Source organism: Falco biarmicus, chromosome 13 (genome assembly GCF_023638135.1).
Source record: "Falco biarmicus isolate bFalBia1 chromosome 13, bFalBia1.pri, whole genome shotgun sequence".
In the NCBI taxonomy this organism is placed as follows: domain Eukaryota; kingdom Metazoa; phylum Chordata; class Aves; order Falconiformes; family Falconidae; genus Falco; species Falco biarmicus.
The window spans coordinates 24,578,831-25,059,657 of NC_079300.1; the positions used below are offsets into that span (position 1 = coordinate 24,578,831).

General features: G+C 45.6%; 10 protein-coding genes and 3 long non-coding RNA genes across 29 annotated transcripts; 8 read left to right on the forward strand and 5 right to left on the reverse strand.

Moving 5' to 3' along the window:
* Nucleotides 1-2,148: 2,148 nt before the first annotated feature.
* GPC1 (glypican 1) lies at nt 2,149-224,433 on the forward strand. Of its 2 annotated transcripts, none has more exons than XM_056358663.1 (9): nt 2,149-2,253; nt 118,633-118,791; nt 193,684-194,075; nt 209,665-209,830; nt 214,325-214,455; nt 217,409-217,528; nt 218,295-218,428; nt 219,606-219,781; nt 220,110-224,433. In XM_056358663.1, the coding sequence occupies exons 2-9, from the start codon at nt 118,683-118,685 to the stop codon at nt 220,325-220,327; spliced, it is 1,446 nt and encodes a 481-aa protein (XP_056214638.1). In that variant the 5' UTR covers nt 2,149-2,253; nt 118,633-118,682; the 3' UTR covers nt 220,328-224,433. The 2 variants fall into 2 exon arrangements, with proteins under 2 accessions (XP_056214638.1, XP_056214637.1); XM_056358662.1 differs by lacking the exon at nt 2,149-2,253 and adding an exon at nt 12,790-13,469.
* Nucleotides 224,434-226,449: 2,016 nt separating this feature from the next.
* Nucleotides 226,450-232,778, forward strand: DUSP28 (dual specificity phosphatase 28). The gene is made up of 5 exons (XM_056358664.1): nt 226,450-227,849; nt 227,950-228,103; nt 228,207-228,730; nt 229,185-231,685; nt 232,604-232,778. The coding sequence occupies exons 4-5, from the start codon at nt 231,338-231,340 to the stop codon at nt 232,736-232,738; spliced, it is 483 nt and encodes a 160-aa protein (XP_056214639.1). The 5' UTR covers nt 226,450-227,849; nt 227,950-228,103; nt 228,207-228,730; nt 229,185-231,337; the 3' UTR covers nt 232,739-232,778.
* A 1,579-nt stretch (nt 232,779-234,357) lies between these two features.
* Nucleotides 234,358-249,552, reverse strand: LOC130158163 (claudin-15-like). Of its 2 annotated transcripts, XM_056358671.1 has the most exons (6): nt 249,447-249,552; nt 248,746-249,021; nt 239,909-240,073; nt 239,677-239,758; nt 236,291-236,401; nt 234,358-234,907 (listed from the first exon to the last, which is right to left on the reverse strand). In XM_056358671.1, the coding sequence occupies exons 2-6, from the start codon at nt 248,963-248,965 to the stop codon at nt 234,808-234,810; spliced, it is 678 nt and encodes a 225-aa protein (XP_056214646.1). In that variant the 5' UTR covers nt 248,966-249,021; nt 249,447-249,552; the 3' UTR covers nt 234,358-234,807. The 2 variants fall into 2 exon arrangements, with proteins under 2 accessions (XP_056214646.1, XP_056214647.1); XM_056358672.1 differs by lacking the exons at nt 248,746-249,021; nt 249,447-249,552 and adding an exon at nt 244,231-244,514.
* Nucleotides 249,553-252,856: 3,304 nt separating this feature from the next.
* PARL (presenilin associated rhomboid like) lies at nt 252,857-266,462 on the forward strand. Of its 3 annotated transcripts, none has more exons than XM_056358667.1 (10): nt 252,857-252,876; nt 253,682-253,877; nt 254,030-254,170; nt 256,714-256,762; nt 258,723-258,818; nt 260,236-260,385; nt 260,853-260,923; nt 262,254-262,355; nt 264,217-264,314; nt 266,133-266,462. In XM_056358667.1, the coding sequence occupies exons 2-10, from the start codon at nt 253,686-253,688 to the stop codon at nt 266,248-266,250; spliced, it is 1,017 nt and encodes a 338-aa protein (XP_056214642.1). In that variant the 5' UTR covers nt 252,857-252,876; nt 253,682-253,685; the 3' UTR covers nt 266,251-266,462. The 3 variants fall into 3 exon arrangements, with proteins under 3 accessions (XP_056214642.1, XP_056214640.1, XP_056214641.1); XM_056358665.1 differs by lacking the exon at nt 252,857-252,876 and adding an exon at nt 253,396-253,546 and having other exon boundaries at nt 253,679-253,877; XM_056358666.1 differs by lacking the exon at nt 252,857-252,876 and adding an exon at nt 253,449-253,546.
* A 4,914-nt stretch (nt 266,463-271,376) lies between these two features.
* MAP6D1 (MAP6 domain containing 1) lies at nt 271,377-287,555 on the forward strand. Of its 2 annotated transcripts, none has more exons than XM_056358670.1 (3): nt 271,377-271,993; nt 282,747-282,864; nt 285,452-287,555. In XM_056358670.1, exons 1-3 carry the CDS (start codon nt 271,494-271,496, stop codon nt 285,476-285,478), a joined length of 645 nt encoding a protein of 214 aa, XP_056214645.1. In that variant the 5' UTR covers nt 271,377-271,493; the 3' UTR covers nt 285,479-287,555. The 2 variants fall into 2 exon arrangements, with proteins under 2 accessions (XP_056214645.1, XP_056214644.1); XM_056358669.1 differs by having other exon boundaries at nt 271,380-271,993; nt 285,401-287,555.
* A 2,809-nt stretch (nt 287,556-290,364) lies between these two features.
* YEATS2 (YEATS domain containing 2) lies at nt 290,365-340,375 on the reverse strand. Of its 8 annotated transcripts, none has more exons than XM_056358656.1 (31): nt 340,233-340,375; nt 339,547-339,664; nt 336,376-336,473; nt 336,176-336,268; nt 332,845-333,087; nt 330,624-330,739; nt 329,349-329,510; nt 327,547-327,658; nt 326,008-326,052; nt 324,679-324,865; nt 322,765-323,004; nt 320,675-320,833; nt 318,141-318,244; nt 315,432-315,539; nt 314,190-314,363; nt 312,696-312,954; nt 311,754-311,915; nt 310,082-310,194; nt 308,864-309,019; nt 307,591-307,764; nt 306,510-306,708; nt 303,777-303,908; nt 303,431-303,529; nt 302,305-302,416; nt 300,986-301,059; nt 299,820-299,899; nt 298,651-298,852; nt 297,047-297,273; nt 295,810-295,884; nt 294,313-294,386; nt 290,365-293,483 (listed from the first exon to the last, which is right to left on the reverse strand). In XM_056358656.1, the coding sequence occupies exons 2-31, from the start codon at nt 339,644-339,646 to the stop codon at nt 293,375-293,377; spliced, it is 4,188 nt and encodes a 1,395-aa protein (XP_056214631.1). In that variant the 5' UTR covers nt 339,647-339,664; nt 340,233-340,375; the 3' UTR covers nt 290,365-293,374. The 8 variants fall into 8 exon arrangements, 6 of the variants coding, with proteins under 6 accessions (XP_056214631.1, XP_056214632.1, XP_056214630.1 ...); XM_056358657.1 differs by lacking the exon at nt 340,233-340,375 and adding an exon at nt 339,792-340,155; XM_056358655.1 differs by lacking the exon at nt 340,233-340,375 and having other exon boundaries at nt 290,365-292,292; nt 293,346-293,483.
* A 210-nt stretch (nt 340,376-340,585) lies between these two features.
* Nucleotides 340,586-342,641, forward strand: LOC130158022 (uncharacterized). The gene is made up of 3 exons (XR_008825134.1): nt 340,586-340,979; nt 341,215-341,322; nt 342,269-342,641. It is a non-coding gene; the product is annotated as an uncharacterized LOC130158022 (long non-coding RNA).
* Nucleotides 342,642-342,787: 146 nt separating this feature from the next.
* KLHL24 (kelch like family member 24) lies at nt 342,788-372,798 on the reverse strand. Of its 4 annotated transcripts, none has more exons than XM_056358278.1 (8): nt 365,589-365,753; nt 363,384-363,509; nt 358,885-359,872; nt 353,769-353,953; nt 352,430-352,548; nt 351,173-351,361; nt 350,571-350,759; nt 342,788-349,363 (listed from the first exon to the last, which is right to left on the reverse strand). In XM_056358278.1, the coding sequence occupies exons 3-8, from the start codon at nt 359,802-359,804 to the stop codon at nt 349,163-349,165; spliced, it is 1,803 nt and encodes a 600-aa protein (XP_056214253.1). In that variant the 5' UTR covers nt 359,805-359,872; nt 363,384-363,509; nt 365,589-365,753; the 3' UTR covers nt 342,788-349,162. The 4 variants fall into 4 exon arrangements, with proteins under 4 accessions (XP_056214253.1, XP_056214254.1, XP_056214256.1 ...); XM_056358279.1 differs by lacking the exon at nt 365,589-365,753 and adding an exon at nt 363,628-364,326; XM_056358281.1 differs by lacking the exons at nt 363,384-363,509; nt 365,589-365,753 and adding an exon at nt 372,678-372,798.
* LOC130158023 (uncharacterized) lies at nt 371,784-372,561 on the forward strand. The gene is made up of 2 exons (XR_008825135.1): nt 371,784-372,226; nt 372,456-372,561. It is a non-coding gene; the product is annotated as an uncharacterized LOC130158023 (long non-coding RNA).
* Nucleotides 372,799-382,224: 9,426 nt separating the features above from the next.
* Nucleotides 382,225-404,410, forward strand: KLHL6 (kelch like family member 6). 2 transcript variants are annotated; one of them, XM_056358481.1, is made up of 8 exons: nt 382,278-382,426; nt 382,506-382,581; nt 387,712-387,877; nt 393,576-394,025; nt 396,415-396,652; nt 399,967-400,169; nt 401,141-401,354; nt 403,462-404,410. In XM_056358481.1, the coding sequence occupies exons 3-8, from the start codon at nt 387,716-387,718 to the stop codon at nt 403,761-403,763; spliced, it is 1,569 nt and encodes a 522-aa protein (XP_056214456.1). In that variant the 5' UTR covers nt 382,278-382,426; nt 382,506-382,581; nt 387,712-387,715; the 3' UTR covers nt 403,764-404,410. The 2 variants fall into 2 exon arrangements, with proteins under 2 accessions (XP_056214455.1, XP_056214456.1); XM_056358480.1 differs by having other exon boundaries at nt 382,225-382,581.
* Nucleotides 404,411-404,553: 143 nt separating this feature from the next.
* On the reverse strand, nt 404,554-413,021 carry GPR148 (G protein-coupled receptor 148). Its single transcript, XM_056358482.1, has one exon. It carries the CDS (start codon nt 411,584-411,586, stop codon nt 410,528-410,530), a length of 1,059 nt encoding a protein of 352 aa, XP_056214457.1. The 5' UTR covers nt 411,587-413,021; the 3' UTR covers nt 404,554-410,527.
* Nucleotides 413,022-433,737: 20,716 nt separating this feature from the next.
* Nucleotides 433,738-475,608, forward strand: AMER3 (APC membrane recruitment protein 3). The gene is made up of 3 exons (XM_056359028.1): nt 433,738-433,843; nt 440,887-443,947; nt 471,744-475,608. The coding sequence occupies exon 2, from the start codon at nt 440,908-440,910 to the stop codon at nt 443,941-443,943; it is 3,036 nt and encodes a 1,011-aa protein (XP_056215003.1). The 5' UTR covers nt 433,738-433,843; nt 440,887-440,907; the 3' UTR covers nt 443,944-443,947; nt 471,744-475,608.
* Nucleotides 468,566-476,123, reverse strand: LOC130158352 (uncharacterized). Its single transcript, XR_008825256.1, has 2 exons — nt 476,032-476,123; nt 468,566-470,759 (listed from the first exon to the last, which is right to left on the reverse strand). It is a non-coding gene; the product is annotated as an uncharacterized LOC130158352 (long non-coding RNA).
* Between the last annotated feature and the right edge of the window lie 4,704 nt (nt 476,124-480,827).

Sequence of the window (480,827 nt, forward strand, 5' to 3'; positions counted from 1 at the left end):
GCGCTGAGCACCTCTCTGTCTTGCTGAGTTCAGCTGGCGTTGACAGCTCCAGATACCTTGCAAGAGTAAGCACTTGACATACAAGGCAAGTGAGACAATCAGCATTTTATGCATGTCAGGATGTGATCATGCTTGTTTTAATTCCCTCTCCAATAAGCTTTCTTGCAGAAAAACAGCTCTTGCACTTTAAATAAAGTCCATGCCTTCAACCAAAAGGCAGCAAGTGTAATTACAGACTGTTTATGAGCAGGCTTTTGCATGAGAGAGTTATCTTTTGCTTTAGCTGTGTTTGTAGCCTATTAAATTTTAGATGACTCAAATAAGATTTTCTTTCTTGTTCCAGTAAAAATGTGCACCATCATTTTCATGCAGGTAATTGCATTATCTAAAAATATGGGTTCTTCACACGCTTTAGAACAGAGATGCTCTCTTAAATGCCAGGTTAGCGTCACAGTATGTATGTGTGCATGCCTGCATTTACATACGCGTGTACATATAACAGAATTTCTATGATAGTGGACCACGCTGACCACAGGTTGAGCATTACGGTGTTTTGGAAAGCATGCCCCACCACAATGAAGGAGAATGGGTGTTGCAGTTAGTCTGTTAGTGGGTCTTCTGCATGTTACCTGCTGATGAAACATGAATGATGCGTTATTGATAGAGGGCAAAAGGGATGACTGTCTGAAGTGAAAATGTGAGGATACATAACTATTTTACCCCAACTCACATAATCTGACCCTAAGACAAGAGAGTTGTGTTGGACCACACGGAAGCATTAGGCTGACATCCTCCACGTCATTTCTTTCCGTGGCACTAACAGTGTTAGCAATAGACCCCTGTGATCAGTGAAAAATGTATTGAGTTTAATTCTCCTTGGCACCGGAGAATCATTTGTATTGCCCCACCATGGCAAGTCTGTGCTAGCAGCCCTGGCTATGAGTAGAGAGCATTTTATTATTTATCATCTTTAAGTGTGTTCTTCTCTAGAGAAGTGCTGCTTTTAATGATAGATTTTTGGTGATGTGAATGTAAGATACATCACAGTTTCTGGTATCTTTTTAATTTTATGGATGGCACAGCTTAAAACCAGGAACATCAAATAAAATAACTACTGCTGAGAGTGAATAAAAGTTGGCAGGTATGGCAGTTTAAAATAGCCCTATTTTCACCCTAAATATAGCCTGGTTTAATTGAAATCTAGTGGTAGCTATGAGACAGCTGCTATATCAAAGACCAGTGACAGCCTGCTGAGGTTAAAAGAATACAGGCTGCCTGTGTCTCTGCTGAGATAAAGTGGCATCACAGAGAGCAGAGCAGCAGATAGACTGATGAAAAGTTAAGTTTTTAAAACACTGATTTGTAAAGCTTTTATGCAGTTTTCTTTATAGTTTGTTTGTCTCTGTGCTCCTAATAAAATAGGTTTCTGCCTGAAACCAGAAGCATGATGCAGATCTTCAGTTGCTGTTAACTGCTTTAGCTCAGCGGGAAAGGAAGCCACAGATGCAGATACAGTCAGTCTGTCAGGTGTCCCCACTGAAATTCTGCCAGTGTAGGAACAATAGTGATAGAATTTCCATTTTTTCTATGACAGAGTTTCTTACAAATGGGTGTTTTAGCTCCATGAGGTCAGTTTAAAACCACCACATGGTTTAGGGGACAACCCTCAGTACGTTAAAGCACAATCCAATTCTTGCATATGCTAAACTAAGTGATCTAACATAGTGATTTCGTTAGTACTCTGCTCTAACAGGACCACATACAGAAAGACCAGAGATTTAATTCTAGGAAGGAGTTGTCTCCATTGTCACAGGTAAAAAGTGGACATTTCTCATCAACCTGCTGCTTTCAATATCCTCTAATTAACAAGCATGGCTTTTAATTTCCATGCTTTCTGGTTATTATTATTTTTTCAGCCTTATATAGTCTAAACCCCAAACTCTCAGAGTTATCCTCACTGGTAGCTACTGTCATTCTTTTTACTTTCTGGTTCTTAATTAATATTTGCTGTGTTCTTACTAAGGTAAGTCTGTGCTTTCTCATTATATGAAATTAAAAGTAGATGAGCTTAGTTCCCAACTAAGAAAAGCTTTAGAAAGACACAGGGTACCTTCATATCTGGATTTATTTTCTTTTGATTTTGGTTCTCAGGAGGGCCCTTATGACCTTCTATAAACCCTATCAATCAAATTAATTGATGTATCATTGAGTCAGTGCTACGGCTACAAGCGGTCCTCCATGGCAAGTTCTGAGGTGAGTTCCTGACTTTCTTGATTATTGCACACAAACAAAACCTCTTTGTAGCTGTGGGTCACTGCTGAGTGAATACAGAATAAGGCAAGTGAAAGCTCATCCACCGCAGGTTTTGTGATTGCTCTTAAGAAGATGTGAGTTCAGTTCCTTTTCTGATCCACACACTCCCTGACCTGGCAGGATCAGGAGGAGCATTAGAAAGGCAAAGCAATCTGCCTAAACAGGAGAAAGAGCATCCTAATAGCAGCTCCTTAGCCGAGCAAAGAACAAAACCAGTAGGCAGGGAAAGCAGGGAGATTCATGAAGTGTGGGAGAAGAGAAAGATAACATACAGTGTGACTGGAGGGTTTGCACCCATGTGCTAAGGGGTACCGTTGTGATGGATGAATCAAGTGGTGTTGTGACCTTCCTTGGGTATCTGTAACTAGTGTTCTTTGCCGGCATCACTATATGTGTGTCATACAAACAAACATCAGTTTGGGAAGAGGAACCACACCAAAGGCATTAAGATACCTCAGAATTTTTTTTATATCCATTACGGCCCCAAATGTAATCCTAACTATATAGATGTACTTCACTCCTCCGGACTGCCAAGAAAGCTGAGACCACCCAGTCATTCACAGGAGGCTCCTTGCACACTGCAGGACAGGGCAGAGAGGTAGGAGTTAGTCCTCAGCATCACCACCCGAGGCGTGCATGCTCCCTGGAGCTAAGCTGCTTGATCCTGGGAAACCAAGGTGCTGCTGCTGAGGCACCTCAGTGCACAAAGAAGCCTCACTGGGAGTCACCTGAGTTCTTAATGCTGTTGTTGATGTCACTGTAACTTACAACGGTTGCAGATAACCATATTAGTAAATTGAGACTCTGTAAAGTGTACGTGAGAACGGGTCAGACCAAAGGGCTATCTCTGACAATGGCCACTAGTGTGTTTATAAGGAAGAACTTATAGCAGTGCTTCCACACTGAGCTTCCAGCAGTCTGTGCCTCAGGATCTCTCCAGCCTAGAGTGATATCTGTGCTTAATCACTATGTAAAATTCCCACTGATGTTAAGGGGAGTTTGTCTGAGAAAAGAGATTCCAGCCATCCCTACTAAGCTAAGAAAGATAATTTTGCAGTTTTTCTTTGCATTTGGCTATCTCCAATTTTGCTTTTCATATACAAAAGCAACAGTTAAAAGGGTGACATCAAAACATCCAAATCCATATGAACAGAATGCTTAATCAAAACCCATAAATGGAGAAAAAGGGGACTTTCTCTTGTGGGCTGCGCTGCATCTCTTGAAGAGTACATTTATTATGCTACTTTTTAAAGGGAAGGATTTTCAGCTCCTTCTCAATAGATAGTTTTAAACAGTTCATTTCACAAAACATTAGGAAGGAAAGATTTGGGGAAAATTGTATTTCTCTGCCTTGAAATTGAGTTATGGGCAGCGTGTTTGCCAGCTCATTTTTCTTGTTTGTGTGAAACAGACATTTGTGAGTTGTGGAAAATGAGCAATGGGAGGAGGGAGGAAATTGTCTAAGCCTACATAAGAAGGTTAGATAGTGTACTGCTATAATTTATAAGGATTTACAGACACTGCTGTGCTTTGATACTCAAGGAGGCCACTGTGGGCTGACCGCACAGTGCTTTCACCTTGTGACCTATCAAGCCAATGGCAGCCATAGATGGGTCAACTTTCGTCTGCCTTGAGGACATGGGAGCGACAGCAGCTGTTAGGTGAACTACTCTAAATTCTGATACTAGCTTTTGTAAATGAACTGGAGCTATCAGGCTGATGGCAGTAACAGAGATGTTAGTGACACAGACTTGCTAATGGAGGACTGAGGGGCTCACTGCAGGGTCATTCCCTGCAGGGTCATTCCCTGCAGGGTCATCAGCACATGCATTTACAGTAGCGGAGGCCATAGGAGTGAAAGTGGAGATCTTTTAGAATTATTTTCATGATGAGTGCTGCATGGACTGCAATGGTTCGGGGTTAATATTTTTTGCCAAATTCTTCATGATAGTAACTAACTAAATTAACTCTGAAATGGGGGGGGGGGGGGGGGGGGACGACGGACACGGGACGGGACATTGTGAGAAGCAGATGCCAAAAATGCCCTGAACTGTATTCTGACTTTTAAAGAAATGAATTACAGCATCCTGCCTGGGAAAACAGTGAGTACTTAGGGCTGTGAACTGGGTTTGCAGCAATGTGGTGCTTAGCTGCCTACCAGGGTTAACCTGCAACAGGATTCACAGTGGAAGGGAGGTTACAATTTTTTACAGGCAAGTACTGCATTAGCTTCTTAATTGAGGGGATTGTGTCTCTGTATGTTGAGACAGCCTCCTGTTTCCACCAAGATGGAGTTAGGAAGGACAGGCAGTCAGAGATTGCAAATAGCACTTTGGATCAGTCTTCTAAGCAGAGAACTCGATGGATATACTGGTATCCAGTACAAGTCCTCACTCGGTTAATCAAATGCTTGCAGTTTCTAGTAGTGGTTTTGGGTACGTCCCAAAAGTAAATTCTTCTCACTGGTCAGTAAGCTTTACAGGTGCCTCATACTTGGTTACCTTAGAGTTTATAAACCTTGTTAACGTTACAAAACCAAGAGCCAATAAAGCAGAGAAATGAAGTATTTTATTATGAAAATTTGGGAGCACAGCAAGGCTAAAGTACAGTGCTTCATTGGAGGAGCTAGTCTTTATTTTCTTAAATTTTGAAGACATGAGCTATGAAAGAATAATTTCTTCTCTTATCAATTGCATGTTCCATTAGGAAGCCACTTTGTCTTTTTCAGATTGAGCAGCTACAGTTATGAACGCACTCCATGTCTAATTGCCTTGGTTTAATAACAAACTCTCATACTAACGATATATGGTTTATATATATTACATCAACAAATAATATTTGTTAGCTGCTGCTGCACTGGAGGGAAGAGGGAACACATTAGGGCCTCTTGTGTTTTTGCAAATCCATTTCTAAATACAACATTAATGTTTTCAGGTTCCTTTATAAAGGAAAGGATGCTCTGTTTCATTTGGAATCTGAAAGATAGTCTCCATCTGACTGTAATTGGTTTTATATGCACCTAATAGTGGGAAGAAACTGATAGAATCTTCTTTAGAGACGAAAAAAAAAAAAAAGAATACGTCTTGGGTTAGCAGTCATTTAAAGGAATCAGAGCCAGAAAACCTGGCCCTGATTTTCGTCTCAAACCTGAATCTGTGTTAAAATCTGTTGAGGGTGCAAACATCATTCTAGAGAACACAATGGAAGTAAATTCATTACATTGAAGTAAATGTGTTATATTGTAAGCGTGAGCACCCCGCCTTAGCTCTGACAGGGAAAAATCAGGAGACTGGGAGAAGGAAAAGAACAGTGTGGATAGAGCAGAACGCAACAGCCACAAATAATCCAATATTTCATAATTTAATTTCACACTCACTAGACTGCAGAGGCATTGCAGACGGTGGGGAGAAAAATCTAAGAAGGGTGTTGGCTTGACAATGGTAACATCAGAGCTTAAAGAGGTCTGGCAGCTTTCCGAAAGTAAATGTGTGTCCTTCCTTCTCCCTCTCTTTCCCTACTCAATATAGATTAAAGTGACCTCTGGAGATAAACTACTGAACCCCCCCAAGTAGTTCTGCAGTGTAGTTTTTATTTGTACAGTATGTGAAAGAAGAGCTCAGATTAAATTCCTGGCCTTTCAGAAAAGTTTGTCTGTTCCTTAAAAAAAGAAATAAAAAGAAAAAAGGCTATTTTATTTTAAAGCCGGAGACTCTTTCATGGTCCCATGATCTCATGAGTTCTTTGGCTGGCCTGTGACCTTTCAACCTTGCACTACATGTTTCTTTTCTAAATTAGCCCGTGTTGAGACATCAATGGAGGAATATCAATGTTATTATAAAAGGCATCATTCTCTCCCAAAAATGTCAGTGTGAGTGAGTCATTGGACCTAACTGCTTAGCTTTTGTAAGGCAGGGAGAAAGATTTGAAAGTGTGAGCCAGGGTCCCCCAGTCCCCCAACTTCTATTTAAAATGCTTTAAAAAGCAATGTCCCTGGCATCTGCTACAATAGAGGCAAAGGAACTAAGCTTTGCTCCTTTAGCCACAGACGAAATGTCCTGCCTAAGGCAAAATTATGTATGTGCTGTAAAAATACATAGCTATTACAAACAATTTATTTTCAAGGTGATGCTCAAAAGTAGCCCTGTAAAAACAAATCAGCCATCAAAGAGAAAACCTTTTATAGAAGAACTAAGTGTCCCGGTGAGTTCTATCATTTCTAATACCCAGTGTCTCTGCATCTCCTGGTATTCATGCTCTCTGGATTCTAGCAGGTTGAGGAAATAAAATCAGATTAAGAGCTCTATTTTTAATCTTAAGAAGATGGGTTTGCATTGTCTGGCATCTTGAAGAATCCAGCACTGGATGTTTATGTGGTCCTGACCAAAGAAACAGTACCCAGAGAGACAGTAACATTACACAACAACGTTGGATTATAAAGATGCTTAATCCTCAGCCTGGAAAAACTGTTGTACCTTCACTGGCATCACACTATCTTCTGAGGACTTGGTCTCTGAGCACCTTTAAACTTATGTAGCCATAGCGGATTCATACACTGGCTTTGTGTTGCAAAATCCATACATCTTAAAATGAAAAACATGCTGGCCCAAATCCATTCCATCTGTAACTCTACTCATGTGTCCAGTTATATCAGAAGTGAAGCTGGCACACATCAAAAAATGTGTGTCACCTAGTAATTATCTTACTAACAATGCAGAGAAAAAAGCATGGGAAGGATGCATTTCCAAGCTCAAAGTCAGGTTTTCTCCCCCAAGTGTGAAAGGCTGCTGAGCATTTGCTGTTAGCCATCCTGCCAGCTACCTGGTGTTTCCACCTGCTTTACCTGCACCTCTGGCTGTTACCTGCACTGCACACTCAGCACTGCCTATTTTCTTTGGTCAGACAAAGTCTGGAGTGTGGGAGCCTCTGCTCACAACTGAAGGTATTCAGTGTTTTTCAGTACAGTGTTGTCAGTGTTTCCTCACAGCCAGTTTCTTTAGAAAAGCAGGTTCCACTGTACCTGACTGGATATGAGGGAAAAAACACACACTTGAGCAGAACGCAAGATAATTGTATTAATTCATCTAAGTGCTTTAGCCTGTAGTGTTTAATGTAGCAACATCTGAGGATGAAGTGTCAGCTGAGAAGTTCCATTAGTGTTGCCAGATGCCTGCATTGCAACTTCACACATTTCTTTTTCCATGGCTGTAACTTTTTTTCTCGCAGAAGCGCAGGATGTCTGTCCCACTTCCATGTGCCTTGGACCAATGGTCAGGGATGCGCTGCTGAGCTAGCACTCACCCAGACGCAGTGTGGGTCCCATGGGCATTCTTAAGCCAATGCCCAGAGACTGATCAGACAGTGAGAACAAGGGGAGATTTTTATTTGAAAAATCCCTTTCAAAAATGGTCAACTTCTGAATATAACCTCTTGAATGATAGGAGGAAGGTGTTCGATTGCAACTTCTGCAGGAAGTGGGAGAAATCTACATATCACTGCAGTGGCATGCTGAAACGACACATCTCTAACCTCATATTTTTGGGGCCAATTTTGAGCCATTTCGTACTATCGAGCTAAGCTCTGCTTATCAAACATAAAACAGATTCAGTGCCACGTCCATATTCTTTGTTCGTTGTTGCATATGTTTTGGCGGAGCTGGGAGTGGGAAAAGCTTTACTGAACGTCGTGTCCAGAAAGGATGAAATGTACTTCCTGGGGCAGACCCAATTAGCAGCAGTTTCTCTAATGAGTTTATGGCATTTATTTATTTTTTTGGCCTTTAAGACTTCTTTCTACTGGGAAATCTCTGACTCATATATAATACAAGTACAGTCCTGCAGGGTGGAGTCATTTGTAAGAGGTCATTAAAGCAATACCTTCCTTTAAGTCGCTGCTGTAAAATTGGGTTGTTCAATTTGAACCATAGCACAGAGTGGCAATTACCCGCATTAGCCAGATTCTCTCTCTGAAATTATTTAGCTGTTCAGAACCTCCCTCTGCAGAGTACTAGCCACACGGGGGAATTAAGCATTGCATGAAAAGGGAATTGGTCTCTTCCACCGAAGGGTCGAACAGCAGGTTGGCCGAGCCTCGGCATATGCTGCTGCGCTTGTCCTCGGTGCAGACCCCCTTCCTCTATTCCTCAGCAGCCAGAATTGAGATCATCCTTGGCCTGGGTCTGGAATCTGGCTCCCTGAAGTCCTGGGAAGGATCCCCACCTCTGTACATCTATCAAACAATATTCTTGATTAATTAATCTGAACACACAAATCCTAACAAGCCTTATCATCTCTGTGTGGCAAATGGCTTCTTACGAAGTCAGTTGAGATCAGGCTGGATTAATCAGTCATTCAAAGGGGCTGATCTGATATTTTTGGTGACCGAAACAACCACACATGCGCTTCCTGCGCAGGTCAGAAAAGCTTCACAGGGAAATGTGCAGAGGGCAGGAGGAGGTGCTGGATTTCTAATGAAGGAAGATCCAGTGAAGAAGTAAGCAGCTATAGATAGCAAGGTGTAATCTAGTAAATCCTCTGAATAACTTAATTAGATTTGACTCAGCAAAACACATGTCCAGCTTCTGCTGAACACCGGCCAATGTTGAGGGGGCAGGGAACAGGGGGGCAGCTTTCATGAATCCTGTAGGAGACAGATATAGCAGAGATTAAAAGAAAGAGGCGGAAAAGGTACTGAGATACTCCTACTTTGATGAAAATTTGTAATCTGAAGGTGCCAGAATTTCTAATGTTTCCGCAGAATCAAAAGTAGTGTAGAACTGGCTGAGGGAAAGGTGCTGAGGGTTTCATGACGTGACTTTGGTGAGAGGGAGGAAGCTGTAGCCCACTTATGCTTTGCCTCTCTCCTTTCCCTCCCCACTCCCCATTCTGTGTGAGCTCTGTACTGGACGCATAGTGAAAAAGGTAGAAACGCCACTGAATTCACGTGGGAATGCTCTATTCTTTTACGCAGCTTCAAAGATACAATGCAATTTGATAAGGTTATCTTGGTTTTCTCCTGTTCTGGTTTTGCTGTCAGACTCCAGGTGGCTGTAACTCAGCATAGGTCCATTTTGGAAACAGCTGGAGGACTGGTGGGTGTAATTGCATTGCTGCCTGTGCAATTCTTGATTTGCATCCATATGAAACAGAGAGGCATGTCCACTGCATTGCAAAACTTGTGGACAGTGCTAGAGAAACAAGACAACCCTGTGAAAGTTGAGGCTGTACAAAGCCTCTGTTCACTTTTTTTTTTTTAAAGGGTAGCCTTCCCCACTTGTGCCAGATGATTTGGCTCTTCTTCATCATTATTGCTTCTTCATAATGCTTGGATCAGCTTTTCAGTGGGCAGCACTTTTTGTTGGGACTGTCAAGAGGTGATCTCCACAGCAGGATGGATTTTCTGTCTTCCTCTGACTATCCTGCTGGCTAGCTGTGTGCTTTTCTCCTCCTCTGCATTTTGTCTACTCATCTTTGTGTTTTACTGTGCTTTTTCTTATCTTCCCCAGTTCTAGCTCTTTCTGCCCGTCATTGGACAATCTGTTGTTCACTTTTTGCCAAGCTCCATTCTTTATAACTGAGAATGTTCAGAATGTGTGGATCTGGTCCTCAGATACACACAGAAGACATCAAATTTATAATGGAAGCCAAAAATACATTTTCACCATGACACTTTGAAGATGTTTATTTCAATTTGCTTAAAACGTACCTAGCTCAAATCCTGTGTCTGCATACAAATTTAACAGCAAAACAAATAGACGCGCCTCATAATTTAAGATCTGTTTGCTCAGGGTTGGATCCTGTCTAGACTTGCAGATAGCTTCTTTGTTGAAGAGCTTATATCAGTTCAGGGTTATTTTTATTTTGTCTACTTATAAGCTTCTCATTATGATAGTATGCGAGCACCTCACAGACAGGTGTTCAGCTAAGAAGCGCTCTTATCCCTATTTAGGAGGTAAGTGATGATGGTCACCTAATCACAGAGGTTTGGGGCAATGTGATCTGTGCTGGCAGTTGGTAGCCCAGTATTTCACCATGGGAATAGCAGAGCGCATGTGAATAAGCAGAGTGTGTGCTGCGGTCTCTCAGGATTTTATCAGGAATGATATGATTTTAGTCCCTGCCATGGGCACTATTATCACTCAGCTTGGGGAAGTGAGACGTGTGTAAAGAAGGGAAATACTTCGGTCTGTGAAACGATCTCTAGCTCGGGGGATGGTCCCAAGGCCAGATCCCTAGGGTTTCAGTCCCAGTTCTTCCCCTGTCAGCAGTTAGCATTTCAGTGCACTTCAGCAGCTGTATGACTGCGGAAGGCTTCCCGCTGCAGCCGTAGCTCACAGAGAGCTTTCCCAAGGGTGCTTCAGGCAGAGCTGGAAGCAAGCCCTCGATATACAACGGCGGTGAGTAGCCGACGCCAGGCTTTGAGAAGGAAAAGAGAAAATTAGGTACTACTCTGGTCCCCTGTGTCACCTCGAGTCATTCTCTAGCGGCCAGACCAGATAAGAGGTTTATGACTCTGCCTTCCTTCTCAACCAAGCACTTTGTCTCTTTGGAGTTTGCATTCCTGGAGTTCATTCCCCTTGACAGACCCGAGTGAGAGCATTGTTAACTGCATGTCTGTATTTGATTTTCCCTCTGATTTTCCAAGAGGGGGAACCAAGATCCTGGTGTTCCTGTAGTGCTGGCAAGTAGCTGTATGGATTCCTCTGGTGCTTGATTTCTGCTGTCATGGCAGTTGGATTAATTAGATGAGATCCCTCACATAGGTCTCTGAATGATGTGTTCAAAGCCTGGGGTGGGGAAAGGGTTATGGCTATAAAATTAGAATAAATACCCAGAAGTAAGAGCTGAAATAACCTTGTGCCACATAACGTACTTGGTAACCTGCTATGCGTGCGGTACTCTTGCATTTACAAAAGAGATCCCATTTAAAAACAGGATAGGTCAGACTTTACATTATCCATGGCAGATCTTTTCCCCATGTTATTTCCAGGAACAAGACCCATTTCCATGCTCCAGAAAACCCACAAAGCAAGTGTCCCCCAAGTTGCTGGGACTCTGTAAGCCTTTGGTTTCTAAACTGTGCATCTCTGAGAGACGCAGCAAAACACCAGAAAGCATAATGTCATCTGTAGAAGAATTAAGATTTGGGTGTATGGGGTGTATCCGACTCATAGTTTTTAACTTTCGGTGGTAATGATGTGTCACCTTAGTCATGATTTTCATTACAAAACTCTCCCTGTCTTCGCAGTTAGATCCCCTTAATCTGCTTTTTTCTATCTCGTAGATGAATTTAATTAGGAAGATTTGATAGGAAATCGCTAGGTGATTTCATAGGAAAGCAACAACTTGTCTCTTCCCTACTGCCATCCTTCCCCTCCCTGGGGCCCTTTGCCATCACTTACTTCTCCCTTACTCATTCCTCGGGAGAACAAGCAGTTCTGAAGCAACAAGGTGAACGACCCAACTTTCCCACATATTTTTGCATGTCTGAGCGACTGGTCCAAAATGTACAATCTCTAATAAATTTTGCTGGTGGGTTTTTTTGGTTTTGTTTTGGGGGTTTTTTTGTTTTGTTTTTTTTTGGGCGGAGGGCATGGTGGTCTTTCTGTGTGGGATTGCTGATGCCTAGTAAGGTGTAAGCTCCCAGGAATGCTTCAGCTGAGGCAAGGGTACATGCCCTCTACTTTTCCTGCAGAAAACAGCTGCTCTCAGAAGATGCAGAGGACCTTTGGGTCCCCTCCCTGCTGTGGAAAGTGCTGTAGGCACCGGCCAAAGCCTACGACCTCATCTGGGGGGAGACCCCGGGGCATCACCTGGAGACACGGGTGATGACAGGTGCCTGCGTTCTGTGGGAAGCAGTTTGGGACGTGGCTGGCAGAGCTGCAGGGGCACCAGCTGCAGGAGCTGGCAGGCTGCTGGAGGAACTAAACTCCAAAGCTGGGGCTCCGTAGCTGAAGGTCGCCTCTTTCCACAGCTGCGCTTAAAGCGGGGCGCTCTCCCTGCTCTCGGCTGGGACGATGCTACTCACCGCTCTGCCGACGTGCTGTGTAAGGGCTTCCAAGGGGTCGTTATCCACCAAACCTGGGGACACTCGGGGTCTTCAGGCTACGCACCGGGCGGGCGGGGGGGGGCTGTACAGCGCCCGTTTGCGCTACCTCCCTGCCTGAGGCCGGCGCGCAGCCCCCCGGTGCCCGAGGCTGCCCGCGCCCCAGGGCTGGCTCTGAGCCCGCCGGGGCAGGGGCTGCCGCCGCGGCCGAGACCCCCCGCCGCTCGCCCAGCCGGAGGCCGGCTCTGCCCCGCGGCGCCGGGGCCGGGGCCGGGCCGGGCGGTGCGCAGAGCCCGCGGCGGGGGCGCGGGGCGGGGGGCGGGGCCGGGCCCGGGGCGGGGGGCTGCGCCCTGCGCGGGATTGGCGCGGGGCGGCGTGATGCCACGTCCGGCGGGGGAAGCCCGGCCTCGCTCGGAGCCTCCCCCGCCGCCCGGCTCGGCGCGCAGGTGGAGCGGTGCCGGCGAGCGGACCGACACGCCGAGCCCAGCCCAGCCCCGCCGAGCCCGGCCCCGGGAGCAGCCCCGCCGCCCGCCCCGCGCCCCGCCCCGCTCCGCCCGGCCCGGCCCGGCGGCGCCGCAGCCGGCAGCATCGCGGCGGGACTGCCCGGGGATGCAGCCGCGCTAAGAACAAAAGCCCTCTGCGCGGTCACGCTCCGGGGCGTGAAGGCGGCCCGACCCGGCCAAACTTGGATCGCTGCCCCCCCCCGCCCGCCGCTCCTCCGCGGCCGTGCCCAGGATCGAACTCCCCGGCGCCTTCCCCGCACGCCGCGGGCAGCGGCAGCGCCTGCGACCCGGGGCTCCCCCCGCCCGCCGTCCCGCCGCGGCTGCCCGGGGAGGGGGGGCCGCGCCCCGGAGCCCCGCCGCCCGGCTCCGCGCCGCCCGGGGCCCCCGGCCGCCTGCCCGCCGCGGGACCTTGGCTTTGCCCTTCGCACGGCAGGTGGCGGGGCCAGCGGAGAAGGATGCGTTTCTTCCCGTGGGGATTTTGGCTGCTGTGTGTCGCCTCCGCCCCGGCTCGCGGTGACAGCGGCAGCAAGGCGAGGAGCTGCGCCGAGGTCCGGCAGCTGTATGGGGCCAAGGGCTTCAGCCTCAGCGGCGTGCCCCAGGCCGAGATCTCCGGTGAGTCCCGCGGAGCGGCAGGGGGGGTTCCCCGGGCACGGCGCGGGGTGCGGGGGGCCGCGCTCGCCACCCGCCGCTGGAGTTTGTCCCGGGTCCTGGGCGGCGAGAAGTTGGACCCGGGAGATTTTCCCGGGGGTCGGGCACCCCTCCTTTCCCCGGTGCGGCACCCCCTCCCCGTGCAGCACCCCCTTTTCCCATGCAGCACCCCGTGCAGCCGCTGCCCGCGCTGGGCAGGGTCTCTCCAGCGGCGGGGGGCGGGGGGGGGCGATGCGACCGAAGCTGCTGGGTGGGGGTTATCGCGCCGAGTGTTCGGGGGTGGTTTTCTTCTTTTTTTCATTGTCTCGTTTCTTCTGTTGGGAGGACCGTTGAAATGGGCTCAGGGTTTTGGTTCAGGAATCAGGGTAATCAGACTGGAATGGGCTTTGGCGTTGGAGCTGGAAAATGTCACAGGGTTAGGAGAGAGAAGAATTGATTTCTTTTAATCTTCTTTTGGATGGGAAACGAACCTATAAATGGCGTTTGTCACTTGTTAAAAATGAAACGGGAGTAAACCGACCCTGTGTCAAGCGTGCAAAGCACAGAGGAAAGCTGGACAACCTACATCAGAGTGTCCCCTGCCTTCCCTCGGGCTTTGGCGAGCCTTGGTTGCTTTCCTCCTCTTGGCAGAAAACCACTGAAATACCAAAGAATATTCAAGGTCTGGTTTATGTGGGGTTGTTTGGTTGGGTTTTTTTTCTTTTTTTTTCTTTTTTTTTTTCTTTTTTTTTTTCCTGAAAGCATGGGGGAAATATGCTGAGGTATTGTTGTTGGGTCGGGTTTTTTTTTCTTCATTCGCTTCTAAGTTTTGATACACCGACTTGTGACCCATATCCGAGGGCTTTCTCCTTACTTGTGGGAGCTTCCTCCTTCAGACAAAGCATAAAACATGCAGGCGTACGTGCCAAAGCCAACCTACAGGGACATCCCAGTAAAATTGCAGTTTGTAGTTCACATCTAAGCTACAGAATGCCTTATGTTGAATATTTCATTGTGTAGTTTTCCAGGGAAACCAATTCATTATCTGACCCATGAATGGAAAAGGCTGAACCGTACACATGTCTCATAAATGTGAACAAATTAATACTTTCTTTGTCAAGTTGCAACCAAGAGTAAATTTCCAAAATAAAATGAGCAGTCCTTGAAGTTAAACAGTGGGGAATTTCAAAATCATTTGAACGTCACTATTAATAGAATAGTAGTTCTGTTGAACAAGAAAGTGGCTTTTTATACATTTGCATCTAATTACTACAAATGTGGATACGTTAGCAGTCATGTTTCAAGTGGAAAGTTCTTGGAAGACTACGTGTTTACAAATACTCGTGGAGATGGCTGCAGCATCGTATGCGCAGATAGTACTACAGGGGCAGTCATTCAGATTCGCATCAGCCATGGTTACAAGCATTGCGTATTGCAGGTTAGCGGCAACTAAAGCACCTTGTACTTACAAGTGGCTGAGGTTCGAAAAGTGACAGAGGACACACAGATTTCTAGGAGCCAGGAGTTCTGTTTCCTACTGCTTGTTGCTACTTGCGTGTATGCTGGCAGTCTTAAGCAACAGTAGGTAAAATTATAGTATCAAGCTGGGCATCTCTGTTACTGTAAACAGAGAAAGTCTGTGGATAAATGCTACGAAAACTTGAGGAATACCACGTGGAAAGTAATATGAAGAAGTGCTTGGGGTTAGAAGGCTCCACACATAAACCTGCTGCTGATATTATTAGCCCAGTACTTAGAAGAGTTAACGGACTTAATGATTTTCATTGGTAATTATGATGTGTACCTTCTGACTGATACACACTCAGGAACGTGCTTTTCTGTTGCCGTAGTACTTACCCAGTACAGTTAAAACACTGATGTACGTTAACGCTGACCTCAGAAATGTTCCTTATAGTGTTGTGTATCGAATATGCTTTTTAGCAGTCGTGCAGGTTAGTGCAGAAGTTGGTGCTGGGTTTGTTTTCTACAAAGAGAAGAGTCTTGAGACGCTCCTGCAGTATCCCCACATGTGGTAAATACAGGATCGTGCAGTTTGTAATTCCACATTTTTTCAAAATAAATCATGGCTTAAGGCTGGTTTCAGCAGCATTAGATTCAGCTTGCTGACCGTGGGGGTTGTAATCTGTGTGGAGCCTTGTCAGGTTACACCTGACTGACACCTCTAAGTGCATACACATCGACGTATCACAACTTTTGGCCAAGTTAAGAAATGCTGATGAAGGCGGTTCAGTGGTGGCTCCGGTTGGACCTGTGCTGAGGTTTCCTCATGGTGGCCTGTTCCATGTTGTCAGAGAGGTTCAAGAGCTACCTCAGGAACCATGGTTTTGTCTTATTTCTGAGCCCTCTGGAGGCAAAGGCCCTTCGCTTTGTCCCTCTCCAGGCGGGTCTTGCTGTTCCTTCTCTTTCCATTGCTTGCCTGAAGCAAAGGGGCAGCCTAATTTCATAGCCCCACAGCCTTGCCCCCGCAGTGGTGCTGCCATGCTACGCTGACCTTGCTCCTGTCTGCTATGAACTGGCTCCAGGTGCTACTTGGTGTGTGTTGCCTTCACACCAGCCTGGCACCGGGAGCCAAACCACACGCTGCTTGCACCCCCAGAACCTGACTTCAAAAGGAGTTCAGTAAGCTCCCATGATGCAGGCTGTGACTCAGGCTGAGATGGCTGTGTTTATATTGGTTTTAGAACACTTACTGCACGCTTTCCACCTTCTAATCTCTATTCTTTGTTATGATTTAAGAGGATTATGAGTAATGTGAAGTCTCCACAGCTCACCAGAAGGTAGTCCCTGCTTATGACTTGTACGGATCAGTTAAAGAAGCAGTCACACAGTTATTAGCTGGCTAATAGATAAGCATCTGATTCAGGCTTAGACTCCTGGCTTACCAGATTTCTCATGAACCACCTAGACAGGGTTTCCTGGTTTTTTGCTAATGTTGTACAATGCCTTTAACATGTCTAAGCACTTTAAATGTGTCGGGTGCTGTTATTAAGTGTGTTTAGGGAATACACAAGGTGTTATATCTCACTACTTTGAAGTCAATGGCAAAACTCCCAAACATGAAAGAAGCGTCTGCCCGTATTAGTAATCTTGACAGACAGACGTACACCCAGAGTCTCAAAGACCTGCCTGGAAGAAAGCTGCTAATGCTGGGGGAAACGCTCCTTACCCCTTGGGTTTATGAAAGTTATGACACTTGCTTCCATAAGACATACTAACCGGAGCAAAGTTTTCCTGTGTGTTGGACAGTGTTCCCACTCACTGGCTGGATGACCCGTACCCCCCTTCTGAGATTGCTACAAAACACAAGAAAACATTTGAAAGCTTCTAGTTCTTCTGTTTGCTCTCGAGTCATCTGGAGGTGGCAAGCCTCAGTTCCAGCTTTCTCAACGTTCTTGCTACCCGGCAGCATCTCCCTGTTGCAGGTCCCCTACCCTGGTGACGGAGGGAGAGAGGTGCGCTGCCCTAGGTGTACCTCCTAGTGCTGTCCTCAGGGCTGCTCTTGGGCTCACAGCATGGTTTGTGACTGAAGAGAGCGAGCCGATGGCAGAAAATTCTGTGCTTCGGGGAGGACACCCGGCTCTCTGTGCTGACAGTGAAGTGGTTTAAGGTTCCTGATGCTGGCTGGGTGACTGCTCCCCAGTGTCTCAAGCACAGGGAGTTCTCTCAAGTACTGGAGAAGACTTGAGAGATGTGATTTGACATGGATGTGCTTGGCCCTTGCTCACTGTTTGGGCTAGGCTTTTGCTTTGGTTTGTTTATTCCTGCAATTAATCCTTCCTAGACTTGGCTCGCTGCTAGGTTAGCTTGTTGACACGGGTGATGGGTGTAACACAGCGAAAGAGTGTGCAGAAAAAAAAGCCATCTGGACCTTGCCAGGCCATATTGCTGCCCATCCCGTCACATATCTCACATGAATGCTTCCCTCGTTCCTTAGCTGAAAGGGCTTAGGATAATTTTTTAAATCTTTTGGTCCTTATAGGCTGTAATGAAAACATTGTCAAGTGCGTGTGTTGGCTAATGCTTCTCCAAACAGCTTTACTTAGAGAACAAGTCCAGGCACAGAATGGGACTTGACGAGGCTCTCCAAGTCTGAAGAGGGTAATGAAACCCAGTATTGGAGGGCATTTTATGTTCTAGCAGTTGCAGCACAAAAGGCGTAAATGCAAAGATGGGCAAACTTGCATCTGTGGTCTGAAAACTGAAATCTGGGGCTCCTCCGCTCCTAGGGGAAGTTCTTTACTTCTTAATTGAAAGGGGACACTCTGTTGTTGCTCCAGCGCTTTTTGAGGTTGTTGTTATATTTGGGTTGTAGTTAGTTACTCAAGGCAGACAGGATTTCTCAAGGTTAGTTGCTATACGGTGAACTCGCAAATGCAATATCAACCCATTTACGCTAATGAATTTGTTAGGGGCGAATCGGAATGGCCTTTGTAGCCTGCTTGGTTTAGAGTGCCGTTTCTAATGAGGCAAAACACAAGGAATTGTGCCTTTTCTCCCATCTGGTAAGCGTATTGCTGCGAGCGTTAGAGGAGGTTGCGCATCCCCATTTCTGTTTAACTTAAAATATACATAGGCATGTACATATTTTACGCTCTGCGATTGTTTTGTTAATTCGTGACTGCAGCATGTGTGCCTACAGAACAATTAGGAAAATTCGATTTATGGAGAAAAGTAGGCCCCCTCTAGCGGCTGGTAAGGCGCCGGAGCCCGAGCCCTGGCAGCCCCGGTGCTTACCTAAGGCACCTCTGAAATCTGCCAGGCTTTATGCTCTTGATATTCTTCGGTGTTTTGTGGTGTTGACGTTATTTTTAAGAGAATCTGCCTTTCTGTCACTGTGATATGGATGACTAAGCTCTCACCACATAATTATCCTTATCAGCTGTGTCTGACAAAACTATTTCAACAGCTTCTTTTGTTGGTGAAGCAAAAGGCTGATATTTTCTTTTTAAAAAAAAAAGAAAAAAATTTGCATGCCTCTATAACTGAAGACGCCCACCACCTCTGCCCCTGTGTGAACCTGCAGAGCTCACCTCATCTCTTGCCCTGTAAGTGCCCTGCTTTGTTTAAGAACACGTGTCAATCTCTGTACACGCTGGATGAGTTTGATAGGAGATGTGTGGCTTTTGGCAGGGACTGTGAAACAGTTGGTTTAATGTTCTAGTGCTTTCCGTACAATCATCTCAGACTGAGGGGACCAGATAGTTATATTCCTCTGGGTAATTTCAATAATTATGTATGCTTTGACTTAACCAAAGGCGAGGAGGGAGCTGCTACCTTGATAATCAGAAATGTGTATTTAGAGCCAGAGGTTTTATTTTCTTCGCGGGTCACAACAGTGATAACTGAAAACAGAGGCCACGGAGCACCTGCCCAGCAGCAGCAGCTGAGCGCAGGCTCCGCACCCTCCCCACCGCTGCTCAGGGACGAGGGAGGGGGGTTAAGTATCATCTATTTTTATTGCAGCATCGAATTGCATTAGGCACAGTATGGAAAGTGAAGGCAGGATAAAAGGATGGCCCCAGCCTCAGAGCTGTTGGTCTGGGCAATAATCCCGACCCTGCTGCGTGCTGTGGTCTCGGCACTGTGTGCCTGGGGCCGGCGCTGTGCGTTTGGTCTCCTGGCAGCAGCCGGGGGGGTCCTATCACTTGTCTTGCGGGATTGTGGAAGCAGGGGAGGTGGGAGGGTGATTGGCAGGTGTCACTGGCATAGGGAGAACTTTCGTACCTGCTTTCAGCGTTCAGCTGGAAATACTGGCTGGGAATTACAGGGGGAAAACCAGGGAAATAGACATCCCGAGTCTGTGGGAATCTGCAGGCTTCCTTGGAGGGAAACGTTTCATTTCTGTTTGCTGCCCAGGCCTCTACTGAATGTGATATATTTCTATATGTTGGGTTCCTTTCTTTGTCCTGTGAGGTGCTTTTGTGTACATGTGTCGGGCAGATAGCGACCCGGAAGGGGGTGGCATCAAGGCAGCGTGCTGCTCCAGTGTACAGTTAGCCCCGCCAGCTCTGCCTCATTTTGTAACAGGGCATACGTTCCCTTCAAATGCGATTCCTTGTTTTCCTGCAAGCAGGGCATCTGCAGGCAGCTTCTAAGGTGGTACATGCACGTGTTGCTCCTGCGCGGAGCAGCAGTACAAAAGTGCCTGCAGAGAGTAGTTTTCCGGGAAGCATCCTGCCCTGCCATGGCAGGGTGCAGCCGGCTCCCGGCGCTCAGTGCTGCGACACAGCAGGGCTTGGCTCCAGCATTCCGTGCTGCAGAAAAACCTCTGTTTTTTCCTGTGGAAGGGCATTTCCTTAGTCGAGTGTTACCTCTGAAAGGAGGTGGACGTGCTGTTTGTGGTTGCGCAACAGTGAAGCTGGGGAGGGCACTTGACGCTGACTTTCATCTGCCCCGCTTGAACTTTCTGTATAGGTCAAGTCTCTCTGAAAATCCTAAGCAAGCCCCTCCTTGTTCCCGCCTGTGTAGGTTAGGTCAGGGTTGGGCCATCTCTCTCGGGGCTCCTTCAGATGCTCAGAAGGATGAAGAGGTTTAGTGGGCACCCTGGTGGGGCAGGCAGGCCAGCTGCTTGGGTGGTGGCCTTGAGCAAGCCCATCCAGAGTCTCTTCATCTTAAAATATGCCTGGAAAAAGTCATGTTCTTGCCTTCCTGACTATGGAACGAGGATTAAGAGAGTCTTCCTGACAGCTGTGAGGATAACTCTGCCCCATCGTGATGGGGAGGGACCTAGGGAAGGGTCTTGCAGGAACCCTGGTAGCCATTCCTTGAAGATTATTCCATCATGTTTTGTAGTTTGTTTGTACTAAGTTGCTGTAGCTGCCATTGCTTTAGGACATTTCCCCTCGAAGTTACAAAAAATAAAATTCAAAACTCTACGAAAGCAGAAAATTTCCTTTTTCCCCCCGCCTCTTACCCGAGAAGGACAGACCGCCCTCTGCTCTGAAGTCCGTATACCCTGACGCTTTGTTGCTCAGAATATGTTTTATCCGTGACAGGTGAAACCTGTCTTTAAGTAACATCTGATTCCCAGGGAATCGGGTTACCTCCGTTGCCAGATTGTTCTGCAAAAAATAATGAAGCTTTAGACTGTAGACACTTAAAATGCGTGTCTATACGTGACAGAGCTGTGAGCTGGGTCAGTCACTTCTGCAGTAATGTGTTCCTGTTTTACTTGGAATTCTTCAGATTGGAAAACTTCTTTATTTCCTCTTTCTTACAGGTTGAATAAGCAGCGTGTGCTGTGACAGTTACAACGCGCTTGCTCTGAGTTTCAGAAAAATACATTAATCACAATTATGTTGACTGTACAGAGATTATAAAACTAATTTAATTTTTGGTGCCTTTTCATATACAGTGCAGCGTGAATCAAAAGTACAGAATTATCCAGCTGTTATAAACTCCTATGCTAGCAACACAAGTAAAACAATTTTTTAAATTGCCATGCATTCTTCTGAAGTATTGAAAAAAAGAAAACAACAACAGAAAAGTTTTACTGTGGTCTCAGGGAGCAACACGATAGTACTTATGCAGACAGTCAATCTTATATATGACTAAAATGCAAATACTGTATGACAAATAGTTTGGGCTTGCAAAAAATTGGTATTTTATAGGACTGTAAAACTATACTGTGTAATTTAGTTGAAGTGTTTCCACTAGTTTTATCCAAGTCTCTTGCCTTGTAGCTGGAGCAGACAGGCACATTTCTAAAATATTAATATTTTAGAAATTCTTCTAGTTGTATTTTTATTTACGATGAAAATCTACAATAAAATCACTGTCAGAAATTAATATTAATTTTACGTTTGTAAAAATGTAGATGAAAGGAGGCTACTTCAGTCTCCACTGCTCACCGTTCACGCTGTTGCAGTAAAGTTTGCAGTGCTTTGGTTGTATAACTGATCCTGAGGCAATGGCCAAGCACAGTGTAAAGTGAACTTTGTATGAGTGGCAAAGCAGGAGGCTTCTGTATTAGCATCTATTATCGGTTCCTGCCATCTCCCCAGATAAGCTGGAGGGTGGAAGCTGGGTGCTGTAATTACCATGTGGGTCTCGCAGGAGGGAGGTCTGTTCCCAGTCCCCATATGGATGCAGATTTTCACCATGAAGGTGGAAAAGCCACCTTGCTTTGCTTTTTTTTTCAGCAGTTTCCTCTACCATAAACACTAAATTGGAATGAGCGAGCTTGAGTAACTCGTGGGAAGTTTGATTTATAAAACTCTAGCCCCTAGATGTACGAGTGCCTTAAAAGAGCAGTGGTCGTCTCCCCTGATGCAGTTGCTTGCTCCGCACAGCTGCATGAGTTTAAAACAGTTGTATAACCAGTTTAGATTTTAGAAACATGTGTTTGGCTTTGTGACAGAACACCAAACAAGCCCTGGAAAAAAAAAAAAAAAAAAAAAAAAGCCCAGTCTCATTGCCCTTTCATTTGTGGGAGGTCTCATAGAGGCTTCCATGTTGAGGGAGGAGGAGGCTGGTATTTTTATTAAGAGAGGCTCTCTAAGTCCAAACCGTAGCTAGAGACTCATCTGCTGTGAATTTGAGGAAGGGCTGCACAATAGTGGGAACCCGTGGGTAGAAGTGCCATCAGCTCAGCCGCAGGCTCCACGGGGCCTGTGCCCCATCCTGTTGGATCGTGGTAGGATGCAGCAGCATCCCGACTACTTGTGCTTTGGGGGCTGGTGTTGGGGGGTGGGGTGGGGGTGGGTACTGGGAAGTGCCCCGGGAGGTCAGAGAAGTGTTCCAGTTTGCCTTTTGCCTTTCTATCTGCCACAAGCGTGTTCTCTAAATGCATTTGAGCCCAGAGAAGCCAGAAGTGGTATGATGTTCCATAAACAGATGGATGAATCTCTGTAACGTGTCAGGTAGTGCAGTCCCTGTGCAGAGTGAAAGAGTGGGGAAACCCCCTTGTTCCTCGGTGCTGTCCTTGGGGCAGGGAGCAGATACCATGTTGTGTCTTCCCAGGTGAGATTGCACAGTTGTCCTCTTCCTAGGCTTTACGTTAAGTTGATTTAGAACAGCGTCTGTCGGACTTACGCTGTCTTGGGAAGTAGTATTTGATTTTATTTGGTCAGTTAATAGTAAGCAATAACTTGATTCTCTCTGCTACACGTTGACATTAGGGGCAGAAAAAGTTCAGATGTGGAAAATGTAGCTTAAATTATTCTGTATGCTAGAGTTTATATGGGGTGAAAATATGTGATGCTGCTTATTAGACAGATTAATGCAAGATGGTCAAAATGATGTTGAACGTAGAGGGCTGGAATTAGGTGTGGGAGAGCGAAGCAGAGTGCTGTAAATTGCTCTTTAGGTCAGGTTTACCTGGCAAGCGTTTTACTTGACTAGTTACAGAGTATAAGGGAGCTGACTCATGCTAGAAAGGGACTTGTTTAGGTAACCGATGTCCAGCCCCAGGCGTGTGGTGTGCTGGTGGCCTGCTCTTCGCTTCTCTGTCCGTGAAATGTCACAGCCACTTCTTGCCATGTTAAATATCACTGTCTATGACTACCTGCAAGGAGGCTCTAGCGAGGTGGTTGTCAGTCTCTTCCCCCCCCCCCCCCCCCCCCCCCCCCGCCCCGGTAACGAGTGACAGGATGAAACTGCCTCGAGTTGCACCAGGGGAGGTTTAGATTGGATATTAGAAAAAAAATTCGTCACCAAAAGGCTTGTCAAACATTGGAGCAGGCTGTCCGCGGAGGTGGTGTGGAGAACCCTGGACGTGTTCAGAAGTCGTGTAGATGTGGCACTTAGAGTCATGGTTTAGTGGTGGACTTGGAAGTGCTGGGTTAAGGGTTGGAGTCGATGATCTTAAGGTCTTTTCCAACCTAAACGATTCTATGACTTGTGGCAGGTTTCTTGTGTTTCCAAAATCCAAACTTTCGCAGGCACGTGGTGGGTGTATGCTGGGCTTGTGATGGGTGAGAGCGTGGTCTGGCCACGTGCCCTGTGTTCACAAACTCACACCTGTTGTGCAACTGGGTAAGTAATCAATCAGGTATGATGCAGCACGTGTACTTTGATGTAGCGTGCACCTTTGCTCTCGCAGTGCACAAGGAATCATTGGTATGGCTTTAAATATGTCTCTAAATGGAGGAATGCCTCATCCCAGTGTGAAGCCGGGGCTCCTCTGCTTTACTTTCAGCGTTGGTATAAAGGTGCCATTAGCATCCAGAACAACTTTGTGTTTGAAAGGGATGGAGCATACAGCTACGTCTTTTTGAAAAGCTGACTGCTGCTGTTGCATGAAATAGCGCCATAAGAGAGGTTATGGTTTATTGCCGAGAAAGTGGAAGCAGCTCATGGGTTTTATATATTTATATGTGTAAGTGTCTGTGCCCATACGTGGGGTTGTAGCTCCAGAAGGGGAATTTTGACAAGCAGCTCTTGGGCCCATGCTCTGGGAGATGTAGACTGGACCATTCTTGGTTTTGGCTGGAGGAGGGGATGTGTCCCGGTCTGGGCCTGCTTCTCTGCAGGTTCAGTCCCAGCTGTGGAGGGGCTGCTCCCATGGCAGCTTGCTTGTGTCAATGTCCCTGTGGGATGAGACATCCCTGCCTGAGCTCAGATATGCAGGAACCTCCCAAGATGAAGGTGGGCGGTTAGGTACAGAGCCATGCTTGTTCCTGGCACATAACTGGATTGTCCCATCCTGGACAGCAGCGTGGAGGTCAGCGTGTTTTGCTGTACCCATGTGTGCTGTGCTGTTCAGTTGTGGGATCACTTAAAGCCCCAAATGTCTCCACGCCACGCAGATGCCTTTCATGTCAGGATGGCTGCCTGCTGCTGAGTGGACTGATTGTGCTGCTCTATAGGACAGTACGCTCAACGGAAACCTAAACCAAATGTTGATAGCACTTTTGCAGAACTAAGTAAAATGAAATTTTCATTGGTAAATCTTCACAGGTGCCAGCAAATATAAATAAATAAAGCCTAAGCTGTGACTTTGCTCTCGTGTCAGAAGGTATTTCCTCTCTGTTTATTTTAAGGTATCAATTGTGAACCAGGAATGAAAGCCACTGTGTTTAAATGCAGTATTAGTTCTCCCACTACCCTGGATCAGCTGTCTGGGGGCTTGAGTTTTTCTTCATGTAACACTGTTGCTACTGTTTGTGTTGCAGGGAAGCAATCTCCTGTCACAGTTATACATTAAATATTTTTCACTGTTACAATACACTCTGTGACAGGGTTTAGGACTTAAATTCCTAAATATATCTGCTGATGTATGTGCATCCAGCAACATGGTGTCTTGTGTTATCCTGCTATCGCTGATACATTTTGAGCATGTTACATCATTCAAGCTGATCGGGCTATCCTTTTTGTCAGCTAGGGAATAAGACATCTGAAAAGCCCCTTTCCTGTATTTTTTACGGGAGCAACGGTTGCACTCAGAACCTGGTGTGCCTGCGTGTGCTGACACCCCTGCAACAGCAAACTTCCAGAAGTGGTGTGCAAGACCGGTATTCCTGTGTTGTTTTGTAAACTGAGGGATGCAGGGTTTGTATAGTTAGAAAACATAAAAATACAGTAACTGATGAAAGGAAACTAACTGTTTGCAGTTATTTAAAAAATTATTTAAATATTGCTTTATTAAAAAAAAAGTGTGTGTAGTGCCTTATACCCTTCTGTTCAGTGACTGTGGGGCTGCATCTGGAGCGTGATGTCCAGTTTCAGGCTGGTCCGTAAAGGAAAGGCATGGCTATACCAGAGCGGGTCTGGCACTGGCCAGCAGGATATGGTTAGGGTGCTAGGGCCCGTGATGTGCACGGGGAAGCTGTGAAATCTGGATTTGTTCCAGAAGAAAGAAGGCTAGGGGAGATCTCGTTGCTGTCTGCAACTACTCAGTGGTGGGAACAGAAAATGGAGGTAGGCTTGAGGGCATGGGCACGGCATGGGAGGTGGTGGACACGGGCTGGAATGGGGAAATTCTGATGTCATATGTGGAAAGACTTTTTCTGACATGAGTGATTGAACACGGAACGGGAGCCCAGAGAGGTGGTGGGATTTCCATCTCCATCCTTGAAGGTATTAAGAGTTTGAGTGAACAAGGCCCTGGGGCACCTGCTCTAGCTGGCCCCGCTTTGAGCTAGTGTTTGGACTAGATGTCTGCAGAAGACCGTTCAACCTAAATTATTCTGTGATGCTGTGTGAATGCTGCAATTGTGCCATACACAGAGAAATTGGGTGTATGTGTAAGTAAAGCTCTTTTGTTAATGGTCTTCAGAGGAGGCGGCGTGAAAGGCAATCCTTCCAGTACTACCATGTAACATTTGTATTTTTTGAATTTATTTATTAGTTTATGAAATATGGCATCTGGTGAAATCAAAGAGGAGAAGCAGTGTTCTCCTACATGAGTAAAAACCTGTGCTGGTACTCCAGAGTCAAATTTTCTGCTCTGGCACATGTCTGGCGTGACCTTAGGCAACTTGCTTAATCTGTCTGTATCTCCAATCTCCATCTGTGCATTACTGTCATGAAACTACAATATCTTGGGGTTTAAATTTGTCTTTAAATTATAAAGTCTTGGAGTACTAAGTCTCACTATTTCTCTATATTTCACTATACAGTACTTAGCACAATGGGACCATACATCTTCATCAGTCCCGTGATACATGAATAATAAACAGTAACGGCATAATTTAGGGCCACATTCTACCTCTGTTCTCATGATGTATAAAGACAGGAGGGGTTTGTTGATTAAAATGCTGTTCAACCTAACGAAGATACACGGGCCTTACCGAACAGATTTTTATGAGCCTGTTGTTGGCTCTTTTGGTTTGTTGGGGTTTTATTTTGTTTCATCATTACTCATTGATTTCAGGTATCTAAACAATTTGCTTGGCAGATCAGGGAATAATAAATTCCTTTAATCTGTATCTCTTTCAGTTTAATTATTGTTAACTCATTACTTAGTGGTTAGTTCAGTGGATAATGAACTCTGTTCACTGCCTGGTGGAAGAGAGTTGGACTAGAGAGACAGAACTGGATTCTCCGGTTCTTTTGAAGATACAAACCAAAATTGCAGACTCACTGAGCATTTAACTCTAGGTTAGATTGAAGGTTGCCAGTAGGCGTATGTACCACTGCTGCCTTTGCAGGCTTGAATATAGGTTAGTATTATTTCAGTTGGTTCTGTGCCTGGCATGGCATTACATTTGTTACTTTATTTTTAGACGGTTAAACTGGCGACTGCTATGTAGACAGCTATTTTTGTCTTGATTATGAGACGGTGTCTAATAAAATCTTATGTAGCGCAGTCCTAATTACTACAGACAGACTTCACATTTGTGACTGCGGTAATACTTACTGTGTTAAACTATTTCCTGCAAAGTTTTAACAGTGTGTTCAGACCTTCCCATATCAGCTACAGCTGGGGGAATAAATACTTTGTTCACTCAGGGGTGCTGTGGTCGCTAGTGCCATGCTGCTGAGCATGTGGGTTCTGTTTGGAGACGACTCATTTCTCTCGTTTCTTCGTCCTGTAACTTTTGTTGTCTTTTCACTGTGGAAGGCTCAGCGGACCCTACGTAGCAGGCGTTAGCCATCCCGCTGCGCTGTGCTGGTGGCAGCTTCTGGGTGCTGGTGCTGAGGAGGCTGCTGCCGACCCCGGAGAGTGTGCACAGGTCAGGGGCACCCCCTCGCTTTGCTTTCACAGCAGCAACTTGGTTTACCCCCTAAAGCCAACACCCACTGTGTCACATCTAACGCAAACTAAAATACACCGGCATGTTTTTAAGCACCTTGGTTATGTGCATTAAGCTTTCCTCCGACAGCAGAAGTTAGAGGAGACTAGCGTGGCAGGGAGGGGAGCAGGACGTGCGGAGTCACTCTAAAAGTGAACAGCAGATTGTTCAGCCGTCGCTGCCTGCTCTTACACCCTGGCAGGCAGCTTCACGCATGCCTCCCTCAGTTCTGCAGCTATTCACACGGGAATTTGAAAACGAGGGAAGATACTAACAAGACTCTGCCCTTATCACTAAGGCTGAGACTGGAGCAGACCATGAAGCCTGCAAACGGTTGCCCTTGGTAGAAACGTAACTTTCCTATCGGCATATTATCAGCTTTTTCAGCAAGAATGAAGTAAAGAGAATCGGGATTTCAGTGAGAAGCCATGCTGAATGGCTTCTGAGGGTTTGGCAACGTGTCACGGAAAGGTCGAGTATGGCTGTATGTCAAAGAACAGTGTTGAAATGTTTATTACGGGCTTGCTACTGTATTCTGCTCAGTCATCAGGAGAAGACAGTTCATAGCTCTCTTATTGTCTGACCATTCTCAGCACAAATTTAATGCAGTGTGCTTTCTTGCAAAATAAACAAGGAGAGAGATCCTGAGTGCCCGCTGCTCTCAGCCCGCTGCTCTGGAGACATTTTTCCATTTCTGGGGAAGGAGTTGTTCTTTGCATAGTGTCCCCCACAAAAGCCCTCTTAATATGAATTACATTACCCGCATTTGTAGAAAGAGAAAATGACACTTGCCAAATTTGCAAATCACAGTTGTGTTTCTGTCAGCTTTGGCAGTTACATGGCTTCTGGTAACGCTAATGAAGGCAATCTGCTTTTAATTTAAAATCCTCCCTGAAGAAAAAAAAAAAAAATATCTGGCAGTTGAGGGATTCGGCAGTGTCCTTGTGTGAAACTTCTTTCTTATTTTCTACGGTTTGCTTTAGCCAAAGAGAAACTGTTAATTAAAAAACATTCCTAAAGTAGCCAAATATGCAGGAATGTACTTATGCAACAACTACCTGTACCAGTTCTGCAGTAAATCACTTCTTTGTTTTCATTTGATGAGAAATTCTAATTAAACAAATAAAAATACTGCTTACCTTGCACTTAACTCAGCATGTTTGCTGCTTCTCATATGATTGAGGGACCGAGGATGGCAGGTTTTGTTTAGATGACTTTTCTGGGTTCCGCAAGGCCAAGGTGGTCAAGCAGCAGGAGGAGGGGATAACACCCGGATAAGGGCTCTGCCTGTGGAGCACATCCTCCTGGCAGGGACGGTGCTGAGGGCTGCAGGCTCTCCGGGAAGGCTTGCTTGGGTCTGAGCCTCCCGCAGGCACAGGGCAGGGAGGCAGAGGCGGGGGGGAAGGCAGCGTTGCTCAGACCGCATTTGAGTGCAATTTCTTTGAAGGCGTTTTTCCTTAGTTCACAAGGTACCGCACCACATCATGGCTCTAGTCAGTATAGTCTTGTGCTTTGCACAATAGCAAATAGTCTGTGCTTGGAGGAGAGTGTAAGGAAAGTGCGTCGGTTTGTAAAACGTGCACATGCGCAGTGATGCTGATGTCCTGCAGCAGAAGCATCTAGAAATGATCCAGGTGCCCATGTGTTGTGATCGCTTGCTTGAGCCCTCTGTCCTGCAGCAGCAATTTGGAGGAGCTGCAGGCAGGAGCCACGCTATGGTATTCTGCCTTTCTCTGCTGTACAGAGGTTAGGACATCTTTGGAGCTGTAGAAACTGGGGGGTTGAGCAGGAGATGTCAGAAGACTTCTTGGCAAGTATAAAACGATCAGACTGCGTCAACAACTGTAGTGATCCAAGTACAGTATTTTCACAGGTCCCATTTGACAAAGCACTGTCAGCTGCAGCCTGTTTAACAGCATCTGGAGCAATAGAAATTATTTCGTATTTTGGTGTTTGTTTTTTTAAAGCACATAAAGATAGAGAAGTGTCTGTAGGAGAACAAAGTAAATTCCACTGTAGAGTTGTCTTGAGCTATTCCGTAACTAGGGTAAGCATTTAAAGTGCCAAATGATGAAAGCATTTTGCATTTTATTGGATTGTAGTAGCTTCTTCAGCACTGTGTTTCATATGTGGAGGAAGGAGGGGTTTGGTTTGTTTCACAAATATTTCACAATGATTTGAAACTTATTTTGTTCCTTTTTTCATCACAAATGAAAACTTGCCAAAGCTGTTAGGCCTGTAGCTTATTACCCCTTGACACTAACACTTGTTTTGAAAGGGATGGGGACGTAATGAAGGTGCTGCTTCAACCTGAGGCAGAGCATTGCTAACCTTTGCTGCATTATGAGCAATTACTATAAGCCGATAGCTGGAGCCACTATTTCTACCCAAAGTCTGGACGTCCAGTGAGAGTTCTGACTGCTCTGGTGGTGCAGGAGCAGCTGGTGCGAAGGGCTGTAGCTACAGCAGTCTTTGAACAGCTGAAAAGCTGGGCACAGCGTTTCAGGGCTGCACAAGCAGTGCAGTTTGCTCAACAGCACTGACGCCATGCTCCCATCTGCTTTAGGGCTGTACCGGAGGGACAGAATTGTGGTGTCTCATTGCCTCCTCTGGGAGGATTTATCTTGGAATTTTGAAACCTAACCTCCTGCTCCATCCCTAAATTTAAATCCATAGCTTCTTACCGAAGACAGAACCATATGTCAGTGAAGCACAGGGGCACAGCCATCCTCTGTGCATTTATACTCTACTATTGCGTTAGGAGTTTGCTGTAGGAACAGGAGCTGAGAGAGGAACTGGCGTGGCAAGAGGCATCATACGGGATGTGCGCCTGGGCTGCTGGTGCGCTGCCCTGTTAAAGGGGCATGCAGTTATCCTCTTCTGTGCTTGGCAGATGAGCACTGGGAGTGGTGGAAAGATGGTTGGTGTCTAATCCTAAGGTCACCCGAGGTAATCCAAAAGCACTAGGCTGTTCTGTGGAAGTGCCAGGGTCATGCTTGCAGCAGCAGCCATGGTCTGAAGCCTCGCTACACAAAGGAAGTCACGTGAATGGAAAGCTCACCACCCCAGCAGAGCCTGCTTGAGACTGTAGGCCAGTTGCATCTTCCCCGGTGACCTTGGGGAGGGGGTAAATAATCTAACAGATGGAGAAAATGTATTCTTCTGATTAGTGGGTGATGGTCTGCTCCTAAGCAGAGGAGGTCTGTTCTTTTAATTAATTAGCTGTCTAATATGTTTGTGCAGTGGCATGCCTAACTAGCATGCAGTTACTGTGAATACAGATACAATGTAGTGATGGGTGCAGATGGCTGTAATTACCCATGTTGATTTCTGCAGTAATCACACACGCAACACACCACGTTGGCATAACAATTGATGTGGATTGGGTGACTTGTTTTCCTTCCCTTGTTGTGTATAAATGTGCTTGCATGACCATCCTCTGCACACAGGTTCCCTGGACTCACTGCTGGGCTTTAGATTTAAACATGTGTGCAAAGAACTCAAGCAGGGTGAAGGCAACACTAAGAGTCCTACACACCCAGTGCTTTGGACTGCCTGTTTTGCCTGATGATGGTGCAGGAGCAGAGCTCTAGGGCTTCTGATGGTTTCATACACCCATATGCAATGTCTGGTTGGCCCTCACAGGGCAGCTGATTCTCACCCTCCCAGCCCCACCTGGGAGTGGTGTGCTGGGGCTTTGGAGCCCCGCAGGTGCCTTGCAGGAATGTAAGAAGTGTCTGACTAGGTCACCCCGTGGTCTGACTAGCCCTGCAAGCTGTGCCTCATCGCGCTAGCAGAAGGTTGTATTTAGGAACAGACTGCGGCTGTTGCGCCTTTCCAAAGTCTCTCAGTCTGTAGTCCCAAGCACCCCCAGTTCCTGAAGAGGTGCTGTCAGGGAACACATCTCTGCCCTGTCCTTTACAGACCTTTTGTCCATGGATCTGCCTAATCTCTTTTCAAACCTGCTGGATATGGTTTGTCTCCACAAACTCCTGTGGCAGCAAGCCCCGTTCACCTCCCACTATGTAAGTAGCGCTTAGTTTTGTCTGTTTTAAACTGGCAAAGCACTTGAGCTTGCATGACTGCTCTTCATTCGGATCGTCTGGCCAGATGAATCGGTAAAAAGGCTTTTATTAATAAGCCCAAATATTAAGGAGGAGCTGTATTCAAAAGACAATTCAAGGTTTGGGGAAGTGGTTGCACTTTCTTTTCCCCGTGGGATGCCCTGGGGAAAGCAAGAATATCAGGTAGTTGTAGTGGTGCAGCTTTAGAAAAGAAATGAAGCTGCTTGGAGTGACTTGAGGATCTGGGAGATCCTGGGTGGCAGCAGGAGTGGGTGCTGCCAGAACCACTTTCTGTTTGCACACTGCAAAGCGCTCGCCTGAATTGGGTGATGGGCTCCCTTCGAGCCTAGTGACTGAGGAGCTGCTTCTCCGTGAGGCTGAGTTCTAGTTTGGGAAATGGCAAAGACAACTTAGGGGAAGTGTGCGTCAGAAAGCATTTCTGGGGTTGCTAAACGCTGCTCCAGGTGGAAGCACTGAACACCATCTGCTCTGGGAAGTTTAGTGCAGAGGAGAAAAAGCCCTAGAAGCTGCTTTTACTCTGTGCACTGCAGATCCAGAGGGAAGCAACCAGCAAGGGAACGCTGCCGGCTGCCGCCCTTCACCCTAGAGGTGGCTCGGCTGCAGCGGTGGGGTGGGTGGGTGGGTGTACCTGTCTTGCAAACTGCTTTGGGCAAAAGGCTCTGTCAGAATGAAAGACCTGTGGATAATTCATGTGTCTGCAGTTCTTTGTGGAGCGGCATTAACCTTTGCATCAGGAGACCGCTGCTTTGTCTCCTAGGGTTAAATCTTGAAGGTTTGTGATGGCAGTTAAAAAGCTGGGGGTACAAAGGGAAGTTTAGAGAAGCCTTGTAAGAGAAATTCATGTCGGGGAGTGAATAATCTGAAGACTCTGTGGAGTGTAATGGGGAGCCAATCTCAGGCTGCTGACTTTTAACGTAGTCAGTAGTGCAGAAAAGAACTGTAAGTACTCCCAAATCCTATGGCCATCCTTTCTTTCTACAGCAAAAACATCTCTTTTGTGATCAGGTTTTTTTCAGGCTTTTCTTGGTCCTTCTCTTAGCAGGTATGGACCCTGTTAAATATTTACTTTTCAGCTAGCGTTTTCCCTATCTGGTTAATTCATTTTGGGATGCTATTTCTTATTTTACTGAAGCTTGTTTTGTTAGGCTGCTGGGTAAAACCTTCCTTTTTTTTGACAGCCTTTTTACTTGTTCTTTAAAGCTCTTCTTTGATGTGAGCTCAGAAACACAGATTTTACTCTTTTTATCACTTTCCCTGTCGGTTTAAAACCAGTTATGAGTACCACAAACTATTAAAAACTATCTAAGCTAACTTCTCAAGTGACAGATAATCACAGCCTATCTTATTTTCAGGACTGTATAGAGCAGACTTTAGTTCTGAGGAAAGGAGAAAGGATGCTTCTTGGTAAAGAAACATGCTTGCGGCAGAATCAAAGAACTGTTTTGTAAAATTCATCTGGGGAAAAAAAAAGGCAGAGCAGTGGGATGTCCCGGTGAGTTTAGTATACCAAGAAACTAACTATCCATACAGTCGTGTCTATCCTTAATTTCTGTTTTCTGCACTAACATGGTTGGTCCCTTGTTGATAATTGAGTTACCTGAATGAACTCTTTCTTTAGTAAGAAGGAGTAACAGTCTGGCAGGCTAGCTCGTAGGGGCATGGAGTTGGAAAGGACAACTGGACCGTGAAAACCAGTTCTCTAATGTTTCGTGCAGCCAAACGTGTGAAGCTCTGCTGAACGACCTCCATGTGCCCCCAGACACCTCTAGCCGTGAAATGCTGCGAAGGCCAATAATGAGGAGGTGGCAGGTGAGATCAAAAGCATCACTGGTGTCTCAGGACATGTTAGAAAAGAAACTGTAATTAAGGGCTCCCCAAGCTTCTTATCTTCCTTTGTGAGACAGCAACTTTATGGTTCTCCTGACGGCCCATCTCTGCCTCTCCATGGGGCAGAAGTGTGTGCTGGTGTGAACTAAGTGAGGTTTTATCACTTGGCTTGGGCAGCAATGGGGCTGCTATTCTTTTTTTACAAATAATACCTGCCATTCTGCAGGCAGGTCTCTTCCAGGGGCACAGCGCACTGACAGCCCCCCGTCACACACACCAGATGGCATCCCTGGGGACCCCGGGGCTGTCCCAGTGCAGCCACCTGCTTCCACACTGGCCATCGGCCTTCTCACTGCAATCTACCCAGGAAACTTGCGGGCACCAGTTACCCCATTCGGGTCAGGACAGGCCATCTGCAGTGGATCCTTGGTGCTATGGGAGTCAGGTGAGAGTAGAACCGAAGGATTCTTGGCATCTGTGCACCTTAGTAAAATAAACAGCCATTTCCAGACTTACGTCCATCAGAAGCAGCAATGTCTGCCAGCTCCTGAAGCTGTCTAACTAGTAATGAGAACTGGTAGAAATATCTTGGAGTGGAGGACGAGAGGGCCAAGCATAGCACTGGCAATAGGAAACCAGCTATTAAAACTAGTAGAAAATGTGGTTATCTCCTTAACAGTAATTTTTTTCACTTCTGCAGCCAACTCTGACACGGTAGTGCAAGGGGCTGGTGGGAAACAAACAGAAAAAAAAGGAACCTACCACCACCTTCTAGCTAGATGAAATAATTTAAAAATGCCTTACCTTCACCTTTTCAACCATTTAATAATTTAAATTAAAAAGAGGATTTTTTTCCCAATATGTATTTATTTTGAAGTAAATATGACTATTACTTTTTTTAACTGGTGGTGCACAGTTTTCTCCCTGATGTGCTGGGAAAGCTGTGTTTCTCGAGGAGTTTGCTGCTCAGAGGTGCTGCTGTAGCTGTGAACAGCAGCAGCTGGGCTGAACTTGGCTGGTTCAGGGCTCTGGCAGGCCAAAATAGTGTCTTTTAACTCTATCAGATCGAGTTTCCCAGTATCCAGACTTTCAATAAGCGAGGTTTGTAACTTTACCCTCAGAAGATCTGCCAAGCTGTTTCACTCCTGCCTTTTTTGGTCTGAATTAACCATTTTCTTATGGGCAATTTCCTCATACTCCTTTTCCACAGCTGCCTGACAGTCCTTCACAGACATCTGCAAAAGCTGGAGTGTTTGTTTGCAGTAATGTGAGTGTTTGAGTTGCCAAATCTCACGGGACCCTTTATCCTTTCTGCTGAAAGAGGGCATACTTTGTAAGGCCACTTCTCCATCTCCGAGTCTGTATCGTCCCCTGATGGCATATAACACTTTCTGATGGCTTGCCCGTGCTGCTTTCTTCCCGCTTGGTTTCCCAGGGCCAGATTTTGCAAAGCACTTGGCACCCAGCACCTTGCAGGAGGAATGGGACTCTCCCAGCAGCATTGCTGGATGCGGCCACAGAAATGGGAGCGTCGGGGCTGGCCGGCTGACGAAGCACCGTCGCCGAAGCTTTCCCCAGTGGCCCACGTTTCTCTCTCAGCTGTCGTTTTCAGCTGCTTGTGGACACAGACAGCTGCTGTTGTCTCAGCGTGGGTTTTGCTTTTGTTTGGTTTTAATCTGGCCACTTCATTTATGTGCCTGAATTAGAGCTGAGCTCTTTGAAGATCTAACCGCTTGTTTAGATCCTTATGGGAGTGCTTTTTGGAAGTCTGGCCCTTAGCCTCTAAAAAATCTTTGATTATAAGCTCACATCAGATTGGAGAATGAGGTGTGTCTACATGGTTTTTCTCCCTCCTCCCTTGCATTGAGCTGAGCATCAGGATAGCTGGCATTTGCTACATCAGAGGGTTTATCTATAATTCATGAAGGAAAGCTCTCTACCTTGTCCGATCTGGGAGCTAACAGTACCTTTTAAAAAATGCTTCTGAGATGCAACCTGATCCTAAGTCCTAACCTCTGTTGAAGCTCTCAAGGCTGCCTGTCACCACTGTAGCCTCTGCTTTCCCTTTGTTTACGTAAACACCAGCCTCTTACAAAGAAACCAGAAGTCTAGGCAAATTGGCGCTGCTTCCTGCGTGTCCGGATCACAGCTTCCAGGGCTCCCCAAAGCCGCCATCTGGCTGGGTGGTTCTCCTTTCAGCAGGAGTGCTGCGGCGTTCGGTAAGGCCCCGCGAGGGCTGCCCGTGGTGCGCGAGGATGGTCTGTAAAGACCTTTCATTAGGATTGACAAGGTGAAAATCTGACTTGTCACACACAGAGGTCAGGGTTCTGAGTTTTATTGAATTTAGTCATGAGGAAAGGATATGCACTAGTGGTTCTGAAGCCAGGAATCTTCTCTCTGTTACAGAGAAACGCAGCCAGGGGTTTAGGGCTTCCCTGGTAACTCTGAGCAGGGCACAACTTCGGTCTTCATGTTTCTGTTGCACCTTCTTGCGTACATACCTCTGTCAGCAATCAGGGCTCAGGCCAGGTGGGAGCTCCAGTGCTCGGAACAAATGGGGGAAGGCGACCGGGCTGAAGCCTCAGGGCTTCTCAGTTGGCCGGGCAGCAGCTGATGGCATGCAAAGGGCTTTAAGAGTAGGATTTTCAAAACAACCTGTGTTGACTGAACTGTTTCTATTACAGTTTCTCTCGACTTCACTGGAAACTGTTGGGCTTGGAATGAGTGCTTTTGCAAGCCCAGACCAGCAGATACCTGTGTCCGTTCACTTGGACCTACCTTGCAGCCCGCTCACTGATGCCTCATTCTGTCATTTCAAAAGCTGCCTGTTCCTGAAAACCAAGGCTGGGGCTGTGTGTGTCAGTCCCCTCCCTGGACCTGCTGTCGGTCACGCTTCTTGTGATGCAGCCCAGGATGCGGTTGGCTTTCTGGGCTGCGGGCACACACTGCCGGGTCACGTTGAGCTTCTTGTCCCCCAGCACCCCCAGGTCCTTCTCCTCGGGGCTGCTCTCAATCCATTCTCCACCCGGCCTGTATTGACACAGGGGGCTGCCCTGACGCATGTGCAGGACCTTGCACTTGGCCTTGTTGAGCATGATGAGGTTCCATGTGCCCCCCTCTCCAGCCTGTCAGGGCCTTTGCTTAGTGAGGTGGGGACGCACGTCTTTGTGCCTTGGCTCCTGTGAGGGACCAGGTATGTAGGATCTACCTGTGCTCAGGGCTTCGGTCTCTGATGAAGATGGGCTGTGGAAAGGGCTGGGATGTGATTTCATCCGTGTGGAAGGGGAAGTGGGTAGTAGGAAGCTATGGAAAGGGAAGGAGTGTTAAATCTTGACCAAATGAAAACCAGTCTTTACAAACCACACTACCAGGGACGGTGCCCTGATGCATGGAGAAGAAAGGCAGTCCATGCGTTTTGGGGCTGTGCCTTGGGAGAGGAGTGTAGGTTTGCATACATGTGCGTGCAGGCAGGGCTGCTCCCATGCCTGTTTTGGCAGTGTCTTCCAAACTGGATTCTGGCTGTGTCGTGTGATGGAATTCTGTCACTATCACAGGGCTGAGAAACACAGACCAGAGGCTTCCGGCAACAGGGACCTGGTTGTTATTAGGACTGAGCTGTCACCAGGGAGAGCTGTCTGTGGTTTGGGTACGTGTGTGTATCCAGAGTGCATTTCCTCTGCCATGTTCATCAGTGACAGAGGAAAAAAAAAAAAAAAAAGCAAAGCTGTCCCAGTTTGGTACACGTGTCTGCCAGTAAGGGCTTCCATTTGATCAAGCCTTTGTGGTTTGCAACACTTGGCAGCTGCACAGCTGCTTCTCTCCTGGATGGGTTGGAGCCATTACCAGGAACTTCTCTTGTGCTTGTGAGAGCCACACTAGTGCTGCTGGTCGTATTCTTTCTACGCTCTTTGGCCTTGTGGCTCACACCTGCCCTTCTGCAGGGACAGCAGGCTGAAAACTGAACCAAAGTTGGGCTTGATGCCACCTTCATGTATGTGTGGAGCCTGTATGTGCATGCATGGAGCCTGACATCAGCAGTGGGAGGCGGAGATCCAAAGATAAGGGATAATCCAGCAGAGCAAACATCTGCATGGCTCACTAGTCCCTGTCTTTGATGGACACCAAATGCAGGTGCTTGAGGAAGAGTGAAGGTTGAGGAAGAGTGAAAATATTGTGATTATTTGTCCCAGAACGCTCCCCCTGACTTGAGATCTGTGGCTTTAGCTAAGGGTTTAACAGCGTTTTTGGAGTTTCTCGTTAGGGCTGTGAAATGAATAGTACATAGTGTATCGAGGGAGTTTCAAGCACCTTTGCTATACTACATCAGGAGGGAGAAACAGCATGTGATTTCCTGCACAAATTCTTTCATCCTGTCACAGTAGCTGAAGAGGTCTGCCCATCTGAAATATCAGATAACATTTTGTCAAACAGGCTACAGGAAATAGCAGTGTAGGTCACGTACTCTTCTTCAATTTTAAGTCTCCTTGAATTTTGTTCCTTCTGAGAGATAAATTTGTTGCAGAAAAGCCAGGCTATTTCTGTGTGGTGAGTGCTGCAGGGTGGGTGCCGGCTCTCCGCAGCCTGACAGGGCTGAGGCACTGCAATTACACCTGGCAGAAGCGATCCTCAGGCTCAGAAGAGTCTGTGTTCATGGTTTTTAAGGGACCTCATCATGTGCCTTCCCGCTGAAATGGAAAGCATTAAATGGCCTTCTGTAGCCTAAAGGGAGAAATAAGGATAGTCTCTTCAGGGCACTTCTGCCACATGCTGACTACCTGACTTTTTTACAATTCACATTTCTTTCATTGAGGAAATAGTCTGTCTGGTATGCTGTCATTTTGCCCCATTGCCTGCAATTATGACTTCTTGATTCACTTTCGGCTTTTGAGACTCCAGTTTCTTGGAATTATTCCTTGTCTAATGACTTCCATTGGTAATTTAGTTCTAAGTGATCCCTGGACAGCCACAACCATAAATGCATGTAGGTGGCTGGGCGATTTGTCAGGGCTCTGCCTCTAGGAGATGCTTAGTTTCAGTACTTTTATGAAGTATTTTAAATAGTTATCATCTGTTTCATGTCTGCATTATAAAGCAGTCCTGAAGTATCACTTTTTTTTTTTTTCATTTTTGAGTCTAACCTTCTTGATTTCTATTAGCAGTTCCAGTTTTCTGGCCTGCCTGAAACCTTCCCAGAGGAATGTACTGTGCTGTGAGATCAGAGCTGGCTGTCCTGCGCAGTGCCAGCCACCCATTGCAGCGTGCTCCATTTCGGCCACGCAGACGTGTCTGTCTGGACCTGGGTGCAAAACATCCCTCTCACTTGCTCTCCTGACTGGCACAGCCCTGTGGCAGGCTGGTGGTGTCGCCCTCCAGACACCCCTGGAAAACCTCATAAAGACTTGCCCCTCACTGATATTGTTTTCACTTTCTGGCCATCAGCAGTCAACCACATGCATAACTTTCAAAATCTGCCATTATTATGCAGTTGAGTTGACTAAATAATTCCTCGCTGGAGGTTCTTGCATGGATCTGGGCTGCCTGCCTTTTAATAGTTTAGCAAAACACAAAGAAACTCTTCTGGGAAGTCATTTCAATATTAAGCATTTAGGAAATGTGCACCATCCAGAGCTAACAGGTTTATCTGGAGACATTTATGCAATGTTTTGCAGACTTATCTGCTGTCTTCTGCCTTGATAAGGTATTTATTTCCTCCTGTTCCTCCAGGACCTAAATCAGAGAAAGGGGTGTCGCTAGTGAACAGCAATAAGGATGCACTGGTCATAGCTGGTAAAATAAGAACCCACTTCACTTCCCTAGGTATGCTATGGGATGTAATTGCACCTGTGGAAGGAAGGAACTCATATATTGTTATGTTTTCAAAGCTACCATCAGGAGTTAAATGATATTTTTCACTTTATCATTGCCATTGCTTCTTTGCCATGTTGGAAGCTCAGCAAGTGGAGGCATATGAATGTTTTATATATGCATATATATATATCTCCTCATCAACTTTTCCATCTGCGAAGCATATCCTAAGAGACTTCAGAACGGCCGCTCAAATAAAGTAACAGCAAAGCATTTGCTATCCGGTTTTGTGGTTGGGGAAATCAAGTTGCTCTGAAGTGGAATGATTTGCTCAAAGTTGCTTTTGAGAGCTCGGTACTCAGAATTATGTATCCTAATTTCCTTGATTTTCATTAATATAGTTTCACTTTTTACGGCATCCTAAAGTGTTATGAATTTCTACATGTAAAACTAGAGTGACACAGGATGGTCAGAGATAAGCAACTGATTCATCTAGGCTAAGAATAAAATGAGACTATATCTGTTAATCACACTTTTTTTCATGCCTATTTCCTCTCTCCTCTTCCGCCAGTGCAGCTTTGGGCTTGCTTTTAGTCTTGCTTTGTCTCAGGACAGCAGCACGGTTCTTGCTGGCCATGTCACCCTACACCGGGGAGGAGAGGTTTGCTGGCTGAATCCAGCTTTCCCCAAGCTGGAGACCCAGAAGTGGCTGATGGGGCCAGCCAAACCAAAATGTTCAGGGGTGCTGTAAAGAGCCTGGATGGATAAAACCTGTGCTACAAACTAACAGGCTGGAATGTTAAGTAACAGACATTGTAGAGTTATGGTGCTAATTAATGTCAAGTGAGAACCAGCTTTTATGTGATTTATGCTTTAGTGTGAAATTCATTTCTTTTTTAGTCCTTAGACCAGAGCATGAGTAGATACAATGATTTTTTTGCTCGCAATATCGTCAGAATCTAGGTTGTGTTGCTGGCCAGGGTTAGGACACTGGCAGAGCCTGAGCAATTTGTCAGTAAAGCCGTTTCCAGGGTGGAAGTAGCAAAGACAGCGTGAGAGCCTGGGCCACACACAGCTCTTCAGCTTGGGCTTCGTCAGCTCTCTGGGGCAGGTGGCTGTAGTGTGTTTGTGTGTCAGATGTCCCTTCTGGCTGTGGCTTGGCTAAAGAGCAAGCGCGCCCCTCGGCTGTGCGGGGCTGTTGGTGTGCTGACCCTCGGGAGATGCGTCATGCGGACGGCTGGCCTTCAGCAACTCTCCGGTGCAGTAAGTGATGGAGGGCTTGCAGTGTGCCGGGCGGTCATCTGAGCAAGCAGGCAAATTCCTTCCAAACATGCCGTGTAGCCACAGTGTTTCTGGTCGCTTTTGCGTTGTTGGTGTGAGGATGATAGGGGAGGAGTCGGGACGGCTGTGGGTAAAGGGTTGCGTTTCCCATTGATCCTGTATTGTGCGTGGCACACGTTAAAGCTGCAGTCTGAAGCTTGGCTGCCAGCCTCCTGGTGACCTGCTGCTTGAGTTAAAGACAAGTGATGTCTCTCTGCCCCTCCTGGAAATGTGGCTTTGTTCAAGGCTTGCTGTTCTCCATTTGCGGTGGAGACAAGTGTTGGGAATGGTGGTAAAAACTGCACATGCTGCCTGGTGAGAAAGGAGGGGGAAAGGTCCACTGCACCCTCACAGAACGCTCATTTCAGTTACCCTCAGATTACAGACGAAAAGAGATAACATATCATGTTTCCCTACATGGACGTGAGAAATGCAGATCTTATACCAACACAAATGCTCAATTTTTCATGTATCTTAATATCCCCTTCAGTGTAGCCTAGTCATTGAGTGGGTTCCAGCTGTTGAACAAGCACTTTATGAAATAACCTTTTTAAAAAACAAAACAAACACCCCCCACCCCCCCACCCCCAAAGTTAAAACTGCATGTTTCCATACATTCGTATATCCGCTATAATGTCTTTTAAATGGACCTCTAGGGCAGCACCTTGGTGGGAAAACATCTGTATGTGGGGTAGAAGGTCCTTCTGACAACGTGGGAAGCTCTAAAGCCTGGAAGAGACAAGCTGCTGGGTGTTCCAGGGGAATGACTCGAGTGTAAATAGAAACATCGGTATAAAAGCTTATAGATTTTAAGGCCAGGAAGATTGTCCCCATTTCGGTCTGTGGATTGGGTCCCCTTTGAGAGTTGCAAAAAGATTCCAAGTATAGTGTGCTGTTCCGTTATTATTAATAGCCTCATAAGATGGTTTGTTTAAAAAAGCAAAACAAATAACCTTTACCAATTATTATGAAAAGAAAACAAGATAAAAATCAAAATCAATAAAGTTAAGTGGTTGCATACACATTCTCTTTCTTTCTTAAGTGCTGATTGTGAAATTTTACCCATTGTTTCAGCCTTCAGTGAGTTTTATGAAGACAGATGAGCCATGAAGCAAATCAAGCTTTCAGAAAGTTTGATAAACTCTGCGTTTTTTAATCACCCTGCATAGCTCCGGGTGTAAAATTTACACAGAATAGAGTTTGCAGGTTCAGGGACTAAGTAATCATTTTTCCTGACTTGTAGAGCAAGCCCAAGAGAGCTGTTAGACATCCTAAAATAAATAAATATTGAGCCCAAGGGAGAGATGAGTATGTAATTACCTGAGGTCTGGCTTTTGTGCCCTCTCAGAAAGTTAATTTAAACTTCGGATAGCTGAAAGCTCTCCATAAGAGGCGGCACCAGAATGTTGCTACTGTTAGTGAATTTGTTTGGTGTGGCATTTTTGTCTGTCTGCTTTCTGACTAAAATCCATGCACGTGAGGAAATCGCATGGTTTGGAGGGGGAGGCATATGCAGGGTTTAACTAACCATTGTGACTGTGAATGCAGGACGGAGGAGAATAAAGGGCTGGTTCTGCATAGCCTTCAACCCAATGCTCGTTTCAGTTGGCACACCAGTTTTTTTGTTTGGTTGCTTGGTTTTTTGGTGCCTATTTACATGATTACGCTTGGGAAAACATGAACATGTAGCTAGGGAGAGTGAGATCTCAAATACGTTCAGTTAAACAAAGGCATGATATGGATACTGAGTATGGAAACAAAAAATACTTGTTAGAGATGAATTGTGTGGTCGGGCCTTGGGAGACTTGCTTGACCCAGTTACTCTTCACACTGTCTCACATCATCATGAGCTAATGCTCTCGTACCTTGGAAATCCCATTTGCCCTCATCTCAGATTCAGTAGTGCACAGGGAGGTCATGAAGCCCGCTGTATGTTTATTTTCAGTCTCCTTAAAAACAGATGTACCTGGCAATGTACAGACTAATTCCTCGTAATTCTTACTGGAGTCATCCGGCTGCAGATGTCGGCCCAAAGTTGCAGGTCTGAGTACAGAAGTGCAGTGCTGGATTTCCTTTTTCTTGTTGTTTTACATCCCTCTACCTTTGCTGTACCTGCGGCTGGTCCTGGCACGCCCGAGAGCTGGGTCGTGTTCTTTGGTCGCTTCCCCCGCTTCTGTTCAGCCTTCCAGTCTTTTTATATTTTGTCCGCTTGAGGCGAGTAACAGCTGTAGCTTTAGCCTGCTGTGGAGGAGGTGGCAATTTCTGTATATTGGACATAGAAATACTTCTGATCGCTTTCCTAGACGTTACAGCAAGCTATGAGTAAAGTGGTGTCATGATTCGTTACTGCCGTGGCTTTTGAAGCTGCGCCCAGGTCTCCACATCACATAACACAGCAGAGCTTGGCTGTAGCAGGAGCCGCTGCAGCTCGCGAGCGGCGTCCTTGGGGCAGGACCGTGTCTGTCCTGTGCGGCTTTGGCACACGTGCAGTGGGATTCGGGTTTATACTGGAGCTCCTGGATCTTAGGCCAGTCATAATGATAAACCAAATCCTCCTTGGTAGTACTCCATACGCTCCCAGTCTATAGGGGGGGTGCAGAGAGCACAGGCAGCCGAGCGCTGCGCAGGCAAAGCGAGCTGGGGTGGCTGTGAGGAAAAAGAGGGTTTCCCTACTGTGTGGCTAGTGCTGCGGTTTAGAAAAGCTGCGAGATTAAAAGCTGAGGTTTTAAGTGCTTGGCTAGAAGGTGGCAATGGGTGAGCACTGGATCATCTTTTGAATCTACCCTATACAGCTATGCATATGGAGCTCCACCACGCTGGTGCTTTTCTGTTCCTCGTACCAATCCCATTTATCTTCTGGACGGCAGAGCCCAGCAATCCTACACCGCCTTTAGAATCCCTGTGTTCAGAAAAGTTGCACAAGATTTGCCCGTTGTTTTTTCTTTATGCTGCTTGGGTTTGGAGGTTTTCCAGAGGTGTTCTTATAATTTTGGGTATGAATGTTCTGACCTGCCAAAAGAGAAAAGGTTAGGGAACCTGCATTTCTTTTTCAGCTACTGAAACAAGTGGCAACAGTCCATACCTCCGCAATGATACTCGGAGGAGGACTTTATTTTCACCTTTTTGTATTTGCAGAATCTCCTTGCTTTTTGGGGGAGGTGGCTAAGGAGCTCAGATCCAAACTGTACTTCTTGTAACCGTGTCCTGTGCTGTTGGTGGGCAATATTTGTGTTACTACTCATGAGGTTTGTCTCTCCTGGTGCCTTTCATTGCTAATGGAACTGCATTAACACTCAGGTGGTTTTTATCTCGGGCTTGAATATATCCCAGATCACAGAAAAACATCAAGAAAAAACTTGGTAAAACCCGTATATGTCAAAGACTACCTAACAAAACTATGTAAGGTTGCTTATTTTGCATTTTTATAATAGAAGATACCAGCTGAAGTTGCCTTGAATTGAAGACAAAGCTGGAAGAAATGTTTGTGCTGTGAAAATACTTCTGTTGCACCAACTTGGTACAGCTGTTAACTGTTGCACTTGAATGCCTATGTGTAAAACTTGGAGAAACAGCTCCACAAATGCAAGTGGTTCTATATGGGTTCCCCTAGTTTCAACAACATAACTTGGAGTGAGGTTTTGGCACCTAACTTCCAAAGGCGCGTAAGAAAATCTCAGTCTTGGATCATTAGGTACTGAATTTGCTGGTTTACTCTATATGTGTACCTTCAGGACTGAAGAGGCTGAAGCGCATGCGTTTTCTTGCAGAGATGCTCCTGGCCCTGGTTGGTACATGGCTGTTAGAATCTGGGCTGAATTTACAGATTTTTAAGGCATTAACTCCTGCAGCCCCCTAATGGTCTTGGACCTTTTTGCATGCCTGCCTTGTTTCTGCAAGTAGGGAATTTGAAAGAGTCCATAAATTGGGTGTTAGACTTTGCTAGTGCCGCTTTCACCTGAAAAACAACACCTAATTAAATTCAGGTTGGCAGTAGTGAGTTGTATAAAGCCTTCCTTTTAAAATGCACTTCTTCCAGGAGGCACTGAACTTTAAAGCACTGTACAGAGACGTAGATACAAAGTATGAGAGGTTATAAGTCTAGACGTAATCAATGTACATAACCATGTAGAAATAAGGGCAGCTCAAAATGTGTTCCTCCACTGTATGTACCATTTATGACTGTTCAGTATTGTTTCTGCTTCAGTTAAAATGAAATCTCTCTAGGGAATAGACAGTATCTTCTTCTGCGTTTCCACTGTAGAAAGCATACCATTGTGGCCTATAAATAAGAATTGTTTATATAGTGTTCGCCTTTAACCTTTCCATTCCCCTTGCAAGTAAGTAATGGTATTGCTGTTTCTGCAGTATTCTTTATATTAAGCATAGGGAGAAATAGCATTATTTAGAGAAAGGTAAATTGCAGCATGAGGTTGTAATATATTTAATGTGGAAGACCACTGCAGTTGTTTCTGTTTCTGGTTTATAGTGAAGGCAGACTAGATTTAAAACTAGTGATTGATGGTTAATAGAAAACTGTTGCAGAAATCCTGTGGTTAGAATATACAATTTGCATAGCTCGCTCTGGACACTTCCCAGATTTTCATTTTAGGAGGCACTATTACTTCTCTATCATTTATTTTTCCTGGCATCCTTCATTAGAACATAACAAGGTGCTTTGCAGCAAATATCACTCAAGTTCATGACCAGTGTGATAGCGCTCAGCAAATACCCAGCTTTGGCTCCAGAGGCCAGCAGTGGCTGCACCGTGATGTTGGTACAGATGCAAGGTGATGCAGCCCACGGACATCCCTTTTTGCCTTCTCTCCTGGGCCCCCTGTGGAGCCAGCACGTAGCCAAAGGGAGTGCGCCGAGGCAGTGATGCTACGGAGTGGGAGATGGTTCGGTTCGCTTTAGTTGTGAGTAACTAGTCCTGGTGATGGTGAGCGCTCAGGGCACATCTTTATACAGGTACCACATTCGTTGCTACCTTGTCCCTCATCCCATCTGCTTTTCATCCATCAGTTAAGGGCTAGCCATGGCCCTTGACAGTGAGTTACCTGTATGCAGGGGTCTGTGCCTGGCACATCGGGGCTCCGGTTTCTGGTGCCCTGTATGCTGTAGACCTATAGAGCAAGTTTCCTTGCTGATTAAGCACAATCTACAAGCTTGTGTTTTTTAAAGCTTCAGGAGCTGTGTTTCTTCAGTATCTTCAGGAGCTGTTTTCATCATCTTCGTTACCAACTAGCCTGAAGTCAACTCACTTGAAGATGGAAGGCCCTGAAATTTGCATGGGAATTTCCCCCACCCATAAATTAAGCCTTTTCCCCATAAAGTGAGCTTTATGGGCTGTTGCTGATGCGGCAAGTACCAAGTCAAGGCCTTCATGTCAAATATCTGGGCTGAATCTTGAGAGCAAATGGCTGAGTGATAAGCTTGCATTTCCAGGCTTCTCCAGAGGGCTTGGGAGTTGAAGAGTACTAGTAAGTGATACATCTGCCCTTTCCACCTACACAAGTTGAGCTTAGGAAACTTTTACTGTTTAACCAAATGATGGTATATCCTCTATGGGGAATACTTGAAATAGTGAGCAAGTATTAGCTCATTTCCTTTCGCAGGAATGCTGGAGGTGGGTGGCCAAAATATGCTTCTGCCTTATCAGAGAAGCGGAAAGGGCAGGATGGTCCTGGCAGTCCACGTGGGACTTCGGAAAGCTGATCTGGAGCTCATGGGACTTAATGCAGTTCCTGCAAGATGTCATACAATACACAGAGTAGGCCAGCTTCAGGTTATTTTACACAGGCCAACCTGTGTTTGGATGTTCTTGCTCTCTGGGTTCTGTGATCTGTCTCCATCACTTATATAAGGAGATTAGCTTCCTAAAAGAGCTTTAAAATTTGTCAGCATAAATACTTCTGCAAGTGATGGTACTGTATCTTCATCCAGTACTTAATCTGTAATGCTTTCACTTTGACTTACTTTCTTACCCGTGAGAATGAAGAAGTAACATGGAAATCTCTTTTCATTAGGTTCCTGCATATGTTGTGTGTAATGTGGCTTGCACAGTAATTTAAATGCAAGTATAAATTTGGTCTCCCAGGCATATTGGCTTTTGAAGTCCTGAAATTGCTGCATCTCTACCCACATAGAGCAATCTAACCCCCTTGGTTTGGAGAAGGTTCCTTGAGGTTTTATCCAGAGGCTCCATGTAGCAGCATATGAAAAGGTTTCTGTTAGTTACTTCCAGTCTGACCTCTAAAGACCCTTATTCCATCTCCCAGAAAGAAACTCGCTCGCTGTGGTAAAATAGTACAGCTTCAGCATCCAGTCCTAAATTGCCTGAAACTGCACAGGGGAACTCCTTTTGCCGAGTACTTGGTAGTCCTTGAGCCACTGAACAGACTTGGAGTTAAACAGTCTTGCTCTAAAACATCTGCACAAATAAACTCTTTTTACAACCAAGAGCAATGTCTCCTCACTGGTTGTATGTTACATCCACTAGCATTAATGGCGACTACATGAAGCAGTAGAGAGGTGTTTTACTTTGAATTCTTGGAACTAATGTTGGGAGTCAGTGCTTGCAGCTCAGAAATAAAATAGCTTTATTTTATATGCATCTCTATTCATTGGATCAGATACCTAAAAATACATGTGAAAAAAGTAACTGGTGGCACATACCCAGTTTTCTGGGGGAAATTTCCATTAAATTGAATGACCACATCAAAATCATAGAGGAGAAAAGAAACCAAGAGAGCTAAGAAGTGACAACAGAGGTTTTTGAAGACCACTTGGAAACAGTTGGAGGATTGATGTGGCTGACAGTTAAGAGGGCTGCTGTTCCAGCCAGCAGAGGTAGGCAATGGGGGATGCTTTTATGAACAATGTTAAAATAATCTGAAGGGACAGCATAGAGAGTAGTGAGAGGTGAGCTGGGGAAATGAGAAACATGGTTTGCACTGAAAACGACGACCCAACTTCCACTGAGCAAAGGGGAGCTTCCTGCATGTCTCCAGAAGCTGATTTGTCAGCTGCCAGTGATGGGAGAGCAGTGAAGGAGAGAACACTCTGCAAAACACCTAATTCTGCTGTGATACTTACAACATTTTTCTGCATTTCTAAAACTGCTTGGTGTGGATGGAGAAGAGTTGGTGGCCCTTCAAAAAGCACCTCTAGTGATAAGCTGTGTTTTAAGGGTAGTTTCGCTGTGGGTAATTAGTTGACAGTAGGCAGCTGTGAGAGCACATACTAAATAATATTAGAGATAGAGTTCAAAGTCTGGCAGGGAGGATAAAGCAAACAACTGTTCTTTCTCTTCTGATACATGAGTTAGGCAGCACTGAATAAAAAAAACCTAGGTGTCAGGCACAAACGAGTGAGTTGTTAGTTGGTGGTTTGTTTTTTTGTTGTTTTTTTTTTTTTTTCTCTTTCCCTTATGCATGGCTAACTCCCAGTTTCAAGTATCAAGATGTAGTTTCTGGTGCACAGGATGGTCTTTTCTTGCTGCTATAAAACTTGTAGTGAACTATTAAACCGCAGCAGCATTTCATCCCTGAGCTGCCTGCTCCTCGGTGTTGGATGAAGTGACCCAGAAAGAGAATGTGTATTTTATCATGTTAAATTCATAAAACACCAAGCTGTTTTTTGAGAGTTCAAGTGTTCCACAAGTGCAAGATCTGATTATTTTGGGAAAGATGCTGTGAAAAGTGTTCCTGATATATATTAGCTCACCTGAGGGCCAAGTGGACTTCCTAAGGGAAAAGAATATGTGCAGGAGACCTTGGAGTTAGTACTGTGGGCAAAGGTCATGCTGTAAAACACCTGAAACCCTCGCACTCATGATTGTGCTAAATGAAGGGCTAACTCTTGATGATGCTGGTGCACAGCTGCTGCAGGGAAACATTTGCTCCCTGCAGAAGACAACAGTATTTCATTTAGGTGTTTTCCCTTCTGAGATTGTCTGTTCCATGTGATGCTTAGATGAACTGGAGTGACCAACAGGTAAGCCTGCATTGTGTTTGTTGTGTTTGTACAACTTTTCCTCTCCTCCCCTCCTGGGTCTTTGCAGCTAATGCAATGTGTCTGCCTCAGCGGGCTTGATCCGCCTGCCTTCTGTTGTATTCGCCTAGCTGGCTTTAGCCTTAGTAGTGCTTGTGATAATCACTGGGTGCTTGTGTGATAATGCAACAGGGTGGCAGTTCTTGTGCTTTGCTTGAAATCAGGTTTTGGACAAGGCTTTTTTTCCTCAATGGCATCTTTAATCCAAAAAAAACTACCCAGCACTGAAGCAAGTAAGGCCTTCCTTTACACACTAAACACTTCCTTTTTAAAGTCGTCATGTAACCGGCAGGAACAGAAAGGGCACCACCAGCTAGGTAGAGAGAAGACAAAAAAAATTTGGCTTACAAAGTTGTTCCTAGGAGCTTTTCAGAAAATTGCACTAATTTCCTTCCCACAGTCAAAGCAGTGCACTTCATGAGGACACATAGCTTGAAACGGAGGTTAATAGTACCAGATGTTGGCTTGTATTATTATTAATTGTATTACAACAGCACTTGGTGGCCTTGTTGGAAGTGAGTGGTGCTGCAGGTGGTTCTGCTGCAGTGAGAGGCAGCCCAGGTGTTACCCGCTGAACAGTGGAGGTGGATAAGGATGACAAGGGACACAGAAATGCCAAGATGTGACTTGCTCCAAGTCATAAAGCACATTGTTGGCAGGGCTGGGAATAGAAATCAGTTCTCATGAAGCTCAATGGAAATAATATGTCGGTGATACCAGTTTTGGCACATAATCCCAGTGTAGTGCACTGGTTTATAGGTTTATAAGGTGTCCAGTTTTATCCTCTTTTAAGGGTTTGCTATCTTTAATCTCAGTGCCTGTGAATTTATGGGGAAAGCTGGAAATGGAACAGGAAAGTGACAGTCTCTTGAATTTGTCCTAATCCTGCAGGTTACAGTAAATCGGTTGTGGAAGCATATTACATATCATGGTGCTGCTATGCATGACTGATCAGCTCTGTCCTTCAAATGCTATTAACTTTGGCCCAGTTAATATATATTTCTGTATGTTGGACCACAAAGCAGTGCTGGATGATGGATTAGGGGAGAATAAGTATTTTTTGTCTAATCCTGAATGTTTATAAATCAGTATTAATTACTTTAGGTGCTTTTGGAGAGTTTATATCCCAGTTTTGGTAATAATTTCATGATCCATCTGGCTAATAAAAATACTTCATTGCAAGAGAAAAAATAAAATCTGTTGCTGTGAAGTGTAAGCATGCAGATCTTTCGCTTAATGGGAGCTAATTGCTGTTGTTATGGATTTTGATAAGTTAAAAATAATAGTGGGGCTAGCCTCATCCCACATCACTGTCTGTAAACATGCTGCATAGATACAGCCTCACCCGTGGGAGAAGAAAGCTGGATCCGGGCCAGTGGAGCAGCCCCCCTGTTTCTAGGAGTGAATTTGTACCTTCGGTGCTTTTAAGGGTGTATTTGTTTTTTGGGGGTGGGGGTGGATTTTTTTGGGGTGGGGAAGGGGCGGTTGAGTGATAAGGACAGGGATCTGGCTGGGAAATGAGCGTCCTGGCGGGTTTGTCGCCTGGCTGGCAGTGGCATTGCAGGCGCTGGGCTGTAGTGCAGCAGGGATGGGGATGGGGGGGAGGATGGGGGGATGGGGGGAACAAAGACAGACGTTATCTTCAAAGGATCATCTTTCCACTGATAAGGACAATGGTCTCAAAGCAAAGAAAAGGGGGTTTGCCGGGAGCAGGAAATCTTGCAGTAAGCATTAGCATGGCTATTGATTGCCCCAGATTCAGCATTTAATCCTTCCTTTAACCACAAATCAATTCTACTGTGTGTTTGAGTTTTTTTAAACTTCTCATCCAAATGCTTCAGGCTTCAGAACAAAGGTGTGCCCTGTGCAGGGCTTTGGGGAGCTGCAGCCCACCACCGCCTTCCCGTTCCTGCCACTTGGGTGCAACCAGACAAAAAACATTGGGGGCAAGCACATCTATCAGGGCTTGCTGTGTTTGTGTCTTTATAGAAGTCCTTTCTAATACTTTGTCTCCTTAAAGTCCTTAATCAACTTGGGATTTTGCTAGAAAGAGTATTTGTTTTTCTTTCCTTTGATCTGTATTTAGCTCACAGAATAGATAGGCTGACATGGGTTACGCTCCTGCCAGCATAACACTCCATCTTCTATATGAACGTCTTGCATTTAGTCCCAGAGCTCAGCTTTTGGGCCTGCTGAGAAACAACAGGACTGGAAAATATGAACGTGTGTGAATGAACATGCCGCTGTGTTTCCATGATCTCCATGTTTCATGCTGCCCCAGCTTTTCCTGGCGTTAAGAAGCATCCGTTGCAGTTCATGGGGAAGCGGTCTCTCCGAGCCTGCGGACGACGAGCCCGGATAACTGCATGTGCACCCCGCTGGCTACGCATCTGCTGCCAGCGGAACAGCTCGGGTTTTAGGGTGCGATGGCTGATAGCTGGCTTCTAGGATCTTGCTTCTAAGGCATTGCTTAGCTAATATTCACTACTCTTTACACTGATTAAAATGGAAGGGACTCAATTGTTGTGCATATATGTCACAGAAGTGCATTATAATGGCTAAATAATAATCTCCATGGGAAGAAGGGAAAAAAAGGTCTGAGAAAAATTTTGAAAGCTTTGGTGCACTTTCTTGTTGCTAACTAAATGTATTTTTTCATAATATTTTAGGGTATAAATCTGGCTATTATACAAAAAAACCAACTGAAGCTCAAGGCTTCAGAATTGGATTATTATTTTTTTTTCAAATTCCTTAAATATTGCTAAATTTTCCCCTTGAACTCTTGGAGTTGCTTAGTGGGGTTGTTGACCACATCCATTGGGACGAGGAGCAGCAGAATGAAGTCCCCACAGTCCAGGAGGAAATGGTGAGTGACCTGCTGCTCCACTTAGGCACATGCAGGTCTGTGGGGCTGGATGGGATTCATGCGAGGGTACTGAGGGAGCTGGTAGAAGAGCTCACCAAGCCACTCTCCAGCATTTATCAACATCCCAGCTAACTGGGGATGTCCCAGAAGACTGGAGGTCAGCCAGTGTGACATCCATCTACAAGAAGGGCCAGAAGGAGGATCCGGGACACTACGGGCCTGCCAGCCTGCCCTGGGTGCCGGGGAAGGTGCCGGAGCAGACGGTGCTGAGCGCCATCACCCAGCACGTGCAGGACAGCCGGGGGGTCAGGCCCGGCCAGCGCGGGGTTATGGCAGGCAGGGCCTGCCTGGCTGCCCTGATCTCCTTGTGGGACAAGGTGACCCCCCTGACGGGTGAGGGACAGGCTGCGGGTGGTGGCTGCCCGGGCTGGAGCGAAGCCTTTGGCACCGTCCCCACAGCATGAAGGTTGGACTGCTGTCCCTTGGTTATAAAGCAAGATCCTAGCCGATGGACCACACTCCCTGAGAATCAAAGGTCTTGCTGGGACTGCAATATTACTGTTGGTTTACATCTCTTTCTGGCTTAATTTTAAAGAACATTAGCTTCTCTGCCTTCTATCAGGCTATGGAATAGCCTTTAAATGGCACTCTTGACATCACTGGACATGTCCTAACTTTTTCTCATTTTCCATTTTTCTGATAGTTCTTACCTCTACTTGCCATATCACAGTGGCTGGCATGGTGACACCTCAACAGGGTGCATCCAAGTTAAGGAGGGAGGTTGGCTGGGCACAGGCAGACTGTTCTGTGGTTGCTGTGGGATTTTTTTCTGGGTTTTTTTTAGCTTTTTTTAATGTCTAGCATATGCTTTTCTATGTACTAGTGCTCCCTTTAGCTGTTGCTTACTCAAACCCTGAACCCCTGAGAAGGTGATTCTTTCAGTATCAGAAACTCAAGGCTTTCCATTCATTAATGATTTGTCTTCTTTCTCCTGAGCTACCTCTGGCATAGATTTGTTATTGGAAAGCTTGCTGGAGGAGAAGGTGGGTTCTGAGGACAGGATATCCCTGACACAAAAATAAACACACAAGATGGAAAAAGAAACCATCTTTAGCAATTAACAAAAGAAAGAATGTGAAAGGCAGTGAATTGTGGGAGTCATGAAAGGCTGATTTTCAGCTACTGAATTACTCTGCTTAGCGTGTGGTATTGTGAGAAAAGCAATGTGATATATGAAAATAAAAACATTGACTATTTGAGCTGGAGACTTCACTTCTGAAGCAGAAAGCTAAGGGCGCCAAATCCTGTTAAATTTTAATGAGGTTTTTAGATATAACTCCTTGTGTGTCACTGCTTGAAAAACAACACTTGAGACTGATAACAGCAGAGCGCCTGTGAGTTAACACCTGCAACCCAGCATGCGGCTTTCAGAGCTGAAATATTGGCTGCTCTGGAAGGCGCTTTGGTCAGGACTTGTGGGAAGCAATTCCTTTGGCCGAGCCATCAAAACTGCTGTGCAGTTGCTCTTGCTGCCTCTGAGCTATGAGAGCTTTACAATGGCATGTAGGTCCTGTCACCACGAGAAGGGAAGGACTGGTACAGGCACTGTCCTTCCCCACCCGTGCCCCTTCCAGCCCTCTGTTTCCCAGATGACTTGGAGCACAGTGGGAAGGAGGCATTGAACCCTATTTGTACGTGAACAGAAGAGCAAAGCGTTCGGATTTTTTACTACTGTAATCATAGCTTGGCCGAGAGGTAATAGTTCAGGTTTTGTTCTTGTTTATGGAAGGTGGAGAGGTGTGGTCATACCTTCTTTTCCTTTTTGCGTGTGTTTTCTTAACAGGGTATTAATTTTGCACCAGGCCTGCCCGCCTCTTTTTCTGGTGGTTGCAAGAACTGAAGTGTTCCTCCAGTCGTAGGTGTAGAAAGCAGCATAATAACATCATCATTCAAGTGGATGAGATTTGTGAAGACACCTCTATTTTTAATAAGTTTTGCAAACAAGCTTTCGTGAAGGCTGAGAGGAAGGAGAGGGGGGTAGGAAAGTAAACTATTCCAAAACATCACTTTCAAGTCTTTAAAGTACCAATACTTATTAATTCCTTAGGCATGTATTAGAATAGTATTAATCCTGATGAGCTGAGTTGGTATTAGTGCAGATGTCCTAAGTACTTCTACAGACTTTCAGCTGTAATTAAGCATCAGTTAACCAGACCATTATTTAAAAGTGTTATTTTAATACATTAAATTTCCCAGTGTGTCCTAAGGCAGTTGCTAGAGCTGCTGTTAGCTTCTCTTATCACTCTCCATTTTTCTTTCTAGCTGTCATTCCTGTTCTTCTTTACTTGACAGTATGTGCTTCACACAGCCACAGGACTCCTCAAGGGTGGCTGGCAGTGTGGCCTCGTGTCCTGCTTAACTTAATTCAGCTGCTGGAAGCTGCTGAAAGGGATGGTCCTGCCTCTCTCTGTATCCCCTCCCCATACTCTTGTTCTTCCCTTGTAGGAGATCTAACGTTTCCAGAAGTAGGATTTTGAAAATTTGGGAGAGCTTTTGGTCAATTTTGTGACCTTGAACGCATCCTCTGGGCCATATAGCTGCTGCAGGTTGTGTAGCCAGAGCCTGGAAATGTGGCATTTGATCCTGCCCCTGCTCAGAGCTGTGCGGAGATGCTCAGTTGAGTGCTGGAGGCTCTGTAGCTGGCCTGGTGCCCTGCCATAAGGGGCTGCATGGCCTTGCGTGTCACGGTGCTGTGACAAAACAGCTGCTTGTTCAAGAGCTGGCAGGGGAACGCCTGTGGCTCCAACTGCGGAACAGACACAGTGATTGCTCATTTTATTTCCCTGTTCTTGGGGAATGCCCTAAAACCAGCTTTCATGGCATAGGTGTAAAATGCCCAGTATAGCAAACCCCTCACGCAGGTTGTTCAGGGTTTCGATAAACTTCTGTAGTACAGAATCATAGTAAGATTCTGATACTGGAGAATGGAAAAACCTTTCCCCACGTGTAACGTGTAAGATCTAATCTGTGGCCAGTCACTGCAGCGGAACAGTCCAGTTTTGTAAGGACGAGTTTGGGATGTGTTAGTAGGCATTCTCATCTCAAGAAAAAATAGCTGCTGCCTTGCTCTTTCCCCACAGTGTGGTAATGGACACCTTGGCTGATGCGCGGGGGCTGGGATAAGCTGCGGAGGGCGGAGAGCCCCACGGCCACCTGCACTGGCGCTTGGGTCCGCTTTCATGGGGCTCGTGACACTTCCTAAGGAGCCCAATGGACAAGCTCCTGCCACCCCTGGCAGCTCCCACCTAGTGAGCCGTACTTCAGCTCACATGCATTGTGTCAAGCCAAAATGGAATTTTTGCAAAATTCCCATTTGTAAAAAGTACTGTTAACAAACGTTTTTGTTAACCTCTGCCTCCCGTTTGCTATTCCTGTTCACTCCCTCCGAAAGACAAATTTGTGTGTCCTCTGCAAATGACCTTAAAGGTCTGCGGTAGTGCCCACGGAAGGTGGGAAAAGGACTCCATGGAAGCTGCAGCCGTTGGGTCTGGCTCTTACCAATGGGGACAGACCTCTGTCGATCTGTCTTGCTTGTCTGTAGCAGTGTTTCTACTTGTAGTGTTCTGTAACGATACAGGGGCACGTAGTTTGGACTTAAGAGTCTTACAAAACCTTTTCTCCCAGCTTTACTGATCATTGCAGTCTTCTGTGCTCTTTCCAAGTATGCTAGCCGAAGACTATAAGCAGGGCTAGGTTGGCAGGGGAGGTAATACCTCCTGTTAAAACCAGCTGATAAGTTAGGATAATACAGCTCCTAACCCTTTCCTTGGATATAAAGTGAGAGCTCCTCCTACACTTCAGTCTGCACCTTTGGTGTTACTACTGTAAGCAGTTTTTCTGCAGACCAGCAGAGGCTTGACTGTTAGCAGACCATGCCAAATTGGCAAATCCAAAATTTGCGCGAAACATATGGCAATCACTACCAAAACCTCCTGATTTCAGTAGAACCATCAAAACCACTGAATTCAGACATGTCCTGTACTGCTTTATGTTTTATTTGTTGTACCAGATGCTTTGTGAGACTGTGGCTGTGAGCGAACAACTGAAGAACTCTGAAGTCACTTGTAGAGGATGGAAATAGCCATTTACTAATAGGAGAACACTTTTCACCGAGCATCCACACCATCTTACTCTTCTCAGTAATAAACCTCATAAGAAAACAATGAAATAAATCTGTAAAGGAAAATTTGTAACTCCACTAAACCTCTAAACTGTTAGTTGCAGTAAAGATGATGAGGTTTCTGTCACAGTAGGATTTCCCCCCACGCTCCCCGGGTTCTTCATTCATCCCAGGTACGTGGGCAGAGGTTGTGGGTCTCCGTCCTCTTTCTGTTCCACCAGCACTTTTCTCTTAAATTCGATCAGAACAAGTCCTGTTCTTAATCTGTACTTAGCTTAATTTATAGCTTCAGTTTTAGACTTTGAGGAAGACCTGCAATGATGGAGTTCATCATTTTCTGTCAGTCTGATACTGATAACCTCTCCCTACAGTGTATTCCTGCATTTAGTTATATTTCACTTAGTGCCAATTGTTATTTTTATGTGCTGTATTTTTTCCCTTTTAAGCAGTCAGAATTCTTGGAAGTATTTTGCAAGTCATGTTTTGCAAAGAGGAGGTGGTTGGCATTTCTTGGTATTTTTGTTACCTTCTCCCACCCTCACCCCCACCCCCCACCCCAGTCCTGTTCCCTTTATAAGAACGTCAGTTCCGTTGGACATGGCTTAACCTCAGTGCTGTCCGTCAGGCTGAGACTTTGATCTGCCATCTGACTTCTGCATTTGACTGGTTTTTGCACAGTGATGTGGACTGAGATGCTTTGAAAATTACGGTCTTCTGTGTTGCATGGGTATCAGTCATTTAGTAATTGTACCCCTCTAAGCAATGCACTGGTGTTTCTTTATGCCCTTCTCTGCTTTCATACAGGCTTCCGTGAGGTGTTTGCTGAGGTATTTTAGGTTTCTTTTTGTAGACCAGCCATGTCCCCTGTCAGTGATGGCATCTCTCCATCTCCGTGCCTCTGTGGTTCCTGCTGTTGGACTTTTGTTGCCAATCGGGGCTGACATCACATCTTGTGAAGATTTCATCGCAGTGAGAACAGAGTCATTACCTTCCATGTTTTGTCTTTGTGAACGTCAATGTGTTGCAAGTCCCAGTAAGTGAGGTCCCAGGGAGTGAGGTTTGGTTCAAGGTTCCCATAAAGCCAAATTGGCAACTCTGATTGTTTTGCCTTCGCAAATTTTATCAGGAGCCTTCTCAGCCATCTGAACTGAGCAGCCACTGCTCTTTGGCTGTCTCCTTTTGACCCAGCTGCCTCTGCGCTTGTTGCCGGTGCTGCAGGTGCTAAAGCAGTAGCTGTCAATGTAACTCGTGCTTTCTGAGACTGGAAAATTCATACAGTGAAACACTGGGAGCTGACGTTAGTGCAGAGATCCCAGGTGACAGCCACTACCCTGACTGTAACCATTGGTTATGGCTTTCAGAAATCCTGAAGTAGCTCAAGTGATCAAGAGATCAAACCCTGGCATTTATGAGGGCAATATGTGCAAGCAAATCAGTATATTAGAAAAATGTGTCAATACCTAAGGTGCGGGGTGCAGAATTAAGAGATATCCTGGTTCTATTGTGTGAAAGCAAAATTAATCTTTTGTTCAATTTTTGGTACATGTAGTCAGTTGAGATATTATTTATTTTGACACTGGGCATAGACTATGCTGTAATGCTTCCTGGAGATGTTTGGCTGTCTCTTTTGTTCTGTTCAGGTTTTGATATTGCTGTCTCTGTGGTTTCTGAGTACCTTCCAACCACATGTTAAGCAATATGACTAGCATATGTCACAGTTAATTTCTTCTCTGGTCCTTGGGGTTGAAACTGGTTTGAATATATTTTGCTAGGTAAGCTCTTTTTTTTAATTTCTCACTTTTAATGAGCTACAGATGTGGCCATATAAGCCAGTAAAATTTGACCAATTGCCTCAGCAATGTCAATCTTTGCTGTGCGTTTGGGGAGTTGCTATTCCTAAGGGTTAATCCCAAGGCATGCCAAATGTGCACAAGTCCTCTTTAACTTCAGGAACAGGTGTTGGGTGCTTGACATCTCTCAAATTCAGCTCCCAAACCTTACACCTCCCCACAGCCAATTTGTAACGTTCGTGATATGTAAAATGGCATATTATTGGACTTGTTACAGTTTATTGAGATGAAATCAGCTATGAATTTTTACCTTGTAAAGGTAAAAGGACTTGTGAGGCTGCATATTCTCTTCATCAAATGTAGCAGAATTGTACTTTCCTCATTTTGTAAGTAATGCTGTAACACAGACTGCAACTGACTGCTTGATAATACTTGGGAAGAGAAGGTACGTTGTGTCCTGTGCCTGTCTCTTAATTCAGCTGTACACTTATGTTGTATTACAACAGTCTAACAGCTTTCAAAGTTCAGTTGTTGGAGCTTCTACAAACAGAAATAAAACATGTACTCTGCCCAGCCCAGTGAACAATGTTTTCCCTCAACCTTTTGTAGCAGGGATTGCAGTTTGAAGTTGTTTTAACTGCTTGCATTATAGTGTCAGGATAGATGATACCAGAAGAAAGCAACCTCTTCCTGATAAAATTTGCTGCCTCATTGATGCTCAGCTTGAAATAGAAAATTACAGGGAATGTGCAAGTCTTGGCTTTATGTTTAAACACGCTTGTAATCAGATGTCTGTGTTGTGGCAGAGATCTTGGTGGGTGTAGGTCACTCCACCTCTGTTGTTTGTTATTATTGCATTGTGGTAGCTTGCAACTTGTTAATTTAAAGAAGATCACTGAGCTGCTGGCTCTGTGTGGTTGTTCTTGCATCAGTTGAGTGTAATCCTTGATATGGAGTCACATCACGCCCACTTCTCCCAAAGTACCCCTGCAGTCATATGTGCATCTGTTGCTTCAGGAGAAAATACGTGGGGGCTTCCCCCAGTTTGCCCTTGGGTCAGTCCCAGTGATTCGGCAGGTTCCTGCCAGCTGCAGGCAGGACGGGGCAGCCTTGGGGACAGCTGTGAGGATAGTGAAGTGCCCAGGGGGAGCAGCACCAGTGTGCAGGGTGCTGAGGAGGAAAGCACGGAAGTCTTTAGGCAAAGCTCTTACTCAAGGATTCACCAGGTGTCACTGAAAGAAGAGGAGGATTTGATCAGAAACTGTCGTGTACAAGCAGGGAAGGACAGCACTAAAGATGACGGCCAGATGCAGTGCAGTGATGGAGCCGATTTATGTCTTGGGTATGATGCAAAGCCATGAGTGCCTTCTCTGGACTGTGTAGCTATGTAAACGGTCTGCAGGGTTTCTCTAGAGACAGCTGAGTTCCAGTGTGTGTTTGGTGCTTACTCATGGAGCACTCCAGGAGCAGCATCAGGAAGATGTTGAATTTCAGTCACCCACAGTGACTGACTTTCTTGTTTGCGAACTAGATCAGGGTCGTGATGTAAGGCCCTGGAGATGACAGCTGATGCTTAGTCACACAGAGGAGTCTGGATTTGCAGCACTTCTTTGTGGATGGCCACTAGATACGTATCTGCTGCAGAACTCCTCTAGGCCCATCGCTTACTGACACAGAATTTAACTGGGAACTGAGCTGTGGGGTGGAGAAATACTCTTCACTTGCTTTACAGAAATGAAGTGCAGACAAGTCTCTGTGGGGGAAGGTTTTATAATTAAATAGTTAGGGCTTAGCTCCTCCTGTCTTTACACAGATTAAGTTATGTTTTGAAAATCTCAAATGACTTGCTGTTATTAGGTGGAAATCCCCTCCGTGGAGCTGTGACTTGTACATTTCAGTCCTTAAGGTATCTCCTTAAATGCATCAATATATCAGCTAAACAGACGCTGCCTGTGGGACTGTCCAGCCTTTTGGTCTCTCCTGGGGTCTGGGAGAGCTCGCTGGTGCCCACACCGTAGTGGTGTCACATTTAAGACAGCAGTTCCTCTCTGCACAGCCTAGAAATGCATTCAGAGAGACTTGCTGTGAGAATGGAAGTGCAGGAGGGAGGAGAGAGACCGATTAATACTCTGCGTGCCTGGGAGACTGGCACTGGCAAAACTGTCGCAGGTTGGGGAGGAACGGGCAGCACCTCCTCGGGGGCTTTGGTACCAGCTTCCCGTGGTCCCGTCGATGCTGTTACCTGTGCGAAGGGGCGTATGCTGGAGCGCTACAGAAACTGTGCATTTCCCCTGAAGTTGTTCAGGCAGTATATCTTGGATTGCTTCCTTTCCAATCAGTGTGTTTTAATGGCTCAAACCCAGACATCTTCTGTTTGAGATATGCTTGGCTTTCCAATGTGTAAGCTGGCAGTTCAGTTTAGCAATGTTGTCTGTGGAGATGCTGAAGGATGTTATCTTTTTATTTTTTTAAAAAATGTGATCAAAACCATGTACTTCAACTAGTTTAATGATTTTATTTTTTTCTTCCTCCCTTTCGGTTCAGATTTTTGATTGAGGTGATATCAAAAGATATCACCTCAGATTTATTTGGAACATGTTTTGTTTTGGAGAGGTTGTAAAAAATGGTATTTCCTAATGTGGCAATATTTTTATTAGGCAAAACTCATGCTGCAGGTGCCTTGTTAAGGAGGACCTCCTCATCAAAGCAAAGAACAGTCATGGGACGTTGTCGGGGTTTACATAAAGCAGCAATATCCATGTGCCTAGAGGCTGTCAGAGCGCAGGACATGGAGAGCAGTCCAGATTTACACATGTGCTTAACTGTGTGACTGATAGCCCTGTCAGAGCCATGCTGCGGCTGGGATCTGAATAGGAAATTTTTGCGCTCTGCTGCTATATGTAGATCGCAGCACTGATAATTCATGAGGTTTCATCATAAGCCTGGTGATAGGGAACATTTTGTTGCCAAGAGTGGGGCTTTGTGAGAAGATTGAGTCCAATTAAAAAAAAAACAACACACAACACAACCTCACACAATAGAAAACATAACCTCTTCGTGATAAAGAGGAAGAGATAAAAGATACACCCCAAAGCATTAAACTCTGGAAGGCACATACAAAAGGTATGTATAAACCATGCTGGTTTGTTTATTTGGGTTTTGGTGTTTTGTTGGGCTTTTTTAGTAATTTATTTAAACCTTGTGGTTAGGGTGCTCTGGTTGTTTTCAGGGTCTTGAAGGGGGGCTTTGTATTCTGAGGGTTTTTTTCGTTTCTTGGAATCAGCCTTTCTGAAATACCTGTTTACGTAAAAACACATATTGGTGGTCTCTGCTGGACTCATTCCCTTCCAGAAAAATAACAGAGGAACGAACAGAGCTAAGCACAAGGACAGGGTTCAACCTGATAGATTCAGGCTTTGATTCAGGTGCCCTTTGCCCCCCATCCCAGAGGTGGTTATGAAGCGCAGCGTGTCCGTTGTTGGTGCTGTGGCACCTGAGAGGTGACAAGGCAGTGTGATGGGGACACCATCCCTCCAAGCAGCACCATGTCACTGTGCTCATTAAACTACATGGGCACATGGCCATCGTCTTGCCTTGGAGGAAACCCGCCCAGCAGGGTGATGGGCAGATGCTCTGTGCAGTTTGTACTCATCTGTGGGAGTCCTGCCTGGTTTCTTTGCAAGACCTAGTCTGAACAGGATGGTTGGATGTCCTTTTGACTTTTTATGCCACTCCCCTATAGCATACCTTGCCAATCGTATTTACTGAATAGCAAAATTCTTATTATATTCCTCTGGTTTTGATCACTGCAATCAAGTGATGATTATTTTTTTTTAAAAGAAAGAGTAGTGTTACATGCTGCTGAACAAATAATGAGAGACAATTAGATGGGAATAATGGGTGGTAGGGAAGAAAGATTTTTTGAAAGAAAAAAAGAACAACAAAACAAACAAAAAAAAAAAACCCAAAAAGCAGAACTTAAGAACTAAGTAGGTTTAATGAAAGCTGTCTTTCAGAACTCTGACACAGCTTTAAATAAAAGTCTTCATCTGGCATATGAAATAAGCAAGAATTTAATCTGAAATCCCATAGAGAAATTGAATTGGACTTCCAGATTATGTGCCTAGACGTGAGATTCTCCCTTCATTCATTCAGACTTCTTTTTATTACTGTGTGATTTTACCATGAACACTGCTGAAGCGGGATCTGCCCACAGAAAGCATATTGCAACTTCTGTGCTGAAGGCAGTATCAGCATCCATCCACTTTGAAATTTTTTTGGGGGGTGCGGGAATCCCTTCCCTTTCGGATAGCAGATGTCAGTCTCCCACTCTCCTGCAGCTCCCAGAAGTGAACTCTGCCTGGCTCGTGTTGGAGTACAACACGAAGGAAAGGTTCTCCCCTGCCAGCGCAGGATGATAAATGAATGCACAGACCTTAAACTACCTTGAGCAACGTTAGTGCAGACCTCTGCTTACCAGGTAACAAATGCCATCTCGGGTTCCTCTGTCTCTCTCATGTTTTACACTCAATTACAACGCCTTTGAAATACGTGCTTTGGTCAAGAGCAGCAGATGCTTCTGTCTGCAGGTAAGGAGTTCCTCCAGCTCGGGGTGGAGTGTGTGCGGCATTTACTGACATGAAAGCTGAGAGGCGGGAGTGGGGGTGAGCTTTGGGCAGTTGGTAGTGCAGTGTTGGGGGGCCGTGTATGAGCCTGGGAGCTGGGAGAGGAGGTGTAAGGACTGTTGGTGCTGAATAGAGGAGGTAGTGGTGGCCTTTTCCAGGTGTTCTGCTTCAGCTTACCTGGCACCCATACAACACACGGCCACGATAGCGGTAGATTTTAAACCACTGCTGGCTGCTGAGGTGCATGTTGCTCCCCTCTGGGCACAGGGGACCCCCTGGGACCGGCGTGCCGGGCTGCAGCAGTCCTTTCGTAATGCCATTAACAGCACCAGGCAGGCTGGCGAAAGGCTGTGAATTGTAATGGGCAGCAGTGTCTGATGGGTCTGTTGGCAAACTGGGAACCACGGGCTTGTTTGGTAATTTTTGCTATCCCCCAAAGACTGCTGGCTTTGGAAATGAGAGCAGATGGTAAAAGCAGTGGTGGCCCCACTGGCACATGCAGCTCAGGGCTTGCACCAGAGCAGTGTGCATGTAATGGGTGCTGACCTCCAACATTTCCAGAGAATAGTAACTTGTGACTTCAGGTGTTGCTGTTAGAGCTTTGCTCAGAACATCATGCTGCAACCTCACAAACTTAATTTTTGTTTTGACCGTTCATAAAGAGTTGCCAAACCTGTATCTGGAATACAGCACGCTCACGGTCACTGCTGTTGTGGCAGGTGTAGGTGGCACAGGGGCTGGGATCTCCTCGCTAGCCCTGATCCAGCCCCACTGGAGAGCTGGGATCCTTGTGGCCCGGCTGTGGCACTGGCGAGATGCCAGGAGCGGAGCTGAGGGACTGCCTGGTTCTGCCTCACCTATTGAGCGCTGGATTCAAGCCACACTCCCTTGTGCTTCCCCCCAAAGCCAGCCATCACTGTGCCTTCATCATGCAGGTTTTTCAGGGAAAGGTCCCCTCCTCTGAGGGAGGGGAGGGAGAAAAGGGGGTTTGCGCTCCTTTGGATGGACGAATGCAGCCTGATGAAACGAGCCCCATCCCCGGCTGCCCACAGCTGGCATCCAGGAACGCTGCCCAGCACAGACTGCGAGGGCTTGGAAGCCTCCTGCGCTTGCCCTTGGACAAACCCTGGCATACCAGCACTTTGGGAGACCTATCAGTGCTCCACCAGCTCTGCTATGATTTATAAGCTGTTTTGTGGGTGCAGAAGTGCAGATGGCTGCATATTATAACCACGCCAGAAACGGTGAAGCGTTTTCTGGAATAGCCTTTGGCTGCAGTATTGAATGGGAAACCCTCAAAGCGCTGTGGGTTTGTTTGGAGACAAGGTTAAGCATGTGGCAGATGGGCATCGTTCCCAGGTGGGCTGTGCACGCAGGGACCTTGCTGGCCCAGGCAGGCTCACCTCTCTCCTCCCAGGAGGCAGGTTGCATCTTAGAAGACAAACTGTTTGCCCTACAAAACCAAAAAGAAAAGGCAGAATTCATACCTGCAGTGTTGGAGTGTTGGGTTGGGGGTTTTCCCCCTTCCTTGTAACAAATCATGCCCCAAAGTGGTGAGGTTCTCTGTCTGCCATTCTAAAATTACTTTGTGATTTTACTGACTTGAAGTTTTAAAAATGAAATTCTAGCAGCAATTGATGTGGCAGATGTAGTTTCTTCAAATAAGGGAGAGACGATGAAAAGTAAAGAAGGATGAATAGATTATTGTTTTTATTAAAGGTATTATGGAGGCAGAAATTCTTCTCATGAACAGGCTTTCTTCTCTTATTCCCATCCTCTCAATAAATCATCGCCACGGTGTCAGTTAATACTGTTTGGGGATCTTGCTCAGGAATGTTTTAGGTTGGAAGAAAGAAATTCATATAACAAAACAAACTGTCTCTGCAATCACCGTAAGGGTTACTGTAGTTTAGAAGAAGGTAAAATATTTACCATCTGATTCGCATAATAGGTAAGATAAAGATTGAATGCTAAGGTGGGGAGAATAGCCGGAGGGCACAAGCCACTCCTACCAATGCCAGCCGGGATTAATGAACGGCTTTCGCTCCTACTCGATTTTCTTTGCTTTGTACTTGAAAGTCTTTGCTGCAATAACTTCAGACTATAATTAGATTGACTGGAAAACTGAATTATCTGCAAAGAACTACTCGGATCACGAATGAGGTGCATGAGCTTTATTTGTCTACCCTAAGAGTGTGTCACCTTCAACAAGCAGCAAAATAATTCCAGCATTTAATAAAATAAAAGAAAGACAACGTGTCTTAGGAAGCTGGATATAAAGACACAGCAGTATTATTCTAGAGAAGGATGGAGCGTCGTGGCTTCTTCATGATGACACACTCAAATGAACAGCTTTGATAAGAGGTTTTGACTGGCAGCATGATTCAAAGAATAGAGTTTACTTACCTGAAGTTGCAGCACTTAGTATTGGGATGAATAGATTTCACTGAATGTTGTTCTTTGAACTTAATTAAGGAACAGAAAACCCACTCTCTAGGCTTGTAAAAACAGCTTTGATGATCATCTCAGTTTCTTTTTAAAATGCATATTTTTTTCATCTTGGCTTTATATTTGATGTAATGCTCTCACAGTTGTAGTAAAGTGTGTGATAATGCTGTTAGACAAATGTGTAGGGTCTGAGCATCCCTGTCCCTGGCACTGTCATCAAATGCATCTGACGTTGCTCAGCAGCTCGGGAGGATTAACCTGTAATGCAAGTGCTCTGGAAACTTTGCAGATGCCTCTAAACACCATACTGTGGTGTTGAACTCCCACAGGCTCTGGGAAAAGAATTGAGTTTGAGGTAACTGAACTCAATGTCCAGAGCAGTCCATCTTGCAAAACCATGCTCCCTAGGGAAACTTTGCCCACAAGTAATCCAATCTTTGTCTGAAATGAGCTTGGGTTGGCTACAGGGCTGGAGTCTCCCCTGGCTTTTCTCTGATGGAAAACAGGAGGGGGACCACCAAGCTTTCTAGTCCACGCTGCACGTTCCCCTGCCCCTCTGCCAGCACTGCAGCTGGTGGGACCGCGTGAGAGTCCATTTACTGAAAACCCATTTGGGGGGGGTGTGGGTGGGTGGGTGGAAGTTGTCGAAGGGGAAGCTGAAAGCCAGGCTCAATCCGTTGTTGTCCTGTGTGGTGGGGCAGGTGCCCGTGCTGATCTTCTGCAGTGTCCGTCTGTCTGCAGTGCTCTGCCGGCCCCACAGTGCAGTGCCAGCACCACTGCGCTGCTGCAGGCTTGGGCTGAGGGCTCGGACAAGATCTGGCAAATAAGGGCAGGAATTTTACAGCTGAATAAAACGTGAAGTCTATAAATTTAACGGGGCTTGCATTTTGAATTACAATGGAATAAATTTCCCTCTTAAAAGGAGAAATTCTCTCACTTCTGACTTTCTCCAGTGTTTTACAAGGTTATGAAGGAAACTTCTGAGCATGTCTTGGCACAGTTCACATTCTGTATTCAGAAGATCTTTTTTAATCTCCCTCTACAGTTAACTTTTTCCCTTGGGGCATCTCCCCTGGCTACCTTTTTTTTGTGTTAAGCGCCTAGGAAGTTGGCAGCATCCTTAAAACTTCAAATGCATTTGTACCAAAGGTGCTTGTTGGGACATATGAGTGTGGTCAGATGTGAAACTGGGTCTGGCTAACTTTTCCTATTGAGAGCAACTTACCTCCAGTTTAAATGAGACAGGTTGTCCTCCAAAGAATCCTTTGAACAGTTTCTCTTGCATGTTCAGATGAGGTACCTCTGCAGGAGGAAGGATTAGTGAGGTGGTTGGAAGCCTAAGGTTAGCAGACATATCGTATGTCACTGTGATTATTTTATTAAAAAAAAAAAAAAAGAAGAGGGTGGAATGCAGGATCAAAATTACCTCATGTGCTTTGCCTTTGAAGTTGATGCTTTTCTTTGGCTGCCATCACAAGTGCCCTTTTAATGCACTAACCAGTGGTGATACTGGTACCCATGTGCTGCCCAGCCAAAGGCAGCGTTAGCACTCTGTTGGAAGTGAGCTCCATGCAACCAGCAGTACGTAGCCTGTGGCTCCCTGATGCAAACGTGCAGCTTGGCCTTTGAGGGGGGAAAAAAAAAAAAAGAGAATAACATGATCAGTAGGCATCGTGGATGTATGTCTTGAACAGGGTGGCAATGATTGTGTATTTTGTAGGCCAGTACACACCAGCCAGTCCTGTTCTCCAAGGAGTAACAGAGTATTGAGTGCAGCGTTAAGCGCGTGGTTTGGGGGGCTGCCACCACGAGCGAGCCTCCCCACAGCGTGCACTTATGAATAGCCCCATTCACCTCTGGCCTCTCGCGGACTCGACATTTCCTATTTTTTCAGTCTGAGTTCAAATATCAAAGGTCAGCATAAGTTCACATCGCTATTTTACCACAGAAGTGTTATATGGTTATTGGGAAATAATAAGAAATACAGGGGAATAAGGTTCTTTTTAATACCTGGTTTCCTTCAAGGAGGTATCAATTGTGCTCAGAATGTCTCTGGTGAGTCTACTGCAATAGTCTTGGTCAGTATGCTCTTACACACCTTTATAAATCTTCTGGCCACTATGCTTGCTAAGCTTTCCCACAACATTAGTCTTTAGAGTTTGCTTGATTTATTTTTTTTATTTTTATTTTTTCCATCTTGTTTGCACTGTCCCTCCTCTCTATGGCAAAGCAGAAACAGTAAAACTCTCATACAGCTCTGGTAATAATTTTTTTGTCTCTTACGCACTGTAGCAAAGTTGAAGGCGTTAAAAGAAATGTGGAGAGCAAACACCTGTTCTCTCAGGAGGCAATAGCAACATGCTGCTCCTTCCTGTAAGTCTAGTGCCTTTGGGTGCCTGTGGAAATACTGGGCTATTATTTCTATTTAATATACTTAGCATTCAAGGTTGAAAAGAGAGGGCTAACCTCAATAGCCATAGGTTTTTGGCTTTCCTTTAGCCACAAAGTCTGTTTTACTTAAAAACACCTTATTCCCCACCCAGCTGTGGTAGGAAACCTCAGTCCTGTGCTTAAACATGACTGTCATTGTGTGGCTTCTTTTGAGAGCACGCTGCAAACAGGAGTATTTGTGTAGAGGCGGAGAAGTGCTAAGCTCGGGTTGTAAAGTCCTTGTAGAGGCATGAGCTGAATGTTCTACCTTAGTACACACCACATAGCACTATGGACCTGACCCGTAACTGGGGTTTCCTAACAACAGTTAGTCACTTTAGAACCTTTCTCATAAGCAACTGAAATAGTGTAGGAGACTTAATGAAAGCAGAAAGGAATAAAAGTCAGTGGGGAAAAAGGCAAAGACCAGGAACTGAAAGGGGATCTGTGCACTAGGGGAGTGCAGGGGAGAACAGGAAAAGAAATGAGATGAAGAGAAAACGGGAGCAGAATTTAAAGGAATGGAGAGGTGGATAAAAGGTAGAAGTAGGAAAGAAGGAAAAAATGTGAACAAGGAAGTGCTCACTTCACAAAGTGTGTATTTCACAAAGTGAACTACACAAAGAAAAGCAGAGAGGTTGGCAGGAGCCTTACTTCCATGTGTGCTGTGTGGCCTCTGTGTGGTGCTGTACAAATAACATATATAATAATTTATTATTATAGATTGTAGTTTCCTGCTGGGGGGCACCAGGTGACCGTAGTGCCCATGCATGAGCCCCACAGGCTCCTCAGCAGAGAGCGTGGCATGTCGGAGTGGAACACACAGACCAAGTGCCCAAGCCATTCTCATTTTGGGGGATTTTACCGCATTTTGATGCCTGCAAGCAGTGGATGTATCTGCTGTGCTCCTGTGTGCATCTCTGCTTAGCTGCAGCTGGAAAGAGTCCCCTGCCTGTGCCGTGTGCTGCCATAACCTTGTGAGCCAAAGCATGGTGAGTGGGGATGACGTGGAGATGGCCTCTGAAATGCGCTTGCCTACAAACTGCAGTTTTAGCATAAACGCACGCTGGAATATGAATTGGAGAGCTGCCGTTTTCCTTAGCTCACTTGCACTAAGCAACTGGAATTGAGTCCGCAGGTACTGGGTTTATTTTCATCTGCATACCTCAATAACGTGGGTCAGAGACCTTAGGACCCTGAGCGTGCTGAGCTGTCATACTGCTGGGTACTTAAACCCCCGCATTAATGCGGGATAGGCGGGTTTCCTTCATTGCGGGATCTAGGACCTGCTTTAGGAAGAGGGAACTTTAGGGTCTGTGCTGAACAGCGAGCACCAGATATGACTGAGTAACGTGCAGTTTCAGTGGTCTCTGCACTTGCCCATGGCCCAGTGATTTAGCATGCACATAACAGGACTGGAAGGTTCAAGCGTGGATTAGAACATCTCGCGTTAGATCTGAAATACCAAGTCCAAAAGTTAGCTTCCTTCAAGCTGCTGGACATTGAGTAGTTGTGTATGTGAGCGCACCGTTGCAGGCTGCATGAGTTCATTTCTCTCTAAAGGTCAGTCTCTGTTGCTCAAACCCAACAAAACCAAAAGCAAAGAAGGGATTCGAGCTTTGACTAATACCAGCTTAGTCAGGTGCGGGAAGCTGGCCTAAAAGTGGTATCTAGGTCTTTGGAAAATTATTTCCTTAATATTTGTAATGTGGCGGCATGCGAAGGTCTCAGCCACATATGACTTACAAGGATTTTTGTTTTCCCAGTTAAAGGGTGTTGGGGCTATGCAACTCTAGAGCTCCTGGATCAATAGTTTGGGAATGGATCTGTGTACAGCTACCCTCAAACATCTCCAGACTCATTGCCCCCTCCCCTGCCCTTCAATGTGACATAGGCTTATCCTAGGAAATAAACCAACAAAAAAACCAGAAAACAAACCAACAAATAACACTATTGTGTAAAAATTCTCTGGAACGAAGGTTTATTTTTGTTTCTGTGGGTGTGGAGTCAGGGATCAGAGGCAATAATATCCCCTATTATTTAAGATCCTTCATTTTGAGAACTGCCCCAGTTCAGCTTGTTTTCTAGTCCTTAAAGGTCACTGCTATTATTTTTACATGGGTTTTTTTTTGCATAATATGAGCAAGAAGCTAAGGGCCAGTATCATGTGTTGGGTTTGTCCTGGACTCTGCCAAATTCATTTCCTGCCCTGGTCATGACTTTCTTTTTTTGAAGCTTATTGCAAGGCAGGTCACACAGTCCTGTCTCGTTTCTTTCTGATGGGCCTGAATAAATCTCTCCCAGACTGAGAGGTATAATGACTGCACCCAGCTCACTTATCACCTCTGCCTGACTAGCTCTGTAATCATGCGGGACAGCAGATCTCCAGTGAATGTTGGATATTTGCTTCCTGGGTTCCCAGTGCGTTGGTGGTAAGAGTTAGCATTTTCTAACTGCCCTCTCGAGCTTCATCTCCCATTTCCTCCCAAAGTGCCCTTCTCTCACGTCTGTTAGCCTCTGCTGGGTACGAGGTGTTTACTTACCCAGTGGTTTGGATCAGATTTGGCTGTTTATGCCAAGTACAGAGTGTCCGTGTGTGTGTTTATGTAGGAAAAACACCTCCAAACCATTGATTGCGCTTCGGTGAGCGCGGTTCTTCTCTTACAAACCCTCTCCTGTGTTTGCAGAACGGCGTGGAGAACCAGGGTCATCTCCAAGCCAGGAGATATAAAGCAGTAGAAAACTCACCTCACCTTGCACTAATTGGCCTTCACAGTGACTGACATGGAGGGGTCAGGGAGCAAACAGGCAAGGTGATTACATATTTTTTTAGGCTTCAGAGACAAGAAAAAACATAATAAGACCTGAGGCCATATTGATTTGGAGCAAGATGTGCTATCCTTTTAGCTCCTCTCCAGCCCAGTTCTAACTAGCTGTCTATGAGCAGGACTTCGGGGACACTGTTTTGTTTTCTAGCAAAGCACTACATTGCCCTGATACTCAGTCTAAATTTATTTCTGCTGGTTGTTTTCATCATATTTTACTTCCTTATAAGACCTGCTATTCCTTCTGAGCTGTTCTGGCCTCTCCTGTGAGCCAGCCCGGTTTCTCGCTGGGACATGCTGCAAGAAGGCAGCTCCTGGGGTCTCATACCAGGCTGTCGCCTGTGTTTTATCGATTACCGTTTCAGCACTGGCTTGGTGGGTTGTGACACTGGGGCTGGCAACCTAGCAAGCGGCTGCTCTGATTAGATGGCATTGTGGGCATGAGATACCAGGCTGAGCAGGGACGAACTAGTGAAGATACACGCTACCAGTCTTGCTGCATTTCCCCCTTTAATAATAGTATGGGGGCAGCTGCCTGACAGCTATTTTGTATTGTGCCATATGATTAACTCCAAAACACTCTGCTGGCCTCTGTCCCCAGTTTATACAGAGCAAAGTGCTAAGAGCACCCTTTGATTATAATAGTTCTGAAAATGAGTGAGAGAAGGAGTGCTACATCCCGTAACTGCTAGCTTTTAGGTACCACCATGTTTTTCTCATCAGACTCACTGGCAGGCACCGCTTTAGTCAAACCCTTCCTGCCTTGACAGCTCTCTGCTCCATCCCTGGGAGAGGGGATATTCTTCAGCCGTCAGCACAATCCCGCTGTCATGCTGAGGAGCGGTGAGCCCGCAACACAGCTGAAACTCCAGGAACTGTGCTTAGTTCCTGGCAAAATGTATCAAAAGGGAGAGAGATGTTTATCCTGCTCTTTATACACTCTATGGGTATATAAATATATGTATGTTCAAAATACCAATGTAAGGTACTCTCTTCCCTAGCTAAAATCTGCTACATTCTGCTTAAAAGAAGTTATTCATTCCATCGCTTGAATGTAAAAGTGCTGCAGGCGTTCAAGAACTACAGTCTCTGGTTTGAATCAGAACCAGATTGCTGGTGACCAAAAGTTTTGCAGTATAGAACAGCTGTTCATCTGCATTCAGTGTGTGCTCTGATTTATTGACCCCGCTCCAGTTTCTAGCAGACAGCCTTCCACATCACAGAAGTACCAACTGGCGGTGTTACTGGTAGCCTCAGATGGGAAGTCAGGGAATGGATGAACCTGGAGACTCGAAGGCTTCCAGGCAGCAGAAGTGATCCCTTTGGATCAAGGTTAAAGCGGAGCAGTGCAGAGCGTTCTGATTTGACACTGCATATGATTTGTGTGTCCTCGGTATCAGTAACTTTGCTACTAATATGCTGCCAGTACAGATTTAAGGGGAAGATATTTTTAAAAGCAGTTACTAACATGTCAAATTTCACTATTCAAAACCTTTATTGTATTCCTAATATCATTCATCTCTCCTGCACTTCCCTCTATAGCAGGGCTCGTGCCAGCCTTTGGTAACCTGAATCAAGATCTCATCTGGAGGTCCTTCCTGCGCCCCAGCCCTGTTTGGGGAGATGGTGGTTTATGTTCCACCTTGGCTGGATGTTAGTGGCTCTGGAGCAGGCTTGTGAATGCCAGCTCATTCCAGGAGAAAGGCTGCTGAAGCTAAACTTATTTTATCAGTCTCTCAGTGGTAGAGTATTTCGCAGTCAAAAATGTGGTTTGCCTTTCTCTCCTCCTGTAAATTCCTCTATGGTTAGCTTTTCTATGTTGGAGAACCAGCCTTGTTTTCCAAACATGCATATCACAAATGGCCCTGCTCTGTGTAATTACAGTGCTGCAGCGTGGCCTGCAGAGTTGGGGCTCAGTGCTTCCAGCACACCGTGTGTAAGGGGTTGGGGGCACAGGGACAGACAGTCTTTTAGTACAGAAAGTGTCCGTGATGTCACACAGGCAGAGCGGAGGAAAAGCAGTCACTTCCACTTCATCTTTTCATCATCAGTGAAACTAATTCCAGACCCCTGATAGAGAAGTCTCAACCCTTTGTTCATCCTTCCCTTTTACTACTTTTTTTTTTTTTTTTTTTTTAAGCAAATCTTAAGAAACATCCAGGCACCCGCACACATGCACAGAGTTAGATTTCAAGTCCTAACAGGAAATGTGTAATCTGCTTGAAGATTAAAGTGCCAAGTGCTTCTCTTAAGATTGGGAACCTGACACGGATGTGATTATGAATTAGAGATTGCTCTGTGGTATCAGTGGGGAAGAAAAATGAATGTGAAAATAGAAGGGTATAGACTTGTTGCGTTCTGCAACCATCTTCAAACAGATAGGGGAAGCCTGGAGGTTTTGGATCTTAGGGGATATGTGGAAGTAAAGCCAGGGTGTTACAAGAACACATTTTTTCACTTTTGCTGAGATACTATGATAGGAGAAAAATACCAATTTTGGATAAAACATTGCAGAGCAGATGTCTGAACACATGTCCTCAACACTGAAGGTTAAAGGTGTACTAAGTAAGTTTTCAAAGAGAAACTCCTTACTGCTGCAGCTTGGTGGGAAGAATGAACCATCCCTACTCCCACAGCAGGGGTAGCAAGAGAAGATATCTGCATCCTGCTACAGGCAGATCTGCTGCTTTTTGAGGAACGGAGTGCAGTGCCTGCCAGATTATCTCAAGTTTACTCCTGCTGCCAGAAGTTGTTAAAAATAGACCTTGTCAAAAAGCACTCCAGCAGAGTAAAAGGTTTGTACCTGGCTTACAAAACTGGAAGCAAAGCAGCAAAGTGGAGAGACAGCAGATTAAGGTGCTCTCCCTGGTGACAGCTCTGCTCATCACTCCTGGATGCTGATCCCCATTGCTGGACACTTGCCCGGCTGCTGGTACAGCTGGAGCTCCTGTTCTGCCACTGAGCGTGGCTTTCCAGAGTGAGCAGCTCTCCAAGCTTAATGGAGTTGTTTCCTAACTGTACCCTTAGTTTATACAGTATACAAATATCATGAAAGTAACCCCTTAAACTTTTCTCCCATCCTATTGCTCAAAATAGTGGAAAAATTGTGCTTGGCTTTACATTTCAGAAAAAATGAAGTATCTGTAGGTTTTCAAGAGGCCAAAGCTAATTTTGATCTGCAGAGTGATTTCTCTGCTTTTTCCCATTGTAGCTCTGCCTTGAGAGCTGGATGTCCTTGCTGTATAAGCAGGCCATCAGTGCTCTTCTGAAAAGCATTGCCTTTGCCAGGCTGCTCTTAAGCCTGTGATGTATATTAATAATTTCACAGAATCATGGTATTGTTGGGGTTGGAAGGAATCTCTGGAGGTCATTTTGTCCAACCCCACTGCTCAGGCAGGATCACCTAGACCAGGCTGCCCAGGACCACATACAGATAGATGGCTTTTGAGTATCACCGTGGCTGGGAACTGCACAACCTCTCTGGACAACCTGTGCCAGTGTTCTGTCACCCTCACAGGAAAATAAGTGTTTCCTGGTGTTCAGACAGCACCTCCCGTGTTTCAGTTTGTGCCTGTTGCCTCTTGTCCTCTCCCTGGGTGCCACTGCAAAGACCATGGCTCCATCTTCCTTGAGCCATCCCCTCAGATATTTGTACGCATTGATGAGATCCCCCCCAAGCCTTCTCTCTAGCAGCGACTACCATAAGTCTGACTGCATCCTCCTTCCTTCCACCCACCAAGGCAGGTGGACTTGAATGTGCTTCATCTTGTTACTAATACCTTGGTGAACTGGACCAAAACCTGACATGATGCTCAATTCTGTCGTGTGGAAGAAGGGACAGAAAAAAAAGGAGAAAAAGTCCTCCCTTGTTCTTAGGATGAATTCAGGTCTGGTCAAGAAACCTGGGTCTGAAAGGTCCGAGAGGAGCCTTGAGTACGCCCATGCTACACCAGAGGCTTTTGCCACCTTACAGTCTGCTGTAGGGCTCTGGGGTTGTGCTCTTTCTTCTAGCTAAGATGTGTTTAGGCTTGCAGAAGCCCTTTTCCTGCTGACACACTTGCCCTCCTTGCAACACCTGCCTATCTGCTCAGTGGCAGTTTGGGCAAGCAACTGATGCAGGACCGTGCCTGACATGCACGTGTGCATGCACGTGTGAGCCGGCACCGGCAGGGTACATGCCGACCCTTCACACCCCGACTTATCGCAGCCTCTGGCATTTTATCTCGCGACACGTGTATCGCATGTGCGTTATCTTAATGGGATTCTGTTTCTCTGAAACTCTGAAGTGCTGTCAGGCTGTTATGTATACAGAGGGTGACAGCGGTGCTCAGCCGCGTCGGACGCCGCAGCCCAAGCGTGGTGGATGAGAAGCAAGGGCTGCTCTGCAGAGCAACAGCAGCGAGGGGGGCACTGCTGCCTCCCTGTGCTGGCAGCACCCGCTGGCAAAGCAAAGCTGTTCTCTTCCCCTGCCCTGAAGGTACCTTTGAGAGAGAAATTTTGTTACCCAACCAGGCATTAGCAGAAGAGAGGTGTTTTGTTACTAGTCCTTCTGGTTACCAGGCTCCCTAAGAGGTCTCCTGCTCTATAGATTATTTATATAAGAGAGACTGATCTCTGTGCCCTCTGGGGTGCTCTTACATGAGGGGTCTCTGGGACTGCCGGTATTAAGGGGTGAGAATGCATAAATGGTTTGTGGATGAGGTATGAGAGTGTATGTTACTGCAGCGTTGCAGCAAGGCAGAGCTACTAATGCACAGTTACTTGGAGAGTCTCCACATGTGAAGTTACTTTAGAAAATAATTTCCAAATAGCCAAGAAGCTACAAGACTGCTTCTTTTTTCTCTTGGCTTTCTAAATCGAAAAGCCAAAAGCAAGCCACAAGCTCTCTTCCTCTGAGCTGACTGGCAGTACTGCTGTGGGCTCCAAGGACAAACTGACCACTAATTTTAGGAACTGAAAGAGTTTTAATTAGAAAAACCAACCAACAAACAAAGGGTGGGTTAAAAGAATGAGGTTATGTGTTTCTGAAAGAGCAAATGTATGATGAAAGGCTGCACGACAGTGTCTCTTAGTTTCCCAAAAGAATTAAGTTTGGCTGTAGATCTGCAAGGAAGGAGTCATATAAATAACATTTAAATCAAGGGTTTGGTTCTCAGCCAGGGAAGGGCACTCGTGTTTTGGCACTGGTGCTTCTTGTTTAGCAGTGACAGGCGGCATATTGTACAGTAGCTGTTCACAGCGGTAGCGAGCAAACCTGTGTGTGAGCTGGAGGGGCACGGAGGGAGAGCAGCAGGGCTCCCCCGCACCCTGCCGGGCCAGTGGCTAATTTGGCTGCAGGGAATTAGCCTTCCTGGTGGCACTGGGCTCAGTGTGGCAGTAATTTGTCTCCTTGTAATGACAAGGACAGCCTGTAGATAAGTGCATATTCCAGAATTGCTCCTCTAGAGCTGTTTGCCTACCGTGAACTTAGGGGCTCACTTCCCCTTGGGACACCTGTGCTAGCTTGCTTTACTTTGCACTTTTGGGTTTTGCCTTCCCTCACTGCATTCCTGTCTGCTTTCACCCAGCCTCCTCTGCCATCTGAAGCAACCCTGAGCAATACCAGGCCGAGATGAGCTCTGGATCATGTCTAGTGTGGGTATGATCCATCTCAGGTTTGGTCATTTGGGGCTATTCCTGGCCAAGTTTATGCCAGCAGGCCTCCTTGCCTGCTGGATCACCTGGAGACGGGCTGGGTGATGGGCAGTGGCCCTTGGCAGGAGCAGGCAAGCTCTCGCTCTTGGGTACCTTCCTTAACCCTGGTCCCCAGGGGCCTGAAAAATAGCCACACTGTGCACTGCTTGGCTCATGGACAGTGAAGCACCACCACTGTAACCTCGTTAGGTACCAGAGCAGATCCAGCTGCTGAATCTGTCCTCTCCTCCCTCTTCCCTTTGCCATCACATCTGGAAAAAGCCAACTTTTGCACTTGCCGAAGAGGGGCTTTAAATTGATGACTGATGTGCATATTATTGCAGCAGCTCCCTTCCCCTTTTAGGTTCCACTATTTATTCTCATAAGGGCAGGATGAACCCAGTCAGCCCCAATAATAGAAATGTCAGAGGCTGCCATGGATTTGCTGAGATAAATGCTTATTGGAATTTTAACACGGCAGGAGGCATCAATTTTGATAGTAATTTCCTTTGTGGAAGAGCTTGCTGGATTTCTTCTTATTCAGGTATGATTTTGTACCATCTAGGTGCCTTTATATGAAGTCTGAAATGTAGAATTTTTTTAAAAATATATGAAAAAAATGTATCAATGTTACAACATGCCAATATTAGTTTGCTGAAGCTGAGCCGAAAGGAAGTGCTAGAGCTGTGGTCATGACTGGTTTTTTTCTGTTTGTTTTTTTTTAACTTGTGGAGTATTTCTTTCCAGAAGCAACAGCATAAATAATTACTAGGATTTTCTGAAAACATTTAAGGAAAACAAGAAATGTGTTGCACTTCAGGTCTTTCTACCTTGATTATATATGTGAGAAAACTGTTGTATTAAAATAGTTTCTATTCTTGTAAGCTTGCAGCATTTTTTCTTCCCTTAGATGCCCAGGGAAGAGTCAGAATCTGTTTAGAAATATAAATCCCATTGACACAGCTCCCTTGCTGCAAAGTAAAACCGACCTAGCAGTTGTTATTTTATCAGCTTACATGTTTGGAAAGCGAGTACGCAAAGTTTTGATGGTAATTTGTGATGTTGGAGCAACTGGAGAAGCAGACAAGTAGACAGAGTATCTGCCAGGGCGGAAAAAAGCTGATAAAGATGAAAGAAAAGTGATCTCCCTAGGCTGGTATGTACTAAGTAAGCTCGGCTTAGGGCCAAAGTCGGTATCAAAGTATCACACTTCAGAACTAAGCCTAGAGAGAGATTTTTAGGATAGATCAGTTTTCACTAGGTTATTTTTGGGGTCCTTCTAACCCCAGCTCGGAGAGGCTCAGGAGTTCCTTGTGTAGGTAAATGTGCCAGGCGAGGCAGATGGAGCCCTGTCGCTTCTCATCCTCTTCTCGAAGGACGACTTCGGGTTTTTTTCTTGGCCAGGCTGCTCTGTGGGTAACTTTAGTGAGCAGGAACAGCCTTGCCCCTTGGTAGAAGATTTCCAGGGAAATCCTGGAGGTTTTTTTTCTTCTGTGATTTTATTTTTTTTTTTTAAAAAAAATGTATTCGGATGCAGCTGTGGCTAACCAGCTGCATCATGCTAACCAGCTAGGGCACGGACTCACAGGTATAGGCTGTGTAATGCAGTGTGTGGAACCAGTTGTGGGGCTTTTGTGGAAACTTCCCGATACCTGTGAGCACTAAAGACAAACAGGATCAGTTTTGAATCTCCCTGATACATGCTAAATCTCCTGCTGCTGCTGCTCTGCTTTTATTGTGCGGTTTTGCTCAGGGTCTGTGCTGTCCCTGATGTATGGGCAGTTGATGGTGGCAGCATCTCCATACTCCCTTGCTTGTCTTTGCGATGAATCCCGGGGGGCTGAGCAGACATCTGTTTCCAGTGATCACAAGGATTTCAGTGTCATCCTCCTTCCATTGAGATAACGATCTGGTTCCCACCCCCTCCGCGGGATGATTTTCAGCTGCCAAGGGACATACGTCCTCCCACAGGCTTGTGCCGGGCTGATGCACGCTGACAGCTGATGGCGGGGCCCTGAAGTTGCTGCCCCGTTTGCAGGGGTCGCTGCCTGCCTTGGCTTGGTGGAAGGAGAGCAAACCCTCAGGAGCTTGCTGCTGTCTGAGCCTGCTGCGGGAGGGTCTGCCAAAAACCTCTGGCCTGCTGTGCTGTCCTTGGCGTCCTCGAGGGCTCCGTCGCAGTAAGGCCTTGAACCTCGTCCCCATTCCCTTTTTTCCTGGTTGAGCCCAGCGTGCCCACGGAGGGCATCTCAGCCTTTGCACCACGGTCCTGCATGCTAAATGAGGCTAATTTGTTTTGCACTTTGCTGCCTAGCTCAAGTGCTCGCTTGGATGTGAAGGTTAAGTTGCATTACCAAAGGATTGATTTTTCATAGGCTTGCCCGGGAGACATACTAATCATTTGGTTGAGGATTTTTCTGCAGATCTCTCCACACAAGCACACCTTAATCAAGTACTCACTTGAACGTAAGAAGTGCCTTCGTTAAGAGGGCTGGTATTTCAGAGATGCCCTTTGCTTAATTCCAGTTGTCTGCTTAATTAGACATCTGAGAGTACCGTTAATTGATTGATGAACAATTAAAACAGCTCCAGCTTCTCTCCTGACTAAGATGCATTCAGCAACTAACCCTTCTTGTCTTCCCTCTGGGAATTTGCTCTGCAGTTGGTTAGCGGTTACCTTGCCTGTTTTGGTCTGTAGCTCTAGAAACACACAACACAAACACATTAGAAGTGTCTCTAAATAAACACACATTAATGTTCTGGGCTTGTCATGCACTCAGAGCCACGGTTACACCCTGGGAAAAGAAAGCTGGAATGGGAAAAAGTAAAAGCTGCAGAAGCCAGGGTTTTTCTTCCCTCGGATCTTGCATTTGCAGTTCCACATTATATTTTATAATTAGACTGAGGGTCATGAGGCGTTGTGACAGTCATGCCAACTATAAATTGCCCTTTATCAAAACAGGAAAAAAAATATCTGAGTGAGCATGTAGTAATTAACTCTGGTTCAGGCTATCCGTGACCATCAGCCTCACCCCAGTTTCTATTGCTGGGTGTGTTGCAATAACCCTTTTCATTTAATATTTAGAATCCCCGAGGGATTTGGCAATTTGGAGACATTTAACAGATGAAGAGGTGGCATTAAAGGGAAAGTCTCAGAGGGGAGCTCGCACAAAGTGTGTGTAAAGGCTGTTCTTGGCCCTGCCTGGGGAGCAGCCGGTGTGCAGCGCGGGGGCCAGCGACGGCCGCGGCAGATGCCGGCATGTGTGGGCAGGTTGTGGCTGGCTGCCCCAGGAGGAGCACGCGCAGAGGGATCTGGGTACCCCAGGCAACGCCAGAAAAAACCTCAATTAAAATTAAGATTAGATAACAGAGAGAGCAGCTGCTCTGAAGTGTGCTCTTCACAACAGCCTTGGGGGCATTTATTCCTTCCATCTCCCACACAGCTTTGTAACAGAGCCTTTTGCTATGAAACAAACCCAGCTGGAAGGCTCTTGGTGTTTTTCTGGAGAAAGCAGTGTGCTCCTTGCCAAGCTCTGAGGAACCTCTCTACTTCTTCGGGTCCTTTCTGCTTGTAAGTGTGACCTGCAGTCACTCCTCTGCAGGCTGGGATGTGGTGGACCAGCCAGGAACGACAACTGAAGTGTCACGCTGGCGGGGCTCTCACTCGAGCAGCCAGGGATGCCGTCTGCGGCAGGGGCACACAGGGTGCTCGGCTGCAGCTGGTCAGGAGAAACCACCTTAGTCCTTTGTGCCTGATTCCTCCTCGGCATGCCTTTCTGTGCGTCTCAGTTGCAAGGCGTAACACCCTGTTTAGCGGGCAAGAGTCATGGTGCGCGTCCTCCTTCGTTCCCCTTGCTGTGCACTGGCCTCAGGGTGGCAGAAGGTTTTGCTGTAATGGTTTAAGGCCCAAGGGAAAGAGGTCTTGTATGCCTGTTATGGCTGTGCTGAGATCTGGAGAGGAGCAGTGACTCAGGTAGAGATGGGTCATAGGAAGTCTTGGCCAAATACACCACAAATTCCTTGGAGAAAAACATGAAGGAGTGCGTGGCCAAGCAAGGTGGGGAGTGCAGGGCTCCAAGGGGCTGGCAGGAGCACGTTGTGTGAAGGAGCAGATCTGCACGCTCCCTGCTGCGGCGAGTAAATCACAGTGTTCACTTGGGTGAGAAGCTACAGGGCTGCCATGGTCCTGCCCTGCCCATCGGCACGTCCGCAGGAGCAGGGTGCTGCAATGGGGTGGGAGGGAGATGAGCCCCTTGGTGCCAGGGCGGTGAAGTCTGTGGCCGTAGCTCTCAAAGGCAGTGCGCCTGCCCGCAGCCTCTCCGAGGGCAGAAGTGGATGGGGGCTTGTAGCGGTTTTTCTGGGAGGCAGCTGGAAAGGATGGTGGATCACCTTGGCCCTGTTCCTGTCCGACTGCCAAATGTGCTCTCCCTCCCTGTTCCCCAGGTGGCTAGGTTTCCAGTTTTCTTACAGATAGGTTGCAAGGGTCTCTGCTACAAATAGAAGTGTTTTTAAGAGGTGAGGAGGTGCTGGCATACAGACAAGGGACAGGCTGGTATCGGTTTAGTGTCAGCAGCTCGGTCACTGAAGGGCAGCGGATACAGCTGAAGGCCTTGGGCTGGCGTTGGGAGAGAGGGGAAGACTTCTCCTCCTGAACTCTGCGTATTTCCATCACTGTGTTTCATATGAAACTGGCATTTGCACGGTGTTCCACAGAGCCTTGCTGCTCTAGCATTCAGACTGCCGCAGCATGCCTCTGGCTCCATTCCCTAGAAGATTAGAGGTCCTTCCATCTTTGACAGTAGCGTGAGACTAAGTGAACTATTTGTTCTCTTTTTTTCCAGCAGTGAAAACACAGTCAGCCACTCTTTGTGTTACTACCTTTATCTCTGTTTTTGTGCAGATGTGCCCTGCTTTCCTCCTGCGAGATACTGATGCAGTTGTCAGTTTGGGAATAGCTGTGAGGTTTGGACAGAGCTTGTGTGATTAGAAAACCATCACCTCTGCCTTATGCTGTGACCCTATGAATTCGGGGGGGGTCACTGTTCCCTACAACCTGATAAGTTTTGGTTTAATGCTTGCTTTTCTACAGGATACTTATCAATGATTCTTAGCAATTTGTTAAACCTGCCTAGATGATATTAAAAGGTGGAGTGCGTGGTAGGTGACTTGGTTAAAACATTAAGCAAGATCAGAATATGTCTTAATGAATTTCCTTGTTCTGCCAGGTGTGATTTAAGTCACTTATAAGTGGAAAATAAATACATCTGCCATGCTGGGAAAAAAACTCTCAAATACCACAATGTTCTTGTTAAAGAGAGGAAGAGTATGCTCTCCATGGTCATAGGCTGTGATGTTACAGTCTCTGCATAAGGTAAAAAGAGCCATCACGTGTAGAGGTGTTAATTGAAAAGCACAACAGAAGATCAGAAAAGGTGGAGAGGCAGGAGCTTTGTTTTCTTACTAGGGGGAGCTGACAGGCGCAGAACACTGTGCACGTATGCCGGCTGATGGTGCTTGGACCTCCGCTCTTGAATGCCTCCCTGGCTGCTTTGATTCTCCTCCTGGCAGTCTCTAGGAGGCAAGGCTTTTGCCACAGGCTGTGCTCACCTGTGTGCTCAAAGGTTAGTTTATCTGGATGGATAATGTGCCCTTCCATATGGCAGGAGAAGAAACAGGAGGTGGGAGAGGCCAGGTTGATGGGGAGCTGTGTGTTTGTCAATGAGATAGATCAGGCATGAACTTTCAATATTATCTGTTGCTTATTTTTAGGGCTTGTTAAATCATTCACATTTCAGTGAAGTTTCAGAAAGTCCAAAGTCAGACTTGGAACCTGGTTTTAATGAGCAATACTTTCCACTTCTTCCTGCCAGGTAACTCTCCCGCAGGCACAGCCGTAGTAGCACTGTTACCTGATTTTCTTTCCTGTTCCTAGTTTTGCCAGACCGTCTTCCAGGCTGAAGGTGTAATGGTTTGTGGGAGGTTTGAGGCGCAGGGGGCGAAAGTGATGCTGAATGTGGCTGACGTGGTGCCAAGCCTGATGAATACTCTCCAAAAGGACTGATGAATATTTTATTATTGAAAATATCCCATCAGAATTCCCTTCTTGTAGCACTGATACTGTCGTAAAACAGTTAAAGCAGATTTAGCTTTACATGGTGTCTTGAAGAATCTTGACTTTTCAAGTGCTGGTTTTCTGATATCTTTGGTATTGTTTTCCCAGAGAAGTGATTAATAATAATAGTCTCACCATTACTTCTGGCACAGAATGGGGCCAGTGTTTGAGTTTGAGAGATGAGCAAAGTCAGAAGTTAAAAATCCTGTGACTTGTATGCTTTCTCAGCGCTGCACTGGGGGAGCTCGTAGTAGTCTTGACATAATGAGTGTGTATATAGAGATCTTCCAACAGAAGAACCTAAATGTGGCTCATTCAACCCAAATGTAAGCATTTTTCTCAATTTCAGAAGGGCAGACTCCTCAACAGCTTCCAGAAATCTGTATACCCCTTGGTGTGACTCTTGATTTTAGACTTTCACACTCAGAAATCTTCATTGTCTGTTTCTGAAGCTCCGAGGACTGCATTTGGGGAATTAACTTTCTGATAACCACTGGAAATCTTTCGTTTGCTCTTTCCATGTGTACAAGAACGTGTGGTGACGCTGGAGCCCCATTTCAGTGCCTGGATTTCCCAAATCTCCTGTGGTACAGAGAGCTTTCTGTAGTGGCAGAGCTGCCATGGGAATGGTCCTTCCTGTGGCACTTGGGTAGAATCCCCTGAAACTTATTCAGAAATATGCATGGCATTAATGTGTAATTCCTACTGATGAAGTGAGTCTCCCTGTTTGGATGAACAGTACTAGAACTCGTTTTGAAGGAACGCGAGTGCTTGCTCAGACGGACAGATTTCCGTCAAAGTTCTGCAGAGCAGGTGCTTGGTAAGTTAGAGAGCAGATGTACTGCTGGTAGCTAGTAGCTCCCTTCCAGTATGAGATTTTCTGGCTTTTTGCAAAAAGAATGGATGTTTATCTGGTACTACCTTTCTCTGTCAACTGACTATCTTCAGTGCCCTTCTAGCAAGATCACAAATAATCACAGTGGATACAATTTTGATGTAATTATGTGGTACCACTTTGTAATGCTGTGGAAGGCTCAGTTGTTGGCTTAATACGAGCTCAAGTTGCAGTGCTTACTGCAGCAGTGATAGTGCTGGCAGAGTCAACAGGGGCAGCTTTGGAACAGTTTTATTTATTTGGGTTTATGAAGTGGCTTATGCAAAAGTAAGGAACAGTTCTACAAAGCAGTTGTCATAGACTAAATACCAGATTCCCCAAACATCTGTTCCAAAAACCCTGTTAAATTCTCTTTCCATTCCATGGGGAAAGCCTGAGAAAAAAAACAAGCAGACCTTTCAGTATAAGCTAAAGGAAATTAATTGCAGACTAAGGAGGAAGGGAGTTGAGGTTCCCAGGAACGCGTCCTCTCATTTTTGCTATGGTAAGCTGTTAGCTGGAAAATTCCAGCTGCCACAGATAGACTAGTTTTCTGTCCATTTATATTAAGCACATGCATCTTCCAGAAGAAAAGAATTTGGTTAACCTGTATGTAGATCAGAAATGTCCAATTTATTAAGACAGACGCCCACCCTCACGTGTGCTCCAGGTGAAGGGAGGTGCCCAGCTGTGCATGCACGTGGATATTGGTGGAGAAGCTCTGAAACGCTGTGTGGGAAGCCAAGGGCAGAGCTCAGTCCCATGCGTCACTCTGGTTTCTGTAGGCATGTGCCCTTTGCTTTCTGTTTAGCTGCACAGTTGAATCACCAGTCCTCGTTCAGCCTTTAGCGCTTGTACTTGTTCTTTCGTTCCTTAATTTTCTGAGAATATAGTAGTAAAAGCAACTGTTATTTGAATTCAAATGGACATGCAGAATGTACAGTGCGTACCAAGCGCAGGTCGGGTGGTGCAGCCTAGCCAGCTGCTGTAGAGAAATGGTGCATCTCAATTTTCTAAAATCTCTCCTTTTTTAACCCCTATGTCCTACAGTATTTTTGGAATTTAATAAACAGCATTGGTCTAGTAAACTGGTCCAGATAGTTCCTTTCTCCAGCTTCCAGCTTTTAAACATAGTCTGTTTTCACATTAATGTAAGAGCAAGTTATACAAGTAATTTCACTAATATTAGCCCCAGGCTTTTCTCTGCTGAGAGTTTTGTGGTACAGGTCCATTCTCTGAATCCCAAACCTATGTGTAATTGTATGATACACAATTCAGCTCACCATATGCACTTTATGTAATTGAGAAAAATTACTTAATTTTATCCACTATTAAACCCAGCTTTAAATGCGAAATGAAACTAATTAATACAATGGACAATTCCTCCTGACTTTAATAAACTCTGTTCTTGTTTTGGTGGTATCAAGCAGAGTTTACTTTATTATGGAACAATAAATATGGCTGAGCACCCAGCCATTTGTCAGCGTAATAAAGGACAGATGTAATTAAAAGGTAGAGCTGACTGACCAGACAAAGACAGACAAACAAACACACATCCGTATCTTCTTCAACATCGTTGATAGGTGTCAAGTCGTGCCCCACTTACTTTGATGGAGGGGGTGGCTCAGATGCTTCCAAAGCCGCCCGTGTAGGGCAGGAAGGACTGGTGCCAGTAACATTGGCAGTGGCTGGTGCGTTGGTGTGGTGCTGGGCGACGTGTGTGGGTTCCTGAAACTGCTGCAGCCTTCCTAGAGCTGGTGCTAAGGTCATCGTCACTTTACCAGGTGAGGCTCCTGCTTCAGGCTGCTGAGCGTATGTATGGCTTTGGCCTCTTAAAGCAGCTATAGCTTCCCAAGCAGTACTGGCACCATGCTCATGTCCGGTGCTTATCTCTTTATGTCACTCATAACTTTCTGGAATCGTTTGGTGGTGGTTTTTACACCCAGTTATCCTTGTGCTACAGGATCTCCTCCTAGGCAGTAGTCTAGCCTAAAGTAAGAATGGGTATGATCCTGGACTCGGGATTCAGCAGATAAAACTCCCATTGATATTGCTATGAGTCAGATAATTTCCCCTGCCAAAAGTCATTACAATCCAATGACATAAGGAGAATGAAGTAATAGGTGTCCCTTGACCCTCTGAGGTTATAAGTGTCTAGAGCTATGTCAGTGTCCCGTCCAGTTCGATCACCGCTAGAATCTCAAAGCACCTTTGGTACGGCAGGGAGACCAGTCAAGAGGAAAAGAAATCTAGTTCTTCAAAAGGTCTCTTTGCTTTTGAACCACCTTTGGAAAGCAGTCAGCGTGCCATGCTGTTGTTGCCTGGTGGATCACATGGTACACCCCCGGGTACCCGTGTACAGTACCCTCCATCTCGAGCATCTGAGCAGCTCGATATCTGACTTTGCCCCAAACCATTGCTGCAGTTCGGTAGCAGTGGAGTTTGTCACATAGGCTGCATGCAAGTCACAACCTACTTTGCCTGCAGCGAGCAGAACAATTTCTTGTAACAACCTTTATCTTTAAACCTGCTGTTCCCGCCGTTGGACTCCACGATGAATTCCTGGCTTCTCTGCACCTCTCCCCACGTGTCAGCGAGCTGGGCGGCTGGGACGTGCTGAGCCTGGGCGCTGCTGCTGCCTCTTGGGTCTTGCTGCCTTTGTGGAGAACGTGGCGTGGGATAGTGGATGCTCCCTTTCCGTGCGTGGCAGGTGTTTGAACGGGGGCATCTCGCAGAGCTGCATTTGTTTGCTGACCAGAGCACGGGCTGTGCTGCGAGTGCAGAGTTCCCCTCCTCCTGCGGGTGCAGGTCAGTCGCCTGTGCCCCAGTCAGTGGTAACTGGTTTGCAAGTTTTATGTGGATCTCTTGTTTCCTAGGCTGGCGAGATGCTTGCCCTCATGGCAAATATTGCACCTATGGGTGGCTGAATGTCTGAGTGGTGCATACTTACTGTACTTATTGCTTAATTAAGCAATTTAATTCAGATATCAATTTAAATACCTCTCAGCGATTATCTGCAGTGGCAGGGGGTGCTCTTTCTGCCTGTTAGGGTGAACAGTACACAGTCAGTTTTCCAGTAACAGTAGGCAGGTAAAAAGTGTGGTTGTTTACGGTCTGAAAAGTTTTTCCCAATATATTAATTTCCTTCACTTCATTAGCTCTGACTGGCTACCAAGGGGGCAGCGTGAATCCTTCTCTGTGGAATGTGTTATAATTTTCCAGTCATGGTCATGACGGACGAATTTACCTTTCAGGTCGGAACTGATGTAACAAGATAGTGGAAATAATGTATTTGGCTGTAACAGGTTCAAAACAGGTTCACTGTTAGGAAAACCCTCAAGTAATTCAGTGCTTTTTATTAAAGCAGTAAGAAGCTTAAACAAGATTTCAGATCTATATTTGACCTTTAATTTACCTCAGCAAGACAGAGCTGAATTAGCATCATGCATCTAAACAGAGATTCTGATTTCCAGAACGATGTGTGAGCCTTGATATCATTCTCCAATTTCCCAAGCCATGTTGTCGAAATGAGAAATGCTTTTTTTTCCAGCCTGCCTGTTGGTGGAGTAAATGTTAATGACACATTTCCCCCTCTTTTATGGGCTTTTACTTGTGAGTGCTAGATCTGATCCCTTGCTCCATGGCAGTACTCACTTGGCATATAAATTAGGATTTATAACAGAGTTTAACTCTTCCAAATGATTGCAGGGTCAGAGTGACCACTGCTTTATGGGATGGTCTCAAGCACAGAATGTTGTGATGTTCTAGTCCTGGTAGGAGAGGTTATGGTATGAGCTTCCTATGGTAACACGGTTTTTAGGAGGAAAATAATTCTGTGCCTCCTGTTGGCTCTGAGCAAGAAAAAGGGGTTTGCTGAGCAATGTGTACATGGCTGACTTAAATCTTTGGTGCCGCAATAAGGCCTTTAAAGTACATATTTGGAGGCGGTTGGTCACAGTGATGATGCATGCTATGGAGAGTGTTGGCTGTACAGGGTGGCAACTTCATTTGCTCTTCGGAGGCATTGGGGCAATCTCAGCAGGTCCAGTGGGAACTGCAATAAGGTGAAGAATAACCTCTTTCTTCTTTATTCATCCAGGTAGCCTAGCATCATTCCAGGCGTAAAGCTTGCCTAAATAAATGGAGTATAGCTCGGTCTCAGCCCTCTGGGGCACAGATCCAGGGGGTGGTAAGAGGTGAGTTCCCTCCACTGGACTTCCTCTAATGCAGAAAACAATAGGTTGTTTCTGCTGGTCTAAAGGTAGGTCTCAGGTCCTGACGTATTTGTTGAAGTCAGGAGAGAGTGAACACTCCTGTGGGGTTTTTCTTCTTTTTCTCCAGTTTTTCTGTTTTCTGTGCAAAGTGGGGGAACGAAGGGTTTGTTACACTTCTGAAACCAACTTGTGTCACAGTCACGTGTAAAGGAAGCATTTGCACTTTCTAACTTGCATGTGTGTAACTGCTTTTTGTTAACTTGCATGCAGTTCTTTAGGTAGGGAGCCTCTAAAAAGGTTTCTTGACACAGCAGGAGGTCTTTGCCAGCATGAGGGGATGAGGAGTGAATTTACTCCAATAAATACTGGAAAAATCATGCTACTGCAAAAGTGATGAATGCAGAGTCTTTTTGCCACTCTGAGCTGGGAATTCCGAAGCAGTTAAAGGCGTGAGTTATGTGCCTCACAGTGCTGGTTAGCTGGACAGCTGACTCCTTTCAGTGCCTCTGAAAAGCCAAGCAATAATCTCCACATAGTACACGAACTATGAAATATTTGGGACATATTTCAGTCCTGTTCTTCTGCCAAGGCCACCTTTCCCTTTACTTTGATGTCCTTGTTCCTCTGTTGTCTCCTTCAGCTCCATCTGCTGTTATTTATCTGTTGGTTTATTCAGTTTCATTTGTGGCCCTCTAAAGCTGGAGGAGTTGGAACTCTTCTTGTCCCGATGGTGGGCTTCAAGCCATGCCTCTGAGGGAGACCCCAGAGCAGAAGCATTCAAAGTGAACTTCCAGGACTGTAGTGCGCACTTGTCATTGTGAGGGGGAGGACTGAGGCATCTGAATCCACTTTCCTGATGCTGGAATAACAGTAGGACAGTGCATGGCTTATGTTCCTAAATGAAAATAAACTCTTGGTGATACCTTACCTGAGAAGATGTTATGAGGTCTTCTTCCCAAACCAAGCGGCAGTGGCAAGAGTTTTGCAGGTCAAACTTTGCTCTTGCATCTTACCTTATTTGCAACGTCCATGAAAGGTGAGTGTTTGCTGGCCGGAAAAGTGGCTGCGGTCACCCCAGCAGCAGGTCCCAGGGCCCCAGAGTGTGTCCGTGCCTGGGTGCACGGGGCACAGGGCCGAGGAGGGGGCTCGTGGCAGTGCCAGCACATTCCCGAAAAAACGGTCCCATCCAGGACAAGCGCCAAGCCATCAGGTGGTAGAGCCAGCTTAACTGCTCTAAGCGAGGAAGGAAATGTAATGCAGCTTGGTGCACGACTCAACAAGCTTATTTTGCTGAGCTGATTTGTAATATTATTTTTTTTTTCGACCAAGGGCAAGGAAGCTAATAAAGGGAGCTAGAGGTGGCCTCTGCAAGGTTTTACCATCAGAATTTAAGTGCAGTGATAAGAGTCCTGCTTCTGTATTCATAACTCTTCAGTTTAATTTGCCATCCTTGTGGTTTCTCTGAGCTTTTGTTTAAGAACTCAGGAGGATCTGAATGTTTATGTAGCCAAGCGTAGAGAGGTTTTAAAAAAGACTTGCCCAAGAAAATCTCTTAAATATCAGGAGCAGCAAACCCCACAAGGAAGATCAGTTTTTTATGATCACTGCAGCTTATTTGGGTCAATGAAGAATGTCTGCTTTTATTCACAGAAATTGTGACTAGGGCATAAAAAAAACATTGCAGGGACTGTTAAGGGATTTTTAAGTTCCTTATGATATGTGAGGAACACCCAGGAGGCTCTCCAAACTTTTTTTTACTGTTCTAAAGTTGTTTTATATTGTGCTTGGTCTTTATGTGGAACAGCAGAACTGTCAATGCTTCGAGCTCTAATTAAGTTGAAGGCAGTTGCTGGGCTCAGCAGAGGGACATAGTACTTTACAGGTGGTCACATGAAATGATCCAGTGGCCCCCTTCTGGTCATAAAAATGTAGGATTTTTTCCCCATTATCCTCAAATGTAAAATATGCACTGAGCTCTTTGTTAGCCTTTAAATCAAGCTACAGAAGGTGCTGAAAGAAAACCCAGAGTTTTATACCAGATTATGAGAAGTATGAAGAGAATGAAAACAGGAAACAAAGCGTGTCTAAAATAAGCCGGTGTCCCGCACAGGACAGCTGAATCGGTTTAATCTAATGTCAGAGCTGAATATAATACAAAGCACAGCAAACTGCCTGAGGCGTTGCAGGGCCTTCTGCTTGCTGTACTGCTCTGGTGTTCGGTGGGACACCCCCAGGTCGGTCTCTACGAGGTGCCGTGAGAGCCTGGTAAACCCAGGTGGTCGGGAAACCTCCCCTGCTGCTGGGACAGCTCGTTACCTCAGTTGTCCGACTCCTGCAATGGTATCACCAGCAAGATGCTCTCCGTGCAGCAGTGCGTTACGTGCGCAGGAGAGCGGGACCAGCCCTGCAGCTCACGTGGCTTGCCACGGTCCCTGGGGCTGCATGCGGGCGCCCCATCCATCCACGCCATCATGAGCGCGTTCTGCTGGTGGGGGCTGCAGCGACGCACTCGGAGGACTGAGGACTCTGTCACAAGCACTTAGAGCGGGAGGACTCTCATTAGCTTTATTAGATACAAGTGAGCGCAGGGCTTTTCGGAGGCAGTGGGAGTCAACCGGGGGTTAGGGCTGCTGCCGCCCACTGCGGTTAGGAGTGTTATGGTTCGTCCTACTCATCGGGTCCGCTTACGCTCCGTAAGTAACAGAGGGCTTTGGTTTACAGGACCGGCAATGTAATGCCTTTTATGGGGAATAGTGTCGCATTAGGTTTAAAGGTTAATTATGTTTTTGAAGAAATATTTGGTAGCAGTGAAGTGTATTCGTAGGGGTCTGTGTGTGGAGACTGTGGCCCTGTGGGGCGGAGCAGTGAACATAAGGGACAGAAAGAAGTCACTGGGGTAATTTATAACCAAATGTGATTTAGCAACAGCAACAAAAAGATCTGAAACTGCATACACCGGATTGTTGTTAGCTCCCACCTATAGCAAGGGTTGACCAGATACATCTCCTGCTTCCCTGAAACAAGGCAGCACTGTCCCTGGTGGCTCAGATCTCCTGGCTTTCCCCCCCCGCCCCCCCCCCCCCAAAAAAAAAACTTTTGGAAAGCTTGTATTTTGTTCTGTGCAGCCTATAGGCTGCATATGAAAATGTAATCCTCTTTTCTTATTACATCATTATTTTCTTGCAAGCTGTGAGGTATGTCCACACATGTACGTAATGAGCCAGGCAAACTATTTTGTATGAGCTGTGATTGAACCGTTGAGTTGGCCAGTTACCCCAGAGGAGCATTAGTGCTCAGTGGCACAGGATGGTTTCCTTCTGGACTTGCCCCCCATCACAAGTGGCGCAGCGGGTATTTCTGCTTGTACTGAAAGGTCCAAGATTTTGCTACTTTGAAGTAGCCCCTGAAACCGTGTTGACAGTAATCCAATGTGTGAGCAGAATGAGACTCCACCAGCGATTTGGTTAATGGGGACAGGTCACAGACATTTACATCTGGGTTGCTGTCTAGCTGGGACAGGTCCCTGGTGGTGCAGATGGCAGAAGGTTGGACTCTTGCAGTTGCTGTGATGGGTCATAATTTTGCTTTCTCCTCTACTTTCTCCATCCAGTAATAACCTCTGCACTCAACCGAGGCTCAAAAAAACCTGAAAGGCATGTTTAATCTACTGTTTAAAACCCTTCGCAGGCACAGGTCCCTGTGTCGAGCTATTTTGGCAAAGACTTCACTTTAAATATAATGGCATTACCTTGAAGGCTCTATGCTGTCCTGATGAGAGACAACGCGCAGGTATTTCAGGCAAGTTTTAGAAATTGGGAGGGGAGGCAAGAGGAGAAAATGCTGCACAATTGTTTGATGTGCTGATCAAAAGATAAACTAGAATCAAATTAAACCCCAAGGGTTTGTACAACCTTGTTTATGTTTTATGCAAACCCTCCTGTACCAAAGGAAATAAAACACTGATGCCTTTTCAAGGCAGATGGGGTGCAAACGATGAGCAATTTTCCCCTTTTTTTATTCCAGTACTTTGTTGTTTTACAATTTCTCCTTACCTGTACCACTTCATTTCTGATCATTAGGAATATGGACGTGGTACTTGCTATTTGTTCTGCTGCTTTGAGTCAGGAACACAGGCTCTTTGCATGGTTTTAATTGGCATAGTGGTGGGTCTCTGTGCTGATTTCCAGCACATGAAGGTCTGGGTCACGGTATCCCTTATACTGGGGACCGTGAGGTTTCCGCTCCCTCTCACTAATGCACGGTATACGCTCAGAAACGCGGCATGCAACTTAATGGAGACAACAGCCTTAAACAATATTGGTGCTCTCTTGTTCTGAAATATGTTCAACACCAATGTAACCTGTCCTCTCCCTCCCAAAACTGAAGAGTGCAAAGAGAATTAGGTCAGGACCTACGCAGTGTATTACCCGTCTCATTGCAACACCAGGACTTCACTGAGGTTTCCCCAACTGTCAGAGGTGGTTGTACAAGAGAGATGACTCTGTGAAGTCTCAGTGCTGGAGAGAGCCATGAAAAATTCTTCCTTTTCCTGCCTTTGGACTTCACAGCCTGCAGGGCGTGTGTATTTGATTGGCACAAGGCTGGGTTTGCACGTCAGTTTTGTGGGTGCTGCAGCAGAGATGACAAATTTTCCTTGTCGTTTCTCTTGCGCTGGCTGGAGAAATGGAGCTGGCTGTCTCTTGGCTTCTCATCAAAAGGCCAAAGGTGCACAGTGGGTGGGAGGGCAAGGAGGCATTCATTTTATTCCCTGAAATCAAGGGGGAATTCAAGAAGTGGACTGTGTCAGAGGCAGAGACAAAATCTCAAAATACAGCCAGGTATTTTCTCAAATTAAACACTTCTCAAATGTTCTAGGTCACCTAAAAAACACAGAGGAAAGTGTGTAAGAAACAGTTCGTCTCAGGTACAAACAAGCCCCAAAATATCTTAGAACAAAAAACTGACAGTGCTGCTGGCAAATGTGAGAGGCCTCTCGTAAAGCAAGAGAGTATCACTCTTCCAGCTCCGAGTGCAGCACAGTCCTCCCCTGTTCCCTGGACAGGGAGCAGGATCACGGGAACAGGAGATGGTCCTGAACTGTGGGAGCGATCCTGTCAGCGGGGGATTTGTTTTGTGTGCTTCCAATCCCGCGATTCCTGGGCAAGCAGAGCTCCCTGAGAAGTTGGTAGGTGCAACAGCTGCTGGCAGGGTTGCACCTGGGAGCAAAGGTCCTCGTTTGGCCTCAGCTGGAGTAAAATCACCAGTGAGGCCGTGCAGACCCTGTAACAGCTTTAGGTGGTGGCAACTGCTGTGCTGTCCAGGCTCAGATTAATGGCCTGAAAATGAGAGACTTCATCTCCCGTTCCCAGTCCTGTGTTTGGCCCAGCAGTGTGGTTTGCAACAGCAGAGGCCGTTTCAGTGGGCATGTTGGTGCTGGCTGCCCTTTGCTTACATCTTGTTTGCTCTTTGGTGAAGTGTTCCTCTGTGGAAGTGAAACGAAGAAATACCTTGGCTTGCGCCAGGGGACCCGTACTGAATCTACAGGATGGTTTCTGTCTCAAGAGCTAGGCTTCCAGCGACTCTGCAAGTCTCGTGTTTCCAAATAGCAGGAGTCAGTGTTTTCCTTGGACAAAGGACAGTATCAGTCAGTGGCTTCTTTCACATTTCTGGCTCTTAATCTTATCACGAAGTAGCGCACGATGGTTTTTGAAGGTGGCTATTGCCATAACTACTATGATCATTTTACTTGCTTGGCTGTATTCCTGGCCTTTTGTCTTTTGGTAGCTGGGTAATGAAATACTAAAAAAGCTGCTTGGGGTTGAATCCATGAAATGGCAATAAAGTGGGTACGTGGGCAGGGTTCTGAGACACTGTCATTTTTCCTGATACCCTGTTTATCTCCTCTTTACTGAAGCCAGAATACCGTGTGCTTGAGAATACCTCCGTGCTCGCCCTGGGTGTTGTTCTCCTCCAGGATAAACACCCGTGCCAGCGGACTGTAGCTGATACTCGCTGACACTTCGCTGTTGCAGGCTTTGCGTCTGTTAAAGCTGCTGCGGCTGGGTGGGTGTGATGGACGTGAGAGGTTAAACACAGATTATGGGTTGTAATACAGTGCAGCAAACAGTGGATGCAGGAGTCAGCCCTCCCCTGTGTTATTAGTGCTGGTTTTTCCCTGGGCTGTGATGCTGGGGGGGACATGCAGAACTGTGTTCTTTGGCACAGCACTTCCCTTCCAAGTATCTTGAGCGTATTTAAAAGAAAACATGAGATGACTGAAAACTGATGAGAGATGCAAGGGACTGAAACTGCTCGAGACTGTCAACTTTAAACTGGTTTTTATCTTTAAATTGCATTTTTTTATCTTTTAAATTCTCACTGCCATGGCAATCTGTGTACAGACAGTGATAATATGGAAATGCTGACATTCACAGAGCCTTTTTCTATCACAAAACTTCTGTATAAAGATGGAATTTGGGGATTCTAGAGCCAGATATACTGCATTTCCCTGGCCTGTGCAGACAGCCCTTCTTTCTACTCGCCTGTCAGACATAGCACGAGGACTCACAAAGAGGAACAGCTTGGTGGTTAAAGGGCAGATAGGAGATGGAGGAGCTGTAGATACGGTTTCTGGCTCTGTTGCAGACTTGCTGCATAAGCTTGAGCAAATCGGTACCCCTTCTGCACAGAGCTTCCTTGGCTTGCTCTTTTCCTGTAATGTCCAGTTAGGCTGCAAATTCTTTGGTATGTGGAAAGACCTTTCCCAGAGCTAAGAAAGCACCGCTGTACATCCATACAAGCGTGCAGCCAGAACCCTTATTAGGCTGATGGCTGCTGGCAGTAGGGAAACAGTTGCTAATGAGGAGTGAACACTTATTTTGCCATTTGTTTTCCCTCCCAGGATCTGCCCGTAGACACCCTTGGAGCAAGTCTTGCAAGGACCAGGCAGTAGCCCAGCTCCTTCCAAACCCTCTATCGTCTATCCCTTGTGTCTCCAATACATGCCCAGATGCAAAGAGATCAAAAGCTCTTCCTTGGCAGTAGCGTGGAGGAGGCTTGCTCAGGATTAGCCCTTGTGTGGAGGTCTGTGACAGCAGAAAATGATGCAGTGCAGTCTCTTTGCATTTCAGCAGCCCTTACACATACTCCTCTGCAATAAGGATAATTAATGGATGCTAGCTATTAGCAAATGAGGGCCAGTTGAATTGCTCTGGCTTACACCAGCCGATTTGCTGTATCAGAACTACATCCATTAATAATAGGCTGTTGCTTTTGTTACTGTAATTGAAGGTTGGATTTGGGCCTCACATCCAACCCAACTCACCTGGTTATCCTTGAGCATCACTGTTATTTAAAATATATATATATATATTCTTACCAACCCAGGTGTTCCCTGGAGCAAGTACTGGAATAAATTTTTAAAGCAACAGCAAACACACGCTGCTGATGGGACCAGACCTCCTACACCCAGTGGCTCTCTGCTGACCTTGTTTCTCAGCTGAGACACACTCCTAGTATCCGCTAGGTCAGCCTGCTTATTCTCTGGAACAGGCAGGTTATTGATATGTACAAGAATGGCGCTCTTATAGCCTTCAGTAATCTGTCAGTTCATAGGAGCGGAGCAGACAGGCGTAGGACAGGGAAGGCATGATGGAAACCAGGGCTTGGGAGGCTGCTCACCAGTAATGAATAGAAAGAAGGCCACAGGAATGGGAGTCTGTGGCAGAGCTTGGGCTTTTGTTGGGAGTAAGTTGGGGGTTTTGCCCTCATGGAAGTGCTGTGCCAGCTGTCAGTCTGCTGTTTCTAAGCATAAGGTACAAAGAAAAGAGTGCTTGACAGGGACGCAAGTCTTTTTTGAAGAACTTCATGCAGGAGAAGTAGGACACACAAGTTGCTGAAGGCAGGAAGACACCATAATCTTCCCTTTGGACTGCAAATCTTGACATTTCCCAGTACAGTGTGTTATGTTTCAATTTATGTTAACCAATATTAAAAACAAACACCAAAAAAACCCGAAAACCCACACTTCTCAAATGTTGTTTTCCAAGTGGCAGAGCACACAGTGGTTTCAGTGAAGTATTTAATGGTCACGAATGATCAAAATTGCCTATCAGCTGTTGTCCTCTTTGGAAGGGTAAATACAGAATGCAAGACCGGCAGTTTAGCAGGTGTGTCCTGCCTGAACTGAGATGTGATGTTAAGATGTTGGTAGCTTGCTATCCCTCAGGATAGTCTTGGCTGTATTGAAAGAGGAACGATATATTCACAAGGAAGAGCAGTGTAACAGGGATTCGACTTCAGTTTCGGTGTTTGTGGGCTGTAGGTTAGTCGCCAATTTCAAGATGGGCTGCCAGGACTGCCGGTTGCAGAAAGCAGCAGCATGAGGTGCTCTTACTGTTGAATTTAGGTTGGAAACATTTAACCTTCTATGTCCAAGCCTGTTCTAGTAGACTGCCTGCTGGGTCTTCTCTGTTGTTGGGTTGTAATGGTGTTTGACAAGGGATTTTCCCTCTGGAAAACTCGGAAGAACTATACTTTCTTGCACATTCATGGAGATCATTTAGTGACACCAATACCGGGACCTTGATGAAGCTGAAACAGCAAATGAGTAACAGCCCTTAAGTAACTGCCTAGGTGCACTGCTGTTTTGCAGGGAACTCTTCTGTGATTTATTTTGAACGAAAACAGTTTGTAAGTTGCAGTTCATTGAAACAGTTGATCCTGAAGAACAGTTCTGCTCTGAAAAATGACTGTGCGCAGTAGATGTGCAGGTAGGCTGTTTTAAGAGTGCGGGTTACTTACCGAAGTTGTGGCCAAAATAAGCAAATGTTGCTGTTAACGGACAGCATGTGTTGAGCCTGCTGCAGCTGTGAGAGTGAGCTGGTTTCATTGCTTTTTCTTGCATCTTCAACAAAAGGTTCACCCAGTTCTAGTCAGGAAATGATGCAATTGCGCTGAGCCTGCTGAATCTTTTGTTTAATAATTAGTATATCTTGGAGGTACTGGGGAGAAGCAGGAGAAGCAGCCCACTGTGATCTGTCTCCCCGGATTCTCCAGATCCAGGCTGAATTTGCAGGGTGACCAGTTGGGGAAGGGATGTAACGGTCAGCAGCATGCGTGCATACATACATGCATACGTACATATACAGGTCTCCTTCCCTGAACCCACTGCAGTAACAAGGCTACAGCTGGAATCAGTGGGAAGGAGGCTTGGCCCCTATTCTCAACTGCTGCACACGTGAAACAGGAGTCACTGGAACACGGTAAGCAGAAGGCTGCAAACGGCAGCGCGTCGCAGGTGAAACAGCTGGTAAGGCAGGCAACGGTAGAGATGTATTCAGCACGGATGAACTCTGTTCAACACTTGGAAACTGGGGAATGCAAATGACAGCTTTCAGGGTGCCGGGGGAGCGTTTGGGGACTGGGAATTCAGCAGGCAGGCTGTCTCACTCCTTGCCACTTGAGTGGTTTGGATGAAACATGGAGACACACAGGCTTAACTCCACAGCGTGCCTTTTCAGCTGAACAGGGGCTGCGAGATTGCTCTCGCCATGGTCAGCAGGGGAGACAAGGAGAGGCTGGAAGCAGGGAGGAGGAGGATGAAGTGTTGGTTCTCAAACTTCTTTAGTTGCCATCATAGAGAATTGAAAAGGGATTTTGAAAAGGCTAGTAGCAGGTACTCTCAGGCATGGCTGCGCGTGCTGCTGGAAGGGAACTGCCGGGCAGATCATCTGAGCAGAATTTAATCTTGTCACTAACCCAGTGAAAAGAGACACTCGGAAAAAGACAGTAGGGAAGGCAGTGTCTTTGGAAACAAGTGGCGTGTTTGATCTGCAGCATCTGTCCTGGGCTTGAATGCATAGGCTTGTGTCTAATCTTGCAAGCAAAGCAGTTCTAGCCCTGGGAGGTGGAAAAGAAATTCCAGATATTGTTGGTGCATGCCAAGGAGTCTTGCGGGGAGAGGTAGACCACAGAAATGAAGTGAGTCAAAAGATTGCATTTTGGGTGCTGTGGCTTCTGCAGAGGGTGGTAGGAAAGGAAGCATGTGCTGTAGTCTGAAGTGCCTTGGGTGGTTTAGACAGGGCTTTTCAGATGCTTCACTCTTGCTCTTAGGTTGTTGAAGCTGCAAGTATTTTAGAAGTCCACTTATTGACTTAAATGCTCTCTCTGCATGTAAAATAAATTCCTTGCTTTATATACAGCCAAAGAACTGATAAAAACATTTAGGTATGCAGTGCAGCATGTCACACACAAACCTCTGTCCGGTGGATATATGCTCTCAGAGCTGTTCCTCAAGATAAACCTAAATGGCAAATAACAAACTACCCCTTCTGCATCCTATTGCATATTTTCTCAAAGTGTAATTTAGAAGGAACCTTGAATACCTATTACTGCTAATGGTAGATGATATCTTGAAAGCAACTTGGGCTCAGGAAACAGCCTGCTACTGTGATATCAAGAGTACTGGTTTGATTACTGCTTAAACCAAGCCTGTTCTAGCTGGGAGCCCTTGTGCTGCGTGCGCACTGTCTTTGCAACATGTCGTAATACTTGTTGTAGCTTGTGATTGTCTATTCTGCATTAAAATACTAAACAATAGCATAAAATCAATATCGAACATATCTGAACTTCACATCTTTCCCTCCCATGCCATTCATGCTCAATTAAGATCTTGCAAAAAATCCTAGAGCAGTATGTATGAGAAGTGCTCCTTAAATCAGAAAAAAAAAATAAATTGACTGCATTAAGGGAGTCAAGTAGAAGATGGCAAAGTCAAGGATGCGTTACTGGAAAGGTGTTGCCCCAATCCTCTTCGGTTACGACTCTGCTGGCTTAGTGCACTTGCTCTGCCATGGGAGCTGCACTTGGGTCACGGAGGCCAACTCCACGGGTTCTCCTCAGCACTGCGTGCAGCTAATAACCTGCGAGCACTCAGGTACCTCAATGTGCTGATGGATTTTGGCCCAGGCAGTAGAGGCCCAAAGTGCTGAGGGGTTTTTATACCCTGAGGAATAGGGATAATCTCGTTTGGAGGTGAGCCAGTGTATAAAACTGGAACCACCGGGGAGCAGTGCTCTCTGATGGGGGAGTAGCAGCCAAGTTCACACCAGAGGACGCTTGCAGGTGGCTGTGGCTTCGCTGCAGGACAGGGCTGGCCCAGGGGCTGAGGGGGGCATGGTGCCGGGCGTTTGGGGAGCTGGCAGTGCTTCTCCTGTTCCGTGGCTGGACTCTCCAGACACTGCCTGCTGGCTCTGCTGGACCAGGCAGCTCTCCACCCCCGTCTCTTTTTCTTTTCCCCTTAGCATGGCAGACAAAGACAGGAGCGTCAGCCGCTCCTTGTCAGGGGGAGATCAAACACAGCCTTGTTACTGGGAGGTGGCGTGCCGCGACTCGCAGAGTGCCGCTTGCTCACTCATCTCCCACACGCTGTCAGATAAGAGGACGGGGAGATGCACTGCAGAGACCTGGCGGTTGTTTGAGGAAAGTTTCAAACTTGTCCAAATGATGCAGAAGAGCCACCGGGGATTGCAGCAATCACGGGGTGGCATGGGGAGGGGGAGGGGGGAGGGATGCTTTTGGCTGGCTGGAGTTGGCTCCGCGTGGTGGGTGATGGCTTCCTTTGATCCCGCAGCTCCGTGTTCTCCCCCTGAGCAACTGTAGCTGCTCATCGCCATATGATTTGGGCACAGCAGTATCCTTATAAGCCTACTGCTGTCCTTAAAGACACCACTTAGCTCCCTGGTGTTTTTAAAAAGGTTTCGTGTGGTGATTTCGCTCCCGTCTCGGAGCAGCATCTGCCATTCTGAGTCAGTACAAGATCAAAGCCCTTGCTCGCCCCGGGAGCTGTGACGCCCCTGCAAGATGAGGTGTGTAGGGTCCAGCACCACCTCTGGCCCCTCCAGACATGCATCTCTCCTGGACACAGCCTGCCCTGGTTGTCCTGGCTTGGAGGCATGATTTGAAGCATCATGCAGCCCCCTTCATGCTCAGCGAAGACACATTTTTACCTGAGCTGAGGGACCCAGGTTTGGCGCTTTCGGCATAGCTGCTTGGCGCCTTGCTGTGCCGTGAAGGGGGAAGGCTCTCCCTGCAGGGAACTCACATCTGCTGGGGTTTGGAAGGGGCACAGCGAGGTGCTCACTGGGGATTGCTGGGAGCTGGAGCCCCAGGTAAGCCGGCAGCTGCTGCGCTCTGTTCTGCTGCGCACGGCGCTCGGGGCGACGGGCTCCCCTCGCCCGGCCAGCGCCTTGGAAGACCTGTCAGAAGCTCCATGATAGCCTGCCTGCACCCCCAGCCCAGGGGTCACCCTCTTTCGTTTCGGCCCCTTTGTGGGCTGCCTCTCAGCCTCCTGCCCTGTGCTGCAGGGGGAGGCAGCCGCTGGGGCAGGGGCTCTCCGTGGGGCAGGGGTGCTTCACCTGCTGGTGCATCATGTTGCTGGAGAGGTGGGAGCCCGACCCTCACTCTGCTGCAGGGCCTACAGCTGGTGGGAAGAGCAACTGAGATAGTCAGCTTTTTTTTCTCCCCATGGGTACCTCATTATTCTCAACAGAAAGAGAATTTTAAAAGATGGGTTTGTAACATTGGAAACATGGAAAAAAGAGTGCAGAAAGGCGGCTGCTCCTGACTGGTACATGCTCTCACTTTTCCTCATTTGCTGCCAGATTTTCGTAGTTGCTTCCACTGCCTTAACTTATTCAGTTCGCTGCAACAAGAGAGGCTGCATTTTGGAGGGCAAGTTTCAGCGCTTTCTGAAAACTAGGCTTGCTTGAGATGCCAGGAGTTAGTCACTCAGAATAACAAAACATTCTTGAAAATAATTAATCAGGTTATTTTAATAATTCAATGCCCTGGGCCGTAATGGCCAGAGTGGGCAGGAAGATACCCAAACTAAGAGCTTCCCTCACGAGTCACCTGCCCTGACCTCAAGAGACGTGGTCAAGGACCACCATGTTCAGGGCTGCTCAGCTGCTGGTTTGTAGCAGTAACTGCGGAGCATCCTGAATCCCAACAGTGCAAGTTTTCCCAGACCGAGCTTCAGAGTCTTGAGCGTGCTCTGGAAGCGAGGGGGCAGCGGCCGCTGCTCCGCAGTGTGGCACATCCCTCCCACGGCAGATGCAAGAGACTTTGGGCAAAGGGAAGAGGAGGCGAGGTGGGTCTCCCTGCGGCGTGTGCCCACCCGGGGCTCTGTGGTGGCCTGGCCTCGGCGTGTGAATGCAAGCAAAGGTTTGTCTGGGTCCAGCTCTCGGCTATCGATCCCACTTTAGCTGACACTGAACCAGATTTGCAGTGAGTGAAAAACATAAGGGATAAGCACGTAAGTTGAAAAGGCTGAGTGTTAGTCAGGCCCTGGGGGAAAAAATATCAGTGACCAGTGGGAGATGTAAACACCAGATACTGCTTAATTTACTGGCACAGAGGTTCATGGTCTGGGAGCTGAACCAAAAGCAGAACAGTGGCTGTGCTGCTGGGATAGACAAGGGTTAGAAGCTCTTGTAAGGGCCTCCCACAATCTTACTTTCATCAGTTAGGGTAAAGAAGAAATACATCCTAGCTGACAGCAACCCTTTACTGCACGGGAAACAAACAGTGATTGCAAGCAGGAATGACGGACAGCCCAGAACTGCGCTTTCTAGGTCTGAATAGAGCTGTTAAACAGCATCTGAAGGGCTTGAGCAAAGGTGATTAAAAAAGAAGCTATCTCCGAACCCTAGCAGGCTACAAAGGTGTATTTTCAGTGGCTAAATCCTGAAACAATTATGGCCCAGAGTGTAGTCAGGTAATTTCTTATCTTTCTGATGGCCTGCTGGCAAAATCTGTTTTCTTAAATGAGGTTTGTAATGTCTAATACTTCCAAGGAAAGATGGTATTGCTGCTTCTATGTGTGTGGTAGTGAGGATCAAAATAAACATAGCAGTCTTTGCTAAAACTGCGTAGGCTTATAATTAATACCTCGTTCCTCAGGGAAGTGATATTTTCACTTCGATTATGGAAAGACTTGTTGCTTGTTATGCAGGAGCTCTGTGGATTGTGCCTGCTCCACATTCCCTCAGTGCTTCCTCCACACAAGCAGATTTGACATTTGCATCTGAATTGCTGGGCTTGTTTCTCCTGGGTTCTCCAGCTGCTTCTCCAGTGGAGGGGAGTCACTTCATGAAGCTGTGGAGATGTGCGAAGCTATGGCAGTGTGTGTGTGTGTGTGTGTGTGTTTGTGCCAAAGCGAGTTGCATGTGGATGGGTGGGCGTGCTGACACCCAGCCCAACGCAGTGGAGGTTTCTATGAATGAGCTGGTTTAGGGGATATGGTAAGGGGGGTTCTTATCCTGGTCCTCCACCGTCTTTGCCAGCCATTCTGCTGTGCCTGTCCAAGATGGACACAGTGCCAAAGTCCTTTACCAGCATAATTCATCTCACCTGAGAAGGTGGTTCAGGTGTCGGTAGGCAGCAGTACTCTTTGGGGGCTTCCCCAAGCCTGCCTGGGGTGGAGGGCTGAGCCTAATGTCTCCAGCTCAAGGTGAGAGAAGCGGTGCCTTTGCTTTGGTGGTTTTGTGAAGATAAGCACTGCTTGTTATTATAAACCACTTGATTGTAAGCCTTAGTGCAACACACGCTTTCAGTAAGGCTGCTCCATTAAATGTTTACTTTTCTGAGATACTGAGAGCTTTCCTATGAGAAGTTTGTTTTCCTTTAAAAAGAAACACCGCAGGGATGCCTGTTCTGCCTTGCAGAGACAGTGAATCCATGGCACTGCAGCTGATGGGGTTTATTTCTTCCTACTAAGCAAGCAACCTCAGCATTGCATTCAGGGAGTTAAAATTCCTCGTGTGTCAAGCTGCTTATCTATAAGGTGAGGAGAAAGAAAGGATGATGGCGAAGATGCTTGAATAGGTGAAGTGGGAGTAGGAGATGTGAGAGAAGAAAGGACTGCTGAGAAGAGGAAAGGCTGGCTAGATGGCACAGGGTGCTGGAATGTTGAGGTTTCCCACCAGTAACAGCTTTCAGGGATTTAAACTGGTAGGTGGTAAAGCTGCAAGAGCCTGTGATCTTCTGGAATGCCCTCGCTGTGCATTAGTTCCTTGTTAAGGCAAAGCCTCCCCTTTGGCAGCCGATCTCAGCCCCACGCAGCTGAGCAGGGAGAGGGCTCCTGCTGGCAAGGGGGCTGCAGCCCACTGCTGTGAGCTGGCTGAGGGGCTGCTGCGAGGGAGCCAAGAAAGGGCACGGAAAGGATTGGGTTCGGTGCTGGGTCACAGGAATGGAATAGGCAAGTGCTCTTTGGACTTGGTCTTTCTACTCACTGTGCTCAGGAGCATCCTGGCCTGGTGCTTCCTGAGTGGTACATGGGGGTTTTAGAGAAAATGTATCTAAATTTCCTTCCTAGTCTCCATTTGGTCAGATGAATTAGTGAGCACAGTAGAGAGTTTTCCAAAGGTAGCAGAGAAATCCATCAGAATTGGAGCAGTGTTGTGGGTTTGTTGGGTTTCTTGTGAGGTTTTGTTGAGGAAGCATCCAGGGAAGAGGGAAGGAGTAGCATAGTCCACAATTACAATGGTCCCAAAAAATACAGTACTGCTGTTGTATTGCAGGCTGCTCTGTTTGGCTTCTCTGAATACAAATCAGCAATGAAAGTGGAATTTGCTAGGAATTAGACAATATGAATAAGGGACAGGCTGAAAACTGCCCATGTTAGAGCGTGGTAAGGCTTTGAGATCATTCTGTCCTGAAACTGGTTTACTGTTTTTGTTTTCACATGAAGTCTTGGTAGCTTTGAATGCCTCAGGAAGTATATGCTAACTTGTTCCCATCACCTTTGGTTCCCTTTATTGAAATACCATGTTTCGGGCTTGAAAAAAACGAAACCCTAAAATCCATCTAGAAGTCCACATCTTCTGGCAGGTAAAAGCATAAAGTCAGAATGCTTTCAAGACCTGTGAAGGAAGCTCAGCTTTGCGAGTGTCTTTAATTACAGAGTCTAAAGGGTCATGGCTAGGAATTTAGTTGGCTGTTCGGCACAGAACATATGAAGTCCACCCTGCAGGAACTATTGGTTCAGGCCAGTAGTGTCTGTGAAGCGTCTCACTTGCAGCATGCTTCCCTTCTGAAAAGTGACACATTGTTCAAGCTCCTGACATCGTGACAATCACTGTATAGCGGCTGTGATTCAAGTAAGTGAGCAAAAGGCTTTGCCTGTGTTTGGACAAACCTCTCTGCCGCTCAGAAGAGGGTTGATGGATATGAAGCCTCTTTGCAATTTGGCTAACCTGCTGTTAAACACACAGGTGGGTTGCAAGAGTTGAAAGCGCTGGGGGTCTGGTCCCTCTGCCTTTGAAGTCAGCGTGAGTTTTGCTGTTGATTTCAGTGGGAGAAGCTTCAGGCCTCAGGTGGGCAACAAGCTGAAGTTACAGCAAGTGCTTTGAGTCATGTTGAAGAGGAGCTGGATTTCTAACAGCAGCTCCTTCTGCAAGGAGATCTGATCCGTTCCCATTTGTTCCCCTTGTCAGATGCTGCCTCAGGAGCTGGCTTAAGGCAACTGCTGATCGAAGTGCAGGTTTTGTTGTTTGTGCACCATAATGAATACCTTAAGGCAGATGCAGAACTCTGTAAGCAGAGGGACTAGCTGGTTGTCAGTGGGAGGTCACGCTGGGATAGAAGCAGCATGCTGTGTCCCCAATGCAGCATGCTGTGAGGGAAGTGGGGACTTTGAGGACACCAAGATTGTGCTTCACAGGAGCTGTGGAGCTCATAGCGTAGCTGCTGTGCTGCTGCTCCAGCACTGCTTGCTTACCCAGCATCAATATGGGGAACCACAGGACTGCAGTGAAAGGGGTCAAAGAAGAGGAAGGAGTGAGTGGGTAATCTGCGTCAGTGAGAAGGGCCTGGGAAGGAAGAACAAGAGATGACAGTTGAGCTGCTGGTCCACCATGCAGCCTTCTCCTTCCTTCAGTAATGTGGTGTCGTCCCCAGCTGATGAGCCATATGTGTGCGAGGACAAGTAGAATCTGTTGATCACAGGAGACCAGTCACATACCCTTTGTAACAGAACAGAGAAGTCTCACGGTTGAATTTCAGAGATGGGCTGGAAGACAGGTGGGGGACAGGGAGTTTGTTTTATTAAAGGGTTAAATTCCATATGCCGAGGGAAGGAGGATGATCGGGAGTGTTGAGGAAGCTTCTGGAGCCATTTGTTCTCAGAAGGGAGGGGAGGGGAGTATTTCATAGCAAGGGAGAGGTATCTGCTGCTGTCTCCTTGCTCGAGCGAGGCCAGGTGATGGGCATCACAAATCCCAGGGGATCTCTCAGCAGGAATGGGACAAGCAGACTCTGCTGATGGTTGGAATTTGAACTAGATCAAAAACAGATAGTGTGTGAAGTGTATTAATTAAGGGGTTTTCAGCTGTCACAGGGAATGAGGATGCAATTAAAGTTGCATATCTTGTCGCACCCTCTTATTTCTAATGCTGGCTAAGTGTAGTTGACTGTCACTCTCACATCCTGATGGATGTGTCCTGGTTTCAGCTGGGACAGAGTTAATTTTCTTGCCAGGTGGTACAGTGCTGTGTTTTGGATTTAGTATGAGAATAATATTGGTAACACACTGATGTTTTAGTTGTTGCTGAGTAGTGCTTACTCTAAGTCAAGGCCTTTCCAGCTTCCCATGCTCTGGCAGTGAGGAGGGGCACAAGAAGCCAGGGAGGAGCAGAGCCAGGACAGCTGACCCAGACTAGCCAAAGGGATAATCCATACCATAGAATGCCATGCTCAGTATATAAACTGGGGGGAGCTGGCCATTTACTGCTAAGAGACGGGCCGGGCATCGGTCAGTGGGCGCTAAGCAATTGTATTGTGCATCGTTCAACCGTGGCGATGTGTTGTCCTGATTCCCAAGTGGGGTGCAGGAACCTTGGCTATGATTTATACCATTGCCTGACACCCAAGCCAGGGGGATGGGCAGGTCATAACATCTTGGGAAATGGAGGATGAAAAAGTCATCTGAGACCGTGTGGTCTCAGCGGATACAGCAAGTAAGAGTTGCTCAGTAGAGTATATTTAGAGCTGTTTGCCCAGCCTGTTTCTAAGCATCCCCAGTGACAACACCTGTTCCCGTGAGATTTCCACTTGGATTTTCTCCAGTGCAGGTTCGCTGAGGCTTACCATGACTGGCATTCAAGCTGTGTGAGCACATATGGTAGGAGAGGAACAGTACCCTGGGGAAGCCTGAAGGCTGGAACATGACTTGCTTGTGAGCACCAAAACCAAGAGAATTGCACAGTGTTTACTTCCATGGGTGCTCAGAGGAGCAAATCCTCTCCAGTTTCCAACCAAATTGGTTAGTAAAAGGCCACATAGCTGGTGGGAGGCAAGCAACCTGCACACAAGCATGACTGCTCTGCAGAACGCAGTCTCCTGCTCTGGGAGCCTTTGCTTCTCTGTGGGTGCTCGGTTTTGTGTCAGTAGCTCAGAAACAATCCATGAGGTGGGCAAGGCTAGGGGGAAGAATGCTGCGAGGCATTGCTGAAAAACATTGATCATGATGGTCATTTACTTACTGGTTAGACCGATACTAAATTTTTTCTAAGATCTTGAAAAAGAGAAAGTGCTTTTGAATTATATTCATGACTTGGGCTAATAGCGGCCAGACTGGGGGATGTGTGGAGGCAATACACTGCATGTTTACGAGTGCCAAGAGCATTTCCCACTGGCTTAACTGAATCTGGAAGTGGAGTTGACTTGCAGGCTTGATAAAACTGCTTTCTGAATCCTGGGGATGGTCCCTTCTTTTGGGCTAAGACAAAAAAAGAAAGAATTGGTGACAGTGTTGTTGTGCTGTGATGCACAAAGAATGTGATTATTCAAGAGCAAAATCATCTTGGTGAGCTCAGAGAACAGAGGAATCAGGAGAGCTTGCCACTTGGACTGGGATCCTGGGTTTAGACCTAGTTAAGTACCTGGGACCTGATGTGTGAGAATGCACTTTGAAATACTACAGATTTTCCCAGATGGGAATAACATACCTACTTGGATACAGAGTATTGGGAGAATAAATTCAGGTTTTAAAAGTTGCATCTTTTACTGACTAGCCTGGGATGCCTTTTAAGGTGGCTGCAGAAGACTGAACATTTAGGTTCAAGGGAAAAGAGGTGAAGAAAACAATTGTGCAGTTTGCATTTAAACTGACTCTGCCGCGTCTTGGCAACACGCCAGTGAAAAAGACCAATAACCAAAATGTCAAGAATGGACTTTTTTTAAGTTATAAATTCATGAAGATGCAGAGCTTTTCCTTCACCCATCTTTATGCATTTAGCTGAGCACATAATGAATGACAGTTTCTCTAAGATATTCCCTATTCATAAGCATATTCTATGGAGACCAGTTACAGCATCGTTATCATCTCTTACTGTATGAACATGTTATGTCAGGTTAATAATGGTTGCAGTGGGAAAGCGTGATCCAGCCCTCTGAAACCAAGATCTTGCTAACATTCCTGTAAATGATTGAAAGTACATGAGTAATCTTACCGAGTTCATTTGCCTCTTAATTTCTAACCACTGCCTTGAAAAGCAGATTCAAGTACTGTGTCTAGGAATTCTGCTTTGTACTGTTTCTAAGACATGGCAGGAGTTCACATCCTCAGTGCAACACAGATACTGTGGTTGCTACAATTTGTAGCAGAGGTAAGTACATTCAGTCTGAAGGGGAGAAGTTTTGTTTCATGGTTTTCACAAATCGTAGTGGTCAAGGAGATGGTGTATCTGCTTTCCTCCCAGTCAGAAGAGATGGTGTTGCTGTTCTAGTCCTCTGAAGGGTGCATTGGGTTTGCAGGGAGCTTGGTGTCAGCTGTCTGAGGGGAGGCTCATTAGAGCTGGGGTGGGGAGCTCCAAGGCAGGCATGAACATTGCAAGGTGTTAGAAGCTCAGAGGTGGCCCACTTCCCCATATGCCAACGTCAAGGTCCAGGAATACAGGGTCTGAAGCATGGTGATGCTACGTGCTGGCATCTGTTTCACTAGAAAATCAAATTGCCTGCATAAACTAGTCAGCTCTTTAAAAACCTGTCCACCAAAGATATGGGGATGGACACTCAGACCACTCACAGTGATCCAGTTCCAAACTGAGGCTTGTAAATCTTCAGACTCACTGTTTTACAGTGTTTTTTTCAAGCTGAGCAACTGTTCCACCACTCTGAGCTGGGACTGCACTTGAAGCAGGTACCTTCTGATGTATGCCGCTTGTGGCATGCAGTGACAACCAGGCATAGTGCCCAGAGACTGCTGTACCTTGCTAGCATGTGGTCCATATGTGTGAAAGTAAATCTCATTCATATCTGGGGATGCTGAATCTCTAGGATTGCTTCAGCCAGAGCTAGTTGGAAAAGAGCAAATGCATTCTTCTAATGTTCTTACAAAGGCAAACAGCAGTCTGTTCCTCTTAAGTAGTTGAAAATGTTGTGAAAGGCTCTGTCTGGCACTGACTGGGATAAAATGTCCCATCACGATGTTTCTTCTGTCCCTTTCATATCCTCCTGCTTGCTCTTAGTGGTCGCAAGGATGCCTGTGTACGTGCTGAAACGTGAGCCCCACTGGAAGAATCAGGTAGGCAGGGAGGAAGCAGCCAGGCAAATGTACGGCTTAAGGACGAGTCCAGCAGAAAGTAATCTCTTATAATCCCTGGAAAATGTTATTTCAAAGAAAGAAAGATGTAAAGAAATCTAACAGCTCTATCCCATGAAAAATAAACCCGTCTTTGGCACTTGGTGAATATGTAGGGTTTACTCTGAATGTGAAGGCCCCTTAATGCGTAGCAATTAACACCATAGATCGTAATACTTATGAATACATCCAAAGGAAAGTAGAGTTGTAATTGTTGTGGGAGTCGCAACTTCAATTTTTTAAGACTTCTATATTTGAAAATCCCCACTAAATTGGTGCTTTTGGTCCCATTAACCACACAGAGACATGCACAGAAACCAAACATCAAAGAGCACGCAGAAGTGTTTTCTGTTTCTTTTACAAGTACTGCTACAGCCTCAGAAGTAAGAGAGGAATTGAAGGGGGGTGGGGTGGGGGGTGGAATCTTTGAATGGTTTAAAAAAAAATAATCCTTGCTCTAAAATTTCTACTGCCAAATTTCATCACAGACTAATTTCTTGCAGCTGAGTTGCAAACCTCTATGAAAATAGGGGTTTACAGTGGAAACACTGACTAACTATAGCTATGCAGTCCCATGAATAATGATGCTCTAATTACGCCTTATGATTTACCAAGACCTGGTTTCTGTATAGCTCGTGAGCTTTTGCTGGTTGCTGGTTTGGGGAGCAAGGTCTATTTTTTCTTGACTGTGGTTTGCTTCCTTTTGTTCGTATTATGTTGGCACATACTTTTTGAAAAGCTTTTCTCTGAAGGGAGCTGGGCAGACAGCTATGATTAAGTATGAAATGATTGGGTGAGCTGTTTGTCAAAGTTATAAATAGGATACCACACAAACCCAACACTAATCTCGCTGAAAGACAGATACTGGCAACATTTCTTAGTCATCTGTTCCTGACGCTCAGGGGAGAACAGCTACACTTCCATTAAGTTTTCAAACAGAAGTTGCTTAAAATAAATTTCTCTGGTAAAATTTTGGGCATACGCACTATGAACCATGCTGAGATCTAGCAGAGCATTGGAATTTTACATCTTCATCCCAGTTTAAACCTGGTCCTCTGGGTCACCTCTCTGTGCAGGGGTCAAAGGTGAGGGTTTGACTCTTGTGGAAGCAGAAATCTGTTCATGGAATGGTTGTGGCAGGACCAGGCTGGTGCCCTCATCTCCTTATACCCCTGGATTAATTTTAGGGGTGGAAGAGGAGCTCTTTATGGATATCCATTGCATCTTTGGGTTTACAGGCAGTTTTCTGTAACCTGCTTTTGGAAGATCAGATGGAAACATAAAAAAGAAGAGCGATGGCACAGGTTTCACCTACATGCTTCTGCAACCAGAAGTGAAAGGCAGCATATTGAGTTCCTTCTGCTGCAGATTTCTTGCACACAGTGGCCAGAGGCTTCTGCAGACTCCAGCCTTGACGCTGGTACTCGTCTGTCCAAGTTCTGCTTCAGCTGCATCAGTTTTGTCAAACTGGAAGTCTGCAATTTTGTCTTCCCACAAGATGACCCCGTACTTGCCGTTTCCTTTCATTGTGACTCAAATTGTAGGAAAGGGCTCCACAGTTGTTCAGCGCTTTTGCTGCCGGCCAAAATATTCATGAGACAAATAAAGCTGAAGAAGTACCAAGTATTTCTGGGGCTGACAAGAGCTTCAAGTTGCAAAGTGAAAAAGCCCACAGCAATCAGAACTTGCCCCTCCAATCCTGCACCTTCCCACATCCCTGCCAACACATACAGCAAAGAGTTTTGGAGAAGATATAAGCATTCCTAATGTATGGCACAAGCCAACAACTCTGCGTAGGTAAAGTCTCTTTAAGTTTTTACAACGATCTATAAAAAGATGATCCTGAATTTTTGGGGTGCAGACAATTTATTACATGCATCTTCTTACTTTTAATTTTGAAAAGTATACACATATTTATGGAATTCAAGATTAATGAGTGTCATTAAACCTAATTTCTTAAATTTTTAGGCATAGGCATTTTGGTTTTGCAAACTCTCAGAATCAGGTTCAGATCTAAGACCTTAGTTTGTTTAATAACTGTTTAAAGACAAGTTTTTTTGCAAACTCAGGAGTCGTTTTCATTCTTACCAGCAGACAGAGTGATTGAGGTTTTTTAATTTGTTTGTTTTCCCTTGGGAGATTTTTGTTGCTAGAAGGCAAGATCCTTCTTGGGCGCATACACCCTCCTGTAGGAAGGGAATGGGCTGCCCCCAGAGTCCCCGATGCTTCCAGCAGTGTCTGTAGCTGTGCTCAGCAGGAGGAAGCAGCATGTGGTCCTCATTTGGGCAAGCTACCAGCCAGGAGTGTAGCTCATCACAGTGGGCAGCCGTGCCAGCCCACTTGTGCATCGTGCCCAACCTCCTCCTCTGGTGTGGTACATCCTGCTCAGCACAGCATCCTGCAAGGGTGGCAGAGGGGTAAGAAATAGGGGGTGCCTTGCAGGAACCTGGTGTTGAGCATGTGTCTGAAACCCAGAAAGATGCTTTTCATGATTTTCACACCAACATCTACTGCTTGAGCAGCTTTGCTGGGCTTAGAAGGACATGTTCTCTGAATGTTGACTCCTCTGGGAGAGGTTAATCCAGGTTTGTTCTTTGCACTGAAATGACTGGGACTAGCCACAAGCACTCCCCATTCTTGAGCAACAATCTTACAAGCTTTCTGAAGCTCCTTAGCCTCTTTACCCCAAAATAACCCAAAGTGCAGTGTCACCATTTTCCTTGTAGGGCTTCAGCAGGGGGCTGGAAAAGCCTGTTGTTTTTGACCAAACTCTTCCTCAGGTTTCTGTCATGGATCATATGAATTATTGCCCCATAGCTTTTTTTTTTTTTTTTCTTCTTCTTCTTAATGGAGAATAAACCAAAAACCTTCACCTCTTAAACCTCTTAGTGGGAACCACATCTTTAATCCTCAATTTACTACTGAGATTCCTTTTCCAGTCTGATCCTTCTGGCAGCAAGCTGCTAGTCCATGGGGAAGAGCTGACAGTTTCTCCAGTAGATGTTTTTCTGAGAAGAAATTGGAAAAAGGGATCCTGCTTAATGAATTGCTTTGCCTCTTATGTAATAACATATTTATGTTGTTATGAAGCCTCCAGTGAAGCTGCATCTGATAAGAGTGATAGGTTTCCAGTTTGATCTTATTTTAGATTGCAGCAAACTGAGGATAAAAAGACTCTTTGTTCCAAGAAGAAGGAAAAAAATAAAAGAACCAAAACATCTGGTGAGAAGCTGATGTGCTCAGGACAACTCTGAAAGAGGTTGATAGTGATGGATTACAACACACAACTTCAATACGTCCCCACAAGTGTTATGTGAAGAGACAAGATAATTCTTCCCTTGTCTAAGATTCTTTTTTTTAAGAGTTTTCTGCTTTTCAGAGAAGGGGAGAGGAAAGAGTGTAACAGTGAACTCCCTGTGTGTTTCTCCATGATCCTTGTGACTGGTCTAGTCCGAACTGAGGGCTTCTTTCAAGACTGATTTATTTGGAGAGTGCTAATTGTAGACCATGTCCCAGCTCCCCTTTGAAGCCTTTCATAATGGATTATCTCCTTTCCTGGGGCACAGACCTGCTCAGGAGCTTCCCAACAGTGGGTCCAGTGCCCAGAAGAGCATCTGAGGAGTGTTGGGGTTTGGTGTGTTCAGTCAGTTCTGCTAGATAGAGGTCCCTCATTACTTGTGGAATGTGTGGATTTGGCTCTCATTCTTCAATTCCTCTCTCAAACCGCTGAAAAAAATATTTTCTGCTGCAAATTATAAAGTGTTTCCTACTTTGTCTTTAAACACAGGCTTGGATCATTGCACCCTGTGCTGATTCCTGCTGCATGTGCACATCTCGGAGGCAGAGGCAGTCAGGCCCATGTAGCTATGGGCAGATCCAGGTCCTGAGTGAGAAACAGGGGGAACAGAGTGGTGGGAAGGGGTATTTCCATTTCATTCAGAAAGACACTCCCAAAATGGAAAGGAGCAATGCATGGGTGAAGTGTTTTCAGTAAGAATCAGGTCTGTTGTCAGCATTTGTGACATTTTCTCTGTCCCCTTCCTTTGGGCAGTTTGCCACTGTAACGTACATAGATGACATCCGGATTTTCAGACTGTCATTTCTTAAGGCATCTGCTCTGAACTCAGTATTTTTCCAGGACATAGACATGACTCTTTCTCCTCTGTTAATTAACTTTTCTTTTTTTTTAACCATGTTTGCCTGCTTTATAAATTCCTCTGACATCAGGGTCTAGGATTAAACAAATTGATACCACCCTTGCAGCGTGTGAGCGTGACACTGAGTTGACAGCCTAAGGAGCCCAAAGTATTTCAACACATCAACAGAGCAAATACAGAGGAAATCCCCGTTCAGCCTCCCCTGCACCCTCCCACCCAGCTCCCTGGGAGCCGGGCTCCCAACTTGAATGGCCTGTGTCAGTAGGAAACGCAGCAGTCCCGAAGCCCTCCCACCCATCTGTGCTTTTCTGCTCTGAGGATGCCAGTTGTGATATTTCTCAGAAATACCTGTATCTGTCCCTGTGTCAGGGTTTCACCGTAATGCAATAACAGAACCCTGCTAACCTGGTAGGGAGCCAACTCCGCACAGTAGCCAGATTAAGTTGTCTTATTTGGTTAACAGTGTTTTGATAGTTTATTAAATCCCGGTTGAGTAGAAAGGTAAGGCGTGGAAAAAGAAAATCTTATGGATTATCTGCTCTTGGTTGTTCACTTCTGTTGGTATAATCCTGGTTTGAATGATAAACTGTGAGAACAAGCATTTAATGTTTTGCTATTGTCTCATCTTAAACACGTGCATTGCTTTAAGAGAATAAGCATATTCTCTAGCTGTTTTCTCTGGTTTGCTGTTTTTATCACTGATGTGGAACGTAGTGCTTGTTTTCTTTATCTGGAACGAAAACATTAGTTCATCCCAGATAGCACAAGCTATTTGATCAGCAGTCAGATGGTAAGGCATTACAAAAGCTGCTGACACGGGACAAATTCAGACCTGTGGCATGCAGCTTGAAAAGACTTCATGCCCTTGTTATCAGTCCCTTGAGATACCCAGCTACTCCCTCAGCAGCAGCAAAGAGAAATAGGGGCTGGTTGTGCTAGAACCCAATCCCTCTCGCCTTACTGAGTCTGGGAGGCAGCACTGATGTGCATGGGGAGGCTGCTGTGGATGCAGCATGTGAGATGGCATCTGCCTCTTCCTCACAGTCCTCTGTGCAGTGACCTTGGGCTGGGTTAACCTGGGTCCTGCCACATAGCACGTGCTGATGTCATTGGGGGGTTCCAGCAGGGTGCTGGTAAAGCAGACAGCTTATCTCTGGCTCTCCCCTCCCCCTCATTGCATTAGCTCCCAGTCTGGCTCATCCAAGGTGCCCACCGAGTCAGTGGTGGGGCCGGTTCCCAGCTACACCCTGCCACCTCTACTTATCCTGAGGTGCTCCTTGGTATGAAAGTGCAGGAAAATCATGACTTCACGTGAGCACAGCCCTTCCTCATGACCATATCCTGCCCTGATTTCTCTTGGCCAGCCTACAGCCCTGCCTCACCATGCATATCCTCAGCCGGTGGTATCGCTGAGACCGGGGAGGACATGTCCCGGTGCATTTTGATCAGTGTGAAGCCTTGCCATACTAATACTTAATATTCAGACCTGCTGTGACATTATGTGCAAACCGAAGCCAAAGACAATTCTCTTAGTACATTATCAGAAAATAGAAGATACCGTGTTTTGCCAGCAGCTGACTGCAAAGCAAAGAAATGGGCTGCACAGCTCTTAGCTAACACCTGCCTTTGCGATATGGGAAAATTCCTGATACGCAGTCTCCTTAATAGAGCAGTCTGGTAGCCAGTTCAGTTTGATGTTAGTAGCTACTATGAGAGACCAGCTGTGCATCCGGACACCTTACACAAATTTTATGGGGCGTAGGTGTCTGGAAATGGCTTATCAGCTGATGTTTCTCAGTGCATCTAGAATGAAAAGGGCATGAAGAGCTCTTCCTAGGGCAGTCTGCCAGGACTGTCTCCTAGTCCGAACGTTTTTTGGGTACCCCCATTCCCTCTAGGAGTTATCTGTGACAAGACTGTTTCAAGATAGCATCAGGGTACTAGTGCTAGAGGCCATGCTGTCAGTTACTTATCAGCATGTGCTAAATCATGTTCTCTTTAAAGTGATGTATTTCAAGAGAGATGGGGACAGGAACACCTGAAGCAGGAAAAGCTGGGAGGCATAAGGAAGGGGATTTACTTTCATTGCGGTACCTCTTTGCAAGGTATTTTTAACATCTGTACCACCTCCAGGCTCGTTTTGTATCCGCTGCAGACACTCTGACATGGGGAAAAAAACAAACAACCAAACACCACGCAACAGAAGGGAGAACAAAAAAAAAATCAAAAACTCATGGTCTGAATTCCACTGTTTGGCCGTCAGTTCCTGACTGTGTTGCTCATTACCCTGGATGGGGTTTAGGTATGAAGAGGGAGAGGCCAACAGGTGGTTGTGCTTGCCAGGGGCAGGAGGAGAGGGCTGGAGCTCCTCAGCTGCTGGGTGCTCTCGTGTTTACTGGCTGTACCTGGCCAGGGGCTGCATCCTGGTGTCCCTGCCGTGCCTGGCAGGGGGGTCTCAGCCGTGTGGGACTTCAGCAAGCCTGATTGCCTGAGACATATCCACCCAGAAACCCCCAAGGAGGGGGTTTGGGCAGTAGGTGTCCTGGCATGGGGGACTGGATTGAGGCAACCAGAGGTCAGTTTTGATCTAGGAGTGTGAAAAGAGGTTTTGGAGCAGTTTGGAAAGCGAGTGGGAGGAGGGCTACAAATATGAGGGAAGAATCATGACAGATTTATCACAGCCTGAAGTAAATTAACCTCTGGGAGGAATGATTTTGTAATAATTTGCATTTAGATACTCTGACACATCCGAATAACCCCAAACCTTCTGCAAACATTGTAATGAATTCAATCTCCAACATCCTGTGAGAGAAATAGAAATAGCGCTATTTACATGGTTAAAGGAGCCAAGGACTCATCTCTCAGTATTGCATTTTACACCCCTGGGACTGCCCTTCTCTCTTGGTTCCATGGCTATGGAGCCTCATGGTGGGGTGAAACACAGCCGCAGTGAACAGCTAGAGAGCTTTTCCGACTTCAGCCAGCTGAGATCATGCAGCCCCAGTGCATTACACCACACGCCATGGCTGCAGCAGCTCCCGGCACAGCCCGTGGCAGGCGGGCCGGTGGCCAAGGGGAGCCTGCATGGGCCAGGGCAGTGGTGCTGGGAGCACGCGGGGGAAGAAGCGGGGAGCTGAGCCCCGTCTCAGCTTGTGTTGGTGGTGGCTGAGAGCAGGGGTATTCCTCCTGTGAGGACCCTGCTGCAAAGCAGCCCAGCCGGCTCCACCCCTGACGAGGAAGTTGTCAAGTGATTTCATGTTCAGCACTTTCAAAGGCAGTAATGAATCTGATAGCCAAAATGATCTGTTAACCCAGCCAGCTGAGAGGGTATTTGAAGGACAATTCAAGCCTGTAGCCAGGCAGTGTGATATTTTCTTGTCATCAGCCTCCTGCCTGTTCCTTTCCACTCTAGGGCAGTTAATCATAAATGAGATATTTGTTTGATGCTGTTTTCATGCATGCTCTGCCCTGTCTTCATTTCCAAGAGACTGTGAAATAGGTGGGTTACATCCCACCACGCCTTCGGCAGCCTTTGCAGGAGAGGTGGCTCTTCAAGGGAGACCCAGATGGAACCACATATTTTGGCTGCTGGAGGCTTGGGCAAGCCAATAGTTTTCTGAAGGGAAGCCGAGCATCCCAAAGTGCATCCTGTCTTTCTTACAAGTGTGTCTTAAATCCAGAGCGCTTAGGGCAGCGTGGAGCTGGTACTAGCTGAGCCATTGAGTGCACCCTGGGCACCTCCGTGCTCCACTACCAGCCACGCTCAGCTGGGGGGTTGCAAGTCAAGGGCTCAGGGAAGATGGCTGGGTTTCACTTACAGACTCACATGGAGCAGTGTAATTCTCTCTGGGCCTGATGGAGTTGGCCTGAGTCACTGAAAGTGTTTTTGTTATCTTCAGGGAGGTTTGGAATGGACCTCTGCTTGCTGCCAGTTTAGCTTCTGCCATGCTCATGTGCTTTCTATAAAGCTCTTCCAGGCACCAGGAGCATGTGCTCTGGAGCAAGCAGTTAGCATCATGTCAGCTGTATACGAGGGGAAATTTCTCTGACGCAGCAGTGGAGAGGAGAACGCGCAGGGTATCTTGCAGATTTACTCCTCATAAAACACCTCCAGCTCTCCGTAGGTATCTGCAGATAATCTCCTACCAAGGGAACCCAGAGATATTTATAGTGTAGCTTCAGTGGTGACGGCAAGTTAGCAAACAAATGAACTTTGAAATACAAGGAGAGCAAAAATACAGTCGAGAGTGCGTTTATTTTGGAGTCAATAAAAATGGTTAAATAATAATAGTATAATGTTTCCAGGGTGGGTCAGGTTAAAAAGCAAAGCAAAGTATTTTTATAGTGCTGTAAGACTGTTTTGTGTGCACTGAGTTTGAATTACAAAGACAAATGGTAAAAACTTTGCTCCCCACTGAGATAAAGTGCTGTGGTGCTGAGTACCCGTACAAATGCCTGCAGTAACCGAAGATAAATGTTGCTTCAAAAGGGATTGAAACTGCTGTGAGTTCAGGCTTTAAATTCTATATGCAATTCACAAAGTTGTGTAAAATGAAGCCATTTTAGCTATGGGTGTGACTTTTCGCTGGCTTTCTGTCTGTTCCCCCCGACCCGGCGGTGCGGGCTGGCCGGTGGCTGCTGGAAGCTGTGCTCCATGGCAAGGCATTGGACCCCTGCCATCCTGCTGAAACACGCGCCCTGCTCCGCCCAGGGTGGGAGAGGAGAGGTGTTTGTCCAGTCACGTCACGTTTTAATTAGCAGGCCTCGCGCTTCTACCACCCCTCGTCGTTCCTCAGGGAGCTGGGGTGCGTTGTGGGGCTCTTCCTCCACGTCCTCTTCCTCACTGTGGGCAGGCCGCCTTCTTCCCCAGAGGCAATCCCCACACGTTCCCCTTTTTGTTCCTAAAGCCTGTTTGGGGAACCAGCAGCTTTGGTGAACTTGTAGGTGTCTCCTGGTTAAATAATAATAGTGAACGTTTCCCGGGTGGGTAGCCCTGGCAGCCGCGTTTGCTCTCCCGGTTCCAGGCAGGGCTGCGGCCTGGCCGTGCCGGAGGGGTTAGCAGAGCATGGCGCGGCCGGGCCGGCTCACTGCCGGCAGGCCGGGAGCTGTGGGTTCCCAGGTGGCGGCTTCCCGCTGCTTTACCTTGGTGTACCAACATGGGGGGTTGGTAAGGGGGTGCCCGAGGCCTAGGCTGAACCTGCGAGCACCGGTGGGGAATGGAGCGGTGGTGGGAGCGCTTGTGCTTTTGGGTGCCTTGGGGGCCAAGGGGTCACGCAACCAGGGCCTCGTCTGCAAAATGTGTCAGCAACTGAGACGTGGTGGTAAAGGCAGTCTTAGGGAGCCATTGGGATCCTTTGGGATCCGTTTCCTTGTTGATAGGCCTTTCAGAGAGGTCCTGGGGGCACTGAGAGCAGCATGGAAGGGTGCACGCCGCAGTAAAACAGCTGCCAGCGAACGACTGATCCTTGCCAGAAACCCCCTGGCAGCAGAAATCGGGTGGGAGAGGCCAGACGAGAAGAAAGTTTTTAGTTTGCCACCACAGGAAACAAAGCTGTGTCTTGTCAAAAAGTCACCACTCCTTTTTTCTGCCTCTCGGTCACACATCAGCCATCCTCACTGTGAGTTTCTTGTACAAATGCAGCTTTACAGAAGGGATCTCAGGGAATGAATTGCAATGATCTCGTTTGTGAAGGAAGGAGAGGCCTAAGCCGATGATGAACGTGTAGGTGTCCCCTTGCTGGGGCAGCCCCGCTTGCAGGCACTGCACCTTACACTGTGTTTTGCGTGGCAAGCATTAAGCCGCGTGATGCTAGTATTCAACTCTTAGTTTTTTATATTGAAGCAAGTTGCTGCTTTCCCCATTGCTCTTGACGGTGTGTCACAGTGGTGCCTGGGTGCTCGTGGGGACTGGGAGGGGGGTCCCGTGGGAGACAGGACCCTGACGCTCCTCTCAGCTGGGAGCACAACATGAGCCTGATGCTGGGAGTTATGCTGGTGGGCAGCAATTCCCATTACATAGGCAGGAAGGCTGCCCTGTCCATGGAAGTGGACGCGATAACCTGTTTTCCAAGGGCAAGCTCACCCCAGCGCCCTGCAGAGGTTGCTCCAGAGCCATCTGTGAGCACGGACCTGAGGGCCAGCAAAATGCAAACTCATCCTGAACGTCTTCTGCCTAAAGTACATCAGCTACAGAGCACTCCTGTCAAAATTGCTCTTAGTCAGGCTACTAACGACATGGCATTCACAAGGGAAGGACACATGCCCAGTTTCAAAGACCCTTTACCCGGAGGCACCCATTTGCTAAGGGCTCTATGCTGGAAATAGCTCAGGACTTTAATGGGAAACTCTGGAGGACTGTGCAGGTTCAAGATTTGAAGCTGTCGAGACTCACAAGATAAAACATGATTGTAAATGTATGTTTCAGCTCAGCTATGACGTTAAGACAGCAGTCCTGTAAAACTGCCAGCAAAATCATTGGCAATCCCAATCAAATTATGTTAAGCACAGTAACTTCTTTGTAATTGGTTTATCTCAGTGCATGCTTGGAACCAAGGGCGGGGGGGGGGGGTGGTGTTATTCTTTAAAAAAAATACCCCTGATGTTTGATTTCATCCAAATGAATTCGTATTGCTGGGTAAGGAGAAACGTAGGGTGTGTTTGCAGGTGGATGTGTCTTTCTTTGTAAGGACTCATAAGAACTTAAGCAATTATTTTTAAAATGTTGCTGACTCTGCCTGTGCAAACACTTGCTTCTCCACAATAAAGAGATGTGCAGAGGGCAGGAGGAGCTCTGATACTGAAGAATTTTTCAATTTGACTGCCGAGTCCTCTTACCTTTCCTGTCCTTCCCTATAGCCAAGGGTATATTCCATCAGTAATTGTCATAGCAACCCCTTTTTTGGGTGGTCTTGTCTCTTTCTGAGAGAGAAATTTTTCATTGAAAAAATAGTAAATGAGCAGATTTCAAAATCTGTGGAGGGTAATTAGTCACCCAAACTGACATTCAGCACATCCCTGTCTTTTGAAAACTTCTCACTAATCTCACCTCTCTGGTTAAGGAAATGCCTTCTCAGGATGGAGTGGGGGGATAGTTTGGGAGGTCAGGGAGAATGTTGGAGTTGGTTTTTTTCTTGACAAAGTAGTTTCAAACAGTTGTACTAATATACATGTTAAGTCTAGTGAGGATGACTAGTACGTCCTTGAATAAGAGACTTCCATGACTTCTGGGATTCTGGGCAGAGCTGGATTGTAGGGCAGACTTTGAGCAGGAAACGCTTGTATTTCCCTTCTCCTTGCCCCATGGACGAATTTTGTGTCCTTGGCTCAGAGTCAGCAGTGAGAAAATTTGTACTTGCATTCATACCAACCACTATAATAATGCAGGATAAGTCCAGTTAGGAGGTAAACACGTAAAGCCTGATGCAGATCTAGGTAAATAGGGAGCTGCAATGTTTTTATGCTGAGGTTGTCTGGGTTGAAATCCTTCCTTTTCCAGACCTGGCCATTCAAGTACGTTTTCTCTCATTTTAGGGGAGCACCTGCGAATCTGCCCACAAGGCTATACTTGCTGCACCAGCGAGATGGAGGAGAACTTTGCAAACAAAAGCCGAAGTGAATTTGAAGCCATGATGAAAGAAGCCGGTCGTTCTGTGCAGACAACCCTAACAGCGCAGCACAGAAGTTTTGACGGTAAGTAAATCCTGCTCAGTTCCCCCTTGCTCAGGATCTAGTCACTGCTTAACTTTCCAAGCACTGATCAAGCCAGGCATTTGTGTTCAATGCCTTCCTCTGCACCTTGCTCAGTAGTTTACGTGAAGTGTCGACCTTCAACAGGAATTATACCTCTGGCAGTGTTTTTGCAAGACCAAGTCATTTTGAGAACTCATTTCAGTGAAGCCATTGAAGGAGGCTGGCAGGCACTCCTACCAACAAATTGTGTACCTTGGCACTGACACAGCTTTTACGAGCATGGCGTAATCGGGTCTTACCACAGCAGCATAACATTTGAGGTAGTGATGTAAAACTTGGCACTGTGCCTTGAGCTCTAAGTTGAACAATATGGTAAAGGTGACTGGATAGCCCTCAGTAGATTGGGAGGGTTTAAGGAAGCATAGATTTTTTTTTCTGCCCTTTTCATATAAATTGCAAATGTAAAGGAGGTTAGTTCACACAAGATGCTTATAGCTTTGAGCTTCATACAAACATCAGAAAATGTTACATGGCAGTGAAGGTTTTAGAGACTGTGGTGCATGAGATGTTGTGGACAACCAAACTCTCCAAAGGACAGTATCTCTCCTAATGCACTAAGCAAAGGCTGAGGATGGCTGTCTTCTGTTTCCCTGAAGAATCCATTTGCAGCGCACAGTAAACCTCAAGGTCTGAAGGCCACTGGAAATAAATGGTTTATTGGCAAAATTGAGATGACCTATGATTCAGAAACTGTATCCATTATCAGATTTTGAAGAAGGTCAGACATTTAGAATGACGGTCCTCCTAACTTTATCAACAGTCGTCATATGTATTTATCGTGAAAAGAATAGGAGTTGGGGAAAGAAGCTATAATAGCTGGAAAGGTGGAACTGGAAATTTCAAGCAGTAAATAATAGATCTAAAGAAATAAGCCTGACCTTCAGGGAGCTGGTAACCAAGATTAAGTGCTTTTACACTAAATAGAAAGAAAAGGCAGTGCATCTCTGCAAAATGCATTGTAACTGTGTGGCCAAGGTTGACCACAGCAAAGGCATTTCTTTAAAACCTCAAAATTAATTGATTTTCACCTGCCTTAAGAAGTGGTAACAAGGATTTTCAAAAGAGCCTTACAATGCTGGTTGCTTGGACTGATGTCTGAATGGGACCTGACGCAGCAGCCACTGAGTGCGCTTGCTGACCTGTGAAATCCAGCCCTTCGCAGGGGTTAATGCAGATCATCCGCCGGCCTTGGTACCCCCTCCCTCCACTGCCTATTGCAGCATTGGCTGGTACATCTGCTCTTTGCTTTTGCCACAGACACTCAAAAGAACATAGTTCTACATCTGTCATGTAAGAGAGTGCAAAATTTGATGGTAGCTTTGAGGATTAAATTGACGAGCAGAAATTGCCTAGTGAAGAACGGTTTAGTATGCGTGTGATGTTTTGGTAGATTAATAATAACAGCAATAAGAATAATAGTAAGCAAAACCATGAAAGGGGGATGCTTGTCTTGAGATGCCAATTAGAGCTGTAAGGGCTTTCCATTTTTGTTTTTGTTCCCCAGCATTTTACAAAAATAGAGCTTTATTTCTGTGGTGCATGCCCAAGTTTCCTTTAAGCTTCAAACAAAGTAAGTGTTCAATAAGCCAAGTATTACTTTACAGACCATAATGCACAGATCATTGGTGTTTTGCAGTGGGAATAACCTCCACTTGAGCCCACAAGGCCAGGAAGATGTCTCCTGCTCCCATTATACCCTTTTAGTTTGCTTAACTACTCTTGCAATCAATGTATAGTTTATAATTTATGCAAGACATTATTTTAAAAAAATTATCATATTGTGCCTGAGTTTCAAGCATGACTTTACCTATAAGCAGTAGGGTTGGGTTTTTTTCCTTAGCTAATGCATAGATGGTTTAAAATTTGAGGGAGTTCTGGTGATGGGGCAGCGGAATTGCCTCAGGTCCTGAAGCAATGCCATAGAAACCACCCTATCTTCCAGCTAACGTTATTAATCTCACAGTTAACAAGGCTTTTTGCAGGTGGTACTGTTTAGAGCTGTTCAATAAAAGAATTTTTTAATGTCAGAGAGATGAGTTCTAGTCTTTCTGGCACTGGATGCCTGGTTTTGCTGGATTTCATTAGCAGCAGCTTAGACTGTTTTGGGGTTGCACAGGTATCGATGCACAGCTTGTCTTCATATTTAGTGATTTTGTTTGGCCTTAGGAGGATGTAGTGGGTGAGGCTCCACTGCATGGGGCTGTCCAACCTTTCTCGTAATATTTGCAGCCTGGAGATCAGATTATTCATATATTCTCTGCTAGCAGGTGTGGCACATTGAACTTCAGGCCTGGAGCTGCCTTTTTTAGGTTCATCACAGCAAATGTTGCTTCTGTAATCTCACCACTGATCATGGCAATAGTCTCTACTTGTAAATTGCCCTGAAGCTCCAGATGGAAAATAGCAAGGCTACTATAATCTGCCTCTGAAGTAATATTCTCTATGCTAGTGTTCAACATTTTGCTTTGGAGAATAATTCATCCTTTCAGGTTGGGGTCTGTGAAGCCCTAAATTGTTAGCGCACCTCTACTTTGAGCTACAGTTTTATCCCATTGCAAGGAATTATAATCTGTTGTGTCAGTCTCACTGGCTGCTTTTGGGGCAAATGCTCTGTGGCCAAGAGCAGTGTCCTTTATCTCATACAGAGTATTTTTAGAGAAAACGTACATACAAAATACAGATGACATATGATAGGTATAGCCATATATTCTGAAGTGATATATGCAGAATAGGATCCTATGGTTTGAGTGTGCTCTCTGCATAGGACGAGGACACGTGCCTTCTGGGATTCCCTTCCTCCAGGATCTGCCAGTTTTAAAGTTTCTGCCAATTAATTTAAATCTGCCAATTTAAAGTTGAACAGCCTACAGTATTGCTTAGCTGCTTACTAGTGCATTTGTTGTTTTGCTTTAGTTTACTGTAGTTAACAGGATTTGGGGGCATCAGATTTGAGCTACACATGCGGTCATTGGCTTGCTGTTAACGTTTTAGTTGAAAAGGTAGTATTTTGCTCTACAACTGATTGGTTTAATTTAAAAAAAAGAAAGAAAAAAAAAAAACAAACAAAAGCAAATGCACAGACCATGAGTGATGGGAGCATATGCTTTTGATAAGTCAGTGTTAGGGAGGATGTTGAGATCAGAGTTGTGGTATTTCATTAGAAGGATTATATGCACAAATTCTTTGTTAATTCTGATGTCCCCCAGCTCTTGGTCAGGCAGGGAGTGGAGCATCATTAACGTGGTGCACAGCCTGTGGCAGGGACCTGCTGGAGGCTGCTAGGTTGGTTTTGGTCAGAGTTTATTTGCCTGGAAAATTGTACATACCCCATACTTTATTAGAAAAAAAAAGTTAATAATAAAATTGAAAACAAACTTGGGAGTCTTGGAGGGAACTGGGATAGTCTCTGTTGAGACTGGTACTAAATATTGTTTTAGAGGTGTTTACCAACGTTATACATGCCTCAGAGATTTTAATTGCAGGTTGTGCTTGTTTTCAAACTGGTATCATCTCACTGGATGGGGAAGTTTCAGTATCAATTGTTATAAAATTAAATACTTGGACAAGGAACTTTGTTAAAGCAGATGGTTTCAGGAAACTGCTGTGAGCTGCCTGCTGCCCCCTCTGCCGGCTGCAGAGCAGGGGTTGGCCTGGGAAGTGCTTTGGTTCTGGAATTGTGCTGAGAGCAAGTTATAAACATGGGGCAGGCTGGGGGAAGATCCCTTGGGAAAATGAGTTTTTTCTTGCATATCACACAACTGTATGTCAGCCTTGCACAAAGCCATGGGACTTTAAAACTCCTGTCCTTCCCAATGAAACTTGTACCTCCACAAGCTGTTATAGAGATGAGTCAGGAAAAACCTCTGGGCTGTGCAGGAAAGGCCAGAGAAGTGGTTTGTGTTGCCTGGTCGGAGCAGTCCCGTTCAGAGCCAGTGCAGGCTGGGGTGGCAGCATGGGTTGGGCTGGGAGAGGGGACGAAAGAGGGAACAGGAGTGAGTGATGCTTAGAGTGACAGTGAGAGGCTGCAAGCAGCAAGGAACAATGCTGTTTTTCTAGTCTTGATGAAAGCTCGCTTGTTCAGAGTCTAATCCTTGTCTGTCTCTCTCTTTTCTCCCATTTCCCCCACTTAAATCACTTTTTAATAATACTTCAATGTTGTGGCAATCTTTCCTTCCCAATCATTTTGGTACACTTAGCGAGCGCTCCCTCTGTGACTGCTGACCTTTAGCTGTGAGCCAGGAAATCTGTCCTTTCAGAATTGTTTCATGTTTTCAGGAAATATCAACAAGCGGAACCAAAAATCTTGGCTTTTATTCCACACTGCACAGTCTAAACCCGATTTGTAGCTCTCGTAAATTCTGAGATTTTTAATCTGTGGCAATCAAAGGCAGATTAAAAATTATGTATTTTATAGGGGGCTGCTCACTGGAAAGCTGATGTCACTTAAAAGCTTTAATAATGTCCAGTGTTGGTAACTGGAAATCGCATATGCTAAAACGCAGACCATGCAGATAATTAACATTATTTGAGAGTTAGTTTTAGACAGTTACATATTTCTTATGAAGATGAATCATTGTTTTAAGTGTTACAAGGTGAGGAACATCCCAGAAGCTGTTACATACTGATGGTTAAAATTTTAGAGATTTCTAAAGGGCCCTTCTTTAAAATTGAACCAAATGTGTCTTTGTCAGAGGAACTGACTTATTTAACCCACAGTACCTAGGGTTTCAGCCCCTAAAAAGACTGTCTGGGGAGCGAGACTTTATTTACATAGCCTATGGATGCTTAAGGAAGCTAATCAGGAGGCTGTGGAGCTGCCTCCACAGGCAGAGTTCTGTCCTACCTCACTTACTTCAAACCCGGACTACAAAATCCAGACCTGAATCTGAATTTTGCAGGTATTTTCTCAGTTGATGATAACGTGAATCATAAGCCCTGCCAGCCTGAAATTTAAGGTATCCAAATTCGGTGGCCCATGCACCAAAAGATGTCTTCTGAGAGATGGGGCACTGCGCTGTGCGGAAAATGATTGACACAAGACGAAAGCAATGATTGTCTGGGATATAGGGACTGCAATGCCTGTGTGCCTAAACATGTTGCCCCAAAACAACTGCTCTGCACTTCCAGTGTCTTGCTGCCACTGCGCCAAGTCTCAGCCATGGGTGTTTTGTGGAGCCATGGCATGGTTTGGGTTTGGTGGGGTGCCGTCGATGATGTGTATATGTAGAAGCAGGAAATAAATGTTCCAGGGGCTGCTTATGCCTCAAAATATGGAAGTGATGCTGTCTTTAGAAATAAAATCCATTGTTTCAAAGGTTGTGGAAAGGAGCATTTCTGGAGTCAGCAATGTCCTTCTGGCTGTCCCAGTCTGTGCTTGGTGAGCTGGCTGCTTCCCACTGCCCCTGGCATTGGCTCTGGCTGCTCCCTTGGGCCAAGTTTGAGCTTGGACTTTAAATTTATTGCTTCTGATCCCGAAGCCCACAATTACCTGGGAATGCTCTTTTTTTGTGGTAACTCCCCACGCTGGGGGTCTGCCCCTGAAATTGTGGTGTGTGGCCTCAGTTGGTGGCATTGGCAATGGGCTCAGCTCTGCAGGGGAGCGCTGGCCTCCGGGGTATCCTCAGACAGGTGGGAGGCAGCAGCGGGTGCCAGCACCCCACGAGCCAGAAGGCTTAGCCATCCCTCCAGGTACACAAGATGGGGATATCAGGGTGACTTCCATGGCTCACCTGATGTTTGCCTTCCCAAACATCAGCCTTGTGTCGGCCTTCTGCTCATCTCATAACCGAACATCTAATATCAAGCAGTGCCCATGGACAAGCATCTTTTCCAAACAGAAAAGTATAAATGGACCTGAACCACTCCAGCTTCCAAACAAAAAGCTAGTAGAGCCAGGGAAACTGAGGAGGAGGGGGGAATTAAGGGGAGGAGGAAGGTGTTTTGGACAAGCAGGAAGCTCAATGATCTTTTTTCCTGGTGAGATGACAAAAAATCAGGAGGAAAAGAAACCTGGGAGTCAATTGCTTTTGCTAAATAAGCGTTCATCACCTGCACTGCATTTCTTTGGCAGGCCAGGGGTACCCTGTTTGGCAAAATCGTGCTACTCAAAGCACCATTAATTGTTTTGTGCCCCCTCCTGCATGCTGCTTGGGCAACAACATTCAGAACATTCAGAAGAAGGCTAGTTGTCCCCCAGCTTTGCCTCTTGGTCACATTATCTTATAAAGTACTTATAAGAGGGGCTATCAAAGATGATTCCTTTGGCTCCCCTGGACTTCCTTCCCTTAGGGTTGGTTTGTGGATGAGGCAGAAAGAACATCCTTTAACCTGGAAATAAAAAAGCGGGGTCCCAGGTGGATCCAGAACAGGGAAACAAATAAAGGGGTTCCCTTGGAGACCTCCTGGAGAAAGGCAGCAAGCAGACATGCTCACCTCCTTCTGTTTCCCCCAAGGAACCACCTTAAGAAAACCCCAGCATGAGGCAGGATTGATGCTAGTCTGGCTGTCACTCCCCTGCAGTCATGCTCTGCAGAAGGAAGATGCTTTCATGTGTGGTGCTGAACACCTCGTTTGGTATTTATGGTTTCCTGGAATGGGGTGCGGTGTCTACCAAGGCGCATTCCTGGACTCAGCAAGATTAATCCTGACAGGTAGCTGCCTCGGGGAAGCAAACGCTTAGGCTCACCTGTAACAGCTCCAGCACCTGGAGTTTTCTCTCCCCTTACAGCCACTTCTCTTCACATTTAATCTGCGAGGCTCCATTGTGTGCTGCAGGGTATATTGCAATGTACGTGCAGCACTTTGCTTAACAGATGGCATAGGCACAATATTCTCTTTTATAGAAAGAAAAGAGGACAAACAAGGCAGTGGCTGGGATGAGAGCTCTGCACTGGGGTGCCTCCTGCAAGGGCTTGCACACCCCAAGAGATGAGCTGCTTCATCCCTGCAGAAGTCAGATTAGGTAGAAAAGGTAGATCAGGCATCTCGGTTTCAGCAGCTGTCAACATGTTTTGTCACATAGTCAAAAAAAAGCTGCCTCTGAGTGCTCAGAGAACAGTGAAATGTGCATCTGCTTGGGGACATAAAAGAAAGCACCTGCTCTTCCGAGATACCGGATGACACAGGCATATTTTGCAAGAAATTAGTGATGTCCAGATAGTCATTTCAGAAGAAAGTGTCGGCAGGGTTTATTTTAACATTCAGGGATTAATGCACAAAGCTCTTTGAAAACTTTATTTCACAGAGCAAGCAGCCAAACCTTTATTACAAATGCTGGATGTTGCCTTCAGTGACTGAAGCAGTATTACACCCAGATGGCCAGGCGGAGGTCAGAGCAGTGAAATGGGAGACAAACAGCTGAGTTTTTTCTGCATGGCTCTGCTGAAGAGCCTGTGTCTTGAACCAGTTTCCATCTTCCAGCTGGTGTACTGGTTTCCATGTGAAGCAGTTTTCACCCTTCAGCTCTCTGATGCTCTGTGTTTCTCATAAGAGGAAGATACTAGGATTGCCTGGGCTTACCCCTATTGCAAAGAAATGTAGGTGCTCTGAATCAGCTCTTGAGTTGGTTAATTCCTCCACAGCTTTGCATTTGCCAAGATCACGTCTCTATTCCTAGCCAGGTGCTGCAGTAATTCCAGAGCATCGAGGGCTCCAGCCGCAAGGTACTGTCCCTGCTTACAGATCGGCATACACAATAAGCTTGAAAATATGCTACTGAAGTGTGTGGCGTGTCCTGACATAGGCGTTTGTGTTATTTTGAGTACTTGAAGATATCTGTTCTCATTTGAGATTATAGAAGTACTTTGTTCTCTCTCACCATAAATGCTCGCAGCAAACTGTTGATTCTGCTTTATTAGTTATTGGCATTGAACTAGTGCATCCATAGAGCCAAGAACCTTCTTGTTACTCTGACGCCCTGCAGGGCATCCTGCCTGTCTAAGACTCAACCTGTGGTCTAAGGGCTTTGTTTAAAAAAACAAACCAAAAAAGCCAAACAAAAAACAGGTTTGGGTGAGTGGACTATGGAGGGAAGAGATGAGTGGAAGGTCATGCAAACGGCTTGTGCTAGAGGTGGAAGATTGCTCAGGTCCCTTGGCTTTGGGTAAGGTGCAGGAGTGCCACAAGTCCCTCTGTTTCATAAAATGCAGTGACCCTTTTCTGGTGAGAGACCAAAAGACATCATGTCATTCCATGTCTTACAGGGGTTTATCAACCAAGAGCTTTCCATACATTCGTTCTCAGCAACCCCAACCTAAGGGAATAGGCACTGGCTCAAAGTGTTCCTTGGGTCATCGGTATGAGGTGGGGGTTTTTGTGTAAGGCCCCTTCCAAAGTGGAAGTAATGGTCAAAATCGTGAGGGAGGTCTGCAAACAACTTGGATAAATGGGGGAAAGGAGTTTTTTGGCATCTGGTAACCTGTGTGATTAGGGGAGTTGGGCTGGTTTTTAGGGTGTAGCCTGGCTACCAGCAGTACCAATGGGTATGTGCCTGTGAAAAGTAGGCTGAGAATTGATCTGTCTACAGGGAGAGTCAAACATAATCCCTGTTTCTGGTAAAAAGAGGCTGGGTGCCTTTGTGGATGAACATTTAACCTTTGTATTTGCTACAGCTGCTTAAGGGTGCTTCACTTCTCCCCCCCTTTCCTATTGTCATTTAATTTTCTCTCTTCAGACCTGCACAGCTTCTTGCATTTAAAAGCACAGTTAACACGGTGTAATATGTGCAGAGCTTTTTCCAGTGCCTCACTTCCCTTCCAAGCTACATCGGAGTATTTTGATTCTATTTCTTGTATTTTCTATAATTAGCCAAGTTAGAGGGAAAGAAAACCCTCATTTTACCCAGCAGTTCATAGCTACCTCTGAAGAAACTGGGTAGTGTTAAGTCATTCTCATTAAACCTGCAGATTTGGCCACGACACCAATGAGCTGCGGGGCGCGGGGGGGGGGGGGTTCACCGTAAGGAGAAATAGAAATCAGAAAACCCAGCTTCCATAGGACTTGGTTCTGCAAAACGAGAGTCCTCTCGTCAGGTGCTCTGAGTCAGTGGAGCCAGGGCTAGGATACACTACAAATTTTACTTCAGCAAGATTACCATCTTCAGGAGAACTTACAAAAATGATAGTTTCATCAGGAGCTTTTAAAGATTTCTAATTTCTAATCCGCTGCTTTCCCAGCAGAATCCGTCCCTTGCAGAAAGTTGTTCGACACTGCTCAGCGATAATTCCTGCTGACCGAGGGGGTGGCATCAGTGCACACCTCAGCTGAAGGCCAACATGAAAGCAGCCCATACAAGAGCCCTGGCAGAAAAAGTCAGGCAACATTCATGAAGGAGAAAAGAAATAAGGATTAATGTTTTCCCTCCAAAGCCCCTTTTTATTGATTACCTTTATTTTTGCATGTAATGCTGGAACTCTTGTCTCCATGTGTCATAGCTACATCTCCAAGAGGGATACGTACATGTCCACGTTGATCACTACACCTGCAACTTAAAACAATAACGGTAATCTCTTTCCATGGCTCAACGTGTGAGAGCTACCAAATGACAGTCTGAAACAAAATTAAAATAGGATAAATTACCATACAGAGAGCCATGAAAATTGCTTGCATTTTTATTCTTATATGTAGAATGAGGGCTATGATATTTTCTAAAGTAGTACAGCCAAGAGCATGAATTAATTGAAACTCAGTGGCTTGGAGATGCTGATTAAGGGAAGGGGTCAAATATATAAAAAAATATATATATGTATGTGCATATGTAGCCAAGTGTGTGCATTTCAGTTGAAGTGGAGCAAGCCCCAATTTCAGGAATTTGTGTTTCTCTATAGGTGTTACTGGGAATGAATATTATAGTATATTTACATATCAAGAGGTAACAAGCTTGTTAATTTGACTTGGGAATGCCACAGGTACCTAGCTAAATGCTAAATTGTGGTCTCCAGCTGTTCTTAAACAGAAGTGAAGCTCCAAATGAAGGAGAAATCAGATGCAAAAAGAGGAGCAGCTTCACTGTCAGTACTGGGCTCTCAATCTTTTGGTTTTCATTTCCAGTAGTGTTTTGCAGGTAATGTATTTGCTGAGCACCCCAGTGGTGACTGTCTCTGCTCTGCAGGTTCCCAAGCTGCATGGCAATGATATAAATAAAAACAAACCCAACACCCCCCAGCCTCCCTCCCCAAAAGCCCGAGACAGCTGCGAGCTGGGGATCAGACTGTCGGTTAATCAAGTTTTGGGGAAATAATGTTTGTTACAATTTAAGGTTAGTGTTGAGTCTGGATTCAGCTTTTAACACGCTGGAGATAATTGAGCAGCGTCCTACAGCCCCAGCAGTATAGCAATTCACTTGTAAAATGCAACCTCTGTTTTAATGCTGCTAAAAATGAATAAATTGGTCCTCAAGGACTAATGAATGCCAATAAAAGTATCGCACGGCAGCATGTAGTAAACTTGTCAGGGAGGAAATGGCTGGAATTTACTTTCCTGAGAGCAGGATTTCTTCTGTCTTCTGGTGCACCCACCCATGCCTGCGGCTCTGCTCCTGCCCTGCTGGTCATTAGGAAAAGCAAGGGCTTAGGTGGACATAGCCAAGAACAATATATAGCCATAATTTGTTTGCTTTGTGCTTTATTTGTGACATCTGAGGGCAAAAGCAAAGCATCCTGTTTCCCTTGGTTCTCTGTAAATTGAGGACTTGTCTGTGTCTTTGCTCTCCAGTTTTGGCTCCTGTTAATAACTGTAGAGAGGTAGCGTTCCTCCCTCTCCGGTGCTCACCACTTTGGCTGGCATCAAGAGCCTGGGAGCACCGACTGATCTTCCCCCTTCACACTTTTGAGTGAATCAGAAGGCTACACAGTTGGCTGTACCCATGATAAAAACAGCCAGTATTTTAGAGATCAGGCGTGCGTTTGCTGCAGCTCATAAAAATCGTGGCTATTTCAAACCTGAATTTTGTCCAGCTTGAGGAACTCTTTAAAAGGACTGTAGTTGTTCTTGTTTCTGCAGGATTTCACATCCTCTGCCTTTTGCGTCTGTCGCAACAGCTTTTAGTCAGGTTGGAGAAGACATAGTTGAGCTAAGCCGGGCAAACTGCCTTCTCACCCCCTCGCTGTGTTGAACTCGCTGCAGGTCACAGGGTAGCCCAGCCCAGCAGTGCGTTTGCCTTCCTGGTAGTGCCCAACCTCTCACCATCAGGTCCCTGAACTGTGTAGCAGTTCAGCTTCTGTTTGGCCATGTCTGCTGTACGAAATAAATGAGAAACACTAAATATTTTTGTGATTGCATGGTCCACCATGAAAAAGCAAGAAGGCAAAAGGTAGCACTGTGATTCCCTGTGCAGACTTAATTTGTGCCTCCCTCTCTGGCACAAATAAACTATTGATGTTCACTCTTTAATGATGTGATCCTAGACTTTTTTTTTTTTCACAGGCCCCTTGCGTTTTGCAGGGCATATGATAGATGATGTCTGCTGAATCAGCATCATTTGTTGGGTAGCGTGGTGCATTATTTACTGTACAGCAGCCAAATCCTGCACTCAGTACATAATTATTAATTTCCTCGTAGGCTAATTAAAGATTGTATCACAGTGCACACACATCAGGGAGCTGAATTAAGGTTTCACCAGCAACTTGATTTTTTTTCCTTTCCCTAAATATGGGGATGTTTGGCTTTGCAATTATAAGACAGACTTGACCGTAGTCTTTACAAATCTACAACAAGGCCCCACTTGCACCCCAGAGGTTTTGGTTTGTGGCATCAAATCAGCAGTAGCCAGTTTGGGAGCCCAGTGGTCTGGCAGCCCTTTTCCCAGCTTTGTGGGGCAGCAGGATGTGTGCTGCTGGCCTGAGCCAAGGGCCAGCCTGCCTCCCCCCCTCCCCAGCACCACCACCCACTCCAGTGTGCTGCAGCCCGACGTTTTTTGGGAGGGTGAAAGGAAAGCAAGGGCAGCCAGCTGGTCCTGTTGTAAGGCACTGACTCCTTTCCTTAATCTCAGCCTTAGAAACAGTTAACCTGCCTGGCTGATTTTCTTTCCCAAAATTCACCTTAAACAGGTCCCCAGAATGGAAGATCTGTGTAAGATGTGTAGGTTTGCTGTGAGGTGTGTAATTACAGGAGCAGAGGAGCAAACGGGGAGCTTCTCAGTCTGCTCATCGGAAATTTGCATCAAGTATGATTAGTTAAGTGAAATCTTTACAGGCCTCTCTGTTTGATTGCCCCTTTTTTGTTGTTGTCTAAAAGAGAGAAAATGACATATTCAGGCAGGAAAAACTTTAAAGGGGTGTGATCTTTTTATTATATGTTTCTTCAGTGTTTGGCACAGTGTGGTTGAGCCATAATAACAGTTGTGATAAATATTCATTGCCAGTGAAATTATATTTTTGTACTTCAAACATCACAGGTGAACTGATACAGACTGAAACTGTTACCTAAGGGGGGAAAAGAGTATCTTTTCTTTGTTGTTGCCTTTAAACTGTGATAAGCATTTCAGTTGGAGAACGAACAACTGCTTTTTTGCATTTTTAAAGTTAATGCACAGAAAGTCTTCAGTTGATTAGCAGAGGTCCTACGTAGGATGGCTGTTTCATTACCAAGAGTTTAAGTGAGCTATAAATATATTTTATGTCCTTGTACAAGTTCAGAGTACCATGAAATATAATTAAAAGATTCTGGGCACTGCACGCATAAGAGCAACATAGGAAATAAACGTTTGACCTTTCTTACCTTTGGTCACCAGTAAGCAATTGCTCTCTATGCTTCCTGCCTACATTACTTACTGTTTTGGCTTAAATACAAGAGGAAAATTCCTACTGAGAATGCTGAATGAACATTCACAATTCAATAGTTCCTCCGTCTGGATTTTTCTCTTCTCCAAAAGGTGCAGTGGAAAATGCCAAGCTATTAAGAAGCTAACAATTACATTTAATTATGCAAGCCAGCTTCGGCTATGAATGAGATTTGGAGTCTATTGTTCTTTCCTTTTATTTCTGAAAACACAACAAGAAATGCTAATCGAGACATTTTATACAGCTGAAGCACAGTGTGTCTGAAGCAGTTCTGTTTTATTCCTAGCCAAGGAAAACATCATACATGTATCATAGTGGAGCAGGACCCGCCTGTGGATTCACATCCCTGAAGATTTCCTGGGAAACTAATTCACTGAAGAGCCTTTTCTGTAAAACCGAGCCCAGTTTTGACACTCAATAAGTTGATGTAACTGGGTTAGGACATGGCCCAATGATTTTCAGGTTTGCACTGGAGAATAAAGCTGTGACAGACTATAACAATCTGAAAGAAACCCAGAAAATTAAATACACGGTGACAAATATAAAACTTTTATCTCTCGGGGCCAAAGAAAATAGAACAAGCCCTTGTCTGCTGTGTGTAAAACAGGGAAAGAAACCATTGGTCAGCAGAGCTAAGGGAAATGAGTTTACAAGATCTGATTATCTGTTATTTGAGCCTGTAGTTACTGAGCTCAGAGAGAAGCCTGCAGGGCTCACAGCCCTCTCCTTACCAGAGCTGCCTGCTGCAGGTTTCTCTAAGCTCTCTGGGGCCGTTTCCTTGACTCGTTCCGAGCGCTGGTGGGGCTGCCCCTGCAGCTGGGAGCTCTTTGGTCAGCGGTGCCAAGATCAGTCACACTCCTGGAGGAGCTGGACGTGTTGGTGGCAGCAGTTAGGGACACTTTTGCTGGAGGTGTTCATGGTAGAGGGTCGATAAGCATCTGTCTTGTGTATCTTCAAAGGGAAGGGAGGAGGTAGCCAGCACGAAATGTGACATGCTTGCTGTTAACCTACGCTTGCTGCCCAGAGAACTGCTGCCTCGGGTATGCCCGGGTGAACCAAGGGTACAGTATGAGTCACCTGGAAAAATCATCTCATCAAACCCAACTACCGAGTGAAGAGCAATAGTAGAAATCTAGCTGTGGGAATAAATGCCTTTATTAGAGCAGAGGTAAGCATTGTGGTAAGACTTCCAAAAGAAGGGATACGTGTAAGGCCATTAAGTTACTGCAGTGCCGGAGGGCAGCGATCCTGGTAGCATTGGCTCGTTTCAGCATAGGAAGTGGTGGGGCATGGGGATGGGGAGGAAGCACATGCCTCATCCTACCTGGAAGGGCACGTCCCTGCATCCCTGTTGGGGGAGTCTTTTGACTTATCCCTGCAACAGGCAGAAATGAGCACCACCAAAAAAAAGGCTATTGAAACTGGCCTGTCCTCGCAACAGCTCTTTCCTTGCTATCTCTGCTCTTCATTCCTAAACAAATAGACACGCTCGTAGCCCCATGACCCTTCTTACGGAGTATAAAACCTCCCTTCTGTTTAAATAAGCATGACACAAGGCAAGAATCTGATACGGAGGCTGTTGAAATTGCTGGAGGGGCGCTTCCGTGGCCACTGAAGTGGACACTGTGTGGATAAGGTGAAAAAGCACCTTGAGATTTAGGTGTGAAGAAGCTGGAAGGGCTGAGTTGTAACAGGCTGTCTCTCCTGGGCATCGGGGCTGACAATTTTGCTGCTTTGTATGCTCCGTATTTGCAGATCAGAAGGATTCTTTGTGGAAGGTGAGGGGTAGCTTAACATCAGGAGAATATATAAATAACCTGTAACCAGTAACACTTGCACACTCTCCATTCAGGCTCTTTAGAGGCGTATTCCTGAGCGTGCAGAAAGGGGATGTTGGCAGACAGCAGTCAGAAGGAAATAGCCTGATCAGCAGCGGTCATGTTTAGACATCAAGGGGATAAATTGAGGTATATAGGGAACGAGAGAAAAGGCTTATTCCTTGCAAACACGAAAAGCCCATTTAAAGGAATTAGGAGTGATAGACAGAAGTCTGTCAGCAGGCAAAGTTTAGGTTTGGTCTTTTTCCATTAAAAAAAGTATGATGATTAATTTTCATTAAAAGGACTGAAAAGATTGCAATCTGTGCTGTCATAAAACTTGCAGGTCTCTATTGTGCAATATATTTTAAAAGGACAGGCATTTGAGATAGCGGGCGATACCTGCACAAACCACCAACCGCAATACAGATAAAATGCTTCCCTGCCAGACCCGAGTGATGGGTCACAGCGTGTTGACTGAGCACTTTCATCACAGTAATTGGACCGTTTGATATTTGTAGTGTTCTGCACCAAAAGCTTCCCAAGCAACCCAGGAAGCAAGCAGCCACCATCAGCACATTTAAATCTTCTCAGATCTCTTCTGCACTCATAGTGCTACAGTAAATCTTGCTAATTATTTCACTAGTGTTTTGTCCTCTTTGTATGTAAACCCAGACATTTATCCATAGAGTTGCAGATTTAAGGTGTTTCGTAGCGGTGTTAAACAAGAAATAGAGTACATTTTCGCCATAATTCCAGAGATTCACAATGAACTGAAACAGTTTGGAACCTGAAATTGGATACTGAAGTTCTTTTTCTTCCAATAATAGAAATCTACTGTGTCGAGCTAAGCTGATAAAATACTTCCATTTCAGATTGCTGCAAACAGGCAGGAAGCAGTCACACTCTGAACTCCGATTAGGAGCAAAATTATTTTTCAACACTGTCAAATTACCAAGACAATTTGTAATTTTTTTATTTACAAGAATTGCTGATCTGATGAATGAGATATGTGTTCATCCTCTAAGGGACTAACTACCACTGTGACCATGCTAGCATGTTACTGTCTTAGACAAAGTGAATAGTGCAAGTCCAAAAACCCTTCATAGAGGATGTAATCCTTCATAGAGGATAGTTCTCATCTTCATCCATCCCACGCCCAACACATGTGCAAATGTGGTTGTTCTGGTTTGTAAGCCTAATACGAACCCCCTTTTTTTAACATCCTAGAGTACCTCAAATTAATATAAAAAACCACCTAACAGACTCAAGACACTTTTCACATACAGGCTAAATAATAAAATATTAATTTGCATCTGGAAATAAATCTTTCTCTTTTTTTCGCAGCTTCCACTTTAGGGAATTTAAGTGGTCAATTTCTAGACAAAATTCTGTGGCTTTAAAGTAACAAGCATCAAAGACTGACTGTTTTTAAGATGTTGGAAATGTTCAGGTAGTTAGCTTTGGATGATTTAATACTTGGCTTAACTTAAATCTTGGAAGGATTGAACTAACGCATATCTTAAGAGGTAATTGCTTTGAGGAAGTGGAAAAAACGGTCTCTTCTTTATTCAAAGGAGTATGTCTGTGGTGATTAGGATGGAAGAGTATTTTGGGGTTACTCTGAGCTCCTTAGTGACCATGAAGGAAAAAATCATGTCTTCCTGTGGTTGCAGTAAGAAAAAATACCCTGCCCATGCTGTCCTTATGAATATTTGGCCACTAAAGGTCACGGTGCCATTGCATCAGGAGGTCAGGGTGCTTGTGGTAACCCACCCAAGGCAAGAGGTTCAGGGTGGCTGCTTGTTTGACCACCTGAAGGTGCCTGTGCAAAGCCCAGTTTTGAGACAGTGAGGTTTTGTTTCTTTATGAAAATCGTGTAGTGTTGCCTTGTTTTAGACTGCTTTGCTGTTTGCTTTTGGGAAGTCTGACGTTCAAAATACACCCATGTTCGTAAGCAGAGTGTGTTTAGACAAATTCCCAAGCGTGGAGGACAGGAGCTAGGCTGCTACTGTTGTGCTGTGTGGGTAGGTGGTTGGTGTGTTTTGTACATCTGTTGCTCAGAATTGGGCAGGGAACTGGTAGTTTCCCCAGGAAAGATGGAAATTTCCTTTATAAGCCAGCTGTGCTGGCAAGGGTGCGGGCGTACAGACACTGCATAGCTGCCCTCACCTGAGCACTCTGCTTTGCAGAAGGACTGGTGCTTCTGCAGAACAAAGCCAGGTGCAAAGGGCAATAAAAGCCTATTTGCTGCTCTGCAGGGAAAGAAGTCGGGAGTGTTGAGCTAAATAAGATATTCGGTAGTTATTTGCAGACTTTTATGCAGAGCCTTTGGAGAGAAAACCAAGCTGGAGTAAAGCAGAGTACACCAAAGTGCTTGTAGCTGGTATATGCCAACAGTAGAAAGCTTTTAAGGCATGCATAGACAGAAGAGAATATGGACATGATTTTTACCTTATCCAATATCTTCATTCTTTAGCAACGTAAGACTAAATCGAAAAGGAAAAGCTGGGCCAGAAATGAGCCCTCCAGCCTAGGTAGTGGGACTCTTAAAGAGTGGTTCCCTGCTTCATTTAAGATGTCCTTTGTGATTTTAGGGACATAGCAGAGGTTCTGAGCCAGAAAAGCTATGGGGCAGTTAATCCCATTTATCTCGGTGGCAGGCCTCTAAATATCTCTGATGTTCTGAGCCTGCAACTGTAATAGGACTTTCCCAGCTCCCACTGGTATTACGAAGATAGATAGACTAAAGAGGTGCACACATCCTTCAGTAACAACAGCCATATAAGTACCTTAAATGCACTTTATTATGCATGGAAAGAGTGTGATAGAGGAAAGATAACATTATGTGTTAAAAACAGAGACTGGCTCTATTAAAGAGGAGCAGTTGAGAAATAAGCAATAGCCACGAGAAATCCATATTAAGAAGCATTTTTGTAGACATGTCTTTGCCTCATTTTTCTCTTCTCTCATTTCTCTTGATTTCAAAATGGAATGAGTGACTCTTTCTTTTCAGAAAGCCCTGAACCCAGAAATTAGACTAAAAACTTGCCTGCACATAATGAGGGAGAAGCTAAAGTACATCATCATAACTCCGAGAGGTAATTTCCAGAGCTAGATGGTCCCACATTTGTAAATGTTCATCCTTCAAAGCCGTTCACTTACTGCACTTCCCATGATTGTCTGGGTTACTGGAACTTTACAGCACAGGCATATTGGTTCTCCTCTAATTTCAGAGCAGCATAACAGAGCTAATGTACTCACCGGTGTCATTGCTCAGTGCTCTGCAGTCCCACCAAAATCAATGGACATTTGAAAGGAGGCTCAGGATGGCCCGAGACAGGCACAGTAATTACAATTAAAAGACATTTCCTAGGCTTTGAAGTGCTTGTGATGATGGTATTTGTAAATGGATTTCACTCAACGTAAGCATGCTGGGAAGATGAAACTGCAAATCGCTAGGAAATACAGCTTTAATATTCTTGACGTTTTGAGGATATTTTGGGTTAAAAGGCTGACAAACTTAGGAAGGAAGCTGTATGCAGTCAGGCCTCCTTACACAGCAGTGCTTCATGGGGCACTGTTCTGCTTGCTTCCATGTACTCTGAGAAGTAGTAAAATAAAGACGACATTGAATTTAGCATTAATTTTGAAAACAAAACCAAGGGGACTAATAATTTCATGCGGATTCACTTTTGGTAGCTGTTCAGCCTGATGTAAATTACATACAATTCTATCACACTGTGGCCTTATAAAATGGAGTTGTATGCAAAGATTTGCAAAGCACCCGCAGCACAGGCTAGATAGACTTTTTCTTAATAGATGCAGAAATCAAGCCACAGTGAAGGTGTCAAAAATAGCCCTTGAAATACTTTCTCTTCCAGCTTGGAAAGTAATAACATTTCTACTGCTGCTAAGCCCAAGCCTGGCAAATATTTTTCTATCATTAAAATAAGCATTTCCCAATGCTATTTCCTTCCTGTCACACTGAGTATTGGGCTATAATTCTCCCTGCTGCTGCTTTTCTTTGTGAGCGGGTGGAGGAGTCTAGACGGGACGTCCTTTTGAAGGCACACTCTTAGCCCTTGTGTCCTGGAAGTGTATGGGTTTGCTGTAGACAATTTGGTAGTGGGATCTCTTTTGCTGCTCGTTTGAGGTTATATGTCTTTGCCTTTGCAAATAGCCCCTTGGAGCCAGTGGGAGTAGTTGTGTGCTTAAGGCAAACAAGATTTGACCTTAAAATAATGTAATAGCAAACATATGGGTTCAAATTGATGGCTCAGTGGATGGAAGTACCAAGAAGTACCTACGACAATTAGTTGCTCACAGATTAGAAATTTCATACCCTGCAACCCTCACTGTAATCCCATTTATTTTTGCACATATTTCAGGAGAGGTACCATTTAGTTTACATTAGCATGAATGATGAGTGCTAATCTGAGATGACAGAGTAATTTAAAACTGGCAGTAAGTTGCTGAGGTAATATCTGAAATATGAAATGTCTCATTCATTAGGAGAGGTGAAGATGACGAGCTTAACTGCACTCTCTCTAAAACTGGTTTCATGCCAAGGCAAGTCTGCTGATTTTTGTAGAGCCTGTACTCTCTTTGTACTGGCTTCAATTCAGATTAGAGTTAAGGTTCAAATACCACCTTCTTCACAGTAGCTCAACAAGGTGGGTATCGAAACCCAGTGCGGTGTATATGTCAGCAAAAATAAAATAAGAAATGTTAACAGGGGCTTCACCTTTTCTTTTCCTAGTGACAGGTAAGATAATTTAGGGCGATCCAAGAAAAATTAGGTCTCTTAAGCAAGGCAGTCTGCTTCCTATCTTCAGAGAAAGGGAATGACAGCTGTCCTTCTCCTTGAAAACACAAGTGACAGTGTGGCACAGCTGGCATAATTCGGATTTTTAGGAGGATGTGCAACTTTTTTCATTACAGGCTCCACTAAATGATCTTGGCCAGAAATACATGACCAGATGGCATTGGAGCTGCTGTCCCTATAAGATTACAAAGTGCCACTGTTCACAATCTCAGCAGCTGAGAGATTATAAATTACTGGTGCAACCAGTCATTGCTTTTTCAAGTTCATTTTCTTGATGCGTGGGGAGTCTTTAGGTTTCTCATGATAATTATCTTCAACTTAAATATGTCAGTTTCTATTAGTTGCCTGTTTTAGCTCTCAAAACCCACCTCTTCTTTGTTGTGAAATCAGTGTGATGTTGCATTCTCATCTTTTACTCTTTGTGTTTATTGTCTGTCATCTATGAGCTTTCTCCACATCTTCACCTTCTTTACTGACTGCAGTGTGTACTTCTGACCTGTGTATTGACTCAAAGAGCGTTTATAGAGTTTTGCTAGCTGTGAAACATGCTGTGATGTTCTTGGGTGATAGATATGCCACTGAAGAGGTAGCAGTGCTTTCCTTTCTGTTTGCATGTGCGCAGAAAGCACATGATTTATCCTGGTCTTTGTCCATCTTGGGTGCTAGGATGTCCGGCCAGAGTAATAGCAACGTGTTCTGGAGCCAGGAGGTGTGTGAGTTGAGCAGACAGTGGTGAGAGGAAGAGATGCTCATTAATCCTGGGCAGTTTCCAGGCAAGAGAGGGCAGCAGTGGGGAATGAACCTTGCTGGATGGTATTTTTCAGATCATCTTTGAGTATTAGCTATTATTTTAGTAGGCAGTTTTATCAACTTAGCGCAATCTATCCACATGACCTTGCTTTGGGAGACCATGGAAGCCAAGGACAAAAAACCTACTGTAGACTCTTGGCTATGTCCATTTTTTGAAAGTCAGCTCCAGAAGTGTTACGTGATCCTAGAGAATCAGGTACAGAAGGCCATGGGGTGAGTGAAAGAGGATTTATGGGTGTTACCTGTACTTGGAGGGACGTCTGCCGTCCCTCTGCACTTCCAGTGGCATTCCAAATGACATTGAGATTTTCTATGGCAGGTGACGCAGTTAGTTTGTCTCACAGATTTAATAACAGCAGTATTTTGCACATGTGATGTTTGAAAATATCTGACTCTACTAGAATACTTTGAAATGGAAATGAAAAGTACTGTGTTTGCTGGCCTACTAACCCTTGTTAAGTACAGAGCTCACTAAGTCTTAAGAAAATGGTTTTAGAGGACCAGAAATAGGTTTCTCATTAAGCATTCCAAAGAATGTTTTGCAGATATGTATTAAAAGACATCCTCTATCTATATACACGTTTATTTATTGCCTGTAATTTTCTCTGCAGCGTAACTCTGCTTGCACAGTGCAGCTGGGCATAAATCTCATTTTTAGGAGCCCTGCTCATGTTATGTTTCTTGACTTTCTATAATAACAAGAAGTGGGATGCTTTGGGATAATCCAAACAAAGGAGTGTGCAATGTAATAACATCTAGAAGAGTTACAAAGGGATCATTAATGCTGGTGAACCTAATCACTGAAACCTGATTGTCATTGTGATGTGGGGGTGACCTGAATTGGAAATCAGTTGCAGCTGTGCCAGCCAAAATGCCCACTCCAACTTCGGAGCAAGCTACAAGGATCGTCATGTGAATTGAGGATTTGAATTGAATTGAGAATGTGAACTGAGCCTGGCCAGCGTTCGAGGGAAGGTACTGGCCTGGCCAGCCTGCAGTTGTCTGGCCAGGGCTTCTACTCAACACATCTGATCTCAGAGAAAGAATGGATGGGGGAACAGTGTACCAGAAGAGGGAAGAGGTGAGTGAGAATAGACTGCAGAGCTGGGCTAGACCAGAGCCAGGATGGGCAGAGTTGGTTTAGATGGAGGTGTGAGAGCCTGTTCAGAGGTGGGTCCGGGAAATGGGCAGGAGTGGCCCCTGAGTCAGAGCCACTGCTGAGTAAGTAGGTGCTGCGGTTTTTATCACTGTGGCATCATTATTATTACTATTATTGCTGCTCTGGGCGTTACCGTGCAGCAGGGGAATATGCCAGGCTCTTGGAGAGGGTCTGGATCAGGTCTTCACCCATGCTAACCCTATGTGTGACCTAAGGCAGATCCTCAGCAGAGAGAAGAAAAGCAACCTTTAAATTTCAAACGGTGATTAATTCTAGCTGTGTTTGAACTGATTATGACGGGAAAAAGGAACCCAAGCTGGGATTAGAGGCTTAGCAAGCGTGAGTGTATCCTTGGGTAGCTACTGCTCTCTTGCAACTCTGTTGCACTTGGATGTCACTGTGCCAGTATTGTGCCATCGTCCCAAGTAACCTGCCGAAGTCCCAGTGGCTGCACCCACTAAAAAAAGCATCTTGGTGGTTCTTGGCTTTCTGATGCTCTCCTGTCATGGCTTGCTGGAGACAGGCTTGTCTATTTCCTAATAAGCTTCTGTATTACATTTCATTATCCTCACCACGTTAGGCTGATTTCTGCCTGCTGTTGAATGTGAAGGATTGTAATTTTGTGCACAGGTGAAATTTCAAATGGCTAGAAAAGTTCCTTGACAAGGTAATACTCATTGTCTGTGCTTGTAGCTCACTGGCCTGCTCTGTCTTTGCAGTAGTATTTATTATGTTGCATTTAGAGTTGTTCTTTCCAGTACTAGCCTGGAAAAGTTGCTGCCTCTTTCTCCTGGACTCTCAGTGCCTTTTCTATTCAACTACTGAACGATGGATATCTCCTCACAGGGACAGACAGGTCTGTATTTCAGGGCATACTGTGGAGCAGATCTTGGAGCAGCTCATGTTAATGAAATGCTGCAGCTTGTGCTGCCTGGGCAAGGCCATGTGGCTACTGTTTCGGAAAGCGCTCAAGCCCCTTTTTAGGGAAGCATTTCTGTTTTGGACAGCCTAGGAACATGGGCATAAATCATTTCCCAAGAAAACTTTGTTAAGAGTGTAGAGGTTCTCAGGCTTTGTTTGCCTCCTACCCTCATTTTAAGGTAATTAATAATTGTTGCATTGGTCTTTGTTCTTTGCAAATAGCTCTTTATTGGAAAAGTATTAACAAAAACTTATTAAATGAGTTTGCTTTAACAAGTACTTGCCAATTAAAGTTCTGTGTGTTTGTATTTTTAAATTTGAAGAACATTATCAGTGTTTCATGGGCTACATAACAGCTCCCTGAAGTTGGCCTGAACATTTTAAAACGTTACTTAAAATTGATCAAGAATGTTGAAAATAAGATTTGTTGTAAGCTTTGTATTGTTGCCTCTCATGCCCTTGCATGTCTGTTTTTCAAGCAGCAATTTTATAATCTGCAGTAAGCCCTAAAGGGTGCTTAGTTGTTGGTATGGTCTGACTTAATATTGTCTAAAAATGGCTAGCAAGAAATCCAATAATTTCCATGTAAAGGAAATGTAGGATTTGACTGGTGGAACTGTTATACCTCATGTGGGGGAAGAACCAATAAATCCCGTATATGTGTTCAACTTCAAAACATCCACCTTAATTTGGTGCAAGGGGGAAAATTAAAAAGCAGAAGCCTGTATTTTGCAGTACAGTACACCAGCAGTGGGAACCACATCTTAGCTTGTGTTTCTGAGAGGGGGGAAGGGAGAGAGGAGTGGGATTTGGTGTGATTAATACCGTACCAGGGATAGGGAAAGTTGAAAGGAAACCAGAGCTGTCTCCCAAAGGCTGTTGATCTCTGCTCTGGGCTCCTGGCCAGTCTTAACTGTCCGCTGAAATGACTGTAATTTCCTGAATTATACACAGCCAAACTTCCATTTTTGAAAAGGACAAATTAGGCCATAGGAGAATCACTTGTCTTTACAGCTCATGACAAAGTGCTCCCAACTTAGAGGTTGGCCTCACCTTTCCTTGATTTTATAGAGCTCTTATTGGCAAGTACTAGTCTTGTTATGGTTTAATCAATATTAATCTCAGTTGGAAGGATACTTCTGGTTGCTAATTGAGATCAGGTTCAATTCCATCTCATCATATTTGCTGTATAATTATTAGATGCTTTACATCATGTCAAAAGAGTCCTGGCTAATAGCATCAGTATGACATTCCCATATGCTGGCACAATGTACAGCACAGAAAAAATTTTTGCGAACATGTTGCTGTCTATGCAGGGTGTAACTCTCTGAAGTTCTCCAAACTGTGGAAAGGTTCAGCAAACCTAAAAGCAGCTATCCTGTTTCTGTTGAGCACATGTTGACGCTTTCTCATTTTCTAAATACTTAAACATAATGATCAGGCTGGATATTTCTGGATTGTGATAAGTACATTACAGCCTTTTAGGTGTGTATCCCCTGAAACAAGAAACAGTTTACTGTGGGAGAAAAGATAATTGACCGATACCACCTCTAAAATGCCTGTGATGGGAAAGATGTATGTATCACAAATAATATTCACCTGAAACCGTGTTTTCTCTTATATGAAAAAGAGAAACCCCAGTGGGTATCAGACTGACCAGCTGTGTGCACGTCGCATGCAACAGATACTGTCCATGTTACCATTATCCAGTCTCAATTGGCCATCTACATATCACTGGCAATTTTATTTTGCACAGGTGCCATTAAAGAATGTTCTTCTTTCTCAGCAGCACACGCGCTCCCACTGCGGGTTACTGCCCCGCTGCGTGGTCTGCTCCTTGGTCCCCATCCCCATCCCTGCTCTGGCACTGCATTTCTCAGGAGCGCTCCTGATCCACAGCAGCTTTGTGCGGATGGTTCAAACACCTGCGCTAGCTGTGTGGATTTGGGAGCACACTGGTGGGGCTTGGGGCGCCCACCCGGGCAGCTGCAAAAAGCTCAGGCTGGAAAGGCTGTCACCAGGAAAGCTGCTCCCCCCGTAGCTTTGCATGCTTGCGCCATGGTTTGCTTGAAAATATAAAACTAATCCTATTAAGTTCCTGTTCCTGGCACCAGTCTCTTTGATGTTAGCGGGACCACATCAGCACCAGAAGATCAGGACCAGATCTGGGAACAGGGCGTGGGATGGGAGGGGCAGATGGGGTTTGTGTCTGCATTGGGTTTGATGGCCTTGACTGAAGCGTGCGACGTTCCCAAAGGAAAAGGAGTCAGGTCTGGGCTGGGGACTGTCAGAACTGGGGAAAAATGTAGCTGTTCCCTCTGTTGTTGCTCGGTGTCTCACGCTGATCATGAACAGCCTTCCATAGGTTAAAAAAATGGGGGCAAACATCAATGCACTGAAGGATTTCGGTGGGAACTGGAAGGTTTTGACACAATTGAGATTCATTTCCCCCCCCCCCTTTGGCACGGCTGCCAAACTGTGGTTCTGCCAGCCACCAAGTCTGGCCTCTGACTGACGGCTTGGCTTTAGCAAAAATGAATAAGATTAACCCAAAATGAGGGAGCAATATTTATCATCTGTGCAGAGCTGGATACAGCATCAGGCCTGCAGGAGCATCTGGATGCGGCGGGGGAAGCAGGGTGTGAGTGCTGGGTGGGCAGCAGCCGGGGGCAGCTTTTGGGTGGGAGGGCATCGCCCAGGTGCTGCCGGCAGCGATGTCGGCATCAAGGTTGGATTTGATGTTCAAAAATCAGCCAATGGATCCTGGGGAGCCTTGCTACACAGCAATCTGACCATCGGCATGGGGATGCACACGTGTATTTTTAGAGCTGTATATTGCAACATGTGCAGATTTATTAGAGCTTGTTAATTAAAATTACTGTGGCGAGTGCTTGTTACTATATCTGACCAAAAAGCTTCCACAGACAGTTAAAAGAAAAACCACCAAAACCCACATTAGAATAAATGCAGGTTAGTGACTAAAATGGGGTACCTAAAAATAGTCGCACTGCAAATAAAATCAGGTATTTATGTGGTGGAATTGCTGCTTTTTTCTGCCTTTCATTTTATGGGTTTCTTTAAAGATTTTCTGGTTTCTTTTTTGCCACATATATATTTTTTATTCATATGTCCAGAATCCATTTTTATTTCCATGATATTGATTCAGATGTACAGCACACAGCATTGATTTCTGCTTGTACGTAATACATACCCATTAGCAATGCCATCCACCTCTGCGAACAGCGAGAACCTGGCTGACTGTGGTCGGCAGAAGGGTAGAAGTGATCTTCTAGGATCAAATCTAGGTGTAGGAAGGGATAGTGTTGGGTAGGATTTAGCTCACCAGTACGTGGTATTACGAGTGGGAATATCACAGCCAATTTCTGAATAGCTCTGCGTGAAAGATGAAAGAGGGTGGAAAATTTAAACTTAGAAGAATAAGGAAGAGAATGCAAATGGGTAAGGATATCAGGACAAAGAAATGACAATTCAGAAGCAGCTTAGGAAAATAAAGAGGGTATAAAGAGGCCAAAGGGTCCACCTTCCAGCATCCTCCCAGTCCCCAAATGTTTCTGTCTTGTTAGCTCTTTTCTGCAGCAGGGCACATGTTTTTTTTTAAGATGTGGTCCAGACCCCGTCGCTCGGGCATGACGGATGACCAGACTAAGAGGTCATTTCATTTTTTTTTTTTTTTTGCACTTTCACCCGCAAAATCCTGGTCCTGCTGGCGTGGCTGGGCTAGGCTCATCCTTCTAGTGGTGGGGCTTTTAGTTGTAGCCTGTAGAGCAACTCATGCTGGTGTTACCCTCACAATTAGCAAGTGGGGCTTAATCCTCTTTACCTTCTAGTCACTGGCTGTGGTCATCATGTTTTTCCTGGCACAAGAGCTGATTTTAAACAGTTCCCTGTATTAAGTTGGTTTGACAGGCAGCATAAGGTATCATCTTCCTTTAATTCCTTACAAGTCAAACCCTGTGTCAGGCAGAGCATCAGGCTGGCCGAGCTGTAGCTGCTCGTTTACCTTCTTCAGAATTTGTACAACATTCAGTTTTCTTCTTTTGAAATGTGTCCAGTGTTTTATGGGTTACTAAAAGCGACTATAAAAGCTACAGCAGCTTTAGCACTCCCAGATACTGTGTAACTGAAGGTTTGGGGTTTTTTTTAAATGTGCTATTTCAGTTGTTACTGTTTCACATTTACTGCTGAAATGAGAACTATTTGGTCATCACACTGTGATTGCACTGCATTCATCTGAATTTTTTCTAAATAGTGAGCAAATATAATTACTCTCCCCTTTGTGTTATCCTTGGCAAGTCTACTAATAATGCATAGAAATAGCTCCAGGTAATTGTGAAGGTTCTTTTCAGGTTCATTTTTTCTTAAAATCCTTCTCCTCGTCCTTTTTGTTTCTGGCTATAGATTCTCCTCCTTGCTTTCCTCTGCGCTCAAGCGCAGGCCTGCCTGGGCTATGAAGAGCGCGAAAGGTATTCTTCAGAGGGTCTGTGGAAAGACCACTTTGGGACACCTGATTTATTCAGGTCATGCACTCCTCCTTCTGCAGGAAGTCCATAGTAATTGTTATTTTTAATAAGCAGCCACACAGAAGAGACAAGCAAGGAAATTTCTCACTACCAACTTTGAGGAGGGCTGGAGAAGATGATTTTCTAAGGTCTTTTCTACCCTGAGGTAGTGTTGCATTTTAACACTAACTTTGAAGTCTGTTCCGTCAGAGGTTTTCCATTCGGGCGCGCAGCGATGTGATGCTGCCAGACTGCATCACTCGCCGTGCGTGACACTCCTTGAAAGCTCCTCCACAAGGCCGAGTCCCCGAGCCAGCCCTCCGCGTGCCAGGAGGGAAAGGCCACCTGCGCCCCGTGGAAGGCCCCTGGTGCTCCGGCGGGGAGAAGGGAGGTGCCCGTCTGCTTTTGAGGCATGCGTTAAATATTAAACAAGGTTTTACTGTTCTTGTGGTGTCAGAAGGAAAGACAAGCCCTAACCAAACTGAATGACCGCAGAACTTGAGAGAAGCATGGCTATGAATTCTAATGGTGTGGCGAAGCTCAGCACTGCTTGATGTGAGGAGCTGGGTGGGTTGGTGCTGGTGGGTGCAGGTGGCCCAGTGGCCCTTCACATTTGTCTGTCCTGAAGCACTGGGACCTTTTTAATGAAAATATGAGAAATGTTTGTGAGTGTCTGAATAGATGTGCTACAGCACTACAGGAAGAAAGAGTGGATGGAGCACAAGAAGAGTATCTGTCAGATAACCTGGTAGCTCACTAGAGCTCCACACAGACATGCTCGCAGTAGGGACTGTGTTTTTGAAGAAACAAAATAAATTGCAGAGCAATGGGAGAGGGAGGAAAAGAGGGCGGAGGAAGTGAGCAGTGGGGGAAGAAAGCGTGAGACAACTGCGAGAGGAACAAACATTGCTTTGAGGTTAATGTACCTTATGCCTTTTGCGGGGTTTTCTAAGTTGCCTTCAGGCAGTTCAGGATGTTCAAGAGAAATCGTGAGATCAGAAGTAGCCAGATGAAAGTCTGTGCTCAGCCTCCTTCATCACTAAGCACACTCTCCTTGTTTGAGATGAAAAACAAATACGGGGTGCACAACCTGCTGTTTACACGTCTGGTGGACCTATTCACACAGGTTTGTTCTTGCGGGCAAGGAAAAGGCTTTTTTCATGGCTTCTTTCTAAGGTTTCTTGTTATTTTCACAGAAAGGATAAACGTGCAATCTAAGTAGGGCTGAGCAAATTACTTGGGAGCATGTAGCCTGGAAAGGCTGGGTCTCCAGGATGGCAGATGTCTCTTACGGCAGCACAGGCTTTCTGAGACAAATGCGGACCAGACCCGAACCAGGCAGGTGCTGGGGGTGCTGTGGGCAGCCCTGTGCCTTTGTGGAGAGGCCAGGACAGCTTTGCACAGCACCCTGCCCGTGCACTGAGCCAGCGTGGGGTGCAGGGCTCTGCAGCCATGCATTGCCGGCATCACTGCGTGCCTTTGTGCACCATCCTGGCCCCATCCTGGGGACATGCTGCGTCTCAAAGGAAACGGGCGTGGTGGTACAACTGGTGGTGTTTGGAAGTCCAGATAATTTCTTACTGCAGTATTTCAAAGCGTGGACTTGATCCTTGTGTGGTGGTGTGTATGTAAAAGCTCTCTGCGTGCCAGGCACATTGCCTGTATTTTCTCTGGTGTCCTGTGCAAGTGCATGGTCAGTGGGTAGGACTTCTCCTGGAGTCATGTGCTATAAATATATTCTAAAATTTAGAGCTACTTATCAAAAAGAATTGAGAAAGAAGAAGGTTTAAATGTAGGCAGTGCTTACTTCAGCTGTGTCAGCTTTGTTTCAAAACTGAACTCCATGGGCGAGAGAGCTATCACTGAGTATTAGTGATTCATAGCAGCCTTTCATTGTCAGATTTTTAGTCTTTATTCACTGTTTTGATCATGTTCCCTGTTCATGCTATTCATCGTGTTGTCTTTTGAAGAAGAAATCCCAATATTATTTGTATTCTGGGAGTTGAAAAAAAATTATTAATAGCTGAAAATGAGATGCTGATTTTAGTTTCTAGTCCTCCTGTAAGACATCCTGCAGCTAGGTCTGAGGAACCTGTCCTGGCAGGAGGCTGGATGGGACAAGCCTGGTGCAAGCAGCCTGCAGCCCTTGGCAGTTCAGTGGGTGCCCGGCAGGTACAGCGCAGGGCTTGTTTGTCAGAAGTGTTTGCCATTAGGTGCCCACTTGGAAAATAAGCAGGCTGAAGCCTATTAAGCACTGCTTTTTGGTAGTCATTTGACAACAGGACTGAATTTATGGAATATTACAGTGAACACGGGGGAAAAACTGCGTCAGTTTTCTGTAAACATATTTGTCTTTTCAGCTGCAAATTGAACATTACAGATTTAATTGCAAATTAAACATTTGGGCCAAAACCCAGACTGTTGTTTGGTGGAAGTGGTGCCAGGAGCTGTGGGTTGTTTCCATTCTTGCTGGCTGGGCTGCCTGCCGGAGCTGGGAGGCTCTGACACTGTATCACGGGAGCCCAGGGATGTGCTTTGACCAAAAACCCACAGATGGGGTGGTGGACACGAGGGAACTGAACTAGGGGTCCCTTTCACAGGCTGTCCAAACTGAAATATCTCAGGTTCAGTCCTTCCTTGGAAAAAAACGCTTTTGGCAAAATGCTTTTCTTAAAAGCATTTTTGCAGTAATACAAGTTTCTGTAGAAAACTTTTACCATCCCTTCCTACCTCAAAACTATTTCCCAATTAAAGTAATCCATACTTGTAATTTAGTAGAGTGTAACAGTCACACCAGCCCCAGGCAACATACCCACAGACTGTCTTTAATAGCAATAGTTAGTTGTGTTCGCTTAGTTATAAACTAAATAATTTTTCTTTGTTATGATAATGGTTAACAATAGGACAAATTTCAATTATGACAGCAAATCATTACAGAATATTAAGATAAAATCAAGCTAAAACGTGTTGTAAATAAGAATCCATACCTTACCAGAATTGTACAAGTAATATGTTATTGGATTTTTCCCTTAGTCCCATGGTAAAAAGAGAGAAGTTTTATTAAATGTCTTTTTGCTTTTGAAAACTTAACGTTCACATTGCTTTCATTTTCACTAATAAATTCAAGATGTCCATATTAGTTTAGCTTGAAATGAATTTGGTTTATTGCTGAAACTGGAACTCCCCTGTGAATGTCTCAGTGGATCAGATATATGTCGGTTATATTCTTCTGTGATTAAGTTTTTATTGATTTTATTATTTTTTTTTTAGTCACTTTATGTATGTTACTCCTCATTGCCCACCTTTATTCTGCTGTACTGCCCTTGATGTGTCAAAAAGGACGATATGTATTTAATTTACTTGGTTTCTCAAGAAGTTATTAATCGTTGTTAGTACCCTTGGAGGTATGCTAATTCGGGATCTAAAATAGATGGTGTTTTATACAACAGGATTCACCTAACGCTGCTAGAAGACGGACATTGAAGCCCATTCTTTCCCTATCCCTATTCTAAAGTGCAACAAAGAGCAGGTGTGTGTTTCTCTCTTACACTGTTGCTGTAGCCTCTGTGGCGGTACTGCCCCGTGAGAGGAGATGGGGATGTCTGTCGTCCTGAGTGGCGGTGCGTGGCTCGGCGTGTATTCTCCAGTAAGGTTTGGTCCGTGCTAGGAAGGGATTTGAAACACTGGCCAGCATGTGGCTCAGTAGAAAGAATTCTTGTTTTGGTAGATAATGATTATAGTAACCAATCGTCAAGCTTTTTGGAGGGGAAAAAATAACCATTACTGTTATAAATATATCCTGTTACTGAGGTGCTGAAGTCTAGGCCTGCAGAAGCCAGATCAAGTATAGAACATTTTGCAGGAGCGACCCGTCACAGTATCGCATACTTAAACACAAGAAATACCAGGAGGAGTCAGATGTTTCTCTGTGTTTGATTTAGATAATCCCTATTTGTCTCCGCTGGCTGGAATTATTTGCTTCCCAAGCATGTGAAATAACTAAATTATTTTCCATCAGGTCATGACTCAGTAGCAAGAATTTTTTTGATTGCATTTTTCATCCCCACCCAGCAAAATCCCTGCTTTGCCTAAGCACAGAGACAACCGAAAAGTCTTTCATCATGATCGAGTCACCTTGCATTTTGCAAAAGTCAGACAGCTGTGCATCTCCCCCAGCTGCGTGCGTCACACGGCGTGGGTCCAGACCCTTCAAACAGGGGGGCGCCTTTTGGTTTGGGCTGTGTTTTGTGGTGGTGTTTTTCTACCCCACCCCCCACCCCCCCCCAGAGAATGATGTCAGAAAAATTCATAGTTACTTGAGCAGATCAGTGATCCTGATCATCTCCATCACATCAAACTATTTAGAGGGAAGGGGGGACTGGGAAGAGATCTGCCCAAAAGCACAGTAAAATTCATGTTGCTGGGAAGAACGACCATTGGAAATGCAGTTAGTGTTTTCCTACAGTTTGAAGGTCATTTTCACACTGCATGGAGATTTTCAAAACGCATCCATGTATAACGCGTTGCCTGTTAGCATTCTGCTGTTGTAACTTTATATTGATTATCCTCTGCAAAGATTTTTAATAACAGCAGTAACATAAAGTCACTTAATGTGAATAGAGGCTAATTAAGAACAAATGTGCTGGTTGTGTTAGGAAGTTATTTATCACCTATTATGTACCCTTCATCTGTGACTTGCCGTACATACTCTTGTCCAAGCTGACCCTCTGGAAAAGCCAGTCCTACCTGAGGTCTGCGGGCTGCCTCTCCTGCGAGGCAGCCAGACCCTCTGAGGAAGAGGAGGAGGAGGAAGGGGGCAGCGGTTGGGGCAACCCAACCCTGGGTGGGAGTGAGAGCATTTGCCAGAGGAATCTGGCTCCACTGCAAGAGCTGTGGGAAGCTCTGCTTCTAACAACAAGCACTTTCGCAAACTTTCGCATACTTTGGCCCTGTAAAACCTCTGAGAAATGTGCACAGATGTGCCTCGGCCCACCGTGAATATCACAAAGTGATATCCCAGAGTGGCTGTGTTTTGAAATAATTATACTTCAACCATTTTCTCTTTGTGAGTCCTGTGCACAGCTGAGAAAGAGGAGTTTATTTGCAACGGGGCGGCGCGGAAGAGCATTTTAAATGTTGGCACTTGAACACTTGTATTAGCACTAGCATTTCCCTGTGATACTGCTTGACAAAAACCGCTGAGGAGCCCTGGCATTAGGCAGTTAAATGGTTGAGAGAAGCATCCAACAGTGCCGTGTGCGGGCAGGACCACCCGTCCTGCGATGCAACAAGGAACCAGGGCAGTGGTGGCATGTTGAGGTGGGACGGGATGCTGCCTAACAGGAGCACGAGACCATCGGTCCCCACCCTCTCGCAGCTCAGACTGTCGTGCAGAAGCCTGAAATAGAGTCTAAATCCAACTGCTAGCTCTTACCTCTTGTTCCCTTTCCCTTGGAAAGGTGCCCATGCCAGCACAGCTTGCCCTGAAAGGAAAGCAGTTGCCTCCTGCTGCTGTTCCGCTGCTGTTCGTGAAGCTATAGAAACGCTACAAAACTTTCTCAGACCCTCTTGTCCAACTTGGGGAACTGAAACTCCCTCCTGGGGCTGGGGGCTGGTATTCCTCGGAGCTTATAATACAAAGCAACAGTTATTCTTTGCAAACAGTTTGTGATAAAGCTCATCAAAATAAAAAAGCCCGTGGAAATCATTAGGTACCTTCAAATCAAAGGATGGTATATAAGAAGAAACATAAACTAAATAATTGCCTAGTGTTTTCTTGCCTGTAACATGCATATCCATCCCATATCACAAAATACTAAACCAGATTTTCTAGGGGAATAACAGCCATTGTTTAGCTTTTCTCATGAACATGCTTCTGTTCTTGGGAGGTGATGTATTATTACAACATGCCTTTTGCTATCAACTTCTGTGTATTTGCTTAGAGTGGAGAGATTGTACTTGCTGCTGAAGATTGTTTTATCCTAAGCTCTGTCCTAACGGTTCTAGGGTTTCCCACCGTGGTGGGGAGGTATTGCATTTCATGCTGGGGAAAGCGCCATCGGCAGGCTCAGCAGCTGAAGGGAGCTGGCTCACCACATGGCTTCTGAAGAGTTTCCCACCACAGCTGTATTGACAAAAAAAATTAAGTTTGGGTTTAAACAACGCTGTTCTGTTTTCAAGGAATGATATGTAGTCACTGATGCAATAACAGAATGATATCATATTGTCCAGTGAAATCCCTTAGCAACCGATTCAATATTTACAGACAAATTATGGGGATGGTGGAAGCCAAAGCTGTGGAATGACTGACAGTGCCCCAGCTCCAGCTCGCAAAATTCTTCCCTCTGGGCTGTTCTGCACGTTGGATCCTCAGAGCTTCTGGGGAGGTTTTCAGAAGTGATGATACAATGGTACCTGTAGATAACAAAATTATTATTTATTTCTGCTTTTAACTAACATTTTTTCAGTGCTTGAAGCTTGGCTGGCAGCTGCTCGGAGCATTTGCAGCGCCCTGGAGCTCACGTTTCAATGACATGAAGTGGGCAAGGCTGTTCGCTGGAGGGTGTTGCACACTGAACAGCTCAGGTCTGAGGGACGTGTTCGGTGTCTGCTGCTGACATTTGCCTTAACAAAGAAGCGCTGTTCTATCCTAATAGCCCAGAAGACCATAATAATGCTTCTCTGATGTGTGAGGCTGCTGTTGTAAGGGGTTTCTCTCTATGTAGTCTTCATGTCTGAGGACCGGGGGAGGGTTATATATATATTTATTTTTTTTTCCTTAGTAAATGTTAGAAGGGGGGGACCAAATTTCCCATGAATCCACTGGGACCTCAGCAACTGATCATGTTTTAGCGGGCTGTTAAGATTTATTGCACAAACCGTTCTGAAAACTGTGAAGAGATTTGCCATGCGTTTCAGTGTCAGAGGAGCTGTGGGAACAGAAAGGTTGGCATTTAGCGCTGAGCGATTCCCATAAGAAATGAACCAGTTTCTCCAAGTAGATGAGAGCTTCCTCACGGGTTGAAGGCGTTCAGCGTGTTCATCATCTCGTGCTGCAACTAGCAAACCTGTTAATTTGTGATGAGAGCCCAGCTAGGTTCGAACAAACGAACAGGAGAGCTGAGCTGGGGAAAAGGAAACCTTGGAGTCAGCAGTTGAGGCAGCTAGAGGGGCACAAGCATTTTTGAATATACTCTACATTAAATTTAGTTCTTTTTGGAGGTTGTGCCCTTAGAAATGTTCAGGAACGGTGCCAGAAATGCGATACATAAATCCTACCTTTCACCACGAACCATCTTCCTTGTCTTCCCTGTCATCTGCTTCTATATTAATGCTGTCAGCACTTCTGCTTTCCTTACCCTCCAGTTTGTTTTGTTTCTGGCCTAGTCTTCTTTATCTCTTCTCCTCTCCTAAGCTTTCTAAGTGCTTGTCACTCTTCCCCCCACCCACCCACCCCCTTTTCAACCCCAGAATATGATGTAGTTCGGCTTTACCTCATTTCTTTTTGGTGATGTCTGGCAGAGGCAGCTGTCAATAATCCACTTCCATCACAGTGTTCAAACTCTCGGACACAACAATCAGGCTTAAGTTGTGTATTTCTAAGTTTATATGCTGTCCAGTCACTTGGAGTTCAAGCTCTTTCCTTATCAACTGCTTTGAAAATGCATATTCCCCATTATTATTGACTAACTTGCAGTGCTGCAATCTGGAATCCAGGAGAGAGAAAATAATAAATAAGTAAAAAAAAATCGAACATGAGTATTTAACAATAAAAGCAAGAGTCGAAAAATATATATAAAACTTCAAAATTGTCTGGTTTCTAAATGCTTTCTTTTTGTGCTTATCTATTTCAGTTACAAGAGGCTGTAATTTGGTTCAGATGTGCCTGTTTTGATACTGGAATTTGACTGGGTTTTTAATAGCATGACCCTATGTAGGCTTGAACTCCGACAAAAGGGAAGGTTGTGATCTTATCATGAGGCTGGCGTAGTAAAGGAGATTAGTTCTCTTTTCAAACCGTGTCTTGCTAGGTAGTGGAAATGTTTAGGTACCTTCAGCATTCAGACTTTTTAATCAATTGTCCTTGATTGCAACCTCTTTAAAAACGCACTGCAAGAGTCATCTAGCGGAATTATTGGTTTCCTTTTGATACACGTGGAAGGAAAACCCGGCCAATATATAATATTTTTATTAGATTTGTTTACTACTTTTGGTGTATTTGCTTTTGATTTCATAGGATGTTATTGAACATTTGCACTGTGCATTTCAACAGTCTGACATATTTTGTACCAACTCTTCAACTGGAGTAGGTTGGCAAATGTACTGGACATCAGCACAGCTAAGCTGAAAATTGGCCCTCTGATCTAAGCAGTTCCATACAGCTGCAAAAATGTCTGTTCCACGCGGATGGGGAGAAGGCATATTTTTAGGCTCGTCCAGCTGAATACCAGCTGCCTTGATTTTGCTCCAACTTTCCAAAAACAGAGAAGGTTGAATGATGAAGCAAAAATGAAGCAAGGCAGGAAGGCTTGGTCAACCAGAAGTACCTCAGGCATATTCTCTGTTTTGTCTCTCCTGTAGTCTCTGAAGAGCCTTTGCTGTTGCACGGATGTTCAGAGAGGGGAATTAACCTGGGCTGCCCTTGGCAAAAAAGCTGCGCCTGTGCCTTCTGCCTTTGTCATGCTGCTTGGAGCAGGCAGCCACAGTGCTGGAACTGCTGGGAAAGCTCTGAGGGGTGAGGGCTGGCATGGAAGTCGTCCTCTGAGGACTCCTGCCACTGAGATACCATTTTCTCTGGGCAGAAGGGTCTGCATAAGTAAAGTATTTGAATTTTGATGCGTCAGAGTGCTTCGCTAACCGTGTTTTCATTGAAAGCTGGCTCTGTGGCGATAAGAGTATTGATATGTTAGAGACCAGGGCAGTGCTTGCCCGCTGTGCAGCCTGCACCTGGAAGGATCCGTCCATCACGGGGAGAGCTGCCAAGAGCTTTTCCTTTGCTGTTCTCCCTGGGCAGAGGGGCACAATGGCTCAACACATTACGCCTCGGCTTAGAGTTGTATTTTTAAATTGTTTGACATTTTTAAACATCACATGTCTATATTAACTTCCAGCTTAAAACCGGTGTTCTTGCTCGAGTATCCTGTGAAGTCAGAGAGGAGAGGAAGGCTGTGGCTCACACAGTACGTCTTGTTAATTTGACCTGGCAACACACTTTCCGATCTCTGCAGTGATTAAAGCCCATGCTGCATTGGGAACCCACTGTACCACTGGGCTGTCTCGGTAATACAGGGGTCTTTGCAGAGGTCGGTGTGGCTTCCTGGGGCAGGGCTGTTGGCAGGGGGAGCTGGCTACCCACACAGTACCCAGCAGCAATGTGCAGGGCTCCGGGGCAGCTCCCACGGGGGCTGCGTGGAGATGCTCCACATTTGCTGAGGCCCGTGGAGATGCTCCACACTTGCTGAGGCCCGTGTAATTTAGCCAGGTGTTCCTTTTCCAAGTCATTCCTTAAGAGGGCTTTTCTTGGCATATCTGTTCATCCCTCTCTAAAGAATCCTGGGTCATTTTGGGAAAAAAACACAGTTTCAAGGCTAGCCCCGATGAAGGCACTGTTCTTGGCTCTTTGAGGAATAACATAGTTTTTGGTTATAAGCACTGCTTCCTGGAGCTTCTTGCTGAAAATAAAAGTAATATCTTTTTGCTGAAGATGATAATGCACATTTCCAGGAGAAATATAGTGCTGGTGTGTTTGTTCATTTTCTTAGAGAGTAAGTCGCGTATTTAAAAGGCTGATAACCTCCCCAAGGGAGCCTTGACTTCAGTGAGGTGACTCCAGGTTTTAAAGAGCACAGCCTCCTGGAACAAGAACGGGTCTTGTCAGCCGTGTGGCTAAAGACCAGGTTATTTCTGGTGACTGACTGTTCCTTTCCATCATGGAGCGTGGTTTTGGATAGTACTGCACAGGACCAGTTGCTGCAGTTGGCCATAGGTGGCACAGCATGGATGAGTCCTGCCTTCCCTCTAGCTCGGGGAAAGGAGGTTGCCTGGCTCACAGCCAGCCAGGGCTGGGGTCCCCCGGGGCTGGGGTCCCCTGCGCTGCTCCCCAGGGCTGCACCAGCAGGTGGGAGAGCCACGGCACCACAAATGGGTGGTGGGAGCAAAGCCAGGCTGGGGTCCCAGCCCAGGCACAGCCATGCAGGTCCCCACCGCTCCTGCCACACACGGGATGCGTGTGGCTAAAATAGAGAGAATGGCTCGTACGAAAGGTGGTCTGAGGGGCAAAGTAAGTGCTCATGGAGCAAAGGAAAGTTGTAATTGGGAGGGGAAGGGAAGGGAGAGGAATGTAAAAACCACACAGGCATTCCTTTCCCTATAGGGCTGCCAGTCACCAGCCTGTTCTTCAGTGGGAAAAACAGCACCTTTGGAAAGGGATTTGAATAATTAAATTACTAGTTAGTGAGACCCTGTGGAATTTGAGTTGGTAATATTTCCTAGCATAAAAATGGTTTGTTGAGAGATTTTTATTTTTGCCCTGCTGGAATTTTTTTTCCTTTGGTGTGTCACGTCCAGCTGCTCCTCCAGATGGAGGCAAGGCAGCAGTCACCGACCCCCTGTGGGACCAGGAGAGGGATGGGAGTGATTATGCTGGAGCCACCATAGCGCAGCTGTTCGGCTGCAGACACACGAGATGCTTGGGCTTCCCAGAGCTGCTCGGCTGCCCGCAGCCGTGGCTCCCACCATTGTCACCGAAAGATTAGAGGCCTCGCTGAACAGCCAGGGTGGTTGCTCAACAGCTGGCCACATGGCTTGTGGCCATTCAGAAAGTGTGCCTCTGCTGAGCCCCAGCTGGGAGGGTATTTTGGAGGCACAATATTTTTGCTGGTTGTTCTGGGTTATTCTGTATTCCAGCTGCTTTTAGGAAAAAAAATGAAGAAAAAAAAAAAAATAAGGAAACTATGACGTTCTGGAGAACTTTCCTAGATGCTGCTCGTGTATTCCATAGTATGATTTCTGATGTGGAGGAGTCAGTAGGATTCAGTATTTCAGGGGGGAGCAGGTAGGGATTTTGTTCTAGAACATTTTCTGTTGTTTTAACTATTCAGCAGGCACCCAGTATGTCCGGCAGGCATTTGCGAGCCTCCCTCGCTCATCCAAAGTGATTTGGTCCTGGTCGGTTTTACAGGATAGTGCAGTTCCCCTTCAACTTGATCCCACTTCATCCTTATGATTCCCAAAGGGCTAATACCAAGGTGAAACTTCCTTGGAGTTTGATACCAATTCTTACCCGTCTAGTCTTCACTTTTAAAGGCTTTAATTTCCATGTACGGTAATAGCCTTTGTACCATATAGCACAGATAACACAGTTATATCATGCTGTGTTTTGTATCATTCTCTGCACTTTCTGGGCACAGGACCTCCACCCCTGAGAGGCTTTCAGAGGCAGAAGAGATGTCACTCAAAATTCTGCCTTTGCATCTGGGTACGTGAAGTTTATACTGAAATCCAAGACGCAGTGAAAGGGATGAGGGCAAGACAAAGCTTGCAGTGATCATACAAACTTCAAAGTCAACCGGCTTTCCTTTTGCATTCCTGATAAAGAGGCCAGAACACACAGAGCTGCTGAGCAGCAGGGATGGATATCTGGGAGTTACTAGGGGAAGAGCTCAGGTGTTAGGACTCAGTCTTGCAACCTTTCACACGTTAAATAGTTTTTGTTCGTCCGTATCTCCCCATTACATTCTGTACACTGAAGATGGCTTCACCTGGAGACAAGCTTTCATTACTGAGGTACCTGAAGCCTTTAGGACTGCAATGGACTTACTGTCCATTTCCAGGTCTCTTTCCCTGGCATTATTTCCCCTTAGATTTTGATTCCATTTCTGTGCCACATTAAATTTTGCTTATCTAGACTTTACAGGTAGCTTTCCCCTTTGATTTAGCTTGATTGCAAATCAAGCACAAACCATGGTTTCTGCTTCTAATGCTTCCCTGTGACTTCAGGTCCAGCCTAGCCTGGATTTCCCTGCTGTGGCACTGCAGGCAGGACATTCGGGACACATGAAACCCAACCTTGCTCTGTTCCAGGCTGCCACACTTTTTGGTGTGTTTCTTCTCCACTGACATGGTAGTAAATTGTTTTCAGGTCATTGCGATTCTTCTTCATTGCACCATCCAAATAAAAGTTACAGAAATCATTCCCAGTAAGACACAGGGTTCTCCCTGGCAGGAATCAGCCAAGATCCACTGAGATCCACCGAGCTGCACCAGCCAGGGGGCTGGGTCCGAGGCTGGAACTGCCGGAGCTGCGTGAACAGGCTTGAATGTAGCAAGTGTATGTGCGTGTGGACACAGATGGTACAAGAAGCTCAAAACTTCCTTTAGCCAAAGGCACTTGACAAACAGGACAGCTTTTCTCAGCCTGTCTTGTAATATTTATGCATTCTACATATGTGAGATGTTCCAAACTTTCATCTCCAAAATAGCAGGAACAGTGTGCGTAGCACTGCCAGCCAAAGGAAAATTAAAGTAAATCCCCAAAGAAGTGATTTATAGGATGTAAATCACTTACAACAATGAATGTAATCCCGTCAAACAAGTTCTTCGTTATAATAACTTAACAGTCATCTGTTGATTTTTATATCAGATCATAAATGCAGTCTCTGCAGTTTTATAAAAGCATTTATTCACAAATTATGGTGAAAACTGTCTGACAGAATAAGTCTCATCTTATACACGGAGGGCAAAGCTCTGCCTTTCTTTTTCTTTTTTTTTTTAAATGTTTAGGTAACAAGCCTGCCCTTTCTTCCTGCCTGTGATGAGAACTGAACTGGCTCTGTAAACAGCATCTCAGCAGCACAGCTCTCTTGCTGTGAGCTGTAATCAGTGCACATGTAATAAGATTGTACAACTTAATGTGCAACAACTTGGTAAGCACAGACAGACCCCTCTTGCAGTTTTTAGCAAAGGGGTATGTGTATGTGTGTGGTGGGCAAGTAAGTAATTAGAATGCCGAGAGCTACTATTAGAAGTTAGATATTTATTTTGCGGACTTTGCTGTGATGTGCTAATCCCTTTCTTAGTACAGAAGAATATTTATTTTCTTCTGTACTTAGTGTTTAGCTTTGAAGTTGTTCAATAACATCTGCTGGTGACCACAGAAGATGTTATAATTCTGGTACATCAATTGCAGCTTAGACTTAATTTGAGACTCTAATAGAGGCCCCGGTTTTCTGTCAGTTCTCTGGTTCAAATCAACTTTTTTCCCTCTGAAGACCCTAGCCCTTAAGGCACTGGATAAAAATCTCATCTTTTTGGTGCTACGCTAATTAGTTATTTTAATGAGCGTTTAATTACCTGCCTGCCTAAAACACTGTTTATGATGTCAAGAGAAAACTCCAAGTCTGAAAAAGGAAAAACATTTTAAACAAAACAAGAATCCACCCCCAGTTCCTAATCAAACTATACACAAGGAAGTTTTGAGAGTTAGAAATGGGCTAACGCTCGTACGGCTGGTGTGTCAGCTTCACCGTGCTTCATCTGGATGCAGAAACACAGATCTCAAAAGAGCAAGTAGGAAGAACAAATACAAACAACATAAGGAAGGCAATGTGGATGTATTTGGGTAAATGGGCAACAAGCTGCAATTTTTCTGCCTATTTCTCTGAACCTGAACTTTTGAATAGGTTTCTGTGCGGACTATGCATTTTAGTGTGAGGGTGTGGGAACCTGAAGCCACAGCTCAGGCTTCCATCTGCCTCTGAGATGTGTTCCCCATCACCAGATTACATAATCAGTTTTATGAGCGTTAATAATTTGTTTGTTTGCCTTTTTTTAACCTTGATTTTTCCCTCAGCAGTTCCTCTTTCCTCCTCTCTCTCCTATATTTGTCTGTTTATAAAGTTTTTAAAAGCTGATATTTTGGCTGATATTTTGAGTATTAATGATGGAATATATTCACATCCATCATATGATAATGGCCAGCATTCAGGATCTGCTGGATGTGATCCAAAATCTTGCTGAAGTCAGTAGGAACATTTCTTTTAGAGGGCTTTCAATTAGACCCCTAGCTATGAATATGGTCTGCCTTTTTACAAAAAAAATGCTGAGTAGCTAACTGTGGCTTGTTCCATTCAACATACTATACTTTCTTCTGTATCTGTTGCATTTCTTTCCTTTCTTGCATAAAAGGACCATCATTGTGATTTGGTTAATATTTCCTTCTACTGCCTTTATGTAAGAGAGTGTGCGCAGTGCAAATACAATTAGAGTGTATTCAGCAGAGTACACGTGTGCAGCGTTTGGCTTTGCATACGGGGTTTGTTCATTTCTAAGGGCAGGTTGAACATTTTTCTTTGGCTTTTTTTTTTTTCTGTGCCGCAATTACATATCAGATTTTGCTGAAAAAAATAACCTTATCTTGCGGGTGCACGTCGTGTTGAGGGAAGTATCCATAATCCACTGTTAACTTCAATGGATTCTGCCATGAATGCAGTTTATTTTTCTAAGTTGATATATAACAAACTGATTCGTCTTGACAGACTGACTTGTATAGCAACTCATCATCCAAGTGGTTCCCACTGTGGCATCGGTTGGGTTTAATTATAAAAAACTGTTTTGAACGGTGGAGAATGGAAAATGTTGGCTTAAGTAAAGGCTTAAATCCCAGAACGTCTCCGAAAAATTAAAAGATCTGAGTTGACGTGGGAAGACTCGCATGCACAGAAGTGTTCCTGAGGTTTAGACCTCACTGATCATCTGTTACGCTCCCAGGAAGCTTTTTTAAATGTTTAGATATAATTAGTTTTCTCAACTGGGTACAGGGGAAGAGTTCTGAAGAGAAGTCTGAGCACAAGCTGAATTACATTAAATACTGTGAAAAGTAAGTAATTTTAATGAAAGCAACCAAGAAGTGTTATTCCCTACTATGCAGCCCTGCATGCCCTTGGCTTTCAGTGTGGACAGTGTTCATCTGGCAAGGGAGAAAATTCCAGATTTCCTGCTGACAGAAGGAAAAATACTAAATGTTGCTGTAGGCAACTTGCCATCACACATTATTTCTTATGAAACATGTTTTTGTGGTTTGATTTTTGAGTCATGCCATTTTTAAGGAACGTGGAGGGTGTGTCTGGGTAGCAGGACGGGTACTTTGTGTGAGGCTCACCAGTACACCCCTGGGATTCATACCAGCCTGTTTTGTTTTGTTTCTTATCTGTTTGTCACTTGCTTATGGCTTATGAATCACTTGCTTTAAGGTCGTCTTATAAATCCCCCACAACAGGTGTCTAATACTAGATTTAAGTGTAACTTTGGTTTGGGTTGGGTTTTTACTCTGTAGCTTTAGGCTTAGCAAGTCCCTTATTCATGCATCATCACCTGGAGGCTCTTCTGAAGGTTACCACAATGCTTTAGTTATGGCTTTATATGTAATGTATACATTGAGTACGTAAGCAGCCCCAAATCCTGGCTCTTAAAGCTCGAATACTTTGATTGCATACGTCTTTGTATCTACGCACATGTATATAGGCAAGTAAACCAAACAGCATGATGTATATGATGTTTAAAAAAGAAACAACACCAAAAGCATGCAACATACTGGGAAATACGACTCAAAATTATGGGCAAATCTTTCTGTATTTGCACAAAATGCATTGAATGCATTTGAATGCAGACAAGCAAGGCCCTATAGCAAGACCAGCACAGGAACTGTAATTCCACTGCAGCCCCCCTGCCATCAGACTCACTTTGGCCAGCCTACACTTGCAGCCTTTGTACGTAAGGGATGTCTGGGTAGGCTCTCAGTCGTTCTCTTTACCCCTTTCACCAAATAACTTTTATTCTTGGCTCACCAGTTTTTGCTTTGCATAGATAGTTAAGGTAGACCTGTCAAAAGCATCCAGTTCTGTTCAACGGACATGGGTCAAGGAGGGGCGCAAGCAACAGCGGTGCGTGCTGCGGGCATGGCTGTAGCTGGGCACGCGTTGCACGTGCACGGTCACAAACAGGTAGGCTGGCAGTCTCAAGGAAGCTATGTCAGTTCATGGATAAATTATTACAATAAACCAATAGCTGTGAAATTAACTTTTCACCGTTTTCAAAAGTCACTTTCGGTTGCTCTTTTTTTTTAACTTTGCGTATGAAAGGGCAGCGCTTGGGAATTATTTGCAGTATCAGTAGCCAGGATTTTGGAGTAGCTCCATTACAGGGTCATAATGTGTATTGTATATTCAATAATCTGCCTGAAGCGAAAAAGAAAATCAGGAAGTTTGCTGTCTGCCTTTAGCTACTGACATCTCTGCTTTTGTGTGCTGGGTCTTAAAGTCAGCCCTGAAAAAGCTTTTTGTACAGATTAGTCCATTACTTCCCTTCTGAAACAATTTTTCTGTAGTAGTGACCTAGTAAGAAAAAGCCAACCCTTTGTGATTTATGAGCAGATTGCTAGTAATGCCGTATCAGTAAGGTGGTAATTTGCATGACTTATCCAATGTTATGTGGAAAAAGTGTAGCTGAGGGTTAAAATTTAATAAAGGTACCTTTAAAAAGTAGGGTAAAGGAATAAATAATTTCCAGCGCTGTTGGCCAGTCCACGGAAGTAATTCTTATCCAGCTCTAAATTTACATTTCCCTTGACAGAAACATGCATAGGTAACAGATGAAAATGGTTGATTTGTTGTTTTGGATACAGTAGCAATTAATTACAGAGAATCCTGCTATTTTGTTCAGACCTGCCTGTAGTGAGAGGAGACAAGGTTGTTCTTATTTTGATTTTCTGTGATTTACGAGGTTTCAGAAAGGAAGGGCCCTTTGTTTTCTATTCGGGGTAGCCACGAGCTGGTCCCCAAGCTGCCGATTCTGGAGTGTACAAACGTTTCATAGAAGCCCATTTTCCCCAACAGCAACAGAAGAATCCCCAGTTTGCAATACCCTGCTGACTGTGTACTGCTCTGACACCCTCCATCTCACAGGCTCATGGTGCTCTGGTGCCTTCTGGAACTAGCCCAGCACCACTCCTTGGTAAAGGCTTTACCCTTTGGGTGTGCAAGCAGAGCTTACAAACCTCTCCATGGCTCACAGGCAGCAGCAGTGTTGGCCACATCCAACAATCCAAGTTAAGGTAGCGGGTCTTGTGCCTGTTCACCGGGGCGAAGACAGAGCGTTAGCTTCTCTCTATGCCTGCTGACAAAATGGCATTGAAAATCCAGTAATGTTGGAGGAAGCCACAGAGCCTGGCAGGGCAAGGACAGCATGGAATCAGCGGCTGCAAATAGAAAAGGCTGATGGGGTTTGAGGGTTTGGATTTGATAGAAAAGGGCACAGATTGGAAGGGGTGGCCCCCACGGCATCGGCGAGGCTGGAATATGCATGTCAGCCTTTCTCAACAAAACAGCCCCTGGCAGTTCCCCCAAGTGGAGTATGTTTCAGTTTTTCACGATACTGCAAGATGGTAAATACTCAGTAATAAACAAATGGGAGTTAATTTGTTGGAGGGACTCAGTTTGGATTGGCAAATCTCTATTGCTTCTGAATGGCTGAATCTTGTGGGTTTTTTTTAAAGTCAGGCAGTAATTTGGGTTGGTTTCAGCTGCAAGCTGGCTTTCTGCAGGCAGGCGCTCTGCATGCTGCCCAGGGATGAGCCTGAGTTTCTGAATTACATGTGGCAGCCTCCCACCAGCTAGCACTGCGGCCAAGGAGGGGCTGAAAAATATACGTTTCTTTCACTGGGCTCCAGAGGAACTTGACAAAGAGCCACACTTTTTAGACAAAACATGGAGGATTACATCAGTTCAGAGGCATGCCACGCTGAAACCTCCGACACAAACCAGCTGACTTAGGCATGGCAACTTATCCAATTGCACCTAGATTATAGAGCTGTCATCAGCTGTGGCAGGCTGCAGCACTGTGAATATTTCTGTAATTACCATGGGCAGCAGTGCTGTCGGGTCTTAGAGAGAACAGGGCTTGTTTGGGAGGGCAAAGAATTGTTGAAGAGGTGTAAGATGAAGAGATGCATTTCTGCCATTAGTTAGCACCATTTGCCAGGAGGGGTTTTTTTCCCCTCTTCTTGGCACCATTTGCCAAGAAATTAAAGCACGTGGTTTAGGAGGAAAAAAAAAAAAAACAACCAAAAAAAACCCCAAAACAACAAAAGGCAATATCCTTCCAGAGAAAATAAATGTAATGAGTAAACATTCATTCTGTTGCTGAGAGACTCTAACGACAGTACTAAGAAGTGTCTTTACAGAGATAAAGATACAGTGCCCATCGAGGCTTCAATTCAGTTAGTAGGTGCTGCATAAATACGGGACGAAGACGCAGTCCTGGACTCTAAAGCCCCTAGTGGCAAATGCTCATCTAAAAGACAGGGAGCAATCACAGCATCACTGATACTTTTGTAGGATTTGTATGATTTAAAAAGGGGTCCTTCTACGCGTGAAAGGACTTAGGTGGGTGCCTATGCAAAACATGCGTTCCATCAGCTCATCCTGGATGCACAAGTGCTTCAGACAGGATTGATTCAGAGCACGATCGTGGCCCTCACCTCTGCTGCTGGTGTCTGAAATACTCCACTGTAGCCTAAAGAGAGGAAACTCTGTACTTTCAGTTAACCCCCTGGACAAATCTTTCTCTGCTAGGGCTGCTCCTACCCAGTGTGTTTCAATGAACTTGGCTGAGAGGTTCAGCTCTGCAAGGCTCCTACATGTGTTATGCTGGCAGTTTGCTAGCAGGCAAGCTGAGTGCTAAAATCAGTTTGATGTAAACTAGGGTGCATGTTCTAGCACCCAGGAAGATTGTTGGAACATATTTCTGAGAGGAGCAATGGAGTCTATTTTTTATATACCCTTCTGGAAGATAGGCGTTACCAAAATGCAAGTTATGGCATTCCTGTGATGCAGCTGATGAAATTTAGATGTCTCTGACATGAGAAAATCTTGGTCAGCCTAGATAACCCACAGGCACTTTTCGACTCAGGGTCTTTCCAGCTGTGGAAGCATCATGCACCTGGGGACACATACTTTGTTGTCAACAGCTTCTTCTCAGAGATGTCTTACTTTCTAGACTCCAGACCAGTCCTGAGACAGACTGGGTCTGAGAGATTGTGCGTGAGGGTATTATAATGCTGTGAAAGATCTTGTTATTACAGCCTTGGAGGCAAGTCTAGCGGCTCTAATGGTTTCAGTTCCTCCACAGCCTTCAGCATTCAAACCTGTGTTATCAGTACAGCAGGGAGGACCTGTTGCAAGCCTGATCCAAGAGATCCTTGCTCTTTATGAAATATGCTGCAAGATCTCCAACTTTTACTATATCAGTGTCTACATGAAGGAGATAGGTGGAGGCAAACCTGTTTAGCAGCAAAATAGGTGCTTCTCTTTTGCAACAGGTATTGAGCTCTGTGGGGTTTGGTTTATATGAGCTGGTGTTCTTTGAAGGTTTTCTTCTCTGGGCAGCATTGCAATGTTTCTGTGATGTGTTGATTTCAGTTGTGGAAATTCAATTTATTACTGCTGTCAGCTTTATAGGCAGAGAAAAAAAAGTATTGTTCTGTGTGGTACCCCATAGATCAGGTCAGTTAGGGAATGCAGAAGATGTCTTCCAATGTTTATTAAGAAAACAAAGCGGAGCTATTAAACTGATGAGCAATCTGCTCTACCAAAGCTGTGCAAATTCTTTATCAGCAGCTTGTGGTCAGCTCCTGTACAAGACGGCAGCACTAAGCAGAATGAGTGCATTGAGTGGACCCCATCAAAACCCCAAGAAGGCATTTCTCATTTTCCTGGCTCAACAGCCAGTTATGCTGTGCTGCAGCATGAAGCATGGCTGTACAGCATGCATTACATGTCACTGGTTTTTAGTGGGAGCAGGAAGCTGCAGAGTGGAGCTGGTGAAGCAGAGCTGAATCCCAAAGTCAGTCTGAGTCAGACCATTTTCCTTATGAGTCTGGGCATGGAAGGGGAGCTCCCTGGCTTTGTTTCCAGGTGTGTGTCTTTGCCATTTTTATCAGGTGGGAGAGAGAGAGTCTCAGGGTGTGACTCAACTCAATCTCTTTGTGTTTCTCAAATCTTAGGTAGCACCAAAGTTCCTGATAGATGGTGGGCAGTTAATAATAAAAATGAGATCTTTCTGTCTTAGTGAAGTGCTCTGAAATATTATTGGTGCAGAAACAGCTTGTTGAATGCTGCTAGCCATGCTTTGCTGGTTCTGTTGCACAGGAGGAAACCCCTCTGAGCAGCAAAAGGGCTGCTTTATCGGGCTGTGGGTCCTCGCCAGGAACACTGGCTGCAGATTGAGTAGAGGACAAGGAGTGTCAAGCGTAGAGGAGACTTGTCAGTTTTGGCGTAAAAGTCAAATATTTTTCACTCAAATGAGTTCATGCAAAGTCTGGGATGGATGAACTGTTTGGGGTTTGTGAAAGAATAAGCTTCATTTGAATTTCAGCTCTGGACAAATTCATACTCCTGTATACTGAACTGCCTGCTTGCTTTTGGCATCGTGCCCTCTGGACCTGTTTATTTGATTAATAATTTGAAGTTGACTGTAGCTATTGCTGAGCTGAAGCACAGTAACAAAGACTAACAACAATAAAGTTAATGTCAAGCCTCTTTAAAAATCATACAGCAGCCCCTCGGGTGCAGAGTCATGTTTCTCAAGATAGAGGCATACGTATGTAAATTGTCTCTTTTTATGTCTATAAGCAAGCTTTCACGTGGTGTGGGCAAGACCTTGGCTCAGAGATACTCAGTAAGGTTGGAGATAGCATGTCAGCTGCACGGTGTCTAACATGTTCACACTGGTCAGACTTGAAGTTTTCAGCTCATTTCTTCAGGGTTAAGCTTCTTGAAGCATTCTCGTTTTCCCCACAGAGTTCCCCCAGGGCAAGCAGTGTTTTGCAGTACGTGGGGATTGAAGCGATATGACTTTATCCAATGTTTTGTTAGTTCCTTTCTTTGTATGCATTGGATCGCCTAGGAAACCATAATAATCTTGTTAAAATAAAGATTTAATCTTACTGCGGTGTTGGGGCTAGTTCAAAAAGCCAGGCTAATACTGGCTGCTTGTTGCAGTTAGAGCACTTGAATTTGGACAGGCTCCCTTTCCGGGGAGCGGGCGAGCGCCGGCACCCTGCAGCCCTGCCGTGCGGAGCTTATGGCAGGCAGCTGCCCAGGGCAGCCCCAGCAGTCACTTTGGTTTAGCAGAGGCTGGGCACCAGGGTGAGCCAGCTGCACCGGGCAGCCGTGGCCGATGTGCCAGCCTGGCCAGCAGTGCCACGAGCAGATGGAGAGAGCCCTGGGTTAGCATCTCTCTTGCAGGACTAGCGCGGTAGTTTGTGCAGTGACAGCTCCCAAGGAAACAGAGGCAGCTGCAGCAGTCGCCAGCTCGTAGCCGCCTCTCCTAACCTCTTCTACTCCCAGAAGAACTGGAAGCGGAATAAGCTGTATTTTTCCTGCATTTTCTGGGTTATGGCCAACTCATTTGGTATCTGTATGGGCAATGCACTGCCACTTGTAAAAGCTCTGTTCTGCATAGTGCTCCCCCAGTTGCATGCACTATTACATATTTTAGCAAAAAATTAAGCTGGCCTCTCCTCCTGCTCACTGGAAGATCCCACTGGTGTAGGCTTTCCAGGAGGGAATCTGCTGTGGTCTATCATCTGCTCTACAAAACTGTCCCAGTAGCTGCGGCTGGTGTGGCCAGATCCATGAGCTCGGGATGCTGAAACACTGTAGTTGGCTGTTCCTCCTCTCTTGGTCGTAGCTTTTAATTTTGGATTGCATTGCATCATTTGTACATATGTAGTTAAGAAATAAAAAACAAAGCGCTGACCTCTGGTGACATCCAGCAGCTCCTTCAAACAATTTCATCCTTTCTTCTCTTCCCTGGTTCTTAATTTGCACTTTAAAGAGCAGGCTGTTGCTCGGAAGGCAACTGAGTTGCTGATGGAATAAAACCTGTCACGGTTTGAAGATAATCAACAAAGTTAGTCCATGAAACAATTTCTAAGATATAAACAAGATCAAAGTGCTATCAGATGTGGACACCAACAAACTAGTCTTTGATAATTTAATCTACCAAATTACCAATTTTAAGGCATTTGATTTGTTATTTCTGCAAATTAGGGGCCAGACACTGTTGTACTTTCTTAGTTTTTAATCTCTTGTATTTATAAGAGATTACTGCTGGAGGAATGTGCTGCTCAGGGGGGATGATGCTGGTTAACCCTTTCTTTAAGTATTTTTAATTGCAGTTTGCTGTTTCTGTGATAATATAACCATGTGCTCAGTGCCGTTCGTCCAGATAGGTGAATACACAGGAGCTGCCTGGTGCAGTAGAAAAAAGAGCCATTGTGGTTTTGGCAACTTCTTCCTTTGCTTTATATTTTTCTGTTGCATATTTTTCTGTTTGTACTGCTGCTCTCAGCCCAGGTGGGTACATCCTACATTTTCACAGTAGTTTCATTTCAGCCTATCTCTGATGCCTTCAGCGCACCTCCTTATTCTCCTTTCTGCCTGTCCAGTCTCACGCCAACCTCCTGGTCCTACCTTGTCCACCTCCAAGAAAATCTATGTCCCCCATATTCTCCTGCCCGAGAGGAGTGAGCAAGGTTTGTGTGTGCCAGAGCGGGAGGAAGGAAGAAGAGGAGCTGTGCAGGGTGGTAGGTGGGATCACCACAACCCTGGGGAGAGGGACTGTGAGAGGCAAGCAGCGCTGCCAGGGTCAGCTGGGGTTTCAATAGTCACCTCTGCTCACCTCTGCAGGGCATCCTCCAGCATAGTGGGAGGCACTGGGTGGACTGGTGCCTCTCAAGTATTCACTGGAGTAAAGATAACGAATCTGGCACTGGTAAAAGCTGTTCACCTTATGCCTCTGGGTGGAGTAGGCTGGATGATGTGATGGGCAAGTCTGTGTGTATGTATTTCTGATGGGATTAAAGAGCTGGTGTTTGACCTGGACCCTTCCCATGGTTTGGGCTGTTTGAAAAACCTCCCTTGGGGAAGGGAGGCGTCTTCAAGTGGCAGAGAGTTTTCTTTTATATAAAACAAGACAGAATAAGCGCTTGTGTTAGAAGCCTGTTTTATTGTCTATATTTGCTCATCCCAAATTAATTCAGCATGTTTTCAAGCCAAGAGAGGGTAGCTGAGCCCTGCCAGAAGTCAACAGCAAGTTTGGTAGTAGATACATTCTTCTCTTTCAGCAATGAAAACACATTAAAGATCAGGAGGAACAGCCTCCGGGGACAGGGGGGAAATTTTATCCTGGAAGGAAGACTTGGAAGAATTTGTAACCTCGGGGCAGAGAGCCTGGGAGAAACAATGAGATGACACATCTCCTGCTGCTGTTCCGCTCCCTTCCCACTCTACTGAAAGCTGCTGTTGAAACATTTTTTTCCTCTTCTGCTGACAAGTGCTTATTATGGCCTGATTTTTTGCGAGGAAAAGTTTGGAAGTGAGCATTTTTGTTTCTCATTATCAGTGCAGGCATTTTCCCAACTGCATACCAGCCAGCACCCTCCTACCAATTAATCTGCTCAGTATTTATTTTCATCCCATGCAGACGGTGCCATTAGGTGATGCTGGGCCAGCACGCGTGTCACCACACGGCTGTAGCCTTGCAGAAGGACAGGCCAGCACACTTGACTTTTTGCACCAGCTCCCAAAGAAAAAGGGAATTACTGCATCCTGCTGGTTTCTGAGGTCCCAGGGCAGCTGCCTGAGCTAAAACCCAACCCAACAGAAGATAACGCTGAAGGAATGCATGGAAGGGTTTCACAAGATGAAGATTAAATGATTAACCACCACAGCTGATGGTCACTGGAATCCGGCAGCCTGCGGCAACGTGCTGAGCTGAATTTTATATCCAAGGAGCTGCAAACTGTGTTGGCTGAAGGATGGAGCTGTGCTGCAGTGTCATCCCTTGGTGTGGTGTGAAAGCCTACTGCCCGTTCCTTCGCAGTGATAAGAAAAATGAACACCCAGACATACCAGCTCCCAGCATTAGCATTCCAGTTTTCATATATTAATAGCAGTAAATTAGCCAGAGATAAAAACCTGAGTACACTAATTTTTGTATCAGGATCCTCTCCCTCACAGCCATCGTGCTGCAGAAAGTTTCCCATCGCTCATGCCTGGAGGAGCAGCCACTGCTGGAGTGGACAGAGCAGCCGTAGGACTCCACAAGGCCATGGTTTTATGGCCAAGTACGACAGGGAATGCCACGTTCAGCTGCAATGGCAGCAGCAGTGTTGCAGGTAGAATGTAAATGACTACAATTAGCTGGCACGGGGGTTGATCATGTGATTTATAGTCCCATTAATAATAACTGTTTATTTGTTATTGCAGTATGTCAACAGTGCTGCAATCCATCAGGTCTATACCAGACGTGAAATTATAGATTATGGGTGTGGAGAAAATTGGAAAAGGAGGAAGGAATGATTTGTAAAATCCTCTGATCTTACGCATATAACAGATTTTCTTGGGGGCAGTTATCTATTATTTGCTGTACAAAAGCAGCAGTTTACCCTTTGAGCCACTGGGGACCTCTTATCTTTCCTGCTTGTCACTGGAAAGCTTTTTGCAGTGTTGCTCAGGTTTGGCACGCGAGCCACACCACGCACACCACGCACACCCACCGTAAAGGGCAGGTCAGAGAATGTTTGCCTCCGGCTGGAGGCATGCAGAAGTACAGCCTTGGACTCTGCAGGATGAACCCTGATGAATGCAGCTGCGGTGCTGTTCGGGTGTCCACGGGTGTCCCTGCCCAGTTGGCAGGGTGTTCCCAGTCCCAGGGGAGTTTCACCAGGCTGGGTAACTGCCAGGTGAGAGATGGATTTGGTGCCAGGATTTGGAGACTGTTCTGGGCAGTAGAAGATGGAGGAGTGCAGGGCTCCCGGGAGATCCATCCTTGTACCCCACAGCCTGGGGGCTGCTGGCACTATCTGCCACTCCAGGGAGCATCCCTGATGGACATGCCCGTCTTCCCTGGGCACAGGCTCCAGCCAGCAGCTGTGACGGGCTCTGTGCTGACGCGAGGGTACAGCACACAGCACGGGCCCGTTGTGTCTTAGGGCTTGTTGGGTTCGCGGTAGCTGTAAGTGGTGCTGCAGGCACAAGAAGGACCACAGAGCCCTTGAGCTCAGCGTTGGCTGTGACTGCCAAGCTTGCCACCTGCCTGGGTTAGGGGGCACGGCCCGTTTTCCCACTTCTTATTACAGCAGCTTGGAGACCCACATGCAAGGGCCCTGTCAGCAGCATGGAACGGTTCAAGTCAATGCCACTAAAAATTACCTTCTAAAAAACTGCCTCTGAGGCTTTCTGAAATGATTTAGAAAACGTTTACAACTGCCTTTCATGTTAAAACCAATAGCTGAAATACAAAGGCTGGCATTTCCAATAACCCCCACAAATAACCCCCTCCCATCCCACAGGAGCCGTCACTGAAATATTGCAAAAAAATCCAGCAGGCAAAGACCAAGCAGCAGCGAAAGACAAGTGAAGGCTCCAATCCCACGAAGTTCAGGTCTCCCAACTAGTTTAACTGATGTGACCTCTCCCGTTGACTCCTGTCAGACAACCAGCATGCTGCAAATTAAGCACAGGCACAGATGTTGATCCTGAAAATGCCTGTTTGTGGAACAAATTTTTTTGTAATAGGAGATAGCATCTGTGCTAATTTAAGAAAAGCTATGTATGTACCAAGCAAAGATAATGGGTACTTTATAGCCAAAACTGGAGCGGGACTCAAGGTGAGCTCCTCGTGCGCAGGGCAGTGGCTCTGCAGCCCAGGAGAGGCACGGATGACTTACGGCTTTCCTACTGCTTGCCCTCAGTACACTCAGTCTGTCAATCTACTGCCAAGTCAATCACTCTTGTAATTTCAGTGTGAGGATTTTTTGCACCATCAAGCCCCAAGCTTTCCTTTTGTACCTTATAGGAATATTTTAAATGTAAAAGTAGAAATCCTATGTGATAAACCTGAAATTCTTTTAGGAGTTAATGGCAGCCAATTAACGGCACCCAGTTTAGCCTTGTAAGACTGTGGAGCAGCAAAGAGAAAGGAGTAAAACTCTGGCAGTATAGGAAGAGAAGTTTTGTTATTTTAAATTCTAAAAAGATTTCAGGTCTTTGAATCCAGCTGTTTTAGTTAGAGCCTTCTTCATGCCTTCCTAACCTTAGCTGGGGATCTTGTTGACTCCTTAAGTTGCAGAGGTCTGTGAGTCTTAGTATTAAATTTTGCAACACTTCTGACTGCAGGCTGCCAGGAGCTGCCATGCAGCTTGTGAGCCGCAGGACTGGAAAGCTTTTGTCGTAGACATACATCATTATTTTTTCCGCCCTCGCAGAAAATTTGGCCATAAATGTGATGTTTGTCAGGGGCTGTATTTAAGCATTCACATGGCTCGGTGGGTTGTGATCCTGGGCTGCCACGCATGGATGCTGCATGTGCCCTCTTTGGCCCTTGGGACAGAGCATGGGTTGTGAGATTTAACCCTTTGGGTATGTTGTTTTTACTGGTTTGCTGTTGAATTCTAATAATTAATAGCTTACCAATAGAAAAACCTTTAAGAAAAATATGAATTCTGGTTTGAGAAGTCATGGTTGTGTGTGCAACGTTTAGATCAATAGCTTTTCCTTATTAATAGAAGCACAATGAAGTAATTGGAAAACTCAGTATCATGATGAATTGATGTTTTCCATATCAAAACAAATGGAAATCTCAAAGGCTGATTGGATTAAATTGAGGAAGCCAATATTACAGAATTTTTATTGGCTTTTATGTGTGGAAATTCTGTGTCATTTAATTTTTGCTAGTTTTTGTGCAATTTCATGTTTGTTGAAAACAACACTTTCCAATCTTCTTCTCCTTCCCCTGGGATAGTCCAGTGTTAAAACCCTAAAATACACGTAGTTTTTCAGTAAAAGCAATTACTGGTTTTGCTTTGTTTATGGTCAAGATCAGCAGTACTTAATAGCCTACCTAAATTATCAAAGATTCGATTTTTATGTAGTGTGAAATTATGGGAAAATCAAACACTCCACCACAGCAGATGACTCAAGATTGCAATAAATACTCTGCACAAAGGATGCCACTACGTGTTCTTCATCCCCATCCCTTCCTCTCACCTGCCTAGCACCTCCTCAGCATCAGTGGGGTTTGTAGAAAAAAAGGCAGAAAACAGTGCAGACAGCCGTGGTCCCTCACCCCTGCAGTGACTGCTGCAGTGGGGGACATCGGGGTGGTGCTGGAAGTGATGAACCCCACTGCCTTCACCAGCACCTGGTACTGGTGTGTATTGCCATGGGGAGGGCTAAGTGTCGTGCCAAATGGCATTTGCTTCTGCCAGGGTCGAAGGGTTTGGTTTCCTGTGGGTCTGGTTGTAAAGCTCAGGTCTCACATGGCTGGGTGACACTGGCTGCTGTGGGTCATGGCTGCACGTTCAGCGCCTTGGCTGGGGGGTTAAGCCAGGTGAAGAGGACTCCGAAGGCAGCCTGGCCCAAAGCACTGTCTCGGCACCAAAACAGTTTCTGGTTTTGCAGCTCACAGGCTGTGAGATGGTACAGTGCTCCACTTAACCACAGCCCTGCTAGCACAGCATCCAGTAAAACCGTGCAAGCTGAAGAGCCCCCCAGGTTTTGAGAGCTCTTCCAGGCTCTGGGGTTTCGTGGGTCCCTGGGGGCAACTGCTGAGTGGTGAAAATCAAGTTTCTGTTGGAATAAGAACTCTGAAGTGAGATTACCTGTGATTGTGTGCACTCTTATTTATGTGATAAATACACCATGATTTTTATATTCAGTGACATATGGTTCCTTAAAGGCCTCTGGATTGCTAGAGAAAACTAATTTAATTGAAGTAAAACGTGAAAACAGAGCAGAATCAAATACTACTTTAGAACGCAATTTTGTATATTCAGCTGATATTATTCTAGCAGGGGGGTTATTTTTAACTGTATGATTATGGATTTTTATAGTGTCACGTCGACATAAAGGGCTTTTCTTCACAGCAAGAGCCGAACAGAGGAAGTCCAAGTAAATGAGATCCAGTGTCCTTCAAGGAGGCAGTGGTAAACATGTTCTCAAAGATGGAAAAGTTCAAATATAAACTAACTATGCTTACTGTGGGGAGAGGAAAGAATACATTGATTATATTTGAGAAGACAGCTGGTTGAAGATCAAAATCAGTATCGTTATCCCCAAAGTCTGCCACAGTGATATTTCAGAAACCCATTCAAACCTCATGTGGCACAGACAGACAAAAATAAATCTGGTAGTGATAACTCAGTGTCCTGTTCTGTGGTATCTGTTTAATGTCAGGCAGCAGAAGCCCTTCAGATCCGTTCAGAGCCACAGTAGGAAAAGAAAAAAGGTGAGGGGAAAAGAAAGGACAGCATTTGAAAGGAGATAGTTCCACAAAAGCTGATAATGAAAATGGCTGTAGTTGTGCAAGTGGAGCTCCTAGGAGGGCAAGGTGCTTGCCTGGGCTTGGGGATCTGTTCAGGATTCTCCCTGCCTGGCTGCCACAGGGGAGCCAAAGGAGCCTCTCTCCCTCCTTCATTAGCACCGTCTGTGGCTTGGTGTCCTTAGGAGCTTCAGAAAAAATTAGATAAAACACAGGCATGAGTCCTGTGTTTGAAGCTACACTTGTTTTTCAGCTAATTGTCATCTGGCTAATGAAAGCCGAATAGCTTTGTTCATAATAACAAAACTTCAGCATCATGCTTTCGATGTCAGCTGGAGTAAACCTTTAAAACAGCCTGTTTTAAGAGGATTAGGAAAAGGAGTGTTAGATCCTGTTAGATCTGACCAAGTGGTAGAAATGCCATGGGCTAAAAACATTAATTAGACTTAGTTAAAGCTTTTGGTAACGCAACTGAAGTTAGTTACAAAGCACATGCTCTGCTTTTGATAGTGTGTGTATTCTCTAAGTAGCCTCATCTTGGTGTCTGTTGTACAGCCGGTACCTGGAGGCAGAGGAGCAGGGAGGAAGGGAATGCCTTTCTCTGTTTAACGCTGAACACCATTTCTCTCCCAGCCTCGTGCTGAAGCACTTGCTGTTGCCGTGGCTGAACAGAAATGAAAATCTAACAGATTATTCCTTCCCTTTCCGTGGTTCAGCTTGTACTAATTAGGCTTGTACGGGGCTTCAGCCGCTTTGGCAGAGAAGTATCCACACCTGATCACCTTAGTGATCAGTGCTGTGGTGTCAGTCCTCATGGACCCGTCAGAGACCAGTTGCCCTGTACTCAGGTGCAGAGCAGCGTCACTCCACACCTCTGCTGGTGTATTTACAGGCAAATGCAGGTGACTTCAGTCCCCAGCCACTTGCATTCAAGGTGCTTGCCCATGCAATTTGCTGAATTAGATGTATGTTAGTAAGAGTGTAACAGATCCTGCCCAGCCTCCAAGGTTAGCTGTTAGATTTGAAAAAGCAGTACTGCATAATTTTTTTAAAAAATAATAATCACAAATACAGTCTGCTTTAATATTGCTACAGGTTATTTCATTCTAAGGCAGTTTTTTTAAGGAGGCAGCTTTTGCTTTCTCATTTTTTGAGGATGAATTGCTATAGTAGCTCCCAGGGCCATTTATTCAATAGATCACTAATAAATAAGTTGCAGCTATTTGGCTTCTCTTTCTTGTTCTGACTCATTTTAGCTTCTGGACATGCAGCTCCATCCTGCCAATATTTTATGACCAGTTTTTCTATTATTGTTTTTCAACGTATTGTGCAAGTGGTTCTGTGAGCGCTAGAACTAATGAAGTCTGTTTTTCTAGGGCCTTGTAGTTCATACACAATTGACTTTCATGTCAAAGAAGGTGTAGGATCCCACTGAAGGTTTTCCTGGAGTTGGTATGTTTATGTTGGCTGTCTCCTCCATACATTCTCTAGGAGTCCGTAAGCCAAAGGCCCACTAAGGCTTTAGCATGCAGACAGCATGCTGAGGGTCCCTCTCCTCGTCCTGGCCTGCTCTTCCTCATTTCATGAGACTGGTAGGAGCTGTGTTACTACCCATCTCATTCCGCCTCTCTGTTAGTGTTGGTCTGAATCCACCAGCACATTCCAGCCCTATCCCAAAGGATAGGCCAGCACAGATAGGACACCATGCGCTTCTTCCCCCCCCCCCTTTTTTTTTTCTTCTTCATTTTCACTCTTCAATCCAATCCACTTGCACAGATTTCCACGTGCACATACAGGCTTCTGTGACACCTAATCTCTTGTGAGAGACACTGCAGACACATTGCACGCTGTCAGCTTTGTGAGACTGCACACAAAAAACCTTACCAGGGATCATCAAAGCCTGTGCCACAAATTGAACAGCTGCAAAGACCTTAAATGACTTCTTCCCGGTTGTCAGCACTGCAGAGCAGCACTGGTTTGTATCACTGTAGGTTGCCGATTAAAGAAATTGAAGCAGGGGCGAGCTCGCAGATTCCAGGGGTTTCCTTCCCCAAGCATTTATGATGAGGGGCAGGGAGGTGGTCCCAGGAGCATAGGATGTTAATTCCATTAATTGAAAGGGAGACTGAAGGCTGGGGGGTTGTTTCATCTCAGCTGAGGCCTTCAGGTGTCTAATCTAAGCAATTGCCTACGAGTCAGTGAAAAGAGACATCCCTCCATTGCTGGTAGAACTGCCATTAGGTGCTGAAGGAGGGCTTGGGCAGCTGGAGATCGTGCAGGGCAATTCCTCCGTTCATTGTGTGCGAGAGCAATAACGGCAAAAGATGAAGACAGCAATGTCAAATGCTTCAAAGCCTGAGGTTCTGGTTATCCATTGTGTGAAATAGGGTGTGTGTGTCTCTTGTCTTTAACTTACTGATAGTGGCACACAAATGCCATCCCTTCCTTACAGTCCTTATTCTTTTCTGTGTGAAGAATCCAGTGCTGTGAGCCCTTGAGTGTACCAGAGGGACACAGGGAACCCTTAATGAAGTGCTATTGCCCCCTACCTCGTTAATGAGGAGTGGAGCTGCTTTTCTTCTCTTTAAAGAGAGTGGAACGGTATAAACAGAAAGTTGCCAAGCATATAGTTGAAATTGGAATTAAAAGTCTAGGAAATCAGCTACCTAAGTTGTTGCTTATGTGCAGCAGTTAAATGGCGTAAATGAGGATTTCAGAATAGGTGCTGTGAGGGCGTGCTCGGTCAGGGGGGTGGTCCTCCTCCGTGGCCCCTCCGGCTGGCAGCTTCCACATCCATGGTGTTTTGGGGCTGGGAGCAGCTCTTCAGCTCCCTCAAACATTGGGATGGGTCTGTCTGTTTGCTTTGTCCTATCTAAACTGCACAGAAAGTACTTATATCCTTTTGGAAAGCTCACACAACCCAAAACTGGTTCCTCCGGACACAAATTGGCTCACTCAGATGAAATGCTCTGGGGAATATGCATCACTTGACCACTAATATTTTTTCCTAAGCACACCAGAAATTCATATGACTGTTTTGCAGTCAGCAGGTTAAAAGCAGGCTCCAGCTGAAACAGCCGGGTGGGCCACTGATCTGAACCCAAGACAGGGCATCCTAAGGGAATCAGAGTCAAATTGTCAAATTACACCCTACCACAACAGGCGTGGAAAAGTCAATACGTATGATAGGTTCTCCTTCCCAGAGAGCCCTAATGAGGGTACTGCTCAGGGTGTCTTGTTATCTATTGCCTCTGCCCAGGGCTGACAGTAAGCTGCATGTATTATCATCATTGCACTGATAGTATAAGACATCTTTGTAGGTTTACTTGGATTCACTTACATGCAGAGGAGATTTTCAGGTCTCCCCCACCGGTGTGTTTGTAAAGAAAAGGCTGCATCTGTGTCATCTGGACAAGATGTCTGTGAATCAATTGGGTTATGGCATGGTCTGCTTCACTTAGGCTGAGCTCTTGTACCGACAGCACGTCTGTCTGCACGTCATCGTCTGGTGGTGTATCATATGGCTTTTCAGTAACAGGAGGTACATAGGTTGCTATCCCAGTTCAGTTAATCACTCAGTTTCCAAATTATGGAATATCTCTGGGGATACATTTAAGCACAAGGTCACACACCGTGTGCGATAAGAAGAGGGTTCTGGTTCAGGGGTACAGTTGCCAGAAAGAAGAGCTTGTCCCAGGTCCTGGTTGTAGCAGGCTGTGGGGTGCCTCATCGCTGGTGAGTGGAGCAGAACCTGTGGACTGGAGCAGAGGTGGCTCTGGGGAGCAGTCCATGGCCAGGACACTGTGGGTTTGCTGCACTTTGGTGAGTCCGTGTTCTGAGTCTAGCAACCAGTTTCTTAAATTTCTTTTCCCAGAGTAAAATTGGCTTTGGTTCTTACCTCAGTCTTGACAGCATCGCAGGGTAATTAGGGTAATGGCAATTAGTGAGATGCACACTTGCTTACAGAGTCAGCACCGAAGTCATCTTATGTGCCTTCTGCCCCATTAGTGTTTTGTGGTTCCTCTGCTACCCTGGACAACTTTATTCATCGTGTTTCATGTCCACCAAATGGACTTCCCTTTTCCTGATTTGACCATCTTTTGAGTCTATTTTAGTCTTAAGCATCCAGGACATTTGTAACAGGGGTGAGATTTTCCGTAACTCGGCTCTCTGGAATAGTATTTCCTTATGTCTGCATGTGCTACATCTTCTGCCAGATCTGAGATTTCTCTGATTGTCCCCAGCTGTTTGTGATAAGAGAAAATGGTGAATGACAGCTGCTTGTCAACATCTCTGTGCATCCTCATAAATGCATACTCAATGCATTAGATATCTAGCTGTTTAATGAGGATTTCATTCTAAATTCATGGGATGACATTTTAAAGAGGTCAGAATTTATTACTTGTATCCAGTTCACTGGTGCAATGTACTTGGGATAAAATCTGACAGGAAAAAAAAAAGAGTTTTAAGTTGGGTAAAGGGGAGCAAGCACAGGCTTTTAACAAGTATCTGTTTCTCCCATCCTTCTAACTTGGACCTGAGCCAGAGATGCTTCAAAAGCGGCAGAAACCCCAACTCAGGCAGGAGGAGACTGCCAGCATCTGAGGGTAACCAAAGCCTTTATTTAGTTGTTTTAAATGAATTTTTAAAAGGAAGGAGCACATGTAGTTTCCTCTATTTATTTTCTAAGCATAGCTGCAGTCAAAGTGCGGTTAGCATTCCGGTTCTCAGCTAATATTTTCTTTAACATGCATTTTTGATCTCTGTTCTGTAAGCATGATGACAGCCCATGGCGGATGCAGATGTTCTCAGTCATTGATGTATCCAGCTGATAGTCCTGAGAGGCACAAGGTGCCCAAACATGTGGTCTTTTAAGGTTTTTTTTAATGCTTGCAAATTCTAAGACTGTCTGATTCATATAAATTACAAATAACATGTATTGTATGTACATCTTAAAATGGAATTAGTGACCATGGCAGACAAGGGACATTTCTCATCATCTCGCAGGCTCTCCCAAGCCTTCAAAATTGTATTTAATCCCAATGAGGTTCTGATGGGTTTAAATGCCTACAGATACTGTGGAGGAGGTGACTGGTGGTCTGTAGGTTAGCCCCGGCTGGGGGAGGCATGCTTGACTGGGAGGGGTGGGACATCCCGAGCAGGAATTAGTTTCTGTTTTGCTTTACTTTGGCCCCTTAAATAAAGACTATATTGTGTTTAGGGAAGTTCAGGATTGCAATGCTTGCACAAAGTGAAGATGCCGCATGGGCCAGTGGAAATGCTGATGTCCTCTGTCTGCCCTGGTCATACAGAGTGAAGGAGGAGGGTGCAGAAGTGACACTAGCCATATATTTATAGATTGCTGCTGCGTTATGCACCACTACCAGGTGTAGCCTGCGTGGCTAGCCACAGGGATTAAGCTGAATTGTTGGACTGCGAGCATTGGCTCAGGTGCCATCAGATGGGAGGGGAACTAAAATTTGCTACTGGATTTGTTATTGTGTGTATAATATCTGTCATGGAACATTAATTCCTTTTACTTAACAATTGAGAAAATTTGCTTCTTTTGAAGGAGGCACCTAAAATTTGGGAAGAGGACACACTTCTCTATCGTCTCGGGAAAGAAGTGCCGTGTGGTTATACCTAGTATATTCCCCATTCATTGAAGAGCTGAAGGGATGCTGTGTTACCCATCATCCTTCTGACTATTCCTAATTTCTGAAAGTGTGTTCTAATGTCTTAATATTATTTTAGGGTAGCTGTATATAATACATTCATATTTCAGCTATATTAAAATAGCAATTGATACTAATTAGCCTATTATTCAAGTAACAGACATGCGTATTATTGAATACATGTACATTCTTTCCACATCCAGCTGTCAGATACACATACATACTGCATAGTTCGAGTTGCCTGTCTTCTCTCATCTTTACCTATTTCTCTTTTTCATACTGGTTCCATGGGTGGGAGTGTCATAAGCAAATTGTTTTTACAGAGACAAGTTCTTTTTTAATGGCATTGAAAGAGAGAAAACTAGAGATTAAGAGCTTTATACAGACTTAGATAAACTCCTGCAATAATAACAGGGGAACTTTGCCTGTCTAGAGTATTATCCCCACAGCTGGTGATTTCTGTCCTTGTTTCTTTGGGAAAGCCCACGTCAGATACTAAAGATACTCAAGATATCCAAGGACCATGTGTCTTAGATAGTCTATACTGCAAAAATGCGATGGCAAGCATAGATTCAAGTAGTCTGATTAACCCAAAAATAAATAGTTTGTCTAGAGGCCATTTTGAGCAGAGGGCAACACTAATGAAAAAGATAAAAAGCCAAAGTCAGTTCTGTCCAACTGCCACAGTATGAAGCCTACAGCTTTTGAAAACTTAAACAAGGAGTTTTGATCTTGAAAACTATGTAGTGAGGGTGCTTGAGTGCGTAAGTCCCTCTTTGAACATGGGAAGTGTCAAAGATAGGCACAAACTACAGGGTTTTTTCCTTGTGCTTTTTGCAGACACAATGAAATGCGTTTAGTTCTAAAGAGCTAATCACTCACTGATGTTTTTCTCAATTAGAATGTTACTGCAAAGAGCCTGACTTAGTGACAAATTGGTTCGTGATAATGGTATCTTTTATAAGTAAGGAAGAACTCAGAAGATGTGTATTGAAAGCTATAAAGACTTAATTATTTTCAACCTTCAGCAGCGTGGAGTTGAAGCGAGGGAGGGAGGCGGCGATGTTTTGCTCTGGCAGGTGAACGCGTGAAATTGCAGCTGTCTGGTGCTTGCTGAAAGGAGCAGAAACTCAAAGCCAACCTCAGCGAGGCTGATCGGGAAGGTGTTGCTGGAAACGTAACAACAACCTGCATGGGGATCTCCTGAGCAGATCCTTTGCTTCTCTCGTTCATGCCATGTCTCTGCAGCTCATACCAGCCCGGTACGTGGGCATGCAGCTGGGGTGCCAGGAGGTTATCTTGGCTGGCTCCCTTTTGTCTGCAGCTGGGAGAGCACGTTTCTGCATAACTGACCCTTTATTTCAGCTGCAGGAAAGGAACACTTTCTGGAGTTTCACTTCTTTCTGGAGTGAAAAATACCTCTGCTGTATAGGTATGCACTGTGCATTTATCCAGGGTCTATACCGCACTTTTTAAAACTGCCAGCAACCCTCAGTATTGAGTTTATTTTAGTGTTAGAGAAATCAAGCCCTTCAGGTCTTACTGAATAAACCTGGAAAGGAACAGGCAGTATTAGCAATTACTTTTACCACCTTTCATGTTCCTGTCAGTGATTAGCTATGATGCTTGTTGCTTTGCCTTTAAATGCAGGCTTTCGAAGAGGGAAAAAATGAGAATGGAGTTGATCTCACAATGTTTCATTTATCCAAAAGTTCAGCCTACTCTAGCTTAGTTATTGCAGCTCCTACTACAATCCACAGAGATGAGCGGCCCTAAGGAAGAGCTCAGCTCATGCTAAATAGGGAGGTGCCCTTTCTTCCTTAAGTGAGGTCTAAGCCTCCAGATCAGATTTGACTCCTGTTTGATGAATCCCACCCACGTGCCTGCCCAGTCTTTATCTCGCAGAGAGGTTGCAGTGAAATCTGTTTGATAAGAGCCTGCTGAGGCAATACTTGCAGTTCATCATTTGCTGCAAGTCCGTAGCTGTAGCATGGATATATTTAGAGGGAGCCATGATTAAAATCCCTTGCCAGCTCAGATCCCAGGAACACACGCGGGGAAAATAATCTTAAGATTCACATCTCTTGTATTTGCTTATCCCACCCTGGATGCAAACAGACAAAATCCCATCTGCAAGGGCTTTCAGCCTATGGCAGGTTTCCTTGCAGCAGGACCTTGCAGCACAGCTCTTTGTTCTCTACCAGGAGCACAAGGCTCCTCAGCATGGACTGTAGGACCTTGGACCACAAGAGTCTTCTCAGCTGGATACACTGGCAAAAGGCGTCTGTGCTGAGAAGAAAAAGGGTAATGCCAAAGAAAATGAAAGAACACAGTTACTTTTTATACATAAGACTCTTCACCTTAGCAAAAACATGGAGGTACGATAGAGGTCTGTGAAATGCTTGGAGGTGGCAAGTAAGGAGTGAGTATTCTGTATTTCTTGCACTAGGAAGTTTATGCCTGTTGTACTGTAGAGATTTAAAACCAGTGAAGTACTTTTCCCCAGAAAAATATAACTAAATGTGGGGCTCATTGCAATAGCCCAGTAGTGTACATAAGCTGTAAAAAGGGTCTGACAAGTCACAGAAGCAGGTGACCAACAGTGAGTCTTAAATGTTGAGGCTTGGCCAGGAAACCTTTTAGTGGATGGGTTTTGAGGGGTAAGATCATCCCTTGTCCTGTTGTTAGTGCCCTTCCTAAGCATGCAGTATTGCCTTGCCTCTAGGGTTGCATGCTTGCCAGTAACTCCAGACTGTATCGCTTTGGTATGACCCACTATAGCCTCATATGTAAATATTCAGAGTATCCAGAGAAGAGACACAATTCAGTGGCTTGTTGCTCTGTGTTGGTCTATAGGCTTCCATCAGAAAAAGGTTTTGAGAGAAGTGCAGGGAAAAGGGTTAAAATTTGGTTGGAGGCCCAAATCTGAGAAAACCACGTGAAATACCTAGCCTACATGCAGCGTGTCTTCCAGTCCCACATGCGGACACAAAGCCACAGTTGCATACAACTTTTGTATATTTCCAGCCATGCACGTTCAAGGGGCCATCGGACTGCGTGCATCGCTGGAGGCCGTTTGACCTTGTCATTGTGCACACAGACCTTGGCACACCTTAACAGCTGAGTGCCGCTCAGTCATTTCAACCTTTGGAGCATGGCTGCACACGCAGCACGTGTGTGCTCCCACGTGTGCAGCCCAGAGCAGCTGCCGCTCTGCCGGCACCCCACGCACCCTCCTCCTGCCCCTGGTGTGGCACTGCAGCAAGCTTCCTAACGTGGGAATGTTGAGCCTAAACAATAGAGGACCTACCAGGCAAATGGCTTGGATGTCAGCTGCATTACATTTTGTGGTATTTAATATCCCAGGGTCTGCGAGGGTGTTGTGTGGCGCCTGGAATCACTTTCCAAGCAGGTGCGTGCCACTTGCTCCTGCTCCGTCCTTGCTTTTTTTCCACCAGGCAGAAGGGAATAGCGCAGCAGGCTCGGGTGCTTTGGCGTGGGGATGCTGACTGCTGTTAACGCTGCAGCGTACACACAGGCTTTGCTTATATGTCCTGCCAGTCACACAAACTAATTAGCCTTCTTTGCCCCCCAGCCCCAAACGGCTCTTACCTTTGCAATGTTGTTTTATGAACTTGAATTCAGGGGTGTCTTAAAGTTTGCCCAGATCTGTTTCCAAGGACCATTAGGAAGGTAATGCTGCGTGATTCAGGATCATAAAAGCCTAAAGTGCTTTCTTCACTCGCCATGTTTTGGAGAGAGCTGCTGCTGGAGCTGGGGGGGGGGTCATGGTAGCTGTACTTATGACACCCAGGCTTGTTGCTGTCACCTTGGGTTTCCTTGGACCCCCAATAGTTGTATGCTGCTCACCAGGAGGACAAGCAGAATATCCAGCTTCTTGCTGTTCCTCAAGTGAGGGTCACCTCTACCCTCTGGCCAACTTTCCTGCCAGGGAACGTCCTCCACTCCCTTATTCTGATATCTGGATCCAGTCCTGCTTGCCTTAGATAAAAGCAAACTACCCTGGAAAACTGTAGAAACAGAGAAGGGATAATATGCAGAAGAAAAAGTAGGTGCAAATACTTACATCTCTCTGCCATTCGAAACAGTGTCAAATGGGCAGAATGCTTCTATTATAAAGTATGAAAATGTTATCCAAGTCCTGGCAGAAAAAGTGCACTTTGTTTGGAGCGACTGGAGGTGCTTCCTCCCAGGGGCTCTCACTAGCAGAGAAAATACATGTTCCAAATGTATTTTCATGCAATGGCAACTTTCTTTTGCAGGAAGACATTCATGTTTTCTAAAAAAAATCTCTTTTTTTTCCCTAACAAAATAAACAAACTATCTGCTGTATATCCCAGTCTAAAACCGGTTTAAGGTAGACCCATCTTTTCCTCTTACCCAAAGCCAGCTATTGTACAGATGAGGTCAAATCCTTTATAGCTGCCTACTTCCACTATTGCTCATCGTGTATCTGTTCTGTCAACTAATCTCATCTCAGGAGACTTGAAAGACAGTTGGATCTGTGCCTTGAGTAGTTAATTAAGCTGAAGAAGATGGCAAGTAGTAAGGGAATTATCAGGTGAACTAGCTAAGGGGGAGGCAGCAATACAGTGTGTTGAAAGAAGAGCTCCTGGGCTAGAGGGACGTTGTGGTTCTCAAAGACACTCCTAACCCCAGCCTGGTTAACAGCCCCATTAAAGACCAGCACAAATTATGAGAAATGTGTTCATGAGATTAATTGATGACACAGTGCTGGGAAAGGTTGTCACTGTTGAAGAGGATGGTGGATAACCATAATGACAAAAATAATAGAAATAGGATGAAATTCAGTATTCCAGAGTGAGATATACAGCTGGGAACTAATTGGTTGGAAAAAGCAAAGGGGAGAGTCGGGGATGTACCAGCTGGTGGCAGAAAGTCTGTGAAATGCTAATGTGATGCATTCCTAAAAAAGGTAAGTGCAGTCCTTGTAGTATTAACAGCGTTATTTCCAGTGAAGAAAAGGAAATGGTCTTTGTAGTCCTGACCACCCACAGTTAAGAAAAATGAATGCCAACCACAAGAGGTGAAGAGAAGAGTTAGTGGAACGATCAAGAGGACTGGAGAGAGTCTGTCAGGTGTGGAGAGAGGAAAGTACCTTTGCTTGCAGCACGGATGGTGAGAAAAGGTGGGGCTTTGTGGATAAACATCGCAGTGAACACTAGGAAACAAAAACAACTATTGAAACTGTAGGACCACATTGGTAAAGACCAAGTGGATAAGGAGTGAACTTAAACCAGAAATGAAGGAGTTCACCCATCTGAGGAGGCGTTCTGAGCCAGCCTTCCAGTAGGAATGAGGTCAAAATCTCTAACTTCTCTTCTGCTGGGCACTGAGCAGGTTTAGGAGAGCACAAAATCGATGATTGCATGGAAGAGCTGACACTTGGCTCATTGACCCACAGCATCTCTTCAGTCCTGTGTTCCTGTGCTGTTATCACACACACCCAGGACACAGTGTGCAGAGGAGAGATCGGTGAAGTGGCTCTTTAGAGAGAATTCTAAAAGTTTGGAAGTTGTGTCCCCTGAAAGCATCATGATTCTTGTGTCCTGGCACATTTGTTCACACCATTTGTCCTTTGGCTTCTAGGAGCTGATTTTATCTCCATTTATTTGGGCTTTTTGCAATCTGAGTCTCGGTTTGTCCCGGTGCCTCTTTGGTCACAGCCGCCAAGCAGGGGCAGTGCGTAGTGTGGGAGGGATGTTGTAGATGATCCAGAATACAGCAGGGAGGAACTGCATCCTCCAGGGTGAGTCAGGACTGAGGAGACAGCTCAGCTGTTTCACACGAGTATGAAACTGCGAGGAGAGAGGTAAACCCCTAGAACAGTGCCATCAGGGCTGCTACGCGCAGAGCCATGTGTACATGGAGCCTTATATGCCTTGGTCTCGCTGGGGTTATTTCCTTTGGCAGCACCCAGCTAAGGTACAAACCGGAGCATATTGCTGCTGTTGTACTGCTGTCCGCTCTCCAGCACAGCCATGGGGAGTACTTAAATTAATAATGAGTAGTAACAATTCTATAAATAAAATATCATCGTACTTGCTGAAGTGAATAAAATAGACATGAATGCATTAGATGTGGATTTTAATGGCTTATATCTGTTGCTGAATTATTCTCTTCTAATAGTAGTTTGCAAGGACAGCATTAAAACCAACTGGAGAAGCAAATTGGTATTGGGATGTGCAGCAGTGTATTAAGTAGAAACTCAGCCCAGGAAAATGCTGTGCCTCAGACCAACTGGGCTGGCACTGGGAGGGAGCTCTGCTCTAGCAGACATCCCCATCCTACTTCTTTCCCTGCTTTTACTGGTGTTCAGGACACCACAGAGTCGGCTTATTTTTCTCTCCTGCTCTTAGTCCAGTCTTCCTGAAACATGGTAGCACCGTTGATGGTGAACGTATTTGGCTTTGCCTCCCTCCAGACCTGCAGACATGCTCTATGGTTCCGGCCCTGCCTGGATTCCACCACAGGCTCGTGTGCTTGCTCAAACTTGAGAAACTACAAGATAGGATTTGCTATTTCATCCTCCTCACATTTCTGCCCCCACCTCCAGCTGTCCTGGCAGTTTATGGCTGCACTGCAAGGCCCTGGGACCACAAACCTAGCTCGCCACGCAAAGCTGTCCATCCCGCAGAAGGGTTTTCCTCTTGCCCCATTGCTGAAAAACTTGGTGACATTTGCAGAAGAACAACACCTCTGTAGCTGTGGAGCACTGCTGTGCCACATGGTTGCAGCATAAGTCATTAGGAGCATTAGGAGATCCTGCAGGGACTACGCAAGGCTTTCCAGAAGCATAAGCAAAATTGAATTTTGCTGTCCTGGGGTGGAGCAGTCTGCTCTTGTATTAAGAATAGAAGAAGTAGAGGAGAGCTTGGAGCTGGAAGGTAGAAGCAGGGCAGAGCCTGTGTGCTGCTTCTGCTGCTCCAAGGGCAAGTGAAGGGTTGGAGGTATCACCTGCTTCCTCCCTCCTGGAGCCCTGTACCCTGGTGCCTTTCCCCTCCTCTTATGACTGACTTCCAGATGTAGCTAAAGGTTGTTGTCCAGAGTCTTCACCAAATCACTGCTAAACCTGCCTTTAGGAACAGATTTCTTCTTAAAATCTGATTTTGGAATTAATGGCATCATCTGAGCAATGTGTTTTCCTCCTTCGTCTCCTCCAATCTGGTACTGCTCTTTCCAATTGTGCTTAAGACTTTTTGTACTGCAGTTTTCTGCTTAAGACTTTAATAACATTCAGATAGAAAATAATTCAGTCACCTTTCTCCAATTCTCATATTTTTTCTAGTATGCCTCTAGAATTTGATGGGTTTTGAAGAAAGCCTGATTTGCTGCATGCCCAAAGAGCATGTGGATGTTCTTCCTTCGGTGCCCTCTTCATTCCCTCCTACATCCATTTCCATTCCATCATTATATTAGTTGAATAAACCCCAGTGTGTTCCAGATGTTGAGTGATCAAATAGTATAAAAGAGCTTGGATAAAGTACTTGGTGCTGGGGAGGGTGAGGAAGGGGGAACTCAGAACTTTCCATCTTCAGAGAGCAACTGCTGGTCCCTTCCTTGCTGTTCACAGCTTCCCAATTTGAATCCAGAGTTGTGAAAACATGGAAACTGTGAAAATATGAGCTGCAAACACTGGGAAGCTGTGAAGCAGAGGAATAGGTGGGGATTTACAATCAATCTTGGATGCAAAGGTTATAGATTCTGGTTGAAAACTTAATTCCCTGAGATATTTTTGTCACTACAACAGTAAGAGAACAGCGGCCAAGGTTGCAGAATTATCTCAGTTGTAAAAACCTTTCGTTTGTTTGCTCATAACTTTCTGGCATTTTTGTATTTGAGGCAGAGGTTTTTCACACCTGGCCTCTGCCAAAAGGCAGATTTCATTTGAGCAAAGCCAGTTGTCTTGTTTCTGAGCCTGGGAGTGAAAGGCAATAATAGTAAGGGTAATAATAATAATAATAAAAGACTGCCATTTCATTTTTTATTATTATTTTGAATACTTCTGCAGCAAGAGTGTGAAAGGGGATGTTTCACATAGGAACAGCCTTGAGTGAGGAGCTGTGCTGGGGGATAATAGAGCTGGATTTGTCTGAATTACTGGCATTAGAATATAACCTGCTGGGCTTTGCAGTGTTGTGAAGCCCTTAGCCGGTGGTGGTGAGGACGGACTCACCTGTTCAATGGCCCTTTGAGAAAACTCGTTGAAAGAGGGAAAGCCAGCCATGGATTTAGCAGGTGACTCATAGAAAGATATCTCTGGCTAGTACACCTTCACTGTAAAATTTCTGAGGCTGGCAGAAGCTGAGAGCATCCGTGGTTTTTCAGTGTGGGTCCAGAAAATATGTAACTGCTTGCTTGTGACTCAGCGTGGAACCAAGTGACATCATTTCAGAGGGAAGCTGGCTCTCTGCAGAGCCACCGCAGCTGTGTGCGTACCTGCTGCCAGGGATGGGAGTGCAGTGGTGACTCCTGGAGCCACAAGGGCATTACAGCTCCAGCACTGACCCTTTGTCAGCCCTTTCCCTCCATCCCTGCCAATCCCGAGGCTAATGAAGCCGTGTACTACAGTGCGTGAACACAGGTTGAGCCTGTTGCTGCTGGCCTGGAGCATGTGGCATCAGCAGAGATCAGGGGCCTGGGGGATGTCCAGGATGTGACCTGGATGAAGCCTCCATGTGCTTGTGCTCTGCCTGAGCTAGTCACTCTAATCATCCTTTGGGAGCCAGGGCAGACCCAGCAGCGGTGGACCAAGTGAGACTTAATAATGGACCCGCTGGGTGGTCATTTTTACATTCTTATAGAAATCGCGGGACAGCTGTATTATTAGAGGTCTCCAACCACCCAGATTACCTAAGGGTCCCCCACCCACCATGCCTACAGATAATGGGGTGCTTCCCCTCGAATGAATAATTGCTTCTACCTGTAATCAAGGACAGGTGCCTGAACAAGTTGTTTTATCCCCAGGCCCTGCGTATCTTTAATCTACGACACATGTCTAAATGCATTAAAGGTTGGATATTAGCAGGCAAGAAGTGTTGGGGAGAAGATGCAGTGTTAATTGGAGATACCTGTGCTAAGTGTACAAGCGCTGCAGGCTGAGATCACACCAAGGACCAGGGCAGTTAGCACAAGCTTCTCTGCATCCCTTTGACAAACCCCGCTGCTTAGTGCCTTCTAATGCTGCAAAATGGGCATTTAAATTCCCTGCCAGGTCAGCCATTCATCACAAACACATTTAGTCTTAATTGCTAATTAATTTTCCCGAGATAATGTAGATATATTTTTTTTCTCAGCGTGTGACATCTAGAAGAACTTTCTGAGAACCAGCCACAAACGAGTTGACTGTAATTGGTGTTCTCTCACTTAGGTGAGAAGTAACAGTTCATCAACTCTTAATTAGCTTGGACTTTTTCGAGAGCAATTTCCAATTTTTTGACAGGAAGATATACATCTTGTTGCTCCTGTAGCAATACAAAGAAAGTCATTTTACCCTGAAATGACAAATTGGGCTGTGTTTGTTGGTGTTTTCTTCCTCCTGATGGTGAGTGCCAAGCTACATGTTGTACCTGGATTGCTGAGCAATTTATTCCGTTAGTGTCACTTGTCACAGAGAAAAGAACACTGATTATACAAGTAAGAGTTTGAGCTCAATTTAATTAAATTGTGAATGGGTAACCAGCACTTGGAGTGATACATTAAGATATTGAGCAGCAGAGAAACTTTGTTTTTTGTGTCTGTTGTGAAATGGCGAATGCCATTTCTGTTCATTGTACAGATAGGAGGGCTGTGGCAACAGAAAAATGAAGCCATCTCAGCTTAATCATACCCAAAAAAGTGTCCTGCCAGGACAAATCGTCTGCCTGGCAGTAATCTGCTTGCCTTGTGAGCCCAGGAGCAAGCCCAGGAATGAGCCCCTTCAGGAGATGCTGCAAGGGAAGGTGACCGTGTGTCCTGGTTTCAGCTGGACAGAGTTAATTTTCTTCTTAGTAGCTGGTGCAGTGCTGTGTCTTGGATTTGGTGTGAGAACAATGCTGACAGCACACTGATGGTTTTAGTTTTTACTGGGTAATGTTTATACTAAGTCAAGGACTTTTTGGTTCCTTGGGCCCTGCCAGCGAGAGGGCTGGAGGGGGACGGGAAATTGGGAGGGGACACGGCCAGGACAGGTGACCCAAACTGCCCAAAGGGATATTCCATGCCATATGATGACATGCTGCGTATATAAGCTGGGGGAAGAAGAAGGAAGGGGGGGACATTTGGCATTATGGCGTTTGTCCTCCCGAGTACCTGTTACACGTGCTGGAGCCCCGCTGCCCTGGGGATGGCCGAACACCTGCCCGCCCATGGGCAGTGGGGAACGAATTCCTTGTTTTGCTTTGCTTGTGTGTGCGGCTTTTGCTTTCCCTGTTAAATTGTTCTTATCTCAACCCTTGAGTTTTACATTCCTTTCCGATTCTCCTCCTTATCCCTGTGGGTGAGGGGGAGTGAGCAAGTGGCTGCGTGGTGCTGGGTTGCTGGCCGGGGTTAAACCACAACACCACTCAACAAGAAGCGGTGATGCTGCAGCAGGATCAGCCCCCAGTCAGCTCACAGCAGTGCCAAAGCAGGCAGGCTGGGAGCTCAGGGCTGCGGCAGCCCCAAACTGGGCTTGCCCCACCGTGATCGCCTTGGCCCCCAGGCTAGGGCAGGAGAGGGGTGCTGGATGAGAAGCTCCCAAATGGTAAATCGTCCTCTTGCAGCCTCTCGCGTGTTGGTGGAGTAGCCAGGATGACCCAGCAGCGGGTGCACACACCTCTTGCGCTGGGGACGGAGCTGCAGAAGGCTTCGCAGAAGCAGAGCAGCCTGCATGGGTTACCAGGATGGATGCTATCTATGTGCCAGTAACCCTTGCCAAGTTTTGATTACACATTGTACAATTATTCAGTGTAGATGAGGCCTTTTGGTAAAAGGAAAGCGCTCACCTGTGTTAGCCCCTGCAGTTTGTAGAGGTAATTTTGTCACAAGAAAAAATTGCCACGTGCTGCTGTCTTTGGGACTAGAGATGGCTGAACTGTTGGAGTAGGAGGAGATCCACACCCGAAGGTCCCTTGGGCTGGGATGAGGGGCCCTGGGCCTTGCAGAAAGCTTGTCCTGCCTTGGGAGAGACAAGCTTCTCCTTTCTGGCAGCTGGGGCAGGGGAGCAGGAGCTGGGACCCAGAGAGAGAGCAGGGACTGAATCATTGTGCCGAGATTCCCCAGGAGAGGCTCTGATGAGCTGGGTTAGGACAGTACGTGCTGCAGGCATCTTTTCTTATTAAACTGAGGTCCTTTACCAAAGTACTTAATGGGATCAGCTTCTGACTTTTTTCATAGTAAGGACCCCCATCACAAGGTAATTTTATAGGTGGTCTAGGTGCCCTGGCAGCACACTTACACTGGCGTCTGTAGGAAGAAAACTGGTTTTAATAGGGAAGATGGAGAACGCATGCAAGTCAGTTATGTGAGAGACAGAGGGATCCCAGTACAAACGTTTGGAGATACAAACTGCCAGCCAGATCAGGTTGAGTAAGAATAAATTTCTAAATTTCTTCCAAAAGTACAGTGGAAAACCATGGTTCTAATTCAGCATTTTAGATAACATTTTTACTTTCTGCATAAGTGACTAAACCAAACTTCTGTTACGACCTAATTTGCTCACAGTCTTCTAAAGGCACTTAAATTTTAAACTGTTAAGTAGTAAATGATTGTGGCTGGAGGAAGCCAGGCTATCAATGCTCTGCATCAGCTTGGTAAAATACAGGCAGTTTCAGCATTAAGAGCCTGTGGTGCAGATTCAGAGGGTCTTTTCAATTGTGATCTGCTTGTTGAGTTTTAGCTTCAATCAAGCATGAGAAGCCAATGAGAGTTTACAAATGTAGGAAAACTTGTATGGCCCTTCCAGTCTGTGGATATAAACAAGACCCATGGAAATGAGCTTTACTAGTTCTAAAATCTTAGAGGTCTTTAATTGTGGGCAGTGCTGTTCCCTCAAAAAACACTTTGTTTAATAAAACTTTGTACATGCAGTATGCCCTTTTCAGAAGCTTTTCTTTCTATTCTTATATGCTTAGCACAGTGGAGTTAATTTACATATGTAAATACATGCTGTGATTTTAATTGAATAACAGTTTCTCTCCAACTAGAGCTTATCATACATCACGAAAAACAAAAATAGTACTTTAGATTTAAAGAATAGTATAATCACGTTTGCTTCAAAAAGGCCATAAAAAGTGCAAAGGTAATTGAAATTAAAATGATTATTTAAATCATTTTTCCTCTCACTGACTTAAAAGATGATGAAAGTTGCTTATGTAAATCAATAAATTGAATCAGGCTGGTCCTGCTATGGGTTCCCCACTGTGCAGTCTCAGAGAGCCTGCTGACACTCGAGGGTGGAAATACTTAAAAGATGTTGGTATGGAAGGAGTCGAACCTGTTGTCTACCCTGCTGCATGTATGTAGTAGGAGAGTCACATTTCTGTCACTTCTACAACTACTGAACCTGGGGTGTAAAACCGTTGTTTAATACCTAAACAAAAGCAGGATGCACATCCAAATAAGCAAATGGGATGAGAACCGCAGACATGGTGACGTTGGCCTCAGTTCAAAAACACTAGAGTACAACCCCGTCTTTAAATACATAAAAAGATGTGCCTGTTCTGTTGTAGCACGTGGGACTCTGGCACATGCAGTAGGGGCTGTGCCAAGGAGCCAGGCTGGCTGTGATGACTCAGGCTGATGGGGGCATCTCTGAAGGGTTGGGCATCATCACAGGTGGCAGCCCTGCTCCATCTCACCAGGGCTTTGGAATTAACATATTGGAAAACCAGCAGTGAGGCAGGAAAGGCAGCTCAGACGAGTTGCAGCGATCTCTCCAAAGGCAGCTTCAGGTTGTGTAGCGGATCATGGTGGTGTTGGGTCAGTGAGATGACAGCTAGTCAGAGTAAAGCCACGTCCTCTTCAGGTACATGTGCTGCCCCAAAGAAGACCTCGAGCCTGCAGGGACCTTGGCTTAAACCGCTTTTGCTTTGTGCTTCAGACATGTATGTCATACTGGAGTCCTGCTGGCTTCTCCAGATCATCAGTGCCTTAGCCAGGAATGGCAGCATTCCAAGAAAAAAAGGAAATCGAGGGGGCAGGGGTTGGTAGTGGGGTGGGGTGGTAAGTTCCATTTTAAAATTGAAGTTGCAGTGTTCGCCAGAAGAGCCCTCACTTGTGTGTGATGGTAAGAATGGGTGATGCTGGAGAAATTCCAATCTTTCCTGTGGTGAAATGGAAGACTTCAGGTTATCTTCTAGGTGAAGTCTTTCTCTTACTTCATTCTGGTGTGGGTGCTAATATTGATAGGCTGGACTGACTCTGCCAGCAGTTGGTACGGGTCAGACCTCCACTGCCGGAGCAACGTCCAGACATCCTTGTGTGTTTGCATCTTCTAGTGATGTGTAACAAGCGTCAACTTCTGTGCCAGGAGCAGCTGGTTCTTGATTCAAAGTTGAGCATCTTGTAAGGCATTGGCTGACAGCTGTGGGAAGTTATGGTATATGTAAGCAATGCCAGCTGATGCGTTTTGTAAAGAAAACCTGTGAGTAACACTGTGGCACCTTATGCACTCAGAGAAGAGCCTCAGTTTTGGGTCTAGGTGAGGCTGCCAGAAGAGGTGGAGAGCCCCAGCCCATGGTTCTCAGGCACTGGGGAGTTCCTCCTTCACTCTTCTCAGCTAAGGGTCAAGGCTGAGAGCTTGGGTAAGGTCAGTTGGAGGAAAAGCTCTGTTAGGGCCCTTTTATTTTCTCAGGGCATTGGGTTGTGCTGCCAAACAGCACAGCCCGATGGATTCTTGCTTGTCCCGCTGATGCATCACAGTGTCCTTTTTCTTCTCTCTTCAGGTTATTTCCAGGATTTGTTGAACAAGTCAGAAAAGGCCCTTTATGATGCTTTTCCAAGCATGTATGGAGAATTGTACACTCAAAACATGAAGGTCTTCAAGGACTTGTACAGCGAGCTACGCCGCTATTACCGGGGCTCCAACATCAACTTGGAAGAGGCCCTCAATGAGTTCTGGACACGCTTGCTGGAGCGGCTCTTCAAGCTGATGAATCCCCAGTACCATATCACAGACGAGTACCTGGACTGCATGGTGAAACATGCAGAGCAGCACAAACCCTTCGGGGAAGTTCCCAGGGACCTGAAGGTGAAGGCAACCCGAGCCTTCATCGCGGCACGCTCCTACGCGCAGGGCTTCCTGGTGGGCAGTGACGTGGTCAGAAAGGTCTCTCAGGTATGTTCTTCCTTCTCCTCCATCCTCAGACTGGCCGGAGCCAGTCAACTGCTGCTGTCGGGGAGAAGAGGGTTTATTTCTCCTTACGTTTTCATTACAAAGCAAGCAGATACTTTTCAGTTTTATAAAACAAACTGCTTGAGGGTCACCCATTGGTGGAAGGGAGCAGATAGCCTGGACCTCTGCAGGCACTGAGAGTGCAGCAGCAGTGAGGTATAACTCACCGCAAATCAGTCTTACCTCATTTTAACCTACGCAGCAGAGCATCAAGGTGTCAGTTGCCCAGGTGGAGAAGCCATTCTGTTGCTTGCCTAGATTCCTCGCGTTTCCCTGACATGCCTCTATATCACGCTGCCTTATTTTCCTCCGTGATGGTGACATGCTGCAGGGTGTGCAGAGTTGGCTTGCCACAAGTGTGCTGGGAATACATGCGGCGAGATGCGTTTCAGCGGTCGGTGATGGGATTGCTGTGTCTGCTTGTGTAGCCATGTATATTTGTACAGCTTCTGTGTACAGAGAGGGTGAGTTTGAGAAAGTGCATTGGGATCTTCAGGGATGAAAGGTGCTATATAAATTTAAATTAGCTTGACCGATTCCAGGGTTTCAGGAGGAAGGAAATTGGCTGTATTCGGTACTGCAGAAGCAGCCTTTCAGAGCCAGAAAAAAGTGATTGTCCTGAAACAAGATATTCAGGCTTTTCACACAGGTAACGAGGAGAAAATCCATACTAAAACATGCCTTGCATACTGCGTGTGGCGATGGCAGTCAGCAGATATAAGAATCAGGGCATGATTAAGCTGTGAATATAGAAATACAGAATCACAATTCATTTCCTTGGAAGGTAATGCACGGTAATGCATAGTAGAGGACAGTACTATTTGATGCAGCAAATCCAGACTTTGATCTCGGAAGAAACATTAATGTGGTAACAGTGACAAATGCTTTAATTTATCAATGTGGGACTGTGAAACTGTTCAGCTACCCAAAAGCCTTTGTACATCTCATTAACATCATACTCTCATGACACTTAAGACTGATAAAAGAGGAGAATGATGTAATTTCAGGGGGACCAAAGTAAAATATTTGTCATAAATCCTCTGAAAGTCAGAGTTTTCCAGCTCAATGTGCGTGATTCCACCTGTAGCCGAGTTTGGTGGGTACAGCAGTTTGGCAAGGCAACTGCAGTTGTGGTATCAGTGGAAGGGAAGGACCCGAGACACAGACATGCAGTACATTTTTCCCCCACCTTCATGTAGGCTTCTGACCCGTTGGTTTTGGATTCCAGTCCCCCCTTTCTGAATTCTCCTTCTGTCGGCATCGCTTATTAAACAGGATGTGGGTACACGACCAGTCATGGATCCTCCTCTTCCCTCTGCTTTCCCCAGCCCGTTCCTCCAGGACAGAGGGTCTTCCAGGATGGTCCCAACCATTCATCTCTCTCACAAGAGCCCTCCGTGGGGTTGCAGTTAACCTGGCATGTTGTTGTTATAACACAATCTGCATGAACTGAGTCGGGAAACCTCAGCAAAGCCTCCCTTAGAGCTGATTTTATAGCAAAGGCCAAAACTGCTCCATTTCCCCTGTCTTCAGGAATGGGTTCGGTACTTTAGGCAAGAGGGAGTGAGAAGGCTGAGGTGGGAAATCCGTTTTATGGATGCCCTGATAGCCCTCAGCTGTGTCTGAAATAAAAGGCCTGGTTTACCCACTGTCCTTTACCAGATGTGGATTTACACTAGCACTGAACGGATGTGAAGTGCTGAGCTCGATCCACAACTGGTGGTTTGGTTTAAGTCATTTTTCATGTTGCTTTATAGTTACAACATTAGGAGAAAGTGTATAAGACTTCTATTAAGATCAGAGACTAGGATTCGACTTCCTTGTCAGCTGGCAGCAGCAGCCTTTAAAAATAACTCTTTGAGCTGAAATTTTGTACGGAGCAGCGGTGAGTGTTTTGGTCAGGAAGTCTGAGAAAATCTAATTTAAATGGACACTTAGAAATAAATTACCTAGCTTTGAGCTTCTGAAAAATTAGATTACTTCAGTTTTATTTATTTGCAAATCCCAGAAAAGCTACTGATTTCTATTAACACCCTCCTGGTTTTGGCTCTCTGACATTTCCGGTTTGGTCTTTGTCACCTGTATCCTGTCACTGCTCCAGGTCCAGTGCAGCATCCGCGCTACTGGGCGTTCCAGAGATACGGTGCTGTTGGCCAGTTTTTCTGGCTGATTTAAAATGGGGAAGAGCCTTCCCTGGCTGAGCTACAGACGGGAATTTCCTGAGGTTTCTTTAATGCCTGCTGCCTCTCCACTGTTCCCAAGGGGTGTTGCTTCCCCAGCCTCCAGCTGCCCCATCCCACGGGAAGCCATGGCTTCAGGCAGCCCCCGGCCGGTGGCTGGTGGGCACGGAGGGGCAGGAATGGGAGCGCAGGGGCAGGAACGGGAGCGGTGTGCTGGGAGCAGGCGCTCTGCGTCCTGCTGGGGATAAATAGTTTGAGGGCAGCCGGGGAGAAAATGGCAAAACAATTTTTCATCTTTACTGCCGTCCTAGCTTTTAAGACAAAGTCACCCTGACAGGCTGCAGGCTCTGACACCAAGATCTAAAGCTTTTAACGCTGCAGTTCCTGCCACCAACCTGGCCCCACGCTGACAGCGGCGGAAGCGCTGCCATCTGCATGGCGGCTGTGGGAGGGGGCTGGGGGCACACACGTGGCTGCTGTGGCTCTTTGCAGCCCAGGCAGAGCAGTAGGGCCAGGGATGGACGTGCAGGTTGGTGCCCTGCCCTGGTACGGGGTTAGGGGTTACTGATGCGCTGTGCATGGGTGGGGGTCTTGGGGCAGCATCTCTGTGTCCATGTTAGTTCCGTAGCTATCCTTTCAGCACAAATCGCAGGTTTTTGTTTCAGTTGCACAGTATCAAGTGCATTTTTCATCGTTTCCGTGAATTAGCAGCTACTGAAACTGCGGCAGCCACAAAATCATTAGTGAAGGGCAGACAGAAAAGGGGCTTCCCCGGGGGTGCACACCTTGTGCTGTGTGCTAGGGCAAGAGAAGTGAAATATCCCAGTTCTGGTTAGTATCCCTTTCTTTGGTTGTGAGATGAACAGCTGCCCAAAAGGAGTCTTTGCTGCAACTCCGAGCTTCATGTGAACAGGTGAAGGCCTTGTGCTGGGGGACTTGCTGCTGCCAGCTGCTGCTCAGAGAGCCACGCTGGGCGTGAGCAATTGCCGTGTTCAGCGAGTAAAGCAAGAATGTGCTCCTATGAAACACGTGGAGTGAGTGAATTGAAATACAGCAGGGGGGGAAGCAAAACTGAGATGGTAAAAATGGCAAGGGCTGAGAGAGAAACCCTTATAAAACAAAAGCAAAATATTCTGAGAGGTGCAACATGATAAGCAGGAGTATCCTGGCTGGTTTTGTTATGTATTACTCAGATGATGATACTGCTCTGGCATCTAGGTCTTAGGTCAGGACTATTGTACAGAGCGCTGTGGGGACAGGTAGCAGGCGTGATCCTGCCTGCACCAGGGCACCCAGGAGGGGCAGGGAGGCTGTGCACGGTGCCTCGGTGGGCTCCTGCGTCTCAGCACCATACCCGTGCTGCTCCGACAGACGGGGAGGAGAGCTGCCCTGTGCCTGTCAAAAAACATCCGGAGTCCTGAAATTCCCCTTGGAGACCTGACAACCCGTGAAGCTCAAGTGAGAGTGCAGAAAAAGAAAAGAAATAATGTTCCATTTCCAAAGGCAGGGAGAAGAAGGCATTTTTCAAATTAGTTTTGCTTATTGGTCAGGAAATGAGTTATTAGGGCAGTTCTTCCTTTGCTGGACCTTCATTGCTTCTTGCTCCTGAATTTTAAGTTTCTTCATGGTAGTGAGGGGTTTGATGTGAAGCAAGACCAGCTATGTAAGGAAGAAACACTTACTTAAATAATCAATTTGAATAGTTGTTTGCATTTACTTTTCTGAGTAAATGTTCTTAAGGCTGATTCTCATTCGATTTGATGATGATTTTCTTTACTAATTATAAGAATTTTCACTAAATCCTGTATTTCATTTTACCGATGAAGGTCTTCTATCAGTATATTTTTATTTAAGCCTTATTTTTTAAACTTTTGTGTTAGTGTAAGGTCAATGGCAGCTTTCCTATTTACCATATGAGTAACTTTTAAACACATGGTGGGTCAAGCTACATATGGATGGGAACCAAATTCCAATTAAAAAGGCCCAAAAATAGAATTTTTATAGATGTTTTTCATAGTTAAGTGAATGTGCTGGACACATGGAAAATAATGTTTATCTAAACATGCTTTACATTTCCAACAAGTCAATAATATAACAAAGACAGTATGGTCCCTGGTCCTTATGTCCTTTAAGATTGCAGCCATTTCTCATACCCCACTTTTTTCCATAGCTTGCAAGGGCATAGTTGACTTCTGTCTTTGAGCTTCCAGTTGCTTTTTGGGCAAAGTAGGCATAAAATTGATCTGACTGGTTAAAATGAAGATTATAATCTTCACGCACTTACGAAACCACTGGGCTAAAACAGCTCAAGTGCAGTGAACTCCTGTCCCGTGTGCTCGGTGACACATCTCCATTCTTTCAGTGGCTTGTCTTCATTCAGAGCATCAGCAGCAAGTACATACAACTGTAAATAACATTTTATTTCATTTAAGGGTTTTCACTTTTGTAATGAAATCAAGCATTTATCTAAATTGGCCTTCTCTTGATCCTGAAAAGACAGTATTAGTGTTTGTAAATAGATGTCATGAGAATGTTGTTCCGTGGCACTGGCAAGTGGCAATATCCTTGTAGCACCACATTTATTTCCTTTTCACTGGATGATACCCACCTCTGGCTTTCGAGCTGCTCAGTTTTTATGTGGCAGAAGTGTGTCTTCTTGTGTTATGGAGATGACTTGACAGCAGGATGCCATCGTGCAGAGATTAGCTTTGCCCCAAGGAGCAATAAGGTGCCACAGTACATTATCTCTCCATCTGGGAGAAGCTCTCATCTGGGACCTGCTCCCACCAAGGGAGGTAGCATTTTTCTTCAGGGACATCATCTGTTTGCTTGCTTGGGATTTTATGAGCTTCTCACCTTCAGATAGCAGCTACCGGTACCTCTAGACAGTTCTGCTTGATAAGATGCCATCATCCACGAGTTCAGCCTCAGGTCTGGCATCCCCCTTTAAAAAAATGAGGAGAGGTAATGTGAGATGGAGTCCTGTGGGCTCTCCGTGTGGGGCACAAGCAGTGGGGAGCTGTGGGTCCCAAGGGTGCTGGCGTTACTGGCAGGGATGCAGCTCACCACAGCCAGGTACAAACAGCAACTGCAGGAGCATGCTGGGTTTTTTCCCTACTGTCATTGCCAACCACCGATGGGCCTTTCTGACGATGAGCTGGTCAGTGCCTGTGCTAAATGTTTGCTGCTGCAGACCCAGCAGCAATTCGTAGGGTGTAAAATGCCACCAGCACCCTTTACAGGTCTGGCTGTATTCAGGAGGAGGAGGACTGAAGTCCCAGGAGTTGAGAAGCCTGGGACTAGTTCCTGCAGCGGCTGCTGTGCTCGCTGCCTCCTGCCCGCACGCAGCCCCTGGCACGGCTGCCGAGACCTGCCCTCACGGCTGGGCACCACGGGGTGCGCAGGGCTGGGACATGCCCTTCCTGGCTGAGATCGGTGTCACGGGTCAGTGTCACCTCTGCTGAAGGGTCTCGTGTTTGAAAGCTGTCCCTGGCCAGTTCATACGTGGGATTACATGGCTTAAAACATTTCAGATCTAAGTCCCAGTCGGGCCAATGCCCTTTGCAAACCCAGAAGCTCAGTATCCCTTTCCCCAAGCTGGCTGTGCTCCCCGAGTCACCAGCCTGCCGTCATCTGCCTCCTTGCTTTAACCACCTTGGTACAGCAGCTCCTGCAGCCCCACACACCCCCTCGCAGCCCACTGCTCTTTTCCAGCACCACTACATGTAAAGCTAGGGAGAGAATTTTGCGGTAATGTTGGAATTTGTTTGGGCAGATTCAAATCCAACTGGATGGGGAGCATGCAGTCTTGAACACATCCTGATGTATTTCACATATTTCTTTCCAGTATTTCTATCTGTTACTATGTTTAAATAACAACCCTTTGGGGATAAAAACCTATAGGTGTTCTGAACATAATAGAAATAATGCAGGCAAGCAGATATATGTCTCCCATATTTACCTGGTGGTTAAAAGTCAATTGAATCTAGTTTTCAAAGGATTGAAAATTGTACCAGCTGGAAATAACTGCCTCAGATGAACAGAGCAGGGAGTGTGTTGAATAGGCAGGTGGTGGCTTGCAGTGTTTTCCTCCAGAGGGAGAGGAGCACAACAGCAGTCTGTCTGCCCACATGAATCTTCCTCATTTTAATACCTGAAGGCAGTTAGGCGCTAGACAGGAATCTGAAAGCGCAGATCCCCCTGGTTAGCTGTGGGTCCTGCCCTCAGGTCTGGCGTCCCTTGCAGGCTGTACTGCCTTCTGGAGCCATCGTCACTGCCCGCTGGACAAGCCCTCACCACTGGCTGCAGAGGGAGACGGGGACACCTCCGCTCCCTGTTTTGCTGCACCAGTTTGGCTAGATTACCCTAGCCTTCATTTTTTTTAATGTTTGGGGGGTTTTTCTGAGTCTGCAAAATGGCCATTTGGCGGCTGGGCTGGTGGGGCTGGACCCAGGCAGTCTGTCTGGCCTCAGGCTTAACAGCAGCTCTGGTGTGCTGGAGCATGAAGGGCACGAATTTGGCATCAGCTTCCAGCCTCTGAGTCCCTCAGCCTGTGCCGAGCTGAACACAGTGAGGGGAAAGCAAGAGGGTCACCAAACTGCAGGGTCATCTGTGCCCTGCCCCTGCCACCGGACCCCGGCACAGCCACCACCCCGCACGCTGCGCCTGCACCCCGCTCGCGTTTTGATCCCTGACGGGGCTTGGGAAACGCACATGATGTATCTTGAACGATGGGCTTGGTGACACCTTACAGTCACTGTGCTCCAAGGGCTCGTGGCTGTGCATTTGTGGAAGGAAGATGCAAAATAATGACTGAAGTGATTATACAATTCATTAGACTTTGAAAGAATCATATTTCTGTCAGCCCCGCAGCTGTTTCTTTTAGAGTTTTAGTCTGAAAGATTGGAAAGCTTGGTTCATTTAACACACGTCAAGGTGCTAATTACATCAGGGCTGGCATAAACATGCACAAGGCAGCTGCTGACCATGTGGTGGAGAGAGCGGGATCTGCTCCCCGCGCCAGCTCCCCTGCGCCGGTGGAGGGCCGGGAGCACCTGCAGCTCCTGCTCCTTTCGCCGGGGAAATTGGGCGCTGACAGCCCAGCGCACAGAGCAGCCACAGCCCTGGTTTCCAGCTTGCACCCATGCAGATGCAGAGAACAACACAGCCCTGCTCTTTTTTTGGTCATAGTATTTGAAGGTTCTTCTGTAGGAAGACTAAAAATGAAATGGTTCCCGACATGAAATTGCCACGTTTGCAGATCGCCCTGATTCCCGAGCCAGCCAGCTCCCTGGCAAAACACACCACCTGTCCTCCCAGCGCCTTGCTGTGAAGGAGAGGGCAAGGCTGGCTTTCTGAGCCCGCTCCTGGGCTCTGGGTTGTCCCACGGGCAGCTCGGCAGTGCTCCTCGCCACCCACCTGGCGGGATCTGCTCCCCTCCTTGGCCTTTTTCTTGTAGCTGCTGTTGTTCATACTGGCACCTTTATCCCAACTGTGCAATTCCAGCTGAGGGATTTGGGGTAACTGGAGTGGCTCTGAACGCCCACCTGCATTTGCAGCGCACACAGCCTGATCTGTGAATTGAAGAGCTGACCTGTTTTCTCTTATACACTACCCCAGAATGGGGTTTTCACAGCTGGCAGGAAAAACTCCCCTTACTTCTATCCCCTGCCTTTAAAATATGCGTGAGGAGGAAAGCGAGGGTGCTTGGACCTTGGCTGCAACCGTCATGTAGCTGCGTCCAGCCCCCGGAACCGGTGGAAGGCTCCAGCTGTGGGTGCGCTCTGCCCCTGGCTGCCCAGCGCACGTGCCTGCCTCTGGGATGCTGCCTGTTACCTGCTGGGTGTAAAGCCTCTGTTGGTTTGGAAACCTAAGTTAAACTGGGTTTAACTGGTGTTTCTGGAGTTTAGAATGGCTGTTCAGATGGTAAGGCCTTCTACCTGGAAAAATATAAGTGAGAGTTAGTGACACGTACATTTTGACGTGTATCTGACATGTCTGGAGGTATTTTGTGTTCACTCCAACCATCCCCGCATCTCACCAGAGCCGCAGCCAGCTCCTGCAGGTCCCTGTGCCCCCTTGGGTCTGCGCTGGTCCGCGGAGGCTGGAGCCAGGAAGGGACCAGGAGAGCGGCCGCCCAGCTGGGACATGGTCCCACTCGATGAACACCAGCGGCATGCTGCCGAGACCTCCCTGCAGCCCACCCTTACACCCCCCTTGGGCAAAACCTTTAGAGGGGACAGAGCCCACAGAACGACACCTCCACTGACAGCATTAGGGACTAGCTCAGCCTTCTCCCTCCGTCAGCCGACCTGCCTGTGTCCCCATGACAAGCCGAGGGACTGACAGCACTCCCACCAGCCTGGATTTTTCACCCAGGCCTCTTTCTCCATCCCTGAACCTCTCCCCTGTACCTAACCCTGCTTCCCCTGGGAAGCAAGGCACAGATGGCTCACAGCAGCATGGTGGGGAGTGTGCAAGGGGAGGGGGGGTAGGAAAAGTACCAGCAAGAGCTCAGCTTATTTTATTGGTGTTAAATGCCTTTCAGATGTACTTAAAGGCCCCTGAAGGCCGAGGAGTCCCATCACATTGCAGCGAGGCTACAGGTTCTCATTTGCTTTTAAGCCAGGCTTCAAAAGGAGAGCGGATTTGGGAATGGGTTTGGGGTTTTTTTCCTTGATTTTTTTTTTCTTCTTTCCCTTGTTTGAAGCCAGCACTTCAAAAGCAGCATCCGCAGCTTGGCTGCAGGTTCTGGGTGCCGAAGGAGCTGGCCACCTCGTGATGGGTGCAGGAGGAGCCCTGCCGCGGGCTGCCGGAGCGGAGCTGGGCTCAGCCCTCGCCGCTGGCCGGAGCCGCTGTGCCGTGCCCCAGAGCCGGCAGCACAGCCCCACCGCACACCATGCTGCTGCGGCACCAGCTCGGTGCTGCCACTGGTGAAATGGTTTTCCAGATGCCTGTGGCTTCCCAAAGCTCAACCTTTCTCCAGCGTTCAGGAAGCTGGCAGGGGGAGGGAGAATCATTGCTCGATCTCCTGGACATGAACGTAACTCCCAGGCGTGACGTACGGAGCTTGTCCCGGCACTGGTGCCTCTTTGGTTGCTGTTCCCCAGGGCCTTCCTCTCTGCATCCCACGCTTCGTTCTTCCATCTTTCTGGCCATCTTTTCAAGAAATAATTGGCTTGGATTAAAAAATGCTTTTTGGAGTGAGGAGGGTGTAGCAGCTTTTAGCTAAAAGAGACAAAGCACTTGTGAAAACTCAGTAAGACTTAATCATCACTTCCATGGTCCTTCCTGTGCCCTAATGTTACTCAAGGTGTTTTGGAGGGTCTTGAATATTTTCCAAGCAGTAGGCATTAGGGTAATGGCAGAAGACACGTCTCTTCTTTGTACCTCTCTCTTTTGTGTGACTTGTCAAATGAGGTCCCAGTTCAGAAGGGTAAAAACCTCCCGCTGTTGTAGGTTCAGAGAGGTCCAGGGCCAGGCCAGGAGGCGTTGCACCTCTTTTGCATCCCTTGTGACTTGCACCAAACCTTACACTGAAAAGAGGTCTACAAATCAGCGGGTGTTGGTTGGAAAATCAACATATAACCTGGGTGGGAGCTTTCAGGGGAGAAAGAACAGATAATGGTGGGGCTGAGGGAAGTGTCCTGTGGCTCTGTGAAACTTGCTTTTTTCTGTTGAGCGTGTGTATCTGTGCAAAGAAGGGTAACTTGGGCTTAACATGCAAATCACAAGTTTGATTTGTTCTTTAAAGGCACAGAGGAAAGTTAAGAAGGCTTTTTCCCATGTTCCGGAAAAATCTATCCCGTTTTGACTAGAGCACTGCCTTGCTGCTGTGTGTCCTACAGGGACTAAAGCCCTGGCCATCCCAAACTGTTAGATGCCTTTCACGCTGAATGTTTTCTAAATTGGCTGGTGGGTGGCAAGGCACCCAGCTAGTGACTAATCCCCCAGCCCATCCTCTCAGCAAATTGCTTGCAGAAGTCATTAATTTTACTGTAATTGATTTAAACATTGCTCAGGAGGAGGAAGAATGAGGGAAACCAGCGCCACTCGGAATGCTGAGAATGACGTGTTCTCAATTTTCTGTCATACTGTCTCCACACGTGCCTGTTCTCTACTGGGTGCTGTGCAGATGCCAGTGTGGAACAGGCGAGCCCCCAGCCCAGCAGTCGCGTCGGGGGCTGTGCCGTGAGCTGCGCAGACCTGTGAGCAAGCTCCAGCTCTGTCCCGGGCATCTTTTGCTCCGGCGAAGCGCTTGCCTCCAGCAAGTCACATCTGGTTGAGTGGCTCCATCCACAAAGCATGGGCACATCAGGCTTTGGAAAGTAGCCATGGAAAAGCACAGCGCTCGGCTCTTGCTACAAGCCACAGTCACGGGATAATACCTGATGACAACCTCCTTGAAATGTCAGCGCTTATGGTGGAATGGGGCTTTTTATGAGGCAGCCACCTGTTCCCGTTGCATTATCTCATTGCTACTCAAATCAACTACTGTATCCCCAGCTGTAAAGTAGTTTTCATTAAAATGATTTATTTGTCCCCTATTTTGGCTATATCTTAGAAAATAACATATTTTCCTTATCACTTCATCGCTGGGCTTACACATTAAGGGACCGTACCTACTGATGTCACTGGGATCAGAACAGAGCATGTGGATTTTAACTGAGCAATGGCGTAGGAACAATGTATTTTTCAGCTGGGCTTAGCTTTGTTTTGCATATTTATTTATACCTCTGACAACTGAATGAGGAGTGCCCCTGGCGCCAAGCCATACCTCTCAGTAATAATTTTTTTTCAGATCCTTGGAAAATGGCTTCCTCAATGTATTGTGCATGTTCTCTTGACATCTTAATGCAGTTTCTAGGTCACTGAGCTAAGAAAAGACTATAGGTGCCACTAAAGTTAGAGGAGAACTATGTCTCCTTAAAGGAGTACAAGTCACAGGCTGGACCAGGTTGATGGTACTTAGAGAAATCAATTATTGTCATGTACTATCCTCATGCTGTGCCAGATCATTTAAAGATGAAGAAATTATGTTAGCTTTCACTCCATCTGCAGGAGTTTGCAAGCTCCTGCTTTCAGGCCACCTGTGATGACTAGAGGACGTTGCTTATTGATCTGTCAGTTATTGCAGATCCGCGCTGGGAAGCCAGAGGGGCTCTCGGCTGGGTCTCAGCTGGCATCCATTAGCTGGTGGGCAGGGGGCTAGGTCAGAACGTTTCAGGTTCTTTCAGAGGCTGAAAGGTGAAAGGAGAAACACAGGCAGTGAAGGAATCTCAGCATGCAAGTGAAGGTCAGTCTTGACTTTGCCAGCCTGGAGAAATGGCTCCGCTCTGCCCGTGGGGGTGTTTGTCTGGAACGAGCTGCCGTGGAGGGCGCGTGGTCCCACTGCTGGAGCTGGATGTGCCCGAGAGGTGAGCAGGCAGGAGACCTGCAGCGCTCTCCTGGGGGTGTTGCTGTATCCATACAGGGGAGGGAATCTCAGCTCCTCCTAATGGGGGCTGGAATCCCCCTGTGTGGATACAGCATGCCTGAAAAAAAACTGGAAGTTGACTTCAGCAGACTAATCTGCAAGGACTAAGAAACGTTTGAAGGGCTTTGTTTCTTAACATGCTGCAAGTCCCCCAGAGGGCTGGGGCAGGGGGCCCTGAGAGCCCCAAGCCCTTGCTCCCCTCTGCCCTGTGTGGAGCAGGAGTGCATGAGCTGGGTGGAACGACAATGAACTGAGCTCTGGCCAAGCAAAGCATGCAGAAAATACTCCCTGAAATTCCTCTTCCTGCCCTCTCATCCCTCCATTTTGGGTTCACCTCTGCAGCCTGCCTGTGAGAAAGGAGTGCTGCTGCCAGCAGGAGAGGTTTGCCTTGTTCTTTGGGGAACGGGAGTGGAGCCTGGCCTCTTCCACCTGCAAAAATGAATACTTACCCCTTCTGCCAAGAGATTAACTGGAACGCTTGGCACCTGCCAGATTCAGTGGAGCAACAGCTGGTGGTGGATGTGTCACCTGCTCATCTTCAGAGGTGAGGGTGCTGCCTCGCTGGGGTGCTGCAGGCTGGGGCAGGGTGGCACTCTGCTGTCCTCCAGGAGACAAAGCCACCTTGCAAGAGTGACAGGCTGGCAGCACACACACAGCTCCTCTCTGACTTCCAGAACTGATCCTTGCCAAGGTACAAAAGCAGATTTTTTTCCCTCCAGCCCCTCGGGAGCTGATCCTGAGCCTCTGGTGCCGTTGTCACACGGTGCTCTGCCTACACGCACTGCCCCAGAGCAGGTGGCAGCAGCCCACAAGAGCTGCATGGGCAGGGGGTGGCCGCTCTGTGGGCACCAGTGTGGACGCAGGCGGTGTAGCTGGGGACGGGCCGTTTTGGCTGGCGGACAGCCACATAGAGGTTGGAGGGAGGTGGGTTGTAGGACGGCAGGCAGCTGTCTGCATCACAGGGAGCCCTGGCAGCTGCCTGCGCTTGCCAGTCGTGCCAAAGGCCAGGTGGAGTAGGTGGGCACCAAGGAGCAAGCCCCCGCTGCTGCTCCCCATCTGCAGCTCTGCCTGGTGGCAGGGCACGGGTGGCCCTGCACGATTACGCGCCGCTGGGTGAGGCAGTGCTGTGCTCAGGGTGTGAAGGTCCTTTCTGTTTTGCAGAAGACACTCACAAAAATAAATGCAGAGACCAGGATAAATTCTGCAAGCAGAAATACATGTGAAATGCCCACTGGGGCTGTCACAGCTTCATTTAAATACGGGCTCACTGTGGTCACCTGCGTAGCTCCAGTACTATTGCTGTGTTTACACCGTACTTGAAAGCTAAGCATGTTGGAGATGCTTTTCTGAGCCAAGATCTGTCGCTTGCCTCTCTCCCTGTCCCCCACAGGCTCTGGCAGGGTACCAAATAGCTTTATTTTCTAGCTGCTGTTGGCTGTCCTCTCTGCCGCTGCATGGCTGGCCTGGGGTGTTCCCTGCGTTGGCGATGCCGCACTCCTGCTGTCCACCAAAGCATTTCAGCTCCCCCCGCTCGCAAAGGCTGCGCCGTGTGCCACGGGGGGGTGTGGGTGCAGGCAAACCAGCCGGCTGCTCGCTGGTTCTCATCAGCGCTGTGGAAAGTCCCACGTTTCGGGGCCCAGCTGTGTGACTCATCGGTGCCACGGCTCCCAGGCTTTGTGCTGTGCGAGGTGACCGTGCTCCGCGGCCACAGCTGGGTAAGCCAGGACGAGCGGTGACAGGGAGTGCCGGTAAAAGACAAAGTTGTGTTCAGGGTCTGGTTGCCTGCCCAGGTTACATGCTCTGGTTGGAGCTGGTGTAATTCATGGTTGCTCTGTCGGGAAGGAGAGGTCACAGCTCCTTTCCTAGCTGCGTCTCCTGGTTTCTGTGTAATGCTCTGGTTTTGGAAGGGTTCCAGCTACAGCCTGTGTTAGCGTTCAACATGCTCTTGCCTGTTGTCTCTTCAGTCCAGTCGTGGTTATTTAAAGCCCCAGATGAAATATAAGCTATTCTTTTGTTTGCCCGTCCCTCTGCTTTGTTGCATCCCCTCTCAGATCGCCGAGGCAAGAGGCAGAGGTGCCTTCTGCAGCTTCTCCCTGGGATGGAGCATGTGGCTCCCGTGCGGTGCGGTGGGACGAAGCCTCCATCTCCTGGCAGCACAGCCGCACGGCAGCCGCCCGCTGGCTCCTGGCTGAGGGAGTTGTGCCAGCAAGGAGGCAGAAAGCTCGCTGAGGACACGGGGAGAAGCCTTGGCATGCATGGTGTTCCCTGTCAGCCCCTCCGGCCGCGGTGGAGCATCCGCAGGCATCTCAGGGCTTGTTCTGCCTGCCAAGGCAGGGATGCGCTCTCTGTTTGGGTTCCTTCTCTGAGACCTTGAAATTTTTGTCCCGGTCCTGAAATAGATTCTCACGAGGTTATTTTAATGTGTTCCTGCATGATGAAGCCCCAGCACGATCCAGTGGCTGTTTTCCAAGGCTGACTGGGAGTGAGGTGCTACCATGCAGGCAGTTTCAGGGAGGGGGCAGCTCAACCTCTGGTGGCTGGGTGGGCTCAGCATGTTCTCCCTCTCCTGAGGGTACCTCAGAACGGGATCTTTCTGGAGTCCTCCAGAAGGAACTTAAAAGGCCGTGTTCAAAGTATTTTTCACAAATAATAACGAGGTTGAGGCCGTTCTCAGCATTGCAGCTGCAGCTTGAGGCTCAGGGATTTTGCCCTGTGGAGAGTTGCCCCTTCCATCACTTTTCCCCCTCTGGGCTCCTTGTGAGTGCCAAGTACTGGGTACCAAGCACAGACACTTACATTTATTTTTGTAAATTATTTTAAAAGAATGACAAGGGAGTTGCAAATGGATCTGAGCAAAGATGGAAAAAGACCACAAAGGAGAAAAACACTTTAGCAACGAGGCAGGGGAGCACTGAGCTCTGCCAGCACCTCTGCTGGGTCTGCCAGGTCGTTATTCATCCCTCAGCTGGCACTGACAGCCCCTTGCCTGTGGCAGTCGGAGGGGGACACTGTCCCATGGCTGACGGGCAGGGGGGACTTGGACGTGCTGCAGAGGCTGCTGCCCTGCTCTCTGGGCTCTGCACCTGCGCTGGCTCTGTGCTTCTGGGGCCAGAGTGGTTTAATTAAAGGTGGCAAAGCCACCTCCGGAGTCACCTCTGTAAAGTATCGGCTGCAGGTGCGGTGCCTGTGAGCTGCTGGCACGGCATGTGTTGGCCCACTTCACCGGCTGCCTGCGGCTCCTGAAGTACTCTCAGAGAGCAATCACTTCCCAGTGTCGAGTGCTCTCAATTGCCCATACTTTTGGAATTGTTAAAGTCTTTCCCCAACACCATTCTCCTTTCCAAAGATGCCAGCTGAGAACTTGCCGTGTCCAGGCCACTGCTGTGCATCCCCCCAGGAAGCCAGAGATGCAGTTTGTGGGGGGACATCTGCATCTGCCAGGCAGTGACAACAAACCCTTCCTGCAGAAAGGGCATGGCGGTGGCACTGATTGCAGAGGCTCCAGGGCCACACGTGCACCATTAGTCGGGTCACAATTACAGCCAGTGGGCAACCTGCACTGTCCTTGTGGCCACCAGACCTGGCTGGAAAGAGGATGATGCTCACATACGGGCTTTTCCCAGAACCCTGGCTTCAAACACAGCCCGAGAAACTAGCAGCTGCCTCGGGGGTCCTGTCCTTCCAACAGGAGTAAAACCTGAGGAAGGGTGGGGAGAAGCAGAGGCAGTGAGAGGGAAGCAGCCTTCCCAGGGCTGTGCCCCTGGGGAGCCGTGCCACCTTTCAGATCACGCCAAGCTCCTTCACCCCAGGGACGGGGGGAGCTGGTGCGCCTGCCCCCCGACCAGCCGTGTGCCTGACTCCGATCTGTCACCCCCAGGTCTCCCTCAGCCACGAGTGCACTCGCGCCATCATGAAGCTGATGTACTGCCCGCACTGCCGGGGCATGTCCAGCGTGAAGCCGTGCAACAACTACTGCCTGAACGTCGTGAAGGGCTGCCTGGCCAACCAAGCAGACCTCAACACCGAGTGGAAGTACCTGATGGGTAAGACAGCCTTTCTCTCCTACAGCGCAGCTGCCCCTCGTGGCATTTTTTGAGCTCTCTGAGACAGTGTTTGGTGAGTAAAGAAAGGACTGTTGGAGGCTATTTTACACTATGGGTTCTCTGTGATCTGATGCCTAGAAGCTATTGCAGGAAGTTTTGCTGGGCTTTAATACCATTAGAAAACACACTGCTGGGCTGGCTAACAAGGGCTTAAAGAGTTTTCATCTTGCCTGTGCTCATTTGGGGTTGCCCCCATTTTGCATTCAAGTAGTCCTTCCTTCCCTCCCAAGTGCTGAAGCTTAGGGACGGATCCTGCCACCTGTACGCTGTCAGAGCCGCCACCTTATCCGCGCCAGAGCACTTGTGAGAGCGGGAGAAGGACTTGCTGCCCTCCTTAGGAGGCAATCTGGAGACACAAAGCCATAAACTGTTTCCATGGGTGGAAAGCAAAGGGCTGTGAATCACATACTTCTGAATGGAAAGAGGTGTCTTAAATACCTGGGGAGGGGGAGGTCACAGGCATCACCAGGAATGGAAGAATGGGACTTGTATTTTAAATAAGAAATGAGCTCATTTCATTTTTGTTGTGTTACTCAGCTAAGATGATGGTTATTTTAAAGTGGGTGGTATGTGTGCAGAGGTGTCCGTTTTGCTGAGTTTAAAGCCAGAAATGCCATTGTGATGGTGTGGCCAGATCTCCGGTGCAACACAAGCTGGAGAACTTCAACCTGGCATTTCTGTAGGAAATTCTGCATTGCCTGATCAGACCCAGGCATCCCTCCTAAGACGACCTCAGGTGTCATTCAGCTGGTTTTCCAGAGCCTGTGGCTCCTGGTTAAAACGTGAACTACTGCTGAGAGTGGCTTGTGGTGCTAATGGACACGGTTTAAGGCTGGTGAGGATCTGTGTTTAGAAAACGGTGTCTATGTTACAGCACACGTCCTCTCCCCATCTGCTGTCCATCAGGGAGGGTTGGTTGCAGTGGTGAAGCTCTCGCTGTTCCTTGTGCCCACAGAGCATCATCAGCCAGCCAGCTCCTCTTTCTGTCTCAGGTTTATACCTGGAGTTTATACCTGGAGTGATCTGAGACCAGAGGGAGCCTTGATGTTCGTCTGGGCTCACGGGAGGCAAGCGCCAGACAAGACGAGCTTCAGGCTTGGCCTTTTCCCTTGCCTTGGCACCCACTGCCTGGCCAGCAAGACTGCCAGCTCACTAGCCAGCTGCAGCCCAACAGGGTGGCTCAGGGTTGACATGTGGGGGTGTTCACAATAAAGACCCCGATGCAGTTCAAGGAGTGTCATCTGCCTCTCAAGGGACATTGCAAAATAAATAGGGAACCACTCACGCAGAGGCCGGAGCACTTGCTGGGTCAGGTGTGTTGGCCAGCTGCCCGCCCCGCTCCGGGCGCTAACGAACCAAGTGGCAATGGACTGCAGCTAATTGGAAGTGCTCCCCATGACAGCAACTTGAGAGGCTGCTGCTAAAGCGGGGAGTGGGAATAGTCCCTTCCCCAAGGGTTTACACCAGGATTTTGATGGTGCTTCAGCCTTTCTGACCAGAGCAAGCCAACCGGTACCTGTCACTGCTCTCCTGGCAGGGTGACTGCCCGTCTCACAGAGGTCAGCCCTACAGCTCCCCGTGATTGACAGGGAGGCAATTCCGGGTGCATTTTGCACTTATTCTGGCTCCCTCTTCCCCAAGAGGCATTGTCAAGGGGTGATGACTAGGAGGAAATAGGAGTTTGTTCAAATTGCAGTTGTACATTTTAGTGTCAGAGGTCACAGTTTGATCAAGGACTGGAGCAAAACACAGAGTCAAAGGTAACAGTTCACCAGCATTGTCCATTCTTCACCCTTCTCCAGGCCCTTCTGTGTAGCTGAAGAGGATTTTGTTACGCTAAACACAGAGTGACTCTTTCAGTTTGACAAATTAGGGCAGGTCAAATTAAGGGAGATTTTTATACTAAGTGGTTTGAACATAATTTATCAGTAATTTTGGCGTGCAGCCTTTGATTTAAATGTCTGTATCTCAACATTAGTGCCTCTGCAAGCTGAAATTGTCTGGAAAATACAGTCTCAAAGGTGACGCTGCAACCCCTGAGTGGCAGCAGAGTTAAACTGCAAGCTCTTTAATGTTGCAGGAGATGCTATTTCCCAGAATACAAAAAAACATTACCCCTTTGTATGGCACGTTTAGCTTTAGGAATCAGCGCTGCCATAGGATTGTGTTGCAGGAGAAGAGCACATTAACTTGGGGACTGTGGCCTTTGCTTCCATTCTTGCACAAGCTAACCAACAAAACCTTTTTTTCTTTTTTTTTAAGTGCTGAAAAAAATATGTGATGTGTCCAAGCTGTGACTTTGCATGTTGTTAAATCCTATATTATAGACCTGAGCAAAGAGTATTTTGCGATCCATGCTCCAGACTGGCTGAGGCTTGAGCCCCCCCAGTTGTTTGACTATCGCCCTCGCTCCCCACAGGCTGGACCTGTTTTCAGACTGTGAGCCCTGTGGGCATGATCTGGTATCTTCTGTGGGTTTGTGCTGTCCATCATCTAGTCTTTGCTTGACCTGGTCATTCTCGGAGAGCTGTCAGGCTCTGAACATCAATCATGTAACAGCAGAGAGAACATACTTGCAAGGGTTGCGTACACTTTCAAATTGACAGCAGTGGGCTCAGGATCAGACCTTTGTTATTAACACATTACATCCACCATGGGCCTCGTTTTTCTACACAAACCTCACCTAGACCTTGTGGAAGTCCTTTGGGGTCTTTCTGCTGAGTCCTGCTGGCTTGCCAAGACAACGGACTGAACACTTCCCACACAGGTTTGAAATGGCTGTTGGCTGTGGTTGTGTCCCAGCTGGCTGGACTCCTGTTCAAAGGAAATTTGCTGTGTGGCTCAAAGATAAGCGTCAGTCCTTTACAGCAGTGTTGCAGGTGACCTACACGCTGTGGGATGGTGTAGGTTGAAGGACGTGTTTTACTGAGACTCTGTTGAACTGCCAGGTATAAGTCACCTGGTGGTTTCATTGCTCACGAATAATGTTGGCAGTACAAACTCATGCTGAATAAACTTTTCTGTAACATCACAGCATCTGCTGTGACAGTCTCCTGCCAGGCTGATAGGTTGAGGTATCAGGATTTAGGACAGAAGAATTAATGACTCCTAATGAATAACTCAGTTTATGAATGGGACAGATCTCCAACCTAAACCCTGGGACTTGACACTGCGTAGAGAAGAACGAACATGAAGCCATGTCACTTTTCTTCCATGTGACGGGGCCACAGGAACATGAAGCACTTTCTGTTCCAGATGAGCATGGGCCACCCCAGTGCTCTGACTGGTCCCTTGTCCTGCCAGGAGGTTTCTGTTGTGCCCTGGGGGACGCAGACTACACCGGAGCCATCTGAGGTCACACGTAAATGCCAACTCCCTCAATGCTGATGAAGCTTATACATGAGCTGGCCTTCAGGCTACTAAAGCACAAGTGGTAGGAAACTTGAGGCAGTAGCAGCATAGCAGTGACTTTCAGTATTATAATTTTTGACTGGCAACGTCAGACCTGGTTAAGATCCCATTTTAGAAGTGCAAACCCAGTTTTGGCCCCACCCTGAGATCCTGTTTAAATATTGCTGAACACCAAGGATGTCAGTGTTCCTCTGCGGTGGCATACCCGAGTGCCCCGAGCCCTGCGAGCATACAGGCTGTCCTTGCTTCAGACCCAGCTGGAGTGTTGAGAATCACCTCTGGAGGCAGGCAGAGGTGGGTAATTCTTTTATAAGCCAAGCACAGCCCCAACCATCAAGGCAGGAGCTTCCAGGCCAGGGAGGAGCACATGGACGTCAGAGCTTTCCAAGATAAGAGGAACTGAGAGCAAGAGGCACTCCTCAGTCACTCCCTGTCCTGTGTATCGGTTTAATTGTGGGCGTTTCGGTCTGGTTCTCTGCCTTTATAACCTGGTAGTTCCCTGACTGGTCACACGTTGTCCTTCCAGAAGTGATGGTGAGCAGCATTACCGCTTTCCTCAGGCCTTCACTGCCCTAGAAGCTCTTGCCCACATCCAGTACCTGTGGCACTTTATTGAGCACAGTTCTCCCACTTTCTGCTGGCTGCAGTGCAGTGAGTAGCAGGATTAGGGCCAAGCACCGCTATGCGTTACTTAACATTTTTTCCCCAATTTTTTGTTTTTCCTTTCTGTAGCACCCCGGGAAGTGTTGGTCACTTTGTGTGAATACAGGTTGCATTTGCCATTTGCCAGAGGTGACCTCTGTTCGCCTGCCACTGAAGGTGGCTTTACTTACGTGCTGGGAAGGGACAGCTCTCCCATGCCAGAGGGAGAATGAGCGTGCACTTGGGCAGTAGTGAAAATGGAGGGATGTCTCCCCACGAGCCTGCTGAGGGACCAACAGCTTATCCCACCCACCGTGAGCGTGATCTTTAACTTGGCTTGCACAGAGTCTGATGAGCGATGTCTCTGTCTTGTTTCGCTAGATTCCCTGGTCGTAGTGGCTGACCGGATTGACGGACCGTACAACGTAGATACTGTAATAGGGACCATTCACATGAGGATCGCTGAAGCTATTTCTAACTTGCAGGAAAACAAAGACTCGATCACAGCCAAGGTAAGAGTGTGTGCCTGGGCCTGGCTTGAGGATACACCACGTGGAACTGCCAGGACCAAACGTTTTTTGTGCTCACTGTGCAACTGAACTAAAGGAAATGAAGGATGAAAGAGATCAAATGCCCACTCTTTTAATGATATGAGACCACCCATCTTACACAGGCAAAAACCTTCTCAAGTGTTTCCAAATATTCCTCCCTGCCACATCCAGCCAGCCGCCTTCAGGAGCAGACACACAAGGTGGGACTGCACATGCAGTGGCTGTGGGAGGCGTGGTGCCATTTGCTGTCAGGTGCCTTTGTGTCTGAAGGGTCCCCAAGTATTTTGGCTGAGCTGAGGCATTTACAGAAAGTGCACAGTCCCTAGTGACAGGAGGCAGCTGCTTTAACCTGCCTTGCCCAGGAAACACTGGGCTATCAGGTTTTATCTGGGGGACAGAGTTGCAATCTGGCAGTCCATCTGGAGAGTATAAAACAGGCTCTCCTGATGCTCACCTGCCTTCCAGGAAGCATATTATGAAGCTGTCTTCTATTGGTCTTTATTTTTAGTGTATTTATCCACATAACCACAGCCACCTCTGTAGCTGCAGGTAAGAGAAGCTTTGGGAACAAAAACAGCCCTCCAGGGCTTCTGCTTTTTGCCCAGACATTCCCCCAGTCCTGCAGCTATCCCGCAGCTGGGGCAGAGATGCAGATGAAAGGAGCCGGGCAGGTCCTAACTGGGTCTTGGAGAAGGGAAGGGCCAGAAGTATTGCTTAGCCAAGCAGGAATTCACTGGCTACATGTCAAAGCGCTAACAGCAGCATGCATCCAAGTACTCGTTTAGGTTTCTTCTGTGACATGAAAGGCCGTATTCTTTCTTCCCTTGTTAGGTGAGACTGAAGTTGTCCACATAAAAGCAAGCCCATGATGTGGGAAAACATGGCATCATCTGCAAATAAAGGTGTTTCTGAGGGGCATATAGTAAATCTGCTAAAATGAAAAGGAGTAAATAGGCTAATTGGTGTTCAATTGGAGCAACCAAACATATTTGATAAGCTTCTCCATATGATCTGGTGACCAGATGGATGCGGCAGTCTTTGCTGGTGGCACTGGTAGCAGAGATCAGGAGCTGCAAATCACTGCAGCTCTAAGCTCTGGTTTTGACCGTGACAGGGACCTCTCTCGGGGCCAAGGGCAGCAGGCTCAGGCTGCAGCTGGGGGCTTCAAACATTGCCAGCTGTCTGCCATTTGTGAGACGAGCCAGAAGTGGCCCTTGGATCCAGTGACACCTTCAGTCATGGGTTCACTGCACTGCTGAGCACTCTCCCTGCCTCCTCGCAACCCCCCTCGCTCCCTGTGGCTCGCTGATGGATTTCAGGCAGCAGGAGCTGTCAGAGGCTGCAAATGTCGATTTGGTCTTACCATGCGGGAGTCTGCAGGACACGTGTTCTTTCCATCAGTAATGGGCGTTGCTCACCTATAGCCCTTGGGCTAGCAAGAAGATCACCTTGACACCATGCTGTGCTGGAGCTGCTACCAGAGCCGCTGTCCTGCACACCTCCCAGGGCTTTTACCTCCTGAAAGAGTTGTCTCCTGCTAACGACAGCAACAGGCCAATAAGAAAGATACAGCAGTGAAAATGAATTGATTTTGTTTTGGTAAAACCAAAATGAAAGTCCTCTACATGCAGTTTTCAAGGTGGGGCTTTTTGCACGGACCAAAGGAGACAGTTGAACAAATCGGCTTGGTGCTGAACTGCCCCAGTCAGATCCATCTGGTCAGCAGGACAGTGCACCCCAGGAGGGGGCTTTCTAGGCTGAATGTCCCGCAGCCACACCAATGAAACCCACTGTCACCAAGGGGACTCTTGTCTACCTCAGGACTTTGCTGATGGCTGTCAGAATCCAGTAGCAAAAGCATTCAGCAGCTGGCACGAGCTGCGTCAGCAGTGCTCCTGTCTGAGGTCTTGACTTCTCCGCTTTAAGGGGACACCATGCAAAGTTGAATTTATCGATAGCTTCTGACAGCGCCCTGGTAACCACAAGAAGCTTGGAGCCATCTTTTCAAATCAGATGGCTTGCTTTGTAAAGGCTGATGTTTCCTGACTCAAACTGACAGTGCAGAGGCCCCCTGACCTTTGGCACTTCGTTCAGTCCGGCTGTCCAAGCACTCCTTCCACCAGCCCTGGTGAGGCTCCGCTGCCTGAGCACTGGCTATCTGCTGCAGAGGGGTGGTCGCCTGGACTGGTCATGCAGAGACCAGGAGAAACAGCACTTCCAGGGCACACCTCGTCTCCTCCTAGAGGCAAAGTCTGAGGATCTGTACCCTCAGAGGGCTTCTGCTCTCCTTTGGCTACAGAGCGCTCCTGGATGGGTAATTAGGATGGCAGGAGGTACCCAGAGTTAGGAGGTAAATCAGTTTGGCTTCCTCATTTGCCCCTGAAATGAAAATCCAACCTGACGGACTGTGACACACCTGCCGTCTTCGCACTCCCCTGGTCAGAGCGGGCATTCACGTGCAGTGTGGGTGCCGAGTAGCCCCCGCTCTGCTGTCTGAATCAGCAAAGCTCACATGCTTTGCCATGTTGAATCCCCCACCACTGGTGTAATGAGCGTGAGCAACTCCCATCTTGTTCTTCACAGAATTTTATTTTTCAGTCATAATAGGAACAGGTAAAATTGCTAGAAATAATTTAATAGCAACATTGGTGACTCATCCAAAAACATGTGCTAATTTTGTGTTATTGCTGAACATTTTGCTTGATAGCGGTAACCAAAGCCAGCTACAGTGTGCTGAAAACACATTCTGGCACAAGAATAACCTGACCAAAAACTTAAGCCAGAATCTCAGAGATTTTGCAGGTAGGAAAGATAAACATACTTAAGAAGAAAAAAAACAACATAACTGTGGAGTGCTAATTAATTAAAGAAATAATATCAAAAGATAGGATAGAGAGTTTGGTTTGTTTTTCAGGTTTTCCAAGGCTGTGGAAATCCCAAAATCAGTACAAAAGGCTCCAGCAGCGAGGACAAGAAAAGGCGGGGGAAGGTCGCATTAGAAGCAAAATCCTCTGCACAAGCACTGGAGATGCTGGTGAGTTTGCCTCCAAAGGTCCCTCCCTGCCGGTGTGCCAGGAGCCTGGGAGCCCGGCCAGCACAGCACTGGGTCCTGCTGGTGTGCCAGGAGCCCTGGGAGCCCAGCCAGTGCAGCACTGGGTCTTGCTGGTCGGGTCACACCACCCCCAGGCTGCTGAATCGCCTTTGCTGGCGAGTCTGAAGAAGGTCAGATCGGCAAGTACTGGCATGACCTAAGCAGATCTGATCCTGCCTTGGCACAGGGTCAGGGTCTAGGTTGCTGATAACCACTTTATCAGGGGTTTGGTGCCCATCTTACCTGAAAAGGCTCCTTGCCATTGGTGTCATTCAGCCTCGGGCAGTCCAGCCTGGATATTGGGGCCAGAGGTCCTCCTCCATGGAGATTTTGGATTCCGTGAACGATGAGCTGCAGGATCTGCCGTGGTCCCACATTTCAGAGGCTCCTCGCCCACAGACACCTGCCTGTCCCACCCTAGTAAAGCCCTGCTGGCTCCCACCAAGGCTGCTTCTCAGTATTGTCCTCGTGGCCCAGAAGATGATCTTCTCCTGGTTAATCTTACGGTACCAGAACATGCTCTAGCATGTCACCTTCAGCCTTGAGTGCTTGGGTTGAAGGCTGGTCTTTAGGGGATTATATATCCCTGTCTGCATAAAAACAGAATTTGTGATGGTAAAACAAAAAAAATAGGAAAAATCTTTGTGCTTTCCGCAGCCTCAGAGTGCCCCAGAGCTCTCCTGGCCCTGAGCATCCTCTTTGTTTACAGGTTTTAGATGCCAAAGGGAATCTGACAGCTCTCAAGACTTACTGGATCACCCTGCCCAGCAGCCTGTGCAGCAAAAAAGTAATGGCCAGCTCAGTGGCGGATGACAAGTGTTGGAATGGGATGAGCAAGGGCAGGTATGGAGAAGGTCAAGGTGCCAGGATAGCACTGTTCCAGGGTGGGGGAGGGAGGTTTTGATAAAAGGCACTTAGCCATCATCTCAGCCAACCCCACTTGTCCAGACTGAGCCAAAAGGTCTGTCCCTGTCCACAGAAATGCTGTGTTTCCTGAAAAACTGGTGCTTGGGAGTGTCAAGCCTGTTATTTTGCTATGTGGTGGAGGGTTAAGCACTGAAATGCACTAACCATGAAATAACTGTGTAGTTTTGTACTAATGAAGCAGTTTTGCAGTGCCACGTGCACTCAGAAGGCAAATGGGCTGGATTTACCTCCCAAACTCCAGAGCTGTTGCTGAGAGTTGCCTACGCATCTTTCTGTCCATACCTGCCCTGAAATGCTGTTCCCTCATGAGAGGAGGCACCTGGGTGACATCAAGTGGCTGCAGAAACACCTCCCACCCGTGGCTGGCAGCTAAAGGGTGGCTGTGAGGGGAGATGGGCAGCTGCTGGCCCTGCACCTCCTTTCTCCTGCTGGGCTGATCTCTGCCAGCCTGGAGCCGGTGCCTTCGGTTGTTCCATATTTCACGTCGTTACTGCAGTGCCGCAGCTGTGCAGGAGCAGATGGGCCGGGGCACTCGAGAGGAGCAGCGCGGCTCTGTTCACTGCTTGACAGCCCCCGGTTGACTGAAGCTTCCCTGGGGGCCCGTCTCGTTGTACGGGGCTGGGGGGATTCAGTCGTCCCAGGTGTCACTCCCCACAGCATTCAACTGGGGCAGGGATGGAGGTGTTTGCAGCCTCCCATATGGGCAGAGCTTTTCCATGGGGAGCGCCGCTGTGGCTGTGTGGGTACCGGCCTGAGAGCAACCCCTCAGCCCCACACAGAGCCTGTCCTGCAGGAAACCTCTCCCCATGCCAGGACAGTGATGCTGCAAGGCCACCAGCCACCTCCTGCAAGCTGAGCTGGCTTCAGGGCGACCTCCAGGGGACTGGTGGGGTCTGGCCACAGCAGCATGGCTTGGCCATCCACAGAGCTGGCTGCCTTGCAGCAAACGTCAGCACGCGGAGGCTGTTGGACAAGCCAGCGCCACTGCCTGCAGCTTCTCTGCAGTTCAGAGAGGCTGGATGGTCACTGGTGTAACAGGGAGAGGTGAGCTTGGCTGGGGGGAGACATCTAAACCTAACACCTTCCTTCGCAGTTACCTGCCCGAGGTGATGGGGGACGGCTTAGCTAATCAGATTAACAACCCGGAGGTGGAGGTGGACATCACCAAGCCAGATATGACCATTCGCCAGCAAATCATGCAGCTGAAGATCATGACAAACCGGCTGGGCAACGCTAACATTGGGAACGACGTGGATTTCCAAGACGCAAGTGAGTTTAGCAGGACTGGAGAGGTCCGCAGCAGGCGGGAGAGGCTGAGCAGCCCTGGCAGCCTGCATGGGTCTCCGTGCAGCCCCCGCAGCTGGGCCCTGGTGGCAGAGGGATCGTGGTGGCCTGGCTTTTGGCTGCCGGGGGCACTTAACGTCAGCTGGAGATCAGGTGTGGGCTTGCATCCCGTAGTGGGGGGGCGCAGAGAGGAGGAGGTGGCCAGGGCAGGGCTGGTGGCCAGAACTCCCTGGGTGGCAGCAAGGGGAAGGCAGGGATGGCACCCACCATAGGGAAGGCAGTCGGGGCTCACCCCACGTTTGTCTCTGTGCAGGTGACGACATGAGTGGCTCCGGGAGTGGCGACAGCTGTCCTGATGACGTCTGTGGCAAGAGACTTTCTAAGAGCCCCAGCACCAGGCAGCCAGAAACGCACGCTATTCCTAAGCAGTCTGGACACGGCATCAATGGAGCCAGCAGCAGATCTTTGCCCTCTGCCTTCCTCCTCCTCCTCTCGGTGGCTTTCATCGCCGTGCAGCACTTGTGGCGGTAACTCACTAGCACAGCCAGGAAAGAGACTGCGGCCGAGGGCTTCACTTTGCCAAAACCAACCAACCAACCAACCAACCAACCAAAGGACATATTTAATTCACCTTGGCAAAAAAAAAAAAAAAAAAAAAAAAAAAATAGAGGGAGGAGAAAAAGGTTTCAGTTGTTTGCTATTTCTGGCAGTGCTCGAGCAGCTGTTTTCTTCTTTCTTGGTCTTTTCCCCAGTGCTGGGCCCTTCTTTCCGTACCTCATTGTTTTACTTTTGTTATTGCCACAAACTGGCTCTCGGGGCTGAAACGAGCCTTTGCAGAGGCTGCCGGGGGGAACCCGGCTGGCCCCTCCGAGGGCAGCTCTTCTGCTGCCCCCATGGAATATGCAATTGCCCTGATCCTGTTTCCCAGCCGCTGGCCAGAGCGCTGCTTCCCATACAGCTGCCGAAAGCAGGACGGTGCCAAGAGCAACGCCACGTCGTACCGCGGAGAGACCGAGAGCGTCAGCGCTGCTCAAGTGCTGCATTCAGGGGCTCTTTCGGGTTTTTCCTCTGTACTTCCCAGGCAGAGAGAGATGGCCCTTCGCTTCCAGCGGCGTGCGTAGGAGCGTGAGCAGGTTCGGTGGGTTGAACTGAAACGGTTTGGCAGTGGCTGTTGGACCCAAAAATGCAGAACTCCCTTTTTCTTTGGAAAGGTCACAAGTGGGTTTCTTGACTAGAGCTTGTAGCTGACGACAATTTGAAATGTAGGTCTCCTACATCTAAGTGACTGGGAATGAGTGTTAAGGGTTGGGGGTTGGGGTATTTTTTCTTTGCATGCTAGTTGGAAAGCCATTTTTTACCCAAGTAATAATGGTCCAATTTCTACCTGCAGTGCAGTACCGTCGTAGGTAACAGAGAGATGAAAATATGCACAGTGGGATTCTCCACTTGACAGACAGTTGTGCTGCCTCCTCCTCCTTTGGCCCCAGCTGTGGGTGGGAATCCCTTTTTTTTTTGGTAAATAAGAAAGACCAGGGACTTTTTACTAACTGGAGCATTGCAGCTGGTTGTGAGAGCTCACAGCTGGCACGTATGGCAGCGCCCCCGGGGCAGCTGCCCTGGGGCAGAGCAGGGCTGGTGGCCGTTAGCCCTGGGCACTGTCCCCACCCAGGAGATGGACTCAAGGTAGCATCTACCAGGGGGATGTGAGGATGGGACACGTTTCGTTTGGGATTTTTATTTTTCTTCTGGTGTTTGTTCCTGTTGCATTGTAGGTTTTTAAGTGAATCCCCACTTTCCATGTCCCTTCCCTACCCTCTGATGCGCCTTCCCTAACGGCTGCGGGGATGGGGTGAGACGGTGGGTCAGGCACCCACCAGCAGCTCTGGTTTGGCTCAGGGAAGGGCCAGGCTCAGCCTCTGCTGCCCCGTCCCACCACACACCAGCCTCTGGGTCACACGGGTGGCTGCCCTGACCCCGAAATGCTTGGTGGGGTGGGCTCCGTACTGAGTTTTGAGACTGGGGGTGGTCAGTGACAGATATAAATACCCTCATGTAGCTGTAGGAGTGTCTGTGCTTATAGGGCTGTGTGCTTCAGGGCTTCCAGGAGGCTTCTGTACCTGGCAGGTACGGCAAGCATCGGCTGGAGCGTAGGTTTAGCAGATGTTATAGATACAACGCAGCCACCGTGCCTGGTTGGGCCAAGAGCATGCCCAGCGCTTGGGCTTTGTTTGTACAGGGCTGGGTTTGAGTTTCAGATGTGTTTGTGCTGCGGGCGAGAGGGAGGGCAGAGGCGCATCTCTCTGCCTTACTGGTCTGCACAGCGAATGTCGGAGCATTTCCTCTCCTGCTAGAGGAGATGTGTCTTTGGGCTGAGCAAACATTATGGGGTTGGGGTTTGGCTTTTCAAAGAAAGGGGAAAAAAAATAAATTTAACATTAGCAGTTTCTAGAATGTGCAATTTAAGGGAAGATGAGAACATGAGCAAGGTAACGCTGAGAACTGGTACAGGCGGGCAGGGAGGAGCTTGTCACCTGCCCTCCCTGGGGCAGGGGTCCCACTTGGGGCCAGGTAACGATGCTGACGGTGCCTCAGACTAGGCAGAGACTTTAGGCCAACTTTGACTGGCTTCTCCAAGTCACAGTGACTAATGTTACTGACCTGGTATCCTTTCTGCCTTGTACTCACCTTCTTGTAAGGTTAAAACTGATCTAATCTGGTAGGGTTTCAGAAACGAAGGTCAGGATGCTGGACGTTGGCTGAAGGATCCATCTAGACCCATCAGAACCCAGGAGTGGACAAATACAGGTCATGGATTTATACAGATTTATTTACTTCTAGAAATACGGCAAGTTCCATACTACTTTTACTGCTCTAAAGGGTTCCTGTCTTTTTTCTTTTTTTTTTTAACCCAGAGTTGCCAATACGAATGTAGCCTTCAGTTACAGAAATCCCCACAACCAGTCTGCAGAAACTTTATGTCCAAAGCAAAAGAACAGGGGGAGGGGACATTAAAACATCGTACCTTCTTCAAAAAAAATGGTTGGATTGGAGTTTTAACACATGGATGCTGAGGTCAATGTTTTGCTTTGCAGAATGGGAGACTGAACGGAAAGTCCTTGTCATTTCCATTCCTGTGCAGTTAGCATTTGCTGTCAGCCTGTCACCCTCAGAACCTTCTCACAGGCCCCAAGGGGAGCACACCTTAAATATGAAGCCAAGAATTTATTCATTGTCCAATTAATTTTTTAACAATTTAATAGCCCCAATTATTGATCCCGTTACCATAATAAAACCTGATAGTCCAGGGTTTTTTTTAATAAGGCAAAGCCTCAAGAATACAGTAGAAGCCCTTGGTGATGCCTCCCCCCTTGGCTGGGGTTGAGCTCCCACTTCGGTGTCCCTCTGGGCCCCAGGGGTGACCGCTCCAGCCCTCCTGGCACCGAGTTGGGGGCTGGACCAGCATCAGCGTCCACAGGCTGCGCGGGCGGGTGAGGGCAGTGCCGGGGGCTCTGCCCCCTCTTTCCCAGGAATCCCAAGATGTTGGAGCTGACGCTTCCTCCCGCCTCAGCCCCAGGTCCACTTGAGTTTATTTCGTATGCCTTTTCACACGGTCAGCCTGTGCTGCTGCTTTTTGTCGGTTCCCGGTTATTCATTTTTTTCTGTTCTCTTCATCGCGCTGAGGTGGTTGCCCTGACCCGCTACCACCGGGTGGCTCAGGGCTGCGCGTGGCCATGCCACCTTCCACGGGTGGCTCAGGGCTGTGCTCGGCCATGTCACCTTCCACCGGGGAGCCAAACTGGCCAGGTCCCCCCAGGGTATCGGCTCGTGTCGCTCTAAACTACAGCCCCCCTAAAGCAACCCGCGATTAACCCAGTGGCTGGACAGCCGCTGGCAGGGCTCAACAAGCTGAAGCCACCCCAGGTCCAGGCCAGCCCTGAGCCCATGCTCGGGCTGGCACAGAGCCTGGGGCCTTTCAGCGCTTATAAATGACATTTCCTGGGCCACTGCCCGCTCAGAAAGGGGACAGACGTGCCCAGCCCCGTGGCAGAGGCGGATGGAGGGCTGCCCTGGGCCGGGTACGCGAGTGGGGAGCTCTGGGAGGGGGGTGGCTGGGGAGGAATGTTTGCCTCCGTGTTACCAAGGTGGTGGTTCCTGGTGGTCTGGTTTGAAAAGGCCTTGAACTTCACAGGGATGCAGAGTGGGGTGGTGGTCTGGGAGAAAATATTGGCAAGGACCCCTGTCCCTGGAAAGGGGAGAACCAGAAATAGTGGATTTCCAAGTGTCTCTGTCTTTCAGCCTGCTCTTTTGTGCCATAATGTGTATGTTTTAACTAAGGGCGAGGGTCTCAAAAGGCTTTGAGAGTGCAGCTACTTATCATTTACAAATGACAAACTGCCTGTTGTTTTCCGGTGGGCTTGGTAGGGGCTAAGGTATAGCAAAATATCTAAAGTCCACCTCTGCTTTAAACAGATGCATTTCTATTTGCAGGAGTAAGAATTATTTCACTTATTGGCATAGCTGGACAGTTATCTATTTCTTTCTGTTACCAAGGTACTTGTAACTCTCTTGCACTGTTTATCTAAAGTTGAAATATGTTCTTTGAATCCTTGTATAAATAAAAAGGCTGGAGACTTAAATCTGTATTTACAGGGCAGTTTTATTTCTTCTGCATTTAAGCTGAGTTTGGAGTTTTCTTTCTTTTTCCTTGTTAAAGCACAGATGCAGGCCAGGTCAGGAGTCCCGAGGTATAAAATGATGCTTTCAGCCCCAGGGTTTGTAATGGGCCGATGCCAGTGTTGGCGATAGCGGTTTGCCTGTGTTCAGCCCCGTGCAGCCTGGAGGAACAGGTTGCATGGCTGTGATGTGCGTGGAAACAAGTTGAACCGGAGTTGAGTCAGCAAAGCAAGTATGCTGAATGTTCTCGTCCTCATACAGATGCCCAAAAAGTCATGGCATGATCGTACAAGGAATCAGAAGTATCCTCGGTATTTGTCATTAATAAGTGTTGTGCTGATTATTTACTGTGGTCTTGTAGTAGTGCAGCCGCTGGCAGGGTTAACAGCGTGTGGAGCAGACCGCTGGGCCGTGGCGGTGACGTGGATGTTTGATCCCGAGCACATGCTGGAGGCTGAAGTGATGCTGCAGAAAGGTTTGTGCTGCAGCCCTGCCCTGGCCGCCGCAGCAGGGGAATGCAGGAGTCAAGGTGATGCGCTGAAAAGCTGCTCATGAAGTGTCTGACACAGGCTGGGTAATTGGAAACTGCTAAAAGCCATCTTAACTGCCTGGAAGCAAGTATCACTTAAATGTAATAAATTGAGTGATACCCTTGAGTGAGTAGGCATTTCTTTATTTTCCTGTCCTGCAGTTACAGCTATTGGCACCACATGCCCGCTTCTCTATAAATACAGACAAGTGTAGAAATTTTGGCCACCTCCTAGAACTTGTTTGCAGACTGGTCAGTCACCTCCTTTGCCTCCTCTGTGTCTAATTGTGATCTTAAATAATGGCCACTTGGAGCTGTGCGTGTATTAAAGCCGTTGGAAAACACTGCTGTGGGTTTGCGATGCTGCTGAACGCCGTGTGTTTGCAGGTTCCCCGCTAAGAACGTGCGTGGGGAAGGCGTGGGGGTGTGAGGGCTGAGCTGGCCGAGGCGATGGGGGCAGTTCCAGCGGTGCGTGGCGAGAGGACGGGCGAGAGCCAGCGTAGCCGGGGCTGCTCGTGCCAGCCGTTCCCACCCGTGCCCCCACCGGCAGCGGCACCAAGGCCTGAACAACCCCCACCCCCCCCCCCCCCCAGCAAAATGCGGACTGAAGCATCACACCTTTTCTAGCCGGGGGATGCGTTTGACCGTCCTCTCGCAGAACAGGCGACTGGCTTGGCTGCCGGGAGATGGCGTTTGCGTTTAGCTGATCGTTAAGCGTGCACGTACCGCTAATTGCGCTGCGCCTGGTCCCTCTGCGCGGGGACAGGGACAGGGCAGGCGGTGGAAGGGGACAACCTTTCGGGCAAGAAGGACCGTCCTCAAGTCGGCTGCAGGCAGGCGGCTCGTAAGCATCCATAGCCTCCTAGCGAGGCAGTGATGTTTGGTGGTGCCGGTGTGACAATGCTGCTGCGGGCTGGTGGCACTGGGGCCCTCCCAGCTCGGTGCTGGGGCGAGCTGCCGGGGGCTGGTGAGCCCATTAAGTCCCAGCAGGCGTGTCTGGCAAATCCCAGCGTGAGCTGCCCATACGGATCGGTGGAGGGTTCGTGATGCCACGCAAAATAATCACGGTTTGGGTAACAAGCAGGCGTGAGGGGACACCCAGCGCAAGCGGCGCCTTGCGAAGGCAGCGGCGCTCTGCCCTTAGCCGTTGTCTTGCGGCGGGGTAAGCCCTCTAAACAGGTTTTTGGGCTGCACTGACACACAGAAGCAAATAGCAAGTGCTCAGGGAGGAAAACAAAGCAGCGAAAGCCGTTTTTCTGCTGGTGAGAGGTGACGGTGCCCAGCAGGAACACCCCTGAGGAGGTGATGGGGAGCTGGCGCGGGACACAGGGCAGAGGGGCTCGCACGGAGCAGCCGGCTCAGCCCGGCTCGGTGCCCCTCGGCACTGGAAGCCTCCCCACCCTGGGGGGGCACACGGCAGCGCCTGGCCACCGCTGCTGGCACCGGGGGCGAGGGATGGAGCGCGGGGCGGGCGGGGGGGCAGGGCTGCCAGAGGGGTGGCGAAAGGGGGGAAGAGGCTGCGCTGCCCACCGAAACCACGGAGCGCAGCCCGGCAGCAGCGAAGGCAGTGGCCAGGCCCCCCCACACCAGCAGCTGAGACACGGGGAGGAGAGCGAGTCCCTCCAACAGGCTGTGCCGCATCTCCCGCTGCCCGGGGCATCAGCCCTACGCTTCAGGTGAAGAAAGGGGACAGCGGAAAACACTTCGTCATGATGCAATGGCAATTTAACTGTACAAATTAAGGCAACCACAGCCTAAACAAACTTGCTCCTTCCTTTACTTGCCACTTACAGATTCTTCCCAGTGATTTCCACACGGCCCATAGCAAGCTGGTCGCCCGTGGGGACTGCAGGGCTGCTGCAGGAAGGGGGGCTGCAGGCGGCCCCCCCACTGGCAGGGAAGGCTGGGGAAGATGCTAGTGATGCTCGACTGGATTGCTGGGCTGCTTATGCAGCCTTCCCCATGGCAGAGGCTGGCAGCACTGCCACCCCCGCAGCAGCACCCAGCTCCCACCGTGGGGGCCTGGAAGATGTGGTACAGCACAGGCCAGGCAAAGCGCAGGGGACACGTGGAGCATCCCCCCAGGCAGACAGGTGTCAGGACCTGCCAAAGCAACACGGGGCCCCAGTGGCATCAACCCCCTACCCCACAGCACCCCAGCCCCATCTGCTCTGTGGGGCTGCCCCTGGGGCCCTCAGGGCAGGGCTGAGCTCTCCACAGCCCCCTGCCATGGGGAAGCACCCGCCAGCCGGAGATGAGCAAGGATGGACTTCTGGGACATGGGCTGCGGCACTCATGGTGCTGCCCACCACCACCCAAGGTAAGGCTGTCCACAGGCCACAACCCACCGTCACTGCATCGCAGTGTCAGGACACCCCTACCAATCTCCCCATGCAGCCAAGCATCACGAGGGCGAGTCCTGGCGCTGCGCTGCTCTCCAGCATGTCTCCAGTTGGGCTGGGGGCAGCCGTGACCCTCCCTGTGCCACCACAGCACCAGTGGTGGTGAGCTGAAGAGCTGCTGCTGGTGGATGCAGATCATGGCCTGGCTTTCGCTTGCTTCCCAGCCGGAGCTGCCATCTGGGACACTGGCTGCCTATGCTCAACAGCAGCTCCAGCTGCGCAAGGTGGGCTCCTACCCTCCACCCCGTCTCTGACCTGGGGGGGGGCTCAGGAATTGCTCCTGGGCCAGAGGCTGTCATTACTTTTCCCCTCCCTGGGAAGCAGGGACCACATGCCAGGGCTCCTGGCCAAGCCCCGCACAGATGTGGTCCGTATCCCAGTCTCTGGAAGCCTCTTGGATGCACTGGGGCTGAGGGTGCTTCTGCCTGGGTCCAGCACAGCTTTCATGGTGAGTGCGAGGGCTTGGCAGCTCCTCTCCAAAGCTCTGGCAGGGCATCTTCAGTGCTTTCTCTCCAGCCCTTCCGTCTTTCTATTTCCTCTGCTTGCAGGGTGTCCAGATGCCCACCTTCCGCTCCCCCAACACCACCCCTGCAGGAGACCAGGCTGGGAAAGGTGACCTGACTGTGCAGGGACCAGTCTTCTCCCCAGCCAGGAACCTCACTGACATCTCCTGCCTGACAGACGACAAGGCATACATGCCAGGTAAGACCTGCAGGTAAAACCTTGCTGCCCTGGCCACTGCAGGGGGTGCAGGCTCCCCCGCCGCATGGACCGGGTGACTGAACATCTCATATCCCACCCCCAGGGTGGAGAGTAGTTCAAACATCTCCAAAGCAAACCTCCTGCTGTGGAGCGGGTCCAAAAATGGACCCTTTGTGTGTAATGGGTACAACAGCCAACTCTCCTAAAAACTGCTCGATGAGAAACAGGGCCCTTCACCGCTGGCTCCAGCCACAGCTCAGAACTGTCACCTGTAGTGACGCATCACCCAAGAGCCTTGGGACCACCAGCACTCGATCACAGCCTGCTGATGGGCAGCTGCAATAATGGACCCCATCACTTCTGTGGTTTTCCAGGTGGGAAGTTCTGGAGCCCCTGTGGCACACTCAGATAGCTGTGGCCACTTTTATGTCTTTGAAGAGAGCGGTGGGGCACATCCAGGACACCATGTCCCTCTTCTTCTGCTGCATCGGGAAGGGAAAGACCAGCGTGCTCATCCTGAGGGACATAGGCATGACCCTCATTAAAGACCCATGACTGCAAATTAAATACTACCATGATTTTCTGGAAATGATGACAGAGGGCAGCCTGGAAGAAGCTCTGCTGAGCGTAAGAATTTCATTTTTCCTCCACTGCTCCTCACCCTCTGAGATCCCACCGCAGTGCTCCTGCCAGCACCACTCACTTTCAGCCAGCCAGGACCTGGGCAGCCCCTCGGGCTGGATGGGACCTGACCTCCAGTCCCACAAGCTCTTGCAGTGCTCAGTGCCTCAGCCACAGCAGGGATGCCCCAAAGCCTGAGCTTTCAGGTCAGCAAGAACCAGTCCCTGCTCAAGCATCCTTATTGCTGCCCTGACAGAAAAGATGGGTGGTTTATGATGTGGCATCACACCTTTGCTGGGCAGCTCGTTAGAAGGGTGGGCTAATGGTGATCACACAGCACTTGTGATGGTTTCAGAGAGGCAGTGTCATCTTGTGGCAGCGGGCAGCCAGCTGCCTTGGTCAGCGCAAGAGGTCACCTCCCCGGCATGGCCTCCCCCAGCCCTGTGCTCCTCTGCTGGAGGTCCCAGGGATGCTGGACTTGGTGATACCTCGTGCAACAGCCGCAGCTTCCCTGTCCTACTCCAGTTGCATCACCGTCATCATCATCACCTTTCCAGGGTACGTGCATGCCCACAGCCCTCGGCTGACCTCGCTGGCAGCGGCTCAGGTCTGATCTGGCAGCGCTGGGCCTGCCTGCACAGGCAGATGCTGGGAATGCCGCCTTCAGAGCAGTTGCTCCCAGCACCCTCCCTGGCTGCTCTTGTGCCTACGTGTGGCATCAGCCAGGACCCACGGGAGAGGGGCTGTCAGCTGCACCCCTGGCACGCCGCCATGCCGTCAGGCAGGACTCACGGGCCACGCAGAGGAATTCAGGCAACGTTGCCCTTCCACCATGGCCTGGGCTGCTTTGCTTGGCAATGCCATTCCCTGGCGTCCTGGGGGTGCAGTGCGCTCTGCTTTGGAAACCGATGGCCTTCAGCACAGCCGAAATGGCTCTGACGAGTGCTGTGTGCTGCAAAGGGGCTGCCTTGCCTTGGATCATGCTGGTGCCTTCTCCTTGCACCCAGGTTTGAATGGGAGCATGTCCATGCACCGGTACGCAGGGACCCCTGCAAGGGCCCAAGAAAGGCCACTGATGTGGGCAGGAAGAAGAAAGAAGCAGCTCTGCCACCTCCCAGGTGGGAGGAGGGAGGCTGGGCAGTGGCTGGTGCCTTTCCACAGTGCGGGGAGCTGGTGTGTGCCCGGCCGATGGGGCACATCCCAGGCAGTGGCTGCAGAAAGGCTCCTCGCCTGACCTGCAGCAGCATGGCCCGGCGGTGGGGGTGTGCGGTGACACCGCTGAGCTGGGTGGCAGTCGGTGCCAGGGAGGGCCTAAAAAAAAAAATCCCCCAAATTGTGGCTGCAGGAAAACCCAAGGGCCCCCTCACACTGCTGGGGCGGGCAGCATCAGGGCGATGCTCTCCTGCTGAGCTTTATCCTTTTCAGCTCCTGGGACCTGAACGTCCTGGGGCTGGCAAGAGCCTTTTGCCAGCCCTGGGCGAAGGAAGCAGTGGGGCAGAGAAGGGCAGCAGAGGCGCAGGAGACACAACTCTCTTGTGCTCATGCAGGGGAGTGTCTGCCTTGGCCCCAGAGCTGGCACCTCTCCGTCAGGCCCTTGTTGACCAAGTGGTGGCCGGTGTGCAGCAGGTGGGCTTCCCCTCCCTCCCTGGTGGAATAGAAGCTCACCCTCATCCCTCACAGCTGAGCCTTTGCTGTGGCACTGGGTCTCACACCATCCCTGATGTCCATGCCCTGCTGCTGTGATAGTCCAGGTCCATCTTTGTGCCAGCAGCAAATACCTGTCACAGGCTCTTTTTTTGCATCGTGACCGGAGAGAAAACTGTTTGAGATGCTCAGCCCCAGGCTCAGCCCACCAGCTGTGGCTGGTACCTGCCTCTGGCCCTGCAGCCACCGGCTGCTGCAGCGTTGCCTCGGCTGGGCCCTTGGCCCCATCCCCACCGGCCCCTCGCAGCTGGACCCCTGCCTGCGCTCCCTCTGCCCTGGCACCGCACCGGCAGTTCTACTGAAGGTTGGAAGGGTTAGTGGTACTGTACCTAGCTAGTCCGGGAAATCATCTTCTGGCTACGCAAAGGTTGCGTTTGTTGTGGGTGAGGGGCAGCAGCGTGACCTGGAGGTGATCAGCTCCACGTTGCATCGCTGCATCGGCACTGCCTCGTGCTGCAGCAGCAGCAGCAGCAGCCGCAGCAGCAGCAGCAGCAGCAGCAGAAGCAGCCGCAGCAGCAGCAGCAGCAGCAGCCTTCCTGCAAGGGAGATGGGGGTGTTGGCTTCTTGTAAGGAGCTGCTGTGGGGACAGGGATGGTACAAATCCAATTGTTTTGCAAATGATCTGTGGGCTCTGAAAGTGTTTTTAGCTTTTTTTAAAGGCAGCTCTGAGGATCCCGCAGGCACTAGGACCTGCCTGAAGCCTTTACGACTGTGCAGCGGGGCTAAATATAGCCCAGCCCAGCTGGCTGCCAGGCAGCGCTCCCTACGCACTGCTGGGCGAAGCGCCCCAATCCCCTCGGCACCCCGATCCCCCGGCACCCCAGCCCGTGCCGCAGCCCGGCCGCCACACAGAAGCAGCCAGCCAGGAGCCCTGCACTGGGGCCAGTGACAAGGTGGCCTCGGTGGCCGATGGTCCAGCTCTGCAAGGTCACGGCCTCGCTGCTCATCAGCAATGCCAGGGCGGCCTGCAACGAGGACCTGCTCACGCGAGAGGGAGTCACCTTCTGCGTTAATGTCACCAGGCAGCAGCCGTTCCCCAGGCTCCAGCGGGTCCGGGGCATACGGGTCCCGGTGTTCGATGACCCGGCCGAAGACCTGTACCGGTACTTCGAGCAGTGCAGCGATGCTATAGAAGAGGCTGTGAAGAGCGGTGGGAAGTGCTTGGTTTACTGTAAAAACGGCCGCAGCCGCTCAGCTGCCGTTTGCACGGCTTATCTGATGAGACACCGAAAGCTGCCACTCAAGGACGCGTTTGAGGTATTGTACTTACGCCCAGCTTTATGTTTAGACAGCTTCTGGGTAAGAAATGCATTGCTTATTATGGGTAATGATGATTGCTCATAGAATTCTTGTGCTGCTCTCACCTGTTTATTAGCAGTTACACAGAGAGTCGATATTGGAATAAAAATTTCCTTGTAAGTTTTTTTCGCCCCCAACTCCGACAAATAAGCTTTCACTGTGAGGTTTCTGGGACGAGTGTCACCACGAATGCAAAATAGGCCGTAAGGACTGGTAGCAAATCTGCAAAGTTGGTTGGCTTGTGAACATTTTCCCTGTGGTTTGCCTAGTCACAGTAAGTGATGTTAAAGACGAGACACAAAGAAAATGAGTGAAATGGATGCAGGTCCGTGCAAAAGTTGTTTTGCAGGATTTGCTTTTATCACAGCAAAGAAACATCACCAGTTAGGCCTGCTACGTAGCTGGGGATGAGCTGGCTACGGGCAGTAGTAGCTCCACTTTATTAGGATGCCCATGCAATACATATGGCTCGTGCTCTACGGTCTTTTAGTCGTCACCCACCCGGTAGGTGTACCACTGAGGTCTCTCATTTTGATAATACTGTTTTGCTCAGTACCAGACAGAGGCGGGCAGGTATGTGACCAAGTTTCACACGATCTGAAACGTGGGCGATGCCACCCCGCTTTGTGAGACAGTCACATTTCCCGTAAATCCAACAGCTCCTTTTCATGCCTTGCCCGCGAATCTGTTCTATAAGAGGGACCACATGCCAGGAGGCCTTAGCAAGTGCAGAGTGAGGTCAGCTCACCAAAATATCTGTTTATTATTCTGTAGCCAAATCAAAGCCAAAGTAAATCTTCTCAATAGTCTAAGAGGAAAATAATCCATCTGCACGATACCCACCCTCGCTCCTACAGTGTCTCTCCTTTCTCCTAGACTGTGAAGTCTGCCAGACCAGTAGCAGAACCCAATGCAGGATTTTGGTCTCAGCTGCAGAGATATGAAGAAGATTTGCAGATAGCAAAGCAGTCTGATCTGCTGAGCAAAGGACTTAAAAATAGCAATGTGTGAAGATGTTATAAAAGGAGTGAAGTGGCTTGCTGGAGATTTTTTTTAAAAAAAATAAGGTAATCACATCAAGTATCACCTATACATAAAACGCCTTACTCCCTGAAGTGAGCTGATGGTTCGCTGACTTTGTTCAGAGCGTTGCCATTGAAGGTGCTGGGAAAGGGAGAAGCAGCAGAAACAGAAAATGGTTGGAAGGACTGTAAACAAAGCAGCAAAAGGCATGGTATCTTCCACATTTATTTTCCCCTGAATGACACTGAATACGGTAACACTGTATCGAACAAATGAGTGAGTTACTGCATAGGGATTTGACTCTTTGTTTTCAATTAAACTTCTCCTGGTTTTTAATTAAACTTCTCAGTGACATCACTAGAAGATCTGATGCCAGACCAAGGAAGTTCTGAATTTCTCTCACCTACTGAATCATAATTCATGTTCATGAGCTGACACAACCGTTTGTGGGAAACTGACACTGGAACTGCTTTATCTCTGCTCAAGTTCTGAATTTTCCTTGTGGTCAACTAGACCAAAATACTGTCACAAAATTACCTAAAAATCCAGAGGACAGCACGTACAGATGATGGTAAGGAGTTCAGCTCCCACCAGGCAAGTTAAGTCCCTTCTCAGCTTCTGAAATTATTTTCCAAAATACCAAAGGAATTCTTTTAAAAACAGTAGTTGATGGTGGAGGGCAGAAGATGACACTAGCAATCTAAAAGTAACCCTAGCTCCTTCTAGCTTTACTTACTAAGCCTGACGAGATCTGTCAGTGGCCAATTCACGCCTTAATGTGTCAGTTTTACAAGTCAGCTGTATCTGCACGCAAGCAAGGTGGCGAAATCATTTCTGTAAAGACTGTTTGCAGGTTGCCCTGTGAAATTATCTATTGGGATATCAAGGAAGCTGCATGAAACTTCTAAATCAGGCTACAGTGATGTTTATCACAAGACATTAAAAGCAGAGAGAAGGTATTTTGTTGAACTGTATTAATACATTTGTAATTTAAAAGGGACAAGTTACGAAACCTGTGAACCTGCAGTGTTAAATTCCAGTCCACGTTGCTCAAAACATCAATACGAAGCAGAGTTACCTCATCGTCATCTAAGTGCTTAAACAAGGCAAACATATGCTCCTGCCAGTGGTGTGGTTTAAGGCAGAATTTCTAATGATGAAACAATGACGAGGATAAAGCCACTGGGGAATTACATGGATTAGACAATTCAGATGCAGTAGAAGTTCCCAAAGTCAAAGATTGTTCAAAGTTAAAACAGAATTATTTTAAAAGCTGAAAACATAGAAATAAAAATTAAAAAAATGGGCTATCCTCTTCTTAGTTATCACAAGGCATTTTTGGACCAGATGCTTTCTCCACTCCCAGCTGTGTTTGGTTCATTCTGTACCATTTGTCTTTGCTATCTGCATTACAGCCAACAGGAAATTTGTTGCACATCTGCAGATTTGGAGGTGAGTGGTTGTAAGGAAATTTTTTGTAGCTTTTATAAAGCTCAACTATCATAGATAATATGAATTTCAGTAAAACATGAGACTTCAACCCCATAGTATATAGAGTATATCCTTATTAATGGCCAGGATACCACTCATCCAAAAATCTGTTTCAGTTAGTCTGTGGAATAAAGTTTATTTCCTGCCAGAAGCAAAAGCTGCTACATAAAAGTAGGAAGCTGAACAGTAATGCAAACACAATACATTTCTATCGGTGAGGCATATTAACTTGCAGTCAGCTACAGCATAACAGTTCCGCATTTCTGAGTCAGCTGAAATAAAACAGTTGCTTTTGATTGCCAGGATACACCGCACTCTGTGGTTAAATTTTACCAGACTTCTCAACGCGCAGCAAACCTTCATGCCTCAGGATTTCACATCACAGCATTTTTTGTTGAAAACCATTCCTGGAAAACCATTCTTATTTACACTGAAAACTATACTCCTCCTTGTACTGCTCCAAATTAAGATGAAAGATTGCAACTTGGAACTGGAACCCTGGAAGTAGTTCACTTCTTTATTCGAGTTCACAACCTGCTAACATTACAAGCGACGTGCAAGCAAGTTTAGACATACTCCTTGTTGCTTATGACTGTCTCAGAGTTGCTGGTGTAAATGCGCTGCTGATGAGGTGCCTGGCCTGCTGTATATGTGTATTTGTTGCGACTGTAAATTAAGAAGAAAAAAAAAGATAAAAAATAATAAGTACTACACACCGGTCCACTGCTTCAGATACTTAGGAAGTTACTCATTTAAGTCCCTAGCCATCCCACCAATAGCTTCACAAAGGTGCAGAAATTAGAGGCCCATCAGTCTCATCAGCCTTATAGCTAAGGGGAAAGAGGTGAGCTCTTGGACAGGCAGCACAGCCATCTCTCTTGTAACCAGAAACAGACGGGATCCCTAACTCACATGTGCTCTTCCTCATGGCGATTTAGTCAAGTCCCTAAAGCAGAAAAGAATCTAGACCTTAATGCCTTTGTGCAAGCTGCAGTTTTTAAGACAGAGATCAAGATGGTGCGAAAGGAAAACAGAAGTGTCTTCAGCCAACCCCTTCAGCTGTCATTTTTCATGTTGCGCTTCTATTTCATACATCAGTTTTACCTGATTTTCAGGATATTTGGTACTTTGTATCAAAGTATGGTGAGCAAGATCTAAAGTCCAACGTGGCTGATGAAATATTACCATAAAAGTTAATGGCTTCAGATTAGGCAATGGAGTACCAGAGGAACACTCTCACCTATTATGTTTTTTGACATAACTTTCTTAAGATTAAATACAGCAGCAGCAAGCATGCTTCTTCCTTCCACGTTATCATTCTTTCAGGCTTAGCCAGTACAGCTCCAAGTCATTTGGGTTCTTCTGGGTATATATGGACCTCTGTTATTTCTGACAATTTCATCCCTCTCCTTCAGAAAGGGACCTTCTGTATGTGTGAATAATTTAAAATTGAAAAAAAAAAAATCCAGGCACGGTTAAATACTGAGGCCAGAAATCTCAACTTTTCTGATTTGCTGCGCAACAAGACGTTTCCATAAGAAACAAGGAAAAAAGCCTATGCGGCTAATGATCAATTGGATATGCATTGGGAAGGAAATGACATTACGCTTTCTGCAAATTCAATGGCGCTTGAGTATTTCCATAGTAGTGAGTATTGCAGAGACACTTGAATATAATATAAGACACTATCTTTTTTTATATACTTTTTCTTTGCCAATAAGTTTGCTTTTTCAATGTTCATTTTCATTATGTCTATCTTAGAACCATCAGCAGTACCCAGGATTACCAAACACTAGTTATAGGTGACCACTGATGGCAAAGTATCAACAACTACACTGTCTAGGAGGTACAAGTATTTGGTACGGCATCCCCTGCCATCACAAGTCTGTGAAATGCCAAAGCACTGAATTAATAGGTACAATTTCCTCTTTGTACTTTATATGGCTACAGGCTTATACCAGGCAAGTGGGGAGAGAAAGAGCACAGCATACAGGTAGAAAATGGTACCTATTTGACAGCTACTATTTCAAATGACAAATCCAAGGTTACCTGTAATCCTGTTTTTTCTTCCCTTTGCAAGAACAAGTCAGTAAGATCCCACCAAGCATATAAAGAACAGATCCAGCCCAGCCTAAGTACAGAGCATCTCCTAATTCATACCTGAAACAGGAAACATTTTATGGAAACAGCATATAACAGGATCACAAAGCCATTATTTTCAACTGAGTCGTAAGGTGCACAAATCATGCAAAAACAAATTCTAGCCTGCAGAGAAATCAGCTAACTGAGAGGTACTTAAACAGATAAGAGAACAGATGTGTCTTTGTGTCTGTTCAGTAAAACTCTTAGATGTATATTTAAGTGCTTTGCCAAATTAGCAGCAGTACAGGCAGTACTAAGCAACATAAAGATAAGTAACAATAAATACTTGCATATATTTAATAAATTGCTGATAATAAATGATAATAATATATTTTTTGTGCAGGCCACGACACTTATTTTGCCATTGTATCAGTTGTGCCACTGAAGTCATTTTGTGAAACTGAATGAGTCAGACCTTACTGTCTATGTCATAAAAAAAGGCTAAACATAGAAACCATAGAAATCAGCTTTCTATAGACACAATGCAAGATCACCTACAAGTAGCTATTTGTATAGGGCTAGTTTTCAAACTTCTGTGTCCTAAAGAATATTCAGCACTCTCTGTGGTTATATGTCTGGAATACATTTATGAATAATCCCAGGCTGGAAAAGAAAAGAATAGTTCCCCATTTTACTGTATGTCCTGGTTTCAGCTGGACAGAGTTAATTTTCTTCTTAGTAGCTGGTGCAGTGCTGTGTCTTGGATTTGGTGTGAGAACAATGCTGACAGCACACTGATGGTTTTAGTTTTTACTGGGTAATGTTTATACTAAGTCAAGGACTTTTTGGTTCCTTGGGCCCTGCCAGCGAGAGGGCTGGAGGGGGACGGGAAATTGGGAGGGGACACGGCCAGGACAGGTGACCCAAACTGCCCAAAGGGATATTCCATGCCATATGATGACATGCTGCGTATATAAGCTGGGGGAAGAAGAAGGAAGGGGGGGACATTTGGCATTATGGCGTTTGTCTTCCCGAGTACCCGTTACACGTGCTGGAGCCCCGCTGCCCTGGGGATGGCCGAACACCTGCCTGCCCATGGGCAGTGGGGAACGAATTCCTTGTTTTGCTTTGCTTGTGTGTGCGGCTTTTGCTTTCCCTGTTAAATTGTTCTTATCTCAACCCTTGAGTTTTACATTCCTTTCCGATTCTCCTCCCCATCCCTCTGGGTGAGGGGGAGTGAGCAAGTGGCTGCGTGGTGCTGGGTTGCTGGCTGGGGTTAAACCACAACACTGTACAAAATCTTTCAGGAAACCCCCAAGTCCAGTCCAAGAAATCCACTGACAATGAATTTGACCCAAAGACTAGACACAACTGAGCCTGGGAAAGTCTGGCAGGAGTTTCACAAAAAAAGGCAAGCAAGTTTTTATATTCAAATACTATATCCACAATACAGCTGGACCTCTGTGGTCTGAGATGCCTAACGTAACGGCAAAATAAGTGTCATGGACTGCGTAGAAGGTATACTGAAACCATGTATGTGGCGTTTTTTTCCACTTGCAAACACAAAATTGTTATTCAAGTGTCAAAGTTTCTTAGTCCAGAATTAATTGCTAACAGGAAGATTCACACAGGGTCACTGCTTTTCATGTTCTCATCGCACACTGGAGCCACAAGGTCTCCGCTGTTCTAGGCAATTCCCAAACATGGAACAAGGAGATAATCATTATCTCAAAAAAACAGGAGTGCAAGTTGCTGGAGGAATACTAAGGAACAATCAGCGAGTGTTGTCCAGTGTGTGCAAACATCTCTGCTCACCAGTCACCTGTAGACAGGAATGCTGTAGATGTCATACCAAAGGAAAGTATATGGGAGGGCTCTGCAGAACTTTGGTTGCCTTCACAGCTGTATGAGAAGTTCCTCTAAGAATTACAGGAGGTCAACTTTACTAATTTGCTTAAGTCAGGCCAAAAAAATGCAAGCTGAAAAAATAGATCTGTCACTCTCTTAAGAGTGAGGATCAATACTGACCTGCAATTGAATTTAAACATGTCTCACTGAGTTCAAGGAGCACAAACTTCCTCAAGAGCATGTCTGGCTTTACCAATGATCAAAGTTAATTCACTAAGAACTGCTTAGTGTATTGATAGCCTTAAACATGAAGTTTAGATATTTAAAAAAAAAAAGATTTCTTTAGCTACTGAATGCAAACAATCTGGTAACTGATTAACATGCATTGATGTTGAAGCCCCAGAGCTGTACCAGGTAACTATAAAACTCGCCAACTATCCCACTAACTGAAATTCCTTATCAACAGTTGTTTCAGTCCTCTAACGTATTTATTACCCTTCGCATAATTCTCTCAAGAGGATATAAAACAACAAAAAGTATTCACAAGTGCAATTTCTTTGTAAGTGCTTCTTTGAAAACACAAGGAAAACTGACAAACATCCAAAGCAATTGCCTAAAGTACTTTGATTGATAACAAAGCACTTCACCTCTGACTTCCCTGAATTGATTCTCAGGAGGAAGCTTACAAAACACTTCAAACATGATCCTAGCAACTAAAGATTTGTAGTTTACTGATCTAAAAAGTATACATTCAGTAGAGGTACTGGCAAATTAGAAATGTTCCTGTTCCCCCAAACCAGCTCTCTCATGTTCCACAGACAATATATGACATTTCCCTGTCCCTTTTTCCCCCTCGCTGAAGGAGAGGCCCGGTCACCTCTACCCTTGTTCCTCATTGCTAAGTGTGGCACCTAGATAAGGTGCTGTAAGCAGGCATTTGGTTTTGAAGACTGTTGGGTTTATATTGGACAAGAATAAGGGCATTTATGCCTCGGAACTTGTTTGTGCACAACTGTATGGGCTGAAAGTCCCACCAGCTGCGCCTCATTTTAATTCGTAAGAAGGCAAACAAGTGTTGAGCTGTTAATATGTAGTGAAAAATATGTTTTTACTTCTTTAAGACAATCAGCATGCTTCAATGACGTTTCTCAGCTATCTGCAGGTCACTAGTACACAACTGACGCTGGTTTCTGTATGTTTTTTTCATTTGCTTGTACATCTATGGCATTGTATTCTAGCCATAACTAGAATTCTTTACCTCTTTTGGTCTAAATGCCAAAGAAAATATAAGACTAACCTTTTCTTCTTCATAGAATTGAGATGTGCACTTTAATGAGTCTCACAAGAAAATGTAAACACAGTACAGAAACCCCTCAGCTGGGGGGTTTATATTCCACACACAGTCACTAAACCTTGGAGAACTCTCCTCCCTCCCCACCAACATCTCTTGGTGCAGCTGCCTGTAAACACGATGGGACTTTGGTATGACAGATCTATCAACTTACTTGGTTCCAGCATACAATGGGTCAAAAAACTGAGCGGTAACCATCGCAGCATACCAAGAAATAGCCACCATGGAGCAGAGACCTACCAGGAAAAGTTAAAAAGCACACAGATGAGTGATTCCTTTAATGGCTATAACAGCTTCAAACCAAGAGCAAGTGTTCATTTCATTTAGTCTAGCTGTGAAAGCAATACAAAGTATTGATAGCATTCTCATTTCAGCCTCGATATTACCTCCTAAAATAAAGAGAAATCCTCCCGTGACAGCAAACTTCATTTTTCCATCTTCATCGCTCAACCCAACGTTTGTGCACTTCAAACCAAGCAGCGAGAGTACTGTAGCTATGAATCCCAAAAGGATGGAAGTAATCATCAAGGCACGGCATGCCTGAATATGAGCTAAGACAGAAAAAGAGAAAAACAAATCAGGTTCTATACAGAAATTAAATTAATCTTGTGCTGAAAAAATAGAAGTGATTAGAGAGAGTGATGAAATTAATAGGAGTAATGAGTGAATCTTGTTCATTATTTGGTTCAAAGAAGGTTCCAAACCCTGGAGTGTTTAGCCTTCAAGTCAATCAGATTTCAGAGCTGAACCACACTTACACTTTATAAGCTCAGTAAATCCTCTTGGGCCTTTAGTAAATCCTGAAAAATTATAGCAAGCCCTTCACAGTATACATGTGTTGAGTCCTGTGGAAAACGTGTAGCGGCATAGATGGTCATTTACAGGAGCAGAAATAAGCCTCCTACTCCCAAGTCCTGGTGCCTTCCTTACACCTGAACAGCTGAGCGCAGAGGACACCTCTGAACCCACGCCTAGCCAAGATGTGTGGGGCTCTGGCACTACAGAGGCACTGGAAAAACGTGGCAGCTTTGCTACTTCCAGCAAGAGATGGGAAAGAAAGTGCTCGAGTTAGCAGTGCACTTTAAACTCCGAGTCAGGGTAACGAAGAGGAGACGAGCGGATCGGGAAGCTGCAGCACTCCTCCCGAGGACACACTCCCGTGGAGAGGTTACAGCTGCTGAGGGCACCTTGCAGAATTTGGTGTGCTGACAGTTCTGCATCACTTTAGCTCCTGGTCTTCACATGGAGGTAGCAACTGCACAAACACCAGGACTAGATTCTTAACCAGCCTAAGGAGGAAGGTCAGACAGGGACTTCAGGCTCCTTTAAAATGACACCCTGGCTTTGGCAGGTTACGGGTCGAATGGCACTTTGGCACCTTTATTATGAGATAAACGTGCCAAGTGTCATCAATCCAGCAGGTCTTGGCTGCTAACTTTGTTGCACTTGATGATCTTAAAGGTCTTTTCCAACTTAAATGATTCTAACCACACAACAAAAGGGTCTGAACTGGTCGACATCTGGACAGTTGCAATGTTGATGTTAACGCTCAAGCTCTTGCTCCTTGGTCACCTCTGTGTCCTCCATGTTAACCTACTCTCTGGCTCTGTAGTGCAGTGAGCCCATAACACTCCAGACAACAAAAATCAGGCACAGAAACAGGAGGCAAAGTGATAGACTCACACTCGGACTCAGCGGGGTGTATAGCTTTATGTGGCTTAAGATTACTGGTCCTGCAAGCTTAGGAGTTATCAAAGACAGTAATAAGCAGTCGTGAGAGAAATACACAGAATTTAAGGATAACACTTGAGGAATTAATGTATTGTCAAGCACTGATTTTAAAATTTTCAGGGGAAAAAAATCTGACTAATAAAAGTGAAAAGACCCTTCCAAGTACCACTAACAGTCAAGGCATTTCCCTGCAAAAGATGCTGTTAGGACAAGCACTCAAGTCCACTGCTGCTTTCTAGTTGGGGATCTTACACCATGGCAGCAGGAATTACCCATAGCAGGGACCCAACGACTTACATTTCAGGTCTCTGGGACTCCTGCAGTATGAGATGGGACTCCCCATGTCCTTCCCAGCCACACAAGCGTACCCTCGGGCTAACTGCTTGCAAGCCAATGGCTGTATTATTTTAACAGAAAAGATTTCATACCATACCCTCTTTGTCCCGCAATATGATAACCTCAGCAACCTTAACTGAGAAGCTTACTTCACAGTCCAGAAATCTCATTTTTTTGTTGTTTTCAACTTAAAAATGATTTTATTGAACAAGATACAAAGTCAGTTCATTTTAGCAATTAATACTAATTGTAAGAAATTATTCCAAAATTGTGTCATTGGAAGAAAAACCTTTGGAACATTGACGGGGGGGGGGGGGGGGGGGGGGGGGGGCGATGGGGAGGGGAAGATAGTTTAAAAAACATTTAGCAGGTAAATAATGTTTTTATACCAAATGTTTAATCTAGCTGTGACTAGATGGCTACTGCTAGCTATACATAGTAGCCAGTGAATCTTATGCAGTATTGCTTTTAAAAAGATCCTCACTTCAAACATTTGTGATTTGGACTAATGGCTTGCTGAATTCAAAAGCTTTAAATCTCTTTCAGAGAACCACATCTGATATTTCCCATGCACAAAACAAAAACCAGAGGTACACCACACAGTTCAGCTGCCAATAAGGAAAAACCTTCATGGAAAATCTTCACTGTCCTTCTGATGAGAGGTAACAAACACTCCTGTTTTTTCCCCTACCACCGATCCCTGGCATCTTCTGCTGCAGCAGTTTCAGTTAAGCTTCTAAACAGCAATTTGAAACACACCTAAACTGGCCACGATTGTTTTTAGTCTGCTTTGGCTCATATCTGCAAGTGCTACAGAGATTTCTTGGAGGTCCCACTGTTTGCTCAGCCCTCTTTGCTACCAACCCCACTTTCTTCCTCTTTCCTTGTTTCCCTAACTGCCCTTGCCCTCTTGGCTTTTTCTACAATTCAGTGTCTTCTAAATTGTTTCTTTTCCAGTTCTCCTTTCTAAATCCCTTTTTTCTCTACAATTCTGCAAGCTGCTTTTACCTTCCCTTTCCCCCTGCCTACACCTCTCAAACATACTGCCATCTTCTCAACAGCCCAACTGATGTCTTCAACTGATGAAATTTAATCTTCGGAAATTCACTTCCAGAGCCTGACGTATTCATTTGCTTTCTGTCTGGCCTCATTTTTTTCCTTCCTGTCTCCATGTTGTTACCTGCAGTTTTCAATTAGCCTTGCTGTTGCTTGCATTTGTTTCTCTTTTGCTTAAGCACATCTACTCACGATTCTCTTTTCTGCACCCCCCACCCCCAGCCCCATTTCTTTAAAACCCACTTTTTTCTCAGCAGGTCCAAGATGTTGACCTGATGTGGCCCCGTTGCCCACATGTGCACACACGGGAGCTCTGTGGCACTCTCAGAGCAACACTCCGTGTAAATACATCAATGACAAGATGCTGCCCAGAGTCAGCAGCAGTGTTGTGAACCAGCCCTTGCAGTGGTTTAGACATGAACCAAATGCACACTCACATAAGCACTCTGCAGAGGATAATGTCCGATGGACGTGATCCTGCTATCACTGAGTCTAAGAAGTTTAAATAGGGTTATGTTCCTCTTAATACACACATGCATTTTAAAACCAATTGTTAGATAACACTGAAAGATGAAAAGAACAGATTATTCCCTAAATACTGGGCACAGGCAGCTTCAGAGAATTGCTGCACTAGGGTCAGAGGGGGTCACCAACAGCAGTTTATTTCAGACTGAGAGAGAAAGTGAATTCCCACTAATCCTATATTACATATTCTTCGGATTAGGAGTATCCTCCTACCTATTTAGTTTAGCTGCCTCCCAATATAGATTGAATAAGTAGGAAGGCATTTTTATTCTGGGATAATTATTCTGGGAATAATTCTGGGAATTATTCAAGACTAATTAAAACTAGCTTTACTGTCTATAAACATGCTCACTATCCAAAGAACATTGCCTTAGTTGAGCATTTGAGGACAATCCACAGTTCTGCTGACAACTGAGACAGAGTACAGGAGCCAGCAGATCTAAATTTCCTGATATTTAGAACAACATCCAAGAAGACATTAGTTGCCAAGTATATTAATTTATAACGTATACTCATTGTATAACCTATAATATAGTATGTTATGATTATGTTATGAAATGTATAACATATACTCTTTGTATTTCTTGCTTTATGTATGGTGTTCAGTCTCAACACCCAAAACCCACTACCACATCTTAGTTACAAATAGTATTTCCTAACTATTATGTGAAAAACTCCAGCTACAGTACATTAGCTAGCAAGTATTGCAAAAGAAGGCCTGTACAAGAATTCCAAATAAACATGGAACTGTCATAAAATGTGTTCAAAAATGTCATCCTACTAATTCCTCCTACAAGATGCTAGAAAAGAGATTACACCATATTTGAAATGCCTATTAAAATAAATGTCTGATCAAACAACTTCATTTGCCTTACTTTATAGCCTTTCCTAATGTGCTTGACACAGTCTGCTGCTGAAGAGATTTTTATTACTACAACCCACAACGTCCTTCTTGGCCAATTGTTTTCCAGTACCACTAGACTACTGAAACAAAAGCCTTACTACTTTTTTTCCAACAAATTTTTAAGCAACAGAAACAAGACTGCGTGAAGTCACGTACCAGGCAGTGCAAGCATAGAGTCAAAATCTCTGCAGTTGGATACTCCAGTGCTGTCTTCTGCACAGCTCTTCCACAGGTTTTCAAATAATGTAGACGTTGTGATCACACTACCATGTATACTGGAGACTTTCCAGTAATTATTCGGCAAAGTAGCTCCAATAAGTGCCCACCCACTCAAGCACAAAAGAAAACCAACAATTTCCAATGCAGCAGTCATGCTTGTGACTAGTAACAGTTAAATATCCCTATAATTAGATTACAATCAACTGAAGCCTTTCAGAAGCCTCCTTGCTGTTTTATCTCTGGGTTTCACTCCAAAATGAGGCTACCTTTGCTCTTTGCTCAACCCCAGAGATAAGGCTTACAGTGCATGACAATAAGAAATGGGAGCAGTTCATGATAAAGATATTAACTTTTTTTTTTAAATGACAATATTAATTCTTTTCCTAATGGGAAGTGACAAAATGAGCCTATTCTTAGTCTCAGCCTAGAAAGTCCAGCCAGTATTTCTGCAAAATATCTTCTAAGAGTGATAATATTGGCAAATACTTTATTTCTCTCCCTCCTCTGAAGTCAGCTAGGGTTTACACAGGTTAAAATTGTTTGTAATTTTGTTATTGATCTCAAATCAAAAAGTTTTACTGTGTTATTTTCTTGATGACTCAAGTATTAACAAGCTTGAGAATGGGAACATTATTCTATTGCTAGAAAATCTAATGCATTTTTTTGAGTTATGGTCATAAGTAATCCATAGCAACTGTACTGCCAACTTCTTTCAGGAAGGTTAAGTCTGTGGATGACTGGTTTCCATTAATATTTTACAGTCTATTGATCTATAGTTAAACACATTGAGTCTTAAAAATAGTCCCAGTTACAGTGGAATACAATTGTAATAATCTATGTTTCACAGAAATGAAATATAAGGGAATGAATGAGACAGTGTAACAGATGTATCTCAAAGGAATAAAATGATGAAGGAAAACAGCTATCTGAAAAATAATACATATCAGCTGATGGCGTCTGTTTGCCAGAATATCTTAGTATTTTAAAAACGCCTATTCTAGGCGAAGTAGAAGTATGTTAGACTTGGTTTACTTGCTTCTGTTCTTGACTAGACAAAGTCATAGACTCAATTCACATCACCCACTAATGTTAATACCTTAAACTGCTTGTGTATCCAAATGGGGTTAACCCTCTTTTGCAGCGATAACCTGCTCTTATCTCCAGGAAATGGAGTCAGAGTTTCTTCATAAAATAATTCTGCTATGATGCAACATGGTAACAGTTGCAGCATTTACACAAAGACTACCAGAAGGATTAGCCATTGAGAGAGGCACAACTTGCCCATAACAGGTATATGTTTGGGGTTTTTTTGTTTTGCTTTTCCAAAATTCACTGGCGACTTAAAGAGCTGATGCTGTAGGTTGGCAGGTTCAGCTGCAAAAGGATGCTACAGTGCCACCATGACATTTTTGCTCCTTTGGTAGCCAAGAGAATCGCTGGCACTGATTTAAATAAGGACAGATTTGGCAGCACAGCCAGTGTGATCCTGTGCAGCTCTACACTTGCAGTCCTTTAAAAAAACTAGATGGTGTGTTAGGTAAGAATCATTATTCTCCAGTGACTTTTACTGAATTCCCTCCTTCTGCTAAGTCACTGCAATTTGAAAAAAGATGGCATACTAAAATGAACACACTGTACCAGCGTAATGGAGTATCTGCATCCCATTTAAAGCCCTTCAAAGAGTTTCAATTTAATTTACCCATACATAGGTGCTACCCTGGTTACCTCAGCAATCACCTCTGCTGACAGCACTTTCAAGGTTGAGTTTAGTTGGAACCTTGAATTAAGTGTCCCCAGATTTTATACTCTGCCAAGGATAAAAAAAAAATAATAAGAATTTCATTTCTTTAAAAAAATATCTCTTCCTAATTAAGAAAACTCTTTCAACAGGCAGTCATAAAGCACATATAAACAGAAAATATTAAACTGCAGACCTGGAATATATGAGTTTTCCTGGATGGCACCAGGCATTTTTAATCATTCCACTGAGGAAATCACTCTCCGGTGGTGCTGAAGAACACAGGGTTATTCTTCACTAAATTTCTTAAACTATGGTTTGGTAAGCAGTGGGCATAAAAGAAAATGCTGCCTTGCAGAAGGCGCTACCATCAGCAGTGTAGAAGAGTTGGTGTTAATAGCTTCACATCAACACCACCCACAACCTGGGAATTCTCCTACAAACGTGCTCTAACCCAGTCAGGTGAACTGAATCGCCATCAACAGCTGGAAGCCTGGAAGTGTGCTTCTGGAGCACATTTCCCTGCTCTGCTTCGTTCACGAGGAAACCAATTTGCACACTCCATGACCATTCCACAATGCAAACCAAGTGCAATAAATGGGATTCATTGGAAAATTCATTACAAAATCCTGATTTAAATAAAGTGTGCCAAGATATGAACATATATGACTGCAGCAATATATGACCAAGGAGAGCAATTGCTCCTAACCCCTCTGATATTCTCAAAAACAGAGCATATTTGCATGTAATATGGTTGAGAGAGGGTTTACAGGCAGAAATAGTATTTTTAAAAATCAGAAAATTGGGAAAAAAATACTGAAAAATATTAACTTAAATGTTTGATCAGCATGAGCTGTACCTTTTTGATCAGTTCTGTAGATTTGTTCCAAGACCCAGGAATGCTGACTGAGCGTTGTAAGAAGAGAAACAGTCCTGCAACAGATAGCAACTACTCTGCAGGCAGCCACATGACATGCCCGTCAGCTAGCACGAGGAACCCTGCACTGATTTTAGGAGACATGCAGGTCTTTGAACAGCTGAAGACGATCCACCCAGCCCTGCCAGCCAGGCATCCTCTCTTCCAATTACGGGGGCCACAGGAAGGAAGGGAAGAGAATTCCTGGGAGGCAACTGCTTTGGTTCGCCCAGGAACTCTTCTGTTCCTGGGGAATATTATCTTTCCGTGTTGAGTGTAATGAAACTGTGTTTTTTTAAAAAAGGAGTCTGTCCTATATTGACTCTGCTTGTCTCCATAACAGGGCTGAAACAAGGCAGAGCTGCCACACCACCATAAGCATCCATGCCATCTTGCTACCACGTATGAGAACTGAAGGGTTGTGGGCACCATCTCATCACTCTGATTTCCAGAAATCATGTGTAAGTTTCTAGATGACATTTAGGTATCTGGTATCTACGTAGAGGAAGTCTTAGAGAGAAGCAGAATGGGTACCAGAACGGTATGAAAAGCTGACATTGTCTCTGACACGAGTAGTATGTCTAAAATCCTGGGAAGTACATGATTAGCCTTTTGAGGCTACAAATTCTGGCCTTGTTACAGGATGCTGATGCTTATGGCACCATCGTTGTGAAAGCAGATGAGGCCACCAAAGCCAGGGCCCTGAGGAAGAACCACGAATATGCTAAATCTTGACTGTTAACTCTTGAGAGTTAAACTCTTGCATTTTAGAGAACTGCCTTATGGTAAGGCAGCTCTGACTCCGGCAGAGTCCACAACAACAAGCGTTCATAGTCTGCGAGGCATGGTATTTGCGAGTTTTGAACGCTTCTTATCGAGAATAAATCAGCTGGAAAGAGTCCAGGCAAACAGCAATGGCAGTAATCAGGGATCTATAAAGCATGAAAGGCTTGAAGAAATGATTCCATTATATAATTCATAAAGTGACTGTACAATACTGGAAGTTGTAAAAGAATAAACACAAGTTCTGTTGAAGACAGAAAGCTTAACAAAATACCAGTTTTCAAAGGCTATACTGTCACTGCTTCTGCACAGTTTTCTGAGGAAAGAACTTCAATGTTAGTCCTTCCTAGTCCTTTGCCATAAAAATGGTGTTTACAGAAAGGGTTTTTTCAAATCCAAAACAATCCAAACCAATAACTTCCAGTCTCTACAAAGACAGTTCTTCTCTTTCTATTTGTAGATTAACTACTCTTCTAGCACAGTCTACCTCAGAAAACACAAAAGCATCAGTTGTGCAGATGTATTTTAATTTAAGCTGGCCACCTCTGAGAAATTCCAGAACAAATACACAGATTTAGCACAAAGTATCAAACAAGTTCTGGAATATCCAAGCAGTCCTGTCTCACACCAAAGCACAAACAAGCACCAGTGCTTATTGACCTATGATCTGCTTGTAGTTAAGAATTAGGCTGAGTAAAAGGATGCTATTTCTTCCAAAACAATATATATATTAAAAAAATCTTAGATTTGTTGTATATCACCCGTATCTCTATGTCAACACAACAGAGATGGCAATAAAAGCCACAGCAGTTACTGAGCTGAATTGTAAGATGAAGCATATGGGTTTCACTGGAGCCCTTTAACCTGTCTGCATGTAGTACATGAAAAATTCTGTCCATACTAGACCCTCTGTGATAACACAGTGTATGCTGTCCAACTGTGCTAACGTGCTGCCCAGAAAGAAGGAATAAAACTACATCCCAGGATTTTATATACATATGTCACGCACACTTACTCTCTGAACTCAACATGTAGGGAAATTTTTTGCACTCTATTGATCCAAAAGCAGTCACTGCACAGTCCATCCAAAGACCTTCAGAAATCCAGTCTGCAGTAACTAGCACTGTTGCAGAGTCTGAAATTTTCCATCTGTTGGACATGGTAGTAACAAGTAAAATGGTAAATCCTGCTAAAGCCAGCAGCAATGCACAAATCTGTAGGGAAGACGATGCCATTCTTCTGACAGAAGTTGTTTTCAAAGGAGCCTCCCAAAATTTCTGGTATTAGGAACCTGTTGAAACAGTTTATACATACGGTATATGGATTTATCTTCACACAAACCTGACCTTTACAAAAACACCAAAAAGATGCCTACCTACAAAATAATTTATCATATAAGGGAACTGAAGAACTGGAATCTGAATCTCATTAAATAACTGGAAGACTTAGAATATTCTATGACATCTGAGTATATTCTTAGGAACACTTTTATTGCTGTACATGTTTACCACAAAAAAATACCAACAGAGCAAAAACAGAGGACCCAGCTGAGGAATTCTCTAACTTGAATTTGCAATGTTTCATCCATTCTTTACTTGTTTGCTAACTCAACGTTATTTACAAACTAAAACTATCAAATGCTTTAATAAATTAATCATCTCCCAATTATAATGCTTATCAATACAAATTTAAAACAAAATACATTTTGATACTCACGTTTACAGTACGTTTCTTACTTGTTTCATCTACCTTCCTGCTAGACACTAGTGTCAGCACTATGTGAGGACCAGTTTGATCAAACAAGTGAAAGCTTCGTACTGTTTAGGACCTTTCCCCCCATTCTAAAAATCAAGGACCCAGGGCCAAAGCTCTGCCCAACTGTTGCACAAAGGCTGAGGCATGGCTTTTTGCTACAGCAAAGGTTCAGTGAAATGGACGACTCAAACAAGAAAACTACAACAAAATCATGTAATTTAGTACCAAAGACGCTTAGATTAACCTGGCAACCATTGGCATATAATTTGCTGTGTCAGCACCACGGAGCTGCCCACACACCATCAGACTCCAAAGCAATACAGAGAAATATTACCATTTTCACAATTGTTTTACTTGAAAATTTGCTGCACTTGTCATCAAGACACTGTTATTATGAAAGGAGGCTTGTGTCCATATAAGATAGGCAAACAACTGAAGACAGGATTTGTTGTAACTATATGCTCTGCACTATCACTATGGGTAGGACATATGTCACTTGTAAACACAAACTTCTAATTAAAATACAACAATTTAAAATACCTTAGGTTTCAAACTGAGGAAGCTTGGGAACTAGATTTCACAAATACAGAGTAACAACCTTCCTTCACCCTGACCCAAATTCAACCATGCTATACCAGGACTGCAAGTACCACTCTAAGTGTCCTTCTGCAACCTTTAAAACGACTGTCCCACATCAATGCACCTGTTAGAGACGATACAACACCCGTGAGCTCCTCCTGTGGGTGCGTATTCCTCAACAGAAAAGTGCACATGTGGTCTGAACCTAGATGGTGACATTTCAATTCAATACACAGGGAGACGTAAAGTGGCAAGAAGAATAAACTTTGATAGCATGGTACACAATGTTTTATTTTCTAGATCTTCTTAAGACAAGCATGCAAAGAAAATCTTTACTACTTAGAAAGCAAAGCATGCAGTGCTGGCATTTGAAATCTTACAGGCCAGGGAGTGGGTCTGGTACCTCAGTGGGGACCGGGAGCCTGATGATGGGTGACATATCAATAGGCCACACAAGGCAGAAGCAGAGAGCGCTAGGGCTGCTCCTGAAATGCATGTCTCCGGTGGGTAAAACAAGGGCCAGTAAAAAAAAAAGAAGAGGGGAGAGGGGCTGTTTGCTTGTTTGAAAAAAAATCCATTTTTTCTAATTTTTTTACATTTCCCTGGCTGCATCTAAGCCCTGCAGTCAGCAATCAGAGCAGACAGACACCCATCCAGTGGATCGCATTAACAAACGAAACTGTGATCTCAGACATGCCCCGAGGCAGGACAGACCTCTGGGCTCCTGGCTGAAGTCATCTGGCAGCCCCAGAGGGCTCGGCAACCACCTTGCTGCTGTTGTTCCTCCTCTTTGCCTTCCTCTGCCCTAAGCAGCCACTCTCACTTATCCCTTCCCGACCTTGCTGCTCCCACACCAAACCCATGGGACAGCCCAGACGACACTTTATTCCCTCTGGGACACCAGTCATGCACAAGATGGCAGTCCCCATGCGATGGCAGCACTGATTTCTTACCACTCTTGTAGTTTTAACAGCAAAAGTAATGTCACAAAAATGCTTTGCTTTAACAGGGTGAGAGTTTGCTAATAGAAACCATCTGCAAATGAGAAGCCTTCAAAAGCACCTTGTTACTCCAACTGACACCACATCCATCCTCTCTTTCAATTTGCACCACGTACACCCTACCCTTCAGGACCTGATTGTTTGTACTCGCTGCCATACACTCTCACTGTTTCTAGATTTCAGATGATGGCACGACTAACAGCAAATATGCTTTGCAGCTTTCCAAAGAAGAGTGACCATAAACCAAACCCAAATAAATACATAAAGCCCAGACCATCATCCCTCACAAATTGCACGCAGAGGCTATATACAACTAAGAGCTGTAACATCAAAAAAAAAAACAAAAAAAAAACCAACCCAAAAAACCCCCCAAGCCCTGGGGGAGCTGGGGGAGAAAAAAGATCACCTTAACGTTAAAAACAGCACAGCCAAAATGTATGTGGTTTGAACAGAGCACATAAAGGGTTAACAAAAATATTTAAATCACTTAAACAAACAAATCAGTCCTGATAAAGTGTCTGGAAGTAAAAACAAGTGATAAAAGTGTCTAAACTGTAAAGTTAAAAACCTTGCACTTCTTTTTCATTTTGATACATAGAAAAACATAGACCACTGATTACAACACTGGTTTCATTTTATGCACAGATACATTAACACCGGTAATATACGGTTTTGAACCTGCTAATCTGTTCTTAGTTCAAGCAAATTCTGAGGCTGACCCATGGCCACCAGCATAATCAGAAAGAGATAAAATGCAGATTTATATACAGTACTAAACCACTTAGAGTAGGCTCCCACCACAAGCTTACAGAGGTTTCCTCAGGTCAGTCTGGCCTGGAGCTGAGAAAGCAAATTCTTTCAATACTTGTTTAAAAAACCAAACCAAACCAAACAAAAAAACCACAAAACACAAATTAAAAACCAGGAACGATGTTAATTCTCTTCCTCTCCACTTCCAAACATTTTGACTTTGTAAGCGTGGTCCTAAAGTTGCTGTAACGTGAATAGTGTAATCAGGCTTATAGCCACTTGCAATGTACAAACCATTCTCATCTTGCTATTAACTTTCCCTTCACACAACGAAGGACACAGTAATTTGGGTTGGAAGGGACCGCACCGATGCCAACCTGCCACTAAAGCACAGCTTCAGTCTTGGGCCAGGTTGCCCAAGCCTCGCCCAGTCGCAACAGAGCAGCAGTCGCAATACAGCACTGCCTCGGGGCTGGAGACAGCACAGCTGCCCTCCCACCCAGTGTGTTCCTCACACCCACGCACAGCTTTTCCTGCTGCAACATAGGGCTGCTGCCTCTCGTCCCCCCCACGCCTCTGTGATAAACCACTCTTTAGTCAGCAGCCTGACTGATAAACCACTCTTTAGTCAGCGGCCTGACTGATAAACCACTCTTTAGTCAGCGGCCTGACTTCGGCAGCCCTGCACTCTGGAGGCCCAGGCACAGCTGGCGCCTGTGCTGCTTGGCTGTCTCATCAAGTATCTCCACAGCACTGCAGATAACCGGACAGGGGCATGCAACTTCTTGAAATTTACAAACCACACTTTATTTTCAAAGCAAGCAGGCCTGTTTTCTTTCTCTGCTTAGTTATAGGGGTGCCTTGGTGTTTACAGCACCGGCTGGGCAGGGACTGCTCGGTGCCAGCACAACACCTCACCAGCCCTGCAGGCAGGAAGATGGCAGAGCAGCACAGCGCCCATGCCTAGGAGCCCCGGCTGGTGGCACAGGGAGCACGGCACACCTGGGGGCACCCAGCGCAGGCGAGCACGGCCAAGAAGCCCAAGGAGCTGCGGGGCGTGAGTGGGGCCATGCACAGCAGGCAATGGGCAGGCCGGGCAGAGGAGGCAGAGGAGCAGACACGGCGAGGCGCGGTGGGGTGAAGCGCAGCAACACGGCAGAGCAAGGCGAGGCTGAGGCTGCAGCCCCAGCTGCCTCCCTGCCTCCTGGGCCGCGGCAGGCTGAGCTCTGCATTAGGAGACAGGCTCTGTATATTCCAGAGGGCTTCTAGAAAAAGAATATATCAAGACCATGGAAACCCCCAATGGCATGGCGCCAAGGCTAGCCGCCGACGGAGCACGGCGGCAAAGAGCTGCCACGCTCATCATGGCGGCCACAGGGGCTCGCGGCGCCACGCCCGCTATGGCGGGGCAGTGCCGGGGTGACCCGCTCGACATGGCGGCCGGGCCAGGACGCGGGGCGGATCCGACCTGCTGCCGGCCGTGCCCCCCGTCCCGGCACGGCGCCGGGAGCCCCGCGGGCGCCCACCGTGCTGAGCGGCCTGGCGGCGCGGAGGAGCCCCGGGGCCGCCCCGGGGGGTGTGAGCGAGCGGCTGCCCCGGCCCCGGCGCTGGGCCCCCAAGGCAGCGCCCGCAAGATGGCGCCCGGCTGCCCCGGAAGGGCTTGGCGCGCGGGGAGGCGCCCAACATGGCGTGGCGGTGCTGGGCCCGCGCCTGCGGCCCGCGGCCGTACAGGTACGGCCGGGCCGGGGAGGGGGGAACGGCGGCGGGGGACCGGGGACCGGGGACCGGGGACCGGGGAGGGGGCGGCCGCGGGGGGCTGGCCGGGCGGCCACGGCGGTGCTGACGGTCCCCGTCTTTCCCCAGCAGGCTGATGGTGCTGCTGGAACCGCGGCAGGGCTTCCGCCGGGCACGGCCGCGGCCCGAGGAGCCCCCCGCCGCCAGCGCCGCCGAGGCGCGGCCCGGCCCGCCGCCCCCGCGCCGCAGCCTCTGCCCGCCGCCGCCGCCCCGCGCTGGCCGCCCCTCGCCGCGCCGCCTGCTCAGGCCGCTCCTCTTCGCCGTGGGGGTAAGTGGCTCGGGCCGGGGGCTGTGGGGCCGGCGGCGGGCCCTGGCTGTCAGCCGGGGCCGGGGAGCGAGGTGAGGCGGGGGCGAGCCCGGCTGCCTCGGCCGGGGCCGGGGGACGCCGCCTCGCGTTTGACTGTCCCCGCTGTGGCCCAGTTCACAGGCTCTGCCTTCGGATGCGCCGCCATCTGGCAGTACGAGTCGCTCAAGTCGCGGGTCCAGACCTATCTGGAGGAGGCGCGGGCGGACTGGCTGGACAAGATACGGCCGCAGAAGAGGGGCGACTTCAGGAAGCAGGTGGGGGGGCCCGGCCCGCCGGCACACGCGTGGGCCCCGCCGCGCCCCAGCACGGCCGCGGCCTGCTCCGGGGGGCACGCCTGGCCGCCGCCCCGGCAGCCTTTCGGCCTGCTCTGCACCTTGGAGAAATAACAGCTTCTCTGCAAATTGCAGCAGATGCGTCTCTTTATGAGAAAGACAGATAGAATTCGTTCTAGAAGACTGTAACTGGCAATATCTGCAATGGCTACACTGGGGAAAAATACCGTCTTCACCCTGAAATGTGGGGAAGATGGGTCAGTAGTAGCAGCTTGCATATCTAAACTTGGTACCTTTTGCTTTTTCACTATAAAAAACACCCAAACTATTCTTGCTGCATCTCAGCGTTCTCAAAATGACTGTGGGTTCCCAGATTGGACAGAGCTAGCTTAAATTCTGAACCTTAAGCATGAGATTTTTTTAATGCTCTGGCTCCTGAAAAGCAGTTGTATTTTCAGCCTTCACAAATACGAGGGTTTAGAGAGCTTTTTTGGTTTGAGAGCTGACATTTCATTGCAAGTACTTTGGGCAGTAAGAGCAATGCAAGTGCTGCAAGACTTATTACACATCTAGGTGACATTCCAAAAGTATCACTCGTTTAGTTTTTAATTAGGTGCACACAAAACTAACTAAACATGCATATTTGTTTTACCTTTGTTTCAAGGTTACTGTTGTGGCTTGTGGTAGACCAGGCATGATTACTCTTCCAGGTCTGCTTGTTGAAGGGAGGTGGGGCTGAATGTGGAGCTAGGGTAACACAGGGTCCTGCGTAGGACGCAGAGGAGGTTTTGCAATGTGTGTTGCATGCACTCTGGCACCACTTTTGACATGGGCATGTGTTGTGGGTTAGCCCTGGTGGGCAGCTAAGTGCCACACGGCTGCTCTCTCAGTTCCCCCACAAACCCTTAGTGGGATGGGGGAAGAGGAAAGGAACATTAAAAGCAAGAAAACTGGGGGTAAAGATAAAACAATAACCAAAAAATTGTTTGGTAAGTGGGAGGAGAGAGAACACAAAACAAGTGATGCAAAGGCAGTCACTCATAGTCTCCTGTGGGGGGGCCAATGCTTGGCCAGTTCATGAGCAAAAGATGACTAAACCTCCTAAAATCCCTTCTTTTTCCTTTTATTGATGAGCATGATAGTATATGGTGTGGAATATCTCTGGTTAGCTTGGGTCATCTGCCCAGTTATATCCCCTCCCAGTTTATTGCACACCCCTAGTCTATCACTGCAGGGGCAGAGTGAGAAATGGGAAAGATCTTTTGATACTGTGCAAACACTGTTCAGCAAAAGCTAGAACATTAGTGTGTTGCCGGTACTGTTTTAGTCAAAAACATAAACCACAGCACCATGTATGAGCTCCTATAAAGAAAACTAATTATACCCTAGCCAGGCCCAGTACAGCATGCTTTCTTGCTCATTGTTTATGAACCGCAGGTGAGATTATGATTGTAACTTAATATTTTAAATAATTTTGGTTTTATACTTTTGTTTTCCTTCAAAACCTGAAGGGAAAGATCTCATAATCAGCTATCAAAAAAGTAAAACAAAATTAACCTGTTGTTAATAGGCTTAAACTCCCGATCCCTGTCTTCAACTGGTTAAGTTCTATTTTAAAAGTTCAGGATCCCCCAATAGTTTCTGAGGGCATCTGCTTCCTGTACTGTAGAAAAATCATGTTTGTTTAGTGTTCATATACTGGAGAACTTTGTAGGAAATAACTGGTATTGGTATCCTGTGCCAGAGAATTAAACAAAAAAAAGCAATGAAGTTGTTACTTTGGTAACGAATAGTGAATTATTTGTTTCATACAGCATTATTTCCCCCTGCCTCCAACCTACAGATAATTTTTATGACATCGTCCCGATCAATATGGTTGGAAGGTCATTGAGCTATCAATGAAATATTTGTCCAAAATTATTCTGAAAGCTGAGGAAGAGAAAAGGGGGTGGAAGTTGTCTGTGGGCTGACTACACTCAAAATAAACTTTTTCAGGGGTTTTAAACTTGGAGGAGGGCTGGGTGAGCTGGACGCAAGAGGGAATGGATTCCACATCTTGTGAGCCACTTCTGCAAAAGTGACCCTGGCACAAAAGTGGAATCTCTCAAAGGTGGGTGGTGTAATGTTAGACAGCATTAGGGTGAGGCTTAGTCGAGGCAGGATTTATGCTAACTTTGGCTAATCTGCTAAAGTAAGCATTATGGGTTAGATCCTTACTTAGTACAAGCAGAGTTAAACCCATGGAATTGTGTAAAATAAATAAATAAATAAAATCCCATTCTTCTTGAAGAAACTCTTCATCTGTGTTGGGATATTTTATAAAAAGGAGGGTAGATACCTACTCTTGAGTAAGGAAATGCCAACTTGAAAGGCTAAACCAATCAGAAATAAAAAAGTTTAAAACCGATTTACTTAACAGATTCCAAACAAATGCTTTCTGTTCTTAAAAAGGTAGCGCTGTACCTGACTGTTTCTGAAACTGCAAATAACTGCAGTGGCATTGATGTACAACAATTCCGTTCCAGGTTAACAGCTGGTGGAATAACCTGACTGAGGGTCAGCGGACTGTGACAGGTTTGTGTTAGCTTACAAGTATTAGGCATTCACAGGAAGAGAAATATGGCAAACAGGTACAGTATGTTAAAACAGATGGCTTTCATATCACGTTTAGGTTGTTAGGCCCAAAGCATGTATAAGTTTATACCTGCACCACACTATTTCTGCTACACTTCCTTGCACAAACTTTTTTGTATGCATTAAAGAAATTCCTATGCATCTGTACGAGAAAGGGTGAGGGATTAACTAGAATCCTCTCCCAGCGACTTTTTCTCAGGAACTGTGAAAACCAGCAAAAACTTTCAGAAGGAACAGTCATTTATATTCCACTGGTATGTGGAAGTAAAATTCCCTAATAGTTGCATCTTGTCTGCCGGATGATGTATGTAAAACAGCAAAAAAAAAAAAGCTTGTGAGCTTTCCTTTCATTATGATATAGTTTTGATTGGTTAGCTTAACGTCACTTGAAGTCCCCAAGATAAATGTAATGTGTGGAGAGAATCTGATAAGAATTTGATTCAAATCCAAATGACGTAGCTGAGCCATACCCGCTGTTACGTATTCTATGTTAAGTATTTATTGAATCTATATTAGTAGGTGGTTAGCATCAGGTTACTTAAATGTTATTTCCATGTCATTTACTTTTCTACAGAAGCATTTTAGAAAAAAAATTGCAGGCAGTATACTCTTTGATGAGTTGACTCCCAGTCTGAGAATAGATTGCATAAGTGCTAAATGTTTTGGGCAAAAATAATCTCAGACCACTCAATTTACAAGTGCTGTCATGAATTTTTGTATAATGCTTTGAATTGCTCTTCGACATGCAAACCAGGTCACGAAGCAGATACAAATATGGCATTTGGGGCAGGGGTCGTGAAGTTTGATTATGCGCTCTCTAGAGTGTCCCTCAACATCTAGTTGATCTAACAAGCAATACAAACTCTGGCTGGTAGACCCTGAGCTGTTCAGCTACTCGCCCTTGATTGCTATAACACAGTTGGGCTTATTGCACTGCAATAGTTGACAGTTTTGTAATGTTTTGGTTTAGCATGCAGGGAAAACATTTCCTCTAATAAAAGAGCATGGTGAAACAGGATGGAGCATCAAAAGACAAGATAATTGAAATGTTGATTCTAGGATTTATATATCGTAGCTTTCCACAGTTCTTACATTTTGTTGCAAACTTAATTATGTGACATTTACCACTATGTAAGGGATCACAATTATTTTCCTTTTTAATGTTTCTAGTTGTTATAAAACATTTTAAATACCTGAATGCTTGGATAGAAATAGAGAAGGCGCTTTAAACAGGAAATGATGAATTGCATCATTATGTTTCTAATAATTTATATTTTTATTTAAAATAAAGTAAGATTGCAGTAAACATCTGTGAAGTAAAAAGCTGCATGTTTGCTGTCTCCCAAAGGTGACTATGGCATAACAAAGCCAACTCATTTTTTTATGTTTGATCTATAAATGTTACCTTTACAATTCCCTCAAAACCAAAACTCCCAGAAAAATGGACAGGATGTGTACTGTGTGTTTGTATGGTTCCCTGTGCCTGCTCCCCTCCATGCGCAGCTAAATGCAACCGTGCAGCAGATTGGTGGCATTTGGGAATAAACAGCTAGAGAGGGAAGAAATGGGACCTCCTAAGCTGGCTGCTGTTTCATTGGTTCTACAGTGAAACAAAAGTTTGAGACGATCCTTTGAATGTCTTCAGATTTTCTGGACTGTTGCATTCATTGCACTTAAACCAGTAACAATTAGATGTCATATTTCGGAAGGACTTCCACTGTATAAATCTAGCTTCCGGTATTTTTCTTTGCTTTTTCTAAACTCTACTGCTTTTAATGGAATAGTGAAGAAAGAGGATGATTCTTGTAAGCTTACTTTTGAATGCTTGTTTACAGTAAGCATTATGGTGTGTTATATTAATAATTTGCTTTTATACTTTTTTTTCCTCCCCTCTTGATAGGTATTATAGCTGCAAATGTCTTTGTGTTCTGTTTATGGAGGCTGCCTGGCATGCGACGGATTATGTTTACATATTTCACTTCAGATCCATCCTCCAGTAAGTGAACAGTCATGTGGGTAACTTTTCTACGTTGGGATGTGATTGAACTAATGATAATTAGGAATTGATGTAATTGATCATACTGCAGAAACTTCAGATGATGCATGGCTTGTAGCTCCCATCACCCACGAGCAATCTCAATCCTACCCAAACACATCATTCTGTCTAGACAGTAACTGGTTTGAGGGGAGAAAAAAAAAGTTAGAGGATTGTGGGGTTTTTAAAACAAACAAAACTGGTGCTTTTCTAAATATTGTAATGTCAAAACTATTGCCTGCTTGTTGGCCTTTTACTGCATTCAGTAGGATGCAGCTCCTGCCTTTGTGAAGGTGAAGAGGCACTTCTCCCAGTGATAACAACCCCTGCTGCTTTCCTGGACAGAATGCGAATCGTGCCATGCTTTGGGAAGGAGGAAAATAAATTGTACTGTGTAATGCTGTTCAAAAATTACACTCAAATGTGATTTTATTCCCCGCCCCCCCATCCCCGGCAGTGTTCTGTGGGATGCTGGTAGAACAGTCATCAGTCACATGCATGTGTGCTTTTGTCAATAGACAAACATTAGTCTGTGTGTTATGTACGGAGTCCTTGTTTCAAAGCTGTGCTTTGAGTCACATTAAAAAAGAAAAAAACCACACATGCAAACTTGGCTTTCACTGTGGAATGTTTTGAAGAGGTTAACTTAGGAAAGCAGGTTGCTGGTATTTAATGGCATTAGTTTTCATTTCTACAGTAAAGAATTAAAAGGACAAACATGCATTAGGAGAGTACTTTATGCTGTCCTCTTAGTTTCTGCCAAAAAAGTGGAAACCCAAGCAATTCTCCACATGCACTCCAAAGCTAAGGACAGCTGTTACACAGATCTGAGCATCAGTCACCCGAAAAACTATTTTAAATAATATTGACCTTCAAACCTTTTAATTGGCTTTTTTGCATTTTCAAGGCCGCTGTTTCAGTGAGGAGAGCTAGTAGCTTTCTGAAAAGAAGACTAGTTTATCTTTATGAGTCCATCTCTGTAGCAACATAATTTTATATAGATGCTCGGATAATACATTAAAAATCTTTCACCGTATACATACATAAATAAAATCTCTTTTTTTCCTTTCCAAAGCACAGGAGTTTTGTCATAAGATAAATGTTTTATATGAAACATTCCCCAGTAGGTAATTAAGGCTTTCTAAAGTAGCTGTACAGCTTGCATACCTGTAGGGCATGTGTTCTACCTTTCAAAAAGTATTGTGTAGAATTTGAAGTTTGTTACATTTCTGGGCTTATTACTTAGCTTGTATTTAAGAATTCTAAACATAATTAGCCTCTATTATCTTGATAAATTTCTATTCTGCATTGCATGCAAGTTGAAGCCAATTGGAACACTGACTTTTTTTGCTTCAGTAATTGTTTTTGTCTTTTGTAGGAGCCCTCTGTTCTCCCATGCTGCTCTCTACATTTAGTCACTTCTCTCTATTCCACATGGCAGCAAATATGTATGTTTTATGGAGTTTTTCCAGCAGCATTGTCTCTCTTCTGGGATGTGAGCAGTTCATTGCAGTATATCTTTCTGCTGGTAATGTTAAAATAGTACTTATATATCTTTACAACACTTTAAAAAGTATAAATATGTATTCATGCAAGTAAAGTGTGTACATGGTTAATAGATGTATGATGGCAGGTGGCCATTGCTCAGTCCCACTTACTGCTCTATACTAACTGCAGTACTTACTTGCTGTCATACAGAATTTTGATGGGTTTAAGACACTGGGCTTCAAAATATATGACAATACAAATATTTGGTTTTAATTCATGCGTAGCTACCAAAATAAAATAGCTCTTAATATAGACTCATGGGAGTTTTGTGGGAAAAGATGACAGTTGATTCAAGTTAAAACAAACAAAAATACCCCAAAACAACAACAAAAACCCCACAGCACCTACACTAGCTTCTTTAGGAAGATGTTCAGGTAACACTGTTGCACTTTCTGATGCTTGTCTGCATTGCTGACATTGTTTTCAGTAGTCTTTTTTACTTCCTAGGGGTTATCTCCACTTTTGTCAGTTATGTCGCTAAAATGGCCACTGGAAGGTTTGAACCATCCCTTGGAGCTGTAAGTATCTCAGAATATGGGAGACCTTCTAATGATCTCTGAAGCTATTTTCGCTGCCTGTTGTATTCTTTAACCTGCTTAAAAGCCAAGAATATATTTGGGATAATGGAAACTGGGAAAGTTTACCAAACCCAAGTAACCAGGCTGTGATTCCTATGCAAGAACTTGCCTATTCTTCAATTATGTTGACTGTGTTGCAGCAGCAGCCCAGAACTAATGCCACTTAATGCTAATGGCTTGTAAATGAGTCCTTAACAGCAGGAGCTCCTGTCACTGAGCAGATATTTCAGTTCTATAACTTATTTCATAAATGTTGTTTTGTAATTGTGTATCAGTCTGCTTTAATTGAAAATAGAATATTTTAGAGTGAATGTAATCAGACAATCAAAATCAGCATGTGATACTAGTGGAAGCTGTAGGGCATGCTGTGCAGAACGGGCTGCACTCCTGCCAAAAGTCTCACAGTATAAAAGAGACAAGGCAGGCTGAGGAGGTGGTGGTGTCTGTTCTTTACAAGTACTTTTAGTAGTAGAACATTTTAAAACACTTAACTTGCTATACATTTGAGGTGAGCCTAGCCATTTACCAAGTTCTAAAGGCTTCTTAACTTTACTGAATAATGTTGATAAAAGCCAAAAGTCAGATTCTTATTTTTCAATTGCAATGAAAAAATCCACTGAGCTGTCCCAAAGTTAGCATTTTCGGTAGTGCTTTCTATGGATTGTCCCTTTATCTTGTGAATTAACTATACCTGGAGCAAGTTACTTCCCATTCGTCTTACTGATCTGAAGTTACTGAAATTGCCACACATAACATTAGTTGACTGTATTTGCAGCCTTTCCATTGAGATGTTTCCTGGATACAAAAGCCCATGGTCAGTTCAGTACAGACCAGGGAATTGCTTGTTTCATTGACAAAAGATTTTTGTCCTTGTCCATCTGTTATTTTCCTTGTTTTGGTACAAGCTTCAGAATGATTCCCTTCATCTGAAATGTCTGTGTTTGATTAATACGATTTCTAGGGTTTCTGGGGAAAAAGCATATTAACATAAACTGTTACCATAAAAATCAGGGAGGTTATTTCTTACGTAAGAGCATCTGAGGGCTATTTTTTTCCACAGTATTTATGATTTCAGATATTTAAATTAAATAAGGGTGTCTTGTTCTATTTTTGTTCTGAACTTTGCTGTGGTGCTTTTTACTTTGAGGTTTACCACAGGGACGCGTTTGAAAATAAAAGAAAAAAAGGAAAACATGTTCACATGCAGAAAAATAAATTTTCCTTTATGTAACGTCTCGGCTTACTTTTGTCTGTTTTAATGTGTTTACAGTCAGGAGCTATAATGACTGTCCTTGCAGCCGTATGTGCAAAGATGCCAGAAGCAAAACTAGCCATCATATTTCTTCCAATGTTCACATTTACAGCAGGAAATGTAAGTGCCTTTGAACTTCAAAGAAATCCTACTCTTTAAACATTTTTCCCGTACCTCTCCAGTATCTGAGCGTGTGTCCTCTTTGTTTGTGTTTCCAAGCTGTTAATTTTATTTTGAACGAGAATACAGGTCATGGAAGTCCTGGAGACTGGTTCTGAATTGTTGCAGACTAGCACAGTCATGACACAAGTGTGTAGTGATTTTTAGATTTATCCCAAATTCCATCCTCCATGGATATGTTTCAAATCTGATACTAAGAGGTGAAGGAGGTTGGGAGGGACTTGGATGCACCTGTCTGAGGAGATGGGCACACACATATACTGTTCTTTCTGTGACAGGTGATATTTTTTTATAGGAGCGCTCGTTAACAGGCTAATCTAATACTGATACAGTCTTTCTGAAGAAAAATTTATCACAATGAGAAACACAGAATTTCACTTCTCAAGGGAAATAACATTTCAGCCCTGGAGGACTACCTGCTGCCTCATTTGGATTCATACCATCTTTTGATACTTCCAACACTGCTGGGATTAGAAATAAACTACTGAGTCTTTTCTTCATATGTAGTACCAGGACTCCTTCTTTGTTTCATTAAGTTCTTTTAAGCACATCCAGTGCCCCATTTAAGAAAAGCATCTCATGTATGTCTTGGCTTTAATCATCTTAATCATCTTTGGTCTACTAAAGTTGTTTTACTGTTTTAATTTAAGCGGTTAAGCTTTGTCATTTGAAGATCATGAGATTTAATATTTTTTTTTTGTAATTGAAGCTTACAGATTTGAGAAAGCATTCTTAGATGTAGCTTCTGCTTGAGTGGACCTGTTTTTTTGCATGCTACCCTTTAACTGGATCTTTCCTAAAAAAGATTGCCTGGGTAGAAATATTGTCAGAGCCACAGAGAACATTGTCATGAGGAAGTACTCCTTGCAGCAGTAAAACAAGAGCAGCATTGGCTATTGTAATATAAATGTTGGAATGATTTTAGCCCTACTATATAATTGTATTTCTAAGCTTTATGTACTCCTTTAGCCTACCTTACGTACACTGTAATCAGCTTTTAAAATAAACAAGCCAATGTGGCACAATGCAGCTGCTATTCTAACACATACGCTTAAGGAAAGAAATCCTAAAAGTAACATTTCATCCTAACATTAAATCTGTTGGTCTTTTTGGAATGAGGTGTTCGGTGAAATTTTGCATAATTACAGTTATGGTGGTTTGTGTCTCCTGAGGATGTGTGCTGTGGCTCACGCTGTTTCCAGTCATGGAGTTGTTCACCATCATCCTGATTTTCTACCTGCCAATGGATATGTCATTTAGGAGAGCGTAATGATGAATTTTTATCAGATAAGGTGACAGGGATACTGCCCCACATGTTCCATCCACTAAAGGGTTGTGTTGGGGAGGACACATGCACATAAATCTAAGCTATGTCAGAATTAGTGAATGAGAATGTTGCAGTTACATCTTTTGTGGTGTCTTTTATTGCATGTACTCTTTCAAGTAACTTCCGTTTTTCTTTTTTCTGACCTGAGTTTGGAATGTATGTGTAGCTTTAGAAATGAAGATTGGAAGAGACTTGAGTATTTGAAAAGGGTACATTCCTACCCCACAATATTCTGTAGCTGCTCGTGTCTGTGTTTTGACAGCACAGTACAGCTAAGCACCGAGTCTGTTGTTTTAAAACAGCTTGGTTTTGTTTAGTTGTTTGGTTTTTTTACAGTGATTGCTTTCCCATAAAATTTATGTGATCCTTTACGATCCCAGATTTTTACTTTCTGCCTGAATAGGAAATGCTGTTATCAGTGACCATTACATGCTGTGACTGATGCTCTCCATTCCATATTCTGTTCCTTTCCAGGCTTTAAAAGCCATAATTGCGTTTGACACTGCAGGGCTTGCTCTAGGCTGGAGACTTTTTGACCATGCTGCACATCTCGGGGGAGCTCTCTTTGGAATGTAAGTCTGTATTTACTAACTTCTGTTTGTTTCATGTTTAAATTCATCCTGTGATTTTTTTCCTCTTCCTTTTATCTCCGAAGTATGGGGTTTTTATGGAAAGTTATCTGAAGTAGCACTGAAGACAACTCAGTCTTTTCCTTGTAGTGCTATAAAATTGTGCGGGAAAACTTAACAGATGCTTAGAACTGAAAGAAATTGAGCTGAACTGCCTTAGAATGATAGATTAGATGTCAGGTTGTTCTGTCACCATAACCCGGGCTGGCTGTCTCTGTCCTGCTCCCCCCAGCACATTGAAGAGAGCTACAAGGCAGGAAAGATTCTCACAAAACACAGCATGGACAAATTAAAATAACTTTAGAATTAAACTGCTGAGAAAATTTCTTTGTCTCAGTGTTCTCCCCCTAATTGCCAATTTAGAGCGCGCTGCAGAGTTAGTATAAACTCAGGCCAAATTCCTTCGAGCAGCATCTACTGCTGTTTCTCAGTGCTGCTGTGTTGTCTTTGTGTGGAACCTTCTTAATTGGGAAGAAGTACTAGAAATCAGGTTGCAGGAAACAGTTCTGCATTGTTCCATGTTTGAACTACATTACCCAATGAGGTTTTCCCCTCCTATCTGATTGCAGTGTTGTTTTAATTTGTGCGCTTATTGCTAAGAGTATTTTTAAATGGTTTATGTAGGCATTTTAAAAGCTTACCTGAGATTTAACTAGGCCAGACAAAGTGCAGGTGGAAGACTCCTATTTTGGTCTATGAACGTATTTGCTATTTCTTAGCTTCGCTGTCGGTAAGTTCTCTGCTGCAGTGTCTCCTTTTCCCCCCTTCTCTGGCATCATAGATGCATTTGACGTAGTCTTGCTGATTCATAACTGCTTTCTGCCATGGTGTATCTGTATCAGCTTGCTCATTATAATGCACATAATAGGATAGCAGTTGCAGTAAAAATTTTCTTGACTTGGCAAGTGTCTTGCCTTCCTCACCTACATAGGTTCTACCTGTATGTTCTACTCTGATCATTTTGGTCACTTCATCCTAAAACAGGGCCCCTAATTAGGGCATATGGCCAATGAATGGCCAAAGTATTCTCTGTACATTGCCTCACAGACAATTGCCTGCTTCAGAAAGCAGCTATATGATTTAAAGGAATCGCCAGTTTACCTAGCGCTGGCTGATATGGCTCATGTAAAAGTGTTTTTGTTGTTCAGGATGGGGGTGTGATGTTAGGTTTGTGGGAGAGCCTTCAACCTGTTTCCATGCAGTTGCTTCCCTTCTCACCTCTTCTCTCCGCCATAACCTCCCTTGCTTAATCACTTATTTTAATATTCATATATCAGCATTTATAGTTCTCTGTGAGTGTAAATTAAGCTAGAACACTTTGCTAGATTAAATCTTCATTTAGATGGTTACAGAAGAAAAGGCACTTTGAATGGAATGTGGCTGTTCATTATGGGACAGTTGTATTTACATATGAGAAAAATACTTGGTGTTATTGGTAAAGATTACCATAAGCAACAGTAGTGTTTTTAACAGTCTTCTAAATGGAAATAGAAGTAGAAATGAAAGCATGAAAGTAAAGGCATGAAAACCATTCATTCTCAGTACTGAGTCAAGCAAGAACACAAAGAGGTTAACGATTAGGAGTCGAGAGAACAAGTGGCTTGCCTGTCATTGCTGCTTTCCAAAAATGTTGTTCTTACTGCCTCAGTTTTTCTTGTCTCCTATACTAAGCATTTGTGTCATTTGCATTTAGTGATCCGTCTTTTCCTTAGATACAGAGGAAAGTTGGAGTTAAGTTTTAACTCATTTTTTCTTTCTCAGATGGTACGTAACTTATGGCCATGAGCTCATATGGAAGAACAGAGAACCACTGGTGAAGGCTTGGCATGAAATGAGGACAAAGAATGCAGGAAAGGGAGGAGGTGGAAGATCTAACTGATTCTGATCCTAGGGATTCCTGGTGCCCGAGTGGTGTATTACTTGAAGACCTGTCCTCAGATTGGTGTTGAAGGTTTTTTTGCTACTCCACGTTAAGCCTCTAAGGAGCTGAAGTTTCTGTTGTAAACTACAGTTACAAAAATGCGTATCAATAGAAAATGAACTCTTGACAAAGGTGGAACAATAAAGGTTTTTATCCTATTGCTTTCTGAAGTAACAGTCTGCATTACCTTTCTTAAAGGAGAATGAAAAAAAAAGCTTTCCAATGAAGTGACCAAAAGCTCTGTCCAAAAAGCTTCAAAACAGGGTACATCTGGTTAATACTTAGGAAGATCGACATTTTTAAAACTGAGGAAGTTAATGGATCCCACATCCTCCTAATGTCAGCCAAACAACACTAGGTGCTTTTGTAGAAGGCATGCTTCAGACAGACTGGCCTGAACGTAAGGCTTAATGTGAAGTTCAGTGGTCTTTATTGTTGAAAAGATTGGATAAGCCAATGGTCTCTTTTGGTCTTCATCCTGAAATACGTGAAGCAGTACTGGATTGTTTGCCAAAGCTTACGTACTGGTTAATGGGCCAGCTTTATTCATCAGCTGGGGCTTAGTCAACCTATTGTTTTTCATTTCTATCTGCTTCCAAGATGCTGTCACATCTTGTTAGAATTTATGACAGTGATACCTTTTTCATAATCACATGCAGCGGAAGAATGATTTACAATGTGGTTTTGGATATTTTACTATGAGTTACATTTCTTTCTATTTTCTTACACTGCAGAATTTTTTTCTTATTTTAAGCTTTGCTGTATTGCTAGTCTCCTTTAAGGTTTTTCTAAGAATTTTAAAATAGTAACATTTGGTTCAGAATGTGCCTGTTCTAGAAAAATAAGCAGCTTCAGCAAAAATAGACGAGGTGCCTGAGCTCAGCAACACTATAACCAGGAGTAATTACTAAAGTAAACCCAAAGTGTTCCTATTACACAAATATTAGCAAAAAATTGGACTTCGGTTGTGCTGCTATTCCACGCCTGTCCTGCAAGGATGACTACCAGACCCCTTGCAAATGGCTGAGGAATCTGCCCAGATAGGAGCTGGTGGGTTCAACCCCTTAACTCTTCCCTGTAGGCTCAATTAGTCATTCTAGATGGACTGACTTGCCAAAGAACATTTTGCATTTGCAAGAAGCAGCTTGTGCGTTTTTTACTTTACAACAGTGCCTTGCAGAAAATAACATCTCCTGGAAGGATAAAGAAGACCTAATACTAAATGGCACCAGTTGTAATAAATGATGGCATACAAAAGTGCTGTAAGCTCCCTTACTGCCACAGGCCGGTGCTCAAGTCTAAATCTTTTTCTCCCTTGGAAAATGAGGAACTTGAGGATTTGTTCCTTTAAGCGCCTGTCAACTTAAACGCTTAAAAAATGAAGGAGTTGGGAGTATCTAATATTCCTTTGCTCAGCTCCAGAAGCTTTCTGGCTTTCAGTTCCTAATCCATCACTTCTTTCCTACTTCTTTCCCTGGTACTCAGGACAAGCATGCCGGTTTTTGGGGCTTCAGCCACAGTGCAGCCCTGCCTGCCGCAGAGGGCAGCCGAATGCGCAGCGAGGCTCCCGTGCCGCTGCCAGCAGCCACCGCCTGCCGCGGAGGCAGGGAGAAGCCAGCAGCATCAGAAGATGGCCACTGAACAGCCTTGTCAGAAGGGAGTATTTCATACCAAAGAAGCTCAACAGCCATAGCTCACAGGATTTCGCATGTAGGTGTTCTACCCGTTTGATGCTTATCTGTTGTCTTTGTCCGCTTCCTTTTATTTTTGCCCTCCCGCCCTTCTCTTCCTTGCATTATGTCTTGTCCACTCAAGAACTTGCCTCTCTCTTCAACAATTCTCTGGTTTCCAAGGGCTTTTTAGAGATCCTGGCTGAAAGCAGCAGGGAGCAGGGAGTAATACTGCCCGAAATGAAATTCTGAAGCATATAAACCCTGAAGGACATTGTATTTTGCGGGTCTAGAAAAATAAGCCGAGGTTCCAGTTAAGTCCTTCACCATAATAGCCAGTGCCTACCTCCAGGCGTGAGAGTCATGCCCCTGTGTCACTCGCAGAGGCCAGAGTGCCACTCAGAGACCGGAGTGCCACTCGCGGGCTGTCAGACCCACTGAGGCAGTGTGGTATTACCTTCCCCAAGCTGACAAGTGGGCACCGTGGCATTTTCAGGCTGACGGTTCAGAGGCAATACCTGCACTTCCACTGGATTCTTGGCATTGTGGGGGCTCACAGCTCCTGAAAAAACAGCCTGGAACTGCCAGAGAGGCTTGGAGGTCACCGTCTTTTCAGTCAGTGGCTGTGGTTTGAGGTTCTTGTACCTAAGCTTCACCTGAACCAACAGCCTTCACCCTTCTAAAGGCTCAATACCTGATTCTTCCTCACTTACAGAAGCCCTAAAGGTATTAACTATCTGTTAAAGTGGCCAAGCAGTGGGTTTCATGTCATTTTGCACCTGAGCTTTTGTGTTGCATTGTCTGCCAAAGGGAAACACTATCTTCTCCGGTCCAAAATGACTCTCAATACTCAAGTCAGTCAGACGAGGAATGGCCTGGAGTTATGACAGCTCACGCGTAAGATACCTTTCTGGCAAGCAAGTGTCCTTCTTGCAAAATCTGTCATCAGTATATGCCCGTATCTCAGTATTTAGTCACCCCTTCGAATGGCAAAGAAATGAAAAGAATGAACAGAAACCGCCAAACCCAGGGGAAAAAATAAAACAACCAAAAGAAAACAGCTACCTAAAGCAAAACTAACCACATGGGACGACTTACCCCCCCCCCCCCCCCCCCCTTCTCAAAGAGCTTATTAATCTGAATAAAAATACAATGTGGTAATTATGGGGACACCTGGCAGAGACAGCAGCTAGTGTTTGTGTAGGAAAATAGCAGTAGGTATCAAGTCGTGGTTAATCACGGAGGGACAGAACCCTTCAGCTTCTTTTCAGTGGCTTTAAGAAAGTCTGCTGTGGCCTTGCCATGTGTAAAGAATATTTTGTTCCAGTGCTGTTACGTGCTCTATTGACATTTCAGTTTAGCCTTAGAGCAAACTGCCCGTTGGAGCTTTCAGCCGCATCCCTGGCAGCAACAGCTGTTTTGCTTTCCGATTTGGTGGCTTTCCTTCGTCTTACAGTTGCAGTACCACCCCCCACCCCACCCCCCAAGCTTTTAATCATGATAAATCTCTTCTAAATGCAGACAACTTTTTAATCTCATCCAGCTTCTTCTGGTTTCCCTGTCTGAGACAGCCTTTGTGCCAATTTCATCCTACGAGCTATGATGAGCAGCTGCTCAAAGCACTCCCTGATGCCGTAGGTGGGCTCCGAGACACGAGTGCCAGAGCTGAACTCAGTGCTAGGAAGCGGCAGGCACAGGGAGAGCAGAGCCATCTGATTTATTCTCCCATGCATTTTGCTAAGTCAGGCCTCGGAACAAGGATCAGAGCATCATTTGTACTGTGCCAGTGATAACAGATGATACGGCGGATGTTCTGTTTTCTCCCGTGGCTGGGAAGCTCATTTCTCTTTACCAGGGTGAAGTGTTCTGCGCTTCACACAAATATGATTTCATTTTAAAAATCACTAACTAGAGCAGAGTACTGCTAGAAAAGAAGAGCAGCAGAAAATTAGGAAATATCTTCCTGCTTATTCCTAAAAGTAAAACGATGTTTGTGGGGGTTTTCAGGCAAGAAATGAAACGCAGCATCCACTATCCCATATGTTACTGCATCAAGACTTCTGTGTGGGACCAAAGCGTTGTTGCCCGAAATTTCTGAGCCTCCTTGTCCTAACTGACACGCATGGCAGGGGCGTGACATCAAAACCACTAGTAGCACCAGCAAGTGCCACATCAGGTATTTAGGACAACAGGATCATCTGCGAAGGAATTTCTTTCCACCCCTTGATAGCAGTGTTGCGAGGAGAGGCTGGCTGCTCACGGAGCCATCTGCCTCCATCGTACCCACCTCCCCATCCCTCCTCCCCACCAGAAGCAGGCGCAAATCCGGACCGAAGCCTGAGGTGTTGATGCGCTGCAGATATGGACTGCTCAGCTGAAATAAAGCGGTACATCTCCGCTTTTCAAGTTCCCCTGCAAAATTAATTTCTTACTACATCCTACCAAGTATCCACCTGTAACTAGGCTGTCACATTCTGAAATCAAGTACCTGCCTAGTCAGCCTTTAAACCGATGGTTTTCTAATAGGTGGCTCCTCCGTTTATCTGCATTCCTCACCTTCCTGATGTTTCACAGCAGGGTGACCCACTGGGAGATCCTGCTTCCTCCGTAACAACCCACTGAACGGGGAATCGTGGAGGAGCGTTATGGCCTGGAGCCACCTCTTGCATAAGATGTCAAATGGGAAAAGGCAGACTGATCCCCAATGTCATCCTGCCGGCGTCGGTGGGCTGGGACAGGGCTGCTTGGGTTGGAACCAGAATGTGCAAGGGAAAAGCTGCAATTCCTGGCCTCTGGCAAGCAGTAAATGAGGTGGACCATATATATATAAGGACCATAAATATATATATATATATAAAAGATCTATAATAGATGCCTGGCTTTTGGTAATTAGGTATTTTAATTTGGCCATTTAGTGTTTTTAAACGTGAAGGGGTGAAGCTGTTAATGGAGATGGGGGGCGTTTGGAGGGGTGGGTGCTCTGCACACCGTCGTGGGACGCTGCCCTTGCCCGGCTGCCACCTCCCACACACGCCGGGTTCCGCCGGCAGCGCTGCCGCTGGTCACAGCGGTTACGGCTGAGCGCAGTGCCAGCCCGGCGGGGCTCCCCGGCTCCCGGGGGGGCTCTCGGGCTCCCGGCGGGGCTCCCGGCACGGCCCCTGCCCGCGGCTGGACACGCCACGGAGCCTCCCGGGAGCGGCGCGGGATCCCGCCGTGCGGAGCCGAGGGGGCGGGCGGGCAGGGCCGGTAACCCCCCCCCGGGGCGGCCAGGGCCGGTAACCCCCCCCGGGGCAAGCATCTCGGCCGCGCAGCAGCACCCGGCCCCGCGGCTTCCCCCGCCCGGCCGCCAGCCCCGGCAGCTGCACGGAGCTCCCGGCGGCAGCCCGGGTCACGTGTGCGGGCCGTAATCCCGGCGAGGGGGTGTCATTACCGGGGGAAGGGGGCGGCGGGAGGAGGGGCTGCCGCCGCCGATGAGGGCTGAAGCCGGGAGCGCGGCCGGCTGCGGGCGAGGTGGGGGCTGCGGCCGCCGCCATGGCCTGGCCCTGCATCAGCCGGGTGTGCTGCCTGGCCCGCTTCTGGAGCCAGCTGGACAAGTCCGACCTCTCCGTGCCGCTCACCATCCACAACTACTCGGACATCGAGGAGCAGGAGGACGGGGCGGCCCAGCGCGGCGGGCCCCCCCCGCGGGGCAGCGCCCGCCCGCCCGCCCCGGCCCCCCGCCCGCCGCGGGACGCCGCCGCCGGGCAGCCGGCCGGCCGCAGGAAGGGCCGGGCGGTGGGCGCCGGGGAGCCCTTCGCGGCGGAGACCCAGTACCGGCGGGACTTCCGAGCGTGGCCCCTCCCGAGGAGGGACGCCTTCCCCTGGGTCAGCGCCAGCAGCGGCGGGAGGGACGGGGCCGCCCCCCAGCCCGCCCCGGGCCGCGCCGCCTGCGCCCTGCCCGGCAGCGGGAGGCCGGCGGCGGGCGGCTGCGGCGGCCCCGAGCAGCTGCGGCCGCGCTCGCAGCCGGACGGCGCCCACACCACCTCCTACAGGTAACCGGCCCCGCCGCCCGCCCCGGCCCGGGGGGGGGCTGCCGCCCGCGGGGGGAGCGCCGCCGCAGCGCGGGGCGGGGGTGCCGGCGGGGGGGGCTGGAACCGGGGCGGGGGGGGCTGGAACCGGGGCGGGGGGGGGGGGGGGGGCGCAGCCGGTCGCCAGAGCCGGGTCGGGGCCGGCGCGGGGGGCGCCGTCGGTGTGCGGGGGCGGCCGCGGGGCGCTGAGCCCTGCCCTGCCCGCTGCGCCCGGGGGGAGCGGGGGGGGCGCCCGGGGTGCAGCCGGGGGGAGCGGGGCCTGCACCCCGCCGTGCCCGGGCCGCAGTGCCCCCAACCTGGCCGTGCCCCCCCAGCCCCCCGCCTCCTGCCCTGCAAAACTCCTGGGCTGCCCCGCTCAAGGTGAGGCACGTTACGCCTCAGAGCCTGCTCCAGGGCTCCAAACGTGCCATTTAACGGGAAAAACTGTCACCAGCCACCTTTCCCAAAGAGCCTTTAAAAATTCTTAGGAGCCTTTTACGTGGTCGGTGCCTTCCTTTCCCTGTGGGCGCTTGGCTGCTTACAGGCATTTATTTTCTGGAACGAGCCATGGGGATGCGCCGGATTCGCCCCTTGTTCCCACCGGCATCCACCACGGGCGAGCGGGGACTCCAGCCCCTGCCAGGCTGCTGTCGGACACGGACACGGCGCCGCTTCCACACCATTACCGCACGCTCCCTTGTGATGGTGTTTGGCAGGTTTTAATATACCTACGAGGTATATTAATAGAGCAATTATTTTTATTCCAATAGATTCCCTAGTATTTAGATGCTTCTTATCCGTTATGTACCTGGGAGATGTTTCTCCTCATAATTGCAATTCACTGGATTATTTATCACAGCGCTTTTAAGACCAAAACGCTGGGGGCCCCGGGAAGGATTACAGGCCTGGAATACGGGGGAATGTGTTGCTGATCCCACTCCTCCCAGTGCAGGCAGCTGCCCTGCTACTAGTGCAGTTAGGGTACGGGCTCCGGAGGGATCACTGCAGTGCCTGAATTCATGCACTATCTTTTCCCTTGCTGCATCTCACAGAGCAATGGTTGTTTTTGAGGAAAAGCGCTTTTCAATTGCAAAGCAGCGCAGGAATTACTTCAGAGAAGCCCGCCTCGAGCAAGCCTAGCCAGGTGTGTGTTTCAGACACACATCCATCTCCACGTTGAGGTCGTAGCCTGACCCCAGAGCAGGGTGCGTTAGCCTGCATTAGAGCTGCAGCTTCCCTACGGCTGTTGCAGTGCTCAGCAAGGAGCCCCTTCTCGCAGCCTTCCTCCCTCGGCCGTGGCTGTTCTTACACAGAGCTCTCGGCTAGTCTTGGAAGAGCAAGAAGTTTACGTATCGCACAACAAAGTACCAACACGCAAATCAAAACAAGTTTTCCACAAAGTAAGACTTCAAGGGAGTTGAGGAACTCCTCGCGGCTGACAGGAGGAGAGGTGCGGGATGAGGATGGAGGCACAGGGCAGGGCAGCCACAGCAGCGCAAGGTTCTCACATGAAGTCCTTAAGCTGTTGGAAGGCGGTACGGTTACAACTAGTGCAGACAGAACTATACGAGGCAAACCACCTTCATCTTATTCCGGTAACTGCCCACAGTTTCTCTGAATTATCACCTCTCACAACATTGCAAATTTAAGAAATCCCCATGCCACCCAGCACACCAGAGTCACAACAAGCAGCAGGAGAAAAGTCCGCAACAGCTTCACAGGCTGCAGAGAGTCTATTTCGATTTTGATTTGTTCCTTTTTTCCTTTCCAGAACAACTAACCAGGTACTTGGCAGAGTTACAGGCATTTTCAGTTACGCTTGGGGCACTGGGTTTGCATTTGGTGGCTTTGGTCACGCCGCAGCCCCAGGAGCAGTGCCGGGGTCTGTGGCAGGGCAGGCATCATCCCCAGCACACCCGCCTCCTGCGAGTCAGGCACTCGCAACCGCAGCGACACCGCCACCACCACGGCTCAGCCCTCCTTTCCTCTTACCTCCTGGTTTTCCAAAGGCAGCGTTGCAGTCTGCAGACGTTTATCTTCAGGAAGCAGCTGAACAGCAGCGTTATGCGTTGATGTTCTTCATCATCCTCCCTGTTGAAGGCCAGAAGGATGCTGCTTGTGTGTTAAGCCATCCCTGGGTGGCCGCACGGCCCCGCTGCTCCAGGCTGTGCCCACCCACAGGTGTGGGTGAGGGGCAGGTCAGCTGTGCTAGAAGCAGGGCTGGGTGGCTGTTAACAGGAGCAGCTGATGAAGGCTGGTGAAGCACGTTATGTCTTTAAGGGATTTGGCAAAAAGGGAGAGTGTCCCCTGCACAGAGACATGCAGGCAGGGACCGAGGCAGGTGGATGGTTAGAGAGGAGCCAAGGTGTGGGAAGCACTTTTTTGGTTATTTATGGTGACTCTCATTTCCTTGCTAGGAAGACCCTTGGGGAGATTCCCCCTTTTCTGCTGTTGCAGGAGTATCAGCCCTTCCCTGTGGCTCTGCCTGGGAGCAGGGAGGGTGGCCCTGGGGAGCCGTGCCCGCTCCTACAAGGAATGGGTCCGTGGAGCCTGGTGTGCCACTTGCCCACCATGAAGGCTGTGCTGCAGGACGGGCTCCTGGTGGCCAGCAGCCCCCGGCTGCGCTCTGTGACCCTGCCTGGGCCTGCTGCATGCGAAAGAGAAAAGGTCTTGAAGGCGGGGAAGGACTGGGCTTGAGCAGGACAGTGCAGAAAAGTTGGGGTTGATGCATGGTCCACTCCAGGCTTTCACAAGCAGTAGTGGTTTTATTGCTTTATTCTGTAAGGTGCTAGGTGGGTTTTTTTAAGGTTTTGTGCTTTGCTGCTTTTTAATCCTGGGATGCTGATTGCAGGGTTCTACTACAACACAGCCTGTTGTGTGTTTCTGTGAAGCACCCAAGTGTCTCGGTGAGACCCTGGTAACGTTCAGCACCGTTTGGTTTGACAGGCTTTTGTGCATCAGGGCACTGCTCCCCTGAGACTTCATTCTGCAAGTTTCTGTTACATCTTCTCTCCGCACTCTTTTATTTTTTATTTTTTTTTTTTAAGCTCAGAAGGGAACTGGGCTGCATACAAAACTGGCTGTACATGGTGCAGCCAGCCAGCCTGACCCGGCACTTCCCAGAACAAAACAAGCTTCCAGGATCAGTGACCAAGACCAATCCCATTCCAAGTGACTTCTGCAGGAACTTTTCCATAAGCAGCAGAAGGATAAAGGCGGAGGGGGTGTTGGAAGAATACCTGTACCTGTGAGGAGGAAAAGTTATTTTTAATTTTGAAAGAATATCTCTGTATAGAGCAAAGGGACAGCACAGCTGCCTGCCCTCCAAACTATTGCCCCATGTCCCCAGATCTTTGGGGTGGCTCCTGTCTCCAGTCCCTGGATTTCAGCTGGAGTTCTGCAGGGTCTGACTGAAGTCAAACCCCAGCTGGGCTACCCGAGGGGGAGCTGAGGTGACAGGCTGAGGCAGGTGGATACAAGCCGCACTTGAAAGGCTAAAATGGGATGTGCTCCAACTGTGTAAAGATCCCAGGGACTGCTGCAGAGGCTTGCAAAAGATTACACCTTCCTTGATGCTGGAGGAGGCAGGAGGGAGTGCCGAGCGGCCCCCTCTGCATCTTCCCAAGGGTTTGTCCTTTGGGGTCACGCAAGTGGCTTCTCCCTTCCAGCAGCAAGTTGCAGGTGCTGTGTACTCCTGGCTCTGCACAGGATTAATGGTACTGCTAGGTCCTGATTGCATTTAGCAGACACTTTAGGAATAGGTAAGTGCTTTCCTTAACTCCCTTCTACAGTGGACGAGACAAGCTGGTGCTGTCAGCAGGTATCTCCAGCTGGCTCTGTTCTCTGGATGTCATCTTACCTTGTTAGAAGGTGACGGGGATGAAGGCACAACCTCCCTGCTGGGGCTGGTATTGCTGGGAGGAGAGCCCCGGTCCAGGCTCAGCTGTACTTCCTTCAGTCACTCCAGACCTCAGTTTCCCCTTCGGTAACCTGCCAGCTTTTGGAAAGCACTTCAGCGTGTAAGTGAAAACGTGGCAGCAGCGCTGTGAGCGATGGTTTTGGCTGCTCTTCCCCCACCCGTTGGCTTTGCTTGTATTAGCGCTCGGGGAAGGGGAGTTTCTGTGACATGCACAGCGCCAGGTCTCTGCAGTCGGTGTTTCTGCGCTATGAGTGTTTTGAGCAGGCGCGAGAGTCGAGAGCGCCCAACTTGTTTGCAGGTGGGAGTCAGAGCAGTAAAGCAAACCAGACCGGGGGCTTTGGATCAGCAGGGTTTCTTGCTTGCCCAGAGCGAGCAGTTTTGTTTCGATGAAGACACATAAAGAACTGGGGTCATTAAGTGGAAAGGGCCTGATGTGCCATTGCTAATGATTTTGGGAATAGAGGGGTAGAAGATCCTTCAGCAAACTGAACTCCCACCTTCCTGCACGAGTGTTCAGCACGTGCTGTTTGTTGCGCCCTGCCCGTGGGGCAGAATCCTCCTACCAGGGGAGATGCTGCTGAACGAAGGGGAAAGACGCTTTTCCCCATAACTATGGATGCAGTCACAGAGCTCGTTGCTTGGCTGCCTGTGCTATTCACCTGCCTTCAAAGCATGCTTGTGCAGAAGGGCAAGGTGAGCTGTGGTGATTGCTTCTCATTGAAAAGCATCTTAGTGCAGTTGTGCAGAAGAAATCAGAGGAAACACTTGCACTCGTGTTCAGCATATGGGATGGTGGCACACACCTGAGCTGGCAGGGTTAATAGTACTGCGTATGAGGAGCTCCATCCTTGATCCTTAAAAGATATTTAAATGAATGCTTATCCTCAATAATAAGAGTAAAGCTTTTGTAATCAAGGCTTACAGTTGTCTTGACATTCTTAAGTATCTTGCTGCTTGGGGAAATTAATACTGAAGCCCCTGGTTTTGACGCTATTTAAGAAGTAAGCTTGCTTGGTGCAGGCGTTGGGATGGATCCAGAGACTCGCAGTGCGCTGCATAGCCTGGCTGGGGGAGGGGAGGGCTTGGGGGGGGACAGAGGCGTGGGAGGAAAGAGCGAGGGGGGCTGGAAACAGAGGCTTAAGAGAGAATGTTTGTTGTGCGAAGTACACTGCAGAACTGCAAGGGGGGAGATTCAAAGCTATTGCGTAAAGGTAGGAGGAATTTTCTCTACTCAAAGTGTATCCAAACTTACATTAGAGGGAAAGAATGGGAAGTGGGATAATGCCAGAAGCCAAGACCCTCAGAGCTGCCCAGAGCCCCCAACTCACAGGGCTCCACTGAGGGGGAAGCGGCTGCCTGTCCCAGCACACCACTGGGAGTGCTCCCCCCTCGGGGGTCTGTCTGTGAGCAGAGCGAGTTCCCCAAACTCCCCCTAAGACAGCGCTCTGAGACTTCAGGGCGTTCTCCTGGCCTTTCAGTCCAGTCTTATTTGTTGCTTCTTCCCCGTGAGCTAAGAGCCGCTCTGACTACTGCCTGACCTTGGTACACTGAGAGCCGGGGTGGGAAGCAGCCAGGGGTCTTCTGTGTCCCTCCTCTCTGATCCCTGCCTGCTGGTCTTTACCCCTCTAGGTTTTTTCCTATCAGCTTTTCCTTTCTCCCATGTCTGTCCTGGCGCCGTGCTCTTTGCCTGGATCGGGGAAGGGGCACAATCTGCTCCTGTGCCCAAGGCTTGGAAGGGCCCCCAGCCACCCCACCGGTGTCGGACATGGCTCAGAGAAAGGCAGTGTAACCGCTCCATCACCCGGGAGGGCTCCTGGCTTTGTCCATCGCGCAGAGCTCTTGCTGCTGCCTCCGTGGCTCGTAACATTTGCGGCCCACCGCTGACGAGGAGATGTGGCAGCAGCCTGGTCCCTGCAGGGCTTTGCCGTGGGCACCCTCAGCCCATCCTCTGGGAGAGCGAAGGAGAACTGCCCCCCTGAAGTGGCAGAGGCACGGCCGTGCCAGGAGTGGGCGAGGAGCCGTGTCCCGAACGGAGAGAGGTTTCACACCCCACACCCTCTGCCCGAAGCCTGGCGCGCCGGCCTGGCTTCCCCCGCAGGCACTGTGGGCAGCCTGTGCTTTGGAAAGGCACTAAGGGACCCCCAGGCTGCGCACCCCTTTCCTTCTGAAGGGAAAACGGGACGAATGCTCGTTATGCTGCTTCTCTCTCACGGGCGTGCTGGGTAGGAGAAGCAGGAGGGCAGCAGCAGGATGAATGCGGAGTGGCTCGGGCAGTGTGGCTCGGAGTTACGTTCGGCTACACAGAATCAGCCTTTTTCTCCATTTCTTAAATGAGAAATGGGATTGTAATGCAGCAGCTCACAATCATGTGAAGCAAACCATGCCATAAAGATGAAGTACTAAAATGATGGTACAGCTGTGATGGCACTGGTGGTGTACTGCGGGGCAAAGGAACGCTATAAATGCTGTAGGTGAATCTGGCTGGAGATGGCAGCCCCAGCATCACAAACAGCACCGTCTGTATTTCTACCTTCTGCCTCCCCATGCCCAACAGAAACGCTCTCCAGCTCAGTGAAGTTAAAAAGCTTTCTAAGTTTGATTTTCACCAGATCAGTGAAATAAAAAAAGAGTTTGCATGCGGCTTTCTCTGCAAGGCCCGAAGACATTTGTGAAGCACATGAAACGGGAAGGGCTGGAGGCAGCACAGGGGCCGGCAGCCGCGTGGGTCGTGGCACCCAGCAGCTTGAGCTGCAGCAGCAGCATGTTGTGTTTGGAAGGAACAGAAGGACCAATCCTGGATCCATCATTCCCAAATCACGCCCTGAAGTCTGCGAGGCCACTCGGTGAATTGTGGTGGGAGCATCTCCCCCCGCAGCCTGACCCCCTGTGGATGCTGTCTGACAGCCCTGGTCCAGGCAGTCCTGCTCATCCGGGAAGGGAGATGGCACACACACAGCGCTCTTCAAAGCTGGGCTTCGTAGTAACCCCCTGGTAATTGACAGTCCAACGCGTTGTGGTTTTTTTTGTTGTTGTTCCTGGCATATACTGATAGCTGTGCTCCCACTTGCTCCATTTCTCATCACCACTGGGGGTTAAACTGGGTCCCCGCTCCCCCCACCACACTGACCCAGACCTTTCCCTCCAGGCACATCCCAGCATATTACAAAAGAAACACCTTTCCCCAGGCCCTATTAACTGATTATGAGAAACAGCAAAGAAACAATCTACAAAGCAGTGATTTATGCGATCAAAGTTGTTCCACAGACTAACGGGGCATCCACCTGCAAAAAGCTGCTGCTTCTTCCTTCCTGGAGTGAGTCGGCGGTAAAGAAGCCACAGTGTTCAAAAAGAAGCCTTTCCCTTTTGATCTCCACGATTTTAAAGTCCGCATACAACTTAGGAGGCCTTTTTCCTTTCACAACCCCAGTGCTTTAGTACTTACAAGTACCACTGGGTCATTTCTATTCCTGCAGATCAAAAATCTCACCTCTAGGTTGTAACAGTGGAGAACAAAACAGAACCTAAAGAGAGCCTGGACATGGAGTTATGGGCCTGGAGGCTAGTTCCCCTCCGCTGCAGGTCCCTGCGGCCCCAAAGTAACCTGACTGCTGCTGTCTGGGGACAAGGGGAGGAGGAGGGATACGGCAGGAAGGACGAAGATGACGTCTCCAGCAGCAACAGCCAATGCCTCTCACGTCCATCCCCAGCAGCAGCTGGATGGCACGTCACCCTCTGCCCTTCTCCATGCCATTTTGCTAATTGCTTCTCCCACCATCCTGTTCTCCTGCCAATAAGTGCTACCGGTGTGATCCGGGACCGCGCAGCACCCGCCGTGCCTGTGGGGAAGGGAGGGAGAGGCAATGCACCGGCTGAGCCGGGCGTGATGCTTCCTCAAGCACAGGGAGCGAGTGTTGCGCCAGGGAGCACAAGGGGGAGGAGGACTAAACCTTGACACCTTGAGCGAAGTAACGTTAAGGACACGTCATCCCCCTTCCCCAGGCGCTGGGTGGCTCATGCATCTTGACTCCACTCGTGACTCCAAGGCTGATGTCAAGTCACCGAACTCTGCCGGGGCTCGCGTTCCTGCTGGCTCTTGGCTGTACAGCGGGAGACGGGGGCAGTGTCCCGCAAGCTGAAAGACAGAGTGACTTTAGTTAGCTGTACTTTCTGCACCAGGGGTTATAATTTTCTTGTTTCAAGTTCCCCAGCTCCCAGAGGAGGTAAGTCGGCTCTGTTTTGCCCAGCCCTTCCCAGGGGCTCAGAGTCCTGCGTTTGCACAGGGGGAGATCGGAGATCCCGATGATTCCAAACAAGAAGCGCCGCTGTGGGTCTGAGCCATGACTGTCTGCCCTCACGTTTCTGTTTCTGTTTCCGTGGGTGAAGGCAGCATCTCCTCACTGCACGTAGGTGCCTCAAAAGGCCGTTTGGCCATCCAAAGGCTGAGAGGAGAACAGTTTGGCTTCCAGCCAAAGCGAGGGCCCCGTGATCCAAAAGGGCTGCATTTGGGGACCTGCCAAATCAGCAAATGATCTGCTACAAAGCAGCGGGACGGCGCTGGCCGCGGAGCCGGGTGACACAGGCATTCATTGAAAGCCGGGGAGGCACTCCATTGCAACAGAACGCAGCGGGGAGACGGGCTGGCACGAGGAGGAGTGGTTAGGAATGGATGCCACCAGCATCCTTGAGGCAGTCCGGCTTTATATGGGGTGGCAGGTTCCAGTTCCTAGAAGCAGCTGGGATGTAATTGGTGGCTTTGTACCATTTTGCTGGTCTTTTGCCCAGTAGCTGTTGTGCCCTGCCTCCAGCTGTGCGGCACAGCAGAAGTCAGATTTAACTCTTAACTCGGCGTTCACACGTGCCTGGGATTCCCTGCTGAAAGGTTGCCTTCCCGGGGCATCGCTTGGCCAAAATCACCTTTCTGCAAAGGAGCTTCCTTATCCTGAGCAGCAGGAGCTGCACCGGGAGAGCTGTGCAGGCACCTACCTGCTGCCCGAGCAAGCCTGAACAGCAAGGTACGGGGAAGGCTCAGCATGGGGAGAGCGAACCGAGCACAGACAATGCTTGCAGTGCACGTAAACAGCCCTGACAGGGGCTTGGTTTTGCTTTCTGGAAGCTCTTCCGTAAAGCACTATCTGTTACTGGGTGGATTTAAGAACTCACCCCACCTTTGGTCAAGCTGGCACGCCGCTGTCAGCCCCGGCCGTGGGCTCCTGCCTGTTCCCTTGTGCCTGTGCCCATACGCCTCCGTCCTGGCAGCAAACTCTGTCAAGAAACAGTTACTTATTTTTTTTGTACTTTATGTTATATATATTTATATATATGTAAATAAATATAAATATATATAATTATATATATTTGTATTAATATTAATATTTTGTATTAATATTTCTGCTTGACTTAAACACGGTCCAGGGTCATACCCTCTATCTACAAATCAACCAAGAAAAGAGGCAGCGTTTTAAGGTCGAGTTTATGTTTAGAAATCAAGCATAAACCAGGCAGTGGATATTTTGGTAATATATTTAAAAGGATCAGGAGCAAACTACACATTCTAAAATAATACTCCATACTTAGACATTTTAGATAAGATTTTAAAAAGAGGAATTTGCAGCTACTATCAAAATAGCAAATAGCATGCTTGGGAAGAATTAAAATCAGAGAGGCTGTGATCAAAGCTAAGCCCGGCACATTAAAACACAACCTATTTCCCTCGCCTGGATGTGGCTCAGGACTTGATCTTGTTTGACCCTGCGTATAAGCAGCTAGTGAGATGCAGTTGTTATTTAAGTATGCCGGGGTATAAACATAAAATTGTCCCACCTTGCTTAGCTGCCTCCCCATTGGTTACAGACGCCGCCTGAGCTTGTTGCCAGAGACGCAAACACGAGCCGAGCAGGCTTCTCTCTTCGGAGAGCAGATGAGCCAGCTCAGCTCACCTGGCTGCTGCTGCCGCATCCCAAAAGTCCTCACGGAGGGGGCATTAGTAAAGCCTGTTTGTGACAAGAGGTGCAGAGAAGCAGAGGGAAGCGTGACAAGAGGTGCAGAGGGAAAGCTGCAGGAGGGAGCGGGCAGCAGAGCTGAGCCAGACCCTGCCACACTGCTCGGCAGCGTGCGCGAAACGTGTGCTGCCCGTTTCTCAGATGTCACTGCTCCCAGGCTAAGTCAGCCAAGTGCCACCTTCTCAGGCATCATCAAGCAAAGTCAAAGCACTTGCCCCCATCTGAAGGAAAATCATCAGCGGAAGCATCTGCCAGCTGAGGTGGCGTCTCCTGCGGATGCGTTTCAGACCAGGTTGCCACAGCTGCGAGCACAGCACACACCGGCCAGCGTGCCCGCTGTCACCAGAGCTAGGGCCACGTAGGGACCGCCGGCAGCCTCCCTCCGCACGCGTGAGCAAGGCACTCGCGGCCCCAGACCACAACGTTTTACGCTGTAGGTGCCCGACGAGCCAGTGTTTTACATTGTAAGCGGTCAAGGAGCTATCAAGCAAAAAGTAACCCTGACTTTTTCTTACCCAGGAGGAAAGCACCAAGCAGCTCTGGGGGAGGGCACATTTTGCCGGGAATAAAGGAAGAGCTAAGTCAGGGCAGCAGTCAGCCCCGCCTGTGCCCTGCCGCATCTTGCAGCCTGGGCTGTCTGACCAAGGCGGGCCTCTGGGCACAGGTTGTCTTTTATTCTCGGTGTGCCTTAGACATGCTCAGCCTTACGAGCTGATCGTAACCAGCCTTGCCTTCTGGCTGTGCAACCATCCTGAGCAGAAGTACCCCTGTGAGTATGTTGCATTTTACAAGTTCTTCTGTCTTGACAATCTCATTTCAGGCAAGAGTATCGCCCATGGACCGGAGCAAAACCATCCAAGCCTATAAAGACAAAGCAAGGCTTCACTATCCCGGAAGACCATTTTGTTCAGGAAACAAGCTACAAGGCAGATTTTAAGGTAATTAACATTTTTTAAATTCCTAGATTTTTTAAAATCCCAGTGTCAATGTGAGTAAAGGATGCATCAGGAGCTACTCATTTTTTTTATCGATGTGGTGCGTGTAGCATAAAGCCGTGTCCTCACTGACCACTCTTGTCACTGCCTGTCAGGTAACGTGGCCATCCCTTGCTTTCAGAGGGATGTGTTAGAGCTGCCATACCGTGACTTACCATAATTCAGCCCGAGACCAGGATTTTAAACTGCATGACAGTCAGGGAGTTAGGATTCCCTCCACTGGATACCCTACGTACAAGGTGTGCGTACCTCTCTCTCCGTGCAAGGTGCATCGCACACCCCTGCGCACACGCAGAGCGCTCAGCGTGCGCTAGCGTTAGGGCTGTAGCACAAGATGAAACCTCTGGTGCTAACACCGGCCATGGACAGGGGTGTTTGCACAGGAATGTTTGCAGATCGCTAAGGAACAGCACCCACCCGGACAGGACAGACCCCCCGGCAGCAGCTGCCCCCGCTGCCAGTGCTGAGGGGGACACAGCTGTGGAAGCAGCCGCACAGGTCCTGGGCCTCTGAGGCTTCCTCGGCATTTTTCTGCAAGTTTCTACAACCAGCGTAAGATCGTTTTCTTGATGAAATACATCTCAGCATTGCTAAAAATCCCACAAGGGAATGTTCTCTCTGTACCCAGCGTTTTCCCTGGCAGGGCCCCGCTTGCTCCCCGTCCCCACAGGGAAGCAAAGCGCATGCCAACGAGGCTCTGCTTTAGCTGCTTTTTGCTCTGGTTTAGCTGCTTTTTGCATCAGACCACCAAAGAGAACAGCACTTCACACAACCAGCCACTAAAGCCATGCGCAGGCTGCGCTGAATGACTTGGAAAGCAGAGCTGGGGCGGAATTCCCCAGCTGCGGCGTGCTGTGCCAGTATGGGTAACGGCAGCTACTCCAGGGCCAAGTGCAAAAAGTAAATCTTTGCCTTGGAGAAGGCAAGAAAGGAGTGTTTAATCAGCAGAGAGCCAAGTGCCTCGTCCGCAGAGGATTGCTGGCACACTGCTGCGACAGGGCACACGATGGGTATATCCAGCTCCACTGAAAGTGGGACAGTGACCTCAGGCAAAACAGAATTGGCAAACCTCACCCGACTCCCTCCTTGCTCTGAATAGTCTGGGCTGCTCACTGTGGTGCAGCAACGGCATAGAGGGTATTTAACCCTAAACCTTGTATTTTGACCCTGCAGGGGTAAATATAGTGTCTTCCTATTTGGCAGATAGGATGCAAAGGAGAGGGTCCTAGAGGAACCCCTCCAAGTCCCCATACCAGGTCTCAAGGAAGGGAAAGAGAAGACTGGCATCCCAGACACAAAGACACGCCACCACGGATGCGGCACTCCAGACCGTGCAAGCAAAGGTCCCGGTTCCTGGAGCCCCAGGGTACCACCACGGCCCCTCTGGCAGACACCGTGGGGAAGGTGTAGTCTGGAACGAAGGTGGTGCCGAGGAGCCACCAGTTCAAAGAGAAGTCAGCCTCTCCCTGGTTTACGCTCAGCCACTGGGACTTTCCCTCTTGCCTGAAGCCCACGGCTTTGGCTGGACACCCGGGAGTCAGGCGTACGCTGTGTCCCAACAGCCTGCAGGGAAGACCCAGAGCGCTGGTGCTCCCCAGCTCCTGAGCTGTGCACAGGCTGCTTGTGACACTCCTCCTGTTCCTTAGCGTGTCAGATGCATCTCCAGAGGAATGGAAATATCAGAGCAATGAAACAACAACAAACAAGTCGATAGCTTTCCCTGCGCTGCCTTTGCCTGTGCAGCTAAGGCTGGTCCTGTCCCAAATCCTTTGGGTTTTAAGCATTAGGGAAGACAAAAGCATGCAGGTGCCCTTCGTGCCTCCGTACAACCACAACAGCTACGCACCACCCGGAGTTCTGGCTCCACAGGCGTCAGAAAGAGCAACCTCTGTTAGCTCTGCCCTTCCCAGGCTGCAGCAGTTTCCATCCTTATCCAAGTCCTTGCAACTCCACAGCCTGGCATGGCCAGGTACCCATTTATCCCCTGCAGGTACCCGAGGTGCGTGCCCCTGTTTGCAGCTTGTCGCCCCGTCCAGCGGAGCGCCCTGACAGACCCTGGGTGGCATCCTCCAAAAGATTGAGGACCAGGCATGCACCGCTGCGGTGCCTCTCGCTGAAATCCCGCGGTGAATTCATGGTGACGTTTGTAGAGCACGTGAAGAGGGCAGCTCTCCATCCTGCAGGATGCCTGCATCCTCCAAGCCTGCCCAGCCATGGTGACCCCATCACTCCGCACCCCTCTGGGCTCCAAGGGCTGGGTTACAACGAGCCCCTCCTCGGTGGTGCAGCATCACATGTGCCCTCACATCGCCCCGTCCACCGGGGCCGGGCTCACCGACACCCAGCCAAGAGCTGGCGCTGCGGGGCAGCTGCACGTTACAGGGCAGGCAGGTCCCCGCAACGGCCCAGATCCCCTGAGCTCTCCGGTCACTCGTACCCCACGTGGCACTAATGTTTCTCTCCCCCCTCACCCCACTAGATCCCAGAGGTGAAGACCAGGTTCTCCCCCAACCCCTCTGCTGTTTTCCAGGCGCCGTCACGGATCCTCAACGTGTGAACCCGCACCCTCCTCACACGCAGGCAGCTTAAACGCGGCGTTTCTGTTCAGATCTATCACTATGCAATTTTCATGAGGAGTGTTAAGATCAAAGGACTGGTATTATCAAAAGCAGCTTCGGCGATTAATGATATGCACCCACACACAGGCTTTCTGTTAACACAACAAACCGCAAAGCGCTTGGTTCAAAACTGGCAAAACGCACGGCGAGGAGCGACCTCGTTTTCCATGGGAGCAGGGTCATTCCTGCGCCAGCTGGCATCGTGTTGGGAGAGCGACTTTGGGCAGCGAAGGCAGTACTGCAGGCAGCGTCCCCATGCGTAACTACACAGGGCGGGAGGGAAAACAATCACAAGCGGGATGGATAATTAAACCCCCCCAAAAGAGGTTTATTTAGCAGCACCCTCTAAATAGGCCAGTGAAAGACAGGGAGTGTCTGGCTGACTTTTGAGCTGCTTGAGGGGTTTTGGAAATAGGACCTCAAAGGGCATCCCCAGAAATCACAGCATCCTGAAACAGGGCTGCTCTGAACCTCCAGGGTGGTTTTAGGAGCTGGAGGAAGCCAGCATCGCTGAACTCCTAAATAAAGCTGGCGCATGCAGTGTCTCGTGGTTTTAAGGCTGGAAAGCTGGGTGCTTCCAGAACTGGTGGGCTGAGCAAGAGCGAGAGGGGACTGAGCTTCGGGAGAGACACAGCCCTGACAGCGATGCGCCAGCCTGGCCGGGAGAGCACTGGTGGGCGCCGCCAGCTTGGCACCTTCCAGGGTCCAGAGCATCAAAGATATTTAGGTAGTCTGTATAGCTGTTAGGGTGAGTGTAAATATTGTACATGGATTTTACCTAAAGCGATGTGCGATCCTTTAACAAAAAGGACATGCTTCTACTTTCAACACATGTTAACTCTTTGCATATGCGAGGTGGAAAATATTGCCTTGAAATTCCTAAATTATTGCCTGTATATTGGTAATGCTAATGCTAGGAACAACCAGAAGCGAATGTTACTTAGGAACTCTTCTTAAAGACAAACGTCACGTAGAATGTAAGACATCCTTCATTTTTAAGATAGGCCATTTTAAGTGTCATTGCTCTAAAGCTGATTTTTTTTAGATTAGCTTGCATTTAACTTTTGCTGAGGTACGCCTGTTTTAAGAAACCATTTTTTAGCCTTTGTCCTCAGAGACTGTAGTGAGTTTACAGTTTCTATCTGAATGACTTATGCAATATTATTAGACTACTGCTCATTTAATGGTTTTACTAATTATTTGGGGGGAAAAAATTAAAAACCTTTTACTTTATGTGTTTGCAACACGTGTGTTAGCTAGAACGAAAAGAAACTATCCTCAGACTTGAACAGGGATCAGACACTCATTCATCTGCAACGAAATAGACTTTAACGCAGGAGAATCTGTTCTTAACCTTCCTACTAGCTGAAGTCTAAGGCACATTTAATGATCTCTGGGGACTTTGCAAACATGTATGCATTGCTGTTAATTCCCATAAGAACAATTTTGGAACTGCTGGCATGTGGATAGTGTTTGGAATCCAGGCAGGCAGCATCTTCTCACTGCACCGTGTGAGAACGGAGGGATGCCACCTCTGGTCGCTGCACTAGTGGGATGAGAACAGGCACCATCCGCAGTCAGCCGTGTTGGGGTGGGACAAGGGGTGGCACTTCCCACACTCCCCTTGGACCCCAAGGAACCTACAGGAATACCAGTGCTCGCCAAAACAATTTTTCAGGAGATTCATTTTTCAGGAAATTCATTTGAAGCATTCAAACTGTACTAGAGGTTTTGCATGTTAGATGTTTCTAAGAATTCAATCTGCTTGTTTAATCTCTTTATAATGTTTTTAAGAGTTTTGTTCGAACAATTTAAGTTCATTTCAATCCTGGACTTTATTAACAGCAAAAAAAAAAAGAAAAAAAAAAAAGATAAATTGTCTATTCAGTATCTCTTCTTAATTCATTGTATTTCTTAAAAAAAACAACCACCCAGTTGTAAACAAACTGGTAATATAATAAGCTTGTATTTTATCAAATGGACTGGATTTAATTTAATAAATTAAAATGTATTTTGGCTATTGGTTCTTTCCCAAATATTTTTTTGTTGTAGAGCATAACCCTCGAGTATTCAGCCTTGCAGGACAATTTGTTGCTGCATTTCTCCCTCGCAGAGCAGCAGGGGCGGGGCACACAGGACAGCAAGGAAGGTGTCCAGGAGATGTGCGACAGCATTTGCAGCCGTTCCTTACGTTCCTTACCCCTCAGGCTTACCTGCTGGCACGGGCCCCTGGCAGGAATGGCTTCCAAGGCACGTTTCAAGCTGTGGCCCGACCAGGGATCTGAAAGCGCAGCTGCTTTCCAAAGGAAAGCTGTGGCTCTGCAGAATTCATAATCACTTCGGGGATTTTTCCCAGACGCTTGCAAAGGGAAAGCAAACTATTCAGCAAGCAGTCCAGTGGCGCGGAAGGGAGAAGGGACAAACCAATGATACCAGTTTGCCACATTCACTATTGAACGCTGAGAGGCTGGATCGACCCCGATACAGGTGCCATACTCTCCAGGTCCCCTCTCTGTGGTGCCCACCGTGCGCCCTGTTAATGGAAAGGGACAAGAACTGCCCTTTCACCTCTTTTTCCCTCCGCCATCTCACACTGATTACGGGGAATTAGCGCTTGCTTTGAATTTTAACAGAGACCATCGCCTTACAGTTGCTCCCAAGAACATTTTAGTGAATAAAGGTGCTGCAGGTACAACGGGCTTCCCTGGACAGCGCGCTGCCAGCTCTTCTAGCCGTGCCTCGGACTTCCAGGAGAAAGCCAAAGGCTCACGACCCGTTGCCTGGTTCCAACGACAGAAGAGACAAACGGAAGGAAAACCGAGCAGGTACTTACCGTGGCAAGGGACAGGGTGATGCAACCGGCTCCCGATGGCTGCGGTATGCGCGGTTCTGCCCGGAAAGCACCGCCTCGGCCAGGTTGAAAGGTACCGCACCACGTTCCTCTGAAGAGGGCAAAGCCACACAGGGTTTGCCCACGATGCCAGGACTGCTTCCAGCGCTGCTCTCACACTCCTGTTCATCTTCTCAATTACTTTGGGTTCACGTCCATGTCCATTCAAGGCTTTCCAACTGTGAATCACACTGCAAACAAGGGTTATTTGACACATGAAGAAACATCCTTTAAAAGGAAGGTTTTACACCTGAAGCATTGTAGTTTACTACCTATAGGGTGACACTGAGTGTGCTCATTTCATTCCATCTTGCTGACACCTGGCCTGCTGGGATGCTGAGAGCGAGATTTGTGCCAGCTGCATCCCCTGTGCCATGAAGCTGTGAGCATCTGCGCTTCCATGTGTTCAGGAGAAGCTCTGGCATGGGAAATAACCCCGTTACTCAGGACAGCTCATTACCTGAACTTGAAAAGTTCACAAGCAGCACATTCATGAATTGTCTGCTTTCATAAACTGCACCTTTCTCTTTGCATTGCACTAATTCATGGAGGATGAACAGTTGGATGAAAACCTATCACCTCTGCCTTATTCGTACCCATTTTCTCTACCTTGGCCATCACAGTAACGTACGACCCTAAGGACCAGCCTGGCTTGCCACAAACAGCTGTTGGTGCCACGCAGCGCAGAGGCTGGGTTTGCTTTCAGGGCAGAAGTGGCACAGAAGGGATTGCCGAATCCTTGTTCCTGGTGGCACAGGCTCTGGTGGCACCAAGGCTGCACCCTGGGACTCGGACATGCTACTTGCTCCCGTGCCAGCTCGGTGTGCCCACAGCTTTGTTTCTGAAGCGGATGGTCCAGTGCCTTGGGGGCACACTGCACCTACCACCACATCCCGGAGATGCGGTCAGCCACGCAAGGGCAGGGCTGTGGCAGCCAGGAGGGGAGGCATCAGCACCAAGGGCCCAGCCAGCTTCCTTGGCCACCTTGGTGTCATTTGTTTGGCTCTGGCAGCGTAAAGGCATGGCAGCGTCTGCTCACTGAGGAGGCACTTTTATGGGATTTAGTACAAACAAGAATGAGTTTTGCAGGATTTTACCATTAAGTTTGCTCATAAGCACCTACAATTCCTCCCCACAGCCTGGGGAAAAGGACAAGTTAGCTTTTCTTACTTTTTTTCTTCCTTTTCCTGTCCATATCAGGTGCCCGTGAGCGGGAGCTGGCTGTGGGGTCTCTGTGAGGAGCGGCTGGGGGTGCCAGTGGCCCCAGGGCAGCCGATGGTGGGAGCCCCGCAGAGGAGCCAGTGTTGCCCCTGTGAGAGGATGCTTAAGAAAGCAACACCTGTGCTTCTTGTTGGGGGAGAGGAGGTGGGAGTCAGGAATGAAGGACTAACAGTCAAGTCTCAGGAAAAAAAGGAGTAGGGGGAAAGGTGTGGGGTTTTTTGTCTTTGTTTCTCACCATCCAGCTCTGTTCTGAGGGACAAGTTCAAGTAATGTTCCCCAAGTTGAATCCGTTTTGCCTGTGACAGTAATTGGTACGCAACATCCCCATTTTCATCTTGACCCATGAGCTTTTTAGTCTTATTTTCTCCCCTGTTCTGTGGAAGGGGAGTGAGAGCAGCTGGGTGGGCGTCTGGCAGCCAGCCAACATCAACCCACCAGGCTTCTCCATCTTCCATACAAAGCAATTACTTGCCGCTCAAACAGGCTGCTCTGGAGGATGAAAAGCTGGAGGAGCTAAGCTTGCCGTGCTCCTCTTCGCCCAGCCTCCAAACCCAAGAGCTTTTCAAAATAACTCAAAAAGGGGAAAATTTCCTTCAGATCAGTTCCCCAACTACTGATTTTTATCCAGCAAAACATTCTGAATATACAGAGCACACAAAAGCCTGTGGATTTGGGGAAACTTCAAGTGACAGGTGACAGTCAAGACAATCCTAGCACAGCTAATAAAAGAATTTATTGTAAACATACGTATCTTACACAATTATACAGTATAATACAGATAACATGAAGGATTTAAACACTCAGCATTACAAACAGGGGCAATATTTGTAAAGAGATCTTTAACTTGCATCAAGACTCTTTAGAAAGCCAGAGAAATATACCGTAACATTTCAACACACCGTATCACCTGTAGCGTTCCACACACACCTGAATGGGTGCACGAAACATCCACAGCCTCCAACTCATCTCCAAGCAATTCCCACAGGAACCTCTCACCGACACATTTTTCTCCCACTGCTTTTCAAAATTCAAAGAACTTGTTGCAAACGTTTCCTACATCTGAAGGACTAAACACATGTGTTATTTTCTATCTGCTTTTAACAAGTTTTTCTTCAGCAAACTTAATGTGTTATTAATATAGCATCTCCTAGGAGAGTAACCTGTGGTTGCTCAGAAATGCAGCAACAGACCTCCACTGCAAGAACCCCGTTAAGAACAAGGGGCATTTTACCTGCCTGCTTCAGGGCCAAGTTCAGGACTCACTCTGAAACTCCACTCCTCACAGAAAAAGCAGGACACAGGCAAGGAAGCCACAGTTTGCCAACAGATGCCCAAAGACGAGCTCCTGCATCCTCAAGAGCTGCTCTGGGCGTATCAACATCCCAGAAACGAAGCCCACACGAGACGGGGGCTGGAAATGCACGTGTCATTGCAGAAGATCATAGCACAACTGAGTTTGCCCAAAAGGCTGTTCCCACTCAACCTGCAGGCTGTCACAGCAGTAGTGACAGATATCTTGAAAATGCTCCCCCCCCCCCCCCCCCCCCTTTTTTTTTTTTTGTAAAAGCTGCGTACAGGGGTGCCTGAAAGCAGCACGGATGTGGAGTTCACTGCAGCTCCCCAGCTACCTGGATTCCTCCCAGCTCTCAGCACTGAGCTCAGGCATAATCGCCACCGCTTGGCTCCTTCACGCTGACCTCAGCTGAAAAACCTCACGTCAGGGCTGAGCTGCGCACTGTACTTGTGCAGGCAACCCTGCACTCAGGTCACCCCAACAAGCCGGGATTATCTTTTGAATCCAGAGCATCTGAAACGCCCTTTCTAGGGGGCATTTAAGTCCTCTGAATACTGTTTGCATTTTGTCCATTGGTCCCATTTCCTATATTCAAGGGTTAGGTTCTGCCACTCGTATATTCGTATACCTCCCTGCTAGCTCTGTGGAACTGAGAGGGAGTTTCCTGCAGACCCTAGTTTTATTGAAGGTGGAGAAGACAGGCAGCATCTCATCCGAGGTACGTCGTACCTTCCTCAGCCTAAGAACTGTCTCAAACCTATGCTACTCTCCTCGGAAGCCTGAAACCACCCTCTACCTGACCTGTCTTCCACAGTTCCTGCACACTGAGTTACCATCACCTGTCTTCCAGCCCCAAAAAAGCACCAAAAGATAACATTTTGAAGATTTCTGTTCCTACCCCAGGCCAGGAAAGATAACTGTAGTTTAATGTTTATAAAAGGCTTTGTATTGTCAAAGCACGGCACCAACAAGAGCGAGGCCTCAGTACACCCCTGTGAGGTAGGTATCCTGGCTCCCCATGCTCAGAGATGGGGAAACTGAGGCACAGAGTGATTAAATCAAAGGCCATGCAGCAGATCAGAGACCCAGCTGAGATCAGCGCATTGGAGGTTCTGGCTGTTTGACCCATGCTCCAGCCACATGACAGCACTGCCTCACAAAACAAGCACCCTGAAAGCACGACAGTCCAACAGGAGTCCCACCAGCTTATTCACACCACTAGCAAGCACCCATGGGGCAGGACAAAAGGGTGGTGGATGCGGGGTGGTCAGGATGTTGTCAGCGAAGCCTTCTTCAGCGAGGTGTTGACAGCCAGGCTGCAGATGTGTCTCCTACACCAGTGATGTTCCTGAGACAGGTAAGTGCTGGGGTTAGTAGCAGAACTTGGATCTGCAGTCAAGACATCAGAGGAGCTCCCCACAAGCAGCAAATCTCTGATGTTTTGATCCTATCAGGCCTCTCTGCGTTGAGCAGAACTTAAGCCAAAGTGGTGCTGCTTCCACAGCGCTTTATAATCCAAGCTGATCATCAGCGAATGCTGTCAAAACATTAAGACTTGTACAACACAGCTGGTCACCTGCCTTCCAGCACACTCCAAACCTGCTAGCAGCCTGAGGAGGCACTCACTGAGCCAAGCAAAGGGTTTCAGCCAGTCCAACCCCATAAACACTGAATACTGGCCTCGTGCCTCTCCTCTCCCATGCAGGACAAGTGGTCAGTCTAATCTTACCAAGCCTGGCCATGGTTTGTTCATCCTGATTGAGCATGTGCCAGTCTAGCCTTTCTGCGGTGACCAAGAAACCTCCACTAGAGAGGCAAGGAATTTGGTTAGGTGATACTTAGCTGCATAAGCTCATCATAAGTCTACCCAGCTGTGTTCTCAGTCACATATATCACACTCGAGCAGGACTGGCAGAATTTGTTGCAGCCATCAGCCTTCTGTTCACCCAAACCTAACCAACCCACCCACCCATCCACTCAAACAACCCACCTCTAAAATCTGCCTTCGACTTTTCTCATATCCAGAGAGCCAAAGCAGCTATTCTGCCCACTGCATGGGGAAACAACTCATATGCAGACTGCATAAAAAAGCATAATTTCTTTTCTTTAAAAAAAATGTTCCATCTCATCAATACAGCTGTCTCAGAGGGACCAGGCCTGTGGAGTCTCTCACAGCTCGCAACTCGATGCAAACTGACAATGTTTGTTCAGCCACTGAACATACACTTACCAAGTAAACACTGACATTTAACAACTTGATTTGGAACAGAGCATCATTTTGTTGCATTAAGGTGCATCTTTAATTGGAGGTAACAATCTAGTAGCCCAATGTTATAAATGTATATAATAGTGTCCTACAGAAATACTGGATTTGTCAACCCAACTTCAGTCATAAATCCACCTTTCCTGTAGCATCTTCTCTGCTCTATTTCATTGTTCCTCATTTAGTATCTTCATATGTTTGTTTGTGAGGAAGTCAAGAAAGGGAATATTACAGATGGCTTTGTGAATATTCATCACTGTGATCTCTCTTGGAGTCCTGCAGGGAATGCATCAGAGATGCCATTATAATACATAAAAAGACACGTGTCCATCAAGCAGCAAGTCAATAAATTTACTAACAGAGGGGAGTGGGGGAAGATCAATTGAAAAAAAAGGATAAAAGAGCAGGTGTTAGAGCAAGACAGGAAGAGCATTAAAATGTCAGAACACACAAAAAAAAAAGACAAATGACTGGGGGAAACATCTTGGGCATTGGGACAGGGAAATCAAGTGCTGAAGCATGAATTCTTGAACTTCTATAGCACAACTATGTACATATAATATATATATAATAAATATATATTTATATATTGCATACAATATTTAAACTAAGCATTTTCTCGTAGTGTTCCTCCCCCCCCCCCAATTTCAGGCTATCCCAAATCCTGCTGCTAAACAGAAATCAAAATGAGGCCCAATTGTTACCTTAAAAAAAAATCACATGAGCCTGAAAAAGAGTATACTGGTAAAATAAGGAGATTATTTAGGTTGTTTAAGTTCTGGCAGGCCATGGCTAAGTTGTCTACAGGGTAACCTGAGATGGCCAAGAGTGAGAAAGTCCTTCCAACATGGCTCTGTAGGAACAGGTCATCTGTCTTTGGGCATGGCAACACCAGAGAATCCTGCCTCAGTTTTTCATGTTGTTTACTTTGCCACTATGGAGCTAGGAGATGACCAACCCCTTTATAAGGCTTGGATCCTCCCAGAATATAGTTCAAATTCCCTCATTCACATGGTCTGAGCCACACAAAATCTGACTTAAGTCCTCAAGCAGTTCAGCCCTTAATGCTGGCATAAGTGGTCCAAGAGGAAATAAGCTGCCGTACCTGTTGTGAGGAGCCGTCTGGTATGCCACAGCTAGCGCTTGCCGCAGGATATCACTCATAAGCTGTTCAGTGGCCTGTGACAAAAGACAACATTAGGAGACAGTATTACGAAAAGAGGAAAGAAACATGCTGTTTGCTTGAGTATCAGTGTAAGGGCAGCTGAATTCCAGCTCACTTCAGTCCTGTCCTTGATCAGCAGGGGAGCAGCTCAAGACGTCCAAGTGTGTTTTATTAGCACAGTAATAAGAACCAAGTATATTTAAGAGAAAGAAAGAGACCTATAGATGCACAAAGCTCGGGCTGCAACTGCCCGGCCCGCTTTCTTTCTGGACCTGCAGAGCAGTACGTGCACAGCAGGGTGGATCCAATGTTCCAGAGCCTGGGCTTCAAAGCCTATTTTAGGGCCCTTCCTCTTGCACACCAAAGCTTGTTTGGCACATGGCAGATTCCAGGTATTTTCCTGGGAGCTGGTATAAGCTTGTTAGCCACCCCCTGTGGTCACTAGGCTTATGTCAAGTCACTTTCACAAAAACCTCCCAGCCTGGACAGCAAGCAGATGGCAGCCCTGTACCCTACATACTTGGCTTAATCAAGGTTCGGTCAAAAGCTAATTAAGGCTCTTGGCTTTCTGTGCCTGTATCAAGAACAGAGCAGAGGTTTCTGGGATGTTCAGTCAGGAGAGCTGGCATAACTCTACAATTATAATGGAGCAATCTGACAGTTACCATCTGTGTCTACAAATGGATGTATCTGACTCCAACTATAAGTAACAGCAGAGCAGAAGCGTGCATGCGAGTGCATGTGTAACCTGGAATCAATTAGCTTTTGTAAAACTGATCTGATAAGCAGCAGCCTGTATAAACAACCCCAAAAATTGCCTTTGGCTTGAAATACAGCAGAGCAGTGCTAAAAGCAAGCTGTGTTAGCCTTCAGTCCACACTCAAGAACTCCAACTCCATGCTGTTCAAAGTTTTGGTAAGACACTCTCTGTTTTTCCAGAAGTGTTTCTGACATAGAAATCGTTTCTCATATAAGGCAGAATTGCTACTGTCTCCAGGAATTCAGCATTCTCCCAGCAGAGACAACACAGGCCAAAAGGAAATGCGCAGTATTTATGAAAAAAAATAGCTAACCTTGTATAAAATATTCAAGTCTTACAAAAGTCTGGCAGATTCCTCCCCAGTTTTGAAGGGTGGGACAAAGGAAAGGGTTCTTCCAAAGTTACCGAATGAGGCAGTATGTTACTGGCAGCAAGAATCTGCACATCACTACTCTATGTCCAAGCCAATAAATCAGTTAGAAAGCTAGAAACACACACAAAAGTATGTGACTGTTTGGCCAGCTACGTATTTTTTCCATACATGCACAAAGACAGACATCGGGCTCTGCATCTTCTGATTTGATAAATGCATATCAATAAGGATATTCCATCTTTTTTTCTACATTACTGAATCAAAACGGTTACAGAAAAGTTCTTATTGTGAAGTAATTTCTTACCTTTAAAATCATATCTTCTATTACTGATGCATAAACATTCTTTTGTACCTCAGCAGGCTGAAAAGAAATCCCTATCTATAAAATACAAGAGAAAAAAATCAGTACATCAAATAACACAACCCACGTTGTGCTACAGATTAGATGAGAATGAGATTAACAGGGGAAAAAAAAATCAATTACAAAGGGTAGTTAAAAAACAAGCAAGTAGACACTGCAGAACTTTCTAGCAGTATAATCTCAAGAAAAAAATCTGGAGAAATGCAGCTTGACCATTAGAACAGCCTGCAGAAATGCCTCTAAAACACAGAATAAACAAAAGCAGGTTTTAATTTTTGTTTCAGCAAGTCCACGCAAAAACCAGTCTGCACTGGGTACCTTTTGATTGAGAACAGAAGCTGCATTTTAAAACTGCACATATATTCAATCCATCTATTCATCATCTTCCCCACACCTAACTATGGCAACTGAAACCACTTTAAACAGTACTCCTGGCACAAAAGCTCCACATCAAAAGACTGTTTCATCCCCCACCTCATCACGCCTGTGCCCGTGTCACCTACTTAGCAAGAGAACAGCTAAACTGCAGAACCAAAGGTTTGTCCCTTGATGCTGGCATTTGAGGTGGAGATGACCGTTCTTTCTCCCACAACCGCTGCACGCAAACCCCTCTTGTCGCTCTGTCTCTGCTGGCACAATGGCAAGCGCTCTTTCCTCCAGGCCAAGTCAGTCTCCTCCCTTTCCTCCCTGCTGCTGTGGCAGAAGACCCCCCCTCCCTTTCTTTTACCCTAATTTGAACAGAGGGAAGAAATCCAAGCAGTAGAGAAGTTTGCTGTGGTCTAAGCTTTACTGCAACCCCTCTTCAAGAGCTGCTATTAAACAGCACTGGTCCAAGCAACAACTGGTCCAACTGCACATGATGGGACAGGAAGAATTCAGTGCTGGTGCTCCTCTTCCCTCATTTCCCCTTTCTCCTAGCATTCCAGGATGATTTTCCTGGTACTAAGCCCTGCAACACAGCTACTCCCAAATGACCTCCCAGCTGGCACGCTTCATTCTCTCCTGCTAGCACTAGCCAGCTGAGTGTCATGAGTCAGAAATTCCAGTTTTTCCACGGCATTTATAAAAACTCCATAAAGCATCCAGAGGGCCGTATAGATTAAAGAAAGGCAACTGAATATATGTAAGACAAGAACTGTTATTAAGCTAGTTGTGATTAGCTTTGCGAGTCACTTCTTACCTTCTCTGCAGCATCCCTCACAAACTCTGATGCAGGCAAGGAAGCCAAGTAAAACTTCATCTCCTCTTGCTTCTCCTCCTGTTCTTTCTTAATGTTTATTTTTAATGGCTCGTTGAAGTTGAGAATATCTACTTCCTCTTCATGTTCTGGTTCTCGTTTCAGAAACTGCTGTAGTTCCTCTAGTTTTCGGCACAGCTCCTCACCACTGCTGTAAGATGAAGGGCATTCTGAAAAAGAAGCAATCAATTAAACACATGACAGGTTATGGAAAGCTGTTTATAAACAGATGCACACTCAAAATATGGTAAGAAATTAAGGTACTTGCAAGTTATTTTTGTAGTTCCTACCAAACATAAGGATGAACAGAAACGCAAGCAGTCATTGAGAGCCTTCTAATTATATCGTCATGACACTCATGGTCCTCTCCCTCATCTGCCCCTACACCAATAAAGGTGGCTGCATTTCAAACAAAACCAGGCTAATGTGAGCCTCCTAAACATTCTCACAGAAGCTTTTTGACAGTTGCAAAGCAGCCTGTTGTTCTTCCACTTGCTTGGAGAAACTGAGTTTTTACTATGTGGGTACCACGTAGCACTAAATCATCTTTTACGTTATGACAAGTAGTATATTTTTTAAGAAACATCACAAGACAGATTCACAGTGGAATTACAAAACGGCAACCTCTTCTCTGCATGCTCGACACGAGCCAGTAAAACCTTCTGTGGAAAGCGATGCAATAAACAGATTTTTTTTCTTCTAAGACAAACACAAATCTAGTTATTTAGATAAAAATATTAAAAGGTGGACGTAGGCTTCTTTTCCACCTTCAACAATGGCAATGCAGTACCAGACTTGGCAAATAATCATCAAATCCATACACTTCTGTGAAATACCTTAAATCCCTGTATGATCAGAACAGAAAAACCATTCAGCTTTAGGAAAGGGATTATCTGAAGGTGAAACAAGGGAGCTTAACTATGAAGAATGAATGAAATTAACAGATGTACATTTAATACATACTAAAATAGACTGTGAAGATCCCAGAGCTATGCCTAGTGGAATAATGCAGCAGCTGTAGTAACATAATGTGGAACTTCACTTCCCTTTTGGGGGTAAATTAACCCCCACTGAGCTCCACACTGCCACTGCCAGGTTTCCCTGCCTTGCTTTGGTTTTTTTGTACCTGAACTCATTCATATTGTTTACATAGTCTTAACAGAGGCTAAGCTTACCCAAGGGCAGAAATGTCATTACTCGCCATGCTTCACTTGTGTGCCCACTTACAAATGGTTATATCGTGGGGCAAGGATCCTCTCTCATACGCTTTATCTACACTGGGCCTCCAAGGGCCCCAAAGCACAATAAGACCCAAAAGATGCCCCAGAAAACATCAGGACTCACAGGGACATGGGACAGCCTTACTTGCAGGCTTGCCCTTATTACCTCCAACTTTTCTTATTCCAGAGTGAATTAAATTAAAACCAAAGGAAGTAAGAATCCCTTCTCCTACAGCAGCAGCACATGTGTGTCTATACAGTCTTGAGCCACTTAGTAAACTGCATTTTTGGCAGAAAGGAGCTTTCCAAAGGTCCCTCCACACTCACCTGGCTCACTGTCTATCTGTGTCAGCACATCTTCAATCGAGTCCTCATCGTTCCGCAAGGTCTCAGGGTCAGGTGGAGTGTAGCCATGGCATCGACACCAGTGTACCACGTGCTTTGTTTTCAGGGGTGTAATATTGTGAAACCTGGGGTGCTTCTCTATGATTTCTTGAAGGATCTTTCTCACTGTCATCGCTCGTTGCCACTGTGACAAACCGAAGGGAAAGCTCATCAAATTGGCTAAAACATTTAAGGTTAGACCATGGCCCAGACCAATAATCCAGGTTGCAAAGAAAACAAAAGGAATATGATTTTCTCAGAAGTCAGAATGACAAGGAAAAATAAATATGGAAGATGGTCCTAATCCTGATACCAGGCAGCTGTAGGGCAGGTCATTTAACCTCTGCTTTGTCACCCAAACAAAACCTCAGAAAAAAGGGACACACATTTACAGGGGCCTAGATACACTTGTCTTGACTTGAAATGTCTCACCTCCCAAGTGACACCTAAGATGGCATAGTGCAAGAAATCCAGTAGAGTAAAATATGCTTCTTCAAATGCTGGTTAGATGCTTCAATCATTTAAGCTGGCAACAGCAGAGTGTCTAATCAGTTTTAACATCTTCCAGACAAAACTCCATAGCAAGATGACAAAATTATGAAGAAATAGGGAGAAACATAACAACCACAACACAAAAAGGCCCAGATACACTGAAATATTTAACTTTGGTGAACTGATAATCTATTTCAGCACTAGCATTCCTTATGTCAGATCCCTCAGTCCTCTTCCTACTGAAAACAGAAAAAAGCCCATGAAAAGACAAAGTACGTTGGGTAAAATTCCCATGACCATAACGTGCCACAGAGAAGTGATGAGGATAAAGTGCTAACAGGACAGTTTGCAAAAATTCTGATTTTTTAAATGCTTCAAAAACACCTTACTTCAACTGAAAAATGACCTTCACAGCCTCTTCTGCTCAAGAAACTCTCTGAACAATAAACTGGATCACTATCTGGACACAAATCAGCGCATCATGCAGTAAGGAATTCTTCCATTTAAAATATGACAGACCATTTCAGAAAACAAATTGGCTAACAACAAGGGAGGTTCCATAATTCAGAAATCCTTCTTGTGTCCCTAGCGACTGCTTATGAAACACAGGAGAGGATTACCTCGGCTGCCCTCCTCTTCCCAATATTCCAGCTGTAATACTGTTCCACTGAACTGGCACAAAAAGAGCTGGCATCTTCACCTGGAAAACACAAAGGCAAAACCAGTACTAAATTTATAGTAAGTGAAGTAAGATTAATTCTGTTATTTAGCAGAGAGAAAGAGGGAAATATGTTTCATGCTCACAAGATTGGGAACTGAAACTCTCTCGCTCTTACAAATGCCGTGCTCTCTCTGAGCACAGCAGAGATAAGTGCAGCAGACACTGTTTTTTGGATGCAAAACCAGCACCCTTCTTAGTCACACAGAGACATCTGTGGCTATGGGCTGTTTTAAGTCTTTTTCTCCTCAAAAAACTGTAATGATGTAGAAATGTAGATCTGTCTTACTGGTCGAAGTCTCTTCCTTTGGAAAACCTTTTTCTTTTGCAAATGAATTACAACATAAAAATGAAACGACAGTGAAAAGGTTTCCTGGCAAAAATCTTTTTGAGGAAACGAATCCTAAGCAATGGATTCATAAATGCTACTGTAGGCCAGAGAGCTGAATGTAATGAAAGCTTTACCGTGCCACCCACTCCTGCTTGGCTCACTGTGACAATCTTGAGAGGGGTCTGCCCTACCCGGTCTCCAGGACCACTTGTGCAAACTGCATTAGTTACCAGAGAAAGCTGTTAAGATTTTCAGCTATGTACATGAGTAAGAGTTATGCAACTATAAAGTACCATAGATTTCCCTGTAAACTACTACCTTTTGTTTAATAAAAAAAAAAAAGAAAAACAATCATTACAATGCTGAACTATTTTATTGTGTTTGCAAGCATTTCTGAAACCCTGATGTTAAATTAAAAAAAAGAAGGAAAAAAACCCCACCACATCCACTGAGGACAAATGAGGGAAAGAAGACCAATTTGCAGCCATTGTGTGAGGAAATAAAATCTACTTCTAACAAAAAAAAAAGATGAAAGTTAATAACTTGTGACAATGTATTTGGCTTTATTGGAAGAACCTAATTTCAAGCATCTTTAGACTAACACCTGGAATAAGCTCTCTAAGGAGAATGGCTTCATTTCGTTCCACCTTTTAATAATTTTTGTGGCTACAGGGTATGCAAGGCATTCTGTTGATACAATGAAAATAGAAAGCAAAGCCTTTTCATTTACTGCTTACTTTTTTCAGCAATTAATGGAACTTTCTTCACTATTGCTGTTAAAAGCTGCTGGATGTTCTCCAAATATTCTATGCTGCAAGGGATAAAAAGAATCACAATGAAGAATACTGCTGGAAGGAAGGAACCAGATGCAAAAGGTTTAAAAATCACTGCATGGTCTAAAGTCTCTAGCCACAAGGCATTATAGCAATAGTAATGGGAGGATAAACTGTTACGCCTGAATCTGGAGAAGGTATTTCAAACAGCCTTTCCTCTTGCCAAAGTGTCCACATCTGAAGCTGCATCTGTCAAGCTGAGGAAACTCATCAGAGGCTTTTTTGGGCAAGCTTGGAAGAAACCCCTGCATCATCTTGCAAGCTGCAACACTACTTGAGGGATAAGACACACCTGTAAGTGCAGGCTGTTGCAGTAGGAACATGTGATACTGCATGGGAAACTTTGAACTTAGGGAGTTTAGGTAAATTTTACTTAACCTGCCACGCTGTATCTAACTGCCAAGTACTGTATTTTCCGTTAGTTACTTTAGAACTAAGATAATTTCTGGCATGTAGTGACTTAAGATTTATTCCTGTCTCCTACACATCCCTGCAGACATTACCCTGATGGAGGGTATATGTCGGGATAACAAAACTTCTCAAAATATGGAATCAGGGAAGTCAGCCACTGGAGGAATCAAGAGCAGAAGGAACATCCTACACATTACAAGAAATATGCAGAGAAAATTTTGCCAACTGAGTTCTGCTGAAAAATCACTAACAAGTACTTGCAAGAGCATCAAAAGCAAGGCACTCGATTTCACAGCATTCAGAATACTCCAATGATCTTAATTACTTAATTCCAGTTATGAACCAAGGCAGCCTTCATACTGAGTAATTACAAAAGTATATGAGCTTAACAAGACTAGAGAGGCAAGACGACCGTACTAATTTCAGATGCCCCTTTTGTGACCTGCATTTTGTTGGGTAGTTGGACCTCAGCAAGAACACACAACGGCAATGGGAATTACACAAGCAGTGGATGATACAGAGGTTTTAGCAGCTTGAGATTTTAGCAAACTCCAAAACAACTGCAAACCTTTAAATATTTTTTCCCCCTTTCATAAGCCCTGCATACAAATCCATTTGCAAAGAAAATATTGCAATACTGTCCAAAACAAATGCCACTCAAAAGGATTAGCAGTGATACAGCAGCATATGGGACAGAAGATTTTATAATCTATTTCTAGGTCAAACTTAACACTGCTGCACATCTCCCTAAAATCTCCATTCCCCCTGGCATTTCAAAGATCAGAAAACCTTACAGAGAAATGAACAATTACTTGATAACGTAATTCCCAAGTTCGGAGCTCTCTTCTGTTTTCACTGCTGCTTGGCCTTCTTGGGTACCCACAGAACTGCAGTTCTGTCCCGTTGAATCAGGCTCCATCTTAACTTCAAAGAAACAGAACACATTTAAGACAAAAAGTACCAGTCAGCTTGATAAATAGTGTCTTGTGAGACTCCAGTAAGACTGAGGGTCTTACATAACATCATTTGTTGTTTGCATTCTGATTGTTAAGCATGAACAAATCTGACCTTCAATTCTGCTGAAAGCAAGCCACCAGAACATGTTCCCCCTCCTCCAAATCTTAACGTGCTCACATCTTATCCTTTTTAGAAAATCTGCGTAACCAGTTGCTGAGATGTTTTCCGTATGACTGCCTGATCTAAACTGAATTGCCTGAAAGTGTACGTTGGCCTCTTCGTAAACTAAGAGCTGGATAGAAAACTACTAACAGTTTTAGCAAGAAGTGTCATTTCAAAGTGAGAACTTTTTTGAAGACAGTGCTGGTTTTGACATCAGTGAACTTTCTCATGTCTAGGACAGAACTCTGGTGAGACAGGGGAAGGGAGAGACACATTCCCAACCAAGAACGGCCAGGCAGTCTGGTCCTTCATCTGGGATGGGAGAGACACACGACAGTTCTGCAAGAACTGGACTTTTGAGTCTCTCAGCTCTGGTCTATGCATTATTCTGGGAAGTACCGCATGTACATCTTTCCCCCGCATGTCTGTGCACGTGCATACGTGCTGTCTACAGCTAGTGCTGTTGGAAAGCATTCTCTAGTACATTTCACCATAGCCACTGTTCTGAGGACAGAAGTAACTGTGATTAAATACATGCTGCTCTATGCATTTCAGCAATGGCCTGAAACAATGAATGTTTAAGGGACTCATGGTAGCTTTCTAGAACATCCCCCTTTTTCTCTGTCCTTGCCTGTGCTTTGGGACTTGTTCATGGGGAATTCACTGTTAATCGCCTAGTCCCCAAGTGCTATTTTTGCTTTATTTAAACCCTACTGACAATGGAAATAAAGGAACCCACAGTCACAGGATCTACTTTTATCATGAGGCCACTTGAATAAAGCAGCACCAGCTTTATCTTACTGAGAAATTCCTTGTTACCTTTAGTGACGGATGCTGTAGAGGGACTAGGGACAATCGTACTTGCTGCTGTGACAGTTGAAACAGCTGAAACTTTGCTGGTAGAAAGTGACTGTATCACTGGAGAGGAAAAAGAAAGAAGGAAAAAAGACAACAAAGAAAAAAAAAATCAAACCTCATACACTTTGCGAAATAACCATGTTCAGAAGCAACAGTGTTTTTTGCAGCACAAGGTTTAGGGATGAATTTCCTTGCTACATTTTCTTCTACCTCTAACTTTGGACCATGTATGCCAACAGTGACCAAGAGCTACCCTGTGTCAAAGGGGATTTTCACACACCATCTGTCATCCTCCTCTGCCCTTTACCTTTGTTCATAGGCATGAGTATTGTCTGAACACCTCCAGAAGCTGTGTTTACACCGAGCTGTTTAAGCTGGCTGGGAACTGTCAGAACAGCCTGCTGTGGACTAGACTGATTTGAGTGGATTTTTAGCAACCCTGCAAGAAGAACGGAAGACAAAATGTTAAATAAAACACACCATTTAGTTTATCTCCAGCTACTTCTCTGCCTGAACCAGGATGGTATGTAAGCTAGCACTGCCACCCTCTTAACAAGTCACAGTTCAGTGACCTGTCAGACAAGTTTTTACTGACAAATGATTGCTAAAATACTGGGGTGCTGCACCAGAGTGAGCAGTATTCCATGCTGCGCGCCGCTCTGATGTTCGTACAGCAAGTTTCCTCATTACCTAAGTAATCTTAAGCAGAAGTTGATGTAACACAAACCTTCCAGCTGAAGCAGGCTCAGCACAGAGTAAAACACTTGTCAGAACAAGACCTTGTGCTCAAGGGTTTGGTAAGCCAGTGAACTACAGCTCTGTTGTACTTACACAGCCACTCTCACCAAGGTATCCAAGTGCTGAACGCACCTCTGCCATCCAGCTTAGCAGCACCCGCTGCAGTCAGCGGAGCACAAACCACCACGTTTCAACTAAGTGACAAGCCCAAGGCTGCACAGCAAGTGTGATGAAGGACATATCGGGACCGAATGTCCTGTGTCTTTCTGTAACGCGCACTGAACACATCCATAAGGATGGCTACTCAAGCTAGGAAGCGTATTGAAGTAGGGACTGAATGAAATCACCGACTTCAGTCAAGGCTAATAGAACGAGCAGGACATTCAGGCATTAACTGCATTCTCAATGGCAGCACCCAGGGACTTCGGTGGAAATCAGCACAGCTCCAAGCCGTGCCACAGCAAGTAGCGCCCATCACCTGTCCACCAGCTCTCTCCTCCACATCCCAAGCCACCACAGCCAGCACTCTTAACACTGTGAATTGGGCCTACGTCCATCCTTTCTACTGGTAAATCGGCTATTTTCAATATAATTGTATTCAATCTATAGCTAACTTTTCTTCGGATTGTGGAAATTTAATAGACTTCTACTTTAGAACATGGACAACAGAAGACTTCTTAGTTTCATGATGGTAATTTTATACTCACGATTTGTTTTGCAATAAAGTTTTCATTCTCACATATTTTACTATTATTCTTTAAGAAACACAGCTGCCTTCCAAGTACTAGACATGCAAGATCTGGTGAAGATGTCTCTTGGGTTTTGAAAGATACTGGTCAGTTAGGCTTTCACCTCCAGGCAAGGCAGCTAACCCACTCTTACCAATTTGTTTGTGTGGGATGCACAGACGTGTCAGGATGGGACAGCAAGGGACCCAAACAGCAAGGAGAGTAAGAAGGGACATTTTCAACTAACGCTATTAGACTGATGGGTAGCAGACATTGTTCGTTGCAAAACAAGGGAAAAAATCTGTCTTTTTGAAAAGCTGCCTTTAAAAATACAAATCTTCAGAATCTGATCACTGCTTTGGTTCTGGGTGGTTTTTTTTTTTTTTGGGGGGGGTGTTTGTTTGTTTTACATTGAAATAACATGGTTTATAGCTACTGCTTCTTCTGGGATTCTTGAAGAAATAGATTTTCATGATGAAGTCAGTGCCTCAGGTTACAAAAACCAAAACAAGATCTAGGTAACATTCTTACATCAAGACGGGAGTTTTAATCTGAAAGCTATTCAGAATGGCGTATTTTCTACAAAAAAACCTTCTGCTTTGTTTGCAAAGACGAAAACACTCAACTGCTTATTGCAGATTTCAGATTTGTGGCAGTCTTAGCAGTCTATGTTGTTTACTTTCAAGCTCTGGGAAAAACAGAGTGATGAAAAAGGAGGAGTTTGGAAGACTGTGCACATGGGAAACAAGAGCAGCTGTTTTCAAAAGACAGTGTCAGATGAGCTCAGTGTCATTTATTTTCTATTTTCTGTATTTTTACTCTGTTTCCACTTAGTAAGCCATTCTTAAGTTCACTTAGTAAGTGAACAGAACATGCCAGCAGGTAAATTATTCAAAATGAAAATTTCCGATTTTAACGTGTAATACTCAAATACTGATACAAAAGATACTGGAAGACAAGAAAACTAAACAAGGAGAACTCTCCTCTACAGAAGGGCAGTCCACCTTTATTATCTCATTTTTATTAACTTGAAGCATTCCAGATCCTGTCTACCTCACTGTACTTAATGGATTTCAAATTTAAAGCCTTCAGATCCCCCCAACCAACATCTCTCTCCTTTCCAAGCCAAACACAGCAGATGCAAAGCCTCAGAGCCAAATTCTGCTCATGCAGCTTCTCCAACTTCAGTGGAGTTTCACTTTCAAACTAATCAAGTCTGTAGCATTGCTGGTACCTTAACAGTTTCAGCATTCAGTGATACACTGTGCTTTTGAATAGGCAGATGAGAACTCGGCATGAAAACTAAAATCCCTCTCTAATACCAATGGGCAACTCGCACTATTATTGGTAACAGATTCAGTCAATGCACTGAGTTATAGGATGCCAAATTATTTAGACATCTCTTCAGCTAAGCCAGAAGTTATACTAATAAGATAAGTTTTAGAAAGCAGGATTTTACTTTTACACATTCACAAATGCAGGTGATTATTCTTCCATTTACAGTGCAGACAACTAAAGAACTCACACCTGGATTCTAACTTGCTATAGGAAAGGCACGAAAGGGAGTTTAATACCTGATACTGCAGCTTTTCCAGTCACAGGCGTTGGTGTAGTCATCAGAGAAGCAACACTTACAACAGTGGAAGTGGCAGTCTTATTCACTACTGATGAAGTAGACTGGCTCTGGCTTATACAGATTTGGTGTTGCTGTCCCGATGTCTTTGCTACAGGAGTTCCAGAAGATGATGAACTGGAACCTGCATTATCTATTTGCTGCATAAAAGAGGCAGAGAAGAACAACAAGGTCCTTTTTGTGTCACAGATAACAATAAGCACAACGAAGTAACAATATCCAGAAGCAGCAAAACCAAACGTTTATCTGTCTGTCATTACGCAGCAAAATGTTCTCAAGCACATCCAAAAGCCCAGATACGACGATGGTACATACAGAATGGAGGCGGTTTCAAGCAGAAGTGAAACTGCACATTGGAACTGCTACCACAGCTGCTTTGATAGTGCCCGGAGCCAGGCCCCTTAACATCAGCAAGCAGGTAGGTCTCCAGATGAGAAATGTGACCCAGGAACATTTCATGTCTCCCTACTGCTCAGAAGTCCAGGCTGGCCACTGCCGGCCTCTGCAATCTGCTGACAGCAGACTGGGCACTAAGCACTGTGGAGAGTCTGTGATCTGAGAGGAGACCTACAGCCTAGTTACTGCTGGCTTTCACTGGCCTGCTGGATACGAAGTGTCAGGCACTTCACATTCTTCTTCAAATTTTTGTGCCAGCAGCAGATTAGATGTTTGAGAGCTGCACAACTCAAAAGATCTCATCTGTATGACTGCAAAAGCTTTTCCAGATAAAATTCAGGTAGACAAGGAAGGCTTTAACAACCTTAAAAGCAAGAGAGTGCAAGTGTCACAAGTTTCAGTTTCTCTTCTCCCCTTGTTTCTTCGCAGAAAATAAAAAACAGCAAACAACCCAATCAGAAAAGGAATTGTGGGCACTGTGCTGGTACACAAAAATAAGAGCAAACCCACCAGCAATGCTGACTGAGAAGAACGCCAATAGGGAAAAAAAGAAGTCCTTTCCTGGAGATTGTATCAGCTAGAGCGCTAACACTGTATTACAGAGTTCTGGCAATGTTGTTTCTCACCTGGGCCACCCCGTTTGTGGGAAGGGCCACAGCAGGAGCAGCAGCTGTGGTGATAACACCTCCTGATACTCTCAGCACAGTGGTGCCAGGTTTGGAGAGCTGGGATGTGGCAGGTACTGATTTTATAGACCCATCTGATATTTTCACCAGTGATGTCTGTCCACTGGGCGCAGCCTTTGAGAAAGAACTCAGCGTAAGGAAAAAGGTGTATTTGTTTTGGATTTTCTTTTACTTAACCCTTCCCCAAAATCACAACAATAAAACAAATAAGACAAATGCTTTTGGTATTACTGAAAAATATTTTCAGAAGACTTTTGAAAAAGGCATGGGGTTATTCAGCCTGGAGAAGAGAAGGCTCTGGGGAGACCTTATGGAAGCCTTCCAGTACCCAAAGGGGCTGACAAGAAAGCTGGGGAGGGGCTTTTCACAAAAGCATGTAGTGATAGGACAAGGGGGAATCACTTTGAACTAAAAGAGGGTAGATTTTGATTAAATATAGGGAGGAAATTCTTCCCTGTGAGGGCGGCGAGGTGCTGGCCCAGGCTGCCCAGAGCAGCTGTGGATGCCCCATCCCTGGCAGTGCCCAAGGCCAGGCTGGACGGGGCTGGGAGCAGCCTGGGCTGGTGGGGGGTATCCCTGCCCGTGGCGGGGGGGTGGGAATGGATGATCATTAAGGTCCCTTCCAACCCGAATCATTCGATGATGACGAAATTGTGGCAACAATACGTGGAACAAAATTATGACCTCAGAAATCAACTTCAAACTGTTGACTGCAAAAATATGTCCATCAATCTTGAATTTTGGACAATGAATTACAAGTACTCTTGGGGAGTTTGAATTTTACAGGGACTACCTAGAAGTTTTTAGAAAAGGACCTTAAAGGTCAAACCAAACCCCAACATTTTAAGAGCTTTAGCACATGACCCATTTCTAAGGTTCAAATATTTAAGAACATTTTTGCATCTAACTGTATTTACTTCTCTGTTTCACTAAGAAATCCCAGAGCACGTTTACAAACTAGCAACCCAAGCTTACATGTGACCCACTCTGAGAACAGAACTAAAGCTGAAAAATGTTAGCAGTCCAATAGCTGCATATGAAAGCAGGCCTTCATGTGCCTTCTTCGCCACAGTACAGCCAGCATCACAATTGTACAAAACCCAAACCAAACAACTACAAAAGGAAAAGCTCTTACAACGTGCAGCTATGGTTCCTATACCTTATCTGACAAAATACTAACTGGTAAGAGAGAAACACACCATTTGCAGGTTACCTGTGTAAAGAGAGCTGTTTTCTGTCCAGTTATCACTTTTAATGCTTGTCCTTGTGTGGAAGATGTTCCAACTCCTACGTTGCCCTGAACAACTGAAGCTGGAGTCAGCTGCTTCCCAGAACTCTGAGGAGAAGGCTGGCCAACCAAAAAGGTGCCCTGCTCCAGAAATAAGTTACGAGAGGTCACCACTTTGAAACACAGTTAAGAGTCAACAGAAATCTAGGAGTGTCAATACAGGATAAAAGCCTATAGCTATTATGCAATAACATTTAATCTTCTAAAATGTGGCACTGCTAATTACAGTGGATGCTTCTGCACTAAGAGCGGGACATAGCCTTTTATTCTTGGCGCAGAACACTTTCTGATGCAAGGGAAGGGGTGAAAAAAGCCACACTCAGTTCCCCGTCTTGTCAGAGCCATCCACTACAATTTAACAAACTTTATGCTCTTCAAGTTTACTCTTTGTGACAAATGCTGCTTAGCAAGCAAGATTGGAGAGGCTACTGCTGGGCAAGGCCAAAAAAAAAAATAAAAAAAAAGAGACACCGTCTCACTTCAAAATGTATTTAGTCCCCTCACAAAAGCTATACATTCAGAGCGCGGCATGCAGAAATCACACCACCAACACTATAATAACCTATCACCTTAGACCCTTCCTACTTCACATCGATATTCAGTTGTTACCCCCTTCAGAGGCTTCATTCACCCTCTGTCACACATGGATCCCTTCACATAATCTTCTGGTTCCTCATTTTTCTTTCTTACTCAGCCTTGCTGTTTCACTCCAATAACTCCCCCTTACTCTGCTCGCTCTCATGCTTTCCTCCAACTTTTACATATCCTACTGTGTAAGGTAACTCCATCGTATCACCTCTCTTGTTTCAGTGACCCTGGTGGCCCTGCCACCAGGCACTCTTACCACACTGTCTTTTCTCCACCCACTGCTTACCCTGGCCTTACTCACTGCTGCTTTCTCAGCCTGCAAGGAACCATGAGGGTACAACCCTCAAGGGGAGGTGAGGGGCAGAGATGTGCCAACAGCAACAAGTGGTAAAGTAGATGCCTGGCAGAGGGAAGAGATGGAAGGGTTGTTAAGAGAGGATCTAGATCCCATAGTCCAAGAATGTTTCATGTACTACAGAACCACAGGACACCAACCTAACACCACTGCAGCCTGAAATGTCGATCTGCTTCAAATGAGATGCTTATGCCACTGACCTGGGGTGTCTGCTTCAGGATGTAGGATGTATAGGTGAGGTGCTGTGACAAGTTACTGCTTGTGCTTTGGGCTCCTCCTCCTCCACTATTTGTAGAAGAACCAGACTGGAGACCTACAACCAGAAGAAGAGGCTTGACCCTTTGGTTACCCAACACCGTCAACTGCTGAAGCATCCCTGTATATAGTCGTAATTAAAAAACACTTTGCAAGACATTTGCTGACACACGTTTTACAGCTGAGTATCATTATTATCCAGTACACCACAGTTCATAGATGCTGTCTAAAAGCTCAGCAAACACTGCAAACAAAAGGAGCTATGGGGGAAATAAGGAGGACTGGTGGGCAAGCAAATGTCATTTCAGACTGTTTTGAATTTTCTATCAAAAGAAAATGCTGTCCAACAGATGAACAGTCTTTTCATCAGTCTATTGCAGGTTATGAATTTGCAGCAAAAGCCCTAGAAAGACTATGAATCCCAGTGGCTTCTTAATTTTACTTCTGTTGGCTGTCCAGTGCAATTGTTAACAGAGTATTAGATCATGGACACCATGCAGTGGTAATCTGCAGTGACACTTTGATATTGCTCTGTCTCCAGAAGGAACAGCCTGAACACTTTTTTTGCAGTCTCTCATTAAGGAGTAAGGATTACAAAGTATTTATGGCTCTGTCACAAAAATCACAAGTATTGGCTCGTCCTTGATGCCTGTGGGATTATTTCCTTGTCAAAGCTGGCCTGCCACAGCTTCCTCTCTAAATCTCAAGCAATGGGGCTCCCATCACATTCTACAGCCCAGAAATACCTTCACCAAGAGTATCTACTTCTTCAGTGACATGTACTCTATTGCTATGTTGCTGGTATTTACGGCCTTACATATTAAGCTGAATAATATCTCTTCCTTACTGCCAGTATCAGAACTGGGAGCAAAAACTTTACACCAAATCCATCTCCCATCCCAACCCCCAGCCTCAAAAGGGGCATTCGGGAGAGGGCTCACGACAAAACTCTTCATCTACACAGTCCAAAACCTGCAGTATTCTCTCCCTACAGCAAGAGCACACTATAAAATGAAGTATTGCCCATCAGAACTATTTTAGCAATGTTACTCTCCGGGTATTTCACAGCAAGCTTGATTGACAGGCCCATTACCAAAAAAGTATTTCTGCTGGTCTCAACAGCTTGGGGCCAAACCTTGTATCTCTATTCAAAACGGTCTCTTCCACTAGTTCCAGATACAGTATCTTGTCCTTCTCAAACTTAGCTCCTTATGCTTCTAGTTTCTCCAGGGTGTCATTCCATTACTTATTAATAGCTTTCACAACACATTCAAATCCATCTCAGTTTAATATCGTGAAAATGCAGTTGTCTTCCTAAAGATCACAAGGAAGAGTTAAAGACAACCCTTTGCTGAATTCTGAGGAAAATTACACTGTCTGCTTTCAGCACAGAAAGACATTGAGAGCACTGCAGGAAAAGCAGTTTCATCGAGAACAGAAGTCACTTGTAAGATCTCAGTCTTAAAAAGCACCATATACTGTGTTGTTGTGAACAAAGAAACCCCATCCCACTACTGACTTCCACAGCACCAGGATGCTTTATAGCAAAAATGCCAAACATATTAATTATGCAGTGATTACATTATTTAATTCATTAGATTTCCCTGCAAGACTAACTAGCATTATTCGTGGCTCGCAGTATGGCTCCTTGGGGTATCAGAAGCAGTTTTCCTTTCCCAGAAGGATTCTTGCTGTTGGTGGTGAGGTACAGTTTGGTGCCAGGTGGTAAGTTTGCCAAGTTTGCCAGGTTGGTGGCTGGTAACTGCAGTGTAGCCATAACTAGAAAGAAAGAAACAATAAAAAGAAATCAAACTACTGCTTGCAGAAAGTAGCACGCATTGAAATCTGCACAGGACGGAAGTACTAGGAGCGACATGCAGCTCGCCTTTTGATAATCCACATGTAGCTGGCCTAACAGATTAACTCCACCAGTGATGCACAGATGCTTTTTTGAATAGGTCTGAAAAAAAAAAAAATAATCTCGCTGCATGCAGAACCACTTACGGCTGCAGGTCAAAGCAGCACAGCCACAGGGTCTAGAGGCATCCTCCAGCCCAGAGGCTACACATCATCCTTCAGGAAGTCCAGACCCTGAGCTAACATGCTCAGCTAAAGCCAGCTGTGGCAGAAGCAGGCAGGGTGCTTCTGCCCAACCCTTGTAACTGGGGAAGATGTGAAGATACATTAAGGGCAGTTTGGCTCTTGTTTGTTGATGTGGAGCTTTTTGAGCATCTAAGGACCACAATGCTGGGCAAAAATGTGAGACCTGGCTCCATGAAAGACTGCTAGTTCTCCAGTACATTCCCCAGCATATCTGATCTCCACTCACAGAACACTGCATGTTTTAAAGTACTTGTGCTCCCTCCTCTTCCCCCTTACAGATAATGAGTGAACATTTGCTTTATAACTAATCTCAGTCAGCCTGAATTCCCCTACAGACCTCTCTAGTAATTTTGAAGTTTTTCAATCACACATAGTTATTTTGCAGTTGGAGAAATCATTACAGACCCTCAAAGACTACCCATCATGAGCTACTAACAAGGTGTAAAATTACTCTACCTGAGCCTTGAGATGTACTTTTCTGAGCACCTGTGGAAGAAACTTGTGCCTTTGTTATAGTCTGCACAGGCTGAGCAACAATCGTCCCTCCACCTCCACTCACGATGGCTTTGGCTACACCTTGAGTCACAACCTGCTTCGGACCAACAGCCTTTGCTACCGAAGAGCTAGATTTTGCCACAAGTATCTGGCCACCACTTATAGCCACTGCTTGTTTCACTGTCGACTGTAAAGCAGAACCAACTGGAACGCCAACAACCTGCAAGAAATAAGTATTGGATGATGTAGTGCTGCCAAGCGCAATCATGTGAATTCTAGCTGGTAGCTACCTCCACCTCTAGACAATTCAGGACACTTTATACATGTCTAGTCACGTATAAAAGCTATTAATTCAGAAACAAAATTAAATTGGCAAGAGGTCAATCCTAAGCAAAAAGATAAACACAACCAGGATTTCAGAGCACCCACAAAAGATTAAGAACATTCAAATTACAGGGCACTTCCATTTTTTCCCCTCATATATAAGCAATGCCTTAATTCCAGCTGAAGATAAAGCTTGCGTTGGCAAAGCACAGAGATCCGGAAATTTAGTTTCAAACACATTAATGGGAACAGACTCCCTGGGAAAACTATGGCCTCAAAGCAGAATCACAAACTGCTTCAGTTTTACGTGTTGACAATAACTGCAGGGAAACACAAGTTTGCATACCTGCTCAAAGAGGCAAATAAGGAAGTAAAATGGAAACAAACTGTTGCAAATGTAAATATGTATTTACTTATGCAAAAGTGAAAGCTTTGTACGTAGTCTCCTGTGCTTGGCACATGATTTGACTCTATCCACAATGGAAACAGGCAAGAACGGAGACAATTTCTGACACATCTGTCATCTTGTCACTGCACAGTTACTGTGCCTTCTCAGAAGCTGTGTCACTCCTGTTATAGCAGCACTGCATTGGCACAGACTCCTACAATAGAACACTTCAGCTGTCACTCAAGTAGCACTGCTTCTGCCTAATGCTAGTTCTGGCTCAGACTCCACCCCACTCCTTGTTTGTCCTGATCTTTTTTCTGTTGCAGGCCTTGTTTCCTTGGACTGCAGTCCAAAGAAATAAGGAAAGAATTTGACCCCTCTTACAGAAATACCTGGATGCATTTCAGAAAGAGCTGATGATGGCAGCCCGCTGTCTGGGTTGTTCAAAACCACCCCCATCCCAACTGTTGCAATGGGTTAGACAGAAGCGGGAGATGTTCCCTGTATGTAATAAAATGCAATAGTGCCTGCTCACCCTGCTCCCTTCTCACGGTAAGCAGGTAATACAAGGTAAGCATGGTATGATCCACTGTGCACATGGAGAAAAACAAGCTAAGCATGGTGCTGCTGCCTGGGTCTGAGACAGAAGCAACCCTGTATCCCCAAGAGAAGCACAAAATGTTGTAATAAAACCACAAGAAAGACAGCTTACACCACACCAAAGACACCCAAGTGCCTCATACCTTAGACTGCACTGTCCCCTCGCCTGTGCTCACGACCGGCTTCTGCGGTGACAAGGCTAACATGTGGCTCCCTTTTACAGTGACATACTGCTGCACAGAGGTCTGCGTGGCTGTCCCTGTCACTGGTAGTTGCGGTTGCTGGGGCAGCTCTCCTGGCTCCTGCTTTATGATCACCTTTTAAATAGGAAGAAATAATAAGAAAGCAAAGACCTTAAATTGTCGAGGATCATTTCTGAAACAGCCTGTCTGCAGGAAAGGGCAGGCCAACAGTCAGACATGGTTCTTACCACCAGGTGGACACTAACTCAGCTCCAAGACAAGGGCTACTACCAACATGGGTGTGTGGGTGGTGTCTGCTCTTACAAAGCATTCCAGATTTGAGTGGTGCTCATAGAAATTACAGAATCACAGAAACAGCAAGTAATATTACAACTACTAGTCATGCTAACAATGGGCTTTACCAGACCTGACGACTTCGGGCCCTGCATCTCAACACTGAGCCGCAATACCCTAAGGCTTCAAATTTCTAAGCACCCTCCTGCTCAGAACATGTTCTAAACCTCCATATTTTTTTTATATCCTGCAATATTACAACCAATATTATAGCTATAGATACCATAAATTATTAAAGCTGGCATTATTCTCTCATGTACATGTTTCACGTTTCTCTGGGACAGGCCGTAAATCTAATCCCAAAGAGCAGCGACTCAAGAAAGGCTGGGGTTTCTTTTGTGTTAGATTGCTGTAGGCACTGTAACTGGTCGGAAGCATTCTTCCACCTTTTACCTGGATCACCTAATACTGCCAGAACCAACTTATAATTCTGGATGACAACATTTAAGGAAATGTACTCAGAAGTAGCAACATCTGACATTCAGAAATCACTGTATCATTTTTTAAGTAGCTCCTGACAGATCTACTGCAGTTTACTTTCACTGTATCCCACTAAAAACAGCTTTAAAACATCAGCCTCAATATGAAAGTGATTCAAAGAAAACCAAGAAAGGATTAAAGAGGAGGTAAAAAGAAAGATGACAGGTACAGTAAAGCCACAGGGAGAGAAAAGAAAAAAAAGAACAAACCCAAACATTTTTGAGAGGTGCTAGAGAGCCCTTGGCAGGAAGACGCATTGATTCCAGTAATAGTTTTCCATGCACTGGAATTTACATGGTTTGTGGCACAAGACAGCATGAAGTGGCACTATTGGGCTTCTTGTCCTGGCAAAAAAGCCAAGAGGAATACCTTTGTAAAAGCTCCAAGTCCTCCAGTGACTGATTTGGGGCTCTGCACCTTGGAATGGCTCCCAATGGGACAGAGGGGTGGCATGGTGGCAAACAGAGAATCCTCCTGCTGCAAATAGGAAGACATGGTGCACAAAATCAGTGAAATGTCTAATGGAAGTAATAAAACAAGTGACTGCTAATAAAGGGTAGTATGGACCATCTAGGCAGGCCAAATTACCTGCACAAATAAAGACATTTCCAGAATCAGTCAACAATTAATTAAATGGAGTGTAACATACTTAATACAACCTACAAAGCAAACTTTATTTGGAATGTTACATCTCCAACAGCAGTAACTGTTTCTTACTATATCACACATAGGTGAAAGAAATCGACTCATTTTCCCTGGCTAGCTTTTTATACAAAGTGTTTCAGAGCTGTAAAATTCAAGTAGGTTGAAGCGGTATTTTATCAATGCATATAAATACCTGATGGGAAGGTGTAAAGAAGATCAAGCCAGATAACAATCAACAGTAACCAATGAAAGGACAAGAGTCAATGGGCACAAATTGAAAAATTGAAACACAGGACATTCTGTTTAATTATAAGGAAAAAAAAATATTTAATGGACATAAAACACTGGAAGAGGTTGCCCAGGGAGGCTGTGGACTCTCCAGCTTTGGAGATACTAAAAAACCAACTGGATGTACTCCTGAGCAACGTGCTCTACTTGACCCTGCTCTGAGCAGAGGAGTTGGACTGGACAAACTCCAGAGGTCACTGCCAACCTCCATCATTCTGTTATTCTATACACAGTCTCAGAGAGAGAAGACAATCTAAGAAGAAACAAGTTACAAAGGGGAAAAAATATGTTCAACTTAAGTCTGCAAGCAAAATCCTCTCAGATGAATTTTTGCTGTCCTGTAACTAGGAAGATGTGATGGCATACGGTCTTCCCAAGCAGAACTCACTATTTGGCAGAAACAGTGAGGCTACATAAGCAACTGAACTAAAAATATTTTCACACCTGCAAAATCATGCACCTGGCATTTCTGGATCTGAGGCTGGTAGAAAAACCAAATGCACTTGAGGAAGTTTGTTACCATTCTGTTTTATTTAAGTAAAATAATTGTACTCTGTTACAATCAACGTGAACTCCAAAGCCATGGTTTCACAATCACTTGGCCCATCCTTGGGTTGGATCATGACCAGAAAGCAAGCCCTCAGGCTCTATCCTAGCGCTCCTGCCATCTTCCTTGTGCTGACACATACAGCTGAAAACAGATCAGTTTTCAACCAGATCATCTGCCTGCTGTGGTTCACCACACCACTGCACAAGTGGCAGCAAACGGGGAGTGTGAAGACAAGCCTAGAGGCACAACCAGTCCTCTCCACAGCAGCTTGCATATCGGTCATTTTAAGGTGGCTGAAGAAACACAGCTTTAAGTAATAAAAAAATACAGAGAAAGCTAGCAGAGTGATGAAAAGTGGCGAGTTAAGCACAATCTGTAACATCACAGTGAACTATCAGGCACTCCCTCCTCTTTAAAGAAACCATAAAATTACACTTCTCCACCAACCAGAAGACATTAATCAAAATATATTACTGTTTACAGAGCTATGATCTTTTTTTTTTAACATACCTTCAGTTTTTAACTTTGCCCTGGAAATACAGAATTCAACTGTCACTAATGACACGCGCCTACTCTGACTCACTGAGAACCTTTCAGAAAGAACTGTCCCAAATCAGTGAAAATTAAAGACTCATGAATAGTTTTCAGCATAGTTAAGTGAAATCCATCTGAGCAGACAGGCTCTTAAAAGCTGAAGAGCTACCTGCACACCTGACACTTAAAACACTACTCCAAACCAATTGCTTCGGACAGCAACCTTCACCACTTTCTTCCTAACAGACACAGGAAGTATTTCAGTTCCAAATATAAAGAGATTTGGTCTCCGCAGGCTGACTGGCAAGCCTTTGCTCCCCACCAAATCCTGCATTAACATTTTTCTGACTTGGAGACAGGGAAACGCTCCTGCTTTCAGCAGCACACCCACCAGCTGCTTTCAGAAAGAGCCACACTGACGGCGCTTCCCTGCCAGAAATAGCCTTCCTAGCACAAGATGTGGGAGAGATTTTATGTGAGACAGTTCAGCTCCATACCTTTTGGGCTTTGCAGATCAGATGCATGGTGGACCCCATTTATCACTGTTTGTTTACACACTGGGTTACTCCACTGTTTACACAAACATTTTTCTAAAAACAGGCAGTTATAAAACCACTAAATGGGCTATTTTCAGGCTGCTAGGAGTGGCTGCTGTACAAAGATAATGAACAGAGTGAAGGTTTTGAGGTAGGCACCTCTGGTTTAATCACATATTGTCACTAAAAGTGAAAAAGATCAAAGTCAGCTACAGAAGAGCTTTTTTGAAAGACAAGACATTTTGAGAGCTATGCTCTCCATGGATCCCCTTGTAGAAAATGCAAAAAAGCAATGCCTTTAACAGAGGTGTAGGCACGTCTAATTAGAGCTGCATGAAGTGACACTATCATCTTGTATAACCACCATGTTCTCACACAGCTCCCTCTGTTAGACACAGTAAATCTTCATATGAAATGACAACCTAAAGAATTTCCTCGAAATGCAGGATTTATAACACTTAAAAAGCCCTATTTAATAGGAAGCTGAATTTTAAATGGAAAGTACACACCTAACTAGAACATTACCTTGACAGCTGAGGTGACAAAACTGTTCCCATGGGTCTTTGATACAGGAGATCCAGTTCCGTGAGAGGCCTGACAAACACTGGCCTGTTTGCTGGTTGGACTCCCTGCGTATCAGGAAACAAAGGACATGTCAGGTGAGGGCTGGCGAGCCGTGCCAACAAACACATGAAACCTCTTCTAAGACGACACACAGCATTTATTTTCAACTGTGTATTCTCCATGAAGTACGTCAAGTGGGAGTTGGCATGGGCACAAAACAAATCCACTACCAAATTTCCACCGGCAGAACCCTTGCCCCAGAGGGGGTACTCTGCACCCAGAGCTCCGTTTGCTGCAGGCAAATGGAAAGGCACCTTCCTCGGAGCCTGAGGGTATCGGCTACAGGTGCAAACATGTGAAATTAGGACAGTAAACGAGCTGCCAGTGAGAACCTGCTGCAGAAGCCCTCTGAACCTACACCAGCCTCAGACACTGGCAGAGGGGAAGGCTTGGAGGAGGCTGGAGCAGGAAGGAAAAGGAAGGCCAGGAAAGGAGAGAGACAAAGTGAGGAGTAACATGAGGAAGGGACAGAGTGAGGAGGGTGAAGGAAGAAACAAAACCAAGGAATTAAGACACAGGGTCCTCTATCTGCAGAAGACTGCTCTTGCAAAATTAACATATGGATATATGTGCCACAGCACTCTCCTGACCCCTCAAAACGGATGGGGGTTCAGTGGTAAACTTACCCTGCATTATCAGTGTGTACATAACACTTTGTTGCTCAGCAGCAGTTTATTACTGCTGTTGGGCTGGTTGGTTAGTTTTGTTTCTTCAAGAAATGCCAAAGCCACAGACTACACACACGAAAACACAGTAATAGTCTCTCACACAGCTGTACTACAATCTGCATTTAAATTTAAAAGCAAGCAAGCAGCCATTTCAGGGGTTTGGAAAGGCTGGCTTTCAGAGCATAGAGCTCTTGCCACTCATTTTAAATATGATCTGCAGTCTTATCAAAAACGTCCCAGTGACTTTGTCTGTAGTATCACATTATGCTCAATCCAGCCTGGCTGCTGTAGCCAAAAAGCCAGTTCCACGTTCCCTCTTGCTCTGTCATACAGGGTCTGGTGATGAAGCTATCTGACAACAAAGCTCAGTCTGGGGAGAGGAGGGCATTAATTTTCTGCTCTGCCACTGACCTGATCTGACTTGTGCAGGATACGAGCAAAGCAGCAGGAGCGCAGGGGAGGGAGAGGCAGCAGGCAGTTTCTTCCAGGCCAGTCTGCACTTACACCACACTAACGTGGTGGGAAACTGCACCTTTAACAGCATTGAGATTTATATGTCCAAACCATCTGGTGCATCTACAGAACCTACCCTCCATGTGCAAATCTCTACTAGGACAATACAAAAGTTACCCAAACAACAATAAACCACGTGTGCAGAGCAGACAGTAAGGCCAGAGGTAAAGAAGAAACAGAAAAGAAAAAAAGGCAGAACCCCCCCAAACAAACAAAAAAACCCAACCCCAAAAACCTATTGGTGAAACAGCTTCAGTGTTAGCAAGAAATTCCTAAAACATACTTTGAAAAATTCAGCTATGACTATGCTCCCCCTACCAATTCCCTCTGTGAAGAAGCTAAAATGAACATGACAGCTGTGTTCCCTCAGATAAAAGGAGGAACTGTTATTAAGAGAAGAATATTTGCATTTTCCAACCATGCCCAGCAAACAGTTTGCGTATTACATGTACACTGCACTTCATCACATAGCTCTGAGCATCCTTCTGAGATGCTAGCAAGCACACACATACATAAACAAACATGTTTTTAAATAGACAGTGGTTCTTGGCCACAAATCACAACAAATGAAAGACTTTTGAGTAACTTTTTCCTCTAGCACTGACACAAACTACCCATTGACCCCCACACCCGTCACCCATCTCCTGCAGCTCATTCCTCCCCCTGGACCCAGGCTTACAGCACCACTGAAGCACCAAAATAATCCAGTTAGAGGAATCCAAACTGGCTGGAATTGGACCAGCTATAAGTTAAAAGCAGTAACAAAACCCAGCACGGCTGCTCTGGTAACATGGGTCTATGCATTTCAACACATGTAAAGCACCGTACGCTGGGACTTGAAGACTGATCTGCCTGTCACTGCAAGCTCTCCATGCTTTGTGCCCACATCCGCAACACAGTTCTCACCCAGCCACCCATGTTTCTGTCTAAATCTCCATGCACCACAGTCTACATTACTTCCTCCCCTTCCCTTTTTGCCTGCAAAGAACAGGCTCTCTCTGAAGAGGTGTCTGTGGATCCCATTCGGCCTTATGCTATGTGCTGTTTCCTAATGGAAGTCATGTTAAAGTCTGAGATACCTTAACCATGTTACACAGGCCAGTTGTGCACACCAACAATACCTCCTTCTTTCTTTGCCGAGCACTCTTCCACTTTGACAAACTGAAATACTGTTATTGCACTCATCATTTTAAAGGAAGAATAAACCTGAATGGGTAAGACTAAGCCACTGCCTTTGGTGATCACACTACACACCTGTGCTTGTGGCTGCTGCTCCAACCATCTGTCCAGGCTTGTCCACAATAACATACGGATTATTAATGACTGAACTAGCAGAGCCTTGCTTCATGTGCACCGGAGTGGAGGTTGGGGTACGAGGTAGCGGAGATGGACTAGGGGTCGATATTGGAGAACCTTAAGAAAAAAAGTCCAATGCTTCTATCTTGTAAATGTTGTAAGAACATAAAAATACAGCAATAGTAGTACTTTTTAAAATGGCTTAGAGAAGGAACATTTTTTGAGGATGCATTTCCCAGCCTGAGTGAGATCACATGACTTGGAGAAGGAAAGAGGAGACAGAAGGAGAGGAAAGGCATGTAAAGCACTATGGCTCATACCTACCCTGGACATTCTCTGCCTACCAGAACAAGCAGGGTTCAAAGGGACCTTGAGAAGCCAAATGTTCTGTCCCTGAATCCTGAGGGATGTTACCTAAATCATTCTCACTGCCAAGACCAGTCCATCCAAGGAGAGGAAGAAAGCAAAAGAGCTGAGCTCCTTGAGAGGTGCTCTCCTTCTCTTGTGGAGCCCACAGTACGGGCATTCAGAGCCAGGAACTGAGCAGTTCATGTAACAAGGCTGTGCGATACAGCAGCCATCAGACAGTCATGGACACTCTTGCCCCTTCGCTGCTCTCACTACAGCAGAAGCCCTTAACTGTAAAATGTGCAACTTCTGTGTAACAGGACCAGGAAAGGGAAAAACCAGAGAAGAAAAAAGTTGCATGAGGCAGTAAACAAGAAATGCAGAGAAAAGGACAGGCAAGGCAGTGATCAGAGAAAAAGAGATGGCAGCAAGCACACTAAGCTTTGACTGCCTGTTAATCTGCTTTCTTGGCAGTGATTGACAATTAAAATGGAACATAAATGCCGATCAAATAAAATCTCCGTGTCTTATGAACTGCTTTTGGAATCTGAAAGGGGTGACTCTTCTTGGCAGATGGCAGAACCTTGGAAAATATTTAGCAAGGAAACATTTAAATAGCAAAGATCAACAGAGAGCAGTCCAAGGATTTTAAGGATAGGATGGCCCCTATAATTCCTGCCTTCTGGGAAGCCTTGGGAAAAGAAGATCAAGAGGAGAGCTTATTAAGAAAGAAGAAAGCACTTGGCATAGGTTCAAATGTAAATCAGCCTGAGTACAGTTTTAAGATGTCAAGGAACAGTATTGAAATGTAATTTTAAAAAAACAAAACAAAACCAACAAACCAGACACACTTGAGGAAAATTATCTGGGAGCAGATCATCAGAAATCACACATACTGATAGCTGGTGCTTCATCCTCTCTACCCAGAACACCAGAAAATGAAGGAACGTTAACAGGTCCTTTCAGCTTCAAAACATATGACGTGATGAGCTGCACATTAAAACCTTCTGATGTAAAACATCATCCAGTGGATGGCATCATGCCCAGGGCAGGGAAGGGACTATAAGTGAAATGAGTAAACAGCACCTTGACCACGTTTGATTCAGAAGCTATCAAAAGAGTGTATCACATTGCTCACTGCAGTCAGCTGACAATTTAATCCAACAGAGGGTGGACTTTTGGAAGAGGAAGAGCAAAGCTGTTCCATCTGAGGATATATCGCAAGTACAAGAGGGACTATTTGAGTGTACAAGGTCGAACCTAATTATTTGCCAATAATCAGAAAAAAATTTTCTTCTTAATCCATCCCAGCTGTCTGAAAACAGGAGGGAGAAGAACACATATGTGGGCTTCTTCCCACATATAAATACCCGACGTGGAAGCTGCATCCTTGCCTGGGCCTTTCTGTGGGTAGCAGTCCAGCTAAAGTCTATCTTTCTATCTTTTTCGTACTTAAAAGCATTCAAGAACAGGGAGAGAACAGCTCTCATCCTGCTTTTGATCCAACGTGAAGCATTTCACACTTGTGTGGTTTTTTTCTTGAACATTAAGAAGTGTGTTTAGCTCCTTATCATAGAGTTTCCTACTGCCCAATGTTCAAAGATTGGCAGGAAATCAGGGGAAGGACACAAAACAAGTCCAACTGGTTCACTCTCTCGTTTTCCAGGGTGAAGCACTGGGATAAGTAAACTAACATTCACCTGATACAATCTTGCAACTCATGGTGATAGGCTGGAAGGATTTTCCTGGTGACTCTGCAGGGCTTGGACTCTGACCTTGAGGCACTATTTTACAGCTAGCTGCAATGGGTTGAAAGGCTGAATTTCCATGAGAGCCAAAGGCAACTTTCTGTGTGGCTAATTTGGTGGGAGTCCGTTCTATCGAAGATGGCAGGGAATAAAACGTGGCATGTCTTTCGGTTTCAGCATTCCCAGGGAATCCTGATTAAAACAGGGAAAACAAGAGAAATAGTTCTTAGGCTGAGACATCTAATTCCTTACTGTGCTTCTCCACACAAACAAAACTCAGGTATGACAAACATGTTCTTGAAGGAAGGAAGGAAAAACAACCGGCGGGCAGTGCTGAACAGGGAGAAAGTGGGGTAGGGGGTTCCTCCTGCGCAAGCTTGTTGGATTCGTCTCTGAACAGAAGAATAAAACGCTACTGTGCACAGCCTGTTCAGCTGTGGCAGGTGATCAGCCACTTCTCAAGCATTTTCTTGGAATGACCTTTCCATTGACCAAAAGCTGTTGGTAGTTTCAAGTGTCCTCAGTTAGGGCTCCACAAGGCTAAGGCTGGACCTCCTTCGGAGAGCATCTCACAGCACATTTTTTCGAGTAAGAGCACAAGGAGAACACCTACTGCCTTTTGGCCTGGGTTATCTGACGCAGAAGGAGATCAATTAACCTGGAGCTGACGAGAGAAGCCACTGCCTGTCAGTGTAAGAAAGAGGCAGGTTTACTTGCTTCCTGTTGGCTGTAGCAGTGCTCACCTAAAGGTGCTGCATATCTTCCTGTTCAAATAAAAAGCCTGTGAATTTAAAATTTGGTTGTGTTTCTGCTTTTTTGGCCACAAGAGAACACTGCATTTAAACAGTGGACATTCTTCTTGCTGAGCCAGAACACTGCCAGTAGCATCGTGGCACCTACCAGAAAGCACACCATGCACGACACCAGCTTAAAGCCATTCCTTGAACACAGAAGTGCCAGGAGAAATCATGAAAGGCATCAGACCATGTTGCACGCCACTGTGTTTTGAAACATAAAGTTGCTGTTTCCAGCAAGCTTCTCACACTGAAATGTGTAAACCATAGAAGACACCCTTCTTTCTCAGCCCAGTTAACCAAGGTCCGTCACGTAAGCCTTGACACCACGTATTTTAGAGAGTAAAGTTAAATGCTAACAGAGGCACAGTTTTTCCTACCTCACATGAACTAAAAACCTAACAGTGTGCCCCAGGGGCCAGCACTAGCTTGTTTCAGGCATTGCAAATGATCCTAAGGCATCAAGTGGTGCCCCACTGCAACGGGCAGTGCATTTCCTGACCTTACAAGGGGAGGAGAATGAGACCATGACATGCACAGATGCCACCCGTCAGACAAACATACACTACATCTTTTTCAGTCTCTATGTCCAACACCACAGTTATGTAGTCATTTGTGTTCCCCAGGTCAACTCATGTTAGGCACCAATGTATATAACTGAACACAGCACTAGACCAATTCCTTAAACGCGTACAGTCTGCCCAAAATTCAGAAACCTAAAAACTGCTCTGAAAACAGTCTGCCAAGAACAAAACTATGAGTGCTATCCAACAACCATTTTTCCAACTGTATCTGCTGCATAAAGCTCCATATTCACTACATCTAGCAAAACAGCCCACTCAAACTCCAGATTAAAAAAAAAAAAAACACACAAAAAAACCCAAACCAACCCCCCAAAAAACGTAACAATTTCTGAATTACATTTCAGAGTACATTGAGGAAACAATCACCTAGGCTGAGCAATAAGCAGGTAGCACTGGCAACCTTTAAGGCACAAAAACAACTAAAAGGAGGTATCCAGAAGAGCTGAAGTTCCAAGAATTTGAATTTCACCAACACCCATTCGCTTTACCTTTGTCCACAGAAGCATCTGGGCTGGAGTCCCGCAACTGTTTAATTGGTGAAGAAGCTTTCACTGGTGCTGGGATACTCAATGGCAGTGGTAAAGATGTAGGAACATCAGAAAGGTCAGACTCTGAAGACTGGGAGAAGAGATACTCCTCGCCAAGGGAATGCCTGTGTAGCTCCACATCCACTACCTTCCAAAAAGAGGAGAAAGGACAACATTAATATTTGGTGGCTAAGTAAAGATACAAAAAATGAAAACAACTGTCTTTTCTTTTAATTTTAACGTCTAGAAACTTCTGCCTCTCCTCTCCCCACCTCTGTACAACATTTCTATTCATTTCAGGAACACTTCACAGAGGTCCAGCAGCACTTGAGCTAAGACAAAAAATGTTGCAACACTGAACCTCCACAGTAAAATAGCACATTTCTCAGTCCATGTGAAAATCTGAGCAGTGAACACTGGAAGGAATACAGAGCCCAGCTCCAAGCATCCCACTAAGGAAAGGACAGCATCCCCCCTTAGGGACAAGCACAAAACTGCAGCTTGCCTTTTCTGCCTTTTTTCATAAGGCCTTGAGAAACACACCACATTATCTACTCTTCAAAAGTGTTCTTTAATCACAGTAGACATCTCGCATTAATGTTTTCTCCACAGACTGAAAAGCTGAAGTAATGCAATTTCACCACAAAAATTTCCGTTCACTACGTACAACAAGGGGAAAATAATAAAAAACCCACCTTTAGAGATATAGCAAACTGAGTTATTAATTCACTTATTTTAAGTTTTTAAGAGTTCATTTTCCACGAAGATGCTGAATCTCAACAGATGCAGAAACTTAGAAATACTTAACATACTGCAAAATTTCAGCAGGACAGTTAGGTGATCTCTTTAACTTAAAGATCTCTTTTATGTATGAGATCTGCAGCAGACTGGTCAGGGCTGGAAGGGCCCTCTGGAGATCGCCTAGTCCAGCCCCCTGCTAAAGCAGGGTCACCTACAGCGGGTTGCACAGGAACACATCAGAATGCAAATCAAGGCATTTGGTACCAGAAGCTCCACAAAGAAATAAACATTAAAACTGTAGTACAAGTTAAGTTCTTTATGAAAGAAGAGCTGGAAACAGTCTCCCCCAACTAGAAAGGGGAAAAAAATTACTGTTGTCATGATTAGTGACAAGGTGTCATCATCATTTCATTTAACAAGAGAGCAAAAATCTGCTTTCCAGAAATTGTGAAGTCAAATGGGTCTGACTCAGTGCATAATCCTGTATATCGTTTCAAACATCCGTAAGGTAATCAAAGTACAGTATCCACCCATGACCCACTGACTTACCGTTTCTGCGCCAAGTGTCTGCAGGCCTGTGTAGGTCCTGTCCAACTGGGTAAAACAATACAATATATTTATATTAACTAGGGCAAAACAGTATCTTATCTAGAATTTACAATACAATCTGTTTGAAAAAGATGAAACTAAGCTGAGCAGCAGCGCTCCAAAGTTTTGAGGCCACCGGGTCAGAAATCTGTGTGCTTTGTTAAGTACCCTCTCTTCTGCAAAAAAGGCAACCACAACCCAAAGCCCGCACTGAAGGAGGAAGGAGCAAAAGCTGAAGGCAATGAGATTGTTGGGGAACTATTATTTCAGTCTAAGAGGAGTCTTTCAGAGTGTCCTTTTTTATTCCTGATGTCAATATGAGGAAACAATACTAGGAAAAAAATCAGATTTAAACTGACCAGCACAAAGGCTATGTTTACACCATAATTTTTGATTAAATCACTCTTTTACACTGATTACCAGCTGATAAAGAGGCAGAAAATCCCAGAGGCATCTATCAAAATACCTATAGAGAAGCTGGGTTTGACAGACTTGTGGTGCCCTGGAGCTCAGGGGCAGACAGGCTGCCAGCTGTGGAAGGCTCAGCTCACTTCTATCGACTCACAGCAGCCACAGGCTCACCCCACAAACAGCAAAGATTTGCCGATTTGAGTTCTTGCGTGCAACAGACTGGCTCAACTTTCTTCTGTTGGCTGAGCTTCCTTCGCTGCACAATGGCCATCATACTGGTACCTATTTCTCCCCCAGTTATCTCTCTCCAACTATATTTCACTCATTGTCTGCATATAAATGTCCCTAAGTTCCAGGGGAACATTTCCAACCTTCTCTACCGTCTGTATTTGGGGTTGTGAGGAGGTATCTATGTTAGCATGAAATTCATTAATACAGGCAGAGTTTAAATACAACTAATCATGCTGCTCAAAGAAATGGGAAACTAAACCAGCTCAGGACTTAATTCCACTAACAGTAGGGACTACTAATTAATGAAAACAAGAGCAATGGCCTAGTTTTCCAGGACTGCTGCATACTGCATACTACAAATCCTACTAAGTGTTGCAGGACTGATAAAAAGAGTTGAAAAATAACACTCACTTCAAAAGGAAAAAAGGAGCAAATGGGGAATCTCAGCCCCTCCCTGCCACTCTAACAAAAGAGAGAATCTCTACCCAATACATGCAAGCACTGAAGGAACAGAGCAGATACAGCAATCACTTTACCAACAGAAAAACAGCCCTGCAGCACCCTGTCAAATGAAAGCCAGTAAGAGCACGACAAATATCTCAAACTGTAGGAAACAGCAGGTAACCGATTTGCTGCTCTGAGCAGAATCAGTTCCAGCTTCTGCAAGGCTGGGTTCCCTGGCTACCACATCAACTCCAAAATAGCCAGGGTAAGAGGCTTTCCTTCTCCAGCTCAACTATTCATGTGCAAATAACCAGCAGGACACACAAGAGAAGCAGACACACAAGTGGAGCCTCTTCTAGATTCTGCAAGAGAGCTCATTTAATTGTCTTTCTCTCAAATATTTTGTTCAAATACCTTCAAATTGTGTATGATATCAATCCTCTTGTTCTGGCTATCCTTGAAGTGTATCTGGACTCTCACTGGAAATTCTCCCCAGCCTCTCCTAGTCAGGTGAAATGGAGGTTCTCTGGAAACAAATAGCGGTTCACATTTTGGATGCAGAAGTGGTACAGCTTTCACCTACCTCTTCTTTAGAAAGCCAAAGGCTGCTTTTCTAGCTAACAACTAAAGCTATCTTTAGGCCTGCTATGCACCACAGAATGCAATCCCAGAAAGTAGAATTTTACAGCTTTGGACAGCTGAAAACATACTTTTATTTTGCACAAGGGGACAGGGAAGAAAATGGTAAAACACTGTTGGATGAGAGAATGCAAGAAACAAGCACTTTAAAAAAAACCCGAAGGCTCTAATGCCAAATAAAAAACATTTGTTTCAAAAAAAACCCAAGTCATCTCCTAGGACACAGCTGTAAGGTGAGTTTTCAATGCAGCATTTTGAAATCACCTTCTGCTATTCCCTGTGCAGTAGCAAGAAGGCACACACTTCACAGAACGCCAGAGGAAGAACATACAGACAACAATGAAAAGCAAACTCAACCACAGTCATTCTCCAGGCTGGGAAAGAAGGGTGTATTTATCTCTTAACATTTACCATTACTTTGTTATTTCAGCTTGTTGTTACTGTAAATGTAACAAATGTAGTTTTGCAAGGGAACAAAACCCAAGAAAGTTAAAGGCTATTTTTAGTCCAGAACATTAATGGTCACTATGATGACTGGAACTGTGTAACAAGAAATCAATTAACCAGATGGAATTAAAACAGAATACAAACACTGACATCACATAGTGGAAACTGAGAAAGGCACAAAAAGACAGCAATCAAGTGTAATTTTAGTTATGTCATACAAGAAATACAAAGAAGTTTGTTTTCAACTTGCTCAGGGTTGCCTTCTCAGAAACATTACTGAGCCCTATCAACAATTACCTAAGATAAAAGTCCTCCTGGAGTTGCCTGTCAGCAGTTTAAGTTTGCAAGAACTAAGTTGCCACTCTGTACCTAGGCAGCCTCCCCACCCTCTCTGTGGAGAGAAATTTCTTTGGGAAGACACAAAGTAGCTGGAAGGCATCCTCCCACCCTCTTGGTCCAAAGCTGGGAGAAGGAAATACAGACAGGGCATTTCCCTGCCTGCAGGGGTCAACAGAGAACTGACCCCGCTCATCTCAGGAGGGTTACAGCTCTGAATGCAGGTTTGGGAGAGGGCAGAAAAGCTGCCCTGCTTCTGTAGGGCCAGCACCACCACACTGATGGGAAATACCCTGAAGCATAAAGCCAGTGCCGCTGATCTCACTACAGTGGAGAAATATTTGGGAGAGGGACACAATTTCTTGCCCAATGCACATGTATTATTAAAACTGTGGGGAAAACAGCTTTCTGAGACTCCTTGTTCTTTTCCACACTGGAATGGAAGGGACGTAGAAAACATCTCTTTTAGCAACAGAAATCTAACCTGCACAGCATTGCAACACATACAGGAGATGCACAGACTCGTACGAATAATATGAAATGCAGCAACTGAATGCTTTTTCTCAGTAGGAAATTAAAAAACCCCAACAAATAAAACCCACAGCTGTCTGGCACATTTGCTACACAAATTTATTTTTCCTATTATTTTGGAGTAAGTCAAGCCAAGCCAGAGGTTAAAGACAGACATGGAATACTAAACAAGGAAAAGAAGTTGCTAACTTTCCAAGAAATTTGGCACGGTAAGCCTTGCAAGCATAAAGACTGGAATACTGACTAGAATAACTCATTATTACCTCACTTCTACTAGGTCATTAGGTTTGTAACTGGGATGGAGGAAGAACCAAACTTTCTTGACAAAATGATTTATGCTGGGTTCTCTCCGAGAGCCTCGGACATACACCATCCATTTATGGGTTGACTGATCATTTTCTTCCCTCTTGTCAGGGGGAATGTACCTGGCAAAGAAATTAAAAAACAAATGCACAATAAAAATCCCAAATAGATAAATACCACAAGTAGTACTTTGGGCAAGATTAGGCATAAAATTTGGGGATGGTAAAATGCCTGTGTGTTTTTCACTCTGACAGGTCATCCAAAACCAGATACAAGTCCCATAAACCACTCTATGCTTCTAACACACTTCCTCTATTTTAGTGCACAACTGCCACATGAAATTTGTCCATTTAAACATTTGGCACTTATTTAGAAATACTTAATTTTAACATTCCACCACTGTGAAATCTCTTTCCCCATCTTATTGTCAGATATCAGGAAATAAAACTGCACCAAAACACAACATCAGCAACTCTGCTACCATAAATACAAAAAATAACAATTCTTAAGTTTTTAAGAAACTTTAGTCAATACTTGGTTCCAGGCCCAGACTTAGGCAGATTTTCAAGACAATTCTAACACTGTAAGTTTCGTCAGCAAATGTTTGCTACTTTCTATGCAAGAGGAAAAGACTGACTTGAGTAGTGCAAGGGTGGAGAGTTAAAACCTGGGCTTGTCCATAGTTTCCTAAAATGAATGCTTTTCTCCACCAAGTTCCTCAAAGTTCAGAAGTTATGTATATTTATTTACCCGTTCTAAAATTTTTTGGGAAAAAATTATAAATAAAAACTGCACAAATTAATTTCTTCAGACTGTGCTGGACTTTCACAATTTTCCTCATTCTGGTGGTTTGGGGTTTTTTTTTTGTTTTGTTTAAAAAAAAAACCCACACTGTCCCTATGGACACACTGAATTAGCCATCAGGACAACTTGCTTTTCCAAATTTTCATGGAAAAACTTGGGATTTCTAACTGGTCAGAACAGGCTGAAAGACACCCCTTGAGAGAAACAGATCTTTAAACCTTTATATAAAGATATATAAACTACTAAAACACTTTTCATCCCACAAAAAAATCATGTGGACACTTGAGGAGGGTAGCCTTTCATACAGTGATTATTCAAGAGCAATACCTCATACTGTGACAGCCTAGCAATTTTATTTGTCTCCTAATTTTAACCTCCTATTCCATTTAATCCTGATATAAAGGACCATCCCTCAGACTCCGTATACTAACTTGGAGACGTTGCCAACCACAATCGTTTTCTTCACATAAAGTCGTGAAGTTTCATCATTTGACAGTCCGGCATTTCGTTGTCCTGGTTTTTGAGAGCTTGAAACACCCGAACTGTCCTGAGGGTAGGGGAAGAAAACAAAAAGGCAAACAAAAAACCAAACATTCCTCTTAAACATCATTTTGTTTGGTGCTAGAAAAGCAAGGTATTGTTAAAAAAAGTAAACCTGCATAGTTAAATGAGAGACCAACAATGAAACATCCCTAAAAATACTTAAATTGCTATCTAGGCACGTTTAAGCGACTCAGGCACGCAACAATGATATGCTGCCCAGCCAAGTGTACACTGCATGGCTTAACTGAGTGTACGTTATGCGACATACCATGGATCTGAGCCACGATTTCAGCTTGCATTTCAAAAGCACTGCCACTGCACTATCTGAAAAAAAGTCAAGCACTGCTAGAGTGGCATCATTTTGGTCACTAATCAGAAACAAAGCTAAATCTCCCACGAGTGGCTTCTGAAAATCTGAATCTTTCTCATCCCCAGCCTCTGCTGCTTTGAGGAACTCAAGTGTTGCTTCCCAGTAAAGAACTGAGGCTGGGCTTGAGACAAGAATTCAGCTCCAACTCAACAGGGATAGCAGTCAGCTATACCACATCACCGACATCTGGATAAGCCTACAAATCCACTGTAATACTTGGGCATTATAAATCCAGCAACCTCGTAACACAACCTCAGCTATCAGGCAGTGGCCAAGACTCCCTGGTAAAGCGATGCCATGACTGCCCACAGTGCCAGCGCGGGCTGCACCGCTGCTTGCATGGCAACGAGAGGCTTTTTTATGACTGTTGGATGAAGCGAATGCCGACAGATTAAGAGACTGCTGTTCTCTCACGAACAACAGGGTTGGTGCTGCAGCTTCCTGAAGCGTAATCCACCCAGCACTCATCAGACGAGGGTCAGCGTGGGGAGCACTATGACTCCTCTGTTAAGTCAGTGATGCCCCAAACAAGCAAGGAGCCAGAGAAGGCTGGGATGGCTCCTGCTCCTCATCACTCCCTCAGCCACCTCTGGGCCACGGGCTGCATTGGTCGAAGACATACACAACTGCTCCACCAATGCCCCCAGTGCAGAAACAAGTACACTGGTCTGGTGGTTTATGATATAGGTGGGTCCACATTGTGTATCTGCCTTCTGCTATAGACCCTAGGCAGAATTTCAGCAAACTGCAGCCCTGTTATCAAGGGTGTCATGCTGCTCAGTGGAGGCAGAAATCGATGCTCTTTCTGCCATGTTATTACAACTTGTTCAGCTGCAGAATGCAGAGATATACCTATCCCTGGTCTGGGTTAGAGGCTCTACTCCTCTGGCAGGCCTGACAGCTTAAAAGAACTGAAAGGAAACAGAGGAATTTCATCTCACCTACTAAGGCACATTTCACCTGCAGTCAGTGAGAGAGCCTCCCTGGCGCAGCTAACTGCGGCGAACAGGTAAAGCATTTCTGAAGCTGCACAGCGAGCCATAAAGGGAATGGATCCAGGTCACAAAGAACCCAGAAAAAAGTATAGGGACACAATGAGAAAAGGCATTTTTAACCCGGGTCAGTCTGGCTGAGTTAAGCAAACAGTGATATTAGCACAACTGCAAGCAGCACCACCAACAGAAAAACAAACTATCCACCCAGGCTCTGCCAGCTCATGCTCCCAGGGTGAGCTAATCCACCGGCGTGACTATGTTTTCACCACAGTCTGCTGAGAAGGCCAAACCCCAAACTCCAGTGGTTCAACCACTCTGAGCAATGCAGTCCCCATGGGCACCCAGGGACAGGCAGCAGCATTACTTCTTAAAAACTCTGCTGGGAATGACACATCTTGGCTTTTCTCTCCAGGCTCTACCCTTCCAGACCTGACTTCCATCTGCACAGCAAAACCCTTTGCTCAAGCTGTGAAACTCCTCCTTCCCCAGAGGCTACCAACCACCACTGCCTGGCTGACCTCTCTGCTGGCCATGACTGAGTTAAAAGAGTTACCCAGGTTACATACACTTCAGTTGGCCTTACAGCAAAGCCAGGCTGAAAGAGTGGGAGCAAGCAGTTGGAGAGGGTAAGAAACAGATCTTCAGCAAGGTGGGTGAAAACATGAAGAGCTCCTGGTGCCAGCACTGAGTCCAGACAGAGCACACACGTCCAACAACTGGACCACCACTCGAGTTTTACTTTACCCGGCCAGTATTTCTGCTCTGTCTCTGGTCCAGGCTGTTTGTCAGCCGCTCGTCTGCATCCAAGTTGCTATTGTCTTTGTCCAGGAGAAAGTCATTGTGCTGAGAGAGCGAGTCACTCTCGGAGTGGTTGGCAGATGGAGTGTCTGAGCCCTGGTTAGCTGGAGACGATGATCTAGAGGGAGATTCCAAGAATTTCTTGATTGAAGGGTGATTAAGAATTGTTGCATCACATGACCTGGTGCCCTGCAACAAAGAGGTCAGGCAGATCCGGTTACTATTTCCCTGCAGCCCAGGTAAAAATAAAACTGTGCCAGAAGAGAAAAGGTCAATGTATGAAGAAAGAACAAATATTTAATCAGCTGCCCTGCAGGAAAAACATATGCTGCGGAAGATAAAAGCTTAAAATGGTTCTACAGAAACAGCACCCCACACTGAATCTGTTCCTTTAGACCCTGTGATCTCAGACACCCACCTGGTTATGAAAAGGACTGCAGCCAGCTCAAATACCTATAACGTCCCTTTGAAAATAACGTCTTCCCTCCCTGGGCCAACACCTACGGTCTTTTACCATAGAAAGGCCACAGCTGCCCGATTCTTGCAGGCAAGCAGGGTACATAAATGCATCAGGCTCTTTAGGTTTGATACTCCCTGGCAGTCTTGTCAATGCCTATGAGGCAAGCTACATAGCACCCTGTCTGCTCCCAAAGCATAAGAGAGGATAAAGAATAAGGTGCTTAGGCATGCTTGCAAACTTTCCTCAAAATGGACATCTCGGAGCTAAACTTAGATCCTCCTGAACCTGCAAGGGGGAGGACAGGGCAGAGGAATGTTTAAATCTCTTTTGTTTTTTTCATTACTGTAACAAAGCCCGTTGCCCCACCCCCACCCCTTTTTTTTTTTTTTCTCTCCTGCATTTGTTTTAACTTCAGAAACAGCAAGGAAAACACTCATCACTCAAAGCAAGTGTCCCTTGGCCACTTCTCCCAGTCACCAGTATTGCCCATCACCTTGGTCTGATGATGAAACAAGTCAGCAGAAACACCCCTCTTACCAGCAGCAGTGCACCAACAGACAGACTCACTCTGGCTCCTGAAGCCACAGACTCACTCTAGAGTTCCTTTTCTTGCAGGCAGTACCAGCTGAAAGAAGCTTTTCCTCTTCCCTGCACGAATCACCCGCATCAGCCAGGACAGCACAATAATTCATGGGGAGGGGGCAGGTCACAAAGTAAAACAAATCAAGAAACTGATTTGGAATTATTTTGTTTGGTTGGTTTTTTTGTTGGTTTTGTTTGGGTTTTTTTTTTTCCTTTGCAGGGTTTTTTTAAATCCATATAAATTCCCTGATTCAAAATTCTGCCAACGTGATTGAGGGCGTGACATGGGGACAGACACCAGGACCACGGAGCAGCAGAACTGCCCCTGAGAGGTAGTAAAAGTAGTGGAGTTAAACATTGTCCCACCTGGGACTCCAAAGTTCCATTTGAGAGCTTTCTTTCCAGTTGTCTGTTAGGTACATAAGTGAAGCAATTACCAACTCTCAATTACCTGCTTATGACAGTCATATCCATATATCCAACAGCAGAGGCACACACACAACAGGACCATAAAAACCCCAAAACACAAATCAAACCACCAAGAACCTCTCTCTTTTTTTAAAACCTCTAGTCAAGTAAAATGACCAACACTTGTCCACTAATTTGTGGAAAAACATAATAAACTAACTATACAGAATCATAAGCCTCAAAACCCAGCAAGCATTGGGATGAAGAACTGTTTATATTTATGAGAACATGTTAGGAATTTGCAGATCATCTTCTTAGAGGTTCTGAATTAAACTGCAAAGACTCCCGTTCTACCAGAAGCAGAAACAAGACAATCATTCACTGCCAAGTCAAACATACATTAAGCACACATTAAAATCAGGCAACAAAGAAAATTGAAAGCAGTAACAACTTCAAAACAAAAACAGAAATGATAGAGCCTGCATGCAAATCAGGACTTAAAAAAAAAAAAGTAAAAATGTAATTGCAGATACAGCTACATTAGCTCATAAAAACTACAGGAAAACTAAACAAAGCAAGGATGCGCCAGTAAACTTTGTGAATGCTTTGAAGCAATTACAAAAGTTGCTATTTCTGGCAAGCATGAAAATCAGCAAGGAAAAACCGAACACCCTGCATGGCAGAAAGAGTAAAGAACAGGGGATGGTACAGCTCTTGCTGACACACGGTGATGCTGAATGAAAGTAGTTTCAAAGATCAGAATCTAGCTCATGTTCTTCAACTGCCTACACAAAAATCCAGGGGCGGAAAGAGGGATCTCCAAGCCTCCCAATACTACCACAACCTTTTTCAACTCCAGCTGCTCAATCTAAGTTCAGTGAGGGAAAAACAAGCTAGACCTTTTTATTTTTACCCCACTCCAAGTCTTCTGGAAACCACAACAGGAAAACCAGGAGGATCAGTGCGAGCCACTGCTTTGAACAGAAATTCTCATGGGACTAGAGTAAAACCCAGGTCTGCAGCATCCACCTACAGCTTCCAAAAATCAGCTCAGATATTTACTGGAAATTAGATCAACTCCCTGTACTGAAAGATGCTAACTAAATACCTATGCTGGTAGTGAACTACACGCCAATCTGCATGAGTCCGCATGAGCCATGAACACCCTACGATTACCACCCCACTAAGGACAGAGTGCTCAGAACTGGGGTTTCACTAACAGGGTTCGGGTTTTGGTTTTTTTTTTAATCCTGTTGTGAATTTTTAATCTCTCTGTGATATCTCCTTGATTTACCTCAGGCTTTATTGCTGCCATCAGTCTGTTCACCAAATCATTAACAGACTGGCTGCCAGGGTAAAAGGAGGATGGTGTCATGGCACTGCCCAAGCCTCAAGAAGTCTTGATTTTTAATTTTTATTTCCTGAGAGGTTCCAAAATCCATCTGCTTCCACTCTTTTCTTGCAAAATGGGAAACCATGTTCCCCACTTTTCATCGTTTTGCAAGGACAAACTGTGCAGTGTGTGAGAAGCAAGGTGCTCTCGTGCAAGAACTGATAAAAAAAAAAAAAGCACAGAGCATTTCAGAAACCAGAACTGAGGGCTGCTGAATGACTTTTCAACTGCTCCTTGAAGACTTTGCCAAGTACCTGAGGCCCAGCTGGTGATGCACAGGTGTCCTCTCCCACTGCCACCCCATTTGCAGATCGTATTCCACCATTTCAGAAAATCACATCTCAAAAACAAGTATCAGCTGAACAACCAGTGAACTACACATCGTCCTTTGAAAACGTTCCCTAAAATCTTATTACTCCCAAAGCAATTTTTACCTCTCCAGCTTTAAGGAGACCAGCAGATGCATAATAGTTAGCCACAATACAAGCACGCAGCTTATCCATCATCCTTCTTGCTTCAATCAGGCGCTACAAAAAGAAGAGATAACATATAGTAACGGGTAACCACTGCAGCAATCCCTCCAAACCCCAATACACCAGGACCTTGTGTATTTTTAAGAACAAAACCTTTTTACCTGATCTATAACTTCAATTTCATGTTCTTTACTCTTCATTTCGACGGCAAACTGTTCTTTTATAATTGTCTCAATCTTCTGCACAGCAACATCTCGAGCTGTACAAGGCCACACATGGAAAATAAAGAAGGAGGAAGTTTCATATTTCTATTTTTGAGGCTCTATTTGAAAGCATAAACATCACAAATCATCATGGAATGAGAAGTGTAGGGATAGTAAGTTCAGCACACACAAAAAAAGGGAAGGATCATCTTTCTGCAAAAGTAAGTAATTTGTCTTAACAAAAACCACATGTATCTTTAAAAGCTGGCTTATGCAGAGAGCTATTTTTTCCCTTTTTAGGTCTGAGATGACAAATAACAGAAGATGGGAAGAACAGGACCAGTTTGTTTACTTCTGTCTCAGTAAAGCTGTAAACAGTAAAAGGAAAACTCTAAAGTACTATGGCCAAGTGCAGTTACTGCTGCGATTGCGCAGGAGTACACTGGAACGCTACGTACATTTTTCTGCTCTCTTTGGCCCGATTCATATCCAGGAAATTTACACCACATCATGCAGCAATAATAAGGCAAACTAGTACTTTATACGTTCAGCGCTGGCGTGAAGCGCAGCCTGCTCTGGAGCGCCTACAAGCCTTTTATTACCCACAAAGGAAACTACAGTATCGAAAGCTGGTCTACCTCTTACAAAACCCACTTCCAGCACAGCAGTCAAAAAATTTTAGCCCTTCAGTAGTTTATTGACCTCGGTAGAAAGCAAGTAGTTCAATATTTCAAACTGTGCAAATACATTATGGAAATTAGCAGCTAAGAACTAAATTGGCATCTCATTGTGTTTTTCTCAAACACGTATAAACACAGAAAGAACAATTCTTTTTGCTCTACACCTACTGTAGACTTTAATACTTCCCTTCCTTTATATCACCTCGATTATATCAAGGGGGTTCAAACAACATCTTTTTTATCAAGTTCTAAGCAAGAACTTGGAAAAGCAGGAATTGTACTTCTAGAAGAAAGCACGGAAAAGGTCCTCCAGCCTGTGTCAGAAGTACAGCGACCCCACTGCAAAGCAGATCAGAGAAACAGCCCGGGTGCCTCTGAAAAAGGTCTCACATTGTTTCTACATGGAATAGGAGGCAACAGCAGCAAGACTTTGTTTTGAGCTTCAGAGGAAGCATTTGTTTTACTGAAGGGTACATAGCTGTTTGAAGAGGTTTCTAATATCCCAATAGAAAGAATAAATAAATCAAAAGCAAGTCAAGACTTTGCTGCTATGCTCCAGCTAGCATACATAATCTTACCATCTGATCAGGTACCTGTAACAGGAGTAAGGCAGCTGATGCTTGTATATGCAACAGGGGTACCCTAAATATTTTTACTTATTTCTAGATACACGTGTGTATATATATGTATATTCTAGGACCAGAAATAGTTAAAGCCAACGTTAAAAAAGAATTACGGTTGAACCTGTGTGAGTAATGCAAATCTAAATACCAGAGGGATATAATTTTCCTCCAGCCATGAACACCATGCCTAGGAAATTCACATGTAAGGCTACACTTAAAATAAACCTGCACAGGTTAAGGTATGAGACACACAGTTCAGACAGGGACAACTGCATCTCTTCCCGAGACTGATGCTATGCAACACCAGCATTATGATAACTAAAGCACTTTAGGATTTGTGGTTCCATTACAGAGGCTTTTAAGAACACTTTATTTTTATATTTTTCCCAGCTTAGTGTCAACCACAGTCCCTAATTAAGATCGTGCTAGTGAAATTTGCATACTTAAGGAATTCTTGTATTGAAAGTCCAAGATCTTCCACAAGAGCAAGAAAGAAGCCAATTTGGAGGAGAAGACAAAGTTCACTTTGGCAAGGACAGTTTTGCAAGGCCCTGAGACTTTGCCTGCTAATTATTAAGCCCTTCTGAAAAGTTGCTTCAGAAGCAGATCAAAAATCTGTCTGCAGTCCCTGGGACACTCCACCACAGAGGGTGGCGACTTCTGGCAGCCAGGCAGGGCAGGCGGCTGGGAGTGGTGAGGCTCTTCTGCCACGGCCAGCTCCAGCACAGCTTCGCTGTCGGGGCCCCGAACCAACCTGGCAGACAGGACCTGCCCAGCAACACATTCAACTCAGAGTTCAGCCTCCTCAGACCTGTCCAGCTGTATGCCATTGTCCAAAGCATCACCCACAAAGCCGTCATCTGTCCCTCTCCAACTGGCAGCGCTGGCATCCTGCTCTGTTCCTGGATCTTCTTCAGATCCCACAGCCAGCTTCGGTTTTCTCACCTCCCTGTTTGTCAGCTCCTCCCATCACGATTCTCTCACTAGCTGTGCTATGCCAAAAATCACTAGCCTACTCCCTGTCCCAGGGGCAAGAAGCTCTACTCTCATTTGCCCAGAGATGACTGCAACCTGTCCCTGGCACCCTGCCAACAGGCTGGTTCCCAAAGCAAGCATATCCAAGCGTGCCAAACACAAACCTACTCATCCAGCTACTCTCTACACTACACCTTCTTTATCCACCTTTCGTTCAGTCAAGTAGCTGCTCCTGCTCCTCCTCCTCCCTTGCATCTTTCAAAGCCCCTTCCTCCTCCCTAGCTGACCCCTTCTATGCTGCTCCCTTTCACTTTATCTGACTCCTCTTGCAAACATCTGTCACCTTCCGAGAGCCACTCTACCTACCGCAGGGTTGTGGACTTCTCTAATTCCTACTGCCGGGTCATGGATTGCTCCCCCTGCCATGCTGTGCTGCGACCTGTATCCCCCAAACTACCAGACAATCTTTCTGGAAACTGCAAAACAGATGCACAGTCAGGAGCACATCTCAGCATGGGTAACTGCTGGGAAGATGCACTGGCAAATAATACTTCAGCAAGCAACGGGAACCAAAGCACACGGCTGGGGCCCTGGAGGGCTCGTGCTCTAGCTGCTACCACGCACCAAAGCCTGCGTCCTCACACCTTACTTACGGTTCAGCTAGTGGGTTGGAACCGCACCGTGTATGACAATCACACGTTCGTTTGGTAATTCAGAGGTATCGCTAGCTCCCTTCGTCCGACCCCTCAGCTCCTACCCCGGCCCCTTCCCGCCCGGTCCGCAGGCAGCACGCACACCCCCAGCATTTCCAATTCCCCCCGGGAGACCCCTTCACTTCAGCCAGCTCCTACCTGACTGCTCGGCCGCTTTGTAACGCTTGTTGGGATGCACGACAGTGATCTCCTCGTAGTCGGGGTCCTTCTCCGCGATCACTCTCTTGATCCCAGACATGATCTCCCCACTGCTCCACTGAGAAGAAAAATAAAAAGCATTAAGGTCACCCACCGCGACCCCCCGGGCAGGCTCCCACCCCCGAGCCCGGGCAGGCCTGCGGCTGGGGCGCCGGACACCCCTCCCCCCGTCGCCACAGGTTAACCTGCAAAGCCCGGCACGGGGGCTTCAAGGGGCACCGCCCCGCCGAGGGTCCCCGCTGCCGGGCCGGGGTCTGCCGGGCGGCCCTGGGGGGTGCGGGGGGGGGGCTGGCCTCCCGCCCCTCCCGCGGCGGGCTCGGTCCCGCCCCGCCCCGCGGCCCCTCCGAGCCGGGGGGACGGCGCTTCGACCCCCTGCGCGCCCCGCCGGGCCGTGGGGCGGCAGCGGGAGCCGTGTGAGGTGAAGCCGAGGACGCGGCGCGCCAGGGGCCCGGGGGGCGGCGGGGCCGGTGTCGGGGCGCCCCCTCAGCGCGCTGGGGGCGGGGCCGGGCCCCCGCGCGGCCGGGCCCACGTGCGCGGCGGCGCCGCTCCCCTCCCCCCGCCGCGCACACAAAGCCGCCGCGGCCGCGCGCTCCTCCCCCCCCGCCCCCGCCCGCCCCGCCGCTCACCCGCGCTCCGCCGCGCGCCGCCCGGCCCCGCCGCCGCCGCCACCGGCCGCCCCCGCCCGCCGCCCCGCCCCGGGGCGCTCAGCGCCGGCCCCCGCCGCCCCGGCCCGCCACCACCGCCAGCAGCGCCGCCGCCGCCATGAGCGCAGGGCCGTGTGCCGGGCTGCCCGTCAGCCGCCGGGGCGGGGCCCGCGCAGGCGGACAGCGGCGAGGGGGCGGGGCGGGGCCGGCGGCCTCGCCGGGCGGGGGTCCCGCACCTGCTGCCGCGGGCAGGTGCCGGCGCGGCGGGGGCGGCGGCGCGGCGGGGCTCGGGGGGGGGGGGGGGGGGCGGGGATGCGGGGCCGTGGGGCCTCCCTCAGCGCGGCGGTGGCGGCGGGCGGCCGCCTCCCCTCAGCCCCGCGGTGAGCGACACCGAGAGGCTCCTGTGGGGGTATTTTCATATATTGGCCGAGTCCTGACTTACTGGGTGGAACAACCGCATTGTTATTAGTCATAAAATTTGAGAAAGACGTTTCGAGACGGAAGATGTTCAGTGAAAGGCTGACAGTTCGCCAAAAAACCAACGAAGAGGCGAGGCCTGGGCTGAGGGAGGCGTGAGGTGCCAGCAGCCCGCCCGGGGGGACGGCGGCCCCCCCGCCCACACAAGGCTGCTGAAGGGAGTTCCTGCCCTGATCTGACTAAAAATAGGCTTCAGGAAAATCTCGTACCGTACTTACTGCTTGCCGTATCTCATAGTCCCTCAAATCTGAGGTAAACCTGCCCAAATCTGCGTAGTTAATACTGCAGCGGGGGTTCGGGTTTGGCCGGGCTGTAGCACCTGCCTGCGGCAGCCCCGCGGCCCATGCAGCGAGCTGCTAACCGGCAGAAATTAACATCCCGCTCAGAGGTGCAGCTCATTTATGAGGCCACTAATTAGCAAGTGTATGCTGAATGTTCAAGGCTTAGCCCTTGCATTCCTTTATTTATTTATTTATTTTTATTTCAGGACCACTACTACAACAGCTTTCCGACTTCTTACAAAGCAACAAACGTGAACTACAGCAAATCGATGGAGACTCTTGTACTCGCATTTGTATCATGCTCATCAGGAAAAGTATGTATGTAATGTAGTTCAATTTTATTTTCTTCCTCCTGCTATATGGAAAGAGGAAGAAAAGGCTGCTGTTGAAATATTGCTACCAGTTGACTACATTTAAGACACACCTTAAGGTGGGCTTCCAGTCCCTCAAAAATACTTCCATTGCTTTGCAGTCTGTGGATTCCGTCTCAGGCAACTTCCAGAAAAGTAAACTTCTGCAAGCATTGAACTTGGGTTGTAACTTACTTTTGGCACCACAGCAAGAGCCACTTGGTTGCTGTAAATAAGCCTGGCTGCAGTGTAGAACTGCAGCAGACACTGTTGGCTTGCCAAGTTTTATTTCGTGTTAGAAGGTATTTGAAAACCACAACATATCCCAATAGTACTGACATACACTCCCTCATCTCTGTGGGGGCAGGTTCAAAACTATTGAAACTAGTGCAGCTACTTCAGTCTTCTGCATCTCAAAACTGCAAAAAAACCCCATAAAGGATGTATCAGTATTATCGTGTCCATTTAAGTAGATTATATTAAAATGCAGAATTTCTGGCACTATTTCTACGAAAAGCTTCTTTTACACTTCTGTGTCAGAGACACAGAGTATATTGAGTTATCAGGGCCCCAGTGCCTTGGTCTTTATTTTTTGTGTATCCAGAACACCCCATGTCTGAATACATCACCAGGAATAGACTTGTGATATAGATTAGATCAACATGGGCTACAGTGCAAAGCTATGGAAGCTGTATTTGATTGCCACAATACCTACAAGAAATGTTTTTGGGAAGGTGGCAGGACTAGGATTACATGAAGGACAAGTTCCAAGTCTGAGATCCAGAATGCATGTTATAGGGAAGAGGAACACAGGAGTACAGATTAGTGTTCCACTAGAAAACATGTTAAAGATGGATTAATCTGTAAAAAAAAAAAAAGGGTATTAAACCAAATGCTTTCTTCCTATCAGTTCAGCTGCAGGTGTACCTCTCCATCACAGTCTGAACCCTTACTCTGCCATCTGCAAGTGGAACCTTGAGACAGGCAAGTTCTAATTTTAAAATAAACTTTCTATAGGACTCCTTCCAACCTGTGTTGTTGCCAGTCACCTCCCTAGCATTGTTACCTTTTCCAGATCTCCCATGCTGGTTTTGTCTTCCAAGTCTGCTCATCACAACACCCAGGACTAACCAGTATTTCACATCCCACCCCCTGGCTGTATAATTTTTCTCTTTTAAGTTTACTCTTCTGCACGGCCTCCAGCTTGCCTTTATTCACATCAATACTAAGTTCCATGAGGAGGACAGAAAGATGACCAGGGAAAACACCTAGACTGGGAGAGAGAAGGATGGACTGACTGACAGATACGGAGACTGCAAAGCGGCAGAACTGAAGTGAAATGAACCAGAAAAAACAGGAAGGAGTTTCCTCCTTGCACCACCAAGCCCCACCCTGGAACTTCTCATAACCTAAATAAAACACAGCGAACTATTGAAAAGGCAAATGTTTATTAGGTACACTGAACTTTAAAAAACTTTTGTAGAATTATGCAAGAAATAGATTTAAATATAACAGGTGTTATTGCAATTGTGCTACATTACAAAATCACTTTTCTACTGTCAGCACAATCCGAAGACCTTAATGTTATATGCGAGATAATGTAACATTGAGTCTGGCACACTGTAAGTGGTCTGCACTTTATTTGTTCAAATGTCATTTGTGCTGCACCAGGTTTTTCTTGAAGACAAGATGAGCTCTTCACGCAACTATGCCTTTTATGTTTCTGTAAATAAAGGAACTGGCAAGGAATAACATGAACTGCTGTTTTCCTCAGCAAAAAAGGAAAATCAAAACATGATTTCAAGTGAAGATAAAATATCATAGGAGTAACAGTTCAGGAGGTAAACTCTCTTTCCACAGCCAAATAGCTCCTACAATCCGACTCCAAATTGCTACAGGTGCTCCAAAAGGAGAATGACTCATAGGTCCAGCATTTACACAGATGAAGTTAGTAATAGTACATTACATTCAAGTCTCTTGATTTGCTTATTGCCATGCTGCACCATATCACTGCTTCATATTATGTATATTGAACAAGAGGTTCATGACTGACAAGTCAGAGCATTCAGAAATATTGCAGAAGCTATTGACTAAAACACAAGACTGTACATGTTATGGACAAGAAGTCAAAGACTGAACTCAAATCCTTCGTCACCAAGGAGTGCTGGAAACAAAACATAGGAGAAAACCAAGTACCAATTTCCCTAGATTAAATCTGCCATAGCACTGCAATAATGGAAGCATTCTAGGCATATTCTAAACAAGAGGTTTAACTATTCTAATTAATGAATGGCAAGATTTGTTTCTCTTAGAAGCGCATCAACAGTCTAGACAGCAAGACCGATCCTAATAACGATAAACTGGGAGAAGTAATCCAAGCTCTTTTTCACAATAGATAAAAATATAGGTAAATTCAAGGCACAGGCATTTTCAGAATTAACACACATTATTTTCTTTGGAACTAATAATACAAAGTAAGCCATAATTACATGCTGTACACAGGGGCTCTTATGTGCATTACTTATAACAGCACTACCAGAAAATGATCACAAAATTACTCACACGCGCAGATGTGCGCACAATAAACATGAGCATAAACTGGAGCACTACATTAGGAAAAAAAAAAGAGAAATGTTCCTGTAAATAAGAGTTCTTAGTAACGTTATCAGGATGATACACTTTGAGTAACATGAACTTATGTGTAACATTAGTTATGGAAGACTGCTGACGCAAGGCCAGCATGCAGAGAACCTGTGATTCACACATCTGGTTTGGGGTTGGCAGGAGGCTGCTTACTGTTTTGTGGCAATGTGCATAGCACTGACACAATCATCATAAACTGACAGTCAGATCCATTTTTATTAATGCCACCTGAAATAATTCGACACTGAGAAAACTTGCGCGCTGGATGTATTTAAAAAGAAATTACTGCTTGGCCCCCAACCAGACAGCAAACGTCTGCTTAAAAATCTCATCTAATCTTGTAGACTCCTTTTCTATGTTGCTCAGGTTTTTTTTAACCAGGCACAACAAACCATTTCATTTGTGCTTTCTTGTGTGCACAAGACTACATTCAGATGAAAATACTCATTTTGCCTCACAGTGATCAAGTCTTGTGAGTTTCTTAACGCTCTTGAATTGGCTTTTGCCATCTTCAATGGTAGAAAAAGCCCCACATATGCTTGCCCGGATGGGCAATTCCGAAATACAAATCTTTGGCTTTCTTGAACGCTGCCACTAGAAGACTGTGACCATATAGGCATCTTTATCACTCAGCTCAGTTCACCAAGTTGACAAATGCGAAATATTTTTACCAGCTGAGTTTCAGCACCTGGAATTGGAAACTTATGAGCATCCAGAACATCTTGGTTTAGGTGAGCCCAGCCAAACACACAAACCCCAAAGGCAGTGTGTTTCCTCCTGGTATCTCTCACCTTGCACCAATGAGTTTCTCTCATCTCTCTCTTTGGAGCTGGACTAAGTTCACAGCTCTGCCTAGCTGCCAGGGGTGACTGTTCCAGCACACCACTGTGCCTTGGGCTGAAGGGGAACATGAAATCACAGGGAGTGGGATTGCTTCTTGTTTTGTCCTTGCAGTTCAAATAAAACAAAAGCATGATAAATTGAGTAACTATCTAAGATAATGTGGTAAACTCAACTATTTTGAGGAAGAAGCTGGAGCAGTCAGCAGTGTCCTTACTCTGAAGCACAAGCGACCAAAGCTTCCTCTGAACTGCTGTCAAGGTGAGCACCTCCTCTCCCTACATCGTCAGCCTCTCTCAAAAATGTGCAGTATTAAAAATACCATTTAAAAAGCTTGACTAAATTATGATAAGGGTTCATATCAACATAATCTGCATTAAAGACACCTGTGCTTCAGAGAATAGGAACAAAAGCAATCTCTGATGAGAACTGCATTGATGCCAATTAAAATAAGAAAGTAACTACAACTCTGGACCCTTGGTGCCAAAAGCAGAAAGCACAGTGCCCAATCCTCAAAATGCATACCAGGCACATAGTGTAACAGGAATCATCTGATGGTAAAAATGGAAGAGATTCCACAAAATATGCCTACTTAAGCATTACCAAGAAGGGAGCCTACAGGCGAAACAATGATTACCAGGCAAAGTTACATGCTCGATGGCTGCAAAATAAGGGAATGCATGGTATGTCTAAAAGCGGCAGGCTATGAGCTCTGCTGTAATGCAGGACTGATGTTACCTATTCAGAACCTTCTCGAAGTCAGGCTGCAAAAAGCATTGACTTTCTTTTCAATTAACATCATATTGCTAAGAACAGAAGGATGTAATTCATGAAGTGGACATTAAAATTGAGAGGAAAACATTTACCCTTATGTAAGACTGAAATACTTGATTTCTCTAATTATCTATTTAGTGGGGTGAAACATTAGACAACTCTTAAAATTTTTTTTTTTTAGGTGTGACTTGAGATACTTGAGCCCTCTTGCCATGTATGGTTAGACTGAAGTTACATCTTTGTGCAGAGGTACCAAACCTATTATGATGTTTTTTCCATCATAAAAAAACATTTATGATAGAAATCTTTTGATTATACTAGATGACATAGTTTTCTCTCCTGAGACAAAAAGACCCCAGCTTGCTGCTCAAGCCCATAAACTAGAAGCAGCCAGATTGCACATAAACTACAAGCGTAATAGTGAGAGTTTAAATCTTTGAACTCATCTATACCTAAGTGAAATGCATCGGAGAACAGGTGGCTCAGCAGTGCTACTTCCAAATTAATGCATCCTTCTAGAAAAACGGTAAGTTTTCGTTAAGCCAAAGTCGAATTGTTCTTTTCTAGTACATCTAAAAATAATTTTCTAACAGAGCAGGCCATAAGTGCAAATTATTTACAGTTAACGAACAAAAAGAATTTCACTGCTTGTTTTAGGGAAATCATTGCATGAGTAACTGCCATTTTAGCAATGCTCCACACATGTAACTGTTCAGCATTGAATATAGGTTCTCAAGAATTGTAAGCAGAAGTTTTCTTCTACATCTACATTTCTGCATTTGCTGGTTCATTAAACACTGTCATTTTCAAAATAATAGGTAACAGTACATACATTGTTAAGAAAAGACAACTAAACTATAAAATGAATTTTCAAAACCACAGAAAGCAGTATCTTGTTATTTACAGAGTAGTGCAGTATTATGAACAGGTTAAAAGATATCTATACATAAACAACATTGTTCTACAGAATAAAGAATGTTTAAAACCAGTTTAGCATGACAATCAACATTAGAAGTCTCAATACAAGCAAGAAGGAAATCAAAGGAAAGGAGAATGTTTTTCAAATTGCACCTCTAATTAAGTGCTCCTATCATTTTTTACATTTTCATTTACAATGATGGCACTAGTTACATACAGTGTTAGTATACAGTATCAGTTACTGGGCAATTACCATTGCTATCAATGGACCTTATTCACAGGTACTGAAATTACCTTTTTAAAGTAACACTTGGTGAGCAGAAACACAAGGAACTTAGAAAAGGATTAATTTATCTGACTCATTTGTCTTACACTACCAAGGGACTTAATCTTTTTTAGGGCAATGTGAATGTACATGCTCAGGGACCAACTTCCTAATTACATCACTGATACACAGAAATTTGTATTTTATCAGTATTTTTAACATATACAAAGCAGTGTTTGGTATTCAGTCAGAACCTGAAATTTGTGTCCTTTCCTGAGGTTACAAGTTAATGCATCACAAAGTGCAGCTCCCAGTGCTCTTTAAAAGTCATGACCATATCTTATGGAAAATGCTGACTCCCAGTTTGGCATGGCTTCACTGAGGGTCAGAATTTCCATCTCATAAAGAAATACTCTGGGAAAACAGATGAAGAAAGTCCAGCGGAACAATGTTCCAGAGATGGTGCTTGTTTTCACCCTCCTGAGCAAGCATGGAGACCAGAAGCCTGAGGCCAGGGCTGTCTCTGCAGGGGCCTTATGTTTTGGGTTTTTTTTTCCCCTGCCCTGGCACTGACCAACTTCCTTACTGGCTGCTGTCCTCAGAATTCCTTTGAAGGGCAGTTCCTGAGGTTTTTGGCGATTAACAGGAAATTGGTACACAGACAATCCTATTCATTCTCCAACTCTCAAGTGCTACTTCAGTTTTTACGAACTTGTGCCTCAACTATGCAACTGTGTACTGGAAATAAAGAGTTCTAGTACAGAAATCTAGGAAGGACTTAAAAAAAATACGTTTACTTAAAAAAGGGGGGGAAAAAAAAAAAGATGAGGGGACAGGACAATAAAATACAGGCCCCTTCTAGGCTTCAAAACTATCCAGAACATGTTATGTGGGAGTTACCTCATATGGCTACATGGATAGGTCCACAGTTTTTTTTCTGGTGATAGGAAGGAACTTTCCAGAACTACTTTATCTGTGGCCAAGCAGCTTATACAGTAGTTTAACTGTGCTAAAGTAAGTGATTGTCTGAAGAAAAGCCAAGAAATACTTGGCAGGTACCCTGCCATCTCTGCAGACAAGATATCTGAAAGACCAATTTATAAGCTGTAAGCTGCAACCCAAGTCCCCACCTCTATCATCAGGTAATTTATCATGGGATTCAGAAAAGCAGAAGAATCCAGAATTCATCATCCCTTATTTCTTGAACAGTTTAGAGATACTTTGCAGCGAGCAAAGAGTGAACCCAGTAATTTTCAGACTTCAGCCATACTATTGAAAAAGTTAAAAACTAGGATCCAAAATTTGCTTCACACCCTGACGGGTCTATGCAGTGTGATGTAAATTAAATAAATACTAAGCTTTGCAGTCCACTCAAATGCATTAGTCTGCCTTCTTCCCATGTGGTCTGCAGGGCAGCTGAGATCCAGCTTTAAAGAAGTGAGATAGTATGAGTGCGTACACGTGGCACTTGGGGACATGGTTCAGTGGTGGACTTGGCAGTGTGAGGTTTACCGTTGCACTCTACTATCTTAAAGGTCTTTCCCAACCCAATGATTCTATGATTCTACGCCTACAGCCCAGTGGTCACTAGTTTTCCATGTCACGGAGCCTTGTACTTCTGATGAACATTCAGCAACACTATGAATAAGGTCCATAGTGTTAAGGCACACAATCGTCACTGCAGCGTGTCGCAGTGGCTCACTGAACAACCAGTTTCTCCTTCAGAAAAAAAGCATTCCTCAGATTCTAGTATTTGTCCTATGCAGTTTGGGTTTTTTGGTTGGTTTTTGTTTGTTTGGGTGGCTTGCTTTGTTTTTTTTTTTAATTCCAAACCATGCATAATCCAACATAAAATCTACTTGGTTAAGCCAAGCAATCTGCTTGTAAGAATGCTGTGCATATGAATTATATAAGTTTTTTTTAATTTTAGTTTGTTATCCTAGATGATTCTCTGGAATTTACTTGCCTATGTATTTTTCCAATTAGCAGAACCTGAAACACCTTGCAGATACCGCTTCTTAGGACACAGGCACAAATGCCTGTGAAGGCACTTTCTCCTAAAAGCTTCCAAGAATTTAATTACTAATCACATACAGGAAAAACTTGCTGAACACCAGTACAATGTACTACTACTGCTCTTGTATCAGAGCCCACAGCAGATACAACTGAACTCTGGTTACTGGATAGATTTGTAGACTTGTTTTGTAAGTTAAATTAACCCTTTTTCTAAAGGCACAGGATATAATTTTCGTATGACACTTAGGCAGGGAAAGGGCATTTTCCCATTTCAGGAATCTTTAAAAAGCCTGTCTTGCAGCAGACCACTGGATTCATTCATGCCATCATCTTCTTTTTTCAAGAAAATTACAGTTTAAAGCCTTTTTCATTAAATCTATGAATCGTCACACAGCCATGATATGATACTGGCCTGGGCATGGCTGCTACTCCTGTGATAATGCCCGTTGCAGGGTCATAACAAAGAATAGTGTCTGTGGCTTCACCATTTTCTCGTCTTCCACCAAGGATATAGATTTTTCCGTTACACACAGACATGCCACAATTCTCCTGTTTCAAAATACACAAAGGAATACATGATTAATGAAAAAACAAGACCTCAAATCCTGCTTGTCTACCCCAGTGCAGGAGGAGAGCATTGTGACTACCGTTTGTTAACAGACTGGCCTATACTCTCCTGAAAGGGCCAATGCAGAAAGCACAATAGTTGGGGAAAGCAGCAGCACAATCCTACGGAAAAATCCTACAGAAAGAACTACTTCAGGTCTAAGCCTTCAGTACACAGCTCAGACAAGGCATACAATGGAATACAACAGAATACAGCCGAACACTGTACTTACCATTTAAACATCTGAGATAAGGAAAGGAGGAGAGAACAAAGGTTTTCAGAAGAGGGACCACAGTAGGTACTATTAGTGCAAAAAAATGCGAACAAGGAGAAGCACCTTAGAGGAGTAATAGATTAGGAAGAGGGATTTAAACAGGGGAGAGGAAAAAAGCCATGACTAAGAAAAGAATGCATCAGAAAAAGAATCCTAGGTCTTACTTGAAACAAAAAGAGATGGCATTTTATTTCTTCCTTAAAAGCGGGCATGAAAAAAAAATCAGTTAAATAGAGAACACAGATCAAAACAAAGGAATAGAGAGAAGGCCAGGAAAAAGAAGAACAAATTTATGTTAAGGTAGATAAGGTAGAGTATGTGATTGGTGCTTTAAAACATAAGGGAAAATTAACCGGTATACATGCACTTTACTACTGAGGGGATACATTTTTGAATTCTGCTCAGTGTTCCATACACGGAAGTGATACAGCTCGTGCTGCTGAAGTCGACACTTTCTGTGACAAATTAGTTTTTTTCACACTGTAAAAACCTCCTTCAATATTTTTTGTCACATTGAAAGGCTTTAATCAATTATAAAGGAAGTTACTATCTTCAGTCTAAATTAAAACATGTAGCGTAACTTGACAGAGATCAATTCCAACACAATTAAAACATCGTCCATTATACTGTTACATTGTTCTCCAACAGTAACTGCTCTCAAAAAAAAGTCTGGACTGGCTAACTGACACCCAACTGAAAAGCCACTGGGTTAGAAACTTCCTCTTCTGTGAGGTTTTGAACTATACAGATGAAGTAGTAAAGCAAATATGGAATCAGAGATGCAGTTTTAACAGGATACTCATTTCATGCCAAGATATTAATGAAAAAAACTCAAAACCTTTCAGATGTCTAGAGGCTTTTTTAGTGTTAATTACCTGTCTGCTGAATGTATTCTGTACATGCATCCAGTAGTCCTCAACTGGATCATAGCAGTATATTGCTTTGGTAAGCCCACCAGCAACGTAGATCAGGTTGTTTAAAGACACTGCTGTAATACATCTTTTTGCGATAGGGATAGTTGCACGGAGCAACCAAGAATTAGTATCAGGATCGTAAGACTGAACCTGGAAACAAATACATGCATTTCAGTTTAAAAACCTCACCGAAATTATAACCTGGCACACCCACCCAGGTTATACATGAAGAGCCCAAGCAGCAATACCTGGTGGGCAATACCTCACCAAGAAAACAGAAGTCAATATAAACACTGGTCCATGTATCAGTAACATCTACATATGCACTATATTCAACATGATTTTCCTAACACGCAGGTTTAAGAATTCACAGAACTTATGAACAAACTCCCCGGTAACTGTGTACTACTGAGTTAACGTTCTCTACTCTGTATTTTTTGTATTATAATAATTCCGTATTCCATTCAGCAAAACAATTAAAACAGATCTCTGTACGACCTCGTTTTAAACCAGCAGTACTGTTTACCATGGATAGAAGATGCAATCAAATACAATTAACTGACCTTGTCAGAACATGTGTTGTCATCAGGACCACCCCCAATCACAAACAGTTTGCCAACACAGCTGGTGACTGCAGGAGAACTCACAGCTTCTTTAAGGGGAGCCACCTCTGTCCATCGATTAGAAAACGAATCATAACACTCTACGCTGCTGAGGCGGTTTTGCCCATCATATCCTCCAACAACATATACCTATGCAAAGTGGTGAAAACTATCATCATTTCATTTCTAGAATGGTTATTACATTTAAATATGAAATTAAATTAAAGCTGCAATAATTCTAATTGGCTAAGTTTGTAAAGGGATACTTTCCTCAAATGTGTAATTTATATACAGGAGGAGAAGCATATGGTCTACAAATAATAGGTAGAGACTCCCTGGAGAGTTCCATTCAGTCACATGTGGAATGACACTGCAAACACACTTCCAAAGCATAGTATTATTAATAGTGAGCTAGAAACTTCCTGTTTGAATGGCATTTGTTAAAAAAGGCACTTCTCTGCATTTCTCTTTTTCTACAGATTACATTCAGCAACGGCAGCAGCAAAAGTCCATATGAATTTACCTTTGCTTTTCTGTGTTTTGCTTTTTTCCTACTTGCTTACAGTTTTCTTCCTCACAGTTTGTAAGCTTTGCTTTACTTTCCTGTTGCTTCTCTTGTATCTAAGCAGCAGAGTTCATTATTATTTTATCTACCTTCTTCCCTCTGTTTGCTCCAGCTGCAAGCCTCACCTCTTAAGAAGTCCATTAATGGAATCCCCACAAGCACTTGATCCCAACTACTAGTTTTATGTTAAGGCATATAAACAAAACTTCCCATTTCCCCACAGCATACATCTGGTTAGATGTAATATAAAATATAAGTATAAAAACAAAAGAGCACAGAGCTGTCACTCAGAGCAGTACCAGTTTCTGTTAATAACTGCATAAACTTATTCTGACAGCACCTTTGAAGTACACGCAAATTCAGATGCTTCTTTGCTTCCCAAAAAGTTGCTTCTTGGAGATAAGAAAAAACACCGCCACCGCCCCCCCCCCCCCCAGACCTGAGGGGTAACATGATTTCATGTCCACAGGTAGCAGCTGACTGATAACAGATTAATTGTTTAGAACATTCTTTTATTTGAAACTATGTATTTTTAAAATTATTTGATAGGAAATACAAAGTAATACTAAACATGCATGTATGACTTCTCCACTCTTTTCTTACATATAGCAAACATCTCCACTATAAAAAGATTACAAATATACTTCTCTTACTTTACCAAGAAGAACAGCCATTTTATGACGCCATCTGCCTTTATTTAAGGAGGCAACTCTGATCCAAATGTTAAGTTGCGAGTTGTAAATCCAAACATCCCGACTATTGATTCTTCCACCTTTAAAAACAAAAATATTCCAATTTGAATAAATTCCTTACTGGACGAGAAACGTTAACTATTAACAGGCCCCTCTACATGGGCAATGACAACTTTGTATCTTCTTTAGGTGAAATACAGATCTATCTACATTTATACATTAGACTGAGAAAAGTCGGTTTCAATGGATTTCAAACATGAAAACATACAGTAAGTTTATGTGTGTCTTTCCCAGTAACACTGCTGAGATCGCACTAGATTATTTCTTGAGATTGGAATTAATTTTAATGGCTTTTGGTCATGCTCTTCAGATTTCCTTTAGTGTCCCTACCTGGATGAGACTCTAAATCTTAGCCATTTATGTGTCTCATGGCACATCCCTACCCCTAGCTGTTCCTCTGTTTGGTTCATGCATACATCTCCTTCATTTTACATTCTGTTCAAATGACCCAGGTACTACCCACCTGCAGAGACAACTTCTTTGGTTAAGCTAACACAGGGGGCCTGGTGTCTAAACCATCAGCTGTACCCTGTAATTTACCCTTGCTAAAAGAATTGTGAATGAAAGGTGTTAGAAACTGTACAGCTATTGCTTATTTCACTGTAAATGACTGGCATAAATGAATCCCCAACTTGGGTGCTCAAAGGAATTTGTTCCCATTTTACATTCTCACGATGAGAAGCAGCTTTAACTGTTTTTCTTTAGAGTCTAGGCACAGATAGAATGATAGGACAGAAGCGTGTCACCAGCAACGTGTCAGCACCGCAGTGCTCCTAGGCAACTCGTCTTTTTAAACAGCACACAGCACGCTTTGGAGCGGAGAAAGTGGTGCTGGGAAAAGACTGCTTGGGATTTTTTGCTTGTAATTTTTCCAACTGTTGCTGCAAACAGGCCACAACTATACTTTAAAGCGGCATACTTTATGAGCATGAGCTAGTCTCTTAAAATACAACCAATATTTGTTGCAGATTGATACCCCCAAAAAAAGATGATTAATACCAAACAAAAATCCCAGAAAACACTTTTCTCTAAGATTAGTTTGGGGCTGGTGTTCACCATTTACATCAGAAAGTGAAAATGACTTTCAGTTGAGGTTCTGGAAGTTCACAGTATAAAGATCTGCCACACTATGCTGAAAAAAAGAAAAAAAGCAACAAACAAAACCCAGAAACATCCCACCACCAAACCCCACCAAAACAAAGAAAAGGAAGAAGTCTTAAATTTTTTTAGGATTATTCACCTGAAACAAGAATATCATTCCGTAGAGCACACACTGCATACTCAGACTTGGTAAACTCCGGAAGTTTGGCCAGTGACTTCCACTCTCCTGTTACAGGATCATAGCACTCAGTGTATGGCAAATTAAACCCTCCAACTCGTTCACAGCCTCCAACAACAACTATCACCTCAGAATAACCAGTTGATCTAAAAAAGTGAACACAGAAAACTAAGATGTAGAAGATATTTATCAGTACATGGAGGCCAAACAACACTGTTTTCGAAACTGTGTAAAAATCAGAAAACTTAGTATGTAGCATTAACTTATAGAGCAAAGAAAAAAAATAGAAAGGAAGAAAGTAATTTAGCAAATTTTCACTGTTTCCAGCTGCCTCATTACACTGCAGGTTATCACACCAACAGGCGTCCCGTGTAAATGAAATTGCACTGCATAACGTTCTATGTAAAAACCAAATAATTAAAGAAAAAATACAGAAAGCTTTTACACTATAATACTTTTCCTTTGACTATGTAATGTAGAGATATCAGAAATACAGTTCAAGCAAGGCCTGAGACAATGAGATGAGCAGTTTGCTTCACAGTGAAACCAGTCCCTGTGTCCCCCACCAAATTTCACAAAATTCACAGTACTTTACAGTGCTTAAATATTCAAAAAGTTTGGAATGTTTTAGGTTATTTCCAGCAAAAAAAAGCTGAGGGCATATAGTCACCGAAATAGGGGAAAAGAAAGAGACCCTAGAGCCAATGCATCGTTAAAAAAAGAGAAAGGCAAGTGTAGCAATAGAAAGAATGATGAAAGAAAAATTCAGGCCTAAAACAAAAACTAAAACTCAATGTGAAAAAAATTAAGCATTAGACAGTCTGCAATGTTCACAAATAAGGCTTTGAATTCTATTCCACACACACATTCTCCTTCTAACCTGATGTTTCTGCATTATACATATCCTACGTTCACAGCAGTAACTCGTATGTTCATCCACATTTGAATGTGGAGAATCAACCAACCATCTTTGATGTGCAAATCAAACTATGGCCAACTTCTATTCCTCCTCTCAAATTTATAGTTTGTTGTAATCATTTGTCAAAATCCTTTCCTTTCAGGGCATTTTTAAGGTAAAGGTTTTTGTACTGATACAGTTATTTCAAAGACTACTGTCTATTAAATTAAACAGAATGCAAGACTGATTTTATTTTTGGTAAGGCTTTTTGTTGTGTTGTGTTCTAACTTTGATCCCGACATGCATAGACATCTCATTCATGCCACTGCTGAGGTCCTCTCTCTAAAAAATATGACTTACGACTGGATTTGACCTAAGTTTCATGATCTGTCCCCAGACTTCGTAATGTGAATTCATGCACATGTTAACTTACAAATCCTGATGACACCTTCCCTGTTTTGAAACATCAGGAGTAAAACTAGTTAGCCCCTCTATCTCTTTGTCATCACACACCATAATTTAAATATACCATATATATTTCTATTTAGCATCTTTTAAATAGGCAAAGGCAATACTAAATTATAATGTACTATAAAAATATGTAAATGAAGAGATGTATACAAGGGGAAAACCTTGCACACCTGAACTAGCCAGAAGAAACACTTTCTTCGGCTGCTCAGCTTTGAATTCACTCTCGTGTATTTACTGTTACTGTTTTTTGCTTTTTGAGGAAGAACTCTGAAAAGAATCTCTCAAAGGATAAGAGGGGGGAAGCTCCTATGCCAGCAAAGCATTACTGAGGCACAGAATTTCCTTAAAAGCAAGACACTCATCTCAATTTGCCTTAGAAGCTAGCCCAAACACATCAGCTTAACTGTATGTATGAAAGAGGCTGGTCTGTTGATTACTTTCTAGATTAGAATTAAGGCGTCCACTTACTGAAAAGCTTACTGAACCAGATTATCAATTTTTATTTTAAAACTAAACGAACCAAAAAGCTCTGATTGGAGAGAGCTCTTTATGAATTCCTATGATGGAAGTTCTGCCCTTTAAAGAAAATATTTAATACAGTATTTCAAATCCACAGACTACAAAAAAAATTCCCAACATTTTAGTACCTAGATAACCATATCCCTTCCTCAGTTAAGAAGCATTTTCTCCAGTACATTTTCTTGAAGGAATCTTGCACTTCATAGCTTTTAATGTTAGTTCCAGAAGATTTTTTTGCAAATTACAGAGGCCACATCAGTTTAAAAAAACAAAAATTGAAAATGTGGGAGTGCACAAAAAGAGCATACAGGCAAAGGCTAATTACAGAAAGGAACTAAGGATTCTCCATGGAGATTAGAAAAAGCTATGATCTCAATGAGTGGTACAGAAAGTCCTCCTTGTAACCCTTAGCAGAAACGGTGTGAGCAAAGTAACAGAGGCGTGCTAGAACAGGCACTAGAGATGTTCCAGGAGACACCTTGCCATCAGGAAGAGATGTAATACATAGAAAAGGGGAATGGCAGATATCCTATAATCCCAGGCATTCCCAAGAACAGGTCCCAAGGGGTCCCGAGTTACACGCAGACTTCCAGACGAGGCAAGAACACCAACCAGCACAGCGTCAGCTGGACAGAAGAACTTGCAGTAATTCAAGCAGATTACATTCAAGAACATTTTAAGTTTGGGAGACAAATTACAGGAGTTCTGGTAAATCTCTTACTTTTTTTGCACACACACACACACCCCACCGCCCCCGGTTAATTCACTTATTAGTAGTAATGTGACAACAGAAATGCAAAGTGAAATAAAAACTCTTCTCCTTGGGGGGGGGGTGGGGTGGAAATAAGGGACTACCATTAAAGCTTTCCAAAGGCAACCAAAAAAGGAGGTGTTAAAATGTATAAAAATAGTAACTTTCATTAATTGAAGACAGCACTCGTGTACCATTGCCAGACAGCTTAACAGAAGCTCTGCGATTGAATTCACAGGTACATGGAAATCTGAAGATAATTCAAAGCATACAGCAGCAGAAAGAGCCTGTTTTGGTTTGTATACAGCGATGTGTTACTGCTCACTGCTTGATCTCTGCTTAGAGATCTGCTGTGCAACACAACAGCAGGGGACAAGAGAGAATTAAAAGGAGCAGGAGAGACAGCCTCAAGATGTCACTATGTTGTTGCAAGTACATAACTGAAAAGCTCTTACAAAAAGACCTTTTGCATTTGTCAACCATGCCTAGTGGCAAAAAAGGCAAGCAGGCAACCCTTACACCACATTTTAAACTTTTATTTACTTCAGGGAACTGTTCACTGGCTTCAAAAAGAAAAGGAAAAAAAAATCAACTGCGAATTGCAATCCACACTTTTTTTAAAAAAAGAACACTTCAACCGTAGGTGCACACATACCCATACAAGCAATGACAATTAATTTCCAGAAGTTTCAATAAAAACAATGGCATAGGAATTTCCGATCCTGCAGCCTGTCTCCTTTTAGAAACAGTTTATATAAAGAAAGAATCTGGAGGAAGGCAAGAAAGAAGGAAGAGAGCTCCTCCAGTGTCCTCCCCAAACCCCCCAGAAATGCCCAGAAAATGTGTGATGAAAACATGGGGGAAAGGGTGCCTGGTAACTATTTTAAAACACGATCTCTTTTTGCTATAGGCAACAGAAACAAATGACAAAGAACTATTCCATGAATGTAATGTAGAAAAGGGGGGGAAAAATATTCCTGCTGGGAGGCCAGCCAGTTTTTCTCTTTGTAAATTATTTCTCTTGTTCCCGCCTACTCAAATTCATAGTGCAGTTTAATAAGCTCAGCAGTAAACCCACCAAAACCCACAACATACCAAACCAACACTGCCCTCACCCCCCAGCTTCAGAAATCACCTGTGTTAAGCAAGGCACTTTGTTCACAAACTGCAATGCTACACTGAGGCTATTCAGTTTCTCAAGCATGTACACACCATGCACCCGCACAAAACTGTTAAGTCTGAGTGTATTTGCTCTCTTTATCAAATTGAGTGCTAAACGTAGAACAAACACCACAAGATACAGCCCCTCTCCGATGGCTCATGAAACAAACTGGCAGCGTACAGCTTAGAAAAACTGGCAGCCGGGCTGCAAAGAGTTTAAGAATTTCTTCTCTCCTGGCAGGACTGAAGACTGGAAAGCCACTAATGGGACAAACGCTTGCCAAATGTTTATTTCCCCCACTATAAGCAAGCCTTTAACACATGCCAAAAAAAAATAAAGGTTCCCTGCACAGTCACTGAGCAGCAACCACATACAACTAAAAGTAAACAGAGGAATAATTCCTAACACTATCTGTTGTCCAGACCAGATCATTGCATTGTCTTAATCTAACACATGATTTTATAACTGCAGCTTAAAATCAACTGGAGTTCACAATAAACTATCATGTCAACTATCATGTGGAGGTAAGGCTGGGAAAATGTATTTCAGGGAAAAAGAATAATCATAACCACCATTGCTCATAAATGCCACTAATGGACTCTTCCTCATTTCTTCTTGCAGCTTCAGTCACCTATTTGTGTAACACATTATTAAGCAGCAGCAATTCTGAATTATTAAAATGTCATGGAATAAGCATGAAATACTTCAGGGACTGTTTCATAATTCTTTAAAAATGCAAAATTTAGTTTCTTTATAGTTAGGAACCTGTTGTTCTGCTGTCTATTACAAATGTGTGTACTACTCCATCTGTGAAGTATTTGTGATGTAACTGAATGCTCTGAATCCCCATCCTTTGTAGTGTGCTGTACACTTACATGACTGTTATAAAAAGAAGGAAGGTTGGGAAACGGCATAGTCTACCTGCTATAGCACCGTAGACACTGCTATTGTATAAAATAACTTAAGATCTCATCTAGCAAACGTTAACCTTTAGAAAATATATTACTTGCAAGGTAACACAGCTTCACTTACCTGAACACTCATTTATTTCATAAAGTGATCTGTGCAGAAAGACTCACTTAAGTACGTTTTCAAGACACGTGTGAGCTTCACATGTTATGGGGAAGTACAGAAGCGTAACTGTAGTGGCTCCAGAAAGCAAAATAAAATAATCTGCAAGAGATATTTTTCTGGGCATGTGTATATCAAGCATCTGTACATCAAACTATGTCCTTCTACAGAAATTAGGAGGGGGGGGAAAAACCAGTTTCCTCACCTGCGTGGCCTAGTTCTGGGAGACATCATCTCGTTTCCAAGGATATGGTATCGCCTGGCTTCATGCAGCAGCTGATAGCACTCTGGGGAATTCTGGATCAGCTGGTCCACTTCCACAGTCTGAACAAAGTAGTTTGGGTGTAACAACGGGAGCCTGACGTGTGTCAGCAGTTCATGTAACACTGGTCTGCGCAACTCGACTGCTCGGTACACCCAGCGCATGACAGCTTCAAACACCATCTCTTCCTTACTGATCACCAGTTCATCGCTGCAAATGTAATCAATAAGCTCATCCTTTCCCAGTTCAAGGAATTCTTCGTGCTGGGACACATCCTCAAACGTCTGCAGCGCAAAATTCCTGCACTTGGTGAACAGCGTCTTGAGCGAATGCGTATCTGCAAAGCGCTGGATTCCCAGGCAGTTGCAAGGATCCAGCTGCTCTTCCAGGAACTTGGCGCAGGCGTCACGTAAAACACTGATCTGAAAGAGACTTGATGTTTCGAAGAGATACTGCACATTCTCTGTTGTGATCTTTACTTTGCCCGTGTATACATACTGTAAAAAGCAATCCATTGCTTCAGCCAGAATGCCATTGATCTCCACCAACATCTCTCTGCTTTCTCTATGATCGTTGCAAAACATGGCTCTGAAGTAGCTGCTGCAGGCCGAGAGGACCGCCCGGTGGCAGGGGAACTCCCTTCCTTCCACACAGATAATGACATCTGTGAACAACCGGCTGTCTCGGAATTCATTGAAGATCTGGAGAATGCTTTCAGCATGGGATGATCCCGAGGAGAAGTCGAAAAACTCGGGGCCTGACAACGATTTTGGGTCCATTTCAAAAACTTTCCGCTTGGTTGCAGGGGAATCTCGTATCCCACTATCCTCTCTATTCAGTCTGCGTCCCAATATTAGTACCATTGTTACATCAGTTGGCTATAGAGTCATTGAGAAGAATTTGCAGAGTTTCTCCTTCGCAGTGCTGGAGTCTGGAAAACAAAACACTTGGGTATTCAGTCTGATACGTTCTTAATCTCATTATAAGAATCAGACAAGATACCTGTTTGGTTACTCAAAGAACTGGTACAAGTTTTGACCTTTACTAGAGGTGACACAGTATTGCAAGGCAAGTTACCTTGCACCTTGTGCAGGGCAACGCAGCCTTATCTGCTACAGGTTAAACACAAACCAACACAGAACAATCTCATGGATGGCAAGTTCTGAACGTCCCAGCACTGCTGGAATTGCATCTGAAATCTCAGCTCCAGCAAATCACCCGGCTGACAGAAGCCAAAAATTTCCTGGATAAAGATTCAGAGCTTGGGCTGTTCTAATTTTCCAGTGTAATCCTCATTTCAGCTGGAGCATCCAAGTACTACTATAACAATGCTAGTCAAAAGGGGAAGAAGAAAAAACCCAAACAAACTGAAATTTTTACAGTAAAAATTCAGTTGAGAAATCACTCCCTTTTCATTATAAAGTCTAATAATGAAGTCTTACAATATTAGTGTTTAATAATACTCAGTTATCTCAGTGGATAACCTTGACTGTAAGTTCTTACCTGTTCATTCCTAGCATCTAAAAATCAGTTCACCGATAATCTAAGACTCAATTAAAAATGACTGTAAACTGCTAGCGCACAAAACAAAATGAAGAAAATTGTATTTCATTGTGTAAAACTACTGAAGACAAGAACCAAAGACAACTTGCTGAGGACAGGGAGATTTTCTGTTTTCCAAATTACAACTAGCAAATAGTTATTAGCAGAATTTTTTGCTCAAACGCTTTCCACTTTCAGATACAAGTGTATGACATTTCTCCCAATATTAAAACACACTGTTGTTACCGGAGCACTGAAGCTGCAAAAATCAGGTCCTCAAACATTAGCGTATGTAGATATTAAAGTCTGTAGGTGAAGAAAAAGGGAGCCAGTTTTGCAGATAGTGCATATTGGAGGTAACGTCATCGACCGATCCAGCAGCAACAGGGCCTGCTGCCACTCCTGGGCTCTAAAACAAAGTGGATGAAAATATACTGAGGCGGCAAGAGGCTGGGCAAACCCCCCTCTTGGGTCTGACAGAGGCATCATTCCAAATGCATGGAATATTTACTTGTACATTTAGAGAAGGGCACGCACTGTATTATTTTAAAGCTTATGGAAATTTTTTTCATGCCTCCAAGAGGTTACATTCAGTGTCCCTCATTCCCCACTAACACAGTCAGTAAACGTCAGCTGCCGACAGCAATTTCATTTCCTGACGTGCTAGCATCTTTAGAGCTGCAATTACCCAATCCAAGTCTGGCTACATCATCGCTTAATATAGAACACAATGAACACGCTTTTTTACGCAGCACCTTTAAAAGGCACCATCTTAACAAAGAGTATGAAAAAAACATGCGCTGTACATTTACTCATTGAGAAAAGAGGTTTTAAAACTATCATTTGCCATATAAATTTTTTTACATGTATTTACAAAATAGAATCTTGGTATGGCTCATTTACCCTGCAAAATATTTAATTTTAATTGAATTAGAAAGGATCAGTTGTCACTTTGATGCCTGAAAAACACTGTCGCAATGGGCCTATCCAGTAGCCTATCCAGTAACAGATCGCTTCAGAGAGATTTTAACAGGACATAAATGGACAGTCTAATCTGTAGCTGATATTCTATCCAGTGTATTTCACAACCATTTTACCCTGTCATGACGCAGGCTGGACAAAAAAACAAAACCACGAACCACCACCACCTCCTTACCGGCTCTGCTGCTACCACACTAACCCTGACATTGACCTTTATCTGCAATCAATCCCATGCTATTCCGCATGAGAATGTGGGCAGAAATGAAGCATCAGCAGCAGAAATGGAAAATGCAGCCATGAAAATCAGAATATAAAGCCTAAAGGCTTGACTCCAGTGTCAGAGATTTCAATCAGAAGAACTTCATTAAAGCTAATGGAGCTTTCCTAAGCAAAGTCAGCCTGAAATCAGAAACAAGACAGGGGCATGTTGCATGAAAGGGCAAAACACAGCAACTAAGCAAAAGAAGCTTCAAGATTAAATCTTTCTCATTATGTTAGGAGACTTAAGACGACACTATATTATGCAATCACCAATAAATGGAAATAAGGGCTCTGAGTTAAGACTGCTCACTGAAGGAAGCAACGACTTCTTTATGCTTGGAACAACAGAACATCAGTCAGCAAATGACTTTTTTTTTTTAATGTCCCAATGGTTTAAAGAAATGTGAGACTAAAAAAAAAAAAAAAATCCATGCAGCAAAAACTAATCAAGGGGATAAATACTGCAAATTCACAAATAAAAGAATAAAAAGGAAAAAGAGTTAACAGTCCATGGCAGAAATTACTGCTTTTTAATGCCCTAGGCTTTGATTTCTATCCAGTTAATTACTTCTGTAGGTTTGCTCAAGTCCTTTTATAAAGACTACCAGTAACACTATCACATGTTCAGCTCTCTCAGACATACATATGGCCTTCTTGCAAATCTTGCTCTGGCAGTTTTAAAATGTCACCACTTCCAGCTGACAGCCCCACATTTCAGCCCCAAAGCTGGAAAGGCAAAGGGGAATCTGTGCCTGATGCCACACCGTTTAGTGCCCAAAGGAGGGACACACGCTCCAGAGATACACCTGCCTACCTCTCCCGTGGATATAAAGGTCCTTAGACGTGCCTACAGACTCTGCATTTTAAAGAACCTATTAATTGCAGAATTTAACATTGAGATCTCTTCAGTAAGCTTAAATGAAGCAAAAGAAAAACAGAAGAAATTTCCCCTAAATTTCAATTGAACTCCCCTAAATACAATTTGAAACTATTGTATCAAAAAAATACAAAATGCACTGGATTGCTTGGCTGAGCCAGGGTCAGCAAGGACAGACCTTAAGCACATCAGAGACTACCTACTGAAACAGCTGGAAAGGAAAGACAAGTCACACTTTCTATCAACAGCTTTTAAAAATGCTTCACAAATTTACATGGCTCCAGCACGATGTTACCTGCGTATCTCTATAAATTAGGCTGGGTTCACCAGAAGACCAGGTTCCTCTTATTTCCTTAATCTGTATTATCTGCAGGCTTGTCTACACAAGACATTCCCCAGAAATAATCTGAGAGCCCAATTCAGAAGCCGGTAAATGAGCTCTATAAAAAGTTTGCCCCGACAGCCTCTCCCAGTAAATCCTCCTATGCAAACTACTTTTCAAGTTGCGCTAAACTCCTCCTTCCTCCACTGCAACATCCTCATGGGTTTTACCCCTCTCCCTTCACCCACAGCTCTGGCACCGGCCGGCAGCCTCCTGGAAGAGCTTTTTAGTGCCACTTCTGCGCCACCCAACTCCCCCGGTCCGTTAGCAGAACCGCCAGGAGCAGAGGCACCACGCAGCCAGGGTTGGGGCGAGGCCCTGGGTAAAACCTCGTCATCAGGTGTGCCCCAGCGCTGCCTCCACGGCTGGCTCGCCCTCAGGGGGCAGTTTCAAGAGTACCTGAAGCCGAGCTGGGCTTCTGCTGCTGCCAGCGGAGGTGGCTTCCACCCCGCGCCCGCTGCCGCGTCGCCTCCGCACCCGCACTGGCGCGGCCGGATCGGTGTCCGTGGCCGGATCGGTGTCCGTCTGCGAAGGGAGAAGAGGAGGCGCTGGGATCGCTGCCCCGGGGAAGGGCAGGAGCCCCAGCACTGGGGCACGGCTGAGCCAGCGCGGCAGCTGGCGGGCCAGTCACGCCTGCTATTACCTGGCAGGACATCAGTACCGGCACCCCCGAGGTAACGCGACCAAACTTAGTAAAAGAAATGGTATTTTTGTCCTGCAGCGTGGGAACCGTAACTGGGGTTGGAGCTGTTCGATCTGTGATTTCAGCTCACGCCACCGCAGATGTGCCGCTCTCAGATGGCTGCTTACCGCAAGAGGCAGAGCAGATCTTGCGGAGCAAAACCCCCGGTGCCCCCACTGCAACCCCAGCACGTGCTGCCCTTGTTTTCTTGTGAGAGGAAGGAGGGGGGGAGGGGCATAACCTTTCCCTCCTCCGCAAAACAGAGCATTTGTTTTTCCTTCTTCTATCTTTGTATCATCAGAAAAAAAACAACCAAAACCCAAGAAGTTGTTGGTTTTAAAGGACTTTAAAAAAAAAAAATCTGCTTGTTTTACAACAGCAACTGAGCATTTGGATGCCTTCAGGATGAAGTCTTTAAGAAGACTGACTAATAAACAACAGGATCGACAGGAGTTAGTTGCACGCAAGTTTTTTATTCCAATGTAAGACACTGTTTTGATTAAAAAAATATATACTTCGAATGCCAAAACTGAAGAGTAACCAAGCTAATGACACACACAAGAAGCCAACTGTCCTCAGAAATCACCCAGGAAAAACAGGAGCCGATTCGGACACGGCACTGGCGGTTATTGGGTACAAGAAACCAAACCCGAAGCAAGCGGCGCAGGGCGCGCGGGTCCGCAGGGGACTGCGCTGAAGCACCCCCGGGGGGGGGGAAGCAAAAGCGCTGCGCAACAGCGATCGGGGGGTGGGGGTGGGGGGTGGGAAAGAGCCCCCCCCCGGGTTTCTCTGCTGTTTTTCTGCACGGCGAGTCTGTTCAAAGAAAAAACAACCAAACACCCGGACACGCCCCCAGCGGCTGCACCCCCGGCTGGTCACCGCAACCGCGCCACGCGCTGAACCCCCAAACCGCCGCGGGGGGCGGGGGGCGCCGCCAGCCGCCCTGAGGGGCCCCGGGGCTCCCCGGCCCGAGCGCCCTGCGGCGCGCACACGGCGCTACGGCACGGCCCGGGGCGGGGAAGGGGGGGCACGGCCAGGGGCGCCCCGGGACGCCCCGCGGCTTCACCCCGCAGCGCCCCGAGGCTGCCCCGCGGTGCTGCGCGCGGGGACCCGGAGCCAGCAAGTGACAGGCAGCAGCACGCGCGGGCAGCGGCGGGGGACAGGGGGCACCGGCACAAAATGGCCGCGTCCGGAGGTACGGGCCGCGAGGGCGCAACCCCGCCGCCTCCCGCGGGCACGGGCCTAAGCCGGCCCCGCGGCCGCCCGCACAGCCCGGCCGCCCCCGCCGCGGTCCGCCCCGCTCCCGCCCCTCCCGCCGCCCGCCGGGCCGGGCCGCCCCGCCCCCCCTGCGGTGACGGGCAGCGCTTGCGCCATGGCGCCGCCCCCCGGCCCGCGGCCGCCGCGCGCACGCGCGCCCTCCAGCTCACCTTCACCCCGGGCCGCCTTAGCGACAGCCCCCCCGCACCCTGCCCAATCCCCGGGCGGTCCCGCGCTGAGGCCCCGCCTCCCCCCGCCCGCCCGCCCAATCAGCGGCCGCTGAGACACCACCCCCGCTACCGCTGCCGCCGCCGCCGCCGGGGGGCACAGAGGGGCGCGGGGGAGACCCGCGTTACGAAACTGCCGCGGGCGCCCCGGGACCCCCCAGCCCAGCCCCGCACCGCCCCGGCCGGGGGCACACACACGCGCAGAGCCGACAGGTCCCGGGGCACCGGCGCTGCCAACGGCCCTGCCCCGCCATCGCCCCGCGCTGCCCGGCAGGGCCGGGACGCGACGCACTGTTCCCGCCGCGGTGCCTAACGGTCCCGGCCGGCCCCGCGCACCGGCCGCCGCCCCGCCGGCACCCCGCGCCCTCCTCCCGGCGCCCCCGGCCCGCCGCGGGGCCCCTCGCCGCCCGCGCCCCCGGCCCGCAGCCCTGCACTCACAGCCGGGAGCGGCCCCGCCGCGCTGCGCCCCGCGGGAGCTGCCGCCGGGGCCGGGCCGGTGGGAGCGGGGCGGCTGGGAGCGGAGCAGGAGCGGAGCGGTGCGGTGCGCTCGGGCCTCGCCGCCGCTGGTCGCGCTGCCAGCGCCGCTCAAAACAAAGGGGCCGGCGGGGCATGTGACCTCGCAGCCACCGCACATGATGTCACCGGCTCCGCGCGGCCCTGGGAGCTGTAGTCCCGCCCGGCCCCGCCCGCTCCCGCCGCTCCGCTCCCTGCCGGCCGCGGGCACCGGGCCCCGCGGCGCGTCTCGCCGCGGGGGGACCGGGGGCGAACGGCCGAGGGAGGCGGAGGGGCCGGGCCAGCCCCCAGCGGCGCTGCGGCCCGGGGGACGCGCGGAGGCCCGGTCCCGGTCGTCCCCCCCCGTGAGGCAGCGGGGCCTCGGACGGCACCCTTGGCGAGGGGACCCTTGCCGGCACTCATGGCCCGGGGGCCCTTGCCGCCAGCCCGAGGACCCCCCAACACGAGCCACCTCCCAGACTGACAAGTGCCACAAGTCCCAGTGCACCTCTTCAGCCTACATGACCAAACCGGAGACTGTTACACCCCCAAACCCCATCAAACGAGGGCCTTTCTCTACCTGAGCCCCAGCTTCACCCAATTACCACCCCATTTCCAACCGGCAAAGCTTCCCACCGGTCCCTGTTCCGCAGCGGCCCAAAGGGGAGCCCCCGGAGAAGCCGGGGAGGGCGGCTGGGGGCCGCAGCAGTGGCAGCGGCTCAACTGCAGATAGCAAAGCGGGACCCTGGTGTCATCGCCCTGCAATTTCGAGAGCAGGTCTGAGCCTGTCCTGCAGCCCAGATTCGCTTCATATCCAAAGTATTTGGACACCGGCCCATGCTCCAACACAGGCTGATGGAACATGCCTGGGAGTATGGAAATTTATTTTTGCTCTGCCCTTTAGCATAAGCAAACTTGCAAGTCCCTCATGCAGAGTAGCGAGGCGAGGGCAGGGATGTGCATGCTTAAATTAAGATCATTACCAGGTACTAAACGAGGCTTTATGCAACGTCGTGGAGCTGATGCTGGCAGGTAACTGGCTGCCGCTCGCCTTCCTAGAAGGATGAGTTCTCCCTCCTGCCCCTGAGTGCCCAGGGGAAGGAAGAATTCTTTTATTAGCTGCCACCTACTCTGCTCTCCTATATATTAGGTGTCAATCCCAGGCATAATACATCTTCACCTTTTAGTGAACCTACACGATCTGCTGACCTCGGGATACTCCTCCTCTTGCCTCCCCGGGCAGTGGGTGCCAGCCCTGTGCTCTTCACGGTAGCTGATGGTGCTCCTTGACTGAAACTATTCCAAGAGCAGCACATGCCCAGGGCTCCAGGACCGATCCTCGTCTGGACTCCAGGACCGATCCTCTCTGGAGCAAGCCAGTCTCAGATTTTTGCAGGCTAAATGAGCTCTGCTTTTCCCTGGGGTCAGGTAAACTGCAGCTTTGCAGAACAGTTCGGATTTCTAACTAAAAGGCTACATTTCTGAAAATAGACTGAACATGGCAATTGATTTCGGCATGTAAATTGTTTTCATGAAGATCTTAAACAAATGAAACCTGCAACCATTTTCCTGCTCAGCTAAAACTCAGAAATGCATAACAGATTTAATTAGAAGTGAGACCATTCGGTCAATTTTTCATCCTCTGGCTGGAAAAAGGACCCCAAACAACAGAAAGCTGAGAGAAAATCAGCAGGCAGCTCACCTCATATAGTACAGTTATGTTGCAGTAACTTATTCCACCCACTGAAGATAAAGATTCATAACCCAAAGTCTTACTTGTTACAAAGATATTAAATCTAAAAAGTATATGACTGTAGAAGAATGTTTTGCTTAAAATGGATCTCTTATCTGATATATCCTCTCGTCTGTAACTCTTGGGGTCAATATGACTGTGCAGAGTTCACTTCAGAAAACATCAGCGGGATTAAAGGAATGCGTCATGGGAAGGAAAAAACTGAAAGAGGGTCAAGATACTTCTGAACTGGCCTGAAGGAGCTATCTGAATGGAGTATGTTTACTCCAATAAAACCTGCACGTGGCAAAAATACCTTGTGTGAAGGGGGTAAATGGAGCATTTAAAAGGAAAATACTAATTAAAAACACTCATTGAGCAATCAATTGTTTCATAATGTGCACATGTATGCGTGCAGTCACATCCAGGCACTTCCAGTTCTGAAAGCCACCGTCACCAAGGATGTCTGAAATTAAGGATACCTGAATTGCTACTACATCCTATTGGTCTTCATTCCTCTGCTGGCAGGGGGGTTGGCTGTTCCTGCTCAAGCTGCACCAAGCATTTCTCTCAAAATAAGCAGTTACATGCTGCCTGAGAAGCTGAAGCCAATTATTAAAGATTACTCATTTCTATAAAGCTTTGTTAATACTTTTTTTAACAATGTCAAGTACTTGTAAAACATTTAGGCCAATTTTTTTTGAAGAGGTCAGTGATTTTGCAGATTTTCAAGGCATCTTTGGGGCACCCAAAGGTTAAAGCCTAAAATTAGAAGTCTGCGTGAAAATGTTGGCATGCATCCACCCAACAGTTCATGTGTTTTTCTGGTGGTGTTGCATTTGAACACCACCACCATCCGGCACTTTTCAGACACATTTCCACGACGCACTGTGCCGCCTAAATGGGTCAGTGCATTCCTCCAAATCAAGACTAACTATTTTGGAAAGCGGTGTGCCAGTACACTCCTGAGAATTTTTCTCTGCTGTGAGGAGCGTTGTAGCTGCTGCCTGGATCTTTCTAAAATTAAGCATAACCCAGATGGTTTTCAAGTAAAATGAAGAAAACAACCAAAGAAAGTCCGTGATTTCTTTTAGTAGCTATTTACTGCTAACGGACACTTATCCTACCCAGCCCGGGGAAGGGCTGGGAGCTGAAGGAAGGAAGAGATGCAGGTGAGCCGCGGCAACTGAGAGCAGGAAGCTGCAGGAGAATACGGGGGGAGAGGACAGCCTGTGTGCCACGTCCCTTACCCCGATTGTCCCTTACCCCGATTGTCCCTTACCCTGATTGCTGATCAGAGAGAAGAGCAACATTAACTAGCGAACAACATTAAAAACCCTGAATGCAACGTGGATTTTATCACTGGCTAAAAGACAGAATTTAGACATTTAAGATGAGTGCAGGATAATGACTGACAATTAATAAGCAACATAAGGAACGTTATGAGGAGCTGTGCAAGGAGTGGAGCAGAGATGAAACAAATCCTTCCCAGCACAAGGAGGGGGAACAGGTTCTGGCATTGCTAGACAAAGTTGTAGTGGACAGAAGTCTTCAAAAAGAAAGAGGTGGTGTTGAGTGACAACATCATTGCAGAGCCTGATGCAAGCAGGCACAAAACGTAATGACAGAAGCCATTCAGCAGGATTACAAACAACAGTCAGTACTGAGCAAGGGGAAAGGTGATGTTAAAAATTTGTGAGGAAGAGAAGAGTGAGTTCAGTAACCATTGAGGAACTTGCTTTTTCAGTACACCAGGAAAAAGTGCTAAGGTGCAGTAAGTGAAAAGGAAGAGGTGTATGGAAATAGCATTAAAAAGAAGAGGCTGGATTTCGATGAAAGTACAGCAAAGTCTCTTCGCTTGGTAAAAGACTTCTTAAAGAACTACAGAGAACACACCAAAACTTGCTAAAATCCTCCCCTTGACTTTGAGCAGATTCTCACTATCATCCTCCCGAAAGCCCGGTGGGCCACCCCGACTTGAGCTGCCCTGTGGGATCATCAGCAGGTACGAGCATTCGGGGTGGAAGGCACTTTTCCAGGGCTGGCCCCTTGCAGCCTCTCCCCTTCCCATCACCTGTTGGAAACAGCAGCTACACCAGGGAACGTCCTCTGCCACACAGACTGCTGTGCTGGCGCTTGAACAGCGAAGGGCCCTGGCAAACCAGCACCCCCTCTCCCCAGGCACCTCTTACTCAGGATTTCCATTTTCCCGGCCTCTTGGCTGACTCTGTAGATCCCCCTTCCCTCTGGCCCCGCGTGCTGCGCGTCCCAGCCCTTTGCTCAGGCCGGCAGTGCTTCCCTGGGCGTGCGTCCGCAGTGGCGAGGGGCAGGATGAGTGCGGGCCCTGCCACGGGGAGTGAAACGGGGCACCCTCTGGAGCCCCACGCCATGCCCGATCCGCATGGCTGGTGCTGGGCTGGGTGCTGGGCACTGTCCCACTGCCTGCATGCTCGGGGCTCACTCCTGCTCAGACGTGGGGACACTGGGATCACAGCCGTGGGGACGCTGGGATGACAGAGGGTGTACTTCACTTAGGCACAAAAGCCACCTGGGAAGAACATCAATAACATGTTCACTAATTCAGCCCTGCAATTAGCATTGCGTAGCCCCCATCCTCACTTGGCCAGCCCATGTTCCTGACCCGTGCAAATCCCCTCTCTTCCCACTCATCCCAGTAGCCGTTCGCTGCTGTCAGCACCTCTAAACAAGGCCAGTGCCAACAGCGCTCCTGTGCAGAAAGTGTGTGTCTCATTTTTCCACCCAGTATCTCCCATTTCCCAAGCCTGGGAGTGTAATTGCAGAGCTGAGAGGAATGAACGTTGCACCACCGCTGCTATAAACACTGAACTATTTCTTTTTAACAGTATTGAGACACATGAAACCAATGCCTAACTAGGGGAGATAAGAGAGTCTGCTGGGGTTTGTCTGGTTCTTCTCTTCAGGGAGAAATAAGAAGCAAAGAAATAAAAATTGTTGGCCACACAGGCGAAGCCTTGGAGGGAGCTGTTCTTGCAGAACAGCACAGACACACATGCAGCCAGTGACCGAGTGAAAGAGCGAGGCAGGTACCTGCAAAAACAGTTCCCCAAGCTGATGTGGCGGAATCGCCACGTTCCCACCCAGCCCCGTAACCTCAAGTCCAACCACAGCCCCACAACCGTTCACGTGAAGTGTTCTCTCACGAGTGCTCTCTCACCGAGTGCTCTCTCACACGTCCCTGTGCCACAGGCCCCCCCTCTCTGCAGCTCCCTGCTGCAGAGCTCCAGCTCTGCCCTTCAGCCGCACTTCAGCTCCCTCCTCAAACCATTTGCCAATGCTGGGACCAAGTGATGGCCAGGAGCATTGCACCTCTTCACCTCCAAGACCTTCAGGTGCTTCACAAGTTAGATAAATCCTTTCTCCAACCCAAGTGACTGTGAAAAGCTTTGTTTGCCAGTGAAGCAGAAAACAAGGCAGGTTTCAAAAAAAACCCTGAACTGGCGTGTGCCTGCCACTCTTCCACCTTTGGGAATCCCACGCTTGCCAAGCTCCCAGTGACCTCCCTGCTCCCAGATCCGTGCCACCAGCTCCTCTGGTGCTGTACACACCCCTCTGGCACCAGGCTGAGGAATTGATCCTAAGTTCACAAGTGGGTTGGCTTGGATGGACACCCTTGCTCGCCCTGACAGTGGCTGGGACACTGAGGTTCCAGCCACCGTGCAGCCACCCTGCGTGCCGAGGAGGTCCTCGCCTAGTCTACTGCTGCTGCGCCTCCGGGGTGATGCTTGGGCAGATCAGTAGATGACTTTTGCCATCTTATAATTTTGGGTACCCCTTCACTTTGGTCATCAACAAAGCTTCACCAGGTGAAGTTAACCCAGGGAGGGTTAGGTCACCAGGAGCTCCACGATTTCCCCCCAACCCCTGCTTGCAGCCAGACGCGCTGAATGGCACAGCACCAGCTTTCCAAGACACAAGCAGCTGCTTCGCCGTTACTGGCACTGCGGTGCAAAACGGTGTCTCTCCAAGCTGACTGACAGGACTCGGCTCTCAGAGGATGGAGGAATCGTGGGATGCCAGAAGGACAACTGGGAAATCTGTCCTCAAATCCCAGGCTTCCTGCACCCAGCAGAGCAGCACAGAAAAGAGCCCCCCTGCTATCCAGCACCCACCGGTGGGACCCACCAGCCTGGAATTCCCAGCCTGAACGCTGCTGCCTTGTGCAAAAGTCGTGGCTGCCTTGGGCATGGATGCTTGGGGAGGGATGTGGCGGCAGCTGCCGTGCTGATACAGCTGCTCCGGAGTGGCACCCAAAATCCCAGCCTCGATCAACACCCCGGTCGCTCCCTCCTTTGTAAACAAGCTTTTGAGCACCTGCCTGGAGGTCTAAAACGGGACTGTTTCTGAGCCTGAAATACTCCTATGGAAAAGAACTGCGTGTTTCTGTAAGGAAAGGTCTCTGCTCAGTTGAAATTCTAAGCCAGACTAAAGCCACTTCAGATCTCTGGTCCTGGACAAAGCTTTGTCACAGGAAGACAGGAAAGAAAACGGTAGCCAAAGTAATCCCAGGAAAAACACACTAATGAAGGTTTGCAGATTCCAGTGCAGCAGCTAAATCAACACGTTGTTTTGCCAAGAAACCATTGTGAAATCTGCGGTTTCCTCTTTGATCCTAAGCCTACCCTACCCAACCTATTCATAACCAGTATCGGTACACAGAAATGATTGTAAGGCTCACATCGGCTGTCGGTGAGCTTCTGAGAATAAACAGGTTGTTCCGTCTTGTCACAGCTGGCTACTAGACTTTTCTGGCATACGTCTGCACTGTACTGAACCTTGAAACAAAAATGGAAGGTGTAAAATACTACGTATGGTATGACAGGCTTTCTTGGCCTTTTTTATTAACATGTTTATGTATAGGAGATAACATTTTGTAATCTTAAAAGGGGAGGAGAACTGAAATGAGGAACATGTCATTACTGTAGGCAGGAAGCAATAAAAAGGCAAATGCATGTCTCATTTCTTTAGAAGTTTGCTATATTTATATTTTTTCCTCCCAAAACTACATAAACCTAATAATGCCCATCTTTTTTCTACCACAGAAACACACTAAGAAGAGTATGAAATTCTGAAGCTCCTCTCTCTTTCCCCTGGGCAGATACCATGGAAATGGCATTGGAATATCAAAACTCTTCATTCTCTTTATAATGGGAAAATGTTTTGTTGGTTTTTTTTAAATCAATATTGACTGGCAGAAAAATTAAAGTAGCATTTCTAAAGTCGAAAATTTCTAAAATGAGAAGTGACAAACTTGTAAAAGTTACCTGCTTTCTCAAGTCTAAGGTGACTTTGCTCCCCTCTTTCTCCAGTGTCACACCTCCCAAATTTCACACGTAGCTGGACGCGCCTCGGCTCCTGCCCCGACGCTCGGGAACACTTAACGCAGCCACCGCGCTGGGCTCCACCTCCTGGCCCTGATACCAGCCAGCACAAGTATCTGTCACGCTTTCCAAACCCAAAGCATTGCGCGTTCCTGCGCTCCTCGCCTGGCCTGGCGCAGCTGTCCCAATGCCCTACATTCCAGACAGCTTCCCTGACGGATTGCACAGCCCCGGACCCGACAGCTACTGAGGAGCCCTCACAGCACCTCCCGGGACTCATGGCTGCTGCTCGCCACCAAGGTCTGCAGCAGCGGCAGGCTTTGGGGTATGACAACGCTGCAAGCCAACCGGTGCTTGCGAGCTTCCCCAAGCACGTATTGCCCGCGCTCCCTGCCCTGGGTAAACCACGGCTTACCGGCAGTGTGGCACGGCCAGCATGGGCTCCCTAGCCTGGCTGAGCTGCCTGCTGGCCACCGAGGCTAAAGCCAACGCCAGTCTTGGTGCGTCCAGCCGCAGAGCTTTCGGCCCCGCTGGGGTGCCCACCCGCGGGGTGGTCGGTGGGCACCCAGGCGGCACTGGAGGAGCACCCGGGGAGCGGGCTGCAGCCCTCGCTGCCCAGGAGCTGGGGACTGCAGAGCCTGGGGCACGGGTCTCACAGAGCATGGGACCGCCTGGCCTTCATCCCGCAGGAGGAGGAGGGCTTGGGCTAGAACATTGTAATGTGTTTTTCTGGCCACAGCTGCCAGGAAGCTGCTGTATTCCTAGTCGGAAAGTTGTGGCTCTGCTAAGCTAAGATTACTCTGAGCAGCTTAAAAAACAAACAAGCAAACGCACAGGCTCCTCACAGCACAACACCTTCAAATTCAGTACGAAGGCAGTTAAAGCATACTCAGATAATTTCCGTTCCTCATCAGGAAATACTACAACTTTTTCAGCACTTCCTCTTTTCATATTTTAAATCATCACACTTCATGCAATACCTTTATTTGCATAAGAATATTAACTCACCGACGCTGTTTCTAACTTTAGGTCATTCATAATTCAGTTACGTAACAATAACGATTTTTACTACTAGCAATAATTAGCAAAAAGTAAATTTCTACAGCATAATATCTGTTCAGATTAATATTTTTTCACCTGCTTGGCTACTTAGCTAACAATGTGCCAACTTCATTGCTCCACAGGCTGCAGGGAGGTGGGAGCTGTGGAGCAGGGCTCCTCCACGCTCCCCAGCTCCCTGGCTCACACCGTGCAGCGGTAAGATTAAACACCCTTCCTCTATAACTAATGTTGAATTGTCTTGAAAGCTGACGACACTGCCCGAAGACCAGTTTCACACAAGTTTACATTTCTTGCAAAAGCGACAATTAAGACACCCTGCTGAAAAATTGCAAAAGCTCAGGTTTTTAACAGTATTTTAAAACTGGCTGAAACTTCAGCTGCTGTAACAATGACGTGGAACTAGCTGAGTGCTATCATCAATTTTTTAAACTAGCGTTCACGTTCATCAGACGTTTGCCATTCCTCCCACTGTCAAGTTGAGCATCGAAAGGTTAGCTGTGAGCAAAACAAAATAGCTGTGGAGGAAAAAAATAAACTGGAAATCACACAGATGTATGTATTGGCTTTGTACAGAAGAGCATGTGTGGCAGTGTATTAAGTCAAATCGCACTTTGACCAAAAGTTATGTATTTATTTATTGAAAACGTGTAAAATTCTGTTTCTTTCCAGTTTGCTTCTTTCCCCCAGATCGAGCAAGGCTGAGCTGTCAGAAGTCAGCTGCCAGGGAGCAGACTGATTCTGCCCTTCATTAAGTCAGGAAAGGAGAGACAAGAATTAATTACATAAATTTTGGCTTTTGAGTGAAAAACTCATGTTCCAAGACGAGCAATATTTTCCAAAGGCACCCTTATTTTTTGCATAATAAGACATGGTGGTAAATGACCCCACACCAGCCACCAGCAGGAACTATCTCATACTGTGGTCAAAAGAAATGACTGATTCTGTGAGCTGCTGTGTGCACCACACAAAATGCCAACTCCCTCTTGTAAAATGTCCTGCTCCCTTCCCCTGTTACGACCTGTGGCAAAAAAGATTCATTTGGCTTTAGCCTGTTCTGATTGAGCTTCACTTGAACATTTTCTTTTGTTTTGGGTCCATGTGGGTTTCTAGTCCAATAGACTTAATGCTGCAGAGACGGGAACACAGGAGCCCGAGGCCAGTCAGCGAGTGGTGCGGGTACGGAGCACACGGAGCATCGTGTTGGCTTTTCCTCTTACGGTCTTCCCAAGTAACAGGCTGAGAGTCTTTACAACCCGAGAAGAAAATCTGTGCTGCAAACTAGCCAAAGCCCATCACGAGGCTTGTAAGGACCGCACTGATGCTGGGGCCAGCATTTCTAAGCTTCAGGCAGTCCAAAAAGCAAAGCAAAATTTGGTCACAGCTCTGGAGCGTCACTCGGAGTGTGAACTCATCAGTTAGGTATGTGTCCGCAGAACTGGCTGAGATCGACAAGCCTCAGTGAAAAATAGAAGTCAGCATTGCTTTAGACTTCAGTACAATCCGAGACTAGGTTTGTTTCCCATGGGCTGGGGTCACGCTGCCAGCAGTTCACAGGGCCACTTAGCGTATTCTGTGAAAAGACTCAAGAGCTGAAGTTTCAGTCCAGCCGATGTCCCTACCATTAACATCAAGCATGCCCTAAAGCACAGACCTCCACATAATTCACTATAAATGGCAGTTTCCTCCATTTCCCAGCCCTTGCCAAGCAGAACAGCTCTCCTTCATTTCAAGAGCTGCTTTGGTGGTCATGTTTTATCAAGCCGTGGAACAAGGGCCTGAACTATAGTGCAGTTACTTCCCACTGAAGCTGCATTTCTTGCCGTGACATGCCGGACGCCAGAGCCTGGCTGCAGTAGCAGATGAAGGTGCAGGAAGAATACAAGATCAAAATCTCACGGAGGACAACAGGCCTCTACTTCTCCTAGCATGGGCTGTGTCCACTTATGGAGATCAAAGGTATAATTTACTTAGAAGAAGAATTATTTGTGCATAAACAGCCATTAACTAATAATACCGAGAAGATGCTTTTAAATTCAAATGGGTGGCATGGCAGCCAGCACTAGACAAGTGACCCAAGCATCTTGTTAGTTACATAAACTGAAGCAGGAGGGAGTCTGATGCTGATGACAGAACCTCTTTGTGAGTAACACTGGCAAAATCTTTTAAAGAGCAATTCAGGACTAAGTTAAAAGAAAATGGGGCACTTCTAGTAGAAACCAACTTGCAAGAATCACATTTCCTTCCCCGTTTGCGTACAACAGGGAATGGAAGTAACTGCCGCTGTTTTGTTTCAAAAACTGATTCTCTTGGTGGGGGGAAAAAAGGAAGCACTTGTCTGTTCGCACGAAAAATCTGTAGTGGTGCAAAATGCTGAGGAAAGAGCACCCTTCTTCCAGGGAGAAGGAAAAGACTGTTCTGAATGGGGAAGGCTGGTTACAGCACTCATCAGCTCCCATGGCCTGCACCTACTGCATTTCATATGATTCTTACCTTCAGCCCCATCCCTGGGCTTCAGTCCTTCCAGTTTCACTTGGGTGCATCTCATCTTGGGCTATAAGGTCTTAAAATACAGCACTAAGTGATGTCTCAGCTCGTTCTGCCTGCAGCTTTGGGAGTGACCATACTGCACCCCCAGACTGCAATTCAACTTCTTCAAATAGAATAAACGCTGATTTAAATAGTAGCCTACCTACACCACTCCCTGAAAAGCCTATGAGCAGAGGATCAAAGATTTCTCAAGCTCAGCTGGCCCATCCACACGTCAGGGTTAAGGCTTGCTGACCTCTATAAGTCAATAACACACACGGGAGTAATGTGATTAGGGTGACAACCAGACTTCGAACGCTGAACCCAAATAATCTGGCATTTACAGCCTGGTCAGCTGGGACCTCTCTTTCGTACACGGTGAAAGCACAGTCTGGAGTCACTCATCTGGATTGTTAGCACAATGCCTGGCCATCCCACCGCCCCTAAGAAAACAAAACATGGAAGCAGCAATTCTTCTAGAAACATCCCAGAGACTTCAAATACAAGCAAAACCAGTCTAAGAGCAAAAGTTGGGAAGATAAGTGCAGCACTAGCAGAGTAACACCGCGATACTCTCAAAAAGGAGGTGCTTTTCAAGAGTGAGCAGGTGAGACAGGTCACCCTCAAAAAGTCACGGCTGGGGGCTGACTTTGAGCAACTGCAGCTGCCCAGAGGGAGGGATAGGAGGAGGCTCAAGGAGTAGGTTTTGAAATGGAAGGTGGTGCTGGTTCAGAAAAGGGGTACAACTGTGATAAAACAAAGGTGCCAACTTGCAGTTTATAGAAAATCTGATTCACAAATTCTAGATGTATTTTCAGAAATGAAAATCACATTTGTCTCCCCATAGCTAAAATAAGAACATGCTATGGCTGGATGGCTGCACTCAAAGAGCTGCCGACAGCGGCTCAGTGTCCAAGTGGAGACCAGTGACGAGGGCCGTTCCTCAGGGGTCCGTACTGGGATCGGTGCTATTCAACATCTTTGTCAGCGACACGGACAGCGGGACTGAGGGCACCCTCAGCAAGTTTGCCGATGACACCAAGCTGTGTGGTGCGGTCACACGCTGGAGGGAAGGGATGTCGTCCAGAGGGACCTTCACAGGCTGGAGAGGTGGGTCCGTGTGAACCTTGTGAAGTTCAGCAAGGCCAAGTGCAAGGTCCTACACATGCGTCAGGGCAGCCCCCTGTGTCAATACAGGCCGGGTGGAGAATGGATTGAGAGCAGCCCTGAGGAGAAGGACCTGGGGGTGCTGGGGGACAAGAAGCTCAACGTGACCCGGCAGTGTGCGCCCGCAGCCCAGAAAGCCAACCGCATCCTGGGCTGCATCACAAGAAGCGTGACCGACAGCAGGTCCAGGGAGGGGATTCTCCCCCTCTGCCCCGCTCTTGTGACCCCCACCTGCAGCACTGCGTCCAGCTCTGGGGCCCCAGCAGAAGAAGAACGTGGGCCTGCTGGAACGAGCCCAGAGGAGGCCACGAAGATGATCAGAGGCTGGAGCACCTCTCCTACAGACAGGCTGAGAGAGTTGGGGTTGTTCAGCCCGGAGAAGAGAAGGCTCCGGGGAGACCTTGTAGCAGCCTCCCAGCACCTAAAGGGGCTGACAAGAAAGCTGGGGAGGGGCTTTTGACAAGGGCACGTAGCGACAGGGCAAGGGGGAATGGCTGGAAGCTGAAGGAGGGCACATGGACATTAGATATGAGGAAGAAATTCTCCCCCGTGAGGGCGGCGAGGCGCTGGCCCAGGCTGCCCAGAGCTGCTGTGGGTGCCCCATCCCTGGCAGTGCCCAAGGCCAGGCTGGACGGGGCTGGGAGCAGCCTGGGCTGGTGGGGGGTGTCCCTGCCTGTGGCAGGGGGGTGGGACTGGGTGGGCTTTAAGATCCCTTCCGACCCAAACCATTCTGTGGTTCTATGAGTCTATGATTCTATGGTTCTATTTAAAGCTAGTATTTAATGTACTGAAAACACAGACAAAAATCCAGCAACTTTGCAGGCTTGGCAAGGTTATGTCAGGCTTTGCATTGTGCTAGAAAATAACTCATGGTGAGGTGAGCCTCGCTATGTGTGTCCAGCTGTCCAGCTGCAGTCCCCACCTCTGCTTCCACACAAAGGAACTGCCTCTGCATCACGCAGCTGGCTGTAAGCCCCCCAGCAGGGCACTCCACGTCGTGAGGCTGCTTCTGCGGCGTTTATCTGGTTGCACAGTGGAAGTGATTGCAGTGTTGGGACTTCAGGTAGAACTCAAAAACTTCCCAAGGGTCCTCTTCTGCTGTTGTGTCCTCCTGTTGGAGGCTAGCACCTTTGAACAGGCCACTTCAGATGAACGAATGCTCCCTCCCACAACCATCAGGAAGTGTGTTGAGGTCTGAAGATGTAGCTGTCAATACGTTGCTGGGTGGATTCAGCTTTACTAGTTATCTGCTTGCTCCTAGGCAGCTCTGGTGATGAGTTTTGCAGCATTGGGGGAAGTATAAGGGGGAACAGCCAACAGCAGCCACTTGGTCATGGATCACACATACCTGGAGCAACACCGGTGGTCACAAAATGGACGTGGTCTGGAATAAGAGGAAGAAGACAAACAACAAGGACGTGCCTTGTGGGAGCTCTGCAGAGACAGGACACTCGGGGAAGAGTCCCTTTCCAAGTCAGAAATACATACAAGGTCATTGCCATCTTCAAGTTCAGCAACCTGCTCATTACCTGGAGGAGGAAGTTTCCAGATCTCAATGCGATACCAAGCTGGCTCAGCATCTTCTTTCTCAGTCTTCATCTGGCCTCTTCCCCGAGGCAGCCACATGCTCCCATTATTCTTCGCTGGACACTCTCAGACTCGCTGGGTTCATAAGGGCTCTGTTAGCTAAATTACAAGGACTGTGTGAAGCAAAACAAGTAACAAGAACTTTCAGAAATAAGTTTCTAAGTTTCTGCTTTTGCCTTAAGAATGTGTCGGCTCCTTGTTCTCAGTCCATTGTTGGTGGGTGTCCCAGCTGTGGTTTCTTCTGACCCTCCTCTTAATCATGGCCCCATGCCCATGGCTTTTTCCAGGGACTGCCTGAATCTTGCACTCTTTAAGACGGGACACAGGACCCCTGGCCAGTCTGGGCAGATTCACCTGGCATGGTCAAGCTGTACAGTACAGAAATGCCACAGTGATGAGATGCTGGTTTCGGGAACAGACCATTGAAAACGGTCTGGTGCTGGCTACAGCTCAACATTTAATCAAGGAGCATGATCGATGGGTAACAGAGGACACAGAATAAGAAGGTCAGGGAAGGATGCAAAGCAGTCTCTGGACTCAGTTTGCTAAACATGTAAAAACCAGAGATACATATGTACCAGCAGTAGTCTGTGATGTTACGTAGCTCTGTAAACTTACTATGTGACAGAAGCCATCGATATACGTTATTTAGCCAGTAATTCCAGGCAGCTAGCTCAAGCTAGTAGAGAATAGGTCAATTCAGTATGTTTAAGCTAAAAGTGATAGACAAACATGTCATGAACAGACATGCCTTCAGCTCTTCCCAGATTGAGCAGTTCATTTAGCTAGCAGGTAATTCTTTAGTGAAAACAGTAGGAGTGCAGCCAGGACAAGTTTCTGAAGGCCAAAAAGAAGAATGTATTTGGAAGTTGCTACCATAAAGTAGTAAGCTGGATTTGCCCCAGGATTAAATAACGTGTTGCTGCTGCAGTGTTGGGCGACAGAAGAGCTCAAGAAAGCAGCTCCCTGCTGTTGGGTTTGTTCCCTTATATTTGCAAAGGCACAACATTTACCTCAGTCCTGCCCTGGTGCTTGTCCAAATAATGAAACTAGCTAGTACACTGGCAGCCTAATCCCTGAGCAAGGGATTCTGTAAATATTAGGCAGCCCTATAAAAACAGACCGACAGAAGAAGAAAGGAAGGGAGGTGCTTGGCAGAAAAAAAAAAAAAGGGTTAAAATTACATCATAAGCATTGGCAATGGCACAGAAGGAGACAGACTGCAGATAGTGATCACTGCTACCACTAGTCAACACTTGCTTGAGCTACTAAGGTCCTTTCTGCCGTGCAGTTAATGGGTAGCACACAGACAACACCACAGCTATCAACTGACCTAGTTATTACAGGGTTTCCGTTCCCAGCGCTCACAGCCAATACAATCTAACTTCAGCTTTCACAACTGTTAATGCTTTGTTTAGAGCTTCAGCAACTGGAATCAAATCATCACTGCTGAATCTCAGCTTTCACTTAAACAGATAAAGAAAATATGAAGCTTCTCACCATCAGAGAAAAGCCTGATAAAATGAATTCCCTAAGGTCAAAAGTCATGGCGACAAACAAAGAAAAAACAGCCCAAGATAGGGTTAAAAATTTGTAATTTTAAAAGCACACCTGCTATTTTTGAGAAGTCTCCTAAGTCTTCTTCATTTTCTGATTGTATTCCTGGAGGAGTACTTGGTGGAAAGATGGGACTGGCCTTAGAAAAGGAAGCATTCATTACCAAAAGTTAGCACAAAAGGCAGCTGGAATACATTTACATCAGCTGGGAAAGGAAAATGCCAAAGTGCTTCACAGACTACACAAAATGAAGAAAAACCTATTACAAGGAGGCAGAGGAAAGCAGGAGGGAGATTTTTTGCTTTCCTTCCTCTTGATCATCCTACCCTATACAAGAACCCCCTGAATGTGGCATGCTCTCAGTGCTGCTTTCACCTTCCTCTACTAAGCCAAGCTGCCTCTAACACCGTGAGTTCAGCTTCAGCTGTACAAGCTGGAGACAAAAGAGGAAACTAAACACACAATAAAAACAGGAGGATTGGCCAAAGGAGGATTCCTAGAAGTAAGTATCACCAAGGCAAGGTCAGTTAGCACTCTGGCTACCCATGTTAGAGGTTAGCCTTGCATTCCTCTCGGGGAAGGGGGGGGTGGGGACAAAGAGGGGGGCTGTGATTTTTGAACTCCACAGTGAGCCAGGGGGTTTACCCTGTTACTTTCAGTAGGCTGTGTGGCTTATCTCAGTGAGCTTGGGTCAGCTTCTCATCTAGGTGAGGTCCAAGTAGACCCAATTCCATCTTAGGTGAAAGTGACACCTTCAGCCCTGTGTTCTGTGTGCTCTGTCACACTGGGGGGTCAGCCCCAGCCCCCCCCTGCAGCGTGCCCACTGCTGGCTGCTCAGCCCACAGTCCCACCACCATCCCAGTTTATCTTGGGGACTGCAAGTTAGGTGTACATGTGTCTCAGGGTACCTCCAGCAGTGGGGTGGTGGGGATGGGCATGCCTACACTGCTCCCTAGGCTCTCTCCTTTAGCTTCCACTATTAGACTGAGTTGGTGGCATGGCAGTGGCTGCATGGACCCATGCGGGACATCACTGTGCTCAGCAGCGTGGCCTGAAGACCATCAGCTGCGAGATCTTTGGTGCTGCTCCATGTCCTGGAGAGTTACACTGGTTTAGCCTTAAAGAAAAGCCACCCAATGCCTGTCAGCTAACACGTCATGAAAGACAGAAACAGCCACTCGGAGGGATTTCTGAATAGGTGAGCATATGATTAAAAACCTAAAACAACCGCCAAACCAGCTTGATGATTAATAACCACATACCTGGAAAAAGACATTTTTAAATAAGACCCTCTTCCCCTTAGCAGCCCACTCTTGCCAGGATGACCTGATGGCCGTGGCGCACCTATCACTGCAGCCAGCAGAGATGGATAACAGTGAGGGACTGGCTTGTAGGGTGGGAAGCAAGCCTTCCCTGTCACTTGTAATCTTCTCACATCCAGAGGCATCTTAAGTCCTTTCTAAACACGTTGATACTGCCTGAAATTCACTGAAAAAAAACGCAGCCTTTGTTTGTGTTAACAGGATGAGAAAGTGCAAGGCTTCCTGTTATGTGTGTGTGACAGCTACAGATAAGCAGAGACCTCTGGACAGGAAATCCGCCCAACTTCTGCAGTGTGACTCGTCTGAAGCCTAGGAGCTCTTTTTAGATTGAAGCACCAACAGAATGAGACAGTGCTGGCCAGAATAATGGGGGACACGCTGGAGAAGAGCTCTGAGGAACCCCAGATCTCTTCGGACAATGAGCGTTCGACGAAAATGGGGGACCTGGTGGAAGTCTCGAGTGGTGAAAAGGTCAAGTTTGATGATACAGGTCTCTCCTTGGTGCTCCAGAATGGCCTGGAGAACCTTCGGCTTGAAAATTCCCTTACAGATGTCATCCTGTGCGTGGACAGCAGGGAATTCTCCTGTCACCGAGTGGTCCTTGCGGCAGCAAGCAATTATTTCAGGTAAGGCACGTAAGAAACAAACCCAATAAACTTACTTTGCTTCTTAGGCTTGAACTGAAGATCTCCAAGGAGGGTAAATTGGGCGTTAAACTCTGCAAATTTGCAGTGAGTCTGTAATTCCTGACACCTTTCAGCTCTTTTTTTAAAGTTGGCGACTCAAATAAGGCAGGTGCCAAGTTGTGGATTTGCCGGAGTTCTGATAGCAGCACTCAGCAAGTCTGCTGGAGGCATGCAAAGGAACAGAGAATGGTTGGCAGACAAGTGGATGAGAAAATGGTGTTTTAACCAAGTATCTGTAGCCCCTTGTATTGTCCATTTGAGATTCAGGCAAAGAGGAATATTCATTCAGATCACACAGTATTTTTATTGAGATAAGGAGTGGGTTTGTGGGACTCGGTAATTTTTCCCATTACCATTCTGTGGTAACAATATGTATTGCATAAAATTATTGAGGAGCAAAGAGAAGGAATTTTCCTTCTTTCCTAGGGTTATTGAAAATCAATTGCAATGGCAATGTTCTCCTTGAAAGCCATTTTACCATTTCACCTCTTCCTTCTGGTCCTCTTTAATTTTTAATCCTTTCAGTACTACAGCAGATAGTCTGAGACTACTGGCCAGCAAGAACAAATTTTAGAACACAGGGGAACTCGGTATCAGTTTTAACACAGATTTTCCATTATCGTTGTAGACAATCACATTTGCATGGCTGGGATTTTTTTTCTTTCTTTCTTTTTTTTCTGCTAAATTGGTCAGATGACTGAATAGTTACAGAGGAAACATGAGAAAAAAGAACCTGTGACCACTTGTGACATAAGCAGAAAGCTAATTTTAATGGAGTCTAGTAAACTTTGCTAGTAGTGCCTGGAAGAACAGTTCTGTTTTTACCATCTCACAATAGAGATTGGTCTGTGAATATACAGAGATAGGTATTATTTTTGCAGATAGATGACATATATTGCATATGTGAAAATGTGCAACTAAAAGCGGAGATGCCCAAACATGTCTTACCAGCACTGTGCACAGGAAGAAGAGTAGATGCACAAATAAAAATCAGAATTACCATAACGATATTTTGACAAGAAACAATTCCTCTTCTGCTCTGAGGAAAGCTGCTGCAATCAGAAGGGACTCCAACAAAGAACAAGCAAGACAGTTGTCTGATCACCGCTGTTGGCTGGTTTTTCGCTGAGCCCTGAGCTACAGCCTGTCCCTCTGAAGGAAGGGGGATACCTGGCTGGAGGTCGTTTCATCCCAAGGCAACTGCGCACGTGCGTAGGGTCTGCCCCCCTGGGTGCTCGTGTTTGACCAGGCTTCCCAGGGAGTGGAGATTTATTCTATAGCGCTGTCTGCCTCTCTGCCAGTGTCTCCTGTCACAACTCTTTGGGTTAGTTTCAGTCACGTTTGGCAGAGGCTGGGAATCCCAAAACTGAAGTGCCCGCAAGTTTGATGGAAATCTGCAGCTAGGCAGAGCCAGAACCGTGCCCCCACGGTGCTCAGCCGGGTGACAAGCACCGCGTCCCAGCCAGCTGACATGCACGGTGCCCAGAACAGGCCAGGCATGCGCTGCCCTCACTGGGGTGGGCACAGGCAGCCAGCACACAGCCCAGTGTCCTGAGTGGGACACTGAAACGTGCCTGAGAGGGATAACGGGAGAGAAACGGAGGGCTCAGCAAGCTGAGTGTCCTGAGAGGGGCTGCAAAATGTGTGTGCGAGGAATAATGAGAGAATGGAGGGCTCAGGAAGGGGAAGCTGAGGTTATTAAGAGGGAGAGGAGCACTCAAGCCTGCAGAGGACTGAGCTTCACTAGTTTTGCTACTCACAAGGCAGCTTGTTTGATCTTGCTGTAATTCACTGCAAGCTGCATGGGCCCAAAGAAAGAAGAAATACTTAAATCACACTATTCTGTTAGTACTTTCCATGCTATTACAGGGCCTCTAACACCGGTGCAGAGGAGCAAAGCAAAGGGACCCTGTGAGTCATGGGCTTCATTCCCCTGCAACAGCACATTACACAACCCTCTTCCTGAATGTTGGGTGCCATAATGCAAGCAATCCATAGCAGCTAACTTAAACACAGTTAAATAAAGTCGACTTCCTTCAGCAAAGCTGCAGAGTAGATAGACTAGTACTTCTGACGCATCCTGCATCTACAGACATAGAAGCATTAACTCCATTTACCCAGATGAAGGTAAGAAAGCAGAGAAGAGACATACAAGCTGACCAAGGTGGAGCAGTAATCCTTTACTCCTGCACTGCCAAAGGTAGTGGAAGAATGAGGCTGGGAGAGGTTGAAGCAATATTTTCCAGAGCATCCTCAAGCTCCAGCACGGTTGTTTGAAGTCGGGTTCGTAATTCCTAGCACAAGCAATCCTTTGTGGGTGGGTGCTTAAAAAGTGCTCCACAAACTGCAACCCCTCGTTTATTTAATTGAGATTTTTCCCCTGTTTCTTCTAAATTTACCCATTTTTAGGTATCTAAATTTGGCCGTTGGCACTCACTTCGGATGTGCATTCCTCAGAATAAACGTTGGTTCAAAGGCTTAGTTTAGAATTACACAGGAACAGGAAACAGGGAAACAGACAACAGAATTAGTAGCCACATCTGAAGGATTTAGAACCCCAGAGAAAATAATCACACACCTCTCTGGGTAAGCACAGAAAGGTTCAGAAGCAACATTTTAATCCCCAGCAGAGAAGAAGCTCAGCCTGATCAGTGCTGAGTGGTGTCAGGGTGTTCCCTCCGGTCGGCCCATAGGGTGGGAATGAGGTGCTCCCCATCGGAGCAGAAGGCAGGCAACTCCAGAAGTCGGCTCTCCTGGATAGCATTGTCCAGTTCAGCCCTGCCACCTTCCAGAGAGGAGCACTGGTGGGAGAGCACGGTGCTTTAGACGTGTGATTTCTGCAGGCTGCACCCATGTTACATGAATCTGCACCCTGTGAGACAGGGAGTGGATGGCAACTCTAACGCAATTTCACAGATTAGGAGACAGACAGGTGAAAGCACTTTGACAAGACCCCTGTGCAAAGCCTCCACCAGAATCCCGAGGCTGGTTTCTGAGCAGCCTTGCAACAGCATGACGCTGGATATCTCTAGCCAACCTCCGCCAAATACTCTGGCTTAGCGGGACAGAAGTGAGAGCTCTCATCTCCCCGACAGGGATGGTTAAATACAAGACTAGAATCACCAGCTTAAGAGATAAAAGGAACAAGAGCAGACACCACCTGCATCCTACAACGGCGTATTTCTGATTCAGATGAAACATTCGGCACCTATCAATCCCGCGCAACTGAAACGGCTGTTTTGTACAAACCTCCCTCTCCGCGTGGAAGCCCCATGCCCAGGGAGCAGCGGGTGCTGAGGAGGGCTGACTTCAAACGGCCACCTGCTGCATGCCCCAGGCATACAGCATCTGACACTGCCAAAAGGGAGAGAAGCTAAGGAGCATCCCAGTCTGGTGCTTGCTGAAGTTAAGGAGCATTTTGTCTTAATGCCTTTCAAATACTCTGATTTCAGTGGCAGCAGAAACTGGACCATGGAGCAGGGCAGTGAATAAATAACCTCTAACAAGCTAAGTGAAGGGAAAATGAGAATTCTGCCTGAACATCTTTTCTGACAAGTAATTTCTTTTCCCAGGTTTCCTGCTCAAAATTAGGTCTCTCTATCCAAAAGGCAGTTTTATACACTAAGATAGCTAATGCCAGCTCTCTCGCTGTAAAATCTCTACTTAGGCAAGGAGCAGGTAGCTCTTAGAGCATCAAGCAGCTGGCATCTTCCATCCATCTGCCATTCATCATGCCTAACTGCTTTGCAATAAAAACTGTTTACAACTTGGTACGAGTAAGATGGGTGAATCAGACAGATTTATTCTGGCACTGCTTTTACAAGAAAAGCGTGGCCTAAGACTTTGGACCTCTAGACACTTCCCAGGTTGTGCTGTCCTGTCAACATTGTACATGACTAATGAAGGGTTTGGTATTCAGGGTAAAGAGTGCTTCTAATTACACTTTAGATCTGCACATGTTTTTCACCAACATAGTTACAAGTGCACTCACATACTTCTAATCTGTTGAGCCAGACTGCAAATGATGTGAAATCTCACTCTCTGAATGCAGTGAACAAGACAGAATGGATCAAACTTCTAAATAAAAGCAAAAGCATTGGAAGAAACACTTAAAACTATGAACTTGAAAATGCAGGTGGAGATGGATGTGTTTGCCTTGCAGCTGTCACAATGCAAAGTGGATTTAAATAGCTCTTAGAGAAATTTCTGATTGATGTCCCACATGACGTGTCTGACTGGTGCCAAAGGTGTGCGTGGCAGTCACCTTTCACATGCAGTTTTACCCACCAAAGAAGAGACGGTACCAACATGCATGAAACCTCTGCGCTTTCTCACCAACAGTAGTTTCAACTCATGATTATTCAAGTACTTCTCCAGCCAGGAGGTACCAACTCTACAGTCCTACCAGGAGCTCCCAACATTTAGCAGAGGAAAAGTCAGCCTCTTAATTAGAAGAAAATCCATAAGCTATTTTCTCCTGGCCCATCCCTGGTATTAATGGGGTCAAAGATACATTGGAAGGCTTAGAGGTGAGGCTATCAGACGTGGATCTGGTCTGGCCCTCAGGGTTCAGTCTAAGCAGCATTCTGCAGCCTGCAAGCGCAGGGGTATTGACCTTGCCAAGGGTTACAAGGTGCATGTGTTGTGTTAACGAAGTAAGGAGAATGTCAGTGGCTTGGAGATTTGGGCTTAATGAGCAGGGCCTCTACTAGAAACAGAAGGAGTAGAAGTCTGTAAGAGGCTGGCAGGTGAGACATCACAACTGCTCAGCAGCATCAGTCCAGACACAAAGCACCACCCAGAGAAGGTCCCAGTTGCCTTTTGCTTCCATGGAGCTCCAGGTCTACTGTAGAGTCCAGCTCTGGCGTATCCATCATGTGTGTATGCCTTATCACACTCATGAGTAGAGAGGTATGAAAACAACAAAAGGATTTGCCGTGCTACTTTGCTACAATTGCATAAATTATGAAGTAATTGGAGTATTCTGTGTTGAAATCTATATAACCAAATATCTTTAGAATGCCTCATCCTGGTTGGGGTGCAGTAAAAGATCAACGTCTTTCTTTTCAGGGCCATGTTCTGCAATGATTTAAGAGAGAAATATGAAGAGAAGATCATACTTAAAGGAGTTGATGCAGAAACCATGAATATACTCTTGGACTACACCTACACCAGCAAGATGCTCATCACAAAGCAAAATGTACAGAAAGTCTTGGAAGCTGCCAGCCTCTTTCAGGTACAGATAAGTCAAATGCACTGATCCAGTCTTGTTGCTCTGGCAACACCATGTCTTACCCTCGTTAACATGCTGCAAACTTCTCTGCTTTCATGGGTTCTGGAAGCATTTTGCTTTGTATTTACTTACACTGTGGTAAAAAATGGCAGTCGCAGCCATGGGCTGGGTGCTGGGGAAACAGGCAAACAGCTGGTCTCTGCTTCCAAGACCTGCTCCCATGTGCTGCCTGCCAGGCAGCAGGGTTATTGCTGGGACAGTGCTCCCCAGGGTTCAGGCCAGCCTGCGAAGGTCACCCTCCAGCCCAAAAGAGTTAGTGGGCAGCAGCTGGTGTGGCCAGGAAGCTAACTTTGTCTCTCCCTCTCCATTGCCTTGAGATGGAGGCTCAGCAGCCAAAGTTAGCATCGTCCTTTGTAGGACTCTTGATGTAAAGGGTTTTAGTCATGACCTGGGACATGTGGGACGTCAGACTTGAGCAGCGTTACTCAGCCTTTGGTCCGTGAGGTATTCACGTGTCGTGTAAATCATCTGTGAGGTCTACCAAATTATAGTCCCTGGCACCAAACTGCAAATTGCTAACAAATTGCAACCAGCATAACCTGCCAAAGTGCCAATGTGTGTATGTGTGTCCAGTCTTCTCATTAAGGAAGGCAAGAAACACCTGACTTCATTATCATTGTGGTTCATTATGAATGTCAGATTCTTGAATCTTACCTGGGAAGTTTTGCTCTGAAATGAACCTGTGGCCTTTGGGGTAATGGGAGCTGGTACTTGCTGTGGGGAGAGAAGGGAAAGTTATCAAAAAGTGCTCCCCAAGGTAACTCAGGAAAGGTGGTGTAGCTTTAATGTCACCTGAGGCCAGAGTGCTGGAACTTACTGGCATTTTCAGCAGACCAATACTGTGAACTGGTCGCCCTCAAAGGTTATTTTGGTCCATTTTCAGGACACTTTTCTATGCTATTTTTGTTTTCTTGGGAACCTTTTTTCCTTAGGATCATTCCCCAGGTGTTTTTTTCCCCCCTGAAACTGTCAAAAGTATAAACTTAGGTTTTTTTCATTTCTCTTCACTATTTTTCATTAAAATTAAGATTAAATTTGACTCCCAAAGCTGGTGCTTTAAGAAAAACTATCAAATGTTGTTAAAGTAACGCTAAAATCATGTGGGTGCCATGAGCAAGAATAGTAAACTACAAAAACCTAGAAACTCAGGAACGTTCAACTAAAAGCAGTGATCCCAAGTCTTACTGCAACGGTCCTGGATACTATCAAGATTTACAAGGCCTTAAAGGCTCACATTATACACGGTTGAGGGTTTTGGCTGAAAATGTGTTTTGTGTAAAAAATATTTAGTAACTACTAGCATTCTGCCAGCTTGTCTTTGCTATTTATGCCGAAGAACAAACAGGAACAGTTGAAAGAGTCAAATGTTTCAATACATCAACAGCTGAAAAGATTAATTCTGCCATTTATTGTAACATTTTTGTTTGAGAAATGTTTTCCTTTCCAATTAATGACGTGTGAGAAAACCAAATTCCAAATAGGAGTATTTTATCTGACTCGCAACAATTTTTGGCAGTGCCTTTTTCAATCTCTCAGGCTTGACAAAGAACCACAAAAGAAAGAACTTGAACAGTTCTGGATATTCCAATATAGATACTCCACTTTTCTCTAGAAACTCTTTCGGACAAAGTTTGATGTGATTCTGCCTTCCCTTAGTCGCTTCCAATAAGTTTTGACCAAACGCAGCCACAGCTGAGGGCAGGAGGAGGTGGAAGCTGCTCGGTGGGAGCAGCAGGCAGTGTGCTTTGTGCTTCCTCGGGGAAGCAGGTGAAGGGCTCGGAGCAGGGAGCTGCTGCACAGCTAAGCCTCACCCTGAAGTGACCCAGACAAATTTTTTCCACCTAGAGCACAGTTGCAACATGAGTTCAACAGTCATCTCTTCTGTCTGGGCTGGCAGCTGCCCAGCCACCAGGCTCGCAGGGCTGGTGCCCACCCCGGCTCCAGCCCAGCACCCTCTGCTCCCCATGCTGCTCATCCTCTCCGTAGTGCCAAGACCCCGGCTGCTCCTCAGGGCCCTGGCAGAGAGCTCTGCCTCCCCTGCGGTAATTCAGCAGCAGCCTTCAGACCCGTCTACACCCCTCCTGCCCCCCCAGAATTACCCCGCTCCCTCAGCACAGCTTGGGTGAGGCCCACAGCACCTGCTGTGGGGGAAGCAGCGACGGTGGGAGGGAAGGCAGCTCCTGAGCAGAGGTAAAATGGGGGCTGTGATGACCACAGCCATGGAAATGCCAGCTGCAGTGGGCGCAGTGGGGGGTGGCCCCAGCTGTCTCACCCTGGCTGCTCTAAATGGGGCTGCTCTGCCCCCCCACACGGCTGGAGCACCACCAGCCTGGTGACATCACTGACTCCCAGGGCACCTCTCATCCCCGTGTGAATCCACTTCTCAGGAGCAAGATGCTACAAGGAAAATACCTCACCAATTATCTGGAAACCATCCTGTAGCCACGTAAGAGTGAACGGCCAGGGAGTCTGTGGCAGGACAGTGCTAGTTACACCGCAGCTACCGCGCAGTGCCAGCCCAGGCAGCACGTAGCGACAGGGCAAGGGGGAATGGCTGGAAGCTGAAGGAGGGCACATGGACATTAGATATGAGGAAGAAATTCTCCCCCGTGAGGGCGGCGAGGCGCTGGCCCAGGCTGCCCAGAGCAGCTGTGGGTGCCCCATCCCTGGCAGTGCCCAAGGCCAGGCTGGACGGGGCTGGGAGCAGCCTGGGCTGGTGGGGGGTGTCCCTGCCCGTGGCAGGGGGGTGGGAATGGATGATCTTCAAGGTCCGTTCCAATCCAAACCATTCTATGGGTCTATGTTTCCATGATTTGCTAACAAAGCTTCCAGGCAGCTCCAGGTCAGACATTGGTGTGCAGGCTCAGAAAGCTGCTGGCTCCCTGGCGAGCCACCCTGCGAGGGTGCCTGTGCCCCTTCACTGCCCAGCCGGCTCCCGTGGGACGCAGGTGGTCCTGCCGAGCTGGGACGTGCTGCCCCTGCAGCCACAGGCAGAGCGGGTGGCCGAGGGCAGCGCAGCTGCAGGGTGCAGGATCTGACCCCGAAGTGTGCTGCATACAGAGAGGGACTATGAATAAGAGCCTTTTCAACCACCGTTCCCTTCCGTTTCTGGGGGTCATGGCAGGGTGCAGGGCTGCTTACACTAGACAGTTGAATTAAAGCTGGGACAAGCAAGGACTTAAATGGGGTGAATACGTTTTGTTATTCAGAAAGGCAGCTCATAATCACATGGCATGTCTCTAGCAGGTAAGAACCTGAATTCAAGGGGTATTAGGAGACGGACCCAGTTATTGAAGAAATTGTTCCCAGGGAACAGGTCTTTTAAAATGCCTGGGGTGGCATTAGGAGGGGTACTTGCAGAAAGGAAAGAAGAAAATTCAGAGCTCTGCAAGAACAATAGGAGCAGATGAAGCAGAGGTTCAGGGGGTTCACGGTTGTCTTCCTCCTGGGTGCTCTCCTGAGTCACCTGCTCTCATGGGACTGACTGAACCGTGTCCAGCAAGTTCAGGGGAGTTTTCTGGGGAGTTTTGTCTCTAAATGAAGGGAGTGCTGGGGAGGCAGTGCAGCACGGGGACAAGGAGCAGCAGCCGGGGAAAGTCCTGCCTTGGTACGCTCCCAAGCAGCCCAACCTCTCTGGTTAAGCCCCTGGTGGGGACCCTTTCTCACGCCCACACCTCACAGTTCCTCATTTATCTGGCACAAACACAGCTACCCAGCGTGATTAGTGGTGCCTGCGTGGCCGTTAGACCAGCATGCACTGCCTGGAAGAAAACTCTCTGGTGTCATCTCGTGAGTATTGCTCTTAACAAGCCATGTATAAATAATTAGAGCCCTCTACAGTGGTTGGGCCGTAGGCTGGTGAGAACATTGTTTTGGGGTCTGTTTCCAGAGTTGTGGATGACTTGATGAGTGGCCTCAGCAAATCCCAGATTTGATTTTTTTACATCTCTTTACTGCCAGCTTTCAAAGGGCTAATGCTGAGGCAGGTCTGAGGACTACCTGGTGCTGGCAGGTCCTTTCAGATCCTCGGGGCAATGCACTGCTGAGTTCAAAACGTTAGCCTTGTGCTAGCCCAGAGAACAGGCAACACGAGCATGGCAGGCACCGATGAGCCGCTGAGCTCTGCCGCAGTGCCACAGTGTGCCACTGACAAATTTATATCACTACGGCAGCAGCATGTTCTGAGACCTCGCATACCCTCGTCCATCAGTCAGTTGCATTTCTCTAAACACTTGACCACATCTAAATGTAAAACAGGAACCAGGTAGTCTGTACGCAGTGTCTGCAATCACTCAGCTCTGGTAAACAGTCTAAATGTGTCAACACAACACTGCCGCGTCTGGAAGATTCTAGCCTAATCACTGAAACAAATCTACATACTAAAGTGTTTAAAAATGTTTCGTTTCCCCTTTGCCCCTAAATTACTGTTCTGCAACTTTCCCCAGTGGGACAGAATGAGTTAAAATGGTTTACTTGCTGACACTGGATGGAAAAAAGACCCCAAAAGCATAGAAAGAAATGCACAGCACCATTTCTGACCCACCTTCTATATGTTGCTGTTTGCACAGCTCAGTGGCAAAACCAACATGAAATCCATATCTGAAACCACGGAGGCAATGGAAAGCCCAGCATGAAGCACTGTAACTTATCAGTTCTACCCAAAACTGGTATCCCAGTTGCTGAATAATCACCAGCAACCCAGCTCATGTCATAGTTCATGGCAAATGCCCTGCAGATGTCTGTGATCCAGGATCTGCACATCTGGGACCCTCAGGTGGGGCTACTGTGCAAAGGGAATGAATGAAAGTAGTTGTGATGCCCTATTGAATGCAAACGTGGAAAGTTCTTTGATTAAGCAGGCTCTGCATGTGAAATGCAGATCTATGTATTTTTCAACCAATGGTGACGACAAGGTCACTAAAACCTCTGAAGGCCTCCCTCACAACATACGCTTGCCAGGCAACCCTGGCTGTCAGGCAACTCGAAGATTTGCTGATGGTCAGTCTCTTCCTGCCACGTGCCCCAGTACAGGACAACATGCCCCAGCACTTGGTGCGGGCGGGGGGGCACATGTTGACACAAGCATCCCAGACCTCAGCACTCATTTTCCACCACCCTTGCAAGGCCTCAGACACGTTCAGAGTTTGGATGGTGGGAGCATAAATGCAGAAAGTGAAGTCACCTGGGCTGCAAAACCACTCTCTTCTAGTTGATCTGAGCTGACATACAAGATGAAGCAGGGTAAGCACATCTGAAGCCTGGGGACCTCACCAGTGCTTTGTAACTCCATGGCTGCTAGCGCTTTGAGATCTCATGGAGGGAAGTGGAATGGTAGAAAACCCTTCACTTTTGTGAAACAAATAAAATCCATGGCTATTCACAGGTCTTCCGTGTCCTGCAAGAGGGAAAAGAAGCAGTATGGTTGCAGAGGGAGGAAAAAGCAGTCTGAGGAGGAAATTTTCATTTCAGACTGCAGATTCTGGGAGATACCTGTCCTCATATGACTGATTTCTTGTCTCCCCCAGCTCTTTGCTGTACTGCACGTGGCTGGTTGGGACTCAGCCCCAAAGCTCGATAGTTCTTCCGTGATACAGTCATACAAGTAACTGCTCTGTGCTTATACGTGCTTTTCTGCCCACAGTTCCTTCGCATGGTAGATGCTTGTGCCAGTTTCCTCACAGAAGCCCTCCAGCCAGAGAACTGCGTGGGCATCCTGAGGCTGGCTGATGCACACTCCCTGCACAGCCTGAAACAACAAGTGCAGGACTACATTATTCAGAACTTCACCCAGGTGCTGAACCATGAGGAGTTCCTGGAGCTGCCGGCCGACATTCTCTGCAGCACGCTGAAGAGCGATGACCTCTACGTCACGGAAGAGGCACAGGTGTTCGAAACTGTAATGAACTGGGTTCGTTACAAGGAGTCGGAAAGGTTTCCTCTCCTGCCGTACGTGCTGGAGAATGTCCGGCTGCCCCTCTTGGACCCCTGGTATTTTGTAGAGACTGTCGAAGCCGATCAACTCATTAGACAGTGTCCAGATGTCTTTCCTTTGCTCCAGGAAGCAAGAATGTACCATCTGTCGGGCAATGAGGTTAGTAAAAAAGGAAGGTACTTACTGCTTTTTCTAAATGTCTCATGCTTCTGCTCAAAAATACGATCGGAAGGAGCAGTACCGTGAGGGAGAAAAAGGTACTCACGCTGAACTTGCACTGACTGGTGCTACTGAAAAGTCAAGGTGGGCCTCACCAGTTATCCTGCTGATTTAGGGAGTTTAGAAGCTTTGGTAGGTTGTTTTAAAACAAAGTGTACAGCTTCCTATTTATGAACACCCAAGCTCAACCATTCACACACATGCTTGCCCAGCTAAACAAAGATCCCACGTTACTTAACTAGTAAAAAGGCAAACGGTGTTACTCCTGACGCCTCACCCTCCTAGCTATTATTTGAAGCCTAAGAAAGGAAGAATAATTTTCCCACTAAACTGTGCCACAATCTGTAATGACTTACAAATATGTAACATCTCCATCTGTTACTTATGGGGGGAAATGTCTCAGAAAGTGAGAACCTCCTGTGAAGACAGTCTCTTCCCAGAGGAGAGGTCTGCCTATCTTCCTCATTTGCAGAGGTCCCTGCACCCAACGAGACAGGTTCATCCTGACATCCAGTTGAGTCCTGTCCTGCCTGCTCAAGGTAGGCTGTGTTGGATCTCCAGTTCCTCAACTGCCCATCCTCTTTGGAAAGTTAGGTATCAGTCACATCTCCTGGCTCAAAATATGGGGTAGAGGGGAGAGCAACCAGAGGTCAGATTTCACAACAGGAGCAAAGGAATGTGAGCATGTGAGGAAACGTGTGTGCCTCCTCAGAGGGTCAGAGGAAGGCAGGAGGCTCAGGAGCATGTTGTGGATCCATCGCTAACAGCAGATGTGTCACTGGCTGGGGGGTAGAGGCCAAAGGCTTTTTGTGCCAGTGACTGTGTAAGACAGTTCACACCGACCCAGGGCAGTGCCGGCCAGTCGGGTGGGAACTCCTCGAGGAAGCCTTGCCCCACTCAGCAGTGCTGTCAGCTCCACGCGGGTAGATAAAGGGAGTGTTGCTCAGGGCTGAACACTCATTACACTCATCTTCAAAGGGGCAGCCGACAGAGGCAGCCCTGCCAGCTACCCTCCCTGGGGCTGATGCCTGGCAGTGGTGACGGACAGGTTAAAAACAAAATTCTGAAAGCTGGTGAATTCTGGGACAGATGTTTTAAAAAAACCTTGCCTGATACTTTCCTAAACATAGGAAAAATACAAGATTTATGTCTGCGTTAGGAATATTTTTTAATATAGATAAATTATGCCAATTTATAGAAACATATTAAAAGTAGAAAGAGAAGTAAAACTGAGCAAGCTGCCTATTGTCACAGCATTTAACCTGTGGCTCCACGAACTGCCTTTCTGGGGCATGCATAAGGTAACAACCACCGTTACTTCAGAGGAGTAGTTGCAGTACTTCAGAGTTCAGAGCAGATCCCTCCTAGCAGGCTTTGAGGATCTGCAAACTGGCAAATGCCCTAAGTTACAGCATAAGCAGAGGAACAACTTTATGTGCCCCCCACGCCTTTTACACTGCATTTCTTCCAGTATGAAAAACTGGGGGGTAGGGGAGGGTAAAGAACATTATTCCTTCTGTCCTTCAGCACACAGCCAGCATACCTTGGACACTAATGCACTCATTTCCCCTTCCTTGCAAGTATTTCCTCCAAGCAGAACACAAGTTTCCAAGCAACCCCTGCATTCTTTGCTCCTGGTGAACATCTACCCGGAAAGTGGCTTTTTCCAGTGTCCCTGAAACAAAGACCTGGTCAATAAATTGAGCCAAGAGGCAGTAAATTAGAGTTAGCCACATTTCAGAGCCTGGTGCTGGCTTTAAGTAAATCTTCTAATTTTGGCTTAAAATTAAGGCTTATAAACAAAGAAACAAATTTAAAAAACCCCTCAGCTGAGAACTGTTATGGCTTTGACACTTTAACATATCTCTTCAGGACAAATGATGAGAGCACTTTCTGCTAACTGCAGCCTTGCCCTCTCCAAGCTCCCCAGGGCGTACACTAAACCTTGGGGCCCTCCTACCTTGTTCCCATTCTGTCAGCCCAAATAAAACCTGTCCTTTCCAGCTGCCTCACATGCACCCAGCCTTGTCACTAGTGCTCACCTTCACAGCTCTTGGTGCCACCCTGGGAATTCCCGAGAGGATCTGAAAAGATCCTAGTGGCTAGGCAAAAGCAACTAAGTCCAGTGTTGGAGAAATCCTGCTGAAAGAAGGATACAGCAACCTCCGCTGAATGCCTCTAGGATGCTTTCCAGGCTTTCAACTTAGAAAGCATTTGATAATTGTTTCAGCTGATTGCAAAACAGGTAATCAGAAAAAAGGTTGCCAGATCTTTCTGTAATTTTAGGTGTAAGTGCCCTGTGTACTCACTCTGTCTTGCTTGCATTTAGATTATTACAGAAAGAACCAAGCCCAGGATGCACGAGTTCCAGTCTGAGGTGTTTATGATCATAGGGGGCTGTACGAAAGATGAGAAGTTTGTAGCAGAAGTGACTTGTCTGGACCCTTTGAGGCGAAGCCGCCTGGAAGTAGCAAAATTACCAATCACAGAGCAGGAGACGGAGAATGAGAATAAAAAATGGGTGGAGTTTGCATGCATTACGCTAAAAAATGAAGTCTACATATCGGGTAAGGAACAAGACATTGGGAGTGGAAGAGGGGAGCAGAGGGTTCTCACAATTATTTCCAGCTTTTATTGAGAGCACGCTTGAGGCAGCTTTAGGAGAATGAAGCAGTACAGGTATTCCTAATGCTTTGGCTTTGAACAGGCTCCAGGGAAGCGCTGGACATGTGAGGTCCTGCCTAGCCCTGGTTTTAGCACAGGATTAATTTTCAAACAACATTGATCTATATGCATGGCTACTTGTGTGCAGCACACTCAGTGAGCATGGTCACGGAAGGGCCCCTGAGAACCATTTACCAAACCTAAAATGAAGAACAATTGCTCCAGCATCTTCTTGTAACACCTCCATTTGCAGCTCCACATGCATAAGCCAAACCCTGCCAGAATCTGATTAATTCTGCAAGAATCAGTCAAGAACCTGCAGGGAACTGTCACCACTGTTTGGCTGGTACCTGAAAACCACACTTTCAGGAGCACTTCAACAGCCATCAGACAGGACTCTAGAAGTGCCCACTTGCTAACGGCAATAATAACTGTCACAGCCAGATGAAACCCAACGGTCCAGACGCACAGCATGGGTCTGAGCATCCCATTTGCAGATCGTCATCCTGAGAGCTTCAGGAGGCACACTTAACTTCCCACGCAAACACAGCTGAGCTCCATGTAGGGGGTTGATCTTGGAGCTATAGTTTCCACTTTGACAACAGAAAGGATACACTCAAGCTTGCTGGTCACTTTGACAGCTGGTTTTGATGGCCTGTCAAAACCAATTTTGATGGTCTTGTTCTGCTTTCCAGAGGAAAAGTGACAGCAAGCTTTTAATTGCTGTCACGTTACAGACCACGATACAGAGCAGTGCCTCCACGGATAGGATACTTTTTCCTACAAAATCATCCACCAAATGCTATGCTCACTTAAAACAGGAGAGTAGAAAGGAGGAGGGAGGGCCAAAGCATGAATGCTTTGCTCCAGTATGAATAGCAGTCCATTGCTTTTATTCAAATATTTGCCATTGCATTCTTTCCTTTGGAAAGCCACATATTTTTATTACCTCGTTCCAACTTAAAGTTTATTAAATTCTTATCCTGGGATAAGAATTAGATTATTCCTTCCCTAGTTACAAATAAAGGAGGTTTCTCCTTTCAGCCCACCACAGGGAGTTTCTTTTTACTCTGGCAACAGACTCTGTGTTAAAAGTTAGCTGCAGAGGGGAACCTAAGTCAAACATCCCAACTAGGGAACACCCCTCACACCTTCACACCCTTGAGTTGAGAGGTCTCTTTTCCATTTGCCTTTAATTTCTTACCCTTTCCTCTTTCCCAAGGTCTTTTTGCTTCCTTTTATTCCTGACATCTTATCCAGCTTTTCTTTTATGCTCTATCCAGGCTGCCTCCAGAACTGCTATGGTGTTTCTAAGCTGGCTTTCCTCTTGCTGCTGTTCTCACAGGTCCTATTTCTTCCTTCTCTGCTTAATTTCGTATCTTTGACTTCCTCTCTCCATTCCCTCTTAGCCTTTCTCCTACCTCCTTTTAACCCTTCCCACCCAAATAAAAGGCTGAGTGGACCAAAGTAATTAGTAGTTTCTTTCCAGCTAAACCAAGTTATTAGTGCCTCAATCCTGATTAAACATCTGCCACCTGCTGTGTGTCCTTCTACTCCTTTTCTTTCTTTTAGCTCCTGCGACTTGGTTCTTTTTGAACTTGACTTACATCTTTCCTACCTCCAACGTGCTCATTTCACTCAGTGTCTTGGTGCAGTTTGGAGTCTTCCCCACTCTTTTAGCATCTGAACAGTAGGAAAGTTCTTTGCACAAGACTATGACCACTTTTAGATTACCATTTCCCCAAACAGTTTAAATGCTTTGACTGGATGGAGTGAAACACTACATTTGTAATGTAACTAAAAATTACATGAATTAGCACTCACCGTTCTGTTACTTTTACTAATTTAGTTCATTTTTTCTCCTCAAATTAGAAAGAACTGTGGTCTGGAGAAAGAACAGAAACACAATAAACCTCCAGTTCTTTCAAAAATCTCTCCCTGCCCCCGATGTGCCACAAATTTACCCACCCAGTCCACCTCAGGCTCCTACCAGAGTTTCAGCCTGTGCAGGCAAGAGCAAGCTCATGTAAAAGAGAAATGTTAAGGGAGGGTAAGGGCAACACCTGCAGTCTCTCAGCCCCATTGTAGCCATGAATGCTGCATTCAGGCCCTTCAGCCACTTCAGCTATTTGAGTGCAAATAAAATTCAACACATACATGTGAAAAATACTGAGACAAAAGCATTACAAACGACTCTTTCTAGCATGCTAATTATCTCCTATTCAATCTGCTATTTGGCCCAGAGATGAGCTCCATCAGTTTGCAGTGATCTGGCTGCAGCACAGAATACCAATGAAGGCAGACACTTTCTCAATGGAATATGAATTCTCTTTTCAGTATATTCACCACTGAAGCAAATGTTTAATCGGGTTGCAGATGATGGAATAAGCTACTCAGTCTGTAAACGTGGTTTCAGGCCTAACTAGATCCATTTATATTGCAGTTGCACCAAAAATTACAGGCAAACAAAAGTGCTTGTTTAAAAGACTGCTTTCTGCTTTAGGATGAGTAAAGATTCACTTGCAAGCCTGCAGGGTCCAGTTCTGATCTTCAATCTATAAACATGAAGCAAATCCAAATCAGTAGAGAAAGAGACCAGAAGAAAAGGCACAAAAATGAGATCCCAGCCATAGGTCCCAAGGTTGAATAGTAAAGCTTCTAACATGCCATGAAGGGCCACTGTTGATAGGAGTTCAGAGTCAGGTCTTTTGTTTTGTGTAAAGTACTAGGCTAGCTGACTGGATCTACCCTGCACAAACTGGCAGTTCCCCAGGCCTATCTTGCTGGGATTTGGCGCTACCAGCTGCGGCATCCTCCGCTATCTTAATGAAATCATGTTTGTTTGTCACTTGGAAGCATTCTGCAAAGCCCTGGTGGTGCACAAAAGTCACCTGCATATCACCATGCTGTGTGTGGCTGGTGATTCCCTCAGTATTAAAATGAAAGTGGTTGTGGTCTGGTAAAGTGAGGAACAGTGACTTATCTTTACCAAATATCTGGTTGTAGAAATTGTTCAGAGTTTTCTTCATTATTAAGTAAATGAAATGCAGAAATTTTCTTCTGGTATAACAGGGCCAGGCCATTGGTGTAGATAATTGAGAAGCTAACAGTAATTTATTTTCTATTGTGAGATAACATTTTAAAATTTAAACATATTGGAGATTTTGAGTAAATACAAGCTACGCTATCATATTTACATGTGTCATGTACACTACAGGTGGCAAAGAAACAAAGCATGATGTCTGGAAATACAACGCCTCCATCAACAAATGGATACAAATTGAGTATCTAAATATTGGGCGATGGAGGCATAAAATGGCTGTGTTGGGTGGCAAAGTTTATGTCATTGGTGGGTTTGATGGCATGCAGAGGATCAACAGCATGGAAGCATATGATCCCTTTCATAACTGCTGGTCAGAGGTAAGATGCTGCATCATGTAACATTTTACTCATTTAGAACATTTTAATCAGAAAATGTTAGGGCTTTGAATCATAAAAATGAACATGACAGGCTCTAGTACAATTCATTTAAGTATTTCTGGTCTGTAAAAACCCTAAATGTTTTTTCTATAGAAATGCATACTGTTCAGAAAGTAAATATCACAGGATGGCCTGCCAATCATTGCCTGTGAGATATCTAATGCCTAAATTTCATTTTCTTAGTTGGCTTTTAAAGCTAGTAGTCCATTGGTGAGTAATTGGTGAGTAAGAGCATAGTATACATGAACATATATACATAGTATACATGAACCAGAGCACAGGCTGAAAACTACTGCTCTGATACACAATGTATATATACAATGTCTATATCAACCTGTGCCATATACACCATATACAGTATGGGTTTTATATTTAAGTTGAAAGTACAAATTTCTAGGTAAACAGGATGGAAAAAACCCAGTTCTACTAAGTGTACTTCAAGCAATGAGAGGAGAGTATTAGGCAGCCAATTAATCCATGAAAGTAATGAGATTAGGCATCATAATGGCAGATAGAAACTCTATAGGTTTTAGATGATACAAAGTGATGTGGAGAATCTAACAATCACAGCTTCAAGTAGAAAGGTCAGTATGAACAAGTTTCTTGTGTTTTTTCAATGTACATAACTATGTAAAGGAGATTTTGGTCACCTCTGACGTTTCCTAGCTTTGGAATTATTGATAACATAATTTTAAGAACAGCATTTGCACATAGCACATTCTTATTCAGGGTTTTACAGTCTTAAGAAAAATCTGAAATGTATTTCACCCTTATCCCTAGAAATGTCATCTTCCGAACCCTACTGATCATCTTAAAAGGGATACATGACTTAAAATTCAGCAGGCTCCTGTCCCATAGACATCAGTCTGACTATTTCAGATGGTTACTAACGATTTTCTGCTGTCACACAGGCTGCTCCCCTCATGGTCAATGTGAGCTCCTTTGCAGCAGCAAGCTACAAGAAGAAGCTCTACGTGATCGGGGGAGGCCCCAACGGGAAGCTGGCGACAGACAAGACTCAGTGCTACGACCCTGCGACCAACGCGTGGAGCCTGAAAGCTGCCATGCCAGTAGAAGCCAAATGCATCAATGCTGCGAGTTTCCGTGATCACATTTATGTTGTGGGTAAGCAAAGTGTTACTGCTCCTTCTTGTATAGACACGGCAGGGCTTGTTTTTGTGTGTTAGTTTCACCGACAAACTCCATGAAGTACAATCAAATGGTCAGATGGCTCTTCCCATTGAGCTTAGCGAGGGATGGGGATCCAGCACATTCACAAACAGTAGTGAAGAGTCACCAGGTCAAACTCCCTGTTAGTGTGGTAGGTATCTTGAAAAGCTGGACCTAGCCCAAAAATAACTTAAAGCCATCCAAAAGTGGGTTCATAGTGGCAAGGGCATGATCTCATGGCTATATCATGTCCCCTCTTCTCTCCAGGGGCATTACACAGCCCACTGCAAACGGGATTTATGTAGGGATATGGGTCCTAGGAGGAGGTCATGGGAGCAGAGCCACTGATACACGAAGACCTCTTCACTAGATCATGCTTGGGTTTAATTGTCAGTTGCCAGAACTGGAAGCAAAGATGGAAGAGCAAGAGTTTAATGGTGGTGAGCTGAACTATGCAGGGAGGAGAGAGCCTGCACACATTTCCAGACAGTGCTGGAAAAACCAAAAGAAGGAAAGAGGAACGAGGAACATTTGTTTCCAAAACAGGAGCTCTGAAAAGTTCCCCTTCCCTCTCTCAGCCTTGGTGCAGAAAGTTTCTCACTTGCAGCATGATCAATATGGTGCTGAGGGCTGGCAGAGAGCCAGAGTATCACCAAATAATAAATGGTGTTCTGAAGGAGGATTTATAATTTGCATGTGTGTGCACACACACACATATATATATATGTATATGTGTGCACCTTGTGTGTACATGAACACCTCATGCTTCTCCTCAGCACAGGGATTGACCTCACCCTTTTTGTACAGGACAACAGACAGAAAGAGAAGGCATGACTTACGGGCTAGATGATACAACTCTTGATAAAAATTGACATGATACTCCAGTTACATTCATTCAGCATCTTCCAGACAGGAACATCCACCACTAAACCTGTTGTTTACCTATCTGAGAAACAAATCTAGTTCAATCAGATAGAAATTAGCCCCACCTGAAGTTTAAAAGATAAAAGAACATTTGGTTACCCCATCCAAAGCAATTAAATTGCCCAGACCAATGAATTACCAACCGCCAGATGAATCACTATAACTAACAACATGTATGTTTTCAGTCTGCTCCAACTGGGAAATAAAACTTGTTTAAGTCACTTCACAATGACTCAGTCATCCCTCAAGTACTGGGCTAGTATTGTCCAAACCAGCATTTATTGTAACTACAACAGACAAACGCTCACTTTGCCAGCAGGTAGGATCCCAGGCATTGTTGCACCTCACAATAAGACCACAGCTTCGGTGTTTCCCCAGCCCTATTCTACACAGCTGCTATAGAAGACAGGTCCAGTCCCTGCAAATCTCAGAATAAGAACCATTTAGCTGTTGGTACTTTCAGGAGGGAATATATTTCCATAGCCTTTCTTAAGTATTGGGTTATTGACCATTTTTCAAGAGAAAAGGACCCTGCCAAACTGGAAAAGGCGCACAAAATGTTTCAAGTATGAATGCAGATTTGGGAAACATGGAGAAACTGAAGGTCCCTCTCTGTTTAGCATACCCATAAGAAGATTACTAGTTCAGTCTGACAAGCCCCTAAATGAGGAAGGAAGAGGCTTTTGAAAACAGCCAGCTCCAGGCAGAAGGAGGTTTGATGGGCAGATGGACACTGAAGTAAGACAAGTCAGTGAAAAAAATGTGTACCCATTTCTAATAGTGACATCTTACCACACCTAGTCCTTCATCATCTAAGCTGTTCCAAACACGATTGTATTTTTCTGAAGTTGTGTCCTTAGCTGAGGGAGCAGGTATGGGAAAGGTCTGTTTCTGGGTGCACTGCAGTCACAACTGCATGACCACAGAAGTTTGTTCTGGCCTTGAATTCCACAGCCTTATGAACAATAAGTGGCCTTCTGCAGATCTGGCTTTCAAAACAATAAAGTATCCTGTGACCTTAGCTTTGGGGCATAAATCATTCTTACAAATGTCAGGAATGGAGCCTTGTTGAAGCGGGTGCTTTAATTAAAATCTCTTACGGGAATGGCAAGTGCAAACTGATATGTTTCCTCTCCAGGTGGGGCAATGAAAGCACTCTACTGCTACAGCCCCCAAGAAGACACATGGTGCCTGGTGACTCAGTTCACCCATGAGAGAGCCAGTTGTGGGATTTCTCCTTGCAACAACAAGCTGTTTATCACCGGGGGCCGAGATGAAAAGAACGAAGTCATTGCAACAGTGCTGTGCTGGGACCCTGAAACTCAGAAGCTGACAGAAGAGTGTGTCCTGCCTCGGGGGGTGTCTCATCACGGGAGCGTTACCCTCAGGAAGTCTTACACGCACATCCGTAGGATTGTGCCCGGGGCAGTTTCTGTCTGACTGTAGGAGAACTGCAAAGAAGCCCAGTACCTCCAGTGCCCCTGTGGCAGTTTTCTAGCTGCAGGTAGCAATGGATGGAAATACCACCGCTGGGGTCCTCTGGGGAGTATCTGTATATATGCTCAGCCCTTGCATTTCCTCTGTACAGTATATCCTTAAATTATCTTAATTCCTTCCCTTCACAGAAAAACAAAGGGACCAGCTGTAGTTTACTCCTGCCAACACAATACCTCCAATCAGGCAAAGAAATGGGAAGTGTAGGTTGGAAATTTGCTTCCCAGCTATATCTGCCCTGAAATGTGCTTGAACTGGCTCAGCCTGGTCCTGAAGTTTGTTCAACTATTTATTGTGTTAAGTTTGATTTGCAGCACCTACTAGTGAAAAAGAGAAAATGCTTTTTGGAATGAAAGATTTGTAACTGGTGAAACAAAACATCATTTCCTCCAAAGCTGTGCTTTTTCCCCTGTGGTTGGCACGTTACATTAAGTTAAAACTGTTTTTTTTGTTTGTTTGCTTGAAGACACTTTGTTAGGTTTTCAGTTCAGCGTGACCAAAAAAATATCCATCTCTGTTTGCAAACCTTGCTGTCATTTTTAAGAAAGAGACTGCAGAGGCTGCAAATATAAATAAACGCTAATCTGATTCCACTGGATAGTCACTGTAGCTGTTTTCTAATAACGCAGACCAAACCCTCGTTTCTCTGTTGTATGCCGGGGTGGTTCACTGCTCTGCCTGAAGGGCTTTTTCCTCTCGCTGCTGCCGTACAGGAGCGCGGCCCGGCCCCCCGGCTGCTCGCATCCCCGCCTCCATCCCCGCTGGGTGGCAGTGCTCGCCCAGGAGTTTTCTCACGGGTTTCGGTTTCCTGGAACGCAGACGGACACAACAGTGTGCTGGAGAGAAAAACAGTTCCAGGTACTGTTCCCAGCCTTGATTCCCGGGACCATCACATGCTGTACCAGAAGGGGAAAATGTTCAACAGGCCAGGAGAGTCCAGCATCTGGGTCAGTTGTAGAGAAAGAAAAATAAACAGTGAAGAGGTCACGCCTGGGACACACTTGGCCAAAGGCTGGGAACATACTCCCATCCCTCCTCCCCTGCTTAGTTGCTGGAAAGAGCCAACTCACCATTAAATCAAGACAGAAAACACTGTGCAAAACAAATCTGTCCAAGCAGAGAACAGTGACTCCTTCCATTCTCCTTCCCTCTCTGTAACGTCTCCTTTTGCCTTAATACAGTATTAAAAATAGTATTTCTCGCATGCTGGGCTGAGAAAAAACCCATGGGTTCCTAATTTCACCACATTAATGCCAGAGTGCTCAGCAGTACGGCAGTGCCTGCGGATCGCACTGGTAAGCCTGCTGCAACCACGCAGGCTGAGCAGAGGAGATGCACCCTGTGGGGCAGATGCATGCCCTTCAACAGGTTTCCACTGTGTCCTTCCCTCAGAAGGATGGCACAAAATCCTGTCACCTGGAATCTGCTTCATGCCTTGAAACTCACCTCTGCGGGAGCCAGTCCCCACCATTTTCTCACCCTTATTTTCCCACAATCGTCAATTTTCAACTGGTTTTTAAATTGGCCCCCTTCCCTCTTTATGTTCCTATTGTTCTGCAGGGTGCAGCACTTCTCACGCTTCCATGCTGTCCCAGGCTGTCCCATCCCACTCTCCTTTTCAGAGGGGACGAAGAAATGCCCTTTAAAAAGAGTATTTGATGTCAAAAAGTTTTGTGAAGAACAGTTACCACCTTTGACTTGGCTGGCAGTACTGGCTGGTCTACAGGGACAGGGAAGGTGGATGAATGGGGTGTGTGTCCCTTTCTCCTTGAGGAGCTGCGATTCTCTATCTTCACTTGTTGCCAAAACCAATGATAGTGGCTGCTGAAGCTGACCAATTCTTCCTACTGGGAATCATCCTAAAAACAAGTAGCCCTCAGGAGCTGGTTGCTGATTTTCTCCCATGATGTTAGTAGCAAAACTTGTATTTTTTTTCTTGAGAAAAATAACTTGCTGAGTTGGAAAAAAGTTGTCCACATAAACTTCCAAATAAAAATCCTTAAATCTACATGTCAGAGACAGAAAACAGCCTCTTGTCTCTCCTGTGGTGGCTCCCCAGCCACATCTGCAGACCTGGGGCAAGCGTCAGCCAGATCATCCCTCACTGACAAACATGAAATAGCAGAACCACAGCTTGGCTCCTTTCCCTCTCCTAACTATGAGTCTATCAGGAATTCTGACATTTTAGTAGCAGTTCATAAAGAGATGGTTTTATTCGCCTTCTTGCTCTTTGTACCTTTTGGATTCATGTTGCAGTCTGAAAGACTACAAGAATACTGAAAAACAAAAACTTTCAGGATCAGTAGTTTTATGAAGATGCAAAAAATCACGAGGCTTGTGAAAAAATGGCAAGAACTAGCAGTGCTGTGCCCTCAGTTACCAGCAGCGAGGTAGGGGTGGAGACAGGAGGCAACAGAAATCAAGTTTCAAGGAAACTTGTAATTTCCTTTTCCTATTACAGGCCCTCTCCCCTCTGCCATACATACCCACCTCCCACAGGGAATGGCCACAATCAGTTTCTGTCCAAAGGACATACAACACCTCAGTGTACAAAACCAGTGACTAGCGAAGCAAAGAGCAGACAACTGCCTGTGGGAGCTGCGTGACCTGTCCCTGGGGCAGCTGGTGCTGGTCCCCGGCGCTGGGATGTAGTCCCGGGGTTCTCAGGGCTACCTCGAGCGCAACCAGACAAACGACAGTTTCCTTCTGACCTATTACTATATGAAACTTCCCTTAGAAAATGACACAGCCAACTGATGCAGCAGGAGTAGACGCTCTAATATTAGTTACTAAAACTGCAGGAGGTTAATTAGTTTTACTGAAGAATTATCCAAATCTTTGCAAATGAACTAAACCTCAAACCCAAAGCTGTGCGCTTGTTAACCTGCCTGGAGATTCTCCATATCTCATGACACTGAAACTGATCTTGAGGCACAGACCTAACTGCAGATTTAATTATTCTTCCAGTGCTGTATGGCACAGACGCAGTCCCTGGAACGCGTGTCTGACTCCCTTCAGTCTGTAGGTTACAGACAGCAGCCAACTGCACTGTAAATCCACGGGGAGAGGGAAGAGAGCAGTGGTAAACAAAGTGCCAATATTGGCACAAGAAAAGAGGGGAAAAACTGACTAGGAAATATATTTAGGCTATAAATTAGAATACCTTTAGTGAGTCATGCTATTGCAATTTGTTAAAGGATTACTGCCCCCAGCTGCCAAATCACGTTGAAGTCAACCGCTCTCCATTTCACTTTAAAGTGCTGGGCAGGCACAGTGACATCCAAGAAGTTCACTTATGTGACCTGGGAGAGGTCGATAGCTGGGCTCTGGTAAACAGTCTCGGTTTGAATTTCTAGCTCTTGTGTGGAGACATCCTTACAAGGTTGCTAATCAGTTCAGCCTTGAGGTTCTGGCAAATAAAGAAGCCTAACAATCTTGAAGACAAAACTCAAGACATTTATGAAAAGAATGACAGGAACCTAGTGCTTGTGACTTTGCCCTGGTGACTCCTTTGGTCCTGTTCAGATAGATCAGGGAAAACCCCAAAGGCAAATGATTCAGGTATCTGGTGTGTTTCTTCTACGCATGCTATAACATGCTGCTTTTGGACCAAACAGCACAGTAATATTCCATGGGAAGAAGTTGTCTACAAACAGTCACTTCAGAAAAACTTATTAATGTTAAACCACCCTAAGGTGGATTAATAAAATATCAACCCACGATGCAGAGATGTGGCACTTAGGGACATAGTTTAATGGTAGACTTGGCAGTGTTAGGTGTACAGTTGGACTCTTAAGTTTTTTTCCAACCAAAATGATTCCACGATTCTAAGACCTTTTTTAGAATTCTGTTCAACTTAACTAATTTCAGTTCAACTAAAATCTTTTCCAGGCAAACACCCACTGTAGTGAACAATTTCAAGGACATGAATAAGATTGTTTCATCCATCTTCCTTGGAAGGTCATTTCCACAAAGCAGTGTTTTGTTTGCCTGGTCCTTATGATAGCACTGCAGACCGATGTCATACATGCATAAACTTGCCATGATCACCAATTCACTTCCTCTGCCTTTCAGTGTCCTTCATGTTACCAAACTTCTGGTTGTCTGTAAATATATCCAGGGGACACAAACGTAAGGAAGAGTTACAGAACTGGCAATACAATCCTGCTCACGCCTGTCCTGGAGATTAATTTCATAATTGACAGAGGTTAGCAGGAAGATCAAGCACTATTAACCTGCAGCTACTCAAAGTCACCTATGGCTGTACATAGAACTGCCTTACTATATACAATTTACACAGTTACCTTCACCACTTGGCATGACAATTTACAATACAGGCAAACTTCAGGTAATAAAGCTTGAAAGAACCTTGCCCAGACAAAACAACCTGTAAGTTATCAGCATTGCTGTCAATGCGCATTTAGATAAAGATTTGACCCAGGATATGAGCTGCTCGGGGAGCTGCGGGTACCTTTTTCATTCTTGATCATACCACACGCTAAGGGGATTTAGCAGAAGGCACCTGATCGAGTAGACAGACATTTCCCCCATCCTTCCTAGTGCTGTGGAAAAGGCCTGTTAGAGGCCAAATATAAAGTCTTACGCAAACATAACTTGTGTGACAGATATCCATGGTACATTCATTTTGCAGAAAAATAAAAGCAGCCAGTAAAAAGCAACTTCTAGGTCCTAATTTTTTATTGAAGAGGACTGAGAAGCATAGAACCATGGTTAAAGCAAATATGCAGCATTACAGTTTATTCACTTGCAACAACTTTACCTTAGAGGTGCTCTTAAGTGTCCCTTAGCAGCAAAGCCTCTAAGATGTCCCTGCTCATTCCCACTTCCAAACTGGAATTTGTTAACCCCCCCTCAACCCTCAACTGTACTGACACAGCTGTTCACAAAACATCCTATAAAATAAATTGCTGGCATAATCTCAGCTAAAATAAAAACACCACCACTTCTCTTTGGAGGGATATTTTTAACCTGCAACCCCAGAAGCAGTTGTATCAGCAAACCGGAGAGAGCAGACGCTGCAATGTGAGGAGAGTAACAAGCAGTTTGGGAATGAGGAGAGAAAGATCAGCAGGAGCATCTCAAATAGGCTTCATTGCCAAAAAACATCTTATGCAACCAGACACTGATCTCTTCCTGGCTCACACTTAGTGGAATTCTTCAGAGGAGTGTGAAATACCCAAATGCCACATTCAGCACTATGTATTGCTTTAAGCAAACAAAAGGCGGAGAGAGTCTGCACACAAGGAAAATACTGGGCAGAGTAGAATCAGAGGCCATTTTCTAATGTGTCCCCCCCCCCTTTTTTTTTTAATGTCCAATGTATTTTTTGTATAAAAAGTAACACATTCTAAAAATACTATCTTTAGACATACAAAATCTTTCCTGAAGTCCAACGAACAGCACTGCAATTTACATTTCCCACATGGATGTTTATGTCTAATGAAATTTTGATTTCTTTAAAATCAGAAATGCATTTCACTCATCTTCTACAGGTAGGTGGCTGATTTGGAAAACCTTCAAGGATCTTACAAGATAAAATCTTTCTTGCCTTTAAGTACATCAACAGGCTCTGCAGCCTCTCCTCCTGGCTTTCCCGCGGGTTTGATGGCAGGTACCCAACACCTGCTCTGATACCGTGCAGTTGCAACCTGGGAGCAGTCTGCTACAGCAGATTTTTGTGAGCCAGCATTGCGAGGTGCCTCGGCAGGGCCTCAGAAGGAGTGTTTATGTTTATGCCGAGTCCCGTGCCCCAGGTCATGTCGGAGCCACGCTATGGGTACATTTGTACCCAGCCGCACAGCACACAGTGCTGCTCCTGCTCTGCTGCTGGGCTCAGCCTTGGCCTGGTCACATCCGTACGGACCCAGCAGGGAATCAGGGCTCTGGGCTGCCCCGGGCTCCCCACAGCCCCCCACTCGGTTCACCCGGCACGGCACAGCACCCCGCAGGGAGGCACTGCCACCGGCTGCTCCTGGCTCGCTCTCCCCCACTGAGCAGCCCAGCCGTCTCTGATACCTCCGGACAGTCAGCTGGCAGGGCTGCCCAGCAGATGCTGCTCAACAGTGGCATCCCACCGGAGTGAGAGCTTACAAAACTTCAGCGGTTTGCGGATTGTCAGACAGAATCCATAAGGCAGCTAATGCGCTAGCACGCTGCGCGAGACGAAGCACAGTGCTTCACTGAGTACAGTAGTTTCCAGAGGCACCTCCCAGTGTATGTTTTAAAGAATAGGACATTGGCCACCAACCTTGCAGGAATTCAGTAAGTGCAAGAAAAAGCCGTTCTGTTTACAGCATGTTTGGTTAAAGATCTTTTCTGCTGTAGGTGATGCTGTCAAGAGACCCTTTACTTTGCACTATTTTTTTTTTTTAAGTTTCCAGAAAGCCATCTGCCATGCAGGTGAAAATAATCTTGATTCAGTATCTCCTCTGAAGGATACTGCCTTCCCGCATCAGAACAAAGGTTAGAACTTTGTCCAGGGTAGCATTCACCATACTTTTCAGCTGTGATGCGATGAAAGATCTGTGACCTTCTAGCACCAAAGAGGCACAGTGATCAGCCTATATCAGAGAAGACACGGGTTGGTCACTCCTTCAGATCATTTCTTCAGAAGTTGAGTGATTTCCATCAGGCTTGCATGCTAACAAGGACAGGACAACTCCTCTGCCATGGCTGTGCTCTGCATTGGCTCAGGATGGTGATGGAGCAGGTGACACCAGGTGAAGATGCTTCCTTCTGACAATGGATTTGAGAGATGCTGAGATCTCTCTGTATCGAAGCCCATACAGAAAAGGGAACAAAACTTTAGGCAGAATCATCAGGATGTTGCAGACTGTCAGGGAGACCCAGATTCCTGTCTGCAGTCTGATGAAAACATTAATGCACAAGAATGACTCTACAAAAAGGGCCAAGAGTGGAAAGAAGTAAAAAAATAACACAGTGTTGTGCATTAAGAATGTTACACTGGCTCTGGAGCAGATGCTTTCCCATATACCCGACTGTTTGGTTTTAAAATACAGAATAGCATAGCAACAAAATATTAGAGACAAGCAGAGAAAGATAACTGTGGTAGAAAGCCAGAAACAGAGTTTCACAGCATCAGTCCCATTCAGGGTTAGTATTAGTATTACTGGAACCGAGCACATTTCCAGGACACAGGGCACAAAGCTGTGAGTGCTCGATAGCACCAAGAAGAAAATCCCAGGGAAAGCCCCAGAATACATCCATAGTAATACAATAATTTTTTTAGTTCGCGAAGGAGGCAAAATAGCAACGTAGCGCAAAGGAAACAAAATTGCTACGTATGTGTCCAAGACTATTGCAGCAGCTGTGAACAATCCTCCGCAGTAAGCCACTGCCAGCAAAAATAATAGGAGGATGCAAGCTTCCTTTGGGAGATGTACATGTGCTGCGTTGAGAGCAGCTGACAGAGTGTAGAACAACAGATAGATCAGATCAGAAAGCAGAGCATTTCCCAGCAGCATGTACCTTGTTTCCTGACGAATGCGAAACCTAGAGAAGATCACAAACAAGATGGTAGGAATGATGAGGACACCTGCTGTGAGGCAGACAACTGGAGGGATTAAGAACATCTTCATGTTTGTGCTTCTTGGGTTGAAAGCCCATTCTTCCAGCAAATAGAACAAAGAGACATCATCCAAATTCGAGGAACTGTTGAACTCTGTCTCCCTGCTGTGGTATGTAGTTGCATTCACTCTCTTTACTAAAGCACAGCCAGAGAAGTCCATTTCCTTGGGATGATTGTCTGACTTGGAGAAAGAGAGATCTTCCACACTGAGTCCTTAGAAAGGCAAACAAAGCAGAGAATGCAAAAAGCCCGTGGAAGAAAAGTGATTTCCGTAGCCAATTCTACTAGCTCTTCTCAAGGACTGAAAGGTGAAACTTGTAAGTGAATTCTGTGGTGCCAAAAGATGTTTTTGCCTAAAGTGGAGATTTTCTTTTTGTTCTGCAAAATCTAATGTTTAGAAAAGAGAGAAAGAATCTTTGTGTAACTTAAAGAGTCTAAGTCCCTCAGCTAGCTCTTTGATCAGAAATGAATAGGTTGAAGATTTTCAGTAATTTGAGTTTGTTCTTACCACATTATCACTTCAACGAGGCAGATGAAATATTAGCTTGATTAAACAAATATGCAGTGATACAGAACATTCCACATGTACTGATGTAGCAGAGTCATAAATGTGATGGGGTGGTGTTTTGTACCAATATATATGCAACAACACAATTGATTTGTAGTGATCAATAAAAATGGCTCAGTCCTGTTGTAAAATTGTATCACAATGGCTCTAGTGAATGAAATCATCTTATTTATAGATGACGAACATTTTTGCTTCAGGGAATCAAATCACATTATTTATAGATGATAACCCTTCCCCTGCCTTTTTAAATGCATGATATACAAATACTGAATCCTCATCTATTGCAGACCTACAATCAATCTGTCAATTGTCTGGGATGAGCGACATACACTATAATGTAGCAGCACACCCCACAGCAGACTTGGCATTTCCAACGTCCATTTGGAGACCATTTCTTGGCTTGCTGGCCGGCACGCTGCTGCTGCACTGCACTGCCTTTACTAGCAGATCTCAGGAGCAGAGCTGAGGGTGCAAGGCGAGAACTGCAGAGAAGGAGCTCTTCAAGTTCTTCCAGGCATGGTCTGATCGAAAAAAAGCTGATTGTTTTTTTAATAGGCTCAACACTGGCTAAAACACAAAGCATTAGTTTTAATCAAAAAGACTTTATTGATGCAGTTGTTCACCGTCTTGTGTGGTGCAAAGTGGGCATAGCAGCACCATTTTATTTCACAGTCTAATCCTCCTGCAGTTGCTTGTCCCTGCGTACACTGCACAAAGCAGCACACTGCTGCTACGACATCACATTACTTTGCTATTTACACAGGGCATAAGTAGCAAAGACAAGAGACGTGAAGAATATACAGCTTTGTCAACTCCCAGCTCCAGCTGCTCTTCTCACCAGTGGTATAGGGGTATCTCGGGGCTTTTTAAGTAATGGTAAACAACAAAGAATTACTCCCAGTATTTAACAAACAGCGTGAGGACAAGCTGAAAGTCTAACAAAACAGTCAAAATAAGCAGTCAATGAAATGTGCTGGCTGCTCACCTGTTTTGAAGTTGTATTATTTACTTAGGTGCCTAAAAATAAAAATGTCTAAGTTCAGACAACTTTTTTTGGCAGTCCTGTCAACTCTACCAGGACTTCCCACAGTCACCAGCATGGTCAACTCTTCATCTATTGTTTCAAGCATGATCTTCCTTCTCCTCTCAAGTAATATGGATTTTACTACTGATGCTAACAGAGCAGAGGGAATGCAGCTTGTGACTCAGCATGGCATTACTGTATTCATTATTTCCCCAGCACTACCAGCATATAGCAATGTAGCATGCTTCTATCCATGGGAGACAGCCCCACCTCAGAAAGTCATGCTGTGCCATGGACATGCTGTCTCAGGACATGCCAAGTAAGAAAGCAGACAGCTTATGAAATTCAGCATCAGTCACCAAATCTCATGCACATTTCATTTCCTTACACACTGATAGTTGGCATCCATGGAATTGTACGTTAAGACAGTTTGACAGGCTGTGCCATATGGAACAAAAGGATAGGAGGAAAAACCAGTGATAATTTTAAGCGCAGCATTTCAGTTGCTATGGTGCCTGGGTAGGCAAAACAGAAGGTGATTGTTTTCTCTCCCTCAATCCTGCATCAACCAAAAAGTGTGTGAACAATATTGATGCAATTATACATTTGGCTTCAGGATCATGCCCTGCAACTATCAGTGAGTCACAACACAGTTAATACCTTAAGTAGACAGTAGCTCTCAAATGCCCAAACTGTTGAATTATATAGTTGCTGCAAAATGGAAGGGAAGCAATGAAAACTCAAGTGTGGGCAAATCATCTCCAACTATAATTTCAGACCTCTGTTAATGGTGGAAGTGTTTGCTGCCTCCTAGCTCATGGCATTCCAAGAATGTCTTATTAATGAGCAACTTTGCTCATTTCCATATAAAAATCACAACTGTATTTTCCAGCAGCTGGTGAACAAACAGAAGAGTTCATTGTCATCTCAGCTGCATGCTTTCAGCTGATAGAAAAATAAATACAAATACAACATACAATGATCTTCTGGCATTTATGGAAGTGTCTAATGCAGCCAAGTATTTAAGAGGAATGGTTACACAGCACTTTAGTTCTGCAAATACATATCTTAAGGGCTCATTGCTTATATATAGTTTTTCAATCAACAAATAGGGTTTTTTTTCAGTCTAATTATTTTTCTCCTGGTGTCTGAAAACATACTTATAGCAAAGCTACTCCTTCCTCTTGGATGCAAGAGCTAGTTATCATAATAGTTATCATGAGCTAGAAGTCCCAGCTACATCTGGGAGGGTAACGAATACTGACATCCTCACTACTGAAAAGTGTGAAGCAAAAATGGTAACTCTAGCAACCTTCAACTGAACCACTTTTTAAAATCCACTGCTGTGGCCATGAAAGTGTAAATGTGAGTAATTTGAGGTAAATAACGTGAAAGGTTTGTAAAGGTATGAATCCACGAATTATTCTGCAGTAGCTGACTGCAGGTTCAGTCTCAGCTGACATCCTCATGACAAATGCAAAGTATCTCATGCCTCTCTCATTTAGCCCACATGCAAAGAATACCACAGAGCCCATGAGACATCACAGGTCCACAGCCTGGCTTACCCTGTGCTCAACTGTTCATCTGCTACAGCTGACGAGTGGCAAAGTCCTATGGCATGAGCTTGTTCAGCTTTAACTGTGCTACAGTAAAAGTCTTAGGAATGCAGGCAGCCTTTAGTTTTACAAAAATGGAAAACAGCAGATAACTGGAAGACAGAATCAACCCCATCAGACCTGTACAGGTCCAGCCAAAGCCACTCTCCTCAGGTTTCCACAGGGGCTTATAACTGTTCAGTATATTTCTGCTAGATTTAAAAATTTAAAAGGTTGGTGTCTTGGCACACTGATATACGCCTAGAATAGGTGAACGAGGAGAACAAGGTTGTTGTCTCCTTTCATTTTCTTGAGCTTAGGAGGCATTTCCACATCTGGACCATTTACTAGGGGCTGGCAGCTCTGAAGAGCACTCCTGAGGATACTGAACTTAAAGGGCTCCTTGCCATTGTGCCTGAGCGTTCAATATTTTGTGGTGCCAACCTGAATGATTCTCCTGCAATTTCCTGTAAACCTGGCCTTAATGCTCTAGTTATTGATTTTTTTAAACGCTCTCTGGTAAATTTATGTTATGCGCTTGCCTTTTTTACATATCTTGCTTATTCAGCCCTACAGTATTAGCAGCCCCTCTTTTGTCTCTTGTTCTGGCTCAATACAGTCTGTATTGAATTTCAAACTAAATCACACACTGTCAATTACTTTACCCATTTCTGCTTCAATCAACATCCCACTGAAAGCTTAGTTATCTTATCTGTTGAGCTTGGGAGACCTAAGAAAGCATGCATTTAGCCATACTGAACAGTGTAACCCCAGCAAAGATTATACTACATTATGTTATTCTGTTATATAAACATATACCGACTATATAAATACTGACTATAAACAGGTATTGTCAAATTGAACATAAAAGGTCAGAAATATTCCTGTCTTATACTAGTTGGTATGGACTTCACTGTGTAGACACATAGGGAGGTTTCCTATTTCACAAAGAGTTTAGTCTAACTGATTCAACAAATCAACAAGCACACTGCTGCCATGGCATGGAAGCACCATACAAGAAAGGGAAGCCAACCAGAATAATGCTAAGGTTTCCCCAGCTCTTCATCCCAAGAGATTGTGTTAGGAGGGGATACCCAGAGGAAGTGTGTGACTAAATCGCATGCTCACGTTCACCTCTGAGGTTCCCTGTGTACCATCACGTCACTGCCTCAGTATGAGCATGCAGTCTTTGTCACGGCTGCCGACTCCAGAGTAACTCATCAGGTCCTAGCCTAGAACATGGTACAGTGCTTTTTTGCTTTGTGTCTGCCCCTGAGACTGATCTGCTGGCTGGGAGCCCAGGGAGAGCAGTGCAGCAGCTGCCTCAGAGTCCACTTTGTATGAGGCTGTTGAGTCCAACGAATCAACATTGTCACTGGAATGTTGTTTCATGGGGATACTTCCAGCCATGTTTAGTAACGGAGCCTTGGTCTCAGAAGCCTTTACATGCTATTGCAGTTTCTTCAACTTCCTTCTGCGAGTCCCCCCCCTTCCGGGCTTATCTAGGTCCAGAAGGCACCTCACTTGCTGGTGAAGCTATCCCAGCCCTGAATAGCCAAGTGCCCATGAGCAGGCCAGCTCCTCCCAGCAGGGCAGGGAGAACCAGCCACAATGATTTCCTGCCTGGACCCATACTCTCACTCTAGGGAAATGAGTTGCTGTCAGTGAAAAAACCAAGTTATTAGAACAGTTTGACTGCACTGTTCTTCTGGTTGAGCTTTCCCTTTTTCTTCTCCTTTAAATACAAAGTAAATTAAAAGACAACATTTCCTAAACCTTTAAGATTCCCTTTAAACTTTTCTGCAAGCTTCTTCAGGGTCAGGTCCCACAGGGGAGAGGTACAACTTGACTGTCCTAGTCTCCATGCCTCAGCTGTCTGTTTCCACCTGGCTCCAGAACTATTGTCCAGTGCCTTGCTTGTTATTTGCAATAGATAAGAGCACATGCATTGCTCTTGTAATTGTACAAAGTTCACAAATCGGGCATAGCAATTACTAAAGTTAAGGAAAAAATAGGTGTGAAAACTAAGCTCAGATTATAATGATTTTAAAGGTCAAATGAAACCTGAAACAAAAGAAAACAGGGATTAGAAAGTGCTCGTTTGAAGACGTTTTGATAAGACTCCCAAACAAAAGAGAGAACATTGAAAGAAAGACTGGAAGGACTCGGCATTAAATCCCTGAATCACTTCTTCTAATTCCAAGTACCATCAGGCCATGGTGATCACAAATCCAAGGTAAATTTTGCAGCAAATCTGCCTTGCAGCTGCAATATTGAGAATTAAGCTGGATGTCAGCAGAACAAAATTTTGGAATATCGGACAAATATTTCAACAAAAGGTTAGAGAAGTAACACAACCTGAGGAAAAAAGTGCTTGTAAGTCCCAGACACCACCTACTTTCTTGCAGGTCACTTCTTGGCCCTGACTGCTGCGAGCTGCAGCTAGCAGAACTCACCTGTTTTCCTAAGGCTCACAAGGCAAGGCAAGACAGGTTTTCCTCCTCTGCCACAGTGCCTCTTTCATGCTGAAAGGACCTACGTGATTCAGTCACTAACATCTTTTCACGTGACAAGCTGAAGATATGAGCAGAGATTTACAACAAACAACTGCTAGTTTATGTGGTCATTTATAAACAGATTCATGGGACATCAAGAGAAGCCAGCCTAGACTGTTTCTTAGATTTAATGATCTCTCCTGCCAAACTACTTTTTATAACAATGCCATTTGTGAAACAGGAGAAACAGCCTACTAAATAAAGCCTATTTTAAAAGTACTAGCCTTCTTTCCTAAAGCAGTTTAATGTGTAAGGAGGAACATTTCTAAAATTTCAAACACTATACAACTTTGGTGCTAACAGGTGCTACCCGCAGAAATGTAAGGCCTTTAGGTAAAGAACAAAAACGTATCACTCTTATCTGATGATTTAGCAGCTATCAGAAAAGATTAAACCCATATTCAGTATCGCACAGAGTAATGAGCAGAACTAGAACTACCCATCTGATTTCGTAGCTCCTTGACTCCTCCTTTAAGTTGGGCGGAAAGGTCCTTCTCCTGAGAGAAAGTTTCTCAAATGGGGGAGCCACATACATCCACCCGTCTCCTAAGAGCATCCTTCCATCTCAGGCTGTCTTTCTGCTTGTGCCAGGCACCGAAAATTTTATGTCTCTGTCCTGTCTCACCATCAATGACCTCCAACACTGCCTAGAAAAGATTGCTGCAGGTAGGCAAAAGCAGAAGTTATGCCTTATGTTAAGAAGTTATGGCTATGTTTCTGTCTTAGCGTGTTTTGTCTCATGTAAAAAGCCTGGCAGTATAGCAGAAGTTTAGCATGGTATTTCCTTGAAGGATGATTTGATGAGAAGGGAGGCAGACGGCTGGAGAGTGTAAACTGCAAGATAAAATGCAATACCAGAAGAGGGATGGAAGGAAAAAAGGGTAGAAGAGACAGGTTGGCATATACAGGCAGGCGGGCAGGGGCTTTAATGGTGATGCAGCCGACAGGAGGACCCCAGCCACCGCTGCACACTGTCACAGCTCCTCCCGGACAGCCGGGAAGCGTTCACCTACACTGTACAAGCTGGGGGGCAAAGACAACATAGGAATCAAGACAGAAGGAAACACACTAGAAGTGGAGTAGAAACAGAAAAGGGAGGAAAAATGCAGTGTGAAAGAAAATACATGTTATCTCTTCCTATTCATGCCTTCTGATGACAGGCTGTGTATGAATGGATACAATCCGCACACAGCACGGACTAGCACAAGGCCCAGTACCATCCTGGGGAGGAAGAAGCCTTGCTGCCAAAGTTATGATGCTCCTTCCCAGTTCCCAGTGCTGCGCCTAGGATCGGCAGTGGTTCCCAGGTGGCAAAGACACTGAAGCAACATTGATTCTCTGAAATACCTCTGCCCACAGGGAGACGCTGACCTTATCTCACACTGATGAAGCAGGTGCCAGGCACAGCCGCCATATGGCAGGGAGATTAACTGCCAGCATGTGCTGAATAAGAGTCACAATCTCTTATTAGCCAAGCGGGGGACACGCTGTGGGTCACACACACAGTGCCATTCACAAGCTCTGTTGTTCCTTCCCAGCACTCCTTTGTTACTTATCCAGCACAGGTGCTTAAAAATTAGATTTTCTCCACATGAGGCCTCACTGCCTTGTCCACCATAACATCGGCTTTGTGCTCCTGCTCATTTCCATAGCAATACCCTGCCCTCTCACAGGGGAGATTCAGACTTCAGGGCAGGAAAGCAATGTTAAGGAGGGAGCAGGAACACAAATGCTCTGAACTTATAAAGAAAAGAGCTATTATTATTTTTTTTTTTTTAGGCAAGACTACCACGGTTTGCATTTTGTAAGTCCCCATCAGTTTCACTCTTGGGGTGGCCTCCACAGGCACAAGGCAGAGGGCACAGCACCCCCGGCAGAGTTACAGCTCACAATAGGGAGAGACTGAGGCGTGGAAAGAACTGCTGAAGGCAGCCAGCAAGCTGAGATCTTCACTGAACACAGTCAGTTTTACTTCGAGTTTAATTATTTGTTTCTTCCTTCTCCAGTCCAAATTCCAGCTTGTTAAAGGGTGTACATAAGGAGCACCAGAGAAGACATGTCCTCTCTTTTCCTTTGCTATTGTGAACAAAGGTACAATGGTACTTGATGAAAAACTGAGGCCAGGTGCATTTTCAGCAATTTAACACAAATTATACTGAAAAGCCATGGCAGAGCCAGAAATTAGAACTCAATTGCCTGACTCTTGGTTCAGGGCCAGCATACCACACTCCCTTTTCAGTCTCTCTCATAACCTTTGCTACTTACCAGCATTGTAGCCAGCTCCAGACTGCCTCCAGGTAGCTCAGAGATAGCTCAGCTATCCACACGCAAATGCCCATCCTGTATGAGTTCGTTATATTTACACCTGCTGGGGGTGACTAGAAAACATTTTTTCTAACCCATTCTCAGCATTTTCTCAGGAATTCCTAGGTCCTTTCAACTGAGCTGCTTTTTTCCTCCCATGAAGCAGCAGTTACTTGCTCCAAAGAAAACATTTTGATGCCAGCCCAGTACAATGGATAGCAACTAATACAAAGATGCACCAAACTGCTATAGATCACAAAAGCTGCAAGACAACATACACAGGAAGAAAAATAAATTAGCAACCCAGTTTAATGAGCCATTTTAACAGGCCGTGAGTTGAACCACACGAGAACTGCACTGCTCTCTCTCCAAAGTCCCCCAGAGATGCTCTGAGGCAGTTCAGTGACACCCCCCCCCACCCCTGTGCAGTTCCCATTCCTGGAAGCGCTACCACCCTCAGATGTTCAGGTGGTCACCCCAGTACTAGCTGCCCCATGACTCCTTCCCCTTTCAAACACTTGGCTTCCCTGGGAAACCCACAATATTCTCTTGGTTTTGGATCTTGCCCCAGCTGTATTCAAACCAGCACTGTTAGATCAGTGCCAGCTATAGCTCTAGCACGGCAGCTGTGGAATTATGTGTGCCATCCCGCAGGACACCACCTCAACCCCTGCTGCTTGTGTCTTTTCATTTCCTGCCAAGTGTTGTGCCAATTTCTTCCACATCAATTTCTGAGCCAAGACCCTGTTTGTTTCTCTCTCCTGCCTGCTACTGGAGATAGAAGTGATGGCAAAAATGAGATGTGCCATGCCACTTTTCAATCCCCAGTAATGTGTTCTGGATGTCTCCTGCACTATTTCTGAACCACTTCAGCTCCTGTCAACACCCTCTTCGAGGCAGTTGCTGATATGCATCTCTGAGCCCCACTTTTAGTCAAAGCAAACATGCATCTAAGGCAGTTTCTGCTGTTTGCAGCCTGAGAAGCTGGGGAGCCAGCGTAAGGGGAAGCCCCTCTGCTACCATAGTCTCAAATCTGCACCACCAGCAGAACAGGCTTTTTACACAAACCAAATGTTCTTGAACCTCTGCTGTCTGCTTGGGCTGACACAGAAGCTGCCTGCCACGTGGTCTGCATCTGGTTTCACAGCAAGTGTCTCACCTTGACACTTGGCTAAAAACATTACAGCAGCAGTGACCTCAGCCCCGGAGTGAGAGAAACGTTGCGTAAGGACAGACCAGAGGAAGGTAAGGGCCCTTGAGGCTACACACCAAGCTGCTTACTGGCAAGATTCCCAGGTCCACCCTTCCTGTTCCCTAAATAAAGAGAGGTCTGTCCCATGATTAGCCATCAATAAACAGCAGCTTGGGGACTTTCCCCCCTCCAAGCAAAGCCTTTCAACCTGTCAGAGAACAGCTTGCAGCAGGTTAACTCCCTCTTTGTCAGACTCAAGACAGGGGCCTTGGAGTCTCACAGGGTGTGTGCAGGGATACAGAATTATAAAAAGGTATTTGTTCCTGTCTGTGAACTGGAGGAGGGTCAGCTCCTCCTACTCACCCTTCATACTGTCCTTTCTGGTTTTAGCATGCTATAAATTACCAGCCTCTCTGATAATTTATGCATAATCGGGACCGATTTCCAGCAAGAGGCCCAACAAAAGCAGCTCTGAACTACTAAGTAATTTACTGTTTTTGTTTTCAGTTAATACAGTAGCCTTAGGAACAAGCAGCCCATGTTCGTTCTTTGGGCACAAGCCCATTGCTAAGTTGACAGCAAGCCAGTCCTATGTTAGGCAGCATCTAGTCTGCTGAAGAGTGGGAAGAAGCATGTTCCTACACTCATGCACTGTATTTATTTTTCTAAGGACCCCTCCTAATCTGGAAAATTTTCTGTATTTTCATCTGCCCTGGAATTTTCTTCTTCTGCCTCCAGACATTCCCTTTCCTCTTCTCAGGGAAATACCATGCCTGCCTCGAGCTTTTACTTGGTTGGGTGGTGCTTTTTGGGGGCGGATGCGGTAGGGTGGAGGGAAGGGTTCTTCTGCAGAATCCTGTCCTAGGAGCCGTCTGTGTCTCCATGCAGCCCCAGTGAAGACAGCAACAAATGTAGTAAGTGTATGTACCATGCCTCTGAATCCATGCAGGAACTGAGCCCAGTGTGAGAGGATGCGCAGAGGAGCGGAGATTACGGCCATCTACTTCAGCGTGCTCTGGGCTCTTAGGTCAAACACAGCGTGGAAGACACTTCCACCTGAGCTACTTATATTCCTGCACTACAATCTTTTGTGTGCACTAGACATGAGGGGATTATGGCTGCTGTAAGCAGTACAGAAAAGCCACTAAGGCCTCATCTCATGCTACATACGTTTCCCCCTGCCGCCCCCCCCAGCCAGAGCAGACAGGTTCTTGCCGCTGGCCCCCAGCAGAGTTGTGACTGGCACCTCCAAGACTCATTTGGCATGTCGAGGTGCACTTTGAACCACATCTGCCTTGTAACATTGAAAAGGATGGGCCAGCCTGGCTGAGACCAGGAACAGTTTGGCTCAGAATAACCTTTTTGTTAAGCAGATCTGGCCCGGGCTTGGTTCTGCTACAGAATGAGCATAATTACATTTATTATGACAAGCCGTGACTGTGTACAGGCAACCTTTTTCCCAGACTCAACTCCCATAACTACAAAAAAGTTGGATTAACCCTAAATCTTACCTTTTCCTTCACAAATTCACACTAGTAATGACTCTTAAAACTGTTTTATCTGCAATCCACATGCTCACATCTCTTCTCAGCTTCTGGTTCCAGCCTTGAGGTTGTCCAGATTGTCCCTTTGTCCTTTTAAGACCTCTGCACTAACCACACTAATCCTCGGTAAGCAATCAAATCTGCCCATCTGTGCTTTTACTATTTCCCTTGGCACCATGGTATGACTTCTCTATTTTAATTAACTCAAACTGGATGCCTTGTCAAGACTTAGCTCCTCTGATTTCTCATTATGTTATCATAATACCATTTAGCAACACCACCCTTCTCAGCAAGGAAAGCTGATTCCAGCCCCTTGAAGGCAGCACAGTGAAACAAAGAGCACTCACCAGGCCCTGTAGCAATATGCAGTTGCATTCGTGCATTTTCTTCCCAGTAAATACACCAGTTCTTGCCTACTTACAAAAGCACACTCTAAGACATGTTATCTTATTTTGTTTTTGACAGTCATGATCACTTAATTTCAACTTTTTAACCCATCTGTGCATTGCTTGATGAATGCCCCCTACATGTACCTTAATAGTGGCAGTTTCAACTTACTACCAGCATCAGTTGTTGGTACCCTGCACCACTGTTTGGCCTTTTCCTGCTAAGTAACTCATTACTTCAAATTGTCCTGAGCCTATTTCATATTTTGCAGCAGTTTAAGACCCAAAGTCCATAGGTCACTTCACAAAACAACAAGGAAGACTTGTTTTAGTACAAATATTTCCAAACCTATTTAGCTGGGGTACCAGTATTAGCAGCAGCAGCAACTGAGAAGACAGCAATATCACCCAGCTCTGCAATAGGCTGTATGCACCACACTAAGGCAGGACACAGAATTCTTCTATCCCATCATTTTATTGCAGTCCCCAACCATTCCCTTACCCCAACCTAAACCACACCCAACTCTCAGCAACACCTTACCCTCGGTCTCAGTTTTTTCCTCTCTAAACAGAGATAGCCTGTTTCTGTCTCTTAAATTGGTGTGCGGTTCCTGCAGGTGCTCTGAGTTGCCATTTGTGCACAAGGCATCGTTAGCACCAGCAACCTGCCTCTCATTAACTCCTGGTCAGCTATTTTATGAAACTCCCTTTGTAAGAACCTGCACACCAGCAAAATTAGACACAGTCTCTGCTACACATCCAACATCAGGCTTACTTAAAAAGCTCTGGAGTGGTGTGTACCACTGCATGGTGTGTGAGTCATCCTCTGGGAATATCTAGCACTGGAAAGAGCTGTGTGTGAAAGGAGTTTACCTACATGGAGGTCATGGCAGGAAGATGAGGCTTGTGTCAAGCATCTAGCAATTTAACGCCAGGCAGCATCAGCAAAATGCAAGAAGCATGGAAGGTATAATTTGGACAAACAGCAGTGACCTGGAGGAACACATACAAGGAAGTATTTTCTGCCATGCTCCAAGGAAGAGACCTCCAAAAATGGCTTCCTGTTGGCTTGTCACAGGCAGAATAATCAGAAGGGATCTCTCTCAAAACTCCTCAACCAGTCAAAGCTGAGGTCGATTAATGCAATTCTGTAAATGTTAATAGAGTAATTTCAGTCTGAAACCTCTGAATTTTTAGTTCTGTTTTTTTTCCCCCTTAGGCAACCCTGCCAGGTATAAACATTTTAAGCAGAACAGGTGCAACAAGACAAATGGCAAGGCTTTAATATCATTGTTTTCTCTTTTGTTCATGAACATGCATGACAACCTTGCAACCTTAAGTCCCAATCTCAATTTGTTATACGTGGATAAAAAGAACATTTAACAGCTGCTTATATAGCTCCCATATGTGAGAAGGCAGGGATTTTAAGCATACATATTCTGAGTACAGGTTGACAATAGAAAAAGACAAGGTATTCTGATGTAGGTATTGAGTTGCAGGAATACGGCTGCCTAGTTTCAGGACTGGAGAAGACTTGAGTCTGGCCTGCGTGAATCATGGGATATAAAGTTTGTTGACAAAGCTGGAAGCGAAATTCAAAGCCAAGAAATTGTTTCCATGTTTAAAGAGAAACACAGCCAATGTTTGATGTGGAGGGCCATCTAGTGGAATGTCTCTTTGCTTGCAACAACAGCCCAACTGCGGTCTTGCAACAGTCTGAACAAAGACATCTTTGCTTGTTAACGTCTCAGAAATGTGTTTTACGAGCTTTTCTTTTCGAATGCAAGGCTTCCCTGCTGAGACACTACAGCACCCTCAGGAGAGCCTCTGAAACAAGAAATCAAGCCTGTCTTGCTGCCTTTGCAACAAAAGTGTGCATTTCCTAAAATTAATTTCCTTTGATTAATGATTTCAGGAAGCTTTCCTCAAAAAAAAAAAAAAAAAAAAAGGGAAACAACAACAAACATTTCCCCCCTCCCATCTCCAAACCCCAGTTTCAGGTTGTTCTCTTTTAACACAAGTTCAAAAAAGCCTCAGTGTGGCTATCAGGCAGCACAGGGTGATGGTGCAGAAAGGCATTAGTATATGTGTAACACTGTGTCTCTGGTATTTGACTGAATTATTCAGCTGTAGCTGGCTGATCCTCAGCATTTTTTCACAGAAATATCGAGTGTTCTGTGTGAGATTCTCTGGTCAAATGACTGTGATAACCCAGAAAATACTGGAGTCACTTCAGAGATGTTCAGATTAATTCACCCAGCCACCCATCTGTGCAGCAAGAAGGGTGAGAAGCGGGTTTTACAGAAGTTGTTAGGGTTACCTATAAATCCCACTGCAGATCTGGAAATCAACTAGGATTTCCAAAAGCATGGAAAAATCTCTCACATTTAGGTTTTTACTATTTTATCACATTTTATTTACTATTGCATTAAAGCTTATAAACAATTACGGCTTAACAGAGGGGTTTTTTCCACTGATTTAAATATGAAGTAAATAGTTCAAGCAACAGTAACAAAGCCTGCTTTTCTGGAAGCTTGTAATCTGTTGTTGATGAACTGCCCTTGGTATCTAAAAATGTTTACCTGCCTGCAATGCTACTTCTTGATTTCTAAGAAATGTGGAGTTTCTTTTCCAGCCTTTTTTCCCCAGCGGTTATACTTACATGGTCTGTCTGCTAGCTTGCCCCCTAGTTTCATGAAGGCTTTAAAAAAAGGCTGTATTTTCTGAGAGCGCTCTCACTATCTCAAGTTAGGATAAACTTGGCTAACAGGTGTAGAAGTTATTCAGAGGCAGGGACAATTATTCAGGCACAAACAACGAGATTTCATAAATCTGGAAATTAAGATAAAAAGAAGTTACAATATTATAAATTTTCCTGTTAAAAATGCTTTAGAAGTGTGCAACCAATTACTTTGTTCCATGAAAGCTGACTTTGTATATCTATTTCTTCTTTATTATGAAGCAAATTAAAACAGTTACATTAAATGTATTAAGTGAGGATATGCAGTGTCTGAGAGTGTAGTTTTGACTGTTCTCTAGCCAACCAGCATCTCTCGTATAAGCACATTGCTTAATATATTAATACAAATTATGCCTAATGCAACCAGCAAAAGAAAAAAGCCCAAAGAATCAATGGGAACAATACATCCTTACATTTTCCTGAACATTTTTTCTGTCTAGAAATATTTCAAATGCTTATTAAATGAGAGCTATTTTTCCTGGCTCCTTTTGACTCCCCTTCTCATCTTTTATTGCACCAGCGCACTGTATGCATAGGCACTGCTCACAAAGCAAGAAGCCAAAAGAGACCCCAGAGCGGCTCTGTGCCACTTTGCAGCCCTCCTGCTGCAGCATCAACCCCGGGCAGCTCCACACACCACGGAGCCCCCAGCTGTAGGTGCAGCAGCTGTGCTCCCCTTCCCCTGCCTCCTGTCCTTGGCCCTGTCACCGCACAGCTGGGCTGTCACCAGCGTGTTAGCCACAGCTCTGAATGGGGGTGCTGGAGCCCAGACAATACTCCAGTGCTGGGGTGCTATGCAGTGTCATTATGCCTCTTGGCTTCAGCAGTGAATCTGCTCTCCCTCTCCTCACAGAAAGTGCTGACGATTGCCATAATCTGACAGGCATATCATCCCCATGGAAGGCTTTTGTTCTCCTACAAACAGCCGAAGAGGAGAACTCTGAAATAGGACACACATTGCTGATCCGCTCATCCCATACCCTTTAATGCTGAAGGGATGTGACAGGCTAGCACCTTAATAACCAGAAATACGCCAGACATTTCAGGTGGAAACAGCAGCGCATATCAGGTAGATCAGGCAAAAAATTGACAACTTCAAATACCTGTTTAGGTGTTGAAGAAAGACCTTTATGGGACAGGGAAAATAATGTTATTATCAGAGAATCTAGGAGCCTTGATCAGGGTGTCTTGGGAGCACTGTGCCAGGCCCTGGGTGCGTGCACTCCTCTGGGAGCTGCTGCTGGGAAAGCCGGGGATTCCTGCCCACCTGGCTGCCCACGGCTCCCCTCACCATCACGGGTGGCAGCACTTACGGTAGGAGGACCACAGCAGTTCAGAGCTAGCCTCCTGCCTGACTCGTTTCTCTGCATATTCCCTGGACTCTTCCGCTACTGAGGTATTGCAGCACCTTGTTATTTTTGGTAATTTCTAATTATTGGGGTAATGCTTCCCAGTCTGGGGCAGACTAACCTGGCTTTGATCCATGCTGGCATCAGGGAAAACAACTATAACAGGAAAGAGCCTAAGGCAGAGGAATCTGCCTCCTCCAGCTCCAACCAGCAGTGCTGGCACTCCTGTGACTGATTTGCAGGGTGTCCACCATGGACCCCCTGCCCTACACAGTGTGAGGAGATGAAGCAACATTTCTTGTACAGAAAACTTCAGGCTAAAGCAACAAATCAGGCAAGGTTCCCATCCCTCTGTCATTCTCATACCATTTCTGTGACAACACATATATCTACAGGTGAATCCAGACTTCATTCTTGACTGGGCAACTCATTTAATGAGCTGAGGAAGAAGTTGACTCATTTTGTGGCTGGCTTCTGTCTATTTTGGGATACTACTCTGTTAGCTCTGAATGAACCAGGCTCTTTGAAAGACTGTCAAGCTCCAAATGACCATGTAGCTATGATCATGCAGTCAGCAGCAGTCCCCACTTCATATTCTTTCATATACCTTCCAGCCAAGCTTTGAGAACTCATCAGTCTTCTGCTGCTTTTTTCCCTCCCCAGTAAAATCCCGACATATAAAGAACTACAACCCCCCTTAAAGTGCCTGATTTTCAAGAAGAGTTAAACCCCCGTAAGGTGTTTCAAACCAGGTGCCTAGAAACAGAGGTATTAAAAAAATCAGTACTTTTCAGAAGTGCAGGTTGTAGCAGTGTGTGAGAAATTGTCATCTCTGTATTAAAGCTCAAGAATAATTTCTGAATCTCTTTTCCCAAGCGAAATTGTCCTACTTCACAGGCTTGCCACCCCCCTCAACATACAGCAACACCCACCATTAACAGAACATCCACCCTACCATAACACAGCACCACTCGCACGGCCCCAGCTGAGCTCAGCTCCCAGTTCTTGGTCCTTGATCACACTGTTCCTGTCTCCCAGCCATCACGCCACCCCGCTTCCACCTGCACTCAGCTACTGGTTGGAAAATGGCTACTGCACATTTGTAAGAGAAATATGGAACAGTTTAATATGCTTGAATACTGCCTAGGCATATCAGCTGGCTTAGAAACATTAATAACCTGTCTGTGAAAAATCAAACAGCTGGGAGAGATTGTTTTGTTGCAGAGCTATAGTAACAGCCAAAACTATGGAAGGATAAAGCTCAAAGAATAGTGCTCAACAAATCACCCCTCTCTAAATAGTCGGCCAGCTAGAAGACCCATAAAATACCATATTTTTAAACCTGCTGGTAATTAGCGTAGCTACAAACCAAATGATGACCTTGGCATTGTCAATACTCATGATACATTAATGGAGCACTTTGTCAGAAGCTGAGTTCTTTCAGTTTATTTACTGTAACTGCAAAAATATATTAACGGTCATATTTCACTACCATAAAAGCCTTGCTAGTAATGTCATACTCCTACCACAAATATCAGTTAATGACTTCAAGGAACATGGTCAGAGGTTTCACCTTTCAGCTGTGATGGCAGTTAAGGCAGCAGCAGGCAGTACTAGCACACAGGAGGCAGGAGAACAAGAGGAACAACCACTGCCAAACATTAAGTCTGCTAGTAAAATGTGTCTAAAAGTGTGTATGCTATTCTCTTTTAAGATGTACAACTTGCTACTTTAAAATGAAATCTGGCTGTGGCATTGCTACTAACAAAAATCCAACACAGATTTGTTTTCAAAATGTGTGTTCCACTGAGTAAATCAACCATAAGCATTGCTAACCGTATTGCTACCAACTGCACTGCTGGTGACTTCAAAGGCTTCATTTATCATCCATCTTCTAAATGTTCTTTGGTTTGCCGGTATTTAAATACTGACTGGTAGACAAGTGGGATTTCGCCCTGAGCAAGAGGCTACATGTCGCAGTCAGCAAACCAGCCCTAGTGCTTTTTTTCCTAAAGGTCCCACCAACTACACACTCAGCCAAGAGGTTTCTTTCCTCAGAACAGGATTTGTGATTTGGTTCATGGCCCTTATACCACCCATGAGGACTCCTTTGCAAGATCCTGTGACAACTCTATCTTCTCCAGCATGACCAAGCCGATGTCTGTGCAACACACGATTTATTATTTCACCGAGATATGAAATAAAAGCACATAAACAGTGAACGGCAGAAGTGGGTGCAGCAGCCTGTCCTGCTCACAGCTCAGCATCCCCCTGTCCATGCATGCAGATTTGAACCTGCTGTGCTGTTGTGCTCACCCTCACTAACTTTACCTAATTACTCACTTCTCTCTTATCTAGTCTTTTTGGTTTTAGCCTTCTTTTGATCCCAGCTTTAGCATTTGAAAGACTATCCCATTAGAGCTACTGAAACAGTTTCACCCTCACTGATGGTTTGTGTCTTATAGGAAGTATCTATGGCTACTTACACCTATATCTCTTTTTTCCATTTCCTAAATAAGCCTTTAACAAACCTTCAGAGCACTTGTGTATGCTCAGGCAGAGAGCAATGTAAAATTAAGCAGAGAAACCAAGTAATACAAAACAGTCATTAAAAATTTCCTCAAGTCATCATCATAGCATTTTCCTCAGCAGAAGCCGAGAAAATTTTGCTTGCAGGTTGTACTGGGGTGTCTGGAATAGTGCATTTTGCCATCTCCCATGCTTTATGCTGAATGACTATTTTGCCTTTGAAACAGGGAGTATCTGTTAATGACAGTAGCAGTTCAATACACTGGAGGTATTCTTGCCTCATCTGGGCAGATGTCTATGACACAGGAATATCTGGAATGTAAAAACTTCCACAAACTTGCTTTGTATTTAAACATTTCTCTAGCCATGTCCTTGAGGTGTCATGTCCCTCCCAGTTATTGTCTCTGGTCTCTAAAGCCTTAGAGTTCTTCATGATTTGGTAAAACAATTCTTCTGGAGTAGTTCATAGCTTTTAAGGCAGCTCATTTTCCCCACATTGATTTTATACATAGGCATTTATTACCAGCAAGCTTTTGGTTTAAAGCAGAAAGTTTAAGGGCAGCCACTGTTCTAACATGAACAGCTGGAGAAATGCCCTCACCACTTTCTTTTTTTCTCAAAATCCCTTTTCATCATCCTTTGAGGCAACAAGCAATTCCCTATCCATTATCCATAGTCCTCAGAATAGCAGTACTGAGAACGTGATCAGTGCCATCCTGGAGGCACTTGGCACTCAGTCCTGCTGCCAAGGGCACCTGTATGGCACTCTGAGGCCTGGCTGGCAGGCAGGGCAGCCAAGCTTTTTAATACCAGTACTGAAAGGGGGGCTCTTGCAACCCTACCTGCTCCACCTCGTCCCTTGGCTGCAAATACGGCAACAACAGTGCCTCACAGGGAAGACAGGCAGAAGATGTTGAGGTGGAAAACAGAAATCTGTGGATAAAAATCCTTCCATTTCCTTTGTGAAGTACTGATATTATTAACAGCAATTCGCAATCCTAAATTTTGCAGCAGACACAAGCTCACCAAGTAACTGAGAAAAGAGTAGTAATTAATTTAATGTAAGCCCTGGGAAGCATTCAGATAACTAGCAAAGATAGTTCCCTTCAACCTAGGGCAGCCTTCTGCTAGCAATCTCGAGAGAAAAAGCTCCATATCCCATTACCAATTCTCCATGACATGCCAAACCAAGAAATACTGATAAGAATCCATGAATAATTAAGTTTAACCTGATGTTAGCAGAAATCTCCGCTGGGCTGGGGACATTAGACTCTTCATTAGTTCACTGGTAGGAAACAGCTTGGGTCTAATTCATTCTGTAAGTAAATCCCTGGAAACAAATAGAGCTATCTCAGCAAACGGTTTTGTTCTGAGTCTCAGGGTTAAAGAATCTGCTATATTCTTCCATGACAGAAAGTTTGCTTTTTGTGAGTTGCTCATGCTTATAGTTGTCTTCAATCACTTGATGCAAGTATTTGCTACCGGGGAGGTGCAGGCTTCCAAGTTCTGGCAGGCTGGCCTGCTTTATCTAAAACCTCTCTCCCTGTGTTTCCCACTGCCCCTGATGTGGATTTTCCTCCTCCTTTCCCCAGTTCTCCTCACTGGATACCAAGCATCCCTGCTGCCCTATTCTTGCCACGCCAGGGACTGTATGTTCCTTCCCTCTTCTCTCCAGGGCCCTCTTCTTACTCCCTGTGCCAAGGGCTGTGTGCTTCTGCTAAACAGATGGCAGCTATTCCACGTGCCCCTCATTTACAATTTTTTGGTTTTCCTTCTTTTTTATGCCCACGGATGCCCAAAACAATTCTGGACAGACTGAATTAATCAGAATTAATCAGGGAGGATGATTAGATTCTCCAAGAACCAGCTTTTGTAACCAAGCTGATCAACAGCCACAGTGAAATAGCCTGATATGAACTGGTAGCAGAAAAGGATAGTTCAGGGAACTGAAAGTTAATAACTATTTAGGAAGAAAAAAACCACCTCTATTGCAACACATAAAGGTTAACATGGTTCAGCTGCTACTCAATGTACTGTGCATCTACCAGTGCATGCAATGAGATCATGATTTAGGCCAGTGCAGGCTATGGCTGTGGATGGCTATGGCCGTGGATGGCTATGGCCATGGATGGCTACAGCTATGGATGGCCAATGGACTGAGGCCACTTCCCTCATGAAGGGAAATGAAAGGCCCTAATAGTTGAAATTTTGTCCATATGGACATCCTAAACATTCTGAACCCTGGAGTTCTCTCACCACAGGGGATGCTTTACCTGAGTTACGACGAACAAATTTTGTTACCTTATCCAGGTCTAGAGTGGTTGCCTCTAACTCCTCCACAAAAGGGACAACAGATGCCATTTGTTAGAAACAGGGACACCTGCACTAGAATTTTCCCAGTTCCTGAGGAGCAGCAACAGACTGTCCTGGAGACAGCAGGTAGGGGAACTACCTGAAACACTACTGGAGCTAAGAGCTCCTCTCTGGGCAGATACTCTTCTCTAAATCTTTGAGGATGGCTTGTCTTACTGGGCTTGAGTTGAACATGAAGTAGGCTTCAAATAAAATTTTAAGTGCTCTCTGTTGTCTACTTTGTTCTCCATATGGTCTATGTGGATACATCTTTTCTGATGTACCTTAAACTTTAATGTCTGCACTCTGAACTCCACTCAGAAATTGTGTGCATGAATAATTTTCAAATAAAAATTCAAATAAAAAATCCAAACCCCTAGTTTTCCTAGTTTTTTTTAGACAATCATTGAAACACAAACCAGCCATCAGCCTTGAATTGGCATCAGAAGGCACATCTGATTAATTCTCATGTCTATCAGCATTTCTAACAAGCCTTGGTGTTACACTGAACAAAGAAGGACTTCAAAGTTTTAAAGGGTCCCTCTTTCCAAGAGTGCACAAAGTGGTGGTTCTCAAAAGTGACATCGCTGCAGAGCAAGGATGTACTACTTGAAAACTTGGTGGTTTGACATACCCACCACGAAGAAAGGCTTCCTACTAGATCAATACAAATATTTAATGCTGAATAAAAACATAAAATCTATTTCTAATTAATGTGTTTTCTCTCATGATTGATCTTAACCTACTTGCCAGAGCTACTAGGATTCACGCACAGCTTGTTCTTTCCTCTCACCAGTCTTTTGGTGAAGTCACACAAGGGCTTTCTACTTGTTGCAGGTTGGACTGAACCCGGCATGTTTTCCAAGATGTAACTTTCCAGTCTCTACCATTGGGGACACCTGAGTGGGTTACTGGCTGCACTCAGAGCAGGAGCACTTCTGCCTTTTTTAATGTTAACTGGCTGGTCTTTCAGGTTTAGGAGCTTAGACAGCGCCTGCTCTAGTGCTGTCTAGATGAGGGACGCTCATCTTCAGTTCATACAGAGCTGGAGGATTTCCTAAATACCTGCACAGACTGGACCTGTCTGAACTTGCTCTTCTCACTCCATCATCTGAAAGCTGCCTGTTCACTACCTTAGAGCAACTGTGATTACTAGCCCTTACATCTGAAAGGTAAACTGCCTGCAGATATGCCAGTCTGTACACAAACTACTGCGTTATCCTAGAGTACAGCTCTAAACTGCAGCTCACAGGAGAGCTACTGAAGTAGATTAAGCCACTCCTTCATGACATACACTTTTACTTTTAAGAGGTTCCTCTCATGCCCTCAACAGAGAGAGGTGTTTCAATAAGCAGGAAGGAGAAGGCAGAGGTTTTGAGAGACTGATGTAAAGGACTCAGAGGAAAGTTAATGGGGAGGGACAATCAAAACATGATCAGGTTGGAAGCCCTTCACAGGGAGAGGGCTGGGACAAGGATGCCAGCTTTATGCTTTTGTGAAATGAAAGCTCTGGTGTTTGTGATGGTAAAAACTCATCTATATAAGAAGGAATTATGTTGTAACATCAGACGTTGACTTGACTGCACACTGAAGCAGAAGTTTGGCTGTAAGAAGAATTTGATACATCATGTTTGTTGAAGGCAATATGAGGCTAACACTAGGCACTCTAGCTTAGAAATATTAACTCTCCCCTTATGCCGCTTTGCTCCCCCATGAAAACCCCTCTTAACCTCAGCATTAACAAAAGTCCTACAAAGGGTGGCACACTCCAATAATCTGCATACATTGAACAGCGAGACATCTCACTAATGTAAGAACATGTTAGGGCTGCATTTCTTGAATCCTAGTCAGAAAAAGAATAATTTGAGAAATTAAATTAATTTGGATGTGTTCCTCCTTATTTAATAAGCAGTCATATAGAGAGGAACCAAAATGCTGGCTCAGGACTCCCGAGCTTACCTTCTGGGCTTTTATTCCTTAGCAATGAAGGCATTTCCATGGCATCAAGCAGATGGCTGAAATAAGCATCTTTCCTAAATCAACCTACATGTGAAAGCCTATAATCTATGAAAGGTACGAAAAAGCTACAAGCAGGAGGAATGAGGGGGTGGGGTGAAGGAAGAAGGAGGAGGAAGAGACAGGGGGTGGAGAGTAACACTGGAGAGCAGCAGTGGTCCAACCCCTCAGAATCTGAAAAGCATCACAGGAGCCTCTGGATAAAGACCAGCCTCAGTAGCAAGGCTAGGAGACAGAGGATTTCTGCTCAGTGATAAAACATGGTGAGTAGGATTTTTGTAATCTGCCTTATTGTTTGCTCTGGTGCAATGGCATTTCCTTTGCTCTGACACTCACAGCGACTCTAAGGGAATATTATTTTGGGATGACTGCTCGGTTTTGAAGCATTGTTTTTTACTTATTTTTCCATATATCTGTCAAATATGTGCTTGTATTTATATAAATGCACATCCTGTCTTCTTTCAAAGCAATAAATTACTGAAAACAGCCAAAGCGGACAGCATTAACACTTTACTGTCTGGTACCAACAGGCTGCTGGTCAGGGCAAGTAAAAAATGCCCTGTTTCCTTCTCAGGTACACAGCGGAAATTTCTGCTCAGCTGCCTTCTCCTAGCAATAGAGTCATGACTCCATCGCTCCCTATGCAGGAGTTTATGCTGCCCTTTTACACAGTGTACTGGGAACATTTCAAGCAGTTACATTTCTTTCAGCCTCAGGTATAGAAGAAAGCTGAGTGAGGGGTGCAGAGGTTTTGTCAGAGAAGGAGCCTCCTTTTGTCATGGTCTCAGTCTCCTTCTGTCCTGCCGCACGCCGCATGCCCCATGCGGGGCTGGGGGAAGCAGTGGGTGCCACATGCAGGGCTGGGGGAAGCAGTGGGTGCTGCTGTTGCCCCAGGGGTCCCTCCTGTTGGCACACAGCAGGACAGTATCGAAACAGAGTAGAAACGCAGTAATTTTACTATGAAAAATCCTGAGCTCCACGGAACAGTTGGCAGGGCTTAAAGCTAGGTTCAGGCTTCCCTATACACATTGCTAATAAGATTAAGCATTTAGCTACACATCCTTCTAGTATTCTGCTGGGGAGTAGAAGATTTTACTTTGTGTGCTCAGTGGAATTAAGGTTGAAGAAAAACACACGGATGTGCTTTTTGCTGGTCCTCCGTGAGAAAGCCATTGCCTGACCTAAATGTGTATGCAAATAATTAGGCATCCCGGGTTACCCAAGAGAGGCAAATGATTAAGGGGAATGATAAGATACAGCCACTACCGATGATGAGAAGCGTATTCCTAATAAGAGGCATGATCTCAATGCAGGTTTGTGTGTCACACACACGTCTTTAAAAATAAACATTCTTCTGTTTCCTGAATCATGACTGTCCCTGATTACATCCTCCATCCTTTCCACGCTGTTCTTTTCTGTTTTCTAATGGAGATGAGATACTAGCAGGGCAATCAGTTATAAGTGGAAAGATGAGCCCTGCTTTAAAATCCTCTTTGGTTTTCACCATAAGAACTGTTATGTTTATTTCCTTATGAGAAACAGTGTAACAGTAATATCCTGCAGACAGGATATCACTACCCTCCAGCAAGGAAGCATTTTATTGCTTTATAATTAAAAGTCAAATTAACAGAATGGAATATATGCTGATGATTATCAATAAGTATTTCCATTACTAAATTTTATGTTCTGAGATAGAGAGTTAAGGTTTTTGACTATAAATAAACAGTCTTATTCCAAAAATACCTCTCCTCACACACTTTACTGGGAGCACCAGCTGTTCTTGATGCATTGCTAATTGATTAGATCTTAAGCATTAAAAATTAGTATCACCCACTGACTTTAAAAGTAGCTGTGGCTCTCACCACCTCATGCTTGCTTGTTTTTGCATTGTAGGACTTCCAACTGGTAACCAGCAAAAATCCTCCTGAGGTTAACCAGGCACAGGAAGGGAGAGCCTCCTAGAGCGCTCCGTTCTTTTTCCCTTTTCCATTATACAATTTCTCAGGAAATATTCTTAAAAACATTTCATCTTAAAGTGCATCCATTTTAAGCATGGTACATGTCCAAACACCTAAACCAGATAAATATTTTTCAGGAAACTGAATTATGCTACCATTTTTGTTTGGAAAGCAAGAATAGTATTTTCAAAGGTAACTCTGATACTCAGGATCTTGTCTGATTGACACAAAGCCACCTGTGAAAAAAGGATTTTGGACTTACTCCAAACTTGTATCCTAAAACATAAAAGCAGTCCAAATAGAGCCTTTTCCTTCTTTTTAAATTAAAAAAAAACCTGAAAGAGTATACAATGTTTATCAACTCTTTCATTTAATAAGAGGAAAACACTTGGAGGGAGGTGAAATTAAAGACTCCAAGTGGCATGCAGAATTCTGCTTAGCAAGAGACAGTCAGGTACCATCTCCACAACCTGCACATTTTCAGAATAATTGAATTTAAAGAAGCAGAAGGAGAGCTCCTACCTTCCCTGCAAAACAATGACTGTATTCTGAGTTTTGCTTATTTCTATCTCCAAGAGAGATACATTACACATCAAATAAGCAATAAGTGTCCACGCCAGACAGCTGATAAGATTTTGGAACAGATGAACCTTAATTATATTTTTTTCCTACTTAAGTAAAAGTAATTTTGAGCCAAACTTGCTGAAGCCAGACAGTTCATCTACATTTCCTTTTCATAATACTATTATTTCTATCCATGCAACCCTCCCTGAAGCAGATACTTCTGCTTTCCTAATAGGATGATCTTCCTAGAGTTACATACAAGAAGACTGCTCTTTTAGCTACTGACACATTAAAGCACAATCTATTTTACCTTTTCTTTGAAGATAACCTAAACAAACCCTTCCACTGTGAGATAAGCTAGTAAGATACAAGCTAATAATTTTGACACCAGCCCAAAAACCAAAGCAACGCTCTCCCCATTCCTCCAGACAGGAAGAACTGTGGACAGCTGAGCCTGGCAGAAAGCTCTGGGGGCCACAGGCAGAGGCAAGCGTGACCCCTCTCTTCTCTGACCCACATGACAGAGGCAATATCTGGGCAGTTTGAATCCTGCTCCCTGCTCCTCCACCCATCTTCCTCCTGCTTCCTAACGAATATCCAACTCAGCCCCACTGCATCCCTCTTTGGCTTCCTTGTCTGTTTACTTGGCCTTAGGTACAATTTATGTCATCTGAATATGGCTCTTATTAACTTGAACAATTACCTAACTCAGTCTTGTTCAGGGCCTCATAACCCAGAACTATAAGCAATTGCTTTGACTGTCCTAACACCAATCTCCTCAGCCAACAGGAATGTGTTCATCTTCCCATTCTAAAACTTTAACTTTGTTTTAGATAAATCACAGACACAGTAAAACCTTCTGTTTTTATGAAAAGGCTATCAGACCCCCTGCACAGACGGTATAAGTTTGAGTATGAAGTATCTGCATTTTATGAGCAACATTATCCAAATTTAAACAAAAACCTTACTTCCATTATATAAGTATAAGCCCAAAATCCAGACCTAATTGCCTGCTTAGACACTTGTGAAATTCTAAACACGAGCAGCTGGTATGATCAAGACAGATAAAAGTACTGTCTACTGTAGATGGGAAATCTGGATGTGGCTGCAGATTGTTGTAATTGACAATTAAAATGTAGCCAGTATAAGATTTAATGATGTAATCTATTTAAACATGTGTTCCATAAGTAATTTCACAGGTATTAAAAAAAGAGGTCAAGTAACATTAACCAAGAAAACATCCAGAGCCTGTTGAGAGCAGAACAACCTAGCCTTAGTAGACCAACTGCCAGTTTCCACAGGTTTCTGTTCTGTACAGTGATTTTTAATTGCAAAATATATTATTTTTTGCAAAGGTGGGAATCACTCCCTTATATACCCTTTATCCCTCGTGGAAGAAGAGAGATACTGCAAGTTTAGTCCAAGAGGAGAATAATTAAAAAAGAGCAGAGACAGGCAATAGTGTAGCTCACTGCATGGGTCAAGAAATCCCAGAGAAGATGTACCATTTTTAAAATGCCTAGAATAATTTTTCACAGTATTTTTATTAGCTTTACATAACCACTGGAGGGTAACTTTCCCTTACAGCACTTCAATCTGTTTCTAACTGCACTGGTACAGCTTCCACAGTTAGAGACAGAACTTGTGTCCCTGCAGAGAGAGAGAAAAAAGTATAATGGTACACTTCATTACAGCCAAAAATGCTAAAAGTATTAATAGATATAGAAAGGGAGAAGCATCACATAAATATTTCTGTTCTATATTTGGAAAGAAGCTAATTATCATTTATATCATATGAGGATGAAGAGGTACTCATAGTATGGGAAGTTACAAAACATCATCCAAGATGAATATTTAAAAAAATCTGCAGACACTGGTAGGCTGGCCTTAAAAGCCCTCAAAGAGTTGACTGAGGAGATCTTCCCTTTCTTGGCATTCATTTTTAATAATATTTTTTATGGGGAAGATTCCTGAAGTTGTGCCAGTGTTAAAACAGAATAAGCAGGATGACACAATGAACTAGATACTAATTAGTCTGGCATGAATCCTGGGGGGAAATGAGAAAAATAATATATGGGATTAAATAGAGACATTAAACAATTAGAATACAAAATTGGTGATTATACATATAGCAGATCTCTAAAAAACCCCTCAAAAAAACAACAAACCAACTCCTAACTTATTTTTTCCTCATCAAAGGAAACTGAAAAGGTAGAACAAGCTACCATCGGTGTATCTTACATTATTGTACTACATATTTTCTCAGTTATTCAGGCCATTTGGGCTTTCATGTTAAAACTATTCATCTAATCTATAAAGAAAAAGATGAAAAACCTGAAAGTTTCTAGACCCAGTTATCAAACCAGTAGTCCATTGTGTTTCTTATCAAGGAGATACAATTCGTATCAAAGACTTCTTTATCCAAAAGATTACCTAACGACATCCTGAATTCTTAGCTTTAATAAGTTTCATACTTGGCAATAAAATGAATCCACCTCTAAAAGCCTTTTTAATGTATTGAGAGAAGAACTTTCCAAGTATGTAATTTCCTACAAAAATGACCCTTGCTTAATACTCAGAATGGGCAGAAACAGCTGTAGGACTCCAAAGAGCCCTACATAACATTGTTGTAGCGCTAGCACTTGCAATGTCACAGACCCCTAAGGAGCTTCTCAGCAGCAGGACTTCCCACAGGGACACAGTACCTACTTCTACAATTGCAAAAGGACTGAGATGTCAGACACTTTATTTTGGGGATATTAATAACTGATCTTGTGTCACCTGCTCCTGATCGTTGTCACAACTCCGCTGGAGCTCTGTGTGCTGAATTTCTTCTCAATCACACCTCACTTTTCAGAAGAGGATTGTAATCGTGTCCCAGTGACCTATTTCTAAATATGCAAAACAAGTTTCCTGCAGCATCAGTGAACTCCAGATACCTGACAGTGTAGTAAAATGTTTACTGGCTTTCATTAAGAATGCTCTGCAATACTCACATGCAGCCCCAAATCAAATAAATGTGCCAACATCTCAATCATACTGATAGACCTCCATCTATCACCACCCACCATGTATACTCTCTTCATGTTGAATATTCACATTTTACCCCTACATTTTTACCTTTTGTCACTGACCTACATTTAGCTGTAAATATTGCTAATCACCTGCTAGTTTGCAGCTCCTATGAGAAATGGGCTGTCACTGATCAGCCTGCTGGAGAAGTGCTGCAGTTGACACAACTCCCAGATACACAGACCCAGATCCTGTGAGGTGTTGGTCAGAGAGCTGCTGTTCCCAGCAAGCCCTGGCTACTGGAAAGCCTCTGGAGGCTACTGACAGCTATTACAGTTCAAGGTAGGCTAAAGACTGCTCTAAGTTGTACTTTAAGAGTGTACAAAGGCTAGGCTGAGTGCTGAATTTAAAATCTCCCTGGCTGTCTTTGTACTGGGCGCAGGTCTGGATCCACTGGTTTTATCTGAGGTTGTTGTCAAGGGAGTATTGGTAATTTTTCATTTCATCAGAGCTGCTACATAGTTTGTCAAGGAGTGCTAGAGATAGCACTGTGTTCTTTGTGTGTGTTGCAGAGTTCAATGGCTCTAAGTGGTTTAGTTGCATGTAAACAATTTAAAATGAGATAATTCATGAACTGAGGTTTCATTAAGGAAAGATGCAAGCACATTCTTTCAAGAACAGGACTTGGACATCTTGTCCTGCTTCCCATCCAGTAAAAATCTCGTTTCTCGAACAGCTTTTAAGAACTGCTTGCTTCTTTCCTGACCTACCTTTATGTAACTCCACTGACTTACTCAATATTCAAGTTGATACAAGATGGGAAAAGATCGGATATGTCTATGAAATAACTGCTGGAAAATTGAAAGTGTCATGGCTAAAATAATTAATGACTAATTAGATTTATGAAAACATAAACCAGATCCAATACTAAACGATATAGCAGAGTCCAAAATTGGCACTGATACAGGTAATGGAGTATTTTTAGAAACAGCTAATCAATGCACAATGCAGATTCTATGTGGCAATGCCTTAGCATGCTACATTGGTCTTTGTAAATTGGAAATGACATTTATCTCAAAAACAACAGTGATTTTCAATGTGGCATTTTTTACTTTTTCCAATAAAAGTAGTAGTGCAGAAAATGACACATTATGCTCAGGAGGAAGCAAAAACAGTAATTCAGTTTAAGCATGCTTTCCAGGGTAGTACCGAGATTTATGGATTTTCTATTCACAGGTAAGGATTATTTTAATATAAAGGAGCATCATGTGTCAAATATTTGATCCATTTTCTCAGGACATTTCCCACCTTGAGCTCTTCATTCTCCTCAAAAGTACAGATTTATGAATTGTTGCCTCCCTGATGCAGACACTTGCATATCTTAACAGTTCCTCTGGCATTGCTTTTCATGGATGCCCCTTCTACTTTCGGAAAAGAACCTCTCTCTTGTTAAAAGCCATCCTAAAGTCATAATCCTAAATCCACCCCCCCTCTTTTCTAACAGACAAAATGTTCTCTGAGCCTCAGCTACCAATCCATAATGTGTACTGTCTTCTCCTTGCTGGATCTTCCAGCCATTGCCAACTTACCTTCCGTTTCACTTGATCTGTTTCTCATGCAATACCATGAGTCAGTGATGGAAATTTCTGGTGACAAACAAAACCAGTCCTATAATGCTCAACATCCATCCCTTTGTTCCCTAGTTGTTTTCAAAGTTTACAAGTGCTAGTCACCACCCTCACCGTATTTTTGTTCTGCTGTTTTCTTGACAGAAACAGATGTGAAGAAGCAGTATGGAACTCAAGAGAGGAAAGACCTTCATAAAATCCAGTGTGCAACATGAGAAAGTGTCACCAGTGCATGCAGTTCCTATCAACAAAGATGATACAGGGAAAGACAAAAAAGTGGCTCTGGAGGAAAACCAAAGCGTACCTGAAGTCCAGCTGGCATATTTGGCCACGCACAAGAACTACAGATTTCCTACCAGAGCAGCAAGGAATGGAGCTGGTGACCACAGTCTGGAAAAAACATCCGGATCCTCCTACAAACTTGTAAGGAAGAGTAAAACCCATGACTGTGTTGCTGAGGCAGACAAAACGGAGCACTGCAGCCCCAGCAGCAGGACTTGTGAGGAAGGTTTTTCTGGAAAGGGTAAGGGTCGACTTGTCAACAGCATCAGTTTTTCAGGGATGTCCAGCTCCAGCAGCAAGAAAGAGTGTGTGGTCAGTCCCAGCCAGTCTGCATGCAGCAGTCAGATGATCGATTACAGGAACTTTGTGCCACAGATGCCTTTTGTACCAGCTGTTGCAAAAACCATTCCCAGGAAGAGGATCTCCCTCAAGAGATCCAAGAAAGGGCTCAGAGATATATTTCATATTAAAAAAAATAAACCAGACAGCCTCACGTTCCTGGTTGAGAAGGACAAGAATCTGTCCTCTCCAGGCTGCAAGAGTGAGTTTCCTGGGCGTCTTGCAAAGTATCTTTTTAAAAGTGGAGAAACGTTTGCAGGTGACAGCTTGTCACAAGACTGCTCAGACAGTGAACTGCAGTCTGACTCTTCCTATGACTGCTGCAACACCCTGTGTGAAGATGTCGCCTCACTGAAGAGCTTTGACTCTCTCACTGGCTGTGGGGAAATCTTTGCTGATGAGAGCTCTGCTCACCTGGAGCTGGAGAACAGCAAAGAAGTTCTGCTGAGACGAAGCAAGCACAAAGACAGCCCCGTCATGGGCTCTTTTCAAGGAGGTGTCGAGCAGCTGGCCTCTCCTGGCCAGAATGAGACTGTTGAATTTGCAAAGTTTTGGGACAACATCAACAAATCAGTGATGCTACATCAGAGTGCTCTGTTTGACAAGAAGTTACCGAAGATACCTGGTCCTGACATGGAAAAGGATAGAAGCCCAGCTGCTGCATCTGTGAAAGACCCCCAAGCGTCACCTGATAAGGACGGTGACAATTCCAAGGAGAGCTCCACAGAAACAGGAACACCGAAAAGTGACAACCAAGAATCCACATCCACAAGTGATGAAGGCTACTATGATTCATTCTCTCCTGGACAAGATGATGAAATGAAAGAGGCTCAGACCCCTGGGGTCCCAGGTAGATTTCCAAGAGACAGCTACAGCGGAGATGCTCTTTATGAGCTCTTCTATGACCCAAACGAAGTCAAAATAAACCCAGTCCTAGACGATGACTTGTGCACATCTGAAAGCATTTCAGAACAAGCCATTGAAATCCCTCTGTCCATTTACAGCTTTCGTGTTGGAGCTGAGGAGAACATGGCTTCCCAACCAGCTCTAGACATTATCAGCCAGGGTTTCTTCCACAGCACATGGAAAGGCAAAGAATGTTTGCTAAAGCTTTGCGATACTGAGCTTTCACTGACCATGGGGATAATAAACTGGCTGCGAAAACACGCGGGACTGGTTTCTTCCCCTGACTCTCTTCAGAGTCCCCAGTCACAGCCAGAAAAGTCTAATGATTCATCAGTCTTGCCCAGCCCTAGTCCAGAGCAGAAAGGGAGCATGGAATCTCAGCAGGAGAAACCAAGCAAGGAAGAATCTAATACATTTAACCTATGTGCATCTTTGGAGAAAAGCAAACATGCAACCCAGGCCTCTTCAGTAAATGTTACCGAAAGAGACCACAGCCTTGACTCTTGCCATAACACATCTAACCTGGATTTCCAGGAAAGGGAAGAGAGTCACCACAAGGATTCATCTACAGTGCCTGAGACTGTGGAAGCCATCGCAGCATCAAGTTATGCATCACAATCACAGGCTAATGGAGACAATCTGCAGACATCTTCAAATGAAAATGAGAAGGCAACAATTTCAGAAGGATGTGAGACATCTGGAGATAAAAACCCACTGCCAGAAAAGCTGAACAAGGAGAGTGGCTCTCAATGCTCTGAAACCCCTTCGTTAGATGATAATCACGAAGTAGAATCGTGTTACTCCTATAAGACTGCTGCGACCTCACTCCTGGATCCCCTCGAGAGGGAGGACAGAAATAAATCAATGTATCACTCTCTCTCTATTTCCTGTGACAAACCACTGCAGCCTCTTACTCTCAGACGCTTCCAGAGCTACATCAGCCCCACACCAATGGAGAGCAGCACTAACATAGTGCAGCTCTTAGAGCACTGTGTAACACAAGTGGCATCACTAAAAATCAGCTATGAAAACAAGCACTTGGAAGACAAATGCATTGGGTATGAAATGAATAATATAATTCGTAAAATGTCTCAGTACAAAAACAAGTTATCGTTGCACAATGAATGCAACTGTATTGCCCAAAATCCAGAATACTCCAGTATTCCTAGCACAAACCAATATAACTATGAGACAAGTTTCCAGTCCAGCAGTCTATATCATTTGAAGCAAAATGGGGAGCAAATTTTCTCTGAAGATGAGAAAAGAAAAGCAAAAATCCTAGAGGAGGTCTCTAGAAGCAAGTTAAATTTCAAATATGCCCATCTAAATAATCAAGCGCTTTCCTATTTAAAAGACTTCACATTTGATCTCAGTTCAAGTGACTCTGCCCCTGCTACAGCTCTTAGCAGACCAACATTTTTACCTCTCTTTAACTCCGTCTGCTCAGACATACCTGCTACTTTTTCACAAGCCGCAGACAGCACCACTGACTCCCTAGTTGACTCGCTGCAGCCTAAGGAGGCCAAGCAGTGCAGCTCAGGGCCATGGAGTTATGCAGAGACGCCCTGCAGGGGTCTGGCTGGAGGGAGCGCCCTGTCCCCTCACCCAGAGGCAGGCAGCAACCCCGGACACAGCAGTGACAGGGAAGAACTACCAGTAACACACCGGCATTGAGAAGGTGAGTGATTATGGGAAGTCTGAAATTAAATGTGAAATAAGTAACATCTGTTTCCTTTTCAGAGAGGGACCCTTACAGCAGACAAGTCTGATATATACTCAGGGTTTCTCAGTTTTCCACTTTCATTGATCTTAACCTTCACTTCAGCATGGTAGTTAAAAGTAATCAGATTTTAAATTACACGATTGCCCAAACCAGGAGCCACATATAGCAGGTACCACATTCACTGGGTCTTACAATTCCCATGCAAAAGATGAAGCCCCGTCTTCCACCCAGGTACAGCAGTTTTCATATCAGCTGAAGCAGGGAAATTTTTTCCTTCTCCCAGTTCAGGATCTGCCGTGTTTGGAGCAACACAGTGGAAATGGCTGCCTGGCCACAGACTGAGCAGTATTCAGCTCACATTCTTTACTACCAGGTCATGAAATCCTCTTGCTACATAATGATAGCATAAAAATTATGCCCTGCTTCCCCTCTGGACTGGTAACTGGATATTAGACAGAGGTCTCTACTGCAGTCCTGATGGGTGAGCTGCTACACAGAGGGTCACACAAGAAAGCCAGCGATCTGCAATGTTAAGTCACAGGGCAGACAGACGTACCCTGTTCTGCAGTTGCATACGTATGGTGTGCCCTTAAGCACAAGGGAAAGCCCATAATACTGTGCTGCTGCTGCTACGCGTGCCAAAAGGGTGTTCTTCCTTCTTGCAAGCCTGAAGTCCCTCTCCAGCAGGTGCAGCTGGTCTCTGGCCAAACTGTGCTGTGGTAGAGAAAGAGCTGAAGCCAAGGCACATGCACATGCACATGCACGCAAGGCTTGACAGGCTTCTCAACAGAGGGATTATAGGGTCTGTGCTGCACCTCAAAATTCTGAAAATTCTTGAGCCACATTTACATAGTATAGGGAGATCCAGAATTTGGTGTCTGACATAGGGTGAGAAACACTTCTGCTGTAAAACAGAAAAAGCTGATCAAGTACACAGACTGGTTCAAATTTGCCTGTCACACAAGGCTTTAGGCCAGAGCAGGTACTATCTGTACAGACTGCTCCGATTCTGTGCCAGCTGGGAAATCCTCTGTTGTCCAGTTGCTGAGAGGAATCTGTCACATAAAACTTTTGTAATTTCTCTATAACATGCCCTGCCAGATGTGACAGATAGGCTGGACTCTGCCCAGCCGTGGTGCTCTGAGAGGGAGCCTTTGGAGGTTGTGGTAGATGGAGAGGAGGGTGCAGCAAGGGCCAGGATAGAGAATTAAGGAACAGGTCATTACTGAACAGAGGACCCAGCCATCACAACACTTGGCTCTTGTTGCTCAGAGCAGTGCGACTGCTTTCTGGTCATCTCTAAAGGCTTCCCAAGCTGCACAAACTAAAAAGGACAGTGTTTCTCTCTGCATTAGGCAAAACCACCCTTACATTTCCAAGTCTTGGGAGATTCAGCCACCCATTTTGATATTTACATCTTTGTGAAAGTGCCCTTTCCCACTAGCAAGTCTCCCATTGCAGGGAGGGTTATTTTTCAGGGGTCTGCGTGAATTTAAGGGCCAGAGACTGTCAGTCTTCAATACTCTTTACTAACACATCGTCTAGTTACAGCTCATCAGTGAATTAGGTTTTCCTCTAATGAACAAAGTGCTTTTGGTTTTTCCCATTTTTGTTGCAAACAATGCCGACTAGCAAGACACCTTCTTATGTCACCAGAGTTTTGGGCAGAACTTGCCACTGAAGGACACAGCATAGTTGTTACAACCACTTGCATCTTTTAGATTATTTCTGAAATCAAGGAAAGGTTTGTGGTCACAGCTAGTATATGTATGAAACCAGTGCTAGGCACAACTTTTTAGGAACAGCAGATCAGTGTATACATTGGCCTGCTATTTTTAGTTTGTTGTGAATATTAATCCACAGGGTATTGTTAAAAATATCCCTGCCTTCACAGGCTAGGAATGCAAAGGGATTCTAATTTTGAGGAGTCATTTTCTAGTAGAAACAGAGAAGGGAGTCATAGCTGCCATGACTGTCAGAAGTGGTAATAGACTGTATCTTTGTATTGTACAAGACGTACCACAAGCAGACATTACTGGATTTGGGGCACTTTCTGCTGCATTGTATTAAATGGCAGCTGCTGTATGCCACCGTGTGTCAGCACTGACCTGCAGTACCTTGCAGTGTCAGGAATGTGGCACAGTTCACATGCTAGCACCTGAGCCGCAGAGAGAAGACAGTTCACTTTTTTGTTTTCCAAAAGGGATCTGCTGATTTTGGATAGCAGTTTCTGTAACAGTAAAATTAATGGCATTTTAAAATATAGATTGGATTTGCATATTCATAAAATGACTTGGGGGAATGCTCTCGTTTCAAGGAATTATTTCACTACAGGCTTGCTGTTTAATTTCTTACAGAAAAACATTTTTGACTATAATTAAAATGGCATTTAACATAGTTAAACAGCTATGGTGACAGATACAAACACAGCCATGTGACTGTGTTTTCCTACCCAGCATCTTCTTGCCTGCCCACATTAACAGATGGCCTACAGGTTGGCCGGAAATACTAGTTTTTTCAAAAGTGACTCAGGATCTTTGCCTTAATCACAGGGGTGGTAGTGTAAGAGAGGCAAAATACAAACATGGTATCACTCTGTCTCTATGGAGACAGACATCATCAAGAAATACTCCTACACTGGACATGACTGTGCAAATCCCAAGAACTTATACATGAAGAATGCTCCAAAGGTCACTGTTTTAAAATACCACACTTGGGAGCTGTGAGAGAAGTGACAGATCTAGAGGTGTTCTGCTTCGTCCCTCAGAACCAATGCTGCATAAGCAGCTCCAATGCAGCCCCTGCTCTTCCCATGGGCTCCCAGGCCTGACCTGGAGGAGCTGGGAAGGAAAATGTCAACTTTCTTACCATTTATCATGGGGCAGAGGAAAAGCTGATATCAAAAGCCATTCAAATCTCCAGGTTTTGTCACCCCCATCTCCAGATGTCCCAGCACCCACAGTAACAAATGAGCCCATCTTCTCTGCTCCAACTAGTGTGCGTGGTTCCCCCGAGCCATGCCTGGTCTCTGGTGCTTCTCTACCCTGCTGAACGCAGAGGCACACCTCTGGTGAAGAAAGGTAGAAGAAGTGCCAGTCCCAGCTCCAGTTCTGTTTCTCCCTTCCCTGGCATTTTAGAGAAAAATTTGCAAATGCCTCATATCTGAGCTTACCAGGAATTTGATCCCTGATGGTAAAGGTACCCCAGAGGCAAATGGCGTCCTTACATGAGGATACAGAAGGTGGAAATTACCAGTAGGAAGTGCAATGAAAGGCATAATTTTCATTCTTCAGTATTGAAAGTCTAGGACTTGGGAAGCAAATGCAGTCCATCCCCTGAATATGGGATTTGTATATTCATGGACCATAGAAACCAAGCTGCAGAACTTTGTGCTTTTGGACTAGATATTTTCCAGCAGAAAACTCTTTTCATCAACAAGGGAACACTGTTGTAGAGCACCACATTGGGATGTCTTTTTCTGGCCATTAAAATCTCTCTGGAAGTGACTGGACAGACAACAACACTGCATGTCATAGCAACCAGACACAGGTAGAACAAAGCACTCCCTGCAAACAACAGCATTTCAGACCACTGAGCCATTTCTACCAGGGTTTGAACTGCATCTTCCCTTAACTGGTAGACGTGGCAGAGCAACAAAAAACACGTGTGCTCCCAGCAATATGTGCTCACTTAATTCAAATGCTGAAGCACTACATTATACACCAGTTGAAGCTTTTGAATGTGTTTCAGTGATAGCACTAAAAGGAACACATTGCAATAAGCTTGCCCTCAGGTCAGAAAAAAAAAAAGATAACTGTCAATCAAAGAGGGATTGCCATAATAGATAGGGCAGCTGTAGATAAAAGACGACAGTATGGCAAACATGTTTGCTGTAATCAAGGAACTGAGATTCAGAAGCAGATAAAATACAGCCTAGACACTGCAAAATGATAGAGGAATGTGTATCTGATCCTCACCAACTGAAGAGCTACTCGCAGTCTAGGCAATTTTTGTAATGCTTTTTATTCCCTCCTGGTTCAACTTCATTCTCTCCTTGTTTAACTTTATTTCCTCTGTCTTAAATAAGGTTGCATTCCTCTCAGACAGATAGTTCTCTACCTGCCAGGCATAGGGAAGGCAGACTGCAGTATTTGGATTTGTTAAAAAGGAAAAGCAAAGCGGATTGGTAATTGTCTGATAAAACTATGGTATTGTTGCTTGAAATAGCCAGAGAGATGCCTTAATAGGTGAAAAAATAAAGGAAGAAACCCTCTACATACAGCAGGGAAAGTGTATGGTAACACGTTCAAAGCCCGGGACAAAAAAAATCTATGTATTGCCATGTTCCTTCCACGGCATAGCGAAGAGGTTGTTTCTCAAGTCTCACATGATGAAATGTAAAAACAATGAAGTGCAGCGACAGCCAGCACATTTTCTGCATTGGAAATGCCTCTGGCTCTGAAACATACACCTTTATAATGTGAGTTGCCCAGATCATCTTGCACTGAACCAGATACTGAAATGTCATCTGACAGCCCACCAGCCACACGTGCACACACATGCAAGTACATACACACAAGCTCCTGTTCAGACAAATGCATCACAAAGTACAGATGTACTGTTTGTCACATAGGGTACCACAGAAGCAAAGAGCAGGGAGACAGAGGTGACAGGCCACTGCCTCTGCTAATACATTTGAGTGTTAGTCACCATGTGCCCAGATACTTGGGCTAAATGCTAAATTACACAATTTTCTCCTTCATTAAACACTATTGCTTCTGGACTTAGCTCTGTCTCACTGTACTGTCTTCATGGGACTTTGTCATCGATGCTTACTCTACCCCAAATCAGAATTCTATCATGAGGAAGAAATGTTCTTTCCAGATTATTTGCTAGAGAAGGGTTTTTCAACAGTTATCAGCACAGATGATCTCTTAAATGGGAGATGCACTAAAATGTTGTTAAATGTGTTTCATTTTAAAACTGAAGAAATTGATTTGCTGCTTTACCCACTACTGCAGTAGGATGGTTTCCATGGATACAGTCTGATAGGGACTCTATTTTTCCCCTCTTGACAACAGTACAGAAAGCTAAATTCTCATCTTCATTGCACCAGCATAAATTTGAAGCCAGGGGAACAATTCCCAGACTTAACCCTGAGAGCAAAAGTTGGCTCCCACTCTCCTTCAGCCTTGATTTTGAGATTTTCAGGCGGATGGCAATGAAGAGAAAAAAGAAAGAGAAAGCAGTTTCTGTGGACAACAGCATGGGCTGAAGGACAGGTCACACGAAACAAACACAGTGCCTTTGTATGAGAAATGGAGAGACTTCAAGGCAGAATGCAAACAAATTAACTGCTTATTTAAAGACTTAGTGTCTTGCTTGACACAACTGCACAAATACAAGTCAGGTTTTGGCTACAGAAGTTTGGCTATAGAAGACTTTATAATTATCTGCATAGGATTGGACCAAATATCACCCCATTTGTTTAAATGAAGGGATGGATCAGTTGTTACCATTCTGAAGAAAACCTGCCTCACTTCTGTTTTGCTGTGGTGGCCAGGAAGGCATAAGGGTGGGAAGAAGAGGGATGCAAGAGACTAGTATCCTGCCACAGAGCAGGTCTCTTCATTCAAACAGGAGAGAATCTTGCCCAATCTGGAGCACAGTCATGGAGACACTGAATGCAAAGCAGATCCTCAGCTCAAGAATGCTCTGTACAAACCTGATAGCATTTATACTCACCAGCCAGCAAGTAAAAAAAAAAAAAGAGTAGCAGGAAAAGCCTGGTAGCCTCAGCTTTTTGGACCTCAAGTGTAAAATCTCTGGTTCTGTTCATCCCATCAGAACATGCAGAGAAGGGTAGAACCAGAGTCCTCCAAAACAAAACTGCATCCTGCCTCTGCCAATGGACTGCAGTTGGTGCTTGGAAAAGGGAGTGTCAGAAACAGAGTAAATGGAGAATTTTGAAACCTCAAATTACCAACTTCCTATTTTCTGGCAGCAGCACTCTCTCAGCTAGACAGTGGCTCCTCCTGGATGTCTGGGTTTAGCACTCCCTTTTCCGAACTCAATTAAGCATACAAACTTCAAAGCCTTCTAATTTGTGTTACAAACCTTTACTTTGTTTTGTGCGTGCCTTTTGGGCACCTCTTAAAATCTGATGTCTATTGTGCTGTATGTATCAATTTAGCTTTGTAAAACTTCCAAACTGTTCCTATTGAATTTCCTCCTTTTCTGTCATCTATTTGTCTCCAAAACAGGCACTGTCTGTTTTGTGGCCTGGCAACACCTGGGAGATTATGGACACTGCTGTGATCGTATATTCAGGGCAGAGGCCATGCTTCAGTATGTAGGTCTGGAGTCTCTATGTAAACAAAGACTGATAGTTCGGGGAGACAGAAAGCACAGAAATCCTCAGCACCAGTGTATTTCTTGCATTTTCCTCAAAAAAACCACCCAAAACACCCACAAAAAACCCAAAACAACCCAAAAGAACAAAATCAAAACCCAAACCAAAATATTTTATATCTCGCTCAAGTAAGGGCAAAAAAAATGACCACCAGTGAAAGGCATGAAGCACTGTTGTCACGAGCCAGTGCTTATAAACAGTAGCACAGGGAGCCTGCACTCCTTTAAGGAAATGTCCAAAACGAACACAATTCCCCATCAGGTCTTACGGAAAGCTGTTCTGTTTTAAGCAAACTCCTTGTCAGTTCTTCAAGAAAGGCCAGACTGCATACATCTGGTGTGGCAAGTTTCTTATGCTATTCAGGTCTTGGGGACAGCATCTCATTTACATTTGTATGTGAGAAAGATGTTCATAGTTCTTGGACAGCAATACAGCTCCAGGTAGAGAGAAGCAAAAAAGTACTGTACATTAGACTTTTCCCTATGGAGTAAAGCATTAATGCACTGTGGCAGGCCTATTCAGGTAAAGCTTAAAAGATCTTGTGGCACTTAATGATAGTGAAAGCCACCAACGACAACTGCACAAATGACACCATGATAGTGCAGCCAGCAAGTTTGTGTCTTCCCACAATCAGCAATCCTCTCATCTAAGGGGAAACTGTCAGCCTGCAGGTCAAGATACAGGGAAGATTATTGGAGATCCAAGAAAAAGGAAGGTCGTCTTTGTCCTTATCTCTGATTGAATGATTCTCATTTCACAACAGAGAACAAGGTAGGAAAATGCAGATTGCATTGCCCCATCTCCTTTTTACTAGTCTTCTGTATATGTGATACTTTCCAGATCTGCCTCAATTTCCTTTCATGACAACCTTCCCTCTAACTTGCCCCAAACAGGCTCAACTCTTTCTTCTCACATGCTGTACATTCCTTCTGCTCCTGCTTGGCGACCGAAACTACAACAGCCTTTTCCTTCACCCACATGCTTGCCAAGCTGACACCTCCTCGAAGCTCACTACCCCTCCCAAACAATTCTCCCCACCCTCAAGAGCCTGGAAACTCCTTTTCAGGCAAGCAGCCTCCTCCCCAGACTCATGAGATCCTTGCATCCCCACCTGACTGCCTGAGTCTGAAGCAGTGGGGAACAGCTGGGAAAGGAATTTCACACAAAGGAAGCAAAGTGATAATTTAAAACTGGCCCTTTGCGATCACAGGCTCCTCTCCTCCCCATTTCATTCTGCAAAGAAAATGTGCTGACTCTGCAGAATCCCAACCTGCAGTGTGTTGTAAATGATTATGTACAAAATGAAAATTGAGTGCTCAGCACACTATGAGACCAGGCAGGCTTGCACAGAACTCGCAGCATCATGCCCACAAAAGTCATTCAAGCTTTGTTTAACTCCAACAGCAGCCACAGAACTGAGCCTTGGGTCCTGTGCTTTGGTCACATTAATAGAGGTGTATACAGTGACTGAAGGACACAGAGGTGGGAGAATCAGAACCTAAGTTTAGGCAGGATTAAGGGGGTTTGTCCTCCCCAAACCCCTTTGTTATGTTTTTCCATCCCACAGTCAACAGAGGGAGGAAAAAAAAAATCCAAGCTAAGGTGGCTTCTGAGCTGTGATACACAATCAGGGAGATGTTTGCAGAGCAATCAATGGCAAAACAAATTCTGTCTGACTTCAGTAAGGCTGGATAGGGAGCCTTATTTACAGCAGGAGACAAAACACGGCATCAGAAATTTTCACAGCTCCAGCTTTTCGGGGGAGATTGTGCCGTCTGTTTTCAGCTGCATTTTTAGGAAATAATTGATTGGGTGTTAGCCTTAATTAACCCTGTCGCAGCTGCATTTCTGAAAAAAGGGAAGGTTGTATTTTACACAAACATCAAGTGGGGCTTGTCAGTGGCAGGAAAAACACTGAGGAAAAGCAGCAGCTCTCCCATCGGTGTACTTTAAATAGATGATGTTGCAGTTTGTGGCTCCTGGAGAAACACAATCCCAATCTCCCTTTCTTACACATTCTGTCTTCCCTCAAACATACAGGCAAGTTGGATTTTGCTCCGAAAACAGCACTAAGTAGAAAAAAGCACTGTTGCTATAGCAACCAGCTCCTGAAACCCATTTATAATTAAGATGGTGGTCTAACCACCTACAAAATACATCTTGCAAAACCCCCAAGTTTACAGCTTGCTGAGTAACAACTGAATGTTTTTACAGTGAGTCTATCTGATCAGGGCAAGGTTGGTTAAGTTAGTTTGCAAGAGTGAATAGGTATTTGGAAGTAGTTTGCTACTGAGACAGCAAAAAAGATGCCAGGAAACAGCAGGGTTGCAATTTAAGGCTTTTTTGCTAGATTTCTTAAAGCTTCAATCAATAACAAGATAGTGCTTGAATCATCTCAGCTCTCAAAATTACTCTTCAACTATTATCTGTAAAATTTCGGAACACCTAATGAATCATACTTACAAATTTAAAAATACCCTTAACATTTTTACACAATTCAAAAGCTGTTTTACTTTAAACTTATGTAATAAAACTAATTAATGATTTTTCTGTTAGAGAAAGGCATGTTTATATTCAGTGTTTATTAAAGGAGATGACAGCTAGACTGTATGATTGAGTCTAATCCTTGAAACAAATTAAGAATGGATGAAGTTCATTTAAAAATGACATTTATTGCCAATTGAGAATTGTATGATGCAAATGACAGAAATGTGAAGGCTTTCTCTTATGAGATTTTATATAGATAAACAAACATAGACACTTAAAAGGAAGAATTCTTTCTATTGCTCCCTTGACCTCTCAACCTTACACATTTTATATTATTAAAGGGAGTGTACCCATAAGTGTATAGAGAAATTGTAATGCCCTTGACCCACAGTGATTCAATCAAATAGCCATTAAACTATACAAACATAAAATGCTGGGACAGTTTATTGTTTCCCAAGTAAGACTAGTCTCTATTGCAGTATGTTTCAAACTTACTTAATTGAAGGGCTGTTTAGGCTTTGAAATATTAAAAAATTTCCAAAGATGAAGCAGGCTTTTAAAAGAAGTCCAGAGACCATGCAACTTTCATTTACCTAAATAAAATTTAGTCTAAATATTGATTGTTCATGCTTTACTTCCATTTTCCTACTTTTTGTTTGTTTTCTTTGAAAAATGTTTATTTTTCTCTTTATTTTCTCAACCGTTTTGCTAGCCATGTTCTAACATTTTATGGACCAGTAGTAACCTCAGAACCTCAAACAGCAAACTGCTGCTCTGTAGTACAATTCTAAGCCCTCCAAAAATTATAGATTTCATGATCAGAAAAGGAAGGTTCCACCTTCCTAGTCACCTTCCAATAAAAGTTTTTTCTAGCTTTGTTTTATCCTTTATCATCCACCAATGCCTACCATAACACCCTTCCCATTCTGCTGTTCCTCTCTATGCCTTAATTGCATTTTAGGGAAGCTGTATTTTTGCAGAGCCAAATCCTGTATTTCATTTTCAACCTGACAACCAGTAAACACCATTAGGAATTTTCATTCATTTAAATTGATAGGATATTGCTCCTAATACCTGTGGGATGTCCTCAGAAATCCCCATGTACGCTCATATGAACTGTGCTGCACTGAGCTCTGTTCTGCCTCCCCAGATCAGAAGGGTAGAATTCTTCCCTGATCTGAAACATGACCTATGTCAGGAGGTATGCTATCTTCCTTTATTTGCTAAAGAAAAAATGAAAAAGTCTATAATTGCAGTAACTATTATTGGGTACTAACTATTCTTGGCCTAATCCTGAGCAGCAGAGTGACCTCAGCTGTATTTTGGCTTCTCTAGAGATAGGTGATTGAACTTCCAAGTTGCTCACGCTGTCAGACAGTGCTGCCCCCCCAAAAAAAGAAATAAAAAAGACAAGAGCAACCAGTTTCTCCATTTCTTTGTCTAACATTATACCTTGCAGTCTACCAAAACAAATGGAAAACAAGGCAATTCAAATGAATGTACATAAATCACCTGGCTGGATATAGACTATATTTATGATTTTTCACCTAGCGAATATAAAAATCTTTATGCTGAAAGTAACAGCAAATAATAAATCATTACATTTACCATGGTTATATAGTTCAAGCTTTAGAGATAAATTCTTGGAAAGTACAACCAATCTGCTGTAGGAACATACTCTAAAACTATGTACTTTACTACTGCTACCCAGAAAAGGCCTGGGGGATAAGGGCAGAAGAGAACTGTAACAGGACAGCTGGGTTACCTGTACTGAGAACCAAGCAAGCCAGCAATGAGCAATCAGCAGAGGAAGGAACACAGTCCCTTGCAGGCCAGCAGCACCACTTGGCTTGGGCAGGATGAATGTTGCATACCAGATGGTCCTTTTTGCAATTCAGGAAGCCACTAATACGATTCCAAAATGGAGGTGGTGGCCAGACCTCCTGTGCTGAGCTACAGGTACTGTAGCTGAGCTGACACTGAGGAAGGAAGTTAAAGGAATGTTGCAAGCTGTATAATCTTAAAAAGGGCAATGAAAAATTTTATGAATTACTGTATCTGGGAAACCTACAAGTGAAACATTGGCAACAACCTAAGCAGCATAATTTAGCTATCCTATAGGCACTTCTGTTACACTCCTCAGGATCACATACCTCTTTTCTGCATATGCCCAGGATATACAGGCAGTGTGCAAGACAGTTGGTCCTCCCCAGTCAATACAACATCTGTTTCTGTGTTCCTGAAAGGCACAGGTTTCTTCAAGCGCTTTTTAGTGGACTGGAAAGATCTGGATAGTGGAAAGAATACAGACAGGCTTTTGAGAGGGCACCGCAGTAGGAGAAAACATTTTTCACATGGAAGAGCTTCCATCTGGCCTGGCCTGCTACAGCAGCTAAGAAACCCAGACAAACCTACGTTCTGGGAGAGCACAACATGAGACCCGGCACGTTCCCATGCATTTACATTGTGAGGAACCTTGGCTAGCCCTGCGTGCACAGTCTGTTGAATCCACAATCTGGGAACTGCCCACGGATCATGGAACATTAACTGTAATTGCAGATCCACTGGTCACCTCTGACTCCATGCAGTGATTTGCTGAAAGGCGCTGTTCCCTACAGCGCACAGGCCATGCACCATCCTGTCACATCCCCTTTTCACAGTCTGCTTCACTGCCCAGCCATCTCATCGTTTCTTCATACTAAAAAGTAGGCACAGACTTTGGCTCAAGAATCGCAGTGCTCAAATCAGCCAAACTGTTTAGTTTTTGAGGCTGGTTCTATTAATAAATGCACTGTTAGTCACTGTGATTTCTGATGGGATGCTACATGTGTTTAAAGAATGAATGCTTCGTGTAGGTTCCAATTAGCTTGGAAATGTTTTCTGGTTCTTTGCCTAGAAGGACTTAGACAACAGTAGCATTGTTAGCAATGAACTGCCACCTCCTAACGTTGAGTTACAAGAATTAGTGGGTTAGTAAACTACCACTGACCTTTTTATTACTATTTTTAATTACTCATGAAACTTTTGAAAAATGCTATTGAAAAGATTTTTTAAAGTATCAGAAATTGGGACAGTATGTATTTAGAATAGATGAGTTTATTTGCAACTCTATGGTATCAAACTATTGTTCAGGAAAAAAAGGACAGGATTCCTAAATATGTTTTAGACCGACTTCCCCATTGGTCTGTAACAAATCAGTTCAGCAAAACCAATCTTTTTTGAAGAAAATTGCCTTTTGGCAATTGTAGACCCTGAGCACTCTCCATTAGGATGCGGTGCCAAATTTTCTTACTTCTAATCATCAGACTCAATCTCCTCACAATTCTGTGCTACTGCCCTGCTTCTGTTTCCTCTTTCACCCTTCTTAGCACAGATTCCTTTCTTCAGGAAGGGAAGAGATGCGGGCCTGAAGATAACATTGCTGGAAGCAGCATAAACTTTATATGCTGCATCCAGGAAAGAAGCTGCAGAGAGAATGGTTCCTTATCCACCTCCCTCTGTCTTTTCTTGCATGTTGTTTGGATACTGAGCCACAAGACTTTCAGGAAGGTCTTCCAGGAAGGGACTCCCAGACCCTCTGCTCCTGCTACTGGTGCACCTGCATGCCACTTAACTATACGTTTCTTTGCCTCGAAGCAGAGTGATCACCTCACCCCTAACCTGACCTGCAGGCACTGTGATGTTGTCTCAGTCCTCATTTTATTTAATCACCCCAGGAAATCTTTAGAAAGTATTCTGTTATCTAATAAGAGCATCATATGGCAATCATCCACAGAATATAAATCAATAAACTTCCCCCAACAGCAATTTATCACTCATCATATCGCACAGCAATCCACTTAAGTGTTATAATTAAAGGCACAAAAATTTAAAGTGAGCACAATACAATGATGAATAATAGCCCAATACAACCATTTCATAATAGAAAAAAATCCTACCATAAAGAGAGCTTTCTCTAGCATCCAGGAGAAAAATTCCTTAATTAAATTAAGGGCCTAACTATTATCAAGTTAAGCCACATGAAGATTGAAAACCTTACTTTACTATGCTTTCAGAGAGGAGATTCCTGACTTTTTACAGGAATTAGTTAGTTCCTTAGATATAAGTCTACAGTAACATAGATATCCAAAGCAGCATAATCAATGGAAAACATTCCTACTAAGTTATTATTTGACACACAGTATATTTCTTCATGTCTCAGGGGCATACCTGAAAAATTAATCTCAATGAGAATAAAAATTTGTGCATTCATCAAAAAAATTAGAAAAGTTCATTGCTGTAACTCTTTTTCTTCACTTTTCCACCTGTACAGTTTCCACTATTACAGTATTGGGAAGATAATAGGTAAAGTCTCTTTATTAGAACACCTTGCCGATTTTTAAAGGTATGCATTCAAATTTCCTTTCCATTAATTTGCAAAACTAGTAATTTTCCCAGCTTTAACTGAAAATTAGAGTTCTCAAGTGGCTTATTTAATGGGCAGTGGTGTTACACCTGCTTCTTCAAGAAAACTCAGTTCCACTGTCTTGTGACTGCTGTTTAATCTCTCTTCATACAGGTTTCCACATTTAAAGTTGATACTGGTAACAGGCTAAACTCCCTTATATTGAGCAATGTTAAAGATAAATCCAGTGTTAAGGAAAAGCATAAACCAACTAAATCTCGCTTGGTTTAAGGGTCATGCCTTTCTTCAAACAGTCTCTTAAGATGGGAAGGGATCACTGGTGGCACTGATTTCCTTCTATTTTGTACACCACTGGCAAATACCTTCCAAAGTGGCAACTCCAAATTAATTTATAACTTAGTATTATCTCTTAGCTGCATTTCCATGAACATAAATAACTAAGAGTCTAAAGCACACTGATTTTTTTCCTTCACTGATTTCTGGAAGTCTTGTGCATTTTTTGACATGGGAGCTAACTGAAAACAGGCACAAAAAAACCCCATGCACAAAATCTTCATGTTTTTATCAAAATTCCAAATTTGGAAAACTTCTGCTCATGGTATCAATGAGGTATCAAAGGGTTTTACAGAACAGCAAGGCATGAACTCCTAGAGCCAATTCAAAACAAAAAAAAAAACCCAGAAATTACAAGATTCTGAAATTTCTTCACAGTATTTCACAAGCCTAAACTTAACACCTTCCATAATTCAAGAGTGTTTCTGAGGAATTCTGTTCTCATAAATGAGAGAGGAAGAGACAAAGAGACAGTTATGATACACAGACAGTTATGACAGACATAAATAGATAGATTTTTAGGAGAAATACTTTTATTAATATATTTGACACTGAACAGTTGCATTTATGTGAATATCCAAAACATTCATATTGGACCAGAGGAAAGCCCTATTTACCTTCTCCCCAGTAGTGACAAGGAGTGAATGCTTATGGAAAAGAATAAAAATAGGGCAATCAGTGGTATTAAGCTATCTAAGATGAGGGCAAACTATATTCATGCCAATGTGTTTATCAAACAGACCTATCTCCCATTGGCTATTCAGTATCATTTTGCAGCAATAAATACTTTTGGCCTCTATGACATTCTGTCCAAATGAATTCTACAGTTTAATTTTGCATTATATTGGAAAAAAAAATACGTACTTTACATCTACTGCCTCATCAAAATTCGGGAGCCTATTACTCTCTGTATTCTGTGAAATATTGAGTCAACCCCTTTTCACCAATGGTGTACCATTCACAGGTTATGTTCACATTCTAACAGCCATCTTTCCAAATTAATACACAAATATGCATACAGCAGGACTATTAGCTATTCTCCTGGAAACTTAAGATAATTTACACAAATATCTTAATATTTTTCATCAGGTCATAGAATCATATAATTGTTTAGGTTGGAAAAGACCCTTAAGATCATAGAGTCCAGCTGTTAACCCAGCACTGCCAAGCCCACCACTGAACCATGTCCCTAAGTGCCATATCTACACGTCTTTTAAATACCTCCAGGGATGGTGACTCCACCACCTCCCTGGGCAGCCTGTTCAGTGCTTGACCACCCTTTCAGTGAAGAAATTTTTCCTAATAGCCAATCTAAACCTCCCCTGGAGTAGCTTGAGGTTGTTTCCTCTTGTTCTGTTGCTTTCCATCTGGGAGAACAGACCGACCCCCACCTTGCTACAACCTCCTGCCAGGCAGCTGTAGAGAGCAATAAGGTCCCCCCTGAGCCTCTTCCTCTCCAGGCCAAACAACTCCAGTTACCTCAGCTGCTCCTTGTAAGACGTGCTCTAGACCTTTCGCCAGCTTTGTTTCCCATCTCTGGACACGTTCCAGCACCTCAATGTCTTTCTTGTAGTGAGGGCCCCAAAACTGAAGCCAGGATTCAAGGTGCAGCCTCACCAGTGCCATGTACAGAGGGACAATCACTTCCCTAGTCCTGCTGGCCACGTTGTTTCTAATACATGAAAGCACAGCAGTACGCTATGTGCTAGTCGAACTGAGGTGTCATGTGGTATCACTTTCTCTTTCTGCTCCAACTTTTTACAAGAAATTTTAGCCATAAAATACAGAAAACTTAACGCTACTCACTGTGTCCTTCTAAGCGACTTTCTGAAGGAAACTTGAAAACGCAGCAAGTTATTCAGTCATGATGTCTAAGTAGCCACTTTTTATCTTTTAAATACAACAGGATGTCCACATACTGGTAGATCTGCTGTTAAAATACTGTGACCTTTTAACTGATAAATCTGCAAGAATACAAATGCTTAATAAACAGAAATTGTAAGTCATCTGCCTTTATCAAGTAGAGCTTCCCTTCCCCAGAAAGTAAGGAGCAAGAAGAATGCCATGTCCAGCTGATTGTATTGCAGTTGAGCACACTTGGACTCAATTTCCCAGATACTCCAACCCATTCTACATTCACATAATTTAATCTACATGCAAGTCTACAATAGACTGTGTCCTAATTTTTGGGCATGGGGGGGGGAAGGGCAACAAAACAGCCTGTGCTGTGGTTATGAGATGAAAACAGGTCAGTGACTCAACATTTTCTGACAAAAAGTGCTGGGTGAGCGACCTTAATGGGCAGTCAAGATGATGGTAAATCACAGGACAGATTCTTAGGTTTAAGGACTGTAAATTCAGTGGATCCTTGCTCCAAAGACTGCCTGTGTGAAAGGGGACTCCTGGATGGCTAAGAAAAAGCATTCAACAGTATTATAAAAAATTGGGAACATATCTGGGTCACACATTCATATTGGCCAATTTCCAGTTGGCAGAATATCTCTATAGGATCTGAATCAAGAGCATCAGAGCAGCCTACATCAATGACTGAAACAAAGGAATGGGAAGATGACAGAGAAATATTGTCTTCTCCATGCAGTGCAGTGCTGGGCACAGCTTGAGTGTTACTGCAGATAACTCAGTTGCACTTGTGCTTCCATCTTTTCATTTACCTTCATTACCTTCAGGTTGAGCCTGCTTTTAGAGCAGCTCCAGTAACACTAGTAGTACCTTGCGTGTTTTCCATCATTATCCAAGCAGATCTGCCTGGATTCAACATCTGTGGCTCGCTCTACCAGGCTCCTGGTAATAACTATTAACAAAAAGACCTGCCAGTCTTCACACAGAGATGGTGAGCAGAAAAAAAGCATAGTGTCTGAAAAGAAGTATGCTAAACCACTGAAAGGTTTGCAGAATATCTAACTTAACATGAGGTTTTCACCAAGCACAAAAGGCAAGGATGGCTTAACTTCTTTAGGACTCCACAGAACTCTATAGGAGATGCTCGTTGCCCTTCAACAGGAAGGGAAATGAGCTCATCTCTCAATGTAAAATCTGCTCCACAGTTCACAGCCCCTGCAAACTGTTGTACCCCATCACTGGCACTGCAAGCTATTCAGTCTGGCAGGAAACTAGAAGTTACAAAGCCCAAAGGAAATAATTTGGTCATTTGTCCTTTGCCTACCCTGAGGTGTTTACCAAGGCATGTTCTAGACTGACTCAGTGTTTTCCCTTCCTGCTTTTCTAAGAGGCTGCTATTAAGTTGAACCCATATAGCTATATAGTTGGTTCTAAATAACAGGGTCATAAAACTTAAATAATTTACTACAGTCCAGAACCAATTGCTGTTTTTACATCATGAACAGTGCTAAACATAGCAAAGGAAGACTTCCTTCTCCCTTCCTCCCCGCCCTACACATGGCTGACAGCTAAATTTATCAGATTTTCAGCCGTGACAGTTAAAAAAGGAAGTTAGCTTCCAAAATTAAAATCACCTCCTTCAGCAATGTGAACAGAGTCACTGACACTAGTTAAGATGTAACTTTATATTAATCTCTGTAGTTACCTGCATGAAATATACTGAACCTAAAAGCAAGTTTTGAAAATAGATCTTTTTAAAATACACTAAAGAAATCAAATTCTTAGAATAAAATTTGGCTTTACTGGGATCAACATTTGCTTTTATAGCTTGTCAGAGGCAACTGAGTTTCCTTAACAAAGAAAAGCATGATTTATTGCTGGAGTTTGCCTAACAACATAAAACCCAAAATTACAACGCCAATACTTCAAGACCCCGCAGAAACTTTTAAAAAACACCCTATCAAAACGCATGAATTCTAAACGGCAAGCTCAAAGCACAAAACTTTAGCACTTCCTTATAGACCTTATCAGACCATGCAGAGTAAAATTTACAGTCTTGTGTGCCTAAATTTAGATTTTAAAGCAGATTAAAAATGCTGACTCAGCCTGTATTTCAGCTGTATATGTTCCATTGAGTCAGACTATCGGGCTATAAAACGGGGAAATTCTAATTACATTGCTCCACAAATTAAGGAAGAGTTGAAATCATCCTGCCATTGAACTAACTGCAAGCAACAATGAGGGCATTAAGTAGATCAGCTCATCAATAATGGAATATGGAGACTTTCAACATTAAGTAGGTCAGTGGTACATATTTCTATTTTACCCTTGGATAGTCACTCAGCCGCCTACCCACAGTGAACTCAGACTGGCTCCTTTCTCTTCTTACCAGACAGTCTTCAACAACACAAAATTTACCAAATCCCCCCACCCCTGTTGAGAACCCGTGATCAGAAAATGCATGGGGATTGAAGCTGGACAGTTGAAGGCTGTCATCCAGGAAGGCTGTGTTGAGAAGTGCATTGGTATTTCTTATTTTGTTTCAGCTAGGGGTGTGTAAGGAAACAAGCTTGTGTGGCTGCTGAAAGGTACAATTCTGCATAAATCTAATCCTGATTTCCTGTATTAAATGGAATGCCTCCCATCAACAGACATTGCAGAGACTGTTGCAAATCCATGGAGATTTTCCCAGTGATTTGAGTGGGTTCTAAATCAATACCTAACATGTCTAAAACATAACATTTTGAGATACTTCTATAAAGCAATACTGATAGCTGTGTTATTTTCAGTTCTTTGGCTAAGAAAATATGAATAGAAGAATGGAAATGCACTATTTTGGAAGTCCTACTTTTCCACAGAAGCTGTAACAAATGAATTTGAATAATTTCAGTTAAAGGAAACGTGCTCTTTCTTCCTCTTTTTCAAATTGTTGCCAAAGGGATGTAAGTAGAAAGCTGCCCAGTCAGCCTACCAGTTACTTGCTGAGTCTATGCTGAAAAAATTTCAAAGCTGATAGAAAAGGAGCTGTCCAGTTCAAAGTCAACATCATCCAGCCCTGCAGGAGAGTAGGACAAGTGGAAATGCAGAAGCAACTGTCTATTCAAAATTCAGGGCAACCATGACATCTAATACCTTCAGCAAGAACGCTGTTGATTGATTAACAGAAATCTGCAACAGAATTCTTGCTGGGTACATTAATAACCAGCCAGGATATATGATAGCAAAAGGTAGTTAGAAAGCCAAACAGATTATTAATCCCTGAAAAGTTTTAATAAACATTATTTTTACTGCAACCAAACTAAATAGGAAAAGCAAAACTAAACAAACATTATTTCTTTAGGGCTACACAGATTGGACATCCCAGTGTGACATACCGCACATAGGAAGACTGAGGGATTCAACAACATAATAAAGATCAGTATTATTCAGTCTGGTAATTCCAACTGTTAAATAAGATTTTTTATTTGGGTTAGCATGGGCACAAGCTAATACAGAACACATCAGTTGTTCTATATTGATAAATTTCATTGATAGTATCATACATACATTGAGAGAAAACAAAGTATATTCTTGTATCTTAAATTATACAAAACATTCCTTATTACTTCTGTTAAAACATTTAATTGAAAATGCATCCAAAATTAATAAATACTCTAAACCATAAAATGTTAAGTCTAATATATTTACCACCCCAGGGCACTTTTCATTTGTTCTCCTTACTCTTCTTAACTGAACAAGTAATTTACATGAATAATGAAAATAATCTTATTGTGCAGCTTTTAATCTATTATTCAATAGCTGAAAGGAAAGTAAAAATCACCCTTTCTATCAATAATTCAGCTTTGGTGCTACTGCAGCCATTCAGCTGCCCCCCTCACCAGGCACTCATACATTTTTAATGCTCACGCTCTTTGTTAGAAGGTCAAATGTGTGAATTGTAGTTGGAAACACAGTTACCAGATGTGGGAAGGTCAACTATAGAAAATATTGCTATTGCCAACAAAATAAATTAGACTGGCAGGACTGTAAAGGAAAACTGCATGGTAGGTTCTTCAATACCTGGCTTTGCTGAAGACCAGAAAGATAAAGTCCAACTGCCAAAGCTGCCCTGACAGCCCTGGCTGGTAAAGAAAATGGAGCTCTTGGCAGTCATAGTAAAGTGCTGAACAAACTTCAGCTAGCTTTGTCTGATGGTGCTATCCAGTATGTATCTTAATTCAGCCTCTCCTGCAGTTACTGTTAGTCTATCTGTATCCAAATCCAGATGCTGGACGGGACAGGTGCTTTCACGCGAGCGCTATAGGCAAAGGTCAAGGATCTGGTGACAGCAGTGTTTCCCTCATAGCCCAATTTTTACTGGTTTGGATGGTACTGTAATTTGGATACCTGCCGCTAAACTTCAGACCTGGACTGCCTGGACCAGATCTCAGCATCCAATGGGTCTAGCTGGTCTCTTTACTTTCAGGGAGGCATTTTTAAAGAATTGCTCTTTAAACACCACTACAGTTTTCAAAGCCCCAGAGGTATAGATGGCTTCCTCAGCCTACCTTTCCTGCAACGTGTGAATCAGGCACTTGCAAGAAAAAATAAGAACTTTGTTAGCAAGGCTTTTTCATCTGCTAATAACCCCCTTTGAGAATGTAATTTTCTCTAATAATACAGTTACCTTCTTTGGAAAAGATCAGCATCAAAAAGTGTCTTCAAGGCTCTACAATCTTTGAGCTCAGAAAGGCACCATCTCCTCTCAAGGCTGGCACAGAAAGCTCCTCTGAGTTGTCACTAGAGAGACCTAAGAACTTTTAGCTCTCTCCCATGAAGCAGTGAATGTGGGCCTGGCATAAAGGAGTTACTATTACCTTTGCATGCTTTCCCACTCTGTTGGATGGAGGGGTTCTGGTACAGAGATGAGACCCTTCCCAAATGTTCCTGGAATAAAACATTCCTTCCCCAGTATTAGAGGCTGCCCCAGTCAGTCTCATTCCTCTGCTGAGGAGTTGACAAGTTAGCTGAACTAGAAATGGTTCCATTTCATTTTTACCTCTTTGAAAATCTACGTGACCCAACACTTTTTATGACAGAAAAAGTGAAGGATTTGCATTATTTCATCCTGGCTCAAAATGAAGCCAATAAAAATTTATGTATTGTCTCTTGCTCTATTTCTGCTGTCTGGCCTTCTTCAATAAGCGGAAGTGAAATTAATTTGTTTCTGAGAGCATAAGCATTCATTTTAAATCTGGAATTGCTCCAGATGGAAAGTTAGACTTGTTCCTCTGTGTGTCACATCACTGCTTCATGTAGATTTCCATTCTAGTGAAGCTTTACAAAAACGTATATAGATCTATGAAATGGTTGCTTACTATCAAAACAGTATCACAATTGGCCTTATAAATACACTAAAGAGGTAAGAATGAGCAGGACTTTGTAAGCTATATCATCAAGGTTAGTTGACCATAGAGAATATTCAGGCAAGGGTCAATTTCAATTTCAATTTTGCAAAATCAAAGAATAAAGATAGTGTATTCATTTCTGTTGCTGCCATGCCCACATATTCCAGACCCAGATGTCTGACTTCCTTCCCCTTTACTCTCCATCTCCCCTCATGTTAAGTGCTGTATAAAGATCAGTTTTGGGGTTTGTATTACAAAGAGCTAGAAATGATGTCTAAAGATGACAATGGAAAGTGTACGCCCACAGATGGATACAGACAGATGGAAGATTACAAGGAACACGAGTACCAGTCAGCCCATCAGAAATGGAAATGTCATCTAGTATTATCAAAGAATCATAGAAACATAGAATTGTTTAGGTTGGGAAAGACCTTTAAGATCATTGAGTCAAACTGTTAACGCAGCACTGCCAAGTCCACTACTAAACCATGTCCCCTAGTGCCACATCTACATCTTTTAAATACCGCCAAGGATAGTGACTCCACCACTTCCCTGGTGTCATCATTTTAGGGATGGACTTGCAAACACAAGAAGCCCTATAGGAAAAAATGTTAAATTTCTTCTTTGGAAATGTAACAAGGAGACAATGCAGTCTGGCATTGCTGACTAATCATAAGCAGGAATCAATATTTAGGTAGACTAGGATACAACTGACAGGATAGAGACTAGCCTTCAGAATCCTGGGAAGGGAGGCCAAGCACCAAATGATGGATATTACAGAGTAAAAGAAATGAGGGAAAATACGCAAAGTGACAGATATTTGAGTTAGCATAACCAGACAGAAAAATACTATCTTTGTGACAACATTCTCTGTGGATAGGAAAGCCCAAGACTGTGCTTATCAAGGCCAGAGGAAAGGGAAATTTCTGTACCTTGGAAGTAATATGAACAGAACATGAATTACAGCCTTAATCATATGGATAAAGGGATTTTATGCACAGAACAGATGCAGACACAATCTGCATGTGAGAACAGAGAGAGAATTTTGAGTCAAAGAGCACTGCTGTGACTTGCAGGATAGTGGGCTGTACACAGCAAATGAAAAGGAGTTGGCTCAGGAAAATTTATTGCAAACAGACCAGTTTGGTACTTACTAATGATCGCTAGGGTCTTGTTTGCTGACCCTACCTTTAACAAGTCAGCGAATATACTACAGATGTGCAACACAACGATGACATAGGATTCACTGCAATCCAGACCGACTGTGCCTTGCAGACACAGCCAGCTTGTACTTAGCAATCAATAAGCCAGCTCCAATTGTGACACTGCTGTCTGTAAATGATATCTTTTTTTAAAACTGAAGAATCTGAGAGACTGTATTGCATTCATTACCATTTCAATCAACAGCAGCACAATGCAGCACTGACAAGATTCAAATGACTAGCCAATATAAATAATCTGAAAGGCTCATAATAGCTACAGGAAGAGATTATTTACAGACTATTTTATTATAGGCTTCCTATTTGGCAAAGATTTTGCACATGTGAGCTTGTCCCATGCATCAAACATAGGTCTGTGCAGGCAGCTCTTTCATAAAGAGAGATAAGAAAAGAAATAAGGTTGAGGAAGGCTTAATGGAGGCATGGAAAATTGATTTTCAGACTGTCTGTGACCTTGACTCAGAGGTTGAATGTGAGCTGTGAAGCAGACAATAAGGATGGGATCAAGCTGCAGACAGCAAAACTGCAAACTTTGTTTGGTATCAGAGATTACAGACAGATTCTGACAGCCTTCCCCTGCCCCTGTAATCAAGTGCACTAAACATGTGATGGTATTTTAACTTGCAGGGGCAGGTGGGTACTTTATGAAAGCAAGTGAGCTCAGGCACTTTCTCTCAGAGATAATATTCTAGAAGGTTGTTACTCAAGTCACATGATGAAAAAAGAAAAAAAAAGAAGATAAATTTCTCTACAATCAGTTATTTTATCACATTGTGATAATCCTATTTGTTCACATGCTCATGAAGTGCTTCCACTAGCTCATCTTCTGGTCTGAAATTCTTAGGGTAGATCTGCAGATACGAAAAAATTCAAACATAGTCACGAAGGTAGAGGAAAACACTGGTCTCTGGTAAACTACACATGATGCTGTTAAAGGCAGAGAAGAGTGGCTGCCTAACATTTGCAGTTTGTCACTAAATTATGGGGACAGATATAAACTGATGTGAACAGTTTGTTCAGAACTGCAGACCAACCAGGGTACTACTACATGACTGTGTTTCTCCAGCAAGAAACAGTTAAAGAGGCTCTGTCTTGTTTTTATTTCTGTGCCTTTTCTGTTGTATAACTTCAGGAAAGGAGGGGCTAGTGAGTTAGGGTAGGTCCACACTCAGTGCCTTGTCAGCACAGGTATTATTTATTATAATATTATGCAGTATATTATGCTGGCACAGCATTCTAAGGGAGATGCAGCTTGTAACAGCAGAAAAAGTTTTTACAGTATGACTTCTTCATTCCCTGGGAGTGACAGTCAGGTTTTTTTACACAAGTGGCTTCTGGCAACATCACTGTTTGTCACATCACACCCCCGTGTCCTGACCTGTGCATAACTGCATCATAGCAAAATCTGTAGTACAGTCCTGGCCTTTTAGTTGTGGAGGAACCTCTGCTCTACCTAGAAAACACCACTTTGGCTTCTTAAGACCTCTAGAGTGGCGTATATAAAGGCTGGAGAAGGACAGGGAGTATGCATTGGATTTCTTCCCTGTCTAAAGCTCATTCTGACACAGGCTGAGAATTTGAGGTCTACAAGCAAGCAAAAATGCAGCGTTCAGAGAAGTAATATTACACAAAGGACTGATTTACAACAATAAGATCCTTTGGTCCTTGTGCAGATTTCCTCTTAACTCATGGGGCACCAGCACGGCTGCAGTCTTTCTGTGCTGGTGGTCAGACTTCAGCAAGACTGAAATCCAACCTGCTATTGCAAGCAGAATTGGGAGTTCCCTAAAAAACATGCTTCTGAATAGAAATCATAGGACTTATTTTTGCTAGTGTGCAATAGTGTGCTCAAGGCACTATTCTGAAATGATGAAGTGACTGGGAAATGAAAGCACTTCCTGCAAAATATTTTGTTTTTAAAAAATTGGGCCAATTCATGATTACAGTGTTTTAAAACCATACTTTTCATGGTAAGGGAGTTTCTAAATATCTCCCTTTATGGCAGACCACTGAGATAGATCATCTGTCTGTTTTGTGCATGCTGCTTGTGATCAATTCTGTTCTACTAATCGGCAAATCTTCTAGGCATTGAGGCATTTTTCCTATTTTTCTGCAAGGATTTTTTTTTTCCCAGTAAAACTGAATTTTCACAAAGAATATTTAAACTTTTCAAAAGTAGTGTATTCCCCATCTGAAAAATCACTCTGTCAGAAAATTCCCAGCTAACTTCTAATCTACACAACCAGCTGGAGCAATTAGCTCTGCGTGATAGCAGAGCTATTAAATAACCTTGACATCAAGGTTACAGTAATTCAATGGCCAGGCTAGACAAAGAATGCTTCAGGGCATTCCCTCATGGTAGAAATAGCTACTGCAAAAAGCCTGCCTTGATTTCCCTTTCCCACTGTCTGCTTAAATTAAGTTAATCAGCTTTCTTTCTTTTTTTTTTTTTTTGGGGGGGTGGGGTGGGGTGGGGGGGGGGTGAGCATTAAGGTCTCTATTGATCTTCTAATCCATGCTGTTTATTAGGCTTCCAGTCCTGAATTCCTTGATTTAGACTCTCCTCCTGTTCCCCTTCAACTGCAATCAGCAAGCTTTTCTCCTAGCTTGGGGTGTCCATATTAGCCCAATCTTCCTTCAGATACATGGTTCACTCACCTAATCACTCTTAATTATGAGGCTGAGATAACACAGACATATCTTTGTCCCTGATGAGAGAAGGAGAAACCTTATAATGCAAGATTCTTCATCCCAGGCCCTTGAGGGACCAGCGGCCCTACATTCTAACTTGCCCCTGCCAGTAATAACTCCCAAGACACTCCTCTCTCTAGCAAAGGCTACATCAAATATTTTTAAACAGATTTCCTTAGGCACATGAGCAACTGATCTTGCAAAACATCCCTTTTGGCCTTAAAGGGCCAGTGTTCTGCTGCAGTGAACAAAAGATTAAAATAGGTAACCTCTAGAAAACTGTATGATGAAGAAGAAAAATAACAACAAAAAAAATCAAAGCATGTACAACAAGCCTTAGAAATTCAACTGACAAAGGAAAAAGTCACACCAGAAACAAGAAAAATCTTCAGATGTGCTTGTAGGTGGAAGGAACTGAGAGTGAGGGCATCACTGAGACTATCCCACAGTTTTAATTTGCAGGTACAGCTGAGATGTCACAAAAACTGCATCATAAAAGGGGAGCTGCTAGAAAGAATTGATTAATTAAATAATGCCAGTGCAGGCTGAGCTGATATCCGCCCATAAATTCTAGGGAATCTAGATGAAATGACTGAGCTGCCTAGGAAATATTAAAATGTCAGACATTCTACATGACAAGTGGACTTAGCAGTTAGGATGGCGGTATCTCGGAAATGACAGCGCAGAGCGCCTCCCGAACGGCCAGGCAGGCGCTCAGGGCCAGCAGAGGCAGCGGCCAGAGCCGCGGCTCAGCCCTCGCTGGCTCCGCCGGCCGTGCCGCTGCTCTGCCGTGCCACCTCGTGCTCGCCGGCTGACAGCACACGCCTTCACGAAACGAGTTACCTGCACAAGTAATATAAATATAATCAATAAAGTCCCCCTGCCTCAAACTTTCCGAGACCATAATAATGTACAGGCAGTCTATGCCGGGTGACACAGCTATAAACAGGACACATGAACACTGGAATGCTGTACTTTCAAAATTCTTTCTGTATTCTTGTGAAGGCCAAGATGTTCACAGATATTTTCGGATTTTCCAGCGACTACAGGGCAGTTTTGAGTTCATAGCAATTCAGATTGTCGTGTAAGACCCACATGGTGGACATTCCTCACAACTACTACCAGAGCCATTTTATTGCCTCCTGTCCTTGTCCTCTGGGCTGCCAAGCCACACGTCCCAGGGCCCAGAGCAGTGAACACATATTCGGAAGTTCCCTATCCTGTTACCAACTCTGATGCTGACGTGTAGCATTTTGAATAAGCACCTCACCACACTGAGCCTTTCACTCACCTCACTGTAAAATAGATACGACATTTATTTCAGCCGTGTGACAGGGCTTTGGTGTGATTTTTCACAGCAGATGGGGCTTTAGAGATCTGCAAACTACATTAACAAGCTGACAGTGCCTCTGAAGACAAGGCACACATTAGGAGCTTAGCACAGAACATTCAACAGAAAGAAGTCGCAGCAACCCAAACAGATGAAGAAGGCCTTTGCATTTAGCAGCTTTTCATGTTGTTTTTCCAAGCACATTCTAAACTCTTTTGCTTTTTTCAAGGACTGCCAACATTCAGGTTATGTAGGCATTTTCAGGTGCCAAAACTCTCATTTTTGGCAAGCATTCAGTGACTTGGGGCATGGCAAAGAAACTGTGCTTGTTAGCAAAAAAAATTAGGAACAACACAACTTGGGACTCAACTTGATGAATTCCTCACTTGACCTGGCCTCAACAACGCTGGCATATAAAGCCTAACCATGAAATACATCCGTTATGTAAAGACATTGCAGCAAGGCCTCCGCTGCCTGCAGCTGCGACAGCAGAGCCACACAGAGGTAACGTACCCGGAGATCAGCCACGAGGTGTCAGAGCTCCACCAGCCGTCCTGCTGCTTCCAGTCCCGCCGGCAGTCCTGCATCCCAGCATCGGGAACCCAACACGCTCCAGCAGCTTCCAGGCTGTACTGCACAGTGCTAAAGGAGGCAAGTTAGTTCATCAGTCACTTTTAACCTGTGAAAAAACCACCGCCAGATGAAGGAAAATAAACTGTAGTAAGTTTATGAATACCACAAATTCCTGTGCTGGCCTGCCAAATACCACTGCAGTATTTATGTTTGGGATTCTCAAAGGATCAGGCCTCCTCCCTGCTTGGGAAGCATGCCTGGGTCAGGGGAGCAGGCAGGAATGCGGCTATTCCCAGCCACTTTGAACATGGGCACAAATTGGGGAGCCATTTATGCAACTGCCTAGAGAAGCTGACAGACTGGCTGTGTCCAGGAGACCTTAAGCATCAGTTTCTAAATAAGAATAACTAAAGTACTAAAGGAGTACAGAGGTGTCTTCCATTTATAAAAACTGAAATGTAAATGAAGCTGGTAAGAGGGAAATAACTGCTTTTTACTTAATTAAGCCACCTACAAGCACATCTGAAGATTTTTCTTGTTTCTGGTGTGACTTTATCAGTTGAACTTCTAAGCCTTGTTGTACATGCTTCTTAAGAGCTTGCACTAAGAACCTGTTATAAGTGAGCTCCTGCTGATACAGAGGTGACTTTGGTGAATATGTCCCCATCATGGGGATGCCCTGCCCTGTTCATCAGGCAGGCTGCCCTCCTCTCCCTGCCCAGTCACATTTCTGCTGCCTCCTCCTTGCAATGGGCAGAGGTAAGTAACATATTTAAGTAACATTAAGCAACAGATCCACTGGAGTTCCAGGAAGAGAGGGATTTTGATGCTAAGCACTGCAGTATTTTGTGACTGAAACACTACTTTGAATCAACAAACTAGGAAATCCTTACGTCATTGCTAATCTGGCCCTGGTTGCACTCTGGTGGTAGCCAATTTCTATTTTTGGTTTTAGTTATTTTCCTTTGTTCACTCTTTCAACTATTAATTCTATTGTTAAACAGAACCCTGAAATAAATATGTGAACACAAGATGTCTTTGCTTATATTGCAGGTGCAACGCTGAAGAATCCATTTGTAGATATGGATGCTGCCCCCCCCCCACGTGTAATATAGCATGACATAGTTCCATGACGTTATAGCGGTATCAGAATCAACAAAGATTTCTCTCTAGAGAAACCACCCGAGGTGTTGCAGCAGAAAACCATGACTAATATAGTTAGGACTTCTTGACAACCACACGGCCCTGAAACCGTGTTTGCAGATGAGTGGTAACTAATACTCTTTTTTAATAAAAAAACCCGCAAGACCCAAACTTCAGTAGGATTTTGAACAGTCATGCCATGACAAGAAGGTTTAAGAAAAAAAGATAATATATTTCTGTCAAACTGTGCCACACAACAACTGGAAATACCACTATATTTTTAAAACACAGGTATGTGCAAAATGAGCATTGACTTGGGCAGTTGGTATGAAGAAGTAAAATTGTTTTCTGTTGTACTAATTTTTTCTTGAATTTTACAGAAATGTTTTATATATTCTATGGCAACTGTTTAATGACCTTAAAGTAACAAGGACTGCAGATTATAGTAGTATGGCCAGATTTACTACCTGAGGAAAGGCATTTTGTAAACATACAAATAAAAATATCATGAAGCATATTATAGGATGCCCTATATTGTCCAAAGACATGTATTTATCATGTAACAGAAATGGCGAATAGGATAAAGAGGTATACTTGAAAATTGCCATCAAAAAGATAACACTTGATTCCATTCTAAAGGAGAGAAAGCGTGCTGCTTATATCCATAATGGCTGTACTTAACCTTATACAAAGTCGTCTTTTTCCAGTTAAAAAACAATCTCAAAGTACTAGGTAGGATACATTGCTAACCCAGTTTTCATATTTTTGTGGCATCCTTGGAGTCAGTTTAACAGAACAATCATTATTTTCATACTCCTGTTTGAATCTGGTCTTGGCTGTCTCATACTGAGAATAAAGTGAAAGACTCCCTGGAAATATTCCGCTCTCTCTAGTGACAATATAAGGCTCCTAGACAAATACCTTAGATTAGATGCCTAAATTTTGATGTCTAAAGTAAATAATTTATAATGCCAAGAATATATAACCACAGTATTTAATTGATGACTGCATTTTGCAGAATTTGGATTTTAAAAAAGCATAATGCATTAAGACTATAATGCTATAAGATAAAATCACGTCCCCTAGATAAGGTATGCACTTTCTCAGTATTAGTCTATGATTACCAAGATGAAAGGAGTTCTCTCTCCAGCACCTCAACACTGCCAATATAAGCTGACTTTCAGTCAACTTACCATAAGTATCTCCTGATAATAGAGATTATAGGTGCCCAAGACACTCTTCCAATGGCACAAAACTACATTTCAGAAGACTGCTAAGAACTTGCCATTTAACCTGTGAAAGCCTGAAATGCCAAGCAGTTCATCATACAGGCATTCTTTCCTGAAATACTAAATGACACAGTAGATTCGGGCTAATCAAATAATAATAAACATTGGGCTTAACATTCCAGCAACAGGCAGAGTCCATACAGAAACTAGTTCCTCACACAAGTGATCCCTTTCCTTTTGAAATTACCACGCTACCTTCACTTACCAACACTCTCTTGTAACAGAGCGCACAGCACCTCAAGGGAGCAGTCAGAATTTCTGAACCCTGTACCATACTGCACATCTCTTCCCTGGATTTCAGGCTGAGTAACCAACACCATGGAGGAAAAGAAAGGCAACAGGAGAAAAGTCACTTTGCTGCCACATAGCAAAGGAGACAGTATTTCGCAGGAGACTTATTTTTTCTGCCTTACAGGCACAGAGCAACAAATTATTTGTCTTTATCTCCCAAGCTGATGCCTTCTTTCTCCTGCTGTTGCTCTTCTCCCTCTAAGTCCTACTCATCAGTCAGAGCTACTGAGTCCCTACTGCTGCTTACATTAAAACTATCCAGATCTCCTCTCCTGCAGTCTCACAGCTGACTTCTGTAGGACTTCTGCTCTCCTCGCTGACTTTAAAGCTGGGCTCTGTGGCACTGTCAGTGCCCAGAGTGGTTTCCTTGTGATACAAACCACAGGCAATGAGACCAGACAGGGAAGGTGGAAGGCTTTCACTCCTCTTATGCAGGCCCAGCATTGACACACACAGCCCACAGTTTCACATGCACACTCTTCTGCTGGGGGCGGCAGGGAGGCATGTAGATTTATGATCCACCTGCAGCTGTTGAGATTATGGACACATCTAATACTAGCAGTAAGTATATTGCACTCTGAGACTCAAAGGCCCTGGGTTCAATGCGTGCTGCCAAAAGAACAACTGTGGATCTGCATTACACATCATGGAAAAAATGCCTGTGGGTAGTCTATTCTAGTTCTCCCCATGGAGTTACGTGACTCCTAATGCAATGTTGGGGGAAGCACAAAAGTCTTCAGGGCTTAAACATTCTCCATTTAAAGAACTAACAGATAAATCTACCTATTGAATAAGGTGTTTACCAATATTGGATTTAAACTAGTTTGGAGAAAAAACTTTAAATTAAACTTGTTATATTACATGAGCAATGTCTCCTTAGGAAATGAAGACATGGTGAAATGAATCCATACATGTGAATATTCAATTCCTCATGCAGTGTGTAGCTATGAGAACATGTTTCTTTGGCCTGCTTTCAGACTAACATATTGTCAATTTTCCTTTGGTGTTAGACAGCTTTTTAATTTTTAAATGGATAATGCAGAAAATTAAGATAAATTATGTAAAATTTTACAGTATTGTGGCTACAAAATTTCAGATCAGCTTCTATAAAACTGCTCATCTATTTCATGTCCCATTTTTACAAGAATGGAAGCTGTGACCAGTTGTGTCCACACATAAGATCAGAATAATAATTAAAAGAACAACAATACCTTTGTGCTAAAGGCAACCTCCATAGAGGAAAAAAAGAGATTTTTTCCTCCATCTCATAGTTCACTAAAATGTAGAAGAATGTTCTGGAAAAACTATTTTAAGAAACTATATACTGCTAAAGACATCAGTCTTTGACATTCCTTTCCTTAATGCAGAGTTCACTGGTGTTTCAGAGGTGTTCTAGGAACTCCCAGCACGTAGACTAGTACCAGAGTACCCTTAATAAAACCCCACTTACTGCTTTGAATGGAGAAAGCACTCACCACTTTACAGAACTGGAGTGTAAATAATCTCATATGACTAAAAATGTCGGGAAAAAATGTAGGAAGAAGTATCAGACCCACGTGAACTGTCAGGTAAGTGTTCCTTCCAAAAGCAAAGTATTAAAACGGCATTCAGGTATTCCAGTCAAACATAAGTGATGTGAGCTTAGCAACAAGTCATAGGGTAATATTTTGCTTCACTTATGATATTTCATCGTTGTAAGTAAGTTGGAGCATTTGGTGGCAACATATTGTAAGTGCTTACACTTTGCGGCAAATGCACAGGACGCACAATAAAGCTGCAGGTAAACTGCGGGATATTTAAGAAAGAACGATGTTTCATATTCTGGATTCTACTTAATGAAAACAGTAAAGACCAGTGGCACTTCTTGATGGACAATGTACATGCATGGTACATATATATATATATATATATACACATGCATAATGAGTGTGTATACACACCTAAAAAGGTTTCTGCAAACTTGTTGAGTTCAAGAATAGGGAAAAAGTCTGACGCAGGTAGCATTTAAAAATCCAAGTAGCAGATTAATAAAATTTTCAGTACATGTATGATTTATTATGTAACTAAGATACATGCATTTATATGCTGTTTAACGTTATTTTGTTAACTATTTTTCATATATATCATATCTGATGTACATATGCTTTATGTATTATATTTTAGTTACCATATTCTACACTACATATTAAAGTCACTTGGATACAATGTTATGTTTAGTCTCTAATTAACATTCCTTTATTGTTTTACATGATATTAATGAATCACTATTTTCCAGCACTGTGAGTTTGTTATACAGCAAAAAGCCCCTACTGCTTATGAAGTATTTATTAATTCTTTTTTAGATCCCCAGACTATATTGGAGGCTTATAGAGGCAAAACTCAGTTTCTCTAAGGAGAAACCTGGCTTATCAGTCAATTAGCACTGGGAGAATCAGAACAGTGAGATCAAATACTACCTACTGTAATCTTATCCTGAGGAAGTTAGTGGATTATCAAGTGTATGTCATTTGGGAAGTGGATTAGTTTCTAAACATAGTGCCATGTGTAAGAAGAAAGGAAGTTCTAGCCTTCTGAGGAATTAGTGCTGATCTAACAATTTAACAGAAGCTCATCCTTACCTCTTACAACATGCTTTATAAATTATCTGGTTGACTCCTTAAAGAAAGTACGCATTTCCAGGTGTCCCATCTTCATAAGTCTCACCTGTCTGAAGAAATAAAAAAAATAAATGGAGTTAAATCTGGCATAAAAGGACAGACTAAAGTTTGAAGCTTAATACTAAGTATAAATGCACATCATATTTGCCTTATCTTTCTAACTGTGGAAAACCATTTAAGTAAAAGGATATTTACAAATACTTTGAAACTTCAGCAAGGAAGAGATACACTATTTTTTAAGTTCAAAACCACACTTTTCAATTTACTTTTCTGTAGCCATGTTTTAAATATATCTATACAGCTCTCAGCTTTATAAATACTTTAAAACAATGTGATAAGAGCTAGCAGAAAAGTTCCTTCAATTGTTATCACAAAGAGTATTTAAAAAGAAAATCGTTAACACTACTACAAAACTTGTTAATCCATATTCTACCATAGGTTAAGAGTCATTTGCATCCAGACATACAGCGCAAGTGCCACCTGAACTCCTATACCATTATAGTATATTTTCTAACCTGGGAACTCCAGACTGACTCTGTGTGGTGCTAGTCACCATAGCATTTCCACTTGAAAGTCAAGGAGCACTCAGGATGCTAAGCAGGTCCCTGAATAGTAACTTTAGTCTTATATTATTTAAACGGATTCAGTCATAAGCATCTGTCACTCAATTACAAGGAATTTTTAAAGCAACAATTTGCTTAATGTTAATATAATTGTATCCATGCACTAATGCTCTTAAGAAAACTGCAGAAAGGGAAGGGAGAAGGCCAACCTGCCCATGATGGAGCACCAGTACACTGACAGCCGGTACAACCTGAAATGCAATAGCAACCGCTCAAATGCAAGAAAGTGCTAAACCACACACGTTCCTATCAGTGGGCCTTTAGTAGGAGCCCAGAATCCTCATCATCTTGAAAAATGAGGAAGGTAACGACAGGTGGATAACGAGAGGGCCATAATTCAGCTGACAACACGTTAAGAAGGAGCCCCTTTCTTAATGCTGTATGGAACGAAGAAAGGCACACTGGGGTCATTACAGAAACAAGCAAAACACCGGGAAACACGCACATGTGGTGATGCACTGGGGACGTGCCAGATGACAGCCCGAGATGCCCTGACATATTTCCCTGCTGTGGGTGGGGGTCATGGCAGCAGGGGCCAGGCCAGGGGAGCTGCTCTGCTCCAGTGGGTTGGGGCTGGGGCCTCCCACGGGCTCCCCTCACGCAGCGCTCACCCATTGTGCCCACAGATGGTTTCAATCCCTGACGCACAATCTTTCTTACAAACAGCCAGCCTCAATTATCTTCAGCTGAGCAGCTTGTGCCTCCGATTTCAACTTTTATAGCAGCACCGGTTAACTTGTAAGCATGAAGCACATGTGGTTACGCACAGCACGAGGAGCCCAGCTGTGGAGAACAACGCCCACACCTGACAGTGGCTGCCTGGGGCGCTCCCCTAAGTGCAACCAGTGGCTTCTAGGGCCTCCTCCACATCAGCCCTGAGCCAAATAACCCGCGTCCGTTCCCTCCTTGGGATTTACCTGTGTGGTCCCTGCAGCCGCCCACCCCTCAGGCCAGCCTCTCCCGCTCACCAGCCACGGACGGCTGCCCACCCTCACCCCCGCAAAGCCCCGAACTGCAGGAGAGCGGGGCGGGCTGCGGCGAGGCATGTCCCCGTCCAGCCGCCCGCTCCCCGCCGGCGCCCGGTGAGAGGCCCCTGGGAGGGAGGAGCGGGGCTGTGGCGGCGCCGCCTCAGCGCTAGCGGCGGAGCGGGAGTGGGGCGGCTGAGGGGCTGCCCGCCGCGGCGCTGCTCTGCAGGGGTGCCGGCGAGCCCCACCGCGGCGCGGCGGCCGGGGAAAGCGGGGACCGCGTCCCCTTGGCAGGTGGAGGCTGTGGAAGGGCCCGAGGGCGCCCACCTGCCTTTGACGCCCGGCCCTCCAGAGGGGACGCAGCCCTGAGGTGATGGCGCTTGCTGCGGCCGGCCAGCACAGTGCAGAGAGGCGGTGCCTCGGGCCCGCCCGGCCAGGTGGCGTTGGCGGGAAAGGGCCGGCCCGGCTCCTCCCTGTGCCTCAGCGGGGAGTGCAGGTGACCCCGCAGGCCCCTCTGGCGGGCTGCGCAGGGCCTCTTCGGGAAGGCAGAGGAGGGTTGTTCTGGAAATTCCGGTGAGGGGCACAGCTCGTGGCCGGGGAAGGCTCTCATGTGCAGGAGGCATCTGTGGGGGCATATGTTTTTCAGAGATCCGTGGGAATCTGCTAGTAAACTTAAGGGCCCTGGTCTGGTGTGCCTGGCCTGGGCCACAAGGCTGTGTGGTGTAGCTGGGGGTAGCACTGGTTGAGAGCTCCTGAGGTAAAATGGGGTGAGGCTCTCATGCAGTGCCTCAGCGATGTGTGAGAAAACCTGCTTGCTTTCCCCCTCTCTCCTGGCGTATATAGTAAAGATTTGAAAACTACCTAAAACAGAGAACAAAACAGGTATTTACTGCCTCACCAAATCCCAGCGTACTTCCAATAAGCTAGGAGAAAGGATGAATGCTCGAGCAGGTGGCCAGAGGTCTCCCAAGGAAGAGTAATGCTCATGCAGGGTGTTTACATCCTGCCATGAACTAAAATAGTCTCTTTCATGCCAAACCACAAGCTGCTGGTTGAAACCTGAGCTGAACTTCCTTAATGACCAGAGGAGCTTGGTTAACTTCCAGCATGGCCAGCTTTAATTTTCACACCTCTCCAAACTTGCTGGGACAAGAACCAGATGTATGAGAATACAGTGAACTCCTATTCTTGGGACATTGCTGATCCAATCCCATGCAGCATGTATCAGAGCACACTATAAAAGGGTTTCTTTCTCTCAAAAGATTTCCTGTTTTGATGTGTTTTTGAGGCTCATGTGGTCTGTGTGGTTGACATAAATGCTAAATTATTGGCCACATACATTCACCTAAACCAGAGCTCTGAATCCTTTCACGTATAGGTCTTCATGTGAGAAAGCCTCTTATTTTTTCACATGATTCAGTTTCCTCCCTTAACATGAGGCAAAATGCTACTTCAGCACACACAAAAGCCGCCTGCTACGCAGAACTTAGTGTGTAGGCATCTGTCCATGCTGGCTTTTCTCTCACTGATGTTGGTGACCCATCTGGATGCTTGGCTACCAGATTAATCCCAAAGCTCCTCAGTGTTTTTTGTGCATCCTAAACTGAAATCCATAGCCTTGCTGCTATTGGCACGCAAGCTAGTTAATTAGCAGTAGCTTGGGTGTGTTTATCTGTACAATAGTCACACCTTCAGTTCCAGTGCAGACATCTGTCTGCTGTGTATACCCCAGTGGAGGTTTTAATGAATGGCTGTCCAGAAATGACTAACTCATGCAAGAAATGGCTCTAATACTGCAGTGCATTTATAAGTAAGTATGAAGTGCTACAAAACTCTGAGCACTGTGCTGGGAAATAGCCCAGCCAGATGGAAACAGTCTATCAAATACTGCAAGAAAACCAGGTGCTTACAGTGCATACCTTGGTCACTGTGCAGATTAGGGAGGCTTTTCTTCTTAGATGCTGAGTAAATCTCTAAGCATTAATGTAGGATTGCCAGCAGGTTCAAAACAGTCAGAAGTATCACGTGGCCTGGTCTATTTTGGGGGATTGCTCAGAGAGTTGAAGAATTCTGCTCAGGGCCTTATAGCTCCTTTTAGGATTTCTGGTAGCCAAGATGCTATTTGTAGGTCTAGAAGCACCAGAGTTTCAAGTAAGACAAATGCAACAAAGCAAGATTGTGATCTTTTAGCAAAAGGCAGTGAGAAGGGCAGGGAAGGCAGCAGCTTTCCAGTAGGTTAGCTCCATCCTGTTTCCTTAAGGCATGTTAAGTTTCCTTAATGAAAGGGGAGAGGGGACTAGGGCAAGACCAGAGGACGACAGGTTGTGGAATCTCAAAAGAGTCATGAGATAGTACTCCCTAGCTGCATAAAAAATGGAAGGAGTGTAGAGAACCACTGCTGCTCACTCATAATAAAACTCCTATCTCCAAACAACTCTTATCTATCTTATTGCCTCCCTGTCCATAGTCAAGTAACTACGAGGAGCCAGGGCTCTCATTTTAAACAGATTTCTAAGCATCACAGTCCTGGAGGAAATCTTGGGAGTAAACATAAAATGATCTGAAATATAGATTCAAGAAACTCCTTCTGGCAGTGGGAGGGGAAGTGTTACTCTCACAATTCTGAAGCTTGACTTGTGGTCATTGGGTACTTGGGGCTGGTCGCTGACTGTGAACAGGAAAGGGCAATACTCTGGTGGTTATTAAGGAAGTGAAGTCTCCATCAGGAAGATGCAGGTGCATGTTTTGTTTCAAGTCCTGGGCTGTCTCATCTTGGAAGGATTTATTCCAGTCTTTCACCAGTACCTATACCATAATAATGAAAGCAAAAGGTTATTCTGGTTTTAAAAACATGCAAACAGTTAGAAAAATCCCCATTATGCTAATGACAGAGTAACTTGCGTGAGAGGTGGTATGCTTTAGAGTCATTCTTTGCAAACATTCTAGGTGCCGTTAATATTAGTACCAACTTAAAAGCTAAGTCTGATAAAGAGTAATTAGTCATGATAGGACTGAGATGGGCTATACTCTGTAGAGGAATGAAGGCTGAAGGCAGTGGGTTGATTGGCATTGATAACATGCAGCTGTGGCCTTGCCTCAGCGGCAGTGGGTTGATTGACATGGATGATGTGCAGGTGTAGCTCGTTCTGCTAAGTGGTTAAATAGCCCT

Coding starts and splice junctions, on each gene's coding strand:
- GPC1 (XM_056358662.1), top strand. CDS start 13,313: ATGCGTTTCTTCCCGTGGGGATTTTGGCTGCTGTGTGTCGCCTCCGCC. Junction 118,792..193,683: donor GCAGCACAGAAGTTTTGACG/GTAAGTAAATCC, acceptor TTCTCTCTTCAG/GTTATTTCCAGGATTTGTTG. Junction 194,076..209,664: donor TGGTCAGAAAGGTCTCTCAG/GTATGTTCTTCC, acceptor TGTCACCCCCAG/GTCTCCCTCAGCCACGAGTG.
- DUSP28 (XM_056358664.1), top strand. CDS start 231,338: ATGGTCCAGCTCTGCAAGGTCACGGCCTCGCTGCTCATCAGCAATGCC. Junction 231,686..232,603: donor CACTCAAGGACGCGTTTGAG/GTATTGTACTTA, acceptor CCTTTCTCCTAG/ACTGTGAAGTCTGCCAGACC.
- LOC130158163 (XM_056358671.1), bottom strand. CDS start 248,965: ATGGCATCGTCTTCCCTACAGATTTGTGCATTGCTGCTGGCTTTAGCA. Junction 239,759..239,908: donor ATTTCTCTTTATTTTAGGAG/GTAATATCGAGG, acceptor TTTTCCTGGTAG/GTCTCTGCTCCATGGTGGCT. Junction 236,402..239,676: donor CCATTGTATGCTGGAACCAA/GTAAGTTGATAG, acceptor TTCCTGTTTCAG/GTATGAATTAGGAGATGCTC.
- PARL (XM_056358665.1), top strand. CDS start 253,500: ATGGCGTGGCGGTGCTGGGCCCGCGCCTGCGGCCCGCGGCCGTACAG. Junction 254,171..256,713: donor GGGGCGACTTCAGGAAGCAG/GTGGGGGGGCCC, acceptor ATTCCGTTCCAG/GTTAACAGCTGGTGGAATAA. Junction 264,315..266,132: donor GGGGGAGCTCTCTTTGGAAT/GTAAGTCTGTAT, acceptor TTTCTTTCTCAG/ATGGTACGTAACTTATGGCC.
- MAP6D1 (XM_056358669.1), top strand. CDS start 271,494: ATGGCCTGGCCCTGCATCAGCCGGGTGTGCTGCCTGGCCCGCTTCTGG. Junction 271,994..282,746: donor GCCCACACCACCTCCTACAG/GTAACCGGCCCC, acceptor ATCTCATTTCAG/GCAAGAGTATCGCCCATGGA. Junction 282,865..285,400: donor GCTACAAGGCAGATTTTAAG/GTAATTAACATT, acceptor TCACCCCACTAG/ATCCCAGAGGTGAAGACCAG.
- YEATS2 (XM_056358656.1), bottom strand. CDS start 339,646: ATGTCTGGGATCAAGAGAGTGATCGCGGAGAAGGACCCCGACTACGAG. Junction 301,060..302,304: donor CTTGGGAATTACGTTATCAA/GTAATTGTTCAT, acceptor TATCCCTTGCAG/CATAGAATATTTGGAGAACA. Junction 294,387..295,809: donor TAGAAGATATGATTTTAAAG/GTAAGAAATTAC, acceptor CTTTTGTCACAG/GCCACTGAACAGCTTATGAG.
- KLHL24 (XM_056358281.1), bottom strand. CDS start 359,804: ATGGTACTAATATTGGGACGCAGACTGAATAGAGAGGATAGTGGGATA. Junction 353,954..358,884: donor CCCAGAACTAGGCCACGCAG/GTGAGGAAACTG, acceptor TCACTTTTTTAG/ATCAACTGGTTATTCTGAGG. Junction 351,362..352,429: donor TGGCTGTTCTTCTTGGTAAA/GTAAGAGAAGTA, acceptor CACTTTGCATAG/GTATATGTTGTTGGAGGATA.
- KLHL6 (XM_056358480.1), top strand. CDS start 382,322: ATGGGGGACACGCTGGAGAAGAGCTCTGAGGAACCCCAGATCTCTTCG. Junction 394,026..396,414: donor ACCATCTGTCGGGCAATGAG/GTTAGTAAAAAA, acceptor GCTTGCATTTAG/ATTATTACAGAAAGAACCAA. Junction 401,355..403,461: donor TGATCACATTTATGTTGTGG/GTAAGCAAAGTG, acceptor TTTCCTCTCCAG/GTGGGGCAATGAAAGCACTC.
- GPR148 (XM_056358482.1), bottom strand. CDS start 411,586: ATGGACTTCTCTGGCTGTGCTTTAGTAAAGAGAGTGAATGCAACTACA.
- AMER3 (XM_056359028.1), top strand. CDS start 440,908: ATGGAACTCAAGAGAGGAAAGACCTTCATAAAATCCAGTGTGCAACAT.